Here is a 491936-nt window from a genome sequence, read left to right as displayed (position 1 = left end):
CCTGGCCTCATTCTGGCATAACCTTCCTCTCCTCCCTGTAGCCTCTACTGACCCTAGAGCTCTGTATGCTGCTACTTGGCCTGTGGCTGCAGAGACACAGCTCAGGACCTTGATGAAGGCTCCGAAGAGGAGCATGCTCTCTTTCTTTTCCTCAGGCATCCTAGGGAAGCCACCAGTCTTAGGACATCTTTTCTGTCTCCTAAACCAATGCAGTATTTGTAAGCATAGCAACTACTATCCTCAGAATCTCTTGGACGGAAAAGTTTACCCCATCTTGGTAAACACAAGGGACCTTCCAGCATCAATAGAAAAATATTAATAGCTCACAGTTCTACCTGTATGGTTTTCTCGCCAATTCTCAACAAGACCACTTTCTCACATTGTCATTGTTCCCTCCATGTCTGTCGTCCCTGATATACTATGGGCTTCACAGGGTAGGGGCCAAGTCTGTTTTGTTCATCTTGTGTTCTTAGTGGCTAAGATAGTGTAGGCATATAATAGGTGCAAGGCATATATTTTTTTTTTTGTATTTTTTGAAGCTGGAAACGGGGAGACAGTCAGACAGACTCCCGCATGTGCCCGACCGGGATCCACCCGGCACGCCCACCAGGGGGCGATGCTCTGCCCCTCCGGGGCGCTGCTCTGTTGCGACCAGAGCCACTCTAGCGCCTGGGGCAGAGGCCAAGGAGCCATCCCCAGCGCCCGGGCCATCTTTGCTCCAATGGAGCCTCGCTGCGGGAGGGGAAGAGAGAAACAAAGAGGAAGGAGAGGGGGAGGGGTGGAGAAGCAGATGGGCGCTTCTCCTATGTGCCCTGGCCGGGAATCGAACCCAGGACTTCTGCACGCCAGGCCGACGCTCTACCACTGAGCCAACCGGCCAGGGCCGCAAGGCATATTTTGAAGAAGTATGCTTAGTCTAATTGTCATTTCTTTGTAGGTGATCTGTCTTTTCTTCCTGCTTTTAGGATATTATTGGTGTTTTGTAGTTCTATTACAAAGTATCTTGTTATGGATTCTTTTCTATTTATTCTTCTCAGTATGTTGTATTTCCTGTATCTATAAATTTGCATCTTTCAAAATTCTCAGCCAGTATCTCTTCAACTGTTCTTTTTCTCCATCCTTTGTGTTTTCTCCTTTGGGGACTCTGATTGGAAGTATGCTAGACCTTTCATTCTGTCCTCTATGTTTTCTAACCTCTCCCATGTTTTCCATTCCTTTTGTCTCCATGATGCAAGCCAGGTAACCCTTCAGATCTATCTTCTAGGTCACCAATTCTCTTTTTGATTATGTTTGATGTGCTGTTTAATCCATACACCGAGAAGGTTTTTTGGTCATTGTTATCATATGAACATTGATTGCTTTCTATGCTGACAGTATTTTACTGAGGTATAACTTACATTCAGTAACACATACAAATTAACTGTACAGATCAAAGCATTTCAAGAAATGTACACATCCATGAATGCAGATAAAGACCTAGAACATTTCTACAATCTGGAAAAATTACTTTGTGTCTATTTGCAGTCAATCCCATTTCTCAGAGGCAACTACTATTCTTCTGATTTCTCAAACCCATAGATCACTTTTGCCTGCTCTTGACCTTTTTATCAGTGCAGTTACATGGTGTTTATTATTTGCATTAAGCTTCTTTCACTCAACACATCTTTGAGATTCATCTTGGGTTATACAGTTTCTTGGTGGGAAACACAATGGCTCCATAAGCTTCTTCAAAGAAGAGCATGTAAAACCCGATTTTCCTCTGGATGTCTAGTGTCCTCACAGATCTGGGTGCATTTAGAGGTCCTTTGGGAGTTGAATGAACACACGAGTATAGAGCACATGGGGAATGTAGAGCATATGGGCAGATGCCTCTAAAAGGTTGGCATTAGCCAGACTAGGCATCAGTTTATCTTTCCAGCAATTTTTACAGTGCCGGGTTCTGGAGACTCAGGTGAACAGGCAGAGAGAATAACTGTCCTGGTGAGATTCATTTGACAGGGTCTTGCAGAACACTATTAAGAGCCTGGGCCTTGCCCAATGGCTCTGGGAACCACTGAAGGGTTTTAAACAAGGAGACTGAGAAGAGCCTGACCTGTGGTGGCACAGTGGATAAAGCATCAACCTGGAATGCTGAGGTCACCAGTTCAAAACCCCGGGCTTGCCTGGTCAAGGCACACATAGGAGTTGATCCTTCCTGCTTCTACCCCCCTTCTCTTTATTTCTCTTTCTCTCTCCCCCCTCTTCTCTAAAAATGAATAAAAATTTAAAAAAAAGAGAGAGACTGGTAAAAGGTGAGAGAGAAGCAGGACACTGAGGAATGAGACTCATCATTCTTTTGGGTTTTTTTGAGATGATTATTTTATTATTTTTTATTTTATTTTATTTTATTTTGACAGAGACAGAGAGTCAGAGAGAGGGATAGATAAGGACAGACAGGAAGGGAGAGAGATGAGAAGCATCAATTTTTCATTGTGGCACTTTATTTATTTATTTATTTTTATTTATTTATTTATTTATTTATTTATTTATTTATTTATTTTGTATTTTTCTGAAGCTGGAAACGGGGAGGCAGTAGACAGACTTCTGCATGAGCCCGACGGGGATCCACCCGGCACGCCCACCAGGGGGCGATGCTCTGCCCCTCCGGGGCATCGCTCTGTCGCGACCAGAGCCACTCTAGCACCTGGGGCAGAGGCCAAGGAGCCATCCCCAGCGCCCAGGCCATCTTTTGCTCCAGTGGAGCCTCAGCTGCAGGAGGGGAAGAGAGAGACAGAGAGGAAGGAGAGGGGGAGGGGTGGAGAAGCAGATGGGTGCCTCTCCTGTGTGCCCTGGCCTGGAATCGAACCCAGGACTTCCGCACGCCAGGCCAACGCTCTACCACTGAGCCAACTGGCCAGGGCCCCCTATTTATTTCTTACTTTTGGAGTTAATCACCTTTCATTCCCACCTTGCCCATAAAGGTGGTAGGGTGTGGGGGAACACAGGCTGACCATCCTCACCACTCTCGGGGAGCATCTCCTTCAGGCTGAGATGGACACTTAGACCTGGAGGCCCAGATCAGGCAATGCCCCCTCCATCTGCCTTTCCCCAACCTCATCCCTGCCCTGCCCTGTAGGCTCTACATCCGAGAAGGATGAGCACATTAACACCACTGGGGCCAAGTCTTTCCTCACAGGGCAGAGATCCAGAGCATAAACAGATAGGGCGCTCCGGGGGCCTTCCCTACCTCTGTCTTGGGTTTGGCTTGGGGATGGAACGCATCCTTCGGTAGAAATCTCTCTGCTTCTTTCGGGAAGCGCATTACTGCCCCCTTCGCATTTTTGTGCTCTGATCTCTGAAATCTGGGTTTCCCCCTTCTTCTTCACCCAGGAACCTCTCAACAGGGAAAGTACCGTAGTGTTCTGGATATTTCTCTTTCCTGAGCCTTTGCATGGCTGTTCCCTCTGCTTGGAAGAGCGTTTCTACCTTTACTCCAGTCTGACCTTGCGAAGTGCAGGAACCCTTCCCCTATCTGATCAAGTCCCTTCCCCTGCACCTTAAGATCCTTGTGCTTCCCCGTCATTGCACTCATTGCTCTGGTAGAATTTGCCAGTAGCTTATCCATTTACCTTCCTAGTCTCCAAGTTCCAGGTAGAAAAGGATTTTGTTTTGCCTGGGTATTGCTGTGCCTCCCATGCGCAATCTAGTGTCTGGCTCAGATGATAAGTACTCAGTAACCTTTGTTGAACAAATAGATGAGATCGTCATTTGGTAGGATGAGGCAAAGATGAAAAAATTTTTCATGAGTTTTCTTTACTTTCTTTTTTTAAGTGAGAGAAGGGGAGATAATGAAACAGCTCCCACATGTGCTCTAACCAGGCTCTACCTGGCAACCCTGTAGGGGGCTGATGCTAGAATCAACCCAGCTATTTTTAGTGCCTGAGGCTGACATGCTCAAACCAACCAAGCTATCCTCAGAGCCCAGGGCCAACTCTTGAACCAATCAAACCACTGGCTGCAGGAGGGGAAGAAGAAGAGAAAGAGGAGAGAAACAGATGGTCACTTTTATTCATTCCCTGACTGGGAATGAAACCTGGAACATCCATATGCTGGACTGATGCTCTATCCACTGAACCAACCATCCAGAGCCTAAAATATTTATTGATTGATTTTAGAGGGAGGTAGGTGAGAGAGAGAGGTTTGTTGTTCAACTCATTTTATGCACTCCTGGGTTGTTTTTTGTATGTGCCCTGACAGGGAACAAACCTGCAACCTTGGTGTATTTGGACGATGCTCTAACCAACTGAGTTACCTGGCCAGGGCCTGAAGCAAAGATTTTTTTTTTTAATTTTATTTATTTATTTATTTTTTTACAGAGACAGAGCGTGAGTCAGAGAGAGGGATAGACAGGGACAGACAGACTGGAACGGAGAGAGATGAGAAGCATCAATCATCAGTTTTTCATTGTGCATTGCAACACCTTAGTTGTTCATTGATTGCTTTCTCATACGTGCCTTGACCGCGGGCCTTCAGCAGACTGAGTAACCCCTTGCTGGAGCCAGCGACCTTGGGTTCAAGCTGGTGGACTTTTGCTCAAACCAGATGAGCCCGCGCTCAAGCTGGCGACCTCGGGGTCTCAAACCTGGGTCCTCTGCATCCCAGTCCAACGCTCTATCCACTGCGCCTGAAGCAAAGATTTTTTCTTCTTCTTTTTTTAAATTTATTCATTTTAGAGAGGAGAGAGAGAGAGAGAAAGGGGGGAGAAGCAGAAAGCATCAACTCCCATATGTGCCTTGACCAGACAAGTGCAGGTTTCGAACTGGCGACCTCAGCATTCCAGGTCGACATTTTTTTCCACTGCGCCACCACAGGTCAGGCTGAAGCAAAGATTTTTGACATTAAGAGTTCCTTTGCATCTGATCCGTGGTGGCGCAGTGGATGGGGCATTGACCTGGAATGCTGAGGTCATTGGTTTGAAACCCTGGTCTTGCCTGATCAAGGCACATACAAGAAGCAACTGCCATGAGTTGATGCTTCCCGCTCTCCTTTTCTCTACATACCCTCTCTCTAAAATCAACAGATAAAATCTTACGAATAAAAGTGGGTTCCTTTGCTGGGAGTAATAGGGATGAGAGTTTCTAAACCTAAACCATAAGCGTTTTCCTGGTGAAACCATCCTTGCCTCCCTCCCCGTTTGGTACTCCCTGGCCCCACACCAAGATCCTTGGGTAAAACTTCCCATGCCATCACCCCGTCTCCATTTTCCAGGACCCTGAGGACCCATCCTTTCCAAATTTGCATCTGCCTCGCTGGTTTTCAGTTACCAGCCCACCCCCGTGTATGTATCTGTTGGTTTGCTTTTCCAAATGGAAGCATTCTTATTTCTACCATATCCTTTCAGGCTTACAATGGAGCTGAGGGCATTTATAGCAGGTAGATTAGGCTTCCTCTCTGCGGCCTGACTACCTGAGTTTGAATCCCAGCTTTACCATTTACCATCCTGTGAATCTGAGCAAATTACTTCACGTTTCTGTGTCTCTGTTCCCTCATCTTTAAGGTAAGCCTATAAGGAGTATCTACCTTCTGGGTTATCGGAGGGTTAACTGCCTGCATGTGTGTGGAAGCCAGTCTCCAAAATGGCGGCCAGTGAACCTCCCTTCCTGGTATTCACCCAGTTAAATAGTGCTAATTTGTGTAATCAATAGGATATTATGGAAAGGATAGTGTGTGACTTCTGCGCTGGGTCGTAATAGACAGTGTGGCTTTTGCCTCCCTCTCTTGAATCACTCACTGGGGAAAGCCAGTCACCACACCATAAGAACACTCAAGCACTCTACGGAAAGGCTCCATATGATGAGGGGCTTCTGTGCCAAGTTCTTGGCTCCTTTTTTTGCCCCACTCTTCCAGCTGAGTAATAATACCTAGCGGCAAAAAAATATCGATTATGCTCCTGGGCTTTGAGACCCGAAATTCCAGCAGGACACTACGGAATGGTTTATCTCTGCGCCACTATATCTGGGGCATTAGTTGGAAAACTGGAAGTCGGGGGTGACTTGACACCTGGGAGCTGTATTATCACTGCTATGTCTGGCAGTTGATGTTAGATTTTGATTGAACTCTTCTATGTAGACTCTTCATCTAGGCTGGGTTCTCATAGCATGGGGACTGAGTTCTAGGCTGAGCATGCCAAGGAGCAGACGGCAGAAGGCCCGAGACCAGGAGGTGGCACAGTATCACTTTTGCCACATTCAATTGGTCAGTCAGTCAAAAAGCCCAGGTTTAGGAAAAGGATACATACATCCTACCTCTGGATGCGAGGCATGTCAGAGAATGTGGAGGCCGTTTTTAAAAACTGCTATCCCTACAGCACCCTCCTCTGTTTGGTGAGGGGCTCAGAAAATCCGGCCCTGCCCTGGCAGGCCACATCTGGTGAGTTGGCCTTATGTGCACAGAAAAGCAACGCAAACTCTACCAGCCTCCTGGGCCATGTGCTCAGTCAGAGCTCCCATGGGGAGGGCCCATCACAGTGGTTCAGAGAAGTGGCTGGAGTTGTCAGGATGCTTCCCGACATCCACCATGTGCAGGAACTGGAGAAACAAACACAAAACATTTTAAAGTCGTGGCTTTATAAGGTGGTTCGTGGTGCAAAAAGCAGGTGTGTAAAGAAACACTACCACTGCTTGGTTGGTTAGAGCTTCGTCTTGAAGCGCAGAGGTTGCAGGTTTGATCCTGGGTCAGGGCACATACAGGAACAGATCTATATTCCTGTCTATCTGTCTGTCTGTCTTTCTCTCTTTCTAAAGTCAATAAGTTAAAACAAAACTACCACCTGATGTAACAGGTGCCACATGAGAGATGCCCAGAGAAGGGGCCATCTACCCTGCTTCAGGGGCTCAGAGAAGGTTTCCCAGGAGAAGTGATGTCTGAACCAAAGGAGAAGGGCGCGCCAGGTATAGGAACAAGCCTGGGCGAAGACAAAGAGACATGAGAAAACAGTGTTTGGCCAACTATGAGTGATTCTGAGTGGCTATGGGGTGGGCAGAGCTGAGAGATAAGGCTCCTGGGGCACATTGGGGTCAGGTTCCAAGAAGCATTACAAAAGCAGATTCCTTACTGGTAAGAAGTAGGCAAGTGGTGTGATAGGATGTCCATGACATGTTGGCACTGCCATTAAGCCTGGGAGAGATCACAAGAGTGGGGTGGGGTCGGGAAAGAACGTGGGTTTGGACATGTGGAGTCTGAGATGCCTATGAGGCAATCCAGTGGAGATTCCAGTTTGATCTGTTTGGACAGGTCTGCCTCGATGACCAAATAAGACAGCGGAACTGCCTGCTGATGGAGAGCCTTGAATGTCAGGGTCAAGGGCCAAGTCTGCATTCTGTATCAAGGAAAAGCTATGGAAGGTCTTATTTCTTTATTGATTGATTGGTTGATTGATTTTACAGAGAGAGAGAACAAGAAGTATCGACTCAGTTGCTTCACTTTCACTTGTTCATTGATTGCTTGGCATATGTGCCTTGACTAAGCAAGCCCAGGGGGTTTTTTTGTTTGTTTTTTTTACATTTTTTTCATTTTAGAGAGGAGAGAAGGGGGGGGGGAGAGAGAGAGAGAGAGAGAGAGAGAAGGGGGAGGAGCAGGAAGCATCAACTCCCATATATGCCTTGACCAGGCAAGCCAGGGTTTTGAACCGGCAACCTCAGTGTTTCCAGGTTGACACTTTATCAACCTCAGTGTTTCCAGGTTGATGCTTTATCCACTGTGTCACCACAGGTCAGGCAAGCCCAGGGTTTTGAACCAGCAACTTCAGCATTCCAGGTCGATGATCTATCCACTACACCACCACAGGTCAGGTGCTAGGGAAGATTTTAAGTTAAGAGATTATAATGGCTAATAATTAATAGGGTCTCATTACACGTTGGACATAGTCCCAAATATTTAATATGAACTTATTTGGACTTTACAATCATTCTTTAAGGTGGGTACCTTAATTAAATTTAAGATATGAATTGTAATATATACCATTATGCCATGACATATCTTCAATTTAAGATGGCGTCTTTAAAAAAATTTATATATTGATTTTAGAGAAAGAAAAAGCAAGAGAGAGAGAAATATTGATTTGTTGTTCCACTTATTTACGCATTCATTACTTCTTGCATGTGCCTTTACTGGCAATTAAACCTACAACCTTGGTATATAGGGACAGTGCTCTCTAACCAACTGAGTGACCTAGCCAGGGCTAAGATGGATTCTTCAGAGATGTTAAAATGTAAACAGAAAAAATAAGGCCATAGAACCAATGAATTATATGATCTGCATTTAAAATATGAAGAAACAGGGACTGAGAAGTTAAATAACTTGCCCAAAGTCCACTAAGAGACAGAACCAGGATTTAAAGCTCAACCCCAAAGCCCAAGTTCTTTTTTTTTTTTTAATGTTTATTTTATTGACTTTTAGAGAGAGGAAGGGAGAGAGGGAGAGATAGGAACGTCAAGCTGTTCCTGTATGTGCCCTGACCAAGGGATCAAACCGGCAACCTCAGCGCTTTAGGTCCTGCTTTAACCAACTAAGCTACCCAGCCAGGGCCCAAAGCCCAAGTTCTTAACCATCACTTGATGCTGGACAGGAGGTTTTGAGCATGTGGAGTTTTAAGACCAGTGTGGTCACTGAGGGTACAATAAATTTGAGGGGAGTCGGCAAAGCCAGATGGGGTATCTGGGAGACAAGTCCACAGTAAGAGGGTTCTAGAGTGGGCTGGGTATCATGGGGCCGGAGGCGGGGATAAATCGAGAAGGTCCTTCATAAATGAGCAGAAGTGGTTGACCCACTACATGATGGGTGTGAAAACAAGGACAATTCCAAAATGTTGAGCCTGGTACCTGATCAGGTGGTGGCACAGTGGATAGAGCATTGGCCTGGGATGCTGAGGACCCAGGTTTGAAACCCCGATAATGCCAGCTTGAGTGTGGGCTCACCAGCTTGACTGTGGGGTTGCCAGCTTGAACATGGGATCATAGACTTGACCCCATGGTCACTGGCTTGAGCCCAAAGTCACTGGCTTGAACAAGGGGTCACTCTGCTGGAGTCCCCCGGTCAAAACACATGAGAAAGCAATCAATGAACAACTAAGGTGCCACAAGGAAGAATTGATGCTTCTCATCTCTCTCTCTTCCCGTCTGTCCTATTTGTCTCTCTCTCTCTCTCTCACTAAAAAAAAAAAAGAAAAGAAAAAAGAAATGTTGTGCCTGGGTAAAAGGTACAGCATAGGAGGGTATGAGGCAGCTACTGCAGACAAAAGAGCTGTGGTATCTGGACGGTCAGGACGTGTGGCCTCTCATCCCAGCTTGGGCAGTGACACTGCCTGGTGCCTGAGGCCTGGTGGGCACTCACTATGCATTTGTCAAATGAATGGATGAATGAGTTGTATGATCTTGGGCAAGTTGTATAATCTTGCTGTATGATCTGCGGGTCTCATTTTGTGTGTGTAAAATGATGGGATTGAACGAGGACATGTAAAACCACATGGAATGTACTCTCCTGAAAGGGGTAGGCATTCTTCTCCCCATGCCAGGACCTTTAAAAGTGGTTCCAACTCTGGCTGTTGATTAACCATATCAGACCACTAAATTCAAAATCTGTGAAGATGTGGTCCAGGTATGGGTAATTTTTTTTTACTCTCTCCCAAATTTTTCCATTAATTTGGGAGGGGGGAAGGGGAAGAGAGGGGGCCAATGAAGGGGGAGGGAGAGAGAGAGAGATAAAGAGAGAGAGAAAGGGTGGGAGAAGGGGGCCAGGGAAGGGAGAGAGAGAAGCATCAACTATTCATTCCACTTAGTTGTTTCATTTAGTTATACACTCATTAATGATTGCTTCTCCTTTGTGCTCTGGCCAAGGATTGAACCTGCAACCTCAGTGCACTAGGAGGACTGTCTACTCACTGAGCAACTCGGCCAAGGCCCAGGTCTGGTTAATTAATTAATTTATTTATTTATTTTGGTATGGTTAATTTTTAAAGCTTCCCAGGTGATTCTGATGTGCAGCTGGTTGAGAACCTTGACCCTGGAGCCTCAAAGTACCCAGTTTGAAAAGCACTGAGCTAGGTGAGGGCTAGGGTCCCTTCCAGGCCTAGGCCCTGTGGTCGATAACAGGTCTGTCTCTTCGTGTCCCATCTCCCACTTCCCAAACCAAACCCTCTGATAGCTGGGGGGTACCAAACACCAGGGTTTCTCAACCACGGACTACTGACAGTTCGAAATGGATAGTCTCTTGTTGTGGCGGACTCTCCTGTGCTTTTTAGGATGTTAAACAGCACCCCTGGTCTCTACCCACTGGATGCCAGTAACATATCCCCCCAGTCAAAGCAATAAAAAAAAAATGTCTCCAGACATTGCCAACTGTTTCGTGGGGAACAAACTCCCCCATGCTGAGAAGCAGGGTGGTTCACAGAGTCCGTCCCCCACCCCCACACACAACTGCGAAGAGGCAGGCAGGGCTGGAGGGAGTTGCAGCAAGTTTAGTTGGGCCTGGTGGGTGGGAAGCCTCTGCGGGGGGCCGAGGCTGCACAATGTGAAGTGGAGGGAGAGAATGCCAGCAGACTGACTGGTGCGATCCCACTCAAGAGGGAGGGAGTTTTCCAGCACACTCACTCATTCCAGGATTCCCAATCAGCCACGGGAGGGCCAAGAGTAGCTTCTGGGGCGCTTTCCGGGAACAGGAAGAAAGGAGTGTGGGCGTGGGGGGTGCAAGTAGAGGGGATTCTTTCCTTCTGTAGATATTTTCCTGGCATTGGTGACTGCCCGATCTGATTGGTTGAGGGATGACAGGGAGGAACTTTCCAGCTTCGGGTGCCTGGATCTCCGGAGGCCCGTTGACAGTGGGATTAAGGGGACATCTGAGTTTCAGAATCTGGAAGACTAAACCTTTGGGGCTGGAATTAAGGGGCTAGCTGCCCCCCTCCCAAGTGAAGTAGAAGTTGTGGGTATGCTCTCCTTACAGCAGAAGGCTGGGATTTGTCAGAATCTTCTTAGGCCACTTTGTGCTTCAAGGAGGTGAGACCTGGGGGAAGATGGAGGTGGGCGGTCTGGGAAGGGAAGGGAAGGGAAGAAAGGGAGGACAGAGCGGCTGGGCGGGAAGGAGGAAGGATGGGGGGTGGAAAGTCCTGGGTGGGTTGGAGGCGGTGAGGCTGTTTTCTGCCCTTATCCCTCAACTCACTCCACCACAAGGCTCAGGACACCCAGTAACAAGACAGCTCCAAAGACAGAGAGGAGCAGAATCCTGGCTTCCCAAAGATCGTGTCTTCCTGCAGGGAACCCAGGAAACAGTGAAAGAGCTTGGGGACCATGCCTTCTGAGACTGGGGTAGCTTCCAAGCTCAGAGGTAGGAGTGAGGAGAGGCAGGGGTGGGAGTGAGGACCTGGGAAGCAGCGCTTCAGGGGCCAGCAGCGCACCTCGAAGCTCTCACAGGTGGAACAGTTGTACAGGACAGTGCTGCCCCCTGCAGGAGACAGCGGGGCCAGAGCTGGGGAGGGAAACCCCACTCCAGCCTCCCTGTGTACCCCACTTCCTCCGCTAACTGCCAGGCTCTCCTCAGGTGCCCCAAAGCCCCTCGTCTTGTCCTCGTTACCCCTTTATTCTCTACTCACAACAGGTGGGAGTGCAGAGAGCTGAAAAGAAAGACAAGGAGGGGTGGGCATAGAATGAGTAATTCCACTACACACCCCCTTACCTCAGATGCAACCCCTCCTCACACCAGTACCTTCCTTGTTGTACTCAGGGAGCCTGGTCTTTTGAAGCCATCGCCAGTATAAAGGGAATGAGGAGAAAGACTTTTTGATCTCTGGGGAGGTAGAGAGCAGCCATTTTGCCCAGGACTCCACAGTGCTGGTCAACTTGCGCCCCCTCACCCAGCACCTCCCCAATCACGCCCTCCTGTCTATACCTGCCCTCCACCCTTCCCTGCCTCCCCGGCCCCCTCCTCGGTGCCCATCCAAGCCCGAGTGAGTTATGCCTTCCCCAGTCACCTCACCCATGACCCTCAGGACTCTATGGGTCTTCTCTGTGACTCTGTTCATGGACACCTCATCTGTGAAGATGGGAAAGGACCAGGAATTTCCTCATCAGTGAAGATTCTGGGGTCTTTCCTGACTTTCCCAAGGTCCGAAGAAGCTCTCCCAGAGGGAGAGCCCAGTGAGGCCAGGAAGGATTGTGGGCTGAAGTGACAGCTGAGGGGCACGGCTGGGGAGCCGCATGTGGCCCTGCTTGTGGTATGGGGGTGGCTGTTGCTGGGCCCGTGCCCGGATGTCGAGACCTACCTAAGGCAAAGGCCGAGAAGTGCCAGGAGGCCTCACAGTTCTTCCACTGGACCTCCATCTGGCTGCAGAGCCGAGCCAGGCGGCCAGATAAGTCGTGGGCTGGGAGGCGGCAGAAGACACAGGCCTGGGCAGCTGCCAGGAAAGCCCCACCTAGTGCCAGCACCCACATGAGGCACAATGGTAGGTTCTGGGGGCAGCTGGCCCCACCTGGGCTAGGAAGGTCCTGTGATCCTGGTTCCAGCCCTTTGCCTGGAAGTTGTAGAGTGTTCCACAACAGTTGGAGGTTCTAGAACATTCCAGAATGGTTCCACTGCTCCATTCCTGACTGGGGTAAACCTGGGGCTCCAGGAACTGGGGATTACAAGACATGTCTACTAGGAAATGGGCAGAGAAAACAAGACTCCTGCTGCAAGGCGGACAGCACCCCCAACCTGGCCCTCAGCAGCCTTTACAAGTTTGTGGTTCCAAAAGCAGCTTTATTTTTTTTTCTTGTAAGTGATAAATAATGTGACTCCCCAGAAAAGTTGTTTGTGAGTATCCCTTCCCCTCAGGGATGCAGAAATCCCATTCCTTCCCATATCCTCCCCGACTCTCCCAAACTCTTCTGTTCAGCTCCTTTCTGCCTTGGGCAGCCTTGGGTCTGCCCTAGCTATCTCCTAGCAACAGGCCCATGGTTGCCTTAGCAACCAAGAATTCTATAAAGGCCTCCAAGTCCCAGCTAAGCCCAGTGACTTCTCTTACTTCTCTCACCTAGTAAGATCTTAGTGACTCAAACCTCAACAGGCCTCTCCTGCATACGTGGTGATATGAATACACATGTGTGCATACACACACACACACACCTTGTGGTTAAACTATTAATACTCAGTCTACTCACACCCACAGACACACCTGGTGCCCAGTTTCTGGGCAACCCAAACAGGCCTAGACATGAGGAGACTACAGAAAGGCCAGCACACAGACATCATCACCAGCAACAGATAGGAGCCTGGATGTCAGGGACCCATACATCAGTCAGACACACACTGACGTGGGCACACACCTGAAGGAACTAAGGTCAAGGCCCAAGAAGATGCCACCTTTCTCCCCATGGCCAGCACCACCATCAATATCAGATGCTTTAAAACACTTGGATCTCTAGAGGGATGCTCCACCCCATAGTTAATGGGGATTCTCCTAGCTCCCTTATGCCAGCCTAGGGTGGGATATAGCTTTTCTTTCTCTCAGTAGGTGGGTTGGGACACAGCAAAGAATCTCCCTTCCTATGTTCCAGAGTGTTCTGGCCTGTCATTAGGCAACTCAGCTCCAGGAGGAGAAGCCAGTGTTCAGGAGACCACATTAAAGCAATCCAAAGTCCCTCTTCCTGCCAGACCTCAGGGTCCCTAGAGGTTTCTGGTAGGCCTAGTCTGGGCAGAGAAGTGTCCCCACTTTTCTAGACCCCTGAATGCTGAGCTCCAACCAAGAAAACTGAAGGTCCCAGCCTCAGGTGAAAACAAGCCAGGGGAACCTTCCCCATGCCTCCCGGGATTAGCACCAGTCCAGATCCTCCATTCCACTTATGAGCCCTCTGTGGACTTGGGTTTGGGGAGTCCTGCCCCCATCTCGGCTCCAGTCAGGTGCAGTGGGACCTCTGATTCTCATAGGTCAAAGCAGAGCTAGGAAAAAGTTTCAGGGGAGCCTTCATCCCTTCTGCCGCCCCCCTTTTTCCTCCCCCCACCCCCCTACAGTCAAACTGAGGGCAGTATTCCCAGTTCTCAGTTCTCAGTGCCGGACAAAGCGCAGAGATCTGGAGTTGAGCAGGTCTTCAGGGTCAGGGAAAACAGAGTCCAGACGGAACCCGTGCTCCAGAGCCACCCGCAGCACCTCCTCCAGGAAGCCTGGTGTGCCCACCACTTCCCGTCGCTCTCCTGGCCCCCCAGTCCACAACGGCTGCAGCCCCAGTCTTCTGTACTCCACTTCCGGAAGTTCCATGGGGCAGGGGGCCCACTCCAGATGAAAGTGTGGTCCTCCCTCTGCTCTCTCCTCATTGGCAACACCAAATCGGGCCCTCATGGCGCCCAGACACTCTGGGTCGGTGCAGAAGATGTTGGCTCGGAAGGTGTCCACCTGGGCAGAGCTCAGTTCATAGTGGTGTGGACCCTGGCGAGCAGAGAAGTGCACTAGGCGGGGGCTGGCATCTACGTCTGCATGGAGCAGGGCAGCTGTGGGCGCAGGGGTCCCCTGAGAGGCCTCCAGTTCCCGCAGGGCATCGAGGAGGGGCCGGATCTGGTAGAAGTCAGCCTCTGCCCTGAGAAGGGCTGTCTCCCCATATCCAAGGGGCAGGTCCAGGCGGCCCAGCCGAAGAAAATTGAGAATGTGCCGGAAGGCCTTGCCATCTCTGTCGATGAAGTAGTGGCTGCTTCCCTGGGAGTTGAGGCTAGGGGGGATGGGGGTGCCAGCCCTGAACATGGCCCCCAGCATGGAGTCTGGGAAGCGAGTCAGGGTCTCCAAAGTAGTAGAATATAACGTCCCCCCCACATTCAGGGTCACGGGGCCCCCAAAGGAGGGGGGTGAAGAGGGCACAGGAGGAGGGGAAATTTTGGGGAGTACTAGAGACACTGAAAGAGAAGAAAAGGCAGAACTTTCTGGAGGTGTGTAGAACTGGGTGGCAGGGTTCAGACTCTAAGTTGGAGGCACCGGTTGGAGTACAAGGCAGAGCTTGGTGGTGGGGGATGGCTTCAGGGCACAGAAAAGCCCGAAAGGTTTACAGAACAGTTGAAAGAGCACAGGGTAGCCCAAGAGGAAAAGTTTAGGTCCAGACCTATCCAATTCTGGTAGTCAGCATTCCTTTCTGTGGTCTTTAGATGGTGGGTTTCCGGAATCCAACCAGTAGATGACGGTCAAGCACAAGGCCGACTTTTTGAAGGGTCCAGCTTCCAAGTTCTTGGGCAGATCGCTGTCACCCTGGGCGAGTCCACGCAGGGTTCCGAGGACCAGTCACAGGCCTTGGCCTGGCTCCGGAGCGGGTGCCAGGAGATGGAGGCGGGGCTCCCTGGAGCTGATGGCGGAAGTGGCTCCGTATCGGCTGGGGAGTGAGGGTGCACCTTAAGTCCAAGCCTCGATTGTCCGAAGACAGTGATGGAAGCGGCCGGGAGTCTCGGGATCCGGGCACCACCGCCTCACCGGGGTGTCTCAACAGCCGCTGAAATCCTTTCCACCCCAAGGAAGTGGCCTGAACCCAGGGTTCTTTAAGGGACAGCCCCGCCCCCTTGGCGCCCCGCCCCCCGCCCCCGCGGGACTCGCGGGGCTCGGGTGGAGGTGGGAGCTGATGGTGGTGAACTGGAGACACTGGGAGGACAGGCTGGACTGGCGTACGCAAGCTGGGGTGGGGTCCGGAGGATGACTCCGGTGCGTCGCTCCGGATGTGGCCGCGACGGCCCGGCCTGGCTGGTCCTAGATGTGCCCAGCCTCACGTCTGCAGTTGGGCGGGGGCAGAAGTTCCCAATCCTGCCACTCCGTGAAAACAGGCGTGGCCCTCCAGGGTTTGGGGACTAGAAGGTCCCTTCTCGCTCCCGTCGGGAATTCCCGAGGGGGCGGGTGCTGAGCCACAGCATTCTGGGGATGCCTCCAGGCCGGGGTGGCCGAGTCCGCCTCTCCATCCCGGCCCGAGTCTCCAGCTTCCCCTTGAAGGAAAGCCGGGTGCAGCCCACACGAGCAGCTTCTCTGCCCGACGGGTCTAAGTGGCCTAAATCCAAGAGCCCCACCCTAGGGTAGCCTGGCGCTAGGGCTGAGGCTGCAGCTTACACTTCACTCCCTGGGTGTCGCCCTTTGTGTGGTTCGAACTCGCAAACTCCAATTCTTTGCACATCCCAGGAGCCACAGCGCTCAATACCCTGCAGGCCCGGAGCGGGAGCGCAATAAATGAACTATGAAGGGAAGAGCAAAGCACGAAGACTTTAATAGCCGTGAGGCCCGGTGAGGTTAGGAAGGGCGGCGGTCGCAGCCCTCGAAGGCCTGGAATCAGAGCGTGTGGAGGTCATGAGAACGCCGGCTCAGTTTCTCTGGGTCATCCGATGCCATGAGAGAGAAGTCCCGGAAGATGTCCAGATATGTCTCATCTCCTGAGGAGAGGAAGGAAGGGCTGGGACCCGCATGACTGGGCCCCTAGCTGAGAAGAGTATGCCTTTTAAGAGCATGGGTGGAAGAAACCCCTGAGCTAACAGGGTACAGCCCTTGCCTTTTCTCTGTTTTGAGGCCCTGGCATGTCAAATATGCCCAATACATATTTGTTGAATAAGTAATAGACTTAATCAATGAAGCCGGACATGAAGGGCACAAGTCACCAGAGGCCAGAAGCCCACAGTTACAATGATGGGCCTGGTGGGGGTGGAGGAGGTGGTACTTTACCTGCCTGACCCTGGGCTACTTCGGCCTCTCTCATCTTTGCCAATCTTAGCCTAAAGGGGAGGAATTAAGGAATGAATGACGATTTCCTCACCACCACCCCACTCCCTCCCCAGCTTCCCATCCTTTGAGCTGGATTGTTTTATTAACCTGTTTGCCCAGGTTCTAGTGCTTAAAAGATGCCTGACAACAATGTTGATGAATGATGACTCAAGATGAGCTCACCATCCTCAGATCCTGCCCGCCTCTTTCCTACTCCACACCCAATCAACATTTGGAGCATCCTGTCTGTTGCCTGGTCCAGAAGCTGACCCCTCCCTCCCCAGTCCTCTCTGGCATGTAGTCTTGGCGTTAGCTGCACCCGTGTGGAAGGTGCAAGCACTAGCTCAGCCCCTTCAGGCAGTCTCACAAGGTGACGATGTCAGCATTGGCTGTTTCCATGGCGATGGTCAGAGGGTCCCTGCCTTCGGAATCCTGAGCTCCCAGGTCAGCACCCCTTTTCAGGAACAGGCAGGCCAGTCTAGGGGGAATAGCCAGGTTCAGCCAGCAGCTCGTCCTGTCTGGAACCTTCCTCCCCAAGGCCATCATTGCTGCCATTGCTACCCAGTGTGGCCGAGGATGGTTGCATGGTGGAGTGGGCCCCGGCCATGGCTGTCTGCTTGGTTCACATTTGCCCCATTCTGGAGGAGAAACTCACAGGCCAGAAGAGAATTCTGCATCGAGAAGTGGAGAATGGGGAGAGAGGGTGACATCTTTAGAGGCAGGTTTAAAGATTTTTGGAGTGGGGTCAGTTCAGAGGGCAGGGTATGGGATCAAGAGTTTAGGGGTACAGCTAGGTGTCAGGCTGTGCTCTAGCTTTTTACATGTATCCATACGTTACATTCACAGTGCAATCTAATGAGGTATGGGATCCCTGTTTTACAGATGAGGAAACTGAGGCACAGAGAGGTTCATAACTATAAGTGGTGAGAGCCTAGATTCAATCCCAGGTTCACTCCAAATCACACACTCTTAGCAAACAGTCTCTATTGAGGCACTTACTGGTTATCACTGCCTATGGGGTGGATGGAAGAGTAAGGAAGTCAGGAGTAGGGAAGAAGAGAAAGCCTTAGGGTGGCTGAGGAGATGAGTAAGGCCCTCACAGCAGCTGTGGCCTGGATCAGTGGTGTGGCATTCTCCTGACCAGCGTTGACCCAGTTGACATCAGCTCCGTGGGCAAGGGCGTCAGCCATGGTGGGGAGGGATGGAGGATGCCCAGCAGCTCTAAACAGCAGGGCCCCAGGGTGCAGGCTGCCCAGATCATCAGAGAGCGGCTCTGTCAGGGTGAATCAGCTCTGAGTCTGGGAAGAAAACCCTCAGCAAAGCCCCCTGATGCTGTAACAGGACAGGGCACTTCTCAATTGTGGGGAGGTCTTCAAGATTCTGGGGGCTGTGGTGGGAAGTGGAGGTGTGTGTGCGTGTGTGTGTGTGTGTGGGGGGGGTGGTGTGCAGGGCCCCTAGGGCAAGAAACATTCACCTCTTCCTGTCTAACCACCCTGACTGGCTAGGTTATTGCGGGTGAGCTGACTCTTTGAATGTCCCTCAGCACTCTTTGCTCCCTCTGCTCTAGCCAAACTTGCCCCCACCTTCACAGACCTTTGGAGACCCTAGAGCATTCTCACTCCTGACTTTTCTCATGCTGTTGACACCCTTACATAGCCCTCCCTGCCTCCTCCCAGCCCCACATTCCTTCCCACTCTTCACTGTAACCCTCAGAACTCTTGCCTTCTAAAACTAGTGCTGTTATTGCCCGGCTCCTCTAACATTTTCAAAGGGAATCTCTGGGCCTCATACGCTGAACCTCCCACCAGGTCTGGCAATAGTGCTGAGCACATGGCAGGTGCTCAATGAATACCCAACTAACCCTATACCTGGCTTGGATCTGAAGCTCCCTGGTCGGCGCTTAATGGGAGGCTTTGGGGGCACAGGAGGCTGTCCCCTTGGGGGCCACCGGCCACCTCTTCGCCCTCGAATCTCAGGAAGCTTGGTCAGGAACTTCTTCTCCACATATTTGGCGTAAATCCAGGCCTCCTTCTCCTGCCTGAAGGGATGGGGGAAAGAAGGGGACAGTCTTCCCTCCTCCCAGGCTAGGCCCTCCGCCCTCGCTGTGAAGAGGACAGCCCCAGCCCCTGCCCCCAGCCTCACCGGGAGCAGCTGGGCCCCGGCTTCTTCACTGCCATCGCCTCCACGCGGGCCTCATAGATCTGGTTGATGACGACATTTCCGAGCTCGCACATAAGCTTCAGGCGCCAAGGCAGAGGCAGACAGTCAGATACAGTGGGGGGTGCATCTGAGCCCTCAGGGCTCTGCAGCCCTGTCCTCACCCCACCCTATACCCCATACTCTTTATAACACCCCCAAGTCACCTTCACTAGTTCCGGCTCCCACGAGTCTAGTGTCAGAGACCGAACTTTGGAAAAATGAACTCCAAGGCTCCTGGAAGGCCAGAGTGGAAGTCGGGCCCTATGTGAGGCAGCAGCAGGCGGAGCCACTGCTGCTCCGGAAAGACTGGAACACAAGGCCATGCAGGGGCCATGCAGAAGCACTGGGCCAGGAGGCCGGAGGGCAGCTGGGGCTGTGTAGCTTGGACCTGCGTCTGGCAAGATCCTGCCTGTTCCCCATCCTCTCTTCTCCCTTCTCTTACATTTGTTTCCTTTTTTTTTTTTTAAGTGAGAGGAGGGGAGATGGAGAGACAGACCCCTGCATGTGCCTCAACTGGGATCCACTGGAAACCCCAGTCTGGGGCTGATGCTCAAATCAACTGAGCTATCCTCAGTGCCCAGGGCCAACGCTCGAACCAATCGAGCCATGGCTGTGGGAGGAGAAGAGAGAAAGAATGGGGAGAGGGGGAGGGGAAGAGAAGCAGATGGTTGCTTCTCATGTGTGCCCTGACCAAGGATTGAACCCGAGACACCCACATGCCGGGCAGATGCTCTATCCACTGAGCAAACCAGCCAGGGCCTTCTCTTACATTTCATTTTAAGGACCTCATCCTCTCCATCCACCTCCCTTCTCTTTTGGCACTTTGGCCTAGACAATTCTTTCCTGCCATTCCCCTTCCCTCCTACCAGACTGACTCTGGATAAGGGTTGTGTGGACGTGGTAAAGCCCCCCAACCTCCTCTCTTTGCTCTTCGTTGGCTCACTCATCCTCAGCAGCACTGACCCCACACCTCCTCCAATCAAGCCAACAAACTGTTCTGGGTGTCCCCCAACCCTGGCCAGACCAGGACACTGAGAGGCTGGGCCCACCTGAATCTACCTTGTGCCCCACAGGCTCAGTTCAGGTCTGTGCCTGTGACAGCCAAATTTAAGAGAGGAATCTAGAGCAGAGGGAGAAAGGAGGAGCCTGCATCATGGGCTCCATCTTGGTTCCCCCCTAGCAATGCAGCCGGAAGGAATAGGGCCCACGCCTGGGGCCCTGGGGAGTGACCTGTGGATGCCGGAGCACTGGATGCAGAGGGTGACACCAAGGTTGATGCTAGCCCACTCAGGGGCTGGTTCCCGGCAGTCGCAACACTGGGCATTGCCATCCACACTCTGCACCTGGGCTGCCACATGCCCCACTCCGCCAGACTCCCTTCCCTTTGTCACTCCGCCAGAGCCCAGGGTGGCAGCAGAGCCCATGAGCAGGTGTCCTGAGCCCTGTGGCAGACAAGGGAAGAAAGAGTGGACATGGGGCCTAGGGGAAGGAATGTCCCATCTCCCTGGGCAGCCCAACCCTGAACCCCCATGTTAAAGTACCTGGCCAGGACCCCGGGGACCGTCATCAAGGCGAGCCTGGCTGAAGGCCGTGGCTATGCTGCTCTGCACAGCACTGATCCACAGCTGCAGGAGGCGCTCTGAGTCAGCCTGCAGGAGGCAGGACCTGGAGAAGAGGAGACAGAGAGAGGGAAGGGACTGAGGCCTGGGGAGCGTGTGGTGGGATGGGCAGCTGGTATTCAACTGGTACCAGTCACACTGAAAGATTTCTGCACCAATAGATAATATCCTGAGTTGGGGACCGAAAAGCCAACAGGATTTCTGTATTTAGATTTTGGGGGGACAAAGGTGTGGGGAACTGGCAGTAAGCTGACAGTCTGCCCAACCCCCCACCTCACTTGTTCTGTGAAGTTGCAAAAGGCTGTTAAGCTGTGGTGCTGGATTGTTTATACTCATCCTACCCCCCATGTCCCCCAGAAAGACTGGAGGCAAGTTTCTTCTATCCTTTGTTTTGTGTAAAGTTAAGATGTTATGAATGGTGGGGGTTTTCTGCACTTGGTAAAATTCTTGGATTGCCTTGGAAATATGATCAGAGATCTCATTGATTTGCTAATGGCCTCACTTTGCCCTATAAATAAAGCAAGAAGTGGGTGTGGAACATGCTCTGTTCTTGCCATCAGCAATTGCAGAGCTCTCCTGACCCCATCCTTTATTTATTTATTTGTTTGTTTATTTGTTTGTTTATTTATTTTACAGAGACAGAGAGAGAGAGTCAGAGAGAGGGATAGACAGGCAGGAACGGAGAGAGATGAGAAGCATCAATCATCAGTTTTTCGTTGCGACACCTTAGTTGTTCATTGATTGCTTTCTCATATGTGCCTTGACCGTGGGCCTTCAGCAGACCGAGTAACCCCTTGCTCAAGCCAGCGACCTTGGGTCCAAGCTGGTGAGCTTTGCTCAAACTAGGTCAACTCGTACTCAAACTGGCGACCTTGGGGTCTCGAACCTGGGTCTTCTGCATCCCAGTCCAATGCTCTATCCACTGCACCACCGCCTGGTCAAGCCCTTTATTTCTTTAAGCCTATTTTCTTAATTCTGCACCGTTCCCACTCAGTACCTGGAATTACTAGCCATGCTGGTTCGCAGCAAGCCTTCTAAATATTTCCCATTACCCTGACCAGGCGGTGGCGCAGTGGATAGAGCATCAGACTGGAATGTGGAAAACCCAGGTTCGAGACCCTGAGGTCACCAGCTTGAGCGAGGGCTCATCTGGTTTGAGCAAAAAGCTCACCAGCTTGAGCCCAAGCTTGCTGGCTCGAGCAAGGAGTTACTCGGTCTGCTGAAGGCATGTATGAGAAAGCAATCAATGAACAATTAAGGTGTTGCAATGTGCAATGAAAAACTAATGATTGATGCTTCTCATCTCTCCGTTCCTGTCTGTCTGTCCCTGTCTATCCCTCTCTCTGACTCTCTCTCTGTAAAAAAGAAAAAAAAAATTCCCATTACCTTTCACCTGCCCCACGCTGCCACACAATCCTGCCACCAAAGGGTTAATGCTGCCCGGGGGGAGGGGGAGGTTGGGGGGGGCTCCAAGCCCCTGCTCCAGGGGTGCCTTTGGGACTGGCCCTACCTTTCCAGCTGGTAAAGATTTAAAGATATCAGAGGTCACCTCTGGGGATTGTACTCACTTGCTGGGGGATACCACCTCAAAGCAGAACCGCCTTTCTGAATCTGGGCAGAGCTTCACTGTGCAGAGACGAAGGTCATCTACCACCACAGTCACAGGGTCCTGGCAGGGGAAGGTGGTAATGGACAGATGTCCAGCCAGGCAAAGCAAAGGCTGAGTCTCGCCAGGCCCAGGCCTCCAGCACCCGGGCTACCCACCTTGTACTTCTTCTTATAAACCAGTTGGTTGCTCTGAATAGTAAACCAGCGTCTGGAGAGGGTGAAAGCAGAGTTTGGACATGGGCAGCATCAGGACGGGGCTGGGACAGGGACAGCAGAGTCTGTGTCCTTTGCCCCATAAAGATCTTGCTGAAAGGAGAGAGACCTGGGCTGACTGTCTCATGAGATGTTCCAGAGAAGGGTGGACAGTTGTACAGACTGTCTAAAGGGCACTATTCACATTTTAGACAACCCAAATTTGATAGATTTATGAAGATAACTTTCCAGCAGATGACAGTAAAAACTTTGTTTTTTAATTGATTTTAGAGAGAGGAAGGGAGAGACCGAGAGAGAGACAGGAACAGCAATCTGTTCCTGCCTGACCAAGTGGTGGCACAGTGGATATAGCGTCAGACTGGGATGGAGAAGACTCAGGTTCGAGACCCCAAGGTTGCCAGCTTGAGCGAGGGCTCATCTGGTTTGAGCAAAAGCTCACCAGCTTGAGCCCAAGGTCACTGGCTCGGGCAAGGGGTTACTCGGTCTGCTGAAGGCCCGCGGTCAAGGCACATATGAGAAAGCAATCAATGAACAACTAAGGTGTTGCAACGCGCAACGAAAAACTAATGATTGATGCTTCTTATCTCTCCCCTTCCTGTCTGTCTGTCTCTGTCTATCCCTCTCTCTGACTCTCTCTTTCTCTGTAAAAAACAAAAAACAAAAACAAACAAACAAAAAAAATCAATCTGTTCTTGTATGTGCCCTGACCGGGGATCAAACCAGCAACCTCTGTGCTTCAGGACAATGCTCTAATCAACTGAGCTATCCAGCCAGGACGTAAAATGATTTTTCTAATAAAATAAGTATATTGCTAAAATTTTTTTGACAGATGGCAGTATCGTGAAGAAGGGCCTACGTATCTTGGGGGAGGAGCACATATGGGAACTAATTTGCACAGAGATCCCGCATGGGCTGGTAGTGGCCCTCAAAGGGGAAGGAGTCAAGTCAGAGCATGTCACCAGCCTGTTCCACACCCTGCAGCAGCTCCCATTTCTCCTTGGAGTCAAGTCCAAGTCCCCAGAAAAGCCGACAAGGCCCTATCATAATTCACACCCCAATGAGTTCCAACTTCGTCTCCTACTACTTCCTCCTCCCTTCCTCTGTCCACACCCATAGCCTCCTCTCTGTTCCTCCCAACTCTCTGGGTTTATCAGGCCCTTGTCGCTGGCTCCTCCTTCTGCCTGGAACATTCTTCCCCCAGAAGTCCTTTAAATCTTCACCTTCTCATGAGGCATACCCTGACCACTCTGTTTAAAATCGCAACCCCTCTTCAGCTATCCACATTCCTTTATTAGTTTTCTCCTCTGGCACTCTTACTTCTAACATAATGTATACTAACATATCATTTTCTTAATCATTATATTACTGTCTGTCTTTGCTGATGGAATGGAAACTTTCTGAAGGCAGGGGATTTTCTTTTTTCTTGCTGTACTTAGCATACTATATATAACCATTCAAAAAATATTTAATTGGATGGGTTTGACTGTTGGGATGGTCTCTTCTCACCTGCTCCAGGTCTTAAATGCATTGCTAGCCCGTTTGAAGAGATGTCCTTCCATGACCAGGCCACCAGGCCCCTCCTTTAGGCTTGGTTCTGGCTCTTCCCCGCCCAGCTCCTGAGGGCACGGAAAGGTCAAAGGGCAACTTTGTGGGCAGAAAGGCCCCATGCCCACCTGCCTCCCTCCAGCAGTCCCAGCCTTACCTTTTGTTTCAGCATCACGTGCTTTTGCTCCATGTCCCTCCTCTCTCGAGCTGAATTCAAGACCAACTGGTGCAACTGGGCATAGGAGGGACATCTCAGATGGCCCAAGCCTCCCCCAACTAGGCCAGGAAAGTCATCTTAGAGCTCACTACTGTTTACCACCTGCTTGTTCCTTGGGGCCCTACCTGGGCGCCCAGATCCTTCCGGTACTGGGCCAGCTGGCTCAGCTCGTTGTGACCCTGCTGGAAATGTGTAGCCTGGGCCTCCACCAAATGCAGCACCTGGGGTCAAGGTGGGCAGGCAGCAGAGCTGAGGAAGGACCCCTCAGCATTGCCCTCTTCCCTCCTGTTCTCCACCAGCAGGCTCCTGGCCACCTTGTCCTTGCTACCACTGCAACTCACAAATTCCATGATGTCAAACTTCCTCTTGTCCTCAAGCACATTGATCTGAGGGCCCCAAAAAATATTTCAGGTCAGTCTTGAAAACATAGTGTCCCCTCCCAAGGCAAACCGGGACTCTCTGCCCTTGAGGTGACTAAGACCCTGGTACTCCAAGAGGACGGGTGGGGGTAGACACCTGCAGTGCATAATCCAGTGCCCGTCCCTGGTACCCGGCTCGAGCAGCCTTCAAAGCAGCGCCTGCCTCTTCTGCGTCCTGGACCCGGCGCCTGGGGACCTCGGCGTTGTGGGTGAGAGCAGTCTCCAGACCCTCCGCGCCTCGCCAGAAGTCCCGGCGAGCCTCTCGGAAATCCCGGAGACCTCTGGGAGTGGAGGGACACAAAGAATCACAGGTACACCCACCTGCCCCTCGCGGAGAAGTCCCAGGTGCAGGCTCACTCTTAGCCATTCAGTTATAGCCTCTGTACAGTCAGAACTCTAAGGCAGTTCTTGAGATGGGGGAAAGCAACCAGGCCACCAGAAACCCCTCCTCTCACAGTTACATTCAGGGAGGTCCCTGTGGTCAGAGGCAGAGGGCTGGAGGGCAGGTTTCCCTCCCAACACTCACTCCTTGACCAGGGTTTGGATTTGCTGTTGCAGCGTATGCTGGGTGGCATCGAGAAGCTCCTGAAATGAAGCAGAAATTAAAATTGGAAGTTGGGGTGAGGACCACAGACAACCTCGCTCTCCCCCTCTGCCCTGCCTACCCCCACTCACCGCGTGGCTGTCCAGCTTGTGGCTCAGGCTCGCAGTAAATTTATCCAGACACTCCTAGGCAACAGGAGGCAGAGAGAGAGCGTAGCAAGCATTGGCGGGGGCAGGGGGTTCTCCCATCTTTAGACCCAGCCTGCTATGGCTGTCTGGGGAGGCAGCACCAGCCCTGCTCTGGTCTGGCACCTGCAAACCCCAGATCGACCCTTCCCCAGCTTCCACAGGCTCTCTCCTCAGCTCGGGCCCCAGCCCACCTGGGTTCGTGCCCTACACATACCACCATCATGGGCTCCGGTGGGCCCAGGCGGGCCACATCACAAATGCCGACTATGAAGGCGCGGCCGGCAGCAAGGTAATGACGCCCACTTTCCAAGAGGCCATTACCCAACTTGAGGAGCTAGGAAGCAACAAGGCAACAGGGAGTCATGCCATGTGCCACCCTAGTGGGTGGCAACCCCCACTCCTGTCCCCTTGCCTGGGCTGTGCCCTTCTTTCACAACCTGGCCTGTACTTCTCTGCAGTCCAGTTCAGCTCTTGCAGTTTCTTTCTTTTTTTACATTTATTTATGCATTTTAGAGAGAGGAGAGAGAGAGGATGGGTAGGAGCAGGAAGCTCCAACTCCCGTATGTGCCTTGACCAGGCAAGCCCAGGGTTTTGAACCGAGGACCTCAGCGTTCCAGGTTGACGCTTTATCCCCTGAGCCACCAAAGGCCAGGTGCTTTTGCAGTTTCTAACACAGACCTGGCACTTTCCCATCTCTAGGGCTTTACTCTCACTGTCTGTGCCTGGAACAAAATTCCTCCCAGCCTGTCACCAAGGCCAGTGTCAGCCTCATCTCTAAGACACCTTTCGCTGTCCATCCTCCTGCCTCGTGTCTCCCCTTGCCCTGTCCTGACAGCTCGGACCCCGAGCTCCCCAGAAACGCCACCCTCAGGCACTGCCTGGCTCACAGGATGAACGGTCTACCTAGATGGGGCAAATTCGACAGTATTTACTGTCTGGACTTGTCCCATTCTGTGCTCATTGAACATGCCCTCATAAATATAAATCGATCAGTAGGCCACAGAGTCAGGGTGAAGATGGCATGTTAGGGGGCTCATAAGGCCCATTCTGTCTGGTCCCAATTGACAAGGCAGCTTGACAAACAAGGGACCAATGACGAGCCCAAGAAGGATCTTTCTGGGAGAGCCAGAAACCAAAGTGAGGTCTCCTGACCCCTGGCCCTTGTCACCTACAGAAACTGCCCTGCCTCTGAGGTGATGCCACCTGGCTCTGGCCTGAGTCACTTTATCTAGGATGGAGCAAGTGACTGTGGAGCTTGTCAGCTCAGCCTAGTGAACTTTCGTTTAACTGGAAAACACCTTTTTTTTTTTTAGAGCTAGTGAAGGTTTCAGGGAAATGTAGCTTGAGGTGGTTAGAAGAGTCAGTAATGGTCAGGAAACTGGTCATGATCAAGTCTTATTAGATGTCCCCATGGGGTATCTGTGACAAGGGAGGACAAAGACCCCAATACTCAAAATTCCATTGTGTGGAGCTGGGGGACTGAGTTTCCAGTTCTTTTTCTTTATCCACCCCACCCCCATCTAGCTGAGTAAGAAATTTTCATGAGACTGAACTAGTGACAAACTGGTCCATCCATACAATAGGATGGTACACAGCAATGCAAAGGGATGAATTATTCATACATGAACTATTGATAATAAACTACTGATACTATTGATACACAACAACTTGAATAAACTTCAGGGGCATTATTTAGAGTGGCGGGAAAAGCCAATCTTGAAAGGTCATATACTGTATGATTCCACTTCTATAACGCTCTAGAAATGACAAAAGTCTAGAGATGAAGAGATGAGTGGTTATCAAGGATTAAGAGGGGAGGGGGGACCATTACAAAGGGCAGTACCAAAGTGTTCCTTTGTGGTGACAGAGTTTTGTATTTTGAGTGTGATGCTGGTTATAAGAATCTATACACATGACAGTGTCATTGAATTAACACAATGATTTTTTAAGAGTATATACAGAACAGGTAGAATCCACATAAGGTCTATAGACATTTCATTGCCTCATGCCACTACCATTTCCCTGTCCTGGTAGTACAGCAAAGTTATGTAACATGCTGCCACTGGGGGCAGCTGGATGATGAGTATGTGGGGCCTCCTCCCTGTCTTGTTTTTACAATTTCTTGTGAATCTATAATTAATTTAAAATAGCAAGTTTAATTTAAAAATATATGTACAGTCCTGCCCAGATAGGTCAGTTGGTTGGAGCATTGTCCAGAAGTGCAGAGGCTGCTGGTTCCATCCCCAGTCAGGGCACATACAGAAACATCTCGATGTTCCTGTGTCTCTCAGTCTCTCAAATAAATAAATAAATAAATAAATAAATAAATAAATAAATAAATAAATAATAAAAATTAAAAATATATGTATAGCCTGTGGATAGAGCGTTGACCTGAGATCCTGAAGTCCCAGGTTCAAAACCCAAGGTCACTGGCTCAAGCGCGGGCTCATCTGGATTGAGCACGGGCTCACCAACTTGAGCATGGGGTCACCGACTTGAATGTGGGATTTTGGGCATGTTTCCATGGTCACTGGTTTGAGCCTACGGTTGCTGGCTTGAGCAAGGAGTCACTGGCTCGGCTTGAGCTGCTCCCCCCACCCCGCCCTCATCAAGGCATGTAGGAGAAGCAATTAATGACTGACTAAAGTGATGCAACTACGAGTTATGCTTCTCATCATCTTTTCCTTCATGTCTGTCTCTCTTTTGCAATATATATATGTTGGTCATTCACTAACTTTCAGGCCATGGTAGAGGCGCTGGTGACTGAGCAAAAACAAAACATAAATGTCCCTCATGACACTTACATTCTAGTGAGGAAAAGTAGATTTTAAAAATTGGCAAAAATAGCATGACAAACACACACTTAGATGACCCCTGATGATTCCCACCCTCGCGTACTCCCTACTGCTTGAGTGTGAGTCAGACCTTTGACTTGCTTCTAACTGGCAAAGACTGGCAAAGGCCATGGGATGGTACTTCCATGATTAGGTTACAGCGCATGGCAACGGTGGTGGATTCGCTTCTGTGACTCCATTCCAATACAAATTGACACCATATTGCTAGCACACATGAGGGAGACTGTCCTGTTGGCCTTGAGGAAGTAAGCTGCTATGGACAGGGCCAAATGTCAGGGGACTTGGTGGCTTCTCAGAGATGAGGGCCCCTGTCCTGGAATACGTAAGCTTGTAGTTGGAAAAGCCTGAGCCTCAGATGAGACTGCAGCCTCAATCAACACCTTGACTGTAGTTTGTGAGACTCTGAGCAGAGAACCAGTTAAGCTGTCCCCAAATCTTAACCCCCCCAAAACTATAATAAAAATATGTATTAAGTCATTAAATTTGTAATAATTATACAGCAATAGAAAACTAATATGGCAAGTAAATATATAATGTCAGACTGAGATAAACGCTATAGAGAAAAATAAAGCCAGTAAAGGGACGGGAGTGTGTGTGTATTTGATGTGCACAGGCACGTGCTCTAATTTTTATTTTTTTTACATGCCCTTTTATAAAGAATGACTAAGGAAGGCCTTACTGTCTTGTGTTTAAGTGTTTTCCTGGTTTGTCCTCTATAGTCAATCTGTGGGCTCCCTGGGGAGAAAGTCTTGCTTTACCCAACAGCCCAGGGTTGGCATAATGCAGGGCTCATGAATTGACAGGGTAGCCTGACCTGTGGTGGTTCAGTGGATAAAGCATTGACCTGGATGCTGAGGTCGTTGTTTCAAAACCCTGGGCTTGCCTGGTCAAGGCATGTGACAAGCAACTATGAGTTGATGCTTTCTGCTCCTTCCAGCACCCCCTGTACATTTCTTTCTCTTTCTAAAATCAATAAATAAAATCTTAAAAAAAAAAAAAGAGTTGATAGGCTAAATCCACAAGGGAGACTTGCTTTCCAAGAGCCCGAGCTCCTTGAGGATACAGACCACCCTTTTGTTTTTCTGTAGCCCCCAAATATCTACTCCACATGATTAGCACTCAGTAATCCCTGGGACTCATTCTCTGCCTCCAACTTTCTTCCTGGTTCTGCCCTTCTCATTTTAATCCAATCCTGAGTCACCTTTTCCAGTCGGGTCTCCAATTCTGACACTTCGGCTTCCACCAGCTCAATAGAGGCTCTGGAAAGGAATGATGGTATCAAGGGAACAGAGCTTGGGTCCATCTGGTCTGTCCACCTTGGCAGGTTAGGTCAGTGGTTTGGGTTAGGGAGTAGAGGGTATAGACAGAAAAAGCTGGTGGGCTAAGAAGCCCTCTTTTTGATCACTCACTCCACAGTCTGGGAGTTACTATGGCCCAGGCCAGAGCAGGAAGGTTAGGGAGGATGTGGTGAGGGCAGGAAGTTGCTAACCGCCCAAAGCAGGTGCTGGGGGGAGGGGGAGGGGTCCCAGTGAGAGAAAGGATGGAATGCCAGATGGAGGTGAGAGACTGGAGGTCCCTTCTGGATTTGATTACAGAGGTACTACTTTGGCCCACAAGCCTGATCTTGTCCCTTGAAGACTGATTCCCTGCTAGGACATCTGGTCTGGGGAAGGGTGTTTGTGTGTGCGTGCACGTGCATGCATGTGTGTATGTTGGGGTATCAGGCCACCCTCCTCCACCCCCCCCCAGACCCGCTCACACTTACCGGAAGCGGGGTGAGTCCTTAAGGCACTCCTCAAAATCCAGCTTGATTGTCATCTCAGCTCCTGAGCCCTTCAGGCTAGTGGGCCCTGGGGCCAGGCGGGCGGGGATGCAGGTGGGGGGCACTCCCTGCTCCAGAGGGGTAGCAGGATGTTGATGGGGAAGGAGAAAAGGGTTCTCTCCTGGGTAGAGCCTGGGGGGGTGTCAAGATTCTATCCCCAAGGGGAAGGGGTGTCCTAGGAGGAGCACTCACCCCACACTTCCAGGCTGTGCTGGGAGGGGCAGAGGCGGGGCCTGAGATCAGAGAAGCCACAGCCCCGCCCTCAGAGACTATCTGCTGTCACCTTCCTACTAGGGGCCAAGTCTCTCTCTGCTTCTTCCTCCTTTAGTCGCTGAGTTTTGGGAACCTGATAGATATAGGTTCAAATTCTGGTTTGGTCACTTAAAGGTTGCATGACTCTGGACAAACTCTCTGATTCCTCAGTTTTCTCATCTGGAAGATGAGAATGACAACCCATCTCCAGGGTTGTTGTAAGAATTAAAGACGATACTGGTGGCCCTGGCTAGATAGCTCAGTTGGTTAGAGTGTCATCCCAATATGCATAGGTTGAAGGTTCTATCCCTGGTCACATACAGGATCAGACAGATGTTTTTGTCTCTCTCTCTCTCTCTCTCAGATTAATAAATAAAATTAAAGATGATACTAGTTGTAAAGCCAGTTGCCATGGCCACCATTACAGCCACCTGGCCCATGCAGGTTCACAGTGGATTTGGACAGATGGTAATGAAACAACGGAGCTGTAAAGCCAGCAGCCAAGGCCAGGGCTATCAGGGCTACTATCACAGCAGCCCTCTGGCCTATGCAGGTTCGCATTGGATTCGGACAGTCGGTAAAGAAACCATGGAGCCAAAAACTGGTGGGCCATAACCTTTAATCCTACCTTGCACCCGGCGGGCAAGTAAAAATACACACTGGGCTCCAAAACCCAGTCATACTCAGTGCTCACAAAGCCACTGACTTATCCGAGTTTCCTAGAATCAAAGGTTTCTAGCTCACCAACCTTATTCTCCTCAGTTCCCTATTTCCTTCCTTATCCCAGATACAAACTCTACACAAACTGGCATCTCACTCAGCACTCTGCCATCTTGGCTGCTTTTCCTGGCCTCCTCCACGTGGCCTCCTTTAGCTGCTGGCTCTACTCTCTCCACTCTCTCATGCTAACCTCAGGAACCAAGAGCCGAGTCCCGTTCTGCCTCCCTTTTATAGTGTAGAAATCCAAACCCTTAATCCAATATACATAATAGGGAAGTCTCTAATACAAAGTCACTTCTCTGAGGCATGATAGGATTGTACCGCCCTACAGCAAAAAGGGTGGGAAAGGCTTAATCCCAAAACCAAGCCCCAGGTTACAACGATCTCCAACACACATTAATATCACCTGGGCGACTGCCTCCTCGTGTTATCTTTAACAAAGTGAGCATAATACATTTTACCCGCCCAACAGGAGCCAAGAACTGGTGTGCCATCACCTTTAATCCTAGCTTGCACCCGGCAGGCAAGTAAAAACACACACTGCGCTCCAAAACCCACTCATTCAGTGCTCATAAAGCCACTGACTTATCCGAATTACCTAGAATCAAAGGTTTCTAGCTCACCAGACTTATTCATCTCTGTTCCCCATCTCCTTCCTCCTCCCTGCACAAACTCTGCACAAACTGGCTTCTCCCTCAGCACTCCGCCATCTTGGCTGCTTCTCCTGGCCTCCTCCACGTGGCCTTACTGTGCTCTCCAACCTGCTCTCTGCTCTAATGCTAATCTCAGGAACCTAGAGAGCAAGCTCCCGGTCTGCCCCACTTTATAGTGCAGAAATCAAAACCTTTAATCCAATATACAAAATAGGGAAGTATCTAATACAAAGTCACTTATCTGAGGCATGATGGGATTGCACCACCCCACATCAAAAAGGGTGGGAAAGGCCTAGTACTAAAACCAAGCCCCAGGCTACAAGGATCCTGCCTGCCCATAGCATGGCCCCAACATACATTAATATCACCTGAGCGACGGGCTTTCACGTGGGCAGAGCCATCTTTAACAAAGTGAGATAATATATTTTATCTGCCCAACACTAGTGAATTTATGGTTGACTGGATCACACCAGTCATTGTCAACCTTCTGCAGCTGGGCCTCCTCAGACACCAAGAATCTTCTGGACTCCAGTTCTCCAGACTACTCCGAGCTTTCTTCTCTGCTCTGACAACTCACGGTTTTCTGTGTGTGAACTTCCCTCTGACCTCCCCTCTCTTCAGTGACTGGGCAGGTCCAGCCTGGGCCCCCAATTCACAGCACCCAAATTCCTGCTCATCTTTTATTTTCCTCCCTAGGGTGGTGAGGGCAGGGGAAGGTTGGCCCCACCCCATCTCCAGCTGAGTACATTTTCTGTTGTATGGCTTCCTCCTCCTGAGTCCATAGAAGTTGCACAGATTCATCTGGAGAGAGAAGGGACCAGTAATGTGTTGGAATCCATGGGAGTCCGGAAGACCAGAGTAACAGGTTTTATTGAAAGGAAGAAAGGAACCCTGCCGGGCACTCCTCCTGGGGGAGAAGAGCACCAGTTACAGACTAGGGGCGAGTTATATAGTGTTTGGGAGAGCCTGAGGGGATACTGAGGCAAAAGTCCTGGTATGTATGTCCAGAATGCTCCTCCTTGGGGGGCTTCGAGCATTGGGTGTTGAATCAAAAGTCCTGGTATGTCCAGAGCCCCTCCTTGGGGCGGGTTGTCAACTTTTTGGAATTCCTCTGTCTCAGGGGCGATAGTCCAGTAAGGGTGAGGTCTGACAGATAAGCGGAACAGCAAGAGGGCAGTTTGGAATTCACGTATCTATCATTTCTCGACTCTGTGGTTACATATAAAAGAAAGGCAGTTATTAATTTTATAATATATGGTGAGGGGTGATGAGGAGAAAGAGGAGAAACAATTGGAAAATTATTTCTTCTTCTGGAGAGAACTCAAGAAGGGAATCTTGCCAAGCCAAGTCCCTCATCCAGTTAAGGAGGTCATCAATTTCCATGCTGTGAGGTCTGAACCAGGCGATGTTTCTGAAAACCTGAGTGAGGAAGTAAACAAAATTTTGCGAGGTAATAATTGTTAGTTGCTTGCTGCTAGTGCCAAGTGGACAGAGTGACATGGTGATACATGGTCTCCTGGATGAGCCTCATGAGACATGCTGGTCTGGTTCCTCTCGAATGAGAGGACATGTGGAGATTTTAAGAGACAGGGAACCTGTTGGTGTAAATTTTTAGAAGAACTGAATATGTGTGGTTAAAAAGGAAGAGGGTTTGGAGAACATTCAGGAGGGAAATTCTCGGGCTGAGGGGCGGCTTCTTCCTGATGTCATCCCTACCTATTTGATATTTCCCTCGTGAAGTTCTCCTTGGGGTACTGGGGAATAGGAGTGTAGGAGCATTTGATTGTTGGTAATCCTAGAGATTTCTCTCATCCCGGCCTGTATGAACTTAATAAAGAAAGAGGCAAGTATTTGGAGATTAGCAATGCAGAGATAAGGAGGGTTGTATAGGGGGGTGTGTGTGAAAGTTCTTCCATGGTAAAGTTAGAGATATTTTTTCCTGGCAGACCTGGAGAGAGCAGTTAGCTTGAGTTAAAAGAAATGTTTCATGTCCGTTTGTAGGCTCTTCTTCAGCCAAGAAGACCCAGTGATCTTGTCCCCTTACTATGAGAAGGGTAAAAAGATTGAGAAGCATTAAGAGGTGAATGTTATTTATTCTCCTAGTTCTTCAAGGATACGGGAGAGCTTTAGGGTTAGGGGACCTGTAGAGGTTGAAAGATAGAATTTAGGAGGTCTGCTGATACAAGGTTTCAGATATTTCTGTTTCGTGAGGGCAGGTTTCAGGGTTGATATGTAGGGTTAGGTAGATTTTCCAGTTTTCTGATTGGCAAAGGTCTGCATGCAGTTCTGTAAGAAACTAGTAAACAAATGTAAGAGGCAGGGTTTAAAAGTTAGAAAAGTAAATAGGAGAGTGAGTGAACTAATGAAAGGCAATAGTAAGACGCCCAGTTTGTGTGAAACCACTGATTCCATGTTTACGAATTCGCTGGGCTTCAGAGAGAGAGAGAGAATAAATAGGAATAAGACAGGGCAGTGTGGCTAGTCCCCTTGTCCCTAGATCTACTTTTGTAGAGATTTCTAAAGCAATAAGAAGAGAAATTACCTGTATAGCTTGTTTGGTCCTTACATTGATGGATAGTGTATTAGGAACTGGAAGAGGCTCATGGGGTGGGATTAGGTTGATATTTAGGGTGAGATAGATTAGGGTACAGGTTTTTGTCTAATTAGTATGGAGACGCAGATAGGTGTTGGTCCCACACGAGTAGAAAGTTCCTGATTTGGTGAGGCAGGCTGAGAGGTGAATAGAGAATAGAAGGACAAGGGGTCGGTTTTGTTTCTCTGTTTCTGAGCTTCAGATGGTCAGGGTGGAGGAAAAAGTCATCCTAATAAGTGGGGAGGGTAGAGGATTGTTAGCTAGGGTGACTGATTAAACATTCTTTGAAAACCAGTTTTCTGACTGTACAAATTCTTTTTTCTCAGTACAAATCTCCTACAACCTGCACAAACCTTCTACAACTTACATAAACCTTCAACTTTCATGCACTTTCTTATCCAGAAATAACTTGCCTTCATAACAACTTGCTTTTCCTTTTTCTTTCAAAAGTATTTCCATACCTTATACCTTCTATTATCAAAACCATACAATTCCTTTCTAGTCAGAACTCTTGATTTAAAAATCTTTAACCCCCAGTGACAATTAAGTTGACTTTCTTTTTATTCTAGTTTCCCTTTTCCCAAAGCCTGACTAAAAGAGTCCTTAGTTTTTTCATATATTTGCCATACGTAGACCAACCAGCTTCAGGTTTGTGATTGGAGTAAGGCATTCCATTTTTCTATTTTAGCAGCAGTGGGAGTTGTCAGGATCATGGTGTGTGGACCTGTCCATGTGAAAGTCAGTCCTTGGGTGATGTAATGCTGGAAGTGCCTCTTGGACAGTGTTTGAACAGTTTGCTGAGTGACCTATAAAACCTGCAAGTACTTAGGGAAAGGGTGTTACATTTCTACACTTTGCAGTTAGAGTTTAAGTCCTAGTGACCACTGCTTCTAGCTGGAATTACCAGCAGGTCCCAGCCTATAATAGGCATGGGGCATTGAGATAGGAGGAACAAAGGAGATACTAAACATTAAATAAAGCAATAAAATCAGACTGTCAATACCCACAGTAGAGATCTTTGAGGGATAAATAGAACTTAAATATTCAGGCAAGACATAGTAGGCAATTCCCAGCACGCTGGGCAAGGTCAGGTCACAGGTAGCTGGAGCAGGGCTAGAAGAGACTGAACCCTCCCTCCATGGAGAAAGGGGGCAGCTTACCTTCTCATGTCCCTCTTTCCACAGCACAGGTGTGTCACCGGTGGGGCCGGGAAGCCTGGCAGGCTTCAGTTCAATGACCTTTCTTTCCACTCTGGAGTAGGGCGCTGATGGAATGCTATGAAGCCCCTTAGGGCGCTGGAGCTAAAAGCTGGTATTTCCTGACTTCTTTTGGGCCTTATTTGCCTTTTCTGTTACTTCTTTGGTCATTATAGACCTTAAAAGCCATGCTCAGAAGATCTCACTGAGGGGCTTGACTAAGAGAAAAATTGGGAATTCAGTGTTTAAAGAAGACTATTAGACTGAGGAAAAAAAAGATTTGATTTGTTGTGGTAGGTGGTTGGAGACTGTGGAGGGTCTGAGTTTGATCTAGGGTGAGACTTCAGGTGGTGGGGATTAAAGTAATGCCTAGATAGACTAGGGACTGAGAATAAAGTTGAGCCTTAGCAGAGAAGACAGGATAACACTTCATAGAGAGGAAGTTAAGAAGGGTGGCAGTGTGTCTCCTTGAGGCAGGCAGGGAGGGGCTGCAGAGGAGTAAATTATCTACATATTGTAAGAGAGTACTAGTTTTGAGATTGTATGCTGCTAAATCCTAAACTAGTGCCTGCCAAAACAGGTATGGGCTGTTTCTGATCCCCTGGGGTAAGACAATCCAGGTAAACTGCTGGGCTGCATTAGTGTCTGGGTAAAGGCAAACAGAAAGTAAGAGTCAGGGTGAATGGTAAAGAAGGCATTCTTGAGGGCTAGGATTGTGAATGAGTGGTGTTTGAGAAAATGTGTGACAGTAATTTACAGAGATTAGGGACTACTGGATGGAGGGGAATTACTGCCTCATTGATTAGGTATAAGGCTTGTACGAGGTGATAAGCTCCTGAAGGTTTTCGACCAGGAAAGATGGGGGTATTGCAGGGAGATTTCATGGGGATGAGTAAACCTGGTTTATCAGGTGGGTAATTACTGGTTTAAGGCCTTAGAAACAGACACAGTTACACAATAAACAAAGACTTCACATATTATGAATAAAGGAATTTAAATGAGCACGCTTTACTTGTTTCAATTCATTAGAAATATTTTTTGACAAACAATGAGACAAGACAGATTACTTACTCACATAGCTTAATATACAATTCTGTTTTTTAAGTTTTTCGAGATGGCAGAGAGTTGCCAGCAAAGAGGGGAGGAAGAGAGAAAGCAGACAGATGGACAGTGTGAGCAGCTGGATGGAAAGAAGGAGAGTCAGATTCTGCAGGAGGAGAGAAGGAGGTTAAAGTATTGGTGTGGCGCCACATGGTCAGAGGAGTCAAAAGGATTTAGAGCTCTGAGGAGAGAGGAGAGGGTGAGGAGGAAAGAGGCACGTCACAGTTTGTAAGGAAGGAGGAGGGGTTGGAGAGGAGACAGACAGAACTACAGTTTGCAAGGAGGGCAGAGAGGTCAGAGATGAGACAGGTACTGCAGCCAGAGCCACAGCTTCTAAGGAGGGGGGGAGGGGATGAAGAACACAGTGGAGAAGGGAGAGGCCCCTGGCCAGCAGGGGAGGAGAAAGAGAGACTGGTGAAATGAGAAAACGGGATTTCGTGAAGGAAAGAGGCTTTCTGGAGGGAAGAGACTCCAGCAAAAAAGATTTGCTGAGAGACTAGAGAGGGGTCCCGAGAGAGGGATGCCCTGGGGGTCAGGCAGGAGAAGGAGAGAGTTTGGGAGTCCGCAGAGAAGGAAAGATTAGGAGCAGAGGTTTTAGGTGAGGTTTCTTTGGCCAAAACCGGCCTGCGTGTAGAACAGAAAGTACAGAAATTAAGGACAGGAGAGAAGGGAGAAGAAAGCCTGTACGTAAGGAACTTCTGATGCCCTCCAGTCCGGTGGCAGAAATTGTCAAGATCTCTTAGGATATTATAATCGAATGTCCTGTTTCCAGCCAACGGGAGTCATTGTCTAGTCTGTACTGAGGCCATGCCATGTTATAGAAGAAGGTTAATTTCTTTGGTTTGAGGTCTGAGAGACCGAATTTGGCGAGGATTTTTATGAGACATCCTAGAGGGGTCTGGTCGGAAGGCTTAGACTCTGAAGAGCCCAAAGTGGAGACAGGTGAGCAAGAGGGGGCGTCCCCGCCTTTTGTCACTGTCCCAAGAGGAGAGAATCTCCGTGTGGGGGAGTCGTCCCTGATAGAGGTCATCACCACCTGTCAGGGAGTTCTGAGGACGAGAAGTCCGAGAGAGTGGAGAGGTTTGGCTAGGCGCCTAGTCTTCCGTGCAGTCCACTGAGACTGAAAGTCAAACCCCTCAAAACGTGAGGCGTATCAGAGAAAACCGTCCGACCAGAAAGGGGTGTTTTTAGAGAGAAATTTAGAGGCCAACCGGGGAAGGGGAAGGGAGAAACTCCTTACCTTCTGGTCCAGCAGGGGTTCAGGACAGGGTTAGACTGCCGGCCAATCAACCCACAATTACACGTCCAAACAGAATCAGGGAGTAAGCCCAGGACGAGCTGCTGCTGCCCATTGCTTCCCTGGTTGTAAGTTTGAACGGCAAAGAGGGATCGTCCAGGCAGTTAGTACCCTGTCCCGGGTTTCGGCACCAAATGTTGGAATCCATGGGAGTCCGAAAGACCAGAGTAACAGGCTTTATTGAAAGGAAGAAAGGAACCCTGCCGGGCACTCCTCCTGGGGGAGAAGAGCACCAGTTACAGACTAGGGGTGAGTTATATAGTGTTTGGGAGAGCCTGAGGGGATACTGAGGCAAAAGTCCTGGTATGTCCAGAATGCTCCTCCTTGGGGGGCTTCGAGCATGTGGGTGTTGAATCAAAAGTCCTGGTATGTCCGGAGCCCCTCCTTGGGGCCGGTTGTCAACTTTTTGGAATTCCTTTGTCTCAGGGGCGATAGTCCAGTAAGGGTGAGGTCTGACAGATAAGCGGAACAGCAAGAGGGCAGTTTGGAATTCACATATCTATCATAATGGTGTCAAACTGGAGGGAGTCCCAACCACTTCTGATCCTCCCTGCTTCCTCTCTGTACAATGTGGACCTTGCACACTAGGATGGTTAGGTCCTTAGCACCTTGTAGGTCAAATAAATTTGTAAATATGATTTATATGTTTGCTCGCTTATAGTTTGCATGGGGTGTGGGAGACAGGCTGTAAGCTGGCAAAGTCATTATAGCCTAAGGCTTAGTTTTAAGACTAAGCCTTTCCCACCCTTTTAATACTAAGATCTTTTCAACACTCTTCTAATACTAAGATCTTCTCAAAACTAAGCTTTTCCCCACACCCTTGACTGTTGCATGATGTGGGGTGGTGCACTGTTATGAGAAATCCCATTTATGCCTCAGATAAGTGGCTTTGTATCAGAGACTTCCTTATTTGTATATTGACTAAAAGGCTTTAATTTCTACACTATAAAATGAGGCAGACCGAGGGCTCTCTTGCTCAGATCCTGCCATCAGCATTGCAGGGGAGAGGAAGCCAAGATGGTGGAGTGCTGAAGGAGTAGCCAGTTTGTGCAGAGTTTGTGCAGAGAGAAAGAAATGGGGAACAGAGGTAAAAAAGGCTGATGAGGCCTTTGACTCTAGGAATACTTGGATGAGTCAGTGGCTTTGGGAGCCCTGAATGGAAAAGGAAGTGTTTTCCCACTGTGTGTATTTCTCGCCCGCTGGGTGTAAGCTAGGATTAAAGGTAATGGTCCACCAGTTCTTCGCTCCATTGTTTCATTACCGTCTGTCCGAATCTAATGCGAACCTGCACGGGCCAGGCAGCTGTGATGGTGGCCGCGGCTACTGGCCTTACACACCTGTTGCTGATCTACTGGCCTGAAAAGAGTGGGGGTGGGGGGATGGGAGCTTGCCCAGAGCCAGGCCCAGTGATAGGGTATCCTGGTGCCCTCACCAGGCTGCAATGGTGTCCCTGTTATTGTCAGGGAGTTCTTGATGGCCTATGATCCTGAAGGGGGCTTCCCATGTGGTCCAGCAAACGAACCTCCGTTCTTATGGAATACTCATTCACCCAGATCAAGCTTGTAGAGCCTGGAAGCAGCACGGAAGCAGGGTTGGGGCACCCATCAGCGTGTTGGTTCTCAGCCCTCCCACCCCCAGGCTGACGCGGCCCAGCTCTCACTGTCCTGCTCATCCTCCGTGTCCTCTTCAAGCTCTGGGTGAGGACAGGACTTCAGGTATCTCCCTTTACTATAATACTCCTTCCGTTGCCAATCAACCTCCTCATCCGACCCGACAAAGGCTGAAGTTGGGGACTGACTTCGGAAGGTAGAGGAATCTGAGGAGTCACCCAAATTAATCTGAGTCTTAGGGCCACCTAGGGTATCCAGGCCCCCCGAATGTCCATTATGACCCTCCCCACCAGCACGACAGAGGAGAAGCTAAAGCCCAGGTTCTCATCTCACTTCATTACCACCTCCCATTTTAGAAAACAGTAACCTCTCAATCCCCTACAGGTCTCTTGAGTTTTCTGTTCCTCCTCACCAGCCAGACTTCCCTGGGGGCTATCCCGATGGGGAACTCACCCCACTGCCCCTCTGTCTTCCCTGGGGACACCTCTCAGTATTATCTCCCCCTCAGGCAGCAGGGCCCTTAACCAATTGATGCCCACTGATGAAGACAAGCTGTGGTGTAGAAGGCTCAGGATTACAATTCCCTTGAGTCCCTGGGGGCCCCACCATAGCTACTAACCCTTGGCTTCTAGGATGTGACTCCTGGTTGCCTGGCCAATGTCATCTTTGACTTCTCTGGCCAGTCCTCCTGCCCAGCCTCTCTTCACAGGCCTGGACTCTGGGCCTAGCATTACACTTTGACTGCCACTGCCCAAACTTTCATTACTCCCATTGCTGTTCTTGCTATTACCTAAGGGCAGGTTCCTCTGAGCCTTGAGGAACTTGTTGTAGTGTGCTTTGTGGTGCTTCTCAAAATCACTGGAGTCTGTGGGCCAGTTCAAGAGCTTCACTCTCCTGCCATGCTCTTGCTGAAGGTTCACTCCACCTCCCCCTTTCGATTCATTCCCCACCCCTTATCTCACGTGTTTTGGGAAAGTTGTCTGAAGACCCTGAGCTGCTGTTCTCACTGTACTGGAGGACCTTGGGGCTGAAATTGTCCATTGTTGCAAACCTGAAGGGGAGGGAGTCTAGTTGGGGACACCCAAGGGAGAAAACAATAGGGGCCCGTGGTAGATGGGGCCAAGCTGGCTGACTCCCCCATCTTGGCCTTGGCCTGATGGGAAATGTAGTACCTCCCATTTAGGAGGCCAAAGCAGAGCTGGCTCAGAACCCAGAGTTCAAGAATGGAGAGAGGAAGAAGCTCCATACCCCTACTGATCTTTGTCAGGACTCTCACCTCTCTGCTAGTGCCTCAGGAGTCACGGAGTGGGAGGGCCCACTGTCGGGCAGCCTGTAGAGGGAGGAACAAGCAGGGTTGGAGGGTGGGGGTGTCAGGTAGTATCCAGTTCCGGAGGTCTCTCTGCCTCCTCCCTCCTGTCCCTTCCTTTGTACAGAGGAGAGCCTGGGCGGAAGGGGTCGGGCTAAAGCAGGGGTCCCCAAACTTTTTACACAGGGGGCCAGTTCACTGTCCCTCAGACTGTTGTAGGGCCAGACTATAAAAAAAATATGAACAAATCCCTGTGCACATTGCACATATCTTATTTTAAAGTAAAAAAACAAAACGGGAACAAATACAATATTTAAAATAAAGAACGAGTAAATTTAAATCAACAAACTGACCAGTATTTCAATGGGAACTATGCTCCTCTCACTGACCACCAATGAAAGAGGTGCCCCTTCTGGAAGTGCGGTGGGGGCCGGATAAATGGCCTCAGGGGGCCGTAGTTTGGGGACCCCTGGGCTAACGGCTCAGCACCTGGCGTAGGGAGTGCTGGGCTCATCCACTTTCATAAATCTGTAGTCCTTGTTAGCAGGGTGGTGAGTAGCCATGATATTCATCTCATCCCAGTGCTGAGACTTTTTACTGTGGTGGGGGAAGGACACAAAAAAAGGGGGAGGAAACTTTCTAGGGACCTCCTCCTCACAATCCTCCCTACTTCTTTGTCATTCAAAAACTTTTTTCTTGTAATCCCTTGGAGTTTCAGAAGTGTAGGAGGCTGGCATAAGGTCACACCTAATGATAATCACATACTATATAAAGTTTATCCAGTACCTACTGCTCTCCCAAATACTTGGAACCTCACAACTCAATTGCCCTCACCTCTCATTTCTAGTTTTCAGGACTCCGCCCCTTCCCTCCTGTCTCCGCCCTCTTCAGTGTCCCACACTCCACCCTCGGGGCTCCTCTGCTTGCGAGCTGAGCTGGGATCCTTACTTTTCCGTGATGGGGGATTTATGCATCAAGGTGGAGCTGCTGTTCTTTAGGATGCTACGGGCCGATCTTCATAGGTTTGTGGGGGTGCAAGGAAGTTGACCCGGGGCGCGGACTGCATCCCGAGTTGTGCTCCCCAGGCCCCTCGGACCCAAAGCCGGACGTCCAGGATACACAGTTTCCAGAAAAGGGGGCATTAAATCCGCCAGGGTATGTGTTGGACGCAAAGCTGCTGCCCACAACCTCCCCAGGTTGCTGGCTGGGCCCGGAACCGCGAACCGCTACCACCTTGGGGGGCCGGCTAGAACCAGGGCTTCTAATTATGATTTCCCCGGAGTGTAGAGGGCGCCCAGAACTATGAGACAAGACTTCTTCAGAGGGCAGCCCGGAGCCTGCCTCGACTTCTCTGATGCCTCTTGGTACTCCCATGGTTGCCCCTCCGGGAGATTCCCCGTAGAAGCTGCCAGCAGCGCCCAGAGATTCCTGCCTCTCCATTGCCCCACTAGGGAGCCACTCTCAGCTACCCCGCTCCGCCTCCTTGCTCCACATAGCCCCGCCCCCGAAGCCCCCGCCGTAACCGCGGCTGCTGTTTGTGGACGCTAGAGCCAAGACACTGGCCCCCTATCCCTCCCTACGCTCCTTGGGGTCGTGGTGGTCAGAATCGAGGTTATACAGAGACTTTAGGCTGGGAATCCAGCTACCCGGTTGCCCCTCCCTTTTTGTCCCCCTCTCCAAAAAATCTGTCTCTTGGATTTGTTCCCGTCCTTCTCCAGGGTCAAGAAGCCTTGTGACATCACAGCCATCCGACCTTAGCTTGAGCGTCGCAGTTGGGCTGGAGGCTTGTTTAAGGTGACCAATAGTCCTCTTTTAGGGAGGACGGTCCTTCTTTTGTAAGTTCCATCCTCCCTCCAAAAGTGTCTTCCTCCATGTCCTCCTTTTTGATATTAGAAGACTGATCTGTAAATGTCCGTATTCAATCGATGCAGAGTCGATCTACTGCGTGTGATGTGACATATTTGTATCTAAATGAGTACTTTTTTCTCACAATTATTATTAAAAATTAATAGGCATGTAAGCATAATTACAATATAAAATATTACAAATGTTTTTGCTATGCGTTTATCATATTATTGCAATGAATAAAATGTTTCGGCCCTGGCCGGTTGGCTCAGCGGTAGAGCGTCTGCCTGGCGTGTTGGGGACCCGGGTTCGATTCCCAGCCAGGGCACATAGGAGAAGCGCCCATTAGCTTCTCCACCCCCCCTTCCTTCCTCTCTGTCTCTCTCTTCCCCTCCCGCAGCCGAGGCTCCTTTGGAGCAAAGATGGCCCGGGCGCTGGGGATGGCTCCTTGGCCTCTGCCCCAGGCGCTAGAGTGGCTCTGGTCGCGGCAGAGCGACGCCCCGGAGGGGCAGAGCATCGCCCCCTGGATGGGCAGAGCGTAGCCCCTGGTGGGCGTGCCGGGTGGATCCCGGTCGGGCGCATGCGGGAGTCTGTCTGTCTCTTCCCGTTTCCAGCTTCAGAAAAATACAAAAAAAAAAAAGTTTCTTTTATTTACAATACTATTTTCTTCTATTTATTTTTCTCCTTTTCATTGTCAAAAACTTGGTCACCTTATGTTTATAGCTCTTTTGGAATCTTTTGGGACTTCAGCACCGTTGCTTGAAACTGCCTGCGGAGTGTCTTTAGACCTTTTATTCATGATTTTAAAATCTAAGTTTGGAGTTCAAGGTGGGCTTGCCTGGAAACATCCGCGAGCCCTTCCCCCGCCCCACTCAAATGGTTCCGCTGTAATTCTGAAGGGAGGTGTGATACACAGTGGAGGAATTGCGACACTGTCGCAAGAAATCCGGTCTCTGAAGTGGAGGGCAGAGGTTTCCATTTATAAAGCTACCGGTTCCCGCCCATACAGCTTTGAAACTGGTAGCGTGAAGAGAAGACACCTCCTACTCTTGCCCTAAACTGAACACTTCAAGGTACCGCCTGCCTCGACAAGGGTGGGGTCATCGGTGCCGCTGTCGCAAAACTGAAAGTGTGTTAGGCGCCAGCACCCCACTTTCAGTCGTAAAGATGGCTGCAGCAGTCGGCCCGTTCACTGTCGCAAAAACTCCCTGCCCAAGTCTTCACCGCTCTCGGAGCCACTCCGTCACCTCGTCGTGCCGTAAAGTAAACCTTCCCGACCCCGTCGTCCTTTCTGTTCCCATCGTGGTAGTCCTTAATGCCTTAGCCCGGAATGCCTCAGTGCCCGGCAGTGCCGTAAAGCATATCTGGCCCCAGCCCCGGGTCCTAATTCCCTCAGGGTGTTTGTGCACGGCTGTTGCTACGGCGCCGCCAAACGCGGCAGTCGCGCGGCCCCGGCGTCAGCGGCGATGGCGGCGGGGTCGGGTGGGAGTGGGGGGTCTGGTGGAGACCCCGGGCTGGGGCCTGGTGGGGCTGGAGGCCCCGGCGGAAGCTGCCCAGGGCCGGGGTCTGGCGCGGGTTTGAGCAGCGGCGGGGAGCTGCACCCGCGCACTGGGCGCTTGGTGAGCCTTTCGGCCTGTGGGCGTACAGCGCGGCGGCAGCAGCCAGGCCAGGAATTTAACCACGGGCTGGTGTTGAGCCGGGAACCCTTGTGCGATGGACGCGTCTTCACCGTCCGCATCGATCGCAAGGTGCGGAGCTGGGACCGCAGAACCGAGATGTAAAGGATGGTGGGAGGGGACCAGAGGGAGACGGGGTAGGACAGCCAGTGTAGCCCGCATCACTGGGTACCGAAGGGAAACCGACAGACTTAGGACCCCAGGTGACGGGCAGGAAGGGAGCATGAAGCAGAAACATGAGCGTGAAGGAGAAGGAGACAAGGAGAGTTTGAATTTCCTCAAGACCCAAGAGCAGAGAAGGCATGGGACATCACCCACTAGAACGACTAGGGAACAGACCTGGAACAATTTCTGGGAGGTGGAGGATGGAGAGATGTCAAAGATAGGATGGTCGCCGAAGATAACCTAGGAAAGAACAAACCACTGAAGGACAAACGGGATGGGGTGGGAAAGATGAGTAAGGAAAGCTACTCAGGGAGCGGGAGGCGTGTCTGCTTGTGTGTGCACAGAGATTGAATTTGGGAAAAGTGAATCTGAATGGAGTGAGAGCCTAGGAGAGAATTAGGCGGCGGTGGGGGGAGATTTACAAGAACAAGGAGTATGGGCATGGAGAGCTGTGAATTTGGGTGGTTGAGGAGTTGAGACACCGTGAAGTTAGAAGAGCCAGGGAGCTGGAGCCAGTGAATGTAGCCAGCATGATAGGGAAAGGACTGATGTTAAAGAAGACACTGAGCACTCAGAGTACGGAGTAGAGTTACTAGGGAAAGCGGATGAAACAATCCTGAGACAGAATGCAGAAAGTTATTTGTGGCACCGCATCTTTGGATTAGCAACTTATGTCTCAGGAGAGAAAAGTCAGTTAAGTTGTCTGAGAGATGGGGAGAGGAGGGTGCAGTGGCCTGTGAATTGTGATTTCCTAGTGATGGGAGACCCATTGGTGGCCCATCCTGAACCTCTCTGTCCACCACCCCATCACAGGTCAACTCCTGGAGTGGCTCCATTGAGATTGGGGTGACGGCACTGGACCCCAGTGTGCTGGACTTCCCAAGCAGCGCCACAGGGCTGAAGGGGGGCTCGTGGGTAGTGTCGGGCTGCTCAGTGCTGAGGGATGGACATTCTGTGCTGGAGGAGTATGGTCAGGACCTGGACCAGCTTGGCGAAGGGGATCGCGTGGGCGTGGAACGCACAGTTGCCGGGGAGCTGCGGCTCTGGGTGAATGGGCGGGATTGTGGTGTGGCTGCCACAGGCCTGCCTGCTCGTGTCTGGGCCGTAGTGGACCTTTATGGCAAATGCACCCAAATCACTGTGTTACCCCCTGAGCCAGGCTTCAGCCCCTCTACTCCCATCCCTACACCTCCCCTCGAGCCCTCTGCTCCCTGTGAAGATTCTGTTTTGGCTGAACCCGGGATCTCTAGGGATGAAGGTGAGAGAACACAGCTAGGGCCATGGTGGAGGGATGGGGCAGAGGGGATGGCTGGAGAGAAATGTGGTGACAGGTAAGGCCGGGTGTGGGCGGGGCCACTCAGAGCCCTGAATCTGTTGAAGGGGAGAGCAGGGGCTAGGGGGTGGGGTCTCCTGGCTGTGGGCCCTGCAGCAGCAGCTGAACCCTTGTTCCCCTCCCATCCTGCCTGGTCCCCAGCCTTCATGGTGTCCCCAGCACAGGCCCGGCCGGAGACGTTTCCTAACAGCCTTGAGTCGCATAATGGTGAGGGCTTCTGGGAGGCTTTGGGAAGGGGAGTGGGAAGTGAGGCGGACAAGGGAGGGACCTCAGGAGAGGGGTAGGGAGAGAACTGCAAACCTGAGAGTGGAGCCTCATTTAAGCTTCCTTCCTTTGGCCTGCTGCTGTAGACTTTGCCAGCATGGAGCTCTCTGAGGTGGTGAGCAGTGCCCTCCTGTCTACCTACAGTGGGGGGCTGCTGAGTGTGAACCTGAGCTCCCCACCAGCAGGGGAAGGACTGGGGTCTAGCTGTGCTGCCACCTCGCCCATCCTAACTTCCAATGACGCCCTGCTCTTTCATGAGAAATGCGGAACTCTCATCAAACTTAGCAACAATAATAAGACGGCTGAGCGTCGCCGGCCCCTGGATGAATTCAACAATGGGGTTGTCATGACCAACCGCCCACTCCGGGACAATGAGATGTTTGAGGTGTGCAGGATCCCGGGGTCTGGCTGGCACCTCACCCTCTAGGAGCTAAAGATGGGGCTTGTTCCTTGCTACTGGAAGGGTGGGGACTGGGGCTGGGCCAAGGGCTGAGGGTCTTTTCTCTGCATTTACATGCCCCACCTCTCTCTTTTGCTATTCCACCCGAGATCCGCATTGACAAGCTCGTAGATAAGTGGTCTGGCTCCATTGAGATCGGTGTCACTACCCACAACCCCAACAACTTGGAATACCCAGCCACCATGACCAATCTGCAGTCAGGTACAGCCATTGGCAGGGTGTGGGCATGGCCCTGGGCTCACGAAGATAAAGGAAGCCCGTACCCTAACCGGGGTGCGCTTTCCCCTAGGCACCATCATGATGAGCGGCTGTGGGATCCTGACCAATGGCAAGGGCACCCGCCGGGAGTACTGTGAATTCAGTCTGGATGAGCTGCAGGTGAGGGTGGGACACAGCCATGGCCTCTCTCCAGGGGAGCTCCAGCCAGTATGCTGCATCCCTGCCTGGCCACCGCGGGCTAGAGCAAGCCGCTTTACCTTTTGCCTGAAGATTTTTTTCTAAGAAGGCACAGTTGCCCAATAGGCACTCATTTTTTGGAGTCAGATGGCTTCAATTCCTCTTGCTGGTTGGCCATTTGTGGTAGTGACCTGAGGCAAGAAGCTTACCCTCTTTGGTGTTTTTTTTCTTCTTTCCCACAGATGTATAAAATGAGCCTGTTCGTAGTGTTTTATAGAATGTTGTGAGGGTTAAACAAGGTAAAGGTTAGAAGGTGACTTAATGACACTGGCTAGTTGGCATATGGAGTCCCGGGTTTGATTCCCAGTCAGGGCACACAGGAGAATCGACCATCTGCTTCTCCTGCCTCCCTCTACCCCTTCTCTCCCTCTTCCCCTCCTGCACCCGGTGCCTCTATTGGTTCAAGGGTGGCCCTGGGTGCTGAGGATAGCTCCCTTGGAGCGCTTAGCCTCAGGTGCTAAAAATAGCTCAGTACTTGCCAGGTGAATCCTGGTCAGGGTACAGTCAGGAGTCTGCCTCACTATCTCCCCTCCTCCACCTTAAAAAATAAGAAAGAATGCTGGTTCGAAACCCTGGGCTTGCCTGGTCAAGGCACATATGGGAGTTGATGCTTCCAGCTCCTCCCCTCTTCTCTCTCTGTCTCTCCTCTCTCTCTCTCTCTCTCTCTCTCTCTCTCTTTCTCTCTCTCTCTTTCTCTCCCTCTCTAAAATGAATAAATAAAAAATTTAAAAATAAAAATAAGAAAGAAGAAGGTGACTTAATGCAGTGCCTCACTTGACTGACTTGCATTATGCATTCAGGGTGATCTGAGACTTGTGAGAACTTTTCGGAGTTGTGATGTGGGGTGGTGGGAAGGCTCTAGGATTGTTCTGTTCTCACGGCTCCCACAGCTCTGGAGCCTGATTGTGGATGAATGCCAGATTTTGATTTTTATTTTGTTTGAATAGGAGGGTGACCACATTGGTCTCACGAGGAAGTCCAGTTCTGCCCTCCACTTCTTCATTAACGGCATTGATCAGGGTAAAGGGGTACTTGAGGGGGCTGGGAGACCAGGGCTTTCAGTGGGTGGTTTGTACCTCATCCTCTAGCCTCTTTGATACTCATTCTCCTTATAGTTGACTCTTTTCCCCTCACTCCTCCATCCCTGTGCCTTATACCCCCACAGGCGTGGCTACCCCATTGACACCCCCAGTGGTGTATGGTGTGGTGGACTTGTATGGGATGGCAGTGAAGGTGACCATCGTCCACAATAACAACCACAGTGACCGTCTGCGCCGGAACAATGCCATCCTGCGGGCGCTGTCCCCTGAGGGTGCTCTCCGCCGTGCTGCTCCTGCTACCCAGGCAGAGCCTGAGCGCTTGGTCTTCCACCCCAACTGTGGACAGAAGGCAGCTATCACCCACGAGGGACGCACTGCTCTGAGGCCCCAGTATGGTCCATGGGGCTCTAATGGAATTGAGGGAAGGGTGAGGGAGTGGAAGGTAAAGGGAGTCTGGTCTGGGGTGTCCTGGACAGAAAAGGAGGGAGCCGCTGAGTGTGACATTTATCTGGTTGACCTGGGCTAAGATCTGGCACACTGGGCGTTGATGTTGGGGGTCTGAGTCCCCGCCTGCTGTGCCCTCAGTGCCACCGATGACTTCAATCATGGCGTGGTGCTGAGCAGCAGAGCCCTGCGGGATGGAGAGGTATTCCAGGTGCGCATCGACAAGATGGTGGACAAGTGGGCTGGCTCCATTGAGATTGGTGTCACCACCCACAATCCTGCCTACCTCCAATTGCCCTCCACCATGACCAACTTGCGTTCGGGTGAGCTCCTAAAAAGGGCAGGGCCAGGTCGGGTCCTAGGGAGGAAGTGGTCCTCACAGCCCTGACGCTTGTTCTCCAGCCCCTTTTTCACTTGTCACACTTGTGACAACTGATTCAGTGCCTGAGGAGTGCTCCATGGACAGGGCCTGTGGCTGGCTTGGGAACAGCAGTTTTCTTGTCCTCTGGGAAGAAAGCCGACTGTCAGAGAAAAGGCAGGCTGGGCTAAAGGCTTTGGGGAATAACGGGGACTGCTGGGTAAAGGAGAGCAATCCTGGCTCCTCCTTCATGTCTTCTGCCACTCCCTGTCCCCCTAGGGACCTGGATGATGACTGGGAATGGGGTGATGCACAATGGGACAACCATCTTGGATGAATATGGGCACAACCTGGACCGCCTCAAGGTGGGAGAGTGGGTGTACTGCCAGGTTTCGGCAGTGGGGAGCAGGCCGGGTGGGGATGCTGCAGGACCAGCCCGGGCAGGAGCTCTGCCTGACTTCTCACTCCAGCGCCCCCTTCTTCCAAGGCAGGGGACACGGTGGGCGTGGTCCGACGGGAGGATGGGACCCTCCACTTCTTTGTCAATGGGATGACTCAGGGCCCCGCTGCCTGGAACGTGCCTCCGGGCGTCTACGCAGTTGTGGATCTCTATGGCCAGGCGGCCCAGGCCACCATTGTGGACGACGTGGGTGAGGGCCGGGCTGGGCAGGGGTTGGCGGGGAAGGGAGGCCTCTGGAGGCCTTAGAGAAAACTATGCCTAATGAGTGATGTCCCTCTTGCAGAGGTGACCCCAGTCCCCGAGCCACTCCCGGAGGGGAACAACCAGGTGTCTCCAAGTTCCCCGTCATCGGGGGCCGGGGGCTCCGACCTGCGCTTCCACCAGCTGCATGGCAGTAACGCAGTCATCACTAATGGGGGCCGCACTGCACTCCGGCACAACTGCCGCAGCGAATTTAATGACGCCATTGTTATCTCCAACCGGTTAGAGTCTGGATTTGCCTATCCCCACCTTCCCACTGATCGGGCTCAGCTGCCCTGTGGGGCCTGTCTGATTGCCATTCTCCGGTAGGGCCCTGCGGGATGGAGAGCTGTTTGAAATTGTCATTCAGAAGATGGTGGACCGCTGGTCAGGCTCCATCGAGGCTGGTGAGGGGCGCGCGCGCGTGTGTGTGTGTGTGTGTGTGTGTGTGTGTGTGTACGCGTGCATGCACATGTGTGCCAGGAGAGGTGCTACCTACCCACGCTGGGGCTTGGCTCTGACCTAACCTCACCTCCTCTAGGAGTGACCGCTATTCGACCAGAGGACCTGGAATTCCCCAACACTATGACAGACATTGACTATGATACTTGGATGCTAAGGTGGGGCTGCTTGCTTTGGGGGCCAGCTGGGGGGAGTAGATGGAGCTGGCTGGGGCGCGGGAAGCAGGATTTCAGGCCTGTGGTAACCACGGACAATGAACAGACCTTGGGGGATCTGGCGGCCTCTTCTCTTTAATTCTGGAAACCCTCCCTCCCCTTCCACAAGGCTCAACCCTCCTTTATAGGGTATTTACTACTTTTTTTATAAGAGGGATCCCAGGGATTGTAGAAGACAGGATTGGGTCTCAGATCCCAGATTGTGATCCCAATCCAAGGCACAGGAAGATTCCGCCAGGCAGAGACTAGGCAGAGACCCAAGTAGAGAGGAAGTTGGGAGGTTGACCTGCCCTTTTTTTTTTTTTTGTATTTTTCTGAAGCTGGAAACGGGGAGAGACAGTCAGACTCCCGCATGCGCCCGACCGGGATGCACCCGGCACGCCCACCAGGGGCAACGCTCTGCCCACCAGGGGGCGATGCTCTGCCCCTCTGGGGCGTCGCTCTGCCGTGACCAGAGCCACTCTAGCGCCTGGGGCAGAGACCAAGGAGCCATCCCCAGCGCCCGGGCCATCTTTGCTCCAATGGAGCCTTGGCTGCGGGAGGGGAAGAGACAGAGAGGAAGGAGGGGAGGGTGGAGAAGCAAATGGGCGCTTGTCCTATGTGCCCTGGCCGGAAATCAAACCTGGGTCCCCCGCATGCCAGGCCGACGTTCTACCGCTGAGCCAACCGGCCAGGGCCTGACCTGCCCTTTTTGTCATTCCCCCCAGCGGCACAGCTATCATGCAAGATGGTAACACGATGCGCAACAACTATGGGTGTGACCTTGACGCATTAGGCACAGGTGCACGCATTGGCATGATGCGAACTTCCAAGGGCGATCTACACTACTTCATCAATGGCCAGGACCAAGGCGCTGCCTGCTCGGGCTTGCCTCCGGGTAAAGGTGACTACTCTGGCTTTCGACCTGCCGCCCTCAGCGTGGCCCGCCCTGGGCTATCAAGGTTCTGACTCCTTCCTTTTGTATCCAGAGGTGTACGCGGTAGTGGATCTCTATGGCCAGTGTGTCCAAGTGTCCATCACCAGCGCTACCGGCCCTATGGACAACAGCCTGGCCACCAGCAACACCGCTACTGAGAAGTCATTCCCCCTGCACTCCCCAGGTTCAGCCAGCAGGGGGGGAGGGTGGGCTCTGCTTCTCTTGCTATGGGCTTGAAAGAGAAAGCTTCTAGGTTAGGGAAGCTGTTCAAAAACAGGCTGGTGGCAGTAACTATAGGCAAAGGGGAAGGAACAACCCATGGCACAAAGCAGCCAGGAAGAGGGCAGCAGGTTACTCCTGGAACACAGGGCCTGAATGCTTCCTGGACACCATGAGCTGGGCATTCTGGGTTTGGGGGCGAGTCTTGGCTGTGGTGAAAAGAGGCATCAGAGGTTCTTGAAGGAGTGATGGCCAATGGGACCTTTATCTCAACTTCCTATTCCTCCTGAAAGCTTTGCTCTGTGTCCTATCTGAAGCTTGCTACCCCAATTCTACCCTTTCCTTCAATGCCATCTCTTCTCAGTGGCTGGTGTGGCTCACCGGTTCCACAGTATCTGCGGCAAAAACATCACTCTGGAGGAGGATGGCACGAGGGCAGTGCGAGCAGCTGGCTATGCTCATGGCCTTGTCTTCAGCACCAAAGAGCTCAAGACTGAGGAAGTCTTTGAGGTAGGCTGTGGCAATGTGACAGTGGAGGCTTCCGGGTCCTTCACAGCAGGGCCAGACCGCGTCCTACCCCCTAGTGCCAGCTAGTGCCCCAGCTAGCGCTCGCCCTTTTCTACACAGGTCAAAGTGGAGGAGCTGGATGAGAAGTGGGCAGGTTCTCTCCGGGTCGGGCTGACCACACTAGCACCCGGGGAGATGGGGCCTGGGTCAGGTGGTGGCCCCGGGCTGCCTCCCTCCCTGCTAGAGCTCCGGATGAAGACCACCTGGATGGTGTCCAGCTGTGAAGTGCGGCGTGACGGGCTGCTTCAGAGGATGAACTATGGCCGGAACCTAGAGAGACTGGGGGTGATGCTGCTGGATCCAGAGACAAGGGTGGTTGGTGTTGGGAGGGGAATGGCAGAGAGAGGTGAGCTGAGCATCTGTCTTTGTCTTGGCTCTAGGTGGGGAGCCGTGTGGGCATTCGGCGGGGAGCCGATGACTCGATGCACGTCATGGTAGATGGAGAGGATATGGGGCCTGCAGCCACTGGCATTGCCAAGGTAGACCTGAGACTTGCCTTGGATCCTGGGAGAGGGGTTGAGGTCTTTAACTCATCATCAACTTCCTGGGTCTTGTGTGCCCCCAGAACGTGTGGGCTGTGTTGGACCTGTACGGGCCAGTGCGGAGTGTGTCTATTGTCAGCTCCACAAGGCTGGATGAGCCAGAAGGCACCCAGCCTCCTTCTCCCAGCTTGGATACCGGAAGTGAGGGCGATGAGGATGAGGAGGACGAGGAGCATGGCCTGGGAGTAAGAGGCTGCAGCAGGGCCATCTGGGCATATGGATTAGCATTGGTGGGCCATTGGCTACTAGGTCATTTTGAGTTCTCCAGTTATGTCCTGGGTGGGTGGAAGTTTATACATAAGCTCTGTGTGAACTCCACTGGGATGCCTTGGGTCTCACATCAGCAACAGCAGCAGCTTAGTTTCTTCCATACCAGGGCCAGGATCCAGTGGCCATTATGCCTCCAGCCCTCAAGTTCCTGGAGAACCATGGGAAGAATATCCTCTTGTCCAATGGGAACCGTACAGCTTCACGGGTAGCCAGCTACAATCAGGGCATTGTGGTCATCAGTCAGCCCCTGGTGCCACAGCTGCTGGTCCAGGTGGGCCTCCCTTCCTTATCCCCTCTATGTCCCCAGCAACGCTTGCTCAGGGTGACCCAGGGCCCACTCTCCTGGAGCAAGACCTTCCCAGATAGAGAACAAAGTGGAAGGCAAGTCCCTTGAATGAGCTTCCCAGGCTGTTGCTCAAATCCTGTGGTGGGAGTTGCAGGTCAGTTACCAGAAAGCGCCCACCTGGTGACTGGTGAGGGAAGCAGTAGGGAGGAGCTGGGGGTTCCAGGGGAGATGCCTCATCCTGTACGTGGAAGCAGGGAGGGCTTCCCAGAAGAGTGGCCCTTCTGCTGCAAACTAAAAGATGTCACTGTCAGCCAGGAAAAGGGAGCCTCTAGGAACAAGAATCCTTGCAGAGCCAACAGGAAGACTAAGGCTGAGAGAGGACAGGAAATAACTGAATTTGCAGTCTCCAGTCCCTCCAAGATTAGAAGGGGCGTCACCCCAGGCCACTTTCTGGGAGGTGTCATCTTCCCTCCCTGGCTGGTGTGAGATGCATGGGTATGCTGGGTTGGTAGCCTCTTCCCAGAAGGCCATGACTGGGGAATAGTCACCTTCTCCCCCAGGTACGGATAGACTTCCTGAACCGGCATTGGACATCTTCCCTTGTCCTGGGAGTCATCACCTGCCCACCTGAGAGGCTCAACTTCCCTGCTTCTGCATGTGCCCTTAAACGGGCAGCCTGGCTGTTGCGGGGCCGTGGAGTCTTCCACAATGGCCTCAAGGTGGGTAGGGAGCAGAGAGAAGTGAGTAAGGAGTATTTAGCCAAAAAGGAGGAGAGGGGCCCCAAGCTTAGAAGTATGAAGGGCACTATAGTGGGTAGATTCACACAGGGTATAAGTATCATTACCTGGACAGTCACAGGCTTGCTGCCTCCTATGTCCATACCATTGAGAATGTTGCAGTAGGGAAAAAACGAGGTGGAGTCTAGGTTATTGAAGCAGGTGGTAGAGCTCAGATAGCGGACAAGTGTGGAGACGGAGCCCAGAGACTGGTGACCTCAAGTAGAGTGAAGAGTGGGGGTGGCACCTGACCAGGCAGTGGCGCAGTGGATAGAGCATCGGTGTGGGGTGCTGAGGACCCAAGTTCAAAACCCCAAAGTTGCCAGCTTGAGCACAGGGTCACCAGCTTGAGTGTGGGATCACAGACATGACCTTGTGGTCACTGGCTTGAGCAAGGGATCACTGGCTCAGCTGGGGCCCCCTGGTCAAGGCACATAGGCAAAAGCAATCAATGAAAAAGTAAAGTGCCACAACTATGAGTTGATGCTTCTCATCTCTCTGCCTTCCTGTCTGTGTGCCCCCCACCCCCCACCCACTGTCTCACTACAAAACAAGAAAGAAAGACGGGGTGGCTGCTGCTGGTGGGGAAGACAGTAAGTAGGTCTTTCCTCCCAGATCTGTGAGAAGTTTGGGCCAAATCTGGACACGTGCCCTGAAGGCACCATCCTGGGACTGCGGCTAGACAGCTCTGGAGGTCTGCATCTCCATGTCAATGGGATGGACCAGGGGGTGGCTGTGCCAGACGTCCCCCAGCCCTGCCATGCGCTCGTGGACCTCTATGGGCAGTGTGAGCAGGTTAGTGACCATGGAGCCAGGAGAAGGGAGTGCCTGGGAGATGGTTGTCCAAGTGAAGAGGAAGTCTGTGGTCCAAGGACAGGATCAGCAGGCCCTGGAGGCTGGTCACACTGGCTGACCACCCCTCTGTTCTGCAGGTGACGATTGTGAGCCCTGAACCGGGAGCTGCCAGTTTAAAGAGTGCTGGAAACCAGGGGGACATGGAGAAAGCTGATGTGGTGGATGGTGAGCTGGCCTGAAGGGTCCAGGATCCTCCCCTACCTAACCCTGTCTTGTAGCCCCATCTCCTGTGACCTGTGCCCCCTCTGCTCCCTCAGGGATCAAGGAGAGCGTATGCTGGGGTCCACCGCCTGCTGCCAGCCCCCTCAAGAGCTGCGAGTACCATGCCCTTTGCTCCCGTTTCCAAGAACTACTGCTGCTTCCAGGTGAGGCCCCAATCCCCTACAATCTGCCTCATTCGTGGATCTGTGCAGGGCCATGCCCAGAGCCCCGAGGCCAGTGAAAGGGAGGCCATGTGGTTGAGACCCTGGCCAGAAGCCAGAGCACCGAGTCTGCCGCTTCCTCTCCTGCAGAGGATTATTTCATGCCTCCACCGAAGCGTAGCCTGTGCTACTGTGAGTCTTGTCGGAAGATACGAGGGGATGAGGCCCACAGACGCCGTGGGGAACCCCCCCGGGAATATGCCCTACCCTTTGGCTGGTGCAGGTTCAACCTCAGGTACATATGGGGCAGGGTCATGTGTCTCCCTTATTGTCCTTTGCCCCGTTAAGAAGGATATTCCTAAGAGGGTGCTTGGAAGTGACAGGATTGCATGTCCAGGGGGACGATTTTGGGGAACCAGTGACCTTTGTCCCACCTGCCCCATCTACTTTCTTCCTAGGATGAATCCCCACCTGGAGGCTGGGACACTAATGAAGAAGTGGCACATGGCATATCACGGGAGCAACGTGGCAGCCGTCCGGAGGGTGCTAGACCGAGGGGAGTTGGGAGCAGGTACTGTAGCTCCGGCCGAATCAGAGCAGGCTGGGCCCGTGGGCTGCAGCAAGGCTACCCTGACCCAGTTCTCCTCACAGGCACTGCCTCCATCCTGAGCTGCCGACCCTTGAAAGGAGAGCCCAGGGGAGGGTTTGAGGAGCCGAGTGAGAACTGCGCGCCTCCTCGGGAGGAGCAGCCCCCGCCAGTGCTGCTTTCTCCCTCCCTCCAGTATGCTGGGGCTGAGACCCTGGCGTCCAAAGTGCCGTAAGTACACAGGAGGTGGCCGCTTGGGTCTCCGTGATATGCCCTCCCCTTTCCCACCTTGTTCTGCTAGTTCCTCAGTCTCCACCACAGCTTTTTCTTCACACATTTTTTAAACAAATGCCACATGTTTAGTGCTATCTCAGCAAACATAAAAGGGAATCTTGCTCTTGTGGAACCTAAATTTTCTCTAGAATGCTAATGCACAATTAATATTTAGTATTTTTAAAGGTGACAAGTAGTACTATGGAACAAAAAGTAGACTGGAGAAAGGAAGTGCGGTTGGAGCAAGCATTAAATAGAGTAGTCAGGGTATATACTATTAAGATGAGATTTGAGCAAAAGTTGGAAGAGGTGATGTAGTTAGCTGAGCAGCCAAGCATTAGGAGGAAGACCATTGATTGATTGATTGATTGATTGATTGATTGAGACTGGAAGGAAGAAAGATGAGAAGTATCAACTCATTGTGTCACCTTAATTGTTCATTGATTGCTTCTCATATGTTCCTTTACCTGGGGGCTCCAGCTGCGCCAGTGACCTCTTACTCAAGCCAGTTTCCTTGGGCTTCAAGTCAGTGACCATGGGGTCGTGTTGATGGTCTCACACTCAAACCGGAGCCCCTGTGCTCAAGCTGGTGGGCCTGTGCATAAGCTGATGACCTCTGGGTTTTGAACCTGGGTTCTCAGCATCCTAGGTTGATGCTCTATCCACTGTGCTACTGCCAGTCAGGCAAGAGGAAGACCATTTAGAGTAGAGAGAACAGCTAGAGCCAAATCCCTATGAAGTAGGAGTGATTCTTAGGGACAGTAAGGGAAGTGTAGTGATTGTAGTTAGCAAGGGGAAGAGGTGAGAAGGCCCAGAAGCTTCACTACCCTATTTCTGTTTTTTGCCTGACAGATTCCGGGACCCCAAATTCCAGCGGACACACCAGGCCCAGGTGGCGTTCCAGGTGTGTGTGCGCCCTGGCTCTTACACGCCTGGCCCTCCTTCTGCTGTCCTCAGAGAACCTCTTGACCCTCACTTCAGCCCAGCCGAACTTGAGTGGGTAACCAAGGAGAAGGGTGCCACACTCCTCTATGCCCTGCTGGTACGAGTTGAATGAGGGGGTGAGACCTCACTACTATAAGCACAGTTGGGCCTTGGGCCTGTGGACTCTTGAGTGATGACTGCCTCCACCTCATTCCAGTGATCCGCAGCATGCATGGTGCTCAGACTGGCAGATGCACAGGAGCATGTAGGCAGTCTCTCCAAGTTAGATGGGAAGTGGAGGATATCTCCGTGTCCAGGGCCCCGGAACACTCCCTCTGGGGCGAGGGAGCTTGCGGGGAGCCCAGCTCCAGGCCCTGGGTAACCCCTTTTCATGCACTGATTTGGGGAACACGACTCCCTATGATTCCCTCCCCTGTATCACTTAATTTATTTCCGTTTTTGTTCTTGGTTACTGTGAATCCCAGGGGAGTCTCTCTGTGCCCCACATGAAGCTGCTTTTTCCTGTGGCCACCGGGCAGGAACGGGGAAGGGCGGGTACAGTGGAGGGGTTGGGTTGTCTGTACAGTTGTCCTGACTCTGACTTCGAAGGAGCCAATAAACACCGTCTCTGAGCACCTGCCTCGCTTCTCTTGCATGCCCTATCCCCAGCCCGCCCACTCGGGGGCCCCACCACAGGACCGGAGCCGACTCCGGGAGCCTGGCGGCTAGCATGCGGCCAGGGGCGGTCGGCGTAAGAGGACGCAGTGGAGGCGTTTGGACACCAGAGGCACCCGTCCCTGGCACTTCCGCCTCCCCCAACCCGTGAAGCCATTTATACTCTGACCCCGGAAGGATTAAGCGAATTACCGGATGTAACAGTGGCCAAGGTGTGCAGGCGGCCGCGGAGAAAGCGAAGAGAAAGTGGGTAGGGAGGGGTGGACGCCTGATTTGGCGGGGAAGGGGCTGGGAGCCCGTAGACTAGACACCCCCGAGCGCGTGCGCGCTGCAGCGGAGGCGGGCGGCAGGGCCGGGCTGCGGGCCCCGGACACGTGACCGGGCGGCGGCGGCGGCGGCCTCCTGTCTCAGGCGGCCGGAGTGATCGTCCCTGAGTGCCTGCCTTCCCGCAGGCCCAGTCCGAGGTCTGGCAGTTAGCAACAGAGCCGGACGCCCACACCCCAAGCGCCCCCGGCAGCACCATGCCTGCGCTCCTGGAGCGCCCCAAGCTTTCCAACGCCATGGCCAGGGCGTTGCACCGGCACATCATGATGGAGCGGGAGCGCAAGCGGCAAGGTGAGCTGGGGCTGGAGCGGGAGGGCTCACTCTCATGGCGGCACCGCTGTCCCAGACTGACCCCCACCCAGGGGCAGACTAATGCCCCGGCGGCCCAAACTAGTGAAGGGATGAAACAGCTCGGTTGTGGTGGGATTTTAAAGCGCTAGGTATGAACTCCAGAAACGAGTTGGGAAGGACCTTGGAGAGCACCTAATGAAACCTACCTCTCCCGGTCCCCTATCGCAGTGATGAGAAGCGTCTCATCAAGAGCATAAAGCATTGGGATAACCAGTTTTTGCTGATCTTCAGTTCCTAACATTGTAATCATTTTAACCACTCTGCCACTTTTCCTTTCTGTTTGAATCTTCCAATAGAGGAAGAAGAGGTAGACAAGATGATGGAACAGAAGATGAAGGAAGAGCAGGAGAGAAGAAAGAAAAAGGAGATGGAAGAGAGAATGTCATTAGAGGAGACCAAGGAACAAGTATGTGTAATGCCTTGATATCTCCCAGCTTTTTCTTCCCTTGACTCTTCTATCTTCATTTTCCCTCCCTCCTTTCCCAGATACTGAAGTTGCAAGAGAAGCTTTTAGCCCTACAGGAAGAGAAGCACCAGCTTTTTCTGCAGCTCAAAAAAGTTTTACATGAGGAAGAAAAACGTAGGCGAAAGGAGCAGAGGTAGGATTGGAGAGCTAAAATTAAAACTGGGGGCAGGTAACAAAAAAATAAGCGTTTATGGCCAAAGAGGGGCACTTGTTCTTAATATTTGACACTTGCTTTCATTTTAGTGACCTAACCACTCTGACATCAGCTGCATACCCACAGAGCCTGACTGTTCACACAGGAACTCATCTCCTCAGCATGCAGGGTGAGGATTAAAGAAACTACTTGTCAGAACAGCCCCCTTTGGTCTTGTAGACCACCATTTCAGCATCATGAAGCCCCTCTCCATCTCTAGGGAGCCCTGGAGGACACAACCGCCCAGGCACCCTTATGGCAGCTGACAGAGCCAAACAGATGTTTGGACCTCAAGTGCTTACAGTAAGAGGAGCAGGGTTGGGTATCTAACCCACTGTTCTTCCCTATTTCCACACGTTACTAAACCAATAGTCAAGTCCTAAGTGTAACACTGAACTGTATAGGGGAAAATGGGGAATACACTTGAGATCTTTCAAATAGATTATAATGAATTATCCTCCTTAGACCCGCCATTATGTGGGCTCAGCAGCTTTCGCAGGGACCCCAGAGCACGGGCAATTCCAAGGTAGCCCAGGTGGTGCTTATGGGACTGCTCAGCCTCCACCTCATTATGGACCCACTCAACCAGCCTATAGTCCGAGTCAGCAGCTCAGAGGTGAGTGGTGGGAAAAGGATGAGGGGCTTTCTTCACAGCCCAGAGGAATAAGTGTTGTTACCAGACTAAGGTGGTTCTAATGGCTGGGCCTCTTTCTTGCCTTTCTCAGCACCTTCAGCATTTCCTGCAGTGCAGTACTTGTCTCAGCCGCAGCCACAGCCTTACGCCGTGCACAGCCACTTCCAGCCCACCCAGACAGGTGACAGACACCGCGTTCAGGGTCCCTACTTCCATGAGTTCTCCCTTTCCCATTCTCACTTCACACCCGCCCTTCCCCCACAGGGTTCCTACAGCCTGGTGGGGCCCTGTCCCTGCAGAAACAGTTGGAACATGCTAACCCGCAGACCGGCTTCTCTGACTCGGTGAGTATGGAGCCTTGGGAGGCCAGGGGAAGGGCTATGCTAAGGGGAAACCCAGGCTGCCACAGGCCCGAACTCTCTTCTCTGCAGTCTTCCTTGCGCCCCATGCACCCCCAAGCACTGCATCCAGCCCCTGGACTCCTTGCCTCCCCCCAGCTCCCTGTACAGATGCAACCAGCAGGGAAGGTAAGGATGGTAATCATACCTGTCATAACCCCTACACTATCAGGGAAAACGGGGTTGGGTAGGACATGTGGCCCACAACCCTGGTTTTCCTTTGTTTGGGGGCGGTTTTATGTGTGGAGTAGAAGGGAGAGCGTGCATACTGACAAAACTTACCTTTTATCACCCCTGCCAGTCGAGCTTTGCAGCTACCAGCCAGCCTGGCCCCCGGCTCCCTTTCCTGCAGCACAGCCAGAACCCACGCTTCTACCACAAGTGACCATCCAATTTTAACTTCAACCTCTCCCCACCATTACCATGGGTGAGGTTACCTGGTGTGTCCTAGTCCTAAGCCAATAAACTCTACCTGCCACTGTCCCTGGCTGCTACTATTTGTGTTGCCTCCCACCTGGACTAGGCCAGAACTGCTTAGCGGGTGGGGAATAGCTGGTGGGACTGTGGCGAGTCAAAGTGGGATACTGTATTGGCTGTAATGAACTCAGTGCACAGTCCAACCTATAATCTATTTTTGGTTCCCAAATTTCCCTTATTTGTCAGCAAACATCCATTTATTTAAAGTAGCCAAGTTGGGGCTTCATATTAAACTTGTAGTTTTATTCAGGTTTATTTTAACAAATGTGTCGGGGAGAGAGCCCACAGGAAAGGGTGAAGCCCATGGGGGGGCAGGGCCCTCCCAGATGCCTGAGGAGGGGGCAGGTCCCCTTCCCTTCTCCTTCTCCTTCTCTTCCTTCTCCCGCTAAAGGGATTTGGTGAGAGATTCAGGCATAGGGAGGAGGCTGGTCCCCAGTCTGTGGGGGTGGTGTTTGGGGTAAAGGGCTATGTGGAACAGGGACCAGACCAGGGATCAGTAGGGGGAGGGCACAAGGACCATTTGTCAGAACCACAGCTTTCTGATTCCAGAATGAATAAAAAAAAACAAAAAACACACTAAACCACAAGCAGCACCCACCCCCTTTCCCCCACCAGGGCTGTAGTGAGAGGGGAAAAGAGGAGGGCAGCTTCACCAAGGCCATGGATCACTCACTCCTGGCCAAGAGAAGAGGGGCAGGGGCTCCCCGACAGATTGAAGGGGTAGGGGAAACCAAAATAAAACGTCAAATAAATTGTGTAGGACTCCAGCCAACGGCCGGGCCAGAGCTGGGCCAGGCTGGGGGAGGGGGCCTCTGCAGGCTTGAGGATCACTGCTGCCACCACCGCCACCTTGAGTAAGAGAGAAACCAGGTAAGAGACGATGACCTCTTCAACATGAAGAAGGGTGAGGGCAGTGCTGGGGCCAGAAGGTCTGGAACAATTAGGACTAAAGGAACCACAAAGTATGTAAAGGGGTTTGGGGAGTCTGTCTCACTTACCTGGAAGCCAGTTATTTTGCCATGGCCTTGATTGCAACAGCTGCCTCCTCTGTCATGGCAGACAGCACTGTAATCTGGGAAACAGGGAGAGGCAGAAGTTTGAGCTCAGAGACAAAGCACAGAGACCAAAGCTGGGGAAAGGGGGTGGGGCACCATACCAGGATCTCCTCTCCACAGTCGTACTTCTGCTCGATCTCCTTGCCGAGGTCTCCCTCAGGCAGACGAAGGTCCTCTCGCACCTCCCCGCTGTCCTGGAGCAGTGATAGATAGCCATCCTGGATGCCAATCAGCTGGGGGCAGACAGGGAAGGAAGCTGAAGGTTGAGGATAAAGGATAGACAAACTGGGGTGGCATACTGCTAATACCAAATACCCTCCTCCTGCCCTTTCCCTCCACTCTTCTAGCATAGCTCTCTGGTCAGTCTATAACCCCCTAACACCTCCAACTACTAACCCATCTGCATACCTGGAAATCATTCCTTTTGATGTTGGGGACATCCATATTATGAGTTGACGGGCAGATATCTTCATACTTCTTCCCAGTAAAGATGTCAATACCAACCAGGTGGACCTGCATGTATGCATCATATCAAAAAGAAACCCAACCAAACTCTAGGATAGAGAAGATAAAAGCTCAAGTTGTCCCTGGCTGGTGAGGGAAGTCAAACTAGACTGTTTAGGCACAGATTTGGGGAGTTAAGAATGAACCCTAGCCTGACCTAAGGTGGCGCAGTGGATAAAGTGTCGACCTGGAAACGCTGAGGTCGCCGGTTTGAAACCCTGGGCTTGCCTGGTCCAGGCACATATGGGAGTTGATGCTTCCTGCTCCTCCCCCCTTCTCTCTCTATCTCTCCTCTCTCTCTCTCTCCTTTCTAAAATGAATAAATGAAATAAAAATTTTAAAAAAGAAAGAACCATAAAGTCAAGAAACACTAAAACCTCTGAAACCTGAGGAGACAAGACCACCATCGAGACTGGGCTGACAGCACAAGGTAGGCAGTTACCTTGAGCTATCAGATCACTGATAAGTAAAAGGCTAAGAGCCTAGAAAAGAAAAAATTATTTGGGGAAGACCAGAAAGAACTAAGAAAGCCAGAAAGAGCACAGAAAGAATCTAGGACATTAGGGGGTAACCCAAGATGAATGCCAAGTCAACAGAAGATAGCAAAAGTGATTAAGAAACAAAATCACAAGAAATACAAAGATGAACCAGGTTGAACTTCTGAGGAACAAGGAAAGCCTCAAGTATCAAAGCACTAGGCAAGAATATTAGGACCCAAGAAAGCAAACAGGCTCTAGGAACTTAAGAAGGGGCAGCTCGGTGATTTGGAAGTTCAGAGCTACACTGGCCCCTTCAGGAAAAGCTGCATTCCGTGTCAGGATTGGAGGAACCCTGGGCAAACTGATGGAAACAAAAAGCACCTACAAAGATTCAAGGGAAGAGAAACAGGGAAATTGAAAGCCAGGAAGAAAGAAGGAGCAGCTGAATAGTCACAGCATAAAGAACCACCAAGAGAAGTCAAAGACACAAATTTAGAGAGAGGATCAGAGAATGATGGTAGAAGAGGCTCAAGTCTAGGAGCAAGTATAGTAGCAAAGGTACCTAGGGCTGAGTGCTGAACACAAGGAATTGGATGGTAGGTTTAAGAAAAGAATTAAAGAGAGGGTTAGCACTGATGACAGCCTGCAACCAGAAGTCCCATGGACATAGGAGGTGTGGAAAGAGGTGAGATTCTAACCTTGGCATGGCCGTGCTTGCCAGTCTTGGAGGTGGACATCTCCACAATCTTACATGGCCGTCCTTTGAGCACCACAAAGCCATTCTTACGTAATGCTGAGCACTGCATTGGGAAGGTGGCTGAGGCCCCTGCATCTCCCGTCTCGAAGTCCAAATCATCTGCCATTTTAAGGGGCTTCAATTCCAACTGGAGTTTAAAAAAAAAAAATACACTGGGGTCAGTAAGGATGGAGGCTAACAGTGTCTCTAGTTTGTCCCACTCCTCTGGAAACACAGCTTCATTTTTATTCCATTACCTACCTAAAATAATGTCAAAATTACTAGAGTAAACACTGATTGGGATCACAAATACTTGAAAACTAATGTGTGTGGTGGGGGGATAAGCTGGACTCCTATCCCAACTGAAAGTTCGAAGAGGCTTGGGAAAGGAAGCCTGAAGCATTAGGATGCCAAATCTCTGAGATGGGCAAAGGCCTAATCCCTAGGAAGGGGAGGACTCAGGTGTTACTTGCCACTGAAACCAACCACCCCTTTAGCCCACACATAACCGGGGCTATAATTAGGTGAGCAGCTATGAGCCAGCAAAAGGGCGGGGTTAATGTGGAGGGGAGAAGGGAGGGTGGATACCAGAGGGCAGGGCCCCACCCTCTCTGTTATAGCCCCCCCCCCCCCAATCCACACACAAGCCAGTCATTGGTACAGGAAACCACAAGGCCTCTTTGGGGGATTCCCGCCTCTCCAACATGCATTTGCAGATGCAGCCCAGGGAGAGAAAGTGAAGTTGTTTTCTAACTGATCCCCCTGCCAAACACCTCGATCTCGTTTCCCAAAGGGAACCCAGGAACCCAGCCTCTCCTTGAGGGCCCTCCCACTTTTCCCAAGATGCATCGGTCCTGTCGGCTTTTCAGATCAGGCCTATATCTAAGTCAGTAGAAAGTGGGGAAGTGGGGAGTGGTGTGAACGGTAATAAAATGGAAGCAAAAGACTTATAGTAGTGAGTAGTATAATTCGTACTAGGATAATATAATTAAAATCTCGAAAACCAGGAACTCCCAAAACGTAAAACGTACATCGAAGACAGTAACAAGATGTAGAGCACCTATAACAGCGGGGAACCCATTTGCCGGGACTTCAATGTGCTGTCAACACCACTGAGTTAGGCTCCCGTCCAATCGCCCTCGGTTTTCACATTTCTCTGGCCTCCCATCAAAGAACAGTGCTATTTACAACTGACTGGCCTCCTCATTTCACCTGAAGTTTTGGGGGAAAAGCTCCAGGGGTCCATGAGGTGGACGACGGCTAACATATGCCCGCAGCAAGCTCTCCCGGGTGATCGGGATTCGGGCTTCTTCCACTCTTCAAATTTCCAAGTTCCCTTAGGCGCCCGCAAGAACCTGCTTTCGCCACGCTGAGGGTTGCCGGCTCCCGCCCAACATGTGGCTGCCCGGGGCTTCCGGTGGCCCGGACCTGGGGGGAGGGGTCCCCGCGCTGCCATGCGCACCCAGTCCACGTTCGACCATGCGGCCTCCGACCCCGAGGGCAGCTTCCCGTGGGGGGCACTTCCGGTGCCGCGGCCCCCTCCCCTCCCCCCAGCCGCGGCCAGCCCCCCCAAAAAACGCCCTCTCACCGAATACCCCCTCCCCCACCTCACGTGGCTGTGCGCTGCCGGGTTCTCAACGGCCAGGGTACCCTTGTCCCGGTTGCCCGATCTGGCTCCTGGCCCTCGCCCCAGCGTGGCCGCCCGGCGGCCTCTCCCGCGTGGCGGCCTCGCGGCTCGCCGTCCCCCCCCCCCTGCGTCGCTTCAACGTCACCAGACAGGCACCAACCGTCATCCCGCGCGCTAACGGGGACTCGCACCCGAGCCTTTCCTCACCTCGCGCCTCTCGCCGAGCGGACCCCGTGCGGTGGCCACCGCCGCTCCCTTCTGTTCCCTCCCGGACCCCCGCTCAATTCCATCTCTACTCCCAGGCCCAAGCCAAGGTTCCGCGCACGCGCGCCCTTTCCGCTCTCACCTCGCGCGAACGCAATGACTCGACCCCGTTCGCTCGCCGGGAGCCCAACCGCTGCCTGAGCCCGCTCCCGCTGCTACCGCTGCCGCCGCCGCCGCCGCCGCCGCCGCACACGGGTCTTAGTACGCAGGCGCTGACTCCCCACTGACCAACCAAGCAGCCCTGTGACAGCCGCGCAAGCGTGTTGTTTAGCTTCTCCGCCCTCCACCTCCGCACTGCGCAAGCGCACAGATCCTCCCCGAGCTCCACCCTCCCTCCCACCTACCCAGCCAACGACGCGTATACGTGACCCCGCCCCTCACAAATCCTGTGTTCTGCCCACCAGTAGGCAACGCGCAGGCGCACCCGGTTTTTTAAGCCCTTTAACCTCCTCTTCTCTCCCGGTAATAGACCACTAGTCCTACCGTACAGTCCTTGCGCCTGCGCAATAGGGGCCCTGGACTCCGCACCCTCTGAAGGAAACGCCTCGACCTCAAAGCGCATGCGTGTTGGGCATCTTGACCACCCCTTCCACCTCGAACGTCGTCTGTACGCCACACGCTGAAAAGACCACGCCACTGTGTCGCCTGTCTCGTAGAACGCATGCGTTGTAAGGAAACGCCCCACCTCGGCTTTAACTGGACTTAAACCACTCACACGTTTCAGAAAACTTGCACTATGGGGTGTACCCCTTGTCTCAAAACCTTTTCCCCTCCTCTTCCCCCGCCTTCCCTGGCTCCTGTTACACACATGCGCAAGAGAGCTCTTTCCGCTCCAGTCTTCCTAAGCGCTACTGTGGTGGTGGGGTTATCACCTATCTCAGTTTCAGTTCTCAAGCTCTACGGCTCTGCTCTGCCATAGAGTTTCACCCGGAAATATAGAGCGGTCTTGTCCCAGCCACCATGTTGGTCTACATTGGTCTCTATGGCTCCAGTGGAGGTTGTTTCTACCTCACAATCCTGAATAAAGGATTGTCATTATGTCATTTCATTTCTCTTTTGTTTTTTAACTCAGTTGTCCTCTAGAGCCTCCAAACAATTGTTTGTGAGCACCCTTAGAAAACAATTAAAAATAGTCGTATGTTAAATTCCACTGACGTTCTCTTAAATCATAGAAGATGACGATGAAGCTGGAAACAAGCTATCTCTTGGAATGTATTTCCCTGGTCCTCGGTCTAGGGAAGAAAGTTGCTGCTTTTCCTGAGACTTTTAGTCTCCCTCCAGTTCCTAGGTTTCCAGCATTACTTCCACAGCTACCTTTTTTTTCCCTCCAGTAAGCTAGGTAACAATGGTACTGTGGTACAAGATGAGCAACCAAATATCTGGACTTAGAATCCCAAACCCTGAATTTGCTTCTTGTTTTAAGAATCTTGTGACATGCCTGACCAGTGGTGATGCAGATAGGGCGTTGACCTGGGACACTGAGGTCCTAATCTCGAAACCCCCGAGGTTGCAGGCTTGAGCGCAGGATCATCAACATGATCCCAAGGTCACTGGCTTGAAGCTCAAGGTGGCTGGCTTGAGCCTAAGGTGGCTGGCCCATATGAGAAGCAATCAATGAACAACTAAAGGGACACAACTGCAAGTTGATGTTTCTCATCTTTCTCTTCCTGTCTATCTGCTCCCATCTCCTCTCTCTCTCTCTCTCTTAAAAAAAAAATTGATAATGGTGTGTGCATGTGTGGGCCAGGAAGTATATGGGGAATATATAAGTCTTTTGTTGTGAACCTAAAACTGCCCTAAAAAGTAATTATATCGGGGTTGGGGGGAACTGGAGCTGGACTGGACATAGAGACCAGTGAAGAGCGTCTGACAGTAGTCCAACTGAGCAAAAATGAAGACCTAGATCAAGGCAGTGGTAATGGGGCTGGGAGTAACAGATGAGTATCAGAGACATTTTAGAGATCTAACTGATGGGACTTGTTAGTTTATTGAATGAGGAAGATTAAGTCAAATGGCTGGAAGATATAACATACTGATTAAGCCGTTCTTTTTTCTTTTTTCTTTTTTTTACAAAGACAGAGAGTCAGATAGGGACAGACAGACAGGAACGGAGAGAGATAAGAAGCATCAAGCATTAGTTTTTCGTTGCAACACCTTAGTTGTTCATTGATTGCTTTCTCATATGTACCTTGAGCGTGGGGCTACAGCAGACCGAGTAACCCCTTGCTTGAGCCAGCAACCTTGGGTTTAAGCTGGTGAGCTTTGCTCAAACCAGATGAGCCTGTGCTCAAGCTGGCGACCTCAGGGTCTTGAACCTGGATCCTCCGCATCCCAGTCCAATGCTCTATCCACTGCGCCACTGCCTGGTCAGGCCTGATGAAGCCATTCTTGAAGATAAATGCAGTCATACAGGAACAGGGAAATTCTCTTAAGGTTCTGGGATTCTGAGATTCAAGCTTAAAGTTGCATGGAGCAAGCATGGAGTTTCACAGCAAAGCTGGGCTCAGGAAGGTGGGTAAGAATGGGTTGAGGACAAACCAGCTGTTTTTTTATTTGTCCCTCACCTGGAAGGGAAAGGGCTTCAGTTGGACTGAGAATAGTTTTACATGATTAAAAAGATTCTGTCAATTTTTCTTTATTGTGAAAATAAAGAGTCCATTATAGAAAATTTTTGAAAAACAAAAAAATTTTAAAAATTAACCGTACACCCAACACCCAGAGGCAACTGCTATTAATGTGCTACCATATTTTTCTTCAAACTTTTTCTATGCCTTTTTTTTTTTTTTTTTTTGTATTTTTCTGAAGCTGGAAATGGGGAGGCAGTCAGACAGACTCCCGCATGCGTCCAACCGGGATCCACCCAACACGCCCACCAGGGGGCGATGCTCTGCCCATCCGGGCATCGCTCTATCGAGACCAGAGCCACTCTAGCGCCTGGGGCAGAGGCCAAGGAACCATCCCCAGCGCCTGGGCCATCTTTTGCTCCAATGGAGCCTTGGCTGCGGGAGGGGAAGAGAGAGAAAGAGAGGAAGGATAGGGGGAGGGGTGGAGAAGCAGATGGGCGTCTCTCCTGTGTGCCCTGGCTGGGAATTGAACCCGGGACTTACGCACGCCAAGCCAATGCTCTACCACTGAGCCAACCTTTTTCTTTTTTTTAGTGAGAGAGAGGGACAGATAGGGACAGATGGACAGGAAGGGAGAGAGATGAGAAGCATCAACTCGTAGTTGCGGCACCTTAGTTGTTCATTGATTGCTTTCTCATAAGTGCCTTGACCTGGGGGTTCCAGCCGAGCCAGTGACCCCTTGCTCAAACCAGCAACCTTGGACTCAAGCCAGCTACTGTGGGCTCAAGCCAGCAAACTTGGGGTCATGTCTATGATCCCACACTCAAGCCAGCAACCTGTGCTGAAGCTGGTGAGCCCATGCTCAAGCCAGCGACCTTGGGGTTTCGCACCTGGGTCCTCTGTATCCCAGGCCAATGCTCTATCCACTGCACCACCACCTGGTGTCTGTCTAAGTGGCAGCTTCCTCTTATAAGGACACCAGTCAAATTGGATTAGGGCCCACCCTAATGACTTCATCTTAACTTGATCACATCTGCAAAGATCCCATTTCCAAATAAGATCAAATTCACAGGTACCAGGGGTTAGGACTTCAACATATTATCATTAGGGACCCCAATTTTACCTTTAACATGCCATATCCGAAGCAGTAGGAGTGGATGAGGTCTCCATAGGAGAGGTTACAGAGTCAGCAAAAGAGAATTGGAGACTCTGACCTTTAGGAAGAAGCAAGTAAAAGACTTAGGAGCCCACAAAGAAGTCTGAGAAAGAAGTGGTCTCCAGTTGCATCCATCACATAGAAAAACAAGAGCAAAAAAGCGTCCACTGAACTAAGTAATATGACAAATGTCAGTGTCTTTCCTGAATGCTAGCCTAAGCGAAGGAGCAGAGCCTGGGTGATGCAGACAGCCTGGGAAGAGCCTGACACATGGAAAGAACTAGAGGGGACAAGAGGCCAAGGGATTGTTGAGGAGGATGGAATAGTGTAGTCTCAGCACAGTGGAAAGAGGCTGGTGACTTAGAAGTTGGGCTCTGGAGTTAAGCTGATCTGCATTTGAATCCCAGCTTAGTGTGTTCCACAGTGGTATGAGTTTAGCATTGTTGCTTCACTTTACTACACCTCAGTTTTCTTATTTGAAAAATGAGAATAATTATCATAGTATCCACTTACCAGCATTGTTGTAAGGACTGAATGACTGAAGGCATGTAATGTGCTCAGAACAGTATAGGGCAGTGGTCCCCAACCTTTTTGGGGCCACGGACCGGTTTAATGTCAGAAAATATTTTCATGGACCGGCCTTTAGGGTGGGACGGATAAATGTATCACGTGACCAAGACAAGTGTCAAGAGTGAGTCTTAGACGGATGTAACAGAGGGAATCTGGTCATTTTTTAAAAATAAAACATCATTCAGACTTAAATATAAATAAAATGGAAATAATGTAAGTTATTTATTCTTTCTCTGAGGACCGGTACCGGTCCATGGCCTGGAGGTTGGGGATCACTGGTGTAGGGCACATAGTAAATACTCAACAAATATTAGCTGCTATTGCTATTAAGTTAAAAAAAAAAAAAAGAAGGCGGTTTCAAAAAGGAGAGGTAAGTAATATCAGATATGGTAACTAGGGCAAGGAGATAGAGGGTGGAGAAAAGATCAAGGATTTGGCAGAGTGTTAGGAGAACCTGGAAAGAGGAGACGAGATGTAACAGCAGTTAAAGAATAGATGGAAAGCCCTGTCTTGCTAGTTCAGTTGGTTAGAGTGGTGTCTCGATATGTGGGCTTGTCAAGTTTCAGAAACCTGCAAAGCAATTGGCTAGAGAGTGCCTGGTTCAGAGTCTGGTAGAAGGTAGAAAGGATTCAGGTCTGGAGACACAGGTTTAAGAGCCATCAGTATCAAGTAGTCACCCAAAGCAGAGGAATGGATAAAATGACCTACAAATGGCAGGTGGCAGCAAAAGTCAGCTCAGGAAAGATGGAGGCTGGTGGGGAGGACAAGCCACAAAAGGAGAGGTATAAGGAAGGGCTTTGGGAAAGGCTGGGCAATGGAAGCTACTGCAAGAACACTTCTCTGGATGGAGTTGAAAGAGAAACAAAAAACCATCCACTGAATGTCTCAGTTAAGAAGGAATTGATGGCCCTAACGATGTAGCTCAGTTGGTTAGAGTGTCGTCCAGACCTGCTGAGGTTGAGGGTTCAATCCCCAGTTAGGGCACACACAAGAACCAACCAGTGATGGCATGAATGAGTGGAACCATGAAAGTTGATCTCTCTCTCTCTCTCTCTCTCTAAATCAATAAATTAAAAAGAAACCAAAAGAAAGAGAGAATGCCAAGGGAGCTAGTTAGGGCATGGGTATTGTTCTGAGTGTTTTCATATTTGTTTTCACCAACACAACCAAAAAATAACCTGTGTGGAGTTAAACAAAGATCGTCCACGCAGAAACGAAAAAGAGGGGCAGGTTGTTGCCCAGGCAGCAAAGCTCAGTGAATTAGAGCGTCATCCCAACATACCTGGATTGCGAGTTGGATCCCCAGTCAGGGCACATAGGGAGAAACCAATGAATGCATAAATAAGTGGAACAAATCTATCCTCTCTCTCAAATGCAAAAAAATAATAAAATAAAATAAAGAAGAAGGGAGTGTTGACCACTGCTGAAGCCATCTCAGTGGAGTGGTGGGGCAGAAACTGGGTTTGGGTTGGTGGGTGTGAAAGAAAGGTGACAGAGTAGAGACAGTAAAGACTGCTTTCCGGAAGTCTGGGGTTAAATGAACAGAGGTGTGTGGAGGCAGGCTGGCTTTGTTTTTGTAACAGTGAACAAGATAGGCGAGATAATTTCAGGTGGGCAGAACAAATGAAAAGAGAGTGACAGAGAAAGAAGGAAGCCTCTTCCCTAAAATGCCTGGAGTCCTTGTTATCTATAGCACATAAAAATACTTTTAGCCTGACCTGCAGTGGTGCAGTGGATAAAAGCATCGACCTGGAACACTGAGGTCACCGGTTCGAAACCCTGGACTTTCTTGGTCAAGGCACATATGGGAGTTGATGCTTTCTGCTCCTCCCTCCCTTCTCTCTCTCTCTCTCTCTCTCTCTCTCTCTCTCTCTCTCTGTCTCCTCTCTCTAAAATTAATAAACAAAATCTAAAAATAATAAAATCCTTAAAAAAAAAACTTTTATATAGACCTATGGTGACCCAGTGGATAAAGCAACAACCTGGAACGCGGAGGTCACTGGTTTGAATCCCTGGGCTTGCTCGGTCAAAGCACATTCAGAAAGCAATCTCTATGAGTAGATGCTTCCCGCTTCTCCCCCCACCTCCAAAAAATCAATAAATAAAATCGTGTGTGTGTGTGTGTGTGTGTGTATTTAAATAACCAGAAAATTACAGGCACAACTCTTTAAACAGGAAAATGAATTGCATCTCTCTCTGGCATCTGCTAATTCTTATCCACAGCATGTAACTGTTGTATGTAGATAGATATGTGCTGTTTCATGGCTTGGAGGCCTGGGTGGTAGTACTTTACCCTGTAGCACCCCCACCCCTGGTCTCCAGACCAATTTTTTAAAAATTACTTTTATTTATTCATTTTTAGAGAGGTGAGAGAGAGAGAGAGAGAGAGGAGAGAGAGAGACAGAGAGAGAGAAGGGGGGAGGAGCTGGAAGCATCAACTCCCATATGTGCCTTGACCAGCAAGCCCAGGGTTTCGAACCAGCGACCTCAGCATTTCCAGGTCGACATTTTATCCACTGCGCCACCACAGGTCAGGCCTCTCCAGACCAATTTTTAATCTTACCACAAATAGGGTTTACCCTTCCCATGAGCTTCCTCTCGTCTCACCAACTAACCTTATAGATAACCAGTACACACCTGAGCTCTTTCTGTACCTTCCATGAGATTCTTTTGTAGCAGGGGACACACTATGAACTATCTTGCTTTCCTTCAATTAGTCTTAGTCTCCTGCTTATGGCATCCTTTGACTCAAGGATGGGCACAAGTAAATCGGTCCTTAACAGGCTAAGGGAGAGTGGTCATTTCTGTATCCTTCACTGCCTCTCTTGTGATTTCATTGTTTTCTCATCTTTTCTCTTTTTCCGTCATTGTGCCCTAGGAAACAGAATCCTCAACTCCGATGGGGTGAGCGGTGCACTGGATTGAAGAACCGCAAGGAAGCCGGTGCGGCGGCCCCCTGAGAACCGCCGGGAGAGGGCGCTCCAGGACCGAGATTGGTGGTGGCGACCACGGCTAGAGAGCGGAGGCCGGTCTGGCGGGGGACACCTGGACTGGAGAAGCGCATGTAGGACTGAGCGGTGCGCGGGGGCACGTGGGCTGCCCCGGACGCTCTGTCCCGGCTAAAAATACGCGCTGCCCAGCGCGGGCCACGTCCTCTCCGGGTCGCGGAGGCGGCCCTCGGGAGAAACGACTTCTGGAGCCACATTAATCTGGAAGGGAGATTAGGGCTCCCGGGATGGACCTCCCGAGCTCCCGTGAAACCGGGCAAGCTTCCCGCCCGGCCCCAGTCTTCTCATCTGTGAAATAGAGACCATTTATTTATTCAAGAAACATGGAGAGCTAATATTGTGCCTGGCATCGTTCCAGGTGTCAGGCATAACTGCAGTACTCTTATTGCTCTGAAGTTCAGTCTAGTGTTGCGGAGAAGACGGGGATGGGGAAAGAATAAAGAAGCAGATGAACAAGTAGGATCCTCTCATATTTTCAAAAATGTAATGATAAAAATAAAGGATGATGTAATAGGAGTGATATGTAAGCAATGTTATTTGAAGAAGTCACCTTGAGAGACACAGGACACGTCTAGGCAGAGGAAGCTGCCCTATGCAAAGGTCTTGAGTCTGGCCAGTTGGAGAAAGAAAAAAAAGAGAAGGGAGCTGGAGAGGGAGGCCCCGCCTCGCTGGAGACCACGGCGCCCAGCACGACGGACCTCGAAACTAAACTAGAGTGCTAGACATCAGAACAGCGGTGGTCTGCGGAGAGGCTAAGATTGCCTGCAAGGAGCTCGAGGGAACTTCTGACGGCGAGGGGAAAATACTTTGATTAGGACATTGACTACTTGGATTAACATGTTTATCAAAACTCAGCGAAAAGCTGTGCACTTTGTTATATGTAAATTTTACCTTAAAAGCAAAGGTGAGAGTCTCTGGCTTGTGAAAGCAACCGTGAGCTGGGAAAGTCGTTCTGCTGCACCTCCCAATTTGCTCCGCGGACAAATACCGCAGCTCAGGCTGTGCAGGCATCTTCTAGACAGAGAAAGGGCTGGAAGAAGGTGTTCACACCCCAGCAGCAGGCGGGCCAGGGCAGTCTCGAGGGTGGAAGTGAGCGATGCCACGCAGGGCCAGAACGGAGACTGCGGAGTCTGGACCCCCGCCCAGGTCGTTAGGGGCAACCTTGGAGCTGGCCTCTTTGCCCCGCCCTTCGCGCAGGGGCCAGGTGGCAGTTGGGGTCCACCAAGCCGGTTTGATTTCCCGCGGCCGGTGGAAAGGGGAGCAGGGGGGAGGGGAAAGGGGCCGTCGACCAATGGGCGGGGCTTTATAAGTCACGTGATAACATTGGGGCGGGGCCCAGGTGTACTTACGGGGCAGCGGGCGCGGGCCTCAGCCGCGACGTGAAGTCCAGGAGGCGGGGCGGGCGTGCGGGTCGCGGGGCTGCTCCGCTAGGATTGGCCTGTGGCCGGGAGGCGGTACCTGCGCGCTCCGTGGCTGCTGGCTGCGATTGGCCTGGGTTCAGGGCGGGCTGCCGGCGTGCGGGCGAGGCTCGGGGCGCGAGGACCGAGCGGGGTGGTGGGTTCGCGAGCCGGGGGAGAGGGGCCGGGGTGGCGGCGGGGGCCGGTACTGGACCCGGTGGGATGAGCGAGGTGGAGGCGGCAGCGGTGGCGTCAGCGGCCCCCGCAGCGACGGTGCCCGCGACGGCAGCAGGGGTGGTCGCGGTGGTGGTACCGGTGCCGGCAGGGGAGCCACAGAAAGCAGGCGGTGGGGTGGGCGGCGGCGGGGTCGGAGCCTCCCCCGACCCTGCTGCTGGGACCCCGTCGGCGCCGGGCCCCCACACCCCTGGCAACCCGGCGACGGCAGCCTCAGGGACCCCCGCGCCCACAGCCCGGAGTCAGGCGGACAAGCCGGTGCTGGGTGAGGGGGGTGGGGAACGCGTGCCAGGGCGGTTCTAAGGTGGTGGGCGGGTTGGGCGACGGGCTTCGTGTAGCCCCGCGAGGTCCGCGGAAAGCCGAAGGCGGCCCAGAGGCTCAGAGGACTATCTGGGCTAGGGGCAATGGACCAAAGTGGGTTCCCCAGGTGGGAAATCCTGCCATGTCTTCTGGCGCAGGAGGGCGTGGTAAGCAGGTCCAGTTGGGCCTCGGGGTCGAGAATAAACCTTAGCGTCTGGCTATGTGCCGGCGCTGGAGACTTGGCCTAGTTAACTCAGGTTAGTACCAGATAAATCTCTAAGCCTGGGAAGCAGGTGCCATCGGGACCAGTATATTAAGAGAACTAGAGAAGCTCTCAGGTATGACCTCAGGGCCGGACTTTTCGGACGAGGTGAGTACAGGATTCTAGGTGAAGGACCTGGATTTGTAGGCTATGAGGAACATGAGAGTTGAAAGGGTTTTGAAAGCCTCAGTCTCACTGTGTGGGCGCTTCCACTTGAAGTTAAGCTTACTAGGCCATAGGGAGGGAGGTTAGACTTTAAAGTGTCTCAAAACTGAACCCAACTCCATCTCTTCCCCCATCTTACTACCCCTACTGCATCTCTGCCTGGCAGCAATCCAAGTCCTGGGCACTGTCAAATGGTTCAACGTCCGGAATGGTTACGGATTCATCAACAGGTATTTGAGGAACTCAGGGAGGGGGTGTAATGGGTGTCTTCCAAACTGGCCTTTGGGACCGGACACCTTCCCAACCTCATCTCTACCTCTGCCAAGGCACATGGTTGCAATGTCCAGCTGATGCTGATTGAAAGTTTAATCGTAGCACAAATGTGGGCAAGTTATAAAGCTTTTCATCTTCAAGGGCAGCAGAGAATTAATGATCTAAGAAGTTGGCAAACCTGGTGCTGACCCTCCCAGCTTGTCTGTCTCATCTGGTTTAGTTTGCCTCGCCTTTGGGGCAGAATGTACCTGCTCTCTGGGCCCTAGGGCTCTGGGCCTCACTCATTTCCTGTTATGGGTGGCACACCGCATTTTCATAACTCATCTTCCTTAGAGAACTGTTGGCTCATTTGAACCCCCCACCTGATGGGACTGAGGCTGGTGGAGGAAAGCCCAGCCAATGACTGCTGCTTCTCTTCTGTTTGGCAACCTCACTCCCTCCCAGCACTAGGAGGGCCCCTTGTGGCAGATTCGGAGCAAAGCCAGGTCTGCCCCTGCGGGCCCTTTCCCGGCCTGGGCACCCTGCCCAGCTCAGCCCTCCAGGGAGGCCCTAGTTCCCTCTTAGCAGGCTGACCTTTGTGCACAGCCAGTTGCTTTATAGCTGGAATATTTGTTCTAGGGAAGAGCTCTTCTTTAATTCTGGAAACTGAGGACTCCTGGGAGGTTCTCAAGGAAAACTTCCCCTCCCCCACACTGGGGTGCTAGGATAAACTGGGGTAGTAGACAAATAGTAGTAGAGAATGATCAAATAGTATCTCTCACCCTTGGTCCCTTGGTGTGTTGAACAGTGGCCTGACCCTGGGGTTCACCTCCTGGTTGAGGCTGAGAATAAAGTTTGGGGGCTGTTTAGAGCAAGTTCTTGACACATTGTCCCCATCTCAAACTTGTTCTGCACCTCTCCCCCACCCCCCATTTTCTTGCTCCTTCTTAACTATAGAAGGAAGAGGACAGGAGTGGAATTTTCCAATTATGATGGGGGTTGGGGGTGTTGACCAGGGACAGTTACACCCAGCGCTACCAAGTTCTAAGTGATAGAGGGTGGTGTCCTCAGTACCTGCAAGGTGACTGCCTTTCCCTTCCACTCTTGCATGAAGCCCAGGTCTACATCTCTTCACACCAGCTTCTGGGGCCCTACCACCTCCAAGCAGCCATGGAAGGCTGGAGTGGATGGGCCTACCTATTTAGGAATGGGCAACTAGGGAGCCCTTAGGGGAGGAAAGCACCCCACGAAAGCTGCCCTCTTAACAACCCATCCTGTCCTGCAGGAACGACACCAAGGAGGATGTGTTTGTTCACCAGGTAAGAGCTAGGTTGTCTTTCAGAGGCGAGGAACCTGCCCCCTCTTCGAAAGCCTTTGCCATAGCCCTTAGCAGCACAGATCATGTTTCTCCAGCTTTCACCTCACAACAGCATGCCCACCAGGCAGTACTTTCCCTCTCCATCCACATCAGGTGCCTGAATTACTGCCATTGGCCCCACTTGGGTTGTCTCTGTAACTGATATAAGTGCTGCCCTCTGGGCATGGCATGCTCAGTACCTACTGGGACCTGTTAACGCCGCAGGAATGAATTGCAGGCAATGTTCAGAGAGAAAGGACACAGGCTAGAGATACTTGGGTGTAGTGGTTCTCAAAGTGTGGTGGTCCCTGCACCAGCTGCGTCACCTGACACCCAGATATTCTCAGGCCCTACCCCAGACCTACTGAATCAATCAGGCTCGGGGCAGGGTGGGCAGTCTGTTTTAACAAGCTCTCCAGGTGATTGTGATGCAAGCCACAGTTTGAGAACCACTGCTTTGGTGGAAAGAGCTCTCAGTGGGATTGAGGTAAGAAGCATAGTACATTTTACCCACTTTGCAACTCAGGCAGTCTCTGCTTTTTGTTTTGATTCTGAGTTCATGTTTCTTGCCTCCCTTTTTGAAATCCCTGAGGGGTGAAGGGGGAAGTCCTGGGAACAGCGGCAACTGCATAATCGTTCCTGAGGCCCCTAGTTCATAGCTTTTCCCCTACTAAACTATCTCCTCCAGCCCCAGCCTACAAATAAAACTGTGAAAAGAAGAAAATTGGGTGGTGGGCCCAGCAGGAGTGAGAGAGTTACTAGTGCTTACCTTTCTCATGGCCTTTCCCCTAACCAGACAGCTATTAAAAGGAACAACCCCAGGAAGTTTCTGCGCAGCGTTGGAGATGGGGAGACTGTGGAGTTTGATGTCGTGGAAGGAGAGAAGGTTTGGGAGCTGTGGTGGGATATGGAGTGGGAGGGTTGCCTGGCTGTCCCCGCAGGCTTGCCCCTCCTCAGGTCAGCTCCTCCTCTGGCCTGTTAGTTCAGACTGTGTTCTCATGCAGACATCATCTTCAGTGCTTTGGCTGCCCTAAGGGACATCCTAAAGAACATGTCCTGTTATTGCTCAGTAATTTCTATCTGGGTTTCTTTGTGGCTCAAGCACTGCTCCATCTGTTCTCCACGTCGGGCTGTGTCCCCAGGCTCTCAGAGTCCACCCTCCAGTAAGACAGACAGTTGCTACCTTTCTCCATCTCACACCCTCACCTCCAGTCTTAACCTCAAGAGGGTCCAGTAGCAACTATCACCAAGGCCAAGTTACAGAGATAGCCCCTCCTAGAAGGGTCCTTCTGTGCTGTAGGCCCTGGGGGAGGTTGGAAAGAAGTTAGAGGGGCTGTAGGAAGCTGGAGAAAGGGTTCATCTGGAAGAAGGGGGAGACTAATGATTCGAGCCACTTTTGGAATGTTGTACATTTGTTGGAGCAAGTTCTCCCACCTCTCTTCCAGGGAGCAGAAGCTGCTAACGTAACTGGGCCTGGGGGGGTGCCAGTGAAGGGCAGCCGCTATGCCCCCAATCGACGTAGGTTCCGCAGATTCATCCCCCGGCCTCGCCCGGCTGCCCCACCACCCATGGTGGCAGAGGCTCCGTCAGGCGGGACAGAACCAGGCATCGAAGGGGAGCGAGCTGAAGACCCTGGGCAGAGGCCCAGACGACGGCGCCCACCACCCTTCTTCTATCGACGTCGCTTTGTGCGAGGCCCAAGGCCCCTCAATCAGCAGCAGCCTATAGAGGTGAAGGGAACTTAAAATGGGGAACCAGCTTTCCAAGTCCTGGGAAAGGAGTGGGAGTTGGTGAAGCGATAGAGTGCAGAGTCCCCAGAGGAAGTGGAACCTGGGGTTAGGAAGAGCTGTGACACCTGAGTCTGGGCGGCTGCTGTCACCTCAGCTTACCAGGGCCTCTGTATGGTCACAGGGCACGGATGGGCTAGAACCTAAAGAGACAGCTGCGTTGGAGGGGGACCAACAGCAAGGAGATGAGCGGATCCCCCCACCCAGATTCCGGCCCAGATACCGAAGGTACGACGCCCTTTCAGGCCCCATCTTCCCCTTCACTGCCCCGCATCGGATGAGGGGGTGCGGGTAGAGGTAGAAGGGCTCAGGAGATGGGGAAGGGGAAGGGGAGGAGCTAAGGTCTCAGACAAGCCTCACACTAGTGCAGCAAGGGAGCTGATGACTGCCTAGTTGTCCTGGGGCTGAAAGCCTGGCTTCTGGAGGTGGAGGCGGGGTGCTGTCGGCCCGCCTCTCCTGGGGGGTCCTGGGAGGGAGGGAGGCCCTCTGCACTGCGCTCCCTACACCTCTCAGCACCCCCACTTCTCTTTGCAGGCCTTTCCGCCCCAGGCCACCCCAGCAGCCTACCACAGAAGGTGGGGATGGCAAGACCAAGCCCAGCCAAGGTCCCACTGATGGTTCCCGGCCTGAGCCCCAGCGACCACGAAACCGCCCCTACTTTCAGCGGCGACGGCAGCAGCCCCCTGGACCCAGGCAGCCCACAGCTCAGGAGGTGAGGACCTTGGACTGTCCATCTCCCGCGGCCCACTTCCCCTCCTTCCTCCCCCCTGCCCCTTCTCTCCCTCTCCTTTTTACCCTTTCCTTTTCCCGTGTCACTCTAACTTTCTGTTCCCCCATTTCCTAGCCCTGCCCCCACCCACTCCTCTTCATGCAGCCCAACACCACAGCCAGTACTGCTGGGTCCACCTCTGGCAGGCAGCCCCACCCACCAGGAAACCCCAGCAGAGCCCATGTCAGCCCCTGCAGACTCCCCTCTCAGCTCTGCTTGAAGCCACAGCTCCAGCTGTGGATGTAACTTGGGGAAAGAATGGGAAGGGGCTATAGGAACGGGAAGAGAAAAGATGGGAGAAGGTTGAAGTTGGGGGGCTCTAAAGAACAAGGTCTCAACTGACCACCCCTGGTCTGTCTAGACCTCAGCCCCCATCAACAATGGGGACCCCCCCACCACCATACTGGAGTGATTCCAACTCAAGGATACCCAGAACTACCATCTGGTGAGTGGCTGCTCTGGGTGAGGGCCCTGGGTGAGGAGCCAAGAGAGTGGGAGACTGTGTTCTAATAAGTCACTGGTCATGACTTTTTCATTTTTTTTTCTCTTTCAGGTATCTGCCAGTTTTTCCAACTGACCTGCACCCTACCCAACACCCCTCCCCCCTTTTCCATAATTCATGACATCAAAACACTGGCTTTTCCCAGGAGACTCAGGAGGGCCAAAGGAACAGCCTTTTGCTTTTTTTTCTCTCCCCTACCAAGGGTTGAAGGAAGGGATCCATCGTTTTTGTTCAGAGGCATCAGTTCCCTCCTGTAAATCAGGCTAAGAAGGAACCAGCCAGCTCTTTACCTCCTCCTGGTTGTTTTTCTTTCCCACCCCAGTTTATTTTTTGTTTCCCTCCACCCCTACCTCTGAAGCCATTTTATGAACTGTCATGTGCCACCTGAGCCTCCAGTAAAAACAAAAACAGGCTTTCTTGTTGTCTTGGTCTCTGCCTCTTTTCTGTTCGGAGAATCTTTGGTAACTTGCTGGTGAAAGTGGGGAGGAGGAGAACGTGGGGCAGTGGGCAGGGCCTGGTAGTGAATCGTTGTTCCTATGTTTCTAGCTGTGGAGTTCTGAACAAGTGCTTTCATCCCGGCGAGAGTCACTCTTCCCATCTGTAAAATGAGGATGCTATTTCCTTTGCAGAATGAGTGTTTTGTAAAGTGCCAAGAGCACAGTCTGGCACTTGTAGCTATAACTTATTAGCATTTACTATTAATAAGAGCAATGACTAGAAATATAAGTGGGGCATGAGTGACAGCATCCAGAGGATTCTTCGCCTGGAACTGAGGCAGGATGGGGAGGAAGCAGAGGTTATGGTCTCTGTCTGAGCTCATCCTTCAGTGCCTCCACGACAGGACGCTTGTCTCGTACAGTGAGTGACTTTATATACGTATCTATGTATTTACATTTAGTACAACAGACTTGGTTTCTTCTCCCTACCCCTTTTTCAAACATATACAAAAATATCTGAAGATTTCTCCCAGCCTAGTGTTTATAGGCAGCCTTTCAAATCTCTTTCCCTTAGTTGGTCAAGGGCCTGTGGGTACAGTGCCCTTCCCGAATAGGAGAGGAGGAAAGAGCCCAGCCTTGGAGAGCAGTTGGGGTACAGCCCAGAGCTCTAAGTTTAGAGGTGGGAGCTTGTCCCTTCCTCTCACCACATGGGCAGGTGTCTCCTCTCACCCTGGAAGGTGAAGCAAGAGGACCGAGCCTGCAGTGAGGTGAGGTTAGGCCTTGGAGGGGTCAATACAGAGCCCTTTTCACCCAGAGTCTATGTGCAAGAAGTCAGCGAAAGTTCCAGAGAGTGGGAGGAGTCAAAGATGGTAGGAAACTCGATTTCCCTTGTCCATTCCTGCTCTGTGCTTCAGGTCACCCCCATTAAAGTCAGTCCTAAAGCCTCTCCTTAAATCCCTCTTCTCTAGCGGAGGAGCAGAAGTATCCTGGAGCTGAGGTGGGTGGGGGTGAACTATAGAGGAAGGAGGAGGGGGACAAGGGGGGAGAATGACTCACCGTGATGGCCACAACCTAACCATAACACATAAATAATCCAAGAGAGTCACACGAGGGCAATGAGGCGGTGCTCAAACCACCCTTCCCTCCAGCTTCCCAATTCTACCAGGCTGCAGGGGCCTTCTCTGCCCTGGAAGTGATGGGAAAGAGAGGGTTAAAGTGCCACAGAGGAAAGGAGGGGGTCTCTGGGGACACAGAGAGAACTGGCTCTCTCACCCCTGCCTGGCCCCTCAGTCATTTTCATCTGGCCCTAAGTACTCAAGTTCCGTGCTGGGCTTCACCTCCTGCTCTAAGAGAGAGGGTGTCCGATGGAAGGCAGCTGAGATCTGGTCAAACGTCCGGCCTCGGGTTTCAGGTACTTTTAAAAAGGTGAAGATGAAGAAGCCGAGCAGGAGGACCGCAAATAGAAGGAAGACGTAGGGACCCATAGCATCCTGGGACAGGCAGAGAAAGAGGTGTTGACAGGGGAGGGGAAGGGCAGTCTCAGGCAAGCCAGGAACTAGTCTCATAGGGAGCTGGGATACTGCAAAAAGCAGGTGGCTCCTTTGCAGGGCAGTGGAAATTACCAGGAAAGAGCATTTAGTGAACAAAAGGATCCTCTGAACCCCAACTCTCCTAGTTTTTCTCCTTCTTACCATCCTGAGTTACTGCACTCAGAGTGGAGTCCCAGACATTCACAGTGTTCATATGAGGTTTATAATTTTATTCCTAGCCTAAATAAGGTAGGCCACTAGTTTTGTCGGAACCAGTGTCTGGTCCTCATGCCCTCACCAAGGTGGCCCCAGCCGCCCCCCTGGGCCCCCATCACTAGTTTGTTTGGAAGACACTTTTGTTCTATGTGATCTAGTTCAGCTCCCTTCTTTCCTTTGATTCTGGTGGAGCAGGTGGTCTTCAGGGCCCATGTGGTTCACCAAAGTATCCTCAAGACCAGTTGTCTATGGGTTGGGGGAGTGCCTCCCTGGAAAGCCAATGGCTAGCTGTGCATCCCCCCCTCTGGCTCGTGTGTGGGAGACTGGACAGGGTCAGGCCACCTACCGCAACATACTGGAAACCCATGCCAATGAGGAAATTGCACGTCCAGTTGGAGAACCCAGCCACAGCCATAGCTGCTGGGCGGGGTCCTTGGCTGAAGAGCTCGGCCACAATGAACCAGGGGATGGGGCCAGGGCCAATCTCAAAAAAAGCCACAAATCCGAAGATGGCCACGATGGAGACATAGCTCATGGCTGGAACCCGCTCCTGGAGACCAGGCAGGGAGGGTGAGAATTCAAGTCAGTCTTTCTGGATCTTCCTTTGCTCCCAACCCAGAGAACTGAAGTCACCCCTGCCAGCGGCTGATGGAGCAGTGGGGATCCTGCCACCCTAGGTTAAAACAGGCCCTTGAGCATTTCTGTACACTGACATTCAGCTGCTTGCCCTATGCTGATTCAAGGCAGAGGTAGTGTTATGGACTCTCAGCTATTAAGATTATCAAGTTCCCAAAGCAGAAAAAAGAAAGAGGGAACAACAGGAAAAAGAAAATTATCAATTCCCCTTTGGTTCTAAAGCTGGATCCTCAGGAATTGTTGTTCCCAGGGTTGGACAGTGGCTCTCCAGCCTGTGTCCCTCAGGAGCACAGAGTGTGGTCCTGGCACATGGGCTGGCTCCAGGGTCAAAAGCACACATGTTGAGGAGTGGCCTCGGCTGCACGCAGAGCCTCCTGGGGCAGTCCCCACAGGGTGGGCGCGGCCCCTCCCCACTCCCCGTTCCCCAGGCCTCACCAGCAAAAGCAGAGCCACAGTCATCAAGATGGCACAGCCACACATTCCCGCCAGGCCCAGAAGATGGAGTGTCCGGCGCCCAGCCCGCTCCACCAAGAGCACCTGCAGGGGAGTCCGGGCTTAGCAGGGCGGCTTTAGGGCATGGGAAGTGGAAGGGGTGGGTGGGTGGAGACAACCAGGGGTGTGAAGCCAGTGGTGGTGGCCATTGCAGAGGCCGGCAGTTACCGAGACCAAGGTGAAGACTGTGTTGACCACACCGGCTCCTATGGTGGCATATGCTGGCTGCCTTACCCCAGCTGTCTCAAAAATGCTGGTTGAATAATAGAAAACCTAGAAGTGGGGGAGAAAAAAGGGGATAGCAGGGATGTCCCTTCCTCCTCTGCAGCCACACCAAGCTGGACTGACCCTGAGTTTTAAGGGAGAAGACTCGTTCCCGCGTTCCCTCCTCTCAAGCTATTCCCTAATGCAGCCCTCCCCAGAGGCTGCTGCATACGTACAGCATTGATGCCCGAGAGCTGCTGGCTCAGCTGCAGCACTACCGCGATGACCAGGGGCTGCCGGTGGGAGCGGCTGCCCAGGAGCTGCGGCAGGGACAGCGGCCGCTCACGCTCCAGCTTCCGCTTCTCCTCCTTCAGCTCCGCCAGCGCTCCAGACACGTCAGCCCAGCCCGTCAGGCGCTTCAGACCTGGAGGGGAGGACAGTCAGGCCTGAGAGGACCAGGGGAGGGTCCAGGAGGACACAATAGCAAAATGAGGTGGAAGCTTACTCTTTTTGGCAGACCCCTCCAGGTTCCGGATGATGTAGAGGTAGCGGGGGCTTTCTGGGCAGAACGGCAGGAGGACCAGCTGCAGGAAGGCAGGCAGCACTGTGATGCCCAGAAGTAGTGGCCACAGGGTGGCAGTGCCCAGCATGGACTCCAAGCCCAGCACCTACGGGAGAAGGTGGACAGGCCATTCAGCCTACTTCCCAGCGGCTCTCCCTAACCCCCTCCCTATCCTCCCATGAGGCCAGGCCTAGTCACCTGGGCAATCAGAATGCCAATGACGATAGCCAATTGGTTGAGTGTCCCCAAGGCGCCCCGCAGGTGAGTGGGGGCAATCTCCCCCACATACATGGGCACCAGCCCTGATGTCAGCCCTGGGCAGAGGGAAGAAGAGAGGGCTGAGGCAGCTGCCCACTCCATCCCGCCAAACCCAAGGATGGTGAAGGAGAACAGGGCACTGGGCAGGGCCATGGTGCCCGTGGGTACCTGAGTAGGCACCAATGAGGAACCGTCCAAGGATGAGCATCTCATAGGAGGCAGCAGCGTTGGCCAGGCCCATGAGGGTGCCCCCCAGCACTGCCAGGGTGTTGTTGACCAGCATTGCCCTCTTCCTGGCAGGCAGAGAGTGGGGGCTATGAGAGTTAGGGTGCCTGTGCTGCGACTCCCTTCCTGTTCCCTCCCTTATCCTTTAGCCCGTACCTTCCCAGCCACTGAGAGATGGTGCCAAGGAGAAAGGAGGAGAGCATGCCGCCCACAGAAAAGATGGCCACGGAGAGAGCCCAGAGGGTGGTGAGCGTGCCTGGGGGGATGGAGCCAGGCCCCTCAGGGCCTTGCCTCCCCAACCAGGTCTCATTGTAGCTTTGTTCAATCACCTGGGGAGACAGCAGAGGAGTGAGTTCCTGTAGACTTCCCTCTCTGCTCATCCCTGCTGTTTCCTGCTTTCCTTTTTTTTGGTACCCTCCTCGGCCAGCCACAGGACCCTCACCTTCTGTGGTGCATTGATGACCCCAATGTTGTAGCCAAACTGCAAGGAGCCAAGCACAGCAGAGAATACGGCGAGGACAAGGGTCCCAGTGACTCGCTGTTGAGGGGGTTCTCCTTCCTGGGCAGGCAGAAGTAGAGAGGAGGCATGTCACATGGAAACATGGTTTCTTTCCCTCCTCCAGGGGCCTGGGCCTACGCCCAGACAGAGCCTTATGTTACTGGGTTCCATCCAACATGTTGAGTGAGGGAAACTGGGCCATATTAGGACTTGCAGGAAGATCTCAGTATAAACAGGAGCAAGAAAGAACCCCACAGTAACCAGGACATGGAGAAAAAAGTGGATGTTTGAGTCCAGCCAGCATAAAAATATTTGAGGACCTAGGTCTCACAATTCCTCTTTGACACTGGAACTGGCTGGGCTTTAAAAGACTTGAGTTCCAATTTGTGTGACCTTGGGCAAGTCACTTCTCCACTCTGAACATAAGTTTTCTCTAGGTTAGGAAAGATAGGGGAAATATTGCTTGTTTTGCCCACCTGTCAATGAAAGTGTAAAAATCAAAATAAAATGTTAACAGTGTCCAACAGTGCTGGTTTTATAAACTGACAGTGAATTATCAGCAGCAGCCTCTGTCCTCTTCCTTGCCCTCTTGGGGTTCTCTCAGCCTGCTCCTGGAGGCCCCCAACAGGTTCAACAGGTTCAAGAAGAGCAATTCCCAAAAGGACATCGAGGTCATTCCTCCCGGCCTATAGCCCTTGTGGTGGCCTTCTCTATCTCCGCCCCGGGCTCCCCTCCTCCTCTAAGCCCCAACAAAGGGCAGGGGGCTGTGCCCGGCTTTTGCCTGGAAGAGCCATGCCCAGGGGATGGGGGCGGAAAAGTGGTGTGAGGGGCGGTGGTGGCCGCTCACTGGCGGCACAGACTGTCTCCAAGCAGAAACCTGAGCTGGGGGAGGGGGGGGGCTGCCACTCCTCTCTGCCCCTCCACCAACCGTGGGGCCAAGGGAAAGTTCAGCGTTCTGGACAATCTCCAGGAATGGGGGTGGGGGCCAACAGAGGGCCCTGGTCCTCGAAAAACTTCCTTGGAGCCGGCACAGATGGACAGCTCCTAGAGTTCAAGACCCGCCTGGATCTGCTTTTCTCAAGTTGGATCGTGGATAGGGTGTCCCTGATTCTGGAGCAATGCGCCCTGGACTAGAGAAGGGGGCGAGTCCTGGCCTCACAAAATCCAACTGTGGCCCGTGCCCCTGGACGGTCCCCCAGACCCACTCAGTCTCTTGGATGGTGCCTGGAATCCGACTGTCACGAGTTGTCCAGTCCGAGTATAAATAGCCAGCCTCCCACCCCACCCCCTGCGCCTGCGCCGGGACCGCCCCTTAGCTGACCCCAACTGCGACCCCAGCCCGAGGAAAGCGAGACCCGTGCCCCCGTCCCACAACCGCATGCTGAACCCTACTTCTGAGCCGATCTGTTGGAAGCCCGACGGCATCTTGTCTTAGGAGCTGGAAGCAAAGGAGCTGCAGGTAACGAGAGGGAGGAGACTGGGGGTCTGCGGCCCAGCCTGGCGGGTAGAGGGTGCGGGGGTGACGGGGTCCCGGAGCGAAGTGCGGAGGGTGGGCCTATCGGGACCCACCGCCACAAGCCAAGTAGCCCTAGAGCGGCAAGGCTCCCGGGGATCTGGCCGAGCTGGACTTGAGGCAATAGACCGCACGAGCCCCTCGTCCCCACGGGCCCCGCCCTTCATAACACCCATTGGCCAGGAGCCCGCACACCCCAGAAGGCCACGCCCATCCCTAACCAGAGGTTTAGTTTGGCACCTGATAGCGGGTTGGCCAGTGAGGCCACACCCCTCAGCGTGCCAGGCGAGACACGCCCCTCGGGTTCCCGCCAGCTCCTCGATGGGAGATTTTGAGAAAAATTACTTGGGGGGCAAAGGCCCGGTCTCCTTTGTATGAAGACTCCTCCCACCAGCGAAGATTTGGGGGCTCAAGAAGCGAGTTAAAAGTCCTGCGCCGCGGGTTGGGACATCGGTGTCCGAGAGAAGGAAATGGGCCCAGGTATACTCGCCCAGGAGAGAACTCAGGCCTCTGGCTAGACAGCGTGCCTGGTGCGTAAGGAGCACTGGCCTAAAGTAACCCACTGCGGTTATTTTTAGATCCCACGTTGGGAGAAGCCAAATGTCAGGTCCCGGGTGTCCTGGCCTGTCCCAGGCTGGGGAGGGCAGGGAGATGGAGCCTTAAAGGGTCCACGACATGTTTTCCACGCGGGGGTGGCCCTGGAGGACAGGAAATTCTGTTCCTAGCGGGTCGGGTGGCCCTCTTTCTGTTCATCCCTGCCCTGGGCACTGCCTAACTGGCCCTTCCCCTACCCCCGTTCCACACGTTGGTTTCTGGAGGCAGCCGAAGGGACAGGTGATCTCACCAACCACGCCACCAGCCCTGAGCCCCCACGCATGTGCTGGTCGCATGGGCAACTTGGACACGTTCTCTGGAGACTGCTCCTGGTTTGAATTACCAGCTAAATCCTGCCATGAGAAAAGGACGCGACCTCGAGTGGGCTTGTCCAGAGAAAAGCGGAGCGCAGAATACAGAACGCGCCCGGCTCAAGAAACAGGGCTCAGAAGCGCGGGGCTGTAGTGCCACCTGGAGGGAAAGCGAGGACCCGCCTGAGGACTGGGCCAGGGTAGTCTCTGGCCTGTAGACCTTGGCCATTCATTCCACCTCTCTCAGGCTTTGTTTACAACCAATCCAGGTCGGTTTCTGGATCTCCAGATCCGAATGTTCAGCTACCGCCTGGGTGGAGTCCAAAGTTACTCCTCCTAACTTTCTCATCCCAGTGAAAGACCTCAGTAGCCACCTTGTCACTCCTATCGGAATCTTAAGTCATGCTTAATTTCTGCTCTCCTGCAGCCCCCTTTATCCAGGTAGTTCCCAACCTTGGTGTTTTGACCTCCTAAACACAGAATCATATTATTTTCTTCACTATCCCCCTGACTGGTATTCTTACTCCTCCTTTTCCCTTACACGAAAAGCAGAGTATAATACAAAAAAAAAGTTCAACCTCATCACTCCCACCCCAAAGGTCACTGGCTCTTTGTTGCCCCCAATGTCAAGTTCAACCCCCTTTTCAGAGTGAACAAAACCTGCCTCTCCTATCTCTTCCTTGCCTTCTATCTTCCCCACTCAATACCTAACTACTTCCTGTGCCCAGAACACACAGTGCTGTTTCATTCCTTGGTGTCTCTATCTTATTAATGATCCTTCAGTCTGGAATACCAGAGGATTACTATTCATCCTCCAAAAACAGCTCACCCCCTATGTGAAACCTTCCTCGGCTTTTCTCCAGAACACCCTGTATCCCCAACATAGTACCTTATTTACCCCTATCTCTAGCACCCAGCTTAGGGGCGGGCACTCAATAAACGTTTGTTGAGCCCTGGCTGGTTAGCTCGGTTGGTTAGAGCATTGTCCCCATATGCAGAGGTTGCCAGGTTTAATCCTGGGACAGAGCACATACAGAAACAGAATAGCTCCTTTCCTCTTCTGAAATAAAAAAAATTCTTTTTTGTGTGTGACAGAGATAGAGAGAGAGGGACAGATAGGGACAAACACGAGGGAGAGAGATGAGAAGCATCAATTCTTTAGGGCATCTTAGTTGTTCAGTGATTGCTTTTTCATATGTGCCTTGACCGTGGGGCTACAGCAGACCGAGTGACCTCTTGCTCAAGCCAGCAACCTAGGGCCTCAAGCTGGTGAGCCTTGCTCAAACCAGATGAGTCCATGCTCAAGCCGGCGACCTCGGGGTTTTGAACCTGGGTCCTCCACATCCCAGTCCAATGCTGTATCCTCTGCGCCACTCAGGCACCTTAGTTGCTTATTGGTTGCTTTCTCGTATGTGCCTTGACTAGGGGGCTCCAACAGAGCTAGTGACCCCTTGCTCAAGTCAGCAACCTTGGGCTCAAGCCAGTAACCTCGGGTTTCAAACCTGAATCCTCTGCCCCTCAGTCCGATGCTCTTTCCACTGCACCTGGTTAGGCAAAAAAAAAATTAAATTAAAAAAAAATCTTTGGCCTAACCTATGGTGGAGCAGTGTATAAAGCATTGACCTGCAATACCGAGGCTGTTGGTTCAAAATCCCAGGCTTGCCTGGTCGAGGCACATACAAGAAGCAACTACTATGAGTTGATGCTTCCCACTCCTCCCCCACTTCTCTCTTTAAAATCAATAAATACAATCTTTTAAAAAAATAAAATAAGCCCTGGCCGGTTGGCTCAGTGGTAGAGCGTCGGCCTAGCGTGCGGGGGACCCGGGGTTCGATTCCCGGCCAGGGCACATAGGAGAAGCACCCATTTGCTTCTCCACCCCCCCCCCTCCTTCCTCTCTGTCTCTCTCTTCCCCTCCCGCAGCCAAGGCTCCATTGGAGCAAAGATGTCCCAGGCGCTGGGGATGGCTCCTTGGCTGCTGCCCCAGGCGCTAGAGTGGCTCTGGTCACGGCAGAGTGACACCCCGGAGGGGCAGAGCATCGCCCCCTGGTGGGCAGAGTGTTGCCCCTGGTGGGCGTGCCGGGTGGAACCCGGTCGGGCGCATGCGGGAGTCTGTCTGACTGTTTCTCCCCGTTTCCAGCTTCAGAAAAATACAAAATAAATAAACAAACAAATAAATAAATAAATAAAACAAAACAAATGTTTGCTGAGAGAATGAAATGGGAGTCTGCCCCCAATGGCTAAGAACACAGGTTGGGAAGCATTTACCAAGGAGGGAACCGTTTGGTAAATGGCTCCACCTATCTAAGGGGGTGTAGGTGAAGAAGTAAGGTCTGAACATGAAGTATAAGCATCATTTATGAGCAGAAAGGAGCAGAAGCAATTGACAGAAGCAAAGAGGACAACTGAGGAAGGTAAAAGGAGAACCAGGTATGGGGTCAGAGAAAAGGGAGGAGGTCAAGGAGAGGGGGAAGCAGAGAATGGTGCCGAGCAGGGCGGAAGAAGTAGGAGGGAGGCACAAGTTGAGGGCAGATAAAAAGTCAGTGTAGATGAAGGAAGGGCTGGGGTTCAGCACCCTGAGGTCTCTTCTGACGCTCGGATAAAGTGCATTCTTGCTCTCATTCAGAAGCTTTGTTTTTGATGCTTCTCAGGGACCAGTCTAGAAGTATAAACCCCAGGAAAAGCAGGATTAAGGAAAGCAAGTCAGAGTTAGATATAGGAGACAGAATGTGGAGAAATTGCCCAGAGCGCAGTGGATACAGCATCGACCTGGGACGCTGAGACCCAGGTTTGAAACCCCAAGGTTGCCAGCTTGAGCGAAGGTTCACCGGCTTGAGCGTGGGGTCGCAGGCTTCAGTGTGGGGTCATAGCCATGACCCCATGGTCGCTGGCTTGAACTCAAGGTCGCTGACTTGGCTGGAGTCCCCCTCACACCCATCAAAGCACATATTAGAAAACAATCCATGAACAACTAAGGTGTCACAACTCTAATTTGATACTTTTCTCTCCCTTCCTGTCTGTCCCTCTCTTGCGCGCTAAAAAAAAAAGAGAGAAAGAGAGAGAAAAGAAGAAGAATGTGGAGAGGTGATGAGGAAATAGAAGAGGAGACAAAAGACAAATAGGAGAGGAGTTGGGAGAGAAAAAGAAAAATGGCATGGAAGGTGAGGGAAAGATGTTGACTGATAGAGGATTGAAAATGAAGGCGACATATGACACAGTGGGCACTTTGAATTGGACCTCATGCGCTTGCGCGTGCGTGTGTGTGTGTGTGTGTGTGTGTGTGTGTTGATTTTGCATAGTAATCTTTGGCCGTGTAATTTCAGAACTAATTGTAGCCCTTTCTAAATTCTGACCTATATCATGGGGAGCGAAATCCTGCAGGCTTTTGTTTTCCAAGCTCCAAACTCCTGTGTTCACTGCTTTCTGGTTGGGCTCATTCCATATCTCTTCACACGACATCCTCCTACCCCGCCCCCAGCTCCTACCAAACAGGTCCTCTTTGCTCCCAGCTTCTGGAGGGAAACCTTGACTCCTGAATTCCAGCCCTGTTTTCTCCTCCCTTTGTTCTCTCCCTGCGCTTTGTCTGTGTATCAGAATTTCAGGTGGAAAGGATTGAATTTGGCCCTGGCCGGTTGGCTCAGCGGTAGAGCGTCGGCCTGGCGTGCGGGGGACCCGGGTTCGATTCCCGGCCAGGGCACACAGGAGAAGCGCCCATTTGCTTCTCCACCCCACCCCCTCCTTCCTCTCTGTCTCTCTCTTCCCCTCCCGCAGCCAAGGCTCCATTGGAGCAAAGATGGCCCGGGTGCTGGGGATGGCTCCTTGGCCTCTGCCCCAGGCGCTAGAGTGGCTCTGGTCATGGCAGAGCGACGCCCCGCCCCGGAGGGGCAGAGCATCGCCCCCTGATGGGCAGAGCGTAGCCCCATGGTGGGCGTGCCGTGTGGATCCCGGTCGGGCGCATGCGGGAGTCTGTCTGACTGTCTCTCCCCGTTTCCAGCTTCAGTTAAAAAAAAAATAAAAGAAAGGATTGAATTTACAACAGTTTTTGGTAATTGTCTTCATTGATCTATGCCTTATTTTATTTTTATGTTTAAAATTATTCTCTTTTAGATCCTGGCTGAGTGGCTTAGTGAATAGAGCATCCTACTGGCATGAGTTTGATCCCCAGTCAGGGCACATACGAGAAGCACTCAGTGAGTGCACAACTAAGTGAAACAACAAGTTGAACTTCTCTCTCTCTCTCTCAAATCAGTGACAAATTAAATAAACAACGGTTTTCTTTTATCTCCATACCCATTTCTTGTTTGTCCTTCCTGCAAGGCAACCATTACAGTGATTTTAATGATCGTTTTTTGTTTGTGCTCCTGAAAAATATGAATTGTTTTGTGTGTAAACACTTTAAATTGATTTAAATAGCATCTTATTATATTTCTTGTTTTTTCTTTTCCTTTTTTTTTCTGGAGAAAGAGAGAGAGAGAGAGAAGAGAGGCAAAGAGACAGGGAAAAAGAGATGAGATGCATCAGCTCGTAGTTGCGTCGCTTTAGTTGTTCATTGATTGCTTCTCATATATGCCCTGACTAGGAGGCTCCAAACAAGATAGTGACTGCTTGCTCAAGCCAGCAACCTTGGGATCATGTTGACGATCCCATGCTCAGGGTGATGACCCTGCCTTCACGCTGGCAACCTCAGGGTTTCAAACCAGGGACCTCAGTATCTTGGGTTGATGATGCTCTATCCACTGTACCACCACCAGTCAGGCGAGATCTTTCATTCTGCTCTTACTTTTTTTCTTTTTTTTTTTTTTTTTTTTTTTTTTTTTTTTTCATTTTTCTGAAGCTGGAAACAGGGAGAGACAGTCAGACAGACTCCCGCATGCGCCCGACCGGGATCCACCCGGCACGCCCACCATGGGGCGACGCTCTGCCCACCAGGGGGCGATGCTCTGCCCATCCTGGGCGTCGCCATATTGCGACCAGAGCCACTCTAGCGCCTGGGGCAGAGGCCACAGAGCCATCCCCAGCGCCCGGGCCATCTTTGCTCCCATGGAGCCTTGGCTGCGGGAGGGGAAGAGAGAGACAGAGAGGAAAGTGCGGCGGAGGGGTGGAGAAGCAAATGGGCGCTTCTCCTGTGTGCCCTGGCCGGGAATCGAACCCGGGTCCTCCGCACGCTAGGCCGACGCTCTACCGCTGAGCCAACCGGCCAGGGCCTGCTCTTACTTATTTTCAATAAGCACTTTTTAAAAACTCATTCATGTTCTGTGATGATCAAATTTATTGTTACATAGTACCCCATGGGACCAGTCACACCACATGTTATAATCCCATTGATGGGCACCCATGCCACCTTCAGTTCCCAACCACACAAATAATGTGGCAAGGAACGTTTTCAGACAAGGTTCGTTATGAACTTCTGTGAGAACTTCTAAGAGAAATTTATCTCTGCCTCTGCCTATGTCTTTATTTATATCTATCTCCATAAGTGGAATTGCTGAGTCATAGAGTATACTTACACCAAATATGACTAAGTACTACCAGCTTGCTGTTAAGAATGACTGTCCCAGGCACCACTTCCTCAGCAGTGTGGAAAGGTTCTGCTACCACCACACCCTCTCAGTCACTTTCCACCCAGAGGCAGCGTAGTTAAGAGTGTGGACCCTGGGCCCAAAGTGCCTGACTTTGAGCCCGAGCTCTGATACTTACTAACTTTGTGTCCTTGGAAAAGTTACCTAAGCTCTTTGTGCCTTACTTACCTCATTTATAAAATGAGAAAGGAGATAACAGTATCTATATTTTAGGGTTTTAATGAAGGTGAGTAATGAATAATGTAATCCTTATATAGTGGTTAGACTAGATTAAACTGAATAAGGTTTTTTGTTTCTTTTCTTTAAAAAGAAAAGAAAAGCTTTAATGAGGCCCTAGCCAGTTAGCTCAGTTGGTTAAGAGTGTCGTCTGGAAACAAGGTTGCAGGTTTGATCCCTGGTCAGGGCACACACAGGAAGCAACCAATAAATGCACAAGTAAGTGGAACAATAAGTAGATGCTTCCCTTCCCTTTTCTCCTCCCCTCTCTCTCCCTCCCTCTCTCTCCCTTCCTCTCTTTTGTCTCTATCAATGAATAAAAATATTAAGCCCTGGCCAGATGACTCAGTTGGTTGGAGCATCGTCCTAGCATGAAGATTGCTAGTTTAATTCCCCAGTCAGGATACATGTGAGAGCAGCTCGATGTTCCTGTCCCTCTCTCTGAAAAAATAAAATAAAAAAGCTTTATTAGGCATAATTGCCAAAAAATAAACTGCACATATTTAAAGTGTACAATTTAAGTGTTGACATATGTATACACCCAAGAAACTGTCTGAATAATCAAGATAATGAACATATTCATCATCTCCCAATTTTTCCTTGTTCCTCTTCGTGATCTTCCCCTTTAGCCTTTTCCCCACCCCCTAGGGAACCACTGTTCGGTCTGCTTTGTTATTAGAGACTTACTTTGCATTTTCTAGAGTTTTATGTAAATGGATCATACAGAATGTATCCTTTTTTTTTTTTTTTTTTTTTTACAGAGACAGAGAGTGAGTCAGAGAGAGGGATAGACAGGGACAGACAGACAGGAATGGAGATAGATGAGAAGCATCAATCATTAGTTTTTCATTGCGCATTGCAACACCTTAGTTGTTCATTGATTGCTTTCTCATATGTGCCTTGACTGCGGGCCTTCAGCAGACCAAGTAGCCCCTTGCTGGAGTCAGCGACCTTGGGTCCAAGCTGGTGAGCTTTTGCTCAAACCAGATGAGTCCGCGCTCAAGCTGGAGACCTCGGGGTCCTGAACCTGGGTCCTCTGCATTCCAGTCCGACGCTCTATCCATTGCGCCACCGCCTGGTCAGGCCAGAAGGTATCCTTTTTAAAAAACATTTATTGACTGATTTGAGAGAGAGCGAGAAGGGGATGGAGAAGTGGGAATCATCAACTTGTAGTAGCTGCTTCTTGTATGTGCCTTGACTGGGCAAGCCCAGGGTTTCAAACCAGTGACCTCAGCATTCCAGGTCAATGTTTCATCCACTGTGCCACCACAGGTCAGGCAGAATGTACCCTTTTTGTCTGGCTTCTTTCACTTAACAACTCTCTTAGGATTTTGTTGGCTCAGTGGATAGAACGTTGCTCTCCCCACCACCACCACCATGTATAGACATCTTGGGTTTGATTCCCTGTCATGGCACACAGGAGAAGTGACCATCTGCTTCTCTCTCACCTCTCCCTTCTCTCCTTCTTCCCCTCCCATAGCTAGTGGCTTGATTGGTTTGAGCATTGGCTCCAGGTGCTGAGGATAGCTTGGTTGATTCAAGCATTGGCCCCAAAATGGGGTTGCCAGGTGGATCCCAGTCAGGGCTCATGCCGGAGTCTGCCTCACTATCTCCCCTTCTCTTACCTAAAAAAAAAAAAAAAAAAAAAGGTGTTCAGTCTTTTTTTTTTTTTTTTTGGTAATTTTAATTAAATTAATTAGGGTAACATTGGGTTATAACATCATTTAAATTTCAGATGTACGACTTAAAATTTTTTTTTCTTTTATTGATTTTTGAGAGAAAGAGACATTGATTTTTTTGTCCCACCCATTTATGTGCTCCTTGGTTGTTTCTTGTATGAGCCCTGACCAGGGATTGGACGTATTGGGACAATGCTTTAACCAACAGAACTACTCAGTCAGGGCAGGTATGCAACTTTATAAAATCACATCTGTAGCCTGACCTGTGGTGGCGCAGTGGATAAAGCGTCGACCTGGAAATGCTGAGGTCGCCGGTTCAAAACCCTGGGCCTGCCTGGTCAAGGCACATATGGGAGTTGATGCTTCCAGCTCCTCCCCCCTTCTCTCTCTCTGTCTCTCTCTCCTCTGTCTCTCTCCTCTCTAAAAATGAATAAATAAAATAAAATTTAAAAAAAAAATCACATCTGTATACTCCATTGTGTGTTCACTACCCAAAGTCTAGGGTTCTCTGTCACCATACATCTATCCCTTTACCCTCTTTTTTTATTTTATTTATTTTTATTTTTATTTTTTACAAAGAGAGAGAGTCAGAGAGAGGGATAGACAGGGACAGACAGACAGGAACGGAGAGAGATGAGAAGCATCAATCATTAGTTTTTCGTTGCGACACCTTAGTTGTTCATTGATTGCTTTCTCATATGTGCCTTGACCACGGGCCTTGCTAGACTGACGGCAGGCCCATGCCAGGCCAACGCTCTACCGCTGAGCCAACTGGCCAGGGCGGTTTGGACTTCTAATATTTGTCAGTTCAATGGGTAAAAGGTTATATCTTACTGAAGTTCTGATTAGTCATGCTTGAAGCATCCCTTTAAACACTTGTTAGTTTGGCTTTTTTTTTTTTTTTTTTTTTTTTTTATTTTTCCGAAGCTGGAAACGGGGAGAGACAGTCAGACAGACTCCCACATGCGCCCGACCGGAATCCACCCGGCACGCCCACCAGGGGGCGACGCTCTGCCCACCAGGGGGCGATGCTCTGCCCCTCCGGGGCGTCGCTCTGTTGCGACCAGAGCCACTCTAGCACCTGGGGCAGAGGCCAAGGAGCCATCCCCAGTGCCCAGGCCAACTTTGCTCCAATGGAGGCTCGGCTGCAGGAGGGGAAGAGAGAGACAGAGAGGAAGGAGAGGGGGAGGGGTGGAGAAGCAGATGGGAGCTTCTCCTGTGTGCCCTGGCCGGGAATCGAACCCGGGACTTCTGCACGCCAGGCCGACGCTCTACCACTGAGCCATCCGGCCAGGGCAGTTTGGCTTTTTTTTGTATTCTGTCCTTATAGTCTCTGCCTGTTTTCTCTTGTTGACTGGCAACATTTAAAATATTATATCGGTTCTTTGTTGGTTTTAAACGTTGCAAATATTACCTCTCATTTTATCATCTGTCTATTCAATTTTCTTTGATGAACTTCATTAGTAGACATCGTAATTTTGGTATAATCAAAACTGACAGTTTTTTTCCTGTTATGTTTAGAATTTTGAACATTTGCATATATTCTTTTCCCTCTCTGCACCACAATGATTTTTTTTTTTACAGAGACAGAGTCAGAGAGAGAGATAGACAGGGACAGACAGACAGGAACGGAGAGATGAGAAGCATCAATCATTAGTTTTTCATTGCGACACCTTAGTTGTTCATTGATTGCCTTTTTTTTTTTTTTTTTTTTTTTTTTTTTTTACAGAGGCAGAGATAGACAGAGACAGACAGGAACGGAGAGAGATGAGAAGCATCAATCATCAGTTTCTCGTTGCGCGTTACGACTTCTTAGTTGTTCATTGATTGCTTTCTCACATGTGCCTTGACTGTGGGCCTTCAGCAGACCGGGTAACCCCCTGCTGGGGCCAGCGACCTAGGGTCCAAGCTGGTGAGCTCTTTGCTCAAGCCAGATGAGCCCGCGCTCAAGCTGGTGAGCTCGGGGTCTCAAACCTGGGTCCTTCCGCATCCCAGTCCGACGCTCTATCCACTGCGCCACCACCTGGTCAGGCTATTGATTGCTTTTTCATATGTGCCTTGACCATGGGCCTTCAGCAGACCGAGTAACCTCTTGCTCAAACCAGCGACCTTGGGTCCAAGCTGGTGAGCTTTGCTCAAACCAGATGAGCCCGCGCTCAAGCTAGCAACCTCAGGATCTCGAACCTGGGTTCTCTGCATCCTAGTCCGACGCTCCATCCACTGCGCTGCCGCCTGGTCAGGTGCACCACAATGATTTTTAAAAATACTTTCTTCCAGCCTGACCTGTGGTGGCGCGGTGGACCAGGAGCCAAGCTGGAGTGCTGGGGTCGCCGCTTCAGCCTGCCCAGTTAAGGCACAAGTGAGAGGCAACTGGGGATTGATGCTTCCCACTCCTCTTCCCCACTCCCCCGCCGCCTTTTTCTCTCTTCTCCTAAAGTCAAGTCAATGAATAATACATATATATATATATTACTGTATATATATATATATATATATATTTTTTTTTTTTTTAAGCAAGAGAGAGAGAGAGACGAGAAGCATTAACTCCTAGTTGCTTCACTTTAGTTGTTCATTGATTGCTTCTCATAGGTGCCTTGACCAGGGGACTCCAGCCAAGCCAGTGACCCCTTGCTCAAGCTAGCGATCTTGGGCTTAAGCCAGTGACCTTGAGATCATGTTGATCCCACACTCAATCTGGTGGCCCCAAGCTCAAGCTGGCAAGCCTGTGCTTAAGCTGGCTTGGGGTTCTGAACCTGGGACCTCAGCATACCACGTCGACACTCTATCCACTCTGCCACCACCGGTTAGGCATCATTGGTTAATTTTTTTTTAATTTATTCATTTTTTTTAGAGAGGAGAGGGAGAGACAGAGAGAGGAGAGACAGAGAGAGAGAAGGGGGAGGAGCTTGAAGCATCAACTCCCATATGTGCCTTGACCAGGCAAGCCCAGGGTTTCAAACCAGCAACCTCAGCATTTCCAGGTCAACGCTTTATCCACTGTGCCACCACAGGTCAGGCTCATTGGTAATTTTGTGTGTGCCCTGACCAGTATCAAAGCTGCAACCTTGGCATATTGGGAAGATGCTTTAACTATGCTTTAACTAAGTGAGCTATCCAGCCAGAGCTATTTATTAATTTTTAGAGAGAGAGGAAGGGAGAGAGAAACACTGATTTGTTGTTCCACTTATTTATGCATTTATTGGTTGATTCTTGTGTGTGCCATGACCAGGAATCGAACCTGCAACCTTGGTGTATCCAATCAACTGAGCTTCCTGGCCAGGGATAGACCATTATTCTTCCTTTATTCTTCTGCAAGTGTATCGCTCACTCCCTCTAATTGTTGCTAGGTTCTTAGGCTGCTCATTCACTCACATTCACTGATACCTTTATCTTTTTTTTTTTTTTTTTTTTTTTTTTTGTATTTTTCTTAAGTTGGAAACGGGGAGGCAGTCAGACAGACTCCTGCATGCGCCCAACGGGGATCCACCTGGCACGCCCACCAGGGGGCGATGCTCTGCCCATCTTCGGGGCCGGGGAAACTTTGCTCCAATGGAGCCTCGGCTGCGGGAGGGGAAGAGAGAGACAGAGAAGAAGGAGAGGGGAAGGGGTGGAGAAGCAGATGGGCGCTTCTCCTGTGTGCCCTGGCCAGGAATCGAACCCGGGACTCCCGCACACCAGGCCAACGCTCTACCACTGAGCCAACCAGCCAGGGCTTCACTGATAACTTGAGCACCTGACTCATCATCTCCTTCTTTCCATCTATGTCCTACTTATCATTGTTGTTGACTTCAAAATCCATCAGGGTACTCCATCAGTTGTAGCCTCAGCCCTCATCTCATCTCATGATTTTTCTCTTTAACCTGTCACAAAGCTTTGTCATCTCCAAAAACAACCTCCCCCAATCTATTGAACTTGAGCCTCCTACCTCTGATGGTCACCTCCTAGCTTTCCAGCTCATTTACTCATGTATTCCTTTCACTTCTTGGAGACCTCAAAACCATTGACTTTATCAGTTTTTTAGCACCCACCAACCCTTTCCTTTTCTATGTCTACTCTCCTTCTTACCCAATTTATATCAATAATCTAATACATAAAACACTCTCATGCAAATACCTTAAAATTCCTTCTCTCTGGGCCCTGGCCGGTTGGCTCAGTGGTAGAGCATCGGCCTGGCGTGCAGGAGTCCCAGGTTCGATTCCCAGCTAGGGCACACAGGAGAAGCGCCCATCTGCTTCTCCACCCCTCCCCCTCTCCTTCCTCTCTGTCTCTCTCTTCTCCTCCCTCAGCCAAGGCTCCATTGGAGCAAAGTTGGCCTGGGCGCTGAGGATGGCTCTGTGGCCTCTGCCTCAGGTGCTAGAATGGCTCTGGTTGCAACAGAGCGACGCCCCAGATGGGCAGAGCATCGCCCCCTGGTGGGCGTGCCGGGTGGATCCCGGTCAGGCGCATGCGGGAGTCTGTCTGACTGCCTCCCCGTTTCCAACTTCAGGAAAAAAAAATTCCTTCTTTCTGGACAGTCTTTGTGTCTGAGTGATTCTCAAGGCCCAGCAAAGGGACCAAGTAGCCAGAGCCCTGAATACAAGGGGTAACACCCCAAAATATGGACTCATTTTCCACTCCACCTTCATTGGCTGAGCAACTATTAAAAACAAAGGTCGCATCTCCCAATATGTGACGAACAAATGCAATATTACCTAACAAATTGATTGCTTCTCTGAGGTACTGTAAAGCCAGTGGCCAGGGCTGCCACTATCAAAGCAGCCCAGCCCATGCAGGTTCACATTGGATTCGGACAGTCGGTAAAGAAACAACAGAGCCAAGAACTGGTGGGCCATCATCTTTTATGGTCACAATCTATTTATTTTATTTTATTTTATTTATTTACAGAGACAGAGAGAGAGTCAGAGATAGGGACAGACAGACAGGAACAGAGAGAGATGAGAAGCATCAATCATCAGTTTTTTGTTGTGACACCTTAGTTGTTCATTGATTGCTTTCTCATATGTGCCTTGACCGTGGGCCTTCAGCAGACCGAGTAACACCTTGCTCAAGCCAGCGATCTTGGGTCCAAGCTGGTGAGCTTTGCTCAAATTGGCGACCTCGGGGTCTCGAACCTGGGTCTTCTGCATCCCAATCCAACGCTCTATCCACTGCGCCACCGCCTGGTCAGGCAGTCATCTTTTAATTCTAGCTTGCACCCGGCGGGCAAGTAAAAACACACACTGGGCTCCAAAACCCACTCACATTCAGTGCTCACAAAGCTACTGACTTATCCGAGTTTTCTAGAATCAAAGGTTTCTAGCTCACCAGACTTACTCACCTCTGTTCCCCATCTCCTTCCTTCTCCCTGCACAAACTGGCCTCTCACTCAACACTCCGCCATCTTGGCTACTTCTCCTGGCCTACTCCACGTGGCCTTTCTTTGCTCTCTGCTCTGCTCTCTCCTGTAATATTAATCTCAGGAACCAAGAGAGCAAGCTCCTATTCTGCCCCTATTTTATAGTGTAGAAATCCAAACCTTTAATCCAATACACACAATAGGAAAGTCTCTAATACAAAGTCACCTATCTGAGTCAAGATGGGATTGTACCACCCCACATCAAAAAGGGTGGGAAAGGCTTAATCCCAAAACCAAGCCCCAGGCTACAAGGATTCTGCCTGCCTTTAGCCTACCCCCAACAAACATTAATATCACCTGGGCATTGGCCTCCTCGTGGGTAGCGCCATCTTTAACAAAGTGAGCATAATATATTTTATCTGCCCAATAGGTACCCACAAGTGTATTTGGGAGAAGCTCCAAGAACAAGTGCAGGAGTGGCTATCCTTCTAGGAGACCGGAGAGATTCCATGAAAAAGTCTGGAAGCTATGGTCCAGGCAGAGAAAGTGGCTGCTAAGATGAGTAGAAAGCTGGAGAACAGAAGAAACACTTGAAGAAAGAAAAGAAACAGCTGGCTACAACTGCCCTACACCTTCAGAAAACAGCAGCGGTATGCTGGAGGATTCTGAGAAGACAAGTGAAAAGCCCAAAAAGAAGGAAAAACAAAAGCTCCAGAAGGCTCCTCGGGAGAATAGAATGAATGGAAGACCCACTATCTCTACCCAAACCTAAGAAAAAGAAATCTTTTTCCCAGGAGGAGCTGCTTAGTAGTGATCGTGAGGAGACAACTGGCAGTGGAAATCTTCCCAAGAGGAAGAAATCTTTTCCCGAAGAGGAACCGGTTAGTGATCCTGAAGAGGCAAGAGATAGTGTCTCCAAGAAAGAGGAAATTGTCTTTGAAGGAGGAGCCACTCAGCCTCCTGATGAGGCTGCTGCCCCAAGGAAAAAGCTCCAAAAGCCATCCCAGGAAGGTCAGAATGAAGAGCACCTCACTGGGGTATAAGCACTCAGTGACCCACCCCCAATATCCCCAAAAAGCAAATTCACAAGAGCTGAAATAAAAATCCCTTCTCTCTGTTTTAAGCAACCAACCTTGATTAATTCTAGTCATCCATCATCCATCTACTTGCTTCTTGAACTGGTGTTTTGTTTTATTTTGTTTTTTAATTTTTTTGGTTGTCACATTAAAGTTCGGGGGAAGGTTCTACTGGCATCTAATCAGTAAAAGTTAAAGATGCTAAATATGCTATAGTGCACAGATCCATATGAAAGAGTTTTCTGGCCCCAAATGTCAACAGTGTGAGGTTAAGAGATCTCGCTGTAAATTAATACCATAATTTTCAAAGGGGCAACTGACACAAGGTCTTAGCACTTGCTGTTTCCTCTGGTTATAATATGGTTCTGTCATGGCTGGCTCGTTATTTGCACTCCCTACAAAGGTTTCCCTGACCTCACTCTGGAGTGAATGCAACCTCATCACATTAATCTGTTTTATTGCCTTCAAACATGTACCATTTTGTTTATGTTTTTATTGTCTACTTTCTCTCTCTAGAATCTAAGTTACATGAGCACAGTGTCCTAATCTGTCTTGTTTACAGCTAGATCCTCAGTGTCAAACCAGGTGCCTGATACATTATAAAGACACTCAGAAAATATTTGTTGCACAAGTGAATGAAAATACTGTTAATTTTGCCTGACCGTGGTGGTGCAATGGATAGAGCATAGACCTGGGATGCTGAGGTCCCAGGTTCAAAACCCCAAGGTCGCCGGCTTGAGTGTGGGATTATAGACATGATCCCATGGTCTCTGGCTTAAGCCCAAAGGTCACTGGCTTCAAGCCCAAGGTCACTGGCTTGAGCAAGGCGTCAAAACACGTGTGAGAAACAATCAATGAACAACTAAAGTGATACAACTACGAGTTGATGCTTCTCATCTCTCTCCCTTCCTATCTGTTTGTCTCCCTCTCTTGATTTCTCACTAAAATATACATATATATATATATGTAGTTTTCAAATTTGTACACTTATTCATCAAATATTTATTGGTGATAAAACCCAGACACATCTCTGCCCTCTGGAACTTATTACAGTGGGAGACTGACATTGAATAAATAACCACACAAAGTAAATAGTTTCAAACTGATAAGAGCTTTGAAAGTAAAGTACAAGTAGCGGTGAGAGCATTCAACAGGTGATCTGACTCAGTCTGGGGTGGAGTAGTAAGGCCAGGCTTTCTAGGAGGCTAGTTGAGCTGATAGCTGAAGGATTAGTTGGCTAGCTGGGTTGAGGAAGGTAGGTGGGGGTAGATGGACAGCATCAGGCATAGAGAGCAGAGTGTACAAAGGCACTTCGGTAGGAAGTAGGTTTCTGAAACAGAGAGATGCCAGTGTGGCTGAAGTGGATCTGGTAAGCCATGGTAAGGCATCGGCCAAATCTAGTGGAGCAACAGGAGCAAGGGAGTGCCATTGGAAGACATTAAGGATGTTCAACAGGAGGTGACAACATCTAAGTTTGTTTTAAAAAAAAAGTTACTTTTAGAGACTAGATTTTAGAATAAGAAAGGAAACACACCTGACCTGTGGTGGCGCAGTGGATAAACTGTTGACCTTGAATGCTGAGGTCGCCAGTTCAAAACCCTGGGCTTGCCAAGTCAAGGCACATATGACAAGCAACCAGTGAACAACTAAAGGAAGCAACTCTGAATTGATACTTCTTGTTCTTTGCTCCCCTCCTCTCTCTGTAACATCGGTAAATAGAGTTGTTGTGGGTTGTTTTTTTTTATAGAGACAGAGACAGAGAGAGGGATAGACAGGAATGGAGAGAGATGAGAAGCATCAATCATCAGTTTTTCGTTGTGACACCTTAGTTGTTCATTGATTGCTTTCTCATATGTGCCTTGACCACGGGCCTTCAGCAGACCGAGTAACCCCTTGCTCAAGCCAGCGACCTTGGGTCCAAGCTGGTGAGCTTTGCTCAAACCAGAAGAGCCCACGCTCAAGCTGGCAACCTCAGGGTCTCAAACCTGGGTCCTCCGCATCCTAGTCCAACGCTCTATCCACTGCGCCACCGCCACCGCCTGGTCAGGCTAAATGAAGTCTTAAAAAAAAAAAAGAGGGAGGGGGGTGTAGGGTGATCCGTTTGGAGGAAGTTGCAGTGTCCAGGCAAGAGGTGATGGTGGCTTGGCCTGAGGTGGTGGCAGTGAGCTTGGATATATATACTTAAGTAATGAGAAATAACAAGGAGTTTTAAAGCAGGAAAGCACTTTATTTATTTATTTCCTTATTTTCCAAGTTGAGAGGAAGGGAGATAGAGAGACGGTCTCCTACATGTGCTGAAACTGGGTTCCACCTGGCAACCCCCATCTGGGGCGGACGCTCTGCCCATCAGGGCCATGCTTGCAACCGAGTCCTTTTTGGTGCCAGAGGCTTCATAATGCCATCCTCAGCACCCGAGGCCAATGTGCTCACACCCCAGCCATGGCTGTGGGAGAAGAGACAGAGAGAAGCACAGACAGGAAGAGAGAGAGATGAAAAGCATCACTTCTTCACTGCAGTACCTTAGTTGTTCATTGATTGCTTTCTCACATGTGCCTTGACTGGGGGGCTCCAGCTGAGCCAGTGACCTTGGGATCGTGTCAATGATCCTGTGCTCTAGGCAGCAACCTTGGGGTTTCTTTTCTTTTTTTAAATTTTATTTAATGATTTTTAGATGGGGGGAGAGAGAAAAAGAGAGGAGAAGCAGGAAGCATCAACTTGTACTAGTTGCTTCCTGTATGTGCTTTGACAGGTCAAGCCCAAGGTTTCGAAGCCACAACCTCAGCATTCCAGGTCAATGCTTTTTATCCATGGTACCACCACAGGTCAGACTCTCTCTCTCTTTTTCTTTAAGTGAGATGAGGGGAGATAGTGAAACAGACTCCCACATGCACCCCCACCGGGATCCACCCAGCAAACCCTCCAATCAGCATAGCTATTTTTTGCGCCTGAGACTGACTGGCTCAGACAGAGAGCCATCCTCAGCATCGGGAACCATGCACTCAAACCAATGGAGCCACTGGCTGCGGGAGTGGAAGAGGGAGAGAAGGGGCAGAAGAAGGAGGAGAGAGGCAGATGGTCACTTCTCTTATGTGCCCTGATGAGGAATGGAACCTGGGATGTCCATTCACTGGGCAACACTATCCACTGAGCCCCCACAAGTCAGGTGCCTTTAATATGTTTATTGGATACAAGAAGGAAAGACCTACTGAGAAATGTTTGAGAGGGAAGAACAAAAATTGGAAATGCTAGAGAGTTGAGGGCGTAAAGAAAAGAGAAAAATGAAACAAGAGAAAGAATGGTGTGTGAACCTGAGAGATGTGACAAGGTGGGAGGAAAGAAAGATTGGGAGAAAACTGAGTAAGAAGATGCAAAGAAAATTGGTGATGCTGGACTCCAAGGGGGCTGGAGGCAGGTAGGGTACAAAGGTAGACCCAGAGGCGAATGAAATAGGAAGTGGGAGAGGCAGGGAAGGGGAGACGGTAAACGAAGAAGTGAGTGAATGGGGGATGCTGGGAAAAGATATCCAGAGGAAAGATGGGGTAATAGTTTGCGGAGAGTGAGAGAAGAAACCTGGGGGTGAGGTGGGAGTATGAGGGCTGAAGCGAAGGTCACATTAGAGCCAGATGTTAGGGAGGACAGAGAAGGTGGGAGAGCGCCGGGAAATAGGTAGGTCCAAGCTCAGAGGGAAAGTGTGTATTGACTGGGGAGAGGGCAGAAGAGAAAAAGTGGGACGGCAAGTTTGGAAAGACTCCAAGGGAGGGAATGAGGGGTGTGGCCAAGGCTGCAATGGAGTTCTAGCCCCGTCCTCTCTGATGGCTTCTAGTCTCAATGGTTTCTTCCGTTACAAGGACCTGTGATGGGGGACGGGACAGCGACAGCCAGGTGTAGGGTGCTGAGGGCTTAGGCATTAAGTCATGCCAGGGATTTGAACGGAGGGGGCCAAGAAGATGGAGGGTCACGCCTGAAAGCCAGGAACCTGCTGGAGGGCAGGGTAGGAGGGCAACGGACAGCAGAGGGGGCGGTGGCTCCAACACGGCTGCTGCAGGGAGAGATCTGAGGAATGGAGCCAGGACACCTGAAGGTGGGGTCGGCTAGAATAGGAGACAGAAGAAAAAGGAGTAGAGCAGAAGATGGGGGGAGAGAAGGGAGCAAAAAAGAGCGCTTAGAGTGGAAGCTGAGTCCCTGCAGGGAAGGGCGGAGGAGGGCGGAGCGAAGGCTGGCCAGGGGCGTACCTGGCGCACCTGTTGGGGAGAGAGGAAGGGGCATCGTGGCGCCCGAGCGAAGTCCAGTGCGGAGGGGCTGACTTCCGAGAAGCCTCCGCCCGCTCCTCGCCTGCGGTCAAAGACCCACAAGCGAAGGGGCGTGACCCTGGTGCTCAGGTTTCTTCCTCCACACCTGGGAGAGGAGGGGTGGGGGCCAGGACTTCCGGCCCAGGTGAGTGTCCCTTTGGTGACGTCAGGTCACCCTTGGCCGCCCCTCCGGTTCCGCTCCTCCTTGGGCTCCCAGTGCCCGCCGGGGCGCGCCCCTGACGCCCTACATATACTCAGGTGCGCGGCACCTGTCCGCCCGCATCTGCCTGCTCACTGCTGCTCTCATCTCCGCTTCGGGCCGACAGCTCAGGGTGCTTTGGGGACTTCCAGCCCCCAGGATCGCGCCCATAGCGCCCCTCCACCTTTTGTTAGGGTAGCGTCGCCGGGAGCGCCGGAGGGAGCGGCCTGGCCTTCGGGGACCGCCTTTGTCGGCCACCAGTCTTCCGGGCGTAGCCAGTCCCCTCTGCTGGGAGACCCTCGCCCCGCCGGAGGGGCGATTTGTATTTACTTCAGGTGATAAGAAATTTGCAGTCACTCGACCAAAAACTTTTTTCTCTCATTGGGCTACTTAGAACTTCACCCCAAGTTGTCTTGTGGGGTCGCCCCTCGAAGTTTGTTTTACTGCAGAAGCGCCCAGTCTTTTTCTGAGGGCAGAATGGCCAACTCGGGCCTGCAGCTGCTGGGCTTCTCCATGGCCCTGCTGGGCTGGGTGGGCCTGGTGGCGTGCACCGCCATTCCGCAGTGGCAGATGAGCTCGTACGCGGGCGACAACATCATCACGGCCCAGGCCATGTACAAGGGGCTGTGGATGGACTGCATCACTCAGAGCACGGGAGTGATGAGCTGCAAAATGTACGACTCCGTGCTCGCCCTGCCGGGTAAGGCCGCGAGATCGACGGGGCGGACGCGCCCAGGGCCGAGGTCACCGGGTGGGGTGTGAGGCAGGGCCGGGGCCGCGCGGCCTGACGTCTTGGGTTGCCCGGGAGCCGGCGAGGAGAGGAGGGCGAGGGCCCGGGAGCGGTCGGGGCCGGACAGTGCGGCTGGCCCTAGCGCACCGGGGTTCTGGCGACTGCACGTAGGCCCGCACGCGGCCGGCTGCACCCCTCTCCCACCCCCAGCTCCTCAGGGGTGACCGGGTCCTGGGCCGGGGTCTCTTCTCCCCTACCGTCCTAGGCTGGCAGTGGCTTCCCCCACTCCCGCCCTTTTCTCTGGGACAAAGGGTGGCGCGGGTAGGAGGCCGCGGGGTAGGCGGAGGAGCAGTGCGCTCTTGTCAGATGTGGGCAGACGCCTGCGGCCTCTAATCTTATCGGCCGATTAGACGAAGCCACAACCACTATGTCCTCGATAGATAGCAGGGTCAGAACCGGGACGGGGGCCGTTGTCTGCGGCCTGAGTGGAGCCTCCAGCCGCGGCCTCCGCTGCTCCCTTTCACCCTTCCCCCTACCCCGGGCAGTTTCATCGAAACCTGGGCGCCCCGGGCGGGTCCGAGAGCAGAGATTGGGCGGGGCGGAGCTGGGATCCACCCAAAACCGGCCAGGGACTTGGACGTCGAGGACATCTCAGGCCGGCGGTGGGCGGCTGGAAGGCTGGAGCCGTCTGAGGGCTGCCTGCACTTCCTGCAATGAAAGTGCTATTCCCATCCCCCCAGCGGCCATTCAGGCCACTCGAGCCCTAATGGTGGTATCCCTGGTGCTGGGCTTACTAGCCATGTTCGTGGCAACGATGGGCATGAAGTGCACACGCTGTGGGGGAGATGACAAAGCGAAGAAGGCCCGTATAGCCATGACTGGAGGCATCATTTTTATTGTGGCAGGTGAGTCACAGGTTCAAGGTGGCCCCAAGAGCTCTGAGGAATGATACTGGGCAAGGTGCGGGTTTGGGGGGCCCACGCTATCTGAATCCTCATTCTCTCTCCAGGTCTTGCTGCTTTGATAGCTTGCTCCTGGTATGGCCACATGATTATCACAGACTTCTATAACCCTTTGGTCCCCATGAATGTTAAGTAAGTATGGGAATCCTGCTTCCTAAGGGGAAAGGTTTGGAGGTCGGGAGAGGCAGGCCAGCTTCTGAACCCAATCAATCTCATCTCTCCACAGGTATGAGTTTGGCCCTGCCATCTTCATTGGCTGGGCAGGATCTGCTCTGGCCCTCTTGGGAGGTGCACTGCTCTCTTGTTCCTGTCCTGGGAATGAGAGCAAAGCTGGGTACCGTGCACCCCGCTCCTATTCTCAGCCCAACTCTGCCAAGGAGTATGTGTGACCTGGGGCTCCCTTGCCCCAGCCTGGCAGCCTATGAGTGTGCCCAGACTCTTGAAAGGACCTGGGGCAGAGAGCTCAGCCCATGGGCAGGATGTGCAAAAGCCATAGGTCACTCCAGCCCTGCACACCATGTGCAGTTCCCTGGGGGCTGGGTGGGGGAGACCAAAGAGGGGTGTTTTTTGTACAGTAATAAAAAGTATGTTTTGGAAAGTAGGCTCTTTTTTCCCCCTTCAGGGCTTTGCTTTCTTCCTACTAGGATCCTCGCAGGGAGCCTGGAACCTAAAGTACACCTATGTCAGCTAAAGACAAAACCATTGAGCACCAATGGCGTACCAAGCCATCCCTGTTCTACCATTTCACTGGTATCCAAGCCACAAGGACTGCTGACTCTAGAAGACCTAGGTGTTTGGTTTTTCTCATTCATTCCCAACCTTGAGTCCCTCCCACTCCCAACTCTTGCTTAAATAGCTGCTTTAGACTTTCTTTTTTCATTAAAAACAAAAACTTTTATTAGGATTGGTGGGTGGATTTCCTAGTCTCTCGTCTCCTCTGCTCCCATTCTACTTTTTATCCTGACTGGATGCTGCTCCCTGGCTCATGGGTTATAAGGCAGGGTCTCTAGAAACATAGGAAACAAAACAAGGCAGGATTAGGTAAGGTCAACTCGAACAAGAGGAGGATGGTTATGGGCCCAAGGTCTCCCGACCTCTCCTCAATTACAATCGTCAAATATCTAGGTCATCATCTGGGTCTTCCTGGTCCAGGTCATCATAAGCATCTGGCTCATAGAAGATGTGGCTGGTAGCCTGGCTCAGACCACGGCGCAATAGAGCATGCTGTCTGAGAGACAAGAGAAGAGTTGGTGTTAGTGAAGGTGGGTAGTAGGGGTCCTGTCTGAATACCCTGAACCTGGCGACTTTGACTCTTTGTTCTCCGTGTTTTGGTCCAAGTCTCTTCCTCTGATTTCCTGATTTAGTTAGTACTGAGGCACCATTTGGTACTGGAATACTCTTATACTGCTCTCTTAATAAAACTGAGTCTTATTCTTAGAAGCTTGAGAGCAAGGCTCCTGCCATTGTCTTGCTTCATCCACCCACACACTGGGCACAGTAACAGGCATCTACTAAGCCTCCATTAACCTTCCCCATGTAGCTTCCTGTCCTAGTACTGTTACCTGGATAGAAGGCCACTTCCCCAGGGTCTGGTCTGGCTCAGCCTAAACTCAAGATTGCTCTGGGGACAACTATGGAGCTAGGACCCAAGGCTGTAATGAAAAGAAAAGAGACAAAGGCTCTTTGCCTTTGTTGAGGTATGGATGGGTAGAGAACCACTCCCAGACTTGGCTCTAGAGACGGACTTCAACCCCTATAAAGTCTGAGAGGTTAATCAATAACTTGTTGCCCCACCTCTCAGGCCCAGATGCTGGGCTCTACTCAGCGACCCAGGCACAGAGGGCACAAACTTACTTTTCAGAGCTGAACTGAAAGGGAAGGGTCAGGCTATCTTTGGCTTCCTTCTCTTTCTTGGACAGGTGCAGGTTAAAGGTCAAGTGAGTACTGAGATCCACCTGTAGGTACAAGGGATGCTGCCACTCTGCCCAATCCCTGTAATTTCTGACCCCACCCCCACCCCCTGCAATTTTTATTTTTTGCCAGGCCTGGGCACTTAGATACCGGGGATGTGTAAGCATCTGCATGGGGCTGAGACTTTAGGGGAGACACCCCTTGGAGATCCAGGCTAAAGTCAGGCAGGATGGAGAACCATTGAGTCTGGGAAAAGAAAGAACAGTATTAAGAGTATCAAAGTTGCCTGACCAGGAAGTGGAGCAGTGGATAGGGTGTCAGATTGGGATGTGGAGGACCCAGGTTCGAGACCCCAAGGTCGCTAGCTTGAGCGTGGGCTCATCTCGTTTGAGCAAAGCTCACCAGCTAGAACCCAAGGTTGATGGCTTGAGCAAGGGGTCACTTGGTCTGCTGTAGCCCCCCAGTCAAGGCACATATGAGAAAGCAATCAATGAACAACTAAGGAACCAAAAGGAGAACTGTTGTTTCTCATCTCTCTCCCTTCCTGTCTGTCCCTCTCTCTAACTCTCCCTGTCTCTGCCCCCCCCCCCCAACACACACACAAAGTATCAAAGTTTTTTTCTCTCTCACTGGAGAAATCAGAACTAAAGACCTAATACCTCCAGCCCCAATCAGCTATATAACTGGCTTTCACGTCTTACTCTCCACCTCACCTCTCCTTCAAACCTCTCCATATGGACTTGTTCCTTCTCCCATATAGTAACCATTCCCAGTCTTTTCTCTTTTCCATTTCCCAGGAGGCAGTATCTCACTGGGCAAGCTCACAGGATCTGAGTTTCCCAGATTGCAAAACGGGAATAATAAACCTATCACAGGGTAGCTGTGAAGATTAAATGAGGGAAATAATAAATGAAATGATGAAAGCACAGAGAAATGCTCCATCACATCAGCTTTTTTTTTTTTTTTTTTTTTTTTTCATTTTTCTGAAGCTGGAAACAGGGAGAGACAGTCAGACAGACTCCCGCATGCGCCCGACCGGGATTCACCCGGCTCGCCCACCAGGGGCGATGCTCTGCCCATCCTGGGCGTCGCCATGTTGCGACCAGAGCCACTCTAGCGCCTGGGGCAGAGGCCACAGAGCCATCCCCAGCACCCGGGCCATCTTTGCTCCAATGGAGCCTTGGCTGCGGGAGGGGAAGAGAGACAGAGAGGAAAGTGCGGCGGAGGGGTGGAGAAGCAAATGGGCGCTTCTCCTGTGTGCCCTGGCCGGGAATCGAACCCGGGTCCTCCGCACGCTAGGCTGACGCTCTACCGCTGAGCCAACCGGCCAGGGCCCATCACATCAGCTTTTTTATTGCTCTTCCCGTCTGGCCCCTCGGTGTTTCTCCTGACCTTATGTATTGGGCGCTGTTGGGGTCTCCTATAGAGAATGCAAGCCGAGGCCTGGTCCCCTGTACCGCTCAGTGTCACCTCAGTCTGAGCAAGGGTGCTCAATGCTGCCAAGGGGCCTGGGCCATGAAGCTCTTCATGTAGTAGGCCCAGCACATGCACGTGTTCGGATGGGAAGCTGTCACCTGGAGAGGTGCAAGAAACGTAGATATAAAGGGCAGTAGGAAGCTTTCACGGCAGAGGCCAGTAATCAAATAGTGAAGACAAAAGAGAGGCAGGCCCAAATTTCATCACAGCTCTGCCACAGTCCTGACTTGCTCTGGCCAGTCTCATGGCCCCGCTTTGAGCCCATTTCAGCTCTCACTTATCACGTCCTTTCTTACTCCAATGTAAATCTGACAAAGGCATCATTCTGACTCAGTCCTCAGGAGCCACTCATGACCTGTATACAGGATGAACTGACACTTTCATCATCTGGTCCCTGCCTCATCTCTTACACACTTAATTACTTTCAGTTTTTTGAACTTGCCAAGATCCCAGCCAGTGCCTTAGATTCCCTCTCTTTTGGGGAGCAGTCACAAAGTGTTAGGCACTGCACTTTTCTATCTTTACAAAGGTCAGCATTTTTAAGTTGAACCATGTGAAATTGCCCATGTTTGACATTTGACCATATATGATCTACAAAAATGACAATTCCACACTTTATAGAAAAAATCAAAGCACTGAGAGATCAAGTCCCTGAATACAAAGCTAGAAATCTGATTCCAAAGGCCATGCTAGTACCCAGTGTACAGGGTGGGGCAAAAGTAGGTTTATAGTTGTTTGTATAAAAAATAATAATAAATAATATTACAAGAATAAAACTTTTCCCTGGCCAGATAGTACAGATGGTTAGAATATTGTCCCAATACTCCAAGGTTACCAGTTTGATCCCCAGTCAGGGCATGTATAAGAATCAATCAGCCTGACCAGGCGGTGGCGCAGTGGATAGAGCGTCGGACTGGGATGCAGAAGGACCCAGGTTCGAGACCCTGAGGTTGCCAGCTTGAGCGCAGGCTCATCTGGTTTGAGCAAAAGCTCACCAGCTTGGACCCAAGGTCGCTGGCTTGAGCAAGGGGTTACTTGGTCTGCTGAAGGCCCGCGGTCAAAGCACATATGAGAAAGCAATCAATGAACAACTAAGGTGTCGCAACGAAAAACTAATGATTGATGCTTCTCATCTCTCCGTTCCTGTCTGTCTGTCCCTGTCTATCCCTCTCTCTGACTCTCTCTCTGTAAAGAAAAAGAAAATAAAAAAAAAGCAACCAAGGACCGCATAAATAAGTGGAACAGAATAGATTTTTCTCCTCCCTAAAATAAATCAGTCAGCCAATATTAAAAAAATAATAAACTCTTGTTTCATGTATCAGAACTGTAAATCTACTTTTGTCCCTGTACTTCAATGCTAGTTCTAGTGCCATGGGCCAGGCCATATTTGCCAGGCTGATGCCTTGCTCTTTAAGACAGTTCCTTCCTTATGGTGGTACTCTGTTTATGTTCCTTCATCATCATGGCTCTTATCAGAACATCTTTTAACTGCTTGTTTACCTGTTTGTATCTTTGATGAAACTTTGAGCTCCTGGAAGACAAGGACCTGGCTACAGCTAGTCTTTATTTTCCCGTTTTCTGAAGTTGTATCTGAAACACTGTATGTATTTAAAGTTTGTTGAATAAGTAAGTAACGTAAGTAAAAAATAACTTGGAAAAGAAGAAAGTGATTGGTAGGTGGCATTACAGAGAAGTCAAGAACTAGTATACATTTCTTTAACTAGTATAAAGAGAAGGAATAAGATCCACTTGGCGACCCCTGTTATGTTTCTCCTTAGGGTGGAAAGGGGCATGTTCCTTGGCAGGGGAGATGCATGAGGGGAAGTAATGAAGGAGGGGGGTCTCACCAGGGCAGGAGTCTTTATGGCTCAGAGCATTCAGGGTCTGGCAGAGTGTGGTACAGGGAAGGTGAAGCAGCAGCCAGCTAAGTGAATCAAGAGCAATGGTGACAGGACCAGGACCTGTCCTCGTGCACATGGCTCTCAAGACTCCCAGGGGCCCCCCAGGAAGGGCATCCCCAGTCTTTGACCAGTTGAGAGGGTCTCTGAAGAAGTCATGGTAAACCAGCCTACAAAGGGAAAATAGGAGACAACATAATACTGCCCTTTTCCCCTAGTCTTTTTTTTTAATATTTATTTTTTACAGAGACAGAGAGCGAGTCAGAGAGAGGGATAGACAGGGACAGACAGACAGGAACGGAGAGAGATGAGAAGCATCAATCATTAGTTTTTCATTGCGCATTGCAACACCTTAGTTGTTCATCGATTGCTCTCATACGTGCCTTAACCGCGGGCCTTCAGCAGACCGTGTAGCCCCTTGCTGGAGTCAGCGACCTTGGGTCCAAGCTGGTGAGCTTTTGCTCAAACCAGATGAGTCCGCGCTCAAGCTGGTGACCTCAGGGTCTCGAACCTGGGTCCTCTGCATCCCAGTCCGACGCTCTATCCACTGTGCCACCGCCTGGTCAGGCCTTTTCTCCTAGTCTTGAAATTCATCCTCTGATCTCTGTGGCTCTCTCTTCTCCATTTTCACTAATATCCCATATACCAGTGAAAGGTAGTAACTTAGAAGTAGCATACAGTGATTGATTGCACAGACTCTGGCATTAGGCAGCTCTGAGCTTCAAGCTTGGGTTTTCTAATTACTAAAGGTCACTGAATTGATAAATGACTTAATCTTAGGCTTAGCTTCTTAATTTGTAAAAGAGGGAGACAAACCTCTTGACACTTAGTGCAGTGCTTGAGACATACTAAATACGTGATAAATGTTAGCCACCACCACTGTCAAATACAGTGTGTCCGTTAAGTCATGGTGCACTTTTGACCAGTCACAGGAAAGCAACAAAAGACAATGGAAAGCAACTTCCCTGGCCTCCATCTTACCTCGGGGCCAGGGAACCCTGCCGGGCGGGATGCGCTCTACTCAATAAAGCTTTTTATTTTTCCACCAAAAAAAAAAAAAAAAAAAGAAGATGATGGAAATGTGAAATCTGCACCAAATAAAAGGAAAACCCTCCCAGTTTCTGTAGGATGATGTGGCAGCATGTGCGCATGCTCAGATGATGACGTAACACCGTGTATACAGCGGAGCAGCCCACAGCCATGCCAGTCGAGATGTGGACGGTACAGAGGAACGTTCACTGTGTTCTGTGGCTCGCTAAATTCAAATCCGTGACCAAAGTGCAACATGAATATTGGTGCGTTTATAACGAAGCACCACCACATAGGAATAACGTTACTCGGTGGGATAAGCAGTTGAAGGAAACCGGCAGTTTGGTGGAGAAACCCCGTTCTGGTAGGCCATCAGTCAGTGACAAGTCTGTAGAGGCTATACGGGATAGCTACCTAAGGAGCCCTAAAAAATCTGTGCATGAGCCCACATCGAACCGCACTGAATAGGTATGAAACTGGGAGAGTTTTCCTTTTATTTGGTACAGATTTCACATTTCTATCGTCTTTTGTTGCTTTCCTGTGACCCGTCAAAAGTACACCATGACTTTACGGAAACACTGTATATCCTGAGTGGTGTCTAAAGTGTGTTATTCTCTGGATGAATAAACAGAAAGGAAAGAACATGAGACATGGTTCCAGCCTGTAGAACACCTTAGCAAAGGTCAAGAATTAAGTTATGGCCTGATCAGTGGTGGTGCAGTGGATAGTGTTGACCTGGGACGCTGAGGACCCATGTTCAAAACCCCAAGATCATCAGCTTGAGTATGGACTCATCTAGCTTGAGCATAGAATCATAGACATGACCCCATGGTCACTGGCTTGACCTCAAAGGTTGCTGGCCTGAGTATGGAGTCACTGGTTTGGTGGGAATACCCCCGCTCCCATCAAGGTGCATATGAAAAAGCAATCAATGAACAATTAAAGTGGTGCAACTATGAGTTGGTGCTTCTCATCTCTCTCTCTTCCAGTCTCTCACTATAAAAAAAAAAAAAAGAAAATTAAAAAAGAATTTTTAGCCTGACCAGATGGTGGCGCAGTGGATAGAGCATCGGACTGGGATGCGGAAGGACCCAGGTTCGAGACCCCGAGGTCACCAGTTTGAGCGCAGGCTCATCTGGTTTGAGCAAAAGCCTACAGCTTGAACCCAAGGTTGCTGGCTCCAGCAAGGGGTTACTTAGTCTGCTGAAGGCCCATAGTCAAGGCACATATGAGAAAGCAATCAATGAACAACTAAGGTGTTGCAACACGCAATGGAAAACTAATGATTGATGCTTCTCATCTCTCTCCGTTCCTGTCTGTCTGTCTCTGTCTATCCCTCTCTCTGACTCACTCCCTGTCTCTGTAAAAAAAAAAAAAAAAAAAAAGGTTTTAGCCTGACCAGGTGGTGGCGCAGTGGATAGAGTGTCGGACTGGGATTCAGAGGACCCAGGTTCGAGACCCCGAGGTCGCCAGCTTGAGCACGGGCTCATCTGGTTTGAGCAAAAACCCATCAGCTTGCCCTGGCCGGTTGGCTCAGTGGTAGAGCGTCAGCTTGGTGTGTGGGAGTCACGGGTTCAATTCCCAGCCAGGGCACACAGGAGAAGCGCCCATCTGCTTCTCCACCCTTCCCCCTCTCCTTCCTCTCTGTCTCACTCTTCCCCTCCCACAGGTGAGGCTCCATTGGAGCAAAGTTGGCCTGGGCGGGGAGGATGGCTCTGTGGCCTCTGCCTCAGGCGCTAAAATGGCTCTGATTGCGGCAGAGCATCGCCCCCTGGTGGGCAAGCCGGGTGGTCCCGGTCAGGCGCATGCAGGAGTTCGTCTGCCTCCCGGTTTACAACTTAAGAAAAATACAAAACAAACAAACAAACAAAAAAAAACCCACCAGCTTGAACCCAAGGTCGCTGGCTCGAGCAAGGGGTTACTCAGTCTCCTAAAGGCCCGTGGTCAAGGCACGTATGAGAAAGCAATCAATGAACAACTAAGGTGTTGCAACGTGCAATGAAAAAGTAATGATGGATGTTTCTCATCTCTCTCCGTTCCTGTCTGTCTGTCCCTGTCTAGCCCGCTCTCTGACTCATTCTCTGTCTCTGTAAAAAATAAATAAATAAAATTTTTTTTTAAAAAAAGAATTTTTATATATTGGTTTTACAGGCGAGTGGGGAGGGAAGAGTAAGTACCGACACATAGTTGCTTCACTTTAGTTGTTCATTGTTTGCTTGTTGCTTGTCGTATTCGCCTTAAACAGGCAAGCCCAGGATTTCCAACCAGCAACCTCAGCATCCCAGGTCCATGCTCTATCCACTGCACAACCACAGGACAGGATGAAGTAATCCTTTTTTTTAGCATGTGCAGGAGAGAGCAAGAGAGAGATGGACAAGACAGGGACAGACAGGAAGGGAGAGGGATGAGGAGCATCAACTTGTAGTTACAGAATTTTAGTTGTTCATTGATTGCTTTCTCACATGTGCCTTCATGGGGAGGGGCGCTTCAGCTGAGCCAGTGACCATGAGGTCATGTCTATGATCTCACATTCGAGCTGGTGACCTGGTGACCTCAGGGTTTCGAACCTGGGTTCTCCACGTCCCAGTACGACACTCTATCCACTGCGCCACTGCCTGGTCAGGCTCTCATTCTAGTTAAAAAAAAAATTTTTTTTATTGATTTAAAAAAGAGAGAGACAGGAATATATAGAGAGAGGAGATGAGAAGCATCAACTCCTACTGCATCACTTTAGTTGTTCATAGATTGCTTCTCATATGTGCCTTGACCAAGGGGGCTCTGCTCAAGCCAGCGATACTGGCGTCATGTGGGTGATCCTGCACTCGAGCTGGTGACCAGGGACCTCAGCGTCCCAGGCCAATGCTCTATCCACTGTGCCAACACCAGCCAGGCTGTCTCATTTTATAATCTCTACATTGGAGTCTCCAAATACCACTTACTCTTACTAATTCTCACTTCCTGAAAAACCCATATCCATTCATTCAATAAATAAGTAGCTGCTACTCAGAACATACCAGGTTCTGAGCTTGTTGCTGTAAAGGGAATTCCTTAGCAATAGAGGTTCCACATTCAATTAAGTCTCTTCCCTTCGTACTTACTGGCTGTTGATACTGGAGTCAAAACCTTCTCGAAACTCTTCCTCGCTCACTTCACAGCCCAGGATGTGAACCTGCTCTCCACTGAGGAATATAGGAGGCAGAATGTCAAAGAGTGGGGCCCAGGCTTCCTTCCCGGGGAGGACAGGAAGCAGCTGGGGGTTACTCACGACAGCGCTGATTTCTTGATAAGCGCCTTCAAGAGACTGCGCCCCTCCCACTCCACAGAGTCTGGGGAGAGTGAGGGACGGATAAACAGCATGAGATCGGAGGTTCCCGCCTTCACAAACCCGTTTCAATCTCCACCCCTACCCTGTCACCCTCACCACGAAGAAGTACCAGGCCGCCAAGAGCCAACAGAGACTCCATCTCCAAATGCGGTCCCCACCCTATTCCGACGCCCTCTGATGGCGTCACGACTGGCTGTCCGCCCCCCCCCCAGGGGAGGGGAGGGGCATCCACGGTTCCTCCCACCACTAAAACCTGGCATAATCTAGAATGAGAATTGATTATGTTCAATCTTCTCAGGGCAGGTCACGCAAAGGGGCTCCTCCCGTGCACTGGCGCACATACGTACGGAGGACGCTCCTCTCCGCATTTTTACCGCGGCTAGGACGGGAGGGGCGGTTAGGGGAATTGTCGATGGGAGGGGGAAACGGACGCACGATCCCATCCCGCCGAACTCGGGGTCAATAACGTCACCCCGCCCCTTTCACCCCGTTAGAGGCGGGGCCTACTTCGCTCCGGGTCCTGCCTCATCGCCGCCTTCCGCGCGTGCGCCGTACTACGGCCTTGTTCGGGGCACACACCACTTTCCTTATCTCCACCCCCGTAGGCCGAGTGGGGAGCATTAGTCTCGGTGAAGTGAATACACGTCACCACCGGAAGTCGTGTCAGAAGGGAAGAGGAGGGTGGGAGAAAGGAGGAGGGAGGCCTTTGGGTGGTAAAATGGCGCCTGTCAGAGTGGGAAATCCAGCTGTAGAAACTGCAGCCCCGGTTCCCAGCGGCTAAGGCGCCTCCGACCTCGGGGAGGGGGAGGCCGCTCCGGTTCAGCCATCCGCGCCCTTCGGCTCCCCCTCCCCCTCCTCGCATCTTCGCTCGGCCGGCCCGATCTCCACCGGCGCGGCCCTTTGCGCGCCGCTGTCCCCTCCCGCCCCTTTGCCGCGAGCAGCCCCCTAGCGCGCCTGCGCAGCGGGCCACCCTCTGCTTCCTCCTTCCCCTCCCCCTTCTTTCTCCCTAGCCCCCTCCCCCACCACCCCCTCCCCCAATTCTCCAGCCCCTTCCCTCCTAGTCTCGGAGGACCCCGTCCTAGCCCGATCTATCTCGGCCTGCAATCTCCGTTAAGCCGTCGGTGCCAGTCCCTGCCCATGTGGGCCCCTGCGGGCTGCCCACGCCTGTCCCCCAGATCCTGGTTCCGCTGGGCTTTCCCCTCGCCGGGGGTGGCTTTCTGAGCCGCCCTCTCCGTGCCGCTCTCTGCAGCCTCTCCTGCCATTCGGGGCCCCCGTTCCCCCTCCCGGCGGCGGGGGGCTGCCCCCGGGGGGCTGGCGGAGTTGGGCCGCGGGGGCCCCGGGGCCGGCGGTGCCGGGGTCATCGGGATGATGCGGACACAGTGTCTGCTGGGGCTGCGCACGTTCGTGGCCTTCGCCGCCAAGCTGTGGAGCTTCTTCATTTACCTTTTGCGGAGGCAGATCCGCACGGTGAGCTTGGGTGGGCGCTGGTCGTGATGGGGACCTCTGTCAGCGGTGCTCACGGGTTTCTGGGACAGTGTCGGGCCTCTGGTCCTGGCGACGGCTTCTCCCGTTAGAGAATAAGGGCACCTTTAGCAGGGCATGGGGTGTGGTGGGGAGGAGGGAGACCCTTGTAGTAGAACCTAGATGGGGGGGCTCTGACGGGGACTGGATTTGGCAATTCTTGGGGACCAGGGTGGTGGGTGGGGCGCCCAAAGGAAAGCTGGAGTTGTTGCTGAAGAAACTGAGAGGCAGGGAACACCTGTTTGATGGCAACAGAACTGTTGATGCGGGCTTGTGAGAGACCCTCCTGCTGTTAGTAAACTCCGTGTGCGTTTGGTCTTATAACAAGGGGGAGACAGGCTTATGTGTCAAGAGTCGACGTGGGTGGGAGGGCATATGTGACAAACAAGGATGGGAACTTGGGAAAAGCCCTGGGTGTGTGAAGGAGAAACCCCTGCGGTTTGCAATTAGGGAACTCCTCCAAAAAGGCCCAGAAAACTTCATAGTGTGTGTGGGTACCAGAATTATTCAGATCCTGAGATTAAGATGCTTTTTTATGTTGGGTTTTGTGTTGGAAGGGAGCACGTTAAAGTTTGGCTGTCCCTAACTAAAGACTGTTTGTCTATTATAGGCTTGAATCCCACCCAGGGCAAGGCACCCTTGTTTCTTCCAAAGGCCCCTAGCATTGGAGGGATACCATGGGCAGTGAAGACTGCGCGTGAATCCAAGTATCTCAGGGTTCCCTCCCCCTTGGCTTTTATCAAAGTCAAAACTCCTTAGGCCAACACCATTTAATGAATGGGCTCTTGTATTCTCATCACCACTGGTGAGAATCCTCTGAAGGAGTCTGGGGAGAAAGCTCAGGTGCAGAGGTTTCCTGGTCTGTACTCTTTGGCATACCTCAGTAAAACTTGAAAGAATAAAACCGGGTAAGGGCTGCTTAAGTCAAAGAATTTCCAGAAAACCTAGGGTGGTGGTGGTGGTGATTTGAGGGAATGGGCCTAGCCTTGCATTTAGCGTCTCCTTTACCATTCCACTCCTTCCACTTCCTGATGTAGACTGAGGATTGTTCAGGGTGGTCGTGGTTGGTTGTAGGCCACAAAGAATTCGGGGTGAGATATGCTGAGATTTGTGTGGGGCTAGCGCCTGGGGTTTTCTTTATGTTAGCTGCCATCCTTCTTTGCCTGGCCTTGCTCTGAGCATCCCCCCTTCTTTCCCTAACACCAGTTTTTGTTGCGGGTGCAGAGTAGTGCTTCAGCATATCTAGTAGTTGCTTTCCTTTGAGTGGCACTAACCCCACAGCCTTTTGTCTTGCCTTCCCTTCCAATCTGGTCTCTTCCCCCACCCCCTTTCTGGCAGATGCTTGGAGCAGTCCCTACATGCCCAGCATGTGCAACCCGAGATAGCAGGGCAGGACACCTGAGCTGTTGAGCTGTTGCGGCCCTCGTCATGGCCCAGGGAGAAAAGAAGGGCAGATGCCTTGGGATTAGGGGTGAGGGCCCTTTGGTTTGCAAGGGGGAGCCTGGTTCTGGTGAGGCTCAGGGCCTATGGGTGGACTGAAGAGTGTTCGTGCCTTAGAATAAAAGAGCAGAGGAAGGAATTGTTGGACTTTTCGTGGGGGAGATCTGAGAGTTAAAAAAGGAGCCTCTGGAGAAGGCCTGGAGAAGCTGGAAGGCTGAAGTGGTGATACCCTTGTCCTATCTTCACCTCTCACAGCCTTTACGTCTCTCTGGCCTTCTCCACCCCCTACCAGTGGATCTGGCGGGTGGGGCTTTCCAGTGTCCTTTGCCTTGTCCTGGGTACCAGGAAAAGGAGGCCGTTCAGAGGGCTGAGGTTCTCTGCAGCTTGTGACTTGGCTCACAGAGACAGAAACGGACAGGTGGCTGGTTAAAATAGGCCTGGTGGCCCCTAGCCAGAGGAACTTAGGTGACCTGACAACCCCTGGATTCCCTCATGCTCTATTCTGCCTAGGGACCCTTCTTGACTCCTGTTATGTGTCCCCTAAGAAGTCTTAAGGCTGATGGAAGTCACAACAAATTTTGGGGTGGACATGGAGAGAGCTGTGCATTTCTTTATTCAATGTAGCAAGATAATATCTTGGTTAAGAGAGCAGGTTCTTGGCCCTGGCCAGGTAGCTCAGTTGGTTAGAGTATCTTCCCAATACTGATCCCCGGTCAGGGCACAACTGGAATCAACCAGTGAATGTATGGGTGAGTGAAACAACAAATCTCTCTCCCTCTCTTTCTTTCCGTCTGCCCCTCTCCCTCCCTTTCTTTCTCTGAAAAAGTATCTTAATGAGCAGGTCTTTGTATCAGACTGCATGGGCACAATCCTGGCTCCAACACTTTACCTATTTTAATATTAATTAATCACCCCTGTTCCAGTATTCTAGGAATACAACCATGATGGTGACAAAATCCATGCTCTCACAGAATTTTCATTCTAATTAGGACAAACAACCCTTTGAGTAGTGAGTTTTTTCATGCTCGCTGACCCCTGGTGGGTGAGTTTGTTTGTTTTTTTTTCAAAAAATAAAATTAGTTCTAGTTACAGTTTTATTAACTTAAAATCATGTTTGTTTGATAACCAATTTATGGAAACAAGAAGAACATACATTTGCCTTTTTTTCATGTTGCCTTACACATGTACGATCGTACTCTGGATGGTCAGGAGGCACGAGGACGTCCATGAACGTTTGTACTGCTCAAAGGGTTAAAGAACTCCTAGCTATGTGGCTTAGGCAAAGTTGTTTTGAGAAATAACCCTAAATCACTTAGATGGTGCCCAACATATGGTGAATGTTCAACATGTGCTGCCTATTGTTAGTTACTGGGGAAGATTTCCTTGCCAAGGGTACTAATTTTTTCTTTTGTTTTCAGGTAATTCAGTACCAAACTGTTCGATATGATATCCTTCCCTTATCTCCTGTGTCCCGGAATCGGCTAGGTGAATATGCTGGCTGGGAAGATCCTTTAAGGTGAGAGAGGGTTCAAGGTCTGGGCTGGAGGTTGGTTGGCGTTAATTCCTTCCTGTTGTGGCTCAGGTCAGGTGAAGAGGAAGATCCTGGTGCTGGATCTGGATGAGACACTTATTCACTCCCATCATGATGGGGTTCTGAGACCCACAGTCCGACCTGGAACACCTCCTGACTTCATCCTCAAGGTGTGTGGGGGTGGGAAGTGACAGAATAGTTATGTCTGTTACTCTACCTAGACCTTTCTCAGTCCCAGAATATGTTCTCCCTGTCTCCATCCCCTGGCACCAGAGTCAGCCGGAAGGAGGGAAACAGGCAATGGAAGGGTGGGCGGAGTGTCCTCAGGCCAAGCTGTGTTGCTCAGGACTTCCTCCTGCCCTTCCCTGTTCCTCTACAGGTGGTAATAGACAAACATCCTGTCCGGTTTTTTGTACATAAGAGGCCCCATGTGGATTTCTTCTTAGAAGTGGTGAGTTCGCAAAAGCCAAAGGGAGCTCTGTGATGAAAAAAGGGTTTTAGGGCTCTGGGAATTTAGAGGATTTGGAGGAAGTAAGGGGTGAGTAGAAACAGATAAAGGCAATTTTGTGGAAGGGATGTTGTAGGATGGTTGGAGAATGGCTTTTAGTAATTTGGGTTCATTTATTTTGCTGATATAATTCTGTTCTTCCACAGGCTTCCTGCTATTCCGTTCTTGCATCTCTGAATCTTAAGGGTATATGGTGCCTAAGACTCTGGGGGCACTCAGAATTTTGTGTCTTCAGAGACATTTGATACTGTTGCAAATCCTGAAGGACAAGGCTGGAGTCATAGTGGAAGGGAACTGTGTGTCTAGATTACCTCTTCTGACACCTGGTTTTCCCCGTCTCTTTCAGGTGAGCCAGTGGTACGAGCTGGTCGTGTTCACAGCAAGCATGGAGATCTATGGCTCTGCTGTGGCTGACAAACTGGACAATAGCAGAAGCATTCTCAAGAGGAGATACTACAGACAGGTGAGGGCCTGGAATCCAGGGCTACGAGTCGAGCTCCAGAGGCAGGTCACTAGGGAGGGATCTGAGTTTGAAGGAATGGGAGGACCTTCTGGGGACTTGAGGGAGGCCTACTGCCTGATCCCTTTTATGGGGATTTGGCTGCCCATAGTGTTGTTGGGATTGGGTACAATCACAGAGGGTGAGTCCCCTTCTGATCCCGAGCCCCCCCTGCCTTTCAGCACTGCACTTTGGAATTGGGCAGCTACATCAAGGACCTCTCAGTGGTCCACAGTGACCTCTCCAGCATTGTGATCCTGGATAACTCCCCAGGGGCTTACAGGAGCCACCCAGGTATGGAGCAGTGTGTTGAGGCTGTCAGGATCCGGAGCGGGTTCTGAGGAGGTATTTCGAATTCATGGAGCTGGGATGCCTTGCTTTACTGTAGGTTAGGATGCAAGTTTTTGAGTGAGATTTTCCTCTTCCCCCATGTGTCTACTTCATAAATCAAATTTATCATAGCAGATTTGCTTCAGGTAAAACGAGATATAGTAATTGATTTTGAATGGGTGGGTGGGTAGTGGTGTATTTTTAAATAATGATTCCTACTCCCAAATAAAAGAAAAAACACCGTTTTTCTGAATCCTTTGTTTCTTCTCATGTGCACTGTTTACTCAACCTAGACAATGCCATCCCCATCAAGTCCTGGTTTAGTGACCCCAGCGACACCGCCCTTCTTAACCTGCTGCCGATGCTGGATGCCCTCAGGTAAGGGAAGCTAGACACTTAGATCAATCACTGAGGAAGGGAGGAGATGGGGGAATCCCAAGCGGGAATAAAAGTTTGTCCTGTTTTACTTACTTTCTCTTTTCCCTTAAGCATTTAACATTTGGACACAGGTCTTACACTTAAGCTGATGCTTAAGCCATTGGGTTCTGGGGAAACTGAACCTCAGTCTCATCATGTGACAATGGTGACTGCCCCACCTCTCCTGTGAGGCTGCCTCACACTAGTGTGGGGATATCAACTCTAAGGACTCTACCAATGCAAGTTATTGTCATCCCAGGTTCACCGCTGATGTTCGCTCTGTGCTGAGCCGAAACCTTCACCAACATAGGCTCTGGTGACAGCTGCTCCCCCTCCACCTGAGTTGGGGTGGGGGGGAACGGGAGGGTAAGCCCTCGGGATGCCGTCTGATGCCCTGTCCAGTGGTGAGGACTGCCTGGGCAGGGCCTGCCCCTCCTGCCCCTCTTTGCCCTGGGAGCCCTGCACTCCGTATGGAGTCTGGATGGACATATGGGCCAGACTCGGAAGCAGCCTCTCTCTAACTTTGTGTTCGCACTCCCTGGAACCCCAGACTGGGACATAATCGGTGTCTGTGGTGGAGAGACAGGACTGGCCAGAGTGAGACAAACATTCGATAATCCAGGAGGCTCAAAGAGAAGCCAAGCCAGCTTTGTTGTGATTTGATTTTTTAAAAAACTCTTGTACAAAACTGATCTAATTCTTCACTCCAAGGGTCGGGTTGTGGGTGGGAAACTGGGATTTGGGTCACTGGATTTTCCCCAAACTTGTCCCCCCCTTACTTTTCTCTATATTTTCCTTCTCTAGTTTCCCTCAGACCTGTAACCAGCATTCTGTTTTTTTTTTCCCCTCTCTTTTAAACCATGCATTATAACTTTGAAATCAAAGCTGCCCAAGGTCCTTCTCTGGGATTTTGGGAAATGAAGGGCAGAGGGGAAGAGGCTGCTCCCGGTCCTAGAGGTAGGGGGAGAGGTGGTGTTGGTCTGCTGAGGATGGAGCAGAGGACATGCACAGCAGATGCTTTGATGGAAGCATCTTAGCGACAGATTGGAATCCTGGCCGAGAGCAAAAGGGAGGGAAGTTGAGCTTCAGAGCAGGACACAGATGTATGAGAGGAAGAGAAACCTAGAGGCCAGAAATGGCATATAGCTGAAGAAAGGCCAGGCTGGGGGACTGAACACAAAAGCTCAACGGGCTTTGCATACAGGAGCCGGTGCCCAGCCCTCCACTATCCGGCTTGGCCTGGGTGACCCAGCCAGCCTACAGACTCCCGCTCCAACAGCGGCAGGCCCCACCCCCCCCAAGCCCTCCTCCCAGAGCCGGCTCTACTTGCCGCAGCCGCCACGTGACGCTCCGCCTCCTCTGAGATCACATGATTTTCTGCTACACTGTAGAAAATGTCCTTCCGCAAGCGACATAGTCCCCACCTATCAGACCTACTCTCCAGTTCCTATTGGTCCAGTCTCCTGAAACATAAGCGTTCTGTGCATATCTCCAAAGATATATTTAATTTCTGCTCTCTATATTCCAAGACCACCTTCTCCTCTTGGGCACTACGTTGTTTTGGTGTCAATGGCCGCCTTTAGCGTAGCAGCACATTTTGTAAATAGCTGTCCTTTAAATATTTCTTCTTTTCCTCTACGTTATGTCGGAAAAGAATTTTTGGAGATCTCAGTCGCAAGTTACAATTACTATCTAATAGGTTCTTTTCATCCCCAGCTTCGTGGGGGGTGTAAGATTGGGAAGTGGGTTTTGGATTTTCGGTTATTTTTGACGGTAGCAAAAACACCAACCATCTTTGCTACGTCGTTTGCGTAGTTCGCAAATTGATTCCAAAAGCGATTGCGCTGACTGCGTGGGGGGTGGTCAGTAGGTGGTGGCAAGTTCTTGGCGTTAGTGCTGTTGCGCTGGTGGCGTAAAGTAGCAAGCGGGGCGGCCCTGGATGGGTGGGGGCGGAGTTGGCGAATCGGGAAGTGGCGCAAGTCCTGGGATCGCTCCGCTGAATCCGCCTGCGCGTCGTCGCCGCCGCCGCTGCCGCCTCCGCCGCCGCCCCCCATCCCGGCCCCCCTCCCTGGGTTCCTCAGCCCCGTCAGGTTCAGCCGGGTTCCCGGGAGGATGAAGTTCGTATATAAAGAAGAGCATCCGTTCGAGAAGCGCCGCTCTGAGGGCGAGAAGATCCGAAAGAAATACCCAGACCGGGTCCCGGTGAGGATGGTAGCCAGGGCCGAAGGCGCGGGGCGCTGGCAGTGACGCCACAGCCTGGGCTTGTGTCCGGGACGTGTAGGCTGTGGTGTGTGGGGTTGAGAACGAATCTGGGACTGGAGGTGAAAGGAGGAATAGTGGTAGGTAGTAGCAGGGAGTGAAGGGGTGTAGATGGGAGAGATAGACCTTGGGATTCGTGTTGGAGGCTGTAGGGAGTTTGACAGTGTGAATGTCACATGGCCATTTCCCCCAGTTAGCTAGGTTTTGGAGATTGAAGCTGTTGTCGGTCCAGACAAGTCATCTTCGTCTGATTAAAAGAGTTGATTATTATGACGCCTCCTATTAAGAGACTTGGATGTTTAGGCCAGTTGAGTCAGTGGGGCTCGGGGTCTCAACGTCTCAACTCGGGGCTGCACCGCGTGTTCAGAGACAAAGAGAAATGAGTCAGGGGTCGGTTTGTGTGCTAAGAATATTGTTGCTTGAGGTCCTGACAGGTGGAGCTGTGGGGCTGTATTTCGAATGTCTTCTAATTCTCATCTTCATTTCATCAGGTGATAGTAGAAAAGGCTCCCAAAGCTCGGATAGGAGATCTGGACAAAAAGAAATACCTGGTGCCTTCTGATCTCACAGGTGGGAATTTGACCCAATACCAAGTGTTGCTATCTGTGGGAGGGGCTCCCTATAGCAGCTGTTCTTTCCAGGGCATTGGTGATATCTGTGACTTTATCAAACCTTGTATTTTTGGCAGTTGGTCAGTTCTATTTCTTGATCCGGAAGAGAATTCATCTGCGAGCTGAGGATGCCTTGTTTTTCTTTGTCAACAATGTCATTCCACCCACCAGTGCCACGATGGGTCAGCTATACCAGGTATGATAACTGGGAAGTAGTGGAGGCTTTGGAGAGGAGTTGGAAGAACTTGAGGGGAAGAAAGTTTTTGATCAGCAGTTCTTGAACTAGCTGGTTTGCTTCACTCTGTTTTATCTTTGGCCTTAAAATTTCCCAGTAGTCCTGGGTTGGGGATTTGGACAGGGCAGTGGGAGTAGACAGAAAGGAGAGAACAGTGAGCTGGAGCAGCTGTTCTGATAAAGACTCTTCCCAGTCTCCTGTTCATTCCAAGGCAGCAGAACAAGCACAGTTTGAGGCTTTTTTTTTGCTCAGGGCTGCTGGTAGGGATAATCCTGTTAGATGCTAGGTCCTGGAACAAATGAGGGGTAATCAAGGCACTGGATTTGGAAATCTTCAAAAAGTGATTTTTGAAGGATGTGTTTGGGTGGTGGGTGGTTCAAGTTACTAAAGGCCAGATGTCTGAGCACCCTGATTTTCTATTTTTATCCCAGGAACATCATGAAGAAGACTTCTTTCTATACATTGCCTACAGTGATGAAAGTGTCTATGGCCTGTGAACCTGCTGCGCCTGCAGTGGGGGGTCCCATGCTACAAAGAGAGAGGTGGCCCCCCTTTCCTTGAACTCCTTCCTTCCGGACCTGCAATTCCTAATGTTGAAGGCTCTTCTCCAGAACCCCTTAATTGGAGGGTTAATGGGGGAGATGGCCTCTAGTACCTTTCCTTTCTTCTTCCTTCCCCTTTCTTTCCCACCTTTCCCACTCTGCTTTAGACTTGATTTTCAATCTCTCACATCCAGTGATTGTTTTGGTTTCTGTTCCCTAACTGCCCAAGGGGCTTAGAACCCCAACAGTCTTTTCCTTTCACTACCTTTTTTTGGGGTAGATGGAAGGGACTGAAATTGTGGGGGGAAAGATAGGCACATCAATAAAGAGGAAACCACCAAGCTGAACTGGATTTTGATTTGTGTTGCTATCCACCCCTTTCTGTTTTTTTAGTGTTGGTGGGGAAAGAGGACGTTGGAGGGGTAGTAATGTATTTTAGCTTATTCTGTTAATATTGGGCTTTTCCTTGTGCATAAAAAGGGTGCTTTGTGGTGATGGATGAGATACTCTGAAAATGTTTCTTGAAATGTCAGTTGTATATACGTTGTATGTATTGGGTCCTGATGTAAAGAGTAACTTTTTTACAGTGGGTTCCTATGGAGAAAGTTTGAAAGTACCTGCTGTAGATAAATACATCCAGGTTTGTTATAAACCTTTGGGTTAAGAAAGAGATTTTCGTGTGTGGAGGCTGGTTAAAGGACCAAATCCTTAGTTGCATGTCACTTGGCCAGACTATTCGGGCGTGTGGGTCTAGTGGATTGGAATTCAAGGGAGGGAGAAGACTGGGAGGAGGGAGCCATTATTACCAGAAGAACTTCATCTCCCAGCAACCACCTCTCTGGCCGGAAATGGGTCGGTCCCCCGCCGGAGAAAGAAGCTGCGGAATAAGGCAGTATGGTGGCCGCGAGTTCTAATCCCTTCTTTCCCCTTCTTTCTTAGTCCCGCCCAGCCTACATTTCCCAAGAGCCTGCGCGCGCTCTTCCGCTCCCAATCTCCCCGCCACTCCCGGGGGCGGGGGCGGTTTAGTGCGTCTGCGCTAATTCATGGCTTGCTGGGAACTGAAGTTTCCAAGATTCATGCAGTCCCTTTCCCGCTGCCCCCGGGCGGACTACAAGCCCCTTGGTGCATTGCGCGTCGGCAACCGCGAAGGAAAAGGAGGAGAGGCGAGGGGAGGGGGAAGAGAGAGGGAGGGAGTGGAGAGGAGGAGGAGGGAGCAGGCGGCCGGCGGCGCGGGGGGAGGGGGCTCGGTCCGGGAGTGCGGGAGGCAGTGGTAGAGGGAGGTGGCGGCAGCGGCTAGCGGACTCGAGTCACAACCCAGCCGAGGCAGACACCTGTGTGGAGCGAGGCAGCAAGAGCACCGAGCACCGGAGGCAGCACCGGGATCCCCGACTCGGGGGAGGGGGGCGCCGGACCGGGAGGAGGGGAGGGGGCGATGCTGGAAGCCATGGCGGAGCCCAGTCCCGAAGGTGAGCTCTCGACCGGCACTGAGCGCTGAGCCGTAGGGAGGCGGTCAAGGAATCAATTGGCAAACTTGGAGGTCGAGCCCCGGAGCCTGGCGAGGGAGCGTGGGGAGGGGTTCGGGGGGCCTGCCCCGGAGGTGGGAGAGCGACGAGTTGGGAGACCTTGGAGAAAGAGAAGTGGGAGACTGAGCCGGGGCTAGTTGGAGATTAGATGCTGGGGGGGCGGAGATGGGGGAGTGGGAGCTGGGAATCCGGAGCTTCGGGGGTTAGGGGCGAACGGGCCTCCGGCGGGTCGGGGCCCTAGTGCTGGGTGGCGGGGGACACCGGGGCCCGGAGAGTTGCTGAGGAGGGAGGTGGGGGAGGAGGACCGAGTGAGGAAGCCGGGAGTTCGCCGAGGTGGGGGAGTTGGCGGCGGCGGGGCCGGAGCTCCCGGCGATCGCCGCTGGAGATAGCCCGGTGATTGTTGGCGGGGTGGGAAGAGAGTTGTGGGGAGAAGACGGAGTCCGGGTATTGTCTGCGCTAGAGGGACTTGGACCGGGGGCTAGTTGCGGGGAGAGAAAGCCGGCTGGGGAGCGAGGGGAGCGGGGCAGTTTAGGGGCGGGGGGGATTAGACCGGCGAGTTGCGAGGTGTGGGGGGGACTTGGTGGGCGAGGGTTTAAGCCCGGAGTTGCAGGGGGTGAAGGGGCAGCCGCGGCTGCGGCGGGGGTCGCTGTGGAGGGGGAGACGAGTGGGGGGGGCTAGAGTTCCGGGGTCCGGAGCCGTAGTGACTTGGTTGTGAGTACCGGGACGGAGATGGAGGGACGGCGGCCGGAGGGCGCTCCAAATTGGGCCCGGGGGCCCGGCGGGGAGCCTGAGGAGCTCGAGCCGGGGAGGGGCCAAAGCCCCGGATGGGGGCGGAGGGACAGCGAAATTGTGGGGAGCGCGGTCTGTGGGGGCAGGTGGGGCCGCGGAGCGAGAGCTCTCGGGTCCGTCCCGGACGCGAAGTGGCGCCGGCTGCGTGAGCCTGTGTTTCGGCCGGGGTGAGGGGCGCGCCGGCCTCGTGCTCGCGCAGAAGGGGCCGGAGGGCGGGGAGCGGCTCAGCGTGGTCATCCCGACTCCTGGGGGCTGGCGGGCGGCGTGTTCGCTCTCGGGAGGACCGGCGCGGCAGAGCGCGGCCCGGCAGGAACTCGGGGTACTGGGCGCCTGTATAGGATCTGGGAGGGCGGCAGCCCTGGCTCGGTCCTGGGAGCGGTATGGCGGGTGGGGCGCTGAGAGATCCGAGTAGACAAGTCAAGAGAAACCGTGAGGAGGGGCGGGGCGCCAGGCCGCTTCTGGGGGGGAGGGGAGCGCTATATGGAGGCCCGAGAGGGCGCCGCGCCCAGGCTCCGCCCCTCGTGGGGCGGAAGGGGGAGCAGGGGCGGGCCCAGTACCGCAGGGGCTTGCTGGCCTGGTTCGGGGACCTAAGAGAGCAAGGGGGTTCGCTTGGGATCTCCAAGGTTCATAGGTGGGGTTTTATTCAGACTCTTTCCTAGTGCCTTGACTCAGCTTTTATTGCTTTCACAGATCCACCTCCGACCCTTAAGCCAGAGACTCAGGTGAGGTTTTTCTTACCTTGGCAGCCTACTATTACTGTACAATCCTCTTCTCCCCCTTCTCTCTCCTTTCTCCTATCTTTCCCAGATTTCATATTCCAGGAACTCTCATAAACTCAAACTCAATGTGATGCAAGTTTTCTTCCTTTCAGCCACCAGAGAAACGTCGGAGAACAATTGAGGATTTCAACAAATTCTGCAGTTTTGTCTTGGCCTATGCCGGTTACATCCCTCCTAGCAAAGAGGTAGGAAAAGGAGGTTAGCTAACGTGAAGGTGGTGGCAAGGACTACAGAGGGTCTGTTGGGTAAATGGAACTGTATTTATTTATAAGGGAAGCCTACCAGAACTTATATGTAAGACTAGGGCAATTAGAAACTCTAGTAGGAAAACGAATATTTGGGGTGGAGTTGAGATTAATAGAAATAGGTGGCTTGGGCAACAATGAATGGTTTGGGGGTGCTGTTAATAGAAGGCACTTTGGATAAGTTTTAGAAAGCTGAAAATGGTAACCAGTGAGGCTGTACAGAAATGTAGCTAATAGGTTCTTGTTGGGGGGATACAGTGTTGCAAAGGCAGTGGGAATTGAGGAGATGCTAGAATGTAAGAGCAGAAGTAACATGGAGAGGTTTAATAAGTGGGCTGGGATAAATTTTTTTGAGTACAGTAATATTTGGTGGTTTTGGCAGGGTATTTTGAGGTAGATTTGTCCCTAGGTTGTTTTGTTGTTTTTTTCCATTGATTGAAAGAAAAAAGCATCAACTTGTTCCTCTTAGTTCCCTTTACTTGTGTGCTCATTGATTGCTTCTTGTTTATGCCCTGACCTGGAATTTGAACCTGCAACCTTGGTGTGCTGGGGTAATGCTTTATCCACTAAGCCACCTGGCCAGGGCCAGTCCCTAATTTTTAAGCTGGAGTTGTAGAGTAACAGAGTGAGATTACACTGGGCCCCCTGCTGACCCTGGTCTTATACCCCTTTTAAGGAAAGTGACTGGCCAGCCTCTGGCTCCAGCTCTCCATTGCGAGGCGAGAGTGCGGCAGACAGTGATGGCTGGGACTCGGCCCCCTCAGATCTCCGAACCATCCAGACCTTTGTTAAAAAAGCAAAGTCATCCAAGAGACGGGCCGCTCAAGCAGGTCCCACCCAGCCAGGACCCCCAAGGTCCACTTTCTCTCGTCTGCAGGCCCCTGACAGTGCCACCCTGCTTGAGAAGATGAAGCTCAAGGACTCTCTCTTTGACTTAGATGGGCCCAAAATGGCATCTCCACTGTCCCCCTCTTCCCTGACACACGCTTCCCGGCCCCCTGCTGCTCTCACCCCAGTGCCCCTTTCCCAGGGGGACCTCTCCCAGCCTGCTCGAAAGAAGGACCGAAAGAACCGAAAGTTGGGGCCAGGAGCGGGGGCTGGCTTTGGGGTGCTTCGGAGGCCTCGGCCAGCCCCTGGGGATGGGGAAAAGAGGTCTCGAATCAAAAAGAGCAAGAAGCGGAAGTTGAAAAAGGCAGAAAGAGGGGATAGACTCCCACCTCCTGGGCCTCCCAGGGCACCTCCCAGTGATACAGACTCTGAAGAGGAGGAGGAAGAAGAGGAAGAGGAGGAAGATGAAGAGATGGCAGCAGTGGTAGGGGGTGACACCCCAGCCCCTGTACTACCAACACCCCCTGAGGCTCCTAGGCCCCCTGCCACAGTGCATCCTGAAGGAGCCCCTCCCACTGACAGTGAAAGCAAGGAGGTGGGCAGCACTGAAACAAGCCAAGATGGAGATGCCAGCTCCAGTGAAGGCGAGATGCGAGTCATGGATGAGGACATCATGGTAGAATCAGGTGAGACGTTTGAGGCTGCCTGATAACAGCTGGGATGATGGGTATGGGACTGTTAGGGGTGCAACAGCTCAGGCACAACACCAAACCAACCTTCTTTTCCCCCAGGTGATGACTCATGGGATCTGATCACGTGTTACTGCAGAAAGCCTTTTGCTGGCCGGCCCATGATTGAGTGCAGTCTATGTGGAACGTGGATCCACCTCTCCTGTGCTAAGATTAAGAAGACAAATGTTCCTGATTTCTTTTACTGCCAGAAATGCAAGGAACTGCGGCCAGAGGCCCGGCGGTTAGGGGGGCCTCCCAAATCTGGAGAGCCCTGATGGCACTGTCTCTAGGCTGGAACTTCTAAATGACATGACATGGGATCTGAGCCTCAGGGTCCTCAGCCTATCCCCTGAAGCTTGGATGTTGTCCCTCTTCGAGGCAGGAATTCCCAAGGGAGACTGGTTTGGAAATGAGTTCCTACTCTTCCTTCCTACCTTGTGGACTTGAACTGGGACCCATTACAGTTAGTGAGGGTACCTAGACACTCAGTCTCAGCTCCTTGGACCTGCCACCTCTCACTTTCTGGGCCAGGGTTGGAATTGGGATGGAATGGGACAGTTGTCTATAAAACGCTAGTGTAAATATAGCACTTCCCTCCCTTGTCTTCTATTTTGCTCCCCATTTATTCTACACTGGTTTTATTTTTAATTTTGGACTTCCCCTTTTGGGCATGGCAGCTCAGGGGAGGAGTACCAACCAGAGCCTGGCTGAAGGAGGAAGGAAAACAGGTGACCATTCTCTCACCTCTTGTTTTTTAATAATATTGGCCAGCTGTTTGTGCAGACAGGCTGTGTGTTGTAAATAAAGCAGAGTGGGCTCTTCTGTGTTTATAGCCCTCGCTGACTATGCTGCTTGGGAGGGAGGCCTCGGAAAAGCTGGTAGAAGATGGCTGGAGGTGGTTCTGAAATCCACCTCTTTAAAGGCCGAGCTGAAAATGACCGGGTTTTGCAGCTTGAGCACCAGCTCTGGCCTCAGTTGGCTTTGTCCCATCTCACCCCCAGTGTAGGACGCCCCCAGTCCCACCCTGACTCCTCCCACAGCAGCATGATCAGAGTTGTTTGCAGCATCCTCTCCCTCCCCGAGGTTAAGCGGGGATGGGAGTCGGTTGTCCCTTGAAGGCAGAGGCCAGGTTGGCCACAGTATTCGGAGGACGCGGGTGGGGACACATTTTGGGGGCGGAGCCCTTGAAGGTTTGGAGACCGTTGCTGAAGGAGATCACGTGGCGGAGTGTCAGTCACGTGGTGTGGGCGTTGCGGGGGGGGGGAGATGGGTGGGTCTGGTCCAGGTCACGTGACATGGGGAGAGGTGGGCGGGGCGCTACGGGGTGTTCACGGTGGTGGCTGCAGGTCCGTGGCTTTCGGTTGCACCCCACGGCCGCCCCTTCAGCTCCCCATCCTCTAACCCTGCCGCCACTCTGCGGTCCCCACCTTCCTCTTGCATCTCTCTTACACTAGGGCAGTCCAGTCCGTTCTGGCGCGGCGGTTTGCGGGTGTGCGCAAGCGCAGCGGGGGCGATTAGCCCCGTTGGGTGGGCGGTGGAGCCGGAGAACGCGCGGTCGAGGCTATGGCGGGCGGCGGCGCGGGGGGCGGTGGTGTAGGGGAGACGAAGGTGATTTACCACCTGGATGAAGAGGAGACTCCCTACCTGGTGAAGATCCCCGTCCCCGCCGAACGCATTACCCTCGGCGATTTCAAGAGCGTCCTGCAGCGGCCAGCGGGCGCTAAGTACTTTTTCAAGTCTATGGATCAGGATTTCGGGTGAGTGCAAGGCCTAGACTGAGACAGATGGGGGCTGTGCTGGAGTTGATTGGGCGATATTGAGGGGCACATGTCTAGTCTGGGCCATCCTGGGATTTTCTGGGCTATCTGGAGCAGATCGTACTATGTTGGGGTGGATTGGATATCCCAGGACAGACAAGGTTATGCTTGGACAGATCGAGGCGAGGCGCACGGAGCTGTAGGAGGAAGACTGGACTATATATACTAAACTAGAAACCAGATTAGAGAAGATTAGGCTATTCTGGAACAGAGGGGGACACGCTAGTTTATTTGGGGGATATTTTGGACTGTGCTAAGGTAGATTGAGTTATTCTCTGGTAGTTCATTCTGAGCAGCCCTGTAGCACACAGGTATATTGTGGGATATTGTGGAATCTCTTGATGTAGATTGGACTATATTGGGGCAACCTAAGACATTCTGTCCTATAGTAGGGCAGACGGGATTGTTTCGGGATATTCTAATATGTACTAATGCAGAGAGTGCTGTCTTGAGGTGTTATAGGCTGCCCTGGAGTAGATTGGGCTATCCTGGAGAAACTTGGGCCATCTGGACTCTGCTGGGTTGTATTAGTTGATCTTAGTTTGAATTGGGGCCTAGTTTTTATTGGGATACTCAATACAGGGCAGACAGGGCTCTTAGTGTCTATGCTAATACAGACAGCCGTATGGGCCTATTCTAGTCTATATTGGTGTGGACAGCTGCATGTGGGAACATTCTAGGCTGTGCTATAGATTGGGCTATCCTGGGGTAATTTGGGACATTCTGGGCTAAATTGGGAATCTAAATAATACAAAGTAAGACCTTTTGTGTTTATAATTTTTGGTACTGAACCCTCTAGGTCCTCAACCTCAGCTCTTGAAGGCACTCTGAACTAGACAAGGATAGCCTGGTTCTAGGAGCGCTGAATCCAGTAGGCTCTATCTAGAAAGATTGTTGGCCACTGGGAAAGCGGTACTGTCTTGGTAGTACCTTAGATTTAAATACTTTGTCAGCAATGTAGTTGGGTAGTGTTTCAAACTTCTGTGCCTTAATCTCACCTGTGAAATGAAGATAGAGTAAAATGCTTAGTACAGGTGCATGGCACATAGTAAATTCTTGGTCAGTGGTAGTTAGCAATATTGAGTCTGACTAGTCCATAATCTATGTTAGGGTAATGCAGACTGGAATAATTTGGCAGGCTGGGCTATTCTGAGACAGATTGGTATTATGTTGTGAAAAATACTACATTATGCTGAGACAGATTGGAAGTGACTGGGCTGTGTTTGTCACATTGAAAACAAATAGAATTAAGTTGGCATATATCCAGGCTTCTAGAGTGACATTAGACTAAGGGGTTGATCAGACAAGATGTCCTAATTTGGGGGTGAAGGTGTGTGTGTGTGATTCTGTTCAGGGCAGAGAGCCTTATCATTCATATGTGCATTCTTTTAGTCAAGTATCTGTTGATGTTTATGAAGCGTCCGGTACTTTGCTGTGTGGCCGGGACATGGTATTGAACAGTAATGGTTTCACAGGGTGGGTGAGAAGAAGGGCCAAGTCCAGTCCATCTCAAGGAAGCCATGGGAGAAGTGACCCCAGGGCTGGGCATTGGAGTCTGTGAGGCGCATCAGGTTGTATAGTGCAGAGTTTTGTGCCTAGTGAGGCACAGGGCAGTGGGAAGCTGGGCCTCGCCTCCCCCTGGGAGCACTGAGCCTGGTGGGGAAGTACCATGCCTTGGTCTAATGGGTATTTTTCTATTAGGCAAAGACTTGGATATCTATGGAAGTGAGAGAAAACTAAGGAAAGCATTAGAATAGAGTCTTGGATGAGGCCCAAAGACTTTTTTTAGGAAGGTATATGAGGAACAGGGTGGGGGTTGGGGGAAGGCTGCCAGCAAGGCTCCTAAGATTAGATAGATGTTATATTTGAGGCAGCGGGGTAACCTTAAGGGATGGCTCTGAAATTGGACTAAAACGTTTGAGTCAGAGTCAAGGAGATCTTTGGAGCAACATTGATCCCCTGAGGATAAACTGGGGAGAGAAAGAGGAATAAGGAAAGGGAATTGAGTTTGGAGATATCTTAGATGTAAGAGCGAAGTGTTTTTGTGTGAGGGAAGAGGACTTGGACAGGGTGGGGGGAAAGGCCACTGTCCTTCAGCTGAAGAAGATTGGAGAAGCTCTTTTGGTTCTCTGAGCAGCACCTTGACGATGGGCAGGAACGAGCACCTTATGAAAGGTGGCAGGGAGGGAGCCAAGAAGAAAGTGGTTGATCATTTTCCAAGAAAGATCAGTATGATGTAAAAAACTTCTGTTATGTTCAGTATAAGAAATACTGGGAAAATATTAGTCCCAAGAACTCAAGGAACCAAAATTGCATAGGTCTCAAGGGTCATGTTTTTGAAGTGAGCCTAGTTGATCTGCAGAATGAAGTTGTATTTAGAAAATTCAGGCTAATTGCTGAGGATGTCCATGGCATAGGTCTTCCTGTGACAAATGTGCTCTGCGGTCAAAAACTGGCAGACCACGATTGAAGCTCACATTGGTGTCAAGACTACTGATGGTTATTTGCTTCGTCTACTCTGTGTTGGTTTTACCAAAAACACGATTAGATTTGAAGAGTCTCTTTGGCTTACCACCAAATCCGGAAGATGATGGATATCATGATGGGAGAGGTACAGACAAATGGCTTGAAAGAAGTGGTCAAGCCTGACCAGGCAGTGACGCAGTGGATAGAGCGTTGGACTGGGACATGGAGGACTCAGGATTGAAACCCCGAGGTCACTGGCTTGAATGCAGGCTCAGCAGCTTGAATGTGGGGTTGCTGACTTGAGCGTGGGATCATAGACATAACCCCATGATCACTGGCTTGAGCCCAAAGGTCACTGGCTTGAATGAAGCCCAGGGTCGCTGGCATGAGCCCAAGGTCGCTGGCTTGAATAAGGGGGGGTCACTCGCTCTGCTGTAGCCCCCGGTCAAGGCACGTATGAGAAAGCAATCAATGAGCAACTAAGGTAGGTGCTGCAACGAAGAATTGATGCTTCTCATCTCCCTTCCTGTCTGTCTGTCTGGATCTGTTCTTCTGACTTTGTCTCTGTCACAAAAAAGAAAAAGAAAGAAGTGGTCAATACGTTGATTCCAGATAGCATTGGGAAAGATATGGAAAGGCTTACCAATCTATGTATCCACTCCATGATGTCTTTGTTAGAAAAGTCAAAATGCTGAAGAGGCCCTGGTTTGAATTGGGAAAACTTGATGGTGAAGGTAGCAGTTCTGGAAAAGCTACTGGGGATGAGACAGGAGCTAAAGTTGAACGAGCTGATGGATATGAGCCTCCAGTCCAAGAATCTGTATAAAATTCAGACTTTTAATAATGACAAATAAACAATTCTGTTTATGACTTGGTAAGAAGAAGGTGGGGAGAAACTTTGGATAGGGATGGGCATGGGAGGGCCAGTAGTCTCAGCTGACTTGGCTCCGGTCTCTCGGCAGCGTGGTGAAGGAAGAAATTTCAGATGACAATGCCCGCCTTCCCTGCTTCAATGGAAGGGTCGTCTCCTGGGTAAGGGGCCCTGGCTCCGAGGGGCCAGTCCCTCCTGCATTGCCAAGCTCCTCCACGCCCTCGCCTGGCCTTGTCGCCTAAGCCTTGATTAGTTGCTGGAGACCCTGGTTCTTTGCTTCTTCCCTACCTGTTTGGAGGGCAGCTGGAGGCCCTCCGCCTTCTGGAGCCTCTACAGCATGCTGCTGCTCTCGGGTGCTTTTCTCCAGGCTCTCTCACATGCCCCCCTTTTGTAGTCCTTCCCTCCCTCCTGTCGGATACGCCTCGCTTTCCAGCAGAGCCTTCTTTCTTTTTCTTTTTCTTTTCTTGTCACTTGCACCCTTCTAGCTTGTGTCATCAGATAATCCTCAACCTGAGATAGCTCCCCCAGCCCAGGAGCCACGGATAGAACTGGCACCTCCGACCCCACCGTTACCCCCTTTGCCTCCAGAGAGGACCAGTGGCATTGGGGACTCCAGGCCTCCCTCCTTCCAGTGAGTCCTTGGGATTCTTGAGTCCAGGGGTGGGAGGTGAGGAGGGAGTCCAAGGCTGTTGGGAAAGGAAGCCCAGGATGTAGGGCTCTGTCTCACTGACTCGGGCTGGCACCATCTCTGCTCATCCAGCCCTAACGTGTCCAGCAGCCGGGAGAATCTGGAGCCCGAGACCGAAACGGAGTCAGTGGTGTCTCTGAGGCGGGAGCGGCCCCGCAGGAGAGACAGCAGTGAGCATGGCGGTGAGGGAGGCCTGGCCGGGAAGGGCGGCAGAGGGGTGGGGGTGGGGGTGGGGGAGGGGGAGGAGGGGTCCGGGGCCCAGGAGCTGGGAAGTGTTGGGCCGACCCACCCAAGCGTTGGTGAGGGTGAGGAGCATGCAGCCTGGTTCCTGACAGTTTCTATTCATGCTCAGCTGGGGGCCACAGGCCCAGTGTCCCCTCGAGGCTGGAGCGCCACCTGGCTGGGTACGAGAGTTCCTCGACCCTCATGACCAGCGAGCTGGAGAGCACGAGCCTGGGGGACTCGGAGGAGGAGGATGCCATGAGCCGGTATGGCTTCTAGAGCCCTTCCCGGGACACAGTCCCTCCCCTGCCCTCCTCCAGCCAGCCCTGTGGCCCGCTGTTCCTGGGCCTCACGTCCGCCTTGGCCTGCAAGCCTCCCTCCTGACCTTCCCCAGGTTTAGCAGCTCCACCGAGCAGAGCAGCGCCTCTCGCCTCCTCAAGCGCCACCGGCGGCGGAAGAAACAGCGGCCGCCTCGCCTGGAGAGGGTGAGCGGGTCTCGCGGGACAGCTGGACCTTGGGGCATTGGGGGCCTGGGCCTTGCTTTACTGGGGGCGAGGGCACAGACAGTCGCAGACTGGTGCATGAGCCATTGACGGTCTTGCTCCTTTCCCACCGCAGACCTCATCCTTCAGCAGTGTTACCGATTCCACCATGTCTCTCAACATCATCACTGTCACACTTAACATGGGTATGGAGGGCGCTGGGGACTGGAGGATTGGGCGACCTGGTCCCCAGGGCTGAGGGGTGACGTGGCTTGGGCTTCCCCTCATCACATGTACTCCTTCCACAGAGAAGTACAACTTCCTGGGCATCTCTATTGTTGGCCAAAGCAATGAGCGGGGAGACGGGGGCATCTACATCGGCTCCATCATGAAGGGTGGGGCTGTGGCAGCTGACGGGCGCATCGAGCCGGGGGACATGCTTTTGCAGGTGTGCTGGGGTAGGGCGCTCAGGCAGGGGCTCTCTGCCTCTCCTACCCGACCTCAGCCCCTTCGCTTCCCTTCCCTTCCTTTCCCTTCCCTTCCCTTCCAGGTGAATGACATGAACTTTGAGAACATGAGCAACGACGATGCCGTGCGGGTACTGAGGGACATTGTGCATAAGCCCGGGTGAGCCTCTGAGCAGCTCTCAGGTGCTCAGGCCTCTAGTCTTTGCCTTTTCCCCTTTTGTTTTCTAAAAAGGACATAATACGAGAAACGTATAATGTAATGAGTAATTACTGCATGAGTGAGTTCCCGTGTCACCACTGCCTAGATCAGGGGCCCCCAAACTTTTTACACAGGGGGCCAGTTCACTGTCCCTCAGACTGTTGGAGGGCCGGACTATAAAAAAAACTAGGAACAAATCCCTATGCACACTGCACATATCTTATTTTAAAGTAAAAAAGCAAAATGGGAATAAATACAATATTTAAAATAAAGAACAAGTAAATTTAAATCAACAAACTGGCCTGACCTGTGGTGGCGCAGTGGATAAAGCGTCGACCTGGAAATGCTGAGGTCGCCGGTTCGAAACCCTGGGCTTGCCTGGTCAAGGCACATATGGGAGTTGATGCTTTCCAGCTCCTCCCCACTTTCTCTCTCTCTCTCTGTCTCTCCCTCTCCTCTCTGAAAAAAAAAAAAAAAAAAAAACAAAAATCAACAAACTGACCAGTATTTCAATGGGAACTATGCTCCTCTCACTGACCACCAATGAAAGAGGTGCCCCTTCCGGAAGTGCAGCAGGGCCCGGATAAATGGCCTCAGTTTGGGGACCCCTGGCCTAGATCATGAAATAGAAGGTTGCTGACACCCCAAAGGTTACCCCAGTGTTTCTTCTGGCCCCCACTCTCCTCGCTGCCCCTAGGGGTAACCATTCTCCTTATTCTTTGGTCATCACTCTGACAACATTTCTGCCCCACTTGGTAGTTTTACCACCATGCCGGTATCCTTAAAACAACATGGTTTGGCTTTACCTGTTTTGGGGCTTTCTGTGACTGGAACTATACTGTGTGTACTCTCTTGTCTGACTCAGTATGTCTTTAAGAGTTACCCATGTCGCCTGACCTGTGGTGGCACAGTGGATAAAGCCTCGACCTGGAATACTGAGGTCGCCGGTTTGAAACCCTGGGCTTGCCTGGTTAAGGCACATATGGGAGTTGATGCTTCCTGCTCCTCCCCCCTTCTCTCGCTCTCTCTCCTCTCTGAAATGAATAAATAAAAAAACGAAAATGAAAAAAAAAAGTTGCCCATGTCAGTGAGTCACCCACATTGTGGATGGAGCCTTCCTACCCTCACCTCCTTGGGCCCAGCCATGTCTGTGCTCTTTTCTTCTCTCCCTCTTTCTGTTCTTCAACCCACTCTCGTTCCAGGCCTCCACCCTCTGGAGGCCTCTCCACACCCAGCTTGACTAGCCTTATCCTCTTCCCCACAGTCCCATTGTGCTGACTGTGGCCAAGTGCTGGGACCCCTCTCCACAGGCCTACTTCACCCTGCCCCGAAGTGAGTGATCCTCAGGAGAGCCCGCAGCTGAGGGGCTGGGAAGGCTGGGGCTCTAGGCTGCGGGGAATGGGTGGAGGAGGGTCATGGGTGCACCAGGGAGGGACAAGGATGGCTCTCTGGGGCTAGAAAGGGATCATCTTGGTGGCTTTCTCTGTCCCAGATGAGCCCATCCAGCCGATTGACCCCGCCGCCTGGGTCTCACACTCGGCTGCACTGACCGGCACCTTCCCGGCCTATCCAGGCTCCTCGTCCATGAGCACCATTACGTCTGGGTCCTCTCTGCCTGATGGTGAGCTCCCAGGCCCGCCTCACCCCCCTCCTGGCCAGCCCTCTGGCAGTGTTGTGACCCATTGCTCCTTGGGAGTGGGCTCTGCTTCTGATGCCCTGCTTCTCCTCTGTCAGGGTGTGAGGGCCGAGGTCTCTCCATCCATACCGACATGGCATCTGTGACCAAGGCCATGGCATCTCCAGAGTCTGGACTGGAAGTTAGGGACCGCATGTGGCTCAAGATCACTATCCCTAATGCCTTTCTGGGTATGGCTAGACCCTGGACTGGTGCATGGGAAGGGGAGGCGGAGGAGGCCAAACCTGGGGATGAGCCAGGCCAGGGGTGGAACAGGTCAGGAGGAGCACCTGAGGTCTTTCTCTGCTCTGGCTGACTCCAGGTTCCGACGTGGTTGACTGGCTCTACCATCACGTGGAGGGCTTTCCTGAGCGCCGGGAGGCCCGCAAGTACGCCAGCGGGCTGCTCAAGGCAGGCCTTATCCGGCATACTGTGAACAAGATCACCTTCTCAGAGCAGTGCTATTACGTCTTTGGAGACCTCAGTGGCGGCTGTGAGAGTTGTAAGTGCCCTTCTCTAACCCTGGACCTTGTCCAGAAACCAGCCCGGGCCACTCTGGACCAATAAGCAGTGTGTGCCCTGCACGAGGCCCTGTACTGGCCTGTCACTCAAGTAGGGGCTAACATCCACCAGTGTTCTGCGGGACACGCTGTCCATGAGGCACAGGGCTGTGTCTGTGAGGAGAAGGGTGCCTTCTCATAATAGCCCATGGGACTTAAGGGGCCCTGGCTGATTTCCTGCCTCCATAGCAGTGGCAGGTGGGGTATTTCCTGTTAGAGGCCATCGTTTTAACCCCCATCATGGATGGTTCTGGGGAAACAGTTCCCAGTTCCTTCTCATTGGATGTCTTAGTGTCCTGGCCCCTTGAAGCAGTGACTCTTAATCTCTTCTCTTACTTTCCAGACCTAGTCAACTTGTCTCTGAATGACAATGATGGCTCCAGTGGGGCTTCGGACCAGGACACCTTGGCTCCTCTGCCTGGGGCCACTCCGTGGCCCCTGCTGCCCACCTTCCCCTACCAGTACCCAGCCCCACACCCATACAGCCCACAGCCGCCCCCCTACCATGAGCTCTCATCCTACACCTATGGTGCAGGCAGTGCCAGCAGCCAGCACAGTGAAGGTAAGTAACCGCCAGACACCAGTACAGTTGTGAGTGGGGGGCCAGGGGGAACCAGGGAGGCCGAAGGACCCGGGGCTGGGGCTCAGTTGTCCCCTTTGCCTCTCCCCCAACAGGCAGCCGGAGCAGTGGGTCCACCCGCAGTGATGGGGGGGCAGGGCGCACGGGGAGGCCTGAAGAGCGGGCCCCTGAGTCCAAGTCTGGCAGCGGCAGTGAGTCCGAGCCCTCCAGCCGGGGGGGCAGCCTTCGGCGGGGCAGCGAACCTGGTGGGATTGGTGATGGGGGCCCTCCCCCTTCCAGGAGCTCATCAGGGGGTGCTCCCAATATTCGAGCCCACCCAGGACTCCATCCCTATGGACAACCCCCTGGTATGGCCCTCCCCTATAACCCCATGATGGTGGTCATGATGCCCCCACCTCCCCCGCCTGTCCCTGCAGCTGTGCAGCCCCCCGGGGCCCCTCCAGTCAGAGACCTAGGCTCAGTGCCTCCAGAGCTGACAGCTAGCCGCCAAAGCTTCCACATGGCCATGGGCAACCCCAGTGAGTTCTTTGTGGATGTCATGTAGAGCCAACAATGGGACCATGTTGGATCACCACCGTTGGCCTGACCAGGCAGTACCTGGTGCTCCTGTCCTGAGATTGGTGTCTTGTCAGTCACATGCTCAGTACCCTGGTGGAGCCTGGGCTCGGCCTGTTGTGTGGGCTGCTGCCTGCGGTGCTGTCACCTCTGTGATTCTTACCAGCAGTGCCTGGTTCCTACCCCTTTCCTCAGGGGTGAACAAGGGACCTTTGGTTAGTTTTAGCTTATATTTTTGTAAACAATTTTGGGAGGTTAAAATAAACTTTTCTACGTTTTTTAGACTATTTTTTTAGTAGGCATTTCCTCTTTTATACAAAGAATCTGTCTCACAGGCCCCTTCTTTTAACCCTAAAATGTGATCTACTTCATTCGCCCAGTTAGCTCTGTCCTACTGTCCTGTGAGAGGAGGGGGTTGATCACCCTTGACAGCAGTCAGAGGAAGCTGGGTTATTTGGTATTTGGGGGCCGTGTAGCTGTTTTTGTTACTCTATTTATTTTAGTCACTTGTATAAAACACCAAATAAAGCAATAGGGGTAAACTCCCTACGCCTTTGGCTCCTTTGTTTGGGAGGGAGGCAGGCAGTGAGGGAAAAAACTCAAGACACAGTAGCAAATCATGACTTGTTAGAGGCTTTATTTCTAAGGCATCAAGTGCTCCCTTTGAGAGCAGGCACAGTCTGGGGGTGAGGCCCCTTCAAGGAAGAATCAGGCCGGGCTTTGGTGTGAAAGAAGGCACATTCCTTGCCAGGCTCTGGCTGGGAGTGTTCAGAAGCCGAGGGGGTTGCTGGTGACCACGCCACCTCGCTCCACCAAAGCATTGGAGATGCTTTTGAAGTTACGGAAGAGCTCCTGCTGCTGGGGGTCTGACTGCAGAGCCGCCATGTTCTCCCGGATCCGGGCTGCGGCCTGGGGAGAGGGAAGGAGGGCTTCAGGCCTGTGCCTTGAACCCCCCCACCTGCTCTTGGCAACCCTGAATCTCACCTCAATACACCAGCTGTCACAGAGCATTTTCTCATGTTGGGCTGTGGGGTGGCCCTCACTCAGGGACCTTGAGGCCCTGGTGGGAAGCAGGAGGAGACAGTAAGTCAAGGCTATGACGCTGGCACGGGCCCCGCCTACAGCTCAGGCCTCCCCCACTGCCTCCTCACCTGGAAAGAACCACCACCATGGCGTAGAGGTCAATGGCACTGTCTGCCAGACGCTGCAGCACAAACTGCTCATCTGTCAGGTAGATGGGATGGGGGAGAGGAGCGTTAGTTGGAGGGAGAGGGAGATGAAAAGAGAGGAGGGGTGGTAATGGGGTAGGCTCACTCACTGACAATCTCCTTCTTGTGTTTTATCAGCTTGGCCTCCACCACAGTGGCGAACTGCTCCAGAGCCTGCACTGCCTGAGGAGATGAAGAAAGCGCCCCGGGGTCAGCTCTGACACAGGCTGTCCCCACGCCCCCCAGCCTTGCCTACCTACCAGTTCACTGCTCCGATTCAGCTCCGGATGGGCGATACCACTGAGACTCAGGCCGCTGCCCAGCCCTGCCCGCCTTAGAGGAAAGGGGAAAGTGACCTGTGAGTTGCCATCCACGGCCCTGCCCCGCCCTGCCCTGGCCTCTATGCTTACCGCCTCAGCTGTTTGCTTGCCTCTCCTAGCAGGAGGCCGGCATTCCCAAAAGGATTTTTTAGAGCATTGCCAAGCCCACTGAGTTCCTTTCCTTTGTCCTGTGGAGAGGAGGGTCCAACAGTCAGGATTCCCAGTCCTCCCCACCTCCTCCCCTCCATTCTCCTCAGTCTTACCATACAGCCCTGCAGAGCTACAAACAGCCGGAGAATGTCATTTGTTCCCTCAAAGATCCGAAAGATGCGAAGGTCTCGGAGCACGCGCTCAACCCCAGGCTCCTAGCACAGGGAAAGACAAGTCCGAGCCCCCGTGGAGCGAGACGTGGCTGTCTCCCTCCCAGCCCAGCTGCAGCTACTGGGGGCAGAGTCCCATCCTATACCTTCATGAAGCCCATGCCCCCCATGATTTGGATGCACTCGTCTGTCACCTTCCAGGCTGCCTCCTAGGGACAAAGAACCACATAAAATTGGTTCTGGGGCCATGCTCCCGAACTGGGCTCTCCCTCCCTGTAGGTCTGGAAGCTCACCGAGCCAAAGATTTTGCTGATGGCGGCCTCTATCTGGAAATCCGTGGCTCCTTGGTCCATGTTGGCACTCACCATGTATGCCATGGACTGAAGTTGTGTGATGGGGACATAGGAACGGAAAGGGCTGCGTCAGATTCGGCCCGGTCACCCAGGTCTCCACTACCAGAAAAGCACCAGCTCCCTTGGCCCTTGCCTTCATCCTCTAACTCCCCATGTCAGGCACAGTGAAATATTTGGTCCCCTGAGTCAGTTAATCTGGCTTCTAGGCATTTGACTTCTTGAAAGGGGCGAAGAGGTAAGGGTGGTTGTGGGGGTAGAATCGACTTCAGCTATCTCTGGAAAGCACCTCAGCAGAACAGAAGGCTCTCCTGCCACAGCCGAGCTGACTATGCCTCCTCGCATCCCCTAGGGCATTGGTGTAAAGCTGGAGACCCACTGCCCCAGGTGCTGCTGGGGGTTGTAGTCTGAACCAACTAGGAAGAAGGAAACAGAAGAGGAACAAGGGACGACCCTCACCTCCGTCACATAGTGCAGCATGGCCATCCGGGCTAGCTTCTCCTGGATCACCCCAAAATTATGAATTTTCTCCCCAAACTGGGTACGATTAGCAGCATGATCCACCTGGAAGAGGGCACTTGTGTCTCACCATGAGAGGAGCTGGGGTGGGCTTGGAGGGCTGGGCTTTGGCAATAGCCAAGAGCTGAGTCTAGGCTAGATGGAGCCTGGAACTGCTAGTGGTGGAGGGGCTGCTGGTGGAGGGAGTGCCTGCAAGGGGACAGGGACATGTGGAACAGGGACAGTGTGACTTAGATTCAGGGTATTTAGAGACTCAAGCAGGGTACTCACTGCCTTGGCAATTATGCCCTTCATGGTGCCTGCAAGGGCCGCAGCCATGCCAAACCGTCCGTTGTTGAGGATGTGCATGGCGACCTTGAAGCCGCCCCCCACTTCGCCCAGCACGTTCTCTGAGGGCACACGTACTCCGTCAAAGTACACTTCTGCTGTGTTTGAGGCCTTGATGCCCATTTTCTTCTCGGGGGCCCCACTGGAATGGCAGGGCGAGAAGCAGAGGCGTGTTCAACAAGGTGCAGGGAAAACTGCCTTTTCATTCCTTATGAACCGGGGAGGAACTACAACTCCCAGCTTGCAGGCAACACATCTCTGCTTGCCCAGAGGCCCAGGAGACCTGGACAGAGCCACATGTCCCAAAGGGAACAAACATTGCTGGCTGCTCTGGCTTGTGCACACAGCCCCAGGGTGAACTGTTAACAACCATATGCCCAAGAGCTCAGCACTGCCCCTTGTCCCTGCCTCAACCTTTCTTCCTCCCCAAACCCACTCACTGGGTAACACCTCCAAAGCTTCTCTCCACCACAAAGGCTGTGATCTTCTCCTTCACGGTCCCTGTAGCTGCATCTGTAACTGGTGTCTTGGCAAAGACTGTGAAAATATCTGCCAAGCCCCCATTACTGTGGAAAAAATGAGGGCAGTCAGGGCATGGGGGATAGAGCAGTGTGGCCTCAGACTGGGCAGAGGTGGGAAGAGGGGAAGAAATGGAAGATTACCTGATCCAAATCTTGCTTCCATTGAGGGTGTAGTATTTTCCACAGGGACTGGGCACAGCTGAGCTTCGGATGGAGGCCGCATCTGACCCACTCGAGGGCTCCGTTAGACAGAAAGCCGCTATAGTCTCCCCTATTGAGCAGATAGCTTTACACTAGGCCCACTGCTGGGTCTTGATGGGCATTAAAGGCCTCTCAGTGTAACTCATCCCAAGTTACTCCTTAACCCCTCGGGCAGTTTTCAGTCTCCATCAACCAACTTGCCCAACTATGTGGTACCAAGCCCAGAATATCCCCGATCCCTGGGGCTATTAGACTTGCCTTACCTGATGCCAATTTGGGGAGGTATTTTTCTCTCTGGGCCTTCGTGCCAAAGAGCAGGATACCTTTGAAACCAATGCTCTGATGGGCTCCCAGTGTGATGCCCACACCAAGGTCGTGCATGCCCACAATCTCCACCAAGCGTGCGTACTGGGGGGAAAGCAGGCATTTGGGGCTGTAACTGGCCACGTAGACCTGCCTTTAGTAAGAACCTGGGCATTGTCAGGAGAGGAAGTGAAACAGCAGAGAAGAACACTGGCTGGGTAGTGTCCACCCCAGGTCTTGGTGGCTTCCTACCCTGTTAGGTAGTCCCTACCTTAGAGATTCATGAGGACCTGGGAATCTGGATGAGGCCTATGGCCCTAGGGGATTGCATGTAATTCTGGTGTTTTTGGAAAGGGTGTGTCCACATCAGGAGAATGGGCATCCAACAGGAGGAGGTGAACTTGCCAAGCTGAGAAGACCCACGACCTGGGTACTGGGAAATGTCTCAGGGGCTCCCTCACCTGGGTGTTGCAGAGCCCCACTCCACCAAGGTCACTGGGCACTTGCAGACCAAAGGCCCCCAGCTCTTTGAGACCCTGTATAGTGGTCTCCTCCACCTGCTCCAGCATGTCATTCTTGGCAGGATCGTTCACCTCCTGGGGAAGGCACAGGATCCCACATCTAGGTTCCTTTACAGGTCCTTAACATCTCTCCCACCCCATTAGGGACAAGCCCTCTATTCCCCAGGCCCAGTCATTCCTTACCTCAAAGAAACGGGACACAGGACCCACCAGCTCTTTAAGAAACTGTGTCTGCTCCTCATTGAGCACTGCAGGGCAGCAGAGACAAAACAGGTCAGGCCAAGTGGTCAGGGGGACCTGACCAACCCCCCAGTTCTGACTACCCTTCCCCTTACCTAACGGGTACGGAAACACCTGCTCGGTGGTGAGCTGGCCCTTGAACATCCCCACTGCAAAGGACTTAGATTCCTGCGACAGGAGAAGGGGGTTTCAGGAAGCTGGCTGGGGTGGGTCCGCCCCGGTTTAGCTCCTTATGATCTTGGGGCTACATACCGCCTTGGCCGGTTTTTCCCTGGTGGAAGCCTCAGAAGAGAGCGAATCGGACTTGTCAAGAACCGCCTGGGGAAAGGGACAGTTAGCGCAGCTGGGGAAGGGGCTGCAGAAATGCCAAGGAGAACACAGGGGAAGAGATGGTACCGGAAGGGCAGATTCCGCGACCTTTCCCCTAGTTTCGTCTCGAGGGCACCCTGGCCTGCCCTTTCCCCTACTTTCGGTGCCAGGTCGGTCGGCAGGTGACTACCACCAGCAGGGAGACCCCTGTCGGCGGCGGTAGGGAGGTGGGAGCCCGCGCGGACGCCCACCCGAGCACCCCCATCCCAAGGCCACCGTCACTTACGTGAGCGGCCCCACTGGCATAGGGTCGTCGCGTAGGGCAGGGCCATAACTGCCCTAGGAGAGCACAGGGCCGCGAACTGTGGAGAGTGGGCAATTAGTTCTGGCCGCGTCCCCAGGCCCGCTGCCCCCATCCCTCCTGGAATACACACTTTCCTCATCCCCCGCCCCCACACCTCAGGAGCTGCCGCCCCACGCTCGGGGCCACCCTCGCCGCCTGCATAGTTGAACTGGTCCGGCCGCTGCTGCCTCGAGCGCTGACCTAGCGCTCTGGCCCGTCTGCCCAAGTCTGGATACCCCCACCCCTGACTCATCCTCCACAATGCATCGGGAGGTGGGCGGGGCTTCCAGCCGCCGCGGCGTGCTGGGAGTTGTAGTTCCGGAGCGCCCCCCAACCCTGCGTTCTGGTTGACCTATCTCCAAATGTCCGTTGTGTCTCGCGAACTCCGTCCCGCCTGTCCGAACTAGAGTGTAGCCCTCAAAAGCGGTGATGGATTGACCGAGACTTAAGAGGGAGGAGCTTAGGCAACTGCCGCCAGAGGGATGGAGGGTGGACTGAAAGGAGGACTTCCAAGGTGGAGTTAGAATGTAGAAGGTGAGGTAGATGCCAGAGGCAGAGGCATAGAAAACGACTCTTTGGAATCCCTTGTGAAATTTACACAACGGAGGGAAATGGTCGGGTGGAGGACTCAAGCTGGAGTGTAAGTGTACCAAGCATATTCTGGGATCTAGAAAGTGTCAACTAACTCTGGGAACACAAAAATTTTCAGAGTAGGAAGTACCTTCTCTTCTCTTCTGAGGTTCACTGCCTCCCCTTTAGGCCTGAGACTTTCCTCAACATCTCTGTCTGCCTGCCTTCTGTTTCTTCCTGAGACAGGTGCTCAGGCTAGAACTCTGGACAGATGTTGTCCCGGGCTCAAGAAGAACTGTAGGAATTCTTGTATCTTTTCCCTCTCCCACACTTCTCTAGCCCTGGATCAAGAAGTCCCAAGTACTTTATTGCCCCTCTTTTTGCCATTCCCACTCGGGATAGGCCCAGGAGGAGATAGAGAACTGGGCTCAGCTTCCTTTATTTATTTTTAAAGTATGCATGTATATACATACATACTTTATTTTTATTATTTTTTAAGATTTTGTTTATTTGAGAGAGAGTGAAAGAGAGGGAGAAGCAGGAAGCATAGTAGTTGCCTCTCGTATGTGCCTTGACCAGGCAAGCCCAGGGTTTTGAACCAGAGACCTCAGCATTCCAGGTCATTGCTTTATCTACTGCGCTACCTCAGATCAGGCCAACTTCCTTTATTTTTGAGCTATTGAAACCTCCTTAAGGGCAGCCCTCTTCTTCAGTCTCTTAGGAAAATGTAGCTAAATTGTGCCTGACTTTGGAAGAAGGGGCCAAGGTGATGGTGGTGGTGCCTGGGGACCTGGAGAAGAATGGGACATCTGGTCCATTCGCAGAGTGCCTGTTTTACCTAACAGCTAGAATTGGGTGGGGAGAAGGCAGCTCAGCTCCAATCCTGGAGGATTAGGGAGATTAAAGTGAGAGAAGAGAGAGATGTCTCAGAGACCAAGAGGTAAAAAACAGGAATCCTTGTGAAGGAGAAGCCTGGGGGTGCAGTGGAGGGCTGAAACTCTTGGGAATCCTTCTCACTGAACCTCTCCATCAAGTGTAGGGTGAAAGGGCAAAGTGTGGGAAGACAGCTGAGTGAGTGCAGTGGTCTCTGTGTCTCCTGCTGGTCCCAATCCACCCTCTCCTCAATTGCATGTCACCAGCTCCCAGCTCAGCCCTCTGGCTCCTGGCCCCCCCACTATTGCGATGGGCACCCCCTCTCCTCAGGGTGCTGCACAGTGACCTTTTCCAGGCCTTGCTGGGTGAGTAGTCCCAATTTTTTTTAAGGAACAGTGGTGGAAAGGGCTGGCCTGGGCCTATAGGGGCAATTACTGAACTTGGGGACCGGTTGGGAACCTGCAGATCATTTGGTCCAAGCAAGAGCTTCATGCAGGGGTCCTCCCCACAGTGTCCCTCCTCATTACCTGCCAGCTTTGGCTGGAGAAGCTCCTCCCTTACTAGACAGCAGGAGGCAAGGTGATGGCTGGGGTGGCCTAGGAGGTTGGGGGTGGGGAGGTAACTAAGTGTTGTTCCTGTGCAGACATCCTGGACTATTATGAGGCTTCCATCTCAGAGAGTCAGGTAAGGGGGCAAAACTGGGGGCCTAACTTCCTCCAGGAGAGGACAGGGCTGGAGGGTTGAGTGAAAGAATGCTGATATTGAACTGAGATTTGGGAACCCTGGGAACAAAATCCTAAATCAGGGGCACAGAGAATGCACTCTCCTGTCGTTGTCGAGCCCCTTTCCTTCATGCTTCCCTCCTCTTTGCCTGCCCCAATTCCAGGTACTGAAGAGTTTAGGATATAACTGTTTCTCAGGTTTCCTCTTGTGAATGTCGAGGGAGAACTAGGCCCCTGGGATTCCCTCCCTCCTAGCCCCTGCCATGGCCTCTCTCCCGTATCTAAACAATCATTGGTGCTCCCAGCCCAACGACGGGTGCCTCTTCCTCTAAGAAATGAAATCTAGCCTCATCGTGTCTGCTGTCATCCCTGGTGGCTGGCCAGGTCTCCATGTTTGCTTCAGGGCCTCTCCGCTTCTGCTTCCATCTCCTTTCCCATTATCCGGGTTCCTGCCAGCACTGAAGGAGTTAACTCTGCCAAGGCACCCCCCCATTCTGGCTCCTGGTTCCCTCCCTCCCTCCCCCTGCTTCCTCTCTCCTCCTCTCTCCCCTTCCCTCCTCTGGCTCCACGGCTCCCTCGGCCGCTGCCACCTCCAACCCCCCCCACCCCACTCCTCCCACCAAGGCCCCTAGCCCCTGCCCGGTAGGCAAGACACCCCCACCCCGGGGCTCCCCGAAATCCAGTTCCCCTCCCCCATCTCAGCTCATGCCCCAGCCCCCGAACTCTGGGGCTGCTAGCCCCCGGTGCCCCCGCCCCTCCTGAGAACCGGGGTGTGCTCCCCAAGTCCCCCCTCCATTAGGGACCCCCTTCTAGGGCCCCCTTCCCCTCCCTCCCACGCTCCCTTACCCTTTCCTTCTCCAACACCCTCTTTCCCCTCTCACCCCTCCCCCCATCCTGGCCACCCCTGCAAAAGTGGGGTGCGGAGGGGGGAGGGGTGAGAACCCGCGGAGGGGAGGAACGAAACTCCGATGAAGTCAGAGCCCCTTACCCGCTGCCGCGGCCAGGCCCCCCAACATGGACTGTCTCTGTATAGTGACAACCAAGGTAAGCATGATGGGGGGGGACTCTAAACTGGGAGGGGAGAATATGAGTTTGTGGGTAGAAATTAGGCAGGCCTAATCTGGGGCTGGAGCCCCTGGAGTGAGAGCATCAGAAGATGTATTTGGGGTCCTAATTTAGTTTTGGGGTTCACATTTGAGAAAACGCTGACTTTGGCCACAGGTGCCCCCTGGAGTCATCCCTTTGTACCTGTAGAGAGATGGAAAATTTGGGGTCCTCTGGTTTGGGGGATCTGGTGGTTTTGAGGTTCATCAGCCATGTCTAAGAGAGACTTATTTAAGGAGAAGCCTGGCTCAAATGGGAGTCCTGCTCGTGTCTGTTAGAAGATGGACTATATAGGGGGTTCCCCTTCCCCCGGGGGGACAAGCTGGCCTCCAGGTGCCCTGTTCAGTTTAAGGGGGCTTATGGCACAGAGGTAGAAGGTTATTGGTTGTGAGTGCCTGACCAGTCTGGGGGTGTCAGTTGGTGGGAAGGAGTGGGCCCTCAGGCTATAGAACCAGCATCTTCTGGTAGATATATTTTGGGGTGCTCTCTCAGTTAGAAGGAACTGTTAATTTAGGGTTCAATCATATGGAATGGAGAGAGTTAGGAGTTGTCAGAAGGCTGGGGCCTGACACAAGATCACCTGAGGGAATGGACCAGGTAAGGTTAGGATCTGGGGTCTCCCATGGGAGATGGGAGACAGAATGTTGCAGCAGCTGAGGTTGCCAGCTCCTGAGGGGGAGAATGAGGGGTTCTGGAAGAGAGGGGATTTGAGGAGGGGGCCCAAGTGGATGGTACAAAATTTGGGGATGGCCCAGGCAGGTGCCCAATGTAATCCTCTCCCTCCACACTTTACCCCTGGTTGAGAAATTGGGAGAAGAGTAAATGGAGGGGAATGTTCCTGTTACCTTAGCCACTTGGGATCAAGGTGGGGGAGAACACCCGTATTTAAGGTGACTGGGGTGAGAAGGAGTAGGAGGACAGGGCTGGCAGCAGTGAGGATCTATACCAGGGTGTTCCTGTGGTTGGAGTCTGGAAAGGGCAGAAGATAGATATTGGATGGGGAGCACATGCAAGCTCTTGGTGGATGCAGGATACCTAAGTCTTGGCTGTGAGACTCTGGGAATGGAAAGCTGGATTCCTGGTGTGTGGAAGGAGGCATGGGCTGGTAGCAGGCAGCTGGGAGTTGGGGGGTGGGACAGGAAGTGGGGGCCGGGGAGGCGGGGTCTGGGTGAGTCACAGGCTGGGGAGGGGGTTATATTTAGTGGGAACTGTAGCTTTTTAGGGGAGGGAGCTGAGGACACACATGTTCCCTGTCACAAACTCACACATGTGTGCACACATGCTTCGTGGGTGTGTGAGCATAGATGGAAGAAATTGGAGGCTGAGGACCTCTGGGTCTGGAGCCCCCACCCGCTCTCTAGGGCTACTTGCTTGTCCCTCTTTCTGTGATCTTTCTCCCACGCTGCTTGTCGGCACCCTCCTGTTCCCTGTGAGTTTCAGTAAATTTGGGGGCCTCTGTCTCTCTGGCCTGCTCTCCTTTAATGTCTTCTGGTCCTCATTTCCTCCTGTCTCCTCCCTTAGCCTGCCTCTTAGACTTAGGCTCCCTGGACAGGTGGACACAGAAAGCCAGTTGGAATGTGTGGGTTCTGCTTCCAACACGTGAGCACATATGTGAGTGAGGGTGAGGGGCTTGCCTGCACTGGCAGCTATTCTGGGAAGGGGTGCTTCTCCATCTCCCTTCCAGACTCCTACTTCTTCCCTGGAGCCCAGGATTGAATATCCCTGAAGAAAGGATCCTTGCACAGAGAGAATCATGCATTCGGGGTTTTACAGAGGCGTGGAGGAAGGCTGGCCACATTCCTGGGTCGGAAAACTTGTCAGTTGCGGGATGGCGGGGACTCCAACTCCCATAAGGCCTTGAGGCACAAGATCCCTCAATGTTAGAGGATTGCTGCCGTAGGACTGTTGGGAGTTGTGGTTCATTTCTATCCAGGGCAGTGAAGGGTAGCCCTGGAGGAACCAGCAGGGGGCACATGGCTCTTGTCGGGCCCCCTGCCCCGATACTGGGTGGGGTAGGGGGTGCACAGGTCGTTGAGCTTCCCAGCTCCGTTTGAGAATCGTCCATCTTCTCTTGCCTATATTTAGACTACTGCTGCGGTAATTTAAGGAACGTTTATTGAATGCCTAGCATCAGCGAGGCCTTGCGCTTTGTGCTAACTCTGCTTTTATAGCTACCACTTACTCTTACTCTGTGGCTGCGCCTCTCTCTGCAGGAGTCTCTCGATCTCTGAGCATCTCTTTCTCCCACTCCGCCCCCGTCCCTCCCCCTTCTCCCCGCACTGCCGCCGCCGTTGCCATGGTAACCGGCTACGACTGAAGTTGCGTGGCTGACTTGAGGGCCGGGCGAGGGTGGCGGAGGGCGGAGCAGAACTAGTGGGGTAGGTGGGAGGTGGGGAAAGACCAGGGAGTATTTGACCACCCAGAGGCGAAGCGGTTAATCCTTTCGGGTGGTCCTTATTGGGCAAAACTAAGACAACGGGGGCGGGGCAGTGTGGCCAATGGCCTCATTCATTGGCCGACAGGGGCGTGGCGAAGGGACAGTGTGAGTGAGGCCGGTAGAGCAAATGGGCGGGGAGTGAACGGGGGCGTGGTCTCCTGGTGGCAGGTGGGCGAGGTCTGATTTACTCTAGGTTGGCGGGCAACTGCCCTCGGAAAGGGGTGGGGCCTTAGTACTGGGTAACCTGACTGAGGGGAGGGAGGAGCTGACCTGGCAGGGGCGGAGCATGGTCCCATGTGCTATAATGAGACAGGGTGTGAGGGGCTCGTCTAAGTAACTGTGGGGCGCGGGGGGTCTTTGGAAAGGAGAATCCGTGGGTTGGGCGATCTGACGTCTCATTTTTCCTAAGATGGAGGCCTGTTCAGATTTCATCAGAGCACAACCTCCTACCTCGCTCCATGTTCCAAGGAGACGGTTGCTAGGCGACAGCAAAGTCCTTGATAGCTGCGTTGCTAGGCAACTGGGAAACGGAAAATGGAGGGAAAAAGGAAATGGGGTGGGGGAGGGTCCTAATGGGTCATAGCGCCTACTGGTGGAGAACTGTGGTTTTTCTATTCTAGAAGAAATTTCGAGTCCAATCTCTTCTGCACTGTTTTCTTTTGAGGATCCAAGCATTCTATCCATATATAAAACTAGGGCATTGAGGGTCATCTTGGGGGCGCATCTAACAGGCAACGATCAACAGGAAAGAGGAGGCATAGGCGAGATTCTAGGGAAGTCCGTCCTCTCTGCCTTGTGTGAGCATTTCAGAGAAGCAGATTTGAGACCGCTCACTGGGCTTTAAGGGTTGGAAAGGTGGGCGTTCAATGGGAGAATGTTGGGAAGAGATACTTTCAGGTCCAGTTGTTTGGGAGAAAATGGAAGCCTCTGAAGAGAATGTAGGCAGTCGGACTGGGGTGTTCTGGAAGATTTGTCGGTCACTGCAAATTGCAGGCCGTGTCTTACTTTAGTGAATATTTTTTGAGGCTGGGGTGTGGGACAGATTGATATATTTGGAAGCAATATTCCAATGCAGTTGGAATTCGGAATCATGGAAGGGATGTCGAGATGTAGGGAGAGCATTCAGAAAAGGATATATTGTATGAAATTGTGGGGTAAAGAAAAGGGATTGGTAAATATCACTTAATTTAAGGGTTTGGGAATAAATTGAAGAATTGCAATTTAATTCGGAGAGTCAGCTTTAAAGTACATTAAGTATTCCCTAAAATTGGAGTCTGGTGGTATTGGGGACTGGTATATTAGAAAGTCATGACTATTTCATTAGATTCGGCGATTTGTACAGGGGACACCAAACAAATTTGAAGACTGCTTTTTTGGATGTTTACATTAGAACCAGGTTCGGGAACCTATGGCTCGCGAGCCAGATGTGGCTCTTTTGATGGCTGCATCTGGCTCGCAGACAAATCTTTATTAAAAAAAAAAATAGGCCTGACCTGTGGTGGCACAGTGGATAAAGCGTCGACCTGGAAATGCTGAGGTCGCCTGTTCGAAACCCTGGGCTTGCCTGGTCAAGGCACATATGGGAGTTGATGCTTCCAGCTCCTCCCCCTGTCTCTCTCTCCCCTCTCTCTCTCTGTCTCTCTCTCTCCCTCTCTCTCTCCTCTCTAAAATGAATAAATAAAATAAAATAAATAAAAATAAAAAAATAACGTTAAAAATATAAAACAGCCTGACCAGGTGGTGGCACAGTGGATAGAGCGTCAGACCGGGATGCAGAAGACCCAGGTTCGAGACCCCGAGGTCGCCAGCTTGAGCGAGGGCTCATCTGGTTTGAGCAAAAGGTCACCAGCTTGAGCCCAACGTTGCTGGCTCAAGCAAGGGGTTACTTGGTCTGCTGAAGGCCCATGGTCAAGGCACATTAAAATATATATATATAGGCCCTGGCCGGTTGGCTCAGTGGTAGAGCATCAGCCTGGTGTGCGGAAGTCCCGGGTTCGATTCCCAGCCAGGGCACATAGGAGAGGCGCCCATCTGCTTCTCCACCCCTCCCCCTCTCCTTCCTCTCTGTCTCTCTCTTCCCCTCCGGCAGCCAAGGCTCCATTGGAGCAAACATGGCCCGGGTGCTGGGGATGGCTCCATAGCCTCTGCCTCAGGCGCTAGAGTGGCTCTGGTTGCAACAGAGTGATGCCCCGGATGAGCAGAGCATCGCCCCCTGGTGGGCGTGCCGGGTGGATCCCGGTCGGGCACATGCGGGAGTCTGTCTCTCCCCATTTCCAGCTTCAGAAAAATACAAAAAAAAAAAAAAAAATATATATATATATATATATATATATATATATATAAAAAACATTCTCAAAAAAACCCCCACCATTCTCATGTATTACAATCCATTCATTTCCTACTGCTCATGTTCATGGTTGTGGGTGTGGCTGGAGCCAATCACAGCTGTCCTCCAGGACAACACCAAATTTTTATTGGATAATGCATAATGTATACGGGTCATTGTATGGCTTTCATGGAATTACTTTTTAAAATATGTGGCGTTCGGCCCTGGCCGGTTGGTTCAGTGGTAGAGCGTCGGCCTGGCGTGCAGAAGTCCCGGGTTCAATTCCCGGCCAGGGCACATAGGAGAAGCGCCCATTTGCTTCTCCACCACCCCCTCCTTCCTCTCTGTCTCTCTCTTCCCCTCCCGCAGCCAAGGCTCCATTGGAGCAAAGATGGCCCGGGCGCTGGGGATGGCTCCTTGGCCTCTGCCCCAGGCGCTAGAGTGGCTCTGGTCCCGGCAGAGGGACGCCCCGGAGGGGCAGAGCATCGCCCCCTGGTGGGCGTGCTGGGTGGATCCCGGTCGGGCGCATGCGGGAGTCTGTCTGACTGTCTCTCCCGGTTTCCAGCTTCAGAAAAATACAAAAAAAAAAAAAAAAATAATAATAATAAAATATATGTGGCGTTCATGATCTCAGCCAGAAAGGCTCCCGACCCCTGCATTAGACCCCTGCGGAGGACCCAGGTTCGAGACCCCAAGGTCACCAGCTTGAGCGTGGGCTCATCTGGTTTGAGCAAAGGCTCACCAGCTTGGACCCAAGGTCACTGGCTTGAGCAAGGGGTTACTCGGTCTGCTGAAGGCCCACGGTCAAGGCATATATGAGAAAGCAATCAATGAACAACTAAGGTGTTGCAACGAAAAACTGATGATTGATGCTTCTCATCTCTCTCCGTTCCTGTCTGTCCCTGTCTATCCCTCTCTCTGACTCTATGTCTCTGTAAAAAAATAAAAAAGATCTCTGTTACTAGATGTAGGGATAGATATGATTTTTTTCCTTTTTTTCAAAAAAAATTAATAATTTTTATTATTGATTTTAGAGAGAAAGGGGGGCGGGAGAGAAACAGGAACATTGATCTGTTCCTGTATGTGCTCTGACCAGGATTCGAACCAGAAAACTCTGTACTTCAGGACAAGGCTCTAACCAACCAAGCTATCCATCCAGGGCAGATATGATTTTAAAGGGGATAATTTAAGGGGAAGATTAATTTGAGGGCACGACAAGGATCTGTGATCCTTAAACTCTTGAAAAGCATTGTCTGGCTATCAGATGGGACTGACTCAACTGCTGGTTAGAACAAGAGATGTCTTTGCATCTGACGGAAGCTGTCAACATTAACAACCTTTGGGGATGTGGGGGAATGGGCTTAGGGGAGACAGTTTAGAACCCTTGGGGGTCCTGAAGTGAGAGAAGTGCTGCTTTCTTCCCTGCACCCTGGGAGTCCAGTAGTGCTGAGCGCTCTGGTGAGGTTTGGGAATAGTTAGGGGCCTGGTGATTTTAGCTGTGGTTGATAAAGTAGAACAAGGGGGGCCCGTGAGAACCACAGCCATCAATTGGTAAATTTCCAGTGTCTCTATTTGTAGAGGGGTCGGAATAGGAGTAGACTGTGGAAGGTGAAGTCCACAAGAAACAGCTGGAACTAGGAAAGTTGATGGCCAAGAGGGTCTCCCCTCACCCTCTCTCTCCCATCATGACGCTCTCCCGCACTGCGCAGGCGCCTCCTCCCCCCCCCTCGGGCCGCAGCCTCCCGTTGCCGCTGCTGCCGCAGCCCCCGCCCCTCTGCCCCTCCCCCTCCCCAACCCCGGAACCCTTGCTCTCCCACCCACCCCTCCCCTCAGCCCCCCTCCCCTTCTCCATGTCGGCTCGGAACAGATTCGCCTCCATGTGTCTCTGCGTGGTACGTGCCGCGGTACGGGCTCTGGCCCCGCTCCCCTCTTCCCGGACCCTCCAGATCTCAGGGTGCAAGCTTCAAGCCTGTCGCCGTTCCTTCTGCTTGGCGCGGGGTCGCTGGGTTGCAATGTCTCGCGGACAGGCGCAATGGGGCACCCCTCTTACCATCATCCACTTTTCACTCACACCCCTCTATTTTGGGGATGCAAGCCTCGCTCCCAGGTTATTTTGTGCAGATGGGGCTACAGTGAGGAGGGGACCAAGGGGAGGAGGAATAGTATTGACCCCCCAAACCTTTTACTTGTCTTATGAGCTAATATGTTGGGGGTTCAGACTTGGTCCCTATAGCATTCGAGCTGTCGCGGCTCCAGGCCCTGAGTCCCAGTAGGGTAAAAGAGGGGATCCTCCTTTCCCGCCTGTTCTGCTTTAGTTGTCCTGTAGGACTGAGAGGTACTGGTCCCAACCCCCTCCTCCCAGTTTCCAGTTTCAGAATTACTCTTCTCTGTCCCCCACCCCCACCCCTTGCTACTATACATGTACTTTGAAATTTTCCAAGGGCTGAACATAGGCCCTACCTCCTTCAGCCACACTCTGGGAACGTTGTACCCTTTTCTGGTTCCTATTTCCATCACATAGTGGTCACATCGCCTCCCAATCCCCGGAAAACTTTTCCTTAATTCTGGACCCCTCGACCCCCATGGGGGTGGGGCAGGGGAGAGTGTCTGCAGTCTCACTGTGATAATTTACCTTCATTTCCTCTCTAGAATAAACAATGAAATGTCCCTTCCCATGTTTCCATTTTCTTTATGTGCACCTGACATTTCATCATTAGATTCAGAAATTTTCTCTGGGAGATGGGGTGAAGGTGGAGGAAGGTTGGACTCCAACCCTCTCCCAGACTCCGCACCTTGAAGCTGCAAGCCTTGGCCCCACCTCTCTTATCTGGGAATTGGAGGCCTTGTGAAGTGAGGGAGGAGAGTGGCCTGCCCCCCCTAGTCCCGGGGCACTGCCCACCAGCTCTTGCACTGTCCAGGCTGAAGACCACCTATTCAGGATGTGGAATGAACAGCCTCTTTCAGTTCGTTGAGTTGTTATCCAAGATGGCCCAGCCTTTGAGGAAGGCTGTTTAGCGGATACTCCCCCTCCTTTTGCTTCTGCTTTTTGTGCCCATGGTATTGAAACCTGGAGCTCAGGATGCTACTCTTCACATCTGTGGGTCAGAAAAAGAGTGTATCATCTTGAGCCCGTTTTCCTTCTTTTTTTTTTTTTTACGGAGACAGAGAGTCAGAGAGAGGGATAGATAGGGACAGACAGGAACAGAGAGAGATGAGAAGCATCAATTATCAGTTTTTCTTTGCGACACCTTAGTTCATTGATTGTTTTCTTTTTTTATTTTTTTTATTTTATTTTTTTTTCTGAAGCTGGAAACGGAGAGAGCCAGTCAGACAGACTCCCGCATGCGCCCGACCGACCAGGATCCACCCGGCACGCCCACCAGGGGCTACACTCTGCCCACCAGGGGGCGATGCTCTGCCCCTCCGGGGGCGTCGCTCTGCCGTGACCAGAGCCACTCTAGCGCCTGGGGCAGAGGCCAAGGAGCCATCCCCAGCACCTGGGCCATCTTTGCTCCAATGGAGCCTTGGCTGCGGGAGAGGAAGAGAGAGACAGAGAGGAAGGAGGGGGGGGTGGAGAAGCAAATGGGCGCTTCTCCTATGTGCCCTGGCCGGGAATCGAACCCGGGTCCCCTGCACGCCAGGCCGACGCTCTACCGCTGAGCCAACCGGCCAGGGCTGATTGTTTTCTTATATGTGCCTTGACCGTGGGCCTTCAGCAGACCGAGTAACCCCTTGCTGGAGCCAGTGACCTTGGGTCCAAGCTGGTGAGCTTTTGCTCAAACCAGATGAGCCCATGCTCAAGCTGGTGATCTCGGGGTCTTGAACATGGGTCTTCCGCATCCCAGTCTGACGCTCTATCCACTGTGCACCGCCTGGTCAGGCTGTGTTCCTTCTTTAAGGCTCGTCATATGTATCAAGGTACTTCTTGATGCTAGTTGTCAGTGTCCTCGGTTTGAGACTTCATTTCCCTCCCTCCATTCTCCTACCGCACCCTGAGCTACAGCCAAAACCGAGTTACAGCCTCAGCCTTGGTTTATTATCCTCACAAATTTCAGAATCATATTCTCCTGTCAGGAGTCGACTTTGATATACTTCCTTCAGGTGGATCTTGCAACTGTTGCCCTCCAGATGTTGGGGTACTTTCAGCTTCTCAGACACTTTTTGAGAGGGAAATTCTCTTTTTACCCCACGTGTCCTGGGGAGTGTATTCTGTCTTCCCCAGTCCCCAAGGAAGCCCCGCATAGACACCCCTGAGCCTGGGGTTGGGGACGGTCTGCTGCTGGGGAGCCAGCTCCGGAGGAGGGCAGATGTGGTAGGGTGCAGGCAGGATTGCTGCCCTTCGCTGCCCTGCCATCTCTACCTGCCCTTTTCCTCAATCTGGCCCCCAGCTAATCTCATTTACTGGTGTCCCTATTAAGCCAGCACAGAGCCCTTGAGACAGCAGGTGGTTAGTTGAGAAGGGAGTCAGGGGTGATGATGGGTCTTTTACTCCAAAGGCCAGAGGAAGACCAGGATTTCGCCCTCAGGCTCAGCACGCTTCCCTCTTCCTTGTCAGGAACCTGGAACCTGACACCTCTTCCTTCCCCTTTTCTGAGCACCCCCCCCCTCCTTTCTCTCCCACCCCCTTCTAGCACATCCGATTAGCTGGCTGGGCTGTGGGTATGTGTTGGGGTGGGGCTGGACTCTTGGGGCCCCTCTGCTGACTACTTGGCAACCAGCAGGGCCTTTGGAGAAACGTATTGGGGGTTTAGCTCTGTCCTGCCTGGGGGGCTGAGACAAAGGATTTGCTAGTTGAAGGGCCTGACTGCAGTCCCTGCCTTGGGTATGGAAGGTACTGGAAAGCCAGTCTTATGAGGTAAAGGCTGCAGTGGAGAGACTAAGGCAAGGAGGGTGGGGTGGTGGTCGGATGGAATGGAGACCAGGAGCGGCAACTGGAGTTGGGAGGAGAGTGGTTACAATGTAGGGAGTGGAGTTAGGGTCCTCAGGTGAGTGAAATGGAGATGATGAGAGAAGGAGAGAATTTGGGGATGGATGTAGAGAATGTGGGTACCACTTTCAGAGGAGGTGGAGCTCTGAAAGGATGGATGGACTTACTGCGAAGGCCTGGGAAAGGGGTGATGTGATGAAACAGGCCAGGGGAGGGAGTGTGCTGGGGAGAAGGCTGGGGTCTTGGGATGGGCGGAGGAGGAGTTGGGGAGTATGGCCAGGATTTAGGAAGAGATGAGAGGTGCCAAGGCCTTGGCAGGAGAGGGGGTGTGGGTAGGGTGGAGAGAGAGGAACCAATGGGCTGGAGGGGCGGGCGGGAGGAACTGGTCAGGCTCTAGGGTCTCCTGCACTACACTGGGGGAAGAGCTGGCAACATGGAGCCTAAGGCACTGGATCTGCCCCAGTGACACTTCCGTCCCTGTCCCCAGAAATACCGCTACCAAGATGAAGACACACCCCCTCTGGAGCACAGCCCGGCCCACCTCCCCAACCAGGTAAACGCCCCCGAGCTGGTGCAGGTGGCGGAGAGGAACTTGTCCCACCTCGAGGCCGTCCACGGGGTCGTGGGCCACGCCCACCTCTCCCCCCTCCAGGTAGGAGACTCAGGCAGCCCTTCCCCAGTGCGGCGGGCCCCAGCCCTCGGAACCTTGGAGCTGCAACCACCCCCAAGGGCTGGTAGGGCGATAGAAGAGCCAAGAGCCGTCGGTGAGGGGAGGCTGGGACAGGGGCTTGGGCTCCTGGGGCTTGGGGGAGAGGGCTTTTGAGGGGCTAAAAACACCTTGTTCCTACAGAGAAGAAACAGAGGCCAGGCAAGTGAGAGCAGGTATAGAGCTCAAAGCCAGGATGGGGGTGTGTCTGCCTGTGTGTCTATGTGCACGTGTTTTGGGATGCGTGCGGGCGCTCACCAAGCCCAGGCCTCCTTCATTCCTTCACATTTCCTACCTGGTTCTGTTTTCTGTGTCAGAGCTCCATTCAGAGCTTCTGCTCCCTCATTTGCTCTTGTCCCTTCCTGGCCTCCTCCCTCCATCTCCCAGCTCTGGGCCTGGCTCTCCCTGGCCCCCCAGTCTACAGCTCTTTCCATCTCTCAGGCCTGCGACTGCTAGTTGTAGGGCTTTCTGCCTCTGTTTCCCGCCCCAGCCTTGTTCTGCTCCTAGCCTTCCTCCCCTCCTCGCTGCCCGCCCCTCCCTGCTGGCTGGCTGGCTGGCTCTTGATGCTGTCTCTCTCTTCCTCCCACGCACTCTGCTCCCTCTCCCTGATCCCAGCTCAGGCCCTCTGTGGCCAGCGCAGTCCTCCTCATCAGTCAGCCAGCTCCGCCTCCCACCGCTCCCCCCCCCCCCACTCACCACGTCACTGTTTATCACTTCTCTCCTGTTCTCCCCTGCCTCCTTCTCTCATCTATCCTCTTGGGCTCTCACCTCTGCCTAGGTTTTCTTCTCTACCCTGTCTGTCCCCCATTATTATTTCCGACCACCTGTTTCCCCTTCTCCTCTGTGCTCATCTCTGATTTTCCTTCTCTAGTCCCGGGGAGGCCTTGTTTCTGAGACCTTCCATTCTCCAGGCTCCTTTCCGTCGTCTTCCCAGCCAGTCTCCTCTTCTGGGAGAACAGGATGGGGAGGAATGAAGAGCACCAGGCAAGCTGCGAGAACGAGAATGAGGGGGCCATTGTGGGGTCAGGGCTAGGTTCTCAGGGTCTTGGGGAAGGGGTGGCTGCTGACAATGCACCAGGATGATGGATGGTGGCGAGGAGGTTTCTGAGCCCAGGGATGAGAAGGGAGGGGGGCAGGGAGGGGGCAGCAGCAGGTTCTGGGGCGAGAAGGTGGTGGCTGGTGGGAGAGGAGTTGGAGGGAGCAAGACCATTCTCTGTCGTATAACAAAATGGAGAGACAACAGAAGGTAAGAGGTCCTGTGGAAGGGGACAGACTGGGGTGAGACTGAAATCAGGAAACAGGTTGAGCTAATTGAAAGGAAGGAAAGTAAGGCCCTGGGGATGGAGAGATGGTGCAGAATATTCCTGAGAAACTCTGGGGGCTGCAAGGTGTGAAGGAAGGGAGACTGGAGGTGGTTTGTTTGTTTGTTTTTTGAGAGCAAGACAGGAACGTGGAGCTACTCCTGAATGTACCCTGACCAGGGAACCGAACCAGCAACATCGCGCTCCAGGACGATGCTCCAGTGTTATCCAGCCAGGGCTGAACTTTTATTGGTTTTCAGAGAGACAAAGAGAAGAAGAGAGAGAGGGGGGAGGGGGAAGGGAAGCATTTGTTGTTTTACTCACTCGTGAATTTTTGGTTGCTCCTGTATGTGATCTGAGAGGGCATCGAACCTGCAACCTTGTTGTTTTGGGACAACATTCTTAACCGACTGTGCTAATCAGCTAGGGCCTAGAGATGCCTTTTTTTTTTTTTTTTTTAGATGGAACCATCGTCCATGGGTGCAAGAAGATGAGAGGAGGGAGGCTTGAGAGGTGGCAGTTGGTCCAGTGCTAGGGATTGCTGCAGTCAGTGCTCAGGAAGCAGAGGGGAGTGGAAGGAGAGAGCTGGAGGCCTAAGTGTGTGTGTGGGAGGTCTTAGGACGAGGCCTAAGATGGCAGACAGGAGAGGCCCGGGTTTCAGAGGAGATGGGGAATGGGTTGAGCAGGAAGTATTGTGACTTGGGGATAGAATCTTGAGGGTTTGAGGATGAGGTAAGAAAGAGGGGTGCTGATCTTTCTTAGGAATCAGAAATCAGGACAGGGGACAAGGACAGGAGACTAATAAGGGTTGGGGCTGGAGGGTGGATTGGGACTGGGAAGCAAATGGAGAATGAAGCCTGGGGTTGGAAGATGGAGACTGAAGGGTGGGGCAGGGATGTGGATGGAGGCCGTGGGAGGGGATAGAGAGGGATGAAGGATGGAAGGTTCTAGCATGGGGGTGGGGATTGAGGATAGGCCACAGTATGGAGGGTGGACATGCAGATGAGATTTTGGTGTCAGTGGCTGTTGGTTTGGTAACAGCATTTGCTGAGATGTGCAGGGTCAGAGGATGATGTTAATAGGTTTATGAATATGAAATCTATCAGAGGGCTTGAAAACGATAATGTGTCGTATTTGGAAACAGCAGGAGAGAGGAGAGACCCCTTTGGAGGGGAAGAAAGAGGGGCCTGGGGAATCTGCGAAGAATGCCTCGCGCTTGGTAGGCCCTACACAAATATTTGTTTAAGGAGGTGTTAGGTTGGGGACACGGGAAGGAGGCTCTGGGCAGCCTCTTCCCGTTGCCTTGGAGATATGGCTTCTGTTGCCCTGGCAATTGGGGAAGCCCCTAGGACTGGACTAAAGCTGTCCCCGCCCCTGAATCTAGAGACCCTGCTGTTTAGAGGCCACTGACGTCAGGGGCTTGGGCAGACCTTAGTTTAACTCTTTTTTTAATGAAGTGTGGGTGTGGGGGCGGGTGGAGGGGATAGATGAGAGGGTAGTACCCGGATGTCTTTCACCACTTCCCCTCCTGATGTTTTTTGCACTGCGTAGTGTGAGGGGCATAGTGGAGGGAGGAAGAGAGGTTATTCTGAATGCGTTGTTTCTACAAACCTACATAGCCTGGACTTCTCTCTTCTTTAGGCCTGGCTAATGGGGGGCTGGGGGAAGGGGACTCAGGTCCCAGGATAGGAGAGGCAGGGCTAGCTGATCCCTTCTGCGTTGGGGAGTTTGGCCGCCTCTAGGCCACGCCCCTCCTCCCTCCTGTTGTCCTGACAACGGGCCTTGGCTGGGCGTAGATACTCTTGCTAGGCAACAGGGTCCCTAGAGGGAAAGGTGGATTAGATAGATGATTGGCAGCCGAAAGGGAGGGAAGGGCCTGCATCTGGAGGAATCTCGGGTTCCTGTGGCTGAGAGTTTAGGGCAAATGTGTGTAAAGGTGAGGAGTAAATCTTAAGGGAGGGTTATGAAAGTATCAGGGTGTATGTGGGCATATAGGGACAGGGATGTGGGACAGGAAGAGGGTAGCAGGACCCGGTGGACTTAAGCTCTGGGGTTTATGAGTGTAGCACGTAAGGCATGTAACACTCTGTGGTGTTACATCCGGTGAGAAGCTCCCCCCAGCCAGCTCCCCTTCCCCCTACTCTTTACCATCTGCTGCCCCAGTCTGGCTGTCTCTCCCTTCTGGCTTCTCAAACATCTCCTTCTACATGGAGGGGGCCTGGGCTGGGCAGAGCCAAGTCTGTGCACGTGTGTGTGTGTGTGTGTGTGTGTGTGTGTGTGTGTGTGTAATATGGATTGAGGCTGGGTCCTTGAGGGTCCTGAAGGGCAGCAGAGAAGGCTTGCTTAACGGGCTGAAAGATTGGCCAGGCTGGTGGGACTCCTAATTATGGACTACTTCTGGAGCCAAGGCTCAGGGAGCTTTCTCTCTCCTTTTCTGCCCTCACAGGCCAATTCTCCCCCTGTGATTGTCAACACAGACACTCTAGAAGCCCCAGGATATGTGAGTTGTTTAGACTTTGGGGCCATTGCAGAAGGAAGGAGGGAGAGGGGGATCTGCTGGGTTCCAGCAGTAGGGGAGAGGTCAGTTCTTAGGTAGGAATGTCTGTCTCACTGTTTCTGTGGTTTTGGTCCGTGCTGGAGTTGCAGGTGAACGGGACCGAGGGGGAAATGGAATACGAGGAGATCACACTGGAAAGGGTGAGCAAGCTCCTCCGTCTGAGGTCCCCTTGCTCCGTGTCTGTGCTTCTCTGCGTACCCATGTTTTCAGGTGGCCAGCCTTTTAACCCTGCCGTCCCTTCCTGCTCTGGTCACGGCTTCCCAGTCCATTCTCCTTCCCACTCACTTTGCCAAGAGTGTGAAGTGAGGGGAGCTGACCTTCTTCTCCTCCTGCTCAGGGTAACTCAGGTCTGGGCTTCAGCATCGCAGGTGGCACTGACAACCCACACATTGGTGACGACCCATCTATTTTCATCACCAAGATCATTCCTGGTGGGGCTGCAGCCCAGGATGGCCGCCTCAGGTGGGGAGAGAGGACAGGGGTTAGGATACCAGCCACCTCAAAAGGGAGGGCCAGGGCAGCAGAAAGCTCCTGGCTCAGACCCACCTTGCTGTCCTCAGGGTCAATGACAGCATCTTGTTTGTAAATGAAGTGGATGTGCGGGAAGTGACCCACTCAGCTGCGGTGGAAGCCCTCAAGGAGGCAGGCTCCATTGTCCGCCTCTACGTCATGCGCAGGAAGCCCCCAGCTGAGAAACTTATGGAGATCAAGCTCATCAAGGGGCCTAAAGGTAGATCATGTCACCACCCCTGCATTGACTGTCCCCTACTCAAGGCCTGCTTCCCAGGCATCTACCTCTGCCTCTCTCTCCATCTAGGTCTTGGCTTTAGCATCGCAGGGGGCGTAGGGAACCAGCATATTCCTGGAGATAACAGCATCTATGTAACCAAGATTATCGAAGGAGGTGCCGCCCACAAAGACGGGAGGTTGCAGATTGGAGACAAGATTTTGGCGGTGAGTATCCCCATTACTTTTCTAGCTCACACGTGGATGGCCCGGAGCAGACCCAGGCTTCTTTATCAGTTCCTTCCCAGTGTCTTTTCCTGAGGCTGTTTCTGGCTCTGTCTGAGCTCTGCTTCCCTTGACCCCAGGTCAACAGTGTGGGGCTGGAGGACGTCATGCATGAGGATGCTGTGGCAGCCCTGAAGAACACGTATGATGTTGTCTACCTAAAGGTGGCCAAGCCCAGCAATGCCTACCTGAGTGACAGCTATGCTCCCCCAGACATCACAACCTGTGAGAGTCCTCCAAACCCAGAGCTGCCCATGACCCATCCCTTTTACCCCCATGACATTCCCATTGACTTCCTGTTCAGATGCTTCCGGTGTAATAGCTACAACCTCTGCCACTTCCTGTGGTTGGAGAATAGATGGAAAATTGGTTACCATGGAGGAACTAGAAAGTACTGTCAAAAGTTTCTCCACCTGAAGGCACAAGGCCATAATGGTTTTATGGCTAATTTTATCAAATCCTCAAGGAGGGACTGGATTATTCTTATGCTTTCTCTGAGTATGGGAAAAGATGAAAAGTTTCACATTTCACTTTTGTAAGGGCAGTTCAAATGATCACAAGATAAGGTAAAAGAAAGCATAGGCCAATTTTACTTCTGAATAGAGATGTAAAAGTTTATAATTAAAGTAGGTGCAGGTCCTGGCCGGTTGGCTCAGCGGTAGAGCGTCGGCCTAGCGTGCGGAGGACCCGGGTTCGATTCCCGGCCAGGGCACACAGGAGAAGCGCCCATTTGCTTCTCCACCCCTCCGCCGCACTTTCCTCTCTGTCTCTCTCTTCCCCTCCCGCAGCCAAGGCTCCACTGGAGCAAAGATGGCCCGGGCGCTGGGGATGGCTCCTCGGCCTCTGCCCCAGGCGCTAGAGTGGCTCTGGTCGCAATATGGCGACGCCCAGGATGGGCAGAGCATCGCCCCCTGGTGGGCAGAGCGCCGCCCCATGGTGGGCGTGCCGGGTGGATCCCAGTCGGGCGCATGTGGGAGTCTGTCTGACTGTCTCTGTTTCCAGCTTCAGAAAAATGGAAAAAAAAAAAAAAATGTTTAAAGTAGGTGCAAACCAGACACAGTAGCATAAAGGGAATAACATTGTCACAAAATAGGGTTTGTTTCAGAAAACTAAAGGTAATATTAGTAAACCTCTGAATTTGATTCCTTGTCTTAAAAAGTTTAGGGAGGAAAACTGTAAGGTCATTTCAAATAGATGAAGGAAAGGTAGTTGATGAAATTCAACATCTGTTTTCAGATGGGAACTTAGTAAACTAGAAACAGAGGAATTTTCCTTAATGTAGTGAAGAGTAGTTATCAGAAACCAACAATAAGCATTTCCTAACAATAATATCTTAGTAGAGTGTCCACTCAGTTAGTAACTAGGCAGGGACGTCTCCTGTTACTGCTGTTACTCTACATTGCTTGACGGTAGCATTTCCCAATATTGATACTCTTGACATTTTGCACTTGATATGTTTTTGTTGTGGGGGTTTGTTTTGCACGTTGTAGGATGTTTAACAGCATTCCTGGCCTCCATCAGATGACAGTGGTAGCCCCCCCCCCCATCAGTCAGAACAACCAAAAATGCCTTTAGACATTGCCAAATGTACCCTGGGAGGCAAATTAGCCTGCTTGAGAAGCCCTTATTTGTAAATTATAATACTGTCTATTCATTTTAAAATCTAAGTGAGTTAACTGAAAAACTTAGAAATAATATGGAGGCTAAGAATGTGGCTATAACCTGACCTGTGGTGGCGCAGTGGATGAGGCATCGACCTGGAACACTGAGGTTGACGGTTCAAAACCCTGGGCTTACCTGGTCAAGGCACATATGGGAGTTGATGCTTTCTGTTCCTCCCCACCCCTCTGTGTCCTCTCTAAAAATGAATAAATAAGTTAAACGAGAAAAAAAAAGAATGTGGCCATAAGTAAGGTAAATGACAAGAGTTAGTAACTTCCCAGCAATAAGAAAATATAATGGGTGCCTGGCCAGTAGTGGTGCAATGGATAGAGCCTCGACCTGGGACACTGAGGTCCCAGGTTTGAAACCCCACGGTTGCTGGCTTAAGTGTGGGCTTGTTAGGCTTGAGCACAGCCGAACATGGATTGATATGATGCCATGGTCGCTAGCTTGAACCCAAAGGTAGCTGACTTGAAGCCCAAGGTTACCGGCTTGAGCACCGCCCCTGCCCCCATCAAGGCACATATGAGAAGCAATTAATGAACAACTAAAGTGACACAACTACAAGTTGATGCTTCTCATCTCTCTCCCTTCCTATCTCTTTAAAATATACATATATATATTGAGTAAAAAGGTTCCTTTCACCATAGGAAAACAATCTATAAAATTCTTATATAGCCCTGGCCGGTTGGCTCAGTGGTAGAGCGTCGGCCTGGCGTGTGGAAGTCCCAGGTTCGATTCCCGGCCAGGGCACACAGGAGAAGCGCCCATCTGCTTCTCCACCCCTCCCCCTCTCCTTCCTCTCTGTCTCTCTCTTCCCCTCCCGCAGCCGAGGCTCCATTGGAGCAAAGTTTGCCCTGGCACTGAAGATGGCTCTGTGGCCTCTGCCTCAGGCGCTAGAATGGCTCTGATTGCGGCAGAGCGATGCCCCAAGATGGGCAGAGCATCGCCCCCTGGTGGGCATGCCAGGTGGATCCTGGTTGGGCGCATGCAGGAGTCTGACTGCCTCCCCGTTTCCAACTTCGGAAAAATACAAAAAAAAAATCTTAGAAATATGAACTTGACAAGAATTATGTAGGATTTATATGAAGAAAATTAGTACACTTTACTGAATGAAATAAAAGAAGACTGCAAGAAATGGAGAGTCCCACCATGTTTCCAGATGGAAAAACTTAATATGTTAAAGATCTCAACCCTTTCTAAATTAATCTATACATTTTATGCAACCCTAACCCGAATTTTAATGTCTCCCCCCCTCTCACTTTCCCTGGAAACTTGGCAAGTTGATTCTAAAATTCAACCAGAAATATACATTTGGGAGAATAGCTAAGATTTCTTTTAGAAAAGAATAATGAAGCATGGCTGATCCTACCAAATAGGAAATCATATTGTAAAACTATATTGAAATCATGTGGTAGTATTTCTAAATCCCATAACCTATGAAAAGGATCATTGGCTCCTTGGAGAAAAGGCCAATTCCAAGTCTTGAATTGGAATGTAGAAAATGAATTCATAACATTTTTTATACTAGAAAGCAAGGGAGATATCTAAGACTGCTAGGGTCATGTCAAAGACACAGGAGCCAGCCTGACCAGGTGGTGGCGCAGTGGATAGAGCATCAGACTGGGATGTGGAGGACCCAGGTTCAAGACCTCAAGGTTGCCAGCTTGAGCGCGGGGCTCATCTGGTTTGAGCAAGGCTCACCAGCTTGGACCCAAGGTCGCTGGCTCGAGAAGGGGTTACTCGGTCTGCTGTAGCCCCATGGTCAAGGCACATATGAGAAAGCAATCAATGAACAACTAACGTGTCGCAAGGAAAAACTGATGATTGATGCTTCTCATCTATCTCCATTCCTGTCTGTTGCTCTCTGTCCCTGTAAAAAAACAAACATAAAAACACAGGAGCCAAATTGAAGGAGCTTCTACGGTCATTCAACTAAAGCTCATTGAATGTGTTAAAATCCATGAGATCACAATGGTTCTTCCAAATATTTGGGTACCTTTGGAGGAGGCTAGGGAACCCATTTGTTCAGAAAACTGGCAAATAAAGGGGAAAAGTCAAACATTTAATCTCCCCTTTTTGTACCAACTGCACCTTAGAGTAACCAAATGGTTGATGTGGGAAAGTTCTTTTTTATTTATTTATTTATTTTAGGTATTATTTATTTATTTTATATATAGAGAGAAGGGGGGTAGGAGCAGAAAGCATCAACTCCCATATGTGCCCTGACCAGGGAAACCCAGGGTTTCCAACCGGCAACCTCAGCATTGCAAGTCGACACTTTACCCACTGTGCCACCGCAGGTCAGGTGGAAAGTTTTTTTAAAAAGATTTTATTTATCTTAGAGGAGAGAGAGAAAGGCAGGGTTGGGGGAGGAACAGGAAGCATCAACTTGCAGTTGCTTTGCGCATATGCTTTAACCTGGCAAGCTCAGGGTCTCAAACCGGCAACTCAGCGTTCCAGGTTGACACTTCATCCACTGAGCCACCACAGGCCAGGTGGGAAATTCTTCTTTATAGAAGAATTCCTACTAATAAATACTCCTCCCTTAATAAAGAAAAATGTAGAGTATCGCCATTTTGCTGTCGCCAATGATATATTAGAACCAGGAAGTGATCATCAGTAGCTGTTAAAACTCTCAGGTGAAAGGCTGACAGCCCCTGAGATGACCAATTAGTCTTACTAACAAAAAGATGACTAGACATGATGCATCGGTAATGATGCAGTAGAAAGGACATAGCACCATGTATGAGTATTCTTGCTAAAAATTGAACTTGAATCCAAGTCTCTAGTATGAATTATAGTTTATAGGAGATACAAGACAGGAACACCTGTTAACACCACAGGGATGCAAGCAGTGATTTCCCTATTAGAATTTCCCGTTAGACGAACAATCTTGTTCTTTTTTAAAATGGATGGCCAAGAGAAAAAAGAAGAGAGAAATTTCATAGATTATAGGATTTTACAACCAAAAGAAAACCCCAAAAGCCTGGAATTACTATTCCCCTTGGTCTCATCATCCTGGCATACCCAGGACATGTAACCTCAAATTCATTATCCACTAGCTGAACCATCCCCTGACATCCCCTGTGTATTCCTGCCCCGACATTGCTGTTAACTGATTCCCAACCACCTTAGTATCTCTGATAGGATCACTTCCCCTTCACCTGAGTCTGGCTCCCCTGGGTCCCTATGGAGAAGGTGGGATGGTGGATGCTGTCTCCCTCCATGCGTTTCCATGTCATCCTTTATTCCACGTCTTCCTTAAGCTTATTCCCAGCACCTGGACAATGAGATCAGTCACAGCAGCTACCTGGGCACTGACTACCCCACAGCCATGACCCCCACTTCTCCGCGTCGCTACTCTCCTGTGGCCAAGGACCTGCTGGGGGAGGAAGACATTCCCCGAGAACCCAGGCGGATTGTCATTCACCGAGGCTCCACAGGCCTGGGCTTCAACATCGTTGGGGGCGAGGATGGTGAAGGCATCTTCATCTCTTTCATCCTGGCTGGGGGCCCTGCGGACCTCAGTGGGGAGCTGCGGAAGGGGGACCAGATCCTCTCGGTGAGAGAAGGCCAGCCCCTGCCCACACCACCCCCTCCCCTCAGGGCAGGGCCCAGGTCTCTTGGGCAGGGGCTTGGGTAGGCTGGAGCTGGGTCCTCATCTCCAGTGACCCAGCCTCTCCCCTCCCTCTAGGTCAATGGTGTTGACCTCCGCAGTGCCAGCCATGAACAGGCTGCCATTGCCCTGAAGAATGCCGGTCAGACCGTCACGATCATCGCTCAGTATAAACCGGAAGGTACCAGGCCTAAAGTTCCTCCCCTTGTGCGCTAAGATGGTCCTCAGGACTCTGTCTCTTCAGCTCTGGCTTCAATGGGGGCAGAGGGAGGGCGACAGCAGTACTGTATAGGGCCAGGGCTTAGGAAACTTCTTGTCCCTCCTTAGAATACAGCCGATTTGAGGCCAAGATTCACGATCTTCGGGAACAGCTCATGAACAGCAGCCTGGGCTCAGGGACTGCCTCCCTGCGAAGCAACCCCAAAAGGGGTTTCTATATCAGGTTGGGTGCTTCCTGGCTGGGCTCCTCTTCATTCTGTGACCCCACCACCACCAACTCATCCCCTAAATCCTGGGAGCTCCCTCTCCCCAAACAGTCTTGACACTCAGCTGGTGCTCATGGGCTCAGCTGCAGAGTAGCATTTTGAAATTCTCCCTGTCAATTGGAAAACAGCCTCAGCCTTAAGTATCCTTATCGCCTTCTAGCCCCTGGTTACCCTAGCACCCTGGCACTGTGGGAATGCCCTTAGCAGCTGTGCTGTGCTGTTGATCCCTGACCCGGAACCTCTGAGCTGGGTCTCAGGGCTGCTGGAGTCCTCAGCCACGCTCTGACTGATGACCGTCTGCCCTCTAGGGCCCTGTTTGACTACGACAAGACCAAGGACTGCGGCTTCCTGAGCCAGGCCCTCAGCTTCCGCTTTGGGGACGTGCTGCATGTCATTGACGCCAGCGATGAGGAGTGGTGGCAGGCGCGGCGGGTGCACTCGGACAGCGAGACTGACGACATCGGCTTTATCCCCAGCAAACGGCGGTGAGGCTCCCGGGGCCTTCGACCTTCCTGCCATTGGCACCTGATCTCCCAAGTCCCCCAGGGTGGGCAGCCAGCAGGGCTTGGGTCTGCCCTCTGACTTCTTGGGGACCTGCTGGTCCTCCTGGCACCATAAGTCACTCATGCCTTTGAGGAAAATGTCTCATTTGGGAGCACAGGGACCCAGGGACTGCTGGGAAATAGTGTCATCAGCTGGTCTACTGGGTAAGGGCTATAGGGTCCCTCACTGGACATTTCCCTGTCCCCCTCCCTCCCTCCATATTTCCTGTAGGGTTGAGCGACGGGAGTGGTCAAGGTTAAAGGCCAAGGTAGGTGAAGATGGGGTGAACTTGGGTGGAAGAGTCAGGGATTCATGGGGTGAACTCAACCAACTGCATGGTCTGCTCTTTCTTCCTAGGATTGGGGCTCCAGCTCCGGATCACAGGGTAGGCAGGGTCTGTTTGGGAAGGCCTGGGGTGAGAGGGGCGGAGCTTCTCTTGATATGCCCAGGAAGGCTCAGGGGCCCTGGCGTCCCCTGCCTCAGAGCCCCTCACAGGTGCCCTTTCTCTCACTAGGTCGGGAAGACTCGGTTCTGAGCTATGAGACGGTGACGCAGATGGAAGGTGAGCCCTGCCCCCTGCCTCGGCCCCGCCCCTCCGGCCCCCGGGCTCCGTTCTCCTCTTGAACCAGCTCTCTCCTCAGTGCACTATGCTCGTCCAATCATCATCCTGGGGCCCACCAAGGACCGCGCCAATGACGATCTTCTCTCTGAGTTTCCTGACAAGTTTGGATCCTGTGTTCCCCGTGAGTGCCCGGCCTGGGATGCGGGTGGGAGGGACGGCGAGGCCCTTGGGTAGGAGGTGGGGACAGAGCCTCTTTTGGGCACTGGGGTGCAGGAGGACACTGGGATTCCCAGAGAAGGGGCGCTTGTCAGCTGCTCTCCTGTTCCATGCGTCTCGCCATTCCAGGCCAGAGACAGAGGGTGCTGGGAAGGTGGTTTTGTCTCGCTCAGTCTTGGTCGCCCCAGCAGCACCTTCCACGGAAGGACCAGCTGCGCACTTTGTGGGGCTGACATAGGCAGCTTTGGAGTTAGAGGGATGGTGGTTAGATCTTTGGGGGGCGGGGTGACTTCCTGGCAGATACTACACGGCCCAAGCGGGAGTATGAGATAGATGGCCGGGATTACCACTTTGTGTCGTCCCGGGAAAAAATGGAGAAGGACATTCAAGCGCACAAGTTCATTGAGGCCGGCCAGTACAACAGCCACCTGTATGGAACCAGTGTGCAGTCTGTGCGAGAGGTGGCAGAACAGGTAGGACCCGGCGGGCACCTCGTCCTCTTCCTCCTCCCTTCTCCCCACCCCATGGCCTTCCTCCAGCTCTCTCTAACTCTTTCTCTCTCTGTCTCTTTCCCTGCTGGGTCTCCACTCCACCCCTCCACCTCCACCTCCTCCTCCTCTTGGGCAACTCTGTCTGACCGGCTGCATTCTTGTGCCCCGCTCCCCTGCTGCCTCCTTTGCTTCCTGACCCCAAACTCGGCATTGCCATCTGGCCCCTCTCCCCTCCCTCCCCTCCTCTCCCCTCGCCTGCCCTTCCCACCCCTTTGCCCCATTTCTCCTCTCTTCCTGTGGCCTTGCCCTTGGTGGTTTGGCTTCCCCCACCTCGGTCTCCCCCCTTCTGCCTGACTCCCCTTTGGCCCTGTCCCCTCCTCCTGCCTGTCCCTGGGGTCTCCACCTCCCTCCCCTACTGCTGTGCCACCTCCTTCCCCGCTGCCCCTACCCTGCCCTCTCTCCCTCCATGGATCCTTTCTCCATCTGCCTCTCCTCCCTCCCATCTGTCTCTCTTGTTCCTTCCATCTGTCTGTCCTCTGTCTGTCCTCCCCTCCCTCCTCCCTCTATCCTACTTCCTTTCTCCTTTTCCTTTGTGTTCTCTGGCCTCATCTGCCCTTCCGGCCTTCCCTGCTCCATTCGGTTCTGCCCCTCACACCATGCTCTGCCTCTTCCTTTGGCCCCCTCCCTGCCTGTTCCTCACCCACCTTCATCGTTCCAATCCCCTTCTCTTGTGCTGGCCCCTTCCCTTTTCTCTCTGTCTTTCACTCTGTCCATACCCCCTTCCCACCTTGACTCTGCCAACGTGTCTTTTGACATCCATGTCACTTCCCTTTTGGCCAACCTCCTGTTCCCTGCCTCTCCATGTACTGTGTCCTGTCCTGGTACCTCTGTCTATCCCTTCCCACCACCTGCTGGTCCCCCTCCGCCCACGCTGCCTGCCCCCAGGGGAAGCACTGCATCCTTGATGTCTCAGCCAATGCTGTGCGGCGGCTGCAGGCGGCCCACCTGCACCCTATCGCCATCTTCATCCGCCCCCGCTCCCTGGAGAATGTGCTGTGAGTATGGTCCCAGGGGGCCTCCCCTCCACTCCCCCACACCTGTGGTCCTGGCCATCAGAAGGCCTCTGTGTTGAACTCTCTGCCCTCACAACCCTGGGAAGTGGCTCCAGCAGCCCTTGAAGGGGATGTGCAGAGAGAGCTGGGACCCAGAGGATGCAGGAAATCTCGGGCCTCTCCCCCCTTCTTCCTTGGGCTAGGCAGGACTACAACTCCCAGCAGCCTCTGGGGCACACACCTGCTGGGGTGAGCCAGGGCCTCCAGGGCTGTTGGGAGTTAGAGTCTGAATTTCTTCACTTGGGCTGAAGGCTGGCGTGGCCATACACGGCTGGGTTGGTTGTGGGTTAGGTGGGGTCATCTGTGGCCCTAGAGGATATTGGGAATAATTTTTTTTGCTTCGTGCTCCATGTAAGAAAGTACTGTTTGCAATTTAACATTCCTGGATGGAGGAAGTAAAAAGCAGCGTGGGTGGGACCACCCTCAGGTCTGTATTTCTCTCACTCTCCACAGAGAGATTAATAAGCGGATCACAGAGGAGCAAGCCCGCAAAGCCTTTGACAGAGCCACCAAGCTGGAGCAGGAATTCACTGAGTGCTTCTCAGGTGAGGCTGCAGCCAGCCTGTTCCCAGCACACGATGTGCCTTTGCTCAGGTTCAAAACAGGAAAATAAGGTAGCAGTGGAGTGGGAGAGGGACGTGGAGCCCACTGGGTAGAAGGCTTAGAAAGATGTGCCGCTTTGGGTAGATGCAACCCCCTGGCTTGTAGCTTAGAGAATGAGAAAAGGTGCCCCTTCTCGAGGCTGTTGCCACCCCCCTGGCCAGGCATCGGCCTCACTCCCTGTTCCACCCCACCCCCAGCCATCGTGGAGGGCGACAGCTTTGAGGAGATCTACCACAAGGTGAAGCGCGTCATCGAGGACCTCTCAGGCCCCTATATCTGGGTCCCAGCCCGAGAGAGACTGTGATTCCTGCCCTGGCTTGGCCTGGATTCGCCCTGCCTCTATCACCTGGGCCCCGGGTCTGGATTGAACTGCCCAAGCCCCTCGCACTCCCCAGCCTCCCTCCCACCCCTTCTTATTTATTTCCTTTTTACCTGGATCCAGCCCATTGGAGGGGGGACACTCCTCTGCATGTATCCCCGCACCCCAGATCTGGGCTCCTGAACCCCAGGAAGCTGGGGTCTGGGGTGGCCAGCGCCTTGTCCTGGCCCCTTGCTCCTTAGGACCCTTGCCCCTGCCCGCCCCCAACGCACACATGAACCCAGTGGGGGCCACCCCTCCCCCATCTCCTCCCACACACACATTCCAGAAGTCAGGCTTCCCCACAAGGAGCTCCCACAAGGATGCAGGGCCGCAGGCCTCCGCTTTCTCCTGAGGCAGGGTCTGCAGTCACCCTGCCCACATCATAACTCCCCATGTCCCTTGATTTCTCATTTAGTTTTTCCATATTTTTTTTCTCAAAGGTGGTTTTTGGGGGGATCAGTGGGGGACTCCACTGTGGGCCCCTGCTTTCCACATGCCCCCCACTTTTTTCTTTGCCAGTTTGCATGAGTGGAAGGTCTAACTGTGGCTTTTTTTTTCCCCTGGGATTTTTTTTGGGGGGGAGGGGAGGGGGGTGGGTTAGGGAATGGGGGGGGGGCAGGGGTTGGGGGTTGGGTATCCAGGGGAAGACTGGAAATGCTGCCGCCTTCTGCAATTTATTTATTTTTTTCTTTTGAGAGAGTGAAGGAAGAGACAGATACTTGAAACCTGGTGTGTGGCCTGATTATTTGGGACCTGGGTGAGGAGGGAGCCGGTGGGAGCATAGCAATGAGTCTGGTCGAGTCAGATCCTCCTCTACGTCCCCCCTCCCCCCAGAGAGGATAGCGGGGGTCTGAAGGTGCCTTGGAGGGACCCTGCAAACCAAGGACGGACTCTGGTGAGGAACGGGGCCTGGAGGGGCTGGACCTCTGTCCGAGGTCACTGACAGACCCAGAAGGAGGACAGGCTTGGCAGAGGTCCCTGAAAACTTAGCTCTGATCACTGCCCTGGGCTGTCTTAGTCCTGTCGGGCAGCATTACAGTCTGTAAAGGAAAAATACAGAGGACACTTTCTTTGTTTATGTTCGTGGCGTTGTGGACAGAGCTGGCTCTGGCCATGATCTGTACAGAGGTTTGCTGATAAGAAATGCTGTGTAAATATTCATTGGATTTTTTTATGCCTCATCTCTATAGGAAAGATTTGAAGCAGTTTTGCAAATAAGGGGGAAAATAGAACCTAAGACTGAACAGAAAACTAGGAGAAACAGTTACTATAGCTATGAGGATAAAGATGATTTCTGAGCTTCCTGGTAGACTGGGCAAGAAGGGGAAATGGCCCATTACCTATTATAGTTCACACGCACACATACACTTATGTATTATAATTAGGTATAAAGATAAAATTCTAGTTCTTTTAGAGAGTCAGATTTCATGGCCCTCAGTGCTAACTCGAGCTGCTCAGTGCGCTGTAGAGTAGCAGCTTTCAGCTTTCCTCCAGCCCCTGTGCATAGTTTGACAGGCTCCCACCATGATGGCCTCAGCTGCCACATAAATGAGCCATTGCTGGGGACATCAATGACACTGCGCCTTTCTCCCTCTGACTCAGGGGTCGGGCTGAGGTGCAGGGTCTAAGAGTTGTAATGGTCAAGTCCTGAGCAGAACAAAAGGGTAGTTTTTATAACCACCCCCAACAGAAGTTGAGAGTTGGATATAAAAGACCAAACCCCCTGGGGCAGAGATTCTGGGGAGGACATGGCTGCCCCAGCCCAAAAACAGTGACCCAAGGACAGAGATGGAGGTCTCTGGAGGCATGCCACTTAAACCAGTTGTCCTCTCTGTGGATTGCCCTGCACGGTTTTCTAAGTAGTACTCTGTCCAGCAATCCAATCCTGGGGCTGGAGCCCAGGGGTGTGCCTTTCAGGAAACCTCCCAGGTGATTCTGATGTCTTGCTGGGTGGAGAAGCTGCTTCTCAAGATGGTTTTCAAATGATCCTCTTGGGGTGGTTCTGTGTAGGAACAGACCCTTTGCGGCTGTGCCAGTGTTCTCTACCTGAATTAGCTGCAGAGTGGACCCTGAGCTGGGGGTGGTGCGCACAGGTCACAAGTCTGGCTCTAAAGGCTGAAGGAGGGCTTGCTGAGAAGGGGTGAAATTACCTAGTTTTGCACACATTGTTTTTTTAGTTTGCATAAGTAATACATGTACCTTACAAAAATTCAAATATAGAAGTACATATGACTTTTAAAAGTGTTCCCTCTCCGTCGCATTACACACAGTTCTCAGAGGGAAGCATGTTAGCAGTTTGAGATCTAGTCTTCCAAATCTATGAAGCTCGTCTCTGGCCATGTAAAGACACTGTGTGTGAATGGATAGGCACAGTGTGTTTGTGTGTGTGAGTGAGAGTGAATGGATAGGCGCACTGGGTTCCCAAACGAGTTCAAATTGACTCCCCCATACCCCCTCTGTTTGTTTCAACAAATCCTTATTTGGATATTGGTTAGTGCCAGGTAGTGTTTAAAATGCTGAGGATGTAATGACCACGTCCCCAGGGAAACTTGGGATCCATCCAGTAGAATGGACAACAGACGGTAGAAAATAAAGGAATGCTGATAGTTTAGCTTGACGGTGCTGATGAGCAAAGGAAGGGACTGCTGGGTATGTTCCTCGCGAGTTTAGATGGGGTGGCCACCGAGGCCTCTTTTTGGAGAAGCATTTGAGTGAAGACCTGAATGATGAGGAAGCCCGGGTTGGGGCTGTGTGCCAGATAGAGGGAGGAACAGCAAGGTAGGAAGAGTGCATTGTCGGAGGGCAGAATGGGGACAGACAAGGGCGAAGCAGGTTGGGGGAGGGAGACAAACAGTAGCTGGGGCAGGGAAGTAAGCTCGGCCTGAGGACTTGACATGGGACTTGAAAGCAGTGCCATGCAAAGTCCTGTTGGATGCTATTGGAAGGGAGCGGCCGGTTCCCCGCTGCATGCTGTTGGAGAAGGTACGCTAGTGGGCAGTAGAGAGCCAGTTCCCGGGCGCTCTGAGGTTAGGATGTGAGGTGTGGTGTTGCTGGAGGTAACTGGGCAGAGCTTCGCTGCTCTGGGCCTCATTTTCCCTGGCTGTAAAGTGGAAATAATAACTACCCCCCTTGCAGGATTCCTGTGAGGAGGGCAGGGGAGAAGCCATGCGAAGCCGTTGGCACACTTAGAAAATGGTCATGATTATTGCCATTGGCTTCATGATCTAGTCTCAGGTACTGCATAAACTTGAAAGTGAAATAAAACCCAAGTTTTCTAAAAATTTCACCCTCTAAATAAAAGTGGGGAAGAGGAGCAGAGAGGAACCTGGCTTCCAGAAGCCTGGCCGTCCCGGACTGAAAAGGAGGGGTGTGTATGGGGCGGAGACAGTGGAGTTGGGGAGGAAAGAGCTGGAGGGAGGAAGGCCCACTAAAGGCAGACCCCCAGGCGCTGGGGAGGAGAGAGCTGGAGGGAGGGAGGCCCACTGAAGGCAGGCCCCCAGGCGCTGGAGAGGAGAGAGCTGGAGGGAGGGAGGCCCACTGAAGGCAGGCCCCCAGGCGCTGGAGAGGAGAGAGCTGGAGGGAGGCCTACTGAAGGCAGACCCCCAGGCGCTGGGGAGGAGAGAGCTGGAGGGAGGGAGGCCCACTGAAGGCAGGCCACCAGGCGCTGGAGAGGAGAGAGCTGGAGGCAGGCCCCCAGGCGCTGGGGAGGAGAGAGCTGGAGGGAGGGAGGCCCACTGAAGGCAGGCCCCCAGGCGCTGGAGAGGAGAGAGCTGGAGGGAGGGAGGCCCACTGAAGGCAGGCCCCCAGGCGCTGGAGAGGAGAGAGCTGAAGGGAGGGAGGCCCACTGAAGGCAGGCCCCCAGGCGCTGGAGAGGAGAGAGCTGGAGGGAGGGAGGCCTACTGAAGGCAGGCCCCCAGGCGCTGGAGAGGAGAGAGCTGGAGGGAGGGAGGCCTACTGAAGGCAGGCCGCCAGGTACTGCAGGCCGCAAGGAGCGGGCAGCGGAGCGCTGGGGGGATTTGTTCGGGTTCCCATTGGAAACTTGTGTGCAGCGGTCATCTCTTCCCGCCAGCCCCAGGAAGCCCCTGCTTCCCTTGCTGCTAGTCCTGGTACTGAGCCCTTCGCCTGATTCTACCTCCTACAGCCTCCCCTGCTTCCCGGCCACCCACGCCCCACTTGGCCTCTGAGATTGGGGAAACATCGGTCGCCCTCTGGAAATTCAGCACTGAGCCTCCTCTTCTCTCCTATGCCCATTTGTTCATTCACCTCTTTCGAGCCTGCTGGGCACCAAGAGAAAGGAGGGTTTGGGCAAGAGCAAGGCAGGCGCATTCCAAATGGGAGGCGGAAGGTGCCCTGAGGCGCGGGCAGGGGCAGAGGGCGCTCAGAACCCAGGTGTCCTTCATAGCTCAGACAACATCCCAGGGACCCAGTGCTGGCCCAGGGAAGTTGCTGTCCACCCTCTGGGGTGTGGGGAGAGGTGCCCTCTGCTATCCTGACCCCAGCCTTCTCCCACATGCAGAGGCTCTGAAAGTCTAACTCAACCCTCAGCTGTGCTGCTAGCGATGATAAGAATGAAAACGATGTGCTCAGCCCACTTTCCAGATGCGGGGAAGGTGAACTCCGATCTGATAGTGGCCTTCAGGCTTTTTCCTCTGTGCTACCAGTCTTTTACCCGTCAGCACCCCTCCTGGGGCCCCGAGTTGTCCCTTCTCAGCGTCCACACGCTCTCATTCTACCAGCCCCTCCAGTAGTCACCAACTGCCCAGGCTCCCACACCTGACAAGCACTTCCCTCTTCCTGACACCTTGCTCGCTGGGGGGCCCATCCTTTTCTCTCCTTGGCAGTCTCTAACCTGGCACTTGGGGCCCCCAGAGCTGGCCCTGAAGGTCACTTTGTCTTCCAGTTGGCCTGGCAGCCCTGGGGCTCTTTCTTCTGTTTCTCCCGCTGGCAGGACTCTGTCCTGGGCTGCTGTCTTCCTACCGTGCCCTCTCACTGGGTGGAGGTCACCACAGGCGCTTTGCTTCACCTGGACCACACCCGAGCGTATGCCTACGGAGTCACCAGCCCAGAAACCTCTGGACTCCAGACCCACTTCCACCAGCCCTCCAGACCTTGACAAGTGCACCGCTGTCGTCCCCTGCCCCTTCCCCTCCCCTCCCTCTGCATTTTCAGCCGTCACCAGGTCCACCACCATTCCTCGGCCAAGTTCTGCCCAAGCGACCTTCTCTGTCTGGCCTCAAGCCTCAGAGTTCCCACCGATACCAAGCAGCCCCCTGACCAAGCTCCCTGCCTCTTCGTGACCCACCTCTGACTCATCACTCATCCCAAGGCCAGGCCACTGTTCAGCTTACAGATCTGATGCCACCACTATTCTGCCTGCAGCTCTCCATGTGCCCTGATTGGGGACTGAACCTGACATGTTGGCATATCAGGACCACACTCTAATCCACTGAGCTACCCAGCCAGGGAAAATCACCCTTGTAAGTGCCTAGGTTTGGGGGTGATCATTTTGCAGTAACAGGTTACTAATACACATGGACCACTGTATACATCTATTATGTACTTTATAAAATATATTCCCAAGTAGAAATCTAAAGAAAAGGGATAAAAATATATAAATAAGGTTCTAATGTTTTCTTGCCACATTATTAATCTTGTGATCCCCTGGGGGTATGTGTCTTTTACTTTGGCGATCTCTGTGCATTTAAAATATATTTTTAATTAAGTTAATTCATTAATTTATTATAAAAAGCTTTATTGTTTTCATTTGGTCCAACTCATGGGAGAGGGCTCCCAGACAGTTAAAAGGATTCCTAGTGGTTTCAGGGAAAGGTGCAGGCAAAAACCAGACACCACCTGACCAGGCGGTGGCGCAGTGGATAGAGCATCGGACTGGGATGCAGAGGACCCAGGTTTGAGACCCCGAGGTCGCCAGCTTGAGTGTGGGCTCATCTGGTTTGAGCAAAGCTGACCAGCTAGGACCCAAGGTCTCTGGTTAGAGCAAGGGGTTACTCAGTCTGCTGGAGCCCCCAGCAAGGCACATATGAGAAAACAATCAATGAATAACTAAAGTGCCACAACGAAGAATTGATGCTTCTCATTTCTCTCTGTTCCTGTCTGTCTGTCCCTCTCTCTGTCTGTCTCCGTCAAAAAAAAAAAAAAAAAAAAAAAGCCAGACACCGAGGGAGGCAGAGGGGCTCCTCAAAGGCCTCTGGGCTCCTTTTTGGGAGAGGCAGGGAGAGAGAGAGACAGGAACATCGAGCTTCTCCTGTATGTGTCCTGACCTGGGATCAAACCAGCAACATCCAGCATGCCAGGACAACGCGCCAGCCAACTGAGCTATCTGGCTCTGGCTGGCCAGGGTTTTATTTATTTTAGAGAGACTGAGAGAGGAAGGGAGAGAGAGGGGAGGGGGAAGGGGAGCATTCATTTGTTGTTCCACTCAGTCATGCATTCCTTGGTTGCTTCCCATGTGTGCCCTGACCGGGTATCGAACCCGCAACCTTATGTTTCCGGATGACACTCAGTCGACCAAACTAACTGGACAGAGCCAGCTCCTAGTCATGTCTGAGGGTGAGTCATCCAAAGAGACATTCGCCCACTCCGGCCTGGGGGCTGCCAGCCTGCGGAGGTGAGTCAGGTGGTCGCCCATCTTCTTGATGAGTTTCGCCTGCTCACCCAGGAAGTGGTTCCCCAGGAAGTCACGGAGCTGAGGGTCTGCGCGGGCAGAGCCCAGGCCCTGCAGATCCAAAGGGCCCGGTCCAGGTTCTTCTCCAAGGCCGTGGCGGCTTCCCTGGCGTCCTGAGTGTCACCCCACTCTTCTAGAGAAGGCCTCGGCACATCCTGGAAGAGAACGTGGCCGGGCGCTGGTTTTGCATCTTTAAGAGCCGCTCAGCGTTCTCTGCTTCCCCTGGGCCAACGCTGGGAAGAAGTGGCCCACGCCCTCCAGAGCCGAGTCTTCGAGGTGGAAACAGAAGCCCAGGGAGAGGTAGGTGTGGGAGCCTGCGGGTGCAGGGTGACCGGGCGGTTGACGGCAGCTTCCACCCGGGTGGAATAATTCTGATGAATTTGGGAGCTTGTGGCCGTTCGGCAATAAGGAGTTAAGGGCAAACACCGGTGCTGGCTGGTCTCGGAGGCTGAGGATGCTGGGGTGGTTCTGACGGTGGGGACTGGAAGAGAGGTCGCAGCGTGGTCGGAGGCTGGAATGACGGGTCCCTGGGTCGTTCTGTCCACACTCTGTTGAAGTGAAGCAGATCCGGGGACCACCGAGGGCACTGAGAGAGGCTGTGGTTAAGGCTATCATTTATTACTTATTATTTTTTTGTAACTTGGTGACAGAATATGTCTATTTTATGTATTTATGTTTTGTATTTTATTGATTTTTGGGAAGAAGGGAGAGAGAGAAAGAGAGAGAGAGAGAGAAAGAATGAGAAAGGAGGGGAGAAGCAGGAAGTGTCTGTAGTTGCTTCCTGTATGTGCCTTGACCGGGCAAGCCCAGGGCTTTGAACCGGTGACCTCAGCATTCCAGGTTGATGCTTTATCCACTGTGCAACCACAGGTCAGGCCTAAGGCTATTCTTTAAAAAAAATTATTGATTTGAGAGAGAGGAAAGGGGAGAGAGAGAAAAACATTGATTTGTTGTTCTACTTATTTATGGAATCAATGGCTGAATCCTGTATGTGCTCTGACCAGGGATCGAACCTGCAACTTTGGCATATTGAGACAATGTTCTAAAAACCGAGCAAGCGGCTGTGTTTTTGAATGATATTCAAAGTGTCTCATTCTGAAATTTAACGCCTATCTCAGGGTAGCCCAACCTACTTCTCTGACCATTTTCCACTTGCTTATTCCCATTGATAAAATTCTACCTGTTCTTCCCTCCTCTAGGGAACCTTTATCAACTGCCCTGGAGGTGGGGTTCCCAGGTTCAGAGCCCAGCCTGTCTGTGTGAATCAGTCTCTGCACATTCTCTGCATCATGTAGGAAACACACTCAGAGGGTACAGGGTCACTTTGTATAAAGTGTGGTAGGAAGAGTTCTAAAAGCAACCCCCAAGATTTCACACTCTTATCTTGGAACAGTTGAATATGATAAGATGTGAGTTTCACACTTATGTTATATATAGTTAATCTTTTATATGGTTATATATACAGCAGGTCCTTGAATAATGTTTCATTTAATGTAATTTTGTTATAACATTGATGAGATACAGTAGGAACTTAACTCTTGTTAGTATCAGTTAGCCTATGGTAAATTTGTTTCATTATACCTCATTTCATTTAAAGTAACAGAATTGATGATGTTAAGTGAGGGCTCACTGTGTATATGTATGATGTATACACAATTGGCCTTAAGACAGGAAAATTGCCTGACCAGGCGGTGGCGCAGTGGATAGAGTGTCGGACTGGGATGCAGAGGACCCAGGTTCGAGACCCCGAGGTCGCCAGCTTTAGCACAGGCTCATCTGGTTTGAGCAAAAGCTCACCAGCTTGGACCTAAGGTTGCTGGCTCAAGCAAGGGGTTACTCGGTCTGCTGAAGGCCCGCAGTCAAGGCACATATGAGAAAGCAATCAATGAACAACTAAGGTGTCGCAACGAAAAGCTGATGATTGATGTTTCTCATCTCTCTCCGTTCCTGTCTGTCTGTTTCTATCTATCCCTCTCTCTGTCTCTGTAAAAAAAATAAATAAATAAATTTTTTTTAAAAAGTGAAAAAAGCCTGACCAGACGGTAGCGCAGTGGATAGAGTGTCGGACTGGGATGCAGAGGACCCAGGTTTGAGACCCCAAGGTTGCCAGCTTGAGCGCGGGCTCATCTGGTTTGAGCAAAAAAAAAAAAAGCTCACCAACTTGGACCCAAGGTCGCTGGCTCTAGCAAGGGGTTACTCAGTCTGCTGAAGGCCCATGGTCAAGGCACATATGAGAAAGCAATCAGTGAACAACTAAAGTGTTGCAACAAAAAACTGATGATTGATGCTTCTCATCTTTCTCCGTTCCTGTCTGTCTATCCCTCTCTCTGACTCTGTCTCAAAAAAAAAAAAAAAAAAAAAAAATACAGGAAGATTATTTGGGTGATGCCTGACCTGTGGTGGCGCAGTGGATAAAGCGTCGACCTGGAACGCTGAGATCACCGGTTCAAAACCCTGGGCTTGCCTGGTCAAGGCACATATGGGAGTTGATTCTTCCTGCTCCTCCCTCCCCCCCCCCCTCACTCTCTCTTCTCTCTAAAAATTAATAAAAGAAAAAAAAAGAAAAAATTAAAAAAAAAGAAAAAGATTATTTGGGTGGGCCTAATCTAATCACAGGAGCCCCTTTAAAATGACAGAGGAAGTCAGAGATTTGAAGCATGAGAAAGGTGCCAGTTACTGTTGCTGACTTTGAAGATAGAGGAGCCACATGATGAGGAATAGAGAGGCTTCTAGGAGCAGAGAGTAGACCCTCCTTGACAGCTAGCAGAAAAATGGGGACCTCTGGTGTGGTGAACTCATAATACAGTGTACAGATAATATGCTATAGAATTGTGCACCCCAGTGTCACCCCAATAAATTCAATATAAGGGGAAAAAAGATTGGGAAACACCTGGGAAAAAAAAGGAAAAAAGTGGGGTCCTCAATCCTACATCTGTAAGAACTGGATTCTGTCAACAACCTGAGTGGACATGGAAGCAGATTCTTCTCCTTTGCCTCCAGAAATGAACACAGCTCTGCCAGCACCTTGACCTTGGCTCTGTGAGACCATGTGCAGAAAACCCAGTTGGACCTCTGGCCTACACTACAGAACTGTGAGCTAACGAATGGGGTTGTTTTAAGGCACTAAGTTTGTGGTATGTTGTAATTTAGCCATAGAAAAAGCATACAAGAGGCTTTGTCCCTGAAGACCTTGCATAATTCAAGGTACATATTCTTTTTTTAAAAAATAATAGTAGCTAATATTTTTAAGACTTTATTAAATATTTTAGAGACAGGGGAGAGAGAAAAGGGAGGGGGGAGGAGTGGGAAGCTGCTTCTCATAGGTGTCTTGACCAATTGACAAGCCCAAGGTTTTGAACCCACGACCTCAGCATTCCAGGTTGATGCTTTATCCACTGTGCCACCGCAGGCCGCAGGTACATGTTCTTTTTTTTTTTTTTTTTTTTTTTTTTTGTATTTTTCTGAAGTGAGAAGTAGAAAGGCTGAGAGACAGACTCCCACATGCGCCTGACTGGGATCCACCTGGCATGCCCACCAGGAGACAATGCTCTGCCCATCTGGGGCGCTGCTCCATTGCAACCGGAGCCATTCTAGCACCTGAGGCAGAGGCCATGGAGCTATCCTCAGTGCCGGGCCAACTTTTGCTTCAATGGAACCTTGGCTGCAGGACGGGAAGAGAGATAGAGAGAAAGGAGAAGAGGAAGGGTAGAGAAGCAGACGGTCACTTCTCCTGTGTGCCCTGGCTCGAACTCGGGAATTCTACATGCTGGGCCAATGCTCTACCGCCAAGCCAACTTGGCCAGGGCAATGGTACATATTCTTTTTTTTTTTTTTTTTTTTTAATATATAAAATTTTTGGAAACGGGGAGAGACAGTCAGACAGACTCCCGCATGCGCCCGACCGGGATCCACCCGGCACGCCCACCAGGGGCGACGCTCTGCCCACCAGGGGGCAATGCTCTGCCCCTCCGGGGTGTCGCTCCGCCGCGACCAGAGCCACTCCAGCGCCTGGGGCAGAGGCCAAGGAGCCATCCCCAGCGCCCGGGCCATCCTTGCTTCAATGGAGCCCCGGCTGCGGGAGGGGAAGAGAGAGACAGAGAGGAAGGAGGGGGGGGGGTGGAGAAGCAAATGGGCGCCTCTCCTATGTGCCCTGGCCGGAAATCAAACCCGGGTCCCCCGCATGCCAGGCCGACGCTCCACCGCCGAGCCAACCGGCCAGGGCCAATGGTACATATTCTTAAAAGAATAAAAGTAGGCCTTGGTCAGTTGGCTCAGTGGTAGAGTGTCAGCCTGGCGTGCAGGAGTCCCGGGTTCGATTCCCTGCCAGGGCACACAGGAGAAGCGCCCATCTGCTTCTCCACCCTTCCCCCTCTCCTTCCTCTCTGTCTCTCTCTTCCCCTCCCGCAGCCAAGGCTCCACTGGAGGAAAGTTGGCCCAGGTGCTGAGGATGGCTCCGTGGCCTCTGCCTCAGGTGCTAGAATGGCTCTGATTGCAACAGAGTGACGCCCCAGATGGGCAGAGCATCGCCCCCTGGTGGGCGTGCTGGGTGGATTCCGGTCAGGCACATGTGGGAGTCTGTCTGACTGCCTTCCTGTTTCCAACTTCAGAAAAATACAAAAAAAAAAAAAAAAAAAAAGGAATAAAGGTAAAGGGTGGATGAGTTCTTGCAGTGCGTAGACCTACCACCATTGTGGCATAGTTTTGTTTTTAGCAAGCTTTTAGTTTCTGAGGATTAGCTCTAGTATTTTAAAGAGGCTTCCTTATAAATTAGAGACCTGATGGTCCATGTCATGTTGTCTGGATTTCTTCAGTGTTTTATCACCTCTGACACCTATTCTAAAGTTATTGATTTTGGGGGGTGTTTTTCAGCCCCCTAATTAATGGTTTTGGAGAACATGGTTCTAGACACTGCTTTCTGTGCTCATGTGCCACTTTCCGCAGTTCTACAAACTGAACGCACCCGTGCAACCAGAGCCCACGTCACGAAGGTGAACACTTCCATAACCCCAGAATCTCCCCTGTGGTCCTTTCTTGTTCCTATAGGGGTAACCACTATTCTGACCCAAACAGCATAGGTTTATTTGCCTGAATAAACCAGACGGTAAGTGATAATATCAGAGAATGCTAAAGTAACAGCCCAGTAGTAACCAAAATTACTGGCCACAGTGCCAGTGCATGCCAACAACAGGGAGCTTTTCAAGACAGAAACAAACAAGGGTATAGCCGAGGCTTTCACACTCTATGCAGGGGACATGTTCTTGAATGTCTTATAATGAAAAACTCTGATAAGTCTAGTATTTTCATGAAATAACTGTGACAGGATTTGCTTCACATTTGGGGCTTAAAGGGAGATTTGTGAATGTCTTTAATATTGCCCAATTTCTAATTCAGCATACAGTACTTCAAATTCGCACACTCCTCTTAGAACCCAACCCTCTCTGTACCCCCCATGGAGTTGTGAGGGACGCGTTCTAGCCTCTCTGGGACCTCAGGGCCCAGCCATGGTGACTGCACAAGGTTCTGGAACCAGGCTGCCCCAAGTCCAGTTCCCCTCTGCTGCTTCCTTGCCCCGGGAACCTGGGTAAGCTCTTCCTTTTCAGGGTCTGATTTCCCGCATCTGCGGACATGCTCTGGGGATAATGAGAGGAGCTAAGGAATAGAAAGCCCCTGGCACACAGTAGGAGTCAGAGCAGGTTGGTTGGCACTGCTCTCTGGTGAGACGGAGAGGCCTGCTCTCCTGCCACTCTGACAGCTTGTCCCCCATGCACTGGGAACTTGACTCCCCAGAAGACTGAAGCCAGTCAGCCTGGGCTGGAAAGTCTGGTGGCTGAGCCCCCAAGGAAGCTGGGATGTAGGCTCAGATGCCGGGGTCACAGGCCCAGTTTGAGCAAGAGCAAAGAACAACGGGTCCCTTTGATCCTGGCTGGAGATAGTTGGACACACCAACAGTTCTGGGAATTCAGAGGCAGGAGTGACGGGGGAGGGGCAGAGGAGGAGACATGGAACTGCAACCCCGGCCTCTTGCTCCTTCTCCAACCATGCAAAGAGGAAGGAGGTGACCAGCATGAGGAGGTGAGGGGCATAGGCCAGGACACTCGCCCTCCCAGGGGAGGAAAGCAGAGGTAACCCATCCCCCCACCTCCACCCCCTCACATCCCCTGAGTTCCAAATCCATTTCCACCTCTGTTTAAGTCCAAAGTCCCGGGCACTGGAGATGCCAGGGTCGGCACACTAGGAGCACAGACAAGCAGACACGCATAAGCACAGGGCTCAGAGCCCTTGCATGGGCCCTGCCCCTTTCTCTCCCATTGTCAAGGGCTGTCTGCACACCCCGATTCTCCAGGCTTCAGCTTCCTTCTTAGCCTGGGATCTGCACAGCACTGAGGGATCCGGAGTCACCCTCAAGACCACCAGCAAGTAAAAGGGGAAGAGAGGCAGACACAAGGGGCCTGACGGGGGTGGGGGGTGGGAGGAGGGGTGGAGGGGACCAGCTGTGGAGAGGGAAGAGGCAGAGTGAGAAAGCTTCAGAGGATGGATTTGGGGTGACAGACTTGGGAGGGAATGAGGGAAAGGAGAAAGATCTTCATGTAGCCACCTATCACTTAGAAATAGATGGGAGCCCACAACTCACTCTGTTCAGTCCCAATCTCAGCCCTAATCCCAGCTTTGACCCAGTCCCAGGTCCGGCCGGCCCTACCATGACAAAGGAGTATCAGGATCTTCAGCATTTGGACAATGAGGAGAGTGACCACCAGCTCAGACAAGGTAAGGGGCTGCCTCCTCGTTTCTGAAGGGTGAGCATTAGGGGGGGTCTGGCTTCCTTGCCTGAGCTCCTGCTTCTTTCTGTGACCCCTGATTCTGTCTCTGAGTCTGCCCTATCACAAGAACATAGTGTCTGAGCTGACCCTTAGGGGAGGTACAGGGTGTGGGATGGAATCCCTTTCTTGGTGATGGGTACCCAAGGCCTCCCGACCCTCGCTATATTACCTACTTTTCAGGATTTCAGGGAGGGGGTCGGCCCGTGGGTGGGTGTAGGGTAACTGGAAGAAGTTAGGTGCTTCCTCCTTTCCGCTTCCAATACGGTGAGCCTTTGGCTGTGTGTGTGTGTGTGTGTGTGTGTGTGTGTGTGTGTGTGCGCACGTAAGGTTGATGTCAGGCTGGGGTTTCTGGGATCAGTTTGGTCAAGGGGTAAGATTTTTATGAAGAGGTTGGGGCGAGGGTGTCTCTGATCTGAGGGAGAACAAGCCTCCTACATCAAAAAATAGATGCCCATATTTTCTCATGTGAGCAGGAATGTTCCTTGGGCTGAGCCAGGATCCAGTTCTTGGGTGATGGGAGTGGGCAGTGCCCTTTGCTGGGTAAAGGGGAGGCAGGGGAGGAGAGGAGGCCCCCACACTCCAGCTCACTGGGCCAGGACTCCCTGGGTGGGAGCAATTTGAGGAACCTGAAATTTGGTTACTCCACCTTCTCTTCCTGCACCCAGCCAAAGAGCAGTGGGATTCATGTAGAGAGAAAGAAATCACCTTCTCTTGCCCCACCTTCAGGGAGGAGCACTGATTCCCCAGCGGGTCTCCCATTCCACCAGTCTCCCAGCTCACAAACTCCATCCTTAAGGATCTGATGAGGTTCATCGGCTGCAGTGACGCGGTCAGGCCACGAGGTGTCAGCAAAGGCCCAGGGTCTGGATAGGGCTAGGGCAGGCTGGTCAAAGCTTTGGTTCTGTATGTAAAGCTCCTTCTTTCCCCACTTCCAGTTGCCTCTGGCCCCTCGGTGTCACCCACTGCTCATATTTTTTTTCTTTTTCTTTTTACTTTATCGAGAGAGGCAGGGAGGGAGGCAGAGCAGAGAGACAGAGACAGTAACAAGGAGCTGCTCCTGTCTGTGCTCTAACCGGGGAATCTAACCCACAACCTCTGCACTCCTGGCCGAAGCTTCCGAGGTATTCAGCCGGGACTTCAGTCTTAATCTACGAGATTCTTCCTAGTCTACGAGAGGAGACTTAGCCTGCTCTCCTCCTCGGACCCCAGGGCTGCCCCAGACTGCGCTCTGTCCCTGAGACCCTGGTCCTCTCTCCTCTTGCAGGGCCACCTCCTCCCCAACCACTCTTTCAGCGGCTCTGCTCTGGACCCCGCCTCCTCCTGCTCTCCCTGGGCCTCAGCCTCCTGCTGCTGGTGGTTGTCTGTGTGATCGGATCCCAGAGTGGGTGTCCCCCCGGGGGGCGGGCGGGCGGGAAGGGAACAATGTTGGGGGGTTGATACCTGTGACAGTGGACACAGGCCTCTCGTTTGGTCTAATCCACACCCTCTTCTGCCCAGACTCTAAACTGCAGGAGGAGCTGCGGGCCCTGAGAGCGACGTTCAACAACTTCACAGCGAGCACAGAGGCTGAGGTCAAAGACCTGCGCGTCCAGGGTGAGGGGGGCGAGGCTGAGGCTAGGCGGCCGTGGGACGCTCGCGATGTGGGGCCACTGAGCAAGTTTCTCCCCCAGGAGGAGGTGTGGGCAGAAAGATGAAGTCCCTGGAGTCGCAGCTGGAGAAACAGCAGCAGGACCTGAGTCAAGGTCAGGGAGGAAGCATGTGCGCCAGTGCATACGTGTAGAATTCAGGGGTTCTCTCGGGCCAAACCAGGGGTTTTGTGGCAGGTGCATCTGAGATGGATCTTTGGTCCTGCATACAGACGCAGGCCCCTCCCAACCGCAGTATTCATACTGACCGCCGTTCTCTCCTCTCTCGACTGCTCCCCTGTCCCGTCTGTGCTTTCTCCCTAGATCACTCCAGCTTGCTGCTCCATGTGAAGACGTTTGTGTCTGACGTGCGAACCCTGAGCTGTCAGCTGGCCGTCCTCCAGGGCAATGGTGAGGCAGCGATGCCCCCGGCTTTACTGACTACTTCCCCTCTGGGCGGAGCCTCAGCCCCTCCCCTTCCCTCTGGACCCCTCCCCTCCTCTCCCAGGCTCTGAAAAGACCTGCTGCCCCGTTAACTGGGTGGAGCATGAAGGCAGCTGCTACTGGTTCTCACGCACTGGGAAGCCCTGGCCTGAGGCTGAGAAGTACTGCCAGCTGGAGAACGGGCACCTGGTGGTGGTCGGCTCCTGGGAGGAGCAGGTGAGGACTGGGGGTAGGGGGGGCTCCTCTGGGGGCCTGGCTGTTTTATGGAGAGGTCATCCTCCTCCTCTTTCTTCAGAGATTTGTCCAGCACCACATGGGCCCCGTGAGCACCTGGATGGGCCTCACTGATGAAAATGGGCCCTGGAGATGGGTAGATGGGACAGACTACGAGACAGGCTTTAAGTGAGTGTGGGCGCTCTGCACTCTCTGCCCCTCCAACCTGGGCCCTGCTGTCCCAGCTGGGCGGGTCCACGGGCAAGAGGGGCTCCTCGGCTTGGCTGAGAGTCAGGCCTTGTGGAGCCCCACTATGTCTGTGTTCTTAGGAACTGGAGGCCGGACCAGCCGGACGACTGGTATGGACATGGGCTCGGGGGAGGCGAGGACTGTGCCCACTTCACAGATGACGGCCGCTGGAATGACGATGTCTGCCGGAGGCCCTACCGCTGGGTCTGCGAGACAAAGCTGGCCAGGGCCAGCTAGCAGCCTCCTCTCCTCTAATTTATTTCCTCAAGGCCTTCACCTGTCCGAGGGTCCTTGTTTGGGGATCCTCCTGTCTGGGGCCATCTGCTTATTCCAGGGATTTTCATCTAGGATTATAAGGGATGGGAGAGGATGGTGTCTGCGGAATGAAAATGATGTTTGGAGGGGCGGGTGATTGAAAGCCACACCACTTTCTAGTTTGTAGGTTATTATTGTCAACTTTTTAAAGAGTAAAATGAAGAGAAATATACAAAACATCAGTTGACTGGTTACGGGGAATTAAGAATGAGGGATGGGCCTGATCGGTGGTGGAACGGTAGATAGTGTCAACCTGGGAATCTGAGGTTCCAGGTTTGAAACCCTGAGGTTACCAGCTTGCGTGCGGGCTCATCTGGCTTGAGTGCAGGGTTGCTGGCTTGGCTGGAGCCCCCCAGTCAAGGCACATATGAGAATCAATCAATAAACAACTAAAGCGTTGCAACTATGAGTTGATGCTTCTCATCTCTCTCCCTTCCTCTCTCTCCAATAAACAAACAAACAAACAAATAAATAAATGCCTTTATTCTATTTTAGGGGTTTATTTTATATTCTTTTTTCTTTTTTCTTTTTTTTTTTTTGTATTTTTCTGAAGCTGGAAACGGGGAGGCAGTCAGACAGACTCCCGCATGCGACCGACCGGGATCCACCCGACATGCCCACCAGGGGGTGATGCTCTGCCCATCCGGGGCATTGCTCTGTTGTCACTCTGTTGCGACCAGAGCTACTCTAGCGCCTGAGGCAGAGGCCACAGAGCTATCCCTAGCGCCTGGGCCATCTTTGCTCCAATGGAGCCTTGGCTGCAGGAGGGGAAGAGAGAGACAGAGAGGAAGGAGAGGGGGAGGGGTGGAGAAGCAGATGGGCGCTTCTCCTGTGTGCCCTGGCCGGGAATCGAACCCGGGTCTTCCGCACGCTAGGCCGACGCTCTACCGCTGAGCCAACCGGCCAGGGCTGGGCTCTACTTTTTTAAATTGATTGCCTTTAGAGAAAGAGGAAGCAGAGAGAGAGAAAAAGAAACATCACTTTGTTGTTCTACTTATTTATGCATTCATTGGTTGATTCCTGTTTGTGCCCCGACTGGGGCGAGGGATTGAACCTGAAATCTTGGCAAAGGGGGACAACACTCTAACTAAATGGGATAACCTACCAGGGTGGAGACTTACAGTTTACAAGGGCCATGCTGCCTCTGCTCATGGCTATGCTCTTGTCACCAGTAAGACAAGAAACTGCCTGACCAGCTGGTGGCGCAGTGAATAGAGCGTCGGACTGGGATGCAGAGGACCCAGGTTCAAGACCCCGAGGTTGCCAGCTTGAGCACAGGCTCGTCTGATTTGAGCAAGGCTCACCGGCTTGGACCCAAGGTCGCTGGCTCGAACAGGGCGTTACTCGGTCTGCTGTAGCCCCACGGTCAAGGCACATATGAGAAAGCAATCAATGAACTAAGGAGTCACAACGAAAAACTAATGATTATGCTTCTCATCTCTCTCCGTTTCTGTCTGTCCCTCTCTCTGTAAAGAAAAAAAAAAAAAAAAGAAAAGAAACAGACCATCCTTAAGCCGCCAGATGCCTGGACTGTGAGCATTTCAGCTCTTTAACCGCCAACGCATGGCTTGCATGGCAGGCGACCCCACTCCTTTAATCGTACTGTTAACCAGGAGTGCCAAGTCCTTGGGCCCCGGAGGTGCAAAACTTTGGTTGTATCACTTGCTCAGCTATGGTTCCCAAAGTATATTTTCTAGGCATCTGTCTGGTTAGGGGGCACCTTCAGCCTGAACCATTCTTGGCCTTAGCATTGATATAAAGTACCATGGATCAAATGTTTGTGTCCTCCCTTCAAATGTATCTGTTCAAGCCCTAAACCCCAATGCAATGGTATTTGGAGAACAGGGCCTTTGGGAGGTGTTTAGGTCGTGAGGGTGGATCCCCTTACAAGAAGAGGAAGAGACCAGAGACCCCTCTCTCTCCACCATGTGAGGACACAGTGAAGGTGGCCATGCGCAAACCAGGGAAAAAGCTTATATCAGACAGTGAATCTATGGGCATCTTGATATTGAACTTCCCAGACTCCAGAACTGGGAGGAGTAAATGTTTGTTGTTCCAGCTGTGCAGTGTGTGGTATTTTGTTACAGCAGTCCCAGCTGGCTACAGCACAGGGTCACTAGTTCTGTCTTTTCCTTTGCTCATGACAGGTTGCCCTGGGGCCTCTGACACCCTTCCTTGTCAGCAGACCTTATCTGGAGCCATCTCTGTCCATTAGGGAGGTTCTAATGACATTAAACCTCCAAAGATGGCCCTGGCCGGTTGGCTCAGTGGTAGAGCGTCGGCCTGGCGTGCAGAAGTCCCGGGTTCGATTCCCGGCCAGGGCACACAGGAGAAGCGCCCATCTGCTTCTCCACTCCTCCCCCTCTCCTTCCTCTCTGTCTCTCTCTTCCCCTCCTGCAGCCAAGGCTCCATTGGAGCAAAGATGGCCCGGGCACTGGGGATGGCTCCTTGGCCTCTGCCCCAGGCGCTAGAGTGGCTCTGGTTGCGGCAGAGCAACGCCCCGGAGGGGCAGAGCATTGCCCCTGGTGGGCGTGCCGGGTGGATCCCGGTCGGGAGCATGTGGGAGTCTGTCTGACTGTCTCTCCCCGTTTCCAGCTTCAGAAAAATACAAAATAAATAAATAAATAAAAATAAACCTCCAAAGAAAAGGGATCAGGGTTCTCCACCTCTTTAAAAAAAATTTTTATTTAAAAAATTTGAATTTAAATTTATTTAAAGCCTGACCATGCAGTAGCCGAGTGGAGAGAGTATCAGCCTGAGACACTGAGGACCCAGGTTCGAAACCTTGAGGCCGCCAGCTTGAGCACAGGATCATTGGCTTGATCCCAAGGTTGCTGATTTGAGCAAGGTGTCACTGGCTTGGCTAGAGCCCCCTGGTCAAGGCACATATGAGAAAGCAATTGATGAACAACTAAGGTGCCACAGGAAGAATTGATGCTTCCCATCTCTCTCCCTTCCTGTCTGTCCCTATCTGACCCTCTGTCTCTCTCGCTAAAAAACAAACAAACAACAACAACAAAAAAACCAAGGTGTGTTTTCTATACAGTAATTGCAATTGTGTATTTTTATTTTTTAGAGACAGCGAGAGTCAGAGAAAGGGACAGATAGGGACAGACAGACAGGAATGCAGAGAGATGAGAAGCATCAATCATCAGTTTTTCATTGTGGCACCTTAGTTGTTCATTGATTGCTTTCTCATATGTGCCTTGACCGTGGGGCTACAACAGACTGAGTAACCCTTTGCTCAAGCCAGTGACCTTGGGTCCAAATTGGTGAGCTTTGCTCAAACCAGATGAGCCCATGCTTAAGCTGGCGACCTCGGGGTCTTGAACCTGGGTCCTCCGCATCCCAGTCCGACGCTCTATCCACTGTGCAACCGCCTGGTCAGGCTGTATTTTATTTATTTTTTTAGTGAGAGAGAGAAGTTGGGGGAGGAGTAGGAAGCATCAACTCATAGTATTACCAGCTTCTCGCATGTGCATTGAGCGGCCACACCTGGGGTTTCTGAACTAGTATATTCCAGGTGGATGCCCTATTCACTGTGCCACCACAGATCAGGCCTTATTTGCACCTCTTAATCAAAACCTAAATAACTGCTTTAAGCTATTAGTAAGGCATCTTATGCAAATACTGTATTTCATATATATGCAAACTAAAACCTCTAATTTAATTTCCGAGCATTTCAGAATTAATGTGTTTAGGAAAATGTAATCAATAATACTAAAATTCTGTTATGTTAACTTATCTTACACACTTTTCTAATTGGTGATATATCAGTGTCACCATGTTGATGCTCATGAAAGTTACCATAGACTTATAACATCTGTATCATTTTTTTTTTAATCTTTATTTTTTTTATTTCATTTATTCATTTTAGAAAGGAGAGAGAGAGAGAGAGAGAGAGAGGAGACAGAGAGAGAGAAGGGGGAGGAGCAGGAAGCATCAACTCCCATATGTGCCTTGACCAGGCAAGCCCAGGGTTTCAAACCGGCAACCTCAGCATTTCCAGGTCGACGCTTTATCCACTGTGCCACCACAGGTCAGGCAACATCTGTATCATTTAACAAATTGTTTCATGGTATAGGAATTAAAAAAAAAATAAAGTGTGTTAATATTTTGGATTTAAAAACTTTAGCTTGGTTTGTGGTGGTGCAGTGGATAGAGTATTGACATGGAATGCTGAGGTCGTTGGTTCGAAATCCTGGCCTTGCCCGGTCAAGGCACATATGAGAAGCAATCAATGAACAACTAAAGTGTAGCAACTATGAATGGATACTTCTTGCTCCACCCTAACCCTTCTCTCTCCTCTTTCTATAAAGTCAATAAAACCTTAAAAAAACAAAAAAAGTGCCTGACTAGGCGGTGGTGTAGTGGATAGAGCATCGGACTGGGATGCAGAGGACCCAGGTTCGAGACCCCGAGGTCGCCAGCTTGAGCGTGGGTTCATCTGGTTTGAGCAAAATCCCACCAGCTTGAACCCAAGGTCGCTGGCTTCAGCAAGGGGTCACTTGGTCTGCTGAAGGCCCGCGGTCAAGCAATCAATGAACAACTAAGGTGCTGCAATGCACAATGAAAAACTAATGATTGATGCTTCTCATCTCTCTCTGTTCCTGTCTGTCTGTCCCTGTCTATCCCTCTCTCTGACTCACTCTCTGTCTCTGTAAAAAACAAAACAAAACAAAAAAACAAAAAAGCTTTAGCTCAGACAGCATTCATTTAAAATATGGTATTTCATCAGTCCAAGAATAAAATGGTAAGAAAAAAAGAATCTAACTCAGGTAACAGAACTGTGAACCTAACAACAGGTTGAAGATAATTTTAGGAGCAGCATCTTATTTATTTATTTATTTATTTATTTATACAGGGACAGAGATAGAGTCAGAGAGAGGGACAGAAAGGGACAGAGAGACAGGAATGGAGAGAGATGACAAGCATCAATCAGTTTTTCGTTTTGACACCTTAGTGTCACATTGATTGCTTTCTCATATGTGCCTTGACTGCGGGCCTTCAGCAGATCGAGTAACCCCTTTGTGAGGCAGTGACCTTAGGTCCAAGATGGTGAGCTTTTGCTCAAGCCAGATGAGGCCGCGCTCAAGCTAGTGACCTCGGGGTCTCGAACCTGGGTGGGGTCCTCCGCATCCCAGTCCGACTGTGCCACCGCCTGGTCAGGCAGGAGCAGCATCTTAAGTAAAATCGCAGTTAAAACATAATTTTAGCAAAAACTAATTTCTGGCTCAACATGATTATGCAATACTCAGTTCTGATAGAAACATGTCTTGTTATGGACAGTGAAAGAGAAAAACAGAGGTATCAACCATGTATTTTAAGTCCTTTTTTGAGAATAACCAATGTTTATTAGGAATTTGCAGTCCCATTGACAATAAATATCAATAATATCATGAAATAGAACAATTATTGTCCAAATAATGAACTCCTGTAACCAAAACACATTTTGGATTCAAGAAAACACGGCATACACAATACCAAGAAAACACCCCATATACAGCAAAAACAAAACAGTTCAAGTTTAGGATTGAATTGGCTGGAAGTCACTTACTGCGTTACAGCTTTTAGAACCCCACGGAGCACCTTGTAACTCATTAAGTGCACGTTCTCCTTTGGAGGGAAACAAGGTCCTCTCTCTGTCACATATGCATAAGGAAACCTCAAAACCCAGAGGCCATCCGGTGGGAGAGTGATTTCTTGTTTTTCTGGGTGGAATATTGGACATGGTGGTGGGCCTGGTTGAACCTGAAAAGCATAGATAAAATAATCTTTACTTTTTTTTTTAACCCAGGGGAGAGCGCGAACGCAGTCCCCCACTACCACAAATTATGCAGTTGAGTTTCCCACATTTGGGGAAATCGCAGGGGTCAGCACACTCGGAGTGCAATAAGTGAGCCTCACCCTGGGAAAACCACCTGTGTGATCATGGTATCTCTCCTGCCAGGTAGGTGTAATCTTTACTCTTTTCAATAAAAAACACCTGAAAGATAAATGCCTAAACAAACAACAGGTTTCTCAGTAATGGGTACACACCTAACTCTAATCATATTCAATACTACTTCATTATTTAGGCTCAAATATTATCCTGCTTTTCTACAGATAGTTAACATCAAGTGAACCAATCGATATGAACTGATGGCATGAACTGATTAACACACAATTTATTTTATTTATTATTATTATTATTATTTTTTGTATTTTTCCTAAGTGAGGAGTAAGGAGGCAGAAAGACTCCCACAAACACCCGGCCAGGATCCACCCGGCATGCCCACTAGGGGGCGATGCTCTACCCATCTGGGACGTTGCTCTGTTGCAACTGGAGCCATTCTAGCACCTGAGGTGGAGGCCATGGAGCCATCCTCAGCACCAGGGCCAACTTTACTCCAATGGAGCCCTGGCTGCGGGACGGGAAGAGGGAACTAGAAAGGAGAAGGAATGATGGAGAAGCAGATGGCGCATCTCCTGTGTGCCCTGGCTGGGAATTGAACCCGGGACTGCCACATGCTGGGTCAATGCTCTACCACTGAGCCAACCAGCCATGGCCACACAATTTATTTTTCAAAAAAAAAAAAAAAAAAAAGAATATTAGACATAAAAAGTATTTAAAATTAAGACCTGTTCAGTGAAATAATTATTTTGATATTATCTTGTACTTTTTAAAAACAATCAAAATAAGCATCAGCATGCTTTGTTTCTAAAAACAGAAATGGTTGTATTTCTTACCTGAGGCATCAGGATTATCTGCAAAGGAGCATCAGGAACCACAACAAAAAGCCTCATAAGTTGAGCATAATGTGGTTTTAGCCCTCTACCCTGAGATGAGGACAGAATATATAAGGGCATATCACTATTCAGGGCTTTTAAAGCTGATTCCTTTGGTCCACTTCCCAGTACTTTCATTACTTTGTCAGGTCCTGAGCACATAAACCTCCGACCTCGAGAGTCTTCATATTCAAAGCCCACGAATGCTCGCGCTATGTCATCTCGCCGTCTTCCTCTTCCCATCACAACTGCACTCCTCTTTCCAGGGACAGCTTTATTTGGAGCAGGCCAAGAATTTGTGTCTAAGTCTCCTTCATCTTCAGCTCTAGTCCTGATGACAATGTCCCAAGGCATAAGATAGTTTGTTCCTGGAATGAAGCCCTGTTGGTCCAAACCCGTATGAAAGTTGTAAGACTTAGCAGGGCCTAGTTTAACCAAAGACCAGCTGGAGAATTTGGGAAGGAGACCTTTCGGGCAATTTGAATGCAGCATGCCTGGGAGATACTCAACTGTGGATGCCTGTCGATCAACCAAGTTTGGTCTCTTCTCAGTTTTTGCTTCTCCTTGACCATGAACTTCTGGATTATCTCCTCCTGCTTGTGGATCAGCTGGATAGGTACCTAAGCTACCTGTGGATTGGCCTAAACTCAACGCTAAACTCAGACTTGTGCTATCTCCTTGGGTTTGAGGTTCTTTTTCTTTAAGTTTATCAGCATCTGCATCTGGAGGGGCAGGAGAAGATTCATTTTTGGCAGGAGCAGGATCTGGAGTACTTGGTTCAAATACTGGGAAATTGATATGATCCAATTTTCCACAACATTTTTCTTCCAGAAGCTGTAGAGGAAGAAGGAAAAAAAAACAACACCTGTGAACTTTTCATTTAAAACAACATATTCTTGGTCCTGGTTGGTTTGCTAAGTGGATAGAGCACGAGCCTGGCGTGCAGAATTCCTGGGTTCAGTTCCTGGTCAGGAGAAGTGACCATCTCCTTCTCTCCTCCTCCCTCTTCTTTCTCTCTCTCACTGCCAGTGGCTCAACTGGTTTGAGTGTCAGCCCCTGGCATTGAGGATAGCTCAGCGGGTCCCAATGCGTCAGCCTCAGCCACTAAAGCAGCTCTATTGATTCGAACAATTGGCCCTAGACAGGGTGCCAGGTGGATCTACCTCCCATCCTCTCACTTAAAAAACAAAAACAATGCCTGACCAGGCAGTGGCACAGTGGATAGAGCGTCAGACTGAGATGCAGAAGGACCCAGGTTCAAGACCCTGAGGTCGCCAGCTTGAGCACGGGCTCATCTGGTTTGAGCAAAAGCTCACTAGCTTGGACCCAAGGTCACTGGTTCGAGCAAGGGGTTACTCGGTCTGCTGAAGGCCCGCAGTTAAGGCACATATGAGAAAGTGATCAATGAACAACTAAGGTGTCGCAACTAAAAACTGATGATTGATGCTTCTCATCTCTCTCCATTCCTAGCTGTCTGTCCCTATCTATCCCTCTCTCTGACTCTATCTCTGTCTCTGTAGAACAAAAAACAAAAACAACACATTCTTCACTTTAAAAAGCAAGATCAACAATGACTAAGCAAGTAAGTACATATAAAAAAATTTCCCTTATCTACATATCACACTGCAGTTTTACCTTTTTTGATACGTCTGAAAATATTTGTACTCAGTTGGTAGTTAACAAAAAAACAAACAAGAAACCAAGAAGAAGAGAAAAATCCAGGTCTACCTGATAAAAGTCATAGTTAGCTGCCTTGATATCAAAGGGATCATCTCGAGGTGCTTGTTTCCTTCCACAGTTACAGGCGCCAGTGGATCGAGCTCGGCTGTTGTGATACAGCACAGGAGGGTTTCTATCAGCCTCCGGCTTTTCTCCTGAGAATGTGAGTCACTATTAATTCCACACCCACAACATGGAGTCAAGTTTATTTTGCATTCTATAGCATCTAACCCCCAAATTTCTCCAAATAATACTTTCAGAATGAGGGGAAAAACCCCAAAATACCAAACCTTGACTAAACATATTAACAGAACAAATAAAAATATATTAGAGTTTCTAAGTAAATTTTATCATTATTATGGTAACCTTACACTTCATCATATTCATTTTAGTTCAACAAAAACTGCAATATAAAAATGTTCATATGAAATTTCTGAAACTGTATTATTTAACAGTTCTCATTTACTAATCTTCTAGGGTTTATTGTTTAAATATGATAAAATAATTAGTAGCCATGGCTGATTATTTCTTCTACAGCAGGAGAAAACTTAAATCTGATGTGTCTACATTTCCACAGGGCTCTTTTAAAATATCAGTCTAGCCTGACCTGTGGTGGCACAGTGGATAAAGTGGAACGCTGAGGTCACCAGTTCAAAACCCTGCACTTGCCCGGTCAAGGCACATATGGGAGTTGATGCTTCCTGCTCCTCCCCCTTCTCTCTCTCTCTCTCTTTCCTCTCTAAAAAGTGAATAAAGACTTAAAAATATCAATCTATGGTGAACAAATTCTCTTAGAACAAGAATAAAAACATAGATCCAAGTTTTGATTTCAAAATGCCAAAAAAACTTATATAAGCTACCTGATTTAGGTAATGAGTGAAATTTATGTACACAATGTTGATCAGTTAAACTCCTCTCCTCACAGAGCTGATGGCCATTGCTCCAGAACTTGTAGCAGTCCTCGTGTAACTGCATGGCGTATTTGTGAAAGGCTGGCCCTTTAGCGTGTTGGCTGTATACTCGTAGAGCCTGGGCAAGTTGATTCTTATGGACAGTCATTGTGTAATTATGAGGCAAATTTGACTGATAGGCACTATGGGCCATGGGTAGAGCTTTTTGGCACCGGTTTTCTGAGAATTTGGTGTCAATATCCAAAAACCCTTCCAAGACTTTAATACTGCTTAAAATCTTAGATGTTATCTCCCCAGTGGGAGATGCCAGGTCCTCCTCTTTGCCATCAATAGCTACTTCATACAGTTTTGAAGCTGCTGAGATCCACTTCTGGTAAGTGGGAAGTTCAAAATGGGAAGGCTGTGGGTTCCTGCCCACACTGTCATCAAAACCTTTCTTGCTGAGGACTAGCTCCACATGCTGCCATAGAAATTCCCGAAGAGTGAAATCCACTAGCTGCCCTGAAGAACTGGAACTGCTGCTGTCAACGTGGAAAGAAAGTTGTTGTCGGGCGTGCTGCCTCATCACCTGGTATCGCCTGGGACCAGAAAGGGATGTAGGCACCAGCAAAGACTCAGGGTCCTTCATAGTACAATGACTCCTAAGTTGGTCCAGCAACATGCCTACTGGGTCCTCCTCCTGGCTTCCTGGAACTATGTACACAAAAGCTTGGTTGGCAGGCACAGTAAAGAGGCAGTTGATACTCTGGTTAGTCAATACACGACTCTTCCGGAAGATTCTATAAATCTGGTCCTCCAGGGCATGCTGCAGTCTCCTTTTGGGAGAATGCTTCTTGGGCTTGTCTGGATGAGCTGGGTCTTGGTTTCGAGGGGGCTCCACTTTGAGGGCTCCATTAAGTTGAAAGAGAAAAAGGAGTCTAGGAGGGCAAGGTCGGCAGTTGAGTTTCCAGTCTTTGCCAACCGGACAATCCTTAATGGCTGTTTTGAGGAGTGGTAGTACTTTCTGTCTCAGTCCATCTAGGGCTCTGAACACTCGATCATAAGTAATGTCAAAGGAACAAGTGGGATGGACCAGCAGCAGAATGTGACAAACCGAGAAAAGGTAAAGGAGACTGAGGCACTGAAGTTTCTCTTGATGTTTCCAGAACTCGTGCGCTTCTGCATGAGGTAAAGAGAGGCCACCTCCAGCTTCCCCGCTCTGAAGGGCTCGACAAGCCCGCAGAAGCTGGGAGTTGTCACAGATGGAAGTGAGAAGGAGATAGAGAACTTTGCTTTCCTGATTGTAATAGGCCTGCAGCAGGCTGTAGTCCTGCGCGCCTGGCTCAGTTTGGTTACTTTCCGCGGCAGCTGCACCTCCCAGAACTGGATCAGCGGCCCCAGCCCCAGGGTCCCCGGCTCCACCAGCTTCCCTGACAGCGCTGGCCTCGCTCCTAATTCCCGGCTCAGGGTCCCCAGGATCTTGGTGGCGAAAAAGGGGAAAGACCTGTCGGTCGCACACCGTGTTCACAAGCGAGAACTTCTCGGAATTCAGTCGCAGGGCCGTTTTGCCGAAGATTCCCACCACGCAGATCTCATCCTCTCGCCAGGGAGGCTCCGGTCCGCTAGGCACGCTCCCTTCGCCCTCTGGAGGGGCTTCCTCCGGGATTTCAGGGCTGTTCCAGGCTGAAGCTCCCATCAGAAGCTCTCGCAAGCTGACAGGACCCGCCATGATGCCGAAGCTTCTCTACAATACTTCCGGTCCGCTCGGTAAATCCAACCGACTTTCGTTCAGGTTTGAAATCCTCTTCCGCGGCTGCAGTTCCTGCTTTCCTCTCACTTTAGGTTCCGCCTCCCGCTCCTCCCCTCCTAGTTTTTCTGCAGTTTTCCCTCGTCTTGCCCTACAGCGGTTTAAGGTTTTCCTTAACCTGAGGCTGGAGAAATTGAGATATCACACTAGTCTGACCAGGTGGTGGTTCAGGGGATAGATCCTCGATCTGGGAAGGTGAGGACCTAGGTTCTAAGTGAGGTTACTAGCTCAGTTAAAGCGCAGAGTGGCCGGCTTGAGCCCAAGGTTTCTGGCTTGAGCAAGGGGTCACTGGCTCAGCTGGAGCCGCCCCCGCCCCGCTCCCCAACAAGGCACATATGAGAAAGCAATCAATGAGCAACTAAAGTGCCACAACTGTGAGTTAATGCTTCTCATCTCTCTCCCTTCCTGTCGGTCTCTGCCTCTCTGTAAACAAACAATTTATGACACTGCACAATAACAAGGTTGAATCTTAAAAGTGTTGATTGAAAGAGGGCAAAAATACACCTGGCCTGTGGTGGTGTAGTGGATAAAGCAGCGACCTGGAACTCTGAGGTTGCCAGTTCAAAACCGTGGGCTTGTCTGGTCAAGGCACATATGGGAGTTGATGCTTCCCGCTCCTTCTCTCTCTCTTTCTGTAATGAATAAGTAAAATCTTAAAATAAAAGACAAGAATATATAACAAATGGTTTTATTTTATTTTATTTTTTTGTATTTTTCTGAAGTTAGAAGCGAGGAGGCAGACAGACAGACTCCCACATGCGCCTCCCCCCATCCACAGGCATGCCCACCAGGGGGTGATGCTCTGCCCATCTGTGGCGTTGCCCCGCTGCAACCAGAGCCATTCTAGCGCCTTGAGGCGGAGGTCATAGAGCCATCCTCAGCGTCAGGTCCAACTTTGCTCCAATGGAGCCCTGGCTGCCGGAGGAGAAGAGAGAGACAAAGGATAAGGGGAAGGGTGGAGAAGCAAATGGGTGCTTCTCCTGTGTGCCTTGACCAGGAATCGAACCCGGGACTTCCACACTCTGGGCTGACACTCTACCACTGAGCCAACCAGGCAGGGCCACAAATGGTTTTATTTATATAGAGTTCAGAAGCAAGTAAAATAAACCACAGCAGGGGGCGGGAACCTATGGCTTGTGAGCCAGATGTGGCTCTTTTGATGGCTGCATCTGGCTCACAGACAAATCTTTAATAAAAAAATGTTAAAAATATAAAAGATTCTCATGTATTACAATCCATTCATTTCACGGTTCATGTTCATGGTTGCGGGACAACACCAAGTTTTTATTGGATAATGCGTAAGGTTCACTGGTCGTTGTATGGCTCTCACGGAATTACAGTTTAAAACATGTGGCGTTCATGGCTCTCTCAGCCAAAAAGGTTCCTGACCCCTGAACCACAGCATAATGATGTATACTTAGAGGGCAAAAGCCAGAAATATTTATTGTAACAAGCATATCAGTAATTAGTTTTAGAGGAAAGAGATTATAATAGGGGAGGGAGACAAGGTTTCTAAAGACATTTATACTGTCTTTCTTGATGGTTAGATGAGTGTTTTATGATTTGTTAAATTATACCGCTCACAAAAATTAGGGGATCAGGGAATGTGCAGATACTCCAGTACTTTCAGCCTTTTCTATAGTGCATTTATTTTCACTGAAGAAAAGTTGGTTTTGCATCTCATTTGCATACCTGAACAACTTTGACTTGTTTTTCTGATGTACTTGTTTTTAAAAAAAGCTTTTTTATTGCTTCATATTTATTTTGAAATATCCCCTAATTTTTGTGAGCAGTATATTTGTTTTATATACTTTTCTCTATGTGCTATGGTTCTAGTGAAAACATAAAAAAGAAAAACCAAAGGTTTATTTTTTATTGCTCTTTATTTAAAAACATAACCAGATGTACCCTGGTAGTTAATATTCCCAGGTTGTCATTTAGTCTCAAAATAAACATTGGGAACATATGATCAGCAAGAGAGCCATAGTGTTTACAGGATTCTCAAATAGCTACAATAAAAAAACCTGGGCCCTGGTGGGTTGGCTCAGTGGTAGAGCGTCGGCCTGGCGTGCAGAAGTTGCGGGTTCGATTCCTGGCCAGGGCACACAGGAGAAGCGCCCATCTGCTTCTCCACCCCTTCCCCTTTCCTTCCTCTCTGTCTCTCTCTTCCCCTCCCGCAGCCGAGGCTCCATTGGAGCAAAGATGGCCCGGGCGCTGGGGATGGCTCCTTGGCCTCTGCCCCAGGCGCTAGAGTGGCTCTGGTCGCGGCAGAGCGACGCCCTGGAGGGGCAGAGCATCACCCCCTGGTGGGTGTGCCGGGTGGATCCCGGTTGGGCGCATGCGGGAGTCTGTCTGACTGCCTCTCCCCGTTTCTAGCTTCAGAAAAAAACAAAAAAAAACAACCCAAAAAAACAACAAAAAAACCCTGTCATAAAAATTAATAAATTATGCAAAAATTAATAAATGATGTAGAATACATTCTAGGACTTGGTACAATGGCAAAAACAACTTTACAAATATTTATAGGATTTCTATAACATTTTATATTATGAACTTTTATTCTACAGGAATGATCAAATCAGTTAAATTAAATTGATATAATACACAGTTGTTTATTAATATTATAAACATTCTGAGTGCCTCATAAAATATTTTGTACGAATACTCAATTGCTTTATTCTCAATGATCATTGCCTTTATTCACACAAAATATATATTAAGCTAGCGGGTTAAAAAAGACTTCTACTGGAAGCACATATGTTTCTTAACTTTATTACCTATTGAATTTTTATCTATAAATGTGCTGTAAACATAAATGTAGATGATGTAAAAACAAAAGTATCATCAGTGGTCTGCTTTCTAGTCTGGTGACTTTTATAACACTATTCGGCATCTCAGAACAATATTTATCTGTGGAAATACAACCATTTCTGGGAAATTGCTAAAATATCTTTTTAGCCTAAGCCAACCAGGGGATATTTCAAAGATATCATCTATGTAGCTATCTCCTCTCAGGCTAAAAAGTAGTGATGATGTGAAACCCTTTGGTTTCTATCCATTAAGAACTTCCATCCTGCTTGACCTGTGGTGGCGCAGTGGATAAAGCGTCGACCTGGAAATGCTGAGGTTGCCGGTTCGAAACTCTGGGCTTGCCTGGTCAAGGCACATATGGGAGTTGATGCTTCCAGCTCCTCCCCCCCTTCTCTCTCTGTCTCTCCCTTTCCTCTCTAAAAAAACTCCAAAAACAAAGAACTTCCATCCTTACTTTTGGAACTTCAGTGAAGGTTGCAGTGGCAAAGATAATTCTGCACATTCACACTCACACTAATGAGAGTTCCTCTTCCTCCATGATACTTAGAACATTAACGATGAGGATCCTTGGGAAGCTACCATAGGGTCTGCTAAGTAGGCTCGTCTGACAAATGGGGGGGTTCCCAGAAATACTTGGCAACTTTGTAGGGGACTGACTCATAGGACCACCAAATAAGTTACAGAATGCCCAGTTAAATTTGGATTTCAGATAAAGAATTATTTCTTTTTTAGTATAAATATGTTCCATGCAATATTTCAGATATAATTATAGTAAAAAAAAAACTATTCATTATTCAATGGGTCATATTTATTTTATTTTATTTTATTTTTTGCATTTTCCCAAAGCTGGAAACCGGGAGGCAGTCAGACAGACTCCCGCATGCGCCCGACCGGATCCACCCGGCATGCCCACCAGGGGGCGATGCTCCGCCCCTCTGGGGCGTCACTCTGTTACATCCAGAGCCACTCTAGCACCTGAGGCAGAGGCCACAGAGCCATCCTCAGTGCCCGGGGCCATCTTTGCTCCAATGGAGCCTAGGCTGCCTGCGGGAGGGGAAGAGAGAGACAGAGAGGAAGGAGAGGGGGATGTGTGGAGAAGCAGATGGGCGCCTCTCCTGTGTGCCCTGGCCTGGAATCAAACCCGGGACTCCTGCACACCAGGCCGACGCTCTACCACTGAGCCAACCGGCCAGGGCCTCAATGGGTCATATTTATATTTAAAGAATATTTATTGTTTATTTGAAATTAAAATCTGGTTGGTGTCATGTATTTATATTAACTAAGTCTGGCAATCCCTGACTGGCAGAAAAGAACAAAAATCCGGCTAGGTGTGCATTATTACTGTTATTCAACCAACAGATTATTGAGGATAGGGTATCAAGTCTTAGAAAGAACCTGTTATGGACCTTGATGAATTCTTCGCAGGACACTGTAGAAAATACTAGGTTCATGTTGAAGTCTTTGTGAAATTTATATTTAATTGTATAAATACGGACAGCAGACAAAACAACAAATATCTCAGACTTCAGTGAGCCAGATATAACTATCTACCTAAGACACTAGAAGTGAAATATTCTAATTTTTAAGGTCACATTGGATCTTTTGCTTCCAAACCTTTTGGAAAATAGTTGTGTTTGGATGGAGGATGGTCTTACCTCTTAACTATTTATAATGAACAGTAATCAAATATAGAAGGTCTTTTTCATTGATCAAGTTTGTAGCACTTTAATGAATGCATGAGCCTTACAGGCTGAAATATTTTTCAATCACCTGAAAATACCCAAAATGAATGGAAACTGGGTTCTTATCTCAATGTCTAACGACAAAGTACAGATTAGAGTTATCCAGTTAAATCTGAACAAGCTCTCCACCCTAAATTGGGTAATTCCAGGACAGACTTCGCTTTGGGGATTATATTTTCCATTCTGTTCTCTTATTGATCATGTAAACTAGAAAATATTCAAATACCCTCTTTATACCACAGTGCATGTGGGCTCCACACATACTGTAATTCTTTTTTTGTTTGTTTTTTTTTGCATTTTTCTGAAGCTGGAAACAGGGAGAGACAGTCAGACAGACTCCTGCATGCGCCCGACCGGGATCCACCCGGCACGTCCACCATGGGGCGACGCTCTGCCCACCAGGGGGCGATGCTCTGCCCATCCTGGGCGTCGCCATGTTGCAACCAGAGCCACTCTAGCGCCTGAGGCAGAGGCCACAGAGCCATCCCCAGCGCCCAGGCCATCTTTGCTCCAATGGAGCCTTGGCTGCGGGAGGGGAAGAGAGAGACAGAGAGGAAGGCGCGGCGGAGGGGTGGAGAAGCAAATGGGCGCTTCTCCTGTGTGCCCTGGCCGGGAATTGAACCCGGGTCCTCCGCACGCTAGGCCGACGCTCTACCGCTGAGCCAACCGGCCAGGGCTTCATACTGTAATTCTTTAATGGAATTATTTGCTAGAATAGTTATTTATACATACTATATTTTTTAAAAAAGGAGTGAGGTGGTTTTAATTCTATATTTTATGAATCATCACGTGGAGCCAGGCAGAGACGGCATCAGTTTTGTTCATCGAAGCTGCTTGTAGAAAGTGGCAGAGTTTGAGTTGGGCTTCTAGGGTGAGCCAGCTATGAAAAAAAAAGTTTCAATTATAACATGAATTATGTTCCTGTAACCAACACAGCTCTCCTTCTTCCTCGCTAACAGAACTCAGATTTTGTGAAAGGAAGCAATGCATCCAGATTCTAAAAACCAATTTTCCCAATTTCTCTGATAGAATCAGAAGTTCCTGGATAGCAACTGTTTAAACAGATAAGGGATAGCTTAGCCAGCACACCCTCTTGTCCTTTACCCTTCTTGTCTTGTTTAGAATGTAGACATGAGGCTTCAGGAAGTTCAGCCATTCTGCACCTTACGTAAAGCCACACATTAAGGAGGGAAGAGTAGTGATGACATGGTGAACCTGCTCTACCAGTTATTGTACAAACTGCCTACTTCCCAAGGAAACATGTAGGTAAGAAAAGCCCCCATTGCTTAGGCCACTGCAGTCAGGTTTATGTTACCTAAAGCCAAATGCAAGACCTAGCTAATGCAGCTGCTTCAGAGTTCAAGGAGCGAGGAAGCTGCTTCAGAGTTCAAGGGCTAGGTGGGAAAGGCCATTCTGTGTCCAACAACAGTTTTATCTGGGCATCTTCCTAGTAAGGGACTTTTGAAGAACACAACAGATGGCACAGGTCCTATCTGTGATTTTTAATGTCGTTGCTCAATATGTGGGTACATTATTTATTATATTTTTATTTGTTTCTACATTACTCAGTCCCCGAGAGTGGTTATGAGGTGGGGCTGGCACAAAAAGGACCCTAGAGCTGAACAAGGAAAGGGAGGGGCTTAGCCCTTCAGTGAGGCCTCTGCCCTCTGCCCCTGCCCTTCACAATCTGTGGTACCACCAAGGACAGTGATCTGGGGGGCAGACTCCTATTGGATGCTCCCAAAGGAGGAAAGAGGAATCTGGCCACACCTCCAAAGAGGCTGTATAGTGACCAGGAGGACCAAGTTGAATTGGCAAGAGGGAAACTAAGCTTTCCTGCAAAAGGCATTGATTCCTAATGAGGAAACACAGGGAGGACAGTGTTGGGGTGGGAGAGCATCAGCAGGGGGCGCTGTGGTGAGCCTCTGCTTCCAGAGGGAGACAGAAATGTAAGCGTCATAGCCAGAGAGGCTAGCAGCCCTGTGTCCCTGCACTTGAGCAGGGTGGCAGAATGATGGGTGCTCCTGACAGAGCTGATGTTCGGGGAGATGACAGAGACAAATGGGGTTTGGGGAAAAATATCACACAAGGCAAGCTGATGTACTGAATGTTGGTGAGTGGTCATGTACATAGATGACAAAGAAAAAAACGGTCAAGACCATTTCCTGTCAAGTCTGCATGATCTGACTCCTTGCTACCTCTTCATTCCTATCCGTCCCCACTGTCATGCTAGCGCTCTCTGTTATAGCCAAGCTGACCACTGTTCAGTTCCTCTGACAGGCTGGGATTCCTCCCACCACAGGGCCTTCTCACATGCTGTTCTTTTTGCCTGAAACTCTTTCTTCCTTGACATCCATGGGGGAAACACCCCCAAACCCCATAGTTACCCTTCCCTGTTCATGCCTGTTCATCCTTTAGTCTTGCCTCGTCACTTCTTAAGGGAATCCTTCCCAAATCATCCAGCTAGATCAAGTTCCTATATAGCTTCCCAAAGAACCCTGTTCTTTTCCTTCACAGCACTTACTTCAGAGCAAAATTATACATATATGTGATGATCTGGTTAATTTCTATTTTCCCCACTACACTGAAAGCTCTAAAACAGTAGATCTGTGCTGTTTTTGCTTACTGCTGTATCCCTGGGGCTCCAGCACAGTGCCTGGTGTATAGGAAGTGTTTAGTAAATACGTAAAAAAGAAATGTAAGATAGTCATTGCTAAAGTAAAGATGATAATCCTCACTATCTCACAGAATTTTATGAAGCTTAAGTATGTGAGTGCTTTGTAAAGCATCAAGTACCATTTAAAAGTTATTTTTATGGGAGACTTGACATGGGGTGGTGAACATATGATGCAATTTATAGATGTATTGTAGAACTGTGTACCTGAAACCTGTATAATTTTATCAACCAATGTCATCCCAATAAATTCAATAAAAATAAAAATTATTGTCCTGGCCAGTTGGCTCAGTGGTAGAGCGTCGGCCTGGCATGCAGGAGTCCCGGGTTCGATTCCCGGCCAGGGCACACAGGAGAAACGCCTATCTGCTTCTCGACCCCTCCCCCTCTCCTCCCTCTCTGTCTCTTTCTTCCCCTCCCGCAGACAAGGCTCCATTGAAGCAAAGTTGGCCCGAGCGCTGGGGATGGCTCTGTGGCCTCTGCCTCAGGTGCTAGAATGGCTCTGGTCGCAACATAGCGACGCCCCGGATGGGCAGAGCATTGCCCCCTGGTGGGCGTGCTGGGTGGATCCCGGTCAGGCACATGTGGGAGTCTGTCTGACTGCCTCCCCGTTTCCAACTTCAGAAAAATACAAAAACAAAAAATAAAATAAAATAAAATAAAATAAAAATAAAAATTATTGAGAAAGCTGCTTTAGCCTGACCTGTGGTGGCGCAGAGGATAAAGCATTAACCTAGAACGCTGAGGTTGCCAATTTGAACCCCCCCAGCTTGCCCGGTCAAGGCACATATGGAAGTTGGTGCTTCCTGCTCCACCCCCTTCTCTCTTTTTCTTTCTCTCTCCTCTCTAAAATGAATAAAGTTTAAAAAAAAAGCTGCTTTAGATTATGATTCTAAATGAATTATTTTTAAAGAAAAGGAATCTAAAAAAATTTTTTTTCTAAAGGATTACCTGAAACTTTTTCCTCAAGGCCCGGGTCATTACTGGGGTCAGTCCAGTTCCTGTTTCCATATTTTCTTTATTGATAAGTGGGGTCCCACCTGGGCTCCTGGAAAGGTAATGAAAATGTCAGAAACTGTGTTTTATGCCAATTATCAAGTGGATTTACAAAGCATGAAGATAAGCAAGTTATTACCTCTCCACATCGACTTTTCTAAGTAGTTTCCGTAGGTCCATCTGACTTTTACCAGGAGTACTAATAAAATAAAGACATCAGAGTTAGAGCTTGCTAGATTTTATCATTTTCCCCAAAACAAAAGCAGCTGCTGAGTATGGCTCTGTTGAGCCTCTGCCTCAGGTGCTAAAAATAGCTCGGTTGCAAGCACTGGCCCCAGCTGGGGGTTATTCGGTGGATCCCAGTTGGGGTGCATGCAGGAGTCTATCTCTGTATCTTTCCTCCTCTCACTTAAAAAAAAATAACATGGTGCAATTCCTTACATTAGGACATTTGTAATTCGAGTTGACAACACTTTGGAGTTGGGCTTCAGGGTAACACGCTGCAGGTCAGAGGCTGTAACTAGCGGAATTCGTGCCTTTGGTGATGGAACAAGCTTTAATTGCAAAATGCGACATTATTAAAAACACATTAAAATATTCAAAATGTAAACATGCTGCAACAATGAATATTTGAATGCTGAGAACGTGTAAGTTATATTCACTAATCCATGCAATTTTTAGTCCAAAGCTTGAAAGCTACCTCTTCAGATTAATGGTTGGTACATAAAACTGCATAATTAAATAATTTTGGGATATATACATTTTGAGGTCATCCATCATCCAAAACTGCTTAAATAAGACATCAAATACTTACTTTGGAATAGCATCTATACATAAGACTTATATTTTATTTCCATAAAGGGTCAACCAGGCTAATAGCTGAAAGATTATGTATATGGTTAATATCTTACCTTCTTTCTTTCATCAAAACTCTGTGTTTTCTTTAATTTCACAGTCAGTAGATCTTTAACTGTTATCTGCATGGGTCCCTCTTTTTTTAATGGTCCAGCCTTAATATAAAGGTAAAGATTAGAATTCAATTTGGAACCATGAATGCAAATCCAAATATAATTTTTAAAGACCTAGAGTTAAAAGTTAACTCTTATTTACCCTAGGAAGTTATCAGATTCTTTTCATTCAACCAAGAATTACCCAGTTTTCAGTACCCAAAGATGCTAAGGCTACTGAAAGGACTCATCAAAAGGTTCAATTTTGATAATAAATACAAGATGCAGCTATGCGTCTTCCTCAAGAGTCATTATAATAAGACAAGAGTTGAAGAATTCTTCAAATCAAAGTGAAGCTCGCCAGCTTGAGCATGGGCTCACCACAAGGTTGCTGGCTTGAAGCCCAAGGTCGCTGGCTTGAGCCCAAGGTTGCTGGCTTGAGCAAGGGGTCACTAGCTCCGCTGGAGCCCCCTGGTAAAGGCACATACCAGAAAGCAATCAATGAACAACTAAGGTGTGCAAACATGAGTTGATGCTTCTCATCTCTGTCCCTGTCTGTCTGTCTCTGTCTCTCTCTCCCTAAATCAAAGTAGAGTTTACCTGAACTATGTAAAAAGAAGATTCAGTCCTCATACAGCAAAAATGTATGAGAGTGGATAGAGCATCAACCTGGAATGCTGAGGTTACAGCTTCGAAACCCCGAGCTCGCCCAGTCAAGACACATATGAGAAGCAACTACTATGAGTTGATGCTTCCCACCCCCCTTTTCCCCTCCCTCTAAAATCAATAATAAAATCTTTAAAAAAATGTAGTCAGCCTGACCAGGTGGTGGCGCAGTGGATAGAGTGTCGGACTGGGATGCGAGGACCCAGGTTTGAGACCCCCGAGGTTGCCAGCTTTAGCACGGGCCCATCTGGCTTGAGCAAAACTCACCAGCTTGGACCCAAGGTTGCTGGCTCGAGCAAGGGGTTACTCGGTCTGCTGAAGGCCAGCGGTCAAGGCATATATGAGAAAGCAATCAATGAACAACTAAGGTGTGGCAACGAAAAACTAATGATTGATGCTTCTCATCTCTCTCCGTTCCTGTCTGTCTGTCCCTATCTGTCCCTCTATCTGACTGTCTCTGTCTCTGTAGAAAAAAAAAATCTTGAAACAAATAAAAATAGAAATGCAACATACCAAAAAAAAAACGTAGTCAGAGAGGTATACATTAGGACAAATATGACGATAGGCTGTGGATCTAACTCAACCATACAAATCAAATGTATCTATAGAGAAAACTCAGATTTGAAAGCCGGGTCATGCCTGTCTTAGTGATGCACAGATATTCTGTCCCCTTGGCAGATAAGCCAATCCTACAGAGACTGGCTCTGCAGCCTAACGGCGCTCTGCTTTAGGAACCTGAGGCTTTTCAGTCTGAGTTTACTAAGCCGTCTTTTGTTCTTAATTTGGTTTCTCTGGGAGGTTTTCATTTTGGTAAAGAGATATGCTGAGAAGCCAACAGAAATCCTCCACTCTACTGAGTTTCAGTCATTTAGCCTTAAAAAATAATAATTTTATTTCTATATCCAGCTTTTGTGACTTCTCAGGGGACCGAGTTTTATAAACACAATAATTGACATAAGAATCAGAAGAGCCTGACCAGGCGGTGGCGCAGTGGATAGAGTGTCGGACTGGGATGCAGAGGACCCAGGTTCAAGACCCCGAGGTCGCCAGCTTGAGCACAGGCTCATCTGGTTTGAGCAAAGCTCACCAGCTTGACCCCAAGGTCGCTGGCTTGAGCAAGGGGTTACTCGGTCTGCTGAAGGCCCACGGTCAAGGCACATATGAGAAAGCAATCAATGAACAACTAAGGTGTCGCAACGAAAAACTGATGATTGATGCTTCACATCTCTCTGTTCCTGTCTCCCTCTCTCTGACTCTCTCTCTGTCTCTGTAAAAAAAAAAAAAAAAAAAAAAAAAATCAGAAGAAAATATAGCTTTCCTGTAAGTTAGCCCAGTCCTAAAAGGTCACCTGTCTTGACTGCTCCATGGCATACTAACCAAAACAAACCTTAACTCGATCATTGTCTACCTGAAGGGCTTTAGCGAGACTGGGTTTCCTGAGCAGCAGAGGTGCTGTGGGTGGTGGAGGTGGAGGTGGAGGCGGAGGAGGGGGTGGCGGGGGCGGTGGTGGCGGCGGCGGCGGAGGATGGCTCGCTGGCGTCAGCGCCGTGGCAGCAGGTCCAGCTCCAGCTTCTCCAGGGGTGGTTAGCGCACAGGCAGGCACATCTGCACGTTTACCCCCCATGTGGCAGGTTTGACTACAGCTCGGACAGGAAGGATTTTCTGGGATGCTCTGAAAGAAGACATTACATTTGGCAAAGGAATAGCAGATGAGTTGAGCTCCTGCAGCTGAGAATCATTAAAGTAAGAGCTACTATATTGAATGCTTTCTCAGTCTACCATGTGCTTCATATTTTCTCATTTCTCAAGAGCTCGTTCACTGACTCATTCTACATTTGTTTTATGTATGCTATATGCCAGGCACACCGCAACGTGGGCCCTGTCCCCCACCTCAGGAGCTGACAGTCTGGTGAGGAACACAGACGTTATACACAAACAAATACACCAAAACCAGAGTAATGCAATAAGAGTAATGAACTGAGGTGAGGGCATGAAGAGTAAGAAGCCGGGGGAGTGACATTTAGCCACGATCTGGAGGGTGGGTTGAGATTTATCATGTGAAGGGGAGATGTGGACTGGGGGAAGCGAGTTCCTAGCTGAGAAAACATTTAGCAGCCAAAAATCTAGTACATTCAAGCACGAGATAAAATGACCAACGGGCTGGAACATGGCCACATGGACTTACTGCGTACACCCACCTCTCCCCCACCAATCACTTTGTAAAGTTTTAACCCCTAGTACCTCAGAATGTATTTGGAGATAGAGTCCTTAAAGAGGTGATCACGTTAAAATAAGGCTAATCTGGTGGCTCACGCCAATCTGACTGGGCTCCTTAAAACAGAGGAAGTTTGACTGTACAGGGGCCACCAGGGATGGGCGTGCACAGTGAAGGACCACATGAAGATCCAGTCAGGAGGCAGGCCAAGGCAGGAGGCCACAGGGAATAATCAACCCCACCTTGATCTCGGACAGCTAGCCTCCAGGACCGTGAGAAGGTAAGTAAGCCACTCTGTCTGCTACTTTGTTACGGCAGCCCCAGCAAACAAATTCAGTGACAAATTATCACACATTTGTGGCTTCAAATAATCAAAATCTATTTTTCCACAGTTTGGGAGCCTAGAAGTCCAGAATCAGGGCCTCAGCAGGGCCGTGCTCCACGTCAGGGTTCTAGGGAAGACTTCGTTCCCCGCCTCTTCTAGCTTCTCCTGCTGCCAGCATTTCCTGGCAGAGGCTGCGTCACTCCAGCCTCTGCCTCTGTGGTCCCATTGGTCCTCCTTTTCTGTGTGTTCTGCTCTGTGTGTCCCTTTTGTAAGGACATTGACCACTGGATTTAGAGTCTACCCAAATAATTTAGGATGATCTCCTCACCTCAAAATTCTTAATTTTATCTGCAAATAGCTTTCCCCGCCAAATAAGGTAATAGTTACAGGTTCCAGGGATTAGGACTTGGACATCTTTTTGGAGGCCATTATTCAGCCCACTATCATGACACCATCCCCATTTTACAGATGATCAAACTGAGGCCTAAACAGGTCAGGTGACTTGTCGTTCCCCCTCTGGCTAGTTCATCCTGAGGTACGTATTCTGGAAGCAGGGATATAACCTTAGAAGCTTCTCTCCAAACCAATGAGTGCAATGTTTATTCTTTGAGTTTTGGATGTTGAGAATACAGGCCTTGCTCAGCAGAGTTTGGAGAGGTGGATATTTACAGGGTTTTTCTCCTGCCTGTATCAATTAAGACAATAAAGACACCCTGAGCATTGCAAAGAGGGAGGATGTATTGTAGGCAGTTGGTTCCGCCGTTGATGGAAGAGTCAAGAAGCACAGGGGGCAGTGGGGAAGCCCAGAAGTTAGCAGCAGCAGAAAGCTCTGCATGCCCTGAGACCAGAGACCAGAGGGACAATGGAAAGAGCTGTAGAACCAGGTCTCTGGAGTGAGATAATCCCCGAGAATCAAGGAATGTGGCGGACTTACCTTGTGAGAGCTGGAGTTTGAGAGACAGCTACAACTGTTGCTGGAAAAACCGCCCAATGCAGAGAGAATGAAGGGGAAAACCTCCTCCCTCGTCTCTCTCATCAGTGTCCACCATTAGCCCAGCACAAGCAGGAACCAGGTGGCGCAGAGCTTGGGGAACAGGGTCTGCAGGGGTCAGCATCACTGCAGTAGGAGCGGGGCCTCTAAGTTTTAAGGAACAGATTTGAGGGCAAAGTGGCCCAGGACTAGCACTCACCTGTACTCATTCCTTCTTCTAGTAAAAGCACCTTGGGATTCCTACGGGACACAGCCCCTTTCCCCTCTGACCCAATTCCAGATTTGTTTCTTATTTGACAACACCAACCTTCAGTACTTCCTGGAGCTTGCATAATTCACTTTCCAAAATGCAAAACCGTTGCTTTAGACCATGAAGTTCTCGGTGGCAGACACGGGAAGGAAAGATGGTGTCTTTCAATACATCTAAACTCTAAAATAAAATTTAAAAAAAGCCTGACTCTGATGAGCAATAAGATAAGAACAAGGAAAGAGGACAAGATAGTGGTTTGTTTGATGTATGTATTATAAAAACAGAGGCAGGCCTAACCCCATCATTTCATCTTGTTGGAGCTTAGCCTGAGTGCTGTGCTGACTGGCGCGCACACACATCATGTGCATAGGAAAACCGTGTTGCTGAAAACAGGCATGTGGAACCCATACCTGAGCCATGCAGTTCCAGCACCAGTTGCATATAGACCATACTCTATTTGTCCAGAGTTTTACTGCGTCTTTGATACTGGGAAATTTGAAGTTCCAGGATGGTCTGGGCCAGCTTCTGCTAAGTGGTGTATTTGTTAAAGGAATAACTACTCTGCAGGAAAAACAAAACCAAATTAAGCAAAACCTCCTAAGTTGGAATAATTACCTCTAATTACACAATAAGACAGTTTGATAGCATAGTCAGGAACAGAGACTACCTCAAGCCAAATTCATCAGTAACTTCTAGAATTCTGGGATTCACTGAAACAACAAGTATTTGTTGAGTAAATAATGACAAATAAAAGAAATAAAATAGTGAGCAAATAGGCATCAGGGATTCAGTAAGGAACAGGCAAAAACCCTACCTTCATGGGTTTTACAGCCTCATGGAAGAAAGTGAAACTAACTAATAAAGAATATATATGGGTTGTGAGTGAATAAATGGTAAATAGAAAAAGAGAGAGCAAGAGAGAGGGAGTGTGAAATGTGTGGAGGTGAAATTTTAGATAGAGTAGCCAGGGAAAGTCTCACTGAGAAGGGGATCTTTGAGGGGGAACCTACTGGAAGTAAAGAAGCTAGCAATGCAAATATGTGGGAGAAAAGCATTCAGGCAGGGGCAACAGTAGGTGCAAAGGCCCTGAGATGTAATCTTATTGAGGAGTCTGAGGAAGAGCCAGGAGGAGTAGGGTAGAGAAATAGAAGGGAAGAGGACTAAGAAGTAATGTCAGAGTCAGACTATAAAAGGCCTTTTGAGTCACACCAAGGGCTCCAAGTTTTACTCTGAGGGAGGAAGACATCACAGAGCTTTAGGCAGGAAAGCAATATGACATGATTTAACAGGCTCCCTGCAGAGGGGTCAAGGGCAGAAGCTGAAAGACAAATTGGGGGACTTTCTCAATATTCGGAAGAGACAGAGAAGAGTACAGTACTACAGTTACTGCTCTTTGAGGGCCTGTTTGTTTTAAATTCTTTCTGTAAACGGAGCTATGACAACAAAATGTATAAAGTATGTTATTGGGACACCTAATACCCTTGGGTTCCTAGAACTTAGAATCTCTTTCAATAACACATTTAAGCCCTGAGTCCCAGAGAATAACTGACCAAACTTGACCAAAACGAAGGTTCTAGTCTTATACCTCTCCTTCATTGCGTAGTTACCATATTATGCAATGAAGTGGATCAGGAAAAGAGAAAAGGAGTTACTGTGCACCTCCAACACAAGCCCTTGTGACTGTTACTTCATCTGAACTCTTCAACTAGGGCTGCCACACAGAATTCAAGGGTGCTCAGTTAACATTTAATTTCTGATAAACAATGAATAAGTTTTAGTATATTATAAATGTTGCATGGGACAATATAAAAAATAGTCAATGTTTAGCTGAAATTCAAATATACCTCAACATTTTGTATTTTCATTTGCTAAATCTAGTAATTTTATGCTAAACGGATGGGATTTTTAATATTTTCTCTGTTCCACATTATGTCTTACCTTTCTGCTGAAGGTGGCGGAGGGGGAGGTGTAAGTAGCTTGGACTGAAAGTGAGAAGTTTCTTTTTTTTTAAATAATCTTTTCTTTTTTGCTTTTAGCTTTCTTCTTTCTTTCTTAAACCTGGGCATGATTTCTGTAGAGAATAAAAATTTTTAATTTTTTTCTTGAAGAATACTATATACATATAGAAAATGCACAAATGTTAAATGTATCATTCAATGAATTATCACAAGTGAACACACCTGTAACCACCACCTTGGTTAGGAAATAGGTCATTACAAGCATCCCAGAAGTCCCCTGGGACGTAGAGAATTTTTTTTTAATTTATTTTATTTTTATTTTTTATTTATTCATTTTAGAGAGGAGAGGGAGAGACAGAGAGAGAGAGAGAGAGAGAGAGAGGGAGGGAGAGAGAGGAGAGAAGCTGGAAGCATCAACTCCCATATGTGCCTTGACCAGGCAAGCCCAGGGTTTCGAACCGGCGACCTCAGCATTTCCAGGTCGACGCTTTATCCACTGCGCCACCACAGGTCAGGCCGTAGAGAATATTTAAACCCAGATTTATACTATCTCTAGAGACATCTTGGCTTTGGCATTGCATTACTTTCTAATTTTGTTTTGCTTGTCTTGCTTTTCTTCATTAAATGAATTTCCCTTTCTTTATAACAGAGAAAATACCTATAGTTGGATGACGGTATGTTACTCAAAGGAATTAACTTTCTTTGCCAGTAACGTTTACTGAGCATCTACTGTCAAACTTGTAATAGAAGAAAGAAAATTAACTGTTTATTGACTGCCCGTTGAGTTTTAGGCACCTTTACATACATTTTCTCAGTGAATCCTCTCTATCCTACAAGATATAATACCTAAGGAAGGGGATTTTTATTCTCATTTTTACATAAGAATAAACTGAGGCTTAGAAAGGTTAAATGATTTGCCCAATGCAGTGTAATAAAGTATTAAGTCCAGACCTATAAACCTCCAAAAACCATGTTCTTTCTAATATATTGTGGTGTAACAGTAGACAATGAAATAAAAATTACCCCAAATCTGCCTGACCAGGCGGTGGTGCAGTGGATAGAGCGTCGGACTGGGATGTGGAGGACCTAGGTTCGAGACCCCGAGGTCACCAGCCTGAGTGCGGGCTCATCTGGTTTGAGCAAAAGCTCACCAGCTTGGACCCAAGGTCGCTGTCTTGAGCAAGGGGTTACTCGGTCTCCTGAAGGCCTGCGGTCAAGGCACATATGAGAAAGCAATCAATGAAAAACTAAGGTGTCACAACGAAAATTGATGATTGATGCTTCTCATCTCAATCCGTTCCTGTCTGTCTGCCCCTATCCATCCTTCTCTCTGACTCTCTCTCTGTCTTTGTAAAATAAATAAAGAAAGAAAGAAAGAAAGAAAAAAAAATAAAAAGGAAAAAAAATTACCCCAAATCTAAGACATGGGTGTTTCAAAACATTTATTTTAAAGCATTTAAAAACACTAGTATATTTTATATTTCATTCCAGATTCTTTTCTTAAGAAGATTAAGTAAGAGCTGGCTTGTGTGATGTTCCCGGTTCCAGAGGCCTGCAGAACTAAAAATGATCTCAATGGCTAGGTCTCCTTCCCTTCAAACTTACATTTGAATAGGAATCATTGGTCTTTAAAATAGTCATTTTACTTTTGTTCACCCAGTAACCTGCCAGCACTTGGTACTGCAGCTCTAGGCTTGCTGAGTTCTCAGATTCCACTGGCTGAAGAACTTACCCGCAGTCCACAGTGGGCTGTAAAAACTGAGAAGTGGCTTAATTCTGAGAGCTTTGGACTTGCAGAGGGCACCCTAATGGCAACATGTGACAGTGCATATATTAACAGCCTCCCAGAAGTAAAGATTCCTTTTTTTTTTTTTTTTAGGTGAGAGGAGGGGAGATAGGCAGACTCCCACATGTGCCTCAACCAGGATCCACTTGGCTGCCCCCGTCTAGGGCCCATGCTCTGCCCATCTGGGGTTATGCTTGCAACCTAGCTATCTTTAGTGCCTGAGGCGCAGGCTCCATGGAGCCATCCTCAGGCCTGGGGCCGATGTGCTCAAACCAACTGAGCCATGGCTGCAGGAGATGAAAAGAGTGAGAGAGAGTGAGAGAGAGAGAGAGAGAGAGGAAGAAAGGAGGGGTGGAAAAGCAGATGGTAGTTTCTCCTGTGTGCCCTAACTGGGAATTGAACCTGGAACATTCATATGCCAGGCTGATGCTCTACCACTGAGCCAACTGGCCAGGGCCAAAGATTCTTAATAGCATCTTACTGAACTAATTTCCAGATCTCAAATTAACAGAGCATTTTCCTCAGTTCTTTGAGGCTTGAAAGACATACCAAAATTAATGGATTTTGTGGCAGGCAGTTAGAAATGAGCAGAGCAAGGACAGGTGGGTGGAGAATAGCCTCAGACAACCCCCAAGCAAGCCCTTGCATCACCACTCCCTTCAGTACTAAGGCCTAGAGATAACATCTAGGCCAGCATTTTTCAACTGATCTTGTCTGAAACACAGGTGACATGGGACACCATGGTCAGGACCAGCTGTGATGACTAATGACCCCCTGCATTGGTGTCAATCAATCAGTGGGTACCACAATCCAGAAAGACCACACCTAGAAAGCTGATTAATATTCTGGTGAGACCCTCCCTTGGACCTCCCCTAAAATCTCAGCCCTTAAAGGCCCTTAGTGTCTGGCCTGTGGTGGCGCAGTGGATAAAGCATTGCCCTGGAACGCTGAGGTTGCTGGTTTGAAGCCCTGGGCTTGCCTGGTTTGGGCACATACAACAACTAATGAACAACTAAAGTGAAACAGCTATGAGTTGATACTTCTTGTTCCTCCGCCCCTCTCTCTAAAATCAAATAAAATCTTTCTTTTTAAATTTTTTTTTAGATTTTATTTATTCATTTTAGAGAGAGGAGACAGAGAGAGAGAGAGAGAGAGAGACAGAGAGAGAAGGGAGGGTGGAGCAGAAAGCATCAACTCCCATATGTGCCTTGACCAAGAAAGCCCAGGGTCCTGAACCGGCGACCTCAGCATTCCAAGTCAACGCTTTATCCACCGCGCCACCACAGGTCAGGCTTATCTATGCTCTTGAGGTTGTTTACCTTATTTTACCTATATAAGTGAGAAATGCTATAGATGTATTACTGATCATCTTCCCCCAACTTCACATTGGAGTTCAGATAATGAATCCATTTCCGTTACCAACCAGTTCAATTGATTCCTTTTGCACATCCATAGGGCTATTTCTGGTACTTACACATATTTAATTTTACATTTTATGCTGTAGAACATCACTTTTTTAGTTCCTGGCTCTTATTTTCTAAAGAAATTACAGCTCCTTAAACCCTAGTCCAGCATAGTAATAGGTACAATATTGACACTCAAAACGTTGGATAGTAAGACTCATAGTACATATTACTGTACTATGCTCCTGTATCAAGGAGCATAGTACAGTAATACTCCTTGCATGAGAATCACTGGTAGGGGAAAGGAATCTTGTTATAATGCATATTGATTCACCAGGTTTGGGTGGGGCCCGACACTCTGCATTTTTAACAAGCTCCCAAGTGATGCAGGTGCCGTAGGTCCGTGGACCGCACTTTGAGTAGCAAAGATGTAAAGGAGTGTGCAAAAGGAATGCAGATGCTTTCCTCAAAAACCTGATTTGTAGAATGTTAATTAAATAGAGAAATACAGTTAGCGCTCCATCTCCCCTCCGAGTCCAGCTGAAGTCCCCACCTCCCTAAACCGTAAGAACACAAGCAGCAACAGGCCCAGCCACGGAAGACACGAGCCCAGGTAACAAAGGAAGATATCCCTGCACTTACTAGTCTAAGAGCCCGGGGATTGCAGGCAGTGGCTTCTCCCTCGCCAAGAAGAAAAATTCAAAATTAAAACCTTACGGTGGAGGAACCAATCATAGCCATGATCTCTCCACCATTAGTTCTCCCAGTAACGTAGGGGCACAGACTGGCTTGTGATTGGCTGAGACAGCAACACGCTCCGACCAATTAGAGCTGAGGCGCTACTTGTAAGAAGAAGGGGAAGGCGGGAGCGAAGGGGAGGAGGAGCAGGAGGGGAAAGAAGGTGTGTCACTTCCTTTATACTTTTTGTGGAAGCCTTTGTGTAATTGGTTGGCTCTTCTTCTAATAGCACCAATCGCGATCTTCTCCGCTGTGCCCTAACCATGAAATTGTAGAAAGAGATGAGGGTGTAGCCAATGCAAAAAAGAGTGTCCAGCAGCCAATCCTCCTGCGGCACTTTGTGGTTTTGCCCAACAAGAAAAGGTATTTAAATGAGGTAAGGCGTTACTTAGTCTCAAGTGGGCGGGAACCGGTGAAGCGGAGGAGCCAATGAGTGCAAGACGTTGAGTGACAGCTGTCCAATAGGGGCCCTCAGTGCTGGTCTGGTTTGAGGCTTAAGCGCTGCCAGGGCCTGAGGAATGTCAACATGGAGGAGGAGATCGATAAACTGGAATTGATGGTGAGTGTAAAGTAAAGGAGATTTACTGGGTAATTTATATTTCCCCGATGGCCTCCGAGGTGGAAGGCAGTTTGGAGTGGCCGGATCTCTGGGCTGCGGAGGCTGGACCAGACCTGAGTTCCCTACTCTTGCACCAAAGGGAGTCGCCACCGCCTAGTCATTGTACCGCTGTGGGGGAAGGGAGAAGGCGTTATATCCCGGAAGCTGGTGAAGGAAATGGCGGGAGATGCTGAGGGTGTGGGGCCATTGGGATTTTTTGTTCCTTGCCCTCTCATTTCTGCCCCCTCAAGGAGCTGTAGCTGGTGCAGACATTTCTATTTTTACCAAAAAGACGTGACTGAAATAGTCTCCAAAAGCCCCAAAAAGGGGAAGAGGTTGTTCACACTTCAGAAGAGGAAGGAGGGTGGGGTTGGGTGGGGATAAACCAAAGGGGGCGAAATAAATCCCTTCAGGCAGACTGAGAAAATCTGACCAAGGATGCTAAACTTGCGTGCTCAACTTTCTAGCGGCCAAGAAAGCTCCTAGACCAGTTTTTGTTTGGCCGGAGGTGGCAGGCAGTGCCCTTGGATGGGGGAGCTAGCGTCTGGCACCTGAACTAGGAGCTCCTGTGCTGGAGCATGGGCAGGATTGTGACAGGCTAGGCGCCCTGCTCTGGAGTTGTCTAGTTTCATTAAGGGGAGGGAGACAAATAATTGGAAAATTCTCCCGTGCTGCTTAGACTGCAGGAGGGCGCCAAGCTGGAGATCTGTCCTAGTTTTCTAAGGATCCTTCCCTCCTTTGTCCTCTTTATTCGCTCCCTCCCGTCCCTAGACTATCAGCTTCATCGCCCAAGCTTTTTTCTTCTCTTAGTTCCCTTGTTTTATCTTTAGCCCTTCTTTCCTCATCTGCATTACCAGTTTGTTTGTTTGTTTGTTTTTGATTGGGTTGGCTTCCTTTAAAACGTGGAATTTGGCCTGACTGGTGGTGGCACAGTGGATAGAGTGTCAATCTGGTACACTGAGGTCCTTGGTTTGAAATTGGGAGGTCACTGGCTTGAGTGTGGGATCATCACATGATTCCAAGGTCAGCACTGGCTTGAGCAAGCAGTCACTGGCTCTACTGGAGTCCTCCAGTCAAGGCACATGTGAGAAGCAATCAATAAACAACTAAAAGTGCAACAACTACAACCTGATGTTTCTCATCTCCCTCTGTTCCTGTCTCTTGCTAAAAAATAAACAAACAAAGAATCCCATGGAATTTGGAGGACTCACCCATCCTTGAGCTCTTTTTTTTCTCTTTTCTTTTATTTTTTTTTTAGGTTAGAGGTGGGGAGATAGGCAGACTCCCATATGCGACCTGACTGGGATCCACCCGGCAACTCCATCTGGGGCGTATGATCCAGTACCAAGCTATTTTTAGCACCCGAGGCATGCACTCCCAGGAGCTATCCTCAGTACCTGGAGCCTCCCTGGAATCAACTGAGCCACTGGCTTTGGGAGGGGAAAAGGGAGACAAGGGGGAGAGAGAGGGGAGGAGAAGCAGATGGTTGCTACTCCTGTGTGCCCTGACCAGAAATCGAACCCAGATGGTGGCATGCTGGGCCGACACCCTATCCACTGATCCACCAGCCAAGGCCTAAAATGATAGTTTAGACGTTTCTGTTATGTCATGAGAGGAGAAGAATAGTGAAGGAGGAAAGGGCAATTAAAAAGGGCATAGAGGGGCCCTGGCTGGTTAGCTTGATCATAGGTATCTATGTATGTACAGGAAAAAACATAGTATATATAGGGTTCAGTACTGTCTCCAATTTCAGGCATCCACTGGGGGGTCTTGGAACATACTTTGGGACTACTGCATATAGTTAGGCAGATCTGTAACTATTTGAGTGATTCTTTAAACTCTACCTCTTATTAATTCCCTGTAGGACACTTTGTTTCAGCCAGCCTGTTTGTTGGTGCTCTGTGAAAATCCTTTACAAGTTCCCCTCAGCGTCTCTTGTTCCCTTTGCTTTTGTGGCTACTACCCGCTGGTTCTTTTCTCAGCATCTTTTCTTCCTTCCTGCCCTAGAGAGTGCTGCTTTTCTCAAGACGTGCGCCATCACTCACAGCCTCATGCCTGGGGGTAAATAAAGTTGGCACTATCCTCAGCTTCAGTGTGTGCTCGATTGGCAAGGGCAATGGGTTTTCCTTTAAACTTGATTCAGGAGTGGGTTTTTAACCCACATGACATGGGAGGAGGGAAATTCTGGAAGTAGAAGATGAGGAAGAGTTTCTTCACTCCTGAGATACCCTGGGGAAGAGAAAACTTTTCTTCTTCTAAGCCTTTTGTATAGATGTGATGCCGAGCACTGCCAGATCTAGTTTCCTGTCAGCTTGAGGATAAAGCCACCATCAAGGATATCAGAGCCATTAGATGGAAAAAAGCGAATCCTTATATTTTTGAGCTGCTGAATAGCCAGCCCTGAAGTCTATCCTTTTTCTGGATTTATTATGCAGTGATAACAACTTATTATTATTTATCCATTTTGAAATGTATTTGTTACTTGCAGCTAAAAGCACCTTAATTACCCTTCAAAATTTAGCCCAAGTTTTTACTTCTGAGAAAACTTCCAGATTATTTTTTTCACATTTCTTTCTCAAAATACTTTAACAATATGACATTCAAATGCGACTTCTTTGGTTCTGTTCAATTGTAGTCCTTAAATTGTTTGATTTCTTGGTCTTGTTTCAACTTAATTGCAAGTTCTTTGGAAGCTGGAACATCAAAATACTTTGTATGTGGATAGCCAAATAATCTATTTCTTCCCTACTTTCCTAAATTTGTGATCACATACATGGTATGAGTTTATGGAAAATTGGTGTGATAAAGTAGTTAACTAAATTAATTTAAGTCTTTAAAGGTTTTTTTTTTTTTAAATAAAGTGTAGTTAAAACCTTTAAATGTTTTTGAAATAAAGACTTTGTCATTTGTTTTCTAGCTGTCACCACTGACTGAAGAAGCCATGGCTCAACTGATTCGAGCTAGTTGGTCCAGGCACATCCATGAAACCACCGCCTCAGGCACTAAAAATAGTTTGGTTGAAGGCATGGGCCCCAGATGGGCAGAACATGGCTGCAGGAGGGGAAGAGAGAGGGGGGAAGAGAAGGGAGAGGGGAGGAGAAGCAGAAGGTTGCTTCTATGTGCCTTGACTGTGAATTGAACCTGGGACTTCCACATGCCAGGTTGATGCTCTACCACTGAACCAACCACCCAGGGCCATCCCTATTTATTTATTTATTTTTAAATTTTATTTATTTATTTATTTTTTACAGAGATAGTGAGTCAGAGAGAGGGATAGACAGGGACAGACAGACAGGAATGGAGATGAGAGATGAGAAACATCAATCATTAGTTTTTCATTGTGCGTTGCAACACCTTAGTTGTTCATTGATTGCTTTCTCATGTGTGCCTTGACCGCGGGCCTTCAGCAGACCGAGTGACCCCTTGCTGGAGCCAGTGACCTTGGGCTCAAGCTGGTGGGCTTTTGCTCAAACCAGATGAGCCCGCACTCAAGCTTGGCGACCTCGGGGTCTTGAACCTGGGTCCTCTGCATCCCAGTCCAAAGCTCTATCCACTGTGCCACCATCTGGTCAGGCCATCCCTATTTATTTTTAAATAACCTGACAATAAAGTAATTATTGAAAGTAGGGGAAGCTCTTGACACAAATGTTAATCACAGGGTTATTTATAATAGCAATATGCTACACACATCTGGCTAATACCAGGTAAACAGGAAAGTAAATCTTGGTGTATCAGTTAGGCCTAAGCTCTTAAGTTGTTCCCAGCAGCTGCCAGATTCGCTTAACATAAGAAAAATAACTGACCTTAATAAAATCACAATAGTCTGGCCCTGCCAGATGGTTCGGTTGGTTGGAGCATTGTTTTGAAGCACAGAGGTTGCTGGTTCAATCCCTGGTCAGGGCACATAAAGGAACAGCTCAATGTTCCTGTCTCTCTCTCTCTCTCTCTCTCCCTCTCCCTCTATCTCTAAAATCAATAAAATAAACATTAAAAAACATCACAATAGTCTAGCCCTACGCCAGTTTCAGTCAGGTTGTAAAAATAACTTTCTAGACATGAATCATGGTAGTTTCTGTAAACTCTTAATCTCAGATTGGAAGGAACCTTCCATCCCTGAGGGCACAAAGGAACCACTGTGAGAACATCTGCCAGACTGATGGACAGGTTAACTAGACACCAGCCACCTGCGCCAACCATTCCCCTATATAACCTCTCCCCTACCTTTGGAGAGGTTGTCATCCTTAAGACATGACCACCTACAGCACAAACAAGCCTCAAATAAATATTCTTTTTGATCAATTTTGATCCCCTGTGACTTCTTTTGGGCCATACCTGACAGTATCTATGCAATAAGAGGTCAGAGTGGCCTATAAATTATTACTGTTAACGTTCTGGGAAATGCTGAATGAGAGGGGAAACAGATATTGCAGTTTTAAAGTTAAAATTGGGTTTTGACATGTCTGAGATATAAATACGTACAGTAGCAGGTTTTAAATTCCAACTGTGTGATCCTGAGCAAAGCACTTAACTGTGCCTGAATGGTTGGAAACACGAGATGGTGTTTGGTTTTGAAAGATAAATATTGAAGTATATTTAGTAATCCTTCAATAAGTATTTCCATATATGTAATAAAAAGGCCTTGAAAGGACTAGGAAAATTGCATCAAATGTTAGGTCTGCAGGTTATATAGAATTATACTTTAAATATAACTTTAAAATTTTCTGTTATGTATTTGTCCATTGACCAATAATAGGTGACAAATAGGGCTGGGAGAGTAGCTGTATTTAAAATTGTCCTGTATAGTTTGAATATTTCAAGGACAAAAAGTCACACTTTAGACCTGTGGTGGCGCAGTGGATAAAGCGTCGACCTGGAAATGCTGAGGTCGCTGGTTCGAAACCCTGGGCTTGCCTGGTCCTCCCCCTCTTCTCTCTCTGTCTCTCTTCTCCCTCTCTCTCAAAAAAAGAAGCTTAAAAAAAAAAAAGTCGGCCCTGGCCGGTTGGCTCAGTGGTAGAGCGTCGGCCTAGCGTGCGGAGGACCTGGGTTCGATTACCGGCCAGGGCACACAGGAGAAGCGCCCATTTGCTTCTCCACCCCTCCACCGTGCTTTCCTCTCTGTCTCTCTCTTCCCCTCCCGCAGCCAAGGCTCCATTGGAGCAAAGATGGCCCGGGCGCTGGGGATGGCTCTATGGCCTCTGCCTCAGGTGCTAGAGTGGCTCTGGTCGCAACATGGCGACGCCCAGGATGGGCAGAGCATCGCCCCTGGTGGGCGTGCCGGGTGGATCCCGGTCGGGCGCATGCGGGAGTCTGTCTCTCCCTGTTTCCAGCTTCAGAAAAATGAAAAAAAGAGAGAAAAAAAAAAGTCACACTTTAGTAACAGATATTTTCTTCAGTACTGAGACAATTAATATTAAGGAAGTTCATGTACATAAATAATTTTTGGTAAAAGAACTTCAGTCACCGATTTTCCTAAATTATCTTTGTTCATGGCTTACCTAGTTCTAAAAAAAAGTTGCCCACTCCTTATAAGAAAGTTCAAATGCTTTGATATTCAAGAACTTTCTAGGTCATTGTTGATTCAATACACGTGCATTCTAGTTTGGGCTAAGCGTAATAGTTATTTGCAATAAACCCCAGAAATAAAAATAATAAATTCACATTAATAATTTGATGAATGCCTTTTGCCTTACATCTTGAATCTCTGTAATATTTAAACATTTCCTATGCTAGAAAGTAGAAAGCTGCCTCCAAAATAGGAAAGCTGAATACAGCTGATACTCATTTGCATTGTGTATTGTCTCATTGCAACGGTTCACCTCTAAGCGGCAAAATATGCAGGGCGTGGTGTGGGTCTTACGTCTACACAATCTGGTCCCGTTCTCCCACCCCCGGAATAAGAAACCACACAGCTCTACGCTTCCCAGTGGAGCTTCGCTTCCATAGGTGGGGCCGAAGTCTTGAAAACCGGAGTCTCTGGGCTTCCTCCCAGAGAAAAAATACACGAGCAAGGAAGCCTCGGCACCACGGTTTTGCAAGGGGCGCGCCATAGATCACTTATAGCGAAATCACCGAGAGTGGCTGTTGAAAGCGTGGGTTCGGTGGGGCCCGACTCTAGAATCGGGGAGTCCGAATAGCTAGGGCTGCGACTTCGGAGCTTGCGTCTTCACAAGCACTCCAGGTGGTTCCACTCTTTGGCGCGCAACTTTGAGACGAGTGGACCACTGCCCCTCCCCTGAAGGGGCGGGGCCCTGCCAATCCCCACGCTCCCGGTTGCCTGCGCTGTGCGGGTTCCCAGGGGAGCCCTGGGAGGGCAGCCGACCGCCAAATTTCGTGTGCGTCCCCGCCCCGCTCGCTCCCCTAACGCCACGCCCTCCGCGCATGCGCGCTGTTGCCTTGTGCGGCGCCGCGCCTCCAGCTGCCCTGGTTACCGTTGGTGTTGGTGGATTCCCTGCAGCGCCTTCCTCGCGGGAGACCAGCGCCGCCGGGCTCCAGCGGCGGTTGCGTACGCGCGCGCCGGCCCGCCCGTATCACGTGGGCCACGGCTGCCTTGCGGTCCCCGGCGGGCGGCTGAGTCGGGAGGAAGGAGCTGCGGCCACCGCTCGCCCTCCCGCTGCGCCCGAGGGCCGGCACGCGGATAAAAAAATGGCGAAGTGGGTGTAGCTGGTTCCGAACCTGAAGCGATGGGGCGCGCAGGTGGGGCGGCCGTTGGAGCCTCCTGACTTGGGAGCCGGCTTGTTCTTTGCAGTCGTTTGAACTGGCGCCCTTCCCCCGACGCCTAATAGGTCCGAGCACGGCCCGCGGAGGGCGCCGCCGAGAGTCGGAGGCAATGGACGAACTGAGCGTAGAGGTGAGGACGTTTGAGGATGGTGGTGGTTCGTCTCCCCGCTGGGTGCCCCTTAATCGGGTCGCTGTGCCCTAGTCCTGTCCGAGGTAGGGCACCCTCAGCCGCTGCCGCTGTGGAGAGGGTTGGTCCGGGGCGAGGGACGCAGTGCTTGGTGGGCAGCCGGAGGGTGCCGTGCTCCGACCGTCCCCGCGGCCAGGTGGTGCGTATCCTGGCGTTTTCGTGTTGTCTCGGCACCGGTACTCATCCCCGCAGGGGTTTTGCAAACTCCACCTGTGCAGAGCAAAACTGCAAATTCATCAGACGGCTGTGTCCTGCCACTCACAGCCAGTTCTTGCGAGTTCCTGCGCGGATCCAGATCTCCGAATCCGTAGTCGTTCCTCCCTCTGCAGTGTTGATCACTGCAGTTCCTAGATTGAGGGAGGTTATACTCTTACTATCTTATTTGGCTGTAGTTTTGCCAGAACAACCTATTTGTATGCCTGACACTTACAGACTGTGATTTAAAATGGTTGGGGTACTTAACGTTAAGGCTAGGAACGTTAAAAAGAAATAGCTTGGTTATTGCACATAATTGTATAACAGTTGTCCAATTTTGAATCTTCCAAATACTAAGTCCTTGCTTAGTAAGGATTACTGGGCACTCCACTTGAAACTAGTTCACCGAACGGTCTTCCTGTCTGCAGCTCTCAGGTTCTTCCTGGCCTTGCAGAGTCGTGATTAGACTCGAGTAATTTTCTGTTTAATTCATGTGAAGGTATTATAAGGGTTTGGTAACTTTACCTTGGTTTTAGGAGAGTTTAATTCTCATGGAATGGAGTAAAAATAAATGTGAATTCTGTAAAAAATAACATAACCTACACTTAGTTATACCTGTTTACTTGCCAGTTACTTCCTAAATTGATTCATATGAGCCTTGTTTGCAAAGATAATGTTTCTTCAATAAGGGCAGAATCTCAGGCTCAAATAAGTAGCACTTGGTTGCAGCATCAGGGCAGAAATATGGGTTTCTGAATTCTGAATTAGTTTAATCAAAGTACACTGCTATTAGGATATGTATCATTTTAAAACTTTAAAAACAATTCATCCCCCTTGCAGAAAAAGTAAGACGTTCATTTTATTCCTTTTTTTCCCAAAATTTTTTTTAAATTTAAAGGAGAGGAGGGGAGATAGACTCCCGCATGCGCCCTTACTAGGATCCACCCCCATCTGTGGCGGCTGCTCTATGCTGAAAACCAAGCTATTTTTAGCACCCGAGGAGGATCCTTGGTGTCATCCTCAGCACTGGGGGCCAGTGTGCTCCAGTTGATCAACACTAATCAATTGAGCCTTGTCTATGGGAGGGGAAGAGAGAAAGAGAGAGAGAGGAGAGGGAGGGAGAGTGGGAGGAGTAGAAAAGCAGATGGTCCCTTCTCAGGTGTGTCCTGGCTGGAATTGCATCTGGGGCTCCCACATGCCAGGCTGATGCTCTACCACTGAGCCGACTGGCGGGGCCACATATTGTTTCTTTAATAATACAGTCTGCCTTTTTTTCCCTTATTGTTAACATGTAAGCATTTTTCTGTATCATTAAATAATTCAAGGGATATTTGTAAGGACCTTTGTAATCTGCGTTAACTGTGATAATTTAATTAATATTTGGAAATTTGGCTAGCCAGATTCTTGCCATTATAATTCATAGTTCAGTGAAAATATTTGTGCATGAGTCTACGTTTACATTTCATATCCTTCCCTTAGAATAGAACCATTGTGAAGCTTAGATGTTCTGAGGGACCTTGGACCTTGAGTAACTAAGTCTTGATATGGAATAAAGTTAAAACTGAGATGTTATCAACCCAAAGTAAATGTAAATGTTAAGCGAATTATTTTAAGCATGCCTTTTATTCCTGATTCAGTAGCCTAATCTGGTGGACCTGACACCTTCCATTGTTTTCAGAGCATTGCTGAGGTTTTCCGATGTTTCATTTGTATGGAGAAGTTGCGGGATGCACGCCTCTGTCCTCATTGCTCCAAGCTTTGTTGTTTCAGCTGTATCAGGGTAAGTTGTATTTTTTTTTACATGCATTTAGTATATGTAGGATATATTGTAAAAATTAATCACTTAAAAATCTTTTTCTTTACATTTTGTGCCCTTCTAAAAAATTTCTGAAAGGAATGTTCCTTAATAGGGAGACCATCAGTGTATATTGCTTAATACTACGGAGATGAATAATCAAGTGATAACTGCCATGAAATGTCTGGAAACCGAAGCCCACGAGACCTGATTGGTTAGCTCAGTGGGTTAAGTTGATGTCCTGAAACACTGAGGTGGTGGGTTTGGTCTCTGGTCAGGGTAGATATGGGTCACCACCAATGAATGCACAACTGAGTGGAACAACAAATGAATGCTTCTCACCCCCCTCTCCCTGTCTCTAAAATCAATCAATTAAAAAATCCACTGTAATTTTAGTATGTTTACATTAATAAATCACTGCACATTGAACGAGTACTTTAGATGGGCTGGCCTGCATTGTGTCTGGGCTTGAGGAAGGTGAAGATAAATGAGGAAGTACCTGCCCTGAAGAAGCTTAAATCTTATCGAGAGAATGGACTTCGTGTTTACATCGAAGAATGTTTACCATCGTAAAGAGGAGCTAACGAAAGGCTGTGAGACCCAGAGGAGGGACAGTTTATACTTGTTTAGGGGGTAAGGCCCCTAAACAAGTTCAGAGGCAAGGAATAAAATACAATCTTAGAGTTAGGAGAGACCTTAGAGATGAATAAAATCCAGAGGTTTTAAAACTTGAATGTAGATGATTGCCTCAGACAAAACCAGGAGGAAGCTTAAGATGTCAGAACCTATTTCGGTTGTACATGAGGATTCAGTAGCACATCTGCAGGCCACTTTACTCTTAGTGGATATTTCCTCAACTGGGAAAATCAAAGCCATCTAACATGCGCTTCACCTTAGAATTTTTCTGTGGTTCCTTATTTTTGCCTAAGGAAGATAAATATCCCTTTGTGAAGAGTAGTATCTCTACAATTAAAATGATTTGCTTCCAGTCACAGCTGGCAAATGGTTGAGCTGGATTTGAACCCAGGTAATCTGGCTATAGAGTCTTTGTTCTTTGCCACTATACCACGTGCAGAAGATACAGTATATACTGTGATAGTTCTCCCTCTCATAAACTGAGACTCAATCTGTCTTAGCCTTGTTTCCTCAGCAGTAGAACGTGGATAGCAAGACCTGCTCACAATATGGTTGTGGCATCAATGAGATAAGCTAGAAAGTAATTTGGGAACTATCAAGTACTATTCTCTACTAAGGTTTTACATTCTGTTAAAATATAAACTAACCCTGGCGGGATAGCTCGGTTGGTTACAGCATCTTCCAAAAGCACTGAGGTTGCCAGTTTGATCCCCAGTCAGGGCACATACGGATGTTCCTTTCTCTCTCTCTTCCTGTCTCTCTAAAATCAATAAAATAAAAACACTAAAAAAGGAGAAATAGCCTGATCAGGTGGTGGCACAGTAGATAGAGCATTGACCTGGGAGGCTGAGGACCCAGGTTTGAAACCCCGAGGTCACCAGCTTGAGTGCAGGATTGCTGGCTTGAGCAAGGGATCATAGACATGACCCCATGGTTGCTGGCCTGAGCAAGGGGTCACTGGCTTGGCGGGAGCCCTTTCCTCATCAAGGCATGAATGAGAAGCAATCAGTGAACAACTAAGGTGCTGCAACTACAGGTTGATGCTTCTCATCTCTCTCCCTTCCTTTCTGTCTCTTTCTCACTAAAAATATGAAATTAAAAAAAGAAACAAAGGAAAAATAAATGAAGATCAAGTGGTAGGAACCATCATCAATTTCCTAACCCAGATAAAGCTAGCATTTGGAGGAGAAACTGCTTGGTGGGGGGTTTATTAAAAAAAAACCCATCATAAAGTTATTGTTTTTGGAAAGGTATTCAGAAAATCTTAGCATTTTCTTTGTATATGGTATGATATAACTCCCTATCCAGTAATAATTAAAACTATTAAATTAATAGAATTTGAGGTTTTGTGGAGACATTTTATAATTGAAAGGCTTTATAAAACCTTTATAATTATGTGGAAACAAAGTTATCTAGATATTTAAGTTACTGAAATGTAGAACTTTTTTTTTTTTTTCTTTTTACAGAGAGAGAGAGGGATAGACAGGGATAGACAGGAACGGAGAGATGAGAAGCATCAATCATTAGTTTTTCATTGCGTGTTGCGACACCTTAGTTCAGCGGTTCTCAACCTGTGGGTCGCGACCCACAGGTTGAGAACCGCTGCCTTATTTGTTCATTGATTGCTTTCTCATATGTGCCTTGACCGAGGGCCTTCAGCAGACTGAGTAACCCCTTGCTGGAGTCAGTGATCCTGGGTCCAAGCTGGTGAGCTTTTGCTCAAACCAGATGAGCCCGCGCTCAAGCTGGTGACCTCGGGGTCTCGGACCTGGGTCCTTCCACATCCCAGTCCAACGCTCTATCCACTGCGCCTCCGCCTGGTCAGGTTAGAACTTTTCTTTTAAAGATTTTATTTATTGATATTATTGGGGTGGGGGAGAGAGAGAGAGAGAAAGAGAGAAGGGAGGAGGAGTGGGAAACATCAACTCATAGTAGTTGCTTCTTGTGTGTGCCTTTACCCGGCAAGCCCAGGGTTTAGAACTGGCGACCTCAGCATTCCAGATCAATGCTGCATCTACTGCGCCCCCCCCACAGGTCAGGTGAAATGTAGAACTTTTAAGACATAAGGAAGGTTTTGGTATATTGCTTTAAACATATTTTAGGTCCAGTTTATATATATAATGTATGCACTTCAATTTAGTTTTATTTTCTAAAAAAGAATTTAGTAATGCCTTAAACTTCCTCAGGGATTTTATGGTAGGTTAGAAGTAAATCATCCCTGTGCTTTATATTTGGAAATGGCAGGGACGGTATCATTATTTTTGTGTGTGAATATTATTCACATCTTTGCTGTGGGAGAAGAGGTTCTTAGCTATTTTGGAATAGTTCTGTCCCTTTGAAATTTTGTCCTGATCATGATGATAATGAAAGGAAGACAGTAGGGTATCTACTATTTCTGTATCTATAATTAATGCAGGCATTAGAGAGTTAAACTCATTAAATTTGGGATATAAGAATTCAGTAGTACAAATGAAAGTCTTGGTGTTTCTATAATCAGAATCTGATTTTTTTTGCCTCTTCAGCGCTGGCTGACAGAGCAGAGAGCTCAGTGTCCTCACTGCCGGTAAGTGTTTTGCTGTGGTTATTGGTGAGTTCGGGAAATAATAGGGTGATAGAGTCAGAATGTACCCTAGTACTAATGGAATTCTTTCTGGAATCTCCATTTCTCCTTTGTGAATACAGATGAAAATAAGTAATCTGTCTAGATACAGCAGTGCAAATGAATTTATGACTAGAATTAGGTACACTGCATTAACTACATTGTTTACCTTCTTTTAGAAAATCATGTGTAATGTTTTACCTTTTAGAAATAAAAAAAGTTACTGGTTTAATTTTATTATTATTTTTTTGGTGAGAGGAGGGGAGATAGAGATAGACTCCTCACATGGCCCTGACGGGGATCCACCCCACAGCTCCCCTCTGGGGCTGATGCTCTGCCCATCTGGGGCCATGCTTGCATCCGAGCTATTTTTAGTGGCTGAATTGGAGGCTCCATGGAGCCATTCTCCATACCTGGGCCAACATGCTCGAATCAATCAAGCCATGGCGGCAGGATGGGCAGAGAGAGAGAGGGGAGGGGTGAGAAGCAGATGGTTGCCTCTTTTCTGTGCCTCCCCGAGTATTGAACCTGGCACATGCACACGCCAGGTCGATGCTCTACTGCTGAGCCAACTGGCTAGGGCCAGAAATCTTGATAGTATAGATAAATATAAAATAAAAAGTCTTCTGATTTTGTTATCCCCCACCTCATCTTTTCATGAAATAACACTTTCAAATGAAATTGTTGGGTTTGACATCTATTCTTCTAAACATTTTTCTACGTATATACTGATATGTGTACTTATGTATTTTTTTTTACACAAATGATAATACTGTTCTGCTCTTGCTTTTTAAATGTAAATATGGTGGTAACTTTGTTGATGTACGCATATGTCATTTGAAAAATGTTTGCCTGACCAGGTGGTGGCGCAGTGGATAGAGCGTTGTGGACTGGGATGTGAAGGACCCAGGTTCGAGACCCCAAGGTTGCCAGCTTGAGCGCGGGCTCATCTGGTTTGAGCAAAGCTCACCAGCTTGGACCCAGGGGCGCTGGCTTGAGCAAGGGGTTATTCGGTCTGCTGAAGGCCTGCGGTCAAGGCACATATGAAAAAGCAATCAATGAACAACTAAAGTGTCACAACGAAAAACTAATGATTGATGCTTCTCATCTCTCTCTGTTCCTGTCTGTCTGTCCCTGTCTATCCCTCTCTCTGACTCTCTTAAAAAAAAAAAAAAAAAAAAGAAAGAAAAATGTTCGATTAATCTATTATGTGACCATTGTTGATTTATTTGTGCCTTACATTGACAGACATTTAGATTGTTTCCACTTTTGGTTATTTCAGATAATGCTGCCAGACTGCACTGAATGGTAGTTTTTACCCTTTTACATTTCCAATAGAAGATATGAAAGTGCCTTTTCCTCACATTCCTGCCAATACTGGATACTACTAAGCTATCATTTTCTTGTAATTCTGCTAAGTGAAAAATGATCTTTTTTTTTTTTTTTTTTTTTTTTTTTGTATTTTTCTGAAGTTGGAAACGGGGAGAAACAGTAGGACAGACTCCCGCATGCACCCGACCGGGATCCACCCGGCACGCCCACCAGGGGGCGACGCTCTGTCCACCAGGGGGCGATGCTCTGCCCTTCCGGGGCGTCGCTCTGTTGCGACCAGAGCCACTCTAGCGCCTGGGGCAGAGGCCAAGGAGCCATCCCCAGCGCCTGGGCCATCTTTGCTCCAATGGAGCCTCGCTGCGGGAGGGGAAGAGAGAGACAGAGAGGAAGGAGAGGGGGAGGGGTGGAGAAGCAGATGGGCGCATCTCCTGTGTGCCCCGGCCGGGAATTGAACCCGGGACTTCTGCACGCCAGGCTGACACTCTACCACTGAGCCAACCGGCCAGGGCCAAAAATGATCATTTTTAATGTTTTTTTAAAAATGACTAAAACTGAGCTTCTTGAGAAACATTTTTAGCCATTTATATTTCTTTTTTTCCCTAAACTACCTCTTAACATGTTTTGCCTGTTTTTCTTCACATAGTTATCTTTTTTCATATTTTTAAGAAGACCTGCACTATCAATGGGAACTTTCTGTAATGATGGAATGTTCTATAGCTTTGCTGTCCACCTTGTTAGCTACATGTGGCAATTTAGCATTTCAGATATATCTGGTGTGACTATGTGATGAAATTTTATTTTTGCTGAATTTTAGTCACATGTGACTAGTGGCTATCATTTTGGAAAGTATTGCTTTAAACTGAGAAATTAAGAATTCAGTCTGTAATCTAAATTGTCAATATTTTTTGCATAGCTTTTTAATTATTTTATTTTAAGTGAGAGGAGGGGAGATAGACAGACTCCTACATGCACCCTGACTGAGATCCATCCTCCCAGCAACCCCCCTCTGGGGCTGATGCTCCTTTCAGCCAAGCTATCCTCAGCACCAGGGGCCTCTGCTCAAACCAGTTGAGCCACTGGCTATGAGGGGAGAAGAGGGAGAGGGCAGGGAAGAGAAGCAGATGGTCGCTTCTCACGTGTACCCTGACTGGGATTGTACTGGAATCCTGGACTTCCTCATGCCAGGCCAACACTCTATCCCCTGAACCAAGTGGCCAGGGCCTTGCATAGTATTGTTTTGAAAATGGTATATTAACAAAAATAAGCTGCAAAACATACTTTTCATTTTGTGTTATCTTTTTTTTTTCTTCCTATTTGTATTTTTCTGAAGCTGGAAACGGGGAGAGACAGTCAGACAGACTCCCGCATGTACCTGAGCCCAACCGGGATCCACCCGGCATGCCCACCAGGGGGCGATGCTCTGCCCCTCCGGGGCGTCGCTCTGCTGCGACCAGAGCCACTCTAGCGCCTGGGTCAGAGGCCAAGGAGCCATCCCCAGTGCCTGGGCCATCTTTGCTCCAATGGAGCCTCGGCTGTGGGAGAGGAAGAGAGAGACAGAGAGGAAGGAGAGGGGAGGGGTGGAGAAGCAGATGGGCGCTTCTCCTGTGTGCCCTGGCCGGGAATTGAACCCGGGACTTCTGCACGCCAGGCCGACGCTCCACCACTGAGCCAACTGGCCAGTGTTTGTTATCTTAACAGTAATATGGAATGTGATCATGAGCTCTAGTTTGAGGATTGTGTTCATTTTCATTGATAATCTCTTTCTTTAGCTTTATGGAGATATAATTGACAAAAAATGTAAGATATTTAGAGGGATAATTCAGTATATGTATGCATTGTGAAAGGATTCCCCTCTCTTGAGTTAATTAGCACATCTGTCACCTTGCATGTTTACTTTCAGGATGTATTTATTTTAGAAAATAACTTTCAATTCCTGAACTAGGTACATGTATCTGTCTTTGCAGTGCTCCGCTCCAGCTACGAGAACTCGTGAACTGTCGCTGGGCAGAAGAAGTAACACAGCAGCTTGACACTCTTCAGCTTTGTAGTCTTACGAAACATGAAGAAAATGAAAAAGACAAGTATGTCCTCACTTTCTCTGTTTAAGTAGTTTGTAGATTTTGTTAATATGTTATTTTAGTGAAACTATTGAAAGGGTTTTTAAAAACATTTCTTAAGAAAAAACTAATAGCAACCTCAGTACTTGAGTTCTGACTAAGAAAGAATTCAGAGACAAGACTCACTGAAAGAGAAAGTTTATTTAGAAAGTCACAGAGGTAGAAGAAGTGAGCTGGGAAAGAATGAGCTCAGGAAACAAGTTACAGAGGCAAAAAAAAAGGGCCCTTGGATCTTGGGGCAGGACATGGGGAGGGAGGGAAGGAGAGAGAGAGAGAGAAAGAGAGAGAGAGAGAGAGAGAGAGAGATGTGTTGAGAGACAGAAGACGAAGGAGAGGTTCCAGGAAGAGAGAAAGAGAACGCATCTGGGAAAAGAAGGAAGGGGAAAGGCACAGACACACTCCATAGAGCCTTCGGGATTTAAAAAAAAAAAAAAGTTTCATAGCCTGACCAGGCGGTGGCGCAGTGGATAGAGCGTCGGACTGGATGTGGAGGACCCAGGTTCGAGACCCCGAGGTCGCCAGCTTGAGCAAATAAGCTCGCCAGCTTGGACCCAAGGTCGCTGGCTTGAGCAAGGGGTTACTTGGTCTGCTGAAGGCCCGCGGTCAAGGCACATATGAGAAAGCAATCAATGAACAACCAAGGTGTCACAACGAAAAACTGATGTTTGATGTTTCTCATCTCTCTCTGTGCCTGTCTGTCCCTATCTATCCCTCTCTCTGACTCTCTCTCTGTCCCTGTAAAAAAAAAAAAAAAGTTTCATAGGTGAACACAGATACTTCTGACATGGTGCAGGTATCACTATTTAGAAAGATCCTTCTAACCCTTGATTGGTTTCTTTTATCAGAGCCTTTCAGAAAAGGAGTGAAACTACCACAGTTGCTAATCTGATCTCTTTGCCTCTTTTTTTTTTTTCTAGAGACAGAGATAGAGTCAGAGAGAGGGGTAGACAGACACATTCAGACAGGAACAGGAGAGATGAGAAGCATCAATCATTAGTTTTTCATTGCGCATTGCAACACCTTAATTGTTCATTGATTGCTTTCTCATATGTGCCTTGACCACGGGCCTTCAGCAGACTGAGTAACCCCTTGCTTGAGCCAGCGACCTTGGGCTCAAGCTGGTGAGCTTTTTTGCTCAAACCAGATGAGCCCTCGCTCAAGCTGGCGACCTCGGGGTCTCAAACCTGGGTCTTCCGCATCCCAGTCCAACGCTCTATCCACTACGCCACCACCCGGTCAGGCTCTCTTTGCCTCTTTAAAAAAATGTTTTAAAATTCATTTTAGCGAGAGAGGAAAGGGGGAAGGGAGGAAGAGAGAGAGGGGGGAACATTGAGCTGTTCCTGAATGTGCTTGACGGGATCAAACTGGCAACCTCTGTGCTTCGGGATGATGCTCTAACCAGCCGAGCTGTCCAGCCAGGGTTTGAGATTTTATTTATTGATTTTACAGAGAGAGGAGGAAGGGGAGTGAGAAGTATTAACTCATAGTTGCTTTGTTTTAGTTGTCCATTGGTTGCTTGTCGTATGTGTTTTGACTGGGCAAGCCCATGGTTTTGAACCAGTGACTTCAGTATTCCAGATCGATGCTTCATCCACTGTGCCACCATAGGCCAAGCCTCTTCTTTGCTTCTTGATGATTTATGGCTCCCCTTAGGTTTGCTGATGGTGTGAATAGGTCATTAAGAGAATTTTTCTGGTGAATTTCTTACAATTTAAAAGCTCCACTATAGATTTGGTGGTGTGGAAATCATGCTAAGTGAGCTTCCAGAGAGAATCCAGTACGCTGTTTCTTCATGATTTTGTTAATTTTCTATTTGATATTAAGATTACTTATAAATGAGAATATAAAATTAAGCTTAATGTACTTCAGCGATAAGCAGAACAAACATAACACTGTCTCTTTTAAAGGTATAGCCTCTAATTGTAAAATACACGTCCTAAACTTACTATCCTAACCATTTTTTCCTCCTTACCTGTTTTTTCCTTTTCTTAGCCATTTTTTTATTTATTTTTTGTATTTTTCTGAAGCTGGAAACGGGGAGAGACAGACAGACTCCCGCATGTGCCCGACCGGGATCCACCCGGCATGCCCACCAGGGGCGATGCTCTGCCCCTCTGGGGCGTTGCTCTGCGGCGACCAGAGCCACTCTAGCGCCTGGGCCATCTTTGCTCCAATGGAGCCTCGCTGCGGGAGGGGAAGAGAGAGACAGAGAGGAAGGAGAGGGGGAGGGGTGGAGAGGCAGATGGGCACCTCTCCTGTGTGCCCTGGCCGGGAATCGAACCCAGGACCTCTGCACGCCAGGCCGACTCTCTACCACTGAGCCAACCTGCCAGGGCCTAGCCATTTTTAAATGTATAGTTCAGTAGTGTTAAGCATGTTCACAATGTCGCACAACTGATCACTAGGGTTCCTATAACAGAATAGCACAGACTGGGTGGCTTAAACAATGGAAGTTTACATTTTCAGTTTTGGAGGTTGGAAGGAAGCCCAAGGTCAAGGTATTGTCATGTTTGGTGTCAGACTGGACCTCTCTCCTTGACTTGGATATGGCTTGTTCTGTGTCCTTACGGCACCTCTGCTCTGTGCATATCCATGTCTGGCATCTTTCTTTTCTTGTCCTGTTGGGATAGGCCCCCACGCTTATGACCTCCTTTAACATTATTAAAGGCCCTGTATCTAAATACAGTTACATTAGAGGACTCTCAACAGAAGAATTCGGGAGGGAGGGACTGCAGTTCAGTTCCTAACCAGGCCCATCTTCATTCTTTTGCATGTAGATATACAACTTAAGGGAAAACTTTAGAATTGAATTCCTTTTTCTTGAGGATCTGGTATTTGTGCAGTTAATCATGTGCCTTGGTTGTTGTTAGCATGGGCCCCATGTAGAAGAAGTATTTGTGCACACATACGTACTCATGTAGATATAAACACATAATCTGATGTGCCCCAAAATGTAATAGAAGGCTAGAATGTATCACCTATAGCAGTAATTTTACAGGTTAATAAAACAATACTTAAAAAAAATTGTGTTCTATTGTAATTATTTAGCTTAATTTACATAAGCCATGGAATACCTTTTATATTGTTTCCTGAGATATAGTTGTTTAAAATTGCCCAACCTGTTTGCCCAAATTTAGGAATATATTGGGGTAATTATTTTTCAATTTTAATTTGTTTACTTTATAACTGTATTTTCTTTTCATAATCTATAGATGTGAAAATCACCATGAAAAACTTAGTGTATTTTGCTGGACTTGTAAGAAGTGTATCTGCCATCAGTGTGCACTTTGGGGAGGAATGGTGAGCAGAACAAATTCAGCATATTATTTTTAGTTTGAGACTAGAAAGCACTGAAATACTGGTTCGATTTTCATAGAAAAGACTATTTTACTCTGTTTATAGTATGAAAATTAAATTATTCTGCCTGATAGTAGGAGGTATCGTTCTTTCTGTTATTGCAGAAAAACAACTTTTGTGGGAGATTTTGATGTAGGGGATGTACCCCTTAATATTTTAAAAATTATAAACTTATAAAATGAATATTCATCTTCAAATCTTTTGTGTAGGATCAAGGTTATTTTTATTTAAAATTTTTTTTTTTAAATGAAAGGTCAATTGATCTCATGTCTTGTCCACAGTGTCCAATTTTGGTTTATTTAAAGCGGAACAACTTTGACCTTTGTGAAAAAGTTGAATGCAAACATCTAGATCTTTAATTCTTTATATTTTTCAATCTAATTCAAAGTAGTTTTTTAAGGCTACGTACCTTTATCAAGTCTAAAACGTTCATGTTATTTTTTCTAGAAATAGCCTTTTATATTTATGTTCTATTGTTTAATTACTATTAAGTTATATAATATTCACAGTAATTAGTACAATAAGCATAAACAGGTTTGATAATAAACACAATAGATTCTTGGTGGGGAAAGTCAGTTATAGTGGGAGTAGAAGTGGTTAGACATCTAGAGGTGCCTGGTTAGCAATACGAATTAATTAAATATGTCATCAGCATATTTTAGAGTTAGGCAGGCAAGTTGGTTGAGTAGAGCTCAGTTTGGAGAACTTTCTGTTGTAATTTGAATACTGCTGTGCTAAGTAGAAAAAAATCCAGTTGCCACAATTTAATACTTTAAATAAATTGTTTTTGCAAGAAGCAATGGAAACATTCCTTTTCATATTTTAAGTGGACATGCGAAAATTGACATTTTTTTTCTTAGAGACCATGACTGGGTGTTTTGTTTAAACAAGACAATTTCAAAAAGAACTTACCTGTTATAGGACATTTCTTGTAATAGAAGCTTAAGTTCTATTTTCCAATCTAGAGAGTTATAAATTACAATACTAAAATTGGATAGGAAATTGATTTTAGGTTGTTAGCTCCAAAAAATGGTTCTTTGAATACAACTGGATTTGTAAGCCTAATTTGTATGGGCCTTCTGTCTGCAGTAACTGTGGCATGAGGAATGGGTTTGCTTTTGCTAATAGTATACCAGGGTTTTTTTCCTAAAGTGTCTTTCTAATTTGTTCAGTCATGCTAGAGACTGGGTATTCAGCGATTAACAAGACAGATAACCAACAACCAGTTACCTATTCAATCGTTGTGACAACTATTAGGAATACATATACAGTACGGATAAGGGAGATTAACTATGGGACCTGTCCCTCTAATACTGAGCTCAGCTCCAAAGGATGAGTAGAAGTGAAGAGGTGGAGAGTTGGGGAAGGAAGAGGAAGGAGAATTATTTTTGAATAAATTATTTTTGCGAAGGCCTGGTGGGAAGAAGTGTGAGGACAGGAAGAAGGCTAGTGCTGACCAAGAGAGGAGTGGCGGGCGAGGGTGTGGCCAGCGCTTTGGGCCATGATTAAGACTGGTTCTTTGAGGATTTCTAGGGAAGTGTAAATGTTTTCCTAAACATCTTTAATTACAATTGGAAGATTTCTTACATGGGCTAAGTGATTTTTAGCACGCTGTGGCTTATTTTAACAAAGTAAAGTCAGCCAAGAAGATAAAATTTATTTCAAAATATTTACTGGTTTATTAGTGTCCATAGAATGTTAATAAAGAAATGTAAATGCAGGTGAGATATATGAAAATATTCTAAAACTACTCTTACTAATTTAAATAGCATGGTGGCCATACCTTTAAACCTTTGGCAGAAATTTATGAGCAGCATGTCACTAAAGTGAATGAAGAAGTAGCCAAACTTCGTCGGCGTCTCATGGAACTAATCAGCTTAGTTCAAGAAGTGGTAAGACTTCTACTAAAATATTATCCCTTTAATAGTTTATACTATACAACATATACTTTTTTTTTTTTTTTTTTTTTTTTTTTTTTAACAGAGTCAGAGAGAGGGACAGACGGACAGACAGACAGGAACGGAGAGATGAGAAGCATCAATCATTAGTTTTCATTGCGCATTGCAACACCTTAGTTGTTCATTGACTGCCCTCTCACATGTGCCTTGACCACAGGCCTTCAGCAGACTGAGCAACCCCTTGCTGGAGCCAGCGACCTTGGGTTCAAGCTGGTGGGCTTTTGCTCAAACCAGGTGGGCTTTTGCTCAAGCCAGATGAGCCCGCGCTCAAGTTGGCAACCCCGGGGTCTCGAACCTGGGTCCTCTGCATCCCAGTCCAATGCTCTATCCACTGCGCCACCACCTGGTCAGGCTACAACATATACTTTTATAACATACATCAATCAGATGTTGAAATCAAGATTTGAAAATTTAATAGGCTATATTTATAGTCAGATCTCACCAACTTTAAACTAGCTGGGGAATTTTGGATCCAAACCCCTGGCCTGTTATGCATTTGGAGCCAAGAATTGCCTTTTATGCAAAAATAGAGAATCAGTTAATGAGTTAAATAAGCCTGTTTTTTTTTTTTTTTTTTTCATTTTTCTGAAGCTGGAAACGGGGAGGCAGTCAGACTGACTCCCGCATGCGCCCGACCGGGATCCACCCGGCATGCCCACCAGGGGGCGATGCTCTGCCCATCTGGGGCGTCGCTCTGTTGCATCCAGAGCCATTCTAGCACCTGAGGCAGAGGCCACAGAGCCATCCTCAGCACCCGGGCCATCTTTGCTCCAATGGAGACTCGGCTGTGGGAGGGGAAGAGAGAGACAGAGAGGAAGGAGAGGGGGAGGGGTGGAGAAGCAAATGGGCGCTTCTCCTGTGTGCCCTGGTCGGGAATTGAACCCGGGACTTCTGCACGTCAGGCCGATGCTCTACCACTGAGCCAGCCGGCCAGGGCCGAATTATTTCTTATGTCCCAAATTAGAATGCTGCAGAATTGAAAGATCACTATTTAACAGTATTCTTCAGATGGGTCAAACAGTTTTGGTGAGCTATTTACCGTTTATAATATTTCTGTGGGAAAAATGAAATAAGCTTTAAACATTTACTAAATTTACTTTTGGAATATATTTTGTTTAAAGTTGCCAGAATGATAATTTTTATTTTTTATTTTTTTATTTTTTTACAGAGACAGAGAGAGGGATAGATAGGGACAGACAGACAGAGAGAGATGAGAAGCATCAGTCATCAGTTTTTCGTTGCGACACCTTAATTGTTCATTGATTGCCTCTCATACGTGCCTTGACTGCGGGCCTTCAGTAGACCGAGTAACCCCTTGCTCGAGCCAGCGACCTTGGACTCAAGCTGGTGAGCTTTTGCTCAAACCAGATGAGCCCAAACTCAAGCTGGCGACCTCGGGGTCTCGAACCTGGGTCTTCCGCATCCCAGTTTGACACTCTATCCACTGCGCCACCGCCCAGTCAGGCTTTTTTTTTTTTTTTTTTTTAACAGAGAGAGTCAGAGAGGGATAGATAGGGACAGACAGACAGGAACGGAGAGAGATGAGAAGCATCAATCATTAGTTTTTTGTTGCAACACCTTAGTTGTTCATTGATTGCTTTCTCATATGTGCCTTGACTGTGGACCTTCAGCAGACCAAGTAACCCCTTGCTCAAGCCAGCGACCTTGTGTCCAAGCTGGTGAGCTTTGCTCAAACCAGATGAGCCCGCACTCAAGCTGTCGACCTCGGGGTCTTGAACCTGGGTCCTCCGCATCCCAGTCCAACGCTCTATCTACTGCGCCACCGCCTGGTCAAGCGATAATTGTTAATAATGAAGTTTGTAGACTATTCCTAACTTAAGATACTGTCTTCATTTTATACCTTCAGGAATAAAGATTCAGCTAATTATAATTTTTTTGTTCTTTATACAGAAAATCGTGTTTTTGACTTGTATTTATACTAGCTACAAAATCATTTTGGAATATAAACAAGTGGATGGTTTCTATTTGGCCTTTATCTAACTACCTTTTTTCCTATTGTCTTGGCAATGTTGTAATTTGATCATTAGGGAGAGTGTTCTAGGTTGAGATTTTCACTGCTTGTGTTTAAAACAGTATAGGAAATGCTACAAAATCTTTATCTGCAACCTTTGAAAATATTTTTTTTCTGTGTTACGAAAAAAATGAAAAACTTTGTAAATTAGAGTAGATATGGTTTAAAAATTTTTTAAGCTTATTTTAGGGTTTTGCATGATATAAACTGTCTTCAATATACTTTTATTTTCAAGTGGTGGTTTCTTATTGGAGATACGATTGGGGCAGTGAGTATGTGTTCTGTGTATATACGTTACCCAAACCAACTTTTGTAATTACATACGTTTTATTTGTTAATTGTTTATTAACTTATTTATTGTTTTTTATTGTTTTCTTTTAAGAATCTTTTTTTCTTGATTCAGTTCAGTGTACAATGTTTTTTAAAACAATGAGTTTCCTCTGATATGTGAACAATTAAAATGTATTATTGGCTTACTTTTAAAGAGGAAATCAATTGACCTTAAGAATAATTGCAGTGATTATTTTAATGTCTGTTTGCTTCTGTTTTAAATTTTTTCAATTAAAATATTTTTACCTGTTATCTCTAGGAAAGAAACGTAGAAGCTGTAAGAAATGCAAAGGATGAGCGTGTTCGGGAAATCAGGAACACAGTGGAGATGATGATTGCCCGGCTGGACACACAACTGAAGAATAAGCTTGTGACTCTGATGGGTGAGTGTCCTCTGTGCTGCTGGGGTGCCTGGTGCTTTGAGTATTCTTGATTTTCAGCCTTTGAAGAGAAATGGTTGGTGACTTGTTAGGCTAGTAAAAGATTGGTTTAAAAAAATGAAAGTTTCTCCTATTAAGTGTTCCTCTTTTCAAAGACATAACTCCAAATTAATATAACTTCTGTTAGCCCCATTGGATATGCTTCCAGCTCTTTAGAATTTGTGATTAAAAATAAAATGGTCAGACCCTGGCCAATTGGTTCAGTGGTAGAGCATCAGCCTGGTGTGTGGATGTCCTGAGTTCTATTCCTAGTCAGGGCACACAGCAGAAGCAGCCATCTGCTTCTCCACCCTTCCCCCTCTTCTTCCTCTCTGTCTCTCTCTTCCCCTCCCGCAGAAAGCTCCATTGAGGCAAAGTTGGCCCAAGTGCTGAGGATGGCTCCATAGCCTTACCTCAGGCACTAGAATGGCTCCAGTTGCAATGGAGCAACAGCTCAGATGGGCAGAGAGAGCATCACCTCCTGGTGGGCATGCCAGGTGAATCCCTGACCGGCACGGCACGTGCAGGAGTATGTCTCTCTGCCTCCCCACTTCTCACTTCAGAAAAATACAAAAAAAATAATAAAATGGTCTTACTAGGCACGCATGCCTATCCTGTTGACTTTTTTTTTAACAAGTAGAGCAGTTTCTTCCTTGTTTAAAAAAATTTTTATTCATTTAACAGAGACAGGAACATCCATCTATCCCTGCATGTGCCCTGACTAGGGACCAAAATGGCAACCTTTGTGCTTTGGGATGAAGCTTTATCCAACTGAGCTATTCAGTTGGGGTTATTTCTTCCGTTTTTAAAAAATTATTGATTGATTGGTTTTTAGAGAGACAGAAACATCAATTTTTGTTGATCTACTTATTTATGCATTCATTGGTTGATTCTTGTATGTGTTCTGCCCAGGGATAGAACCTGCAACCTTGGTGTATCAGAAAATGCTCTAACCAACTTAGCTACCCAGCCAGGGGATCTTTCTTCCTTTTTGATAATTATTTCTGTAATAATAATTCCTTTATTTCTGTATGTTTCATTTCTAGAGACTATATTGGGGGAGGGGCCATTCTTTATTTTACAGGTTCTTATGTTCAAAGAACATACATTTTGTTGACATTAAACATAAATATATGGCCCACTTACTGCATTCTTTTTAAGCTACAATTAAACTTTGGGGAGGAATTATTTCAGAAGAGTGGACTGAATAAAAAATTTACTTTTCTAGATCTTTATAGTCCTTTTGGAAGAAGCAGTAACATCAATTTCATTTTTTTTAAAATGCAAGATAGGGAGAGGAACAGACAGGGATAGACAGGAAGGAAGAAAGATGAGAAGTATCAACTTATAGTTGTGACACTTTAATTGTTCATTGATTGCTTCTCACATGTTCCTTGACCTGGGCAGGGGACTGCAGCCAAGCCAGTGACCCCTTGCTCGATCCAGTGACCTTGGGCTTCAAGCCACAGACCTTTGGGCTTAAATCAGTGACCATGGGATCATGTCTATGATCCCATGCTTAAGCTGGTGACCCCACGCTCAAGCTGGTGAGCTCACAATCAAGGTGTTATCCCAGGTTGACGTTCTACCCACTGCGCCACTGCTAGTCAGGACACAGAACATTAATTTCTTTACATATATTGTCATTAATTTATTTACATATATTGTCATTGTGTGTGTGTGTGTGTGTGTATATATATATATACACATATATATTATGTATCTTTTAAGATTTTATTGAATTTTAGAAGTGTGGTAGGTGAGAAAAAGAGGGTGGGGGAAGGGGCACAAAGAAAACTAGATAGAAGGTGATGGAGAACAATCTGACTTTGGGTGATGGGTATGCAACAGAATTGAATGACAAGATAACCTGGACATGTTTTCGTTGAATATATGTACCCTGATTTATTGATGTCACCTCATTAAAGTAAAAATTTATTTATAACAAAAGAAAAAGAAAAAGAGGGTGAAAAGCATCAACTCATAGTTGCTTTATTTCAGTTCATTTTTTTCTTGTATGTGCCTTGACCGGGCAAGCCTGGGGTTTCAAACTGGCAACCTTAGCATTTCAGGTCGATGCTTTATCCACTGCGCCACCACAGGTCAGGAGTCATTGTAGATTTCTTAGATGAAGTTAATAGACCTAAATTGCATTTTGTTTAAAACTATAGTTAGGGTTGATTCATAAATCCTTTTGTCAAAGTTAATACAATATTACATTTAACCTTTTAAAGCTCTGGGAATATTTTTTAGGGTAGGTGTAATAAACTTTTGCTTTTCTAAAATTGATTCCCTGTTATTGAATGTATTTAGTGAAAGTTAATTTCATTCTTAAACCAATAATGAGCCTGAGTGTTGGTACTTTGCTGTTTTTAAATAGGTCAGAAGACATCTCTAACACAAGAAACAGAGCTTTTGGAATCCTTACTTCAGGAAGTGGAGCACCAGGTAATGAAATTTTTTTTTTAAATTTATAGCTCTAATTGGCTTTATTATTATTTATTTTTATTTTTATTTTTTTACAGAGACAGAGAGAGAGAGTCAGAGAGAGGGATAGATAGGGACAGACAGACAGGAACGAAGAGAGATGAGAAGCATCAATCATCAATTTTTCGTTGTGACACCTTAGTTGTTCATTGATTGCTTTCTCATATGTGCCTTGACTTTGGGCCTTCAGCAGACCCAGTAACCCCTTGCTCAAGACAGCGACCTTAGGTCCAAGCTGGTGAGCTTTGCTCAAACCAGATGAGCCCGGGCTCAAGCTGTCGACCTTGGGGTCTTGAACCTGGGTCTTCTGCATCCCAGTCCGACGCTCTATCCACTGCGTCATCACCTGGTCAGGCGGTAATGAAATATTGAATGTAATAAAGTTATCTTTTTTTGTCCGTGTGCCTTAAAATTATTTTTTTTTTTTACAGAGAGAGAGAGAGAGAGAGAGTCAGAGAGAGGGACAGATAGGGACAGACAGACAGGAAGGGAGAGAGATGAGAAGCATCAGTTTTTTGTTGTGGTACTTTAGTTGTTCATTGATTGCTTTCTCATATTTGCCTTGACCGGGGGGCTACAGCAGACTGAGTAACCCCTTGCTGAAGCCAGCGACCTTAGGCCCAACCTGGTGGCTCAAACCAGATGAACCTGTGCTCAAGCTGGCGACCTCGGTGTTTCGAACCTGGGTCCTCGGCATCCTAGTCTGATGCTCTATCCTCTGCGCCACCACCTGGTCAAGCTTAAAACTCTTTTTTAGTAGAGACTATATATATAAGATCAAAAGATCTGGTGATCTGTGTGCTGTATATACTGAGGATTTTTACAAAATAGGAATTAGCTGATTCTTTCAAGTTTTCTCCATCATGTTTGGGAACTAGATAAAATTAAGATTTCTGTTTTTTAGGAATGGAATTATTTTTACTGGAATAGTGCTTAGACATCGAACTCTATAAAAGATTAAAATCTTTTTGACATTATGACTTAAGTGGTGCTTTCGAGATAGGCTGCTATTGTCAATACTGATTCTTATCCTAAAGTTAGCATTTTTATTTATTAAGGAAATTTTAGTTAAATAGCAGTTTTAACAGTAGGCATTGTTTTAAATTTTTGTAACATAGCAGTGGACAAAAGGGATAAGAAAAACTGTCTTCATAGGTTGTATGTAGCTAGGAGTGAAGTATATAGTGAATGAATAAATAAAATGTGTATTATTTTTTAGCTATTTGATAAATATTTTTTTAATTTTTAAAAATTATTTATTTACTTATTTTTTATAGAGACAGAGAGTCAGAGAGAGGGATAGACAGGAACAGACAGACTGGAACGAAGAGATGAGAAGCATCAATCATTAGTTTTTCGTTGTGCATTGCAACACCTTAGTTTTTCATTGATTGCTTTCTCATATGTGCCTTGACCGCAGGCCTTCAGCAGACTGAGTAACTAACCCCCTTACTCGAGCCAGCGACCTTGGTTGGGTCCAAGCTGGTGAGCTTTTGCTCAAACCAGATGAGCCCATGCTCAAGCTGTTGACCTTGGGGTCTCGAACCTGGGTCCTCGGCATCCCAGTTTGACACTCTATCCACTGCGCCACCACCTGGTCAGGCTATATATATTTTTCTATGTTATCCTTGTGCAGGGACCATGCAACATAGGAGTTTGATGGGTGGGGGGACACAGTTGAGCTCCTAGCAGTTTACAAAGCTGTTGTGCATGTAGCTTCATGATTGTTAAAATAAACCCAGCAAAGCAAGCTTGGCTATTATTCCAGTTTTGCACATAAACTCTCAGAGTCCTAGAATTAGTGTGGCAGAACCAGGAATTCAAACTGGCTGTCTTGAATACAAAATTAATAGTCTTTTAACTGTTTTTATTTCACTAAGGTTGAATTTCTCACTTTTTTACATTTTGCATAACTTAGTATTTCCCAAATTGATGTAGGTTAAAGCTAATGTTTGTTTGTATTCCATCTTAAGGTTTCCCTGTCCTTGGAATGCATTTTTAGAAATCCTTGTTTGAAGGCCATAAGCCTGTGGGTTTCTTAATTAATAACCATGATGGCTATACTGTAGCAGTCTAAATTATATTTGTAGTTGTTTAAAACTGGATGTACTCTAATATATGAGGAGAGGAAAATGATTTAAAATGTACTTTTAATGATCAAATGTACTTAGTGACTTTACTGTTAGAATGGAAATAAATAAACCTAGACTCTTTGTAGATTTTTAATTCTCAAACCCACTTTGAGTCATTCTATCTTTTTACCTCATTTTTTTTCAGTATATAACCAGGAGAATTATTATTTTCTTTATTAGGGATTTTGAAGTGCCAAAGAACAGTAATTTTGTCTATTCAGGAACTTTTTTTCTCACACAGTTACGGTCTTGTAGTAAGAGTGAGCTGATATCTAAGAGCTCGGAGATCCTCATGATGTTTCAGCAAGTTCACCGCAAGCCCATGGCGTCCTTTGTTACAACCCCTGTTCCACCAGATTTTACCAGGTAGGACAGAGTTTTAAATTTCATTTTCATGTTAAGTTTATGTGCAAATGCATGTATTTGTTTCAAAATATCTTTTTTCTTCAGTTTTTAAGATGCTGTTTATATTGATGTGGTCATGTAAACTTTAATTTTATGCATGTATGTCTGGTTTAAAAAAATTCTTGTGGATGTGGACTTACGTATTTTTGAGTGCAAAGAGAAGATGATAGTGAGTTATGAATTGATTTCTTCCTAGAGCTTCATTTTCCATTCTGTAGAAAAATATAATTGGTCACTTCTTATTTCATGAGTGTTCATTCGTTTTTGTTTGTTTGTTTGTTTGTTTTTTGTATTTTTCTGAAGTTGGAAACAGGGAGGCAGTCAGACAGACTCCCGCATGCGCCCGACTGGGATCCACCTGGCACACCCACCAGGGGGCGATGCTCTGTTGCAACCAGAGCCATTCTAGCGCCTGAGGCAGAGGCCACAGAGCCATCCTCAGCGCCCGGGCCAACTTTGCTCCAGTGGAGCCTTGGCTGCGGGAGGGGAAGAGAGAGACAGAGAGGAAGGAGAGGAGGAGGGGTGGAGAAGCAGATGGGTGCTTCTCCTGTGTGCCCTGGCTCGGAATTGAACCCGGGACCCCTGCATGCCAGGCCGACGCTCTACCACTGAGCCAACCGGCCAGGGACTTTCATTCGTTTTTAAATTAAGATATACTTGACATAACCCTCTGTTAATTTCAGATTTACAACATAAGGATATGTTATATATATATATATTTTAATTTATTGATTGATTTTAGAGAGGAGGGGAGAGAGAGAAAGAGACAGACAGAAAGAAACAATGATCTGTTTCTGCATGTTCCTGATTGGGGATTGAACCTGCACCCTTGGTGTGTTGGGGTGACGCTCCAGCCAAATGAGCTATCTGGCCAGGGTTGATATATATTAAGAAATGATCACCACAATAAGTCTGGTTTGTAGTTTACATTCATCATCATACATAGAAAAAACATTTTGTGTGTGATGAGAACTTTTAAGACCTCTCTCAGCAAACTTCAGATACACAAAACAGTATTTTTATTTTATTTTTTTTTGTAAAACAGTATTTTTAATTATAGTTATCATGTTGTACAATGTAGTTCCATGACTTACTCATTTTATAACCAGAAGTTTGTGCCTTTGACCCCTTTTTTAGGGCATATGGCATTTTTCTTTGTCTTATTTAACTTAGCATAATGTTCTCAAGGTTCATCTGTGTTGTCTTATATTCATTCTCCTATTTACCTTTTTAGTTTACTTCCATCTTATTACACAGTGACTATAACTCGTTCACATGTATGTTGTCAAAAGGAAAGCCCATAAAGAGATGAAGTGCCGAGATCTGGAGATAGTGGTTGCATTCTACATATCTTTTTTGTTTTGATCTTGGGCAGTCTTAGAATTCTTCTGAACAGCTTATTCTTTTAAGCATGTTTAGACTACCTGGTGGTGTTAAGAGCAATGGTTCCTAACACTGATTGTATGTTAGACTCACTTGGGATTCTTCTGAAAATTTACCAGGGTTGGCCCATACCCCAGGTCATTTGAGATAAAATCCCTGTGTGTTTATTAGTCTGCTTGGACTGCCATAACACAATACCACAGACTGGACGGCTTATATAATAAGTTTATTTTCTCAATTTTGGGGGCAAGAAGTCTAATATCAAGGTACTAGGAAATTGGATTTCTGGTGAGGCCTCTCCTTTTGGCTTGTAGATAGCTGTGTCCTCTCCTCACATGACCTTTTCTCTGCATCCACAGAGATCAGTCTCTGGTATCTTCCTCTTCTAAAGAAACGAGCCATACTGGGTTAGGGTTCTGCCCTTATAATCTCATTTAACCCTAAATACCTCCCTAAAGGTCTTATTTTCAAATATAATCACATTGGAGGTATGACTTCAACATGCGGATTTAGGGGGACACAGTTCAGTCCATAACATTGGGTACAGCTAGGTAGTTGTAGTTTATTTTTCACTCTCCTTAGTTTATTTCTGTGTGCCCTGACCAGGAATTAAACCTGGGACTTCCTCACACCAGGCTGATGCTCTACTGCTGAGCCAACCGGCCAGGGCCACAGTTTTATCTTTTTTGATAAATTTATAGTTTTATATATTAAATGTATAACAGTGTGTTACAATACTATGTGTGACAGTGTCTTGATCATACATGTTTTAGTGACTGACTTCTGTGGCATTCTAATGACAATGCTACAGACATTCACCTGATATAGGGTCTTTAGCAGTCAAGTGGACTGTCCTTATGCCCCTCCTGTGACTGTCGATTAGTTCTGTCTGGAGAAGACTGTGACTCTGCAGTCCCCTGAGGGGATCTTGCCCTGCCCAGAAGCTGTTGCTGTGCGGCTGTCCTGTGCTTGCCCTTTGTGATCTGTTCTCCTATAGAATTGTACAGGGTTATTTGCTAGTACGTATATACTCTGCAAGTCTTTAGTGTCTGTCAATATTCCTCGTAATTTGTTCTGAAGGAGGAAGTTTGGGGATTTATTGTCTTTTCCTTTTGCTGTTTTCTTTTTGCTTCTTAAACCTGTTTATATTGGTTCTATGTTTCAAGTTTCCAGTCTAAGCACTAATTTCTTCCTTTTCCTATTTCATGAGTACTATTTAAATGCCTTTTATACTTATTTTAATACTTAATTATATATTGCCTTTAAAAAAAAAAGATATTTAGTGAATGAAGTGTTTGTTGAGTCCCTAATTTCATTGCACACTTTTGATGTCTTTTCATGGTTTTATGAATTTATTTGATTTAATGTTATTTTTAATAAGGGTTTACAAATATTTCTGAGGGACTTAGTTTAATAAAGTTTTTAAGCTATTATTGAGGGACTTAGCTTTGTTTTTTTAACTAAATGAAATTTTAAACTTACATAAGCTAAGTAATATTATTTTGCCTTTGCTTTTTTTTAGTGAATTAGTACCGTCTTATGATTCAGCTACTTTTGTTTTAGAGAATTTCAGGTAAGAGTTTTGACAACCTTGGATTTTTGTGTGTAAACATAACATAAGGAAGGTGTTATTCCAGGGTAGGATGTAGACCTGATGAATTAGGACACCTGGTGTTGTCATAGAAGAAACAAATTCCCTGTTAGAAACATAGTGGTCATTTATTTGGATTTTATTATTTCTTTCAGGACAGGTTGCTCTTCTAGTCTGGGAAAAGGAACCATATTTTAAAGAAGAGGGTCACCTTGGCCTTTGTTAAGGTGGGACGAGTGGGATGATAAAGATAGATGAGCCCCTTCCCTGTCCTCAGAAATGAGAGGGACAGGAACAAGTCCATTAGGCGCCAGTTTATCACAGATGAGAGTCAGCAATTGTGATAAGAGGCCGTTATAAGGAATTTGTAACCTTTGTAACTTACATAGTTATTTTTTTAGCCATTATTGTTTTTTCTCCAAGATTAGAAGCAAAGATCTTAAAACAAAAAGGTTCTAAGGGACTTGTCTTCAAAGGCCACATACCAAGATTATAAGGTCTTGGAGAGGAAAACTCCAGGAGGTGGTAATCATCAAAATAAGGCCAAACTGAGAATTTTCACTGCTTCATATTTAATTTATATGGGTTATTAAATTATAGGATAATTTTATGGCTGAAATATAAACTTTTTGCGGATTTCCCCACACACATTAAAACTTAGCACTCTTGGTTTTTTTTCATTGTAAAAAAGGTAATTCCACTACAGGGATATGAGGAAGAGAAACACATTCTTTTTTTTTAACTTCAGGATTCTTAGTTATTTTTTCCTTTTTTCTTTTTTTTTTTTTTTTCCTGAAGCTGGAAATGGGGAGAGACAGTCAGACAGACTCCCGCATGCGCCCGACCGGGATCCACCCGGCACGCCCACCAGGGGGCGATGCTCTGCCCCTCCGGGGCGTTGCTCTGCCGCGACCAGAGCCACTCCAGCGCCTGGGGCAGAGGCCAAGGAGCCATCCCCAGCGCCCGGGCCATCTTTGCTCCAATGGAGCCTTGGCTGCGGGAGGGGAAGAGAGAGACAGAGAGGAAGGAGGGGGGAGTGGAGAAGCAAATGGGCGCTTCTCCTATGTGCCCTGGCCGGGAATCTAACCCGGGTCCCCCGCACGCCAAGCCAACGCTCTACCGCTGAGCCAACCGGCCAGGGCCCTTTTTTTCTTAAATGTCACAGATCTGAGGGTATTTTTAACCTGAAACTAAAATTATTTACTGCGAGCCCTGGCCGGTTGGCTCAGCGGTAGAGCGTCGGCCTAGCGTGCGGAGGACCCGGGTTCGATTCCCGGCCAGGGCACACAGGAGAAGCGCCCATTTGCTTCTCCACCCCTCCGCCGCGCTTTCCTCTCTCTCTCTCTCTTCCCCTCCCGCAGCCAAGGCTCCATTGGAGCAAAGATGGCCCGGGCGCTGGGGATGGCTCTGTGGCCTCTGCCTCAGGCGCTAGAGTGGCTCTGGTCGCAACATGGCGACGCCCAGGATGGGCAGAGCATCGCCCCCTGGTGGGCAGAGCATCGCCCCTGGTGGGCGTGCTGGGTGGATCCCGGTCGGGCGCATGCGGGAGTCTGTCTGACTGTCTCTCCCTGTTTCCAAGCTTCAGAAAAATGAAAAAAGAAAAGAAAAAAATTAAAAAAAAAAAAAAAAAAAAAATTAAAATTATTTACTGCCAAATATTTCAGTATTATTAAATTTTCTTTTATTTGTGGATGTAAGTCTATATAAATTTACCCAGTGTGAACCTGAGTTATTTAGTCACCTTCGTTTACTTTGTCCAGGGCTTAAACTAAGTAACATCAATAAAGCAGCTGGCTTTGGTTTTCCCTGTGCTGTTTGAGAAGAGTTTTGATCTTGCGATCTGGTTGGTTTTCTTTTATTGTAGCACTTTGCGCCAGAGAGCTGATCCCGTTTACAGTCCACCTCTTCAAGTTTCAGGACTTTGTTGGAGGTTAAAAGTTTACCCAGTAAGTTTTTCATATTTTTAATAATTTTTAAACCCTAAATATTTCAGGGTTCTGTAGTGTACTGGTTCGCTTTTTTAGTTGAGTAAGAAATTAAAGTAATGACAATTTTAATATTTCTTTATAAGTACTATTATTCTGTGGAGAAATGAATTAAATATGAACAGTATTGTTGTCAATGGAAATAGGGTTCTTTCACGGAGTCATGAGAGAAGCATTTCAGGGCCCCACAAATAGGAGGATGAGGTGTAGTAGAATTCATTGGAGCAAAAACTAAGGACTGCCCCCAGGTGCCTAATGTCTTAACAGCAAGGCTTAGCTCCACTTTGCTGTGGAAGAAATCTGGTCCTGTTGAGTCTGAGTGCCCACCAGTAGGGTCAGGGTCCAGAACTGTAATGGCATCACCCCGGGCTCTGGTAGTCCAGTATTAGTCTCTGCTCCTTGCTGCATTCAGGCTGCTGTACCCATGCTTGTACTTGGAGCCACATGGCTGCTACAGAGAGAGAACCTCTGAAGAAACAAACATGTGCTACTCAGGGAGCCTTTATTAAAATTATGCCTTGAAGGCCCTGGCCGGTTGGCTCTGTGGTAAAGCATCGGCCTGGCGTGCAGGAGTCCCGGGTTCGATTCCCGGCCAGAGCACACAGGAGAAGCGCCCATCTGCTTCTCCACCCCTCCCCCTCTCCTTCCTCTCTGTCTCTCTCTTCCCCTCCTGCAGCCGAGGCTCCATTGGAGCAAGGGATGGCCCGGGCGCTGGGGATGGCTCCTTGGCCTCTGCCCCAGGCGCTAGAGTGGCTCTGGTCGCAACAGAGTGACGCCCGGGATGGGCAGAGCATCGCCCCCTGGTGGGCATGCCAGGTGGATCCCGGTCGGGTGCATGCGGGAGTCTGTCTGACTGCCTCCCTGTTTCCAGCTTCAGAAAGGTACCAAAAGGGAAATAAAATTAAAAAAAAAAATACGCCTTGATTGGCCCTGGCTGATTGGCTCAGTGGTAGAGCATTGGCCTGGTGTGTGGATGTCCCAGGCTCGATTCCTGGTCAGGGCACAGTGAAGAGGTGCCCATCTGCTTCTTTACCCCTCCTCCTCTCGCTTCTCTCTTTTTCTCTCTCTCTCTTCCCCTCCTGCAGCCATGGCTTTATTGGAGCGAGTCAGCCCTGGGCATTGAAAATGGCTCCTTGGCCTCTGCCTCAAGCGCGAAGAAAAGCTAGGTTGAAGCAATAGACCAATGGCCCCAGATGGGTAGAGCATTACCTCCTATTGGTTTGCTGGGTGGATCCTGGTCGGGGTGCATGTGGGAATCTGTCTCTCTGCCTCCCCTCCTCTCACTGAATTAAAAAAAAAAAAAGCCTTGATTATTTTACCTGGGTTTAGGAGAAAGGCTATCTTTCAAACTAAAAAATTTCTGGCCCTGGCCGGACGGCTCAGCGGTAGAGCGTCGGCCTGGCGCGCGGGGGACCCGGGTTTGATTCCCGGCCAGGGCACACAGGAGAAGCGCCCATTTGCTTCTCCACCCCCCCCCCTCCTTCCTCTCTGTCTCTCTCTTCCCCTCCCGCAGCCAAGGCTCCACTGGAGCAAAGATGGCCCGGGCGCTGGGGATGGCGCCTTGGCCTCTGCCCCAGGTGCTAGAGTGGCTCTGGTCATGGCAGAGCGACGCCCTGGAGGGGCAGAGCATCGCCCCCTGGTGGGCAGAGCGTCGCCCCTGGTGGGCGTGCCGGGTGGATCCCGGTCGGGCGCATGCGGGAGTCTGTCTGACTGTCTCTCCCCGTTTCCAGCTTCAGAAAAAGACAAAAAAAAAAAAAAAAAAAAATTTTCTTCCCAATCCGTCCCCTCTCCAATCTGTTACTTTTCACAGGCTAGGTTTTACCCCTTTATGTCACCATTTTGGCTCTTAACTGTGCATGCTCCCCAAATTTTTCTGCCTCATCTTGGCTTCTACTGCTCATGTGCCTAGCAAAGGAATTCCCTCCCCTACCTCCCTCCATAATCCTGCTGTTGCCCATTCTGCCCCCTGAGATTAAATCCCTTTGGTAGGGGATGCAGCAGTCCCTGGGGAGCCTGCAAATGCTGTAACTTCTAGTGAATCAGGCTTCATGTCCAATCCCATTTGCTCCCTTCCTTAACTAACTAGCTTCCTGAGTTTACACTATGAACTCTGACGAATTGTTGGAAACTCATTTCTTGTTTGTAGGAAGATACTTATCTTTAGAAGACATATATGAAGTTCTTATTTAAATCTTTTTAAAAACAAAAAAGTACAGAACACGTGTATGCTAATTGCATACTCATTGTGTATTTCAGTATGTACTTTTGATCTGTATTTTCTGCAGATTGGCAGCTGGACCCAGTGGCACGATGAGATGCATAGTCTCATGGCAAGAATATAAGCAGTAGTGTGTGGTGTTTTTTTTTGTTTTTGTTTTTTTTTGTATTTTTCTGAAGCTGGAAACGGGGAGAGACAGTCAGACAGACTCCCGCATGCGCCCGACTGGGATCCACCCGGCACGCCCACCAAGGGGCGCAGGGGGCGATGCTCTGCCCCTCCAGGGTGTCACTGTCGCGACCAGAGCCACTCCAGCGCCTGGGGCAGAGGCCAAGGAGCCAACCCCAGCGCCCGGGCCATCTTTGCTCCAATGGAGCCTCGGCTGCGGGAGGGGAAGAGAGAGACAGAGAGGAAGGAGACGGGGAGGGGTGGAGAAGCAGATGAGTGCTTCTGTGTGCCCTGGCCGGGAATTGAACCCGGGACTTCTGCACTCCAGGCTGACGCTCTACCACTGAGCCAACTGGCCAGGGCCTATAGTGTGTTTTTTTTAATGACATAATGTCTAGTCACGTCTCTCTTTTTGGTATTGGCAGTTATTGATGCTCAGTGCGTATATCTATCACTACCAAACAGCGATATTCTTTTTATTTCTTTTTCATTTATTAGATGCAATACTTTTATAAAGAGTTGGTTTCCTTTATTATTTGGTTACTCAATAATAGTTTGTGTAGAAAAGGCAGGATTTATTCCTATTATTTGCGAGTTTTCCTTATTATTCTCTGAAAGTGGTTACTTAGGGGTTTTTTTTGTTTTTTTTTTTTGTATTTTTCTGAAGCTGGAAATGGGGAGAGACAGTCAGACACTCCCACATGCGCCGACCGGGATCCACCCGGCACGCCCACCAGGGGGCGACGCTCTGCCCACCAGGGGGCGATGCTCTGCCCCTCCAGGGCGTTGCTCTGTTGCGACCAGAGTCACTCTAGCGCCTGGGGCAGAGGCCAAGGCGCCATCCCCAGCACCCGGGCCGTCTTTGCTCCAATGGAGCCTCGCTGCGGGAGGGGAAGAGAGAGACAGAGAGGAAGGAGAGGGGGAGGGGTGGAGAAGCAGATGGGCGCTTCTCCTGTGTGCCCTGGCCGGGAATTGAACCCGGGACTTCTACACGCCAGGCCGACACTCTACCACTGAGCCAACTGGCCAGGGCCGGTTACTTAGGTTTTTAAAAACATTCTGAACTTGGTTCTGACCGGTTGGTTCAGTGGATAGAACATTGGCCCAGTGTGCAGAAGTCCTGTGTTCGATCCCTGGTCAGGATATGACTATTTTCTTTTCTTCCCCTCTCTCCCCCCCCCCCCCCCCCCCCTTCTGCTCTCACAGCCAGTGACTCGATTGATTTGAGTGTAGGCCCCAGGAGCTGAGGATAGCTCGGTCAGACCCAGATAGGCGTTGCCTGGTGGATCCTGGTCAGGGCGCATGCAGTAGTCTGTCTCTCCATCTTTCTTCATCTTAATTAATAAATAAAACATTATGAACTCATGGATTTATTCATATTTAATCTCTTGAAGTTGGCTTCTTTGTCACTTTGTTGTGGCCCTAATATTCCCTAGTAGTAACCCTAGTAGTTAGGTATCTTTTTTTTTTTATGACAAGATACTCTAGGCTTATCTTGTACATTTTAATTATTTGTTTAATTAATTATTTATTTTTAGTGAGAGAGACAGGCAGGAAGGGAGAGAGATAAGAAGCATCAACTGGTGGATGCATCACTTTAGTTTTTCATTGATTGCTTCTCATATGTGCCTTGACTGGAAGGGGGGTCTCCAGCTGAGCCAGTGACCTTTGGCCTCAAGCCAGAGGCTATGGAGTCATGTCTGTGATCTCATGCTCAAGCCCTCAACCCCATGTCAAACCAGTGAGCCTGCACTTAAGCCAGTGACCTTGGGGTGTCAGACCTAGGACTGCAGTATCCCAGGTTGACCCTCTGTTCACTGTGCCACCACCTGTCAGGCAATCTTGTACATTTTTTACTCTGTACCTGGAATTGGCCGTTTTATCCAAATAACCCTGATTTCTGTTATAGGGGAAACTATTTTAAGACCTAACTAGGTGCTAGGGGTGTTCATTTCTCCCAGGTTGGTCAATGTTTCTAGACCTCCTTAGTGAACAGAGCTAGTATGTGGATGTTTCTGGGGAGGGCTAACCAGTATTTATCTTAAAAATTATTTAATAGACTATTTTTAAAAGCAGTTTATGTTAACAGCAAAATCCAGTTGAAAATACAGAATGTTCCAAACACCCCTTGAGCCCACACATAAATAGCCTTTCCCACTATCAACATATCCTGCATCAGAGTGCTGCATTTGTCGCAGTTGATGAATTTACTACATTGACATATTATTGTTACCCCAAGTTCATTTTACGTTAGAGTTCATTCTTTGTGTTGTACATTTTATAGGTTTTTTAGTTTGTTTTTAAGCCAAACACAATACTTTTAGAAAAACTGGGTAGGAATGTGTAACCCTTCAAAAAAGTCACCTGGGGGTGCACACACAGTGCAGTGTGCAGATGATGTATTATAGAATTATACACCTGAAACCTGTATAATTTTATTAACCAATGTCACCCCAATAAATGCAATTAAAAATTTTAAAATAAAATGTCATCTGAACAAAGTATTGGAGAAATACAGAGTGGAATAATTATCTTTGCAAAATTTTGTAATAGAAATTTAAACAATTTCTCAATCTATAGACAATCTTATTTGAAATCCTAACATGTAAAACATAGAAATAGGCCTGACCTCTGGTGGCGCATTGGATAAAACGATGACCTGGAAAGCTTTGGTTGTTGGTTTGAAACCCTGGGCTTGACTGGTCAAGGCATATATGGGAGTTGATGCTTCCTGCTCTTCCCCCTTTCGCTCTCTCTTTCTCTCTCTCCCCTCTCTAAAATGAATTAAAAAAAACCCAAAACAAAACATAGAAATGACAGTTACTTTCAACCTCCAGTGTTATCTTTTTCTTCTTTACTCATTTTTGGTATTAAATATTTTCTTGTTTTAGTCCTAGCAGAATTCTTTTTTTTTTTAAGTGAGAGGAGGGGAGATACAGAGACAGACTCCCACATGTGCCCTAATTGGGATCCACTAGGTGACACCCGTCTGGGGCTGATGCTTGCAACTGAGCTATTATAAGTGTCTGAGGTAAAGGCTTAATGGAGCCATCCTCAGCACCTGGGGCTGTCACCCTTGAAGCAGTTGAGCCATGGCTGTGGGAGGGAGAGGGAGAGAGAGAGAAGAAAGGAGGAGAAGAGGGGAAGAAGATGGTCATCTCTCCTGTGTGCCCTGACTGGGAATTGAACCCGGGACTTCCACATAGCAGCTTGATGCTCTACCACTGAATCAACTGGCCAGGAATTAAGAATTTAATTGAAATTAAGAATTTTTAAAAAACATTTTTCTTGCCTGAGCAGGTAGTGGATAGAGCAAAGGTCCCCAAACTATGGCCCATGGGTCGCATGCGGCCCCCTGAGGCCACTTATCCGGCCCCCGCCGCACTTCTGGAAGGGACACCTCTTTCTTTGGTGGTCAGTGAGAGGAGCATAGTTCCCATTGAAATACTGGTCAGTTTGTTGATTTAAATTTACTTGTTCTTTATTTTAAATACTGTATTTGTTCCCGTTTTGTTTTTTTACTTTAAAATAAGATATGTGCAGTGTGCATAGGGATTTGTTCATAGTTTTTTTTTATAGTCCGGCCCTCCAGTGGTCTGAGGGACAGTGAACTGGCCCCCTGTGTAAAAAGTTTGGGGACCCCTGGGATAGAGCATCAGACTGGGATGCAGAGGACCCAGATTCGAATCCCTGAGGTTGCTGGCTTGAGCATGAGCTCACCAGCTTGAGCTCAGAATTGCTGACTTGAGCGTGGGATCATAGACATGACCCTATGGTCGCTGACTTGAAGCCTAAAGTCTCTGGCTTGAGCCCAAGGTCGCTGGCTTGAGCAAGGGGTCACTTGCTCTACTGTAGCGCTCCCCCCCATCAAGGCACATATGAGAAAGCAATCAATAAACAACTAAGGTGTTGCAACGAAGAACAAAGAATTGATGCTTCTCATCTCTCTCTGCCTTCCTGTCTGTCTGTCTCTCTCTCTCACCAAAACAAACAAACAAAAAATTACTTTTTTTCTTCAGGGTTTTTATTTTTCTTGACTAATTTTTTAAAAGTTCTGTTTATGTTGCTTGACCTGTGGTGGCACAGTGGATAAAGCGTTGACCTGGAATGTTGAGGTGGTCATTCGAAACCCTGGGCTTGCATGAACCATGCACATACGAGGAGGAGCTATGAGTTGATGCTTCCCACTCTTCCCCCCTGCCGTTCTCTCTCTCCTTTCTCTAAGTTCAATAAATCTGTAAAATTTTGTTTATGTTAAAACTTAATTCTTTTCATAGTTATTGATATTTTCATGTGTTTTTTCTTATTGTACGTAAGTTTTAAATGGTTACAGGCTCAAAACTTTTGGTCTTTTTAATATTTCTCTTCTTTTAAGCTTAGAAGTACTTCCCAATCCAAATATCGGATATTAGTCTGTATTTTTTATTTAATTGTGGCTTAATTTAAACTGATCTGGATTTATAGTTCTATAACTCTTCTTTTTAAGGATGGAAATGGAGTTGTCCGTGGCTACTACTTATCTGTGTTTCTGGAGCTCTCTGCCGGCTTGTCGGAAATTTCCAAGTAAGATGTGATTCAGTAACAAATTTCAATGTTGTTTACATACATACCTCTTCTCAGTTCTTATTATACTCTGCTAGTTACTGTGTATATTTGTGAAGGTATACACTAGTATGGAACCCTGAAATAGTATAGTGGCATAGACAGGCAGTTCTCAAATTGTATGGCCTTAGGACTTCTTATATTCTTAAAATTTATTGGGAACCATAAGGAATTTTTCTTTATGGAGGGTTTTAATCAGCATTTTCTGAATTAGAAGTTAAAACTGAGAATTTTTTTTTGTTTTATTAACTTTAAAATAATAACCTATTCTATATTATAACATAAACAACATTTTCTTGAAAAATATCTTTTTTTTTTTTGACAGTGAGAGAGTCGGAGAGAGGGACAGATAGGGACAAACAGGAAGGGAGAGAGATGAGAAGCATCAATTGTTCATTGTGGCTCCTTAGTTGTTCATTGATGACTTTCTCATATGTGCCCTGGCCAAGGGGCTACAGCAGAGTGAGTGACCCTTTGCTCATGCCAGTGACCTTGGGCTTCAAGCCATCGACCCCTGGGCTCAATCCAGTGATCCCACACTCAAGCCTGTAACCCCGTGCTCAAGCCTGTAACCCCGTGCTCAAGCCGGTGAGCCTGTGCTCAAGCCGGTGAGCCTGTGCTCAAGCCTGTAACCCTGTGCTCAAGCCGGTGAGCCTGTGCTCAAGCCGGTGAGCCTGTGCTCAAGCCTGTAACCCCGTGCTTAAGCCGGTGAGCCTGTGCTCAAGCCGGTGAGCCTGTGCTCAAGCCTGTAACCCCGTGCTCATGCCGGTGAGCCTGTGCTCAAGCCGGTGAGCCCGTGCTCAAGCCGGTGAGCCTGTGCTCAAGCCTGTAACCCCGTGCTCAAGCCAGTGAGCCTGTGCTCAAGCCTGTAACCCCGTGCTCAAGCCGGTGAGCCCGTGCTCAAGCCGGTGAGCCCGTGCTCAAGCCGGTGAGCCCGTGCTCAAGCTGGTGAGCCTGTGCTCAAGCCAGTGAGCCTGTGCTCAAGCCTGTAACCCCGTGCTCAAGCCGGTGAGCCTGTGCTCAAGCCGGTGAGCCTGTGCTCAAGCCTGTAACCCCGTGCTCAAGCCGGTGAGCCTGTGCTCAAGCCGGTGAGCCTGTGCTCAAGCCAGCGACCTCAGGGTTTTGAACCTGAGTCTGCCGCATCCCTGTCCCATGCTCTATCCACTGCACCACTGCCTGGTCAGGCGAAAAATAACTTTTTTTAAAGCAAAATATTTGATGAAAAACTTGTATTTCTGTAAATCCCTTGATATCTGACTTAAAAAGAAGACAAATGGATTCTTACATTTGCTTCTATATTTAATTTGTGTGGAACAAGTTGTTTAGGTTGAAGTCTGTATATAAAATGTAGCCTCACAGATTTTGAATATCATGCAGTTGGAAAGTTGTTATTTTGTTGTTGTTGAGAGAGAGAGGACAAGGAAGAGAGATGAGAAGCATCAACTTGTACTGAAATGTCATTCAGTTATAGAATTAAGAGTTTAACAGTGAGGTAGTGTAACTGTCAAATGTGGAATAAAAACTTAAATTGTGTCATTATCTAGATTTTAATATCACCTGGGACCCTGCAGAAGTACTTTTATAATTTTATTATACTTAATTTTCTCTGTATGATAGGTGTGTGTTAGCATACACGTGTGTGTAGGCTTTTAGAAGAAATCTGCACCTGAGTGACATCCTGGAAGTGACTTACTGGCACCTACTGAGTGACTTGTTTTAGAGAAGGGAACTGAGTCGCTTAAGGAAAGAGTAGAAGTTTTCGGGAGAGTTATTTTAATGAGACTAAAATTTTTAAGTTTACAGTTACTACATTTATTTAGACTTTTCGGTTTGATAGAAAGAATTTAAATTGGAATATTCAAATTTAAGGTTTGAATTGATTGGGATTGAGGTAATATGTGAATAATTTAACATGGCTTAATTACCATATTTATTAGGAATGTGGGCCTATATTTGTCATGGTTTTAAAAAACTAATGCAGATAAAAGAATGATTTTTTTTCAAACGTTGTATGACGTCTTATACAAAAGAACTAATTCTTCAAAAATGTTTTGTTTTGATTTTAAACATCTGTCTTGATCCTGGATGTATTTGACTGTTATGTGTTATGTATTATGTATTAATATCTGTCTCCCAGATTTTTCAGTATTCTTGATTGTTTCTCTATGAGTTTTGGGTTTTTGCTACTCATTTTTAAAATAATAAAAAGTTTATTTTTGGCCCTGATTGGTTGGTTCAGTGGCAGAGCCTCAGCTTGGCGTGTGGAAGTCCCAGGTTCAACTCCCAGTCAGGGCACATAGGAGAAGCGACCATCTGCTTCTTAACTCCTCCCCCTCTTGCCTCTCTCTCTCTCACTCTCTCTGTCTATCTCCCCCTTCCCCTCCTCCTCCTCCTCCTGTAGCCATGGCTTGATTGGAGCAAGTTAGCCCCGGGCACTGAGGATGGCTCCATGGCCTCTGCCTCAGGCACTAAAAATATGTGAGCATGGACCAGAGTGGGCAGAGCATTGGACTCAGACGGGTTTGCCAGGTGTATCCCGCGGGAGTCTGTCTCTCTGTAGCCCCTCCTCTCACTTGGAAAGGAAGAAAAAGGAAAAGAGAAAATTATTTATTTATTTTTTTTTTTCATTTTTCTGAAGCTGGAAACAGGGAGAGACAGCCAGACAGACTCCCGCATGCGCCCGACCGGGATCCACCCGGCACGCCCACCAGGGGGCGACGCTCTGCCCACCAGGGGGCGATGCTCTGCCCATCCTGGGCGTCGCCATATTGCGACCAGAGCCACTCTAGCGCCTGGGGCAGAGGCCACAGAGCCATCCCCAGCGCCCGGGCCATCTTTGCTCCAATGGAGCCTCGGCTGCGGGAGGGGAAGAGAGAGACAGAGAGGAAAGCGCGGCGGAGGGGTGGAGAAGCAAATGGGCGCTTCTCCTGTGTGCCCTGGCCGGGAATCGAACCCGGGTCCTCCGCACGCTAGGCCGACGCTCTACCGCTGAGCCAACCGGCCAGGGCGAAAATTATGTTTTATAGTTGTCCTAGTGAGTATGTCATGGTATCTCATTGTGGTTTTATTTTGAATTTCCTCAGTCACCAAAGGAGTTGAACGTATTTTCATGTGCTTTAGTATAAAGTCTTTGTATATGACTTCTTTGGAGAAATGTCTTTTCAAGTTCATTGCCCATTTTTAAATTGGGTTGCTTGTCTTTTTGTTGTTAAATTGTTATAAGAATTCTGTATATTTTTTGTATGCTGAATTCTTATCAGATAAATGATTTAACAATAGTTTCTTTTATCCTTAAGTTGTCTTCACTTTCTTGATAATATCCTTTGATGCACAGAAATTTTTAATTTTTATGAAGTCCAAGTTATCTGTTTTTTCTTTTGTTGCTTATACTTCTGGAGTTAATCTACAAATCCACTGCCACATTTGAATTCACAAAGACTTATACCTATGATTTCTTCTAAGAGGTATAGGTTTAGCTCTTATGTTTAGGTTGTCGATCCATTTTGATTTAATTTTTGTATATGAAGTTAGATAGGGTTCCAACTTTATTCTTTTGCTGTCCAATTTTCTCAGCAACATTTGTTAAGAGACTTTTCTTTTCCTATTGAAAGATCTTGGCACCTTTGTCAAAAATCAGTTGTGCATCAGTATTTGGGTTTATTTCTGGACATAGAATGGTATACAGAGCTGGTCTCATGACTCATAAAATCTAGACAGACAAACTACCACAGCTTTTGTATTGGTTAGTTCTTTGTTTCATCAATCTAGATAATGTACTATGAGAGATACTAATACAAAAATTATTTTACAACACTTAAAGAAATACTTACACATGATATTTACAGGAAGAGTTGTAAATTTTTCTTTTGCCTTTGGCAGCAGGAATAACAGCTTGAGCTATTGTGTTTTTTATTTTAAAATATTCCCCACTTATACTTATTTACCTCAACCTTGCTGTACACCTGAAATGAATACAAAATAATATTGAAATGTACACTGTAATTGAAAAATAAAATACACAAAGTTTACATCCACCAAAAAAAGAAACTTTATGGTTACTATAGAGGTAAGACTATCTAAACCTGTAGAGAATTATTTTCATGAAAATTTATTTGAGCCAAACTAATAAATGCTGGGGAGCAAGATTTTAAATTCCCCAAGAACAGGTTTGCAGCTTCTTTTATGCATTTAAAATTAAGGAGAGAGTCAGAAGATTGGAGACAGCAAGGAGGGGAGTGGATTAAAGAATAGTTAAGATTGTGTGCTCTTTTGAGGCTTAATAACTTCTTTGAGGGTTACTACTTCTAGATGTGTTAATTTAGGTGCATAAGAACAATGGACAGGGCTGGCTTAAACCCTTTCCAAAGAAGTTGCACACCTGGAGCTGGACCACCCACCATGGCCTGCCCACTTAGGAGTTCATGATCAGATCGCCCTGTGAGGAACTTTCCACCCAACCCCTTTTTCTGTTCACATTCATGTTGAGTGTTCCTTCTGATTATTTTTATTTCTTCACTTTTTCTTTCTTTTTGTAATAATAGTGCTTTCTTAGTAAAAATGAGTTTGAAAACTTGCATGTTTTATATTCTGTAAGATAGGGAAATCTGAAAATATTGGCTTTCCCCACGTATACTTATTTTCTGTTAGAAAAGTTTATAGGCCTCAATGGAAAAATGTGGTAGAGTTTTTCAAAATTTATGATTTATTTTAAAATTTCATGGTGATATACTTCAAAGGAAATGGCAGAATTTTTACTTGTGAGGAAATAATGAATATGTGAAAAAATATGTATGGCTTTGCAAAAACAAACAAAAATAACTTTGAAGTACTATTTTATACAGATTTATTTACTGAGGTGATGTTTTCTACCTGCTGTATTGGTAAACATCATGGGGAGGAAAGAAGGACCCAGTGCCAGTCTGTTGTGGTAGCCCATTCACAATGCTGATGTCTTTATAAATAATACAGTCCTTCTGAAAGAAATGTAATTGTGTATATTGGTTAAGTTTCTTCTCAGGTCATTACGCAATGACCTTAATGTTCTGATGAGTCTTTTTTATTCTGGCTTATTACCTATAGTAATCTTCTGTTTTTCAATTTTAGATATGAATATCGTGTAGAAATGGTTCACCAGTCCTGCAATGATCCTACGAAAAATATCATTCGAGAGTTTGCATCTGACTTTGAAGTTGGAGAATGCTGGGGTTATAATAGGTTTTTCCGTTTGGACTTACTTGCAAATGAAGGGTACTTGAATCGACAAAATGATACAGTGATTTTAAGGTAATAGGAAACATTTGATATAGTGGCTATTATCATGAGGGAATAAATTCACTAGAACTTTGTTTTAAAATCTATTTGTTTAGCGAAGATGAATATTGAAATTCACATTAACTATACCTTACTATGTTCTTACCCATTTATTTCCATGAGTCCTGTGTAGTCAGTGAATAGAATAATTTAAGTTAGTCAGAAATGTGTTTGACATCTAGTTAGTAATGCCATAAATTTAGTAGGGTGCCATTTATCTGTTGAACTTGCAGCCTCACTTAGCAAATCAGAAAATAGAGGTTATATGCTTATTTTTTCATTTCACATAGTGCCCTGACCAGGACTTGAACCTAGGACCTTAGAGGTTGAGCCAGTGCCCTTGGGGTTCAGTTGGCGACCCCAGATTGAACTGATGACCTCAGTGCTCCAGGCCCATGCTGTATCCACTGCACCACTCTTTAGGGCTAATTTTTCGTATTTAAAAAAAGTATTTCGGTCTTGGCCGGTTGGCTCAGTGGATGGAGCATTGGCTGCATGTGTGGACATCCTGGATTCGATTTCTGGTAGGGCACACATGAGAAGTGACCCACTACTTCTCTTCCCTTGCCTTTTCCCATTCTTTCTCTCTTCCCCTCTCACAGCCAGTGGCTCGGTTGGTTTGAGTGTTGGCCTCAGGCACTGTGGATAGCTTGGTTGATTTAAATATTGGCCATAGGCGGGGTTTGCTGAGTGGATCCTGGTCAGGGAGCATGTGGGAGTCTGTCTGTCTCCCCTCTCACTTAAAAAACAAACAGAAAATATACTTACCTGGCAGGGGAGATACCATGATCACGAAGGTGGTTTTCCCAGGGTGAGGCTCACTCATTGCACTCCGAGTGTGCTGACCCCTGCGATTTCCCCAAATGTGGGAAACTTGACTGCATAATTTGTGGTAGTGGGGGACTGCGTTCGTGCTCTCCCCTGGAAAAAAACAAAAAAACAAACAAACAAAAAACTAATACATATTAAAGCAAAAAGCAGTCTTGGGTAGTTGAACTTTTTTTTTTTTTTTTTTTACAGAGACAAGAGAGAGAGGGATAGATAGGGACGGACAGACAGGAACAGAGAGAGTTGAGAAGCATCAATCATCAGTTTTTCGTTGTGACACCTTAGTTGTTCATTGATTGCTTTCTCATATGTGCCTTGACTGTGGGACTACAGCAGACCGAGTAACCCCTTGCTCGAGCCAGCGACCTTGGGTCTAAGCTGGTGAACTTTTGCTCAAACCAGATGAGCCCACGCTCAAGCTGGCGACCTCGGGGTCTCGAACCTGGGTCCTTTGCATTCCAGTTCAATGCACTATCCACTGCGCCACCGCCTGGTCAGGCGGGTAGTTGAACTTTTAAGTGATTCTTTTATTGAGGAGCAGGAAATCTAGGAATGTGATATGGAACAAGTAGTGAGAAAGAGCAGTACCTAAAACAAACTGCCTGGCCCTGGCTGGTTGGCTCAGTGGTAGAGCGTCAGCCCGGTGTGTGGAAGTCCCGGGTTTGATTCCCAGTCAGGGCACACAGGAGAAACGCCCATTTATTTTTCCACCCTTCCTCCTCTTCCTCTCCTTCCTATCTCTCTCTTCCCCTCCTGCAGCCAAGGCTCCATTGGAGCAAAGTTGGCCTGGGCGCTGAGGATGGCTCCATGGCCTCTGTCTTAGGCGTTAGAATGGCTCCGACAGCAACGGAGCAACGTCCCAGAGGGGCTGAACGTCACCCCCTGGTGGGCATGCCAGGTGGATTCCGGTCTGGCGCAAGCAAGAGTCTGTCTGTCGCCCCCCACTTCTCACTTTGGAAAAATACAAAAACAAAAAAACAAACAAAAAACAAACTGCCTGTTTTGCTAGGGTCTGACCTAGTTGAGAAAGGGGAAGGAAAGAGCTTCCTCCTTCCTGCTTAGTATGGTCCTGCTCTTCGTAACTCATGATCAACATTGTATTTCAGTTACGTTATTTTAATAAATATGCTTCAGTAGATAACTATGACATGTAATGTTATTTCTTATTTTAAAAAACTTTTCCGTTGATTTGAGAGAGAGAGAGAGGAAGGGGAGAATGAAGAGAGAGAGCAAGAGAAGCATCAACTCATTACATATTCTATTTAGTTGTGTACTGGATTGCTTCTTGTACATGCCCTGATGGGACCAAACCTGTGACCTTGGTGCACCAGGGCTACACTTGATCCACTTGGCCACCCAGCCAGTTCTTTATTTTTTTATTTTTTAAAAATTTTTTTCTGAAGCTGTAAACGGGGAGAGACAGACAGACTCCCGCATGCGCCCGACCGGGATCCACCCGGCACGACCACCAGGGGTGACGCTCTGCCCCTCTGGGGCGTCGCTTTGCCGCAACCAGAGCCACTCTAGCGCCTGGGGCAGAGGCCAAGGAGCCATCCCCAGCGCCCGGGCCATCTTTGCTCCAATGGAGCCTCGGCTGCAGGAGGGGAAGAGAGAGACAGAGAGGAAGGGGGGGTGGTGGAGAAGCAAATGGGCGCTTCTCCTATGTGCCCTGGCCAGGAATCGAACCCGGGTCCCCCGCACTTCAGGCCGACGCTCTACCGCTGAGCCAACCGGCCAGGGCCCAGCCAGTTCTTTAGAAAACTGTTTACTGACCAGGCGGTGGCACAGTGGATAGACCATTCAACTGGGATGTGGAGGACCCAGGTTCGAGACCCCGAGGTCGCCAGCTTGAGCGCAGGCTCATCTGGTTTGAGCAAAGCTCACCAGCTTGGACCCAGGGTCGCTGGCTCGAGCAAGACATTACTTGGTCTGCTGAAGGCCCACAGTCATGGCACATAGGAGAAAGCAATCAATGAACAACTAAGGTGTCACAACGAAAAACTGATGATTTGATGCTTTTCATCTCTCTCCGTTCCTGTCTGTCTGTCCCTATCTATTCCTCTCTCTAACTCTGTCTCTGTAAAAAAATAAAATAAAATAAAAAAAGCTGCTGTTTAAGTTTAGGTAACTGACTTACAGATGACTTCTTAGAACCTGATTTTATTATAATTTGTGAACTACGTGTATAAATGGCAAATATGAGGAGCTCTGAGTTCATGTTGAAGTTTGGCCTTACAGTGTAATGAAACTTAAAATTTTAGAAATTATAGATACTGGTTTAGGCTTGGTTGATAATACTTGACTGTTTGGGTTATTTTTCACATGCAGCTATTCTTTTAAGGTTTCAGGTTCGTTCACCAACTTTCTTTCAAAAATGCCGGGACCAGCACTGGTATATTACTCAGTTGGAAGCTGCACAGACTAGCTATATTCAACAAATAAATAACCTTAAAGAGGTAAGCAAAAAAGTTTATATTTGGGTTTAGTGTTTCATTTTGTCTTATTGACCATTAACATTTTTGATTACCGTATTTCCCCATGTCTAAGACGATCCCATGTATAAGACGCACCTTAATTTTGGCACCCGAAATTTGAAAAAAAGGTATTGCATAAAGTTATTGAACTCAAGTTTTATTCATCATAAAATTCATATAACTCCCCATTGTCAAAACTCCCATCCATTAGCTTGTCCTCATCTGTGTCTGATGATGAATCACTGTCTTCAACAATGAGAGCAAAAACAAGCACAAAAAAGCGGGAAATGCAAGGAAAAAAATTACAACCACTGTATAAGGTGTACTCAGTTTTTAGACCCCAAATTGGGGGGGGGGGTGCGTCTTATACATGATGGAATGTGGTAGATTTTTGATAATTACTATTTGTAATTTTGTAGAAAAGTTCAATTATATTCTCCATTTTTACCACCTTTGAACCTCTAATTTTTTTTTTGTGATGAGGTACAGATAGGGACAGAGAGGAAGGGAGAGAGATGAGAAGCATCAGTTCTTTGTTGTGGCTTTTTAGTTGTTCATTGATTGCTTTCTCATATGTGCCTTGACCCGAGGGGGGGGGGGCAACAGCAGACCGAGTAACCCCTTGCTCGAGCCAGTGACCTTGGGCTCAACCTAATGAGCCTTGCTCCAAGCAGATGAGCCCACGCTCAAGCTGGAGACCTCCTGGTTTCAAACCTGGGTCCTCCGCGTCCCAGTCCAACACTCTATCCACTGGGCCACCGCCTGGTCAGGCTGAACCTCTAATTCTTTATTGTTCAGTAGCCACTAGCCATATGTAACTCTGTAAACTTAAACAAATTCAGCCTGTCCAGGCGGCACAGTAGATAGAGCATCAGACTGGGATGTGGAGGACCCAGGTTCGAGACCCCGAGGTCGCCAGCTTGAGCGTGAGCTCATCTGGTTTGTGCAAGGCTCACCAGCTTGAGCCCAAGGTCGCTGGCTCGAGAAAGGGGTCACTTGGTCTGCTGTAGCCCCCTAGGTCCAGGCACATATGAGAAATCAATCAATGAACAACTAAGGAACTGCAACGAAGAATTGATGTTTCTCATCTTTCTCTCTACCTGTCTGTCCCTATCTGTCCCTTTCTCTGACTCTCTCTGTCTCTCCCACAAAAACAAAAGAAGAACAAACAAAAAAACCAAATTCAGCTCAGTAGTTGCACTGGCCGCGTTTTAAGTGCTTGTATTGGGCACTGCAGACATAGATATTTGCATCGTTGTATAATATTTTTCTACAGTGCTGCTCTAGTTTAAGGTTGTCTGTTTGGTCTTCTCTCAGTGACTTCTGTATTTCTCTTCCCCACGGTTTCTTGAATTTAGATGATTCAGAGTTGCCCCCTCTTGAATCCTCACTATTGAATTGAGCACTAGCATGAATTGGTTAATTTTTATTTTACAATGGTAAACTAAATTACGTAAGGAATGTTTCTTTTTTGTCCGTGGAAACTGGGATAGATGCAGGGGAAGGTTTGAGTAGTTCATAGATGAGGGAGGAAAATAAGAATAAATACATACTCTCAGAGGTTTTTATGTTAACTGTATCACTTAAAACTGCCTGTATTTACTGTAGTTTGCTAATTGTATGTGTAGCTTAGGCTGGATAGGAGAAGGATGAGAATAAATGGGGCAGTTTTTCTTTGTTACAGATTTTTGATAAGCTTAGGGCAGCAGGTGGTGAGAGACGGTACAAGCAATGGCTTTAGGAACACGTTGGTATATTGTTTATTTAAAATATTTTTGTTGTACCACAGAAACACTGCCTGTGACTCATGTTTATTTGTGCTTTTTCTGTCTTAAAAGAGGCTTGCCATTGAGTTATCTCGAACTCAGAAGTCAAGAGATTTGTCACCAGCAGCTAATCATCTTAGCCCCGAGAATGATGACACTCCCGAGACCCGATCTAAGAAGTCTGGTTCCTGTGCTGACGGGCTTCTCCAGGACAGTCCTGGTTCAGCTACTGTCAGAGAGGTCAAAGACGACGAAGATGAGGAGAAGATTCAGAATGAGGATTATCATGTAATAATTAGACCAGTTCTAGATTTATTTTGTGTTTGATAAGAGAACACGATCGTGGTTTTCAGCATATGATGTAGGGGAATTAGTGTGCCGAAAGTCTTGTCCACTTATTTTCACTTTTATTGTATGCCTTTGTTTGTTTGTTTGTTTTGTATTTTTCTGAAGTTGGAAACGGAGGCAATCAGACAGACTCCTGCATGCGCCCGACCGGGATCCACCCGGCATGCCTACCAAGGGGCGATGCTTTGCCAATCTGGGACGTTGCTCTGTTGCAACCAGAGGCATTCTAGCGCCTGAGGCAGAGGCCACAGAGCCATCCTCAGCACCTGGGCCAACTTTGCTCCAATGGAGCCTTGGCTGTGGGAGGGGAAGAGAGAAAGAGGAAGGAGAGGAGGAGGGGTGGAGTAGCAGATGGGCACTTCTCCTGTGTGCCCTGGCCGGGAATCGAACCCGGGACTCCTGCATGCCAGGCCGACGCTCTTACCACTGAGCCAACTGGCCAGGGCTATTGTATGCCTTTCTGTAGATGAGTCAGCAGTGGCTGAATTGAAGTGTTTTTTGGTTTGTTTTTTTACAGAGAGAGGGATAGATAGGAACAGACAGACAGGAACGGAGAGAGATGAGAAGCATCAATCATCAGTTTTTTGTTGTAACACCTTAGTTGCTCATTGATTGCTTTCTCCTCTGTGCCTTGATCATGGTCCTTCAGCAGACTAACCCCTTGCTCAAGGCAGTGACCTTGGATCCAAGCTTTGCTCAAACCAGATGAGCCCGTGCTCAAGCTGGCGACCTTGGGGTCTCGAACCTGGGTCCTCCGCATCCCAGTCTGATGTTCTGTGCACTGCGCCACCACCTGGTCAGGCTGAATTGAAGTGTTTTAAGGTTTTAAAATTAATTTATTGTACTGACCCTGGCTGGTTGGCTCTGTGGTAGAGTGTCAGCCTGGTGTGTGGAAGTCCCGGGTTCAATTCCCACTCAAGACACACAGGAGAAGCGCCCATCTGCTTTTCCACCCCTCCCCCTCTCCTTCCTCTCCATCTCTCTTTCTCTCTTGCAGCCAAGACTCCATTGGAGCAAAGTTGGCCTGGGCACTGAGGATGGCTCCATGGCCTCCCCCCTCAGGCTCTAGAATGGCTCCGATTGCAACAGAGCAATGCCCCAGATGGGCAGAACATCCCCCCCTGGTGGGCATGCCGGGTGGATACCGGTCAGGTGCATGCAGGAGTCTGTCTGACTGCCTCCCCGCTTCTAACTTCAGAGGAAAAAAAAAATTAATCTATTGTAGAAAGTTATATTCTACAAAACAAACTGTGGTGGACATTCTAGAAACTATATAGGTTGTGAATTTTAAAAATGTGTTTTATTTCTATTCATTGAAACTACATTTTATGCAGTGATCATTTTCTCATTGCATATGTAGATAGAATGATCTAGGGCTTTTGGGAGATAGCGCGGTTCTGTCCCAGCTAAACACCACTAGGATGAGAATTTAAGAAGTAGGTGTTTTTGTTGAAGGTGAGACGGATGCAGAGGGAAGCTTTCTGAGACCATGTGTACATTAAACTGAAGGCGCCATCCCGGAGACAGACTGAAGATAAGTTTAAGACACAAAACAAAGTATTTAAAAAGATTAATAGGGTTTGGAAGAAGCAGTCAGGTTATTTAACCTTATGCTAGGATGAGGTAAAGGAAGGGTAGGTGGGGTTTACTGGTAGGGCGGCTGAAATTGGGGGTTTTATATTTAATAGCCAGTATGTTTTTCTGGGCAGATAGGTGACAGGTTTTACAATGGCCCTGCGGATCGTAGAGATGAGGCATGATCTGAGGAATGATAATCTGAAATGTTTGTACGTGTGCAGCCTTACTGGAAGCTGATTCAGACTCTGTGAAGCATTTCCAGTTACACTGAGGGCCCAGCTGAAGTGGGCAGCAATGAATTACTAGTGGTTCTAGGTAATGTGGTTGTGTGCTTTTGTCCGCTGTACCCAGCAGCCTAGGCACAGGAGCAGAGAATTCTGATGATTCCATTGTTGTTTGGTACCTGGTCCGTACTGAATCGTTCTTTGAGATGAAACTTGTTTTTTTGCCTTGTTCTAGCACGAGCTTTCAGATGGGGATCTGGATCTGGATCTTGTTGGGGAAGATGAAGTAAATCACCTCGATGGCAGCAGTTCCTCTGCCAGTTCCACAGCGACAAGTAACACGGAGGAAAATGACATTGATGAAGAAACTATGTGAGTGTTGTACGTTAACTACCGTTGTGAAGCATCTAAGTGATAATAGTAGAAGCATATTAACTAGGCCTAAAAGTGGGATATTTACCTTTTTTTCCCTTTTTTTGAGAGAGAGACAGGAAGGGAGAGAGAGAGATGAGAACCATCGATTCTTTGTTGCAACACCTTAGTTGTTCATTGATTACTTTCTCATATGTGCCTTGACCGGGGGGCTACAGTCAAGCCAGTGACCCCTTGCTGAAACGAGTGATTTTGGGGTTCAAGCCAGTGACCTTTGGGCTCAAGCCAGTTACCACAGAGTCATGTCTATCCCATGCTCAAGCCAGTGACTCTGTGCTCAAGCTGATGAGCTTGCGCTCAAGCCTGCGACCTCGGTGTTTCAAGACTGGGTCCTCAGCATCCCAGGCTGACACTCTGTCTACTGCGCCACCTCCTAGTCAGGATATTTTAGTATTTTTTTAAAGGTAGTTTGACTATTAGTACTACCTATACATGTTATAATGACAAAAGTATTTTTCTTCATTTTTGTATATAGAAGTATCCTATCTTCACAGGAGAAGGCTGTGCACTGTAGTTGTAAAATGCATTGAGGTGTGACAGATAATGTTGATTTTCCTTACTCTGTGGGAATAATGAACTCTGTATATTCTTAGGTCTGGAGAAAACGATGTGGAGTACAACAACATGGAATTGGAGGAGGGAGAAATTGTAGTAGATAGAGCCACTGCGGGACCTCCAGGTACAGAGGCCAAACCCCATGGGCCTTCTTTTCTGTTCTTTTTTGATCGTATTATATTTTAATATGTGGCAGCCACTGCTCTGTATGACTCATGGTGTTGGAGGTCCTATATTTTGTGTATGGACTTTAGAGTCTATTACTAATGTATTTTTAAAATTTATTTATTTTTAGCCAGAAAGGAAGGGAGACAGAGAGACAGGAACATAGATCTGTTCTGCATGTGCCCTGACCAGGGATCGAACCAGCAACCTCTGTGTTTCAGGCCGATGCTCTGACCAACTGAGCTATCCAGCCAGGGCACTAATATATTTAAAACAATACTAATACCTAGCATTTGGGACCAGGCACAGTGCAAAAACACTTTGTGTACCTTACTTACGTATAAGACTGTGAGATGCTAGGCCACTGTCTCCAAAGTCGCCTCCCGCTGGGTTCCTTCTATCCCTTGTTGCTCCCTTCATTCTGTTTCCTACAGCATGAAGACAGGATGAAATTTTGTCCTTCACATTCATATCTGATCATGCCACTTCTTTACTTAAAGTCCAAACTCGTGACCCTGGTACACAAAGCCCTGTGCGTGCCGGCTCTGTTAAGTTCTCAGGTTCCCCTTGCTCACACGCCAGTGCCATCGTCCAGCCCACCACGTGTCCCGTGGCACCTCTCACAGCCTCGTGTCCCACATGTGTTCCTTGTACCTTCTCCTTGTCTTAGCTTTTATCTCATCTCTTCCTAGAAGCCCTCCCAAGACTGCTTGCCCTGGGTGTCTTTTCCGCTCTCAGATTAATCTTTCAGAACCTGTAGGACCCATGTAAGCTATTTAACTGCTTATTTAGTGCCCATTTGCCTTTCACCTCGGACTCCATGAAGCCGAGACAGTGTGGGACTTAACGTTGCATACCCAGCACTTAGCAGTATAATAGGGATCATTTAATATTTTTCAGATCAATATTGAGTAAATGCACTTTATGATCAAGTATTTAATATCAGTTTCAAGATTTTAAGTAATACAGAAAAATTCAGAGGCTGTCTTGGTGCAAAATAGAAGCTGAATATACTGCATCAAAGTTACTGAGTATTTTTTAGCTTTTTTATTTTAAAGTTAAACTCTGTGATTTCTTCCCTTAAACTGCATTGTAGGGAAACTCCTGTATATAACATTTTTAGACACTTTGAGTAAACTAGAAGTTATATTTTTCAATTACTCAGTCACCAGATATTTACCGAGCACTTAACTGGAACTGGGTACTCTTTTACTATCTGGAGTGACAGTACTAAATAAAAGTCCCTGTTCTCATGGACCTTATGTTCTATAATTCTGAACTTATAATTTACTCAAATATTTTTTGAGTACCTATTATAATTCAGACACTGAATTCTAGGTGCTGAGGATACAGCAAATCAGTTAATTTTTATTCTGTGCTTTTGGGAGTTTTACATATTTGGTAGCTACTTGTTGAAATTCTTCCCTGTTTCAGGATATCTGGACAATACAATGAAAAAGACTTAACCCTTTAGTTACTTATAATCTAAAGGTGAATAGATGTGTGAACAATATATGTAAATATAAGAGAGTACATGTGCAAAAGAATTTCAACTAATTGCTTTCTGTACTGCCTCTTTGAGTAGATGGAGCATAACTTCCCACTGTTAAGTGTAAGCTACGCTTAGGGACTTGGCTTCCAGATAGTACAGTGTGAAAGGGGGAGAGTTACCTACATCAGATTGTCAGGTTTAGTGTCATCGTGTTGTCATGTTGATAGCATGTACCCTTGATGTGATGTGCTGAGAATGGCACCTCTATCCGCCATTCTCCCCAAAACCCATAAGCACTGTCTAACCATGAGAAAAACACTACACACACCCCAGCTGAAGGACAATCTACAAAATATCTGACTAGTACTCCTTAAAACTGCCAAAGCCGTCAAAAACATACATGTGATTTGATATTTTGGATGGGACCCCAGGACGCAAGAAGGACATTAGGGGAAAATTAATAAAATCTGAAAAATGTTTAGAATTTAATTACATATTACTATTGGTTTATTAGTTATGATCAAAGTACTATGGTAATGAAAGATGTTGAACAGTGGGGAGACTGGGTATGGGATGTACAGAAATACTGTATATTCTCTTTACACTTTTTTTATAAATCTAAGACTATTGTACAATAAAACATTTTAATAAAGGAGTAAACAGGCTAGATTCGGGATGGAGCAGGGCTGAGAGTAGCATGCATTATCATTGTATGTTAATTACAGAAGGTCCACTTTGCGCCTGTTACTAATATATATTTTGGAGCTATGCAGTCATCTAAATCATGTCAGTTAAGAGGTTTAAGTTGTTCATTAGAAAGAAAAGGATCTTCCTTATACAGAAGCTAGGTTTAAGGTAAAATTCTAGTATCATTTTATAGACTATTAAATAAGAATATGGCTTGAAACGAGAGAGCTGATGATTCAGGTGGCCTCATTCCTCTATGAATTGCTTTGTTTACTCAGTTATTTTCATTTAGTTGCAATAGAGTTTATGCTTAAAAATCTGTGCTGAAAGGCTGTAAGAATCATTCCAATCAAAATACTAGCTAGTTGAATCAGTGGAGTAGGAAAATCTATTTTATATTTGCTGGCCACATGTAATTTGTGAAATATTTTAATAATCTTTCTTACTTGAGAATAGGTTCTGGCAATATAACATACTTGTGAAACAAATTGACCTTATGTAAGGCTACTCCTCAAAACACTTGTTATTTCAGATTAGAGATTAAGGTTACCTGTTCTACAGATGTTTAATGAATGCCCACTAGGTATCAGCCACTTTGTTGTTCGTTGGGAGTATAAGACGAATGAACATCACTTTCCCTAAACGAGAAACCACTAGTCACTGCAAAACTTTGTGATTGTAAATATAGATTCTGGGGGGGTGACACCAGAAAAGAAAGTGAGAGCTAATTGGGAATGGGTAGATTAAGGCTTCAGAAAGGGGAGAAATGCTTGACCTTGCTCTTGAAATATAGTGTCAGCCTGGCATGTTGAAGTCCCGGGTTCAATTCCTGGTCAGGGCACACAGGAGAAGCGACCATTTGCTTCTCCACCCATCCTCCTCTCACTCTTTCTCTATTCCTCTCCCACAGTCGTGGCTCAGTTGCAGCAAGTTGGCCCCGGGCATTGAGGATGGCTCCATGGACTCACCTCAGTGGCCACTAAAAAAGCTTGGTTACTGAGTAGTGGAGCAGTGGCCCAGATGGGCAGAGCATTGCCCCTTAAAGGGGCTTGCTGGGTGGATCCCTGTTGGGGTGCATGTGATAGTTTGTCTCTCTGCCTCCCTGCTTCTCACTTAAGAAAAAAATCTGCCCTGGCTGGTTGGCTCAGTGGTAGAGTATTGTCCCTGTGTGTGGAAGTCCTAGGTTTGATTCCCGGCCAGGGTACACAGGAGAAGCACCCATCTGCTTCTTCACCCTTCCTCCTCTCTTTCTTCTCTTTCTCTCTTCCCCTCCCGCAGCCAAGGCTCCATGGCCTCCCCCTCAGGCGCTAGAGTGGCTGCAGTTGCAATGTAGCAATGCCCCAAATGGGAAGAGCATCGCCCGCTGGCCAGGTGAATGCCGGTTGGACACATGCGGGAGTCTGTCTCTCTGCCTCCCTGTTTCTTACTTCAGAAAAATACAAGGAAAAAAAAAAGGAAAGATGAGCTGACAGTTTATTAGGGGAGCAGAGAGATCAGTGTGTGAGATAACAAATGCATTCCAGGCAGCAGATGCAGCATTATCATTTATTTATTTCCTTTTCTTTTTCTTTTTTTTTTATTAAGCCAGAAATGGGGAGGCAGTCAGACAGACTCCCTCATGCGCCCGACCGGGATCCACCCGGCATGCCCACCAGGGGGCGATGCTCTACCCATCTGGGACGTCGCTGTGTTGCAACCAGAGCCACTCTAGCGCCTGAGGCAGAGGCCACAGAGCCATCCTCAGCGCCTGGGCCATCTTTGCTCCAATGGAGCCTTGGCTGCGGGAGGGGAAGAGAGAGACAGAGAGGAAGGAGAGGGGGAGGGGTGGAGAAGCAGATGGGCGCTTCTCCTGTGTGCCCTGGCTGGGAATCGAACCTGGGACTCCTGCATGCCAGGCTGATGCTCTACCACTGAGCCAACTGGCCAGAGCTATTATTTTTTTTTTAACTTCAGATAATTCAGACTCGTTTATATGGGAGCAAGTTAGTGTGAAATTGGTAAGCAGGAACAAGATCATGCAATGGAAAGTCTTATTTACCAGACTAAGGAGTTTGGAGTTTTTCAGTAGAACCAGTAAAGGTCTTCAAAAACAAATGTGATCAGCCTGACCAGGCGGTGGCACAGTGGATAGAGTGTTGGACTGTGACACAGAGGACTTAGGTTCAAAACCCCATTGTAAAGCCAGTTGCTGTGGCTACCATCACAGCTGCCTGGCCCATTCAGGTTCGCATTAGATTCAGACAGATGGTAATGAAACAGTGGAGCCAAGAACTGGTGGGCCATCATCTTCAATCCTAGCTTGTACCCGGTGGCCAAGTAAAAACACACACTGGGCTCCAAAACCCACTCATTTAGTGCTCACAAAGCTACTGACTTATCCGAGTTTCCTAGAATCAAAGGTTTCTAGCTCACCAGACTTAGTCACTTCTGTTCCCCATCTCCTTCCTTCTCCCTGCACAAACTCTGCACAAACTGTCTTCTTACTCAGCACTCCGTGACCATCTTGGCTGCTTCTCCTGGCCTCCTCCACGTGGCCTTTCTCTGCTCTCTCTAATGCTAATCTCAGGAACCAAGAGAGAGCAAGCTCTCGGTCTGCCCCACTTTATAGTGTAGAAACCAAAACCTTTAATTCAATATACAAACAAGGAAGTCTCTGATACACAAAGTCACTTATCTGAGGCATAATGGGATTCCTCATGAGAGTGCACCATCCCACATCAAAAAGGGTGGGAAAGACTTAGTCCTAAAACCAAGCCCCAGGCTACAAGGGGGCTTGATCCTGCCTGCCCACAGCCCACCCCCAACACATATGAATATAATCACACCTATCCCAAGCAAGAAGGGCAACTAATATCATCACCTGGGCGATGGGCTTCTGCCTGGGCAGCGCCATCTTTATTAACAAAGTGGGCATAATATATTTCATCTGCCCAACACCCATGCTCGCTGGCTTGAGCCCAAAGGTCGCTGGCTTGAGCCCAAGGTTGCTGGCTTGAGCCAAGGGGTCACTTGGTCTGCTTGAGCCCTCCCCAAGGCACATATGAGAAAGCAATCAATGAACAACCAAGGTGCTGCAATGAAGAATTGATGCTTCTCATCTCTCTCCCTTCCTGCCTGTCTGTTCCTATTTGTCTCTGTCCCTCTCTCTCTGTCTCCCATAAAAATAAAAGCACATACGAGAAGCGATCAGTGCACAACTGAAGTGAAGCAACTACAAGATGATGCTTCTCTTTCCCTCCCACTGTTTCTCCCTCCCTCCCTTCTTGTCTCTCTCTCTCTTTCTCAAAACAAAATAAAAACATAAAGCAAATGTAATTTGTAACAAAGGATGTAGAAAAGTAGAGAAGACTCGGAAGGTAGTTTGGGACTAGACTGTGTAGGACCTAGAATGTCATGCTCTAACGCAAGCAGGCGCTGTAATACAATCAAGAACTTAAGTAGATCAGTGTGACATTTTAGCAGGATTAATCGGCCTGGCTCAGGAAGGGAGGAACCCATCTCTGATCCATTTGCTTTGTTATAAGGTGTTTTATATTTTCCCCATGTGAGCTATAAGAGCAGTTAACTACTTATAATTTTCAGTAGCTTTATTCTTTGTAGCTAAAAGCTACCCAAATTCTTTCCCAGTAGAATAAGGAAATTGGTATGTTCATGTACTGGGATGCTACATAGCAGTACAGATGAATCTCATAAAGTTGAGCAAAGAAGCAGGATATAAGAGGACATACATACTCTGTCATCACTTTCACATAACTTCCAAAAACAGAAAACTAATCTATGGTATTTAACTCAGGATGGAGGTCACCTTTGGGGAGGAAGGTTAGTGAGCTATTTGAGGAGGTGAGGGGGGTAGTTCTGGGGTGCCAGTACCTTGTGAACATTCATTAGGCTGTATACTTAGGTCTGAGACAGAGGGCCGGAGAGAGAGAACCCTCCCCAGTGCTGGCAGTATTTGTTCTTAGAGAGAGGAAGTGGAATGGAGCTAAAGTCGGATGCCTGTGGGTGAATACCGTAGTGCAGGGGTCCCCAAACTTTTTACACAGGGGGCCAGTTCACTGTCCCTCAGACCGTTGGAGGGCTGGACAATAAAAAAAACTATGAACAAATCCCTATGCACACTGCACATATTTTAAAGTAAAAAAAAACAAAACGGGAACAAATACAATATTTAAAATAAAGAACAAGTAAATTTAAATCAACAAACTGACCAGTATTTCAGTGGGAACTATGCTCCTCTCACTGACCGCCAATGAAAGAGGTGCGTGCCCCTTCCAAAGTGCAGCAGGGGCTGGATAAATGGCCTCAGGGGGCTGCATGCCTCAGCATGGGCCATAGTTTGGGGCCCCCTGCCTAGTGAGTAGAGAGGGTGGGAACAAGGGAGAGAGTGGGAGTGGCCAAAGGGCACAAACCACAAAGGAGGAGTTTCTGTTCATTAGTGAGAGTATCGGCCTGCAAGAGCAGTGAGAAACAGAGAAGTCACTAATTCTCTCTGTACTGTAGGTTCAGATAACAGGCAACTTTTATTTTTAAAGAAGAACCAGCTATCAGGGCTTTAGATACAGTAGAGTGGGCTACTGAGCTTACTACTCAAATCACCTGAGGAGCTTTTTAGAAAAAGGTCCTGGACCCCACTCCAATGTTCTCATTTCGTACAGTTGAAGTGGAGTCAGGAATCTGTAATTTTAAAAACTTCTCCAGCTGACTAGTAATGCAGTCTGATTTGAAATGGTTTCAAGGTGGAGGGGGGATAATTTTCTGTTCTTTTTTTTTTTTTTACAGAGACAGAGAGAAAGTCAGAGATAGGGACAAACAGGAACGCAGAGAGATGAGATGCATCAATCATCAGTTTTTCGTTGCGACATCTTAGTTGTTCGTTGATTGCTTTCTCATATGTGCCCTAACCGTGGGCCTTCAGCAGACTGAGTAACCCTTTGCTTGAGCCAGTGATCTTGGGTCCAAGCTGGTGAGCTGTTTGCTCAAGCCAGGTGAGCCTGCGCTCAAGCTGGTGACCTTGGGGTCTCGAACCTGGGTCCTCCGCATCCCAGTCCAACACTCTATCCACTGCGCCACCACCTGGTCAGGCTCTGTTCTTTTTAATAGGAGTTCCAGTGGGTACAGAGGCTGGGAAGAAAAATTGGCAATGAACTGATAATCTTTAGAAGAAGGAGAAGGTGAAGTTATGAGGGTGTGAATGTGGATGAAAAACACAAATTGGCTGGAAGCTTCTGAATAATTGAATTTTTCTCCATTATCTGCTATGAGTTTGCCTCAGATAGCATTTTATTTTTTTTTTTATTTTATTTTATTTTTTCATTTTTCTGAAGCTGGAAACGGGGATAGACAGTCAGACAGACTCCCGCATGTGCCCGACCGGGATCCACCCGGTACGCCCACCAGGGGCGGTGCTCTGCCCCCCAGGGGGCGATGCTCTGCCCATCCTGGGCGTCACCATATTGCGACCAGAGCCACTCTAGGGCCTGGGGCAGAGGCCACAGAGCCATGCCCAGCGCCCGGGCCATCAGATAGCATTTTAAATGTTGTGTTTCTTTAGAATATAATTAAACAGTTTCATTCAAGGTCGATTTTAACCAACACTTTCATACTTAGCTACTTGCTAGGCATTTAGGTGGTTTCCTTGGCTTCAAGCGTCATCTACTTTAGGTGATGGAAATACGACATTTGCTTACGGGTATCTGTACTGTACGTTAGTCATTAACAAGTTCAGTCTATAAACTTCAAGATGTGCTCTAGAACTTCATCAAGCTAGAAAAGAGCCCCCCAAACTGTCATGAATCCGTATAGTTTGCTGTCCAAAGACCTGGAGAAGATACCTATTTTGGTATCTGGCTCCTTGTAATCTTTTATACCAAGGGGATTTGTCTTTCCTCCAAGACCACTGAGTCACGAGATGTATTCTCCCTTCCTCATTGTCATCCGCTAATTGTATATATTGTGTACATTGTCACCTTTTTATTTTCAGGGCTCAGGATGAGGTCGAGGGTTGCTTTGGATTCTGGGTAATAATGAGGCTGGGGCCTGATCACTGTGCTGTGGATGCCTCTCTGGCACTCTGGCCTCTTCTTTGTGTCTCTCGTCATGAAAACACTCCGCAGTGATAGGTCCATAGACAAGTATTCAGACATTGACCAGTTTGCTTTTTCTTTGAAGAAATTTGTACAAATATACAGCATGCGTTTTCTGTGTCTGTTTCTCTTGCAGGTAGCGACCATGGCTATGTGGGCGCTAGTAGCAGAATGCCAAGAAGAGCGCACTTAGGCTCTGCTGCTGCCAGCAGTTTATTAGACATTGACCCTTTCATCTTAATCCCTTTGCTGCACCTGAAGGACCGGAGCAGTGTGGAGAATCTGTGGGGCTTGCAGCCGCCCCCGCCAGCTGCCCTGCTGCAGCCCACAGGTGAACTAGGGGCATGCTGTTTCTTTGTTGTGGCTCCCGAGAAAAACTCGGATTTTAATCCGAGGTTTTCATCCAAGTTTTGAAATACAGTATGTTTCTGTAGCAAAAGGATTTTTCATTGTAAGTCACAAAATGCCATATTAATCAAGTTAATTTTTATTTTTGTTCAGAGGTGTTTTCTGCAAAAATGTCAAAGTGCCTCTAAGGTTTTTTTCCATAACGATTTGCCTTTTAAATTGTATGTACTTGACAATTGGATCCATATGAAGAAGTACAGTTCCTGTTTGTGAGTTGACTTGGAGTTTTGCACACCTCATGAAAACCATAACTTCCAAGGGGAACTCTGTCTAAATTGAATATAGAAAAGAATGGTTTACTCATACTTTGCTGTTTAGCAGCCCAAAAACCTATACCAGTCAGTAACTTTGAAGTCTGTAGGTTATTTGTTGGAGAGAAGTTACATTTGTGTTCCTATAGCATATTGTATACATACATGTATTAGACATGTAGTCAAAGTTGACTTTTTTTCTTAGTTTTAAATTTATTTTATTTTATTTTTTAAGTGAGGGAAGAGGAGATAGATTCCCACATGTGCCCTGACCAGGATCCACCAGGCAAGTCCCATCTGGGGCCAATACTCGAATCAATTGAGCTATGTTTAGTGCCCCAGGTTGACAACGCTCAGACCAACTGAGCCATCCTCAGTACCAGGGGCCAATGTTCGAACCCACTAAGCCACCAGCTGTGGACGGGAAGAGAGAGAGAAGCAGATCATCATTTCTCACTTGTGCCCTGACTGGGATCAAACCTGGGCTGTCCGTGTGTCAGGCCAATGTTCTATCCACTGAACCAACCAGCCAGGGCCTGGTTTTCCTCATTAAGTAGGTTTTTTTGTAGATATTAGTTGAGGAAGTTCTCTTCTGTACATAGTTTACTAACAGTTTTGTTTTATTTGTTTGAATCATGAATGGATATTGTATCCTATTAGAGTAATGCTGGCCTCATAGATTGAGTTAGCAAGTGTTTTCTCTGCTTCTTTCCTTGGAGATTGTAGAGAATTGGTATAATTTCCCTAACCATTTGATAGAATTCATCAGTGAACTCATCTGGGCCTGATGTTTTCTGTTTTGGAAAATTACTAAGTATTGATTTTATTTAATAGGTACAGGCCTATTGAGATTGTCTGTTTTTCTTGTGTGAGTTTTGGCAGATTATCTTTCAAGTCATTGGGCCATTACTCTAGGTTATTAGATCTGTTGGCATAGAGTTGCTATGTTATTCCTTTATTGTCCTTTTATTCTTTTGTTCTTTCAACTCATATTGAGTGAACACCTGTTATGAGACTTACTGCAGATGCTTAACTTCTAAGCTGTAAAAGCATTATAGAAGCATAAGAGGTATCAGGGTGTGTCCAATGCAGAACTGAATCAGCTTATAAGGTAAATGCAGTGGTAAGTGCAGAACTTAGAAACTGGAAAGTCAAGTTGGGCTCATTCTGTGGAAGGCCTTACTTACATGTGAGCCTGAGGAATTTATTCAAAGTAGGGGAGCCGTTGTTCAGTTCAGGAGTGGTTTAATTCAAACTTGATTTTACAGAGACAGAGAGAGTCAGAGAGAGGGATAGATAGGGACAGACAGACAGGAACGGAGATGAGAAGCATCCATCATTAGTTTTTCATTGCGCGTTACAACACCTTAGTTGTTCATTGATTGCTTTCTCATAAGTGCCTCGACCGTGGGCCTTCAGCAGACTGAGTAACCCCTTGCTCGAGCCAGCGACCTTGGGTTCAAGCTGGTGAGCTTTTGCTCAAACCAGATGAGCCCGCGCTCAAGCTGGCGAGCTCGGGGTTTCGAACCTCGATCCTCTGCATCCCAGTCCAACACTCTATCCACTGCGCCACCGCCTGGTCAGGCTCAAACTCGATTTTAGAAAGCTGGTAGTTTTACCAGAAATGGGAGTTTAATCAGGGTACTATTGTAGAAGTTTATTTCAGTGGTTCCTAATATGAGAGGGCAAATTCATACATTTCTGTGTATTTTCTCAATCATTGAATGATTAAAAATGTGGAACTGGGGTAAGGTCTTCAGAATTTTTCTGATGTAATAAAAGTTCTACTTAACACCTAGGGGATATGTCAGTCTAGGCACTATATAACTAAGATTTTACTTATAGTATGGCAGTGGTAATGTTTGAACTTTATGAAGCTAGAGTTTATAGGGCTTGGCAACAGGTGGAATGTAGTAAAGATGACCCTGGAGAAGCTGAGGTGACCAGGGTGGCAGCACTGGCAGACGCTGATGACTAGAGGAGCAGCTGTGGAGAACTGTCACTCCTGGGCGCCATAGCTGAATGACACGGAAGAAGGGTTACTGATGAGATTCTCAGTTCTAATGGACCATAGAAGTTGGCAAATTCAGGAAGGTGGCTTCTCATTGTCAGCATAGTAAATATCCTTCAAGTGTCAGGTTCCCTGGAGTAAAATCCCATAGCACCTTACCTTTCCTGTCTTGCCATGTATCACATGGTACTGAAACGGGTTATTTTTCATCTTTCTCTCCCTCTTTTTTGATTTTTCTTTCTCTCTCTGAAGTCAATAAATTTAAAAATAAAAAACTTTCAATACTTTCTGGGAAGAAAATGTAGTGGCTGCAGAGTCAGTGACATGGAACTATTTTATGATATTTCATGACACTTCATAGCTGTGTCTATATTGTATAGTAGTTCAGTAAATAAGCTTAATGACTTTAGTTAGAATAGATACATTTTTATATACTAGGTGATCATTTTTGACTAAGTATTGGCTATGTTTTAAATTATGAACGTAATCAAACCTCAGTGTGCCTGACTGGTGGTGGTGCAGTGGATAGAGCATCGACCTGGGACACTGGGGTCCCAGGTTCGAAACCGCAAAGTTGCCAGCTTGAGCAAGGGATCACTGGCTTGGCTGTAGCCCCCCGGTCAAGGCACATATGAGCAAGCAATCAGTGAACAACTAAGGTGTCACAGCTACGAGTTGATGATTTTCATCTCTCTCCCTTCCTGTTTGTCTCTCTCTCTCAACCCCCCTAACCCCCCCAAAAAAACACTTCCGTATAGAAAAGCTGAGAAAAGTAGAGAAGTGTAAGGAAAAAGGCACAGGTAGTACTGCAGCATTTTAAACTTTTAGAGGTAAGAATATAATACAGGTTTTAGTGATTCTAATGTGACCCAGATTCTAACTTTGAAGGTATGAATAAAGTTAAGATATTTGTGACTATCTTTATTTTCATTAATGGCATTTAATACATACTTTTATTATTGATACCACCCTAAATCATTGTAGCTTATGGACACATCAGCACATCAGATGTGCACATTTCACAGCGCAGAGTGATGTCATGAGTGTTAAACTGCTGCACATTAACATGAGTTGTCACTGGCTCTTGCTTGCTCTGCAGCCTCCTATTCGCGGAAAGACAAGGATCAAAGGAAGCAGCAGGCAATGTGGCGAGTTCCCTCTGACTTAAAGATGCTGAAAAGACTCAAAACTCAAATGGAGGAAGTTCGATGTATGACAACCGACGTAAAGAACACACTGTCAGAAATAAAGAGCAGCAGCTCTGCTGGAGACATGCAGACAGGCCTGTTCTCGGCTGACCCAGCTGCGCTGGTGGCGTGCGGAACTGAGAGCTCGGGCAGGCTACAGGACTTGGGAATGGAGCTCCTGGCGAAGTCATCGGTTGCCACTTGTTACATACGAAACTGTAAGTGCCAAAGATCTCTTATTGTCATTTCTCCGTGTGTCATTTGGGAAGCTAGAGGATAGGTTATTTTCAGAATAGTACTACTTAAAATCTGTCTTATACAGGTAATGAATTAAGACTACAAATATATACAGCCTTTTCTCCCAACTGAAATGGACTAAATTTTATACTATAAAATTATATAATAGAACTAACATTTCTTTTTTTTTTTTTACAGAGACAGAGAGAAGGATAGACAGGGACAGACAGACAGGAACGAAGAGATGAGAGGCATCAATCATTAGTTTTTCGTTGCGTGTTGCAACACCTTAGTTGTTCATTGATTGCTTTCTCATATGTGCCTTGACTGCGGGCCTTCAGCAGACTGAGTAACCCCTTGCTTGAGCCAGTGACTTTGGGCTCAAGCTGGTGAGCTTTTGCTCAAACCTGACGACCTTGGGGTTTCGAACCTGGGTCTTCCACATCCTGGTCCAACGCTCTATCCACTGCGCCACCACCTGGTCAGGCTAGAACTAACATTTCTTGATTGCTTGAAACATTTCTTGATTCTCTACTGGGCAATAACACAGAATCTTGAACCTTGTGGATCTTGCATTCGTGTGTTTATATGGTGGGACTTGGACATAAAAGTGTGTAGACAAGGAAAGATAATACAGTTGGTAAAAGGTGCTGTGAAGGAAGCAACAAAGGGTGGTGGGAAAGAGCAGGTGAGGTTGGGTAGTCAGAGGACACCTCTGAGGAGGTGACTTTTGAACTGAGACCTGAAGGTTGACAAGATGGCAGCCACGCAGAGATCCGGGGGAGCAGCGTTCAGGGTAAACAACAGAAAATGCTAAGGGTGTACTTTGCATGTTTGAAGGCTTGAAAGAAGAGCGGTGTGGCTGAAGATGGTGAACACAGCAGAGGGGAGAATGACAGATAAGTCAGAGAGGCAAGCAGGATCTAGCTCAGGAAGGCTTTTCTGTAAGACCTCAGTAAAGAGTTTTGTGTTCTATTCTGATTTTGGGAGGAAGTCTCTAGACTCTAGAGTCTAGAGAATATAAATGGGGGCGGTATTTATGATTGGATTTACCTTTTACAAAGATCACTTTGCTTTGTAGTATGGAGAGAGGTCTGAAAAGGGTTGAGAGTGGGAAATGTGAGACCAGTTAACAACTATAACAATGGCTTATATGAAATATGATGGCTTGTTCTGGACTTATTACAGTGGGTGGATGGACGTACTCAGTATAGCAACCTTTCTTGACTCAGGTTTCTACTTTTCTTAATTCTCCTGAGGCTGGCCTGTAGCTGATGCTGTTTTAGATACATAGAGAACTTACTCCATTAATGCAGTGGATATTTTAGTCCAGGAGGGCTCACTTCTTTCCCACAGAATAGTAAGAAAGGCTGGATAGTGTATTAGGGAAAGAAAATGACTTAAGAATGGTGTTTTCACTTTTTTGACCTAGGAAACTTAGTGACTGGTGGTGTCACTGAGATGCAAATCAAATATGGAAGAAGAAGGTGTGAGGAGGTAAGGGCATAAAGTCAGGAATTCTTTTTTAAGTATGCTGGATTTGAGAGGTCTGCTAGATATCCCAGTAAAATGTCTCGTAGGCAGGTGAATGGTACGTAAGTCTGAAGCTGCACCATTTTACAGTTCCATCAGCAGTGCCTGAGGGTTTCAGTTTTTTCATATCCTGGTTAATGCTTGTTACTGTCTTTTCTTTCCCCCATTGAATTGTCTTGGTTAGCCTTCTTGTCAAAAGTTAATTGACCATGCCTGACCAGGCGGTGGCACAGTAGATAAAGCGTTGGAAATGGGATGCGGAAGGATCCAGGTTCGAGACCCCAAAGTCGCCAGCTTGAGCGCAGGCTCATCTGGTTTGAGCAAAAAGCTCACCGGCTTGGACCCAAGGTCGCTGGCTCCAGCAAGGGGTTACTTGGTCTGCTGAAGGCCACGGTCAAGGCACATATGAGAAAGCAATCAATGAACTAAGGTTTCACAACGAAAAACTGATGATTGATGCTTCTCATCTTTGCATGCCTGTCTGTCTGTCCCTGTCTATCTCTGCCTCTGTAAAAACAAACAGTTAATTGACCATGAATGTAAGGGTTATCTCTGGACCTTCAGTTCTGTTCCATTGATCTGTATTTCTGTCTTTACACCAGTTCCACACAGTTTTGATTATGGTAATTTTACAGCAAGTTTTGAAATTGGAAATGTTAGTTCTCCATTCAAGATGTTTTTAGGGCGTTCTGGATCTTTTGCATTTTCACATGGATTTTACACTGTTCACTTCAGCAATTCAAAAGAAAAGATAACTAGAAGTTTTATAGGGGTTGTGTTGGATCTGTAGATCAGATTTAGGAGTACTGCTAGGTTAACAATACAGTCTTGCAATCAGTGTGTTCCAAACAGAGGATTTTCCTGCAAGTCAGCGACCATGGGGTCTCATGTCTATGATCCCACACTCAAGCCAGTGACCTCGTGCTCATGTTGGTGAGCCTGTGCTCAAGCCAACGACCTCAGGGTTTCTAACCTGGATCTTCCACATCACAATCGGATGCACTGTCCTCTGCGCCACCACCTGGTCAGGCTTTTTCTAGCTTCTTGAGTCTGTATGTTAAGCCATTTAGTAACAGTTTTTTATAATTCATTTTAAGGCCGTACATTTTCTTCTGATTATTGATTTAGTTGAAGTATTATAATTATGGTGCATTTCTAATTCAGTGTTGATTTTCTTTTCAGTCGAATAATATTTTACAATTTCCAAATATTCAGGGGTTATACAGTGTGTCCGTAAAGTCATGGTGCACTTTTGACCGGTCATAGGAAAGCAACAAAAGATGATAGAAATGTGAAATCTGCACCAAATAAAAGGAAAACCCTCTCAGTTTCTGTAGGATGATGTGGCAGCATGTGCGCATGCTCAGATGATGACGTAACACCGTGTATACAGCGGAGCAGCCCACGGCCATGCCAGTCGAGATGTGGACGGTACAGAGGAAAGTTCAGTGTGTTCTGTGGCTTGCTAAATTTGAATCCATGACCAAAGTGCAACATGAATATTGGCGCGTTTATAACAAAGCGCCACCACATAGGAATAACATTACTCAGTGGGATAAGCAGTTGAAGGAAACTGGCAGTTTGGTGGAGAAACCCCGTTCTGGTAGGCCATCAGTGAGTGATGAGTCTGTAGAGCAGGGGTCCCCAAACTACAGCCCACGGGCTGCATGCGGCCCCCTGAGGCCATTTATCCGGCCCCTGCCGCACTTCTGGAAGGGGCACCTCTTTCATTGGTGGTCAGTGAGAGGAGCATAGTTCCCATTGAAATACTGGTCAGTTTGTTGATTTAAATTTACTTGTTCTTTATTTTAAATATTGTATTTGTTCCTGTTTTGTTTTTTTACTTTAAAATAAGATATGTGCAGTGTGCATAGGGATTTGTTCATAGTTTTTTATAGTCTGGCCCTCCAACGGTCTGAGGGACAGTGAACTGGCCCCCTGTGTAAAAAGTTTGGGGACCCCTGCTGTAGAGGCTATACGGGATAGCTACCTAAGGAGCCCTAAAAAATCTGTGCATGAGCCCCATCGAACTACACTGAATAGGTATGAAACTGGGAGAGTTTTCCTTTTATTTGGTGCAGATTTCACATTTCTATCGTCTTTTGTTGCTTTCCTGTGACTGGTCAAAAGTGCACCATGGGCCCTGGCTGGTTGTCTCAGTGGTAGAGCGTCGGCCTGGCGTGCAGGCGCCCCGGGTTCTATTCCCGGCCAGGGCACACAGGAGAAGCGCCCATCTGCTTCTCCATCCCTCCCCCTCTCCTTCCTCTCTGTCTCTCTCTTCCCCTCCCGCAGTGAGGCTCCATTGGAGCAAGGATGGCCCGGGCGCTGGGGATGGCTCCTTGGCCTCCGCCCCAGGCACTAGAGTGGCTCTGGTCGCAACAGAGCGACGCCCCGGAGGGGCAGAGTGTCGCCCCCTGGTGAGTGTGCTGGGTGGATCCCGGTCGGGCGCATGCAGGAGTCTGTCTGACTGTCTCTCCCCGTTTCCAGCTTCAGAAAAATTTTAAAAAAGAAAGAAAAAAAAAAAGGGCACCATGACTTTACGGACACACTGTGTGTGTGTGTATATATATATATATATATATATATATATATATATATATTATTTATTTATTTTTTTAATTTTTCTGAAGAAGTGGGGAGGCAGAGAGACAGACTCCCGCATGTGTTCAACTGGGATCTACCCCACTTGCCCACCAGGAGGTGATGCTCTGCCCATCTGGGGCGTTGCTCCATTGCAACCAGAGCCATTCTAGCGCCTGAAGTGGAGGCCATGGAGCCAGCCTCAGCACCCAGGCCACCTTTGCTCCAATGGAGCCTTGGCTGCAGGAGGGGAAGAGAAGAGGTAGAAAGAAAGGAGAGGGGGAAGGGTGGAGAAGCAGATGGGCACTTCTCCTGTGTGCCCTGGCCGGGAATCGAACCCGGGACTTCCACTCTGAGCCAACACTGTCTGCTGAGCCAACAGGCCAGGGCTGGGTTATATTTTTGTTGTTAATAGTTATTTTAATTATAAGAAGAACAGAGTTTGTCTTTTTTTTTTTTAAGTTTACTGATTTAGTTTCTTCTTCTTTTTTTTGTGAGTTAAGACTACTTTACAAGCAGCAAAGTAGAAATATTTTTGGAATAAAACCCCAAGTAAACCAGTTATTTTGCTATTTTTTCCTATTCAGAAATATTTGTAAATGTCTTTGCAGCCACAAATAGAAAGAGTAACTCACCCAAGCCGGCTCGGTCCAGTCTAGCAGGTAGTCTGTCACTTCGGAGAGCAGTGGACCCTGGGGAAACCTATTCAAAGGGAGACTGCCAGCCTCTGTCTGAAGGTAAATTTGTAGAGTCTAGGATGTAATTTCCATGGGTTGGTGTCTGTTATTTGAATTGATCTCATTTTATTTATTTTGTTTTATTTTAGTGAGAGGAGGGGAGGCAGACAGACAGACTCCCGCATGCATCCCAACCAGGATCCACCCAGCATGCCCACTAGGGGGTGATGCTCTGCCCATCTGGGGCATTGCCTCATTACAATAGGAGCCATTTTTTAGCGCCTGAGGCAGAGGCCATGGAACCATCCTCAGCACCTGAGGCCAACTCGCTTGAGCCAATTGAGCTATGGCTGTGGGAGAAGAGAGAGAGGGAGAAGGGGGAGGGGTAAAGAAGCAGACGGTTGCTTCTCCTGTGTGCCCTGACTGGGAATTGAACCTAGAACTTCTATACGCCCAGCTGATGCTCTACTGCTGAGCCAGCTGGCCAGGGCCTTGAATTGATCTTATAGTGTAGCTTTAGACTTTGAAAGGCACCAAAAATGCCAAAACTTGTTTCAATCACCAGCTTGAGCCCAATGTCGTGGCTTGAGCGAGGGGTCACTCGGTCTGCTGGAGCCCCCCAGTCAAGGCACATATGAGAAAATAATTAATGAACAACTAAGGTGCCGCAATAAAGAATTGATGCTTCTCATCTCTCTCCCTTCCTGTCTGTCCATATCTGTCCCTCTCTCTGTCTCTGTCACAAAAACAAAAAAATCTTGATTCAAAAGGTTTCTGATCTCACAACAGAATAAACCCATCAGTAAGAAAATGCGACCACTAGATTGCATATTCTGGACGCCTTGATTTTAAATACGTGGCATCTCTAATCTGAAATAAATGTTTTGAGTAATAACCTTACATAAGATCTAATGTATTTGTTTTACAAGTATGTTATATTGCCAAAACCTATTCTCAAGTAAGAAAGATTATTAAAATATTTCACAAATTACATGTGGCCAGCAAATATAAAATAGATTTTCCTACTCCACTGATTCAACTAGCTAATATTTTGATTGGAATGATTCTTACAGCCTTTCAGCACAGATTTTTAAGCATAAACTCTATTGCAACTAAATGAAAATAACTGAGTAAACAAAGCAGTTCGTTAAGGAATGAGGCCACCTGAATCACCAGCTCTCTCGTTTCAAGCCGTATTCTTATTTAATAGTCTATAAAATGATACTAGAATTTTATCTTAAACCTAGCTTCTGTATAAGGAAGATCCTTTCCTGTCTAATGAACAACTTAAAACAGGGGTCCCCAAACTTTTTACACAGGGGGCCAGTTCACTGTCCCTCAGACCGTTGGAGGGACGCCACATACAGTGCTCCTCTCATCACCAATGAAAGAGGTGCCCCTTCCGGAAGTGCGGCGGGGGCCGGATAAATGGCCTGAGGGGGCCGTAGTTTGGGGACGCCTGATAAAATCTTAATTGACATGATTCTTTAGATGACTGTGTGGTTCCAAAATATTTATATCGGGCTCTTTTTTTTTAATAGTTGGCATCAAAAAGACTGCGATATAGCCCTGGCTGGATAGCTCACTTGGTTAGAGCAAGGGTCCCCAAACTGCGGCCCACGGGCTGCATGTGGCCCCCTGAGGCCATTTATCTGGCCCCCGCCGCACTTCCGGAAGGGGCACCTCTTTCATTGGTGGTCAGTGAGAGGAGCACATTGACCATCTATCTCATTAGCCAAAAGCAGGCCCATAGTTCCCATTGAAATACTGGTCAGTTTGTTGATTTAAATTTACTTGTTCTTTATTTTAAATATTGTATTTGTTCCCGTTTTGTTTTTTTACTTTAAAATAAGATATGTTGCAGTGTGCATAGGGATTTGTTCATAGTTTTTTTTATAGTCTGGCCCTCCAACAGTCTAAGAGACAGTGAGCTGACCCCCTGTAAAAAGTTTGGGGACCCCTGGAGCATCGTTCCAAAGCAGAGATTGCCGGTTCCGTCTGCAATCAGGGCACATACAGGAACAGCTTGATGTTCCTGTCTCTCCTTCCTTCTCTCTCACTTTCTTCCTCTCTCATTGAGATCAATAAATAAAAAATTTTTTAAAAGGCCGATATATTTTAAAATTAATTTTGTATTTGCCTGCAGTTTAGAAAGATAAATATATAGCAAGATGTTCTAAAGCGGAAACTCAGCGAACTTTTTGTTTTCTGTTCTCCGCACTTCCTTATCCTTCTCCGTAGGCTCCCCGGGAAGCTCTCAGTCCGGAAGCCGGCATGGCTCTCCCCGAGCCTTGGCGCATGGCAGCATCGGTGACCTTCTGCCGAAAGCCGACGACCGGCAGTGTCGAGCTTTGGATTCGGACGCAGTTGTGGTTGCCGTTATCAATGGCTTACCTACTGTTGAGAAAAGGAGGAAGATGGTCACCTTGGGGTAAATCATGTTCTTTTGTTTATGTAATGGAATAATAGCTTCATAATGAACAAAATAAGTTTCCACTATTTTAATTTTTTAGCTGAAAGTTTATTTGTTGTATTCAAGTGTAACTTGAGAAGTATTAGAAATCTTACTTTTTTTTCTTAATGGATGTGATAGTAGTAGCAGAAATTTAGTTTATATATGTTAGAGCTCATTTTCACTGAAGGTGGGATAGTGTGTAACAGTGTGAAACCTTGTATGAACTCTGCCTTGTGATTTGTGTGTGGAGTAAGCTTTCGTCAATTTGAGCCACACTTTTCAAAGATACCTGTACTGAGCTATATTCTATCTCCTCGGTCTTTTACACCTACTTTCAATGAAAGAAAGAACCCCGGCAGTTTTATTTGAACACTGCTTTTGTGTAACCTTTTTTCTCTCCTATCATAAAGGTCTTCTTAGAAGTGAAGACTTCTATTTTCTAATCAGAATTTTTGTTGAGATACTTGTAGATTCACATGCAGTTTAAAGAAATAATATATGGAGGTCCTGTGTTCCTTGCCCAGTTTCTTCTAATGATTACTTTTGCAAAGCTAGTACAATATCACAATCAGGATGTTGACATTGACACAGCCTGCCCTTCTGTAACCTTCCTGTGAGTCCTCTAGTGCAGTGATTTTCAACCTTTTTTGAGCAGCGGCACATTTTTTACATTTACAAAATCCTGGGGCACACCACTTACCAAAATGACACAAAATGACACTCTAACACAGTACATATTATACATATAGTTAATATAGTTTCTAAATGTATTTATGCTCACTTAGTGTGAAACCTGGGCCTGTTCCGATGAACACAAAAGGGATATCCTGGCAGGAATGGTAGAAAGACACACACGAAGCTCTTCCTCAACAGTTCTCAGTCTCTCTCTGTTTTTAGTTTTTATCACAGTCAAGCTTGAGAAGCTCAGCTCACATAGATATGTGGTTGAAAACGGGAGCAATGTCAAAATAGCTTTGTTGACCAGAATGGGGAACTCCTTGGCAACAGATAACCAAAAACTGTCCAAAGGAAGATCAGCAAACTTTAGCTTTAAATCACAATCTTGTTTCAGTTCAATGAGTTCCTCTTGCTCAAAGTCATGTCCTTTCCAGCAACGGATACTGAGCTGTATGGGTCCCTAACCCAGTCAAGGCATTCTGTGAAGGCTGAAGAGAAATAAAATGACAATGTCTTCTCAAGAGTTTTCAAATGTCTGCCAATCACCTCGCACATTGCAGCAGTGTTGCCATCATGCTGTTTCTCGGTGAGCGGGAACATCTCAAGGTTGCCACGCTGCACATGTTGTTGCCAGAGCTGCACCTTTAAACGGAATTCGTTCATTTTACCAGTGCTTGTAAGCAGGTTTTCATTTCGGCCTTGCATCTGTGTGTTCAGTTCATTCAGATAATGAAATATATCAGCCAGGTATGCTAGCTTTGCACACCACTCATCACTTGCAAGCAGCTTTGAGTAATCGGACCTCTCGTTTGTCAGAAATACTTTAAGTTCCTCTCGCAACTCATACACACGGCCAGCACTTTGCCGCGCGACAGCCACCGGACCTCCATGTGGAGCAATAAGATTTTATGTTCCGCTCCCGTTTCTTTACACAAAGACGCAAATAAGTGACATCTCAAAGGTCGCGTCTTTACAAAGTTCACTATGCTCACAACATCATCCAACACAGGAGCTAGATCTGCTGGTAAGGTCTTTGCAACGAGGGCCTCACGGTGCAAAAAACAGTGCTTAACAATAACATCTGGGTTTCTTTCTTTGACCCTACTTATGAAGCCTTTGATGCGCCCGACCATGGCTGCGGCTCCATCAGTGCAGACACCTGTGCAGTTTTCCCATGTAAGCCCGCTTTTATCAAGATATTCTGACGTAACCCGAAATATTTCCTCTCCTGTTGATTTTTCTGGCAATGCCTTGCAAAATAGGAAGTTTTCTCTAATGGCTTCTCCATCCACAAAACGCACGTTGGCCAAGAGCTGACAATGTCCACTAATATCCGTCGACTCATCAAGTTGCAAGGCAAATTTCTTACTGATGTGCACCTTTTCCAAAACAACAGTTTCAATGTCCGCAGACATGTCATCAATACGTCTGGCAATTGTGTTATCTGAGAGAGGCACTTTAACTATCTCTTTGGCCGCGGTAGGGCCAAGCATCTCATTTACAATGGCTTTACGAGCTGGCAGTATTAATGTTTCTGCTACAGTGTGGGACTTTTCTGATTTAGCTACGAGTTCAGCAACAAGGTAGCTAGCTTTGAGGGCTCTCTTGTTTACCTTTGTGGTTTTTTCCAAAAAAGTTGCCCGTTTCTCATTGTTTGTATGTAAGCGTACAAAACAGTCCATCGGCTTGTTTTGAACGGAAGGGTCTTTCGTTTGGAGATGGCGTTTAAGCTTGCTTGGCACCATGGCGCTATTGGATAGCTTCTCACCACACACCAAGCACAGCAGAGTCGGTGCTATCTCACCCCCCGTGAAAGTAAATCCAAATGAAAGATAGCTTTCTCTGTATTGCCTCGAGCTCACCGTCTTGTCTTTTTTCTTTTGTCGACCACTCATACTAGGGCCTTCATCTGGGTCAGAATTTTGTCCAGGGCCCTGTTCGGCATTTGCATTTTCCCTTCTCAAAAACTTCTCTATCACTGTCACTTGCTCGTCTTGCTGAGATCCCAAACTGTCACAAGAGTGAAATATGCCTGGCAGAGGTCCTTTAAATAAATTACATTTATTAAAAAAAAAGTTAAATAAAAAAGGATAACCCCCTCATATATACAATCCCATGTAACATCCCTCATATATACAGTCCCATGTAACATCCCTCATATATACAGTCCCACGTAACATCCCTTATATATACAGTCCCACATAACATCCCTTCATATATACAGTCCCACGTAACATCCCTCATATATACAGTCCGTGTAACATCCTTCATATATACAGTCCCATGTAACATCCCCTTATAAATACAGTCCCACATAACATTCCCTCATATACAGTCCCACGTAACATCCCCTCATATACAGTCCCATGTAACTCCTCATATATACAGTCCCATGTATCCCCTCATATATACAGTCCCGCTAATAGATACTGGAGCTTTCATCAAGGTTGTGGGTTCAAATCAATTTGGCATATACTCTCTATATAGAGACTGGACAAAATCAACTTTAGAAAATGTTGGGTACTTGTGTAACATCGTAAATCCTCAGAGCATCTCTACTGTCAGATTTGAGAAGTTTGCTTTCTAGGTAAGGATTCTGATAAATACTAGAGTTCTCCCTGAGGTTGTGGGTTCAAATCCCATGGTCAGCTGGGTGCAGGGGCCTTGGTTCTGTCTGTTTTGATGGTGTATATAGAAATTTGAGCTCTTTAAGAAGATGACCCTTCAGGAGGCCATATACAATATAGATAACATTGTGATGCATTGTACATCACCCTCTGCGGGGGCCTCTTTTAAAAAGAAAAAGGTCAAATATCTATATACACCATCAGGATAGACATAACCAGCTGAGGCTGAGGCTTCATCTAGTGGTGGCAACATTTACCTCCAGTCCTGACCAGGATTAGAAATCGGGACCATGGGGAGGAGTAGCAGCTTCAACTACTCGCCGCGGCCACCTAATGACAAGTGCCACACAATGACAAGCGTGCAGCAGCCTGAGCGGGGACCTTCCTGGGTGTGGATGAGAGGTGGCTTACTGTTGGTTCATCGCTAGTGGTCGGGATGAATCCTAGAAGGTGATTGGTCAGTGAGCGTTCCCTGTGCCTCCACTCTTCCTGTCGCTGATAGCTGGAGGGATTGTGAGGGGAATGTTTATGTTCGGATGGAGGCGGCTGGCGGTGGGCTGGATAAATAGGCTCCGCGCGGGCCGTAGTTTGGGGACCCATGTTTAATTTCCCCATGGCACACCTGACCATGTGCTGCAGCACACTGGTTGAAAAACACTGCTCTAGTGAGATTTTAAAAAATAAACTTGAAATTTAGTATTAAACATTAGTGCCATGTATTCTACTTAATTTGATGCTCAGTTTCAGGAGAAGAAACTATAGATACAATTATCAGTGGCTCTTTATACAAAAATATGAAGTTGTTTTCTTCCTCTTGGAGGGTCAGTGTGAAAGGAGGTCGTCTGGAAGGACTGCAGATGACAGACTTAGAGAATGATTCCGAAACTGGGAAACTACAGCTTCTGCTTCCTGAAGGAGCTTCCGCCCCCGAGGAAGGTAAGGAGTGATAAATCATAATTAGGCAGGAGGTGGGAATAATGATCATTTTTTGGTGTTGGTAGTAGGGATTAGTTGGTTTAATAAAAAAGTTATTGAGACACTATGAAGTCATTGATCTGGACACAGCATTCATTGTGCTACTGAATTTGATTTATTAGGCCATTAAGCACAGAGGAAGGCAAAATGGGTAATTGACTATGTAAAAGGACATGTCTTACTAAAAGGGACATTTACAGGAGGGCAGAATCTGCAGATGGTTTATCTACTCATTCAATAAATAGTTTATTCAGTCACCTACACGGCAGGCATTGAGTTTTTGCTAGCAATGCGAAGGCGAAATTAGATATGGCCACAGTCTCATGGGGAAGACATGCCCCCAAACAACGTATTAGAGTAGTAAGTGTTAAGTACTTCATCTTTTAAAGTCAGTCAATTCCAGTTTGTCGATTGCTGTTTGTAGACTGTTTTGCTCTTATTCTGTACTTGAACCGTGTAAAAAACCGTTCACGGTAACCGACTTCAACTGCCAATTCATTTTTCAATTACATTTCTAGTATTCTACATGTTCTTTCAGGTTTCTTATTTTTTCTCTAAAAGCATAGAAGACTTTCTGTAATTTTGAGGGTGTTTGAAACGAGGCTTATGTGTATTGCCCTTGCTGTGCCCTTTTATGTTAGCAAAACAGCTTGTCAACTTTATTAGTGATCCTTGACATTGAAATTCTCATTTTTCAGTGAAACTGCCACCTTCCACTTCTGCACTTTTTTGAGTTTCAGTGATTGATGGATTGTAGCTCAGAGCATGCATGCAGGTGCCAGCACACTGACTGCCCTGTGTGAGGGTGTGTGGGTGGTATTTCTAGGTTTTCGGCAAAAGAACACTAAACATTTTGGTCTTCTCTCTAGGCTGGTGCCCTGTGGTGGACAGCATTATTTCCATAGAAGATAATAAATGGAAAGGATTTTTAAAGTGAAGTGCTGATTGTTAAAACATTAAGAAAAAAATGTTATGATTGTTTTTTATACCTAAGGACCTGAAGGGATTTGTTTTATATCTACTGATTATAAATTGCAGTGGCTTAAATTTTTATAGCATGTGCTAGAATTACAGGCTCCTTTTATTCCTGAAACATTTATGAAAAATGCTTCTAATTTGCCTGGAATTGCATAAGATGCTGGTGATAATTTCTGAACCTAGTATTTATTCCTCTGCCTTGGCACTATTAATGTTTTGGGCCAGATGATTTTGTTGTGGGAGTCTACCCTGTGCATTGTAGGGTATTTAGCTGCATCCTTGTTTGTTTGTTTTTTTTAGTGAGAGGAGGGGAGATAGTGAGAGACTCCCACATGTGCCCCTACTGGGATCCACCCGGCAACCCCCATCTGAGGCTGATGCTTGAATCAGCCGAGATATTTTTCATGCCTGAAGCTGATGCATGGACCAGCTGAGCCATCCTCAGCACCTGGAGCCATGCTCGAACCAATTGAGCCACTGGCTGCAGGAGGGGAAGAGGGAGAGGAAGGGGAGAGGGAAGAGGAGAGAAGCAGATGGTCACTTCTCCTGTGTGCCCTGACCGGGAATCAAACCTGGGATGTCCATATACGTTCGCCCAACACTCTATCCATTGAGCCAACCGGCCAGGCCGCATCCTTGGCTTTTAACCACTAGGTTCCAGAACTACTTTCACCAAGTAACATTATCCAGAAATGTTCAGACATTGCCAAATGTCTTCGTGGAGGCAGACATCCCCCGTAAAAGCCACTAGTTGAGTTGAATTATTCTCAACCAGGGTGACTACTCCTTAAGAATTACTTGCCAGCCTGACCAGGCGGTGGTGCAGTGGATAGTGTGTTGGACTGGGATGCTGAAGACCCAGGTTCGAGACCCGGAGGTCAACAGCTTGAGCGCGGGCTCATCTGGTTTGAGCAAAAAAAGCTCACCAGCTTGAGCCCAAGGTCGCTGGCTCAAGCGAGGGGTTTACTCAGTCTGCTGAAGGCCCGCGGTCAAGGCACATATGAGAAAGCAATCAATGAACAACTAAGGTGTTGCAATGCGCAACAAAAAACTAATGATTAATGCTTCTCATCTCTCCGTTCCTGTCTGTCTGTCTGTCTGTCTGTCCCTGTCTATCCCTCTCTCTGACTCTCTGTCTCTAAAAAAAAAAAAAAAGAATTACTTGCCAGCCTGACCAGGTGGTGGCGCAGTGGATAGAGCGTCGGACTGGGATGCAGAGGACCCAGGTTCGAGACCCCGAGGTCACCAGCTTGAGCGCGGGCTCATCTGGTTTGAGCAAAAGCCCACCAGCTTGAACCCAAGGTCGCTGGCTCAAGCAAGGGGTTACTCAGTCTGCTGAAGGCCCGTGGTCAAGGCACATATGAGAAAGCAATCAATGAACAACTAAGGTGTTGCAACGCGCAATGAAAAACTAATGATTGATGCTTCTCATCTCTCTCCATTCCTGTCTGTCCCTGTCTGTCCCTCTCTCTGACTCACTCTGTCTCTGTAAAAAAATAAATAAAATTAAAAAAAAATTACTTGCTAGAGTGGGTCACCATTACAAATGGGAGAAGTAGCTCTCAGGTATATTGGATGTACACATGTGTTATTAGTGGTGGAAGGGAGGGAGGGACAGCAGTTGAAAGCACTGGTCTTTTGTCAGAGACACCAATTAATAGCTAATTATAATATAGAATGATGAGTGCTGTGATAGAGTATATAGGGAGCTCAGAGAACAAGTATGTAATAGTAAAAATAATAACTAATATTGACTAAGTGGTCAGTGTTACTCAACTACACATTTTCTCTTATGTAAGGAGTATTGTGATAAAAAGCACCTATAACTCAGTAAGAAAAGTTGTAAACATGCAGATGAGCAGTGCCTCAGGACAGCCTTGCAGTTCCTGGGTTCTCCACTAGAGTTCAGGCTAGACAGTGAGCAGGAGACCAACCGATGAGGCTGGAGGAAGGGAACACAGTGATGGACGAAAGGAGCTCTTGTGCCTCTTGGAATCTGCTTGGTGAGAGGAGAATGGGGCCTTACCCACCGCTGTGGGTATTATTCTGTTATCAGCAGGAGCCAATTCTCAAAAAAACCTATTTTTCACACTGGCAAGCTTTGGTAGAAGGTTGAGTGGGTCTCTCTTGTATCCATGCTTAGGAAAAACAAGGCTCTTTATTTGAGCAGAATACCTAAAAGAATTTTCTGTGTCAGATCACTGTGGGTTGATGTCTCTCTTTGCCGCCCTGCCCTTCCCTCCCCTTTGCTTTCTCAAGCTGTCTGAAGAAGCTTTAAAATAAGGCATTGTTGGTATTGCGAGGTCGGAATTTGGGACTACTAAAGTTGTCTCTTAAATATTCTTGGGTATCAATGAAATGCGACTTTCCTTAGACATAACAGGCATCAGCCAGCCTTCTCCTTTCTAACTGGAACATATGGGACAAGCTTGTATTAATCTTCTGTTTGGTGGCCTGATGCTGAAAAGCTTGGCTTCCCCACCCCACCCTCACCCAGTTGATGCCCTACATGATGCCTGTGGGTGGGCCAGTTTCTTTCTTGGCCCATCTAAAACTGGAGACCGCTCCAATTAAGTGCCTATTGAAGTAGCACAGGACCCCTTCCTTCAAGACATGGGCATCAAAACACTGTCCTGGAGAAAAGCTGCGGCCACCTGGGATAGGCCAGCGGGCAGCCTGCTGGAAGAGGAGGCACAGGGACGCTCCAGCTCTGCCGGTCCCTCTGGAAACGTTCAGAGCTTTTAACCTTGCAGACACTCAAATCAGCAGGCTTAACCAATGGAAAAGACTTATTCTCTTGTAATTATAGAAAGTCTTCCCTAGGTCTGGTAGGGCAAGTAAGGGTTGGAAAATTTAGCCACCCGCTGTCATCAAAAACTCGGACCTGACCAGGTGGTGGCACAGTGGATAGAGCATAGGACTGGGACACAGAGGACCCAGGTTCAAAGCTTAAGGTCGCTGGCCTGAGTGCAGGCTCACTCGCTCTGCTGTAGCCCCCTGGTCAAGGCACATATGAGAAAGCAATCAGTGAACAACTAAGGCGCTGCAATGAAGAGTTGATGCTTCTCATCTCCTTCCTGTCTGTCCCTCTCTCTGTCCCTTTCTGTCTCTGTCACAAACAAAACAAAACAAAACACAAAGCTCGGTTTTTCCCCACCTTTTATTCCACCACTCAGTGAGGTGACTCAGCTCCCTCAGGATGGCAGGATGGCAGTTCCAAGTGTCGTGAGGAGTTAGAACAACATTCTGGGAGAAAAAGACACATCAATTTGTTGTTCCACTTTTTTTTTTAAATGTTATTCAGTTTTATTAGAGAAGAGAGAGAGAGAGAAAGAGAGACAGGGAGGAACAGAAAGCATCAACTCCCATATGTGCCTTGACCAGGCAATTCCAGGGTTTCGAACCAGTGACCTCAGCGTTCCCAGGTTGATGCTCTATCCACTGGCCACCACAGGTCAGGCCTCTTCCACTTATTTATGCATTTATTACTGGATGCCCTGACTGGGGATGGAACCTGCAACCTTAGCGTATTGGGACGATGCTCTGACCAGCTGAGCTACCCGGCCAGGACAAACATTGGTTTTTGCTGTACTGAGTGTTAATGTAATTTGCAAGCATCAGAAATGTGAGCAACCTTAAATAGTGAGTTCTAACTCGGCAATGAGCTTGGGACGGCACTGAGCATTAACGGGGTGCTCAAAAAATGTGGTAGGCGATTTTTACAGAAATACCGTGTTTCAGATTTCACTCTAAGATGTAATTTTGTTTCCCCATTAACATCTTTGAAGCATCTTAAGTTTAATGGTACCTTATAATTACTACCAGTGACAGCCAGTATGTGAAAACCTGTTGACACCTTCTGGGGAGATCGAGAAAGGGGCAGTATTCAAATTTCTTAGAGTCGGTGACTTATCACTAATTTGCTTTAATCATCACTTAACACAGTGGGTAGACACTGCAGAGCACGGGCAAGCACAGCAGGGAGCCTGAGGCCTGCGCGTGATGCGGCCAGTCGCATTTCAGAACAAGCGCAAGTATTGGGGCTTTTGTTGGGCTTGCTTCCTCTCAGGTACGGCAGTGGTTTGTACACCTGGTGACCTAGTTGTCCACCTGGTGGGTGTGAGGGTCAGAGACTCATTTGTCTTTCTCATTATAGTCACCAAGCTGGCCACTTCTGGGGCTAGGCCTGGAGAAAAGACTGGCAGTGTTTGCCCGTGTCTCGGGCAATTTATGTTTTCCTGAGTCCTGAGAAAAATTAAGTCAAAGAAAATGGAAAAGTTATTCTAATTCTCCTGTTAGAGTTAACAGTCAACACAGAAACATTACTGGTTTGAAGGAGTCCATTTACGGCAAGTTGAAATAAGAACTGGGGGTGCTGATACCTGGAATCAAAGGGTCAGATCAGCAGGAGCTCCTTGGCAAGGAGTGATCACAACCAAATCAGTCCTGGTTTTCACTGTTGTCCCGTGATAAGTATGTGCTCCTGGCCCTGTTTGCTGCTGTATAAATATTAATGAGTTTATACTATACTTTATATAGCAGGGGTAGTCAACCTTTTTATACCTACCGCCCACTTTTGTATCTCCGTTAGTAGTAAAATTTTCTTTTTTTTTTTTTTTCTTTTTTTTTTTATTTATTTATTTTTTTTAATAGTAGTAAAATTTTCTAACCGCCCACTGGTTCCAACAGTAATGGTGATTTATAAAGTAGGGAAGTAACTTTACTTTATAAAATTTATAAAGCAGAGTTACAGCAAGTTAAAGCATATAATAATAATTACTTACCAAGTACTTTATGTCGGATTTTTGCTAAGTTTGGCAGAATAAATCTTTATAAAACAACTTACTATAGTTAAATCTATCTTTTTATTTATACTTTGGTTGCTCTGCTACCACCCACCATGAAAGCTGGAACGCCCGCTAGTGGGCGGTAGGGACCAGGTTGACTACCACTGCTTTATAGGAATTCTGGGTGGTCTTACAAGAAATAGGAGTTTGGGAAGCAGAATTGGCATTTTTGACACAATTCTATGAAGTAGTATAAACCTTGCTCAAAGTTTTAAGTGTTACATTATTTGAGTACTACCCAATAATGTTCAGACCATTTCCCAGCATTTGAAAATCTATTGTAGGCTACAAGTTCTTAGAAATACTACAGATTAAACAGTTTTTTAAAAAAGATATATAATGAATGAAGTGTTTCAAAATTGTTGTAGATATTTAAAGACTAAGTTAAGATTTTAGGAAACCCAGAGAATAGCAATTTCTTGTTTGTGAATCCTGAAGGTTAGTATTATCTGTCAGGAATTTAGAAACATTAGTACCAGGAGGTAACATTTATGCTTAGAATTTCAAAAGCTCAAATGGGCTTAGTGTTTTCAGAACAGTTCCATGAAGGGGCCACAAGGTGGTAGTGGTGTTTCATGGAAGTAGCTGGTTTGGTCTCTAAAAGCATCCGTTTGCTCTCTAGAGCAGGAATTTTTTTTTTTCTTTGCTAATTAAAGAAAGAGATTTCAGAAATGTCCATACATTGTCTGTGTCTTTTAAATAGTTAAGGGAGAAATCATACTACACACACTTTGAAAACAGAAGGGGGAAGAGTTCATCAGTGAAGCCATCTGTAGCTTCCTGAGGGAAGTCTTTTTTTTTTTTTTTTACTAAAAATTTTATTTCTTTAGTAGTTAAAATACCCATTCATGTTATCCATTTTTATCTGAATAAGCTTTGGTAGCTTGTGTCCGAATCAAAGTATTCGTCCTTTTCATCCACGTTCTTGATTTCATGAGCATTAAGTTGTTTCTGCTATTCCCTTATTATCCTAGTGTCTGTTGGGTCTATAGTGATGTCCCGCTTTTATTCCTGATATTGGTAGTTTTGTTTGCCCTTTTTTAGTCCATTTAGAAGCTCTTTAATCTCACTGATATTTTCAAACAACTATCTTGTATCACTGATTTATTTTTTGGCTAATTTTCTGTTCTTTATTTTTTTCCATTTACTTGCTTTGAGTTTATTTACTCCTTTTTTTAGTTTCTTAAAAGTAGATGCTTTGATCATTTAAGACCTTTTTCTTATCTAATAAAAGCATTAAGTGCTATAAATTTTCCTTTAAAAATCTGTTGTAGCCACATCCCAGAACTATTGGTATGTTGTATTTTTATTTTTATTCTATTCAGAATGTTTTTCATTCATTCCTGGAAAATTCGCAGGCATTTTCTCTTAATATATTGTCCTCCTCTGTCACTTGGCTGTCTTTGTGGCAATCTGTCCGAACCCTTCCCTTTTATCCCCTTGTTTCTTAAGCTCCGTTTTATCATTTTCACCTCATTTTTCTTTGGTGTTATGGTTACTTTGGTCAGTTCTAACTTTAACTTTGCTAACTTTCTTTAAACTCATCAATTAATATTTTAATTTAAATATCTTTTATTCTATTAAATATCTTTTATTCTAGAAAGTACTTAGTATAAAAATATCCTTTTGTTTTCCATTGTTAAATGGAATTGTGTAGTCTCTTAGAAGTTATTTCATGTTATGAAAAATTCATGGTATTGTTCTGTTAGTGTAGCTGCTGACTCTAAGGCGATTGTGGGCCTTGTTTTGTACATTTTGATTGGAACACAATTTTCTCAGACTCTCACCACCCCTCCCACCCCAACCTCCAAGAATTCTTTTTTTTTTTCCTTTTTCCTATGGTAATTCAGTGACCTGTATTGTGAAAGTTTCCCTCCAGAGAGGTTTTTAAAGTATGTTTCAAGAATGTTCATGAGCATTTTTTTTAAACTACTTAGTTTATTGATAACGGGTGATTTTTTTTTTTTTTTATATGGACAGAGAGAGTCAGAGAGAGGGACAGACAGGAATGGAGAGAGATGAGAAGCATCAATCATCAATTTTTCATTGAGACACCTTAGTTGTTCACTGATTGCTTTCTCATATGTGCCTTGACCGTGGGCCTTCAGCAGACCGAGTGACCCCTTGCTCGAGCCAGCGACCTTGGGTCCAAGCTGGTGAGCTTTTTCTTTTTTTGCTCAAACCAGCTGAGCACACGCTCAAGCTGGCGACCTCGGGGTCTCAAACCTGGGTCTTCCGCATCCCAGTCCAACGCTCTATCCACTGCGCCACCGCCTGGTCAGGCCATGAGCATTTTTATATCTACTTTAAAGTTTTTTGTTAGATAATTTCAGCATCTCTATCATCTCAGCAGTGATGTTTGTCTTTTGTTAATGGGAGGGGAGACAGAGGGAGGAGAGAGGTGAAGAAACATCAGCTCGTAGTTGCTCTATTGCTTCACTTTGGCTGTTCAGTGATTGCTTCTCTTGGGAACCTCAGGGTCCCAGGTCAACGCTCTGTCGACTGCGCCACCACCTGGTCAGGCAGCGTTGATGTTTGTTGATTGGCTTTTCCTGATTCCTCATGTGTTGAGGAAATTCTGAATTGTATTCTGGACATTTTTAATATGGTTTTATGAGAATCTGGGTCTTGTTTAAATCCGCCTATTTTGGTGGTACCTCAAATTCAGGTCTACACCAATATGCTTGTTTCTGTTGACTTCCCACAGTCCTTAAATAGCTGCTGCATGCATCCGTCTGTTTGCACCTACACTCAGTGGGAGAGTGGGCGGGCCATGCTACTCCACTTTTCCTAGCCTTCCCTCCAAAGGATTTCACATTTGCCTTGTTCAAATAACTCTAGCTCCTGGCCAGTTTTTATCTTAATTTCCTGACATTTGAACCTCAATTTTAAATCCCAAACCTCAATTAAGTACACAGGCCTTACTTTGAATCCTGGAGTGAGCTGAGCCTCGCAGAAACAGATACAGCCCTTGCGGTCTTCTGTGCCAGTAGGCAGGCTCTTTCCAGTCTGTTCTTTCTGTATGAGTTTTAGCTTTATGCAGGGAGTGGAGTTGTAGTCTCAGTTTCAACTCCCTTTCTTTGGTGGGTCTAAAGATTTGTTTTCTGTCCCCAAGGGAGTGTGGCCGGCCCTGCGTACTCCCTGTCCACGGCTGCTGGACCTGCCGGGCCTCCTCATCCTGCTTGTCTGGAAAGCTGTGGGTTCCCCTTCTTCCTTTTGAATGGGACTGCTGGTTAAAATAGTATCATAAGTTAGTTTTTCCTATCGTTTATAAGGATGTTTAGCAGATAGATTTTTAGATTTTTTTTTTGATCGGTATTTTCTTGTAACAGAAGTACTTTCTACAGAATTTTTCTTTTAAAAATGAGCTGATGTACACAAAAATACAAAATTGGAGGCCCGAATGGGACAGCAACTCATTTATTGCTAGAATAACGGAATTTCTTTTTTTTTTTTTTTTTCATTTTTCTGAAGCTGGAAACAGGGAGAGACAATCAGACAGACTCCCGCATGCGCCCGACCGGGATCCACCCGGCACGCCCACCATGGGGCGATGCTCTGCCCACCAGGGGGCGATGCTCTGCCCATCCTGGGCGTCGCCATATTGCGACCAGAGCCACTCTAGCGCCTGGGGCAGAGGCCGAGGAGCCATCCCCAGCGCCCGGGCCATCTTTGCTCCAATGGAGCCTTGGCTGCGGGAGGGGAAGAGAGAGACAGAGAGGAAAGCGCGGCGGAGGGGTGGAGAAGCAAATGGGCGCTTCTCCTATGTGCCCTGGCCGGGAATCGAACCCGGGTCCTCCGCACGCTAGGCCGACGCTCTACCGCTGAGCCAACCGGCCAGGGCCGGAATTTCTTATACATTCATGAACAGGCCAGGTAACTGTGTGGAAATGTATGTTTATGTTTATATATTTACCCATGTTTATTGCATATGTTTTAGGCTAGAAACTGTTATGTCTACATCCAGTCAGGATTAAGAGTTCCTGCTATATCTATGACTTTAGGAAACACAGTGTACTTTGGAAAAGATATTCTCAGTGTAGTGAAATTAATACTGGTTTCAGATGATAACCTTCAGGGACTGTGGAAAGAGTCATTTTAATCTCAAGGACAAAAATTAGACCAGTGCTCTAATAACTAAAGAGAACTGAGGTTTGCGTGGTTGGTTTTCCTTGGTTGGTTGGTTTGGTGTCGTCTATTGTCTTGGCATTCCATGCCAGATTCAGTGGGAATCAGTTTGGCAGAAAAGGAAATTTCTTTTTCCTTTCACTTGAAGTGATTTTTTTGTCAGAAACACGTTCTTCCCTTCTCTCCGGCCAGGAATGAGTAGCGACAGTGACATCGAATGTGACACTGAGAATGAGGAGCAGGAGGACTCCAGCATGGGCGGATTTAACGACTCTTTCCAGGCACTGCCCCCAGTCCAAGGTGCGCACTGTCCTCTCGCAGATGAATAAGCCCATCCCTGCTGCTGCTGCTGCTGCTCTGTTTCTGCTTCTGTCCTGCCCTGTTGCCTCGTCTGCGTTTCTGTTTTCGTTATTGTCATTTGTGAGACGGTGTCTATGGGGCAGACTAGACGGTGAGCACTGAGAAATGGGTGGGTGGTACCTGGCTGGTCAGACACCCAGCTGGGCACTACTTGCTGGCTGAGGCGGCTGGCAGCCTCAGGACTGCCGGTGACCGCTAAGAATAGCTTTCACGTTGTCAAGAGTTATTTAAGCCTGACCAGGCGGTGGTGCAGTGGATAGAGCGTCGGACTGGGATGCAGAGGACCCAGGTTCGAGACCCCAAGGTTGCCAGCTTGAGCGCGGGCTCATCTGGCAAAAGCCCACCAGCTTGAACCCAAGGTCGCTGGCTCCAGCAAGGGGTTACTCGCAGGCCCGCGGTCAAGGCACATATGAGAAAGCTATCAATGAACAACTAAGGTGTTGCAATGCGCAATGAAAAACTAATAATTGATGCTTCTCATCTCTCTCCATTCCTGTCTGTCCTTGTCTATCTCTCTCTCTGACTCACTCTCTATCTTTGTAAAAAATTAAAAAAAAAAAAAAGTTATTTAAAAAAGACAAATTCTCGACAGAGACCATTTGTGGCCTACAGTACCTAAGTTTTTACTCTCTGCCCCTTTTAGGAAATGTTTGCTGGCCCCTGGGGAGATTGTAGGTGTTTGATATTTTTTTATTTTTAGAGATAATTTTAGCATAGGTAATAAGGTAACTTTTTCTGATTTCTTAGAATTGTATGCAGATAATGGAATCATTACTTTTTTTTTTTTCCTCTGTATTTTCTTTTTTTTTTTTTTTTTCTTTTTCATTTTTCTGAAGCTGGAAACAGGGAAGGACAGTCAGACAGACTCCCGCATGCGCCCGACCGGGATCCACCCGGCACGCCCACCATGGGGCGGCGCTCTGCCCACCAGGGGGCGATGCTCTGCCCATCCTGGGCGTCGCCATATTGCGACCAGAGCCACTCTAGCGCCTGGGGCAGAGGCCGAGGAGCCATCCCCAGCACCCGGGCCATCTTTGCTCCAATGGAGCCTTGGCTGCGGGAGGGGAAGAGAGAGACAGAGAGGAAAGTGCGGCGGAGGGGTGGAGAAGCAAATGGGCGCTTCTCCTGTGTGCCCTGGCCGGGAATCGAACCCGGGTCCTCCGCACGCTAGGCCGACGCTCTACCGCTGAGCCAACCGGCCAGGGCCTCCTCTGTATTTTCTGAAGTTGGAAACGGGGAGGCAGACAGACTCCCGCATGTGCCCGACCGGGATCCACCGGCATGCCCACCAGGGGGCGATGCTCTGTTGCAACCACAGCCATTCTAGTGCCTGAGGCAAAGGCCATGGAGCCATCCTCAGCGCCCTGGCCAACTTTGCTCCAATGGAGCTTTGGCTGCGAGAGGGGAAGAGAGAGACAGAGAGGAAGGAGAGGGGGAGGGTTGGAGAAGCAGATGGGCGCTTCTCCTGTGTGCCCTGGCCAGAAATCGAACCCGGGACTCCTGCACGCCAGGCCGATGCTCTACCACTGAGCCAACCGGCCAGGGCCTGGAATCATTACTTTTTATTCCCTAAGCTCACTGAGTGAAACCCACTGTTACTTTCTGTTTTCGGTGTACAGCATAATGCTTAGTGTGTGTATTGCCGAGTGATAACCACAGTGAGTTTAGTCACCATTTATCACATGTTGTTAATGTTTTAGCCAGAGACCTTTATGGTCAATCTGAGCATTCCTCTACAGCAGGGGTCAGGAACCTTTTTGGCTGAGAGAGCCATGAACGCCAAAATTTTAACATTTTAAAATGTAATTCCGTGAGAGCCATACAACGGCCCGTGTACCTTACGAATTATCCAATAAAAATTTGGTGTTGTCCAGAGGACAGCTGTGATTGGCTCCAGCCACCCGCAACCATGAACATGAGCGGTAGGAAATGAATGGATTGTAATACATGAGAATGTTTTATATTTTTAACATTATTTTTTTATTAAAGATTTGTCTGCGAGCCAGATGCAGCCATCAAAAGAGCCACATCTGGCTTGTGAGCCATAGGTTCCCAACCCCTGCTCTACAAGATTCCCAGAATGACAACATTGTCAGGCTTATGCTAATTGTCAGCTTTATATTTTTTCTATTTCCCTGATGTTCTTGTGTCTTTTTCAATACAGATCCAAGCATTTGATTATTTTTTTAAGTATTAAAACACTTTCAGTAATTTTCTCTCCTTCTAAAAGCAGCAGCCGAATATTGGAAAGTTTTTTGAGTGCTGATGGGTGTCTGTCATATTTACATGTGCAGTTTATTGTCTTTGAAATGCGTTGTATGTTGACACCGTCTGCAGTGTCTCCATCACCATTTCCTGTTCCCTTCCTCCGCTGCCCCCGCACTGTGCCCAGGAGGACAGGGGTGCGGGGTCGTCCGTTTTTCAATTCCTGGGTCTGGTGCACAGTTCTCTCCCCTTCTATCCCCCTTGTGTTTGCTTACACCAAACTCCGATCACAGAGTCTGAGACAGCTTGGTTCACAGCCCAGCAGATCTTGATTGCTTAAGCACCACACTTGGTAAGGTCATGTAAAGACATGGAAAGGAAAATACCAGTCTTTAGAAAATATCATCTGCTCTTGACTTTCTCTCGTAGATACACACCCCGGTTTTCCCGACGGAGGGCAGCTAGGGCCTGAAGAGCCCAGCTTCAGTACTGAGGGGAGCAGTGCAAGGTAATTGCAAACCAAGAGAACTGACTTGAAGCTGTCTTGACCCTGAACTTGGCTGTCGTTGGTGCTCAAATTGTCTTCTGTCAGATAATCAGATTTGGTTTAACTTTCTTTATCATATCTACCTGAAATAGTAATTCTGAAACTTTAGAACGTAGCACAGTCCTAGTATAAGACATTAGAAAACAGGAAAAACTTGAGTGTGGGAAGAATTCTGTGTAACATAATGAATAAAGAGGTAGTGCTTAATTAATTCAGTAAAGTATATTTATAAACCAGTTTTAGCTTCTACAACAGCAGGGCCACTAGCCTAGAGGCAGCGACGCCCAGCAGCTGCCCGGCGCTGGCCCTGCTGTGCGTAGGCCAGAGGCTCAGTTGTGTTGGACTGTCTTTATGTTTTGAGTTTTACTCACAGTGTATAGTTTTATTAGTGCCTGTAGATTAGTGAACAGAAAAATTACTTAATGTATAGATTCTGTCCCGTAGATACTGTATGTGAACAACTGAAGTAACACTATACTGAACCTCATGTTTGTAGAATGTGGACTGATTAAAGTTAACTTATTTATTGTATCTTGTTTTTTCAAGTGCAGGCACGCCGACTAATGGCCTGGTCTTTCTGTTGTGTGACTCTTGCAAATGAAATTTTAAATGCGATAAGTTGGTGTGGGTTGGTTATGTTCCTGGTTATATGAATGCATGTAAAGTCATTTAAAATTATTTCATTTTTATGGCTCTTACTAAACATCTAAAGTACCAGTATTTAAAAACCTTCCTTTTTCCTTTATTTTCATTGGTTGGACATTGATTTCGGTGTCGATACATTTAGAGACTTGGACATGCTCAGAGTGGTTTACGTGGAACTGGGATAAGGTTCGCTCTCGTACTTGCAGTTGGCTCAGAGCAGCTGCCCAGTGTGCCGTGTGCGCCTGCACTTGTGTCTGAGCTGCTGGTCTGGGTGAGTGTCCCACTGAAAGTTGACCAGACTCTCGGAAAAGCATGAAATATAAACATGCGAGAGGCCTCTCATTTGCTTATATGTTACTTAATATTGTTCACTTCTCCACGTCGAATGTCTTGCTGGTTGCTGTGATTCACAACTTGCTTTTGTTCAAAACAGTTTGCACTTTTTATTAATAAAATGAACTTGAGAAAATACGCGTCTGAATTTATTAACAGTGGGACAGGAAGCCCCCCCCCCCTTTTTCTATTCATTTTGCCAATATATAATGGAGGCTGTTGAGCTCTGTGGACTGTTAGTAAAGGCACGGGAAGTTACAAGACTTATGTATAATCTCTATATGATTTTTTTTAAGTTAATTGGAGGCTGACCTGTGCAGTGGATAAAGTGTCAACCTGGAACACTGAGGTCACTGGTTCGAAACCCTGGTCTTGCCTGGTCAAGGCACATATGGGAGTTGATTCTTCCTCCTTCTCCCCCACCTCTCTCTCTCTCTCTCTCCCCCCCCTCCCTCCCCTCCCCTCCCTCCCTCCCTCCCTCCCCTGCGCACATGTGCTCTCTCTCTCCTCTCTAAAATGAATAAATGAAATCTTTTAAAAAAAGGTAATTGGAAATATTTAAGTGCTATACTTCGGAAAGGTAAAAATTTAGCATTTGTTTACTAACATGTTTATTAGCATGCTGTTGTATAGTTATGGAGTTTATCATGCAGTGACCTAAAACATTACTAATAAGTTTTTTTAACACATTTTTATTAGATGGAAATATATTCATGTTCATTACATTTTGATGAGATATTTTTAATCCAGCTGTCTCTTACCTCTACACTACATTGTAACGGATGACAATATAATGTAAGAATTTTGCACCTTTAGTTGTATGTTGAGAGCAAACCATTGTAGGAAATGATGAGTAGGGTTTTTTTGATGATGCTTATCAGAACCCATAAACACAAGTGTGATTGACACTTTGAGTCTCTCACTATTGCCTCGCTACGTTTTGACCTGTACAGATTTGATACAGAATTATGTGCTTTTATAATTTTTGTTATTTTCAAAATATGGAAAACTATGTGTGGTTAGGAACTAAGAGAAACCTGAGAATAAACTCTCCATTTGGTGACATTTACTTGTAAGAGCTTTAGCATGAGTGATTTAGTCATGGGATTCTCTTGGGTTATTAATGTGTGTACAGTAGTATCCCCTTGTCCATGGTTTTGCTTTTTTTGGTTTCAGTTACCTGTGTTCAAACATTAATTAGGAAAATTCCAGAAATAATTCATAATTTAAAAATTAATTTTTTTTATTGATTTTAGAGTGGGGGGAGAGAGAAACATTAATTTGTTGTTCCACTTATTTATGCATTCATTGATTGACTCCTATATGTGCCCTGACTGGGGATCAAACCCACAGCCTTTGGCATATTGGGACAACACTCTAACCAATTGTGCTACCCAGCCAGAGCCCATAACATTTAAATTGTGCGCTGTTCTGTAGTGAGATGAAATCTCATGCCCTTCTGCTCCGTCCCCCCCGGATGGCAGTCATCTCTTTATGCATGTTTCCACACTGGACATGCCACCTGCCCATTAGTCACTTGGTCACAGTCTGTCACCCTGGTATCGTGGTGCTTGAGCTCAGGTAACCCTTATGTTACTTAAAGGCCTCAACACACGAGAGTGTAGTGATGCCGGCAATTTGGATATTCCAAAGAGAAGCTGTGAAGTGCTTCCTTTATGTGAAACGGTGAAAGTTCTCAGTAAGGAAGAAAAATTACATGCTGAGTTTGCTACAATCTACAATAAAAATGAGTCTTTATTTGTGAAATGGTGAAAAAGGAAGAAAATTATGCCAGCTTTGTTGTCACACCTCAAACTGCAAAAGTTAGGGCCAGCGAGCGTGATAAGTGCTTAGTTGACTCTTTGAGTAGTGAGTATTTTTCATGCTCACTGACCCCCGGAGTGATTTTTTTTTCAAAAAATGAAATTATTGACCTGGCTGGTTGGCTCAGTGGTAGAGTGTCGGCCTGGCATGCAGGAGTCCCGGGTTCAATTCCCGGCCAGGGCACACAGGAGAAGCGCCCATCTGCTTCTCCACCCCTCCCCCTCTCCTTCCTCTCTGTCTCTCTCTTCCCCTCCCGCAGCCAAGGCTCCATTGGAGCAAAGTTGGCCCGGGCGCTGGGGATGGCTCTGTGGCCTCTGCCTCAGGCGCTAGAATGGCTCTGGTTGCAATGGAGCAATGCCCCAGATGGGCAGAGCATCGCCCCCTGGTGGGCATGCTGGCTGGATCCCGGTCAGGCACATGCAGGAGTCTGACTGCCTCCCCGTTTTCAACTTCAGAAAAATACAAAAAATATATATATATATTTCCAGTTATAGTTTTATTAACTTAAAATCATGTTTGTTTGATAACCAATTTATGAAACAAGAACATACATTTGTCTTTTTTTATGTTGCCTTATATATATATTTAAATATAAAATATATATAAAATATAAAGTATTTTTTAAAAGATATATTGATCGTACTCTGGATGGTCAGGAGGCACGAGGACGTATATGAACATTTGTACTGCTCAAAGGGTTAAAGTAGAAAAGGTGTTAACATTTTGGGGTGGAAGACACGAACAGAAAATATGTTGATTGACAACAGCATGTTGCTCCAGCAAGCGCTGAGCCCATATGAAGACTTCAGCAAGGGGTCCCCTGAAGTGAGTGACACCCAGTAGGGGATGGTTACACAGATTTAGGAATAGGTTTGGGCTGGAAAGTACAAGAACTACAGGAGAGTATTGCTCTAATCGTTCTATTTTATTATTGCTGTTGTTAGTCTCTTATTCTGCCTGACATATAAGTGAAACTTCAGATAAGTATGTTGTGCAGGAACATAGTTTATATAGGGCACTGCGCCATCCAAGATTTTAGGCATCCCCTGTGGACGGGGAGGGGGCCTCCTGTAATAGTATTTTGAGGTATTCCTCTGTTCTTTGGGGGGGCTCTCTCTTTTTCTTTTTACAGCTAGTGCTCTACTTATGACCATGATTGGTTCTGACAGACTGGTCGTAACACGATTTGGTTGTAAGTTGAGTAGGCTATATGTACAGTACTGTGAAATAATGTTATAAAAATCTTTAAGTCATATTTTATCATAATTTTCTTTCATTATTATATATAATTTTCTTTGTTCATTTTATGCCATTTGTATCATCTCTACACCATTTTGTTTCTTATTTTTACATTCATCAGGTTTAAGTAAAACACTGCATTACCAGTAGAAGTGGTTTAATATTTGCAAAGACAATTTCCTCTTGGTAGACATCTTGGGAGGGGTTTGATGAAAAATATCCTAGACACAAAACACAAATTGCTGTACCAAGTCTGGGATAACAGTTGAAATGGTGCACGCGGAGATGGTAGTGCTGCTGGAAGCTGGTCCGCACTGTCGTATGCCCAGCTGGGCAATACTTGCACTGCCAGATGCGGAGCAGTCATGGTTAGTGAATGTGGTCGTAAAGTCGAATGGTCATAAGTTGCATAGGTCGTAAGTCGATCAATATTTGTAATTATAAATGGTCTTAAGCTTTGCTCCTATTTTTCATGACCTTGAGATTTTTTTTAGTGGATTCCTCTCTTCCTGTCCCCCTTCCTTTTCCCATCCCTCCCTCTTCCCTTTCCTTTTCTCCCCTTCCCTCCTCTCCTCCACGCTCCATGTTCATCCTGCATTTTCCCTGCCCCCCCTTTTTTGACAGTGCTATTTAGAAACAAAGATTTGTTGACTTATAGTTTTAAGGAGAAACAAATTGACTACAGTACAGTGTTTATGTACAGTTCTTAGCCTTTTATTGTGGTGTCAAAATACTTTTCCAAAGTTATTTAAAAGGTATTACGATTCAGTGTTCCATCAGTCCCTTTCTCTTCCTGTGCGTGTGGCTCAGCTGTGATGCAGCGAGACTCGTCTGCTCCAGGCTGCTCTGCTCTGTCCTCCCCCATGCGTCCTGGTTACTTTTTCAATTTACATATATTAAAATTGTCTTTGTGGAATATCCAGTTCCGTGGGTTTTGACAAACAGAATCATGCATCTGCTACCTTATAGAACAGTTCAGTGCCCCAAATTTCCCTGTGTTGGTTCTTTAAAGCAGTGGTCCCCAACCTTTTTTTGGCCACGGACTGGTTTAATGTCAGAAAATATTTTCACGGAGCAGCCTTTAGGGTGGGACGGATAAATGTATCACGTGACCAAGACAAGCGTCAAGAGTGAGTCTTAGACGGATGTAACAAAGGGAATCTGGTCACTTTTTAAAATAAAACATCGTTCAGACTTAATATAAATAAAATGGAAATAATGTAAGTTAGTTATTCTTTTTCTGCGGACCGGTACCGGTCCGCGGCCTGGGGGTTGGGGACCACTGCTTTAAAGGAAAGCCCCTGCCACCTCCCGGCCCTGGCAGCTCTCGGCTCTTTTAGTTCCCTTTTCCAGCGTCATGTATTCTAGATAGAATTACACAGTATGTAGCTGCCTTTCATTTAGTGAAGTGCAGGTGAGTCTGCTCCATCTTGTATATGAGTCAGTATTTCACTCCTTTTTATTGCCAAGTAGCAGACATGTGCCACGGCTGATTCATTTACCCATTGCAGGGCATTTGGTTATTTCCAGGTTAGGGTGATTATAAGCTTTATAAACATTTTGTATAGACTTTGCTGTAAACATTAGTTTTCATTCTCAAATATATATTCCTTGAAGTGGATTATGGCTGGCCTCTGTCCCTGGTTCTCACGCTATAGCCTCTTAGTGCTATAGCCTCTTAGAATTTCCTGGATGATAGGTGGGTCCTGATAGGGTATGCTAATGAAATGGCTCAGGATGGGGACTGGCCATGCCGCAGAGACTAACCACGCGATTAGGGTATTGGGCTATGAGTCTATGAGTCACATGATAGCAGCCTCAGTGGTTCAGCCTTATTTCCAGTCGGTCATTCATGCCTACCCAGTGAAACCCCGGTAAGAACTCTGCACACTGAAGCTCTAATGTGCTTGCTGGCTGGCAATATTTTGTATTGTCATGCATTGGTGGTTCAGGAGACGAACACACCCTGATCCCAAGGGAGCTTCACACGGGGACTAGTCCAGGCCTCACCCTGTGTGTGTCTCCTTATAGAACTGGAATTGTAAGCAGCATATTTTTCTGAGTTCTGTGAGCTATTCTAGTGAATTATCAAACCTAAGGGGCAATAGTGGGAACTCCCAAATTTGTAGCAAACTGGTCAGAAATGGGGGTAGCTTGGGACCCCCAAGCCTGGCATCTGAAGTAAGAGCAGTCCTGTGGAGGACTTTGTCTTTAACCTGTGAAGTCTGGTTGGTGTCAGAAGTAATTGCACTGAGCCTTGTGATAAATACGTGCTGAACTTTATAAGGAGCTACGAGACTTTCCAGGAGCAGCACTGCCATTGTGCAGGCCCAGCAGCAACATGGTGTGGGTTCCAGCTGCGTCCCAGAAACACTTATCAATATTTCTGGTCTTAGTTATTCTAATAAGTATGTAGTGATAACTCATTTTGCGGAGAATTTTTGCATTATATTCATGAGGGATATTAGATTGTAGTTCTGTTTTTATCTAATTTGGTATCAGAGTAATGCTGACCTAGTAAAGAATCTTTTCTGGAAAAGAATGTATAGAATTGGTCTTGCTCTTTAAATGTTCATTAAAATTTACCAGTGAAAGGATGCTGCTAGAGGAAGTAATCTTTGGAAGATGTTTTTTTTCTTCCCCCAACTCTGTTTTTGGTATTTATTCTGCTTAGCTTTCTTCAAGCTTTTTGGATCTATGGTATGCTGGTTATAATTCGGACCTGACCAGGTGGTGGTGCAGTGGGTAGGATGCGGAGGACCCAGGTTTGAAACCCCGAGATCGCCGGCTTGAGTGTGGGCTCATCTGGTTTGAGCAAAGGCTTACCAGCTTGGGCGCAGGGTTGCTGGCTTGAGCGTGGGATCCTAGACCTGATCCCATGACCGCTGGCTTCAGCCCAAAGGTCACTGGCTTGAAGCCTAGGGTCGCTGGCTTGTGCAAGGGATCACTCATCTGCTGTAGCTCCCCAGTCAAGGCATATATGAGAAAGCAATCAATGAACAACTAAAGTGCTGCAACAAAGAATTGATGCTTCTCATTTCTCCCTTCCTGTCAATCTGTCCCTCTCTCTGTCTCTGTCACACAAAAATATTAATTTTGGAAAATTCTCAGCCATGTCTTCTGCCCAATTATCTTTCTCTTATAGGATCCTAATTATACATATGTTAAACTGATACTCTACCACAGCTCGTATGTGTTCTTTTTTGGGTTTATTTTACCTTCTTTTCCTTTTGTGTTTCAATTAGGGTATTTTTTATTAAAGGCTACTGATTTTTGCCTTCAGAATGTAGTCTACTGAGGATTCCCTTCCATGAGATTATTCCTAGGCCAACCAAAAGTAGGTTTTCTAAAGCATGATAGAACAGCGTTCTTTAATAATTATTGTTAAGGTGACAGAGGGCCAACTTGTAATCAGAAAAGGAAATGAACAATTAAACATCTTAGCCATCCACGCAGCGGTATCTGATAATTTGGTAATATGGATAAATTTTTTAAGTGAGAGGAGGGGAGATAGACTCCCATATGCACCCTGACTGGGATCCACCTGGCAATCTGTCTGGGGGCCGTGCTCAAATCAACCAAGCTATCCTCAGCGCCTGGGGCCAATGCTGAGACCAGTCGAGCCACTGGCTGCGAGAGGGGACGTGGGAGAGAAGGGGGAGAGGTGGCAGGGCAGGGAGGAAGGAGAAGCAGATGGTCGCTTCTCCTTGTGCCCTGACCAGGGATCGAACCCAGGATGTCTGCACGCTGGACTGATGCTCTCTATCCACTGAGCAAACCAGCCAGGGCCAGATAAATTTCTATTAAATTTAAATGATCTCACTGTATTTAGTGTTTCACTTAAACCTTGCTATGTGCTGCTTTGGAAAGAGATGTTCCTTTTGAACTAATACTGTATTTTAGAGCAGTGGTTTTCAACCTTTTTATGTACTTGGGGACTGGTGAAAATAGAATTATTTTGGGGACCACTAAGGCAGAAATCACCCTGAGCATAAGCAAATTCAGCTAAGATCCCTGGGTCTATAATCTTCATACAGCATCAGGGTGGTGTCTTTTGTGGACCAGCAGGAAATTTCTGGTGGACTGGTCTGGGGACGGGCAGTGGAAAAATGATGTTTTAAGGGATTTTTTCAAGTATAAATAATACTTATTATCAAAATATTTTCTTTTATTTCCTGTGTTAGCAAACCCCTTCAAATACAATTCTTTCAGACCTTTGCTTTTTTCCTCAATTCTTGGCTTCTTTTCAATTACATATAAAATCCTACTAAGTGCTGAGTGAATTTAGTAAGTTAGGATTTTAAGAATTTCCTAGGACTTACCGGTGGGAGGAGAGAGTAACTGCATTAACTCGCTCACATGTTGCACATTCAGTTCCGGGCCCTTAGATCCCCAGCCTTCTGCCTCTGTCCCCAAAGCTCCAGACAGAATTTCAGCAACAAGTCACCTGGCTGTTTGCTCTCTTTACAGTTTGAAACTAAGAGGGCAAGGACTAAGTTGGATGCAGTGTGAAGACAAAAGTAGTGGGAGATTTGAGTGTCAACACTTAGCTTTTGGCAGGGGCTGTTCCTCATCTATTTGTGGATACTAAGCCCTCTACCCCCCATTATATACTTATTGGGAGAACTTGGAGAAGATGAAATATATCTCCTGTGTTTTCTGGGGCCAGGGGATAACAGTATAGCAGCACTTAGCAGAATTTTAAAATAATGTTCCTACTCTTAGAAAACTACCACCTCAGGATTTTATTTTCAGTTCTGAGGGAATCAACATCTTTTCTTTGAATAAAAAGACAAATGACTAGTAGTTTTAAATTGCCGGGTTTTATTAAGATATTGGCAAAAATTTCAATATATTTCTTCACCTGAATGAACAGTTATAATAAATAAAATATGAAGACTCACTCATGATTACATTTGAACTCAAAAGTGAGGTGTAGAGCAGGTTCATAAGTGGATACACTTGGAAAGAAATGATTTACCTCCTTCGCTTCACTCCATAGAGAATTCTTTGCAAAGAAATGTCATGAACAAGAGAACAAAGCTGTGTCTCACCAGGAGCACCGAGAGTAAGTCACAGCCATGTACCTGGGGGTATCTGACATCCGAGTTTGCTAGAGTAGCTCTTTTTTCCAGAACAACTGCTGTCAGTCTGGACTTCCCTAGCTTATCCATGTTTTCTAATTAGTACAATAAATCTTCACAATAAAAGACAGAATGCTGCTAGAGGAAGTAATTCTTTATCAGCACAGTACCATTTGTCTGGAAAATAGTCATGTTATAATACTGACGGTATGTTGATTTGAAAAAAACATCTGTTATTCACAGGTCAGAACAGAAGAGTGGGTATTTGTCTATCCCCTTTTATGGTCTATAGGTGAGAATGACCACTGAATGAACAGCTTGTTTAAACATCAAAATAATGATGTAGATGACTTTCTTACGAAGCCTTGGCCAGCCTCTGATGGGGAAGGCAGTACTTGAATGACAGCAGTTCTGTCTGTGAACACTGACGTCTTTTCTGCATCATTTTAATCTGCCCACTGGACGTCTCACTCCTTACTGGCACAGCGTCCCAACAGTGCAATGTGGTAGTCGTGAACGTGGACATCGTCCCACTTAATGTGATCAGAGTCAGACTCAGTGTCGACACTGCTGACTTTCAAGGATCCTCTTAAGTGCAACAGCAACTTTAATTTTATTAATTCAGGGACAGTGGATGGCACTTCTAGGTAAAGAAATGGTATGTACATGTGTGTTTCCACCATCCTCCTTTGTACAGACCTAACTGGGACCGAGAGCCCCAGTGTTTGGTGCAAGGCAGGGCTGCTTCGCATCAGACCTCTCAGCGGCACGCATCCAGAAAGGGAACACACTGGGCACTGATTCCCGTTAAAACTCACAGTGAATGTCCAAGGAGTTTGTATTTACTTCAGTTGGTGACTTGAAGTCTATTTCCCTAATCAGTTCTAGACATTCTTGTTTCTATTTGTTTTACTAGTTCCTATTCTAACAAAACTTTAGCAGGCAAACAGACTGATGCAGATCGTGTTGAATTGAGAAGGGTACAGCCACTCTTAAAGATTGAGTGTAGAACTTTCACCACCACTAAATCACACATTGAGTAAAAGTACAGAACACGTAATTCACAGACTATACCTCAGCATTAACAGTTACTATATATTATATAGATACCTTTATATCTATCTAATATTTTTACAGTCACCAGGTACACCATCATTAAGTCTAAGTTACAGACGTGTGGAAACCATTAGTTAGAGGGTACTCATTGCTTACGTCAGCAAGCAGCAGATAAGGGCACAGGAGTGTGAACTGAAGGGAACTACTTTCTATTGCCAGTGGCATTAAGAGAGAACACTGTTTCACAAAATACTGCTTTTATCTAGTGTATAGAACCAGGAGCAGCATATATCAGATCAATAACCACTACTTTAAAATGTATTATAGAATTTTAAAGGACTTACCTATGGAGCCTAACTACTTTATAAATATGCATGTTGTGAACAAATGAAAATTTGCTATTTTTTACAATACTGTTTTACAACTTGATCATACTAGAACTACTGTGCTTTACTGTCTAGAGGGCTACTGGTATGAGAATGGAGTTAACACTGCTTCCGTAGTCAGACCTACAAGACCCAGACCCTTAAAGATGCGGTCTGTGTTTATCTCGTTTCACCCCACTGAAAAAAACCTGTCCACTTCCACCTTCTTTCCTTTCACGGCTTTTATTCTGGTCAAAAACATCAGCTATAGACAACTATAGAAAATTTTGAAAAACAATTTTTTAATTAGCAAAATACTTTGGACGATAATATACCAATACTCTGCTGCCTGTTTTTTGTTTCCTTAGGTAATTTGAGACTGACACTGCACCTGATGGCTGCATGTGTCACAAGCCTTGAGAGAAGAAGAAATGATTCCAAAGTCAACATAAAACAAATACTGAAAATCTCTACTTACATCCAAATTTTTAAAATAAAATCTGTAGATGATCTGATCATTACTAAAATGAAGCTGTTTTTATCCAAAATATGCTACAGTCCTCGGTTTCTGAAATTCAGGAACTTCAGTCCTCCATTATGGATCTGGGGAACATAAATTGCGTTATTATGTAAAAACATGGTTAGGCAGTGGGCGTCTCCCGGCGAGCGCGCTCGGCAGCTGAGCACCCCCGCAGGTGCGTCCTGTCCTGTCCTGTCCTGTCCAGCAGCGCGGCTGGTCCAGGGTGACTAGGGAGGGTGAGACCTTTGTGATTCTCACAATCAGAGGCTGCTGCTGAATGACTCTGCTGATTAGTTTCTTTGCTCTCTTTAGATGAGGACATGCTTCCCACTTGAAACTGCAGCAGTGGCAAACTATCAGATATAAATACTGCAATGAAAACATGTCCGATCTCTGCAGTCTGAGGTTGCCGCCGGCTTGCTCTCTAGCTAAGCAGACTTTGGTCTCAGCAGCCTGCAGTCCCCCTGCACACGGCCTCCGGGCTCACTTTAGGCACACTCATTCAGCCTTTCACACAAACTCATTCCCTTGGGGGAAACAGTTTTGGAGAAGTTAAAACTAGTATTTTTCACTCGCCAAAACCCACTTATTTTGTAGTCGTACATGCCTTTGTTGTCTGTAACCTTTAAAAAAATGCAGAAAAATTAGAAATGCTACTTGATTTTCTTTTTAAATGGCAACTTGATTCTAGTGTAGTTGTACCTGACATCATCTCCATTAAAACAGTTTTATTCCTGAGATGAAGGTACAGTGAAAAACATGTTAGCATCGTAGGTTAAAACCAATTGACAGCGGTCTCCTAAAATGACAAATAAAAATTCTGCCAAAAGCACCATAACAGGTTATGAAACTCCCATATAGCTACAGCCCTAGGAAATACTTGAAGTTTTTCACAGTCCTTTATGTTACAGAAAAGAAATCAGTAAATCTTGACTGTATGCTGCCTCACAAGTATGAGAATATGACGTTTTTACAGTAGGTTTCTACTTTCATTGTTACCAGTTAAAACCCATATGGCTTTTAGTCTTTTACTCACCAAAAAATGAGGGAGGGGTTTCCCTCAGAGTCTCCAGTCTTTTGAGGAACATTCCCCAACTAAATCTAATTCTGCATTGTTTTCCAAAGGTATATTAGGCACATCAGACCAAATTTCAACTGCGTTGAGATTTCAACACGGTATTCTGACAAAAATAAGTACCTCATCAGCTCCCACTAGTGGCGTGAAGAGGCAGTGGGGTTTGTGTGTAGGTGTGGGGAGACATCACAGGGACCAGCTGTAGAATTTTGCTAGTAAAACCACCAATACTTTTTCTTTAGATTGAAAACACTATTTGGGGTTTTGATCTATTTACATTTAAGAATTGAGCCATCCGTAGTTTCATAATGAACACATATTTCAGAAATGTCTACCTTGTTTCTACTCTGAGTGGCATTTTTACTGGGAGGAGAGCTAGCTAGCCTATTGGAAAGAAAGGGTTATATTTCCCAGCTCCAGGGAAGATCTGGGGATGGAACACCATGACTCGTTCTGAGCCTCTTCGTGTTTTCATTGTACCCTTTCCAACTATTTTGCCTCCATGGCAGAGAACGTCTTAACATTCTATTTCTCTTCCCACTTCGAATAAGTGAGGACAGGCTAGTGCCTACTTTGTGGGAAGGCTCTTGAGCAGAGAGGAATGAATTAAACTTTGGATTAAGCCTGAATCCATGCCACCTCTTTGAGTAGTGGTAGCGTAAATGAGATAATCTAGAAACTCTCTTTCCCAGGAATGGGAGCTGTTCATTCTCCAGCCCAGAGCAGACAGGAAACAGACTCTCCATTCTGTATCCCTGCCGCCCTGCAGAACCCAGATTACAGGAAGAGGGGAGCTCTCCGGCACCGCTCCGTTCGGGCAAGGATGACTGAACTGATTTTCTCTCCAGTAATAGCTCATTAATAAGATTTGCTTTCCTTGGTGCACCAGGATCAAACATCTCAACTGGTGGCAGAAACTGAGCACTGTGAGGTTTGCTTGCTTCTATTCGTGTGAGATCTAGGTAGCCTGGGTCTTGCAGCACGTTGATTTGGGACCCTGGGTTCAGGCTAGTTCTATCAGTGAATGAGTCCACACGCCCATCATAGCCTAGGTCGGCTGGTGCTGAGCACTGGTGCTGAGGCCAGGGGCGCTTGCACTCGCCATGATTCTCCTTATCATCCCCCCCATCTTCTTGCCCTCCTTGAAAAGAGTTCTCTGTCCAGTCTGATTCCTCACTAACATTTACAGCTTTGTTCATGTCCCTCAGGAATACCACAATAACAGTGATGTTGTCACTTGACCCAGCGTCACGAGCTGACGCCACTAATTTGTGGGCCACCATGCTGCTGTCTCCATTGTTCTCCTTCAAGTGGTCGGAGACAACTTTCACGGCCTCATCAGGGTTCACGGTGTCGTAGAAGCCATCGCAGGCCAGAATGAGGTAGTCTTCAGTTCCGTCCAGAACAGTGGAGGCCGAGTCGGCGTCCCCACAGATATACGGCTTATGTTCGGCATCTCCTGTGGGATTTAGAACACAGGTCAGGTTTGGGTTTACCCAGCAGGTAAGACTGTTTCTGGCCAATGCTATGACTGACCACCTTCTGTTGCAATGTGATCTGAATTTACTGGAAAGAATTTATAAACTAGTTTTAGATAAAGCACTTGAATTCTGTTAATCAGGTGCTGCTTACCGGTTATTCTCAGTTCAGTAATTGCCATTAACTAAGCTTAATTTCTTATCTAGCTTAGACTCTGAATCCTGTGCTCTGGCTATGACTTAGGCTTAGCTGAGCACAGCAACAAATGTCAAATCTAAATTTGCTGCTGTACTGGAAATTCAGTCCTACACAGGAAAACCTGAGTGTTGCAGGAGATCCGTTCTTTTACTGGTGGTGAAGCTTGATTCAGTTGAGATTTGAGAACAAGTCCACATTGGAAAACAAACTAAAGTTCTGATCACTCTTCTTCAACAAGTACTTAAAATTCTTGTTTTATCCTTGTTTACAAATCAAGTTTCATACTGTGAACACAGAGCAATGCTTGAGTTACAAGGGATTTTTAAAAACCAAGGTCAACTCCCACAAGCGAGGAAGTCATTCCAAGCTTCAGACAAGAGAACTAGAATGTTAGTCTCTTTGTTCCTAGTCCAATTTGCTTTCTGTTTTTTAAATTCTGCTTTGCTTATTACTTGTAGAGAATAGTCAGAATGTGTATGTCCATTTTCTTAAATCCAGGGACCACCATTATTATTCTTGCTTTCTTCTTCATGTTTCTGATCATCCCCCCTTTTGTCTTCATTGCTGTTATTTAGTCTCTACTTGTGAACAACTGTAAGAATCCCCAAAGCCCTATCTGGTTAGCTTGTCCACTCAGAGCTGGGCCCTGAAGGACAAATTAGTTATCACCAGCAGCAAAGGCCCTGGGTTGAGGAAAAAGAATCAACAAAGAGAGGCAGCTATTAAGCAGTAATGTCTAGCTGAATATAGGGTCCTGGGAGGAGAGACAGACTGGGGGCCTGGGGCCCACAGTAAGCTGGGTTTGTCACCAGACTACTAACATAATTCCTCCGTTTGGCACTTCCAGATCCAGAGCACTCCCAAATCCATTCCTTGTTTTCCTTTGGAGAGACTAGCAAAGGGGTGCTTGGCCAACTGGGTACCCCAATAACTTATTACTCATTTCTTTACACAGAAATCACAGAGTATTAGCAGAAATTCCTAGATTAGGGTATCATAATTCGGTAAACAATAGTTTTAAAAAGTTGACAAAGTGGTTTTTATCATCTGTAAAGTAGTGACAGCGCGTAGTGGTCTGAGGACGCCAGTGCTGGAGTCAGACTGCCTGGCTCCGCCCCCGGCACCGGCCAGCACCCTCACCCGCCACCAGCCTTCCCACTGCAGTAAACAGCTTTTTTTTTTTTTTTTTTTTTTACGTTTTTCTGAAGCTGGAAACAGGGAGAGACAGTCAGACAGACTCCCGCATGCGCCCGACCGGGATCCACCCGGCACGCCCACCATGGGGCGACGCTCTGCCCATCCTGGGCTTCGCCATGTTGCGACCAGAGCCACTCTAGCGCCTGGGGCAGAGGCCACAGAGCCATCCCCAGCGCCCGGGCCATCTTTGCTCCAATGGAGCCTTGGCTGCGGGAGGGGAAGAGAGAGACAGAGAGGAAAGCGCGGCGGAGGGGTGGAGAAGCAAATGGGCGCTTCTCCTATGTGCCCTGGCCGGGAATCGAACCCGGGTCCTCCGCACGCTAGGCCGACGCTCTACCGCTGAGCCAACCGGCCAGGGCCAGTAAACAGCTTTTGACTGGGGAAGATGAAAGGGAGATAAACGGAAGTGACCTGGCTGTGTTACCGCTGTTTTTGATGTCTGTTCTCCTACCCAAGTAAAAGCCTCTCCAACACTTCACGCCCCTTTTTAATCCTCAAGCAGGCCCAGAAAGCTGACTAGGAACCACATGGACAACTGCTGGCACCAGTGTGGGCCACGCGCCCTATCTAGCAGGTTGCTGGGAGGCCCTGCACAACGGGACTTAATGTATTTGCCTGCATTGGTTTATGTGGAAGGTAAGAAACTCTCTTTCACACAGTAGCCAGGACCACAGTCCTCAAGCATGGTTTTGATTTTGGCAACTTCACTTCCACACTGGGATGCTTTCTGATTAGCCTGTTCAAGCTAATTAAAGCTTCCCATTGTGGGATTCCGTGTCCACCAATCCCCTTTACAAATTTCCCCATCCCTACTCCACCTGAATAAATTATCATTATTATTTTCTGAATTCCAGCTCTAAAAATAACCATGATCTGAGTCATACTGTTCCCAAAAGTCCTGTTGTAGTGCTTCAGTGGAGACTCATGCAGCTGTTCGTTCAGAACAACATACGAAGGTTGACACGGAGAACAGGCTGCCGGAACGCCAGCTCTTCACCTGCTCTGCCATCAGACTCATGACATGTCGCCCCCAGGTCTGGCAGGAGGGCATGACTACCCGTCCCTGAGAAGCAGCCACATCCTGTGTCTTCAGCCCCCTCACTCTTTATGCTGGGAAGCATGCTCCATCAGCTTCGGATCATAAATACGAAGGGCTCATGGGGGGACACATTTTAAAAGCTGTTCCTTGTAGCCTGACCAGGCGGTGGCGCAATGGACTGGGATGCGGAGGACCCATGTTCAAAACCCCAAGCTCACCGGCTTGAGCACGGGCTCATCTGGTTTGAGCAAAGCTCACCAGCTTGGACCCAAGGTCGCTGGCTCGAGCAAGGGGTTACTCGGTCTGCTGAAGGCCTGCGGTCAAGGCACATATGAGAAAGCAATCAGTGAACAACTAAAGTGTTGCAATGAAAAACTGATGCTTGTCATCTCTCTCCCTTCCTTTCTGTCCCTATCTGTCCCTCTCTCTGTCACACACGCACAAAGAAGCTGTTCCTTGTTTAAAGCTTTAAGAGTCATTTTTTTCCTTCAGTTGAACTCTACTTAGGAGTCCTTTCTCTTGTTCCTCTTTAACCCTCTATTTTACCCCAGGGGCTTTCCAGATCTCACATTTTTAAACTACTGGATCTGGGTAGATAGCCTAATTTCCAGCTTCAAAGAAAATTAACTTGATCAGGCCTGAATTCCCTCAATTCCTCTGCAGCTACCCCATTTCTTCTTCTTCTTTTGGAATCTAGAGATTCCCCCACTACCATTTCTCAGAGTGGAAGGCGCTCCCGCCTTCCCAGAGCTGGCAGTGCTGCTGGACGTCTCTCTAGGACTCCGGCTTCTCTCCCCTCTTCAGTTTCTCCTCTCCTTGCTCTCCTCCATCCTACAAACATGACCTGGTCCAAAACCGCGTCCTAAAAACAATAAAAGCGACCCTTTCCAAAACCAGCTTTCCCCTCAAGTCACCACAGTGTCACTTCTCCACCAGATTGTCCCAGAAACTGAATCTGCACATGCCCCTTTTGCTCATTTGCCCTCACCTGATTATTTTCTGGTCTTTCCTCCTCCTGACTCCAAACATTTCTTAAATGTGACCAGTTAAAGTCCTCCCTCAGTGTTGTCAGTAGGTCCTGTCTGTCCCTTTTTAGGCTGCCTCTGTAGCAAACGAGGGCGACTGCGCCCGGAATGGTGCCTCATTAGGCCTGCTACTCCGGTGTGGCTTTCAGACGGTCATCACAGATACCTGACACCCCCAGACCTGGCCACGTGGGCCCTCCGCCTAGACTGCCCCGCCTGGCCCCAGCCTCCGGTGCCTGTTGCCATTCCTGAGCAGGACATGCTCTTCCAGACACCTGTGGACCTGTGTCCCCTGGACCTGGAGTTTCCTGCCTGAACATCCTCCCCTACAGCCAACCCACAATTCACTCTGAAGTCTGAGACTGTCATTTATTCAAGGACATTCTCCGGCTTTAGCTCCCTTTGTGTTATATTTTTAGAAACAAAAAAAGGCAAGTAACCTTTTTTTGTTTCTAAAAATATAGTAAGGCTGCTTCTGTAATAGGCATTAAAGATACCTCAGTACTCAGACAGAGACGGGAAGAGGAAGAGAAAGAGGTCTTTGGTTGACGTCAAAAAAAATTCTATACGGGGGTATGTTTTAGAAATGAGAAATTTCCCTATTTGGCCTTATTCCAGAGTTCCTAATAACTCCTTCAGTCATAGGGTAAAGCCAACTTTTAGTTTTTCAGGAGGCATTTGCAGAATTTTTCTCTTTCTAAACCTGCTGCTCACATTTGGGCCACTTCACAGCTTGCTAACACCTTCCTATAGAGTGGGAGGAATTCACATCAGTGGTGAAACGGAATCGGCCCTTTGAGATTTTTTAGTGTTCTGGAATTGTTGGGTAATAAGCAAGACTTGGGGATTGGCAGTGAAGCCCACTTATCCATGTTACCCCCATCAGGTCAGACGACATCATTTCCTGAGGAGGCGGTGGCAAGACCTGCAGTAGATACGCACATGTATATCATCCATGTAGACACTCACACTGAGTTCTTTTTTAAAAAGGTGAAGCCTGACCAGGCAGTGGCACAGTGGATAGAGCATCAGACTGGGATGCAGAGGACCCAGGCTTGAGACCCTGAGGTTGCCAGCTTGAGCGCAGGCTCATCCGGTTTGAGCAAAGCTCACCAGCTTGGACCCTGGCTCTGGCTCGAGCAAGGGGTTACTCGGTCTGCTGAAGGCCCGCGGTCAAGGCACATATGAGAAAGCAATCAATGAGCAACTAAGGTGTCACAATGAAAAACTGATGATTGATGCTTCTCATCTCTCTTCATTTCTGTCTGTCCTCATCTATCCCTCTCTCTGACTCTCTCACTGTCCCTGTAAAAAAAATAAAAAAAAAATAAAGAGAAGGTGAGCTAAGGCATGAAACCTAAAATAATAAACCCAGGTGCCAAAGTGAAACAAAGTAGAGCTCAATTCTTTGAAGTTACACCTTGTATTCTGTGCAGTCAGCTTAGCTGTTTAAGTTTTAGAGTTTTGTTGTCTTTACACTTCTTTTGAAGGATTTAGGTCCCAGGGAGCAGATTCTTTGAAACCCCGGGGTTATCTGGCAAGTTATTACATTCCTCATACAGATTTTCTTTTTTGCAAGAGAGACACAGGAAGACAGAGAGATAAAAAGCATCAACTCGTCAACTTGCAGTTGCATCCCTCGTTCATTGCTTGTTTCTCCTACGTGCCTTGGTGGGGGTGGACGGCAGTCAAGCCAGTGACCAGGGGCTCAAGCCAGCGACCGTGTGGTCAGGTCATGTCTATGATGCCACGCTCAAGATGGCGAGCCTGCACCTAAACCGGTGACCTTAGGGTTTTGAAGGTGGGTCCTCAGTGTCCCGGCTCACGCTTTACCCACTGCGCCGCCACTGCTTGGGCCCTCGTACAGAAAATTATTTTCATCTAAAAAGCATAATGTTTTTCCCGTGGACTGGTTCTCTGTTGTTTATGTCATTTTAAAATTCATAATGAATGACATAAAGATATAAGCAAGGTGAAATATGGAGGGAGGCTTCCATTCTCTACAATATTGAATTAAACTAACTATGACCCGAAATGGAATGAAATGAGGTTTGCTGCGGCTTTAAGCAGGATCTGTGTGCCAAACATTAAAGCCTTCTTTTTAAAAAAATAAACTAGTAAGTTCTGCATTTCTTAATATAGTTCCCCCTTAATAATGAAATTTAAGCATATAAATAAGTTAATTAAGCCAAATAATTAAAAGAGGCATCATCCAACTGTTATTTTAGATAATAATAAGCACACTGATAATATAAATTATCATCATCTCGGGTTCCCTGCTGTATCAAGAGTTCATTTAAGACAATGAGCCAGAAGAGGACAGTTTAGAAGAGAAACAAATTAATTGGGTTTTCCTACCAATCGCTCTGGAGACTGAGAGACTTCCATTCACTCTCCAGGCACCAAACCAGACCACACAGCCACCAAGGGCCTCAATTCGCTGCTTTTCATCCTAAACAGCAATGCAATAAAAAGAAGCAAATAATTAGATTCAGGATTTATTCCTCTACCTTCCCAGTAAACATATAATACTCATCAGCTTCCTGGAAAGGTTCTCGTTATTCTTCCTTTGGAAGGTGGGCACGGTTGCTGAGATAATGGTGATAGTTATGGTAATTGAGTCTTAATTAATAACTAGAAAACTGCCGTTGTGGAACAAAGCATACTCACCTCTCTGTCTGGTTTGTGTGGCTTCATTAGTTCAACAGCTTGGCCCTTTCTCACAAGCATAACCTGGGAGTCCCCCACCCAGGCTACATGCAGCATGTTGCCTCTGATAAAAGTCACCACTCCTGTGGTTCCACATCTTAAGCTCTGAAAAGAGTTTAAATAAAACTTAAGTCAGTAAAAATAGATACCAAATTCTCATTGAGAAGCAATTTATAGTTGATACAGACCTTTCAATTGGGAGCTAGATTATTAATAACTTGATTTCACAAATAAACAGCAATTCTTATTTCTAAATTCAAATTTTGTTTTTATGTGCATGTACACATTCCTGGGTGCACACAGATCCATTTGATCTGTGATATGCAAGACAGGAATGACTACTAACTCCATTGTATACACAGGTAAGAAAACTATGGCAGGTTATGTAATTTGTCCAAGGGCAGGTAACTGATTAGTACAGAAAAGAGAAATTAAATTCTTTTTCCTGCTAGTCCAGGGTTGAATCCTTTACATCAACCCTAAGAGTAAGTCCCAACCAGTTAGTTTAGTTGCAAAGAGCAAGGTTGTGGTTCTGTCCCTGGTCAGGTCACATGTGGGAAGCAGCCAGCAAATGCCCAACTAAGTGGAACAACCAGTGAATGTCTGTGTCTTTCTAAAATCCATTAAAAGAGAGAGATTACCATACTTTGGTCTCTGTTTTGTTTCTGACATCTGTATGTTTAGGGAGGAGAGTCTTCCCTTTATAAAATAACATAAAGCATCTGACTGGTACACAAATGCTCCCATTCTCTGAATAGTAAGATAAGAGCCAAGATATAACATACATTCCCGAGTGAGAAGTAAGTTGTTTATACCTTGCAACAAAATAATTTTAGGGGCTTTTACTTTTGAACATTGTATAAAGAACTGACTGGAATTTCACTGCAATAGCTCAGAACCACTGCTTAATGCTCTTCTTGTAGTACTATATTAAAATGACATCTGCATTTGACATGAGTCACCACCAAATGAGCATGCCTTTCTGTTACTAAGGACTTGGCCTAAATTAGAACCAGTGCGTCATGGGTGGTAAAAGGCCCCTGGGAGCCTATGAGAAAACTTCTCATTTTCTCTATGTAGGGAAAGTTTGTTATAAATCCTCACCCACCAATTAAACGTCTTCCCACACAGACTGTTCAGAAGCTCAGCCCCCTGGAAACATGATCAAGACACCTCGGTGCATATGCCCAGGAGAGAGCAGGAGGCAGGGCTGCCTGTGGCTCAGCAGGAATAGCTGCCTGCTTCCCAGCAGCTAGCAGCTCGTGGAGGCACAGGAAGTAACTGCTGAGACAAACCTAAATTATTCAGAACTACTGGCAGGATTGAGAGACACTAGGAGCACTGGAAGCAAGTAAGGTGAACATGGTCAGAAAGAATCATACTTTTGAAGACACAGAGGAAAAGGGATAGAACAGAATAAGGCAAGTGATTCTCTTCATTTCATGGGTGATTATGGATTGTCTCTCGGGCCAGGTTTTGTCCACATTCAGAATGATGACAGCCAGTAGCTCCAAGGCAGACAGCCAAGCCGTGCTGGCGCTCAAGAGACGGGTCAGCACTATACGAAGTGTCTTCCAGCCCCACACCTATATATGTAGACCTTAGTGGTTGCTGTTGGAGGGTGTGCATATTAATCTAAACGGGATAGGCTGGAGAAATACAGAATATTTTGCCAAATAGTTCTGAATTATTGTTTCATGAATTCCAAGCCTACTACTGCTGTAGAGCATAACTATGAGATCAAAGAAGTGATTGCTCTCTTCTAAGTCCATTTCAAAAAGAGGTCACGTCTAGGTCATAGGGAGGAGTCCTATTCTGTGTGTATGTAATATATGATTACTTTTAAAAATAAAACATTCTCTTTCTGTTGGTCCCCCGTTAGAAATGAATGTAGAGTACCATAGTTAATTATGTACCAATACCCAGACTGATAATTAGATTAAAATTTTTACTTTTAGATCTTAATATAGAACCCCTGTTATTTGTTCAGTGTAAAAACCTTAAATCTGAATAACCTTAAGAAATCAGGACATGAGCTCTGACTTTTCTGTTAAGAGAAAATCTGTTCAAGGATCATCTAAAGACTCACTGTCTCCAAGCAAAATTTCCCTCACCCTCAAGAGATACACAGCAAAACACTGCCAACTCATTTTTAACTAAATGTATGGGAGTAATCCTGGCTTCTGTGGGGTTTTTTTAGACCATTGTTTTAATCACCATATCCAGACTTTATCAGCAAAGTCTGCTTAGAGGGTTGGGCCTCCTGTGAACCTGACAGACAATAGTGATTAAGAGACAGAACCCCCCTGCCACATCCAGCAATGACTGCCTTTCCGGAGAACTAGAGCTTAGCAGTTTCCACACAATACCCCTGGCCCCCACTGAAACTCTTCATCAGGAGAATTAGAACTACTATAACAATCCACCACTAGGGGTCAAGAACACCATTTGGAAAAGAACTTGAAATAATGCCTGTCTCAAAAGAGAACATCCAAATAGCCCTTTAACCATGAACCAAATTGGGCCCAGCTAGTGGAGTCAGAACCAGAACTAATGAGAAAGAGGCATACCTCCCTGGCTGCCTTCTGCACAAACCGCTCGTCAGTGACCCGGAACGCCCGGCACAAGGCCTCAGCAGGATCGTGGGGGAACATCTCCTGGCGCACCAAGTTAACATGCAGGTGAATGGAGGCATAAATGGCAGCATCCACCCCTCCATGGCCATCAAACACTGCAAAGTAAGCTTGTTCTTCCTGGTCCTGTCAGCAGAAACAAACAGTGAAGAGAGGCACAGCATGGTTCCAGCGAGCCAGTCACCTGCACTGTTACCTAGCCGCCTCCACTACATTTGTCACCAGATAATGAGACTAAAGGTGTCCATTCTCCGATATGCCTGATCAGCTACTAAAACACCTGCAGTATTAGGGCATCTCTGTTATGCCAGCACGCTGGAACACATCATGCCCAATTAGCTCAGGCTGAAGTGCCCTCTCCGTGGAAGCTGTTGTCTTGCACCATGGAGACCGCCCACGTGCATTTGCTTCAGAGTTGCTATTACAATTTCAAGGGGAGAAAAGAGAAGGTATGAGAACTGAACAAAAGCTGTTCTGGATTGAGTATTTTTTTTCCAAAAAGAAAAGCATTTTAATCATAAAGTTAGAAACTAAGAACAATAGGAGATAATTGTTCTTAGTTTATGCACAAGGCCAATTATGTTAGGTTGTTTAAAATACAGAGATAATGAAAGCCTATACACACTTCCAAACTATAAAGTCTCCATCCTAAATCATTCATGGTCACATTGAATTCTCACCTTAAATAACATAGTCTGAACTGGGTGGCAATACTTGAACCACAACAGATGTCTAACTGCCCTGTAACACTTGACCTTGTCCCCTAAGCTAAGAGTCAGCTTGCAGTTTCCTGGCCCGCCTGCCCACCCACTGCTGGAGGCGGGGCTTCTAAACCTAGCTTTCTCCTGACAAAGGAAGCCAATGACATTAACACCACGAAAGTGTGCTTCAACTCAAGTGTTTCAGTCTCAGATCTAGCTTCCTTAGGAGATCTATAAACTCACTGAACTCTGAGTCTTGGTCTCCCTTTAGGCAACAGTGTGTAATGATTTTCATTTGTAAGTCTTTGACCTTCCTTGGGCTCTGCTTGGATGAGTCCAGGTCCTGTCATTCAAAGCAAAATAAATATACAAAGTAAATCAGTTAATTTTCTTTTTTTTTTTTAGAGAGAGAGAGAGACAGGAAGGGAGAGAGATGGGAAGCATCAACTTGTAGTTGCTTAACTTTAGTTTGTTGGTTTCTTCCCATTCATTTACATTTAATTTCCTTGTGCTTGCTTTCCCATCTCACAGGGATGTGGAAGAACTACTAAAACAACAGGTCTATTTAGACTTTGGAAAAGTTCTTTTAAAGGATATATACTGCATTTATATAAGTACCGCATATAAATGTCCATAATGATAACACCCAAGTATTATGAAGTCTATATCAGCTAGACATTACAACTAGTTAATTTAGCAATCCAATGAACACTATCTGTAATGTCATTAAAGAATAAATGATTAAATAGAACTATCTAGAAAAAGTCCTGATAGGTAGAGTTTTTACTTATACTGAAAAGTAGTACTCATTTTTAAATAACTGAATTGGCAGGAAAAGGATAAAATAAAAAAACAGCATATATAAACAGTTTTTAAATGACGAGTGAGCTGTTCTGGGATTATCACAAAGAGAGAGGGGCAATGATTCCTTTATTGGGACATGAGAGTATAACAAAGCAATGTGAGATAGGTGGAGAGATTCCTAGTATAGCATCCAAAAAAATAGGATGAGCCAAATGAAGCTCTTCAATAATCAGCATAACTTCTTAAAGTAAAAAAAAAAAATACTGATGTTCTCCCTGTTATAAAGATGGTGTACACTTATTTGACCATAAAGAAGTGTAAAAGCCTGACCAGGCGGTGGCGTAGTGGATAGAGCGTCGGACTGGGATGCAGAGGACCCAGGTTCGAGACCCCGAGGTCGCCAGCTTGAGCACGGGCTCATCTAGCTTGAGCAAAAAAAAGCTCTCCAGCTTGGACCCAGGGTTGCTGGCTCGAGCAAGGGGTTATTTGGTCTGCTGAAGGCCCGCGGTCAAGGCACATATGAGAAAGCAATCAATGAACAACTAAGGTGTCGCAACAAAAAACTGATGATTGATGCTTCTCATCTCTCTCCATTCTTGTTTGTCTGTCCCTGTCTATCCCTCTCTCTCTCTGTCCCTGTAAAAAAAAAAAAAAAAAAGGGTGTAAAGAAGTAAATAAATGTCTATAATCCCACTATCTACAGATAACCAGTATTTTTTGTATACATACACATTTTGTCAATAAAATTGGGATCATACTATACAGTCATCCCTCGCCATATCGCAGTTCACTTTTCGCGGTCTCACTGTACTGCAGATTTTTAAATTGTGCATATCTAATTTTGTATCGTGGATTTTTCGCTATATCGCGGGATTTTGCGGCTTATAAGTATTTTTATATATTATTTTAATTATTTTTGCGGTAAAATAAGCATTTTCTAGATTAACAGTATGAGAAAGGTTTATAAAGCCTTAACATATATATAAATAATAAAATAAATATAAGGTTGCTACTTCATGTATTTTCGTCTATCGTGGGGGGTTCTAGAACCTAACCCTCATGATAGACGAGGGACCACTATACATGGAATTTTATATACTGCTTTTTGCCATTTATCATATCATTAGCATTTCCCCCATGTCATTAAGTATTCTCGAAGACATGATTTTAAATGGATATGTACTATACATCTTATGAGCATATCACAGTTATTCCCTATATGTTAATAATTTAGATCATTTCTAATTTATTATTATTACTGACAGTGTTGTGTAAAAGTTTTGTCAAACAAAACATCCTCTGGGTTACATTTGCATGGGCATGGTAACATTTGGAAACAGATATCACCAGATCTGTCTTTGTAATGTGAATGCCAATTACCAGCCCACTATTACTGCTTATCAGACCTTGACTGTCAGCTAAAATTTAAATTAACTGCTCAATGAAGGAAATATTGTGCTTTGCAGAAATGACTGCATTGTAACTTCTAAGTTATGGACTTGAGTGAAGGAAAGAGGCAAGTGACAGGCAAAGAAAGCAAGCCTACCTCTGTTTGCATTAACATAACACACTTAATAGAGAGATAAGAGGAATACAGCAAGAAAATGGTTATTAAGTTGACAAGGCTCACATGACCCAATCTGTCAGTCAGAGATTCAGGAAATGTAAGTCTAGCTACTTTTTTATCTCAGAACCCAAGATTTAAAAAAGAAAATCACATGAAAACTGAAAACTGTCTCAGTCTCAAATTCCTTCTTTTGTATTTGTGCTTGTGTTGCTTCAGCAACATAGTAATTTAGGAAATTAATGAACACCATTTGATTATACCAGCAAAACAGTGTCCTTTAAAAAACCAGCTTTATTGTGATATAACAGTTTTCTCCCTGGGCTTGCCTGGTCAAGGCACATATGGGAGTTGATGCTTCCAGCTCCTCCCCCCTTCTCTCTCTCTCTCTGTCTCTCTCTCCTCTGTCTCTCTCCTCTCTAAAAAATGAATAAATAAAGTAAAAATTAAAAAAAATTAAAAAAAGTTTATCTAAAAAAAAAACAGTTTTCTTTCTCACTTGTATGTTTCTAGAATAGCTCTGGAAGGTTACACAAGAAACTGGTAACTCCCTTGCCTTCATGGAGGGGAACTGAGTGAGAGACAAAGATGAGAGATTTTATTTTTCTGTTCTAAACCATGTGAATGTATTACCTATTTCAATTAAAGTAGTTCTTTGTCTAATGCAATCCAATTTGTGCCACTTTGCCTTGTCATATTCCATCCTATCCGATAGTATTAGACGTATGTGAGGAGTTCCGTTCGAAAACAGAACCATGAAGGTGTTTTTCTAAATATCATTTGACTTCAGAAGTGCCCTTACCTCGAGGTTGAAGAGCATATTAAAGTCAGGAATGCAGACGTGTTTGTCCTCCATTTTCCTGCGCATGTTTTTGATGGCATGGATTGATGTCTCATAATAAAGCTGGGGTCTCCTGCGGAGAGGGAAATCTTTCACCCAGCTACAGCAAATCTCGTGTAGTTTGCTGAAGACAGAACGGGCCAATTTCACTGTCTCAATCTCTGAAAGAAACACAGAAACCCCTAATGAAGAGCCCTGTAAAATTGCTTTTCACTTGTCTGACTAGTAAAGACAGAAGTAGGTCACATTAGTCAAGCCCCTCCTTAATAGAAGAAATTCCTCCTTCTCAAGGGGTATGAAATGTTGCTTCTGAAGAGAGAAAATGACAACCTATCTAGTAGGAAATCAGCCAGGAGTTGCCACTAACATGATTCTTTTTTTTTTTTTTTTGTATTTTTCTGAAGCTGGAAACGGGGAGAGACAGTCAGACAGACTCCCGCATGCACCCGACCCGGGATCCACCCGGCACGCCCACCAGGGGGCGATGCTCTGCCCCTCCGGAGCGTCGCTCTGCCGCGACCAGAGCCACTCTAGCGCCTGGGGCAGAGGCCAAGGAGCCATCCCCAGTGCCCGGGCCATCCTTGCTCCAATGGAGCCTTGGCTGCGGGAGGGGAAGAGAGAGACAGAGAGGAAGGAGGGGGGGGGGGTGGAGAAGCAAATGGGCGCTTCTCCTATGTGCCCTCTCCTCTAACCTGGGTCGATTCATAATGATATGAATCGAACCTGGGTCTCCTGCACACCAGGCCGACGCTCTACCGCTGAGCCAACAGGCCAGGGCCACTAACATGATTCTTATGTCATGAGAAGAAAACCTCTGGTCGGGTCTGGGTCTTTACCAAGGCCAGGTTTCTTCTAGTCCACAAGTGCTCTGGCCACTGCCACCTCGCTCAGGGAATGGTTCTTTTGGGTTGGCTGCCATAGTCATCTGGAGAGCCAAGTCCCCTGTGTTGAGAGGAGTGACTGAAATATGAACAGTGGTTATCCAGCTAGCTGGAATACGACAGGCCTGTGAGCAACAGATTATTTACCAACTACAGGAACCACAGGGTTTACTTTGATTTCCATTTGTCTTTGTCTCCCTTTTCCCAACCTCTTCTTTACCTCTTTCCTGTTCCCTAACTTTTCTCTCCTGTAACTGATCATAATTTAGAAATAAATTATATATTTTTACTATTTGATGTCCTTTTTTCTTTTAGGTGAGAGGAGGGGAGATAGTGAGGCCGAGTCCCTGAGCGGATCCACCCGGCAATCCCGTCTGGGGCCGAAGCTCGAGTGTCTAAGGCTGACGCATTCCAGTGGAGCCATCCTCAGCGCCGGGGCCAGGCTCAAAGCACTCGAGCCTCTGGCTGCAGGAAGGGAGGCGGGAAAGGAGGGGGAGAGGGAGGAGGAGAGCAGCAGATGGTCGCTACTCCTGTGTGCCCTTGTTGGGAATCGAAGCCGGGATGTCCATAGGCCGAGTCGACACTATCCACTGAGCCACTGGCTAGGGCCTTGATGTATTTTTTAATTAAAGCTTTAGTTAATAGCTTAAATAGTATAGCCAACAGACTACCAGAGTTTCCTATTTCCCTAAGGAAAAAGTACTTAAATTCTATGTGTGTAATCCTGGATAGAAAAAGAAATAGCAATCAGAGGATTCTTTACCCTAGACTAGACTATTAAGTCTGCTACTTGACCCGTTACAGGGAGGAGACTGGCTAATTTCTGAGGCCACACATCCCTCCGTGTGTGGCCAGATGTGGAAGCCTTTAAGCAACACTCAATAGTACTGGCTAGATTGTCTCACACCATCTCCACTCAGCTGTCCTCAACTCAAGTTGCGGCTACTGAAATAAGCAAAGGGAGACTAGGCTTTCTGAGGCCAGTATTTTAGAGGTTCCTCCTACATCCCAGGTTAAAAAAAAAATTAGAATTCACATTTTTTTGGTTTTTAATTTACTAAGTCAGATGTAGCTTGACAGCCTGAGAAAGCATGTGGCAGATGGGGAATGGCGGGGTGGGCCTCCTGTGACCTACAGCACAAATCCCAGAGAGGCTGTGTGTTCTTAGGACAGAGAGGCTATGTGTTCTTAGGACAGCCTGGGAGCCTGGAGTCTCGTCCTCTAGTTCTCGCCCTGCCACTGCCGAAATCTGTGACTACAGTTACCTGTTTTCTATTCAAATTTCTTTTTAAAATGACTGTTCAGAAATCTGACCTCAAGGCTTTTGTTTTTCTCATTAACAGAATACAGAGCAATTAACCAGGTTTTGTGACTTTGTCTCCTTGACAATTTTATGTAACTGAAAATGAAGGGTACATTTGAAAGAAAAGAATTGCAAAGAACATGCCCTGGCCGGTTGGCTCAGTGGTAGAGCGTCAACCTGGCGTGCAGGAGTCCCGGGTTCGATTCCCGGCCAGGGCACACAGGAGAAGCGCCCATCTCCACCCCTCCCCCTCTCCTTCCTCTCTGTCTCTCTCTTCCCCTCCCGCAGCCAAGGCTCCATTGGAGCAAAGTTGGCCCGGGCGCTGAGGATGGCTCTATGGCCTCTGCCTCAGGCGCTAGAATGGCCCTGCTTGCAACAGAGCAATGCCCCAGATGGGCAGAGCATCGCCCCCTGGTGGGCATGCCGGGTGGATCCTGGTCAGGCGCATGCAGGAGTCTGTCTGACTGCCTCTCCGTTTCCAACTTCAGAAAAATACAAAAAAAAAAAGAATTGCAAAGAACAAATAAAACTTGAAGAGGTGTGTATAACAGGGAAACTGAGGCCAACAGAGAACCCAACATTTGACTGTATATTTTAAGCAACATCAATATTTGGGGGGGGGGGAGAGAGAGACAGGAACATCAAGCTGCCCCTGTCTGTGCCCTGACCAGGGTTCAAACCGGCAGCCTCAACCAGGATGACACTCCAGCCAACCAAGCCACCCAACCAGGTTTTTACTGATTGATTGACTTTTAGAGAGAACGAGAGAGGAAGGGAGAGAGTGGAGGGGGGGAAGGGAAGCATTCATTAGTTGCTGTCTGTGTGTGCCCTGACTGGGGATTGAACGTGCAACCTTGTTGTTTCTGGACGACACTCTTTGCGACTGAGCAAACTGGCCAGGGCTGCAATGCCAATCTTTTTATTTTTTAAAGCACCAGTCACTAGAGACTATGTCTTCCAGCCAGCAATGGCATATTTGTATCACTCCAACCCATGTGGACCCTGCATTTGGGTGTGCATTTAACTCAGTCACAACAGAGGATTCCTAAATGATAAATGAACTCAGAACCTTTGAGGCAGAACAGATTTAGGTGAAACAACTGATATTAACTATCAGGATAGTTCCCAAATTCCCAGGTAATAATATAAACCATTATATCATTTTTTGGTTTGTATATTATTATATAGACATGGGTTGTCCAATAAAGTCGATTCCTAGCTACATATGGCTACTTAACTTTAAATTAATTAAAATTAAGTAAAATGTAAAATTCAATATTTTGGCCATATTAGCTACTGGTATATTTCAACTGTCCAATAATTCCATCTAGCCAGTGGCTACCACGCTGGACAACAAGGTGGAGAACTGAGGTTTCCATCACTGGGCTGGTGACCGACAGTGCTGGTGCAGACAGGTTAAAGGGGGTAAGGAAGCAATACCAGCGTCCATACTACTCAGTACAGCACTAGAACTGTCCCTGCCTCTCCCCGTTAGTCCTTCCCTGATCTCCCCACAGCACTCTTTCACACCATCTATTATAGTTCTTACCACGGTTTGTAACAATAGCCAGTATGTTGTGGGTATTTGTACGTTCTGTGTCTAGAATATTTCAAAAACAGAACCATTCTCAATCCCAGGTATATCTGACTCTTACACCCAATGCTCTACATTTCCTAAATTAGAGTGCAGATAAAGATTGTTTCTTAATTTCCTTCATTAGTCATAGCATAGTACCTAGCAGATAATAGGATTCATTAGATGTTTACTGAATAAATGAGTACGCAAACTTATGTAAATTAATCACTAAAATATTAAAATATCTGTATGCTCTGGATCGTCTGTTCCACTTCACTAATTTTTCCATCTATTTCTACAGTGGTGCGGGTCCCTTTAAAATTACTGTAACTTTATACATGATAATAGCAGGCAGACTGGTTTTCCTACCTATTTTCTTAATTTTAAAAGATGTCACTTTGCCTTGACGTGTTTGTTCTTCCAAATGAACTTCCTAATTATTTTGCAAAGTTTTAGGGGGGGAATTATCAATAGTTGCCATTGTGTTTGGGACCACATTGAATTTATAGAGTAATCTGGGGAAAAATGACATCTTTTTCACATTGAGTGTTATCCAGGAACAAGCTATATTGTTTCCTTAATTTAAATCCTTCTTCTGTTGCTCAATACAGTTTTAACAGGTCCTTCATATTTCCTAATGAATTAATTACTAGTTACTTACGTGCTATTTTGAGTCTGAACTATGCTGTAATGTGCTGTTTGCGGCCAAGCAAACAATCTTCTTTCGGCCTGGAACATTCTTTCTCTACTCTTAGTCCATGTGCACCTGGGGGTATGAACTGTGATTCGGGCCTACACAGTCAGAATCACCTCCCTGTGGCCACAGTGATTGGGGTCAACAATGGGACATTGGTCCAAGCTGGGCTGATTAGGGTAAATGCTGTGACTTATGTAAGAGGAGCTGGGTAAAGTTACTCTTATTTTCCTGCTTGCTTTGAACTGGGCAGATGAAGACCTGGTGCTCCTAGCAGTTGTCTTGACCCTGCATGGAGCCTGAAAATAAAATATAAATGAAAGAGTACAGCTAAGAGCTGGAGAAATTCCAGATTCAGATGACATCATGAGAGGCCTTGAATCTAGCTGCGCAGCCCTTACACTGAAGGCTAGCCAATAAATTCTGTTTTTGCTGAAGCCATGTGAGTTGTGTTAGTGGTCATTTGCAACCAAAAATTCTTGAGTATGGCCCTGGCCGGTTGGCTCAGCGGTAGAGCGTCGGCATAGCGTGCGGAGGACCTGGGTTCGATTCCCGGCCAGGGCACACAGGAGAAGCGCCCATTTGCTTCTCCACCCCTCCGCCGTGCTTTCCTCTCTGTCTCTCTCTTCCCCTCCTGCAGCCAAGGCTCCATTGGAGCAAAGATGGCCTGGGCACTGGGGATGGCTCTGTGGCCTCTGCCTCAGGCGCTGGAGTGGCTCTGGTCGCAACATGGCGACGCCCAGGATGGGCAGAGCATCGCCCCCTGGTGGGCAGAGCGTCGCCCCTGGTGGGCGTGCCGGGTGGATCCGGTCGGGCGCATGCGGGAGTCTGTCTGACTGTCTCTCCATTTCCAGCTTCAGAAAAATGAAAAGAAAAAAAAAAAAAAAAAAATTCTTGAGTATATACATCAAGCATAAATGCTAGATTTTGATTAGAGTCAAATTTTGTTCTACAATGTCCACGATGTATCCATCTAGTTCTACTTTATTAAGTATATTTTTAAAAATTAGGAATGGATATTGAATATCATCAATGCTTCTTTGGGCATCTTTAAAGATTACTCTGGTTTGTTTCTTGTGATGCAGTAACATATAAATTACGCTGACAGACTTCCCGATCGTTTGTCCTATTCACTGGCACGGTGCTAAGGACGTGGCCGGCTCCCAGTAAAATACTCATCAAATGAACGAACTGTTGTACTCAGTGCTGCCAGTATTTTACTTAATATATTTAATAATGATTACTGAGATTGACCTCTCATTTCCTTTTTAAATTGTCTTAGACACAATTTGTCTAAGTTTTGGTATCAGCGTTATGCAGCGCAAATTTTCCTTTTATGAAACTGAATAATTCACTTTACAAAGCATTGGAATTAGGCCCTGGCCAGTTGGCTCAGTGGTACAGCATCGGCACAGCATGTGAATGTCCCGGGTTTGATTCCCGGTCAGGGTGTAGAGGAGAAGCGTCCATCTGCTTCTCCACCCTTCCCCCTCTTGCTTCTTTCTCTCTCTTTTTTCCCTTCCTGCAGCCAAGGCTCAATTGCAGCAAGTTGGACTCGGGCGCTGAGGATGGCTCCGTGGCCTCCGCCTCAGTAGCTAAAAAATTACTCCAGTTGTAACAGAGCAACATCCCAGATGGGCAGAGCATCGCCCCCTGGTGGGCATGCCCGGTGGATCCCAGTCAAGGCGCATGCGGGAGTCTGTCTCTCTGCCTCCTCTCCTCTCACTTAAAAAAGCATTGGAATTATGTCTTTGATTGTTTGAAATTGTTTATCTGAGTATCACCCACTCCTTGTCCTTTTGCAAAGGTAGCTAGCTCCTTAACAATCTTCTCAATCTCTCTCTTCTTAGGTCAAGTTTATTAATTTGCATTTTTCTAGAAAATACCCAGGTTTTCACATTTATTCCTACAATGTTATAATAATTCTCTCAATTTCCTCCGTATTAGTGATCATTTTCCCCTTTTTGTTTTTAATTTTTATACTGGGATATTTCAAATTGATTTTAGGTTGTCTGGACAGGCATTATGTCTGCTAAACTAAATTTGCGCAAAAATTCTGTTAGGGATGATATAAAAATAAAAGGAACTTAAGTTAAGGATTTTTTTAAAGCCTGTTTTTTGGAAACTAAAAGGAAAGACAAAAGGCATTTCAATGGGGACATCAGTGCCTGTAAGCCAGTGACAACCGGCCTTATTCAGTACACTCACTTCTCACTCTGATATATGGAGAAACACAATATGCCCTGTAGATATTCTCAGTGCAGTTTACATTGATTTGTGTTGAACAGATTAAGGACTTGCATATAGTCCAGAATTATAATAGATCATCCTAAATCACAGCAGTGGCATGTGATTTAGGAGACATTACTGAATACTCTCTCAGAAAAATATAAAATCAGGGTGACCAATAATATCCACCAAAAGGAAAAAAACCTTCATTTCACTTTTTCTATCTTACGAGGGGTCAGGGGCGTCTGTAGGGCAGCACTTCCACCGTGCTACTTGAAGTATTCTCCTATGGGGAGTGGTATTGAGCACTGGTATATAAATAACTGCTGCTTGAAATGGAAAAATACAATTTAAAGGGGCGTGAAAAAGAAAATTGTTCAAGTAGTAGTCCTCCCCCTAACAGCTGTAAATTACTCAGTCTTCAGGCCGCTGCACTGAGCTGGTGGGAGTCAGCCAGGCAGCCGTGCTGGGGCGGGGCTTACCCCGTTCTTCCCTCAAGGGCGCTTGCTTCACGCACCAGTAGCAGGGGAGAGACGGCTTTGTAGTGGGAATCCCAGCCAGCTTGACTCTGGAACAATTTGGTTCCAAGTGAAACAATTACTGTCAGTAAAAACAAGCAGAGGAATGCCTTCCTTGCTAATTTTCTGTCAAAAATGACCTAGAGAGATAAAGGAAGAACAGGAATCTTTACTGGAATCTAGCTACTCTGATACATTAATATGTGCTGTGCTCCTTATGTACCATGTTTGAAGGCAAATGCTTAAAACAGAACAAATAGAATGAAATATTAAAATTCCTTAACAATTTTCAGTAGTAATTCCCTAATTTTTAGAAAAATCATTATTTCTTTAGAGCCTGTCAAATATATATAAGTCTAATACATGAATAAATATGCCTTCTTGAATAAATAATACCTCATAATTTGCCTGGAAAAAGTACAGTGATCCATGTAATTAACTCACGTTTGCAGAGCTGTCATAAGGAGCTCTATTTATATAAAATTTAATGTAATTAATGAGGCTTTATTACAACTGAGTTCTTGAATGTTTATATCTGACCTTTTTACTTGGATTCCTAAAGGTAAGCTAATAATTTTAAATAGGTTTGGCTCAAACTCTCTCCCCTCCCTCACTCATCTTTTCTTCACATTTCTCATTCGACTCTTCCCATTTGTCTAGGTATTAATGACAATATACTGTTATGATGATCTCTTACTCCAGTTACCACCTTCACATCTCTTCAAAACATTCCTCTATTTTTTTCTTTCTTCCTCCTTTTATTGATTAGTTTAAAGAAAAAAATTTTTTTTTTCTTTTGGATTTTTTCTCTTGCTACCACTACACAGTTAACACAGTAAACATAATTAGAGCTAGTATGTGGCAAACGTTTTCTGTGGCTCATTACACATGCGAAGAAACTAATATTTTGAAACAAATCACGTAGAATGGTCCTCACCCACAGTCCCTTCTGTGCCATCTGTGTCCTTTGGGATGTAATGTGGAGAAAGATCACTCCGAAGGACTTCGTCTGATGTGGCTCTGGCTAAAGCAGCAGCCAGAAAGGAAGGGCAGTTACTGAAAGAGAAGAACAAAAGGCTATTTCAGTAACAAATGGGAAATAATACATTTGACATTATTAATAATTACTTCTTTTTATCTCAAAATGAAAGTATACCTTTAAACAATATTCAACATATATTTATTGAGTGTATATTTTGTGTAGACAGTGAGTATATATACTGGTAAATAATTCAAAAATAGTGAATAATTCAGGGGACCTAGTGGGACATACGGATTAGTTAGGGAGACATATGATAAGTAAACAAATAGGATATGACTTGAAATTGGGACAAGTTTTATAAAGGAAACACAGGATACAAGTGAAAGAAAGTAAGAGGAGGTACCTACTTAGAATGGTCAAGAATGTCATGCCTTGAAGGATGAGAAAGCCTCAGGTAGGTAGGGATGGGAATTTGGGGAAGAGTATTCCAGTCAGAGAAAATAGCATGTGTACAGACCCTTTCTGAGAATTTGGTATGTTTGAGGAACTGAAAGAAGCCCAGAGAAGATGGAAGTATAGTGTGTTAGGGAGACAATGGCAGGGCATACAGAGGAACAGACAAAACTCAGTTACATGCACCTTTTAGACCATGCTAAGGAATTTGGATTTTACTCAAAGTGCAGTGGGTAGTCACTGAAGATGGTGAGCAAGGGAATGCCATTCATTAAAATAGTACTTAAAATGTTATTAAAGTAATATTAAAATAATTGCTTTGCTATGTCAAAGGAAGTTGGAAGGGAACAAGAATAGAGAGTGACCAATAAGGAGATTGTTGCAATCCAGGTGAGATGTAAAAAAAAAAAAAAAAGTATATTTTGGAGAAAGAAAATATAGAACTTGCTTGAGAGAGAGAAAAGAACTGAGGCTGAGTTCTGCATTTTGATCTGAGCAGCTAGCTAAGTGAAGGGTGGCATCATTCTCCTAAACAGAGAAACCAGGAAAATAAGTGAAGTAGAAAACAAGAGTTCATTTTAGCATATTAAGTTGGAAATATCTGCAGTGTCCAAGTGCAGGTGTCAAATTGTGAATTACGGTATTCTAATGTGGAACTCCAAGACCTTAGGGAATTTGGAAGTCAGGAATGTATGCACAGTATTTAAAACTATAAAAAGAATTACAGTGATTGCTATGTGCCTCTGTTTCCCCTTTTGCAGTAGGAAGGTTATCTTGTCTCATCATTTTATGTTGGGTAATGGTGGAGTTAGGGTCGATAATTGCCCTCTTTAGTCCCCAGGTTTTTAAATAAATATTCAAGGAGCTGTCATCAAGAAATTGTACCCAAGGAATCCCACCTACACCTGAACCTGACCTCAGTGAGATCCTGAACCTCAAGCTTCAGCCTGATACCATAAAGGGATGACACTTTGGAAGACGAAGAGATGTGTTGCGTGTGAGAGGATGTGAACCCAAGTGGCCAGAACAAACTGCAGCAGATTTGTTTTCTGCAAAGAGGCCCCAGCAATATCTCTGCCCCTCTACTCTTAAGAACCTAGCTGTTCCACATAAAGAGGCATTCTATTTCCCTTTCTTTGAATGTGAGGCTTTTTGTTACATTTTTGTTTTTAAAAAATGTAACAAAAGTGTTTCTGTGTAACTTCTGAGGTTTGGTCATAAAAGACGAAATGGCTTCCCTGGGCTTTCCCTTCTTTCTCCTTCTCTTTTCTTCCCTTTCTTCCTCCTCCTTCCCTCCTCCCGCTGAGACACAGGCCTGTGCAGATGTGAACGAAGGCTTTCGGTCGATAGCTGTTCACAACAGCCTGACATGTACAACGGCACAGGCCTTCAGATGACACCAGTCCATAGCCCAGGACACCACGGAACAGAGATAAGCTGCCCTGCTTTGTTCAGTCTGAATTCCTGGCCCCAAAACACTTGAGCATAATAAATATTGTAATTATTTTATGCCACTAAGTTTTGTTACACAGCCACGAAAAGCCAACATTTAGACGCTTGGTAGAATATAAGGAACCTATAAATACTGAAAAGAAATAGCAAAATAAGTAAAAGGAGAACCAAGAGAGTAGAATATTTGAAGGAGAGCACGGTCAACTATGTCAATGATGCGGATAGGACAAATAGGTAAGGGGAAAACGGGGTACTGCTTTTAATACACAAATCATCACTGACGAGGTGCCAAGACAATGTAATGGGGGAAAGAACAGTCTTTTCAACAAATGATGCTGGGACAATTGGATATCCACATGCAAAATAATCAAGTTAGACTCTTCCTTACAACATATATGCAAATTTACTCAAAATGGATCACAGACTTTTTTTTTTTTTTTTTTTTTTTTTTTTTTTTTTACAGGGACAGAGAGAGAGTCAGAGAGGGATAGATAGGGACAGACACAGGAATGGAGAGAGAGATGAGAAGCATCAATCATCAGTTTTTCGTTGTGAAACCTTAGTTGTTCATTGATTGCTTTCTCATATGTGCCTTGACCGTGGGCCTTCAGCAGACCAAGTAACCCCTTGCTCGAGCCAGCGACCTTGGGTCCAAGCTGGTGAGATTTTTGCTCAAACCAGATGAGCCTGTGCTCAAGCTGGCAACCTCGGGCTCTCAAACCTGGGTCCTCGGCATCCCAGTCTGACGCTCTATCCACTGCGCCACCACCTGGTCAGGTGGATCACAGACTTTTAAGAGCTAAAACTATAGAAATCTTAAAAGAAGACATAGGAGTAAAACCTTATAACCTTGAATTACACAATGGTTTTCCTAAATATGACACCAAAAACAAAAGCAACAAAAAAAGAGAACTAAATAGGATCACAAATCAAGGAAGTGAGAAGACAACTCAGAATGGTACAATATATTTGCAAATCGTATCTGATGAAACACTGGTATCTAGAATAAAGAACTCATAACTCAATAATAAAAAAATAATTTTAAAATGAATAAAAGATATGAATAGGTATTTTTCCAAAGAAAATACATAAATGGCCAAAAAGCCCAAGAAAAGATACCCAACATCATTAGCCATTAGGAAAATGCTAATCAAGTCACAATGAGATACCATTTCACACCAAGTAGGGTGACTGTAATAAAAAAAAAAAAGAAAGAGGTTCCTGACCAGGCGGTGGTGCAGTGGATAGAGTGTTGGCCTGGGATACTGAGAACCCAGGTTCAAAACCCCAAGGTCGCTGGCTTGAGTGTGGGATCATAGCACGACCCCATGGTTGTTGCTTTGAGCCCAAAGGTCGCTGGCTTGAGTAAGGGGTCACTGGCTCGGCTGGAGACCCCAGGTCAAGCAATCAATGAACAACTAAGGTGCTGTAACTATGAGTTGATGCTTCTCATCTCTCTCCCTTCATCTGTCCCTGTCTCTCTTGCTAAAAAAAAAAAAAAAAAGGAGAAACAACCAAATGTCCATCATCTGCTTGTGGATAAATAAAAGACAGTAAAACCTGACCAGGCTGTGGCGCAGCGGATAGAGCGTCAGGCTAGGACGCAGAGGATCCGGATTCGAAATCCCACCAGCTTAAACGCGGGCTCATCTGGTTTGAGCAAGGCTCACCAGCTTGAGCAAGGGGTCACTAGCTCTGCTGTAGCCACCTTCCCCATCAAGACACATATGAGAAAGCAATCAATGAACAACTAAGGTGCCACAACGAAGAGTTGATGCTTCTCATCTCTCTCCCTTCCTGTATGTTCCTATCTGTCCCTCTGTCTCTCACTGTCTGTCACAAAAAAAAAGATAGTATATACATGCAATGGAATATTATTCTGCCATAAAATGAATGAAGTATTGAGTCATGCTACAACATGAGTGAACCCTGAAAACATGGTAAGCAACAGAAGCCAGTCACAAAAAACCACATAATGACTTCATTTAAAAGAAAAGTCCAAACGAGGCAAATCTATAGAAATGGAGGAGTGGAGTAGCCTAGGGCTGAGGGGTGAGGGGAATAGGGAGGAACTGCTAATGGGTATGGGGTTTCTTTCTTATGGGGGTGATAAAAATGTTCTAAATCTTAGACCATAGTGATGGTTAAACAATTCTGAATATAATAAAGCCACTGAATGGTACATTTACACTTTAAATGCATAATTTACAGTATGTAAATTATATATTTTTAAAAAGTGTTAAAAAGTGATTGACTTTGTCAAGAACTGATAGTGGAGGTGAAAGTCAGATTAGAATGGGTTAGTGAGTGGGAGGCAAGGAGGTGTGGCAGTAACTGATATGGGGACAGGGAAGGTTTTAGAAGGGTGTGAATCTGACTACATACTAAATGAAATGACCTAGTAGAGAAAGATTGATAAATAATGCAGGAGAGAGGGGAGATCAAAGGAACAAAGTTCTTGAGAAGGCAAGGAGAGATGAGATCCAATCCACACGGAAAACACTGACCTTTGTTAGGATGAGGCACTCTTCCTTAGCTGGAAAAGGAAGAAAACGGGTACAGATGCAAGTAGATTTTCAGTTTCTTAGTAGGAAAATCAAGGAGTTCCCACCTCATGGTTTGATTCAACAATAACTTATTGAGATTTACAATGTTCCAGGCACTGCTCTTGTCCACAGGATATATATGTCCAAAAAAGACAAAACCCCCTGCCTTCAGAGCTTATATCTTATTTTAAAGATTTTATTTGTTGATTTTAGAGAGAGGAGAGAGAAAGGGGGGGAGTGGTGAAGCATCAATTTGTAGTAGTTGCTCCTCGTATGTGCCTTGACCAGACTAGCCTGGGGTTTCGAACTGGTGACCTAAGCATGTCAGGTCAGTGCTTTATCCACTGCACCACCACAGGTCAGGCCAGAGCTTACATTTTAGAGAATGGCTTCTCAAATAAGTATAGGCTAGATAGACCAGGCAAACCTTTACATGCATCAGAACTGCCTGCAGGCTTGGTAAAACTCCAGGGTTTCTGACTTGGCCCTGGAGTAAGGGCAAGGAGTCTCATTTCTAACAAGTTCCCCTATGATGTTCATGCTGCTGGTCTGGGGACCACATTTTGAGAACCACTGGGTGGTGAGGGTAGAAAGCACATGGGGGAAGTGGGATGAAGAGAAAGTAGATATGAAATAGTCATATCAGAGAGGTAACAGGGCAGTCAAACAGTGCCAAGAGATTATTGAAAGCTTGTGACAATTTTTTAATGAAACCAGTCTTCCTTTCTAGTTGTAAGATTTTCTTCATCTGCGTTCATGTGCTGGAACACACGTAGGTAAAAAGAACTATTTAGTTCATCAAGATTTGAGGTTTTGCAAGGTGAGGACTGTAAAGGGAAATTGAGTATCTTTTTAAGGATACGATTACAATGTTCGACCATGGACTACTGGCTAAGAAAGAACAGACATGAGTTGCCAATCAACGTGGTCTAAATGTAATTTAAAAATTGTAGTAGGGCCTGACCTATGGTGGCGCAGTGGATAAAGCATCGACCTGGAAATGCTGAGGTCGCCGGTTCGAAACCCTGGGCTTGCCTGGTCAAGGCACATATGGGAGTTGATGCTTCCAGCTCCTACCCCCTTCTCTTTCTCTGTCTCTCCTCTCTCTGTCTCTCTCTCTCTCTCTGTCTCTCCCTCTCCTCTCTAAAAAGAATTAAAAATTAAAAAAATTTATAAAAAAAAATTTTTTTTTTAAATTGTAGTGGAAGTACTTGGGTACATAACCCAAAAGGACAGAATGTTATTATAGTCTGAGAAGAGAATGTCTATATGATTTTGGAGCTGGTATAATTTTTGTGATAACAAGGTTTAGGTGAGACCAAGAAAATGAGTGGTTTAGAAACAGATAAAGTGATAATGTTTACATTCTAAGTCCCCAAGGGAAAAAAAACTTAGAAAATTCTCTTTATATGTCATAAGTATTTCTCAAAGTTTATGTTATGATTCATTAGTGGGTAATAAAATCAACTTAAGAATTGTGACTGGTATTATTTTAAAAGGAAATAGAATAGGGCACATGAGGGATATATTGAATCCTGATTTTAATAAAAAAAAACAAACATTGAAAGCCACTGCCCTTTAATCATTATGAAATAAATTGAAATCCAAATGCTTATAAAACAGTACTGCCATTTCTCCTTTCATGCTAAGTTAACTAAATTTTTCCTTGTGAATCAAAATTTTCCTTCCTACACCTAAACTCTTGGTCAGCACTGCTTGTCTTTTACCTTTCAGTCATGCTTTACTTTGAATAACTGGACACATCCAAATATTTTGCCTAAGTGGACTTTATACTAATAGTATCATATAATATTTACTTGGTCCTTTTGTTTATTTTTAAAATTATATTTAAAATTACCCAAAACATTTACTGTGATCTGGTTCCCAGAGTTTAAAATAAAGGATATCTTTTTTATAATTATTAAACTATCTGGATCTGCGTTCACCAAAGGTAAGACTATGAAAACTTTCAAGAATAAGGCAAGAACCATTATTCTCATTAATGTGTCATCTGCAGTTAATGTAATTCTTTACTTTTTGTCAGATGGAATGAAAATATTTTCAGTGAAGTAGGAAGGAGGATTAGCTGACTAATAGCTAGATATAAAACATCAAGTGAGACACTTCACCCACATCAGTTATTTCTACATGTCAGAAAGCTATCAGCAGAACAAGTTCTTACAGTTTTGACTCTGAATTGAAAGTGATTATTTCTAAGGAATTAGAATTGCAAATATATTTTAAAACATAGTCACATCAGAGAATATTTGATACAACTCAAATAAAAGCTTATTATTAAAGCTTGTCATTTTTAAGAGAACTACCAAAAGTCGGTAACGTGATAACACAGTAAACTGCTTTTTTCCATCATTTCTCATTCAATGCTTGGAAGATCCTAATACAGGTTTTAAAGTAAGGTAAATATATATTACACAGCAATAGCAGAGGAGGGTCAATGTTTGTCACCGTTTGGAGAAAGATCCTAATACAGGTTTTAAAGTGAGGTAAATAGGCCCTGGCCGGTTGGCTCAGCGGTAGAGCGTCAGCCTAGCGTGCGGAGGACCCGGGTTCGATTCCCGGCCAGGGCACACAGGAGAAGCGCCCATTTGCTTCTCCACCCCTCCGCCGCGCTTTCCTCTCTGTCTCTCTCTTCCCCTCCCGCAGCCGAGGCTCCATTGGAGCAAAGATGGCCCGGGCGCTGGGGATGGCTCCTTGGCCGCTGCCCCAGGTGCTAGAGTGGCTCTGGTCGCAACATGGCGACGCCCAGGATGGGCAGAGCATCGCCCCATGGTGGGTGTGCCGGGTGGATCCCGGTCGGGCGCATGCGGGAGTCTGTCTGACTGTCTCTCCCTGTTTCCAGCTTCAGAAAAATGAAAAAAACAAACAAACAAACAAAAATAAATAAATAAATAAATAAATAAATAAATAAAGTGAGGTAAATATATATTACACAGCAATATCAGAGGAGGGTCAATGTTTGTCACCGTTTGGAGAATTGGGGTTGCAAATGTTATTATATTGAGAACATTGCTGAAGTCGAGTATGATTAGAAATTTTTTTAACTTTTGAAATGTGTGTCATTTTGGGCGACTGGCTCTTTCAAAGTCAAATTAATCTTGTCAGGTCCCTCAAAGATAGTCCAAAAATGATCCTTTGCTATTTGTTAGATATATCTGAGGGGCTTACCATTCCTATCTTCAAGTCATTCACATCCCGAGAACAAAAGGAAATGTGTTTTCATACCAACTTATTACTCTGTTTGTTTCAAAGTACAGACTTTTTATACTCATAGATAAAATAAAATCCTTGTCTAGTTTATGCCTAGGTCATATATAAACTATATATAGATATATAAATACCTCTGAACAATGTTAAAATATCATTAATAGGAGTCCATTTAGTTTTAATTTTTAAGTTTAGTCACATAAGCATTCCAGTTTATTAATACTATGTTAATGATACATAAATGTATATTTGAATTTCTGACTTTCTCAATGTTATATACTGTAAAGCAAAAGTCCAGGCTCTATTACACTTCATCAACTGAACTCTGGAAATAAAACACAAGTTTTGTTTTGTTTTTTAGTAGGAGAGACAGGAAGGGAGAGAGATGAGAAGCATCAATTCATAGTTGCAGCACCTTAGTTGTTCATTGATTGTTTCTCATGCATGCCTTGACCTGGGGGCTCCAGCCCAGCCAATGACTCCTTCCTTGCTCAAGACAGCGACCTTGGGCTTCAAGCCAGTAACCTTTGGGCCCACGCCAGCGACCATGGGGACATGTCTATGATTCCATGCTCAAGGTGGTGACCTCAGGGTTTTGAACCTGGATCCTGTTTCCCAGGTCGACGCTCTCTATACACTGCACTACTACCTGGTCAGGTAATAAAGCACAATTTTTATTTTAAGCTAACAATAGGTGTTCTTCAGACACACACACACAAATACATAAAACTCAGATTCATGCCTGACCTGTGGTGGCTCAGTGGTTAAGGCATCGACCTGGAATGAGGTCACTGGTTCAAAACCCCAGGCTTGCCTGGTCAAGGCACATATGAGAAGCAATTAATACAAGTTGATGCTTCCCACTCCCCCACCTTCCCTCTCTCTCTTCTGTCTCTAAAATCAATAAATGAAGTCTTTTTTTTTTTTAAAGAGCAATGCCAAAGAGTTTACTGCCTATGTTTTCTTCTAGGAGTCTTATGGTTTTAGGTCTTACATTCAAGTCTTTAATACATTTTGAGTTTATTTTTGTATATGGTCTAAGAAAGTGATCTAGTTTCATTTTTTTTTTTGCATGTATCTGTCCATTTTCCCCAACACAATTTATTAAAGAGACTGCCTTTACCCCATTGTATATTCTTGCCTCCTTTGTCATAAATTAGTTGGCCATATACGTATGGGTTTATTTCTGGGCTTCCTAGTCTGTTCCACTGCTCTATGTGTCTGTTTTTCTGCCATTACCATACTGTTTTAGTTACTATGGCCTCAAAATATAGTTTGATTTCAGGTAGTATGATACCTCTGTTAGGTTCGGGGAGGTGTGCTGTGGCTGCCAGAGTCTAAATCTTGAAGGAGCAGGAACAGGGAAGTGCTGATAGGGTCCCTGTGAGGCCGAGAACAAAAGAGATCAGCACAAAGCTGGGCAAACATCCTGCATTCCATTAGTTAGAGATCCTTATCAGAAGTTTATGTTTGACTGCAATGAGATACCACCTCACACCTGTTAGATTAGCTATTATTAACAGGACAGGAAATAGCAAATGTTGGAGAGGCTGTGGAGAAAAAGGAACCCTCATCCACTGCTGGTGGGAATGTAAAGTAGTACAACCATTATGGAAGAAAGTATGGTGGTTCCTCAAAAAACTGAAAATAGAATTACCTTATGACCCAGCAATCCCTCTACTGGGTATATACCCCAAAAACTCAGAAACATTGATACATAAAGACACATGCAGCCCCATGTTCACTGCAGCATTGTTCACAGTGGCCAGGACATGGAAACAACCAAAAAGCCCATCAATAGATGACTGGATAAAGATGATGTGGCACATATACACTATGGAATACTACTCAGCCATAAGAAATGATGACATCAGATCATTTACAGCAAAATGGTGGGATCTTGATAACATTATACGAAGTGAAATAAGTAAATCAGAAAAAAACCAGGAACTGCATTATTCCATACATAGGTGGGACTTAAAAGTGAAACTAAGAGACATTGATAAGAGTGTGGTGGTTACGGGGGAGGGGGGAGAGGGAGAGGGAAAGGGAGAGGGGGAGGGGCACAAAGAAAAAAAAAAGATAACCTGGACATGTTTTCTTTGAATATATGTACCCTGATTTATTAATGTCACCCCATTAACATTAATAAAAATTTATTTAAAAAAAAAAAAGTTTATGTTTGAAATTCGCCACTGAGCTAAACCCTTCCCCTGTTGCTATGCTGTGCGACCCTCCTAGCGAATAGCGAACTGCCACATCTGCTTCTGTATAATGCTTGCTCACTTAGGATATATAAGGACCTAGTTGTAAGCACGAGGCGCGACTCTCGTTTGCAGCCCCTTGTGGATACGGTGTGTCTGGACGCCTTGAGAGTTCGCCCCTGCGCAGGTTAAACTTGGCCAATAAAGTAAGATCTAAACCCCTGAAAGTCTCCAACGTTTGTCCTCGTGCTTGGTGGATGCAACACCTCCAACTTTGTTCTTCCTCAATATTGTTTTGGCTATGACCTAAAGATTTTAAAGACTATACATAGACATCTCAGTCGCTCAGAAGTCATTTTGGCTCATAATTTAAACACTGCAATTTTCCTATGTTGCTATAAGAATATTTTTTAAATGATGATGAATAATTAGGGATCACTACTGACTTTGAAGTCTGGACATACATACTTGCAGACTAAGGGAGGCCTAATATTTCTGACAACTTATTTAATTGCTGTTCAACTAACATGTTGGAGACTAGAGGCAATAGCAGAAATTTAAGGAGTTAGAAAGCCAAGTTCTAATTCTGGCTGTGTAACCTTAGGAAAAAATGCTTAAACCCTGGATTTTCAGTTTCCTCAACTGGTAAACTAAGCAATTGTAATAAAATAACTCTAAAGTCTCTTCCAGGTCTAAAATTCTAATTCTATAATTTTATTTCAAATAACATTTTGAATTTCAAAGATAGGGCAATGGCAATTTAAAAGTATAAATGAAGACACTTCTAATCCAAACAAATATTTTCACATAGAACAGCAGAATGTATATAAAAGGAAATTTAGAAATACTCTGCTTTACCACACTAGGTGTATTCTTAAAAGTTGAATGTAGCCTGACCAGGCAGTGGCACAGTGGATAGAGCGCTGGACTGGGATGCTGAAGACCCAGGTTTGAGACCCCGAGGTCGCCAGCTTGAGCACGAGCTCATCTGGTTTGAGCAAAAGCCCACCAGCTTGAACCCAAGGTTGCTGGCTCCAGCAAGGGGTTACTCGGTCTGCTGAAGGTCCACGGTCAAGGCACATATGAGAAAGCAATCAATGAACAACTAAGGTGTTGCAATGTGCAATGAAAAACTAAGGATTGATGCTTCTCATCTCTCTCTGTTCCTGTCTGTCTGTCCCTGACTATCCCTCTCTCTGACTCACTGTCTCTGTAAAAAAAATTAATTAATTTTAAAAAAAGTTGAATGTATATTTATTTTGACAATGTAATCAATATTTGCAGTGAATCTACTAGTTAGGAAAGAATCCTTCAGATTTTGTATAGCTTGTTTTCTTAAAGAGACACACTTAATAAGCTTCATATAAAATAATAGCAACTGGTTATGAAACTGTATTTCAAACAAGAGAGTACTATTTCCTACCTCCTTATAAATATTTATTTACAAGAGCTTATTTTTCTATTTCCACACTACAGGCTGACATAGTCCAATCCACATTAAAATTTTTTTTTTTCAATTATGGTTGTTCTTTAGAGAAAAGGAAAGGAGTCAGACTGTAACTGAATATAAAAGCTGACTCTTTCAGTGCTATATATTACTATCTTGGTTTATAAAACAGAAATGACAATACATTATTCTAGCATACAAACACTTAATTTGCATCATTTTTAAGTATGATATAAAGGGTAGATAAGTTCTATGAGATGAATAGGACAGTAATGTAATTTATTCAGCTCTTTTTCTAAATTGACTTGATTTTCCACATGTATATTAAGACAATATATATTTTAAGACTGCTAACTGAATTCTTGTTATAAACCAAACCAGGAAGCGTTTTCATCACAATGCGAAACCTACACAAATCACTAAAGACATTATTAGATAAATTAGAGGTTTAAAAGTACATCCTTCCTGGCACTGGCAATGTGGGCGTCAACACGGTACCCCTGCTGTGTTTTAGCAGCCTTGGCATAGCATTGCCAGGGTAATAAAAGTTCTTGATGGTGGGAAGTTCCATCAGTTAACTGAGTGAGATTCATCTGGAGCAGCTTCTCAGCCCACATAGGATGATGCTGTCTACTTAGTATGTCCTTGCTGGGGGACAGCACTGAGAGGTTGAGTTTCTGATCATCCCTCTCCCAAGGTAATCATATGCATTCTAAATCTAGAATAACACATTAAACTAAAAATAAAATAAGGAAGGCATGCCTGGCCTGTGGTAGCACAGAGGAGAGAGCGTCAACACGGAACACCGAGGTCGCTGGTTTGAAACCCTGGGCTTGCTCTGGGTCAAGGCACATACAACAAGCAATCAGTGAAATCTCAAGTGAAGCAACTATGACTTGATACTTCTTGTGCCCCAACACTCTCTCTCTTCTCTCTGTAAAATCAATAAATAAAATAAGAAGGAGGAGGAGGAGGAGGAGGAGGAGGAGAAGAAGAAGAAGGAGAAGAAGGCAAATTCTCCACCTGACTTGGTACTATTTTTCTTAGTGGACTAAATGAAGTCAAAATCAGCACTGAGGTTTTTTCTCTTTAAGCTATTTTCTTTCTATAGCAACCTCTAGGAATGCTACCTGGATGTCCTATTGAATAATCTTGGTACTCTTGTCAAAAATAATTTGACCATATATAGAAGTGTTTACTTCTGGGCTCTCTATGCTGTTTTGATTACTGTAGCATTATAGTACATTATTTTTTTTTAAACATTTTTTTTAATATTTATTTTTATTTTATTTATTCATTTTAGAAAGGAGAGAGAGAGAAACAGAGAGAGAGAAGGGGGAGGAGCACGAAGCATCAACTCCCATATGTGCCTTGACCAGGCAAGCCCAGGGTTTCGAACCGGGGACCTCAGCATTTCCAGGTCAATGCTTTATCCACTGCGCCACCACAGGTCAGGCCTATAGTACATTATTAAATCAGGAATTGTGAGTCCTCTGCTTTTTTATTTTTATTTTTTGAGGTTGTTTTCGCTATTTGGGGTCACTTGATATTCCATATGAATATTATAATAGCCTTTTCTGTTTCTGGGGGAAAAATCATTGGGATTTAGATAGGAATTTGCACTGAATCTGTATTTTGCTTTGGATAGTATTGACATCTTTTTATTTTATATATTTATTTTTTAATTAAGTGAGAGCAGGGGAGGCAGAGAGACAGACTCCTGCATATGCCCAGACTGGGATCCACTAGGCAAGCCCCCTATGAAGCACTGCTCTGCTCAGTTGGGCACTGCTTTGTTACTCAGCAAGCAAGCTATTTTTAGTGGCTGAAGCAGAGGCTACAGAGCCATCCTGAGTGCCTGAGGCTAACTTGCTCAAGTCAATTGAGCCATGGCTGCAGGAGTGGGGGAGAGAAAGAGAGAAAGAGAAGGAGAAGGAAGGAGTGGAGAAGCAGATGTTCACTTCTCCTGTGTGCCCTGACCGGGAATCAAACCTGGGACATCCACACGCTGGGCTGATGCTCTACCACTAAGCCAACTGGCCGGGGCCAGTAGTGACATCTTAACAATATCACATATTCCTATCTACGAACACAGATGTCTCCTCATTTACATATCTTTAATTTTTGGGGGCAATGTTTTGACCTCCTTGGTTAATCCCTTAGTATTTTATTCTTTTTGATGCTACTGTAATGGAATTGTTTTTATAATTTCCTTTTCAGATTTTTCATTGTATATGAAAACTGATTTTTATGTGTTGACATTATACTTTGCTACTTTGCAAAATTCACTTATTCTATCATAGTGTGTGTGTGTGTGTGTGTGTGTGTGTGTGTGTAACCTTTAGAGTTTTCTACATTTAAGCACATCAACCTCAAACAGATAATTTTACTTTTTTGTTTCCAATTAGGATGCCTTTAACTTATTTTGCTTGCCTAATTTTTGTGACTAGAACTTCCAGTACTATGTTGAGAAGTGGGGAAAGCAGGCAGTACTATGTTGACTATTAGTGGTGATAACTCTATTCATTTATGGTTCAGTTAGAATGTTTGGCGTCTGAAAGATATCAACATCCCAGTTTATTTAGATAACATTTAGACCTCATAACTGTAGCTCAGAAAAAAACCAATGTCTTTTCTGTATTTTATATAGATTTAGATTTTGGGTTCAAAAGCAAACAAAGATCATGGTTGAATTCAAATCTTTAAAAGTATTTGAATAAAGCCCCGACCAGGTAGCTCAGTTGTTTAGAGCATCATCCCAACACACCAAGGTTGCAGGGTTGATCCTTGGTCAGGGCACATATAAGAATCAACCAATGAATGCATAGATAAGTGGAACAACAGATCAATGTTTCTCTCCCCCACCCCCTTCCTCTCTTTCTAACATCAACCAATCAACCAATAAATAAATAAATAAATTTAAGTATTTGAATAAATATTTCTTACTCAGTTTTATAGAAACCTGCATTTTGAAAATACGTATTGTTTGTAAAAAGATATTTTAGGGTATTTGTGGTAGGTAAAAAAAAAAAACTACCTTAAAATTATAAATTCAACATTATAAATCAGAATGAGTACAGCATTAAATCTAGCCTTCCACGAAAGAGGATTTTCTTCTATTTGACATAAATTCCAGTCATCTTAAGTAATCTCTACCTGGGAAAGGAGTATGCCCGTAGGGATTCTACCAGTTAAATAGTTCCATTTTGGAAAGAACTATTTTAAATCAGCCTTAAATACGCACCAAACCCCCGGTACCGGTACCATTGGCAGCTTCAGAGAAGCTTCATGACCCTGTGACTCTTTTACCCACCCAGAGAACCCATCCAGGGACTGTCATGGTACTTGTTACCTGCTGTGAACACGGTCAAGTGGGTTCCCCACTGCTAAATTCAGGAAAAAAAAGAAATAGAAATGCTGACAGGAAGAAACAAAATACATCAAGTAGAGACAAAATGAGAATTTCAACCTGGTATTTGATACTGAGAAAGAGCTGAAAAACAATTTTCATGAATTATATAAAAAATATCCAGGAAAATACATTTGTTCATAGTAGTCCAATAAAAATCAGTAAGGCTAGAGTAATCCACTACAATTTTCTTTAAATGCTATTCCTTAGGGAACCAGAATATAAAATTACAATTGGACTGAGAAATGATCTGGTAGAGTCAATAAAAAAAACCTGAAAAAACTTAAACGAAAAAAGATAGATTGTAAAACATTTTTCTTTTTTGCAGAAGTACCATAATGGTACAAAATATGCATTATTCTATAATGAGAAGAAATAATTGGCAGTTGACACTTCAGCAGGTTTCAAAATCATTTTACTTTCCAGCCATAGTTTCCCTTCTGAAGTCATCTTAAGTTAAAAGAAGAGTAGTGGTTGTCAAGCTGAGGGAATCTGATTACAGAGAGCTATTTTCTATTTTAAAATGGTTTTTGGAACAATGTCTCCTTAATGGAAATCAGCATTTCTATTATAACCTTAACCATAGTAGCACTTCTGGGCATCACCTTAAGAAAAACTATCATAGAAGTAAATGGACTGAAGACATAGGAGAATGTATGCTATTAAAAAGTGCTATCATCCTTTAGCTAGGAAAACAAATATAAACAAATAGACAATAACAATAGCAACAATTATAATAATAAACTCTAGATCTGATGGGGAAAAAACTCACACATCAGGTGTACCCTTTAATTTCCAGTGAATATAGACAGTTCTTCTAGTTACTGAAGGAATCTCTTGTTAACTAGCTAATTAGAATACAATATCACAATATTTGTATGATAATTTATGTTTACAGAAGTTTTTCACATATATGACCTTGGTTATCCCACATCAAACCCTGTGAGGTAGATATAATAGGTATTAAAATGTAAAAGAGAATTGGAAGGAACCATAGAAGTCATCTAGTCAACCTTCAATTTCCAGGTAGAAATTTCTCTCTATAGTATCACTAACATCTGATTACATCAGTCAGCTTCTGTTATAATTTCTTTAATGATAGAGAAATAGCAAAGGCTTAGGAAGAATGAACAAGGCTTAGCTAAGTATTTACTTAATTAAACAAGATCAGGAAAACAGGACAACAGAAAATTCTACCTTTATCAGCTATTTTCTGTTTATTAAGAATCTTTATTATATGCGGCTTAAGTGTCTGTTTGTTGCTGATAGCTTATTGATTGCTGGCATAACTGTACTAGCCAATAGGGTGAAGTTGCCACGGCTGAACGCAAATTGAGCGGGTCAGGGGGAAGGTGAACATTTGTTTGCATTGGCAATCATCTGTTTTACATAAAAACCACATCTTAATGTAATTTCTTTTAAGAATGCCTCCTAGAAAATACAGCACTGAAGAGGAGAGAAAAGGAGCTAAAGCTGCACAAAAACGGCTTTCTCGACAAAAAGAAACCACTGAGCAGAGAAAGACAAGACTTGCTTCAGTCGCAGAGCAAACGCGTCTTTCTCGGCAAAATGAGACTGATGAGCATAGAGAAACAAGGCTTGCCTCAGATGCAAGACAAAAAAGCCTGTCTCGACAAAATGAGTCCCTTGAACAAAGGCAGGAAAGAAATGCAAAAAAAAACGACAGAGTAATGCTGACCGAAACGCAAAAAGGATTAAAACAGTTTCAAACGGAGAAACTTTAATTTTTGAGCATTCCTCTGGTGACATGAATATTAAATGTGAACACTGTCAGTCCTTAAACTTCAAGTTAGAAACTAATCGATTTGACCGTGGCAAGAAAGGATTTTCTCAATGTTGCAAGTACGGAAACATTGTACGTGTTGGCATTTTTTTACCTGAGCCTGCATTTGGACACGGTCAACTTTATGTTGCCTGTTCAAGAGTTCGTGAAAGAACGGACGTAAAGCCTGACCTGTGGTGGTGCAGTGGATAAAGCGTCGAACTGGAAATGCTGAGGTCGCCGGTTCGAAACCCTGGGCTTGCCTGGTCAAGGCACATATGGGAGTTGATGCTTCCAGCTCCTCACCCCCTGTCTCTCTCTCCTCTCTCTCTGTCTCTCTCTCTCCCTCTCTCTCTCCTCTATAAAGTGAATAAATAAAAAATAAAATAAAATAAAAAAATTAAAAAAAAAAAAAAAGAACGGACGTAAAATTAAAAATAATTGATGGTCCTCTGCAAGGCGAGCTTAAAAATGATGGAAAGATCTACACAAGAAATGTTGTGTACAAAGAGATCTTTGACATGTGAATTAACATTTTATTATTTAAATCACCTTTATTTATTGAGCTAGCGGTGGCTCTTAAGGAATGTACCGCCAGTGGTTTCCTTCATTGCACTCTACTTTAAGCAATTAAGCAAGTAGAAGGGGGAAACCCTGTGGGGCACTAAGCAAAGGGGCGTCCTCGCCGCCTGCCCTGGGTAATTCAGTTTGAATTAGCAAACACCTTTGCACAAATCATTTTAATTACAATTTATAATATCTAGAACAGCGGTCATTTCGTATGACCGCCGGGCTTTCTAGTTTATCATGTGCTAGACACTGTCTTTACATAGACAATCTCATTTAATCCATTTTTTTCTTAAGTGAGAAGAGGGAGGCAGAGAGACAGACTTCCCGCATGCTCCCCAACCAGGATCCACCTGGCAAGCCAGCCCCCTTACCAGGTGATGCTCTGCCCATCTGGAGCCATTGTTCCGTTGCTTGGCAACCAAGCTATTTTAGTGTCTGAGGCAAGGCCATGAAGCCATCCTCAGCTCCTGGGGTCAACTTGCTCCAACTGAGCCATGGCTGCAGGAGAGGAGAGAGATAGATAAAGGGGGGGGGAGGGTGGAGAAGCAGATGGTCACTTCTCCTGTGTGCCCTGACTGGGAATAGAACCCAGGACATCCACACTCCGGGCCAAGACTCTATCACTGGTCCAACCAGCCAGGGCTCATATAATTTTTACAACAACCTTTAAAACGCAGCAGCTAATAGCTGCTTAATTGGCATATTTTGCTTGAAACAGTTTTCCCCCAAACTATTTGGGATATAACAACAGTGTTTAATACAGCCAACTCCAAGTTGAATGAGAGTTATAAAGATGTGAAATTCAGGACTTTTATAAAGTAACAAGTTACTAACTGCCTGACTGGTGGTGGTGCAGTGGATAGAGCATTGACCTGGAATCCTGATGACCCAGCTTTGAAACCCTGAGGTTGCCGGCTTGAGCACAGGTTCATCTATCTGGCTTGACCGTGAGGTTGCTGGCTTAAGCGAGGGATCATCAACATGATCCCAACTGTCGCCAGATTGAGCCCAAAGGTCGCTGCCTTGAAGCCCAAGGTTACAGCCTTAAGCCCAAAGTTGCTGGCTTGAGCAAGGGGTCACTGGCTTGGCTGGAGCGCCACCCCTAACCCGATGGTCAAGGGAGTATAGAAGCAATCAATAAACAAGTAACAACTAAAGTGCCGCAACTACAAATTGATGCTTTTGATCCTCTCCCTTCCTGTCTGTCTGTCTCTCTCTCTCTCTCTTGCTAAGAAAAAAAAGTAACAAGTTACTGACTGTGTGATTCAATATCGTCTTTGGTCATTGCAATGACATATAATTGCAGCTTACTACAAAAACAAGCACAAACAAATAAAGCCTACCTCCCTCTCCTCTGTCTTCCCCTTTCTGTCTCTCTCCCCTTATCTCTCTCTCTCTCTCTCTCTCTCTCTCTCTCTCTCACACACACACACACACACACACACACAGAGCACAAAATACAATCTTTGATACTACGTAGTGAATAATTGTGGAAGATAAGGAGAAATGTAAAAAAATCTAGGTTAAAATTAATTTGCCACAGATTATTTATGCTTTTTAGTGAATAGTCTATGGAAAATCATAAAGTGGACAAAACTTTCCCAAAAATCAGGTCTTGTTCACAAGTTATCTCTATATCAAAATCTGTTCAATTCATTACATCATGTTGACATGACTTAACACTGTTAATATTAACCTTGATCACCTGGGTTAAGGCAGTGTTTTCCAGGTTTACCCTTAAGGTGGGAATGGATTAACTCCACCTCCTGGAAAAGGGCACCTCATTTCTGTGATTTCTTCTCAAAAGCCTATATTGCCAGTCTAGTCATTTAGAAGACATTATCAGCCTGACCTGTGGTGGCGCAGTGGATAAAGCGTCAACCTGGAACGCTGAGGTTGCCGGTTCAAAACCCTGGGCTTGCCTGGTCAAGGCACATATGGGAGTTGATGCCTCCTGCTCCTCCCTCCCCCTTCTCTCTCTCTCTTTCTCACTCACTCTCTCTCCTCTCTAAAAATTAATAAAAGAAAAATTTAAAAAAATCAAAAAAAAAAAAAAGAAGACATTATCAGATAAACCCAAATTGAGAAACATTCTATAAAAACCTGGCCAGAACTCCTTAAGACTACTAAGGTCATAGGAAACAAGGAAAGACTGAGCAATTGTCACAGACTAGAAGAGACTAAGGAGGCATGATGATTAAATGCAATATTGTATTGTAGATTAGATCCTGGAATAGAAAAAGGACATTAGTGGAAAAACTATGAAATCCCAATTAACTCTGGAATTCAGTCAATAGTAATGTACTGATGCTGGTTTCTTAGTTTTGTCAAGGTACCACGGTCATGTAAGATGTTAACATTAGGGGAAACTGGGTAAGATGTAAATGAGAGAATTATCTTACAAGCTTCCTGTAAGTCTAAAATTATTCAAAACAAAAGAGCTTACTTTTGCTTGACCGGGCGGTGGCGCAGTGGATGGAGCATTGGACTGGGATGCAGAGGACCTAGGTTCGAGACCCCGAGGTCACCGGCTTGAGCGCCGGCTCATCTGGTTTGAGCAAGGGCCCACCAGCTTGAACCCAAGGTCGCTGGCTCCAGCGGGGGGCTGCTCGGTCTGCTGAAGGCTCGCGGTCAAGGCACATGTGAGAAAGCAATCAATGAACAACTAAGGTGTTGCAACGCGCAATGAAAAACTAATGATTGATGCTTCTCGTCTCTCTCCGTTCCTGTCTGTCCTTGTCTATCTCTCTCTCTGACTCACTCTCTGTCTCTGTAAAAAATTTAAAAAAATTAAAAAAAAAATAAATAGAGAAGCATCAATCTTAAAAAAAAAAAAGAGCTTACTTTTTAAAAATCTGTTCAAGGCTTATAAACTCATTCATTCCTTGCTACCATCTACAATTCTCCTCTTTCCTTTCAGTCCACTCCAGCCACACTGGCCTGCTTGTTATTTCTCAAACAGACCAGTAACGCTCCCTCTGGGCCCTTGTACTGTGCACCTTTCCTCTTCCCGGAATGGCCTTTCTTCACATGTTCATACGGCTCATACCCCTCCCTTCCTTCACATCTCTTTCAAATGTAACATTACTAAAGAGGATTTTAACCACTGTGTATTAAAACGTCTTCTTAATACTTATTTCTGAATATATTGTCTGTCTCCCTCAGTCAGTTTTGTTCACTGCTTCATCTCCAGCACCTAGTATATAGTAGGCACTCGATAAGTATTTGTTGAATGAATGGATTACTTCAGATTAAAAACAGATTTTAAAAATCCTTCAGGGATATCTTCATTTTAACAAAACAAAGCCTTAAACCAAAGGAACAAACCTCTGATGCTGTCATTTTAGGGCTCATTATTAACCAGTAGAAGTGTTTATAAGTACAACAGAACAGCTTGCAAACCACCCCTTGACACGGTGTCTATTAGCGCTGATTCATCTGGTCCTAAGGCCCACTCCAGTCTTTAGTACACAGGAAGGTGGTTAAATGTTACCCCCTATTTCTGTTACAATGAAATTAGAGGGAAGAAATATAGAGAAAATTAAGTTAATATGATCAGACATAAAGTGGAAAATTAAAGCCTCCTTTCTGAATACGTACATTATGGATGGGACACCCTTAAACCACTTTGGAATAGTGATATTTTTAAACATGAAAGCCTCTATATCTAAAACTAATTTCTCAGATTTGAAAGGAGCATATGTTATTCAAACAGTAATGGTGCCAAATCATATTATATTCTTTAACTTCAGATTTTAGCTTGGAAGACCAAAGCCCAAGAGCTTTTAATTATGACAGTCATATTAAAATCTGTTTCTAACAGGTATTGTACAGTATCTGGAATGATATGGCATCTGTACGTACCGCTAAGCATCACAAACTCCAACCTCTGATGTCAGCAAGCCAACTGCTCCCTCTCTGTCACATTCCCACTCTCTGCCAGACTGAGTGCAGCAGGCAAGGTTACTAAAAAAAGAACTTAAATGGTTCTGAGAAGTAAAACGTGTTTTATTACATTTAAGACCCAAGGTACAATATAGCTCAGTTCAACTCAAAGATATCAAGAAAACTGTAATTACTAACAAAATTGTGTCAGTCTACATGTTTCTGCTGCAGGTTCTAGTTCAATGGGTGAAAAGCCTGATAAGCCATTCACTTATTCAACTAGTATTTATTAAGTGCCTGGAAATACACACCATAGGATCATCCCTTTTGTACTCTGGGGCACAGAATGATGTATATGACCCAGTGACCACTCTCAAGTAGTTTACAGTCCGTTAAGATAAATAAAACATCATTCCAAGGTACAATTCTTTCTTATACAGTATTTCACTTGACTGTGCTTGGCAGGTGTTATGATTGCTACTTGCCAGGTGAAGCAATTGAAGTTGAAAGAGGTAAGCACATTGGCACTCGTTTCTCAAATACACCAGGCACTCAGACCTGTATCTTCTCTACCTTCGCCCTGTATTATGCAGAAGGTTCCTCCTCAATTATTGGTGTTTCCTGTGACCCTTACTTTCATTTTCTCCATAAACTCATCCTACCTGGTATCGTATATCTTTGTTTCTTTTATTTTCTGTTCCCCCAAACTAGCGCCCTCCGTGTCAGTCAAGACTTAATCTGTCCACTGCTACATCTCCAGTCTGAAGGACAACATACGGAACATAGTAGGCAAATAACTAATGCTTGTTACATGAAGGAAAAAATGAATAAATAATAAAAGGTTTTAGACAGCGTCAATTGCTTTTCTGACTGTTAATTTAGATGAATATCCATGAAGAAGTCTATACTACAAAACAAAATGAAAAACGAGATAAGAGGACGAATCCACATATTTTTCCTTATAAATTAATTCATTAAGTTTATCCTTAAGCTTTTCATCCATTAGTAGTTCTCACTTGATCTTAGCCAGAAAGCCAAGAAGCGATCATTAGTTCTCAAAATGAAAAATAATATTAAAATGTGCCGGGCTGCTGTGGCCACCCCGCCGCTGGGCTGCAGACCACGAGCTGTGGTGTACAGGCAGCCATGGCAGAGCCTATGTAAGATGGAGTGGCTTCCTCAGCCACCTCTGGAACAAGGAAATCTAGGCAAAGAGAACACTCGAATAGCAGGCACCCTGATGAGTGGAAGGCTGGAACATTGCCCTAGGAAGATCTTACCGGGTTTGCCAAGAAGCAGATGATGCTAATACAGAAAGCTAAATCAAGATATACAGAAAGAAATGGAAGAACTCAAATCAAAACCTGTTGCTGGAGAAACTGATGATATTATTAAGCTTGATTCTAACTCGTAGGCAGTGGACAACTGAAGGACTCCCAGGCCGTTACTACAAGAGTTCTTTAAATTCCTATGTATATTGTGGATTATTTCATTATTTAGCTAAAATAGTATAGGAAGTGTGAATGACATGCACAAATGCCATCTGAATTTATGTACTGCTTTATTTAAGCAGCATGGAATCCATGGTTTTCTTTATCTGGTCATTATGTATTTTCTCTTTTTTAGTGAGAGAGAGAAGAGACAGACAGGGACAGGCAGACAGGAAGGGAGAGAGATGAGAAGCATCAACTCGTAGTTGCAGCACTTTAGTTGTTCATTGATTTTTTTCTTACACATACCTTGACCAGGGGGCACAGTGACCCCTTGCTCAACCCAGTGACCTTGGGCTCAAGCCAGCGATCTTTGGGCTGAAGCTAGTGACCATGGGGTCATGTGTATGATCCCACACTCAAGCCTGAGACCCCATGCTCAAGCTGGTAAGCATGTGCTCAAGCCGGATGAACTTGTGCTCAAGCCAGCGACCTCAGGGTCCCAGGTCAAGGCTCTAGCCACTGTGCAACCACTTGGTCAGGCCATTATGTATTTTCTTAATTATTGCTAACCAAAGTACAACTACATGGTATTTAGCCAAGAGTACTGACTCTGGAGCCAGTCTGCCTGATTCAGATATTGTGATCTGCCACTTACCAGCTATGTGACCATGGCTAAGTTTCTTCACTTCTTTCCCTCTGACTCAGTACCTTCATCTGTAGACTAAAAGTAATAATGCCTACTTTCCTTCAGGTTATTTTCAGTATTATAAGTAAATACATGTACAGAACTTAGGACTAAGTCTGTCTCAAAAGTGCTTAATAAATGTTCAATATTATTTGTGGGGGATATTTTCTTTAGAAATGAAGTTTAATGGGTTGACACTGATCAATAAGAGTAAATAGGTTTTGCCTGACCAGGCGGTGGCGCAGTGGATAGAGCGTCGGACTGGGATGCGGAAGTACCCAGGTTCGAGACCCCAAGGTCACCAGCTTGAGCGCGGGCTCATCTGGTTTGAGCAAAAACTCACCAGCTTGGACCCAAGGTCGCTGGCTTGAGCAAGGGGTTACTCAGTCTGCTGAAGGCCCACAGTCAAGGCACATGTGAGAAAGCAATCAATGAACAACTAAGGTGTCGCAACACGCAATGAGAAACTGATGATTGATGCTTCTCATTTCTCTCCGTTCCTGTCTGTCTGTCCCTGTCTATCCCTCTCTCTGACTCTCTCTCTCTGTCTCTGTAAAAAACAAAAAAACAAAACAAACAAAGAGTATATAGGTTTCAAGTAGAGGATATTTTATACATATGTACACACACACACACACACACACACACACACACACAACCAGAAGGGTTCTGTATTTGAAAACCACAAAGATTCTTTTCTAATTTTATATCAGTTAACTCTTAGCCCCTAAAATATGCAATTTTAGCTCCTAAAATGCAATGTATACAATTGCATTTCAGAATATCTAAATATCTGCCCCTTATTTCCTCCTTATCAGCAATCAATGTGCTCTTCTTTTTCCATTCTGTCAAAACTACTACTGCTAAAGGTGAAGCTAGAAAATTTCTCTCAGTTAGCCAGTTTTACCTTTTAGGTAATTAATTTTGTATTAAAGCATGGTATCCTTACCACTCAAGTACAAGAAAATAAAAGTCTGGTACAATTACATGGGAATAAAATGTAATTGGTTTTCAGTCATAACAAGAAAATTACCTTGGGGGGGTGATCAGAAAAGATGTGCATCAGTCATTCAGCTGCTGTAAGTTTTGTTTTAAAAAAGTTATGTGCTGTAATGTAATGGGTTCTCTACACCTCTAGAAAACTGAAAAGACTTTTTTTTTAAGATTTTATTTACTCATATGTAGAGAGAAGAGATAGAGATAAAGACAAGGGAGAGGAGCAGGAAACAACTTGTTGTTGCTTCTTGCATGTGCCTTGACAGGGTAAGTGCAAAGCCTCGAACCAGCGACCTCAGCATTCCAGGTTGATGCTTCATCCACTGTGCCACCACAGGTCAGGCCTGAAAAGAGTTTCTTAAGTTTCCTCTCTTTACTTGGAAAACTACACTGGAAAAAAAAACATGTGTCTGTAAATATAAAATTTTTTGTTCTTTACATGTTAAAAATTTATGACCTTTTACAAGTTTTCATTATGATAAAATTTCTGCTAGTTATCTTCTAGTGCACTTAAATATATCTAAAGTTTTATTGTAAACCTGCCATGTCTGACTTTTAAAAAAGATAAAATAAAAAGCCGTATTTTTCATGTAAAAAAAAATCTCGGCCCTGGCCGGTTGGCTCAGTGGTAGAGCGTCGGCCTGGCGTGCGGAAGTCCCGGGTTTGATTCCCGGCCAGGGCACACAGGAGAGGCGCCCATCTGCTTCTCCACCCCTCCCCCTCTCCTTCCTCTCTGTCTCTCTCTTCCCCTCCCGCAGCCGAGGCTCCATTGGGGCAAAGATGGCCCGGGCGCTAGGGATGGCTCCTTGGCCTCTGCCCCAGGCGCTAGAGTGGCTCTGGTCGCGACAGAGCGATGCCCCGGATGAGCAGAGCATCACCCCCTGGTGGGCGTGCTGGGTGGATCCCGGTCGGGCACATGCGGGAGTCTGTCTGACTGCCTCCCCCTTTCCAGCTTCAGAAAAATACAAAAAAAAAAAAAAAAAATCTCAGGCCCTGGCCAGTTGGCTTAGCAGCAGGGTGTCAGCCCAGCACGTGGAAGTCCTGGATTCAACTCCCAGTCAGGGCACACAGAAGAAACAACCATCTGCTTCTCCATCCCTCCCCTTTTTCTCCCTCTCTTCTTTCTCTCTTCCCCTCAGCAGTCATGGCTTAAAGAGTTTGAGCAAGTTGGCCCTGGGTACCTTGCCTCAGGTGCTAAAATATAGCTCAGTGGCCAAGCAACAGAGCAGCAGCCCACATGATCACAGCATCACCCGGTAGAGGATTTGTCAGGTGGATCCCAGTCAGGGTGCATGTGGGAGTCTGTCTCTGACTCCCCACCTCTCACTTTATAAAAAAAAACTCAGGGCCCTGGCCGGCTGGCTCAGTGGTAGAGCGTCAGCCTGGCGTGCAGAAGTCCCGGGTTCGATTCCCGGCCAGGGTAAACAGGAGAAGCGCCCATCTGCTTCTCCACCCCTCCCCCTCTCCTTCCTCTCTGTCTCTCTCTTCCCCTCATGCAGCCAAGGCTCCATTGGAACAAAGATGGCCCTGGCGCTGGGGATGGCTCCTTGGCCTCTGCCCCAGGCGCTGGAGTGGCTCTAGTCGCAACAGAGCGACTCCCCGGAGGGGCAGAGCATCGCCCCCTGGTGGGCAGAGCATCGCCCCCTGGTGGGCGTGCCGGGTGGATCCCGGTCGGGCGCATGCGGGAGTCTGACTGTTTCTCCCCGTTTCTAGCTTCAGAAAAATAAAAAAACAAAAACAAAACACCTCAGAATTAGGTTCACATACTGAAATGTACTTGGTCGTTTCATGTATAAAATATCACCTTTATACACAAAAAGGTATAGCTTAGAGAAAACTAGGGAAAAAATTAATGATCCTGAAAAATAAATTCCAAATGTAACTAATTTGGGTTATTTTACTGTAAATTAACCAACTGATATTGACTACAGAATATTTAATTCACATTTAAAAAGGTGTGGCTTTGTCTGACAGGTGGTGGTACAGTGGATAGAGCGTCAACCTGAGATCCTGAGGTCCCAAGTTAGAAACCCTGAGGTCTCCAGCTTGAGCACAGGCTCATCGGCTTGAGTGTGGGGTTGCTGGATTGATACCATGGTCGCTGGCTTGAGCCCAAGGTCGCTGGCTTGGGCAAGGGCTCACCTGCTTGGCTGGAGCCCTCCAGTCAAGGCTCGTATGAGAAGCAATCAATGAACAACTAACATGCTCCAACTACTAGTTGATGCTTCTCATCTCTCTCCCTTCCTGTCTGTCTGTCTCTCTCTCTCGCTATTGGTATTCTACATAAAATTATAAAATACACATAGGTAAGACATACAAAATATAAAATGAAGGACACAAACTTAAAAATCTCCCTTACCTTCTCACTAGCTACAATCAGAAAAGTAGTCACACCATCTGTAAGCACTGATTAAATTAATGAAGTCAAAGACATTAACCCTGTTGTTTTGGACAAGGACAGAGGCTAATTAGTAGTCTTCTTGGTAGACAAATACTATATAATAGCTTTTCCAGGGACTGAAGTTTTAAAAATACTTCCTAGTTGTAACTGATTTTTATTATTTGATATTTGACTGTACTTGGTTGCTACAACTATTTTTAGAACAAGCAGCCAGGTTTAGGGGAAAATGTATAATATTTAGAAGAAAATGACAGAGAATAGGAGAGTCAAGCAGAGAATATAAAGGAGTATCATCTGGAGATCAGTGGGAGATGGCATAAAAGCAGATGCAGTTTCAAAACACAATTTTGCCTGACCCCCTAAGATAGATGGTGTGGGATTCTCCTTGGGTTCTCGTGCCTCTGAGGTTTTCTGTGCTGCTGCTGCCATCATCCACTGGCATGGAAAGCAAGAGGAATGTCCTATTATTACTGTAAATTTCTTTGTTGATTAACACTATCTAAAAACACTTCAAGAAGGTAAAGTGAACACTAATGATTTCTCTCTGCTTGATACTCAGTTAATCTGGAAAGCCAAAACATCTGATTTCTTCCTAATAACACCATTAACTATGAAAGAAGTCTGTTTTTCAGTTTTCACTAAAACTTATTTAAAAACCTAATATAAAATCATTTCTACTATCCCGAGTTTCGTTTAAAAAAGTTATTCTTGAGTATGAAGAAATCATTTCTCTCTATATATTTACATGTTGTTTCAAAATATTCTATAGCACCCAAGAGACACTAGTATTTTTTTAGGTGTAGAATGCTGTATTACATAACGTGGAAAGGGTAAGCTGCAAAGAAACTGTACGTGATAGTTAACTAGAGAAAAATTTTAACAAATAGTTAAGGTAAAATGATTATTCAAAATAATTCTCATGCATGCACATAAATTTTTGTCACTTTCATAGTGTAGATTTATCATTGATCTTGTCATTTAATAAAAATCATTCTTTTAATTGCTTCTCTTCACTTTTTTCCTCTCAATGTATTTTATTCTATTGAATAACAACACCATTACTTCAGTTATTTAATAGCACATTTGCCAGTAGTGCTTCAACAAAACTAAATTACATACAATAAAAAAGTAACAGCCTGACCTGTGGTGACGCAGTGGATAAAGCGTCAACCTAGAGCCCTGATGTCACCAGTTCAAAACCCTGGGCTTGCCTGGTCAAGGCACATATATGACAAGCAAGTAATGAACCGCTTAAGTGAAGCAACTATGACTTGATATTTCTTGCTCCTTGCACCCTGCCCCGTTCGCTCTCTTTAAAAATAAATAAATAAAATCTTTTTTTAAATGTTTATAAATATAGATTCATCTGTAATAATCTAAGGCCTCTTCCTCCCTGAGCTCAATAAAACTGAAATCTTAGCAGCTGACGTGGGTAGAAAGATGTGATGGACATCTTATGTCTATGGGGTGAACATGTAAGAGTGGCCCGTCACTTCTAAAGATCTTAATTTGCATTTTGTTCTCCATTTATTTTTTCCTTTCCCCCATTCCTAGAGGTAACCAGGTCTTGGGCTCCATCCTTTATGGAAGATCTGAGCTACTGAATAAAAAAATAGAAGTTACTCATGGAGAACCTGTTTTTTTACATTTTTGGTAGCTTGAGGTAAATTTGGCAAAGCCTTTGAGGGCTCAAGGAGACTGGGAAAGAGCCTTCTAAGCCCAGTTTCCCCAATCTTAGGCATGGTAGAGACCTGAATCCTACTCCCTGGCTGTGGTTCAAGGAAATGGCACGACCGTAGAGGAAAACGGCTACGTGGAGCACTTTTGCAGGCTATGCTCTAGGCCAGGGGTCCCCAAACTTTTTACACAGGGGGCCAGTTCACTGTCCCTCAGACCATTGGAGGGCCAGACTATAAAAAAACTATGAACAAATCCTTATGCACACTGCACATATCTTATTTTAAAGTAAGAAAACAAAATGGGAACAAATACAATATTTAAAATAAAGAACAAGTAAATTTAAATCAACAAGCTGACCAGTATTTCAATGGGAACTATGCTCCTGTCACTGACCACCAATGAAAGAGGTGCCCCTTCCGGAAGTGCAGCGGCGGCCGGATAAATGGCCTCAGGGGGCCGCATGTGGCCCGCGGGCCGAGCCGTAGTTTGGGGACCCCTGCTCTAGGCCCTGAGTATTTAATCAGCATAGACATTTGTGCACAGGCTTGGCCAAAAAGCAGTAAAGGCGCCTTACTTTAAGGAATACATGGACTTATTTTAATGAGGGTATCAGTCGTGACAATGATAACTGCAAACAAGTGGGTTGGGGAAGAGAAAGAAAAGAAAAGGAAGGGAGCCTCATTCTTCACGGACTCGCATAATGACTAATATGAATCTGCATCTTACCAGGTTCGACAATTCAAAGCCAGATTTCAGTTAATTTATGGAAAATAAAATAATTTTATATTTCTTACATACATAAATTGGTGGCATAAGTAATCCAACTAAACACAGTAATATGGATCTGTATGTTTCTAGTATATTTTAACACACAATTTTTATTGCTCATTATTTGTTATTTGTGCTCCACAACCCAGACAGCAGAATAACTGAAGTGGTTGCATTTTGAAAGTCTAAAAAGATTGTCTTTAGAAGGAAAACAGTGATGGCTTTATGGCAGAATTGATTAAGAAGTTTATCATCATAAGAAGTATAACACTGCAATATAAACTTATAATTTAATTTCAGGAACTGCAAACAAAATATCTGAAGAAGTTGGAGAGAAAAAGCAATCTCGTTAAGTTTTCCCTAGAAAGGCCTATACATAGACAGAGACTGATGACTCCTTTCAGAAATGCTTCCCATCCCACATACTAGACTAAATGAATATATTTTATTTAAAAAAACAACAGCACTGAAGGATCCTTAGCATCCTTAAATCCACCCATATAAAGCTTAGCTGAGAAAGATAAATACAAATTCAGGAAAGTGGCTTCCATGGGAAGGAAGGGTAGGGGTCCTTCAAGCTGGACCTGTAGTGCTTAGTTTTAACCAACCTCTCTTTTAATAAAAACCAATACACTACCATAGTAGAAGTTTCCTTTTTTATTTATTTATTTATTTATTTATTTTTTTGTATTTTTCTGAAGCTGGAAATGGGGAGAGACAGTCAGACAGACTCCCGCATGCGCCCGACCGGGATCCACTCGGCACGCCCACCAGGGGGCGATGCTCTGCCCCTCCGGGGCATCGCTCTGTTGCGACCAGAGCCACTCCAGCGCCTGGGGCAGAGGCCAAGAAGCCATCCCCAGCGCCCGGGCCATCTTTGCTCCAATGGAGCCTTCGCTGCGGGAGGGGAAGAGAGAGACAGAGAGGAAAGAGAGGGGGAGGGGTGGAGAAGCAGATGGGCGCCTCTCCTGTGTGCCCTGGCCAGGAATCGAACCCGGGACCCCTGCACGCCAGGCCGACACTCTACCACCGAGCCAACCGGCCAGGGCCAAGTTTACCTTTTTTAACACTCCACTTAAAAACATGTTCCCTCTCCTTCAATATTTAGTTATTTGTAGTCTCTAAAATGCTAAAATAAAATGGAATTTATATTAGTAAATGGAAGTACAGCTAAGCTCATCAACAAATGTGAATAAGAATGGAAAATGCAAGCTGATAGACGCCACACAATGTAGACATTCACGAAGAGATCCTGTGCAGGAACTTTTAGTTTGATGTAGTCCCATTTGTTTTTCTTTTGTTCACTTTGCCTTTGGAGTCATATCTATGAAAATGTTATTAAGAGTTATGTCAGCCTGACCTGTGGTGGTACAGTGGATAAAGCGTCGACCTGGAAATGCTGAGGTCGCCGGTTCGAAACCCTGGGCTTGCCTGGTCAAGGCACATATGGGAGTTGATGCTTCCTGCTTCTCCCCCCTTCTCTCTCTCTGTCTCTCTCTCCTCTATCTCTCTTTCTCCCCCTCTCTCTCCTCTCTAAAAAAAATAAAAAAATAAATAAATAATATTTAAAAAAAAAAAAAGTTATGTCAAGGAGCTTGCCATATATGTTTTCTTCCAGGAATTTTATGGTTTCAAGTGTTACATTCAAGTTTTTAATGTTTTTATTTTTTTAAGCAAGAGAGACAGAGACAGAGACAGACAGGAAGGGAGAGAGATGAGGAGTTATTAACTCGTAGTTGTGGCTCTTTAGTTACTCATTGATTGCTTTCTCGTATGTGCCTTGACCAGGGGACTCCAGCCAAGCCAGTGACCCCTTGCTCAAGCCAGTGACCTTGGGCTCAAGCCAGCCACCATGGGGTTATGTTTATGAACACATGGTCAAGCTGGTGATCCCGTGCTCAAATTGGTGAGCCTGCACTCAAGCCAGTGACTTCAGGGTTTCAAACCTGGAACCTCAGTTTCCCAGGTCGACACTCTATCCACTGCACCACCACCTGGTCATGTGTTTTTAATGCATTTTGAATTAATTTTTGTGTATGGTGTAAGAGAGTGGTTTAGTTTCATCCTTTGGCATGTGGCAGTTTTCCCAGGATCATTTATTAAAGAGACTGTTCATTCTCCATTGTTCCTTTGTTGTCAATTGTCCATATCTGTGTAGGTTTATTTCTGGGCTTTCAATTCTGCCCCATTGATCTGTCTGACTGTTTTGATTACTATAACTTTGTAGTACAGTTTGAAATCTGAGCACATGATGTCTTCAGCTTTCTCAGATTGCTTTGGCTATTCCACATCTTTTGTGGTTCCATACAAATTTTAGATTTGTTCTAGTGCTATAAAAAATGCCATTGAAATTTTGATAGGGATTGCATTGAATCTATAGATTGCTTTGGGTAGTATTGACATTTTAACAATGTTAAATCTTCCAATCCATGTGCACAGAATATCTTTCTGTTTATTTGTATCTTCTTCAATTTTTCAAAATTAGTATCTTATAGTTTTCAGTGTAAAGGTAAGATACTGCTTTTTAAATTTTCTTGTTTAATTTCTATTTTTCAAAGAATAGAACTGGCTCATACGTTTCTAAACTAATTAGTTACCTACCAAAGAGGTTAATACATCTTCACAGTGATTTACAGATCACTGGGAGTTTTCTGGTCTACATTATAGGAAACCTCAATTTTTTGAACAAATTATATTTTAAAAGTTTCTTTTAAAATTTAGTAATTTAAATGCATTTTCTCTTAGAAAATGTTGTAAGTGGTGGTAGATTTATTTATTTATTTTAAAATTTTTTTAGAGAGAGGAGAGAGAGAGACAAAGAGAAGATGTGGGGAGGAGCAGGAAGCATCGATTTATAGTAGCTGCTTCTTGTATGTGTCTTGACTGGGCAAGCCTGGGGTTTCAAACTGGTACCTCAGTATTCCTAGTCAATGGTTTATCCACTGTGCCACCACAGGTCAGGCAGTGGTGGGAGATTTCCCAGCTGGCTCACAAAGATATTTAACTCATAAAGCAGTAGAGAATAAAGTTTTGTTTTAAAGATGTTTTATTAAGTTGAATGCTGGTAACTGAATAAAAGCATAGTTTGAATCACAGAATTAGGAGACTTGTGGAGATTCTGAAGAGGACTTCTGGATATATTAGAAGGAGCATAAAGGTGCTCTAGAAACTCATTTCTAATCTTTTGTCAAAACTCCCAGTTTTCTTTTGCTAATACAGTGCTGTTTTTAGGGATAACAGTTTACAAATGGAACTGAAAAGATAAATATATTTTCTATATATGGTAGGTGATAACTGAAAGATTATGATAAATAGACCCATAAGAAATAAAAGTTTGATATCTGAATTATATACTAGTGAAGCTGGTATCAAAAAAGTAAAATAAATAAATGTTTGAAAGGGAGAATCATTTCTTGTGGCTAAACTTCCAAATAAGAAAGGAGTGGCTTTAGATGACTTAGTTGGTATATGTATTCATTATGATAAATATGTCAAGTAAACCATCAATTTACTAAGTTAAAAAAAAAAAAGACCTTAATCTGCCAGCTAGGGGGGGAAACACAAATGGCAAATATAGAATAAGTGATCTTTTGGAAGCTAAAAATATTTTATGAACTTAAAATCAGTGTAGAGAGTTACAAAATTTAGCCTAGAAAATATTTAAGAAAATTGCCTTCTGCTATTCAAATTTGAGAAACAAAATAATGATGTTTAATTCATTTCTTTCCTCTATTTTTTTTTAGGTGAGAGGAGGCTCCCCTCCATGTGCCCTGACCAGGATCCACCTGGCAACCCAGTCTGGAGCCCATGCTTAAGTACTGGCCTATTTTGAGCACCTGAGGCTGACATGCTTGGACCAACCAAGCTATCCTCAACACCCAGGGCCACACTCAAATCAATCGAGCCACTGGCTATGGTAGGGGAAGAGGAAAAGAAGGGGGAAGTGGGAGGAGAAGCAAATGGTCATTTCTCCTGTGTTGCCCTGACCGAGAATCAAACCCAGGATGTTCATTCACCAGGTGGACACTCTATCCACTGAGCCACCAGCCAGGGCCCCCTTTTATATATATATATATACTATTATATATATATAAATATATATATAATAGTATATTATATATACTATTTTACTTTACTCCTCTCTCAAAAGCACATTTATTATATTAAGTAAAAACAAAAATTATTTTTAAAATCTACAGATCCTAATGTTCTATTCCCAGATCCTAATATTCTATTCCCAGACTTACCGTGTAACAATCTCCACCTATTTTCATGGCCTAAAAGATTTTAACTGGTTAGTTCAGTTGGATAAAGCATTAGTATAAGATTATGGACTTAAACCCCAATTCCATATTCCATGGACTCAAAAATGTACCCTCAATCCTAGCTAGCAGATTTAAATAAACATTGAACTCATTACAAAGAGGGCTGACAGAGACTTTAAATGGGTCAGCACAATCCATTATTACTACATGGTCCTTAAAAGTATATATAAACCATACAGACAATAAGTAACAAAATCTCTGTACATCAGGATTGTAAATTATATTGACAACTTGAAACTAATTTCTCTCTTGGAATCTAAAATGATAGCAAGCAATAATTTTTATTATATAGTTATATAGTTGCATTAAATGTATCTTTAATGTACTTTCCTCCTTCAATATAGCTATCTTGGAGGTTTTAGTTGCCATAACCACCTGAGTAAACCCCTTTATTGCTTCAGACATCTGTAGTTATTTATAAATTCAACAACTGTATCTGTCCAGCTAACTTTCTTTTACAAGACACCAAAGCAGTCTGACCAGGCGGTGGCACAGTAGATAGAGTGTCAGACTGGGATGCTGAGGACCCAGGTTCGAGACCCTGAGGTCGCCAGCTTGAGCGCAGGCTCATCTGGCTTGAGCAAAAAACTCACCAGCTTGGACCCAAGGTCGCTGGCTAGAGCAAGGGGTTACTCGGTCTGCTGAAGGCCCACGGTCAAGGCACATATGAAAAAGCAACCAATGAACAACTAAGGTGTCGCAACAAAAAACTGATGATTGATGCTTCTCATCTCTCTCCGTTCCTGTCTGTCTGTCCCTATCTATCCCTCTCTCTGACTCTCTCTCTGTCTCTGTAAAAAAAAAAAAAAGACACTAAAGCAGTTTTCATATGCTCTGAACAAACTTGAGAAAAATGTTAGGGATCATTAAAAGTAAAACATTTTATATTTTAAATATAAAAATGTACTATATACAGAATAAATCAGAAAATGGAAAATTACTGCATTTTCACTGTATTATTCCTTGAAGAAATACGTTAACACAAAGCTTTCTAAAAGTCAACCATTTTTTGAATTGAAATATGCTTAGATGTGTTAAATGAATTTCTTCTCTCTGTAGTTAAAAAATGCAAGACAAGCCTGACCAGGTGGTGGCGCAGTGGATAAAGCGTTGGACTGGGATGCAGAGGACCCAGACTCCGAGGTCGCCAGCTTGAGCGCGGGCTCATCTGGTTTGAGCAAAAGCTCACCAGCTTAAACCCAAGGTTGCTGGCTCCAGCAAGGGGCTACTCGGTCTGCTGAAGGCCCGCCCGTGGTCAAGGCACATATGAGAAAGCAATCAATGAACAACTAAGGTGTTGCAACGCGCAATGAAAAACTAATGATTGATGCTTCTCATCTGTCCCTGTCTATCCCTCTCTCTGACTCACTCTCTGACTCATTCTCTGTCTCTGTAAAAAAAAAAAAAAGCAAGACAATATACAAAGAAGTAAACATTGACATTTACATAAAACATCAGCAGCTAAGGCAACACAAATTGATAACTGAATCATTTTTCTTTTCAAAATGATTGTAATAATTCCATTAAAATGACTAATAATAATTAGGCTGGAGAAATGTCTATCTTCATTGATATGCATTTTTGAGTATACATTATTTAAAAGTAAAATGTTTATTCTGCAACATTTACCAGCTAATTAACCACTTCTTAGAGAGGCTCTAAGAAAGGTGCCCATGCTAGAGTCTCAGAAAGGGTTATTAGCTCAATAGATCACCCAGATTAAGACTAATAGTTAGGACAACCTACTGTTTTTACACACAGAAAAAGTTTTAAATTATGTATAAATAAACCTTGGCCAGGTGGTTCAGTGGATAGAGCATCATCCTGGTGTACCCATGTCACGGGTTCAGTGTCTGGTCAAGGCACATAAGAGAAGCAATCAATGAGTGCACAACTAAATGAAAGAACTAAGTGAAACAAGTTGATGCTTCTCTCTTCTCTCCCCTTCCTCCCCTCAGAAATCAATAGAAAAAAAATTTTTTTAATCATGCATAAATAAATTTATTGACTGATAATTGTTACATATATTTTTACCCTGGATTGAGATTTTCATCTATGTGGTCATCTCCTTTCAATCCCCTTTCCTTAACTATAATTCATGTTTTAAAAAAAGTATATATACAGGGGTGGGCAAAAGTGGGTTTACAGTTTTGAGTATGCAAAACACAGTTTATTCTTGTATTGTTACTTATTATTGTGCTATTTTCCATATGAACAACTTGCCGACCCATGTAGTATTTTGTACATCATATATTTGAGAATAGTTTATTAATTTGTTTGAGAATTAAATTTCACATCTTTATATATGATCTAATCCAGTGGTAGTCAACCTGGTCCCTACTGCCCACTAGTGGGCATTCCAGCTTTCATGGTGGGCGGTAGTGGAGCAACCAAAGTATAAATAAAAAGATAGATTAACTATAGTAAGTTGTTTTATAAAGATTTATTCTGCCAAACTTAGCGAAAATCTGACATAAAGTTCTTGGTAAGTAATTATTATTATATGCTTTAACTTGCTGTAGCTCTGCTTTATAAATTTTATAAAGTAAAGTTACTTCCCTACTTTATAAATAACCATTACTGTGGAACTGGTGGGCGGTTAGAAAATTTTACTACTAACAGAGATACAAAAGTGGGCAGTAGGTATAAAAAAGTTGACTACTCCTGATCTAATCTATGCTTAATTGTATCGTTTTTTTTGCAATAATTAAAGAATGTATAAAAGACAATTTCCTAAGGAAAAATATTAAGAACCAAACAACAGGCAATCCAAATCGTAGAGACAATGTTATTTACAAATTTCAAAGGATGACTACAGATTCACAGGAACCATACTCCAATATTTATTATTATTTTTTCAATATTTATTATATTTTAATATAAAGTATATCCAATTATTAACTGAGGACTTTTTCCTTTCACCTCAATCTTTCAGAAAATAGCATCATCACAACCCCAAGAAACCATTCCTGTGCCTGAAATTTCAAGTAAGCATGCCTTTCATACAAGTACCCACATAATTATTTTTCCATTATTTTTATAGTTCCTTTCCTGCCCATTCCATTCTTTGAACAATTTATCAGAAGTGCTTACATGACAGGAATAGACTGAGTTTTTCTTGGGTAACAGAAATGATAAGAGTTTACTTTTATAGTTTGCCTTTACAGTTTAAAAAGAGCTCGCATATAACTATACTATCTGATGGACATATAATGCTTTGACATAGGTAAGAGAGATATTATTCTCATTTTGAAAATCAGAAAAGATTAGACTAGAAGGATTTGCTGTAGGTCAAACAGGAAGAACAAGAACAATCAGAACTCAGCTCTCCTGACACACCTTTTTCACAATACTCTGCTGCCTCACTATTTTATAAGTGACAGGAGAAGAAATTTGGGCAACTGACTTTGGCAGCCCGAAGCTGTTACAGACCCTGAACAACACAATCAATTACAATCTACATTCTCAAACAGCAAGTCCTGTCAGATCTGTCTGATATCATAGCTTTCATTATCATCCAGAAGCTTAAATTTATGCTTGTTCTAATTAGAAATTCCCTAAAACACACACACAAATCGCACATCCTATTCTAGAAAAGAACCCCAGATTAGGTACAAAGTTTCACATTTCTTACGGCCAATCAGTGTTTAAAAATATGAATGATCTTAATTCAAAGAGCAAGTTCACAAATGCCTATGGGATACACCTTTAGGAATGTGAACACCCTCTATTTTTAGGAAACACTTGAGCCTAGTATAACAGAACAGAAAGGGGATACAAATTGGCTCCATCTTTGGTATTCTTCCTACTAGCCAGCCACAAAGAGAACATCTAGAAGTTGTTCTAACCATAATTCTTAGTGAAACCAATAACTTAATCAGAAAGAGGCTTATATTCTCTCTTTCTTTGAAGCCAGAGATTTGGGATTCTCTTTCCAAAAAAATCATATTTCTCAGCTGTACCTTAAGTAAATAGTCCACATTGCTGCTCATGTTTTATAATGCCTCCTCCTATTTATATATTTATTTCATTCAGTGCCGTATTTCAGTGCCTCCTTTCTTTGATCTATTTTCCATGTTTTTGCTATTGTTACTAGAATAGGAGACCATCTGATAAGGGTTAATTTCCAATATACATAAAGAACTTATACAACTCAGCATCAGGAAAACAAACAACCCAATTAAAAAATGGGCAAAGGACCTTAACTGATACTTCTCTAAAGAGGACATACAGATGGCTAACAGTCATATGAAAAAATGTTCAATGTTACTAATCATCAGAGTGATGCAAATTGAAAGCACAATGAGGTTATCACCTTACACCTGTCAGATGGCTAACATCAATAAATCAACAAACAACAAGTGCTGACGAGGATGTGGAAAAAAGGGAACCCTCCTGCACTGCTGGTGGGAATGCAGACTGGTACAGCCACGGTAGAAAACAGTATGGAGTTTCCTCAAAAAATTAAAAATGGAGGGCCCTGGACGGGTAGCTCAGTTGGTTAGAGCAGTGGTCCCCAACCCCCGGGCCGCGGACCAGTACCGGTCCGTGGGCCATTTGGTACCAGTCCGCAGAGAAAGAATAAATAATTTACATTATTTCCATTTTATTTATATTTAAGTCTGAATGATGTTTTATTTTTTAAAAATGACCAGATTCCCTCTGTTACATCCGTCTAAGATTCACTCTTGTCTTGACGCTTATCTCGTAAGTTCAACAATTATATTTAAAAATACCACAGTTTTTACGCCGGTCGCATAATTTTATTTTGTGCATTTATCCGTCCCACCTTAAAGGCCGGTCCGTGAAAATATTTTCTGACATTAAACCGGTCTGTGGCCCAAAAAAGGTTGGGGACCACTGGGTTAGAGCATCATCTCAATGCTAAGGTTGTGGGTTCAATCCCTAGCCAGGGCACATATAAGAATCAACCAACTGCCTGACCAGGCGGTGGCACAGTGGATAGAGAGTTGGACTGGGATGCGGAGGACCCAGGCTCGAGACCCCAAGGTCGCCAGGTTGAGCGCGGGCTCATCTGGTTTGAGCAAAAGCTCACCAACTTGGACCCAAGGTCGTTGGCTCGAGCAAGGGGTTACTCGGTCTGCTGAAGGCTCACGGTCAAGGCACATATGAGAAAGCAATCAATGAACAACTAAGGTGTCACAATGCACAACGAAAAACTGATGATTAATGCTTCTCATCTCTCTGTTCCTGTCTGTCTGTCCCTGTCTGTCTGTCCCTGTCTATCCCTCTCTCTGACTCTCTCTCTGTCTCTGTAAAAAACAAAACAAAACAACCAATTAATGCACGAATAAGTGGAACAACAAATCAATGTTTCTCTCAAATCCATGTTTCTCTTTCTCTTTCTCTCTCTCTCTCTCTCCTCCCTCAATAAATACATTTTTTAAAAGTGTGATAGCGCCTGACCTGCGCTGGCACAGTGGGTAAAAGCATTGACCTAGAACACTGAGGTCGCCGGTTTGAAGCCCCAAGCTTTCCTGGTCAAGGCACAGATGGGAGTTGATGCTTTCTGCTCCTCCCTCCCTTCTCTGTCTCTCTCTCTGTGTCTCCTCTCTCTAAAATGAATAAATAAAAGTCTAAAAATAAATAAAAATAATTTTTAAAATGTGGTTTTTATTAAATAAATAAATAAGTAAGTAAATAAGTGTGATAGCTTAATTTGTGGTGGCAGGCACAGTGGATAGAGTGTCAACCTAGAGGTCACCTGTGCAAAACCCCAGATTTGCCTGTCCAAAGCACATATGAGAAGCAACTACTACAAGTTGATACTTCCTGCTTCTCCTCCCTCTCCGCCTTTTCTCTCTCACCTCTCTCTAAAATCAATAAATAAAATCTTTTAAAAAATTAAGTGTGAAAAAAAAATTAAGTGTGATATATGCTAGAAAATGGGTAACATTGAAAATATTATGCTAAGTAAAGTAAAACAGATAGAAAAGGACACAAATTGCATGATTCCACTCATATGAATGGGGTTCCCAAAACAGGCAAATTCATAGAGATGCAAAGTAGAGTAGAGGGGGGGATAGTTATTCTTTACTGGACACAGTGTTTGTTTGGGATGATGAAAAAGTTCGAAAGACAAATAGTAGTGATGGTTACACAACACTGGAATATATTTAATGCCACTAAATTGTACACTTAAAAATACTTAAAATGGACTTCCAGTCAAGATGGTGGCAGTAGGTAAGGAAAATACTTGCATACCCCCACACCACAACCACATCAAAATTACAACTACACTACATGACAAACACCATTCAAAACTACCTGAAATCTAGCTGAATGGAAGTCCCACAACTAGGGATTTATAGAAGAAGCCATGTTGAGGTGAAGGGATTAAGAAATACAAATTAACTGTTACAGATTAATCATGGAGATGTTATATACAGCATAGGGAAGATAGTCAATAGTATTCTAATAACTATGTATGGTGTCAGATGGGTACGAGATTTATTGAGATGATCACTTAGTAGGTTATATAACGTCTAATCACTGGGGTGTAGACCTGAAACTAAATTAATATTGTAAGTCAACAGTAATTGAAAAATAAAAAATGATTTAAATTTAAAAAGTTTAAAAAGCCTGACCAGGTGGTTGCACAGTGTATAGAATGATAATCTGGGATGCTGAGGACCCAGGTTTGAAACCCTGAGGTCTCCAGCTTGAGTGCAGGTTCATCTGGCTTGAGTGTGGGCTCACCAGCTTGAATGATAGGTCACTGGCTTGAGCATGGGGTTATAGATATGACTCCATGGTCACTAGCTTGAAGCCCAAGGTCTCTGGATTGAGCCCAAGGTCACTGGCTTGAGCAAGGTGTCACTGGCTCAGCTGAAGCACCCGAGTCAGGCCTGTATGAGAAGCAATCAATGAACAACTAAAGTGATGCAACTACAAGTTGATGCTTCTCATCTATCTTCCTTCCTGTCTCTCTCTCAAAAATAAAAACAAAAAACCAAAAGAATAGTTAAAATGATAAGATTTACATTATATATTTTCACAGAATAAAAGTTTTTAAAAAACAATGTAGGTAGAATGTATATAATGTAATTATAGATAATAAAAAGAAAGAAATATATATATTTTTAGCAAGAGACAGGAAGGGAGAGAATGAGAAATATCAACTCGTAGTTGCAGCACTTTAATTGTTCATTGATTGCTTTCTCATACGTGCCTTGTTGGGGGGGGGGGGGTTTCAGTTGAGCCAGGGAACCCTGTCGAGCTAGCGAGGTAGATAATCAACATTTTATTTACATACTCTGATACAAAAACTCTCAAAATACTAAGGAAAAAAATACCTCAAAAATACTTCTGGGCCCTGGCCGGTTGGCTCAGTGGTAGAGCGTCGGCCTGGCGTGCGGGGGTCCCGGGTTCGATTCCCAGCCAGGGCACACAGGAGAAGCGCCCATTTGCTTCTCCACCCCCACCCCCTCCTTCCTCTCTGTCTCTCTCTTCCCCTCCCGCAGCCAAGGCTCCATTGGAGCAAAGATGGCCCGGGCACTGGGGATGGCTCCTTGGCCTCTGCCCCAGGCGCTAGAGTGGCTCTGGTCGCGGCAGAGCGATGCCCTGGAGGGGCAGAGCATCGCCCCTGGTGGGCAGAGCGTCGCCCCTGGTGGGCGTGCCGGGTAAATCCCGGTAGGGCGCATGCGGGAGTCTGTCTGACTGTCTCTCCCCGGTTCCAGCTTCAGAAAAGTACAAAAAAAAAAAAAAAAAAAAAAAAACTTCTGGAAAAGAACAGCATTCACAAAACTATCACTAAGTAAAAGCAAGAGAAAGCCCATATTTTCCCCGATCTTTCTAGATATCTCTAGAATGTATGCTTCTTTCAGTTGTTAACTGTATTTTAAGAATGATGCAGGCCCTAGCCGGTTGGCTCAGCGGTAGAGCGTCGGCCTGGCGTGCGGGGGACCCGGGTTCGATTCCCAGCCAGGGCACATAGGAGAAACGCCCATTTGCTTCTCCACCCCCGCCCTCCTTCCTCTCTGTCTCTCTCTTCCCCTCCCGCAGCGAAGGCTCCATTGGAGCAAAGATGGCCCGGGCACTGGGGATGGCTCCTTGGCCTCTGCCCCAGGCGCTAGAGTGGCTCTGGTCGCGACAGAGCGACGCCCCGGATGGGCAGAGCATCGCCCCCTGGTGGGCAGAGCATCGCCCCTGGTGGGCGTGCCGGGTGGATCCCGGTCAGGCGCATGCGGGAGTCTGTCTGACTGTCTCTCCCCGTTTCCAGCTTCAGAAAAAAAAACAAAACAATAATAATAAAAAAAAAAATTGATGCAGTAGTAGTCTGACAAAAACTATGGTAGGGATCAAAATCAGGACAGTATACTATCACATGCAAATTCGACAGAGATCCAAAAGCAGTATATATTCTCCAGGTGAAAATCTTCATTTACACAAAGCAATAAATCACATGGTATGTTGAACAGTATCATCAGTTTAAGCTTCAGGCTCTCTATCATGTTGTGTTTAATAGTGCTGGATACAGTGACACTCAATTATAACGATTTCTCTACCATAATTTCTAGTTAACATTGATTTTAAGGAATTCAAAACAATATTCATATATTATCACTCTAACTTGCACACCAATTGTAGTTAATTTGGCAGAAGGATAGTTTTTATCTTCCTACTGAGAATTCTGAAGTTCTGAAGAGGGCAAAGAATTCTAAAGAGGGAAAATGTTTAAGTGGTTTACCCAAGAATTCAATGGTAATAATATTATTTAGTTAGTTAGTTATTTAGCGAGAGAGGGAGAGACACAGACAAACAGGAAGGGAGATGAAAAGCATCAACTCGTAGTTTCAGCACTCTTAGTTGTTCACTGATTGCTCATACGTGCCTTAACGGGGGTGGTGGGCAGCCCTCACGCTGAGCCAGTGACCCCTTGCTCAAGCTAGGGACCTTTGGGCTCAAGCCAGCAACCATGGGGTCATGTCTTCAATCCCACACTCAAGCTGATGAGCCTGCACTCAAGCCAGCAATGTCAGGGTTTTGAACCTGGGTCCTCAGCATCCCAGGTTGATGCTCTATCCACTGCACCACCACCCGGTCAGGCTCAATGGTAACAACTTTTAAATAGAAGACAGGAAAGTGTATGGATTTCTTTCACTGAGCACCCACATGTACTGAACTAGAATATTTCTGTGCTATAAGAAATGTTTCTAGCCCTGGCCAGTTGGCTCAGTGGTAGAGCGTCGGCCTGGTGTGCAGGAGTCCCGGGTTCAATTCCCGGCCAGGGCACATAGGAGAAGCACCCATCTGCTTCTCCACCCCTCCCCCTCTCCTTCCTCTCTGTCTCTCTCTTCCCCTCCCGCAGCCAAGGCTCCATTGGGGCAAAGATGGCCCGGGCGCTAGGGATGGCTCCTTGGCCTCTGCCCCAGGAGCTAGAGCGGCTCTGGTCGCGACAGAGCGACGCCCCGGAGGGGCAGAGCATCGCCCCCTGGTGGGCAGAGCGTAGCCCCCTGGTAGGCGGGCCGGGTGGATCCCGGTCGGGCGCATGCGGGAGTCTGTCTGACTGTCTCTCCCCGTTTCCAGCTTCAAAGAAATACAAAAAAAAAAAAAAAAAAAAAAGAAATGTTTCTGATAGTTCATGTAATTTACTTCTTAAAACACTCTGTGTCACATGACTACACAACTCAAGGGCGTACCATTCACATTCCAGTCTATGTTGTGGTCAAGCAAATTTCAGGCTCTGGGTCAAATGTAGCCCAATACCTGTTTTTGTAAGTAAAATTTTATTAGCCTATAACCACACCCACTTGTTTACATATTGCCTATAGCTATTTTTGTGCTACAACAGTAAGGCTGAACAGCTGTGACAGATACTTTATGGCCTGCAAAGTCTAAAATATTTACTATCTCACACTTTACAGAAAAAAGAAATACCACTCCCTTGTCTGTGTGAATGCGGCCCCTGGAATAATGCAGTGCACAGCCTACAGAACTATCCTGAAATAGTCTACTGAAGGAGGTATTATCCACATTTGACAGATGAGAAAACTAATACTCAGTAATATTATTTAAGTAATAAAGTCAACTTTCAAGTCCAGATATTTCCACTAAATCACACAAGTCCATGTATACATCAGGGACAGTAATAACACCTTCCACAGCTATTCTGTAATTCTCAAAATGTACATAGAAATATTAGAGAAATATTGATATTGATGTTATTACAGAGTAAAAATCCAAAATATAGCTTGGTCTTATATTCATTTTTCTTTATCCTTTCACAAAATTGAGGTATTTAACCATGCATGCATGTCTCCATATTTACCAATCCCTCATAAAAAATAATAATAGGCCTGACCTGTGGTGGCGCAGTGGATAAAGCGTCGACCTGGAAATGCTGAGGTCGCCAGTTCGAAACCCTGGGCTTGCTTGGTCAAGGCACATATGGGAGTTGATGCTTCCAGCTCCTTCCCCAGCTCTCTCCCTGCCTCTCCTCTCTCTCTCTCTCTCTCTCTGTCTCTCCCTCTCCTCTCTAAAATGAATAAATAAATAAATTTTTTTAAATAATAAATTTTAAAAACCTGCCTGACCAGGTGATGGTGCAATGGATAGAGTGTTGGCCTGGGATGCTGAGAACTCAGGTTCAAAACCCCAAGGTTGCCAGCTAAAGCACCAGGTTGCCGCCTTGAACACAGGATCATAGACATGACCCTATATGGCTGGCTTGAGCCAAAAGGTCACTGGCTTGAAGCCCAATGTTGCTGGCTTAAGCCAAAAGGTCACTAGCTTGGCTAGAGCCCCCTGGTCAAGACACATATGAGAAAGCAATCAATGAACAACTAAGCTGCTGCAACTATGAGTTGATGCTTATCTCTCTCCCTTCCTGTCTCTGTCTCTGTCTCTCTCTCTCTCTCTCTCAAGTTAAAAACAAAAACCAAAAACCTCATACTCCTATTCCCAACATCATCCACCCAAATACTACTCCTTTTTTGGAATCAACTAAAATGCCACACTTTTAGTGATACCTTCTCTGATTTTCTAAATAATCTTCATTGCTGTTTCCCATGTTCCCTTACAACATGTTACTGTGAAACCTTTAACATGTTTATTTCTATTTTCTATTACTTACTGGTCTATTTCTCCCACAGGGTTTTACATTGTTTAAGAGACTTTCTTATTTATTCATTCTTATATCCAGTTTAACCTCCCCCCCCTCCAGAGTATCTATCAAAGTTCCTTGTATGTTATAAATACACACTGAATCAGACTCCTTGATATTGTACACCTAGTTCTGCTCTGTGCTCCAATCTGTTGGTATCATACCAAGTTAGGTTGCCCCCAGATCATCTGTCCACTGTTCAAAAAGGCAAGAGGAAAGCTAAAGAACTTTTCTAAATAAAATACGCACAGAAATTTCAACTTCTACAATATTCAGTATGATATTCAATACTTTAAATGTGAACTCCTCTATAATTCAGTAATTTTTCTTTAAAAGATTAATGATTTCATCAGGTTTACCAACAGAACTTATTTCCTCATTTACTCTTTAAACCAAATTGTTCATACTCAAATCTCCTCACAATAAACACAATGTTCCAACGCAGATGTTGGCAGCAGAACATGTTCACAATGAACAACCCCTACTGTCCTGGCAAGAATTATAAGATTAGCTAATAACAGTAGTCTCCTATATCTATTTTCACTGAGATAAGGAACAATCTGGATATATAAAAAAGCAAATGGCTCAGAAAGGCAAATATGGTATTCCCACTAAGTCAACTTAAATTGGGCTTTTCTCCATCATGTGCACAATTTTTCTATCATAGAGAAATGCCAACGAGGTTTCCATAAGAAAAAGGCTTTAAAAACCCACGTACAAACTAGCCAAGACAAAAATATTTTGAATAAGATAGAGATTTACATGGGCCTGAAGTTTGACAAAAAGAGGATAGAGATATATAAACAAAACAGAAGTCTCTCTCTTGGCCTGACATGTGGTGGCACAGTGGATAAAACATCAACTTGGAATGCTGAGGTTGCTGGTTCAAAACCCTGAGCTTGCTAGGTCAGGGCACATACGGGAGTTGATGCTTCCTGCGCCTCCACCCCATTCTCTCTCTCTCCCTTTCTCCTCTTTCTCTAAAAATGAATATATAAAATCTTAAAAAAAAAAACAAAAAAAACCAAAATCCCTGTCATAAAAGAGCTTGGGTTTTCTTTGGGGGAGAAAAATTAAACACATGAGCCCTGGCCGGTTGGCTCAGCGGTAGAGCATCAGCCTGGCGTGCGGGGGACCCGGGTTCGATTCCCGGCCAGGGCACATAGGAGAAGCATCATAGGAGAAGCATCCATTTGCTTCTCCACCCCCCACCCCCTCCTTCCTCTCTGTCTCTCTCTTCCCCTCCCGCAGCCAAGGCTCCATTGGAGCACGGATGGCCTGGGCGCTGGGGATGGCTCCTTGGCCTCTGCCCCAGGCGCTAGAGTGGCTCTGGTCGCGGCAAAGCGATGCCCCGGAGGGGCAGAGCATCGCCCCCTGGTGGGCAGAGCATCGCCCCTGGTGGGCATGCCGGGTGGATCCCGGTCGGACGCATGCGGGAGTCTGTCTGGCTGTCTCTCCCTGTTTCCAGCTTCAGAAAAATACCAAAAAAAAAAAAATTAAACACATGACACAACCTGAGAACAATAATAATCTTATAGGCAGTGACTCAAACCATTTCTCTCATTTCACTGCTATCACGAATGACTACTGCCAAAAAAAAAAAAGAAAAAACATGCAACATTATTTGGTCCTTTTCTTTTTTTTTTTTTTTTTTTTTTTTTTTTTTTTTTTTTTTTTCCATTTTTCTGAAGCTAGAAACAGGGAGAGACAGTCAGACAGACTCCTGCATGCGCCCGACCGGGATCCACCCGGCACGCCCACCAGGGGCGACGCTCTGCCCACCAGGGGGCGATGCTCTGCCCATCCTGGGTGTCGCCATGTTGCGACCAGAGCCACTCTAGCGCCTGGGGCAGAGGCCACAGAGCCATCCCCAGCGCCCGGGCCATCTTTGCTCCAATGGAGCCTTGGCTGCGGGAGGGGAAGAGAGAGACAGAGAGGGAAAGCGCGGCGGAGGGGTGGAGAAGCAAATGGGCGCTTCTCCTGTGTGCCCTGGCCGGAATCGAACCCGGGTCCTCCACACGCTAGGCCGACGCTCTACCGCTGAGCCAACCGGCCAGGGCCTGGTCCTTAAGATTGAACCATAGCCTGACCAGGCGGTGGCGCAGTGGATAGAGCGTCGACTGGGATGCGGAAGGACCCAGGTTCGAGACCCCAGGGTTGCCAGCTTGAGTGCGGGCTCATTTGGCTTGAGCAAAAAGCTCACCAGCTTGAACCCAAGGTCACTGACTCGAGCGGGGGGGTTACTCAGTCTGCTGAAGGCCCGCGGTCAAGGCACATATGAGAAAGCAATCAATGAACAACTAAGGTGTCACAATGAAAAACTGATGATTGATGCTTCTCATCTCTCTCTGTTCCTGTCTGTCTGTCCCTATTTATCCCTCTATCTGACTCTCTCTCTGTCCCTGTAAAAAAAATTTAAATTAATTAATTTAATTAATTAATTAATTAAAAAAAAAGATTGAACCATAGCCTGACCAGGCAGTGGCGCAGTGGACAGAGTGTCAGACTGGGATGCGGAGGACCCAGGTTCGAGACCCCGAGGTCACCAGCTTGAGCATGGGCTCATCTGATTTGAGCAAAGCTCTCCAGCTTGGACCCAAGGTCGCTGACTCGAGCAAGGGGTTACTCGGTCTGCTGTAGCCCCACGGTCAAGGCACATATGAGAAAGCAATCAATGAACAACTAAGGTGTCACAACGAAAAACTGATGATTGATGCTTCTCATCTCTCTCTCTGTTTGTCTGTCTGTCCCTGTCTATCCCTCTCTCTGACTCTCTCTGTGTCTCTGTAAAAAAAAAAAAAAAAAAGATTTTTGAAGGGAAGAAGGAGATAGTTTTCATTTTTCATGAATTGTATTCTGCTTGCTTCTGAAAGGACTTGAGGAGACCTGCAGAGTTAGATATGTGCTATTTATGGTTAAAACATGATATATCCCCTGAAACAAGATAGGAAATAAATCAACGGAGGTGAGTAGATTACATCTGGACTAACAATATGAAACTTCACAATCTCCTACCATCTTTTTACAACAGAATGTAAAACTAATATCAAAAATATATTTTACTATGAATTTGGTTGGCATCATAAACATGCTGAACAGACTCTACTAGAAATCTTCATTCTTAGGGTTTAGATACTAAAAAAATAAACAAAATTCTGAGGCATCTGACCTGCCTTTATCTTTAGGCCCTCATCTTTTTTTTTTTTTTTAACTGATTTTAGCCAGAGAGAAAGAGAGAGAAAGAGAGAGGAAGAGAGAGAGAGAGAGAGAGAAATGATGATCTGTTCCTATATGTGCCCTGACTGGGGATTGAACCATTAGTCTGCACTTCGGGCCAATGCTCTAACCAATGGAGCTATCTGCCCAGGGCTTAGTCCTTCATCTTATAATGACAAAGGATAACTGTTAATGAATAAGGTCTCATGTTTCTTTTTCTTCTCCAGCTAATGATATGAACTGCAAAAATAAAATTGTACCAGTAGAGGAACAGCACAAATTCATTCAATTTATACCTGCTCATTAATAATCAGTAAGATCTTATAGAAACGGATAAAGCAGAACACTTCATAGTTACACAGATGCCTACAGTTTAAGATAACAGTTAATACACACAAAAACTCTCCATTTTTCTTGTTAGTTTTATTCCGACTGCACAATATATAAAAATAACAGATTTTGAAGATGTAAGATAAATTGATTACCAAGAACACTCACTTTGATGAGATAGTACAAAGAATAAATTCTAAAATTTATGTTTCAGGAGGCAGAGTACTGTTTTATGTTGCTATAGATACATTATTTCTCCTCTTTTTCCTAATTAACTAAAAATATTTCATACCTTCCATTTCAGGCAAATAGCTTGAGCATGGGGTCAGCAGCTGGAGCACGGGATCACAGACATGACCGCATGGTGGCTGGCTGGAGCCCAAAGGTCACACTGGCTTAAAGGCCAAAGTCACTAGCTTGAGCAAGGGGTCACTGGCTTGGTGCCTCCCCCCCATCAAGGCACATATCAATGAACAACTAAGGTGCCACAACCATGAGTTCATGCTTCTCATTTCTCTCCCTTCCTGTTTCTGTTCATCTGTCTTGCTAAAAAAAACAAAAACAAAAACTGACTACTTCAAAATAGTGTGATACAGAGCCTGACCTGTGGTGGTACAGTAGATAAAGACTCGACCTGGAATGCTGAGGTCACAGGTTCAAAAGCTCGGGTTTGCCTAGTCAAGGCACATACGGAAGTTGATACTTCCTGCTCCTCCCCCTCCTCTCTCTCTCTCTCTCTCTCTTTCTCTCTCTCTCAAAAATGGATAAAAAAATCTAAAAAATAATAGTGTGATACATGCTGTAAAGAATACCCACAATCTTGGGTAGTGACAGTGGGAGGGCAGGCGGGCAGCAGTCAGGGAAGAGATCCTAAGAATGTCTAACTGAAGTCTGAGAAACTAGGTTACTTGATAAATTGAGAGTATGAGTTAAACTATAATACTGAACATTTAAAATCATCAGGTTTCATGTGTATCATATCAGGGAGAAGCCAACAGATTAGGACCACAAGTACTATGCAAAAGGTCACAGCCAGAAGTCATCCAAGTAAAACGAATAAGGATAAAGATGCCTTTTGTTCAGAAAGCAGGTAAATGTTAAGTTAGCAAGAAAAGCACTACAGATAGCTGATTCTTCTAATATAACATCCTACACTGAGATAGAAAGGTTAGCTATTAACTTTTGCAGTTTGGAGATTCGCTCAGAGAGATAGGATGAAAGCTGTTTAAATGTAACCAACTACTAGAAAGAAGAACGTAAGCAGGGAAACATCTAGAAGGATGAGTAATGAAGACTTACTTGAACTAAGGTGCTTACAATAAGAATGAAGAGAAAATCTGAGCCACATTTCAAAAAATGACAATGCAACTGGGGAATAACTGAACAGAAATGGGGTTGGAAAAGAATGAAAAGACTATGAATCTTCACAAATTCTAAAGAGGTGCTATTTGATGAAGAAAGAGGCAGAATCTTGACTCTTGTACTGAAATGCAAAGTGACCGTGTTCCCTATGTTCTCTTGGAAATATGAGCTGGTGCTCCAGTAAGAATAGGAGGCTGGCCTGACCAGGTGGTGGCGCAGTGGATAGAGTGTCAGACTGGGATGCGGAAGACCCAGGTTCGAGAGTCCGAGGTCGCCAGCTTGAGAGCGGGCTCATCTGGTTTGAGCAAAGCTCACCAGCTTGGACCCAAGGTCGCTGGCTCAAGCAAGGGGTTACTTGGTCTGCTGAAGGCCCACGGTTAAGGCACATATGAGAAAGCAGTCAATGAACAACTAAGGTGTCGCAACAAAAAACTGATGATTGATGCTTCTCATCTCTCTCCGTTCCTGTCTGTCTGTCCCTATCTATTCCTCTCTCTGACTTTCTCTCTGTCTCTGTAAAAAAAAAAAGAATAGGAGGCTGGAGCTGTGTGTCTATCACTATAAACAAGAGAAAAGGTCACCTAATTGCTTTTACTAAGCCATCTTTCAGTCCAAAACAAATGCACATTTTATGTTAGGTTTAACAGTCTATTTTTGTGGTCTGTCATGAAAATTTTTAATTTTGAGAATATAAAGGCAACATGGATGAAACATCTGCCACTTCATTATTAGGACTAATTCATCTGATCTGGCCGGTTAGGTGAGCTCTGGGTAATTGGCCAAAAGTAAATTTATCAAAAGTCATTTTATCTAAAGCCCAATTCACTAAATTCACATTAACTCTTTAGTTGATAGGATTTGCCTTTCATAATAGCGTTGTAAAAGAATGTTCAATTTATTTGCCCTAATGTCCTGCTACCGTCACCAGACACCGAAAGACAAAGAAAGGAAAAGGTCTAGGCCTAAAGTCTTCAAATTCTCCACTAATAAAGACTACATTCATTGCAGCCCTGGCTGGATAGCTCAGTTGGTTAGAGCAGTGGTCCCCAACCTTTTTTGGGCCACGGAGCGGTTTAATGTCAGAAAATATTTTCATGGAGCAGCCTTTAGGGTGGGACGAATAAATGTATCACGTGACCGAGACAAGCGCCAAGAGTGTATCTTAGACGGATGTAACAGAGGGAGTCTGGTCATTTTTTAAAAATAAAACATCGTTCAGACTTAAATATAAATAAAACGGAAATAATGTAAGTTATTTATTCTTTCTCTGCGGACTGGTACCAAATGGCCCACGGACCGGTACCGGCCTGCGGCCTGGGGGTTGGGCATCATTCTAAAGCACAGAGGTTGCCAATTTGATCCCCAATCAGGGAAAATGTAACCCAATGTTCCTCTCTCTCTCCCTTCCTCTCTCACTGAAATAATTTTTTTAAAAATATTACATTCATTGCAATTATATTCTTGAATATGAAAAGTTCTTCTCTGTCCACAGCCTCAAATGGCAGCAAGAAATTGGAGCAGAAGCAAATTGAATATTGTTTTAATTTTTCGAACATGAAAATTGATCACTAAGCCTAAAAAACAAAAACAATAACAATAAAAAACAAATTCCGAGAACTGCCATTTGGTGACATTGACTACTGCTGCTGAGTAAGTATACTTTTCTCTCCTCTCCATAAAAGAGAACATAACTATTCTACCAGACTGAAGAAGCTCATACTTCTGTCTAGGGCATACAGATAGCTCCAGTTGCCTTGTTAATCTTGAGGAAATAGTCTTTTTTGGATGAAAATCAAGGAAAGAAAGACTTTATGCAGTTTGATGTGCTGAAAGACTGTGAAAATAGAAGCCTGGAACAAGAGTTTGTATAAAGAACTCTGGCATTTCCGTGCTTAAAAGAAAACTGTTATCTCTGAATGCGACAGATGCCATTTTTTTTTTCAGTCTACTGGCACTTTAAAATTGTTTCTTTTTAAGCATCATTTTATTCTTATAATTGTGATTTTCTTCTTCATATTTCAGACTATAGAAATGATAATTAGATAATTTTTCAAATAATAAATATTTTTAATAATTCTACAATTGAAATATCTACTAACAGCTGAACACTATTAATTAAATAGACATTATATAGGACCTAGGTGTCTTGATCAGAAATACTATTCTCCCCAAAATATTAAAATTTATATCATTAAGATCTCAGAAAATTTTTATTTATATTTGAGTATTAAACATTTCTAATTCATTTTACATTTTAATTTTTTTTAATTCTTTTTATTTATTCATTTTTAGAGAAGAGAGACAGAGAGAGATAGAAGGGGTGGAGGACCAGGAAGCATCAACTCCCATATGCGCCTTGACCAGGCAAGCCCAGGGTTTCGAACTGGCAACCTCAGTGTTCGAGGTCAACATTTTACCCACTGCACCACCACAGGTCAGGCCACATTTTAATTTTTATTGCAGCATTTATTCATTGAGTAAAACAATTTCCGTAGTGGTTACGTATGCTCCCTAAATAAACTCTCTGAAATGGCAAACACTGTACAGATGGGAATATTATTAAATGAGTAGTTCATGGGTTCTATCAATCAGTGCTGAAGATGTGACTGTTCACCTCCACACACTTTTTTCTTCTTACTACAAATGATCATCCACTGCAATCACAGAAATGACATGCTAAAACAATCTTTTGACATCTAATTTTAAGTAAAGAAACCTGGATATTGCTATATATACTCCTTGAAAGAATATGTTTTAGTAGTTTTCATACATTTATCCTCTGAAAGATAAGGTCACACAGTGGATTTCATACATCTTTAGAAATTAATTAAGATTTAAGCCTGGCCTGTGGTGGCACAGTGGATAGGTAGTCAACCTGGAATGCTGAGCTCACTGGTTCAAAACTCTGGGCTTGCCTGGTCAAGGCACATATGACAAGCAACCAATGAACAACTGAAGTGAAGCAACTATGAGCTGATACTTCTCATTCCCCACCCCCTCTGTAAGTAAAATCAATTTTTAAAAATCTAAATAGGATTCAAGCTAGCTGGAATGAGAAACCTTTAGGCAGTCTTCAGTTCTAACATCTCCACACAGGTTGGCATCAGGTAGCATTGATGAGAGAAATGATCAGAAAAAAGAGAGAAAAAAATTTAACAATTTAGAAGCCATTGTCCTAAAAGCCAAATAAAACAAATTAGACGGCAGAAGAAAAAGCATAAGGCTCTTCTGTTTCCCGATTATGTGGCATTTTGTTTAACATTAGTAACATTTCTATGTCTTACAATTTTAAAGATTCTAAAACCTTTCCAGAGACTCAGTGAATACAAAGTCTACAGTGCCTAATATTGACTGACTGACTGACTGAGTGAGTGAGTGAAGGAATGAACAACCTTTGGAGTTATTTCTCTGGTCTTACTTGCAGGTTTACCCCTCTTTAATCAGAGAAATAACAGTTAAGTCAGACAAGTCCCAAATGGTCTATGTACGCTCATTTCCATGACTTTGCACATGGTAGTCTCTCTTTTTGAATGTTTTTCAGATCCCTCCTTCTCTTGGCTAATTCCTATTTAGTCTTCTAAACTCAATTTAATCCTCTTCCAGAATCTGACAGCCTCCATTGCCACACACCCCCTCTTCAGTGTCCCCATAAAATCCTCTGCATCACTGTTTACTCCTCTAAGTATGTATATAGAGGCAGCAGGATAACAAGCTTTGGAATCAGACATATCTGAATTCAAATAATAAGTCTATCACTAACTGTGTGATCTTAGATAAGTTATCTAAGGTCGCTAAACATTAAGTTCTTGATTTTAAAACAGAAAATAACAGCTTGTAATGTACTTAACATATCAACTCATACACAACAAACTTAATAACTTACTATACTCACATTGTACTAGACTTGCTGGTTAACTTCTCTGACTTTTCCTCTAAACCACGCACTTCTTAAGGAAAGGAACAAGTATTAATATTTTATTTCTGTACAAGCAGCATTTAGCACAGTATTTAGCTTATGGTAGGCACTTATGATTTTTTTTTTTTTTTGGTTGGTTCATCTTTTTTTTTTTTTTTGTATTTTTCTGAAGCTGGAAACGGGGAGAGACAGTCAGACAGACTCCCGCATGCGCCCGACCGGGATCCACCCAGCACGCCCACCAGGGGCGACGCTTTGCCCACCAAGGGGCGATGCTCTGCCCCTCCGGGGCGTCGCTCTGCCGCGACCAGAGCCACTCTAGCGCCTGGGGCAGAGGCCAAGGAGCCATCCCCAGCGCCTAGGCCATCTTTGCTCCAATGGAGCCTTGGCTGCGGGAGGGGAAGAGAGAGACAGAGAGGAAGGAGGGGGGGATGGAGAAGCAAATGGGCGCTTCTCCTATGTGCCCTGGCCGGGAATCGAACCCGGGTCCCCCGCACGCTCTACCACTGAGCCAACCGGCCAGGGCTTTTTTTTTTAATAAATAAATTTTTATTAATTTTAATGGGGTGACATCAATAAATCAGGGTACATATATTCAAAGAAAACAATGATTTTTTGATGACTAAATATTACTCCCATTATAGTAAAATAAATTTGCCACTTGAAATATTTCCTGTAATGAGGTGAAAAACAAGTGAATGTGTAAAGAAAATAAACTCCATTAACGTCAGTCTCAAAAAAGGGTACTGTCTTCATTCAGAATGGTTTTAGGATTTACTGTTAACTATACATGTTACAAAATACAAATGATTTAATATCTTGCTTGAACACAGCTGATCTTATATATGCCCCAGGAACTGAATACCTATCATTTTTCATGGTATATGTTAACCACAAAATTACCAAGCCATAACTGGGACATCCACATACCAGGCCAACATTCTACCCCTGAGCCAACTAGCTGGGGTCATAAACAGCTTTTTTAAACCAGGGAAATTCTTACTATAGCAACACTTAATTAAAATCTTTTATATTCCTTGGGGAAATGAGAAAAAATTGTTTCACGGTTTGGTATATACTAATTACTTAATGTAATATTTAATAGACTTTTCTGTTGTAATGTTTAATTAAGTTGATTTGAGTAAGAGTATTTGAAAGGCCTCATTCTTAGAGAATGCTTTTATTTTATATTTGATCTTCAATATTGTGTGGCAGCTGAGTTAGGCTTACTGGCTGGTATACTAGCTGCAAGCACTCTGCCTGACTGGTGTGTGGGTGCATAGCAGCAACACATGTGTATGGCCTATATAAGGCTATGGGTTTGTGCTCGAGAGACGGGAGGTTGTGGCTGGTGGGTTGCCTGTCCGCCATTGTGAGGGGCCATTCATGCCGTTTGTGTGCCAGAGAAGAGGTTTTTTTCCCCTGCTTGTGTGCTCATCTGCTGTTGTGAAACTCGACTACATGGTAATGAATCGACAGGAGCAGGCATTTCTAGCTCTTCTTCTGAGGATGAGTGAGGCTGGGGCTGAAGCTGCCGTCCGTACGCTCAGAGCTTGGCCGGTGGTCGCCAAGAAGGTAAAACCGCAGCAGCAAAGAGTACCTAATGAGCCCCTAGTAGGCTTGCTGCGATTGTGGGACATAGGGGTGGATGGCACGCTCTCTGGAGCAGAGGTGGAGAGGCTGGCCACTGTTGCCACACACTCCTCCTTGGGGCCGTGTCTTCAGAGCTACCCTGACGGCAGGGATGAGGGGAGGCCTTAGGCCCTGTGTGCACCTAGTTGCCTGTAATGGACTTTTACCTTGGTAATTTGCACAGACAGCTGGGCTGTCTATCGTGGACTGATCTTGGACTGTGACTATGAGAGACCCTGATTGAGGGAGAGGGGGCGTGGCACCTGTGGAAGCCTTCCTGCACGGGAAGCTGCTCTCACCTAGTTGCAGAGATGCACCGAGGACACTTTTTGGTTTCAATGGACATAGCCCTGGACAGTACAGGCCCCCCACCTACAATGGGTGGCCTTGTTGGCACTGTGCGGTAGGGAGTTGGAGGTGGGCTTCCAGTTAACTCCCTGGGCAGAGTGCTAAGGGAGACATTGTGAAGGGCATCTTTGTAATTGTCATTTTTGGAATGTATGTAATGTACCTATTGTGAGGCAAGCAACGCTTAGGGCTGGAATGTGTGGCAGCTGAGTTAGGCTTACTGGCTGGTGTACTAGCTGCAAGCACTCTGCCTGAATGGTGTGTGGGTGCATAGTAGCACCACGTGTGTACGGCCTATATAAGGCTATGGGTGCTTGTGCTCGAGAGAGACGGAAGATTGTGGATGACGGATTGCCTGTCCGCCATTGTGAGGGGCCATTTATGCTGTTTGTGTGCCGGAGAAGAGGTTTTCCCTGCCTGTGTGCTCACCTGCTGTTGTGAGACTCTACTAAATGGTAATGGCCCAACGCTTTCCGGCCCTGCAGTTCCTCTGCCATCTGCCCGAAGCCAGTGTGAACCTGCCTGGCCTCGACCACCAGCATTACAAATATATTTGAATCATTTGAATCTCTAAATTACTTTTACAGATCTACACTAGAAGCTGACATAACTCACCCTATTTCTTCCTCTTTTCCTTGATAGTCAAGGAAAATTTTACTTTATATTATATGCTGAGCATAAACTGGATATTTTAACATATATAAGGTCTACCGGAAAGTTCTATCCGTTTCTATCACAATAAGTTTTGACACATAAGCACATGTTTATTTGGCGCATGTGTGCCTCTCTATTTTTATCGCTTAATGTATACATACTGACGTAGCAAATTAACTAAAAGTTGATTCACGTTAGTCTTATGTGTGAAGCGATAGTGTACCCGTGGCTACTGATAAAGTTCATTCACACCACTGTAATTTTTACGAATTTCAACAAGGAAGAAATGCTACAGAAGCATGTCTATCACATCCGCCATATTCCCCGGACTTAGCACCCTTGCCGGACTTGGCAATTATATTATTTAATAAAGCTTATTGACAATAAGAAAAATTTGTATTTTGTTTTATTCTAAAAATGGACAGAACTTTCCGGTAGACCTTATACAATGGAATTCTGACTTTGAAGGACAAGCTTTACTTTGAGCCATTTTTAAATGCATTATGCAAAGGAAGAAGAATTTTACAAGGATAATGATTCCAAAACTATGTTATAGCATATGAGCCCAGTGGTGGGAATTATAATCCATGACACTTCTAGAGTACAAGTGATTATTGTTTTATGTTAATTTATAATCCACTGCTTATTAATAACCAGTAAGTATTTTACTGGCTTCTAAAAAAGTCACATACTAACTACACACACTAATCACATACTAATACAGACTACAAACTGAGCAAAAATATTTTATTCTCTTTTTACTTAATTTTTTAAAAGTAAAAAGGATTTTTCTTAAAGAGACACTATGTTGAGCAGATGGTTACTTTACTGGACCTTAAAACTGTATAGAAAACAGGTTTTGGCTACTCCAATAATTTATACTGAAATTGAAAAATCAAAATCTATTGTAGGATTAGTAAAGTACAAAATGGAAATAAATACCTCTAGGCACCTTAGTGGATAAATAGTATTTTTTTTTTTTGAGACAGGAAGGGAGAGATAAGTAGCATCAACTTGTAGTTGCATCACTTTAGTTGTTCGTTGATTGCTTTCTCATATGTGCATTGACAGGGGGGCTCCAGCTGAAACAGTGACCCCTTGCTCAAGCCAGCAACCATGGAGGGTCATGTCTACGATCTCACCTCAAGCCAGTAAACCCACGCTCAAGCTGGTGAGCCCCCACTCAAACTGGCGAACTCGGGGTTTTGAACTTGGGTCCTCAGCAACCCAGGCCAATGCTCTATCCACTGGCCATCACCTGGTCAGGTTAAATAGTGATATGTTTGTTTGCCATTGTTATGAACTACAGAACAAGTTGTGAACTGTTTTTTTATTCTATTGTTTAAAGAATTTCCTGATTTCAAAAAATTTTTTAAAGATTTTATTATTGATTTTTAGACAGCAGAGAGGAAAAGAAAGGAGTGGGAAGGGTAGGAGGTATCAACTCACAGTAGTTGCTTTTTTTTTATTTTAATTTTTATTATTATTATTATTTTTTTACAGAGACAGAGTCAGAGAGAGGGATAGATAGGGACAGACAGGAACGAAGAGAGATGAGAAGCATCAATCATCAGTTTTTCGTTGCGACACCTTAGTTGTTCACTGATTGCTTTCTCATATGTGCCTTGACCGTGAGCCTTCAGCAGACTGAGTAACCCCTTGCTCGAGCCAGCAATCTTGGGTCCAAGCTGGTGAGCTTTGCTCAAACCAGATGAGCCCACACTCAAGCTGGCAACCTCGGGGTCTCGAACCTGGGTCCTCCGCATCCCAATCCGACGCTCTATCCACTGCGCCACCGCCTGGTCAGGCCAGTAGTTGCTTCTCATATGCTCCTTGACACGGCATGCTTGGGGTTTCAAACCAGCAACTCCAGCATTCCAGGGTGACGCTTTTACCCAGTGCTACACCACAGGTCAGGCAAACCTGTTTTAATAAGCAGCAGTAATTGCTGGCCTTTTCTTTCATTAGAGGCAAGATTCAGAAAAATATTTGGTGCAAAAACCTTAAACTGCTATTTATAGGTAATACCTGAGCAATATGGATGTTTTGGGTAAAAGATAAAAGAAAAATCCAATCATCCTCTCTCCTTCAAAAGGGAGGTTAGCCAGGAAACTGGATATTCCATGGAGAAGAAATGGCATCTACAAAGGCAGAGAGGGAAGAAATAACAGCTCTTAGACGGAGGACTGCAGTAAACTCAATTCTATTGGAAAATGCAGCCGGGCTTGGTTAGAGAGAAAAGAGACTAATGGCAGGCAAATTTGTTGTGAGGGTACTAAGTAATCACAGCAAGCAGTGATAAGAGCCAGAACTAAGTAACAGCCATAGTCAAAATTCAAACAATTGAATTACATATTCACTGAAGTTTTCCCTTATAGAAATCTGTTTGTAATATAGCATGAAAATCATGAAATGAATTTCATAGCTATAACCTCTCAAGTCTGCCTGGGTTCACATCCTAGTTACAGCAATGATCGTAGAAACCTGAGAAAGTTCTTTAAACGTGCTGTGCCTTGGCTTTTGCATCGGCAAAATGAACTAATAATAGAACCTAATGTCAAATACTTTTCGTGAAGGATTAAATGAGGTAATGAATATAATAAAACAGTGCCTGAACAAGCCCTCACTCAATAAATGTAATAACAGCAACAGAACCAGGAGTAGCTTACTACTACTACTAATTCTACAATTATTATTTCAGGTGCAGACAACACTGAACCTCTGCAGATTTACTTGTTAACTAAGGTTTATAGAAAGATATTTATATTTACCTGTGCAAGATTAGAGAACATCCTGACAAAAGGCATTTAAATGCAAATTTATATTTATCTATTTTAAAAGACTCAAAATTATTTCTAGAAAGTTAACTTTCCAAAATGACCTTGAAAAGTTGAAAATATTTTGTTTCTCTGTATATAAGTAGATTATGAATAATAAGACAAGTCTCTTTCAAGTAACAGATGAGACTTCATTTATAGGCTGCCTTAAACAAAAACTATATAACTAATAAATATTTAGAGTTTCCAGAAATCAAATCCCAAAAATTGCAAAATCAGTAATAGCCTGATTTAATGACTGTCACCTCTCATATTTATGTAACAACTTGTTAGGTTCAATAAAAAATATGTTCTCCTGACCAAGTGGTGGCGTAGTGGATAGTGTATTGACCTGGATGCTGAGGACCCACGTGCAAAACCCTGGCTTGAGCACAGGATCACTTGCTTGAGTGTGTGATCATTGACATGACCCCATAGTCACTGGCTTGAGCCCAAGGTCGCTGGCTTGAGCAAGGGGTCACTGACTTGGTTGGAGCCCCTTGGTCAAGGCACATATGAGAAAGCAATCAGTGAACAACTAAGATGCAGCAACGAAGGATTGATGCTTCTTACCTCTCTCCCTTCCTGTCCGTCTTTCCCCCCCCCCAACTAAAAAAAAAAAAGTTTACAAATAACTCTTGTCCTCTAGTTTTAACCTAAGAAAGAATTTTATATATCATATGCCTCAAACACAATTTTATAAATACTATATATCACCTTAACAGCATTACATTTTACTTTTTCTTGCTTTTTTCAATTAAAGGTAAATATTAGCTGTAGCACAATATACTTTTCAAGAAAAACAGGCTTATTAAAAACCAATTTTGGTTTTAGTTTTGTATTTAAATTCACAAAGTAGAAAAATGTGAATAAGAAATTACTATACAGCCTGACCATGCGGTGGCGCAGTGGATAGAGCGTCAGACTGGGATGCAGAGGACCCAGGTTTGAGACCCCGAGGTCGCCAGCTTGAGTGTGGGCTCATCTGGTTTGAGCAAAAGCTCACCAGCTTGGACCCAAGGTCACTGGCTCAAGCAAGGGATTACTGGGTCTGCTGAAGGCCCACGGTAAAGGCACATATAAGAAAGCAATTAATGAACAACTAAAGTGTCGCAATGAAAAACTGACGATCGATGCTTCTCATCTCTCTCTGTTCTTGCCTGTCTGTCCCTATTTATCCCTCTCTCTGACTCTCTCTTTGTCTCTGTAAAAAAAAAAAATTACTATACAAGCATCAAAGATCATAAGTTATGCCCTGTGGTAGAAGTAGGTCAAATACTTCAAATCCATAAAAGACAAGAACTGGAATGTTTCTGTAGAAATCTTATAAATCATTATGAAATCACATCACCAGGAAATAAGTTATCTTTGACATCTCTAACTAGATAATTCACCTTTTAAATTTTTTTTCTTTGATGACTTAAGATGGAAAGTAATGGACTTCCTCACGGCTATACACCAGAAGGTAGTCGTAAATTAAAATACACACAAGGAATTAAGAACATTCTCAGTCTTTTAACTAGTTCATTACTTTTTATACTATATTATTACTATTTAAATTTGTCGTTGTTCACAGTATTCTCAAAGAATTTACGAGAATACTCTTAAGTCCATGAAAATGTTCATTTACTAAGTTATGAAATGTTAATCAGTAATGAGAACTGCAAACATACTTCTGCAGCTATATAGTTGAAAATGCTAATAAAGGCCCTGGCCGGTTAGCTCAGCGGTAGAGCGTCGGCCTGGCGTGCGGGGGACCCGGGTTCGATTCCCGACCAGGGCACATAGGAGAAGCACTCATTTGCTCCTCCCCCCCCTCCTTCCTCTCTGTCTCTCTCTTCCCCTCCTGCAGCCAAGGCTCCATTGGAGCAAAGATGGCCGGGGCGCTGGGGATGGCTCCTTGGCCGCTGCCCCAGGCGCTGGAGTGGCTCTGGTCGCGCAGAGCATCGCCCCCTGGTGGGCAGAGCGTCGGTGCCGGGTGGATCCCGGTCGGGCGCATGCGGGAGTCTGTCTGACTGTCTCTTCTGGTTTCCAGCTTCAGAAGAAAATAAAAAAGAAAAAAAAAATAAAATGCTAATAAACACACCAGTAATAACATAAAATAGAAAACAAAGTTCCTCTACCATTCAAAGGAGAGAAGAGAAAGAAAACAAAGAGAAAGAAGGAAATGGAAATAGGCCTACAAAAATCTGAAAAGGAAACAATCCATTAGACTGGGCAGAGAAAAAGTTGAAGAATCATTCATTTATTCAACAGATTGTCAATGAATGCCCACTATGTGCCAGGACCCATGCTAGGCACTGAATATACAAAGGTGAAACAAACATTCCTTATTTGTTGCCCTCAGTCTAGGTAAGAGACATTAAAAAACAAACATGAATATGTTTACAGTGGTCCCTTGTCTATCATGGGGGTTAGGTTCCAGAACACCCCTGCGATAGGCGAAAATCAGCAAAGTAGCGACCTTGTATTTTATTATTTATATATATTGTAAGGCTTTAAAACCCTCCCCACACTCTTATAAGCCTTTCCCACACTTTTTTTTATTGTTTTCAATTTTTTAGGCTAGAAAATGCTTAATTTACCACAAAAATAATTAATATATATAAATTCATATATACCAAAAGATCCTGTGATACAAAATTAGATAATATACAGTATTAAAATCCGCAATACAGTGAGACCGCGAAAAGTGAACTGTGATATGGTGAGGGATGACTGTATATAAATTATGATAAGTGGATATAAAGAAAAAGTAAAGGATGCTATAAAAACCAAAAAGCAGCCTGACCAGGCGGTGGTGCAATGCATCGGACTGGGATGCGGAAGGACCCAGGTTTGAGACCCCAATGTCGCCAGCTTGAGGGCGGGCTCATCTGGCTTGGACCCAAGGTCGCTGGCTTGAGCAAGGGGTTACTCCGTCTGCTGAAGGCCCACGGTCAAGGCACATATGAGAAAGCAATCAATGAACAACTAAGGTGTTGCAACGAAGAACTGATGATTGATGCTTCTCATCTCTCTCCGTTCCTGTCTGTCTACCCCTCTCTCTGACTCTGTCTTTGTTAAAAAACAAACCAAAAAAAACCACCACTGTGACTGAAGCACAGTCACTGAGCAAGAGCAGAGGCTGACCAAGGTGAGACCAAATGATTGCTATACAAAAACCTGACTGAACCAGAAATAGCAGTTGAGAGTATTGCAACAGCCAGCAAAGAGCTGATGGGAGCTTGGACCAGGTTGGTAGGAGTAGAGACAAAAAGAAATGGGAGAGTCTTTCTTTCATGTAGAAGTGAAATTAAAGACCACTAAACAAAATAATTAAAATGCTCTTCAATCTTTTTTCTCTACTATGATATGAAGAATTGCTAAAATGGTCCCCCCCCCCAAAAAAAAAATGCCACATTCTAACTAAAATCTGTAAATACTAGCGATATATTCCTCTTGTGTGTTGTGTTATATGGCAAGTTGGTCTGAAGATAGGGAAGATTATCTTGGTAGACCTCATCTAATCACACAAGCCCCCTAAAAGCAGAGAACTTTCTCCGGTTAGCAGTAAGAGAAGCCAGAGAGATTTGAAGCATGAGAAGGACTTGATGTGCTATTGCTGGCTTAAAGGAGAGAGCCATGTGAGAAGGAATGTGGATGGCTTCTAGGAGTGAAAATCAGTCCCTGCCTGACAGCCAGAAAGGAAATGAGGACCTCAAACCTACAATAAGGATCTAGATTCTGTTAGCAACCTAAATGGACTGGAAAGTCGAGTCTTCCCCTGAGCCTCCAGATAATGATGTTCTATTTTCCATAGTATAGAGTTGTTTCTTAAATTAATTGCCAGGACAGCAACTACGTTTCCCAGTCCTGTTTGCTAGGAAATGTGGGCCCTACATGGTACCAAATGACTTGTATTCTATTTAATGGAAAGTGAACAGAACTATATATGCACTCCTAAGGAAAGCCCCTAAAAACCCACATCATTCTCCATTTTATGTTTGCTGGCTGGATGTTGATGCCTAGCATAACCTTGGAAACCATGTTGAAGATGACAGACCCTCGATCACTCTATAAAAACAGCCCCGCCCTGGCCGGTTGGCTCAGCGGTAGAGCGTCGGCCTGGCGTGTGGGGGACCCGGGTTCGATTCCCGGCCAGGGCACATAGGAGAAGCGCCCATTTGCTTCTCCATCCCCCCTCCTTCCTCTCTGTCTCTCTCTTCCCCTCCATCAGCTGAGGCTCCATTGGAGCAAAGATGGCCCGGGCGCTGGGGATGGCTCCTTGGCCTCTGCCCCAGGTGCTAGAGTGGCTCTGGTCGCGGCAGAGCGACCCCCCGGAGGGGCAGAGCATCGCCCCCTGGTGGGCAGAGTGTCGCCCCTGGTGGGTATGCTGGGTGGATCCCGGTCGGGCGCATGCGGGAGTCTGTCTGACTGTCTCTCCCTGTTTCCAGCTTCAGAAAAATGCAGGGGGGAAAAAAAAACAACAAAAAAAACAGCCCCTTCTTCTCCATTAAAGGTACTCTATGAACAAGAAATAAACTAACATGTTAAGCTTTTGAGATTTCAGGATTTATCCATTAGAGCAGTTAGTATTACCTAATATATTGTGTAATATGCAGAAATTAGAAACAACCCAAAAAGTCCATCAACTGATTAAACAAATCATAGTATAATCATACAATGAAATGCTATGTACTAACCAAAATAAAAGTAGATCTATATGTATCAAAATGAATAAATCTTTTTTTAAAAGTTAGTCTCAAGATAGTTATGAAAAAGCTAACCATGTTTTTTTTTGTTGTTTTTTTTTTGTATTTTTCTGAAGTTGGAAACGGAGAGGCAGTCAGACAGAGACTCCCACATGCACCTGACCGGGATCCACCCGGCACGCCCACCAGGGGGCGATGCCCTGCCCATCTGGAGTGTTGCTCTGTTGCAACGCCTGAGGCAGAGGCCACGGAGCCATCCTCAGTGCCCGGGCCAACTTCGCTCCAATGGAGCCTAGGCTGTGGGAGGGGAAGAGAGAGACGGAGAGGAAGGAGAGGGGGAGGGGTGGAGAAGTAGATGGACGCTTCTCCTGTGTGCCCTGGCCAGGAATTGAACCCGGGACTCCTGCACGCCAGGCCAACTGGCCAGGGCTGCTACCATGTATTTGACCATACAAATTCATATGTAATAAAAATATAAAAATATAGACCAAAAGAATATAGTCTTAGAATATCCAGATTACCTCTGGGAAGAAAAAATAAGGAAATGGCTTCAGAAAAGAGAGTGACAATAAAGTCTTCAATTCCATATGAAATTTTTATTTCCTTAAAATAATCTTTTTTAAATTATTATCATTTTTTTTAATTCAGTGAGAGGAGGGGAGACAGAGATAGACTCCCACATGTTCCCTGATGGGGATCCACCTGGCAAGCCCACTAGATAGGCAATGCTCTGCCCATCTGGGGTGTTGCTCCATTGCTTAGTAACCAAGCTCTTCTTAGCGCCTGAGGCAGAGGCCATGGAGCCACCCTCAGCACCCAGGGCCAACTCTCTCCAATCGAACCATGGCTGCAGGAGGCAGAGAGAGAGCGAAGGGGGTGGAGAAGCAGATGGGTACTTTTCCTGTGTGCCCTGACTGGAAATCGAACCCAGGACATCCACAAGCTGGGCCGATGCTCTACCACTGAGTCAACCAGCCAGGGCTATTTCCTTAAAATAATCTTAACCAATTATGATAATTTGTTGAAACTCCTTGGTGGTTATATGGATTTTTGCTTTATCATGTTCCATTATTTTCTAAATATTTGAATTATTTCATAATACCAAAAATCTTTTTCTTATATATATCTGCTTAGAGGGTAAACTAGTAAAACCTTATTAGAGGACATGTTAAAACTATGCATTTTGCCCTGGCCGGTTGGCTCAGCGGTAGAGCGTCGGCCTAGTGTGCGGAGGACCCGGGTTCGATTCCCGGCCAGGGCACATAGGAGAAGCGCCCATTTGCTTCTCCACCCCTCCGCCGCACTTTCCTCTCTGTCTCTCTCTTCCCCTCCCGCAGCCAAGGCTCCATTGGAGCAAAGATGGCCCGGGCGCTGGGGATGGCTCTGTGGCCTCTGCCCCAGGCGCTAGAGTGGCTCTGGTCGCAATATGGCGACGCCCAGGATGGGCAGAGCATCGCCCCCTGGTGGGCAGAGCGTCGCCCCATGATGGGCGTGCCGGGTGGATCCCGGTCGGGCGCATGCGGGAGTCTGTCTGACTGTCTCTCCCCGTTTCCAGCTTCAGAAAAATGAAAAAAACAAAAAAAAAACAAACAAAAAAAAAAACTATGCATTTTAAGTCTTAAATATGTCAGTATCTTTTAACAAAGTCCCAACACTAGAAATATACTCTTAAGAAAAATCAAAGGTATGCTCATAAGATGACTATCACAATATTTTTAGAGTAACTAAAAGTTGATAACACTTAAAAAGTGCAATAGGATTGATTAAATTACTGCATATTTATTTTTAAATTGCATGGAATATAATGGGAGGTCAAGTAGGATGTATGAAGTTAGATGAAAACAAGATTTGCCATAAATTGACCAGGCTGGGTGATAAGTACACTGTTAATTTTTTATAGACTTTAAATTTTCTATTATAGAAAGTTTTAAAATATGAGAGTATCAAAATTTACCAAATTTTTAAAAAAGTTTAAGACAGTAAGAACAATATCTTCTTTAAATCTTTTGGTTCATTCATGGGAACAGCAACTATTTATTGTGTGGTATATATGCTTATCATTATTGACCTAGGAATATGATGGTAAATATGTAGTTAATAATCTAATCCAATTGCCTCCAAACACTTACTCCAAGCACCCTATCAACAGAATGTAAATATACACCCATGCATGGCACACACTACTCTCACCAGTAATATGGCAGCATTTCTTTGAATAAGCTACCGTATTTCCCCATGTATAAGACACTCCCATGTATAAGATGCACCTTAATTTGGGGGCTTGAAATTTTTTTTTTTTTTTTTTTGTATTTTTCTGAAGCTAGAAACGGGAGGCAGTCAGACAGACTCCTGCATGCGCCCGACCGGGATCCACCTGGCACACCCACCAGGGGGCGATGCTCTGCCCATCCAGGGCGTCGCTCTGTCGCGACCAGAGCCACTCTAGCGCCTAGGGCAGAGGCCAAGGAGCCATCCCCAGCGCCCGGGCCATCTTTTGCTCCAATGGAGCCTCAGCTGATGGAGGGGAAGAGAGAGACAGAGAGGAAGGAGAGGGGGAGGGGTGGAGAAGCAGATGGGCGCCTCTCCTGTGTGCCCTGGCCGGGAATCGAACCCGGGACTTATGCACGCCAGGCCGACGCTCTACCACTGAGCCAACCAGCCAGGGCCGGGGCTCGAAATTTGAAAAAAATGTATTACATAAAGTTATTGAACTCAAGTTTTATTCATCATAGAATTCATACAACTCCTCATCACTGTCAAAACTTCTATTCATTCTCTTGTCCTCATCTGTGTCTGAGGATGAGTCGCAGTCTTCATATATTGCCCTGTCCTCAATTCCATGGCATTTGAAATGCCACACTTCTACAACCACTGTATAAGACGCACCCAATTTTTAGACCCCAAATTTTTGGGGAAAAAGTGCATCTTATACCTGGGGAACTAGTATGTTGCACATAATTTACTTAATAATTCTATTTTTGATTTCTCATCAGATATTACATCATCTTTTTTTTTAAAAAAAAGGCTAATATGAGAACCTCTTCTTCTCCCATCCTTAAGTTTTGTTGTTTCTTATACTTGCATTATAATATTTTCAACCCAAGATTTCTCTGAGGGATTCTTTTCTTTTTAGAGAGAGACAGGAAGGGAGAGAGGTGAGAAGCATCAACCCGTAGTAGCATCACTTTAGTTGTTCATTGATTGCTTCTCATACATGCCTCGACAGGGTGGGGGGGGAGGATGGCCCTCAAGCCTAGCCATTGACCCCTTGCTCAAGCCAGTGACCTTTGGGCTTCAAGCCAGCAATCTTTGGACTCAAGCCAGTGACCAGATGAGCCTGCGCTCAAGCCTGTGACTGGGGTTTCAACCCTGGGACCCTAGCGTCCCAGGTCAACACTCTATCCACTGTGCCACTACTGGTCAGGTACTGCGGGAATTTTTAAAGCCAATTGTCCATTTGTAAGGGTTAATTTTGTTAAAACCAGGAAATAGAATCAATAAATCTATTTAATCAGTGCAGATAAACTTTTTTTTTTTTAACTGAGATCAAAGGAGATAGAGAGACAGACTCCCACATGTGCCCCAACCGACTGGGATCCACCTGGCAACCTCTGTCTGGGGCCGATGCTCAAATCAACCGAGCTATCCTCATCGCTGGGCCGATGCTCAAACCAATCCGGCCACTGGCTGCGAGAGGGAAAGATAGGAGAAGGGAAAGAGGACGAGGGAAAAAAGCAGATGGTCGCTTTTCATGTGTGCCCTGACCAGGGACTGAACTGGAATGTCGCATGCTGCGTGATGCTCTATCCACTGAACCAACCAGCATGGGCCTGCAATACTACTTAATGTTCTGAAAACTGGAGGGAGCGCGCCCTGTCAACTCCTCAAAACTGTGAAACATGCATTTTGTCAAGATACTTCATTTACCATGCTTAACATGAAATCAGTTGCCATATAGACCAAACTGCCAATCTCATTCGATATATGAAATATTAATAGCACTTAATTTCATACTTCGTATACAAGTAAATAGACTTTAGTATTTTCTTCCTTCAGCCTGACCAGGCGGTGGTGCAGCGGATAGAGCATCAGACTGGGATGCAGAGGACCCAGGTTCAAGACCCTGAGGTTGCCAGCTTGAGTGCAGGCTCATCTGGTTTGAGCAAAGCTCACCAGCTTGGACCCAAAGTCACTGGCTCGAGCAAGGGGTTACTGGGTCTGCTGCAGCCCCACGGTCAAGGCACATATGAGAAAGCAATCAGTGAACAACTAAGGTGTTGCAACGAAAAACTAATGATTGATGCTTCTCATCTCTCTCCATTCCTGTCTGTCCCTATCTATCCCTCTCTCTGACTCTCTCTCTGTCACTGTTAAAAATTATATATATATATAATTTTTATATATATAATTCCTTCACCTCAATGAGTTATTTTGGGTATACCTCACTTTGAAGTCCACTGGTCGAGTAAAATACTGTATATATAAATATTTATTGATAAAAAATAACAAATGAAGTGCTACAAGAGAAATAAGCATTGGGTATTCTGGAGAGGTACATGGAAGAAAGACCTAACTCATTATGACTATGGGGTGATAAAGAAAGTAATGTTAAATAGAGACCTAAAGAATAAATAAGAGATTGAATTGAATGGGATAGGAGTGGCAGAGCATGGTATTTTAAGCAGAAAGAATAGTAAGTTATGTGCAAAGGTGTAGAGGTAAGAGCAAATACAGCACATTCAAATGAATATATATATATTAGTCTAAAATAGCTTAAGTATATTTCTAGAGGAGTTGGGTGGATGGATAGTGATCCAGAGATGAGGCTGATGATAAAACCTTGTGTGGACTTTATCTGGAGGGCAGTGGAGAAATAGGTGATGAAGGTGTAAAGCATTTGGCCTTGCCCAAAGAGAGTTCTAGCCTTTGTCCCTAGCTCCTGGGAGGTAACCTCCAGTCCCCTGGAACTAACAGGAGAGTCTCTGTTATTCATGTAGGGGACCCTTGGACCATGTGGTAGCTCATTTGGGGGTAGGTGGGGAGATTGAAAACTAAGTTCAACCACTTGGGCAATCACTCAGTGAGTCACAAACAAAACTGTATACTGAAGCTCAGGTGAGCTGCTTAGGGCTGGCAGCACTCCATACATATTGCTACAACGTGATCCTGAGAGGACAACAAATACATCCCTTGAGGACAATTGAAGCATCACATTTGAAACCCTCACAGATGGCATCCCATGCATTTCTTCTTTTGGCTGGTTCTAATTTGTATCTTTTCCCTATAGTGAATTCTATTCCAGTAGTATCACTGCTTTCAATGAGTTCTGTCAGTCTTTCTAGTGAACTATCAAATGTGCAGGTGGTTTTGAGAAACCTCCAAATTTGTAGATGGTGTCAGAAATGAGGGTGCTCATGAACAGACTCTTCCCTCTAACTTCGTTATCAGACCCCTTGCAGTTGAAGTCAGAAGTCTTGGGCAGTCTTGGCAGTCTGAAGAACTGTGCCTTTAACCTGGCAGTTTGGCTAATTTCGGGTAAACAGTAAAAATGTTTAAGCAGTGGGTGACAATTAGGCAATGTACATATCTAGATTCTAGAGGAAACTCTTTGGCTACACTGGGGACAATATATTGTAGAAGAATACGACTAGCAAGAGATGACAATGACAGTGGGAGTGGAGAGGAACATATTTATAAGATTTACAATGCAAAATTAACTGTACGTGAAAGAGAGGAAGAGAAATCAGGGATGGGACCACCAGAAAGAGAATCAGGTTTTAGTTTCACTTGGAGTAGCAAGACTGAATTCAATATTGAATAGTTTAATTTGAGGACCATTTTAGACATCTAAAACTGTTCTATTAGCTGTTAAGGTAGAAATGAGGATGGAATCAGGAGGTATTAGCATAACTACAATTATGAAAGACAAGGGAGAGACTGACTACAGACAAGTCAACCAGTCTTGAAAGGCCAAGGACCAAACACCAATAATCAAGTAATAGGCAGAGTATTAAAAACTCAGAGTAAGTGGCAGCCTGAGAGGTAGGAGAAAAACCTGAAAAGTACAATTAATACTGAATGGTTGGTATTTCTTTTCTTCTTTTTGCTAATGTCATTTTCTCTACTTCTAGTAATGAGCATTACATTATAATAAGAAAAAATATGTAATTTTAAATGAGTATTATAACTTACATCCATGGGTTTTCAATTTATATATATAACAGTGAGGCAAAGTTAATGATTTTCTGACCTACCTCAAAGTCATTAATGATTTACATAGTTCAATATAATTGAGTTATTAGTGTCCCTAATCAATGATTTTCTTTTTCAAGCCATTTTAAAAGTACCCACCCTCATTATTACTATAAACCATCTGGAACTACTTAACTTTGCCAGGCTGCTGGGATATCTGTCTCCCCCTTAAGAAATCCAACCCAGACAAATCTATAACTGAGGAAACACTACTGTAAAAATGTACTGACATGGGCCTGACCTGTGGTGGTGCAGTGCATAAAGCGTCGACCTGGAACGCTGAGGTCGCCGGTTCAAAACCCTGGGCTTGCCTGGTCAAGGCACATATGGGAGTTGATGCTTCCTGCTCCTCCCCCTGTTCTCTCTCTCTCTCCCTCTCTCTCTAATAAAAATGAATAAATAAAATCTAAAAAAAAAAGGTACTGACATGTAGCTCTGGTAACAAGTTGAGAGTATTTGTTTCTTCAAGATTAAAACAAATAGATTTATCTTCAGTACAGTACAGAGAAATAAAATACACATACTGACCCACGTAATCTATACAAGTAGCCTCACATTCACATCTGCTGTAAGATCAGTTATAAATTTTTTATATGCAAATTATTTCAAAGCTATAAAATATCTCACCACCTCCTTTACAAAGAGATTTCTCTCACTAACCTTAGAAATACCATTTTATGTTATTAGAATATATTTTTCTTTCAAAATGTTACATGTTATTATGTAGTAGAGGATTATCTAAGTACATATTTCCCATTTTGAAGACTAAAGGCAAAAACTTTACATCAAATAATTGCTCTGAAAAACTCTTATGTTACTTTCCCGGCCAGGGCACACAGGAGAAGCGCCCATTTGCTTCTCCACCCCTCCGCCGCACTTTCCTCTCTGTCTCTCTCTTCCCCTCCCGCAGCCAAGGCTCCATTGGAGCAAAGATGGCCCGGGCGCTGGGGATGGCTCTGTGGCCTCTGCCTCAGGCGCTAGAATGGCTCTGGTCGCAACATGGCGACGCCCAGGATGGGCAGAGCATCGCCCCCTGGTGGGCAGAGCGTCGCCCCTGGTGGGCGTGCCGGGTGGATCCCGGTCGGGCGCATGCGGGAGTCTGTCTGACTGTCTCTCCCTGTTTCCAGCTTCAGAAAAATGAAAAAAAAAAAAAGAAAAAAAAAAAAAAAACTCTTATGTTACTGATTATATTTTGTCCATTTAAATCTCGATCCTTTACTTACCTAAGTACTGCTTATCTTAAGCTAGAACTGAGCTTTGAGTTTACCAAAATCAAGAATAACTATATCTGCTGTTCTAATTCTAAAACTCTTTGAGAACCAAAATGTTGAAAAAAAACCAATATATTTTTAAATTTTTCAACCAACATAAAAATAAAAGTTTTGAGAAGAATCTCTATATTTTCTTTAGAGAACCTCAGTCTATTAAACAGCTACATATTGTATATATTTCTAAAATACTGACAGAAAAAACACACTAGATTTATGAAACTGGCATTAAACATAGTATTTCTTTTTATAGCAGTGCCAACTATAAAATTAGTGAATATATAGTTCATGAACTTAAGAACTTTAGCACCATTTGACAAGCATGACAGCTTTTAAAGAATATTAAGAATTCCCAAAATAAACAGTATGGGTTGGTATTTTGAAAAATAACCCCCAAATAAGCAATTCTAACCTATTCCTAATCAGAGTTATTTAAAAGTATTTCTTAAGAAATCTGAGGACTCAAAATATGTCAGGGAGTATTTCAAGTATGTCAGGGAGAGATTTGAGTTTCAGAAATTCTATTGAGAAATGTTGAAATCATTTGTACATAATCTGTCATTTTTGAATCTGGATCCATAGTTTTCTCATCTGTAAAATAAACTGCTTGGACCAAAAACAATCTATCCCTCCAATGTCTTCCAGTAATGATTCTTATAATTAAGTGATATGATTTCCTTTTATAAATAAAAACTAAAAGTGTTAAAATTATTTGTTTTTAAATTGAGGGGTTTTTTTTTATTTTAGTTTTTGGTTTATCCGTTAAGAATCTTGAAGTTAGTTTACCTAAACAAACCAGCCATTTTATATATGAATAAGAACAGGCTAATAGCCTCTGTACAAACACAGTACAAATGATAAAATCTCTTGATTTAAAGCAAAATAATATTTTCCAACTTTACTTTTGCTAGTTTTACTTCAAATCCAAACTTTATTCTCATATATACAGCTATTTTATGATTTGAATACTTTTTCTAGTTTATACGTGTATCATTTCTAGTTTATATGTGTATCGAAATTAATCTTGCTGTCGCTCAATACAGAAAAAACACATCTACTTGCCATCATCTTTATATAAATTTCATTCTTTGAAAAACCTTGTAAAGATAATAACTGTCAAAATAGAATTAGTCTGGTGCCGAGATAAATTCTCCACTTTGGTAAACATTTTCATTTTGTTTTTAGTAGAAAGTTTTAAGTGTCTTTATATAGTGTTTAAAAATATTTTGTAAGCCGTTTACAAAAACACTAGAGAGGCTCTAAAATGTTAATACTGTTTGTCCCTGGGTGGTGGTGTGACATGACATTTCTTTTTTTCATTCCCCAAAAAGTATTATTACTTTGGTAATTGGAGAGTATTTCAAAATTAAATTTTTAATAGCTTATAGAATGTGGAACATTAACACAGTTCACTTCTACAGTCGATGTGTTAAATGCTTTTCCCTACTGATAAGCTTCTGCTTTAACAAGGAAATTATTTGATCAGGTGTCTGTTAGGTTGGATGAAGACAAAACATTTACTTTCCAGCCTCTTCTCTTAATGTAGGCTTTCGAGAAAATCCAAGAAGTAAGTCTGAATTTAATTGCAGTGAATTATGCAGTAGAAAACTTTTGGGCGGCCAGAATAACAGCCAACTGTCATAAGAATGACAAAAGATTCCCAGGTTTTACCAACGTTCCCAGAAACTTGTTACTATTCTCCTGTCATTATTTCAAAACAATTCCATTTTAAAAGAGACGCGATTGTAAACCGTTTCTATTTCAAGCCCATAAAAACCAGAACGGGGATGAAAGACAAAGCCTTGACCTTTCTATTTTCGACTTTCATCTGTGTAGCTGAGCCATCTGCTTTCTCTCCCCTACCCCATCTACTTAATGGACTGAAAATACTGCACCCAGTTGCAATTTTATCAAACCTGCCTGACTTATCCACTTTAACGAATTAAGGCTTTTTCGGCATCTTTCACCTGAAGTCTGGCTTGTAAAATTTTTCTTACCCTTCCAATTCCTTCCCACCTCCCTCAATTACGAGTTATCAAATATCTTTAAACTAGCATAGCAGCCTCCCGTGCATTAAGCCATCTAAAGAAGCTCTTCACTTTCAACACCGAGCGCCTAATGGAAACATCTCCTCCGGCCTCCCCCACCCCGTGGCCCTGAGGCCGCTTGCCCCACTGTTGTCGCGGTTACGCAGCAGGCACCCTCGGCGCAGCCCAGAACCAAGTCTCGCGTCCCCGCCACCAAACAAGACACTCGGCCGGGAAAACAGACACCGAGCGGGAGAAAGCCCAGGGAGCGAGGGAGCCAGGGAGCGGGAAGGAAGCGAGGACCTTCCAAGGCACGGAGGGGCACGCGGTGATGGAGGGGAGCAAGGGGCGGGCGACCGAGGTGACACAGGAAGGGGCCGCGGGCGGGCGCGGGGGCCGAGGTGGCGTGGGCAGCCCGCAGCCGGCGGCCGAGCCGGAGCGGCGGGGGGCGCTCTCGGAGGCGAAGAGCGGGGAGGGAGCTCGGTCCGAGGGGTACCCCCACCCCCGGCATGGCCCCGCCACTTAACTATTTGTAGAGCTGCTGCAGGCACAGGTCCAGGCTCTCGCCCTCCACCTCCTCGCGGGTGATGCGCTCCGACAGCGGCCGCGGGAGCGGGGGCAGCGGCGGCAGCTGGGGCTGCGGCGGCGGCGGCGGCACGGCCGACTGCCCCGGGGCTGCCGCCGCCTGGTCGCCCTGGCCCTCCGCCTCTGCCGCCGCCGCCTCGGGCTCGGGCTCGGGCTCGGGGTCCTGCTCCTGCTCCCGCTCCTGCTCCTGCTCCCCCTCCTCCGTCGCGGCTACCCTGGCCGCCTCCTCCTCGGGTTCTTCTATTGAAGCCTCGGCTCCATCAGCCGCTACCAGTTCGGGCTCGGGCTCGGGTTCGGGCTCCGACTCGGGTTCCGGCTCCGGCTCGCCGCCGCCACAGGGTCCGCGAAACTCGCCCAGGAATAGCTCCAGGAAGCGCCGGTAAGTTTTCTCCTCGGGGATGCAGCCGGCCATAGCTGCTCATGCCCCGGCGCCAACCGGGAAGTGGGGAGGAGAAGCCTGGGAAGGGGAGGGGGCTGCTCTGGAGCGGCGGCTCCCACCGGGGCGTTTAACGGCCGCACCGGCACGAGCGATCAGCACTAGGTTGCCTGGAGAGGGCTCCCGCAGGCGTGCGCGCCGCCGAGGGTGGACGTGCGCGGCCCGGGCGCGGGGGCGGCGCGCGCCCTCCCTCTCGGATCTGGAGGGAAAGTTGGTGGCGGCGGGCGCGCGCTCGGGGTCCTGCGGAGGCCCACCCCCTAGCCCTATGGAAAGCTCAGCCCACGCTGCCTAGAGACTGTCGCCATGGCAACCGGCTTTAATTAAGAATTTTCAGGGTCCTTTCCATTGAGTCCGTGGAGTAGAAAGGACACTTGACTCGTCCGCTCTCCAACTCTGAATGTCTTTATTGTATGGATACCCTAGCCTAGCCTCATGTGGATAAAGTGAACTAAGACATCTATCTCCAGGTCTAGTTGGTTCCCACTTTGATTGGATTTACCTCAGTTTTCCTACTCTGTTCCTGCCTTGCCCCAGCGTCTTTATTTGTTGAAAGATACTACAGTGTGGACACCTTTGCTGTTGATGACACTGCTTTGATAAGTAGTTGAGGGCAGTGGAGGGCATCAAACACATGCCAAGTGTTTAGTTCCTTTGCATACTTTCTCTCGTTTGATTCTGTGGAGAAAGTGGTGTTATCCTTGTTTCAAAAAGAGAAAAGCAGGATTAAGTATTTTACCCCTTTCGAGGTGTTAAAGCTACTAGCCATGACAATGGAATAAGAACCCAGGTTGTCAGACTCCGAAGCCTGCTAGACTTTCCCCCCCCTTTTCTCTGTTTCTGAAGCTTCAGTGGTGCAATATGTCTATAAAGCCTTATTTTTATGAGGCTTTATACCTTATAGGTTGTTATTCACCCCTTTAATCCTTACAATTGCGCCTCAAAGTAGAAGACATTACCATTATGATTCCATTTTATATATGAGGTAACTGAGCTTTAAAGAAATCGTGACTTGCCTGACCTGTGGTGGTGCAGTGGATAAAGCGTCTACCTGGAAATGCTGAGGTTGCCGGTTCGAAACCCTGGGCTTGCCTGGTCAAGGCACATATGGGAGTTGATGCTTCCAGCTCCTCCCCCCTTCTCTCTCTCTGTCTCTCCTCTCTGTCTCTCCCTCTCCTCTCTAAAATGAATAAAAATAAAAAAAAGAAATCGTGACTTTGCTCAAGGTCACACAGTGATGCAACAAGGAGTAAATTTGGATCTTTTTCACTGCAAAGAATTAGTTCTCCAGCACACCCCTTTTTAGTCTCTACATAATACATATTATACTTTATTACATAATATGCGGGGGTTTTACATTTTGTTTGCTCTTCTTCCTCATCTCTGGAGTCTCTTGTTTCTTAGCTTGAAATTGAAACTTTAAATGATTCTATTTTTCTTACCACACTACACACAAACCTATTATTTTCAAGACTTACTGAGTGAGAGTTTGGGAGAGGGAGAGGCGGTGCTGTTATAAAGCTGTGTAGAGGATAGCATCCTTACTGCATACTGCCATGTCCGTGTAACAGAATTCAGCAAAAATATATTCTTTTTCTACTTTGAAAAGAGTTCACCTCTATTTTCAAAAATAATAATAAAAGAAAAACATGTTTATGAATTATCCACCCATCCTCTCCATTTGTTGTTTCTGGGTTTCAGTTGGATTTAAGGTCTGATATACCATTTATAGTCAGTTATTAATGGCAGAAGGAGGAGTCTCCCTACCAACTGTTTTCATGTAATACTGTATTCTAAATCCTTGACCTGATACTGTTGTTTCAAGATTAAGTGGGTTGAGCTCACTAATGTACATTATGGCATCATGTAAAATAGATGTCCATTCTCTCTCCCAGCTTGAAATTAAATAGTACCTGACAGAAAGTGTATAGTGAGCACATGAGCCCTCTATAACTATTTATTTTTGTCTCAAAAGTAAATGGAAAGACCCAATAAATAAGTCTGTTTCCAGACAAGCTAAATGTATTTATATGTATTTTGTTTAAAATATCACCAGTGTAGAGCAACTTCTCTATGAGATGACAAGAAAGTCTTTAAACTACTCATTTGTCTTTGTTTTCAATCTACTGTTCATTTCCATTTCAGAATGTCTAGAAAAGACTGACAAACTTGTAAGACTGCAAACTTAAATGTCCACAATTTTACATCCCAACAATTATTTTTTAACTGACAGGTTTATTTTATTTTCTTAAAATTTGTTGATTTTAGAGGAAGGGAAAGAGACAGAATAATCTGTTGGTTTTTTAAAGATTTTATTTATTGATTTTAGAGAGAGGGAAAGGCAAGGGCGGGAAGTGGGAAGCATCAACTTGTAGTTGCTTCTCATATGTGTCTTGACCAGATAAGCCTGGGGTTTCAAACTGGCGACCTCAGCATTCCAGGTTGATGCTTTATCCACTGCGCCACCGCAGGTCAGGTGATCTGTTTCTGTATGTGGCCTGATAGGAATCAAACAAGCAACAGGAGGATGCGGTAACCAACCCAGCTATCCAGCCAAGGCCAATAATTATTTAATATCTAAGAATTTGACAGGATGACATTTAGTTCAAGAGTACATAGCTTTCAACTGTAACAATTCATATCAAGCTACACCTTCCTACTTTGTAGGGTGCTTGCCTTCCTCATCTAGGTGACATTTATTTGTGACATTAATTTATGACTCAACCCACATATTAAAGGGAAGTGTTATATGTTGGGGAAACATCACTGCTAAGAATGAAAGAAAAAGCCCACACCTCTATATTACAATAAATGAGAGGTGGGTTTGCTTATCTTAATAAAGATATTACTTCACAAAAGATCAATTCTAGTGCATCCATTTGACAGGGTAGCTTTGCCAGAAGGTTGCTGACAGCAGTGCTGGGATCTCAGAGCAGCTGTGTAGGATGATTTTGCCATTGTCAAGAAGTCTTTTTAGTCATTATTTTGCCATGCTTTACTTTCTTTTTGAGTTTCTTTCTTCTTACACTTCCCTCATTCCTTTCTTACTATTTAAACATTGGGTTTTGAAAAGCATATGTTGTCAAGGGTATTTAAATGTTTTGAGATTTTTTTTTCTCCTAAGAGTTGTTCTCTCTCTAACCCTTAGCTCTTTGAAGAAAATGCACTATGTCCTTTCAGGAGCATTTATGGTTATGATGATATTTTTAAGTTTAAAAAGAATTATGTCTGTTTTTTATCATAATACCCAGCAATTCCTTTCCCAGATATTTACACACAAGAAATGAAAATATGGCCTGACCGGTGGTGGTGCAGTGGAGAGAGTGTCCATCTGGGATGCTGAGGCCCCAGGTTAGAAACCTCAAGGTCACTGGCTTGAGCATGAACTCATCCAGTTTGAGCTTGCCAGATTGAGTGCAGGTCACCAGCTTGAGCACAGGATCATTGACATGATCCCAAGGTCGCTGGCTTGAGCCCAAGGTCACTGGCTTGAGCTTGAGCCCAAGGTCACTGGCTTGAGCAAGGGGTCACTAGCTCAGCTTGAGCCCCCTGATCAAGGCACAGATGAGAAGCAATCAATAAACAGCTAAAGTGATACAACTATGACTTTATGCTTCTCATCTCTCTCTCTCTTCCTGTCTGTCTCTCTTTCTTAAGAAAAAATGAAAACATGTCCACCAAACATATGCACACTGCAAACCTCTTGTATCAATACATAATGTTTATATTAGCTTTGTTCATAATAGCTCAAAGTTGGAAATAATTCAGATGTTCATCACTAGGTGAATGGATGAATAAATTGTGGTATATTCATACAATAGAATACTACTTAGCAATAAAAAGAAAAAAATCAACCACTGCCTGACTTGTGGCACAGTGGATAAAGTGCTGACCCGGAACACTAAGGTTGACACTTTGAAACCCCAGGATTGCCTGATCAAGGCACATACTAGAAGCAACTACGAGTTGATGCTTCCCACTCCTCCCCCTTGCCTTTCTCTCTCTCTTTCCTCTCTCTAAAATCAATAAATAAAATCTTTAAGCCTGACCAGGCGGTGGCGCAGTGGATAGAGCATCAGACTGGGATGCAGAGGACCCAGGTTCGAGACCCTAAGGTTGCCAGCTTGAGCGCGGGCTCATCTGGTTTGAGCAAAGCTCACCAGCTTGGACCCAAGGTCACTGGCTGAAGCAAGGGGTTACTCGGTTTGCTGAAGGCCCGCGGTCAAGGCACATATGAGAAAGCAATCAATGAACAACTAAGGTGTCGCAATACAAAACGAAAAACTAATGATTGATGCTTCTCATCTCTCCGGTCCTGTTTGTCTATTCTTCTCTCTGACTCTCTCTCTGTCTCCGTAAAAAAAAAAAAAAAAAAATCTTTAATAAAGATTAACTGATAAACACAACATGGATGAATCTGAAAAACATGCCAAGTTAAAAAAAAATAACAACTCAGGCATAAAAGAGTACATATTCTCTGATTCCACTCTAGTACAGGCAAAACCTATAGTGACAAAAAGCAGATTAGTGGTTGCCTGGGACTGAGGTGGGGGTGGAAGATTCATGGCAAAAGAGTAAGAGGAAATTCTGTGGGGTAATTATAATATTCTATATTTTGATGGGGCAGTTATATAGGTATTCATTTGTCAAAAATTATCAAAGTGTACATTTTAATTAAGTGTATTATATGGAAATTATACCTCAATAAAGGTTTCTTTCGAAGTTAAAAATAATTGATTACGTTGTTACTCCTCATCCTTTTTGCTTTCACATCCATTCCTCCTCCTTTGTTCTGCTCTGTATTTTGGGAGGACAGACCTTTTCAGGCTGTGTTGACCATGTTCCTTGACAGTTGACCTGCAACTGAGATTTTCCCAAGGGGAGATATTGGCAGGAAAGGGGAAGGTGGAGGGAAAGGAGAAAGATCAGGGAACTTGTTCCCTGGCCCCTACCTCAGTCCTCATGCCTGCTGGATTTCCTTTGTAGTTTTGCTTGCCCTGATCATGTCCACTGATTCCAGCTTTTGCCTGTAACAGCACTCCCTGAGCTCTAGAAATATCATCTTCTTCCATTTGTCTATAAGCCTAGAAGTGGTAGCGGCTTCTAGCTTCCTAATTTTGCCTGCTATGGACTGAATATTTTTGTTCTCCAAAGATTCATATGTTGAAATCCTAACCCCCAAAGTGATGGTATTAGGAGGTGGGGCCTGTGGGATGCAATTAGGTCATGAGGGTGGAACTCTCAGGAATAGGATTGAATACCCTTAAAAAATGGTCCAAGACAGACCCCTCTCTTCTTCCGCCCTTCTTTTTACTATGTCTTCATATGTTCTCTGTGAGGACAAGACACTGGATCAGCCAGAGCCTTGATCTTGGACCTCCAATCCTCCTGAACTGTAAGAAATATATTTGTGTTGTTTATAAGCCGCCCAATTGATGGTATTTTTGTTATAGCAGCCCAAACCAACTAAGAATGCTGACTCACCTTCCCTTTTGACTTTTTAGCTCATCTATCACTTGTGTAACCTAGTCCCTAAGTTTTCTTAGCTGGATCTCAATTGATATTTATAATAGCAAATAATACTGTAAAGCACTATTAAATGGGTTAATCTATAAAAGAACCATAAACAGATTAAGCTGACATTAAAGCAAGTTTAGGTCTTCTTCAAAGGTGCCACTGAAACATTGGGTTTACTTGAAATTAGGAGTAAAAAATTTCCTAAGTTAAAGTTATGAATAGGTTGCCAGGGTCCCAAAGGGAGGCAAGAGAGGATGAATAAGTGGAACACAGGGTTTTTAGGGAAGCAAAATCTATTCTGTATAAGATAATGGATATTTATCAATAGACATTTGTCAAAATCCACAGGATGTACAACACAAAGAGTGAACCCTAATGTAAACTATGTACAGTGCTTAGTTAATAGTAATGTACCTCACTAATTCAAGATGTTAATAATTGGGGGGGGCTGACCTGTGGTGGCACAGTGGATTAAATGTCAACCTGGAATGCTGAGGTCGCAGGTTCAAAACCCTGGGCTTGCGTAATCAAGGTACATAAGGAAGTTGATGCTTCCTGCTCCTCTCCCCCTTCTCTCTCTCTCTCTCTCTCTCTCTCTGTCTCTCTTCTCTAAAATGAATAAATAAAAATAATTTTAAAAAATAATTAGGGGAAAATAATAATTAGGTAAACTATAGTGGGGGATGGAAGAGGACATTATATGGGAACTCTGTCCTTTCAATCTTTTGTTTGAAGATGTAAAATTGCTTTAAATATAAATTGTACCAAGTTTTTAAACCTAAAATATTTTATATATGTTTGACAATTGGTGTTTGTAGCTTTAAAAAATGTGTTAACTTCCCAATTTATCTCCAGTTAATATTTTGTGTATTCTAAAGTATGCCTGTTTTATCTTTTTATGGGCAAAAAATAGAAAATTATTTCTCAAAAAAAAGCCTCAATTTTGTTATTGCTAATTGTAAAAAAAATTTGATTTGAAGCTGACACCACATCTCAAATTATAAAACATTTTGTGTACATAAAATATTGGCATTTTATATTTTTGATAAAGTATAATAACAATAAAGTATGTATATATGTGTGTGTGTATCTCAGTCCCGGGTTCGATTCCCGGCCAGGGCACACAAGAGAGGCGCCCATTTGCTTCTCCACCCCTCTCCCTCTCCTTCCTCTCTGTCTCTCTCTTTCCCTCCTGCAGCCAAGGCTCCATTGGAGCAAAAGATGGCCCAGGCGCTGGGGATGGCTCCTTGGCCTCTGCCTGAGGCTCTAGAATGGCTTTGGATGCAACAGAGCGGCGCCCCAGAGGGGCAGAACATCGCCCCCTGGTGGGCTTGCTGGGTGGATCCCGGTCGGGCGCATGCAGGAGTCTGTCCGACTGCCTCCCTGTTTCCAGCTTCGGAAAAATGAAAAAAAAAATTTTTTTATTTATTCATTATAGAGAGGGGAGAGAGAGAGAAGGGGGGAGGAGCAGGAAACATCAACTCCCATATGTGCCTTGACCAGGCAAGCCCAGGGGTTTTTTTGTTTTTGTTTTTTAATATTTATTTATTTCAGAGACAGCGCAAGAATCAGAGAGAGGAATAGATAGGGACAGACAGACAGGAACGGAGAGAGATGAGAAGCATCAATCATCAGTTTTTTGTTTCGACACCTTAGTTGTTCATTGATTGCTTTCTCATATGTGCCTTGACCGTGGGCCTTCAGCAGACTGAGTAACCCCTTGCTGGAGTCAGCGACCTTGGATCCAAGCTGGTGAGCTTTTTGCTCACACCAGATGAGCCCGCGCTCAAGTTGGCAACCTCGGGGTCTCAAACCTGGGTCCTCTCGCATCCCAGTCCGACGCTCTATCCACTGCGCCACCACTTAGTCAGGCAAGCCCAGGGTTTTGAACCAGCAACCTCAGCGTTTCCAGGTTGATGCTTTATCCACTGCGCCACCACAGATCAGGCAGTAGTTTTTACTTTAAAAAACAAAAAAAGTGCTTTATGGTGGTAAAAAAAAACCAAACTCCATTTATTATTATCATCTAATTTTTAATTCTCTTTATATATAGACTTAGAATAAATACATGCAAGAATTGAGAGTGTATTGATCATGTTCTATTTCAGTTAGCAGATGCCCCTCCCCACTCTGGAGCATTCATCAAAAAATCTAACTAGTTTTTTAAATGAAAATTAAGGAACTAAATACGAAAACTCACAAAGATAGCTTCTGTGCTCAGATAGTTACTGAACACTTTATTCTTCAAGTGTGACGCTGATGGAATTGAGCCAAAATGACATTTGTGACTAGAAGGGAAGATGAAAATGATTCCATTAACCTAGAGTGCTGCAGCATATGGTAATCATGGGTGGTAGAATGGCTGTGTTGGACAAGGTTAGAAGTAAGCCATGTGGCACAGACATTATCAATTACTGCACATGGTAAGCATGCTGACACAATGTATCTTCTCCAGAAAGGAAATGATTTGGGCATATGAAGTGGTTTGCTGTCCTATGAAAGAGTGATCTACAAATGACATATCTGGCACCAATCTGGCACACGTGGTTTCCAGTAATTCTGCAAGTTGAGGACTATTAAGGTTTGATGAATCTCCATATTCCTAAATATCAGTACAATAAATTACAGTTAATTGCACAAAGGCAGCAAAGCAAAAGATCTGTGCAAAATAAGCTTGAGTCCTTCACATATAAAATTATTTTTCAAATATCTTTAAAAATTGTCACATAAAATTCTGAAGCTTTTGTACCTGTAAATACATGTTAGTAATTTCATGATTCTTTAAGGTACAAAGTCTATGGACATGGGCAAAAGTTCAACATTAGATCTGAGCTATACTGGAAGATGGAGTTACAAAAATTTGTTCCAAGTACTGGTAAAAAATGAATTTGAAAGAAAATGATGAAGTATTTTGAGAAAATTTGGTATATAAACATTCTTTCAGGTGAGTGCAGGGTAGATTGAAGAGAGATTGAAGGCTGAAAGATCAGTTGGGCAATGGACATAATAAGGATGGAAGAGAATGGCGTCGGGGGATGAACATGAACAGTAGGAGCTAAAAGACGCTATAAAGACCTGAAATTCTAAGGCAGTAATTTTCCGATGGCTTTAGGCGACCCCTGTGTTTTGGTCGTTCGACCCCTGCTGGGGTCGCGACCCACAGATTGAGAATCGCTGTTCTAAGGCATCTGAAGACACAACTTGGGGAGAGCCGGAAACCCACCTGGAGAGACTCCAAAGTGGCTGTTCTGGCTATTACTACCTCAAAACATAGTGGCGGCCCTGGCCGGTTGGCTCAGCGGTAGAGCGTCGGCCTGGTGTGCGGGGGACCCGGGTTCGATTCCCGGCCAGGGCACATAGGAGAAGCGCCCATTTGCTTCTCCACCCCCTCCTCCTTCCTCTCTGTCTCTCTCTTCCCCTCCCGCAGCCGAGGCTCCATTGGAGCAAAGATGGCCCGGACGCTGGGGATGGCTCCTTGGCCTCTGCCCCAGGCGCTAGAGTGGCTCTGGTCACGACAGAGCGACGCCCCAGAGGGGCAGAGCATCGCCCCCTGGTGGGCAGAGCATCGCCCCTGGTGGGCGTGCCGGGTGGATCCCGGTTGGGCGCATGCGGGAGTCTGTCTGACTGTCTCTCCCTGTTTCTAGCTTCAGGGAAAAAAAAACAACAAAAAAACATAGTGGCTAAAATTAAAACCATTGTACTGCATTTTATAGCTCTGTTGGTTGACTGCTCAGCTAGGTGTTTCTCATGAAGTTGTACCCAGTTGGTTGTGGATAAATTCATGAGGACTCAAATGGGCTAGATATCCAAAATGACTCAATCATATTATACTTTTTCATTTATATGTTTAAAAAATTGAGTGGAAATAAAGACTAGTATGTAAATTGTTTGCAAGACACTGTGTTGCGAAACGGGAAACTAAAGCTGGCTGTTGACTGGGATCTCAGCTTGGGCTTTCATTGTAATGACTGCACATAAAGATTCCAACGTTGCCCTGGCTGGTTGGCTCAGTGGTAGAGTGTCGGCCTGGCGTGCAGGGGTCCCGGGTTTGATTCCTGGCCAGGGCACACAGGAGAAGCGCCCATCTGCTTCTCCACCCCTCCCCCTCTCCTTCCTCTCTGTCTCTCTCTTCCCCTCCCGCAGCCAAAGGCTCCATTGGAGCAAAGATGGCCCGGGCGCTGGGGATGGCTCCTTGGCCTCTGCCCCAGGCGCTAGAGTGGCTCTGGTCGCGACAGAGCGACGCCCCGGAGGGGCAGAGCATCGCCCCCTGGTGGGCAGAGCATCACCCCCTGGTGGGCGTGCTGGGTGGATCCCAGTAGGGCGCATGCGGGAGTCGTTGTTGTTTATTTTTTTTACAGAGAGTGAGTCAGAGAGAGTGATAGACAGGGACGGAGAGAGATGAGAAGCATCAATCATTAGGTTTTCGTTGCACATTGCGACACCTTAGTTGTTCATTGATTGCTTTCTCATATGTGCCTTGACCGTGGGCCTTCAGCAGACCGAGTAACACCTTGCTGGGGCCAGTGACCTTGGGTTCAAGCTGGTGGGCTTTTTGCTCAAACCAGATGAGCCCGCGCTCAAGCTGGTGACCTTGGGGTCTCAAACCTGGGTCCTCTGCATCCCAGTCTGACGCTCTACCCACTGCGTCACCTCCTGGTTAGGCGCATGCGGGAGTCTGTCTGACTGTCTCTCTCTGTTTCCAGCTTCGGAAAAATACAAAAAAAAAAAAAAAAAGATTCCAACGTGGTGGCCTTAGAGTAGTCAGACTTCTTACATGGTGGCTTAGGTTGCCAAGAGTGAGTGTTCCAATGAATAACGCAGGAGGAGTATAGCATTACTTCTGCAGTATTCTATAGGTCCAGGCTGTAATAAACCCATTCAGATTCAAAAGCAGGGAACATAATACACCCCACCTCCTGGTGGAAGAAGTGCCAAAAAAATCATTTTAAGGCCCTGGCCAGTTTGCTCAGTGGTAGAGCGTCGGCCTCGTGTGCAGGAGTCCCAGGTTCGATTCCCAGCCAGGGCACACAGAAGCCCCCATCTGCTTCTCCACCCCTCCCCCTCTCTTTCATCTCTGTCTCTTTCTTCCCTTCCCACTGCTGGAGCTCCATTGGAGCAAAATTGGCCCGGGCACTGAGGATGGCTCCATGGCCTCTGCCTCAGGCACTAGAATGGCTCTGGTCGCAACAGAGCAACGCCCCAGATGGGCAGAGCATCGCCCCTGGTGGGCATGCCGGGTAGATCCCGGTCGGGCGCATGTGGGAATCTGCCTCCCTGTTTCCAACTTCAGAAAAATACCAAAAAAAACCCAAAAAAAACATTTTAAAATTACCATAGTGACATTTACCTGCATGAATTTATGACAAAGTTTAGCAACTTGAACCTAGAGGCTCAGAAGTTTGAGTGTCCCAAACTTAATTAAACAGAGGGATACTACTACACTGACAGATCTCATAAGAAACTGATGTAGCCCTGGACAGTTGGCTCAGTGGTAGAGCGTCGGCCTGGCGTGCAGGAGTCCGGGTTCGATTCCTGGCCAGGGCACACAGGAGAAGCGCCCATCTGCTTCTCCACCCCTCCCCCTCTCCTTCCTCTCTGTCTCTCTCTTCCCCTCCTGCAGCCAAGGCTCCATTGGAGCCAAGATGGCCCGGGCGCTGGGGATGGCTCCTTGGCCTCTGCCCCAGGCGCCGGAGTGGCTCTGGTAGCAACAGAGCGACGCCCGGGAGGGGCAGAGCATCGCACCCTGGTGGGCAGAGCATTGCCCCCTGGTGGGCGTGCCGGGTGGATCCCGGTCGGGCGCATGCGGGAGTCTGTCTGACTGACTCTCCCCGTTTACAGCTTCAGAAAAATACAAAAATAAATAAATAAATAAATAAATAAAATCATCATCAAAGGGTAAATAAAATAACTTAAAAAAAACAAAAAAGAAACTGATGTATATTAAAAAAAATACACACCCTTATGATAACATAAGAATTTAGAATGAGAACTGTTACTTCATTTGGGCTGTAACTAAAGCACCTGGCTGTCACAGGTTTATAATTGATGTGCAAGAAATCAGATGAATTTTTTATTCCAATATATAATAGCATCCAACTGATGCCTGATGCAATCATTTCCACACTAAGAATCAGTTATCAGGACCAATCTAAGAATAACCCTCCTGCCTGACCAAGCAGTGGCATGGTTGGTAGAGCATTGGACTGGGATACAGGGGACCCAGGTTCAAAACCCAGAGGTTGCCAGCTTGAGCATGAGATCATAAATATGACCCCATGGTCGCTTGCTTGAGCCCAAATGTCACTGGCTTGAAGCCCAAGGTCGCTGGCTTGAGCAAGGGGTCACTCACTCTGCTGTAGTCCCGTCCCCCCATCAAGACACATGTGAGAAAGCAATCAATGGACAACTAAGGAGACGCAACCAAGAATTGATGATTCTCATCTCTTTCCCTTCCTGTCTGTCCCTATCTGTCGCTCGCTCTGTCTCAAAAGAATAATCCTCCTCCCCTTGAACAGGGTACATCAAAATATGCTCCATCTGACCCTCCTTTTTCTGCATACGGTATTGTTTACCAAAACTTATTAATACATTTTAAGGGTATAGCCCCATGCTCTATTTTCTCAGGTTACAGTGCCTAACCTTAACATGATTTATGTTGTGGGCCAAATAATTCTTTGTCATAAGGGGCTGTAACGTGCATGTTAGAATGTTTAGCAGCATACCTGATCTTTGCCCACTACATGCCAGTGGCACCAGCCCTACAGGTGTGATGATCAAAATATCTCCAAATTACCAATGTCCCCTGGGAGGCAAAATCTTCCCAAATCGAGAACGACTTCATTAATATAATTAAGAGCAAGAGCATGGGCTCTGGAGTTAGACGTATCCTGAATTCCCGATAGGCTGTTTCCTAGAAGTATGACTTTGAGAAAATCATAAACTGTGATGTGCATTCCTTGTTTGTGGTGCCCAGCAGCTATACTGCTTTCCTAGCAGCATCAGTCTCGCTGGGGGAACTACCTTTCCTCTGTTGTATAGAGTTTTCGCAGGTGTTAAAATCAGATTCCTGGCCTCTTCTTACATAAGCCGAAGATAACGCTACCAATTTCTCCCAGATGCTATCACATCCTGGGGTCAATAAAATATTTCCTCCCCAGGATTTGAATCCTGAGCAAGACATAAGAAAAGAAGGGTGATAGTTCAATGGGCTCCCATCAAAAAGACCATTCCTTTGGTCTGGGCTGTCTGGCGCTCTAGAACTATCTAGGTCATACCATTTCCAAACTGGCTCCTTAGCCTTCCTATTGTTTCTGTAAGTTTTTTTTACTTTTTAAAATTGATTTTAATTTATTATGTTTACATAGATTCTAGTGTTGCCCCGAATGCATCCCCCCTCCACTGTATTCCCCTCAACATCTCCCTTGCCCTCCTCCTGACAGCGCCCTCCCCCCTTCCCTTCAGGTTTATCCCATCCTATCATCCCCTTTCCCTCTGTCCTCTTTTCCTCTGGTCCCTTTGACCCCTCCTCTGTCTCAATTCCGTTCCTCAGTTCACATTGTTCATTGGATTCCTCAAATGAGTAAGGTCATATGATATTTTTCTTTTTCTGCATGGCTTATTTCACTTAACATAATAGTTTCCAGGTCCATCCATATTGTTGCAGAAGGTAAGATTTCCTTCTTTTTCATGGCCCCATAGTATTCCATTGTATATATGTACCCCCGCTTTTTAATCCACTTGTCCACTGATGGACACTTGAGCTGTTGACAGATCTTCGCTATGGTGAACAATGCTGCCATAAACATGGGGGTGCATTTCTCCTTTTGAAACAGTGCTATGATATTCTTGGGGTATATTCCTAAAAGTGGGATATCTGGGTCAAAAGGCAGTTCAATTTTTAATTTTTGAGAAATCTGCATACTGTTTTCCACAGTGGCTGCACCAGTCTGCATTCCCACCAGCAGTGCAGAAGGGTCCCCTTTTCTCCACATCTTCACCAGCGCTTATTCTGTGTTGTTTGGTTGATGAGCGCCATTCTGACTGGTGTGAGGTGGTATCTCATTGTGGTTTTAATTTGCATTTCTCTAATGATTATTGATGTTGAGCATTTTTTCATATGCCTATGGGCCATCTGTATGTCCTCTTTGGAGACGTGTCTATTCATTTCTTTTGCCCATTTTTTTATTGGTTTATCTTTTTTTTAAATTATTTATTTATTTATTCATTCATTTTAGAGAGGAGAGAGAGAGAGAAAGAGAGAGAGAGAGAAGGGAGGAGGAGCTGGAAGCATCAACTCCCATATGTGCCTTGACCAGGCAAGCCCAGGGTTTCGAACCGGCGACCTCAGCATTCCAGGTCGACGCTTTATCCATTGCGTCACCACAGGTCAGGAGTATTGTTTATCTTCCTGGTGTTGAGTTTTACAAGTTCTTTACAAATTTTGGTTATTAACTCCTTATCAGACGTATTGTCGAATATGTTCTCCCATTGTGTAGTTTGTCTTTTTATTCTGTTCTTATTGTCTTTAGCTGTGCAAAAGTTTTTTAGTTTGATATAGTCCCATTTGTTTATTCTGTCTTTTATTTCACTTGCCCGTGGAGATAAATCAGCAAATATATTGCTGCGAGAGATGTCAGAGAGCTTACTGCCTATGTTTTCTTCTAAGATGTTTCACAGCATACATTTAAGTCTTTTATCCATTGGAAAAGAAGTTTATTTTTGTGAATGGTGTAAGTTGGTGGTCTCTTTTCATTTTTTTGCAGGTAGCTGTCCAATTTTCCCAACACCATTTGTTAAAGAGGTTGTCTTTACTCCATTGTATGCTTTTACCTCCTTTGTCAAATATCGGTTGTCCATAAAGCTGTGGGTTTATTTCCGGGTTCTCTGTTCTGTTCCATTGATCTATATGCCTGTCCTTATGCCAGTACCAGGCTGTTTTGAGTACAATGGCCTTGTAGTATAACTTGATATCAGGAAATGTGATACCTCCCACTTTATTCTTCCTTTTCAGGATTGCTGAGGATATTCGTGTTCTTTTTTGGTTCCATATAAATTTTTGGAATATGTGTTCTATATCTTTGAAGTATGTCATTGGTATTTTAATTGGTATTGCATTGAATTTATAAATTGCTTGGGTAATAGACATTTTAATGATGTTTATTCTTCCTAACCATGAGCATGATATATACTTCCACTTGTTTGTATCTTCCTTGATTTCTTTCATCAATGTTTTATAATTTTCTGAGTATAAGTCTTTAATCTCCTTGGTTAAGTTTACTCCTAGGTACTTTATTTTTGGGTTGCAATAGTGAAAGGGATTGTTTCCTTAATTTCTGACAGTTCATTGTTGGTGTATAAAAATGCCTCTGGTTTTTTGTTTGTTTGTTTGTTTGTTTTTACAGAGACAGAGAGTGAGTCAGAGAGAGAAATAGACAGGAACAGACAGACAGGAACAGAGAGAGATGAGAAGCATCAATCATTAGTTTTTCATTGCGCATTGCAACACCTTAGTTGTTCATTGATTGCTTTCTCATATGTGCCTTGACCATGGGCCTTCAGCAAACCAAGTAGCCCCTTGTTGGAGCCAGCGACCTTGGGTCCAAGCTGGTGGGCTTTTGCTCAAACCAGATGAGCCCACGCTCAAGCTGGCGACCTCGGGGTCTCAAACCTAGGTCCTCTGCATCCCAGTCCGACGCTCTTTCCACTGCACCACCGCCTGGTCAGACAAAAAATGCCTCTGATTTCTGAGTATTAATTTTATATCCTGCCACCTTGCTGAAGTCATCTATCAGGCCCAGTAGTTCTTTGACTGAGACTTTAGGGTTTTCTATATACAATATCATATCATCTGCAAATAATGATAGTTTTACTTCTTCTTTTTCAATTTGGATGCCTTTTATTTCTTCTTCTTGTCTGATTGCTGTGGCTAGAACTCCAGGACTATGTTGAATAAGAGTGGTGAAAGGAGGAACCCCTGCCTTGTTCCTGATGTTTAAGGAGATTGCTTTTAATTTTTGCCCATTATGTATGATGTTGGCTGTGGGTTTGTCATAGATGGTCTTTATGATGTTGAGGTATGTTCCCTGTATTCCCACTTTGCTGAGAGTTTTGATCATGAACGGGTGCTGGATTTTATCAAATGCTTTTTCTGCATCTATTGAAATTATCATGTTTCTGTAAGTTTTTGATATCTTTGCAATATATCCTTTTTGGTATAAATTGCCAGTAAGTTTTCATTATTTATATATAAAGAATCTTCATAGATATAACTAACTTCTCTGAGAATAAAAATACCTACCCTAACAAAATTAATGAATGGGCTACTTATGATAATACTTAAAAGGACTTAGCATTATCTCTGGAATATAGCAATCATGCAATAAGCAAGGGTCTTAAAGATTTCATGTTTAATTCTGAGAACAAACTTATTTTTCTAATCCCCAAGTCCTTAAGAGTACAACTTTCCGGCATTTGAGTGTACCTCTTACAGCATTAATAATTTGGCAACTGATTAAATGTGTAGTTATCATGAGAGTAAGTCTTTGAGAAAGGTTCTGACATTAAGAGAAATGAAGTAAAAAAAAACAACGGTTTGGGAGAAAAGTGGGGTTGGTTTTAAATATGTCAAACATTTGGTAGAACTGTGACATTGTTAATTTAAAGAGTGCAGCGGTGCCTGGCCAGGCGGTGGCGCAGTGGATAGAACGTCGGACTGGGATGCGGAGGACCCAGGTTCGAGACCCCAGGGTCGCCGGCTTGAGCACGGGCTCATCTGGTTTGAGCAAAGCTTGAACCCAAGGTCGCTGGCTTGAGCAAGGGGTTACTCAGTCTGCTAAGGCCCACAGTCAAGGCACATATGGGAAAGCAATCAATGGGCAACTGAGGTGTCACAACGAAAAACTGATGATTGATGCTTCTCATCTCTCTCCATTCCTGTCTGTCCCTATCTATCCCTCTCTCTGACTCTCTGTCTCTGTAAAATAAATAAATAAATAAATAAATAAATAATTTTTAAAAAAGTGTGGCGGTGGTTTGGAGCATGGGTGATAGAGCTTAAAATGCTGATTTGGGTCCTGGCTGGATAGTTCAGGTGGTTAGAGTGTCATCCTGACAAATCGAGGTTGCAGGTTCGATCTTCAGTCAGGGCACATACAAGAATCAACCAATGATGGCATGAATCAGTGAAATCACAAATCAATGTTTCTCTCTTCCGCTTGCTGTTTCTCTCCCTTCTTCTCTTTCTAAAAATCAGTTAAGATTTATTTTTTTAAAGTTGATTTGGTACACAAAAAATGAATTAATATGGCAACTAAAATAAGGAACTACTACAATACATACTTACCCGGCAGGGGAGATACCATGATCATGAATGTGGTTTCCCCAGGGCAAGGCTCACTCATTGCACTCCGAGTGTGCTGACCCCTGCGACTTCCCCAAATGTGGGAAACTCAACTGCATAATTTGTGGTAGTGGGGGACGACTGCGCTTATGCTTTAAAAAAAATAAGGAACTACAGTAATTCTTCCAAGGTTGGAGAGAAAAGTCGACGTCCAAAGGGATTCTTTCATTATAAACAGAAGCCAGTTCTGGCTGATTTAACCAAGAAACAATCTGTGGGAGGGCTATTGAAGTAACTCATTAGTAGAAAGTAATTCATTAGTAGACATAGGGTCACTTCAGCTATCTGGTTAGTAGAAACTACTCTTACCCAGTCATTGCTGGTAGAATGAATGCATTTCTTTTCTTTTTTTTTTTTTTGGCAAGAGAGAGGCAGACAGACGGGAAGAGATGAGAAGCATCAATTCTTCGTTGCGGCTCCTTAGTTGTTCATTGATGTTTTCTCATACGTGCCTTGACCCGGGTGCTGCAGCCAAGCCAGCGACCTTTGGGCTTAAGCCAGCAACCATAGGGTTATGTCTATGTCCCACACTCAAGCCAGTGACTCCACACTCAAGCTGGTGAGCCTACTCTCAAGTTGGATGAGCCCGTGCTTAAGCTGACAACCTTGGGGTTTCAAACCTGGGTCCTAAGCGTCCCAGGCCGATGCTCCATCCACTGCGCCACCACCTGGTCAGGCTAGAACGAATGCATTTCAACCACTTTTTCCCAATCCTAGGTCTTCCACTCAAGTTTCAAGATCCAGGCATATGAGTTCAATTGATTGGACTTCAGCCACCTATGGACCCCTCACTAACAAGAGAACAAGGCACCAACATTGACAGTCCCACTATACTGCATACATTGGAGAATGGGAATCACAACTGTACAAAAGGCAAATGGGAAGCTATTAGCAAAAGGACATGTCTGTTGATTTTCAAAAAAGACCCTATGAATGTACATTCAAGGGGTCTCCAGTTTAGGTAGAGGAGCAGGATGGTCTAGTATCAGGGATGCCAAGGGAGGAGAGTTCCGAAGTGTCAAATATTGCTTAAAGCATATTAGTCAAATCCAAAGGGGACATACAGATGGCCAAGAGACATGAAAAGATGCTTGACATCACTAACATCAGAGAAACGCAAATTAAAATCACAATGAGATTATCACCTCACCCTCATCAGAATGACTATACTCAACAAATCAATGAACAGTACCCCAGTTGGTTAGAGCATTGTCCTGAAGCACAAGGTTGCTGGTTGGATTCCTGGTCAGGACACATACAGGGGCAGATGGACATCCCTCTCTCTCCCCCTTCCTCTAAAACCAGTAAAACAATTAAATAAACAAGTGTTGGCAAGGATGTGGAGAAAAGGGAACCCTCTGGTGGCAATGCAGATTAGTACAGCCACTGTGAAAACAGTATGGAGTTTCCGGAACTGCCTGATGACCGAGTGATTCTACTTCTGAAAATGTATCCAAAAAACCCCAAAACACTGATTCAGAATATATGCACCCCTATGTTCACTGCAGCACTATTTACAATAACCAAGATTTGGAAGCAGGCCATGTCCATCATTGGATGATTGGATAAAAAAGCTGTGGTGCATTTACACAGTGGAATACTACTCGGCCATAAAAAAGTAAATCCTGCTTTTCAGGACAGCATGAATGGATCTAGAGGGTATTATGCTAAGTAAAATAAGCCAGTCAGAGAAAAACAAATACTATATCACTTACTTATGTGCAGACATAATATAAGGAAAATCAACAAAATAAACCCAATATAAACAGACTCACAGAGAACAGACTGACTGCTGTCGGGAGTAGAACTGGAAGGCTGGGTGAGAGGTGAGGGGATTAAGTAACCCCCCAAACAACAAAACCCTCATGGACACAACAGTATGGTTATTACCAGAAGGGAGGGGTGGTGGGAGCAGGTGGAGGAGGGTGAATGGGGGTACATGGTGACAAAAGACTTGCCTTTGAATGGTGAGCACAGTGCAGTGTGATGATGTATTGTAGAATTGTACACTTGAAACCTATGTAATTTTATTGACCAATGTCACCCCAAAAGACTCAATAAAAAAGAACAGTAAGATCAAAGGCCTATAAAACCAATGTTTTAAAAGATTTTATTAACTTTTTTAGAGGAGAGAAAGGGGGTGAGGAGCAGGAAGCATCAAGTTGTAGTAGCAGTTGCTTCTCATATGTGCCTTGACCAGGCAAACCCAGGGACTTGAACCAGTGATCTCAGCGTCCCAGATCAATGCTTTATCCACTGCACCACCACAGGTCAGACAAGACAATCAATTTTATTAAACTTTAGATACATTTTGTTAGAATAGTGAAAACCAGGTTAGAAAAGAAATGCAATAATGAGAAGTCCAGTTTTTATTTTTATTTATTTATTTGTAAAGATTTTATTTATTGATTTTACAGAGAGTGAAAAGAGAGGGGTGGGGGAGTGAGAAGTATCAATTCATAGCTGTTTCACTTTAGTTGTTCATTAAACTGTTTGTTGTGTGTTCCTTGACCCAGCAAGCCCAGGGCTTCGAACCAGAATCCTGAGCATTCCACATTGATGCTTTATCCACTGCACCACCGGCACACCACCACAGGTCAGGCAAGTCCAGTTTTCAGTAAGTTTATAAAGTGCTTCCTTCATCCATAGTATCAGTGTACTTTATCTAGATTAAGCAACTCAAGGCAGCCTTGAAAGCATAGCCAAGTCTTTCAGTTTGGAGCACTGGTACTAAGAGTTTCACTTCCATTTTCACTGTGTGTGTGTGTGTGTGTGTGTAGACACATATACCCAATTTTTTTTTTTAAGTGAAAGGAGGAGAGATTCCCACATGTGCCCTGACCAGGATCCACCTGGCAAACTGTCTATGGCTGATGCTCGAATCAACCGAGCTACTTTTAGCACCTGATGTACACAGACTAACAGCAATCCTCAGTGCCTGGGGTCAACACTCCAACCAATCAAGGCACTGGCTGTGGAAGGGGAAGTGAGAGGGGGGAGAGAACCAGATGTTCACTTCTCTTGTGTGCCATGACGGAGAATTGAACCTGGGACATCCGTACACTGGGCTAACACTCTATCCACTGCGCCAACTGGCCAGGGCTGTATTTTTTTTTCTTTAGTGAGAGAGGGACATGAGAAGCATCAACTCATAGTTGCAGCATTTTAGTTGTTCATTGCTTCTCCCATCCAAATACTAACCAGGCCCGACCCTGCTTAGCTTCCAAGATGATTGCTTTCTCATATGTGCTTTGACTGGGGGGCTTCAGCTGAGCCAGTGACCCCTTTTCAAGCCAGCTACAATGGTATCATGTTGATGACCCCACGTTCAAGCTGGCAATCTCAGGGTTTCGAACCTGGAACCTCAGCATCCCAGGTCAACGCTCTATCCACTGTGCCACCACTGGTCAGGCTTTCATTAGCTATTTGAGAACCAGTTGTGTGCCAGGTATACTGTTCTAGAACTCAGGATATAATAGTGAAGAAGGTCCCTGCTGTCACAGGCCTTACAGTCCAGTGGAAGAGTCAATAAATAATGCCTTCAGATAGTGGTAAATATAGTAAATAACATTAGGGTACTGTACACCAGAGGGAAAGGGGAGTTCAGGGAGGTAGAAGACAGCACAGGGGGATAAATGATGATGAAAGGCTTGACTTGGGGTGGTGAACACACAATACAGTATGCAGATAATGTATTACAGAATTGTACACCTGAAACCTATATTATTTTATTAACCAATATCACTCCAATACATTCCATTTAAAACTTTTAATTAGGGTATTTTGATAGTAGTAGGAGAGGTCAACATTTTGTATGATGGGCAGGGAAGTCCTGTCCAAGGAGGTAATATCTGAGCTCAACCTGAACGAGTAAGCCACGTAAAAATCCAGAAAAGCTTGTACAAAGGTCCTAAAGCAAAGATGAATTTGTGTGGGCTCTCGCCAGGTTGCTAAGTGGTTTGAGTGCTGACCAATATGCCAAGGTTGCAAGTTCAGTCCCCAGTCAGAACACATACAAGAATTAACCAATGGCTTGGTCTATGGTGGCACAGTGGATAAAGCATTGACCTGGAATGCTGAGGTTACTGGTTCAAAACCACAGGCTTGTCTGGTCAAGGCACACCTTAGAAGCAATTACTATGAGTTGATGCTTCCATTCCTATCCTACTTTCTCTCTCTCTCTAAAAAATAAATAATAATAAAGAATAAATGTGTGCCCTGGCCAGTTGGCTCAGCGGTACAGCATCAGCCCGGCATGTGGAAGGTTCAATTCCCAGCCACGACACACAAGAGAAGCGCCCATCTGCTTCTCTACCCTTCCCCCTCTCTTTTCTCTCTGTCTCTCTTTTCCCCTCCCGCAGCCAACGCTCCATTGGAGCAAAGTTGGCCCGGGCGCTGAGGATGGCTCCATGGCCTCTGCGCTAAAATGGCTCCAGTTGCAATGGAACAACGCCATAGATGGGCAGAGCATTGCACCCTGGTGGGCATGCCGGGTGGATCTCTGTCAGGCACATGTGGAAATTTGTCTCTGCCTCTACGCTTCTCACTTCAGAAAAATACAAAAATAAATAAATAAACAAACATGTATACCTGAGGAACAAAGTTCAGTGTGACTGAGCATAGGAATCCAATGAGGTAATGGCATCATGAACATGAAAGGAAGAGAAGCTATATCATAGAGCATCCCCCTGTAAGAAGTCTGGCTTTTATTCTACTTATTTACTTTTTTAGATTTTATTTATTCATTTTTATTAGAGAGAGAGAGGGGAGAGAGAGAGAGAGAGAGATAGAGAAAGAAGGGGGGAGGAGCAGGAAGCATCAACTCCCATATGTGCCTTGACCAGGCAAGCCCAGGGTTTTGAACCGGCGACCTCAGCATTCCAGGTCAACGCTTTATCCACTGTGCCACCATAAGTCAGGCCTGGCTTTTATTCTAAATGCAACAGGAAACCAGTAGGGAGTTGTAAGTAGAGAAGTAACATGAACTAATGTATCTTTTTAAAAAGATCCCTTTGGCCCTGGCCTACAAGCTTAGTTGGTTAGTGCGTTGTCCTGAAATGCCAGGGTTGCAGGTTCCATTCCCGAATCAACCAATGATTGCATAAATGTAAAAAACAAATCGATGTTTCTCTTTCTCTAAAAATGAGCTTTGTGACTAAGAAATAGGGGAGAAAAAAGACTGACTTTTCATTGAATTTAAAATCTTGTGCAAATATTACTTACTAAAAAACAAAAAACAAAGGCAAAAATACTGTTTTTTTTTTTCTCTTAAAGAACTTGTATATTTCCTATTATTAGAGCTAGAAAGTTGTATAATCAATTATGTTTTTTTCTTTGCCTTGGTTTATATGAATTAATACAAATTCTCTTTACTTTGCTATTGGTTTTACTTTTTATCTGTGTTGACTTATTTTGAAAATAGAACATAAATTCCATGAATTCTCAACTTCTGAGAGTACAAAACATTTATATTCTCATAAAATAAGCTACACAAAAAAATCACTATCAGAGTAATGGTGTATTTAAAAACTCACATCTTACTCCACATTCGAGTCAAAGCACAAAAAGGTCTATGTTAATAGTGAACTAAACCTGAAAACAGACAAAGGAATATATTTTGGTCAAAAATCCAAAAACTCCTGTAAACATGTTTTATGCCAAAATCAGTTCTGAGGGAGCAAAATGTTCTGTAAAATTTAACAGTAACAGTAAATTTAGGTACTGATGTTAACTAAAAATACATATTGTGAACAGCCAACCTCTCTTCTGTAACTAAATCTTTTATTTTAAAGCAACAGAACATTTCAATATTGTCACAAAAATGAAAACCCTAATATTGATTTTAAAAATAAAAAATGTGTAAATGTCACTCTTCCCCTATTGCTCATTTAAAGTGAGGAATTACGTCCGTGACCCGCGGTGGCACAGTGCATAAAGCGTCAACCTGCAATGCTGAATCTGAAACCCTGAACTCGCCTGGTCAAGGCACATACGGGAGTCGGTGCTTCTTCCTGCTCTTCCCCCCTTCTCTCTCCCCTCTATAAAAAATGAATAAGTAAAAATCTTTTTTTTTATTTCAGAGACAGAGAGAGAGAGAGAGTCAGAGAGAGGGATAGACAGGGACAGACAGACAGGAATGGAGAGATGAGAAGCATCAATCATTAGTTTTTTTGCGCATTGCAACACCTTAGTTGTTCACTGATTGCTTTTCTCATATGTGCCTTGACCTTGGGCCTTCAGCAGACCGAGTAACCCCTTGGTTGAGCCAGCAACCTTGGGCTCAAGCTGGTGAGCTTTTGCTCAAACCAGATGAGCCTGCACTCAAGCTGGCGGCCTCGGGGTCTCGAACCTGGGTCTTCCGCATCCCAGTCCGACACTCTATCCACTGCACCACTGCCTGGTCAGGCTGAATAAGTAAAAATCTTAAGATGAGTAATAATATCTCTACAAAAGTAGAAATCATAAAATTTTAACCAATGAATTTAGTAATAATCATATAGTCCTCTCATTTTATAAATAAAGGAAAGGCATGAAAAAACAAAGGTGACAAAATTGACATGGCTTATTAATGTTTCAACTGAAATAAAAATGCTGGTCTTCTTCCTGGGCTGGATGGCTAGGTTGATTACAGCATCTTCCTGAAGCACAGAGGTTGCTGGCTTGATCCCCAGTCAGGGCGGCTCCATGTTCCTGTCTCTCTCTTACCCATCCTCTCTTGCTAAAAATAATTAAAAAAAAAATGCAGGTCACCTGACCAGGCAGTGGTGCAATGGATAGAGCATCAGACTGGGACATAGAGGACCCAGGTTCGAGATCCTGAGGTCGCCAGCTTGAGCGCGGGCTCATCTGGCTTTAGCAAAGCTCATCAGCTTGAGCCCAAGGTCACTGGCTCGAGCAAGGGGTCACTCAGTCTGCTATAGCCCCCTGGTCAAGGCACATATGAGAAAGCAATCACCGAACAACTAAGGTGCCAAAATGAAGAATTGATATTTCTCATCTCTCTCCCTTCCCGTCTGTCTGTCCCTATCTGTACCTCTCTGTCCTCCCCCCAAAAATTACAGGTCTTCTAAATTCAATAAATTAAAAAAATATATATATGGTTGTCACAGATAATCAATTGTTTGAATAATTTTCTTCCACTGGGAACCAAAGTAAATTTTGTGAATGTTTTGAGAAGCACTAAGAAGAAGGAGATGCTGAAACATTTTTTAGATGATTTTTAAACTGCTCAATCCAAAATTTTAATTTACTTAAGCAGTGTAAGATTATTCAAAAGAAAATATCAATACACCTAGAATTCTATAGTTGAATGAATCATACTATGTTTCAAAAATATAGAAATAATCAACTGTGAAATTATTTACTTGACTATTCTGGAAGATATATGTTCCAGACAATTTCTAAATGGAGTTCCAAAGTCCTTCCTTTAACATAAAATAAATTACAAATAAACAAATGGCTTAGATTTTAGGATTGAGTTCACTAAGATCAGACTGGTCATCTAAAACGTGTATCTTACTTACCTATGAAACGGAATAGACTGATATGCTGACTCAGCATGCTGAGTTTCCTTTATAATAATAAAATGGGTCATTTTAAGAATTATCAAAGCTACTTTTAAGGAGGAGAACACAAAACAAATGCAAAAAAAAAAAAAGAATCTGTTCTTCCTAGGATTTTCTAGGCAATTAGCAAAGAAAAGAGGGAAAAAAAAGCTTGATTGACCACATGAGCTCAGCTTTCCACATTTGCAAAATACAGTGTGTCCGTAAAGTCATGGTGCACTTTTGACCGGTCACAGGAAAGCAACAAAAGACGATAGAAATGTGGAATCTGCACCAAATGAAAGGAAAACTCTCTCAGTTTCATACCTATTCAGTGCAGTTCGATGTGGGCTCACGCACAGATTTTTTTTAGGGCTCCTTAGGTAGCTATCCCATATAGCCTCTACAGACTCGTCACTGACTGATGGCCTACCAGAACGGGTTTCTCCACCAAACTGCCGGTTTCCTTCAACTGCTTATCCCACCGAGTAATGTTATTCCTATGTGGTGGTGCTTCGTTATAAACACGCTGATATTCATGTTGCACTTTGGCCACGGATTTGAATTTAGCGAGCCACAGAACACACTGAACTTTCCTCTGTACTGTCCACATCTCGACTGGCATGGCCGTGGTCTGCTCCGCTGTATACACGGTGTCATCATCCTACAGAAACTGGGAGGGTTTTCCTTTTATTTGGTGCAGATTTCACATTTCTATCGTCTTTTGTTGCTTTCCTGTGACTGGTCAAAAGTACACCATGACTTTATGGACACACTGTATAACTGGCTCTGGCTGGTGGCTCAGTAGATAGAATGACAGCCCTGGCCTATGGATGTCCCAGGTTCGATCCCTGGTCATGGCACATGGGAAAAGCAACCATCTGCTTCTCCTTCCATCCCTCTCCCCCTTCTCTCCCTCTTTCCCTCCTGCAGCCAATGGCTCAACTGGTTCAAGCATGGCCCTGGGTGCTGAGGATAGCTCCAATGAAGTGCATCAGCTGAGGATAGCTCCAATGGAGCACATCAGCCTGAGGCACTAAAAATAGCTCTGTACTCAGGCATTTTCCCTAGATGGGGTTGCTGGGTTGATCCCAGTCTGGGCACATGTGGGAGTCTCCCTCGCTATCTCCCCTCCTCTCACCTGAAAAGAAAAAAAATATAGAGATAGATAGAGTTATACAGAGATATATCTCTATATAGAAAGATATATATGGCCCTGGCCGGTTGGCTCAGCGGTAGAGCGTCGGCCTAGCGTGCGGAGGACCCGGGTTCGATTCCCGGCCAGGGCACACAGGAGAAGCGCCCATTTGCTTCTCCACCCCTCCGCCGCGCTTTCCCTCTCTGTCTCTCTCTTCCCCTCCCGCAGCCAAGGCTCCATTGGAGCAAAGATGGCCCAGGCGCTGGGGATGGCTCTGTGGCCTCTGCCCCAGGCGCTAGAGTGGCTCTGGTCGCAACATGGCGACACCCAGGATGGGCAGAGCATCGCCCCCTGGTGGGCAGAGCGTCGCCCCTGGTGGGCGTGCCGGGTGGATCCCGGTCGGGCGCATGCGGGAGTCTGTCTGACTGTCTCTCCCTGTTTCTAGCTTCAGAAAAATGAAAAAAAAAAAAAAAAAAAAAAAAAAAAAAGAAAGATATATATAAAATAACTATCATCCCTCCTGAATGTTGCTAAAAATAAAAATAGGGCACCATATAATTGTAGAACATTGCTTTAGAAAAATTCAGAGAATCATATAAATTAAGTATATATATATATATTTCACTTGATATATTCCTGATTCATTTATGCTATAGTGTGTGATTATATTTTAAAAAACAAGTCTACTACTTACATACATTGCATCTCATAGAATCAATATATAACACTTTGGAATTAGTCTTTGGATTCCTGTTCTTCCTCTGACTCTCGAGACCGTTTCCGGGAATTTAATGAACCTTCTGTTTGCAATGAGCATGCAGTAGCAACAACAGCATCTCTAAATCCCTGAGGCTGCAAGATGAAAAAATATATAAGTATGCTTTAAGAACATCTATCATAAAAATTGGTCTTCTGAATATTTTAAGTAATTGATGAGAGCTACTTTATTCTTGGGACAGAAATGATCAACTGTTATGAATGAAGAGGACAAACCTCATGGACAGACATCTAAGCCAGGGCTATACAGAGTATTTTACATCTGGCATATTTTATATATACATACACACAGAAAAAAACATTGCATTATAAAAATGTTCTCTAAAAGATAACCCTAACAAACTTCGTGGTAACACTATTGGAAGAGGTGAAAGATTAACATGTAATAATTACTTAGGTGTTTTAAAAACTTATTTTCACAGTTAAATACTCTAAAGGTTTTTAATTAGAATACTTTAAATGCCCCTAAGCAATGCAAAGACTAAATGGATAAGTCAGTTTCAGAATATCTATTTCTGTTTTTGTCCTTAAAATGAGATGGCAAGAATAAAACTACTGATAAGTATGCATATTTCAGTCAAAAATGTACATTCTACAATGTACAATTACAAAAAATTTAACATTTTAAAGTGGGATATATTTAGTGACTATGATAGAGCTATAATATCTATAGACCAAAATGAGTACAGCTAGTATTTTTTTAATAAAAATTTTAACTTTCACTTTATTTAACTTTCACTTTTAATATATTTAATATCTGATATAACATATGGCATAAACACACTACCCTATAAGTAACTATTTCCTCAGTTTTTAAAAATAAATTTCAGTCTGTGACTAGTATATTATGTACATATATATAAAACTGGTATTTTTGGGATAATTCTAAGTATCAAAAGCTGTCCTCACATTCGCTTGCTGCCCACAGAAATTAATAGAAACAATTTGTAAATACTCTCTTTAGATCAGGGGTCTCAAACTCGCGGCCCATGGGCCGCATACGGCCCGTCGAACAATTTTGTGCGGCCCGCAGACTAATCCACGAAGTTCAAAATATTTTGGATAAAATTAAGTCTAGGGGCCTACTTGTATTTTTCATTTCTCTAGCATCTTGCTCTGCGGCCCACATGCTGAGTTGAGTTTGAGACCCCTGCTTTAGATCATTATTGCCCACCAATACCAAAACTGTACTCTAATCAAATAATACTGACTGTGATTTGAAATAGTACTGTAGATTCCTTCTGGCTGGGTGATTTGTACAATGTTGCCAACCTGCTTAGAGAAAAAAATACACATAAACACATGATCTTAATTTTAATTAGTTCAGATGACTGATTTGACAATTTATAGTTTTGTAATATAATTCTATTATTTTGTTCTCTAAGGACACAGAAAGCAAAGAAATATCAGAAGTATTCCCTTCAAACAACAGCTACATGTATACATGTGATCATCTGTACATATATTATTACATGCTACAGTAAGTGAAAGAAAGTCAGTCACAATAGGGCAAATTTGGGATGATTCCACTTATTTGAGGTGCTAGAGCAGTCAAATTCATAGAGACAAAAGTAGAATGGTGGTTGCCAGAGGCTAGTGGGAGGGAGGATGGAGAATTAGTGTCTGATAGGTACCAAGTTATAGTACAGGAAGATAAAAGTGTTCTGGAGATGGATGGTGGTGATGATCACACAATAATATAAATGTACTTCATGCCACTGAACTGTACACTGAAATGGTTAAAATGATATGTTTTATGTTATATATACTTTACTACAACTTTTTTTTAATTTTTTATTTATTTATTCATTTTTAGAGAGGAGAGAGACAGAGAGAGAAGGGGGGAGGAGCTGGAAGCATCAACTCCCATATGTGCCTTGACCAGGCAAGCCCAGGGTTTTGAACCGGCAACCTCAGCATTTCCAGGTCGACGCTTTATCCACTGCGCCACCACAGGTCCAACTTTTTTTTTTTAAGAGGAGAGAGAGATAGAGAGAGAGAGAAAGGGGAAGGGAGAGAGATGAGAAGCGTCAACCTATAGTTGCGGCACCTTAGTTGTTCACTGAATGCTTCACATATGTGCCTTGTCAGAGGGGCTCCAGCTGAGCCAGTGACCCTTTGCTCAAGCCAGCGACCTTGGGCTTTAAGCCAGCAACCCCATGCTCAAGTTGGCAAGCCTATGCTCAAACCAGCGACCTTGGGGTTTTGAACCTGTGACCTCAGAATCCCAGGTTGATGCTCTATCTACTGCACCACCAGTCAGGCCTTTACCACAATATTAAAAAACTGACATAACTGCACTAACTTAGAGAGAAATTAGACTCTCAGAGTTAAAAGGGTCATATATTTACATATATCATTGACTTGTTTTCAAAGACAATTCATAAAGGACATCTTGATTTATGATCTGTTCCTCAGGCACAATGTAAAAGAGAAGCAATCACAGACCATGGTCCATTAGCTTAATGTTTGGGTTAGTACTTTCAGGATGAAAACAGCAGAATCTAAAATGTCATTTACTCTATAATTGCAACTGTATATGCATAAATAAAATAACTGCTAACTAATATGTAATATAAGAATAATTATGCCCTGGCCAGTTGGCTCAGTGGTAGAGCGTCGGCCTGGCGTGCAGGAGTCCCGGGTTCAATTCCCGGCCAGGGCACACAGGAGAAGCGCCCATCTGCTTCTCCACCCCTCCCCCTCTCCTTCCTCTCTGTCTCTCTCTTCCCCTCCCACAGCCAAGGCTCCATTGGAGCAAAGTTGGCCCGGGTGCTGAGTATGGCTCTGTGGCCTCTGCCTCAGGCACTAGAATGGCTCTGAATGCAACAGAGCAACGGCCCAGATGGGCAGAGCATCGCCCCCTGGTGGGCATGCCGGGTGGATCCCGGCCGGGCGCATGTGGGAGTCTGTCTGACTGCCTCCCTGTTTCCAACTTCAGAAAAATACAAAAAAAAAAAAAAAAAAGAATAATTGTGATAGGGAGATTATACATTTTTATAATGCTTTTAGAAATGATATTCCATCTTTAATGTAAAATATAACAAAAATAGGAGTATGTTGTATTTTAATCCTCCTTATTAAAAAAAACCTTTTTGATTCAATGTAACAAAAATTAGCTAACCTTCTGAAAATTAGTATCTAATACCATGTCCAAAAAGGTACCCAGTTCATTGGACTTTCCTTAGAAAATTATCAAAAAGTAAATAAGCTTTTAAGAAGCATTTACAGCCTGACCTGTGGTGGCATAGTGGATAAAACGTTGACCTGGAAATGCTGAGGTCGCCAGTTCAAAACCCTGGGCTTGCCTGGTCAAGGCACATATGGGAGTTGATGCTTCCAGCTCCTCCCCCCTTCTCTCTCTGTCTCTCCTCTCTCTCTCTCTCTCTCTCTCTCTCCCTCTCCTCTCTAAAAAAATGAATAAAATAAAAAAAAGCATTTACATGTTTATTAAGAATCCTAAGATCAAATGGGCATTAAGTATTCAAGTTAAAAATGTTCCTCAAATTTCTAATTAAAAATAAAATTTTATATTTTATGTCTGTATCTCAAGAGATCTTTTTAAACAACAAACTAAACCAAAGAATCACTTGGCTTATGGCCCCTGCTGAGATGAAACTTAACATATGGCTGAACTACACCGTTTGGGTCAGAAAGAAACAAGACAGAAGCACAATTTGTGCTCTGAAGCTGAGTACACATATGAAACACTATGTGGGGGTGTTGCTATATCATTCCACTCTACCATCAGATCTTGGCAAAGAGTGGTATAATTCTGAACAATCTCAGTCTCATATTATCATGAATATGTAAATTAAAGAACACGCACAATGTACATAGAGGCAAAAGTTTTAAGTGAGAGGAGGGGAGATAGACAGATGCAAGTGCCCTGACACAGCAGAGTCCACCTGGCAACCCCTGTCTGAGACCAATGCCCAAGTCAACTGAGCTATCCTTAGTGCCTGAGGTCGACGCTTGGACCAGTCAAGCCACTGGCTGCAGGAGCGGAAGAGAGAGAGAAGGAGAGGGAGTAAAAGAGAAGCAGATGGTCGCTTGTCATGTGTCCTGACTGGGAATCAAACATGGGATGATGCTCTATTCACTAAGCAAACCAACCAGGGCCTAAAAGAATTTCTTTTAATAACTATTGGAATGTTACTCCACTCTTAGTCAAAGGGTGAAGATCAGGTGTTGCTGGTAAAGAATGGGAAGGGACTCGGTCATGAAATGGGATATTAAATCCAATTTTCAATATGTATTTGGCTAGTCAAGGTTTTTAGTTTTCTGTTTAAACTGAAAGTGTTCATTTTCATAACTATTTTCCTCCAGTGTGAATTCCTGTTTCTATCCTTTCAAGATAAACTAAAATTTAAACCACATATAAGATTTCATGCAACTTGAATGACTTCAAGTTAGTTGGTTTCAAACAACGAAGAACAAAACTACTTTAATTCTAGCCTGACCAGGCGGTAGCGCAGTGGAAGGAGCGTCGGACTGGGATGCCGAGGACCCAGGTTCGATACCCCGAGGTCGTCGGCTTGAGCATGGGCTCATCTGGTTTGAGCAAAGTTCACTAGCTTGGACCCAAGGTCCCTGGCTCAAACAGGGGGTTACTCGGTCTGCTGTAGCCCCATGGTCAAGGCATATATGAGAAAGCAATCAATGAACAACTAAAGTGCCACAACAAAAAACTGATGATTGATGCTTCTCATCTCTCTCCGTTCCTGTCTGTCTGTCCCTATCTATCCCTCTCTCTGACTGTCTCTGTAAAAAAAAAAAACACACAAAAAAACCTACTTTAATTCTATTAAATAAAGTCAGTTTCTTCTGGTTATAATAAAGTGTGCACATTATTTATCTTATGTCCACAGCCTGGGAAAAAATAGTTTGCAGAAACAGGATTTTACCTAAAGAGGAGGATAAGAGCTATACCATCAAATGTGCTGGCAACAACACAATACCAGAATTACATTCTAGAAACAGCAGTTGTAGGTGAAAAAGAATGAACTCTATTACAGTCAGCTATAAAATGTGGATACTACATATTTTATAAAGTTATTAGGAAATAAAATGAAATTATATACACACAGGGCTTAGATAAAAAAAGGACAGTTAATAAATATTCAATAAATGGTAGCTATTATTTACTAGTCAATTCATCTTCTGGGCCTTGATCTTCTCACTGTTAATAATAGGTATAGATTCTTATTGAAGGGATTATTTAAGTGTTGTACATAAAGTGATTGTACAAGCAAGCACTCAGTAAAATAATAGCATGGGACATAGGAAATGTTCTATAGAACAGTAAATTTCCCCTAAATCTATCTATTCAATGTCACTACACTATTCTCTAATTTCTTGGAAAGGATTATTAGTAAGAAGCTGAAGTCATAAAATAGTTAACTCTTCCCCCCCCCCAAGTGAGAAGTGGAGGGGGTGGGAGGCAGGCAGACAGACTCCCATCGGCATGCCCACTAGAGGGCGGCGCTCTGCCCATCTGGGGCGTTGCTCCACTGCAATTGGAGCCATTCTAGCACCTGAGGCCGAGGCCATGGAGCCATCCATCCTCAGTGCCCAGGCCAACTTTGTTCCAGTGGAGCCTTGGCTGCAGGAGGGGAAGAGACAGAGAGGAAGGAGAGGGGGAGGGGTGGAGAAGCAGATGGGCGCTTCTCCTGTGTGCCCTGGCTGAGAATCAAACTGGGGACTTCCACATGCCAGGCTCACGCTCTACTGCTGAGCCAACTGGCCAGAGATAACTTTTTTTTTTTTTTAAGGTGAGAAGAAGGGAGTTAGTGAGACAGACTCCTGCATGCACCCCAGCCGGGATCAACCGGGCAAACCCATTTGGGGTCAAATGCTGGAGTACCCAGCTATTTTTAGTGCCTGAGGCTAATGCTCTGGGACCTCAGCAGTGGGGGCTGCACTTGAACCAGTTGAGCCACTGCCTGAGGGAGGGAAAGCGGGAGAGACAGGGGAGTGGGAGTGGGAGAGAAGCAGATGGTTGCTTCTGTGTGCCCTGACTGGAGATCAAACCCAGGACGTCCATATGCTGGCCAATGCTCTATCCACTGAGCCACCAGCCAGGGCCTAAAATAGTTAACTTTTAAAAATTAATCATGCCCTGGCCGGTTGGCTTAGTGGTAGAGTGTCAGCCTGGCATGCGGAAGTCCTGGGTTCGATTCCCAGCCAGGGCACACAGGAGAGGCGCCCATCTGCTTCTCCACCCCTCCCCCTCTCCTTCCTCTCTGTCTCTCTCTTCCCCTCCCGCAGCCGAGGCTCCATTGGAGCAAAAGATGGCCCGGGCACTGGGGATGGCTCCTTGGCCTCTGTCCCAGGCGCTAGAGTGGCTCTGGTTGCAACAGAGCGACGCCCCGGATGGGCAGAGCATCCCCCCCCTGGTGGGCGTGCCGGGTGGATCCCGGTTGGGCGCATGCGGGAGTCTGTCTGACTGCCTCCCCGTTTCCAGCTTCAGAAAAATACAAAAAAAAAAAAAAAAGAATTAAAATTAAAATATTAATCATGACTTTCTGATCTCATGGGTATCTAACCAATGCTAATTTATAGAATTAGATAAAGAAGGCAAACTTCTCCTTCTGATAAATACACAAAAAGATGAAACATCTTACTCTGCTTCTATTATTTTTCTCATTTCTTAGATGTATTCGACTAGTGAGTATTTAATAGAACAACAGTGGAAGACTATTATTGTACACTAGCTAAAGGGAAATTCCTAAGAGAATAAGTGGATGTACTTTGCAGAAAACCTAAATCTGGGAAGGTATAAACAGTATGTTCAAGACTCATCTGGAGAAATTGTCAAATCTTTACAATAGGTTTTGTTGCTGAGAAAAAAATTCCTTTTGTGAATCCAGTTTATAATGATTTATTTATAGAATTGGGGAGTAGGAATCAATTGTAAAGCACTATGTATTATGGGGGGAAAGAGTGACCTGAGCTCTGGAAATGCCATTTCAAAAAGAAACACAAACTGCATGATTTAGTTGCAAAAAGTGTATGTAGGCCTGACCTGTGGTGGCAAAGTGGATAAAGCGTCGACCTGGAAATTCTGAGGTCGCCAGTTCGAAACCCTGGGCTTGCTTGGTCAAGGCACATATGGGAGTTGATGCTTCCTGCTCCTCCCCCCCTTCTCTCTCTCTCTCTCTCTCCTCTCTCTCTCTCTCTCCTTTCTAAAATGAATAAATAAAATTAAAATAAAATTTTAAAAAAAGTGTATGTAAATGTGATCAGTTCAGCTATGAGCTCAGAGTCTTTCAAAGAGACATGCAGATAGAGAAATAGACAATATCACTGACCAGACCCAATATGCATTTAAGTAACCCTTTTCCCATCTTTGCCCACATGCTGTGTCAATTTTTCCCTTTCATTAGAGCATTTCAAAACCAAGTTCTCTAGGTTATACCAATTAATCTCAAAGCAAAGAGGCTGGCATAAATCTGACATTTCTAGAATGCAGAATAAAAGGTTCTGCAGCTTTCAGTTGCCTATTTTTTAAAGAAAATAAAAGCTGGTTTGTTCACTTGCTCAGCAGCTTTAAAAACAGATACAAAGGTTTCATGCTGTCATAGTTTTATTTTAAAGAACAATACCAGTGAAAGTCAGGTAAGAAACTGAGTAACAAAAGCAAGATAGGAATATACAAAAGAAAACAAAAGTAGACACAATTTCATACAAGAAATATATTAAGCAACTAAGAATAACCATCCTATTTTCCACATAAATTAGTCCTAAAGCTAACTTTTTGTCCTGATTTTATTCTTTTCAATCCCTCACAGGAACACAGAGTACCCACCTCCTTCTGCAGGGCTAATAAATGGTACTTGATTTCTAAGAGCTTTCTTGATTTCTAAGGCATTCCTTAGGCACCTGCTCATTTCAGGTGCACCCCAGCATTCAAATATGCCAAAGAATTTTCTATGCGGATAAAAACATGTTCTTATGTTTGCTCTAGGTAATTAAGGACAAGGTAACAAAAGCTTTAGTTCATGGGGCACTGTAGATTTCATCCACTGGATTAGCTCTAAAAAAACTGGTAAGTGTTCAGTATAATTAGCTCAATATTCAGAATTATTAACTTGTTTCTATACTGACCTTTGCTTTTGATCCCAATGAAAAATCAGCCGTATTGTAGCTGCATGTCCCCAACTTTCCCCTAAAGAAAAAAGAATATAGTAATTGTATATTGCCTTACTGACTAGGTCTCTTAGAATGTCTCTGACCAAATAAAGTTTTACCTTGCTTAATTTAACATCATGAGAGTATACTTGGTTTCAAAAAACAAAAACAAACAAAAAAGCTCAACAGATGTTACTGGATAACATCCTGAGATTAATGGCTTTTTTACATATCAAAGGAAATACTGCAGATCAATATCTTCTATTTGTTTTTAGAAAACGTTATAGCTTAAATTAACATATTTGTTAATCTTCCTTAAATCAGGACTACTAACATATTTCTGACCCTTCCCCCCAGAAAAGCAAAAACTCTGACAGACTATTCTTAAAGATTTTTTTTTTTTTGGCAGAGACAGAGGGACAGATAGGGACAGACAGACAGGGAGAGATAAGAAACATCAATTCTTCGTTGCAGCTCCTTAGTTGTTCATTGATTAATTTCTCATATGTGCCTTGACCGGGGGCTACAGCAGACTGAGTGACCCCTTGCTCGAGCCAGCAACCTGGGGCTCAAGCTGGTGAGCCTTGCTCAAACCAGACGAGCCTGTGCTCAAGCTGGCGACCTCAGGGTCTCGAACCTGGGTCCTCCACATCCCAGTCCAACACTACCCACTGCACCACTGCCTGGTCAGGCTCTTAAAGGTTTTAATAGAAATAAATCTTGAGCCTGACCAGTGGTGACACAGTGGATAGTGTCGACCTGGGACCCTGAGGTTGCTGGCTAGAGCATGGGCTCATCCGGCTTAAGCACAGGCTCACCAGCTTGAGTGTGGGGTTGATGGCTTGAGTGCTTGAGCATGGGATCATAGACAGGATCCCATGGTCGCAGGCTTGAGCCTAAAGGTTGCTGGCTTGAGCATGGGGTCACTGGCTCGGCTGGAGTGCCCTGATCAAAGCTAGTCTTGTATGAGAAGCAATCGATGAACAACTAAAATGCCGCAAATATGAATTTGTTTCTCAGCTCCCTTCCTTCTCCACCCTACCTGTGTCTCTCTAAAAAGAGAGAGAGAGAGAGAGAGAGAGAGAGAGAGAAGAAATCTTGAAGCATTATATTCTAACAAAAACCATGACTGAGTTGTAGTAAAATTTGGATTTGAATGTATTCACCCTTTCTACTGCCTAAGATTGTGAGCTTTCTGAAGGCAAAAATCATCGTATGAACATTATAGGCTCAGGACCTGACACAACAGTTTGTTATATAGTAGATGCTGAATTAATGTTTGGTAACTGAAAGATGAGTATCTAAGAGCACTGTACTAAGATTTATTAGTGAATAAGACTGATACAGTATCTGCTTTCATGGAGTTGACACTATTCAAAAAGCATCAAATGAAAGAAGTAGAGCTAATATGTTTAACTGAAAATGTGTATCTGATTACCCACCCAATGCTGGTATCAGCAAGGCCTGATTTCTATCAATCTTTGTTGTCATCTGATTAGTTAAAATGACCTACAAAAACAAAATGTGAGAAAAGAGATCAGTCTCCCCTAGAACTTATCAATAGTTCTGTGATTTTTAGTATTCTGAATATAATCGAATTTAAAGAAAGACATATTTAAGTAATGAAAACATTTCTGATAATATTTTTTTCTTTTTTACAGAGACAGAGAGAGAGAGAGAGTGGAATAGACAGAGACAGACAGGAACAGAGAGATGAGAAGCATCAATTATTAGTTTTTCATTGCGCATTGCAATACCTTAGTTGTTCATTGATTGCTTTCTCATATGTGTCTTGACCGCGGGCCTTCAACAGACCGAGTAACCCCTTGCTCAAGCCAGCGACCTTGGGTCCAAGCTGGTGAGCTTTTTGCTCAAACCAGATGAGCCCACACTCAAGTTGGTGACCTCGGGGTCTTGAATCTGGGTCCTTGGCATCCCAGTCCGACGCTCTATTCACTGAGCCACCGCCTGGTCAGGCCGTTTCTGATAATTTTTAAAAAATGTATCAGACAAGAACAAAGATGCTTTCATTGTGAAAATGGAAAAATAAAAATAAAATAGATAATACATAAAGGCCCAATAAGACCATGCACAAGCCCTGGCCAGTTGGCTCAGCGGTAGAGCATCAGCCTAGCGTGTGGAGGACCTGGGTTCGATTCCCGGCCAGGGCACACAGGAGAAGCGCCTATTTGCTTCTCCACCCCTCCGCCGCGCTTTCCTCTCAGTCTCTCTCTTCCTCTCCCGCAGCCAAGGCTCCATTGGAGCAAAGATGGCCCGGGCGCTGGGGATGGCTCTGTGGCCTCTGCCTCAGGTGCTAGAGAGGCTCTGGTCGCAACATGGCGACGCCCAGGATGGGCAGAGCATCACCCCCTGGTGGGCAGAGCATCGCCTCATGGTGGGCGTGCCGGGTGGATCCCGGTTGGGCGCATGCGGGAGTCTGTCTGACTGTCTCCCCCTGTTTCCAGCTTCAGAAAAATGGAAAAAAAATAAAAATTAAAAAAAAAAAAAAAAAAAAGAAAAAGACCATGCACAAAACTTGATAAATGGCAGAATCAGAAAAATCCTTGCTTTTAAATTTAAGTTTTGCATAAGCCAATAGGAACAACCAGTCCAACAGCAGCAACATCAGCAGTGGTAATAAACACTTTTGAATACTTAATAACTGCCAGAAACTAAGCTAAGTGCTTCCCTTCATTATCTTATCTAATTTCTACAATCACTCTATGAATGAGGCATTATTGTTATTATTCCAGTTTAACACATGAGAAATCAAGTTTAGAAAGACTGAGTCTGGCCTGACCTGTGGTGGCGCAGTGGGTAAAGCGTCGACCTGGAATGCTGAGGTTGCCAGTTCGAAACCCTGGGCTTGCCCAGTCAAGGCCATATGGGAGTTGATGCCTCCTGCTCCTCCCCCTCCTCTCTCTCCCCCCTTCTCTAAAATGAATAAAATCTTAAAAAAAAAAAAAAAAAAAAAGACTGAGTCTGTGTTCTTCAGCAGTGTTGCCTCTCTGGAATATGTTTATTCAAAAGAATTTAAAATCCTTAATAAATAACTCAAAGTTTACATTTTTACAGAAGAAACAAATACAGAATTATGATTTTACAGAAATAAAAAAGAAACTAAGGCAGAGAATTATGAGAAGACACCTAAAGTCAAAGAATGTACTATATAAAAATATAAGAACTGGGAAAAAATAAAACCCAGAAATTAGGCCAAATGATGCCAAATTATGACCATGCTAATCTGCTGATAGTACAGGTGTGCTTTACTCACAGACGGCTCTACACGCTAAAATGATTGCTGATTCTTTTGGATTAAATAGTGGCCTGTACAAAAGATCCCATGTTTTGAAAGTAGTAGCTTTAAAGTAGAGAAAACAGAAGTGTTTAAGACTGACTTAATACAGTAAAAGTCAGATTATCTAGCAATCTTTTATCCAAAATGCTCCAGAAATGATTACTTTAAATACAAATCTTGCAACACAAATCTTCCCTCCAGATATGAGAGATATGACTGCCAGCTGAAATGGATAAAGCACTTCTATGAAAAGGTATCTACTTTGAAAAAGTCATCAGTTTCATACAAAAACTAAGAAAGAAAAGGCCATTTGGCTATTCCCACTGCAGTGGGAACACCCTAAAATTTTTGTTTACCTACAAAGGAGAAATATGTGATCCATCTAGATCTCAAGTAGGCCCTCACTGGATGACACGACTTTCTTCCCTTAAGTGCCACAGGGGCTTCCCCATGTGTTACCTCAGGCCGGGAATCTCAGGACAAGCTAAACAGAAGTTTAAATTGGCAATTAATTGAAATATATGACCAACTGGTCTCCTCGACATGCTCAATAATATAAATACCCTTTACTGTACATACTACTAAGCTTTTAAGCGCTAGCAACTGAGATAATTACTTATACTAGCACTTTTTGGTTAGAGGTGCACTATCCAACTCTGAAATCATTAGCTGCAACATGCTTTTAAAAATTAAAATCATAAAACTAGAAAATTCAGTTTCTCAGTACCACTAGCCATATTCAAGAGCCTAACAGCCATACAACTACTGTATTAAACTGAGCCTTTTCATCTGTGCAGAAAGTTCCATCAGATAGGGATAGGAAGCTAACCCATTCCATTTCTTGTGGAAAATATAAGTAAACATACTGCTTACCAGCTGTTCAACATCCCAAAATTAGAATTTGCAATGTTAGCAAATATTTATAAAATAATTACACTGCTTCTGCAAAAATGTTGGATTTATCAGAATCCAAATGAAAAGTATTGTGTCATTACTCCAAGGAATCTTTAAAATGGTGAAGAAACAATCACTTTGAGATTATTAACTTCATAAATACTTCCAAGTATCCTTAAATTGATAAGCAGATAAACAAAATGTGGTATATCAAGAAAACACAGAAGTAGTCGGTCGTTAGAAAGGTACTGATGTGTGCTGCAGCACGGGTGAATCTGGAAAACGGCGCGAAATGCAAGAAGCCAGACACGAAAGACCACACAGTGCATGATTCTACTTACGTAAGACTATCCGGAAAAGACAGATCCCTAACCACAAAAAGCAGACTAGTGGTTAAGAGCTAAAGGGACGTGCCTGACCAGGTGGTGGTGCTGCTAAAGGCCCTTGGTCAAGGCACATATGAGAAAGCAATCAATGAACAACTAAGGTGTCACAACGAAAAACTGATGATTGATGCTTCTCATCTCTCTCCGTTCCTGTCTGTCCCTGTCTATACCTCTCTCTCTCTCTCTCTCTCTCTCTGTCTCTGTAAAAAAAATAAATAAATAAAAAGTCAAATATCTTAAAAAAAAAAAGAGCTAAAGGGACGTGTAACGGGGGGGGGGGACAGGTAATGAGTAAGGGATTTCTTTTTGGGATGATGGAAATGTTCTAAAATCAGATAGTGGTGATGCTTGCACAACTCCAAATATGCTGAAAACCACTGAACTGTATACTTTAAAACAGTGAATTTCAGGGAGTGTTAATTATATCTTAATAAAATTGTCAAATAAGCACTTTTGTTAATAATCAAATAAATGCATCTATAAAAGGACTCTTCACATCAGCTTGGCAAAGATTTAAAAGATTCAAAGTTGGTAAAGATGTAGAAAAACAAAAATTACCATTCATTGCTGTAGAGAACATACTTTGGAACATACTTTCTGAGGGTAATTTGATAATATATAACAAAATATTTAAAATAGACGTAACCCTTTGGCTTACTACTTTCAGAAATAACTGAATGAATGAACAAAGAAGTATATATATAAGTCTGTTGATTGCAGTGTTTTATTTATATATATATTTTAAAGAATTTATTCATTTTAGGAGAGAGAGAGAGAGAGAAGGCAAGGAGAAGCAGGAAGCATCAACTGCCATATGTGCCTTGACCAGGCAAGCCCAGGGTTTCAAACTGGCAACCTCAGTGTTCCAGGTCGACACTTTATCCACTGCACCACCACAGGTCAGGCGACTGCAGTGTTTTAAATGGTGAAAAATTGGAGTCAACTTTAAAGACAATCAACTGGGAAGTTTTTAAAAACTACAATCATACAACAAAATACTATGTAGCTGTTGCCTGACCAGGCGGTGGCGCAGTGGATGGAGCATAAGACTGGGATGCAGAGGACCCAGGTTCAAGACCCCGAGGTTGCCCCGAGGTTGCCAGCTTGAGTGTGTACTCATCTGGTTTGAGCAAAGCTCACCAGCTTGGACCCAAGGTCGATGGCTCGAGCAAGGGGTTACTCCGTCTGCTGTAGCCCCACAGTCAAGGCACATATGAGAAAGCAATCAATGAACTAAGCTGTTGCAACAAAAAACTAATGATTGATGCTTCTCATCCCTCTCCGTTCCTGTCTGTCTGTCTGTCCCTATCTATCCCTCTCTGACTCTCTGTCTCTGAAAAAAAAAATACTATGTAGCTGTTAAAAAAGGTAGACATATAGCCTGACCTGTGGTGGCACAGTGGATAAAGCATCAACCTGGAAATGCTGAGGTCGCCGGTTCAAAACCCTGGGCTTGCCTGGTCAAGGCATATATGGGAGTTGATGCTTCCAGCTCCTCCCCCCTTCTCTCTCTGTCTCTCCTCTCTCTCTCTCTCTGTCTCTCCCTCTCCTCTCTAAAAAATGAATAAATAAATAAATAAAAAAGAAACAAAGATTAAAAAAGGTAGACATATAAAGTAATATATGTGGAAACATGTTCACAATGTATTAAGTGAATGAAATACTGCTTTGCATAATAGCATGCATAAGTGATCTTATTTAAAAACATGTTTATATATGCATATGCATATGCACATAATCAGTTTGGGAAAATGTATACCAAACACCAATTATCTCTGGGTAATAGATAATATAATTGCGTACTTTCTACATTTTGATAGTTTAGAATTTTTTTTTACAGCAAGCACATAACTTAAAATTGTAAAATGTATTTATTTTCAAAAGTCATACATGCTTCTATAGCTGCTACAAAAAAATTAAAAATCAAGCTAAGAAGAATTTATAACATGAGAGAGGAAAATATGTCCTCAACCCCACAATATCCTATCTCTAGAAATAACCACTGTTAATGTTTTGGTCCTTTCCTTATTTTTCTTCACAAATATAAATAGAAATGCTCAGATAATTTTTAATTTTCTCAAAAATCGGATCCACTGAATGTACTGTTATGCTACTTAAACCTTTTTACTTAAGCATATACATGGATATACCTTGTTCCATGTTAGTGCGCATATATTTACATTACTCTCCTTAAACACTCTATAGTATTCCATGTTGTTTGGATTACTTTTTTAATCAGGAAAGATAAAGCCATTTCTGTTCAAAACAAACACCTAAGGAATTGTGCAGAACATTAGTCTTGAGTGCCCCCTACTGGAGGCTCTTCATTGATAGTAACAACACATAAAATTGCAAATTAATGGCAAGAAAGAATTCAAAAGGAGGACACTATGCTTTTCAGCACATGACAAAAAAAATCTAGTAACTCAGAAGAGAAGATGTATGTTTTGAAACAATTTTATCGAAGAATTCTTTATTTATTTCTACAGGCATGTGCTAAGGACTTGGGGTAAAGACAAAGAAACCAAGTTAAGCAGTTCAACCTCCCATCTCCCTCATGGACCAGGCTGTCTGTCTGTGTTAGTGGTGGGACAGGGCTGCAGAGTGGGACGTGCTGGCAAACAGGAAGCTAAAAAAAGTTTTTACTTCACTCCTTTTTATCTCTTCAGTTTTGAAGTTACCTTTACCTCTCTTGTCACATTCCAAATCTGGAAGCGGTAGCTCCACCTCTATAAACATCTTAGTTGTTTACACTCTGTAATTTTCCAATCTACTCGAGTCTGTGATTATACACTATGTAATAATCAAAGACTCGGAGTAAAAGAAAAAATTGGAATGTTGAAAAAACTTACCTAAAACACAACAAGTATATGTGAACAAAGAAAACACTGGAATTACTAAAGGTAGCATTTCTTCTTGATAAACTGATAAACAACACTTATGACTGGAATTAATTTTTTATAATAAAACAAAACTATACTCAAACCTGTCTATGTTATTTGCTTTTAGTGAGACAAATTCTATTCTGTTTCTAGACATTAATATTTGATACATTCTTATAAAAATTTTGCTATAAAATTCTCTAATTAATTATACTTACAGCTAATCTGTGATTATTTGCAAGGCTGATCATTTGCTGGGCTAGGCCATTTAGTAATCGAGTACGAAGGGATAGGTCATCAAGGTCATGACGAAAAGGAAAAGCAATACCATCCACTATCACTAATCGAACCTAAATACAGAACAGACAATGATATTAGGTTTGCTATTAAAAATAAAATTTATAACAAAAAGCATAACCCACTGTATAAAAAAAACAATAAAAAACCCTTAAAATTCAGGGTTCTTTTTTTACAGGGACAGAGAGAGAGTCAGAGAGAGGGATAGATAGGGACAGACAGACAGGAACGGAGAGAGATGAGAAGCATCAATCATCAGTTTTTCGTTGTGACACCTTAGTTGTTCATTGATTGCTTTCTCATATGTTCCTTGACTGCGGGCCTTCAGCAGACCGAGTAACCCCTTGCTCGAGAGCCAGCGACCTTGGGTCCAAGCTGGCGAGCTCGGGGTCTCGAACCTGGGTCCTCTGCATCCCAGTCTGACGCTCTATCCACTGTGCCACCGCCTGGTCAGGCACAGCATTCTTTTTCCAACTCTACACAACCTTTATTTTGTATATTACATATCTACTCACCTGACCAGGCGGTGGCACAGCGGACAAAGCATCAGACTGGGAGGCAGAGGACCCAGGTTCAAAACCCCAAGGTCGCCAGCTTGAGCACGGGCTCATCTGGTTTAAGCAAGGCTCACCAGCTCAAGCCCAAGGTTGCTGGCTTGAGCAAGGGGTCATTGGCTCAGCTGGAGCCCCCGAGGGCAATGCATGTATGAGAAAGCACTCAATGAACTAAAAAGTGCTGCAACTGCCTGACCTGTGGTGGCACAGTGGATAAAGCGTCAACCTGGAAACACTGAGGTTGCCGGTTCAAAACCCTGGGCTTGCCTGGTCAAGGCACATATGGGAGTTGATGCTTCCTGCTCCTCCCCCCTTCTCTCTCTCTCTCTCTCTCCCTCCCTCTCTCCCCTCTATAATGAATAAATAAAATCTTTAAAAAAAAACAAAAACTCACCCTTCTTAAAAAAAAAAAAAAAAAAAAAAGTGCTGCAACTATGAGTTGATGCTTCTCATCTCTTCCCCCTTCCTGTCTGTCTGTCCTGATCTGCCTGTCTCTCTCTCACACACACACACACACAAATTACATATCTATTCATACAATGCTTTTTGTACAAATTACCAAAAATTAAATGTACTCTGGTTTGATCATTTATCCACTTAGAAAAGTAAGTTAGCCCTGGCTCGATAGGTCGGTTGGTTAGCACATCATCCTGATATGCAAAGCTTGTGAGTTCAATCCTCAGGGCACATACAGGAACAGATAGATGTTTCTGTCTCTTTCTCTCCTTTTCTCTCTCTCTAAAATCAATCAGTAAAAATATTTTTAGCCTAATCTGTGGTGGGGCCATAATAAAACACCGACCTGGAATGCTGAGGCCGCTGGTTCGAGGCCCTGAGCTTGCCCAATCAAGGCACATACAAGAAGCAACTACAAGTTGATGCTTCCCGCTCCTCCTCGCCTCCTCTCTCTCTCTCTCTCTCTCTCTCTCTCTCGATATCAACTGAGAGATTCAGGAACTTTGATCTGTTCCCGTATGTATCCTGACCAGAGATCAAACTGGCAACCTCTGAGCTTTGGGATGATGCTCTAATAACTGAGCCATCTGGCCAGGGCCAATCAATGTTTTTAAAAAAGTATGTAACTCAGCAAAATTAAAAAGAAGCACCTGCCACTATACAGATTTTAAAGGGATATTTTTACATTGATAAAAAGCCCTTCTGAAGTGTTAAACAAGTTTCTCAATTAAATACATCACTTTACCTTCAGGATCTTTTTTATGTTAAAAAAAAACCCTCTTCAAATATCAAATTATAATACTTTCTTCAGAAACTTAATGGTATGCTTTTTTCCCCTTAATATTAATTTTTTCTAGTGATTTGAGAGAGACAAAGGAGAGAGCAACAGAAAGAGGGAAAGGGAGAAAAAAAAAGGGAGAGAGGGAGAGGGAGAGGGGTAGGGGTAGGGGGGGAAGAGAGAGAGAGAGAGAGAGAGAGAGAGGCATCAACTCGTTCCACTTAGTTCCATTTAGTTGTGTGCTCATTGATTGCTTCTCATATATGCCCTGACCAGGGACTGAACCCACGACCTTGGTTCGCTAGATAGCAGCAGCAAAAGGGAAGTTTTATATTTCACTTTATACCTCTCTTTACAGTTTGTTTGATATGACCTATTCCACCATTACTGGAGGTGGAAGCTCTTTCTTTGTTATTTCAATTTCTTACTTTGGGCATAATATTAGTATATTTGTGCTAAATAAATGTAAATATAAATAAATTGTAGGACAAGTAAGGAAGAGATTTTCTAAATTGGCTTATTGGACATCGTACTATTTACTTATTTTTCATGCTAACCAAACACCTCCAAAGATACTTGGTTAATTATATTTCAGTACTTTGAGCCATACCTTTGAGTGCTCTAAAAGGAAGTCTGAAAGGAGATAAACTTGTGCCAGTAGCTCTGGATAGTCATGACAACGAAAATAATAAATATGGGAAAGTATATTTTCAAGAGTGAAATTCTCCAAAGCCTTTGGGTACACTAAAAGAAACAACAAAACAAACTTAAAATAATTAGTTTTACCAGTTTTGATATATTGGTGACTACAGAAAAACAATACCTTTGAATAACAAAATGTTTCACTACAAATTACAAAATGCTTTGACTTTAATTAAAAGATGAGAAAAATTGTAGCAAAACTACTATGAACTATCATTTCATAATTCCTTTCCTCTTATTTTCACCTTTTCCACTCTTTCATATTAGTCTATCTAGAAATTTTTATACACATATACAACTAGTTTTAATGCCTGTATTTTCATGTTTCTAGTTAGTGGTTTCCAATAAATATAAGTAACATAATGAAATTCTTTCTTTTTTTTTTAGTGAGAGAGAAAGAGATGAGAAGCATTAACTCCTAGTTGCAGCACGTTAGTTGTTCATTGATTGCTTCTCATATGTGCCTTGACCAGGGGGCTCAAGCTGAGCCAGTGACCCTGCGCTCAAGCCAGGGACCTTGGGCTCAAGACAGTGACCTGATCCCATGGTGAGTTTGCACTCAAGCAGGTGATCTCATAGTTTCTAACCTGGGACCTCAGCATCCCAGGTCGAAATTCTGTCCACTATACTAACACAGGTCTGGCTCTTTCTTGTTTTTTTTCCTAGGACTAAAAACTAATAGTTAAAAGGAAAAATCTTCAAGAGAAACAAAACATTTTCCCCTTAAATGCTATAATACAATAATTTAAATAAAAACGATTTATATATATATATATTTTTTTTTTTTTTTTTTTCTTGGTATTTTTCTGAAATGAGAAGGGGGGCAGCAGACAGACTCTCACATGCGCTAGACCAGGATCCACCCTGCATGCCCACCAGGGGGCAATGCTCAACCTATCTGGGGCGTTGCTCCACTGCAACTGGAGCTATTCTAGTGCCTGAGGTGGAAGCCATGGAGCCATCCTCAGCACCCGGGCCAACTTTTGCTCCAGCAGGAGGGGAAGAGAGAGATAGGATAGGGGGAAGGGTGCAGAAGCAGATAGGCGCTTCTCCATGTGCCCTGGCCAGGAATTGAACCCCGGACTTCCACACACTGGGCTGATGCTCTACCGCTGAGTCAACCGGCCAAGGTTATATATATTTATTTTATTTTATTTTATTTTTCTTAAGTGAGAGTAGGGGAGATAGACAGATTCCCACATGCACCCTGACCAGGATCCACCTGGCAAGCCCCGTCTGGGGCCAATGCTGGAATTCACCAAGCTATTATCAGTATCCAGGGCCATTGTTCAAACCAAGAGAGCCACTGGCTGCGAGAGGGGAAGAGAGAGAAAAGGGGTAGAGAAAGGGGGAGAGAAGCAGATGGTCACTTCTCATGCGTGCCCTGACTGGAGATTGAACTGAGGACATCTACACGCTGATGCTTCCCTCTCCCTTTCTTTCTTTCTCTCTCTCTCTCAAATCAATAAAATCTTAAAAAAAAAAATCAATATACTAAATGCATTGAATATAGTGAAAGTGAATGCACTGAGACAACATTTTATATTAAAGTCTCCAACAGCCTGACCTGTGGTGGTGCAATGGATAAAGCATCAACCTGGAATGCTGAGGTCACCGGTTCAAACCCTGGGCTTCACCAGTCAAGGCACATATGGGAGTTGATGCTTCCTGCTCCTCCCCCTTCTTTCTCTCTCTCTCTCAAAATGAATAAAATAAAGTCTCCAACAAAATTAGTTTACACTTGGCAGGCCCAAGTATAATTGGAGGGTTGGGGAATACAGAGGGACAAATATATGGTGATGGAAAATGATTTGACTTTGGGTGATGGGCACACAGAGCAATCAACAGTTCAAATGCTCTAGAAATATTTACCTGAAACCTATGTACTCCTGTTGATCAATGTTACCCCATTAAATTATATTTCTAAATAAAATTAATAAAAATTTAAAAATTGAGTTATGTCAGAAAAACTATAAACATTTTAAAATGGTGGTTTAAAAAGAAAAGTATGGTTTGAAGTCACACAGTCTGCCCTCGAGCTGCTGCAGTTAGAAGTAGAGGCCATTAAAGGGGAAAAAAAAGTCAATCCAGGTTGTGGTACTTCTCATTTTGTAAGACTGGGTATGAGAATTTAATACCAGTACATTGTCACAGCATTAAGTTTCACTTTCCAAATGGTCTCTCACTAAAGCTTGAGATGAGAACAAATGCAAATTTATTTTATTATAGAGAAATAAAGAGAATCACTTGCTAACTTACCCTCTCCCATCTGTGTTCCTGCGATAAGCTGAAGGTGCTGAATGCAGGCAGTAGCAAGGTCTACCACTCTATCAACCATAAAACTTCCCTCTGTGTCAATAAAAACTGCTTCGCCTTCCACTCCTCCAAAACATTCTGGTATCTGCACATCTACAGCCAACTGCATACTGTATCAAGAGAAAGAAGTCAAATAAACAAATCGTTAACATGATCTTTTAAGGTAGTGCTTTTCAAACGCCAGATCACCACCCATTAGGTACCAGTAAATATTTTATAAATACAAATATACTCCCCCAACAACAGAGACGACTGATTCTCCATGACTCCAGATATGTACACGTGAATCAACTGATGCTTGGATTAGAAAAAGGGGATGCCTATAAAATGATTAAGGAATTTCAGTGGTTTTTTAGGCCTCTGGGAATGGAACCCTTTCTTATTATATATAAATCTACTTTCAGACATTTAACTTTCAAATATATTCTCTGGTATTAATTAATGTAGTAACTCTTCAAGATGGAGCGCTAAAGTAATACAAATGTTAAGTTGGTTTTTGTTTGATGCATGTATGCACATACAAAAAATTATGAACACATTCATGCCTTCTTTGGTCTGACAGGACAATACTCTATACTAATATAAAATGTTATGAAGCCCACCCTTAAGAAGGGAACGTTTTATTTTACCATAATTGTGTTTTTCCAACACCTGGTGCACCACAAATTTCTGTTATTTTGGTTAAGGGCACTCCACCCCCAAGAACATTATCAAGTGCTGAACAGAAGGTTATTATGAAGTTCTGCGTGTGCTCCTGCTCAAGAAGATCCAGTGCTGTACAATTCTTGCCTGACTCAGCTGTACCAGCAAGTCTTGATTTATCTGTGACACATTCTCTTCTGATTATTTGCAGAGTTTCTAAGGCTTCCTCTTTAGATATCCCAATTTCTAAAAAGTAGAATAAGAAAAATAAAACCTTACTTATTTTAGTGATTTAGAACAGTATAACATTGCCTTACCTGTGGTGGCACAGTAAAGTGTCAACCTAGAATGCTGAGGTCACCAGTTTGAAACCCCAGCTTTGCTGGGTCAAGGCACAAAAGAAAAGCAATTATTAAAAATTGATAGGCCTGACCTGTGGTGGCGCAGTGGATAAAGTGTCAACCTGGAAATGCTGAGGTTGCCGGTTCAAAACCCTGGGCTTGCCTGATCAAGGCACATATGGGAGTTGATGCTTCCTGCTCCTCCCCCCTTCTCTCTCTCTCTCTCTCTCTCTCTCTCCCCCCCCTCTCTATAATGAATAAAATCTTTAAAAAAAAAATTGATGCTTCCCGCTCCTCTCCCCTGCTTTTCTCTCTAATATCAAAATAAAGAAAATCTTAAAAACAAATAGAAAAGCTCTGGCTGGTTGGCTCAGTGGTAGAGCATTAGCCCGGTGTGTGGATGTCCCGGATTCAATTTCCGGCCAGGGCACACAGAAGTGCCCATCTCCTCCCCTCCCCCTCTTTCTTCTCTCTCTCTCTCTTCTCCTCCCCTCCTGCAGCCATGGAGCAAGTTGGTCCCAGGCGCTAAGGCTAGCTCCATGGCCTCTGCCTCTTTGAAGAAAAAAAAAAAAAAAGGCTCTGGTTGCAAGGGTACATCGCCCCCTAGTGGGTTTGTTTGCCAGGTGGATCCTGGGTGGAGGCACATGCGGAGTCTGTCTCTGCCTCCCCTCCTCTCACTAATAAATAAATAAATAAATAATAAATAAATAAATAAATAAAACAGTGTAACATGTTATTTGGTTTTCTTCATTTAAGTTTTAGTTTTTATATAAAAGAGAAATGCCAAGAGTAGAGAAACAGCCTGACCAGGTGGTGGTGGTGCAGTGGAAAGTGTTGGTATGGGATCCTGAGGACATAGGTTTGAAACCCAGAGGTTGCCAGCTTGAGCATGGAGTCACTGGCTTGAGCATGGGATCATAGACGTGACCCCATGGTCACTGGCTTGAGCCCAAAGGTCGCAGGCATGAGCAAAGGGTCACAGGCTCGGCTGGAGCCTCCAAGTCAAGGCACATATAAGTCAATAACAACTAAGGTGCCGCAATGAAGAATTGATGCTTATCTCTCTCCCTTCCTGTCTTTCTCACACTCTCTCTCTCCCCCGCCACCTCTCTAAAATGAATATAATTTTTAAAAAAGCCCATCAAACTTTGGGGGACACAATGTGTGATGTAAGATTTAAAACAACTAGTTAACATTGGGTCTACATTTATTTTTGACCACAGGTTGTAACCCCTTTATTTTACATTAAGGGCAATGACTTAAAATTCTCTTCTCTCTTGATAGCATAGTTCTAAGCATACCATAATATAATGCAGGGGTCCCCAAACTTTTTACACAGGGGCCAGTTCACTGTCCCTCAGACCGTTGGAGGGCCCAACTATAAAAAAAACTATGAACAAATCCTTATGCACACTGCACATATCTTATTTTAAAGTAAAAAAATAAAACGGGAATACAATATTTAAAATAAAAAACAAGTAAATTTATTTATTTAATATTTTATTTATTGATTTTTTAGAGAGAGAGGAGTGTGAGAGAGAGATAGAGAGAGAGAGAAGGGGGAGGAGCAGGAAGCTTCGACTCCCATATGTGCCTTGACCGGGCAAGCCCAAGGTTTCGAACTGGCAACCTCAGTGTTCCAGGTCGACACTTTATCCCACTGCGCCACCACAGGTCAGGCCAAGAACAAGTAAATTTAAATCAACAAACTGACCAGTATTTCAATGGGAACTATGCTCCTCTCACTGACCACGAATGAAAGAGGTGCCCCTTCCAGAAGTGTGGCGGGGGCCGGATAAATGGCCTCAGGCGGCCCGCGGGCCGTAGTTTGGGGACCCCTGATATAAAGGGTACAGAGAGACTGACCACAGACAGCTTTATTTTTGTATGCCTCAGGATGCAGTAGTTCCCACCAAGGTATTATCTTCAGTGTTCTGGAATGTGAGATTTAAGTTATTTTTTTCTTTTTTAAAATTATTTTTTTGGGGGCGAAATATTGATTTGCTGTTCCATCCATTGGTTTTCTTTTTTTCCCCAGAAGAAAGAAAATAGCTATGCATTTTAGTACTTTTTTTTTTTTTTTTTGCATTTTTTCTGAAGCTGGAAACGGGGAGGCAGTCAGACAGACTCCCGCATGCGCCCAACTGGAATCTACCCGGCATGCCCACCAGGGGGCGATGCTCTGCCCCTCTGGGGCTCGCTCTGTTGCATCCAGAGCCATTCTCCGCCTGAGGAAGAGGCCACAGAGCCATCCTCAGCGCCCGGGCCGTCTTTGCTCCAATGGAGCCTTGGCTGGGAGGGGAAGAGAAAGAGAGGAAGGAAAGGGGGAGGGGTGGAGAAACAGATGGGCACTTCTCCTGTGTGCCCTGGCCAGGAATTGAAACTGGGATTCCTGCACACCAGGCTGATGCTCTACCACTGAGCCAACTGGCCAAGGCCGCATTTTAGTATTTTTAATGGCATTTTCCCCCTGCTTTTTTGACCAAAGGACAAATTTTCATTTTGCACTGTACCCAGTGCATTATGTATTTGGCTCTGGGTAGTCAACACCTTCAGTTCTGGCAGGTGGACCAGAGGGCAGTCTGGGTTCAGCAGACCTTTCTGTAGTAAAATTTGATATAATGTCTTCCTGGAGTTATAGTCACTGGTGTTTGAAGCATTGGTGTCTTGGTTTTACTTTTCTTTTCTGTCCCTAGCTGGCCGCTTGCCTCTTCTCTCCAAAACAAGTTCTGTAGCACCAGCAGTATGACTGCTGTTACAGACTTTCTGATCAAAATGAGCGATTTAGGGTGTATTACTTCTCACCCATCCCATAATTCATTCTCCCATTCTCTGCTTATAAGCTTTCACTTCCTTTGCAACTGAGGGCACTCTCCCCCCCTCTTCCCATTCATTCTTCTCTGCCTGTCGGTTGTTTCTTGTAAGTGCCCTGACCAGGAATCAAATCTGCAACTTTGGCATGCCAGAACGATGCTCTGAGGTTTAGGGTTTTTTCAGTGTTACATAAAAGAAACGATATCTTCTTTCTACTGTTTTCTTCAGATCTAGGGATTCTTTTTCTTTTTCCACTTTTAGTGTCTCTAGTCCTATCACTAATCCTTTACTTCTCAAATTTTTTCCCTGTCCCTTAGATTTGGGAAGAACGAAAATTAGGCTATGAGCCCTGGCTGGTTGGCTCAGTAGTAGAGCGTCGGCCTGGCGTGCGGGAGTCCGGGGTTCGATTCCTGGCCAGGGTACACAGGAGAAGCGCCCATCTGCTTCTCCACCCCTCCCCCTCTCCTTCCTCTCTGTCTCTCTCTTCCCCTCCCGCAGCCAAGGCTCCATTGGAGCCACGATGGCCCGGGCGCTGAGGCTGGCTCTGTGGTCTCTGCCTCAGGCGCTAGAATGGCTCTGGTTGCAACAGAGCAACGCCCCAGAGGGGCAGAGCATCGCCCCCTGGTGGGCATGCCGGGTGGATCCTGGTCGGTGCATGAGGGAGTCTGACTGCCTCCCCGTTTCCAACTTCTGAAAAATACAAAAAAAAAAAAAAAAAAAAAAAGGAAATTAGGCTATTTGAGTTCCAATCCTGGCTCCACACTTCCTAGTCCGGTCATGAAAAGTTACTTAACCTCCCCAAGCATCATCAGTTCTTAAACATCTGTATACTGGACAGGGTCCACATTAAGAGTGTTAGTTCTTTTTAGCATCAATGAGATAATCCTCAGAGCATTCAGCAGGCACTGGCAGAGAAAGCAATTAGTAAAGGCTTCGAAGACCACAGTTCTAACCATGAAAACCATGTTTAAGTGTAGCCAAGAAGCCTTTCACTTTGTAAGGTGGACTGCAGCAGAAAATGCGGAGACTCGGCTGCAGCCGGAGGGCGGGAGAAGACATGGTGGCGGCACAGACGCCGGCCAGTGTACCACGGCTTAATGTCGGGAGTCGTTACCTTTGCTGAGCTCGGAAGGTTTCACCTCCAACAATTCTTCAGCAGTCTGGAAACCTGCAGATACCATCTTAACCCGCACCGCTGGGGACAGGGGAAAACTCAGTAAACCCCGCTGCATTTCAAAGCCGGACGTCTACGCGCGCAGTCGCAAAGAACCGCTCCACTCCAGACAGCGGGGCCCGGCTGCGCCCGGCCGCGGCCGCGTGACGTCAGGCGTAAAGCGGAAGGGGCGGGGCCTGCGGCCTGGCTGCACGCGGCCTTGGGCTTTGCGGCTCTGCGGAGGCAGACTAAAGTTTCACACGACAGCACCGTTTCTGTCGTGAATCTTCGAAATTCCGTGACGGTTTCCCCATTAAAAGTACATCCTGACATTGAAAAGATAGCTGGAGACCCCAGGATGGAGATCCAGGCTCAGTGGGTCCTACATCCCGCATTTTCTCACCACTGCCCTGGCCCGTTGGGTGAAACCTCAGGGCTGTTCATGGGAATGATCACTGGGGTGGGAGTAATGCGCCCACACACCGGCCATTTACCGGTTTCGCACATGAAACGGACGTATAGAGGTTAATCTGGGCCCCTGTTACAGAGTTCCAGTCCCTTGGCTCTTCTTGCCTGCTGTCCCCTCTTCCTCGTCCCCTCGCCTTTCCCGCCCTCGCGAGGCATTGTGGGCCGACCGGACCCCTCCGCGGGTGTCGCTTGGCGCCCAATTCCTGCACCCCCCCACAACTGGACGCCATTCTGAGACTTGAGAACGTTAGTTCTTAACCGCCTGCCAAGCTTAAAAAGTAGCTGGAAAAGTAAGCAAGTAATGTCCCCATAGTGGGCTGGGCATGGGCTCCCCTTGTTCTGAGACGGAGTGGTTGGGCTACGCAAGAGCTCCTCTTCTGGTCCAGAGCTGGAGAGGGACTGCTTCTAACACAGAACTGGGAGGGACTTGAGACGTGGTTTACGAAGTCTCTCCTCGCCTAGGTGAGTTACGGTTTCTTTCGAGAAGTAATTCATTCCCTACCTTTGAGCAACGATTTTTTTTTCCTGATGAAAGGTATTCCCTAAACAGGGCACACCAGAGCCCTTTAAGTACATAATTTCTGAAGAAGAAAACACGTTTTAACTGTGACATCTTAGGACAAGCGGTGCAGGTCACCAGCCATGAAAACTGAGTACATCTAGTACATGGCTGGAGGAAAAAAGATAGACAACCGTTAGAAATGTAGTAATATTTTCTACTGAACTCTATGTACCCAGCAGCAAGGAAGCCCTACCCTAGAGACTTAGCCAAGAATGAGGTCAGCTAACCGCACCTCTCCCGCCCTTGTAAACGCTGCTTGCTTGCTTAGCCTAGATAACCACCCTATAAAAAGGAGCCATTTTAGAAGCTCGGGGCTGCAGTGTTCCCTTGCGTGGGTTATCTGCAGTCCCTGCGCAGGTTTGCAATAAAACTTATAAAATTCACTTTGGGTTTGCTGTGGTCTGTCTCCTGGGATGTAACACTGACCACTTTAGCAAATCCTACACATTCCAAATGCAACCGTTCCACCAGAAAGAAAGGGGACACAGGAGCTCATAGCAGTTTTACTGAAGCCAAAATGAAAGCCTTGTACCCTTTTTATACCACGAGCTACCTCCAGATTGTGAGCTCCTCTTGGGGTAGGTGGAGAATTCGAGAATTGGTTTTCATATCCCATTTGGTAGGGCAGAGAAAGGCCAGTAGGACTGCTCAAAATGTGGTGGTTTGTCGTTCAGTATGTTGCCTGACCTCTACAGTGATTCACAACTGGCCACGCGGTGGACGTTCTGTAAATGTTGCCTGTAGGGAGGAGAGCTCATGCTTATGCTTGTAAAGCAACCGAGGTCTCGGGGGAAGGAAGAGATGGCGTTAACACGGTAGCTCTTCAGTTAGTTTGATCGGGTAGGTTGTGTTTAGAATTGTTTCATTGTCATTGGAGAGTTAAGAAACTAGCTGACTCTTATCTATAGCTATACAATTACGTGTTATTTATATCTTATTCTGACCCTTGAATTGCTTGTAATTATTGTCTTCATCATCATTCTTAAGATTTTTTAAAAAGACTTTATTGATTTTACAGAGCGAGGAGAGGGAGGGCTGGGGAACCGAGAAATATCCACTCATAGCTGCTTCACCTTAGTTGTTCATTGATTTCTTTTTATAAAGTTTTTTTTTGTGTGTGTGTGTGTTTTTAATTATTTTTATTTATTTATTTTAGAGGGGGGAGAGAGAGAGAGCGAAGGGGGGGAGGAGCAGGAAGCTTCAACTCCCATATGTGCCTTGACCGGGCAAACCTAGGGTTTTGAACCGGCGACCTCAGTGTTCCAGGTCGACGCTTTTATCCACTGCGCCACCACAGGTCAGGCATTCATTAATTTCTTGTCATATGTGCCTTCACCCGGCAAGCCAGGGGCTTCAAACCAGCGACCTCAGTGTTACAGTTAGATGCTTTGTCCACTGAGCCACCACAGGCCAGGCAAGATTTTTTTTTTTAAGCCTGTATAATCAGGCTTTCAAATTAGGATCCAGGTTTATGGGGCCATGCAGCAGGAGCTAACAAAACCATAGGATTTATATGGAAGGTGCAATTTCCTTCCTGTAGAGTTGGGTTTTCTCAAATATTTTTTAGAGAAGAATTGAATGATTTAATTAGCAAGCCCTTTAAAATGTTTTCTGTTACATGAACTTTAATATATTGTAGAGTGAAATACAAACATAAAAATTTAAGATCAGGCCTGACCTGTGGTGGCGCAGTGGATAAAGCGTCGACCTGAAAATGCTGAGGTTGCCGGTTCAAAACCCTGGGCTTGCCTGGTCAAGGCACATATGGGAGTTGATGCTTCCAGCTCCTCCCCCCTTCTCTCTCTCTGTCTCTCCTCTTTCTCTCTCCTCTCTAAAAAAAAAAAAAAAAAAAAAAAAAGTTTAAGATCAGCCTGACCAGGTGGTGGTGCAGTGGATAGAGTGTCGGACTGGGATGCAGAGGACCCAGGTTTGAGACCCCGAGGTCGCCAGCTTGAGTGTGGGCTCATCTGGTTTGAGCAAAAACTCACCACCTTGGACTCAAGGTTGCTGGTTCGAGCAAGGGGTTACTCCTTCTGCTGAAGGCCCGTGGTCAAGGCACATATGAGAAAGCAATCAATAAACAACTAAGGTCTCGCAATGAAAAACTGATAATTGATGCTTCTCATCTCTCTCCATTCCTGTCTGTCTGTCCCTGTCTATCCCTCTCTCTGACTCTCTCTGTCCTTGTAAAAAAAAAAAAAATTAAGATCATAAGACTTTCGAAGAAAGATCCTGTTTAAACTGAATACTTCAGTAGTTTTTTTAAATTTTTTTATTTATTCATTTTAGAGAGGCAAAGTGTGTGTGGGGGAGAGAGAGAGAGAGAGAGAAGGAGGGAAGAGCAGGAAGCATCAACTCCTATATGTGCCTCGACCAGGAAAGCTCAAGGTTTTGAACTGGCAACCTCAGATTTCCAGGTCAACACTTTATCCACTGAGCCACCACAGGTCAGGCAGTATACTTCAGTAGTTTCCTGGGTATATGTTTTTATTTTCACTTGCAATTGGGATTATGTTCTGAAAAAGTTTGAGAGGCACTGTGATGGACATATGAATTGGTTTTTATAACATTTCTAGAAATTACAACTGTGAGACTTTCAGCAAGTTTATTCAGTTTTCTCACCTATAACTAGAAGATAATATTTCATGGGGTTTTGCCGTGGCCAGGGTAGCTTATCTTTGTGTATAAACGTGTGTGTATAATTTTTTATTTTTTAATATGGGAGCTTCACAACTTTGCATTTCATCCTTGTGCGTGGGCCATTCTAATCTCTGTATCTTTCCAATTTTAGTGTATATATTGCCTAAGCGAGCCCCTGATATTTATTATGTGGACGTGAAATATGGAGATTATTAACCATTGCTTAAGACAGGATATACAGTACTCTTTTCAAAGAGTGTATTATGATTCTAGGAGGGCTCAGGAGTTTTTCATAGAATGGATTCTCTGTAGTCTTGTTCTGGATTCATAGGCACCTGTGACAAACCAAAAGGATGACCCTAGAAGTGTTGAGCACGGGAAGGTTAAGGATAGGTCGAACACCACTCATTCTTGCCTGGGAGCGGAGACACTCTTATGAAGGTGGATTTCCAGTGGTGAAGGCCATCATTATACTCTCGCTGTGCAGATAGCCCCCTGCAACTTCTTCAAATGTGGGAGTGTATGGAGGGGCCTCCGCATGAGCTTTTCCCTAGTTTGCTCAGTACAAAATTAATGTGTGCCATTGATGTTTCAAGTAAGGGTGATCATTTGCCACATATTTTGTACTTGTGCTTGAAACTTTGAACTGACAACCTATATTTAACAATACATGGTCTGCATTTTTAAATGTAGTTTTGCTAAATTTCATCTTTTCAAACTTGCTCTTTCAGTTATAGAGATAGCACCTTGATGACTTGCGCCAGACATCGCAGTGATGCCATTAGTTCTTTAAATCTGTAGCGTCTTTATCTTTGTTTTCGAACAGCACCACTAACAGCACCGCTAACTATACCAGGAAAAGGACAGGCTAAATGAGATCATCAAAAGGGGTGTGGAATATGTAGATAAGCACAGTGACTGCTGGTTATGCTTACACTAGACATATATTACTTAAGATTTTGGCAATATCCATATATATAAAATATTGCTGCATGGTAATTATAGTGTGGAAACTCTTTCTCTAGAAGTAAGAAGGTCAACAGAATCTATGATAAAGTGATCCTATCTTTAGAGTGATTTGAATCTGAGGGTTAAGTGTCACAGAACACTTCCAACTCATACTTACCTGGCAGGGGAGATACCATGATCACGAAGGTGGTTTCCCCAGGGTGAGGCTCACTCATTGCACTCCGAGTGTGCTGACCCCTGCGATTTCCCCAAATGTGGGAAACTCGACTGCATAATTTGTGGTAGTGGGGGACTGCGTTCGCGCTCTCCCCTGGTTTTGTGTGTTAAAAGAGAGATTTGGGAGGCAGTATTTCTCATTTTTGTGTAAATCATTGGTTATTATGTTTCTGTTTAGACTTTCATTAGTGATTGTTTAGAGAGAAGAGGAACAGGAAACATTAACCCAGAAGTAGGAAGTAGTTATTTTCTGCTTGTAGTTTGATCTAGTGACCCTGTGGTTTTGAACTGGTGGCTTGCGTATCCCAGGTTGATACTTTAACTTCTGCGCCACCATAAGTTAGCCTGCTTATTTTATTTTAGAGAGAGAGGGTTTTCAGGAGAGAACAACCAGTTTAGCTGTTCATTGGTTGAGGGATCCGGCCGAGCCAGTGACCATTGACATGATCCCATGCTCAAGCTGGCGACCTTGAGGTTTTGAATCTGGGAAATTCTCTATCCACTACACCTCCACCAGTCAGGGACTTCCTTAAAGCTTTGCTGTAGCAAGTCAACACAGAAATAAATTCCCTTTACAGCCTGGAGGTCAGAAGTTGAATCGCATGGCTATCTTTCTTACAGTCTGGAATTTGTTTCCTTGTGCTTTGGTAGCTTGAAGAGGCTACATCTATATGCATTCTTTGTCGTCCCTTCCTCCATCACATAGCCAGCAATTTAGCATCTTTCCTTGACTGCACAATTTGTGGTAGAGGGTGCTGTGTTTTCACTTTCCTCTGTTTTCGACAATAGTGTATTTTGGTGTTGGCCAGAGTTCCTGTATGCATGTTGATTCACACTGAATTGTCTTGCAAAGTAGGGTGTAACTGTTTTATTAACCAGTAGAGGGTTGACTTCTCACCACCCTAAACTATCTTCATCTGTTTTTGTATTTTTGTACTAATTGTTACCAAGATATGATATATATATGAAAGGAGGTTTCTAGGGAAGATCGAGTAAAGGAGTATACTTAGGGTGAAGGTTAAAAAAGGAGTGTAGAATTCAAGTGGGACTGTTCTCAGTTTGTTGAGTAAGAGTGTTAAATCATAGATTATTTTGCAAAAGGCTGGGAGTTTCATAATTTATAACTTTTACTTTCCTAACTGAATAGTTATGACATCAGATGGGTTTTTCACTCTTTAATCAGATGTGTCTCATTAGCTGTATCCTTAGATTTACCCACAAAATGAGAAAGTAGACAACAGTATAATCTGTGCTAGTGACAGTCTTTGTTTTCTCCTACAACTTGCTTTGTTTTTGTGTTCTCCCCAAAATAAGGTTTACTAAAGTAGCATTATGTGATTTTTAAAATACCATATAGAGCCTGATCAGATGGTGGCACAGTGGATAGAGCATTGGACTAGGAAGCAGAGGACCCAGGTTAAAAAAACCGAGCTCACTGGCTTGAGCACGGGGTTGCTGGCTTGAGCATGGGATCATAGACATGACCCCATGGTTGCTGGCTTGAGCCCAAAGATTGATGGCTTGACGCCCAAGGTCACTGGCTTGAGCAAGGGGTCACTGGCTCAGCTGGAGCTTCCCCCCCCAATCAAGGCATGTATAAGATAGCAATCAATGAATGAACAACTAAAGTGCTGCAACTACAAGTTGATGCTTCTTATTTCTCTCTCCCTTCCAGTCTATCTCTCTTTCTCTCTCTCTTGCTATAAAAAAGAACTTCAGCCTGACCTGTGGTGGTTCAGTGGATAAAGCGTCAACCTGGAAACGCTGAGGTTGCTGGTTCAAAACCCTGGGCTTGCCTGGTCAAGGCACATTTGGGAGTTGATGCTTCCTGCTCCTCCCCCCTTCTCTCTCTCGCTCTACCCCCTCTCTATAATGAATAAATAAAATCTTAAAAAAAAAAAAGAACTTCAGATAAAATGGAATCCTATAGTGTTTAGTGTTTTGTGTCTGACTTCTTTCACATAGATAGCATAATGTTTTTGAAGTTCATCAATATTGCTCCATTTATTACTACTTTGTTCCTTTTTATTGTTAAATATATAGTATTGTTACAGGATATACCATAAATTGTTTATCCATCTTTCTCCTTTATTTCTTTCTTTCTTTAGATTTAGAGAAAGAGAGAGACAGGGAGAGATGAGAAGCATCAACTTGTAATTGCATCACTTTAGTTCATTGATTGCTTCTCATACATGCCTTGACCAGGGGATTCCAGCCAAGGCAGTGAGTGACCCCTTGTGCAAGCCTACGACCTTGGGCTCCAGCCATTGACCATGGGATCATTGTGATGCTCCCACACTCAAGCTGGTTGATTCTCTATCTACTGCACCACCACCAGTCAGGCATATTGTGACTTTTTAAAATTTTTTTAAATTAAAAAAATTTTTTTTTACAGAGACAGAGAGTCAGAGAGAGGGATAGATAGGGACAGACAGAGATGAGAAGCATCCATTATTAGTTTTTTCGTTGCGACACCTTAGTTGTTCATTGATTGCTTTGAAACCTTATTCCAGTTTTCAACTATTACGTATAAGTACCGCGCGCTGACGGATTGCGCCACTGGAGCTCCCTTCAACTATTACAAATAATGCTATTATGGGTATTTGCATACAAGTCATTATGTAGACATGTTTTCATTCTCTTAGCTAAATACATAACGAGTAGAATGGCTCAGTCATATGGTAAGTGTATGTTTAACTTTTTTTAAAAATTGATTTTAGAGAAAAGAAGGGAGAAAAATAAAGGGCATTGATTTGTTGTTCCATTTATTTATGCATTCAATGGTTGATTCTTGTGTATGCCCTGACCAGGGATCAAACAGGCAACCTTGGCGTATCTGGATGATGCTCTAACCAACTGAGCTACCTGGCCAGGGCATTGACTTAATTTTTGAATAAAATGTGAGGTAGGGTCCCATCAAGTTGTCTCAGCTCTACTGTTGAAAAGACTGTTCTTTCCTCCAATAAGTTATTTTGTCACCCTTGTTGAGAATCAATTGATGATCAGTATGAGAGTTTGTTTTCTGGATTCTCCAATTCTGTCCCTTTGATCTATTATATATGTCTACTCTAATGTCAGTACCACACTGTTATCATTACTGTTGCTTTGTAGTAAGTTTTGAAGTCAGGAAGCATGAGTCCAACTTTTTCTTCAGATTTTTTCCCCTATTTTGTGGGTATTTCCTTTGAAAAGTGGCCATTAGCTCTAAGCACTAGGGAATTGTTGGCGGTTGGATAAAATGGATATTGAGCCCAGAAGTATATGAATTAGCAAGAGTCCTTGGATGCCAAAGAACCTCAGACTCTTCAGTTTTTTGTGTTGTTTTTTTTTAATTTTAATTTATTTATTCATTTTAGAGAGGAGAGAGAGAGAGGAGAGAGAGACAGAGAGAGAGAAGGGAGGGAGGAGCTGGAAGCATCAACTCCCATATGTGCCTTGACCAGGCAAGCCCAGGGTTTCGAACCAGCGACCTCAGCATTTTCAGGTTGATGCTTTATCCACTGCACCACCACAGGTCAGGCAAGTTTTCTTAATTAGTGTGAAAATCTCCAAAGTGTTTTATTTACACCTGTTGTATCCTGTAATTCCCAGACACAGGTTAAAATTGTTTCTTTTAAACAAGATAGACATGAGGGGGAGACAAGAGGAAGTGATGTCACAGGGCAAAGGGTGTGGATATGCAAATAACATGCAATGCATGCTCAGAGCTTCAGGGATGCCAAGTATTCTGAAAATGTCGGAAAAAATTAGAAGCAATATTGAAACTTCTGTTTCTTGAAATATCTTGCAATTTTTTTTCTGCCCACCAGGGGGCGATGCTCTGCCCACCAGGGGGCGATGCTCTGCCCATCCTGGGCGTCGCCATGTTGCGACCAGAGCCACTCTAGCGCCTGAGGCAGAGGCCACAGAGCCATCCCCAGCGCCCGGGCCATCTTTGCTCCAATGGAGCCTTGGCTGCGGGAGGGGAAGAGAGAGACAGAGAGGAAAGCGCGGCGGAGGGGTGGAGAAGCAAATGGGCGCTTCTCCTGTGTGCCCTGGCCGGGAATCGAACCCGGGTCCTCCGCACGCTATGTTTCTTGAAATATCTAATGATACTAAAGTAGGTCTTGTGAATACTGGCTTTTGTAGTGACCATCTTTTGTAGTGACCATGTATAAAAAGTTGTGTGCACAGCAGAGTCTGGAGGCTGATGACAGGTCAATCCATACTTACCTGGCAGGTGGTGTCCCCAGGAGCTTGTTCAACCCATTGTGCTGATTTGTGCAATTTCACTAAATGTGAGAAACTTGGTGCATGATTTATGGTAGTGGGAGACTGTGTTTGCCCTCTCCCCTGGTAGTTTGTGTTATAAAATTTGGTTTTTTGATGACTTCATGTACTTTTATTTCTTTTTCAGAACAGAGATAGGTATAGTTAGGTACAGACAGACAAGAATGGAGACATGACAAGCACCAATCATTAGTTTTTCATTGTGATACTTTTGTTGTTCATTGATTGATTTCTCATATGTGCCTTGACCGTGGACCTTTAGCAGACTGAGTAACCCCTTGCTGGAGCCAGCGACCTTGGGTTCAAGCTGCTGAGCTTTTTGCTCAAGCCAGATGAGCCCATGCTCAAGCTGGCGACCTCGGGGTCTCGAACCTGGGTCCTTCCGCTCTATCCACTGTGCCACCACCTGGCCGGGCAAAAGTGCTGCTATTTTAAATGGGTTGTGCCTTATGGAGTATTTAGGAACAGGTGTTTTGGGAAGTGGGGAGTAAATAGGGATAGAGGGGAAAGAAAAGGAAAGGTATGGAGATTACATACAACTGTGGCTGCAAAGAGATCACAAAATAGCTTTCCCAGTTTGCAGCTCATTTACTGACCCTTGCAAAGGATAGTTTGTGGTAACAGAGGCGGTAACTGGACTTTTTGGTTATGATCTGTTGAAAGTGAAGTCCAACCTGGCCTGTGGTGACGTAGTGGATAGAGCATCAACCTGGAACGCTGAGGTCGCCGGTTCGAAACCTTGGCCTTGCCTGGTCAAGGCACAAACGACAGGCAACGAGCAACTGAAGTGAAGCAACTATGAGTTGAAACTTCTCGCTTCTCGCCCTTCCCTCTTTCTCCTCTTCCTGTAAAATCAATAAGTAAAGTCTTTAGCCTGACCAGGCGGTGGCACAGTGGATAAAGCATCAGACTGGATGTGGAGGAACAGGGTTCCGAGACCCCGAGGTCGCCAGCTTGAGCACGGGCTCATCTGGTTTGAGCAAAGCTCACCAGCTTGGACCCAAGGTCGCTGGCTCGAGCAAGGGGTTACTCGGTCTGCTATAGCCCCACAGTCAAGGCACATATGAGAAAGCAATGAACAACTAAGGTGTCACAACAAAAAACTGATGATTGATGCTTCTCATCTCTCTTCGTTCTTGTCTGTCTGTCCCTATCTATCCCTCTCTCTGACTCTCTCTCTGACTCTGTAAAAAAAAAAAAAATTAAGTAAAGTCTTTAAATGAAAGTCTAGTCCAGAAGATGCTCTGTGTTCCCACTCCCAGCAGTGCTCAGTTACTAGTAACTGAAATTCTTTTGGAGTTGACTATTGGCTGTTTATATTGGAGGGATAGCAGGCCATTTAGTTAACCAGCAGCTCAGGATTGGGAGCATGCTGTCCACGAGTATCATTCATAGATCTCTGCTGGGGCTGAGACAGAGGTGTGAGATGCAGATTTGGAAGTGAGCTAGCTACAGAAAGGGCCTAGTTCAGTGGTCGGCAAACTCATTAGTCAACAGAGCCCAAATATCAACAATACAACGATTAAAATTTCTTTTGAGAGCCAGAGTTTTTAAACTTAAACTATGTGTGTGTGTGTGTGTGTGTGTGTGTGTGTGTGTGTGTGTGTGTGTGTGTAGGTACATTCCTTATCAAGGTAGCGCCTGGATGTGGTATTTTGAGGAAGAACCACACTCAAGGGGCCAAAGAGCCACGTGTGGCTAGCAAGCCGCAGTTTGCCGACCAGGGGCCTAGTTGAATAGTTGAATTTACACCATAGTTGGCATCAGGAAAGTGGATGAATTTTTTTTTTTTTTTTTGAGGAAGGCAGCATGCAAATTGAGAAAAACATCATTCAAGAACTGGGCTTTGAAGAATTGTCCCAATTAGAGCAAGAGAGGAGAAAGACTCCCTTGAAGGAAGCTGGGGAAAGAACAGAGGTGAGCACTGTAGTTAGGCATTCCAAGAAGAGGTCACTGCTGATGGTGCAGAGGGATTGCAGAGGAAGTGCACTTTCACAATTAGTAGTCATTTGTGACCTTTGCAAACATGCAGTAATTTTCTGCATTTTGTGGAGCGGGGAGAAATGGAAAGAAAACAAGCCTAATATGTGCTGGCCACCATTAGGAATTTCTAATGAATGGTGGGAACACCAAGGTGATCAGTTTGTTTGATTTTAAATAGTATAATTAAAAAATATATATTTATTGGCTTGACCTATAGTGGTGGATAAAACAAACGTCGACCTGGAATGCTGAGGTCACCAGGTCAAAACTCCAGGCTTGGCTGGTCAAGGCACATACAGAAGTTGATGCTTCCTGCTCCTCCCCCCACCCTTTTCTCTCTCATTCTCTCTCTCTTCCTTCACTAAATAAATAAAAAAATTTAAAAATAAAATAAAAAATCTGCCTGACCTGTGGTGGCGCAGTGGATAAAGCGTCGACCTGGAAATGCTGAGGTCGCCGGTTCAAAACCCTGGGCTTGCCCGGTCAAGGCACATATGGGAGTTGATGCTTCCTGCTCCTCCCCCTTCTCTCTCTCTCTCTCCTCTCTATAATGAATAAATAAAATCTAAAATAAAAAATAAAAATAAAAAATAAAAAATCTATTTATTGATTTTAGAGAGAGAAGACAGAAATATTGATCTCTTCCTATATGTGCCTGGACCAGAGATCAGACTCACAACCTTTGCATGTAAGGACAGTGCTCTAACCAAACAAGCTATCTGGCCAGAGCCAAGGTGATCAGCTTGAGGCTGAAGATGAAACAGACTTGGGAACTACCAGTTAATAATTTAATCACCCATTTTGCCTGACCAGGTGGTGGTGCATTGGATAGAGTGTCTGCCTGGGATGCTGAGGACCCCTAAGTCACCAACTTTAGTACAGGTTCACCAATTTAAGTGTGGGATCACAGACATAACCCCGTGGTCACTGGCTTGAGCCCAAGGTCACTGGCTTGAGCAAGGGGTTACTTACTGGCACAGCTGGAGGCCCCCATCCAGGCACATATGAGAAAGCAATCAATGAACAACTAAGGTGCCGCAATTATGAGTTGATGCTTCTCACCTCTCTCCCTGTTTGTCCCTTGTCTGTCTCTAACTAAAAAAAAAACAAAAAACAGCCCTGGCCGGTTGGCTCAGTGGTAGAGCGTTGGCCTGGCGTGCAGGGGTCCCGGGTTCGATTCCCAGCCAGGGCACACAGGGGAAGCACCCATCTGCTTCTCTACCCCTCCCCCTCTCCTTCCTCTTTGTCTCTCTCTTCCCCTCCCGCAGCCGAAGCTCCATTGGAGCAAAGATGGCCTGGGCGCTGGGGATGGCTCCTTGGCCTCTGCCCCAGGCGCTAGAGTGGCTCTGGTCACCACAGAGCGATGCCCCGGAGGGGCAGAGCATCACCCCTGGTGGGCGTGCCGGGTGGATCCCAGTCGGGTGCATGCGGGAGTCTGTCTGACTGTCTCTCCCCATTTCTAGCCTCAGAAAAATACAAAAAACAAAACAAAAAAAAACAAAAAACAGGCCCTGGCCGGTTGGCTCAGTGGTAGAGCGTCGGCCTGGCATGCAGGAGTCCCGGGTTCGATTTCCGGCCAGGGCACACAGGAGAAGCGCCCATCTGCTTCTCCACCTTTCCCCCTCTCCTTCCTCTCTGTCTCTCTCTTCCCCTCCCACAGCCAGGGCTCCATTGGAGCAAACTTGGCCGGGGCGCTGAGGATGGCTCTGTGGCCTCTGCTTCAGGCGCTAGAATGGCTCTGGTTGCAACAGAGCAACGCCCCAGATGGGCAGAGCATCGCCCCCTAGTGGGCATGCCGGATGGATCCTGGTCGGGCGCATGCGGGAATCTGTCTGACTGCCTCCCCGTTTCCAACTTCAGGAAAATGCAAAACAAAACAAAACAAAACCCAACCAACCCAAAAAACAAACCCCGTTTTACAAATTAATCAGTACGTCTTGGAAACTCCTCATAGTCCCTGGGCTTGAGCATATCTTCATTGATTTTTTTTTTTTTTTTAAAGAGAGAGTCAGAGAGAGGGATAGACAGAGACAGACAGACAGGAATGGAGAGATGAGAAGCATCAATTAGCCTGACTAGGCAGTGGTGCAGTGGATAGAGCATCGGACTGGGATGCAGAGGACCCTGGTTCGAGACCCCGAGGTCGCCAGCTTGAGCGCGGGCTCATCTGGTTTGAGCAAAGCTCACCATCTTGGACCCAAGGTCACTGGCTCAAGCAAGGGGTTACTCAGTCTGCTGAAGGTCCACGGTCAAGGCACATATGAGAAAGCAATCAATGAACAACTAAAGTGTCGCAACGCGCAACGAAAAACTAATGATTGATGCTTCTCATCTCTCCGTTCCTGTCTGTCTCCACGGACCGAGTATCCCCTTCCTTGAGCCAGAAATATTGGGCTCAAGCTGGTGAGCTTTTTTTTTTTTTTTTTGTATTTTTCTGAAGCTGGAAACGGGAAGAGACAGTCAGACAGACTCCCGCATGCGCCCAACCGGGATCCACCTGGCACGCCCACCAGGGGCTACGCTCTGCCCACCAGGGGGCGATGCTCTGCCCCTCTGGGGCGTCGCTCTGCCGTGACCAGAGCCACTCTAGCGCCTGGGGCAGAGGCCAAGGAGCCATCCCTAGCGCCCGGGCCATCTTTGCTCCAATGGAGCCTTGGCTACAGGAGGGAAAGAGAGAGACAGAGAGGAAGGAGGGGGGGTGGAGAAGCAAATGGGCACTTCTCTTATGTGCCCTGGCCGGGAATCGAACCCGGGACTTCCGCACGCCAGGCCGACGCTCCACCACTGAGCCAACCAGCCAGGGCCCAGGTTATCTTGTCATTCAATTATGTTGCATACCCATCACCCAAAGTCAGATTGTCCTCCGTCACCTTCTATCTAGTTTTCTTTGTGCCCCTCCTCCCCCTCCTTCTCTCCCTCCTTCCTTCCCCCTGCCCCCCATAACCACCACACTCTTGTCCATGTCTCTTAGTCTCGTTTTTTTTTTTTTTTTTAAAGGATTTTTTTTTCTTTTATTAATTTTTTAGAGAGGAGAGAGAGTGAGAGAGAGAAGGGGGAGGGAGGAGCAGGAAGCATCAACTCCCATATGTGCCTTGACCAGGTAAGCCCAGGGTTTTGAACCGGCGACCTCAGCATTTCCAGGTCGACGCTTTATCCACTGCGCCACCACAGGTCCTTAGTCTCGTTTTTATGTCCCACCAATGTATGGAATCCTGCAGTTCTTGTTTTTTTTCTGATTTACTTATTTCACTCTGTATAATGTTACCAGGATCCCACCATTTTGTTGTAAGTGATCTGATGTCATCATTTCTTTTTTTTTTTTTTTTCATTTTTCTGAAGCTGGAAACAGGGAGAGACAGTCAGACAGACTCCCGCATGCGCCCGACCGGGATCCACCCGGCACGCCCACCAGGGGCGAAGCTCTGCCCACCAGGGGCGATGCTCTGCCCATCCTGGGCGTCGCCATGTTGCGACCAGAGCCACTCCAGCGCCTGAGGCAGAGGCCACAGAGCCATCCCCAGCGCCCGGGCCATCTTTGCTCCAATGGAGCCTTGGCTTGGGAGGGGAAGAGAGAGACAGAGAGGAAAGTGCGGCGGAGGGGTGGAGAGGCAAATGGGCGCCTCTCCTGTGTGCCCTGGCCGGGAATCGAACCCGGGTCCTCCGCACGCTAGGCCGACGGATGTCATCATTTCTTATGGCTGAATAGTATACCATGGTGTATATGTGCCACATCTTCTTTATCCAGTCTTCTATATTTTTTTTACAGTGATTAAAGCCTTTAAGCAAACTCTTGGCCAATACAGCAAGAATCCATAAAAGAGTTGTTTGTTTGTTTTTTTTTGTATTTTTCTGAAGCTGGAAACGGGGAGAAACACTCAGACAAACTCCCGCATGCGCCCGACCAGGATCCACCTGGCACGCCCACCAGGGGCTACGCTCTGCCCACCAGGGGGCGATGCTCTGCCCCTCCGGGGCGTCGCTCTGCCGCGACCAGAGCCACTCTTGCGCCTGGGGCAGAGGCCGAGGAGCCATCCCCAGAGCCCAGGCCATCTTTGCTCCAATAGAGCCTTGGCTGCGGGAGGGGAAGAGAGAGATAGAGAGGAAGGAGGGGGGGGTGGAGCAGCAAATGGGCGCTTCTCTTATGTGCCCTGGCCGGGAATCGAACCCAGGTCCCCCGCACGCCAGGCCGATGCTCTACCGCTGAGCCAACTGGCCAGGGCTGAGTTGTGTCCTTAACATGTTCACCAAGTCCAAGTTGGCACCATCACCATGCCAAATCCCTGAAAAATGCAACCCAACCCCAGTTCAGTCTGTTAGGAGCTATCACAAGGAGCAGGAGTCCAGGAAAAGTCCGCATGGCACTGGAATTGTTGTCACAATTCTATACTTTGCAGCTCATGTCCAAGTCCCAATGATCGCTGCTTCTAGCTGGTAATGATTCAGGTAGACTGGAAAAGCCATCTACAGCATGTGTGGATATGGAGCTTCTGTTCTCCTCTGCCTGGAGAGATGAGACCAGGTTGCTTTTCCCTGGAGCTCTGCAACTGTGGTGTGGTAAAGAGAACCTTGGGATACACTAAGCTGGGTGGCAAAGGTAGATTCATAATAGAAGTTGGCAAAAGGGGGAAAGAGAGCTCTAAATTAGGAGTAGGTCCCAGCCTGAAATATGTGTGGGGCATTGAGGTAGGAGGAATAGAGGAAACACTATATATTAAACAAAGCAGCAGAAAATAGGACTATCAACACCCACAGCAGAGATCTTCGAGGGAAGAATAAAAAACCTGACGTCATAGTTAAGTGGCCCTTGTGCAAATGAGATGAGTTTACCTGCTTCTTGGAAGAAATACCCTAGGCTCGTCCACAGTGTTGTAGCTGGGGCCGATGGCCCTGGGCACCTTCAGCCTTCAGTGGCAAACCCCAGCTTTCTGGGCAAGGTTAGGTCATAGGTGGCTGGAGCAGGGCTGGAAGAGACTGAACCCTCCCTTAGAGGAGCGAGGGGGAAGCCTACCTTCCAGTGTCCCTGTTTCCTCACAGCAGAGGCATGTAAGTCTGACAGGCTTTAGCTCAATGACCTCCCTTTCCACTATTGAAGCAGGACCCAGATGGCATAATGAGACCCCTTTGGGGCATTGGAGCCTTTAAGGGCATATCCTAAAAGCTGGTAGTTCACCTGATCTCTATTGGGCTTTTTCTGCCTCTTGGTATCTTAAAAGCCATGCTCAGAAGATCTCGCTGAGGGGTTTGAGGATCCCCATCCGCTTATATAAATCTTTTCCATATATCTGGAGCTATTTGGAAAAAGACAAAACAGTGTTATTAGCTGGATCAAATAAAGAAGGTAGTAGTTTGCAGGAGAAAAAGATTTGGCGTCTCCTGTTCATCAGCATTCAAAAGAAATTTTAAAAATTTTAAGTAAAAAGCATGATATGGTAGACCCGTAGGAGTTCCAGGATATGACTCCCCCCTTTAAAAATTTTTTAAATTGACCTTAAAATATTTGCTGGGTACACTTTAATAGTACCTTGACTTTAAAGATTGTAAGAAATACACATAATTCAAAAGGTTTGACAAAATACAGTAAATTCTTTTGCTCCATATGCAGGAGCATTGTCAGCTTAACCAGCTTAGGAAATCCAATAATAGAACAATGCCTACAGACAATGAGCTATAACATGCTTAGCAGCCTCTCCTATTCTGACAGAGGTTACTATAAATCCAGAATATGTATCCACTTGTAATGTGGACATAGAGGACTGTTTGCCAAATGAAGGTATACCAGTAATATCCATTTGCCAAAGTTGTCCTGGTAGGGGTCCTTGAGGGTTAACTCCAAATGAAGGAACAGATTGTAGTATAGGACCCCTTGGACAGGATTTCCCAATCTGCCGTGCTGCTTCCCGAGAAAGTTGAAACTGTTTACACAGGGCTGCAGTGTTCTGGTGATGAATAGTATGAGACTGAATTGCTCAATCTGTTATGGTTGCTCCAAATAATTTTCTTTTGGGTAGCTTGATCCACAAGGGCATTCCCTCTTGCTAAAGCTCCAGGGAGCATGGAGTGAGCTCGAGTATGTCCTATAA

The 491936-nt window shown here is 46.1% G+C and overlaps 22 protein-coding genes, 3 long non-coding RNA genes, 9 other non-coding genes and 1 pseudogene across 68 annotated transcripts; 19 read left to right on the top strand and 16 right to left on the bottom strand.

Moving 5' to 3' along the window:
• Positions 1-10991: 10991 nt before the first annotated feature.
• Positions 10992-12642, bottom strand: TMEM95 (transmembrane protein 95). The gene is made up of 7 exons (XM_066364517.1): positions 12290-12642; positions 12004-12060; positions 11734-11814; positions 11621-11641; positions 11392-11472; positions 11191-11278; positions 10992-11034 (listed from the first exon to the last, which is right to left on the bottom strand). Exons 1-7 carry the CDS (start codon positions 12456-12458, stop codon positions 10992-10994), a joined length of 540 nt encoding a protein of 179 aa, XP_066220614.1. The 5' UTR covers positions 12459-12642.
• Positions 12643-12751: 109 nt separating this feature from the next.
• KCTD11 (potassium channel tetramerization domain containing 11) lies at positions 12752-15063 on the bottom strand. Its single transcript, XM_066364739.1, has one exon. The coding sequence runs from the start codon at positions 14747-14749 to the stop codon at positions 14051-14053; it is 699 nt and encodes a 232-aa protein (XP_066220836.1). The 5' UTR covers positions 14750-15063; the 3' UTR covers positions 12752-14050.
• Positions 15064-15201: 138 nt separating this feature from the next.
• ACAP1 (ArfGAP with coiled-coil, ankyrin repeat and PH domains 1) lies at positions 15202-30553 on the bottom strand. The gene is made up of 22 exons (XM_066364737.1): positions 29887-30553; positions 29323-29380; positions 25481-25600; positions 25210-25263; positions 25061-25119; positions 24632-24815; positions 24457-24501; positions 24241-24336; positions 24056-24130; positions 23860-23969; positions 22297-22348; positions 22101-22201; positions 20455-20578; positions 20144-20355; positions 19078-19147; positions 18857-18951; positions 18583-18752; positions 17815-17987; positions 17276-17385; positions 17082-17192; positions 16676-16725; positions 15202-16389 (listed from the first exon to the last, which is right to left on the bottom strand). The coding sequence occupies exons 1-22, from the start codon at positions 29937-29939 to the stop codon at positions 16289-16291; spliced, it is 2223 nt and encodes a 740-aa protein (XP_066220834.1). The 5' UTR covers positions 29940-30553; the 3' UTR covers positions 15202-16288.
• Positions 30554-43732: 13179 nt separating this feature from the next.
• Positions 43733-57472, top strand: NEURL4 (neuralized E3 ubiquitin protein ligase 4). 7 transcript variants are annotated; one of them, XM_066364727.1, is made up of 30 exons: positions 43733-44264; positions 45171-45615; positions 45832-45897; positions 46041-46339; positions 46504-46615; positions 46704-46792; positions 47818-47890; positions 48036-48300; positions 48496-48677; positions 48992-49077; positions 49200-49362; positions 49456-49654; positions 49743-49819; positions 49954-50032; positions 50797-50966; positions 51058-51189; positions 51589-51734; positions 51852-52076; positions 52172-52270; positions 52357-52518; positions 52710-52874; positions 53450-53608; positions 54281-54460; positions 54598-54685; positions 54778-54885; positions 55033-55177; positions 55341-55453; positions 55534-55699; positions 56594-56783; positions 57335-57472. In XM_066364727.1, exons 1-30 carry the CDS (start codon positions 43983-43985, stop codon positions 57392-57394), a joined length of 4725 nt encoding a protein of 1574 aa, XP_066220824.1. In that variant the 5' UTR covers positions 43733-43982; the 3' UTR covers positions 57395-57472. The 7 variants fall into 7 exon arrangements, with proteins under 7 accessions (XP_066220824.1, XP_066220823.1, XP_066220828.1 ...); XM_066364726.1 differs by having other exon boundaries at positions 50797-50972; XM_066364731.1 differs by lacking the exon at positions 57335-57472 and adding an exon at positions 56883-57297 and having other exon boundaries at positions 50797-50972.
• A 20-nt stretch (positions 57473-57492) lies between these two features.
• Positions 57493-60189, top strand: GPS2 (G protein pathway suppressor 2). 2 transcript variants are annotated; one of them, XM_066364735.1, is made up of 11 exons: positions 57493-57586; positions 57793-57955; positions 58312-58421; positions 58502-58614; positions 58725-58804; positions 58895-58977; positions 59140-59290; positions 59400-59489; positions 59573-59652; positions 59740-59835; positions 60008-60189. In XM_066364735.1, the coding sequence occupies exons 2-11, from the start codon at positions 57862-57864 to the stop codon at positions 60089-60091; spliced, it is 981 nt and encodes a 326-aa protein (XP_066220832.1). In that variant the 5' UTR covers positions 57493-57586; positions 57793-57861; the 3' UTR covers positions 60092-60189. The 2 variants fall into 2 exon arrangements, with proteins under 2 accessions (XP_066220832.1, XP_066220833.1); XM_066364736.1 differs by having other exon boundaries at positions 57519-57590.
• Positions 60190-60405: 216 nt separating this feature from the next.
• On the bottom strand, positions 60406-65524 carry EIF5A (eukaryotic translation initiation factor 5A). Of its 4 annotated transcripts, none has more exons than XM_066364723.1 (6): positions 65377-65524; positions 62920-63105; positions 61647-61751; positions 61340-61471; positions 61182-61255; positions 60406-61032 (listed from the first exon to the last, which is right to left on the bottom strand). In XM_066364723.1, the coding sequence occupies exons 1-5, from the start codon at positions 65509-65511 to the stop codon at positions 61193-61195; spliced, it is 621 nt and encodes a 206-aa protein (XP_066220820.1). In that variant the 5' UTR covers positions 65512-65524; the 3' UTR covers positions 60406-61032; positions 61182-61192. The 4 variants fall into 4 exon arrangements, with proteins under 4 accessions (XP_066220820.1, XP_066220819.1, XP_066220822.1 ...); XM_066364722.1 differs by having other exon boundaries at positions 65332-65489; XM_066364725.1 differs by lacking the exon at positions 65377-65524 and adding an exon at positions 64931-65126.
• An 8184-nt stretch (positions 65525-73708) lies between these two features.
• YBX2 (Y-box binding protein 2) lies at positions 73709-80308 on the top strand. Of its 2 annotated transcripts, XM_066364720.1 has the most exons (9): positions 73709-74042; positions 74671-74734; positions 76042-76075; positions 76910-76999; positions 77559-77843; positions 78025-78128; positions 78435-78612; positions 79031-79114; positions 79223-80308. In XM_066364720.1, exons 1-8 carry the CDS (start codon positions 73766-73768, stop codon positions 79079-79081), a joined length of 1083 nt encoding a protein of 360 aa, XP_066220817.1. In that variant the 5' UTR covers positions 73709-73765; the 3' UTR covers positions 79082-79114; positions 79223-80308. The 2 variants fall into 2 exon arrangements, with proteins under 2 accessions (XP_066220817.1, XP_066220818.1); XM_066364721.1 differs by lacking the exon at positions 79031-79114.
• On the bottom strand, positions 80026-85760 carry SLC2A4 (solute carrier family 2 member 4). Its single transcript, XM_066364719.1, has 11 exons — positions 85622-85760; positions 84173-84289; positions 83887-84059; positions 83674-83798; positions 83446-83561; positions 83191-83353; positions 82922-83109; positions 82650-82754; positions 82425-82526; positions 81700-81903; positions 80026-81098 (listed from the first exon to the last, which is right to left on the bottom strand). The coding sequence occupies exons 1-11, from the start codon at positions 85652-85654 to the stop codon at positions 80895-80897; spliced, it is 1530 nt and encodes a 509-aa protein (XP_066220816.1). The 5' UTR covers positions 85655-85760; the 3' UTR covers positions 80026-80894.
• LOC136392523 (uncharacterized) lies at positions 85552-100583 on the top strand. The gene is made up of 2 exons (XR_010748951.1): positions 85552-85688; positions 99887-100583. It is a non-coding gene; the product is annotated as an uncharacterized lncRNA (long non-coding RNA).
• A 4427-nt stretch (positions 100584-105010) lies between these two features.
• Positions 105011-107310, top strand: CLDN7 (claudin 7). The gene is made up of 4 exons (XM_066364715.1): positions 105011-105720; positions 106491-106655; positions 106760-106844; positions 106939-107310. The coding sequence occupies exons 1-4, from the start codon at positions 105498-105500 to the stop codon at positions 107099-107101; spliced, it is 636 nt and encodes a 211-aa protein (XP_066220812.1). The 5' UTR covers positions 105011-105497; the 3' UTR covers positions 107102-107310.
• Positions 107311-107336: 26 nt separating this feature from the next.
• ELP5 (elongator acetyltransferase complex subunit 5) lies at positions 107337-117219 on the bottom strand. Of its 7 annotated transcripts, XM_066364707.1 has the most exons (9): positions 116859-117213; positions 116292-116352; positions 116125-116205; positions 111947-112167; positions 110016-110197; positions 108774-108869; positions 108567-108667; positions 107821-107940; positions 107337-107718 (listed from the first exon to the last, which is right to left on the bottom strand). In XM_066364707.1, the coding sequence occupies exons 1-8, from the start codon at positions 117211-117213 to the stop codon at positions 107826-107828; spliced, it is 1212 nt and encodes a 403-aa protein (XP_066220804.1). In that variant the 3' UTR covers positions 107337-107718; positions 107821-107825. The 7 variants fall into 7 exon arrangements, 6 of the variants coding, with proteins under 6 accessions (XP_066220804.1, XP_066220803.1, XP_066220805.1 ...); XM_066364706.1 differs by having other exon boundaries at positions 107337-107940; XM_066364708.1 differs by having other exon boundaries at positions 107337-107940; positions 110094-110197.
• A 467-nt stretch (positions 117220-117686) lies between these two features.
• Positions 117687-123481, top strand: CTDNEP1 (CTD nuclear envelope phosphatase 1). The gene is made up of 8 exons (XM_066364714.1): positions 117687-117818; positions 120731-120797; positions 120895-121013; positions 121223-121294; positions 121698-121814; positions 122033-122144; positions 122474-122558; positions 122857-123481. Exons 1-8 carry the CDS (start codon positions 117717-117719, stop codon positions 122915-122917), a joined length of 735 nt encoding a protein of 244 aa, XP_066220811.1. The 5' UTR covers positions 117687-117716; the 3' UTR covers positions 122918-123481.
• A 1076-nt stretch (positions 123482-124557) lies between these two features.
• GABARAP (GABA type A receptor-associated protein) lies at positions 124558-126591 on the top strand. Its single transcript, XM_066364717.1, has 4 exons — positions 124558-124799; positions 125348-125426; positions 125545-125663; positions 126134-126591. The coding sequence occupies exons 1-4, from the start codon at positions 124710-124712 to the stop codon at positions 126197-126199; spliced, it is 354 nt and encodes a 117-aa protein (XP_066220814.1). The 5' UTR covers positions 124558-124709; the 3' UTR covers positions 126200-126591.
• An 862-nt stretch (positions 126592-127453) lies between these two features.
• On the top strand, positions 127454-131965 carry PHF23 (PHD finger protein 23). Of its 2 annotated transcripts, none has more exons than XM_066364695.1 (5): positions 127454-127710; positions 129247-129278; positions 129428-129520; positions 130458-131094; positions 131200-131965. In XM_066364695.1, exons 1-5 carry the CDS (start codon positions 127677-127679, stop codon positions 131412-131414), a joined length of 1011 nt encoding a protein of 336 aa, XP_066220792.1. In that variant the 5' UTR covers positions 127454-127676; the 3' UTR covers positions 131415-131965. The 2 variants fall into 2 exon arrangements, with proteins under 2 accessions (XP_066220792.1, XP_066220791.1); XM_066364694.1 differs by having other exon boundaries at positions 127456-127710; positions 130257-131094.
• Positions 131966-132456: 491 nt separating this feature from the next.
• On the top strand, positions 132457-142267 carry DVL2 (dishevelled segment polarity protein 2). Of its 3 annotated transcripts, none has more exons than XM_066364693.1 (15): positions 132457-132896; positions 136385-136454; positions 136779-136924; positions 137072-137163; positions 137334-137469; positions 137598-137688; positions 137822-137891; positions 137994-138133; positions 138236-138312; positions 139616-139683; positions 139844-139972; positions 140086-140217; positions 140349-140528; positions 140930-141148; positions 141262-142267. In XM_066364693.1, exons 1-15 carry the CDS (start codon positions 132703-132705, stop codon positions 141708-141710), a joined length of 2193 nt encoding a protein of 730 aa, XP_066220790.1. In that variant the 5' UTR covers positions 132457-132702; the 3' UTR covers positions 141711-142267. The 3 variants fall into 3 exon arrangements, with proteins under 3 accessions (XP_066220790.1, XP_066220789.1, XP_066220788.1); XM_066364692.1 differs by having other exon boundaries at positions 137054-137151; XM_066364691.1 differs by having other exon boundaries at positions 137054-137163.
• On the top strand, positions 135209-136248 carry LOC136393787 (small ribosomal subunit protein eS1-like; annotated as a pseudogene).
• A 74-nt stretch (positions 142268-142341) lies between the features above and the next one.
• On the bottom strand, positions 142342-147459 carry ACADVL (acyl-CoA dehydrogenase very long chain). Its single transcript, XM_066364705.1, has 20 exons — positions 147319-147459; positions 147147-147222; positions 146804-146869; positions 146647-146719; positions 146495-146559; positions 146252-146386; positions 145751-145895; positions 145428-145557; positions 145206-145331; positions 144709-144907; positions 144379-144483; positions 143863-143949; positions 143716-143778; positions 143513-143614; positions 143340-143437; positions 143190-143262; positions 143040-143112; positions 142873-142945; positions 142706-142781; positions 142342-142630 (listed from the first exon to the last, which is right to left on the bottom strand). Exons 1-20 carry the CDS (start codon positions 147363-147365, stop codon positions 142490-142492), a joined length of 1953 nt encoding a protein of 650 aa, XP_066220802.1. The 5' UTR covers positions 147366-147459; the 3' UTR covers positions 142342-142489.
• Positions 147460-148694: 1235 nt separating this feature from the next.
• Positions 148695-175966, top strand: DLG4 (discs large MAGUK scaffold protein 4). Of its 8 annotated transcripts, none has more exons than XM_066364697.1 (22): positions 148695-148713; positions 148913-149011; positions 149290-149330; positions 160650-160715; positions 164616-164669; positions 164816-164866; positions 165064-165188; positions 165287-165456; positions 165544-165680; positions 165818-165962; positions 170669-170964; positions 171097-171199; positions 171346-171460; positions 171812-171988; positions 172278-172314; positions 172404-172431; positions 172561-172608; positions 172688-172789; positions 173125-173297; positions 174261-174370; positions 174881-174972; positions 175228-175966. In XM_066364697.1, the coding sequence occupies exons 1-22, from the start codon at positions 148695-148697 to the stop codon at positions 175332-175334; spliced, it is 2295 nt and encodes a 764-aa protein (XP_066220794.1). In that variant the 3' UTR covers positions 175335-175966. The 8 variants fall into 8 exon arrangements, with proteins under 8 accessions (XP_066220794.1, XP_066220793.1, XP_066220799.1 ...); XM_066364696.1 differs by having other exon boundaries at positions 160650-160814; XM_066364702.1 differs by lacking the exons at positions 148695-148713; positions 148913-149011; positions 149290-149330 and adding an exon at positions 149987-150412 and having other exon boundaries at positions 164616-164670; positions 164808-164866.
• Positions 175967-188277: 12311 nt separating this feature from the next.
• Positions 188278-192143, top strand: ASGR1 (asialoglycoprotein receptor 1). Of its 3 annotated transcripts, none has more exons than XM_066364689.1 (9): positions 188278-188493; positions 188741-188841; positions 190159-190275; positions 190392-190487; positions 190565-190636; positions 190844-190930; positions 191028-191179; positions 191259-191365; positions 191506-192143. In XM_066364689.1, exons 1-9 carry the CDS (start codon positions 188360-188362, stop codon positions 191660-191662), a joined length of 1023 nt encoding a protein of 340 aa, XP_066220786.1. In that variant the 5' UTR covers positions 188278-188359; the 3' UTR covers positions 191663-192143. The 3 variants fall into 3 exon arrangements, with proteins under 3 accessions (XP_066220786.1, XP_066220784.1, XP_066220787.1); XM_066364687.1 differs by having other exon boundaries at positions 188717-188841; XM_066364690.1 differs by having other exon boundaries at positions 188370-188493; positions 188752-188841.
• Positions 192144-192574: 431 nt separating this feature from the next.
• Positions 192575-192650, bottom strand: TRNAA-AGC (transfer RNA alanine (anticodon AGC)). Its single transcript has one exon. It is a non-coding gene; the product is annotated as a tRNA-Ala (tRNA).
• Positions 192651-192656: 6 nt separating this feature from the next.
• On the top strand, positions 192657-193508 carry LOC136393786 (uncharacterized). The gene is made up of 2 exons (XR_010749128.1): positions 192657-193038; positions 193123-193508. It is a non-coding gene; the product is annotated as an uncharacterized lncRNA (long non-coding RNA).
• A 3390-nt stretch (positions 193509-196898) lies between these two features.
• SMG8 (SMG8 nonsense mediated mRNA decay factor) lies at positions 196899-203050 on the bottom strand. The gene is made up of 4 exons (XM_066364686.1): positions 201088-203050; positions 200237-200382; positions 198470-199342; positions 196899-197491 (listed from the first exon to the last, which is right to left on the bottom strand). Exons 1-4 carry the CDS (start codon positions 202844-202846, stop codon positions 197294-197296), a joined length of 2976 nt encoding a protein of 991 aa, XP_066220783.1. The 5' UTR covers positions 202847-203050; the 3' UTR covers positions 196899-197293.
• LOC136396228 (U1 spliceosomal RNA) lies at positions 197535-197698 on the bottom strand. Its single transcript, XR_010749622.1, has one exon. It is a non-coding gene; the product is annotated as a U1 spliceosomal RNA (small nuclear RNA).
• Positions 203051-208167: 5117 nt separating the features above from the next.
• On the bottom strand, positions 208168-222452 carry PRR11 (proline rich 11). 2 transcript variants are annotated; one of them, XM_066364712.1, is made up of 10 exons: positions 222331-222452; positions 218480-218612; positions 216952-217102; positions 216599-216721; positions 214169-214432; positions 212059-212157; positions 211589-211701; positions 211287-211346; positions 211103-211199; positions 208168-208357 (listed from the first exon to the last, which is right to left on the bottom strand). In XM_066364712.1, exons 2-10 carry the CDS (start codon positions 218605-218607, stop codon positions 208289-208291), a joined length of 1104 nt encoding a protein of 367 aa, XP_066220809.1. In that variant the 5' UTR covers positions 218608-218612; positions 222331-222452; the 3' UTR covers positions 208168-208288. The 2 variants fall into 2 exon arrangements, with proteins under 2 accessions (XP_066220809.1, XP_066220810.1); XM_066364713.1 differs by lacking the exon at positions 222331-222452 and adding an exon at positions 219523-219643.
• A 383-nt stretch (positions 222453-222835) lies between these two features.
• On the top strand, positions 222836-227323 carry LOC136392506 (uncharacterized). Its single transcript, XR_010748948.1, has 3 exons — positions 222836-222985; positions 225942-225987; positions 227094-227323. It is a non-coding gene; the product is annotated as an uncharacterized lncRNA (long non-coding RNA).
• Positions 227324-229459: 2136 nt separating this feature from the next.
• On the top strand, positions 229460-325327 carry TRIM37 (tripartite motif containing 37). 3 transcript variants are annotated; one of them, XM_066364680.1, is made up of 25 exons: positions 229460-229871; positions 231802-231903; positions 235077-235117; positions 238450-238566; positions 241815-241902; positions 243729-243851; positions 246539-246662; positions 249079-249146; positions 251559-251683; positions 254628-254678; positions 256561-256642; positions 263554-263630; positions 268773-268952; positions 272149-272263; positions 274120-274335; positions 276433-276569; positions 277223-277308; positions 285748-285942; positions 289381-289686; positions 294430-294555; positions 296737-296926; positions 301076-301191; positions 311376-311483; positions 314178-314256; positions 325210-325327. In XM_066364680.1, the coding sequence occupies exons 1-25, from the start codon at positions 229851-229853 to the stop codon at positions 325211-325213; spliced, it is 2877 nt and encodes a 958-aa protein (XP_066220777.1). In that variant the 5' UTR covers positions 229460-229850; the 3' UTR covers positions 325214-325327. The 3 variants fall into 3 exon arrangements, with proteins under 3 accessions (XP_066220777.1, XP_066220779.1, XP_066220776.1); XM_066364682.1 differs by lacking the exon at positions 325210-325327 and having other exon boundaries at positions 274120-274287; positions 314178-315009; XM_066364679.1 differs by lacking the exon at positions 325210-325327 and having other exon boundaries at positions 314178-315009.
• On the bottom strand, positions 259355-259430 carry TRNAS-GGA (transfer RNA serine (anticodon GGA)). Its single transcript has one exon. It is a non-coding gene; the product is annotated as a tRNA-Ser (tRNA).
• LOC136396218 (U1 spliceosomal RNA) lies at positions 269740-269903 on the top strand. The gene has a single exon (XR_010749613.1). It is a non-coding gene; the product is annotated as a U1 spliceosomal RNA (small nuclear RNA).
• TRNAF-GAA (transfer RNA phenylalanine (anticodon GAA)) lies at positions 271473-271548 on the bottom strand. The gene has a single exon. It is a non-coding gene; the product is annotated as a tRNA-Phe (tRNA).
• On the bottom strand, positions 287815-474878 carry RAD51C (RAD51 paralog C). Of its 3 annotated transcripts, XR_010748947.1 has the most exons (11): positions 474711-474878; positions 470429-470687; positions 469743-469909; positions 467392-467525; positions 464915-465046; positions 458679-458745; positions 457213-457273; positions 450315-450378; positions 449021-449178; positions 446031-446362; positions 287815-287827 (listed from the first exon to the last, which is right to left on the bottom strand). XR_010748947.1 is itself a non-coding variant. In XM_066364684.1 (10 exons), exons 1-9 carry the CDS (start codon positions 474826-474828, stop codon positions 449062-449064), a joined length of 1119 nt encoding a protein of 372 aa, XP_066220781.1. In that variant the 5' UTR covers positions 474829-474878; the 3' UTR covers positions 445273-446362; positions 449021-449061. The 3 variants fall into 3 exon arrangements, 2 of the variants coding, with proteins under 2 accessions (XP_066220781.1, XP_066220782.1); XM_066364684.1 differs by lacking the exon at positions 287815-287827 and having other exon boundaries at positions 445273-446362; XM_066364685.1 differs by lacking the exon at positions 287815-287827 and having other exon boundaries at positions 445273-446362; positions 450315-450375.
• On the bottom strand, positions 323477-422849 carry PPM1E (protein phosphatase, Mg2+/Mn2+ dependent 1E). Its single transcript, XM_066364683.1, has 7 exons — positions 422239-422849; positions 348765-348883; positions 340588-340787; positions 336654-336842; positions 334045-334188; positions 333733-333826; positions 323477-327895 (listed from the first exon to the last, which is right to left on the bottom strand). Exons 1-7 carry the CDS (start codon positions 422706-422708, stop codon positions 326838-326840), a joined length of 2274 nt encoding a protein of 757 aa, XP_066220780.1. The 5' UTR covers positions 422709-422849; the 3' UTR covers positions 323477-326837.
• TRNAT-AGU (transfer RNA threonine (anticodon AGU)) lies at positions 413350-413425 on the top strand. Its single transcript has one exon. It is a non-coding gene; the product is annotated as a tRNA-Thr (tRNA).
• LOC136396241 (U1 spliceosomal RNA) lies at positions 439580-439742 on the top strand. The gene has a single exon (XR_010749633.1). It is a non-coding gene; the product is annotated as a U1 spliceosomal RNA (small nuclear RNA).
• A 3612-nt stretch (positions 474879-478490) lies between the features above and the next one.
• Positions 478491-478592, bottom strand: LOC136395969 (U6 spliceosomal RNA). Its single transcript, XR_010749417.1, has one exon. It is a non-coding gene; the product is annotated as a U6 spliceosomal RNA (small nuclear RNA).
• Positions 478593-479537: 945 nt separating this feature from the next.
• Positions 479538-479701, top strand: LOC136396215 (U1 spliceosomal RNA). The gene has a single exon (XR_010749610.1). It is a non-coding gene; the product is annotated as a U1 spliceosomal RNA (small nuclear RNA).
• The last annotated feature ends 12235 nt before the right edge of the window (positions 479702-491936 follow it).

The sequence above is a fragment of the Saccopteryx leptura genome, chromosome 2 (genome assembly GCF_036850995.1).
Source record: "Saccopteryx leptura isolate mSacLep1 chromosome 2, mSacLep1_pri_phased_curated, whole genome shotgun sequence".
Lineage (NCBI taxonomy): Eukaryota > Metazoa > Chordata > Mammalia > Chiroptera > Emballonuridae > Saccopteryx > Saccopteryx leptura.
Note: the sequence above shows the minus strand (reverse complement) of the source record. Positions and strands in the feature narration are given on the sequence as shown.

Bases quoted from the DNA above. Each gene is read 5' to 3' on its own strand.
- TMEM95 (XM_066364517.1), bottom strand. From the start codon at position 12,458: ATGTGGGTGCTGGCACTAGGTGGGGCTTTCCTGGCAGCTGCCCAGGCC. The intron at 12,061-12,289 runs GTAGGTCTCGAC...CCATCTTCACAG, and splicing joins CTTCTCGGCCTTTGCCTTAG to ATGAGGTGTCCATGAACAGA. The intron at 11,279-11,391 runs GTCCTCACTCCC...GGTTCCCTGCAG, and splicing joins CCTGAAGCGCTGCTTCCCAG to GAAGACACGATCTTTGGGAA.
- KCTD11 (XM_066364739.1), bottom strand. From the start codon at position 14,749: ATGCTGGGGGCCATGTTCAGGGCTGGCACCCCCATCCCCCCTAGCCTC.
- ACAP1 (XM_066364737.1), bottom strand. From the start codon at position 29,939: ATGACAATCAAGCTGGATTTTGAGGAGTGCCTTAAGGACTCACCCCGC. The intron at 23,970-24,055 runs GTAAGGCTGGGA...CCGTGCCCTCAG, and splicing joins ACGTGATGCTGAAACAAAAG to GAGCTGGGCGGGGAAGAGCC. The intron at 17,193-17,275 runs GTAGCAATGGCA...TATTCCCCCTAG, and splicing joins ACCATCCTCGGCCACACTGG to ACTGGCCTGCCTGTTCCTGA.
- NEURL4 (XM_066364726.1), top strand. From the start codon at position 43,983: ATGGCGGCGGGGTCGGGTGGGAGTGGGGGGTCTGGTGGAGACCCCGGG. The intron at 46,616-46,703 runs GTACAGCCATTG...GCTTTCCCCTAG, and splicing joins CATGACCAATCTGCAGTCAG to GCACCATCATGATGAGCGGC. The intron at 54,886-55,032 runs GTGAGGCCCCAA...CCTCTCCTGCAG, and splicing joins AGAACTACTGCTGCTTCCAG to AGGATTATTTCATGCCTCCA.
- GPS2 (XM_066364735.1), top strand. From the start codon at position 57,862: ATGCCTGCGCTCCTGGAGCGCCCCAAGCTTTCCAACGCCATGGCCAGG. The intron at 58,422-58,501 runs GTATGTGTAATG...CTCCTTTCCCAG, and splicing joins TAGAGGAGACCAAGGAACAA to ATACTGAAGTTGCAAGAGAA. The intron at 59,836-60,007 runs GTAAGGATGGTA...CACCCCTGCCAG, and splicing joins AGATGCAACCAGCAGGGAAG to TCGAGCTTTGCAGCTACCAG.
- EIF5A (XM_066364723.1), bottom strand. From the start codon at position 65,511: ATGCGTTCTACGAGACAGGCGACACAGTGGCGTGGTCTTTTCAGCGTG. The intron at 63,106-65,376 runs GTGCGGAGTCCA...TTTAAACTCCAG, and splicing joins CGAGGCGTTTCCTTCAGAGG to TTGGAATTGAAGCCCCTTAA. The intron at 61,256-61,339 runs GTATGGTGCCCC...CCTGTTTCCCAG, and splicing joins ACTGTGGAGAGGAGATCCTG to ATTACAGTGCTGTCTGCCAT.
- YBX2 (XM_066364720.1), top strand. From the start codon at position 73,766: ATGAGCGAGGTGGAGGCGGCAGCGGTGGCGTCAGCGGCCCCCGCAGCG. The intron at 74,043-74,670 runs GTGAGGGGGGTG...TCTGCCTGGCAG, and splicing joins GGCGGACAAGCCGGTGCTGG to CAATCCAAGTCCTGGGCACT. The intron at 76,076-76,909 runs GTAAGAGCTAGG...TCCCCTAACCAG, and splicing joins AGGATGTGTTTGTTCACCAG to ACAGCTATTAAAAGGAACAA.
- SLC2A4 (XM_066364719.1), bottom strand. From the start codon at position 85,654: ATGCCGTCGGGCTTCCAACAGATCGGCTCAGAA. The intron at 84,060-84,172 runs GTGAGGGTCCTG...CTGTCTCCCCAG, and splicing joins TCATCAATGCACCACAGAAG to GTGATTGAACAAAGCTACAA. The intron at 81,099-81,699 runs GTAGGTGGCCTG...TGCCTGTCCCAG, and splicing joins TGGGTTTCCAGTATGTTGCG to GATGCTATGGGTCCCTACGT.
- CLDN7 (XM_066364715.1), top strand. From the start codon at position 105,498: ATGGCCAACTCGGGCCTGCAGCTGCTGGGCTTCTCCATGGCCCTGCTG. The intron at 106,656-106,759 runs GTGAGTCACAGG...TTCTCTCTCCAG, and splicing joins CATCATTTTTATTGTGGCAG to GTCTTGCTGCTTTGATAGCT. The intron at 106,845-106,938 runs GTAAGTATGGGA...ATCTCTCCACAG, and splicing joins TTGGTCCCCATGAATGTTAA to GTATGAGTTTGGCCCTGCCA.
- ELP5 (XM_066364706.1), bottom strand. From the start codon at position 117,213: ATGCGAGGAGGGGGAGGGGGAGCCGAAGGGCGCGGATGGCTGAACCGG. The intron at 116,353-116,858 runs GTAGGCCCCGCC...CACTCTCCCCAG, and splicing joins GAGGCAGGACCCGGAGCGAA to ACTCTGTGGAGTGGGAGGGG. The intron at 116,206-116,291 runs GTGAGTAACCCC...TATATTCCTCAG, and splicing joins ATCAAGAAATCAGCGCTGTC to TGGAGAGCAGGTTCACATCC.
- CTDNEP1 (XM_066364714.1), top strand. From the start codon at position 117,717: ATGATGCGGACACAGTGTCTGCTGGGGCTGCGCACGTTCGTGGCCTTC. The intron at 121,295-121,697 runs GTGAGTTCGCAA...CGTCTCTTTCAG, and splicing joins TGGATTTCTTCTTAGAAGTG to GTGAGCCAGTGGTACGAGCT. The intron at 122,145-122,473 runs GTATGGAGCAGT...TACTCAACCTAG, and splicing joins GGCTTACAGGAGCCACCCAG to ACAATGCCATCCCCATCAAG.
- GABARAP (XM_066364717.1), top strand. From the start codon at position 124,710: ATGAAGTTCGTATATAAAGAAGAGCATCCGTTCGAGAAGCGCCGCTCT. The intron at 125,427-125,544 runs GTGGGAATTTGA...TATTTTTGGCAG, and splicing joins GGTGCCTTCTGATCTCACAG to TTGGTCAGTTCTATTTCTTG. The intron at 125,664-126,133 runs GTATGATAACTG...TTTTTATCCCAG, and splicing joins CGATGGGTCAGCTATACCAG to GAACATCATGAAGAAGACTT.
- PHF23 (XM_066364694.1), top strand. From the start codon at position 127,677: ATGCTGGAAGCCATGGCGGAGCCCAGTCCCGAAG. The intron at 129,521-130,256 runs GTAGGAAAAGGA...ACCCCTTTTAAG, and splicing joins ACATCCCTCCTAGCAAAGAG to GAAAGTGACTGGCCAGCCTC. The intron at 131,095-131,199 runs GTGAGACGTTTG...CTTTTCCCCCAG, and splicing joins GGACATCATGGTAGAATCAG to GTGATGACTCATGGGATCTG.
- DVL2 (XM_066364691.1), top strand. From the start codon at position 132,703: ATGGCGGGCGGCGGCGCGGGGGGCGGTGGTGTAGGGGAGACGAAGGTG. The intron at 132,897-136,384 runs GTGAGTGCAAGG...GTCTCTCGGCAG, and splicing joins TCTATGGATCAGGATTTCGG to CGTGGTGAAGGAAGAAATTT. The intron at 137,892-137,993 runs GTATGGAGGGCG...CTCCTTCCACAG, and splicing joins CACTGTCACACTTAACATGG to AGAAGTACAACTTCCTGGGC.
- ACADVL (XM_066364705.1), bottom strand. From the start codon at position 147,365: ATGCAGGCGGCGAGGGTGGCCCCGAGCGTGGGGCGGCAGCTCCTGAG. The intron at 146,560-146,646 runs GTAAGGGGAAGG...GCTGCCCTGCAG, and splicing joins GGTGTTTCCGTACCCGTTAG to TGCTCAATGAGGAGCAGACA. The intron at 145,558-145,750 runs GTAAGGCAAGTC...TCTGCTCAATAG, and splicing joins CCTCCCCAAATTGGCATCAG to GGGAGACTATAGCGGCTTTC.
- DLG4 (XM_066364696.1), top strand. The intron at 165,681-165,817 runs GTGAGTATCCCC...CCTTGACCCCAG, and splicing joins TTGGAGACAAGATTTTGGCG to GTCAACAGTGTGGGGCTGGA. The intron at 172,432-172,560 runs GTAGGCAGGGTC...TTCTCTCACTAG, and splicing joins CTCCAGCTCCGGATCACAGG to GTCGGGAAGACTCGGTTCTG.
- ASGR1 (XM_066364687.1), top strand. From the start codon at position 188,360: ATGGGCCCTGCCCCTTTCTCTCCCATTGTCAAGGGCTGTCTGCACACC. The intron at 190,276-190,391 runs GTGGGTGTCCCC...TCTTCTGCCCAG, and splicing joins CTGTGTGATCGGATCCCAGA to ACTCTAAACTGCAGGAGGAG. The intron at 191,180-191,258 runs GTGAGGACTGGG...CTCTTTCTTCAG, and splicing joins TCGGCTCCTGGGAGGAGCAG to AGATTTGTCCAGCACCACAT.
- SMG8 (XM_066364686.1), bottom strand. From the start codon at position 202,846: ATGGCGGGTCCTGTCAGCTTGCGAGAGCTTCTGATGGGAGCTTCAGCC. The intron at 200,383-201,087 runs GTAGCTTATATA...TCACATTCTCAG, and splicing joins TCACTCATTACCTAAATCAG to GAGAAAAGCCGGAGGCTGAT. The intron at 199,343-200,236 runs GTAGACCTGGAT...CTTCCTCTACAG, and splicing joins CTAACTATGACTTTTATCAG to CTTCTGGAAGAAAAATGTTG.
- PRR11 (XM_066364712.1), bottom strand. From the start codon at position 218,607: ATGCCCAGGTTTAAGAAAGAAAGAAGAAAGCTAAAAGCAAAAAAGAAA. The intron at 217,103-218,479 runs GTAAGACATAAT...TTTTTCCTGCAG, and splicing joins CCGCCACCTTCAGCAGAAAG to AGTAGTTATTCCTTTAACAA. The intron at 214,433-216,598 runs GTTGGTGTTGTC...GTCTTCTTTCAG, and splicing joins AGCTCCAGGAAGTACTGAAG to AGCATCCCAGAAAATCCTTC.
- TRIM37 (XM_066364680.1), top strand. From the start codon at position 229,851: ATGGACGAACTGAGCGTAGAG. The intron at 235,118-238,449 runs GTAAGTGTTTTG...CTGTCTTTGCAG, and splicing joins GCTCAGTGTCCTCACTGCCG to TGCTCCGCTCCAGCTACGAG. The intron at 241,903-243,728 runs GTGAGCAGAACA...TAATTTAAATAG, and splicing joins GTGCACTTTGGGGAGGAATG to CATGGTGGCCATACCTTTAA.
- PPM1E (XM_066364683.1), bottom strand. From the start codon at position 422,708: ATGGCCGGCTGCATCCCCGAGGAGAAAACTTACCGGCGCTTCCTGGAG. The intron at 336,843-340,587 runs GTAAGGGCACTT...TTCTGCTGACAG, and splicing joins ATATGCTCTTCAACCTCGAG to GACCAGGAAGAACAAGCTTA. The intron at 334,189-336,653 runs GTATGCCTCTTT...AACTCTTTTCAG, and splicing joins TGCAGAAGGCAGCCAGGGAG to AGCTTAAGATGTGGAACCAC.
- RAD51C (XM_066364684.1), bottom strand. From the start codon at position 474,828: ATGCAGCGGGGTTTACTGAGTTTTCCCCTGTCCCCAGCGGTGCGGGTT. The intron at 469,910-470,428 runs GTAAAATAAAAC...CTCTTGATACAG, and splicing joins GTTGGAAAAACACAATTATG to TATGCAGTTGGCTGTAGATG. The intron at 465,047-467,391 runs GTATGGCTCAAA...TTCTGTATTTAG, and splicing joins TCCTTTTAGAGCACTCAAAG to GTTCGATTAGTGATAGTGGA.